The sequence below is a fragment of the Engystomops pustulosus genome, chromosome 2, assembly GCF_040894005.1.
Source record: "Engystomops pustulosus chromosome 2, aEngPut4.maternal, whole genome shotgun sequence".
Classification (NCBI taxonomy): Eukaryota; Metazoa; Chordata; class Amphibia; order Anura; family Leptodactylidae; genus Engystomops; species Engystomops pustulosus.
The window spans coordinates 160,154,874-160,731,336 of record NC_092412.1 but is presented as its reverse complement, the minus strand read 5'-3'; the positions used below and the strand labels follow the sequence as shown (position 1 = coordinate 160,731,336).

General features: G+C 41.1%; 2 protein-coding genes across 4 annotated transcripts; both read left to right on the top strand.

Annotated features, from left to right (window-relative positions):
• Positions 1-21,275: 21,275 nt before the first annotated feature.
• TADA2A (transcriptional adaptor 2A) lies at positions 21,276-67,227 on the top strand. Its single transcript, XM_072137155.1, has 15 exons — positions 21,276-21,445; positions 24,855-24,961; positions 25,935-25,994; positions 30,937-31,028; positions 33,019-33,176; positions 35,028-35,116; positions 37,421-37,493; positions 46,125-46,188; positions 54,147-54,190; positions 54,997-55,107; positions 57,881-57,952; positions 59,394-59,526; positions 60,168-60,211; positions 61,866-61,939; positions 65,776-67,227. Exons 1-15 carry the CDS (start codon positions 21,421-21,423, stop codon positions 65,965-65,967), a joined length of 1,338 nt encoding a protein of 445 aa, XP_071993256.1. The 5' UTR covers positions 21,276-21,420; the 3' UTR covers positions 65,968-67,227.
• A 51,308-nt stretch (positions 67,228-118,535) lies between these two features.
• ACACA (acetyl-CoA carboxylase alpha) lies at positions 118,536-495,799 on the top strand. Of its 3 annotated transcripts, XM_072137153.1 has the most exons (56): positions 118,536-118,630; positions 141,824-142,072; positions 163,588-163,720; positions 163,837-163,975; positions 168,674-168,783; positions 169,675-169,756; positions 182,149-182,247; positions 187,761-187,867; positions 197,689-197,799; positions 198,433-198,642; positions 199,294-199,464; positions 199,698-199,859; positions 202,299-202,462; positions 203,759-203,909; positions 204,451-204,554; positions 208,089-208,170; positions 226,692-226,837; positions 242,326-242,476; positions 244,263-244,397; positions 244,701-244,847; positions 248,687-248,875; positions 251,025-251,125; positions 255,286-255,374; positions 257,798-257,922; positions 264,716-264,829; positions 264,933-265,046; positions 265,962-266,051; positions 269,498-269,616; positions 283,022-283,045; positions 284,994-285,137; positions 286,173-286,275; positions 287,511-287,618; positions 294,860-294,916; positions 307,019-307,063; positions 324,173-324,214; positions 324,543-324,758; positions 325,172-325,327; positions 328,442-328,645; positions 328,982-329,137; positions 329,447-329,593; positions 332,549-332,818; positions 338,589-338,686; positions 345,189-345,309; positions 355,469-355,579; positions 371,872-372,015; positions 374,892-375,012; positions 386,859-386,955; positions 420,741-420,837; positions 424,796-424,931; positions 434,220-434,397; positions 434,929-435,041; positions 449,374-449,528; positions 449,619-449,789; positions 488,098-488,234; positions 489,347-489,514; positions 491,904-495,799. In XM_072137153.1, exons 2-55 carry the CDS (start codon positions 141,846-141,848, stop codon positions 489,471-489,473), a joined length of 7,050 nt encoding a protein of 2,349 aa, XP_071993254.1. In that variant the 5' UTR covers positions 118,536-118,630; positions 141,824-141,845; the 3' UTR covers positions 489,474-489,514; positions 491,904-495,799. The 3 variants fall into 3 exon arrangements, with proteins under 3 accessions (XP_071993254.1, XP_071993253.1, XP_071993255.1); XM_072137152.1 differs by having other exon boundaries at positions 489,347-495,799; XM_072137154.1 differs by lacking the exon at positions 118,536-118,630 and adding an exon at positions 118,639-118,804 and having other exon boundaries at positions 489,347-495,799.
• The last annotated feature ends 80,664 nt before the right edge of the window (positions 495,800-576,463 follow it).

Sequence of the window (576,463 nt, the reverse complement as noted above, 5' to 3'; positions counted from 1 at the left end):
ATTGGCATAATTATAAAAGTTGTTTTTAGAAAGGAGGAAGTAACAAATATAAGAAGATTTCCAGAGTCACAGTACCTGGGTCTATGAATAAGTGTGCCTGGTTTATCATTCTTGATTTTGAAAATGTGTTTCCTTTAAGAAGGTAGAAAACACAACTTCTTCTTTGTCTCTCTATTGTGAAAAGTAAACTTGTTCATTCATGATTTTTTTCCCCTAAATAAATTAATTGCCTAAGGTAGGGTAGAACGTGGAACCTATTGGAGCTTGCACTAGCTGGAAATAGAACCTAACATCTAAGGTTAAAAAAAGTAGTGCTTCAAAAGAAATTTTCCTCAAATCAAACTCATTTGGTCTATTCCAATCCTGCCAATTTTTATAAAGAAGTGCCACTTGACAGTTCAAAGTCTAGAAAATCAGTTAAAGGGGTATCCCAGGAACTAGCTTACTTAATATTCCAATTGTTCATTAAAATATAAGGTAATATGTAATTTTGCTCCCCGTAGCAGAAAGATGCTAAAAGAGGTAAATGTTTTATAGTGTATATTTAACTGTGATCGGTAACAAACTACTACACTATCATTATTGAAAACATAATGTTCGATTATTTGGCCTGTATATTATTAGATTCATTACTAGTCTGACAAATCCAGTAATAAAGTTGCATATTAACATAAAATTATATATGGCTGTCCTTAAAGGGAACCTGTGATGCAGTTTGGGTCATATCATCTGCCTGTATGCCTATATGGAACTGAGGTTCAGGATCCAATAGGTCATGCCACCATTTTCGCCTCAGCCTATTGCCACTGCTTGGAGAAATTGGGGAAATTGGAGAATTTGCTCCCCTCTGCTTCATCAAGTGGATCCCATAAGCTCCTTTCTACTCAGTTGTGACAGTGGACAGAGGTAAGGACAGTATGTTTGGGACCCTAACCCTGCATTAAGGTATGCTAGGGATTTACTGATCCCAAACCACCTGAATGGTTCCCTTTAATATTCTCTTTTCATGGTATTACACAGTAGATTATTTGTAAATCTTGAGCTTGATGTAGAAAATGGAAGTTCAATACATTCCAACTATGTTCAAATCCTCAGCATGCCCTTCTTTATTTTGGATTTTTTTTTTAACAGATTTTTCATTGAATACCCATCCTTTGCAAAATTCACGTTTAACATTTTTCAGATTTACACCGTAGCAAAATCACTAATGGAGTTTAAAATCTGCCTGCAAAAACGGGACTCTAACATATGAAAACTTTATCTCCCCTATTTCCATGTTTGGTGCCTCACTTCCAGACACCATGCTTGGTGTTAAGGGGGCTGCCCCTAAAGGTAGCAAAAGGAGGCATTGTTTTGCATTTCCCACCTTGGAAAATGTATTTCCATGTTTCCCAGAATCCCCTGGTGGAGCATCAATGGCTATAAGTCTCCACACGTCTATAAGGCGGCCTTAATTGGCAAACTCTTACTTCCTGACCCAAGTCAATAGCCTTTCACTCAGTGAAATCAGTTCCCTGTGCTGTATTGAAGAGACTCAACCAGTTCGAAACGGTGCTGCCTACAGTTGGGAATCTGTTCCTTCCGGAATAAATATACTGGTTTGGCTGAATCATTTTATTAGCCTTCTTGTAAGTCATACTTGGTGTAAAGGGGGCTGCCTTTCAAGGTAGCAAAAGGAGGCATTGTTTTCCATTTCCCAATTTTTAAATGTATTTGCATATTTACCAGGCTCACAGGAAGATGGTTGTTTAGCCATGCGCTGGCTGCGACAGGTCACTAATCTAACTAGTAAAGTCTCTCATAACTCACGTGGAAGGATATACACAATAAATTACTTACCCATGGCGATCTACACTATTTGTCCATAATTCCCAGCACAGGCTCAACATTGAAACTCGAGCACAAAGGTGAAACAGGGTCCACATTTTGATTTTGATTTTTAACCAAAGAAGAGGTGGTGAGATTGCCTTTTGATATTCATCATTGAGTATATAATATGGAGTCAAGCACTGACATATTTTACTTTTTACAGGGAAATCAATGTCTAACCAAAAGGTTTTGCAATGATTTGTTTTTCTTGATACAAAGACATCCATTAATGTGTTCAGCTTCCATCAATATGCTTGACTTCTTATTAAAACCATGTTCTGATTATGGTGTAACTGGTGTATCTGTTATTCTGAAAGCAGTAAAATCTTAACAATTAATCTGTCTGGTTTTTTTTAAAACACAAACCACATTGTTGATTTAATGAGTTTCTTGTAAGATGCTAAAAACATATGACTGTCCAAGAAGTTGTATAGTCATGTCTATCTATTCACCCCTTAGTGACCGCCCATACATTGGTCACTAAGGGGCCTTAGGCTAGGCCAACGGTTTCTCAGCAGGCCTAATCTAAGGTCTGCATGGGCCCCCCGTGCAGAGAAGAGCAGTATCCCAGCTGTCTTATGACTGCCGGGACCCAGCTCTAAAAGTCCGGTTGTTAACCTGTTCGATCCCAGACTCAATGCTGTGATCGCGGGATCGATGTACCTGCAGATGGAGAGGGCCTACTCCAGGGGCTGGACCGAGCAGGCACAAGCCGATGGCAGACCCGGGGATTTTCATTAGGTTCCAGGCTGTCTGGCAGTGAAGACGGCACCCCTGACTGGACCGAGCAGATGTCTGCCAGCCAGTACAGATACATAGGCTGACACTACTAATGCACTGCAATACATGGTTATTAGTATCAACTAGAGATCACATGATCACTAGTTCATATGATAGTAATGTGAAAATAAAAAAAAGTTAAAAACACAAAAAATAAATTTATAAAAATGAAACATAAAATTCATAAAAATGTCCCAAAAGCCTCTAACACATATAGGACAATAAATAATAAAGGGGAAAAAAGTAAATTAAAATGTAATGTCCGAATCATTACACTTTTTTGACGTGTCGTACAAACCAAGAGCAAAAATCAGTGTGTCATAGGGTACAGAAAAATAGAAACAATCTTTATTGGGTTAACACAAATAGTATACAAGAAAAACTCACGATTAAAATCAATTAAAAAGTACACGATTAAAATCAATTAAAAAGTGTACACCAACAACACCCCCTCACACACTGAATGTAGTATTTCCAAAGTAACCTGTAAACACCTGACTATGTGCTGACCAGTCCCAATTATGGATAAGAGAATAAATATATATAATCAAAATGCATAACATGAGTTAATGAGTCCTGTATAAGACCTAGATACATTACGCTGCACATGGAACCATGATGTTCCAGTCAGTGGAAAAAGGATCACTGAGTGAGGTAACGGAATAAAGGTGGAGGGGGTGGAGGGCTCCCACGCGTTCCGTCTCCTACCAGGAGACTTCCTCACTAAGTGTCGCAACAAATGGTAGCAATGAAAACGTCAGCTTGTCCCGGAAAAAATGACACAGCCAACTCCGTACCCCTAGTATAAAAAAGTTATTGGAGTCAGAATATGGTATGGTAATACAAGTGTATAAGCCAATTTTTTCAGCACAAAAAATCACTACTACACCCATCATCCTCCCCTTCCTGAGTGATCACACTCATCATCTTGTATACTACCCAGAATCCCCCCTACACCAAACAACCGTACTATCCCTCCTATCGACCCACCTGGCCGCTTTTCAGTACGTCATGCAAGTAGTACTCTGATATAGTGGGAGTAGGAGGAGAGTAGGTATAGTGCAGCCCTTGTTTAGAGAAGGCAGTTGTGCATGCAAGTTTTTTTTCAGGTCAGGGAAAATCATGGCCCGTTAGACTTGTGCAGCATTGGAGGCATACTGTTTTCTTGCCTCCGATAAAAAAAAAACTTGCTAGTGGGGACGAGTGTCCATTTTATTTGTCATCCTCTTCATCCCATGGTGACCCAAAGAAACTCCCGAGAAGGTGCCTTAGGACTAGTGCTGAAGAAGTGCATGGGGCTTCTGACCCCACATGGGTGACCCCCAGTAACTATGCCCCTCAGGTGCCTGATTTTACAGCCACAGTTCTGGGATACACATAGACACGGCAGGGCTCAGACCAGTGGACTATTTTAAGAATTTTATTTTTTTTGTGAGGACCTAATTGGGATGATAGCATCCCAGACAAATCTCCATGCTGTACACTACATATTGCCAAAACCCCTCTTCTTTTCACGCACAACCCCACAGGTGGACCGCTGTCACTGCAGCAGAGATGCATAGTATTGCTTATGGGACTGGTAAAAAAAAAATTGAAAAAAAAGCCCAAACTCGGACTGTTGGAGCACAGACATTTTCCACCCAGATGTTCCACATGGCGATGAGTAGGATGCGCTTTGAAACCATCCATTAATTTTTACATAATGTTGATAATATACAGTGCCCACCCCGAGATGACACCTGATATGATTGCCAAATTTGTGGAAGCATATACCCCCGAGAAGCACCGATCTATTGCCGTGTCCCTGGTACATTTAAAAGGAAACTTAATTTCCATCAGTAGCTGCCAAATAAGAGGGCAAGGTATGGCGTAAAGATGTATAAGCTATGTGAATGTACATCAGGGTATACATAACAGTTCAGAGTGTACGAAGGAAAGGACTCCACTTCCTGGAAATTGCTGGAAAATTAATTTGGGATTTGGTGCACCCACTATTGTACATGGGCTACCACCTCTACCTAGACAACTTTATACCATCACTTATTCAAGCCTTGCTTCCAGAAAAACTACGGCATGCGGCACTATAAGAAAAAAATCGGAGAACTTTCCCGAAGTCGCTGAGAGCCGGGCACTATGCACCGACTTTTTATATTGTGTGTTAAGTACAAGGAAAAAAGAGAGGTCCTTCTACTAACAACACTAAATGGGCACACCAGCACCCCTGTCCCAGTACGAGGTAACGAGAAACCTCCCAACCTGAATGCATTTTGGACTACAATTGGTACATGGGAACTGTTGACTTGTTGGACGAGGGTGTGCGGAAATCGAGGGTGTGGTACAAGAATCTGGCGTGCACATCATGCAGATGGTACTGTATACACAAAGGTGGTAGGTGGCTTGTCGCTTGAGAGCGCTTTGCTCCTGGGGGCCACCATTACCTGACCAGGCTACTGTTGTGCGCTTACCATTTTGGTTCTGTTGACATTTTCCTTTAGGTGCAAACAGAGAATAAATCTGTTCAGGGTGGCATCAGAGGGTACCGCTGTTTCCTCTTAGTCATGGTTAGTTATTAGGGTGAAAAATGGATGTCTAGGCACCGTTATTCCTCGTAATTGTGTCTGAAGGACAGGAGCTCCAAGCTAGTGCGACTACTCTCTCTGCATGCCGAGACTATGCCCCAAGGTTTTATTGTGTTTTACTACATTGAGAAAAATGAAAACTTTTTTTTTTTTAATTCTTCATTTTGCCATCTTCTGGTGCTTATTCATCAGTGTACATACACAGCTGTCAACCTCTTGATTTTGTTTAGGAAACAAAATCCATCAAAGATTGTCTTACCAAATTAAGATGGACATTAGAACAGGCTGAAAAAATTGTTAACACAAAAAAAAAGAAAAAATATGTTGTTACAACCAAGATATACAGTCATGGCCATAAGTTTTGAGAATTATACAAATGTTAATTTTTACAAAGTCTACTGCATCAGGTTTTATAATGGCATTTTGCATATACTCCAGAATGTTATAAAGAGTGAGCAGCTTAACAGCAATTAATTGCAGTCAATATTTGCCTAGAAAATGAACTTTTTCCCCCAAAACACATTTCAACTTCATTGCAGGCCTGCCTTAAAAGGAGCAGCTAACATAGTTTCAGTGTTTGCTCCATTAACACAGATGTGGGTGTTGATGAGGACAGGGCTGGAGATCAATCTGTCATGATTAAGTAATAATCACACCACTGGACACTTTAAAAGGAGGATGATGCTTGGCATCATTGTTTCTCTTCTGTTAACCATGGTTATCTCTAAAGAATCCTGTGCAGAAAACAGCTTGTTCGGGGGAAGACAAGGTGAGTGATACCACCAGTCTTGTCTCATGCCATCTGTAAAGCATCCTGCAACCATTCATTTGTGGGGTTGCTTCTCAGCGAAGGGAATCGCCTCTCTCTTGCCTAAAAACACATCACTGAATAAAGAATGGTACCAGAAGAGCAACTTCTCCCAACCGTCCAAGAGCAGTTTGGTGATCAACAATACCTTTTCCAGCATGATGGGGCTGCTTGCCATAAAGGTGACAACTAAATGGCTCAGGGAACAAAACATACAGATTTTGGGTCCATGGCCTGGAAACTCCCCAGATCTTAATCCCATTGAGAACTAGTGGTCAATCATCAAGAGACAAGTGAACAAAAAACAACAAATTGTGACAAAATGTAAGCATTGATTGTGCAAAAATGGACTGCTATCAGTCAAGATTTGGTCCAGAAGTTGATTGAGAGCATGTCGGGGAGAATTGCAGAGGTCCTGAAGAAAAAGGGTCAACACTGCAAATATTGACATGCTGCATTAACTCATTCTGTCAATAAAAGCTTTTGTTACTCATAATGATTGCACTTCTGTATTTCTGTATGTGATAAAAACATCTGACAAATGCACATAAAAACCAGAGGGCAACAGATCATGTGAAAATATAATATTTGTGTCATTCTCAAAACTTATGGCCATGACTGTAGTAGGAAGTCCAGAAGTGCGAAAGAAACAGCTCCTTATTTTGTCACAAGCTTAAGCCAATGTCACAGGTGTCCCTGCGATCCACGTGCCTCTCTCCGTGGAGGCGCCCGTTGCGGTCCTCCCTTACCTCTCCACGCTCCTGCTTCCGGGTCTGTTGGTCCATCCGTGGGCACCAGCTCTCCAAGATTTAAAGGGCCAGCGCACCACTGATTGGTGCTGGCCACTTCCGGTTTACATTTATACCGCCGGCTCTCATCTATCCCTGCCGGATGATTGAGCTACCAGCCTTAGAGAAAGCATCCATTACTGTCGCTGTCCCTACTCTTGCGTTTATCTCCTGTTGTGACCCCAGACCTGACCCTGACGTTGTTGCTCCTGTTCTGCCAGCCTTGACCTCCTGCTCCATTCCTGACTCTGCACCTCTGCTGCATGCCCTGCACATCTGCCTGCTTCTGACCATGAGAGTGCTTGCCGTACCTGTACCTCAACCTTGGCTGCCACCTCAGGCTAGTAGCACCTATGGAACGATCTGGGGGCTCCACGCCACAGCAAGACCATCCCACTTTGCAGCAGGCTCTGGTGAAGACTGGGTGCCACTTAGATTCCGGTCCCAGGTGACGGCTAGAGTCATTTTCCGCAGTGGTCCAGGGGGTTCACTACCCCGAGCCCTGATAATAAGATCCGGCCATGGACCTCACCAAGGTGGCACTTCCAGAACTGGCTGATCTTACCAGCGTTGTGGTCAAGCAGTCCCAGGAGAGAACAGCTGGGTCAAGCCACCGCCATGCTCCAGCAGCTGCTTGTCACCCAGCATCAGCGCCAGATTCCTGCGACAACTCCTGGTACCTCAGCTTGTCTTCCTGCCGCTAAACCAAGGCTCAGATTCTCTATACCTGATAAATATGATGGGGACCCTAAGTTGTGCAGAGGCTTTATTACCCAGTGCTCTTTGCACATTGAACTTATGCCATTACAGTTTGACAATGAATGCCACTTTGGAGCGTTCAGTGACAGTCTCCTCTCCTGGAAGGCCCTGGCCTGGGCTACCCCTCTATGGACAGAGGCGATCCAGTCACAGCTACCCACACTGCATTCCTGGTGGAATTCCGATCCATGTTTAAAGAACACGCACAAGCTTCCTCATCTGAAACCGTGCTGCTAAATCTGTGCCAGGGGGAATTGTTCGTGGGAGATTATGCTGTCCAGTTCCGTACCCTGGCCTTGGAACTCTCCTGGAACGATGCGGCCCTGTCCGCAAATTTTAAAAAAGGACTCTCTTCGTAAATAAAGGACGCATTGGCCACTCGAGACCTGCCATCTACCCTGAGTGGTCTCATCACCTTAGCCACTTGGATTGACGTGCGGTTTATGGAGTGTGCTGAGGAGTTACGCCACAAGCAACCCCCAAGTCCGTCCTCGACGTCTGCCTCGCCTGGCTCCTGCTTTCCAAAAGCCTCTCTAGCCTCCGGCTCCACCGTCTGCAGAGGAGCCTATGCAAGTTTACACAGTGTGGGGAATTGCTCTGGTAGTTGACAGGTAGCAGTGCAGGAAGCAGTGACACACGCAGGTTTAAAAGTCCAACTTAAGTGTTTATTCACACTTGCAAAACAGAACACAAATTCAGCCTTGGCTTAGGCACATGCAAAAACATTATAAAAGTAATTCCTGCCCGGCTAGGCGCTGTCTAATACAATTGTCGGACCCTAGCTATCCGGGTACCAGGCTGCCTGGCACACGCTCTTGGCCAGCAGCAAGACAGGAGACCCTCAGTTACCTTTGCTGTGAGAATGCAATCTCGCTTTCAGCTCTCCAGGTAGGGCCTCTCCTACTGCTTCTGGCCTGCAGACTAAATCAGACCCTAACGAGGCCTGTGACCTGCACCTGTGGGCTATACAAAAGCCCAGGACCGAAGCCCGGGTGGAGTAGGAGTCCCACTACCAGCCTACCCCTACTCCATAATAAGCAGGCCCAGTACGGACATTACAAATGTGTCTGTGTTAGCTAGACCAACACAGACAAAACAGACTATTCCTGCTTATCATGTCTGCATTAACCCTTGGGTTACTGCAGACAAACCCAGGGCTTTTACCACCAGCATTTCATCTGCCTGTAAGACAGATAGCGGTTTTCCCACACAACAACTCTCACTTTCTCACAACAGCCAGACTCTCTTCCCGGGAACGCTCCAGATGATGTCAGGAGAATCTCTGCCTGTACTGTGCCAGTCCTAAAGACTTCATTGGGACTTGTCAGGTCTGTCCCCAGCACCTAGGGTTATTACGAGAAGTGTCCCAAGGTGTGAACTAAGCTTCTCCATGCTTAACTATTCGTGTGCTCCTCCGCTCCAGCTCCCGGCCTCCGATTCAAGTTTCAGCTTTCTTGGACTGCGGGGAACTTTGTGGATGCCACCCTGGTCTCCTGGCATCACATTCCGGTTGTTCCTCTCGAGAAGCCTCTCGTTATTTCTTCAGTCTGTGGACAAATCCTGTCCGGTCCGGTACCACAGTGAGCCAGTTACTCTACAAATTGGAGCTCTTCATAAGGAAAGACTATCCTTCTACGTGCTGCCACGCTCCACCTCGTCTCTTCTGCTGGGACTTCTGTGGCTGTAACTCCACGCACTGCGCATGCTCAATAGCTCTGGCTTTGGAGCAGAGTACGCGCAGCTGCCAGCTCTGCATAGAGTCTATGAACCCGGTTTTTACCAGAGCCTGCCGTAAAGCGAGTCTGACTTGCTGCGGCATGGTACCACCAGGTCACTTCACAGGTGCGACTTAGTCCACGGTGGCGGCCAAGGCGTAGTACAAAGTCCTGAGGCAGAAGCGTGGTCGGAGACAGGCCTGTAATATAATGCCGGCGCACACACTAGAATGTCAGCGTGTGGCTGAAGTCCTGATGCCTGTGACAGACCGCACGGGGACTCAGAGCCGCTGCCGAGGCCGCGATGGATAGAAGAGGATCTGCTAGGGGGCGTCGGAAGATGAGTACACATTTTGTTTTGTTTTTCTCAACTCCAGTATAAGCCGAGTATATACGCTATGTGTTATATATGTACCATATAGTCTACATAAAAAACCTGTTCATTCCCCATCTCGGATGCTCAGGGAATGCCCTACACATCTAAATATGTCTAATATAAGTTAATTCCACTATAAACTACATATAAAACCTGTTCATTTCCCATCTAGGAATCTCAGGGAATTCTGTACACAGCTAAATATGTGTAATATAAATTCAATCCATTATAATCTACACATATAACCTGTTCATTGCCCATCTAGGATACTAAGGAAATTCTGTACACAGCTGTGTGTTTGATATATGTTCATTCCACTATAAACTACTTACAAAACCTGTTCATTCCCCATCTAGGATGCTCAGGGAATTCTGTACACAGTTAAATATGTGTAATCAGAGCCGGATTAACCATGGCGCTCTTGGAGCACCATCATCGGGGCCCGCGATCTGGATCTATTGTTTGGGGCCCCTGGGCTGGCGCTGCAATAGTGCCAATGATAAGACTCCTGCTGGGTCCACCGACAGACCCCGACCCTCGGCACTCGGGCAGGGGCCTCCATCCGTCCAGACAGCGAGCTCCTACCCATCACTGTTTAGCGCTCGATGCGGGACACTTTTTTTTTTTTTTTTCTTCATCAAACAGCAGTAAAAGATGATGGGGGACAAACTATATAAAATTAATTGGAGTGGGCAGGGGTCGCAGGCCAGCACATTAAATAATTAATTGGGTGTCGGGTGGGAAACAGAATATTAAATAATTAATTAGGGGGGACAGCATATAATCTTATTAATTGGGGGACACAGCATATTATCTTATTAATTGGGGGACAGAGCATATAATCTAATTAACTGTGCGGGGACAGCATATTAAATAATTAATTGGTGGGCAGCATATTAGATTATATAATAGTTAATTGGGGGGTAGAATATTAACTACCTCACACTCACATGTATGGCGCAGAGGTGCCTTTATGAAGAGGAATTTCCTGCAAACTGCAGAAAACACCCCCCACTAATACCCGTGATTGGTGCTAACACCGCATGCGGGTATTGAACTTTCCGATGCCGCCGCCGGCATTTAAAGGTTGGTGTCACGTAGGCGCTGTAATTTTTGTTCCGATCGTCGCATCCCGGGAGCGTCGATCGGTTGCCATGACAGCCTCTGTGCTCTGCTTCACCGTGCGCATCCCCGCCTCCTAGGGCACGCGTATGACGGCCGCCTGAAATTCAAAGGAGTGTCCCTAGGTGAGAGCAAAGCTTCACCACAACTCAACTTGCCTGTTTTACTCAGCTCCAGGACAGGTACTCAGTTTCAATCCCCAGCCTTCTTGCATTCTGGTTCTGCAGGAAATTTCCATGGATGCTACCCTGGTCTTCCAATATCACCTTCCTGTGGTCCGCCTGGAGAAGACACTGGCTATCTCCACTGTCAGTGGGCAGGTCCTCAGCGATCCAGTATATTACTGCACCAAGCTTCTGTCGTTGTTTTATGTGCTTCCCCGATCTACGTCTGCCGTTCTGTTTAGTCTCCTGTGGTTGCAGCAACATGCTCCAGTGCTCGACTGGCAGACTGGGGAGATTCTTCGCTGGTGTCCACAGTGCCAGTTTCGCTGTCTCTCGGTTCTACGGGCAGTGTCAACCATGTCTGCTTCGGTATCCCCCAAGCCTCTTGTGGGTTCTTGGACGTTGCTGACTTCTTCTAGGAGAAATAAGCAGAGACTCTGCCACCTTATGACTGTCCTATAAAGCTGCTGCTGGGCACATCTCCACCACGAGGTCACGTATAACCATTGTCCGTACCCGAGACCTCGGCTTAGTCAGCCTATATCAAGGAGAATCTGCAGAAAGAGTCTCCTGCCGATGCTGGATTCTTTTTGTGGCCAACAAAGATGGTTCTCTCCGTCCCTACATAGACTATTGTGGGCTTAATAAAGATACCATGAAGAACCGCTACCCACTACCCTTGATAATGCAACTCTATGACCTCCTCCGTGGAGCTAAGGTCTTCACTAATTTGGACCTTCGGGGGCCATATAATCTCATCCGCATGCGTGAAGGGGACGAATGGAACACTGCTTTTAACACTTGAGATGCTGTCTTTCAAGAATTTGTCAACGACATTTTCAGAGACTTGCTAAATACCTGTATCGTGGTCTACTTGGACGATATCCTCGTGTTCTCTACTGACCTGGAATCCCATCAGGCCCAAATACGACAAATTCTCAGGCGTCCAAGGGTCAATTACCAATATTCAAAACTCAAGAAGTGACAGTTCCACCAGAAGAGTCTTCCGTTCCTTGGGTATATAATTTCTGACAAGGGTCTACAGATGGATCCCACCAAGTTGTCTGTGGTTCTCCACTGGGCTCACCCAGTAGGACTACGAGCTATACAGAGATTCCTAGGCTTGGCTAACTACTACCGGCAGTTCATACCACATATCTCCTCCCTCATGTTACCTATTGTGACTCTGACTCTAAGCTCTGGCCTCCGGTGGCTGGAGAAGCATTTTCTAAATTGAATTCTGCCTTTATCTCAGCTCCTGTTTTCACGCTGCCTGATACGGAGGGCCCAATGGCTGAATGCTCACCTGTGGTTTCTTCTCAAAGACCTTTTCTGCTGCAGAGAGGAACTACTCCATAGGTGACCGGGAACTTTTGGCCATAAAACTTGCATTGGAAGAGTGGCGTTATCTACTGGAAGGAGCTCTTCATACGGTCTGTATCTACATAGATCACAAGAATCTTTTATACCTCCAGACCGCCCAACATGTCAATCCTCGACAGGCTCGTTGGTCCCTCTTCTTCTGTCGTTTCAATTTTATGATACACTTCCGTGAAGCGAGAGGAATGTTAAGTCCGATGCTCTCATGCCTTTGATGTAATTAGGGAAGAATCGGCTCATCGTCATATTGTTCCTCCAGAATGACTGGTTGTTGCCGCTCCTGTGGATCTGCGGCCGACCTGCTCTTCGGAAGAGGATGATAACTTGGGGATATTGCACTCGTGTGGCTGTGCACCCTGGGGTGTAGAGGTCTGCCGCTCTCATATCTCGTTACTACTGGTCAAGATCTGACGTTCAAGAGAGTTCCTGCTCTTCCTGTGCCCATAAGAAGTCATCATATCGCAAGCCAGCAGGTCTGCTTCTGGCGTTGCCGATACCCTGTTGCCCGTGGACTTTGTTAGCCATGGACTTTGTTAAGGATCTCCCATCTTCTTCCAGTAAAACAGTCATCTTGGTGGTAACAGATCGGTTCTCCAAGATGTCCCACTTTGAGCCTTTGTCAGGTCTGCTGCCATCTCCTCGTCTTGACAGCCTGTTCTTTCTCCATATCTTCCGGCTACATGGTCTTCCCCTACACATTGTCTCGGACCGTGCATGTCATCCTCAGTCTAACAGGCAGATGGAGAAGGTCAACCAGACTCTGGGCTGCTCTCTAAGGAACTTTGTTTCTGCTCGACAGGGCGATTGGTCCTCCCTCTTACCTTGGGCGGAATTTTCTTATAATTCTCTAGACTCTGAATCTGCTGGTGCTGCTCCCTTTTTCATTGTCTACGGATGACTTCCATGCCCCATGCCGTTACTTCTTTTTTTTTAAATGTAATTTTATTTAAATACATTTTATAAAATAAAACAGAAAATCACAGAGTGAATATTTGCAAACAAATTCACAGGGTTCAGCACAAAGAACTGTAGTTGAAAACCATATGGCGACACGCACAGTATATCATACAAATCACAGATGTGTATCATAAAATGTGACATGAAGTAAGGATATGTCGATAGAATCTCTTGCCGTTCCTTCTGATGTTTCTGCTGTAGAAAAACTGGTACAAGATCTTAAGTCCATCTGGGAGCAAACTCGCCATTCTCGCCTCCACCTGCACCAAAAAGCAGGCCAACAGGAAATGTAGGCCTCCTCCAGTCTTCTCTACTGGAGATAAAGTTTGGCTGTCCTCCAGGTACAAACTTCGTCTTCCCCCCAACACGCGCATCCCGAACTCCTTCCATGTTTCCCTCCTGAAACCAGTCGCCTTGAATTGTTTCTCCCGGTAAATAGCACCTCCTGCTCCTGTGGCCGATTCCACCAATGTCTATGAAGTCAAAGAGGTCCTGGACATGAAGTCGGTTAGAGGGAGATGGTACTTTCTCGTTGACTGGAAGGGGTTCAGGCCGGAGGAGAGATCTTGGGAGCCCAAGGACAACATCCTGGACCGTGCCCATTTGCAGAGGTTTCTTGAGACCAAGAAGAGGGGGAGGCCGAAGGGGGGTGTACTGTCACGGGTGCTCCTGTGACCCATGTTCCGGGTCGCAGGTGCACCTGTGTGCCCCTTTTCGCCAGCAGCCTCACTTACCTAGCTGCCTACCCGTCCAAGCTGCCTCTCTTGACCTACGTCCCCGATTATGATCCTGAGTCTTGGCGTCCTGCCTGTCCCCAAACATTTGCCTTACGATTCTGTACTATGCCTTGGTCGCCACCCTGTAGAACGACCTGGTGGTGCCACGCAGAAACAAGTCCAACCTGCTTTGTGGCGGGTACCACTTAGACTCAAAATATATAGATAGCCCAAGTTTCATCCAGGTCAACATCTGAGAGTTTGTATGTTCTTTCTGTATTTGCATGGGTTTCCTCCCACATTTCCAAAAACATACTGGTAGGTTGATTAGTAAATGCCTTATCTTCATGTTGCTGAGGTTAGGGACTCGGCATAAAGCCTTCCACATTCAAAATATAGAACTACTCCACCATAACGAATATACTACCACAAAAAACGGAGTTACAGCGTTCTTTGGTAAAACCAAAAAATGTATATCTTGATTTAATATATAAAACAACACACAAATGTACCGTCATGAAATGATTAGTGTTACAGAGGAAATCCAAAAATAAGTCCGATCAGACAAAAACACATGACCGCATATAGGGTATGTTGCTGTGTTCCTTAGGTGACACATCAACAGATAGTATTATTTCCACAATAGTTCACAATAAAAGTAAATGTAAGATGCGCACCTAGACATTAAGCTTATAAATGAAAGACTAGTGTCCTACCCATTTCTTGCAGTCTGTGGTTGCCTCTCAGACTCCCCAACGCGCGTTTCGCCCACTTTTCTTCAGGGGGTACCTGGTAGGTTGATTAGGGTGTGAGCCCCATGCAGACAGGGACCGGTTTGGCAAGCTCTGTGCAGCGTTGATCCTGTAGTAATCTGTAAGCGCTATATAAATAACTGAATTATTATTAGCCAGCTAGTACCCCCAGTATATAGCCAGCCCCCGGCCCCCAGGAATAACCAGCCAACCCCCGAGTACAGTGATGGGGAACCTTTTAGAGACCGGGTGCCCAAACTACAACCAAAGCCTACTTATTTATCGCAAAGTGCCAACACAGAAATTTAATTAGTGGTTTATACTCTCCGCTCTGTCACAACTTTCATTAATATCAGCACCTGAGGACCCCAATAAAGAAGAAATGTGGATGATCATTGTAGCTTCCCTCCAGGGTCCCATAAACAGGAAGAATTGTCAGGGCAGGAGCAGGAGCTACAATGATAATCCAAATCTGCCCACACCTTCCCACTCCTCCAGTAGTCCCAGGTAGCGCTGTCACTTTAAAATAGCTCTGTGCACAGCAAGTCCTGGGCTCTCTGTAACTTCAGGAAGATACCTGGAGTACTCTCTGGTGATGGCCTGGGTGCCCACAGATTGGGCTCCAAGTGCCACCTCTGGCACCAGTGCCATGGTTCGCCGCCTCTGCCCTAGTATATGGCCAGCCTTTATATCGTCAGAACCTGCCCCCGTCTATAGCCCTCTTTGTGCCCCCATCTATAGTCTGCTGCTGCCCCTTTATATAGCCTGCACCTGCTCTGTATATAGCCAGCTCCTGGCCAGGTATATAGCCAGCACCTGCTCCAATATTTAGCCAGCGGCTGTCTGGGTATATAGCCAGCACCTGCCCCAATATATAGCCAGCTCCTTCCCCCGGTAGCACTTAAAAAAAGAAAGTCAAAACTGCAGGCCTATTCTTCCGTCGCCAGTGATAGCTCCGTGCACGCCAGCCGGCGCACACCATGATGTCAGTTGCGGCTGATGTCATAGTCTGTGCCGGCCGGCTCACATGGACCTGGCGCTGCCGATGGAAGAAGAGAAGACCTACGGGCCACTGTAACATGCAGAGGCTGCATATTACACTGCAGCATCTGTGCAGGACTGGTATCTACTAATATATAGTCACTATATGCTGGTCTGTGTGTATATGTTATCATTTAGTATTGCAGTATTATTCAGGCATTATGTAATGTTATAGAGGTGTCATTAGTGATATTGCATGGCGGTGTTTGTATAACTCCTAAAGGACGCAGCCAGTTTATAGCTTAAGGCTATGTGTTTTATATTGTTATAACTTTTGAACACTGTTACTTATCAGAACGATTCTGAGATAGTTTTTTCCTCACATGTTGTACTTCATTTTAGTGGTAAATGTTAGCTGGTAAGTTTTGCATTTATTTACAAAAAAAAAAGAAAAAATTATGATTTTTTTTGAAAAAATTGCCATTTTTGACATTCAAAATTATTGCGTTTTCAGGCAGATAGATTAACCACCTAATAAGTTTCTGAATAACATTTCCCATATGTCTACTTTACATTTCCATGGTTTTTGAAATGTCTGGATATTTTTTTTTATGTCACGCTGCATCGAATATCGCTTTTCCGCATTTTCAGAATTGACTATTTTGGGGATAAATACTGTTTTGAATGAAATTTTACATATTTAACATAAAAAACTTCTATGTAATCAACCCATTTTCAAATCTGCACCCCTCAAAATCAGAAACAGCTTTTAGGAAGATTGTTAACCCCTTGAGATCTTCATAGTAATTACATCAAAATGGAGGTGAAATTGAGAATGGTGAAATGTTGTCGGTTATACGTTCATTTAGCCCTAAAATTTACACATTTCCAAAAGATAAAAAGAGAAAACCCACCTTACAATTTGTTATGCAATTTCTCCCGAGTACAGAGACCCCCCACATGTGACCGTTACTTGTTTTATGGGCGCACACCAAGGTGCAGTAGGAAAGCAGCTGCCAGGATTTTAGTTTTCTCTTTGGCGCCTTTTGTAGGATATAAAATTTTTGCTTTTTCGTTATTGGGACCATGTTACAGCATCGGATCTTCGGGATGAGATGCTTTTTCTGGTGTTACCATTTTGGGGTTGGTATCCCCTAAATGGTCACACTTTTTTTTTGAGGGCAGGAGTAGAAAAGCAACAAATCTGTACTGGAATTTTTACTCTTTTTTTGTTTTGTTTGGGTGTTCACCGTATAGCCTAATAATCATGTTATCTTTATTCTATGGGTCGATACGATTACGGAGATACCATAGTTGAATATTTTTTCTTACGTTTTACTAAATTTGACAAATAAAACGTATTGGGGTAAATAAGTAAATCTGCCCCAATGTGGGGAAAAAAATCCATCATTTTTGCATTGCCATCTTCCAAGTGGCATAACATTTTAACTTTTTTAGCTATGGAGCTGGTTTATGACTTGTTTTTTGCATTTTGTAGTACATATGTTTTTTTGATCACTTTTTATTGCATATATTGGGGGATTCAACAGGTAAAAATCATAATTTTTGGTGGTTTTTTTTTTTTAACTGCGTTTATCGTACGGGTTCAAAAATAATTTACTATTATTCCACGGGTTGTTTCGGATGCGGTGATACTATATATGTGGGGTTTGTGTTATGATTTACACTTTTTTTTTGGTGTTATATGTCTCTTTATATGTTATGGGGCTTATGGGCATTTTTATTGATTTATTACTTTATTTTTTATTGAAAACATTTTTTTTACTTTTTTATTATTTCCACCAAGCATACTTTTACGCATGGCAATTATTTTGGGGGGTAATTACGCCTCATCATGCGTCTATGATGTGTGGTGAGGGCTGTAAAGATCATTAGTAAATGGAGTTTATATTTGGTAAATTATTGGTAATACAGGTCTGTGTATAGAGTCCTGTGTTCATTATCAGAATGTTGGTATTTTCTTTACGTTGTGTTAATGCTGTGGGTCAGTTTGGAGGTGTCATTTGGAAATTGTAGGGATATTGTTTGGAATATTGGTTTTATGGTAGTTTTAATTGGTAACAGTATTGTGGCATCATTATTTGGTAAAAGTATGGTGGTAGTATTTTTTTGGTTTGTCATGGACCAAAATTGGAATTGATTTAGTAAAGGTAGGAATTTATGAACCAATCTATACCATTGTTTCTAATATATCTTCAGCTTTAAAACGGTATAACCATGTGGTTTATTTTAGTATATATGGTTGTGGACTGAGCTGGCGGGGTGCATCCTAAATGAGGTGCTCCATACCGCTGGGACCCCTAGGGCGCGTTCACACGTTGCGTTTTCATTACGTTTGAAACGCATATACAACAGCTGATGTGAGGTAATTTGCCTAATTACATTACCATTTACGTTTGTAAATGCAATGTTAACGCATGCGTTAACAAATCGCATGTGTTAACGCTTTGTTAACACATGCGTTAACATCGCGTTTACGATGCGTTTTGTAAACGGAAACGTTAAGGTTGAAGACACACTTGGCGTTTTTAGGCCATTTTTGGTTAGTGCGTTTTCAGATCGTCAAAAACGCATGCGTTTTTTGACCAGTTTGGATTAAGATAATTGGTCAAACCTGTCAAAAACGCATGCGTTTTTAACGATCTGAAAACGCACTAACTAAAAACAGCCCAAAAACGGCCTAAAAACGCCATGTGTCTTCACCCTAAGGGTGAAGACACACATGGCGTTTTTGGGCCGTTTTTACTAAGTGCGTTTTCAGATCGTTAAAAACGCATGCGTTAAAAACGCATCCGTTTTTAAAAACGCATGCGTTTTTTGAAAACGCATCCGTTTTTGTCCGTTTTTCCGAAATTGCGCAATGAAAAACGGACAAAAACGCATGCGTTTTCAAAAAACGCATGCGTTTTTAAAAAACGGATGCGTTTTTTAACGATCTGAAAACGCACTTAGTAAAAACGGCCCAAACGCCATGTGTGTCTTCACCCTAACAGTGATGTAATTAGGCAAATCACCTCTACTCAGCTGTTGTATATGCGTTTCAAACACAATGAAAACGCAGGTCAAAACGCAACGTGTGAACGCGCCCTCAATCTGGCCGTGTGTTATATATGTTCATTCCACTGTAATTTACAGATACATCACGTTTATTCCGCATCTAAGAGGCTCAGGTAATCCTGTACATAGTTAAATATGTATAATATATGTTAATTCCGCTATAAACTACATACAAGACCTGTTCATTCCTCACCTTTAAGGGTCAGGGAATTCTGCACATAGTTCTTTGTTTCCGTGTATCATGCTGTGTGCAATGATTCACTAAGGTTGTGCGCCAGAAATCATTAATCTGGCGCTTCCCCGCAATGGTCTGACAGAGTTCACCATCTTTTTTTGTGGTGCACCTTTAAAGGAAACGTACCATTTAGAATGGCAGGGGTAAACTGCAAGTACCGAGCACCAGCTCAGGGTGAGCTGGTGCCGGTACTTACTTTCGTTAGTGTTATAAACCGCGGTATCGCGGTTTTAACACTTTTTAAACTTTAGAGCAGAAGGGGCTTCGGCGCTGCGCGCGACCGTGCGCGCGCTACATCTCCGCTAATTCCTATGGAGGCGCGCGCATGATCGTGCGCACGCAGCGCCGCAGCGTCTTCTGCTATAAAGTTTAAAAAGTGTTATAACCGCGATTTATAACACTAACGATAGTAAGTACCGGCACCAGCTCACCCTGAGCTGGTGCTCGGTACTTACAGCTTACCCCTGCCATTCTAAGTGGTAGGTTTCCTTTAAGGCCGCGGTCACACGATCCGCTAGGCGTCCGTTCATAACGCGACGCTAGCGCACAGGGGGCGGTCCTCGGCCCGAACGGACATGCGTTAACAGGGAAACGCATGCGATCGGCTTATCAATCGCATGCGTTTCCCTGTTAACGCATGTGCGGTCGGGCCAAGGACCGCCCCCTGTGCGCTAGCGTCGCGTTATGAACGGACGCCTAGCGGATCGTGTGACCACGGCCTAACATGGCACGTGCGACACAATTTGCAAGTTAAAGGAAACCTACCACTTCTGAAGGTAGGTATGAGATGCAAACACCGGGCACCCGCTCAGGGTGAGCTGGTGCCGGTGCTTAGTCTCGTTAGTGTTAAAACCGCGGTATCGCGGTTTTAACACTTTTTAAACTTTATAGTAGAAACTGCTTCGGCGCTGCGCGCGCAACGCCTGCGGCATTTCCAATGTAGGCGCGCGCACGCAGCGCCGAAGCAGTTTCTGCTATAAATAGACAAGGAAAATCCCGGCACTTCGAGGTAGGTGAAAATCAAATATTCTTCTTTTATTTAACAAGACATCATAAATCAAGTATAACACGCAAGGAAAACGCGTTTTTTCGGCTCCACCTGAGCCTTCATCAGCTGGCGTCTTCCTGAACAGTGGTGTTTCTTAAGCAGATGAGCGTCCAATGAATGCACTGCTACCGGAACACATCATCATTCTGCTGCGTCATCAATCATGTGATCACATCACATGATCTAACATTAACCATGTGACCATGTCACGTGATCAGATTAAATGAAAAACAAACACTAGCGGATGCTATCGTCTTGCAGGGAGATGCAATCGGACAAAACATAAGGTATGTACATAATAATGGAACATTCATGTAAACATTCATGTAAACATAATAACCATTTTGGACATTATTGTTTTTCAGCATAGTTTAAATCATGTTTTATATTCAAAAAACAATTTAAATACCAAATTCTCAAAATCGCTACATTGTAACATCAATTGTTAGGAGAATTAGTGACGTTGATCTCCTATCTGGAGACAAAGTAAATTTTTCACAGATGTTAGTATAAGGAAAAAAAAGGGGTTAGTATTAAGAATAGAAAAATAATGGGTTTTGTTCTATACCATGTCTTCTCTCCCATTGTCAGGTGTACTCATGGGTTCTGTGTCTGTAAAAAGTTTCTGCTATAAAGTTTAAAAAGTGTTAAAACCGCGATACCGCGGTTTTAACACTAACGAGACTAAGCACCGGCACCAGCTCACCCTGAGCTGGTGCCCGGTGTTTGCATCTCATACCTACCTTCAGAAGTGGTAGGTTTCCTTTAAATACGGCGCTCCAGTGGCATGCCCCAATTTGTGTTGTATGGAAACCAGTGCAGCTGTGCCACAAAAGGGTTGTGTGCACCACAGACTCAGCGCAGACACTTCTTAAATACTTGTGCAAGCCGTTTAAGCCATGAAGAACGTGCACAGTCTGACTAAAGTGCAGTGCACAGCACTTAGTAAATGTGCCCCATTATACCTCTTTCTTTTTCTAAATTAGTTTAATATTCATTCCTTCTAGTGTGTCCCGATAAAAACGTGATAAAATCTGATTTTTCCTTATAATTTAGTAAAAAAAAGGTATAGTTTAAGTTAATGAAATACACACGCATATATAAGGTATTTATCTATCATGAAACCCAGCTCCTTGCTTTCCGTTTGGTTGCACGGGCGCGAATACGTGACATGGATGTAAATTGAGCCTTGTGCTCGGTTATCTATTAGCTTTGCCTGGCTTTCCCATAGTCATCGGACGGTCTCCAGGGAGGGGATTGGCTGCGGGATGGAGGAGGCGGTACTATGACTCGGAGACCATCCTGTGTGCAACATGGACCGACTAGCTCCTTTTAGAGGTTGGTAACGTCACGTGTGAACAAGGTTTATTGATATTTAGTCTATTACAGGCTCTGGGCTGCTATGACTTTGATTGTAATGTGAGGGGCTGTAATAAGGATACAGCGGCCTCCTTAATATCGACGCACGTCTTGTTCCTATAATAAGAGGCTGAGCTTCCATTGCGTGGGAACGAGGCAGGAGTCATGGCGCCTCCTGCAGGACAGGCTCTGCACTGCCTGTCTATCTTGTACAAATTCACTGCATATAGCAATCTGGCATTCGAGGTTACAATTGTTTCCTTGTGTGACATTTTGAACTTGTGTTGGCAACAGACAAGTTGTACTTGGCTTTCCATTTTTATCTTATGCAGATCTCTGCTTGCAGTCCTTCTCCGGGACTTAAAGGACATAGGACATCTAACACCAGATTACTGTTGGTAGAGAGTTCTAATTGGCTGCTTGTTCCATCTAGGGCAGTGATGGCAAACCTTTTAGACACCGAGTGCCCAAACTACAACAAAGACCCGCTTATTTATCGCGAAGTGCCAACACCTCTGGGCACAGCAAGTCCAGGGCTGTCTCGGACTGCAGGAAGATACCTGGATTCATCTCTGGTGATGGCCTGGGTGCCCACAGAAAGGGCTCTGAGTGCCACCTCTGGCACCAGTGCCATAGGTTAGCCATCACTGATCTAGGGGATGGGGGGGCTCTTTTTACAAGGTTTCTGGCATCTTTATCTATGAATTATTAACTAAGTTCTGGAGGAGCTCTAGCGCCGTCAGCCCATATGCCAACTGCACTTTTACAAAGTTAATATTCCATAATTAAGGATGCAAGAAAAAGGTCTATCAAACAGCCCCCCATCCCCTAGAGTCGACCAAACAAGCAGTGTAATTGGGACACTCTTATCACCAGTAATTTGGTGATCAATGTCCTTTTAACAATTTATTGCATATCCAGAACTTGCCTTAAAGAGAACCTGTCAGCAGAAAATGAGCTAATAATCCACTACCAGTATATTGTCAAGCAGCTAACACCTTCCAGATCATGTTTCCTTCATGACCCAGTATGGTGGCATAATCCAGAAAATCTACTTTGAAGTGGGATGTAAAGCCATTATATTAAAGTCAATAAGGTGGAGATTTTAACACTGAAGTCCTGCATCCAGAGACATCACTAACCAGATCTCCTAAAGTCCAATGCAAGAAGTCAATCATAGAGGATGAGGCGTTCACAGCTCCCCACTTTGACTTCAGTGTTAAACTCTCCTCCTCCTTGACTTTACACAACCAATTTACAGCTCACTTCAACATTGATTTTCTAGATTATGCCATTACACTGGGCCTAGAAAGAGGCAAAAACTATAAGGTGTGCAGTATTATGTTATTAGTTTATTAAGTCAATTACTGATGACAGGTTCCCTTTAACACCATGGCAGTCAACAGTTTAGGGCATGACAGCAAGCAGAAATCTCGAAAACCATGAAGAAGTGATACAGAATGTATATTGTAAAATTGTATAACTTTTCATTTCACAACCAATCAATTATTTGCTAGAACTTACTTAAAGTGAACAACCCCTTTAAATGAAATATACTACCAGAATCAAGGATTGTAAACTACGCACATACTGGCAGGATCTGCACTTCTTTTAGCTTCTTCTGTCCTCGTTTTTAAGAAAAAAAATGCTTAAGGACGCAGCCATTTTGTAGCCTAAAGGGGTATTCTCATCTGGGCATTCACATCCATATTCATTAATTTGCCATTTATAAACATTTCTTCAATTAGATGTTATTAAAAAAAAATGTACCTGTGTGCAGATAATTTCTCATAAATGTAGTCATGTTGTCCCTTAGAAACAAGACTGTGTCCTTGGATTGCACAAAGAAACAAAACGTTTTTGTCTATAAAATGTCCGTCCCACAGCCATCCTGTGGTAATGAACGCTGAATGCAGGTGGTCAGACAGGGCTCAATAGCACATGTCTGGCCACTGCTGCCTAAATGTCAGGTGGTCGTACCCGAGGAAGCTATCTTGTTTCTAGGGAACAACATGACTGTTTATGAGAAATCTTCACACAGGAACATTTTTTTAACCCCTTAATGACCGCCGTATCGGCTTTTTACGGCGGTCATTAAGGGTATTTCTTCTGACGCGTACGGCTTTCTACGGCGGCGCGTCAGAAGAAGATTTCGGGACACCGGGTCTCGCTGGTGCCAGTGTCGGGCTGTGATATCACAGCCCAGACCCGGCACTAACACCCGGGATCGGAAAAATTCAGATCCCGGGTGTTTAACCCCTTACACGCCGCGTGCCAGTGTGTCCCCCATGCCAAATTTTCACTTTTTTTCAGAACGAAACGCAAAACTTATCACTTAAATTTTATAACTAACATGAAGTACAATGTGTCACAAGAAAACATTCTCAAAATCACCCGGATATGTTAAAGCGTTCCGAAGTTATAACCAATTATCGTGAGACATGTCAGATTTGAAAAATCGAGTCTGGTCATTGAGCTGAAAACTAGTGTCGGTGATAAGGGGTTAAAGTGCATCCAATTGAAGAAATGTTTACATATGGAAAATTAATTAAATTAAATTTAAATGTCCAGATGAGAATACCTCTTTAAGGCTCAGCCCCATTTTTTGGATTCTGACTTGCGTCTTTTTATATGGTTATAACTTTTGATCACTGTTACTTATCAAAACGATTCTGAGATCGTTTTTTCCCCACATGTTGTACTTCATTTTAGTGGTAAATTTTGGCCGATAAGTTTTGCGTTTATTTACAAAAGAAAAAATGCTCAATTATTTGAAAAATTTGCCATTTTCGAAATTCAAAATCATTGTGTTTTCAGGCATATAGATTTACCACCTAAATAAGTTGCTGAATAAAATTTCCCATATGAACTTAGTATTTTCATCATTTTTGAAATGTCTGGATAATTTATTTTGATGTCACGCGGCTTACAAATCGAATATAGGTTTTCCGCATTTTCAGAATTGATTATTTTGGGGATAAATACTGTTTTGAATGAAATTTTACATATTCAAATCTGTACCCCTCACTACTCCCTCAGGTAGAGAAAAATTTTCTTTTTCTATAATTCCATCTTTTATTTGAAATCTCACCCATTTACCCATATACCATTAGTTTCCTAAGTGCTCTTTATATGCAGAAGTAGGGTCATAGCATCAGGACTACTTTTATCTGAGAAAGTTGTACCTATCTTCTAAAGCCTGAGAAACGTAACAACATTTATTTCTTAAAATATGATGCTGGCCTCTTCCTGCCAGCATAGAGGCATACAGGAGAGGAAATGTGCAGATGATGGTAGTTACTGTGACTAGTGTGGGATGGAGTTTTTATTTGCTGCCCCTTTCATTCAAATCATTTTATTTCCTTTATCTTTGACGTTTTTTCTTCAGGTGATGCATTTGATAAACCACCATGCCGTGGCTGTTCTTCATACCTTATGGAACCATATATTAAATGTGCAGAGTGTGGACCTCCTGAATTTCTACTTTGTTTGCAGGTAAATATGCAGGAAGAGGTGATGCTTTCCATCTTCCTGTGTGCACCTCGTCTGATTGTATAAAAGCTGCCCTAGTGTTTAAATAGGACCTGTCACCCTCAAAAAGGTCACTTAGAGCTGCTTATTATAGTAAGCATGACGCGCGGCAGTCACCTCTGGCATATTGAAACGGTGGGGTGGTCCGGGGAAGAGGCAGCGCCTTAGACCGCCCCCTCATGAATACGCCGCACCGGCTTTGAGAGCGGACATCTTTAAGTAGCAGCAACTCTGGTAGTTTATCTAAGGGCTCATTCACATGGCCGTCTACGGGGACGTACATTCAGCCACATGTATGTCCCCATAGACAGCAATAGCAGCACGGCGCAAAAAGATAGAGCATGATAGAGCACAGCCTGTGTGCGGCCGTGTCCCGCTATTCTCTATGGAGGGAGGAGGGGCCACCTCCTCCTCCACTCCAGCACACGGCGGTATGCCCGCGCGGCGGGCATACCACGTGTGAATGTACCCTAATGTTTACATTTGAAGATGTATTTGCCCATGTTGGATAAATACTACTAAGGCTTCATGCACACATAATTTGTAATTAAACAGTTATATTGTATACTACCCATTGTTTCAAGGGTTGCACATGTTCCAAGGGATAGGGCCGAACTTGCTGATCATTGGGAGTCTCAGTGCTGAAACCCCCACAGATCACGAAAACGAGGGGCGCTCTGCAATTTCCGTCAGCTCCATAGAGATAAATGGAGCAGAACGGTCATTAGCCTGACTGAGCAACAAGGATCCACTGGAGGTATGTGGGACCCCAATGGACCCCTCGTTTTTGTGATCTGTGGGGGTGCGTGGACAGGACCTAACTTTGGTTCGTGAGAAAACCCCTTTAAGTGTCCTGCAAGTGTCTGTGCAAAAATAGCCTGCAAACCAGAAAACCTGTATTTTGTTTATGATAAACATTTTATTTCCTTTTTTTTAGTGTTTTTCGAGAGGGTTTGAATATAAGAAACACCAAAGTGATCATAATTATGAAATAATGGTAAGTTGTAAATTCTGCATTTTGTTACAAAATGAACTCGTCTGTCCAGTCCTCAGTTAATCTCCAAGTATAATGACCTGTGGGAAAATAGACAACAATTTTAAGAAGGTTAATTTCCATAAATTTAGGGCTTCATTACAGGATATAGACTGGGATCAGATACTGTCAACCTGGGTCATTATACTTCTAAATTTATTCCACTATAAAACAAGTATAGACGGGCGAGATTACACCCCGCATGGCTTACAGCTACAGGTAAAAGGGCAATTAATGATATAAAGAGGGCATTTACGCGCTGTGTAATCTGTAGGCGCTATATAAATAAAGAACTATTATTATAAGAAATTTTTTAAGTTTATCAATGCAAAAAAAAACTGGGTCAGAGCAGGTTGGACTCCTGCATTCTGAAAATGGGGCATCAGTGACTGGAGACCAAGAGAAGGTGGAGATACTAAATGGGTTTTTAGCTCTGTTTATTCAATACAAAAAAGAACTTCTTACGTGGGTGGTACCAGTGCGGGTCATGCATTCTGCAATATACTAGACTGGCTGAATGTAGACTTGATCCAATCTACGATCAATAAAATCAATGTGTACAAGGCTCCTGGACCAGATGGGTTATACCACAGAGTTCTCAGAACTTAGTTCTGTTATTGCTGTACCGCTGTCTAAAATCTTCAGGGATTCCGTAATGTCTGGTGTGGTGCCAAGTGACTAGCGCAACACGAATGTTGTGCCAATATTTAAAAAGGGCTCTAGAACTAGCAATTACAGGCCTGTAAGCTTAAAGGGGTATTCCCATCTGGGCATTTACATTTAATTAAATTCATTTGCCATATGTAAACATTTCTTCAATTGGATGTTATTAAAAAAAAATGTTCATAAATGTAGTTATTCTGTCCCTTAGAAACGAGATACTTTCCTCTGATACGACCACGTCACACTCTGGCAGTGGTGGCCAGCATGCGCTATAGAGTCCTGCCTGACTACCAGGATTCGGCAATCATTACCACAGGACGGCTGTGCGACATGTAGTAACTCCCGGACATATTATATACAATAACCTTTTGTTTCTTTGTGCACTCAATCTATCAGACGTGGCCGTATCCGAGGAAGCTATCTCGTTTCTAAGGGACAACATGGTTGCATTTATGAAAAATTATCTTCACACAGGAACATTTTTTTTTAATAACATCCAATTGAAGAAATGTTTATATATGACAGATTTATGAAACTGAATGTAAGTGCCCAGATGAGAATACCCTTTTAACTTCCATTGTGGGGAAAATATTGGAAGGTTTAGTAAAAGACTATATATTGCAGTATGTGACATCAAATAGTAAGTGACAGCCAGCATGGGTTTACTAAGGATAGAAGTTGTCAAACTAACCTGATCTGCTTCTATGAAGAGGTGAGCAGATGCCTGGATGGAGGAGCTGCTGTGTATATTGTGTTCTTGGACTTTGCAAAGGCATTTTACACTGTCCCTCATAGACGCCTAATGGGTAAAATAAGGTCTATTGGTTTTGCAGAAATTATTTGCAATTGGATTGAAAACTGGCTGAAGGATCGTATCCAGAGAGTTGTGATCAATGATTCCTACTCGGAATGGTCACCAGTTATAAGTGGTGTACCTCGGGGTTCTGTGCTTGGCCCACTATTATTTAATATTTTTACTAATGATATAGAGGTAGGAATTAATAACACGCTGTCTATTTTTGCAGATGACACCAAGCTGTGTAGTGTAATACAGTCTATAGAGGATGTTCATAGGCTGCAGTGTGACTTGGACAAACTGAGTGTTTGGTCATCCACTCGGAAAATAAGGTTCAATGTGGATAAATGTAAGGTTATGCACATGAGGGTTAATAATCCACAGGCAACATATGTCCTTGGGGGAGTAAATTTGGGAGAGTCCCTTGTTGAGAAGGACCTGGGTGTTCTAGTAGGTCATAAATTCAATAACAGCATGCTTCTAAAGCCAGCAAGATCTTTTGTGTATCAAAAGTGGTATGGACTCTTGGGATAGGGATGTAATATTACCACTATACAAGGCATTGGTTCAGCCTCACCCAGAAGATGCTGTCCAGTTCTGGGTTCTTGTCCATAAAAAAGATGCCCTGGAGCTGGAGAGGATTCAATGAAGAGCCACAAAAATGATAAGGGGTATGGAGGGTCTTTGTTATGAGGAAAGATTAAAACAACTAGATTTATTTAGTCTAGAAAATAATGCAATTATCCATACACAAAATATGGTGGTAAGTTGTTCCAGATTAAATCAAATCAAAAGACGAGGTAGCACTGTCTCCATCTGGAGAAAACAAGGTTTAATCACCAGAGGCGACAGGGCTTTTTTTTTCTATGAGAACTGTCAATCTATGGAATAGCCTGCCTCAGGCGCTGGTCACAGCAGGGACATCAGAGAGCTTCAAGAAGGGTCTATATGTCTTTTTAGTTTCAACTAAATTTTATCGAAGGAAAACAGAATGTTGCCTTACAATTGGTCACGGCAAAACACATACCCCTCGCAAGGGGAATTCAGAGTTTGGTATGATACATAGCCAGCTACTGTATCGATCAAAGGGGGGGTCTCGGGGGGGGATTTAAGCCTGGAAATTGGATTAATACAAGATTGGTATAGTTGTATATGTGTCCGTATAGATAATTGGAGTAGCCATGTATACAGATATACCATCACAAGGCCCTCACAAGGGTTGTCGAACCTTATGCTGTGATCCGTGGGTTCCAAATACCTTCAATTAGGGAAAGGTGCCTGTCATGTCCCAGAACTTGAGGACTAAAGGCACTGGCAGGGATAACAAAAGATTTTTCCGAAATCCAGGTGCAATGTAAAATGTAACTTTTATTGAATCTCAAAATATTTCTTCAAGCAAATAAGTGGGTTATAGCCTATAGCCCATTTCCCCTGGGGAGGCCAATGAACTGTTGAAACATGTTGGGGGGGGCTAATAGTTATGATTTTTAGAAGCAATATGTGTGTGGAGTAAACTGAAAACAAACCGCTATGAATGAATGATTCTGAGAGAGCTGTAAAAACGGCATATCAGCCCATAATATTGAAACGGTTGTCATTATATAGTGAAGCTGGCTGAGAGAGCGGTTGGCGAGTGAATATAATGGCCTGCAAGATAGCAAACAGTTGTTCCTATATACAGTGCATTCTGGCTGACAGAGCGATAGCGGGTGAATAACTTCTAACAATAACAAGTGAACAACTCGTAACAATCAATGGTAAACAATAATAAATGATCATGTTGACAACAACACTGACATCTAGTGTTAACATAAAGCTACTTTAGATAAAGTGTACAATACTGCTAACTAGCCTAGCAGCTAAGCTCACTTAGTGCTACTAAAAGCTATAAACAGAAAATAACACTGAAAGATTGCAAAAGTAATCACTTTATTAACTACTGTCTCACTCCACATATATTGGGTTTTTAAATGATGTTTATTTGCTTGGAGAAATATTTTATTTGAGATCCAATAAAAGTTATATTTTACATTGTTTGGCCCTGGATATGGGAAAAATCTTTTTGCCTTCGGCAATATTCTGTAAACTCTTTCCTTTCAAACAACATCAGTAAATTGATTCTGTTCTTAAACGCTGTGAATGATAGGTCCGGTGACTTCCATTTTGCCGCTACATGGATTCTAGTTGCTAAAGCTATAAACTGAACCAAGCGTTGAGCTTTATTTTTGACTCTCACTGGTTTGTCTTTTTACACCTAAATAACATTGATGGTTATGTTATGTAGAATTATTTCCCCTAAATCTTTTCCTCATCCCTTCCCTTCCTTGGTTGAACTTGATGGACATGTGTCTTTTTTCAACCGTATGATACTATGACCTGATGCAACCATGTGACCTCTCTTCACAGTTTCTTTAGGGATATTATTTGAGCAGTATATAATGGTATTATTTATAAGTATAAGGCTAAGTTTCCATCATTGATAAGGGATTTTCTTCATGCCCTCCCGTTTTGTTAACCCCTTTATGACTGCCATATGGCTTATGTCCTATCTCCACATGACACATGAAGAAAGTATGTTTATAGACATCAAGACCATGTCCCACTTCAAACGGTTATATCTCCTGAACCTTGGCACTAAGAAATACAATCCTTGTGTCCTATAAAAGAGGAGAATTTTTATAATATCTTTATAATTTAACTTCATATTATGTTTCTCGGTATCGGAGATGTTAAATTTGCAGTAAAATATAGAATTTTTATATACAGCTCTGAATCTCTGACTGTAAATTTAACAGTGGATATATCTAGTTTTGTGTCACATAGAAACATAATTGTGTTATATTATTAAAGTGGAGATTCTCATCTATAATAGGACCTCAGAATTGTGTTTCTAGGTGCCACTTTGCAGAAGTACATGCACCCTTACCTCTAAAATGGCTCCAGAGTATAACAGAACTGCAAAAATTGAGCCTGATATTCAGGTATTCATTGCCCTCGGCCACAGGGGGGTTAAAGAGGAAAAAAATGTGCTGCAGCCCACCAAAATCCCTTTAGTAGATCCCATTCAAGCAGCAGCGCCAGTCATCCAGATATTTTACCACTGATGTTGCAAGGGATTGTAAGTAGTGTCCCTAATGAGGAGCACAAAAGGCAAGCCAGAAATCAACTGCTATTCATTACGTTGTTTAAGCGGATTTTCAGGGATCAAACTTTTATGGCTCTTTGCACTCTACCATGGATAAGCTGCAGATGCCTAATATACCCTATTTACCAGTTTTGCTTTGTTCCTCTGCTTTACAACTTTATCACATGACTCGCATTGTTTCTGTAGTGACATCATGTCAACAGGTCACATTCTTCTTCTCACTATTCAAGTGTAAACGACAAGCTTACAAATTGTATACTGGATGGAACAGTTTATTTTACATATTTGTTATTTTCTCATAGACCTCAGATTTTCCAGTACTAGATCCTGGGTGGACAGCTCAAGAAGAAATGGCTCTTCTAGAAGCTGTGATGGATTGTGGATTTGGAAACTGGTAGGTTAAAAAAAGGTAAAGAAACTATTAATGTGATTGCACAGCATTGATGTTTCAATACGCCCCTGATCTATTGAACAAAATATTGTTCATAGTGGGATGGTAATGTTTATCAGCATTGTAGGGCACTGGGAGATGATGGCAAGCAAACGGGCACGGATGAGATGGACCGCGGTTCTGGAGGAGTTGAGTTCACATTTATTAGTTTAAAAAAGCCCGCCCCAGCACTACCCTAATGTATTTATTAATCCTGGATAACCCCTTTAAAGGAAATCTACCACTAATTATAATTAAAGTTACCATATATACTCAAGTGTAAGGCAGGTTTTTCAGGACTCAGTACTCACTTTTCCGACTCCTCCACGGATCTTCTTTCTTCTGGCAGTGTCAGGTCCATGCATGCTGGCCACGCACACAATGTGACATCTGCCGCCATGATGTGATAGTGTGTGGGCGGCCAGCGCGCAAGGAGCTGTCACTGCCGGAGCACAGGAAGCGAGAAGAGGACCTGCGGGGAGCACTGGAAAGGTGAGTACTGAGTTAATTTTTTTTTTTTTTTTTTTAATATACTGGTGGTTGCTATATACACTAGTGGGGGGGGGGCTGGCTATATACACTAGTGGGGGGGCGGGCTGGCTATATACACTAGTGGGGGTGGGGGGCGTTCTGGCCGGCTGGCTATATACACTAGTGGGGGGGCGGGCTGGCTATATACACTAGTGGGGGTGGGGGGCGTTCTGGCCGGCTGGCTATATACACTAGTGGGGGGGCGGGCTGGCTGGCTATCTACTGGGTGGAGGCTGTGACGAATACATTTCCCACCCTAGGTTTGTACTTGGGTCAATAGGTTTTCCCAGTGTTTTGTACTCGGGCTGGGTTATACTTCAGTATATATACGATACACTGAACATACTCGCCTAAAGTCCTATTCATCTTGATCCCAACGGTGGTCTTCTTCAAGCTAGACACACAGGGATTGCATGAAAAAAAAGACTTATAAAAAGCCTCTTGCCCCCTCTCTCTCCCATGCGGGCAGAGGGAGGTGATGTCATGCGAAAGGCAAGCATAATAAGAAGCCAGGATCCCGGTGTTTCAAACTTTAAGAAGACGACCGCCGGGATGAAGATGAAGAGGACAATGTGCGGGTATGTTTAGTGTAATTTTACATAAAGGGGTTTTCTCATCTGGGCATTCACATTCAGTTTCATTAATCTGCAATGTATATACATTTCTTAAATTAGATGTTATTAAAATGTTAATAACGTTTCTAAGGGACAACATGGCTACATTTATTGGCTACATTTATGAGAAATTAACTTCACACAGAAACATTTTTTTTAATAACATCCAATTGAAGAAATGTTTACATAAGGCAAATGAATTAAATTAAATGTGAATGCCCAGATGGGAATACCCCTTTAATTTTAGTGGTTGATTTCCTTTAACATTATGTGCAATGTCCTGAGAGTTTGGGAAAAAAAATACACCGTTGCCTCATTTTCTTACGTGCTTTGTATTTGTGTCTTTCACCTAAAACCTCCCTTTTTATTCTTTAGGTCAGTTTAATCACTGGATACTAAATGTAAAGGGGCTGTCAGGATTTTATTTTTCTTTTTTCACATGGGCCCCAGGGGGGTGTTGCCTCTCTCCAGTGCTGGCCTGTTTGTATTCAGAAGCACAGTTGTACGCAGATTGTAAATTTTGCCTTTATTGTGTTTTAAATACTGTAAAGCTACCAAGCTTCCTAAAGTCTATTTTTAATAGTTTTAGCATGCTTTTTAAACCTGTCTGAACAGCAAGTCACTTCGGTACGTTAAAGTGTTGAAACATTTATTTCCATATGAAGTGGCACTTCAGATTTTTAAAAAAATGTAGCTGAGCCTACTATCTGGGTTAACTGTACATAGTGACATGGAAAATACTATAAATCATAATAGAGAATTCCCATAAACTATGTTTTGGTGACTCCTCTCCTTGTACATATTTTTAGGCAAGAAGTTTCAAATCAGATGCGCACAAAGACAAAGGATGACTGTGAAAACCACTACATGAAGCATTTCATTAACAATCCACTGTTTGCAAGTACTTTACTTAGTATGAAACAGGCGGAGGAGGATAAGAATGTGGAGACAGCAGTTCCATTTCAAGGTGAAATATGAGGCATCGCAAAATATTTCCCTATGTGCAATTATTTTAATGTTTTGTGCCTGACAATTATCAGGAAAAAAAAACATCATGAAACCCCTCCCCCCCCCCCAATATAATTATTAACACTGTATATACTTGAATATAAGCTTATACTCAAGTACACAAAAAATAAACTTATACTTTCCGCTCCTCTTCTCCCTGCGACACAGAGACGCAACCAACCGCTGTGCCCGAGCCATGTCAGTTCGTACACTGGCATAGCGCGTAGAGGTCTTTGCCCGCATGGATGCTTTATTATGGTGGGAAGGCTGCACGGGCGCCCCGTTACTGGGGGAGGCTGCACGGGCGCCCCGTTACTGGGGGAAGTTGTGACCAATGCATTTTCCACCTTAGGCTTATACTCCAGTCAATAAGTTTTCCTAGTATTTTGTTGTAAAATTAGGTGCCTCGGCTTATGTTCATGCTCTGTTTTAAGGTTTTATATACACATATCATAGTACCTAGTGCCCCTTTGTGACTGCATATGTCTACTTTGCAGGTTATGAAAACATATAGGCTGCAGATGCTTTTGAAAGCATAATTTACAACCGATTGCAGACCTATATAAATGTTCAGCCTCGCCATAGAGAAACGTCCAGCATTTTTTAATGGCGCTATAGATTGTGAAATGGTAAAATGCTGATTTTGCCTACAGGTTGTGGATAACTTTTTGTAAAGCAAAATATTTATTTAAAAAGTCTAAATTGTGTAGAAGTAGCAAAACGAAAGAAAAGTTATAAATATTTTATATCATTCTAATAGTAGTATCCTAGCAGATCTCTGTACTGTTCTTTACAATATATCTTCAGTGTAAGGCTCTTTTCAGAAGAATGTATGCTACACCCAGGCAGAGACCCAGGCTGTAGCATACCGCCAGTTGGAGAAGGGGAGGGGTGACAGCTCCTTACCCCTCCCCTCTACTTAGGGCGGCATGCTCTGTACCTCTGATGGTACAGTACGGTGGGCAATACGGCCATTCAAATGGATGGCCGTTTTGCCCATTAAAGTTAATGTGAGTGTGAGCTACCCGTACTGAAACGGTATGGTATGGTTCATGGGCTACATGGACATAATAACACAACGTTCATGTGAAAAGGGTTTAATGAGATCTCCCCATAAGCATGTTTTTAATAGAAATGTCCCATATTTACACTGGTGCCAAAAATTGTCAGTATTCAATATGTGTGCTCTGACCAGCGATTATAATGAGCACATATTCCTCTTTTCATCAATCCCATAATCGTATTTGCCTTTGGGATCTAAACCAACTACTACCTGTGGTTTAGTGTCCCAAATGTGGTCTGTGCTTGGGCGCTTGTAAAAAAAACAAAAAAAAACAAACAAAAGTTTATACTTTATATATAATTATGCGCTTCTTTGGACTCTCATCTAAAGATCTCGGTGCTGGCGACTCATCTCGCATTGCTTTTTTTTTTTTTTTTTATGCACTCACAGAGAGAATTCATACAATGGGATTTTGGATGCTAAACCGTTAGTCCACAACCTGTGGACACTTAGAGTCTGAGATGTTGGGTTGTGTCAGGAGCGTTTACCTCAGGTGGAGGGGGGGAGTTACTCAGCTCGTTCGCTCACTCGCCCCTGGGACTAACATGTAAAACATAGAACTGAGAACTTCTAAAATATGTTAGGATTATACATTTATTGTGTCTGTGGTAATCTGTCCCTTTTAATAGAAGGCCCTCTTTAAGCTTGAGCAATAAAAGCTTCTTGGCAATTTTAGCAAATAATGGAAAGATATGCTTCCAGCAAAATACATTATAGTTTAAGGTTATGTGACTTTGTCTCTTGTAGCATCTGAAGATCCACCAAGGCCAACCTTTGATTCGCTGCTTTCTAGAGATATGGCAGGATACATGCCAGCAAGGGCAGATTTCATAGAGGTGAGTGCTGTATTACCTACTATATTGTTCTGTAAGGGTCTGAAGTGGAAGAAAGCACAGTACTTTATGGAATGGAACCTGTTTAGCTTGGGTACACACTCTGGTGAAATGCAGTTTTCCCACATTCTGTGTTAAAAAATTAAAAAAAAAACTTTTAGCACAAAATGAATTGCAGTGGACTTTAAATATGCAGCTTTCAGTACAGGAGCTGACTGTTTCTGCAGAGAGTAATTTACAGCTGACCCTAGTTGGTACGAGAAGTACATGGAAATAATGTTATTAAAGTGGTTCTACAACGTCTGTATGTTCTCATTAATATTTCCACTCTTAACTGCAACGTGTGAACACACCCTTAAACTGCATCGCAATTAGTTTTGGGTTGGTTTTAGGTGGTATTACTTAGAGGTGAAAGACATCAAATCAAGAGGTGAATGACATTTGTGGAACAGGTTTCCCCTTCAAAATCAAATTCACTCGTTCAGTTCATGTCTTTCACCTGTTCAATTGACAAAACTGCACCTAAAACCACCTCAAAGCTGATTTTGATGCAGTTTTAACTGCAACGTGTGAACGCACCCTCAGGGTGCGGTCACACGTTGCGTTTAACGCATGCGTTTAAAAACGCATTGCAATAGCTGGAGAGTGATTTGCCTAATTAAACAGCTGCTAACACCTGTGTTTACAAAACACAACCGTTAACGCATTTTTAATGCATGCGTTAACATCGCGGTTAACGCATGCGGTTGTTAACGCATGTGTTAACATCGCGGTTAACGCATGCGTTTTGTAAACACAAGTGTTAAGAGGTGTTTAATTAGGCAAATCACTCTTCAGCTATTCCAATGCGTTTTTAAACGCATGCGTTAAATGTGACGTGTGACCGCACCCTCTAAGTTAATTATTTTGGTAATTGGAACCTATTACATAATGTTGGGATTACTAGTAGTGTCAAGCGGAAGTTAGTGCTTGTAATGAACCTCATTAGAAGTTTGGGCCCGCACATGGGTTCGACTCAAACATTCCCACCACACCCAAATTTTATCTTAGAGGATTGGAACACTGTCCTAACAGAAATCAACCATAGAAGTACAGGAAGGATATTTATTTTGGATACTACCCACTGTTAAACCTCGAGAGAGAGATAACAAAGACACATTTTTATCCCACTGCTCTGATAGGAAAGGGCTGCTACAATAGATAGGCTATATATATATTATACATATCTATCATGTGTGACATCTTTGACATCATGTCGATAGTGTGCACACCCATACCTCTACACCTTTATGTCCCATCTCTTATTAAACCTCCACACAATATAATTCTTCCTTAATGCCCCCAATCCCCCCTCACTTGGCGTGCGTGTCTACTCTGTCACACTGTGTCTCCTTTCTCCCGCTCACATGGTCCACCTGCAAACAACACCTCCAATTGTGGCCATACAATATCTCCCCCCTCCCCTCCTCACCAGCTTCTTATTTTATTTTGCCCAATGGCCGAATGGAGTCCTCTTGTCTCCTCCTTTCCTTGTTGATGTTTAATAAAATAATAAACAACCATAGGATACTCGCCACTACCCTCTCTCACGCAGTTCCTGCAGTGCTCGCCCAACTTTCCTGGGTGCTAGACCTGAAGGAGATCCACTTTCACCAGTTGTAAACTGTTAGTAGCAATAAAATTGTCCGCACTGCCCATCCTCCTTTGAAACTGTAAAGCCATAAAACCAACATGAGTCAGGAGCATTATACAAACACATCTGCTGAAAGTTGCATGAAGGTGGTTGCTGGAATTTAGGTACTGTGTGTAAACCTAAGCTTGGATCTGTGTTTTCAGCAGCCACAAATGGATTAAACATTATGGCCACCGTAGTAATTTGATCTTTATTCACTAGGGGATTTAACATCACTAGGGGATTGCGATGTGAGAATTTTCTTTTGTGGGAAAACCCCTTTAATGAACTGTGCTTTATAATCCCATGCGCCTTATAAATAACCCTAGACGCCTTAGCAGGCCCTTTTTGATAAAGCACCTTAATCCGGTGCGCCTTATAGTCTAAATAAAACGGTACATCTCATTCTATTTTCTTATCTTCCGGAGGCCGGGGGTAAACATATTTTGGGATTCCTGGAAATCCACTTTAAACATTGATACCACATCATACATACTACAAGCCTGTGACACTGAACCCATTACAAGAGAGTCTAAGAAGACAAGACTGTTAGGTCAAAGCTATACTTCTTGTGTTAAGATATCATCAGAAGGATATTTTATAAATTTCCTTTTTATTTTTCTTTTATGTTTAAGGAGTTTGACAACTATGCAGAATGGGATCTAAGGGATATTGATTTTGTTGAAGATGATTCAGAGGTTTTACATGGTAAGCAAACAAACTTGTCAAATTCAGACTTTAGTCACCAGAGCGTGTGTGGGAGCAAGTTATATTTTTCAATTAAAGGGGTATTCCGGGAATCAGCATAATTCATATACAAATGGGTCCTTAAATGGGTACATATAAGCTAATATGTAATTAGGTGTTATTTAAAATTTTGCTCCCCTTAGCAGAAAAATGCTGGTGACATAGACTGTAATGAAGAATTAAAATGCTACTGGCCTTTAATCAGTCCGTTAATTTCCTCCGCGCGGTCCGTTGCAGAGCATACACAGGACAGAAGATGGCCGCTGGTCACATGTCTACATCACATGTCCTGCACCTGCCTGGGCAGGTCATGTGATCACCACTATGTTTGGCTGTAGTCGGTTGGTTGCAGTGCATCCAGTATGGCCAGTATTGTGGGGATGGCAGTTACACATCATTACTATGGTAACAGAGCCAAGAAAACCTGTTAGATCATCACTGGGAGCAGAGCATAAGAGGTAGGAGGAGTTACTGAGAACTAAAGGATCTTGGGACTTGTAGTTTCCATCTTGGTGATAACTTTAGAGGCCATAAAATTTTGTGAATCTTAACATCAAACTATTTAAGCTCCATTTTGTGACTAATGACATTGAGTTTTGTTTCATTTATTTATAGCATTATGGGTTTTTGTATCAGACGTTCATATTCCCGGAATACCCCTTTAACATTTTTGTGAATATACAAAAAAAAATCCCCAGCCTTTTCTTGGGCGAAAGGTGCAACATCCACACCTAGAGCCATGCTCCGATCATAGATTTTTAAGACAGTACAAACAGAAATAACCCCTTATTGACGCGCACCGTAATAGTACGGCACACGTCTGGCGCGGGTGCATGGAGAGGGCTCACGGTTGAGCCTCTCCATAGACGGTAAGTCTTTGCTGCATATTGCAGCAAAGACTTACCAGTAACACCCGCGATCGGTGGCAGCACCCACTGCTGGTATTATCCCGTTGATCGCGCTGGCTTCAAAAAGATGGCGGCGCATGGGCGACCCTGGCTCCCTTGACGTCATCAGGCTCTGGTCTTCCTAAGACCCAAAGTTGTCTAGTTTTAACCATTTCATTACAATGTGCGATTTGTACATTGTAATGAATAAAAAGGAAAATCCCCGTATACTGCCATACTGTAGTAAGGCAGTATATGGTAGGATCGATCAGACAACCTAGGGTTAAAGTACCCTAGGGGGTCTGAAAAATGGTAAAAGTAAAAAAAAAAAAAAAAAAAAATTATAATGAAAAAAATCACCCCTCTTTCCCTAGAACTTATATAAATATAACAGTAAAAAACATAAACACATTAGGTATCGCTGGTCTATCAAAATATAATAATATTTTTTCACTGCGTTTAACCCCGTAATGGAAAATAGCGTCCGAAGTTGAAAACTGCACTTTTTTGCAGTTTTGAAAAATATTAAAAATTCTATAAAAAGGGTCGTACAGTCTCAAAAAACATTGAAAACTTCATCAGAAGTCGCAAAAAAGGACAAAAAATATGGCAAAATCCCCCAAAAATTCTTTGTACAGGAGGTTTTCATTTTTGTAAATGTATGAAAACATCATAAAACCTATACAAATTTGTGATCCCCGTGATCACACCGACCCAAAGAATAAAGTAGACTTGTCATTTGGGGCGCACAGTAAAAGACGTAAAATCCAAGCCTACAAAAAAACTGCACAGAATTTTTTTTTCCGGGTTCCTAGTGCATGGCATGGAATATTAAATACCGTCGCTATGAAGTGCCATTTGTTATGCACAAAACAAGCCCTCACAGAGCTCTTTACATGTAAAATTTAACTCCTTAAGGACGCAGCCATTTTACATCTTAAAGGACACCTGTCATCAGGTCTGTGTCACTAGTCCTGTCACCTCTACCTGTTGGAGCAGCTCACAAGGATCCCATCCCAGCCTTTATCTAGTTATTTCATACATTAATCATTGTAAAATCATCTATTCTTTATCATGTAAATGAGGCTGGTCACATGGTCAGAGGCAGTGATGTCACCCCTGTTCCCCCTCCCCTCTCCTCCCCCTGCTCATGTCTGTGTGTAATGTATAGTAAAGCATTGCTAGTGTGTATGTCATCTGCTGACATGCTGCATCCTCCCAATATACAGGTGAGAGACACAGACATCAGCTACACATGAATCTGACATGTTCTGCTGTAACATGGCTGCAGCCTGGAGCTGCTGTATCTCTCCTATACACACACACACATGCACACACAGGCTGCAGGGGGCGTGGCCACCAGCACCAGGAAGCACATCATTATACAACCTCACATCAGTATACAGGCTGTCAGTCATGCACTGGGGGTGTGGCTGTGCCTCCAACTCATGAATAGAGTGGACAGCTTGAATATGCTAATGCTTCATTGGACATTTCACAGGTCATTTGCATACAGCTTTAGGACCTCATTGCTTAGGTTTACAGGCATGTAGAGGGACAATGAAGGGATAGAGGCAATGCTCTCTAATGGCAGTTTATGAAAATATATTTAGATTAGGGGGGTTATTTTGCATGACGGGTTCTCTTTAAGGCTCAGTCCCATTTTTTGGATTCTGACATGCGTCGCTTTATATGGTTATAACTTTTGAACGCTGTTACTTATCAAAGCGATTCTGAGGTAGTTTTTTTCCTCACATGTTGTACTTTATTTTAGTGGTAAATTTTGGCTGATAAGTTTTGCGTTTATTTAAAAAAAAAAAGAAAATATGATGAATTTTTTGAAAAATTTGCCATTTTTGAAATTCGAAATCATTGCGTTTTCAGGCAGATAGATTTACCACCTAAATAAATTGCTGAATAACATTTCCCATTTGTCTACTTTACATTTTCACCATTTTTGAAATGTCTGGATAATTTATTTTGATGTCGCGCGGCTTACAAATTGATTATCGCTTTTCCGGATTGACTATTTTGGGGATAAATACAGTTTTGAATGAAATTTTACATATTTAGCATCAAAACCCCCTATATAACCAACTCCTTTTCAAATCTGCACCCCTCAAGCTATCAGAAACAGATTTTACGAAGATTGTTAACCCCTTGAGATCTTCATAGTAATTACATCAAAATGAAGGCGAAATTTAGAATGATCAAGTTGTGCCGGTTATACATTCATTTAGCCCTAAAATTTACACATTTCCAAAAGATAAAAATACAAAACCCACCATACAATTTGTTCTACAATTTCTCCCGATTACAGAGACCCCCCACATGTGGCCGTCACTTGTTTTATGGGTGCACAGCGAGGCGCAGAAGGGAAGGAGCGTCCTGCAGCTGCCAGGATTTTACTTTCCTCATTGGCCGCTTTTGTAGGCTATAAAATTTTCGCTTTTTCGTTATTGGGGCCATGTGATGGCATTTTTTTTGCGGGACGAGGTGCTTTTTCCAGTGTTACCATTTTGGGGTTGGTATCACCTATTGTTGAAAATTTAGGAACTTCTTTTTGAGAGCAGGAGTAGAAAAGCATCAATTCTCTACTAGATTTGACTTTTTTTTTTTTTTTGGTGTTCAGCGTTTAGACTAATAATCATGTTATCTTTATTCTATGGGCTGATACAATTACAGGGATACCAGACTTGAATATATTTTCTTACGTTTTACTAAATTTGTCAAATAAAACCCAAATGTGGGGAAAAATCTATCATTTTTGTATTGCCGTCTTCCAAGTGGCATAACATTGTTACGTTTTTGGCTACGGAGCTGGCTGATGGCTTGTTTTTGCGGGACATGTTGTACTTTGCACCAGTATCATTCTAGCGTACATATGTTTTTTTGATCCCTTTTTATAGCATTTTTTTGTGGGATTGAATAGGTAAAAATCATAATTTTTGGAGGGTTTATAACAGTTCTCTTATACGGCATTCATCGTGCGGGTTCAATAATTATTTATTTTTATTCTACGGGTTGTTACGGACGCGGTGATACTATATATGTGGGGTTTGTGTTATGATTTAGACTTTTTTGAGTTATATGTCTCTTTATATGTTTTGGGGATTTTGGGCATTTTTAGTGATTTATTACTTTATTTTTTTTATTGAATAATTTTTTTTTTACCATGGTACATGAAGAAGCAATCATCTGATTGCTTGTTCATGATAATACCCTGCAATACTGATGGATTGCAGGGTATTAGCAGTGTCAGCCTATGCACTTGCATAGACTGGCACTCTGCCAGTAAGATGACGTCACAGATCGGACCCCAGTGATGCCATAGCAATGATCGGTGCCCCCCGAAAACGACAACTCCGATCGCGGGTGTTACTCTGGGGTGCCGACTATCAGTCACAGCCAGCACCCCGTGTTTCCCGATGCCGGTTCGGCTCAAATCTTGAGCTGAACCAGCATCGGCTCAGCGTCCGATATATCGGACGCTGAGCGTTAACAGGTTAGAAAGTTATAGATTTTTGAAGGTGGGGAGTGAAAAATAGAAATGGAAAAACAACAAAGGGCCAGGTTGTTAAGGGGTTAAAGAGCAGTGATTTCCTGAAACAAACATAGGAGACCCACATTTAAATCCATATATAAAAGGAGAAAGGGCATCATTTTCCCCAGATTTCAATAACCGTGGTCACTATTGCCCCTGAAATTTTTCCATTTGCACCGCAATGTTTGTTCCGATCGATGCTCCAAGGCTGTGTGGTACGTGAATTTTGTGTGTAGTATTGCAGTAAATTATAAGAACGATCAGACCATCTAGGACAGTGGTGGCGAACCTATGGCAGAATTTAACCAAACAGGACCACATCCACAAAATCTTCCTGCAGTCCCAAGCAACTTAAGGGATGCTGCTCTCGGTGCTATTTTAAAGCAACACTTTATTGGCTGTTTGAAACTGCAGGAAAAGGGAGAAGGTGTTGACTGAACTGCATTGTATTTGGAGGTCATCCTGCTGGACCCACTATTCTTCCTGGAGAGAAGCTACAGTGATACAGTGAATTTGCCCATCTTCTTTCAACTGCATTGGTGGCCTTAGGAGAGCCAATACAATTGAATGATGTTGAAGAACAGGTAGCAATAAGTTACTGCTTGAAATGCAATGTTGGCACTTCATGGTAAATAAGTGGATTGTGGTTGTAGTTTGGGCACTCGGTCTATGAAAGGTTCGCCATCACTGATCTAGGATTAAAGATAATTTAACATTTGATTTCATGCATTATGAACCAAAAATACCTTGAGAATGCTGTAGCTACACTGATGGAGTATCATATCTTTTTTAATTCCTGTGCTGAGTGGTATTGCTGAAAAAACTATTATAAAATTCAGGACCTTGGGAAAGCTGGATCCACATTACACACAGCCAAGGCAGGACTGAGCTGGATCACTCATACACAGCAGCTGGGGGATGGTGCAGCAATTTATTACTTTGCCTGGCAGGGAGAAAAGTGATCACATCATTCACTGGTGCAAAGGAAAAGCGCTGAGCCTAGGCACTGAAGCAACAGAGCTTCCTTATCATAATTTTATAATTGTTTTTTCACTCAGCACAGAGATTTAACAAGATATGCTTCTACATTGGTGTAGCTACAGCATTCTCAAGGTAAAGTAGGTTGTAGCCGAGGGTGTAGTGTACAGCCTGCCAGCCTCCCTGTATGCCAAGCACATTAAAAAAAACTACTTTATACTCGCCCTCTGGCGATACTCACTCACCCCTCTTTATGCTAAAAAACTCGGCTTATACTCGAGTATATACAGTACATAATTTTGGGGCATCTATAGCTATTTGGTGAGATTTTATTTACTCTTTGCGGAGGAAATGAAAATCATAAATTTTTAGGAAGATTCCTTTTTTTGGCCATTTACCATACCAGAACAATAGTTCTATGGGTCGTCATGATTACGAAAATACCTCATATAGATTTTTTTTCCCCCTAATTTTACTGAATAAAAAGTAATTTGTTGTGTTAGCATCACCGACCTTTTCATTTGCACAACTTTTTTATTTTTTGGCTGACAAATCTGGTTAAGGGCTTATTTTTTGCAAGAAGCGTTGTTCTTCTTTGGTCTTATTGGAGCATTTTTACGTGATTTTAAATAAGAGCTTTTTTTTTAAAGGGTATTAATTAAAATGATCTTTTTTCTGGAGCATTGTTTGAGGTTGTTTTTTTTAAAACATTATGGACTTTTGAAGGTAGAGATGAAGGGACTAAAAAGGAACTAAAAAACGCTGTGTTCTTAAGGGGTCAAGGGGTATATTTAAAGGTCAAGAGGAAATCCAATGCCTAACAAAAATTTGAAGTAAGCCCAGCTACTTTCCTCCAAAAAGGAAATATCAGGAGGCAGGGCCAAAAACATGGCACATGGTACAAACAATAGCCTGAAAGCACCATCAAAACAAGGGCATCTATTGGTTGAGAGTGTGCAGCAGGTGGGTGTATGTGGTATCGATGCATTAATGCAGTAACACTTTTTACTGAGTTTAAGTTGCATATAGAGGACTTGGTGGCCTTACTTCATATGATCCATCAAAGAGCAGGCGCAATGGATCTACCAATATCATTCTCCCATTTTGTCATATTTTAATGTGGAGGTGAAGAGCTTTCTGGAGGGATGGATGAGATTTGATAAATCATGGAAACAAACCAGGGAAGCAGGGACAAACCATATCTGCTTGGTGCCCCATGGTTTTTAATAGCAGTGGAGTATGATAAACCTGATTTAGTGAGAAGCAGTGATGCTCACCTATGGGCGACATTGAGGCATACCGTAGGAACCGCAGCAAGGATATCTTTCCATATCTCTTCCACTCTCTACATCCCATGCCACCACTCTCAAAGCCTATGTAGGGAGTTGGGTATCAGGAAGCAGAGGATCTGACCATAGAAGCACATGTTGCAATTGAAGATACTTATAGAATTGTGCTTGCAGCAGCTCACTAATTGAAGCAACACTGTCCCATACACTCACAGCTAAGGAATATACCAGATTGGGGTAAATTCAGTAATCTCAATATTGCCCTAGAGTTGGGGAAACTACCATCTGCCCAGGAGGAAGTCAAAACCTGTACGCCTCTGGAAGCGATAAGGGGTGTCCAGCTCATAGCAGATACTGAGAAGACGACTTCTAGAGTTATCTTGTAAAGAACCACACCCTTTAAAATGTTGAAAAAACTATAATAAAGAAAGCATTTATACTATTGTGGTATTTGGCAGCCCAGTTTTCAGCAGATAATGAAATGCCTAATGGCTCTGTTGGAAGAAAATAAAGTTCTCTAGATTATAACTACTTCTAGCAGGCAAGCCTGAACGTATGAGATTTTACAGCGTACTGTTATATTTTGTAACATTATCTGCTGACCACTCCCATGGGAAGTACAGTGGTAGCTCATATGTATTAATCTACCAGTTTATTGACTGGTATAAGGGCCATCATATAGTAGCTGCTGGCTGGTCTCTAGAAGGTTGTTGGTTGTCCTTTAACCGCAGCATTTCCGTTCTAACTTTGTTCATGTGCAGAGTTCTTACCGGGTGATTGAGAAGACCTTTTACATCTATATCTATGCTGCAGGGCTCTAGTCTTAAAATATCCTTGTTGTCTTTTTCTGGATGTTTTTCTAACCATTTTACTCACCATCTGCGGCCCTGCATTGTTTATACAGTGATTAGCAAAACAGGAAAGGGCGGCACAGTGAAATAACGGATTGAAATCCAAAGTGGTTGCAAGCTCGATGGGGTCTGACTCCAAAATCCCAAGAACTCAAAGAGAAAAAGACAGGCGAGTAGCAGTCCGTGGAATAAGTGGTTTTTTATTTCACAAAGTGAAATTTAAAAAAACACTTTTTCCACGGAGTGCTGCTCTCCTGTCTTTTTCTCTTGGAGTTTATAGAGTGATTGATTTAATTGCTGTGAGCCCTTTGCATACCATTTTAGGACAGTTATACTTCGTTTTGGAAACAATGGTTTTCCATGGTTAGTTTAGCTCCTTCTGCTCTCTTAACATACTGGATGCAGATTACAATGCCATTGCATGTTAATGGGATTCATTTCAAGGGGTTTTCTGTACTCGGGAGCTCAGCCCGTGAGCCGTCTCCATGCACCCACACCCGACGCGTGCTATACTATTACGACGCATGTTGATAAGGGGTTAATAAATACATCCGCTACAACATTAGTAACAACGTATCCCAATACAAAATATACTTATTCACAACATAGTGGTGGAGGACGCCTCCCACCAGTAACATCACTAGCTATACGCCTCCTCACTTCCCTTATCCATGCTATTTAGAACTACACAGGTACGATAAAGAGCGATAACGCTCAAAGACATTGCTGTCTTGGATGCCAGAACCTACACAGGGGACGTAGCCAGATACAGAATTTAGTAAAGTGTGAAGGTACTGCAGCTCTACTTCCACTCAACTCTAAAGCTTCTTTTACCAGAAGATGTCTGCAATAGGTAATCCTATAACTGGTTATCAGTATAAATAATCACCCTCCTGGAAAGCCTCATTAAAAACTACGGCTTTCATGGATAATTCATTAAAATGCATACATTTTTTGGCTGTACTTGTCCCTATATTGGGGTGCAGCATTGTATTTTTATTTTCAACAGTTGTGTTCATATTGTTCTGTACTCTCTTCTGCAGCTTTAAAAATTGCAGTTGTGGATATTTATCATTCCCGATTAAAAGAAAGACAGCGGCGAAAAAGGTAATGTGATTGCTTGTTTTGTTTTTTAATTTCACAATTCTTTCTTTACTAGCTGTTTTCAGTTTGTTTTTGTGTCTGTGAACAGTTTTAACCATGTAAAAACCATGGACAGTGTTAGAATTCCAAAATAAATGTCACCATGCATTTCTCATTTTATTTCAATTTGCTTCATATATTTATTTGTGCACACAGTTTTATATTATGAATTATAACCTAAGGCAGTATGTTTATGTATGGTATTTATGTACACTATACATTTTGCATACTGTACCACGGGCAAATAAATAGCTGAAATTGTTTGGGAAGGACTTTTCTGAGTGTCTTTCTCCATGAAGATGTTGGAGTTAGGACAGCTTGAGGCATGCACACATCATCCATTTGTGTTGTGCTGTCCCACCCTCCTTTGCTTTATATATATTTTTATATAGCAGATAGGATTGTTCACAATTTGCTGTGAGACCTCTCCAGTGAACTGCTCCACAGCCTCTCCTGACTGATTTCTGTATAATTTTAAGACTGTTGTGGAATTAAAGAGAACCTGTCAGCAGAAATTGAACACCTTCCAGTTCATGTTTCTTTTTCATGGTGCAGCATGGTGGCAACATTGGGGAACACAGCACCATGGATATATACCTGGCTGCTAGGAGGCTGACACTAGGTAGAAAAAAAGGTGTTTGCTTGGCCATGGTGGGCTATACCCTCACCACAGGCCCTATGCTGATTAGTCTTCCTTCCAGAGGACAAGATCCTTTCCCCGCAGGCAGGGATATCCCTTCTGGGTTGAGGTTGCCCATGCCCTGTATGCTTTTGCATGCATCCCTGGGAGGGATTGTCACTGCCTTTGAGTCGGTACCATATTCTAAATTCCACATTCATCCCCTACAGATGGCCCCCTATCCCTAGATCAACTGATCCTCCTTCCATGCATCATTCTCAGGGAAATGGAACTGTTGGGTTTCCACTACAGCAATTTGCTTGTAGAAGTCCTTCCTCCCCCTTCAATGGGAGGTGGTGACCATGGATGCCAGCCTTTCCAGATTGGTAGCAGTGTTCCAAATCGGACAACACAAGGAAGCTGGTCCCCTGCAGAGATTTTGTTACTAATGTTACAGTGTCTTGGAACTGATCTTTCATCTTTCGATCACTAGACCTCCATTCTCAGGAATCAACCTGTGCAAGTGCAAACCACAATTCCACTGCTGTGGCCTATCTCAACCATTGAAGGAAGAAAAGAAGTTCAAGGCAGCACAACCAAATGGCCTGGGTGCAAAAATCTGGATATCCTTGGCAAGGATCCAATGGTATATTCAAGGAAGGCAGCAGCATTCCAGTTAGTAGATTAAATCAGGGTGATCTTTATTTCAGATGCGTCGTTTCGGTGTATCCACCTTGAAAAAGGTGATTGGTCCCTCTATCCACGGGCCAGTTTTGTTAGAGGTGGGTAACCGATGATGTACAGTTATTAAGTCTCAATCACGAGCTCCCCTCTTATGTGGCCAAGTCAAAGGATTCTTATATGTTTGCCTTGGACACCCTGGTCATCTCCTAGTAGCAGCTCTGACTTCTTTACCTCTTCCCTCCCTTTCCACTTCTTCGCCACATCTTCAAGCAAGTATAGAAACTGGGAGTTCCAGCTGTTCTCGTGGCCCCTGATTGTCAGTGCAGAGCTTGGTGGGTAAGCAGTTCTGGTGTTTCTCCTAGCAGATGCACCATGGGCTCTTATACTTTGTCCCTACCTTTTTTTTCCCAAAGTCCCCTGTTCTACCCGAGTTTACCTTGGCTGCATTTGATGGTGTGGCTGTTGAAACCGCGGTGCTGAGATTCAAAGGATTCTCTTCTATGGTTATTTAGACCATGATTAAGACTTGTAAGCCTCAGTCCTCCATGGACTTTGAAGGCTTTCTTCTGGTTCATCCTCAGGTTAGATCTTACCCTCTTGAACCTTGGAGTCCTGAAACTAGTTCTGGAGGCTCTTCAATCACCTCTATTCAAGCCCATGCAAGAGGTCTCCTTACACTTCCTTTCTTGGAAAGTTTCCTGGTGGCTAGAACATCCTTACGAAAGATTTTGGAGCTAGCCGCTCTTTCCTGCTGTTCTTTCTTCCTTCCTTGTATAGGGACAAGGTTGTCTTGTGACTTTATACCTACCTTTCCTACAAAGGTGGCATCAGCTTCTTATTTAAAATCTCCATCACATCCACAGGAGATTTCTCTTCATACGCTTGATGTGGTCCAGGCCATCTGATCTTATCCAGCTGTCACCAAACCCTTTTGATGATCAGATTGCCTGTTGTTTGTACCCGATTGTCCGTATAACGTCTTGGCTGCTTCCATTACTACCATTTACAGTATGATCTGCTATTGGGGAAGGTCATACTCATCTTCCCCCTTTTGGGTTAGTGCTTGCCTGACCTGGGCAGTTTGAGCCTCCTTGGCCGGGTCGGCATCAGGTTTTAGTTGCCCAGGTGTACAAGGTTCCCTCATGGGCACCTGACCATAATCTAATTTCTATCAAATGAATACCCTGGCCTCTGCCAATTCCAGTCTGGGGCGTAAGATGCTTCAGGCTAGGTTGTGTGCATGGTGTCATTTTCCCCTCCCTTAAGGGACTGCTCTGGGACGTCCCATGGTACATTCTCCCCCCCCCCCCACCCCCAATGTTAGAACAAGAAATTAAGAATTGTGTGCTTACCATTAAATCTGTTTCTTTTTACTACATTGGGGGCACCAGATGCCACCCTCAGCTATTTGTTATGTCCTTCCCAGGTAAATTGCTGTGTTTTTCCCAGGCTCAGGACAAGTTGATTTGTTTTGGGGTTTTTTTTTATTTTTCACCTGCTTTTGCACAAACTGATCAGCATATTCGGGCCTGTGGTAATGGTATAGCCCACCAAGGCGAAGCCAAAACCCTTTTTTTTTCTACCTAGTGTGTGCCTTCTAGTGGCCAGGCCTTTTACCAGGGCGCTGTGTCCTCCAATGTAGTAACTAGTAACGTATTTTACAGGAAATACAAAAATCCCAATTTGAAATGAGTTTAAAAAAGTCAATCAATTAATTTTAGACACCCCAAATGGTCACCACCAAAGAGTGGCAACTTGTTTTTCAAAAAAACAAGCATTCAGCCATCAACAAATGTGGAAAAATACAAATGGTTTTTTAGAATTAAATGTCAAAAAAGTGGCTGTGTCCTTTAAGGACCTTCACCTTTGCCAATGGTTATGATTATGTAATTTCATGCTGTAAAAGCAAAGGACCATGTTTCTATTACAGGCCACTGACTAAGGAAACATGCTATTTAACATGTATTTATACATGTCTGTTTTATAATGCTTGCTTCCTTGGATAAACAACGATTGGTTTTATCACGAACTACTGTATCCTTAACCCCTTAACGCCGAAGCCACTTTTCACCTTCCTGACACGGCCCATTTTTTCAAATCTGCCCTCTGACACTATAAATGGTTATAACTTTGGAACGCTTTAGCATATCCAAGTGATTTTGAAATAGTTTTCTCGTGACACTTTGTACTTCATGTTAGTTAAAAAATTTTGGTGGTATGTTTTGCTTTTATTTATGAGAAAATAAGATATTTGGTGAAAATTTGGAAAAATTAGCAATTTTCGAAATTCAAAATTTTCTACTTTTTCCACACATGAGTCATAACACCAAAAAACGTAATAACTAACATTCACCGAATGTCTACTTTATACCTCCGTGGTTTTTTATGCATACTCTTATTTTTGTAAGATGTTATGGGGCTTTGAACGTCACGTGCAATTTTTCACATTTTCATAAAAAAAGCAAAATCCTGCTATTGAGGGACCTGCTCAGGTTTCAAGTCACTTTGAGAGGCCTAAATAAAGTTAAACCCCATAAATTACTCCATTATAGAAACTACACCCCTCAACGTACGTAAAACAACTTTTATGAAGTTTGTTAACCCTTTAATTGGTTTACAGGGGTTAAAACAAAATCGGATGCAATTTCGAAATTACATTTTATTTGGCTAAATGTATGTGTTTTTCATAAAATGTACAAATTCTCAGTGGATAAAATTCCAAAACGCTCCTCAAAATTTGATTCCCAATCTCTCCCGCGTATAACAATACCCCATATGTGGTGGTAACCTGCTGTATGGGCACACGCCAGGGCATCGAAGGGAAGCTGCGCCATTCAGAGCAGATTATGCATTGTCACTTTTTATTGGCTATACAATCTTTATTTTTTTGGCAATTTGGACATATAAGGGCTTATTTTTTGCGACATGAGATGCACTTTACAAATACTTCATTTAAGTGGGTCTGTAGCTTTTCAATGAGATTTTATTAACTCTTTAATGTATGGAGGAAAAGAAAATTGTCAATTTGGGGTTTCTTTTTTTTTTGTATATTTTGGGGGTCGTACACCATACATTAAAAATACTATAATATTTTCATTCTATAGATCAGTGATTTTCAACCTTTTTTGAGCCGCGGCACACTTTTTATACTTAGAAAATCCTGGGGCACACCACCAACCAAAATAGCACAAAATGACACTAAAACAGTCATATTATACATATATAATATGTTAATAATAATAGATTCTAAATTTATTTTACTCACTCATTGTGAAACCTGGGCCTGTTTCGATAAACACAAAAGGGATATCCTGGCTGGAATGGTGGAAAGACACACACAAAGCTCTTCCTCAACAGTTCTCAGTTTCTCCCTGTTTTTAGTATATGGTGCTGATTATTTTGTGGCTCATATACTGAAAAATAAAGGGGTACAATGAGAAGTACTATGGCCATGAGGCCAGAGGACAAGTGCCAGCTCATATACTCAGCATATGAGCTGGTACTTGTAGTACTCCAGCCTCATGACTATAGTATTTCTCATTTTACATTTCTCATTGTTATATGCAGTATACTGCTGGAGTACTAAAAGTACCAGTTCATATGCTGAGTATTCTGCCAACAGTTCATATACTCAGGCAAAAGCTCATATAGTCAGCATTATTGGTGGGCATTATCTTGGCGGTGGGCAAATGCGAGAGTCTCTCCACTCTTAGGATGATGCGCCGGCCTCGGTGACGTCATTTTGTCGCACGAGGTTCAAAGCTTGCGCATGTGTTATTGTACACGTCTCCTACATTGTAAGAAGCCGTGACTGGGCATCGCTGCGCATTGCCGGGAAACAAAACACAGGGGGCACCATAGTTTGGGGAAATTTCCCCGCGGCACACCTGACCATGTGTCGCGGCACACTAGTGTGCCACGGCACACAGGTTGAAAATCACTGCTATAGATCACTACGATTACGGTGATACCTCATTTATATAGTTTTTCATTTATTTTTACAATTTTACTGGAGAAAAATTATAGAGGAAATCTCATTTGTTTCTGCATCGCCATCTTAATATTTTTTGGTTGACAGAGCTAGTTTAGGGCTTATTTTTTACGTGTTGAGTTGTTCTTTCAATTGGTACCATTTTGGGGCACATAACTTTTTTTGATCACTTTTTAGAACATTTTTGTGAAGGGATTTTATGAAAATTTATATTTTTGGCGAGTTTTTCGGGTTTTGTTTTTACGGCGTTCACCGTACGGGTCCAATAATGTTTCTTACTTATTGTACAGATTGTTACGGACGCGGCGATACCAAATATGTGGGGGGTTTTGGTGATTTTCAGGTATTTTTACTTTATTAGATGTGTATAGGGAATGTTTGTGTTTAGGGGACTTTAACTCTATTTAATTAATTATTTTTATTAAAAATTGTGTTTATTCAGTGTTTTTAACTTTTTTTCTTTACTTTTACAGGTTAGCTTGAACAAGTGATCCACTGATCACTTGTTCAAGCTATTCTTCACCTAATACAGTGTAATACAGATGTATTACACTGTATTATGTGAAACACTGAGCATGCTCAGTGTGTCACAGCCGGGTCCTGCCAGGAGGCACGGACCCGGCACCTGGAAGAAGATCGCGCAGTCCCGGGGCTGCGATCAGAGCAGTGGGACCCCCCCGGTAAGCGCCGCGGGGGGGGGGGGGGGGTCCGAATCCAGTTAAATGCCCCTAGCACGCCGCGATCGGAGAAATCTCCGATCGCGGGTGTTAGAGGAGGGTGTCGGCTATAATATATAGCCGACACCCGCAGCTACTGGCCCCGGCTCCATTCAGGAGCCGGGGCCAGAAGTTTGACGTACTATTACTGCATATTGCGGGAACGCACCTCCCGCCATGCAGTAATAGTACGTCAAATGTCGGGAAGGGGTTAATTAGGGGGGAATGGACATGATGTCCGTGTTCAGGATCAAATTGAGAGACCTCCTGGCCAAGGGGTGTCAATTTGCCGAATTTGGCTGTTCATTTGCAAACCCGGCATTATGTTCTGATTGCGCTGCCGAATGCAGACATCAAGCCCGCTCATCTCTAGCCTAACCTATACATTTTAAATGTATAAGTGACTTGGATCAACAGAACTGTGTATCTTTATGGAATTTATTTATTTTTTGTAATACAATTTGTACCTTTTGGTTGAAAGAGGTAAAGAAATGTTTTGAAATTACGTTGTATAGCAGGAAGAAAGGTGAAAATGCTACATTTTATGCATATGTACACTCACCGGCCACTTTATTAGGTACACCATGCTAGTAACGGGTTGGACCCCCTTTTGCCTTCAGAACTGCCTCAATTCTTCGTGGCATAGATTCAACAAGGTGCTGGAAGCATTCCTCAGAGATTTTGGTCCATATTGACATGATGGCATCACACAGTTGCCGCAGATTTGTCGGCTGCACATCCATGATGCGAATCTCCCGTTCCACCACATCCCAAAGATGCTCTATTGGATTGAGATCTGGTGACTGTGCAGGCCATTTGAGTACAGTGAACTCATTGTCATGTTCAAGAAACCAGTCTGAGATGATTCCAGCTTTATGATATGGCGCAATATCCTGCTGAAAGTAGCCATCAGATGTTGGGTACATTGTGGTCATAAAGGGATGGACATGGTCAGCAACAATACTCAGGTAGGCTGTGGCGTTGCAACGATGCTCAATTGGTACCAAGGGGCCCAAAGAGTGCCAAGAAAATATTCCCCACACCATGACACCACCACCACCAGCCTGAACCATTGATACAAGGCAGGATGGATCCATGCTTTCATGTTGTTGACGCCAAATTCTGACCTTACCATCCGAATGTCGCAGCAGAAATCGCGACTCATCAGACCAGGCAACGTTTTTCCAATCTTCTACTGTCCAATTTCGATGAGCTTGTGCAAATTGTAGCCTCAGTTTCCTGTTCTTAGCTGAAAGGAGTGGCAGCCGGTGTGGTCTGCCATCTGCCTCAAAGTTCGACGTACTGTGCATTCAGAGATGCTCTTCTGCCTACCTTGGTTGTAACGGATGTCGATTTGAGTCACTGTTGCCTTTCTATCAGCTCAAACCAGTCTGCCCATTCTCCTCTGACCTCTGGCATCAACAAGGCATTTCCGCCCACAGAACTGCCGCTCACTGGATGTTTTTTCTTTTTCAGACCGTTCTCTGTAAACCCTAGAGATGGTTGTGCGTGAAAATCCCAGTAGATCAGCAGTTTCTGAAATACTCAGACCAGCCCTTCTGGCACCAACAACCATGCCACGTTCAAAGGCACTCAAATCACCTTTCTTCCCCATACTGATGCTCGGTTTGAACTGCAGGAGATTGTCTTGACCATGTCTACATGCCTAAATGCACTGAGTTGCCGCCATGTGATTGGCTGATTAGAAATTAAGTGTTAACGAGCAGTTGGACAGGTGTACCTAATAAAGTGGCCGGTGAGTGTATGGGGAAAAGTAAAGGGCAGTGATTTGCTGCTGGATATTTATGCACCACTGTAGTAAGAATTTAAGAATAGAGTTTATAAATAACAATTAAAACATTATTTCAGACATGACTGTCATTAAATTAATGAACTATTCCCTTTTTTATAGAATCATTAGAGAACATGGCCTTATAAATTTGAGAAAATTTCAAAGTAAGTAGTTTTTAATCTAAAAAGATATTCTGTGTAATCATAAGTATGTTTGTGTGTTATAGCTATGAGTTTATAGACATTACATCATAGATAAATACATTTTTATTGAAGTTTTCATCTTGGGATATACAATAAAGGAAATCTACCATCCAAATTCATCATTATAAACCAGAGACACTTACACATAGATCCAGGCACAGTGACTGTGGTAATTCTTTGTCATCCATCACCTCTTTCCTTCTAAAATCGATGATGCTTTGTATACACCCTATCCTTAAGGCCTTATGCACAGAACTGTGTAATGGGACTGTAGTCATGACCATGTGGCCTACCTGGACACAGTGTAGCTTTTCACCAAGTTTACATTGCCCCCCAGTCCCTGGTTGTGATTCCTCACTGTAGTGCTCAGCCCCTAGTGAGTGCAGATAATTGCTTGACCACGCTTTCTAGCCTTCTAGTTGTGAAGCCTATACAGTCATGAGGAATTTGCATTTAGAGGGGGTGTGCTTATGATGGGACCGCCTGCCATGACCCGACAGAATGATGCCTGCAGTACCTGTTCCCATGCATTGCCTGTGCATACAAGGAACCTACAGCACGGCTCAGCATCAGCCTTCTCACCACAGCTTCTCATAGTTTAGCCATGTTTCTTACATTTTACTATTGATTTATGAAATTTAAAGTGCACATGCAAGTACACAGTTCACCAGTAAAAATCAAATACAAATTTTCATGTTGATTTATTTTTCAAGGCACACTTTTTTTAAATAAATACTGATTTGTAAAAGTTTTTTTTTCCTTTTTAGTTTTAGAAAGAAGATATTCTAAGGACGTCCAGGAACTCTATGAAACAATGAGAAGATTTGCTCGAATTTTAGGAGCAACAAACCATGATCGGTTTATAGAGAGTCATGCATGTAAGCCACCAGCAGTAATTCCTACTTCAGTCTGTATTTTTGTTTATTAGTTATAACGAAATTTTATATAATGAGTAATTATCAGGCAAGTAATACTTAAAATTTACTAACTGGAAGTCAATATACAGTTCTATATTTACACTAGTTTTATATTTAGACTAATCAATTGGTTAACAGGGTTGTTGTAGACTTTTTATAGAGTTTTCAAAAAAGACCATCAGTATCTGACCGAAGAGGGGTGGTATTCTTACAGCTCAATAGAGTGCCCCATGCTTTCGTGGAGACTGTCCACTCTGTTGTAGATGACTTTGTTTTCATAGCACATCTGACGACTTGGTCGATCCCTTACCTTACATGCCCAACATAGGGTTTGTTTGGAGCCAGAGTTGTTCTATGGAGGGGTATATATTGTTTCTTTGATTTTTAATTTTTAATTCCTATACTTTCTCTTTTGGGGATTTCTATTAAAATGTAAAACCCCTTTCGCTGTTTGACAACGCAGGATAAGTATTCTCACCATTATTAAGCAGGGTCATGGCACATCAAGGGCATACTGTGAATGTACCAATGTTATCATCAGAAGGAGATAATCTACAACACACAACCGTAACTCATAAATCTCTATTCAGTGCAGTTTATTATGTATCATGATCAAGTGTAAACACGACAGGTAAGATGGCAGGTAAGGAAAGGGGGTTCCCTCTACCAAACCCTCTGGTTCCAATGGAGGCTGGGTCTTAAATGAATGGCTCTCAATGTAAAGTTACTATAGACTGCAATACAGAAAGAGTGTACAGGCAGTCCCCGGCTTACATACAAGATAGGGTCTGTAGGTTTGTTCTTAAGTTGAGTTTGTATGTAAGTCGGGACTGTATATATTATCATTGTAATCCCAGCCAGAACTTTTTTGGTCTCTGTGACAATTGGAAATTGAAAATGTTGGGTTGTCATAAGAATCAATATTAACACTAGAGATTCATTATAGACGCCTCTGATAACTGTTACAGCTGATTATTGTAGCCTAGGACTAAAGTACAATAAATTACCAATATCCAGTGGTCCGTTTGTAACTAGGGGTCGTATGTAAGTCGAGTGTTCTTAAGTAGGGGACTGCCTGTAGTGCATTATAAAAGTGGTCAATGTATTACATGTGTAAGTCCCTAAGTGGGACAATAAAACAAGTTTTTTAAAATAATAAGAATGTGAAGAATAATTTTAAAAATTCATCCTTTTTTCCAAAAGATATTATATATTGTGTGAATACAAATAATATAATGATATATATATATCCCTTCCACGCCTCTTCACCTTGATCACGGCAGTCGGTTGATTTCTTTTAAGAGGATATTATGCTTTTATACCCATGCTATGAAGGGAATAAAACATGCCAGAATTGGCTGTCTGCTTCCAAAAATAATATAACAATAAGACCATCAAAGAGTTGAACCCCAAATTAATACCAATTTAAAGTTGGTTATCTCATGTAGAGCTAGCCCTAAACTACTCTTCTGATTGAGGAATAAAATGGTAATAGCACTCAGATTATAGCCATAAAACCCCTTTGCTGACTTGGCACTGTATGACGGCTTGTTTTCTGTGTAACAATTGTACTTTTCAGTATTTAATATTCCATGCCTTGTACTGGGAAGCTGGAAAAAAAATTCAAATGTGGGGAAATTGGGGAAAAAAAGATCTACAACATTTTCTTGTGGGCTCTGTTTTTACTCCTTTCACTTTTCATACCAAATGGCACCTCCCTTTTATTTCTCGGGTTTATAAAATCAATTGATCACTTAAAACCTTCCTATGAAATAAAAATGTCATTCTGCACTATAAACTTTTCCCTACTTTGGCATATGGGGCTTTGTAAGTTGTCTCTTTTTGCAGCAAGTGATGATGTTTACAATGATACCATTTGTGGGACTGTACAACCTTTTGATGACTTTTTATTTAAAAAAATTGAGTTTTTTGACAAAATAAGTGGCGTTTCAGACATTTGGGTGCTATTTCTTGTTACAGGGTTCACCGCCAGAAATAGCAGTTATTATATATTGATAGATCGTAACTTTTGGAACGCAGCGATACATGTTTATTATTTGTACAGTTTTTTTATTTTTATATCCGTTACTGGGAAAGGGAAGGGGGGGAATATGAACTTAGATTTTAACATTTTTTTTATTATGTATATCTTATTGTATATTTAAATAGTTTTTTTTAATTTCTTTTTTTTTAATATTATTTTTTTAGATCCCCAAGGGTACTTTAACCCTAGGTTGTCTGATTGATCCTGCCATACTACAGTATGGCAGTATATGGGGATTTTGCACATGAACTGTTACTGTGTACCGGCAGCACATTGCAACAGCTCTTCAGAAACTCCTTGGTTCTTACAAATAACCGAGGCAGTTATGGGGATTACGTCACTGGGAACAAAGATCACAGACTAGATGGAGGCATTCGTGAGATCATTGGCTATATTCAGCTAACACCCGCCCTGTATGGAGAGAGCTCTGCCCATGAGCCCTCTCCATACGCCCATACAAATGCTGCGCAGTAATAGTAAGTAATAGTAGTCAGATTCTGAAGCTGCAGCACACAGGGCACAGGTTATGCCAGGTTATGTCTGGTTCACAGAGTCACGGTGTTTTGATCTATGAGTAAATGCCCCTAGTTCACCCTGCTTTGTCCTGAAAGACCAAACAGTCGGTGTCTTCATGGTGATGACTATAGTACAGAGTGGATAGTTTATTTCTATTTCTTATTTTGTTTTCAGTAGAACTTGAACTCCGCAGAGAAATTAAACGATTACAAGAATACAGGAAGGCTGGTATCAAAACCTTTCAAAGTAAGGAAATCCTCAATTCTCTAAATGTTAAAATGTATGATACTTAAAAAAATGGAACTTTAACATAAAGATGATTGACTAAATCTTAAGTGCCTATGGAAATTTTTATCTAATAATAAATAAGCATTGATTTAACTGATGTAAATTTAAATGTGTTGTTTATGATTCAAAATAATGGCCTATCCATAGGATAGGGGACTCCCAATGTCTCTAATTAATATTTAATTAATAATGATTAATAACCCTTAAACGGAATCTGTCACCAGTAGACCCATTTTTAGAACCCCCCTAGTCCCCATAGAGCAGTGATGGCAAACCTTTTAGAGGCCGAGTGCCCAAACTACAACAAAGACCCGCTTATTTAACGCAAAGTGCCAACACAAAAATTTAATTTGTGATTTATACTTCCTTCTCTGTCACAGATTTCATTGATAGCAGCACTCTGAGGACACCAATAAAGCAGAAAATAGTCCCAGGGAGAGCTGTCACTTTAAAATAGCTCTGTGCACAGCAAGTCCTGGGCTGTCTGGGACTGCAGGAAGATACCTGGAGTCTTCTCTGGTGATGGCCTGAGTGCCCACAGAAAGGGCTCTGAGTGCCACCTCTGGCACCAGTGCCATAGGTTCGCCATCACTGCCATAGAGCATAGTACATACACTGCAAAACCGTTTTTGTATAGAAAATTGGTTTTACAGAATAAAGTTATATATTACCTTACAATGCCAGCAGTGACTAGTTCATTGTCACCTGTGAGTGGCTAAATAGGAGCAGTTCCCCCTCCCCCACCCTCGGGAAATCGCTCCTCCATGTGTCATTTTAAATTTATAAAACTGACCCTCACCCTGCATATCGACGCCCCCTGCCTTATCCCGCATGCAGATGTCACCCATCAATGATCTGCCCACTGTCATCCCCTCTCACCGACCACGTCAGTCATTCTCGCGCCTGCGCGGTCAGCATCCTGCAGAACATACAACCGGACATGCACAGATGAAGTTTAGCTGGCCGCATAGTCACCGCATTCATCTGTGCATGCGCTACTGTACGCCGCCGTTTGCTAGGCATAAAGTAGCACAAGCGCAGCTGAATGCGGAGACTGTGCTGCCGGCTAGGCTTCATCTACGCATGTCCTACCACATGTTTATGCAGGATGCTGACCGCGCAGGTGCAAGAATGCCTGAGGAGGATAAGTGGGGAAAAAAGATTTTGTATATTACAAAATTTATTGCATCCATTTATCATTACATTACTCAATGCCGACTTGGATCTCTCTTTATATGCCCAGTAATGTTATCGTAAGGAGGACACGGAATTTATATGAATAAATACACAATGGAATATGTATCTAGAAGCTGTTCAAATAAATGCCACATTCAAGTTTACTTTTGATGCTTTTTTCCTGTATTATTTCACTAACTTTAATTTTCCTATCTTGCAAAAGGTTCAAAGATATATGATCGCTTAAAGAAATCACGGGATGAAGAACGCTTAAAACGAAATATGCTCTCAGAAGTCCTTCAGTACATACATGATGGCAATGCCTGCCAACAGTGGCTCAAAAGACAAGCAGCTATGTGAGTTTCCATCTTTTTTTACAAAACCGTATACAGTGGATAGGAACTTTAGAAACCTTAAAGGGGTTTTCCCACAAATACAAGTAAGACCCTATCCACAGGATAGGGCTTAATTTGCTGATGGTGGGGGTCTTAGTAATGAGACCCCACAGATCGCGAAAACGAGGGGTCCGATAGGATCCCACGTACCTCAGTCAGACCCCTTGCTGCTCCATGAGTAATGGAGCAGACGGCCGCGCATGACCATTCTGTTCCATTCATCTTTATGGAGCTGACAGAGATCGCTGAGTGCCCCGCTCGGCAATTTCCTTCATCTCCATTGAGATGTATGGAGCAGAACAGTCATGCACGGCCGTCTGCTCCATTACTCTCCTGGAGCGACGAGGGGTCCGATGGAGGTACGTGGAACCCCTTGTTTTGGTGAGCTCTGTGGGTCTCATCACTGAGCAAGTTAGCCCCTTTAAAAGGCCAGAGCTACTGCACATGCACAGAACCCAGCTTTGCAGACGAGTATGTGCAGCTCCTCTTGGCTTACTAGGTAGATCTGTGGTGGTAGGTTTCCTTTAACATTGATTAACTCATACATGCTTTATTGTGCTTTAATGTTTTTCATTAAGTGTGTTTTGTTTTTTTTTATTTAGTGATGCTGGGTTACATCAGATTGCTCCTATTGTTTCAAGTTCAGGTATTTAACTTTAGATTTGTTAAATCTTAGTGGGAACACTACGTAAATCATAATTTTCTTTATTTTAAGAAATATGGATGTTCTTTATGTTGTTGCCATGCTGACATTAGTATTGCAGCATATTATATGGGCGATCAATGTAACTTTGTGGGGTTAAAAAAAATCAATTAAAAAATAAATCACTTTTCACTTTAAAAAAAAAATTAAATTAAATACAGATATGTTATATTATGGGGACTTTCCTATGATATAAATAACTTTTTGCTTATCACTCTCTCTCCATTCTCAAAGAAAAATAAAATCCATGCCCTAGAAATGCACCAAACAAAATGCCCTAAAGCAGCACAAACAATTATCTTTTTATTGTTTTATTGTAGAAAAATTAAAAATAGCTATAATGACAGTAAATTGAACAATTTACACTTTTGCCACCTGCTCAAGAATGTAGCCAGCACCAGAAGCAGCAGTTGTCAGTTGTATATTACAGCTGACACCACACTCTAACACTTGTGATTGGAGCCAGCTCCAATTGCAAGTGTTAACCTTTTACACGCTGCGGACAAGCATGACTGCGGCGTGAAAGGGTGTTTCTCCTAAGGATTGGATCCCTGAATTAGGATTGTAGATTTACAATGGATCAGAGCATCACTGGTTCAAGTTTTTATAAGTAAGAGCTGTTCAAAAAAATAAAAATATAAGCCCCAAAAAATGTTACTTTCCCATACAAACACTAAAGTGTAAAACACAAATACACAAAAATCCACCACATATTTGGTATTACCGCGTCCGTAACAATCTGTATAATAAAACAGAATGGTTACTGGACCCGCATGGTAAAAGCAGGGGAAGAAAAAAAACAAAAAACATTCTGAAAATGGTTAATAATTGATAATTAATGCTCTAAAAAGTGATTTTTAAAAAGTTATTTTCAAATAAGACACTTAAAAAGAACAACTCTTCTCGCAAAAAAATAAGCTATTAATCAGATTTGTCAGACAAAAAATAAAAAAGTTATGCATCTGAAAATACTGTGATGCTAAAATGACCAAGCTTTTCTCCAAATTAATTTTTATTCAGTAAAATTGAAACCCCACATATTTGATTTCGCTGTGTTCTTAGCAATCTGTATAATAAAACATATTCATTATTGGAGCTGCATGGTGAACCCCCTAAAAAAAAAAAAAAAAAAGTTCAGATAAAAGAACATTTTTATCTAATTAATATAATTAATTTAGGTGCTAGGTGTATCTCCTTCAAAAGTAGAGAATTTAGAATTTTGAAAATAAAGAATTTTTACAAAATTTCTTTTGTTTTTCAGAACTAGACACAAAAGATATGATCCAAATTTTTAAACTAATTTGAAGTACAAGTCCAAAGCTATTACCACTTTTAACACCGGTTGGAAAAATGGGACCGCGTCCTAAAGGCCAAAATAGAGTCCCTAGTTTCCTAACTCCCTTTTTGATTTATCAAAAATATCACAGCATCTCAAAGATGGAAATATATGGTATAAAAGGTACATTACAAGGGTACAAGATCTTGAAAACCCTTCTTATTTTGATATCTGATCCACTTTTTCTGTACAAAGCCTATTAAGGGTGGCTGATTAAAGCAAGTAAAGTAACCATTGTAATTCGAATTACATTTATTATAGGTAGAAGAAGTGCTCCTCCTCTAGACTTAACAGGACTTCCTGGAACCGAAAAGCTCAACGATAAAGAGAAAGAGGTATGGTATTAGTGTTTTAAACCAACCTATATCAGGATGAAGTAGAACAAGCATTCAACTATCATCTTCATCTATTACTGTTACATGCTATTTATTACACCTCCATGTGTTTTTTTCTTTATTCACAATGACCAAGACTGATGAGAAAGGTCTTTTTAAGTGTTCTGTGTTTTTATTTGAAACGAAACAACAAACCCCCAATTAAGGGGGAAGGGGGCAACTGGACCCTACAGGATTAAAGGCACTGGGTGGACATGGGTATCAACCAACAACACGTTTTGTAATCTTCTCCACTGAATCGGTCTTAACAAATATGAAATAAAAGTTATATTTTATCTGATCACTTCGGCCTAAGTGGACAAAAAGGGATTTTTTTGGTCGCAAGCCGGGCGACTTTTTGGTAAAACACGCTGTGTTTTTATTTGTTACATAAGGGACAGGGCAGTCATATACTAATGAACATTGGAGCAATAACATAAAAAGATACTTAAAGGAAACCTACCACCACAAATCTACCTATAAAGGTAGATCGGGTGGTAGGTGAATCAATGGGACGTGAGGATAGCCCTTTTAAGGGCTAATCCTCACGTCCCCGCACTGTTTTATAAACTTTTATTACTTATATATGTTAATTTACTTATGCGGCTACCGGGGCGTGGAGTAGCCGCATCTGAGGTTACACGAGGCGGCTACTCCACGCCCCGGTAGCCACATTACCCCTCCTACTCACCATGTTCGGCGCGCAGCTGCTCGTAGCTGCGCGCCCTCGTCCGCCGATCCTGCCGTCTGCGCATGCGCAGAACAGCAGGCCCGCGCCTGCGCGGTCACTGCTCTGAAGCCGGGGCTGCGCAGGCGCGGGCCTGCTGTTCTGCGCCTGCTGTAGCTGCGCGCCGAACATGGTGAGTAGGAGGGGTAATGTGGCTACCGGGGCGTGGAGTAGCCGCCTCGTGTAACCTCAGATGCGGCTACTCCACGCCCCGGTAGCCGCATAAGTAAATTAACATATATAAGTAATAAAAGTTTATAAAACAGTGCGGGGACGTGAGGATTAGCCCTTAAAAGGGCTATCCTCACGTCCCATTGATTCACCTACCACCCGATCTACCTTTATAGGTAGATTTGTGGTAGTAGGTGCCCTTTAACCCTTAAGGAGGCAGCCATTTTGTAGCTTAAGGCTCAGCCCCATTTTTTGGATTCCGACTTGCGTTGCTTTATATGGTTATAACTTTTGAACGCTGTTACTTATCAAAGTGATTCTGAGATAGTTTTTTTTCCTCACATGTTGTCCTTTATTTTAGTGGTAAATTTTGGCTGATAAGTTTTGCGTTTATTTACCAAAAAAAAAGAAAAATGATGAATTTTTAGAAAAATTTGCAAACATTTTCTAAATTTAAAATCACCACGTTTTCAGGTCGATAGATTTACCACCTAAATAAATTGCAGAATAACGTTTCCCATATGTCTACTTTACATTTTCATAATTTTTTGAAATGTCTTGATAATTTATTTTCACGCCACATGGCTTACAAATCGAATATCGATTTTCCGTATTTTCAGAATTTACTATTTTGGGGATAAATACCGTTTTGAATGAAATTTTACATATTTAGCATCAGTTGCCACTGACCATGGGAGGCATACAGTTAAAACAGTATATTCTTCCTGCGTTAAAACAGAAGTCATCAGTTTGATTATGGTTGCATAACAAGGGGAAATGTTTTTCAGGGATCCTCTTCCTACCTTTTTCCATTATCCCACAATAGCGGACTGATGCACGGAATCTTCCCTCAGCCAGATGCATGTGAAATTCTCTTGTAGCTTTGCAAATTAACAGAAGACTCCTGTCTTCTGGGTGAGATGTTTGGTATACTACTCAACCACTTTTCAGACACTGAATACTGGCATGAGTTCCAGAACAGGGTTTAAAGAGGCAAATGTGGGAAACTGGCTCTCATTATCACTGTGCTACTACAAAGGAGCTCCATTTTGTGACTTCAGCTATCATGTTAGACATGTAGCGCCATGTGGAGTTAAATAGTCTGTGAGATGCAAATCCAGATCTGGTTTTTCTCAGTTGACTTCATCCTCCACTAGATAAAGAAAGTCTACCATCAAAATTGAGCATGGCACTTATTCATAGTTTCAGGCTCATAGTTGCAGGCACCGTGACTGTGGTAATCTTCTTAACTTTGTTATCCATTGTCTCATTCTTAATTAAAAAAAAACTTTTAAAACTTTAAAATCAGCTTTAAAACTAGGGCAGTGAGCAATTCTTGTGGTATTCTCAGTGCAACACCCTGTGAATCCAGACCAAAAAGGGGCTATGGTAACCCCTCTAATTCATTAGCATAATTTGATAGGAAGGAGGCCATCGATAACAAATTTAAGATTACCACAGTCACAGTGCCTGAATCTATGAGCGAGTGTCCCTTGTCTGCCATGTGTGTGGCAATTCTGTTCAGTGAGCATTGGTAGCCACAACCGGGATTGCGCAAAAAACTGCTTTAAAGGTATTAATGGACCAGGTGTCCCATTATTTACCTGTCGCTATTCATCCATTTCTATATAACCTCAAAAATTAAAACCAGCAGCATGGCAGGATCAGAGATGCCCTACCTGAACATAAGTAAATGAGGAAATTGTTTTATACTTAATCAAGGGTGTCCTTTATTAGTAATTCATCAATATATACATGATTGGTTTTGGGAAAGAAAAATCTTTCCTCAATATACTTCTCCGAATACCTAAATGACACTTAGTAGAAGGGAAGTGAGGCAGAGAGAGGGAGAAAAAAAAACTGGAGAAAAAAACACGGAGAAAGAAAAAAATAAAGACTACAGCACACAGGAAATTCTTTTATGAAGTGATGCCACATGCAAAAAAGATTTGTAGCCTGACCTGTTTCAAAGGGAATCTGCCATTCAAATTAATCCACCTAAAGTTTTTAAAAACGAATTATTGCCTTTATCCCTAAATGGCTGCAATGTTAAAAAACTCACCTGATGTGAGTTCAATGATATTAATGGGGACCTGCATATGCAGTGATCACTGCCCTGTCTCCCTTTTCCCGATTGACAAGTCTCACCGCTACAAACATGCTGCTGGTATGGAACTAGTACTTACTGACAATATTAAAATATAGACCTATACAGCAATTCTACACAATCCCTTGCTGGAAAGTTGAGAGAGAGAAACAGACATGGACTGTATGTGACTCAGCACTGTTACTTCATTGACCACTCTCTCAAAGAGGTGAGGGCTGAGAGAGAGCTGGCTATATGAAGATAAATCAATCTCATTCTGCCCTCGGGAATTATCTTCCAAGAGTGGCTTGTCTCTCTCATTCATGAGGAGTTTGGTTATACAGACTTCTCCACCTCCATGACTGGAAGAGAGGACATTAATAAAAGTCTTTTTTAGAAGAATGATGGCTCAAATTCAATGGATGTAGGCATCAGTGAAACATATATAAAAACATCTAAAATGTACTGTGTGGTTTGTGTGGAGGGAAGGATGTGGGGGGGGGGGGGCGATGACTGGTTCTCTTTAAATTAGATTTAAATGGTGATCTGGGATCTGGCAGGGTTGAGCTATTCAGAACCTTATGGCCACGTGTACTGGACAGAAATGGACATTCTAAGAGGAAAATCACAAATAGGCACCATAGCTAAAAAAAAAAAAATTATGAAGTTTTGTGGAATGTAATAGATTATTTTTAACATGGGACAGCTCATTGCTTCAGTACTCCATTTTTAGTTGAATTGGAACAATATAAGATGACTGCAAGCGTTCTAATTTCAGGAGAAAAGGTTTTTAATATTTGTTTTGTTTTACAGCTGTGCCAGGTGGTGAGATTGGTTCCTGGAGCTTATTTGGAGTATAAAGCAGCGCTTGTAAATGAGTGCAACAAACAAGGAAGCTTACGGCTAGCACAAGCTCGAGCGCTTATAAAGATTGACGTTAATAAGACTCGCAAAATCTATGATTTCCTATTACAAGAAGGATACATCATAAAACCTCAGCCATAAGTCATTACTGTTATGTTCAGCAGAAACATGACCTGGACCTTTTATGTATTTGTTGCAGGTATTTTGTTCCAAATTTGTGGTTATTTTGCAATATCTACAGGTGACGTATTCTGTGTACTGTATTGCAGCTGTTGCAATATGTTATATTATACATGTAATCATGTATTATGTTTACATGTATAATAGCTCTCATAAAATATCTCTGGGATTGCAATATATAAATTGCAATCCCAGTTTATATGCAAGCTATGTATATTTTGTTACCATCATTTATTGTTACATTATAAAGACAGATAATGCAGTGGCAAAGATATATACTGTATGATCTCTATTGGGGACAGAACACCAGGATATGGTATCTATAAATGGGATTATCTTGAGCCGATAATCACCTGCTTGATTGTGTCAATACAGAGCAATCTCTTATATACCTCCATTTCTGAAGTAAGAGTTGGGGTCCTGTGTAAACACCACCACAAAGCTTGATAATTCCACTTATGTCATGTCCAGTCATCCCCTCATCTGGATGGATGTGGTTTCAGTAATCATCTTTAGGCTGGCTTTGCAATTGATCTTCATGTGCATATGTTAGAGAAGCTGGGGGATGTAGTGGGCAGAACATATATTTGAGGGTATAGTGAAATGGGCATATGCACTCTTTGCTGAGATTGCAGCAAATTTCAGTATTGCAAATTTGGCATACTCATGGGGAGTATAGCTACTGTACCTCGGAACCACACCGGACTAGAGGCTCAGGTGGTAAACACCAGTGTGCCACCGGGAAATGGGATAAGAAAGATTTATCAATCTGTTTATTAATGAATTCATTTGCAATATACACCAAAACTGTCTGCTTACATTTATCAAGGGTTTTAGAATTTAATGACTAGCATGCTAAAAGGAGGAGGAGTGTCTTGCCTGGGGGAAAATTCAGTGCACCAAAATGATTCAAATGCGCCAGATATTTGGCACAAATATCTGGTGTAAACTCAGCCACCAATAGGATGATAACTTTGGCGCAGCATAAGACTTCTTCGTCTAACTCTGCACTGTCTTACCTTACAATTTGGAAAAATGTGCCCCGAATGTATTCGGTGTTTGAACCAAGTTACTACAAATCTGTGGCAATGTGTTATGGCATTTCTTGTGGATTTTAATACTCATGGATAACCCCTTTAACTGGCCGTGCACTAAAAAAAAGCATGCTGTGTAATGCACCCAAATTAAAAGAAATATAATAAATGTTTCTTCACACAACCATGTATAGATTGAGAAATTGTGGTTAATTGATGTAAATGTGAACAATGCATTAAAGAATAAAACTGGTCCTGTACATTTGTTTGAATAGATTAATGCATATACAATTGAAACTAGTAGTTTAAATGTACTATACAAAAAGACACACATGCATGTTTTTCTCAGATATGAAATATGAAATCAGAATAAACCTTTCCCACTTTAGGTCAATTTAGGATTATCAAAATTATTTATGTTTCCTAAATGCCATAATAATGAGAGTATTTTTTGTCAAAAGTTTAATTCCATTTTATTAGTATTTGGTCCATTGTCTTTACACTGTATGACTTTGGTCAAAAAATCCCCCCCCCCTCCTGGCCCCCTATCACACATCCAAATTCCAAAGCCCAATCCCTGGGACTACACTGAGGATTCTGTCAGGGTGCAAGGTAAGTTATAACACACAATTATATTGTAATGCAAATGTTTAGAGAAAGCAGAAAGGCTTATTTGCAATGCCACTGTAATGGGCTTTTGCAACCTGTCTTTAGTAAAAACAAGGTCCCTGATGACAGTTTCCCTTTAACTTCCTGGCTTATGTCTTGAGATGTTACTTCAGTATTACCACATGATGTTCTTTCCTCATGATGCGATTTAATTTGTGAAGTGCACCAGTCCCTCCTGCAGCAAAACAACTCCACAACATAAAGTGTCCCGTATTTCACGGTTGGGATGGTGTTCTCAGGCCTGCAAGCTTCTCCATTTTTCCTCTAAACATAACGATGGTCATTACAGCTAAAGAGTTTTGTCAGACCACCGGACACCTCACCATAAATTAAGGTCTTTGTTTGCTTTGGCAAACAATCTGGCTTTTTTATGTTTTGTTTTAAGTAATGGCTTCTTCCTGGGAGAGTGACCTTTCAGCCCATGTCGATACAGTACTCATTTCATCGTGGATAATGACACTCATTACAGCTTAAGCCAGCATCTTCAAAAGGTCTGAAAAAACCTGTCCCCTTCCTAAACAGTTTGATGGCTGGGCATTCTTGTTTGTACTTGCATATAATTAATTGTACAGATGAACAAGGCACCTTCAGGTATTTGGAAATTACACCCAAGGATGAATTGGACTTTCCTTCCTGATATCTTGGCTAATTTATTTAGACCTTTTCATGATATAACATGAAGAAGCACTGTGTTTCAGTTTGGTGTTCAAAAACCAGGAGACAGGATTTTTGCTAGAAAACTTGAGAGAGTGCATCAGCCGTAATGTTCTTACACCCAGGACAATATGTGATGACAAAGTCAAAATTGGTATGTTTCAGTGGTAAATTTTTATAGTAATTTGGTGTCTAGCCCACTTAAGGAAATCTCTACATTCCTCAAATGCCTACTTAAAGGGAACCTGTCACCATGAGACCCATTTTAGCCCTCCCCCAGTCCCCACAGAGCATAGTACATACACTGCCAAAGTGTTTTTGTATAAAAAAATTGGTTTTACAGAAAAAAAGATATGTTATATTGTGCCTGTCATTAGCATCTGCTGTGTGACTAGGCAGTTGCCAAAAAGGAGGGACTGGAAAGGAGCAGTTACCCCCCCCCCCCCCCCTTGGGAAACATGTGACCATTTCAAATATATGAATAACTCCTCACACTTGGGATTGGCTGTAGAGGAGCAGGGGGCGTCGCTAAGCCAAGTGATGGGTGTTTTCATATATTTGAAATGGTCACATGTTTCCCGAAGGGCGGGGGGGGGGGGAACTGCTCCTTTCCAGACCCTCCCATTTGGCAACTGCCTAGTCACACAGCAGATGCTAATGAAAGGTACAATATAACATATCTTTTTTTCTGTAAAACCTATTTTTAATACAAAAACACTTTGGCAGTGTATGTACTATGTAAGTGATGGCAAACCTTTTAGAGACCAAGTGCCCAACCTACAACATAGACCCGCTTATTTATCGCAAAGTGCCAACACAGAAATTTAATATGTGTTTTATACTCCCTTCTCTGTCACAGTTTTCATTGATACCAGCACCTGAGGACACCAATAAAGCAGAAAATAGTCCCAGGTAGAGCTGTCACTTTAAAATACCTCTGTGCACAGCAAGTCCTGGGCTGTCTTGGACTGCAGGAATATACCTGGAGTCATCTCTGGTGATGGCCTGAGTGCCCACAGAAAGGGCTCAGAGTGCCACCACTGGCACCAGTGCCATAGGTTAGCCATCACTGTATTATGCTCTGTGGGGACTGGGGAGTGCTAAAAATGGGTCTCCTGGTGACAGGTTCCCTTTAAAAGCCAGGCGTCCATGATTACCTACATTGTAACTGCACTCTGAGAAGGAGAACCTTCTTGTGAAAAAGGCCACTGTAGATTAGTAAGGGAGTCAGGACGTCAAATAAAAGGTTGATTTGAATCGGATTGAATCCAGATAGGAGCATTCATAAAACTTTCTTTTAGCCGTGTGACTGCTAACTCTGCATCTGGAGTCCAGTTGGTTACATCAGCACCTTTCCTAGTGAGATCTATCAACGGCTTTGCTACAACAAAAAAATTTTTATCAAAATTTTCAATAGTTAGAAAACCCAAAAATCACTGCAGGGCTTTCAAACTAGTGTGATGTTCCCATTTTTGATAGCTGTGACCTTGATGGGATTCATACAAACAGACTTGGGTGTGATGAACTGAGAGAGGATATTTTTTGGTCTCCAAATAAACACTTTGGCAGTTTAGCAAATAAATGATTCAAAAGTCTAGACAATACATTACTGAATTATAAATGAGTGGCCCAATCTAGAGAATAGGAGGATATCATCTATATAAACCACAACATAGTGACCCAAAAGATCATGGAAGGTAATATATATACTGTCCAGCCATGTCTCGCTGATACCCACTATATCATATTTGCCCTAACATTAAGAGTTCCAGTTCCTCCATTTTGTCTGTGAGGCTTCTGGCATTAGTGTACATATACTTTATATGGTTTTCCCTATCCCTATTCCTTTTGGTTCTTCTTCCCTGATCATATCCCAGCCCTGTACAAGTGTAGTTGCCCTCCCTCCATGTCTCTAGTTTAAACACCCCTCCAACCTTGAAAGCTGCACCTTCCCCATTGATGTGCATCTGAATCCTACTGTAGAGCCTGTTGTCAACAGCAAAATCAGACCACTTCTCCATGAACCAAAAGCCCTCCTTCCTACACCAACTTTTAAACCACTTATTTACCTCTCTAATCTCCCTCTGCCTTTCTGGTGTGGCACGTGGTACAGGTAGTATTTAAGAGAAAACTACCTTTGAGGTCCTTGCCCTAAGCTTAAGGCCTAAATTCCTGAAAGCATTTTTAAGGTCCTTCCACCTATCTCTTACTTTGTCACTAGTGCCAATGTGGACTATGACTGCTGGATCCTAACCAGCACACCCCAGTAATAGCGGTGAACCTGATTCGGAACATGCTGAACCGGAGCGCACTGCAAACAACACTCTTTTCGGTAAGCACTATCGTTGGGACAGATTGCCCTGTCTGTTCCCCTAATAATGTCTTCTCCTGTCTTCCATTCATCTCCTGCATTGATGCGGGTCAGATAGTAGGCCCCATGCAGATTGATTTTAGAGAAGCACCCACAGTCTGATTGAACAAGTTGGGGATCAACGGGAGAGAGTAATGTTTTTTTTGTTTTTTTTTTATATAGTAATTTTGTTTAGTGGTTGGTACTCAATACAATGCCTGAGACCACAGCATTTCTTACTGACAAAAAAAGAATCCTATCCCCATAGAAGAGTTGGATGCACAAATTCATGCCTCTCACGTGATGTCACCTTGGGCCCTCATGCTCCCAAAATAGCTGTAAAATGGCTAGGGGGCAGAAAAATTGTGTGAATAACAAGGCAATTGCCCTTTCCACAATGAGCTAGGCAAAGTACTTGAATATCAATTTGATTTGTAAAGTGCTACGGAATTTGATGGCGCTAAATAAATAAAAATTATTATTATAAATAACAACATGGCATTAAAAAAAATAAACATCATTAAAAAAAATCTCACGGTGGTTAAATGAATTTCCATTCATCTGGAATTGAAAAATAATTGAATCTGCAAGTTCCATTTATCCGGAAATTAAAAATTTGAATATGAAGTTACATTTATCTGGGATTGAAAATTTTGAATTTGGAGCTCCATTAATCCAGAATTGATGCAGAATTGAATTTGGAAGTTTCCTTTATCGGAATTGAAAAATAATTGAATATGGAAGTTCCATTGATCCAGAATGTATAAAGAATTGAATTTGGAAGTTTTATTTTTCCAATATTGAAAAATTTTTATTTGGAGTTCCATTAATCCAGAATTGATGCAGGATTGAATTTGGAAGTTACATTTATTGGAATTGAAAAATTTTTATTTCAAGTTCCATTTATCTGGAATTTGAAAATTCAGGTAAGCTCTGTCCTTTTACAAATACAGCTGAGATGAGTAAGGATTGTACAGGGAGTTTACACTGACTGGCCACTTTATTAGGTACACCATGCTAGTAACGGATTGGACCCCCTTTTGCCTTCAGAACTGCCTCAATTCTTCGTGGCATAGATTCAACAAGGTGCTGGAAGCATTCCTCAGAGATTTTGGTCCATATTGACATGATGGCGTCACACAGTTGCCGCAGATTTGTCGGCTGCACATCCATGATGCGAATCTCCCGTTCCACCACATCCCAAAGATGCTCTATTGGATTGAGATCTGGTGACTGTGGAGGCCATTTGAGTACAGTGAACTCATTGTCATGTTCAAGAAACCAGTCTGAGATGATTCCAGCTTTATGACATGGCGCATTATCCTGCTGAATGTAGCCATCAGATGTTGGGTACATTGTGGTCATAAAGGGATGGACATGGTCAGCAACAATACTCAGGTAGGCTGTGGCATTGCAACGATGCTCAATTGGTACCAAGGGGCCCAAAGAGTGCCAAGAAAATATTCCCCACACCATGACACCACCACCACCAGCCTGAACCGTTGATACAAGGCACAATGGATCCATGCTTTCATGTTGTTGATGCCAAATTCTGACCCTACAATCCGAATGTCGCAGCAGAAATCGAGACTCATCAGAACAGGCAACATTTTTCCAATCTTCTACTGTCCAATTTCGATGAGCTTGTGCAAATTGTAGCCTCAGTTTCCTGTTCTTAGCTGAAAGGAGTGGTACCCGGTGTGGTCTTCTGCTGCTGTAGCCCATCTGCCTCAAAGTTTGACGTACTGTGCGTTCAGAGATGCTCTTCTGCCTACCTTGGTTGTAACGGGTGGCGATTTGAGTCACTGTTGCCTTTCTATCAGCTCGAACCAGTCTGCCCATTCTCCTCTGACCTCTGGCATCAACAAGGCATTTCCGCCCACAGAACTGCCGCTCACTGGATGTTTTTTCTTTTTCGGACCATTCTCTGTAAACCCTAGAGATGGTTGTGGGTGAAAATCCCAGTAGATCAGCAGTTTCTGAAATACTCAGACCAGCCCTTCTGGCACCAACAACCATGCCACGTTCAAAGGCACTCAAATCACCTTTCTTCCCCATACTGATGCTCGGTTTGAACTGCAGGAGATTGTCTTGACCATGTCTACATGCCTAAATGCACTGAGTTGCCGCCATGTGATTGGCTGATTAGAAATTAAGTGTTAACGAGCAGTTGGACAGGTGTACCTAATAAATTGGCCGGTGAGTGTATAACTCTCCTTACTGCATAGCTCTCTGCAGTATTGATGTCCATCGGACAGTGATATTTGGTATCTTCGGATATCTGGATATTTGGATATCTGGAAAAGCTTAATAAAAGTAAAACATTTTTTTGTTTTGAATCTTGTGTGCTGCCATTTTATTTTTGTATGTTTGTCAATGACCTTTGTCTAAGGTTTGGGCTCATACATACATACATACATACATACATACATACATACATACACAAACACTGGAGATCAAAATTATTTTACTATTATTATTGGTGTTAATCTGGCACCTGTTGCTAATTTCCTTCATTGTCTGACCCTATTTAATTGGCAGCCTAACTTTCCAGTTTACATGGACTTTGCAAAAAATGGTGTGCCTCCAGCAGATTAAGGCCAAAGGGGTGACCCTATCAGCCATAGCAAGAGAAGTTGGTCATTTCAAGTCTGTGATTTCTAGAATTTCTTTACAACATCACAAACTCAAGTCCCGGGTGAAGGCTGATCACCCTCAAAAGACAAGTGAAAGACAGGACAGAACAATACAGAGAATCTCCATGGGTAATAACAGCAGAGAAGGCAAGTTGCAAATTCATGGCATATATGAAGACACACAAGAGGGAGAGAGCAGAAGGAAGTGGGTGACGGGTGGGGAAGGATATTTAGAGGGTGGTCCCTGGAACTATAAAAAATTACCTTGGCCTCAAAAAGTCACCCATTGTGCCCAAATAGATAAGAAACCCAATCTCCCCTCATCCTCTATTTTCAGTTCCTTCATCCACATGAGGTAATTCATCAGCCCTAAAGATGGTGGAGTTAGATCTCCACTTTTGCCACGCTGGTGTAAGAAAGTGCCATAGTAGACCTTTTTTTAATTTTAGAGTTGGGAGAATAGATAAAGATCCTAAGGGTAAAAGTTGGCCTACAAATACTATTGTAAAGGCAAGAAACATGATTTCAGAGAAGAGCAATAAGTTGACAAAAGAAAAAAAGTTTTTTACGGTTCAGCTCACCTCATAATGGAATAGATGGTGCGTGGATGCACGGACCCCTGGGCTAGGGCACCAGTAGTACCAGGGAAAAAACAGCGGCGCTTGTCCAGCTCCCAACAGCGTACCAGAAAAAAGATTATATGCTTAAAAATCCACTTTATTAGAGAAAATAATAAGATAAAAAAATTAATAGAGATCCATGGTAAAAAACTGTCGCATTTCGAACCCTTGGGTTCGTAGTCGTAGCCTGGATTACTGGACATGGGACAGAGTATTTAAGCCCGAGGAAGAACGTCCCGTGATGCAGCACGGGAAACTTCCGGAATGGTAAGTAGTAGTATACTAATGGGACTAAAAAAAAAAAAAAAAAGAGAAAAATTATAAATTTAATACAAAAACATTAGATCAGTTTTATAATTTAACCCCTGCGGAAACCTGGTTTGAAGAGTTCAAATCCAATAAGCTTCATGAGAACATAAAGACCTAGTCCAATCTCCTCCCCTAAGGGGGCGGGGCACACGTTCTAGCGGGATGACAGACAAGTGAAGGACATAGCCATGGTGAGGCCAGACATCCCTTTAGATAACGTAAGATATTGTTTTCTGGCATCAGTTATGTGTTCCGCAATTCTTTTTTTTGAGAGGTCTTATGGTGCAACCCACGTATTGAACCCTGCAAGCCAAGCAGGCAGCCAAATACACTACATGGTCACTTGTACAGTTTAAATTCGAGTGTAAAGGGTAGGATTGTTTAGTGACAGAAGAAGAGACTTGGGAGAAGGAACGCGTGGGGAGTCCTCCATGTCCTCCACTACTGCTGAGCCGCCCTGTTGACTTATTGTACTGATGCCTGCCATCTGACCACTGACTCGTAATGTATACTTACCCATTTATCCTATAGCCGCACTATGATTGTTATGGCAGATTTATCTTCATCTGTTCAGGGTCATTAGACAGCTTGGGCCTTATTCATCCTTCTATTGTAATTGTATCATACTAGGGGCCAGGTTCCACTGTATGGAGGAGGTGTTTGTTTGGTGAACCTTACCTGGTTGTGCCAAACATTTTGACTCGTGTATGTTTTTTAATTGTTTTTAACTTGTCCTTCATGCCTTGATGGAGTTTTTCTATTGTTGAAATAAAGATTTATCCGTTTTTTACATAATTTTGTCTATTGGCACACCTTTTTTTCTCTTTGAATATTTTATAGCTTGCTTTGTGTGCTGACATTTACCTTGTTTTGGTGGTTGTGCATGGTCCACTCTGTGTATAGTATTACAGAAGAAGAAAATTCAGTAGTTTTAAACAAATATTTCCATAGCGTCCCCTATGACAGCCCACTTGGAGGATGCCCCTTGACCCCTGTAGGGACAGGAAGAAGAAAGGTTAAAGGCCTCCCACCTGTGGTCTTCCTGTCCCAACAGGGGTCAGGTCAAGAGCAGATCTCTCTCATAGGGGGAGGGGGGGACGTTATTTTTTCTTGTTTTTTGTTTTTTTTTTTTTTTTTTTTTTTTTTACTTACCTGGGGTTACGCCGGCTGCAGTCAAAGTTCCCCAACGGATCGGTACTCGGTCGGTGCGCTTCCCGTGCGGGCCTTCCCTGGATCCTCTTCGGTCCGGCGTCTGTCCTCTCCAGCGGCTAGGCGGGTCACGGCCTATGCAAGGACGCGCAAACCGCCAGGACTACATTTCCCAGGCATCCCTTGCGGCCCGATGGCGACTTCCGGTCACCACCAGAAGTGATGTGGGATCACTCAGAATGCGGAAGCATCACTGAAACTCCAATGGTGGCCACCTGTAAAGGGGGATGGGTTCCCTGTTAAGGTATTTAAACCTCCATATGTCAGGTAGTTACGTTGATCTGTGGTTTATGCTGCTTATGGTGTTTCCTGGCCGTCCCAGACAATAATGGCTGATGAGGCATACTTCAGCCTACTCCACCCGCCGGTTCACGTGAGTGGTGCTGTATGGCAGATTCTATTTTCTTTGTTGTTATTTAGAACCCCAAGTTACTGTCTCATTTGCCTTACTCCCCTAGGAGTCTTAGCAAGGGTCTAAGCAAGGGTCTAAGGGGAAAGACAGAGAAGATAAGTCAGGTAAAACCGAGAAGTCTAGCAAGTCTGAAAAATCTGAGAAGAGTAGGACCCCTGCTAAAAAATGTAACATGTGTCTACACTCTCTACCGGACTCCTATAAAAAAAAAAATGTATCTGTAGATCCTGTATTGAGGAGTTTATGCATGAAGAAAAGACGTCTTTCATGGACGAATTAAAATCATTTATCGAGGAAAAGGTGGTCTCTTCAGTTGCCGCTGCTACTCAGGGAGCCCCCCCACAGAAGAAGGCAAGAGTGGTGACAGTCACCTCCTTGGAAGAGTAAGAAGGCTGTGCTTCAGATTCTCCTTCCTGCTCCTCCATAGAAGAGCAGGATCCTCAGGACCCTGACCAGAGAACCAAATCCCGCCACTTGTTCCATAAAGATGAGCTTGATAACCTCCTGAAGCCTATGCGTGATACTTTAGATTTAGAAGATGAGATTCCAACTTTATCCCTTGAAGACAAGTTATCCGGTGGTTTGAAAGCCAAATGACACCCTTAAGGGGTCAATTTGGGAGGAATGGAAGGATCCTGAGAAAAAAATTGCTGTCTCTAAAAATTTTAGGAAATGTCTAGTCTTTAATCGGGAAGAGTCCAAGGATTGGGACTCCTTCTCAAAAGTAGATGTCCAGGTTTCTAAGGTCACCAAGAAGATGGACTTCCCATTTGAAGACCGAGCCCAACTTCAGTCAGAGGCCCTTTTGAAGAAGGCTTGGGAAACTTCAATGCTTCGCCTCAAGTCAAATCTATCCGCCACATCGGTGGCAAGAACTCTCTACTTTTGGCTAGGGAAATTGGAATCACATATCCATGAAGTCACCCCCAGAGACGCTTTGTTGGAGCATGTTCCCCTACTAAGATCAGCCACCGTGTTTCTTGCAGACGCTACAGCAGAAGGTATCCGTTTTGCAGCTAAGGAAGGAGCCCTAACTAATGCAACTAGAAGGGCCTTGTGGCTGAAACAATGGGGTGGAGATATTCGCTCTAAGACAAAACTTTGTAGTATCCCCTTCTTAGGGTCCTTTGTCTTCAGTCCAGAATTAGATGCCATCCTGGATAAAGCGTCTGATAAGAAAAAGGGATTTCCAGACAGTAAGGCAGTTACTACGAAGACTTCTTTTCGTCCTTTCAAGAACACCAGGGAGTCCTTTTGTGGGAAAGGTAAACAGGGTCGCTGGAGCTACCCCAAAGGAGGAAGAGGAAGGAGCTTCCTGTTCTCCAACCCTCCTGACGGTACTGGAATCAAGAAATAGTGACGCCAGGGTGGGTGGGGGAGTGACTTCTTGGATTAGCATCTCAGTGGTCAAGTATCATGGCGAATCCTTGGGTCTTGAATATTATACAATGGGGGTACAGGATAGAATTCAACTGCCCCCCCCTCAAGGTTTATCCCTCCCTTATCCTCTGCTTCTCTCTCCACTCACTCTCTCATTTGGCAGGTGGTCTCACATCTCATCCACTCAGGTGTGGTGGTTCCAGTTCCTCGAGATCAAGAGAAATTGGGGTTCTATTCTCTGCTGTTCCTGATCAAGAAGCCAAACGTTTTGAATCGTCTGATCATAAAACTGAAGTTTCTAAACAACTACATCACCTACAGAAAATTCTGCATGGAGTCGGTAAGATCTGCTACTCAGCTTATTCATGCCAATTCCTATTAGTGCACAATAGATCTCCGGGACGCCTACTATCATGTCCCAATTCACCCCTAATCTCAGAGATATCTCAGATTCTCGATCCTCTCTCTAGAGGGCTCTATTCTGCATTTTCAATTTCGAGCACTTCCCTTTGGTATCTCCTCAGCCCCAAGAATTTTTACCAAAATGATGGTGGAAGTAGTGGCCTTCTTAAGGCTGCAGAATGTATCCATTATCCCCTACTTAGATGATCTTCTTGTAGTAGGGAAGGACAAGACAAGCCTATCGGCTGCAAGGGGGCTTACCCTGGGGAAACTCTCAGAGTTGGGATGGTTAGTCAACTTACAAAAATCCGATTTAACACCTTCCACCCAAAAGATATTCCTAGGGGTTCTTTTGAATTCTACTTATCAAATGTCTTTCCTTCCCCAGGGAAAAGCGAACAAAATAAAAGGCCTGATCCGATCCTTCAGGAGGAAGGTTTCCATATCGGTCAGACAGGCAATGAAGATCTTGGGTCTTCTTACAGCTTGCCTTCCTTCAGTAGCCTGGAGTCAGAGCTACTCTCAAGTTCTACAGAGCTGGATCCTCCGTTCCTGGAACAGGAGGTCTTCTGGCCTAGGCAAGAAGGTCACTATTCCGTCCTTTGTAAAAAGGGACCTCCTGTGGTGGCTAGATTTAAAAAATCTGGAGAAAGGAGTACCTTGGCACTGCCTCCCATGTGTCACCATCATGACTGATGCAAGCAGTACAGGTTGGGGAGCAGTGTTCCCTTCCCATTAAGCTTAAGGATCTTGCCATCCCAGTCAAAGAAGGCTTTGAATTATCAAGAGCTAAAGTGGGTCAGGGAAGCCCTAAGGTCAAACTCGGTCCACCTGAAAAATCACCATGTCCATATCCTCTCGGACAACATCACGGCGGTATCCTATCTTTGGAGGCAAGGAGGTACAAGATCTCCGGTCTTGTCAAGTCTAGCTCGCGCCATATTTTCCTAGGCGGAGAGAAACATCCTCTCCATCTCAGACACCCATCTGAAGGGAGCTTTAAGAGAGACGTCTTACCCAACTAGTGGTGCCTCAACCAGGAGATCTTTCTTCAACTTACCAGCGTCTGGGGTACTCCCCGAATCGACCTCTTTGCCACAAGAGAAAATTCAAAGTGCCGACTATTCTACTGTCTGGAATCCAACGAGATCAGAGATCATGTGGATGCCTTCAGCCATCCTTTGAACGATAGTTGTGCTTACGCCTTTTCACGTATTCCCTTGGTTGCAAGGGTTCTCAAAAAGATCTTGCTCGACCAGACGAGGGTGATTCTAATCTGCCCAAATTGGCCAAAGAAAAGTTGGTATCCTCTGCTGAGGTCCTTTTCCCTTCAGCAGCTGATTATTCTACCAGCACGGAAGGACCTTCATCAACCAGGGTCCCATCTTTCATCCAGACCTGGGGAAACTTCAACTTGCAGCCTGGATCCTGAGTCCGAATTCCTAATATCCCAAGGACTGTCCAGGGCAGTAGTTTCTACTGTCAAGGCAAGTAGGAGGAAAGTTACCTTTGCCATATACCACAAAATATGGAAAAGGTTTGTGACTTTTTGTGGGGCTAATCCCAAAATATTTCAGGTCTTGAACTTCCTACACAAGGGCCTAGAACTCGGTTGTCTACCAGCACCTTGAAGGTCCATGTCTCGGCTTTTAGTGCCTTTTTCAACCATTCTCTGGTTGACCACAGGTGGGTCAGGAGATTTATTTTAGCCGCATCCAGGATCAGACCTCAGATCCTCAAGCGGGTTCCTTCCTGGGATCTCTCCCTAGTAGTAGATGCCCTCTCCAGGTCTCCCTTTGAACCATTGGAGGGTACTAGTATTAAAAATTTTACTTTAAAGACTTCTCTCCTGATAGCTGTAACGTCAGCTAGTAGATTGGGGGAGCTTCAAGCTAACTTCATTAGAGAACCTTACATGCGTATGTGAGGGAATAGAATCCATTTTAGAATCTGTTCTTCATGTACAAAGATCCATGTGAATAGCACCATCCCCCGCATACACAGATCATCTTTCAGTTACATCCTGTTGGCTATTGGAATGTGGGCATGGTCAGTAGGTTCCTTTGTCCCAAGAACCTATAAAGACTGTCTGCAACCTAAATAAATTGGAATTCTCTCAAACATGTGAAAGTCTGAGTGATTCACCGAGCAGCTCGTACTATACAATGATTTGGAACCACATCACATCGAGATATGGGGATATTTCCCTGACACGTATACTACCTAACCTGATCATTCCAACTTTAGATCCAAGTTTTATCCCCAAAGTGGTGTCCAAGTTCCAAGGACCAGGAAATTACTCTTCCATCCTTCTGCGAGAACCCCCTTCTCAAGCAAAGAAGCCTCGTGGCACTCCTTAGACGTAAGGCGTTCAGTCTTAGCCTTTTTACAAGCCACAGACGCCTGGCGCAAAGACCATAATCTATTTGTTCAGTTTCAGGGGAAAAACAAAGGGAAGAAAGCGTCCAAGACTTCAATAGCTTTTTCCATTCAACTATTTATTTATTATTTATTTAGTTCCTTGTGCACATATTCTGTTTCCTGATGTTTTGTCTCCTGATATCATTATTTTTAACATGAAATGAATTATTTATTTATCTATTTACTTCTATATCATGTTACATACCCACTTCTTTGTACTCCAATTTTATACGTATTAACTCCCCCTTTCAGTAGATGTACCTCTTCTACCTAAGTCAAATTACAGCATGTACTTTTCGTAGTAGTATTTTTAACTTTTTAGCCACATGAATCTATGGATCTATCAGAATACAATTATTTTCTTTTACTTCAAGTTTACTATTTATCTAATTGTGTATTGTACCAGACCTGATGAAGCACTTTGCATAGTGCGAAACACGTTGTCCAAAAAAGTTTTTTCTGAATAAAAGAAACCCTTAACCTTGAGTACCAGCGCCATCCAGACGTCTTTTTTTCACATAGGGAGTTACAACCAGTATCCTAGCCACCTACCTATCAATAGCAAGGTGGTTAAGAATGGCCACTGCACTTGCTATACGGAGCAAAGAAAAGAGGTTCCCCATAACCTGAAAGTCCATTCTGCTTGAGCCATGCCGGCTTCCAGGGCGGAAAGAAGGGGCGCCTCCCTGGAACAGATTTGCAAAGCCACCACTTAAGCTTTTCACTCTACGTTTATTAAACACTATTGTTTGGACTTATCCAGTTCCCAGGATGTTTCCTTTGGACGGAAAGTTCTCTAGGCTGTGGTCCCACCCTAATCTCTACTTATTTTGTAGATCCTCAAGTGGGTCTTCATGGGGGACGTTATGGAAATGGTGAATGAGTACTCACCAGTATTTCGGTTTCCATCTAGTCCTCCATGACGGCCTATATATTTTCCCTCCCTTAAATTCTGTTATTTTATGTATGTGACTAAATTTGTGTTGTATCTTCCACCAGTGTAGTTATTACTGGCGGGAGGATGTGGGTGGGAGGCCTTTAACCTCTCTTCTTCCTGTTCCTACAGAGGTCAAGAGGCATTCTCCAAGTGGGTCGTCATGGAGGACTAGATGGAAACTGAATTACCAGTGAGTACTAATTCACCATTTACAAAGGTTGCACCGAGTATGGCCACATATAGCACTACCATTATAACTTAACCAAGAAATAGGGGTATCAGAGTGAGAGACAAACATGTTAGGGGCTATAATTTTGCCCAATGACGGAGCATTTCTAGACACATAGCGAAACTTTTTGTCTAGTACCTCTGATAATATTTTGTCTTGATGTAGGATTGGTAGATGTTTTTTTTTATGATGCGTACAACAACATTATATTGAGGGATGAATGTGGTGCTCAAAGTAATAGGACAAGGGTTGATGGTAGAATTTCTTTCTTTGTTTGATTTAGAATATAACACATCTTGTCTGTTTTTTTTTTTTTTCACTTAAAGATGAGGTGATATGGGTAAGAGAATTCCTGTTGTAAACCCTGGATTTTAAACGTTCTGTGATGTGTATTCACCTTTAGGTAAGTTATGAAGTGTGTGGGGAGGATGACAAGATGTGGCATAAAGTAATGTTTTGCCAGATGTTGGCTTTCTATACAGATTTGTATGTATGGTTACATCTCCCAATAACTCAACATCCAAGAAGGGAATGGACCTGTTGGAAAAAGTAAATTGTAAATTGAAATCATTTTGGTTGAGATATTCAATGAATTATGAAATATCGCTGTGTGAACTAGACCAAACAATTGTCAATGTAACGACCATACCATTTTATGCATTGAGAAAAGGGGTTATTATCGCTGAAGACATGCAATTCCTCAAACCAGGCCATATAGAGATTGGCTTAAGTGGGAGAAAATTTAGAACCCATAACCTTGACATTGAAAAAAATACATATTGTTAAATTATCAAGTATCAATTTTGGGCCACTTAATTTTATCCATGGTTTTGAGGACCTCAAAGCCATCCTTAATAAAACCCGGAATGCGTCTGACAAAAGGTTGGAGTACATTATCAACCCAAGAGGACAATTTCTCAAGCAATGAATTGTTACCAGCACCAATAGGTCTAAAACTGGGAGGGAACAAACCCTTATGTGTTTTAGGCAACATACTGTAAAAGAAATAGCGGTATTGGGAAAATCAGGTATTAGATCGTGTAAGCTAGAATCTTAAAAAATATGCAGGATGATGCCAGTAAATTTTTTCTAACTTACCCCTAACTACAGTTGTAGTATTGTAAGAGATCTTTTTATATACATTGGTGTCCTCAAGTAAGATTATGGCTTCTCGTGGATATTTGTCCAAAACCACAATCGAACCCCATTTGTCAGAAGCGCGAACAATGGTATAGGGATTATGTATGGAGCATAACTCTGTTTTAGTTAAATTTTTATTAGCAGAATTAGAATCAGTGTTGCAGAGTGTAGATAGATCATGTTCAACCATAGTCTGAAACTGGTCCATCATAGGAACCCATGCATTGACAGGGTAAAAGTAGGGATTGGAGGACTGAATGAAACCAAATGCCTCGTTGAGTGGAAAGCTCATTTCACAGTCAATGGGGCTGATTTACTAAGGGTCCGTGGACAACGGTTCTGTCGGGTTTCACAAATATTTCCGTTTGGTGCCAAATTGCCCCGGGTTTTTGGTGCACACGATTGGATTGTGGCGCATTGCCTCCGGCTTGCATGCGACAGAAATCAGGGGGCGTGCCGTCGGACAAACCGACGCATTCAGACAAACTGCGGAATTTAAAAACTAAATGGTGTCGCAAGATCAAGATCTTACATGCACCAGGAAGAAGGTGAATTCCAGCAGATCTCAGCATGGAAGCAACACATGCAGGAAATTGGATGCACGACCTTAGTTAATCGCGGCAGACCTGAATCCTCATCGGACGACGCACCGTGGGATCGCAACAGGACTGGGTAAGTAAATCTGCCCTAATGTCTTGTAGAGTAACGAGTTGCAATAAAGTGCTATGATCCAAAAATGATTGCTCATTGGGAAAGAATGTCCCCTGGAATTGAAAACTTCAACAGTAGAGGTAGATGGGGAATTGTTGGTACCATCAATGTTGAAAAAATGTCTTTTAAGAGTAAGGAGGCGGACAAACTTATTCACATCCTTGATGGTATCATAAAGTTTTGTATCATTGTTATAAAATGTAAGACTTTGGATAATGTAGAAATTTGTTGAGTATTAAGTACACATGCTGACAAGTTGATAACATTTTAATCCCCAACTGGGGAATTGTTAGTGGAGGCATGGCTATTTAGAGGTTACTTGTGTCTCGGCTTGTATTGTTTTTTGGGATCAATGTTTTCTTCCTCCTCTGTGTTTATGCAATGGTATTCCCGTTCTTTCTGTGTTTTGCTTGTGTTCTGTTGTTATTGGAAGTGTTGTCTGATACATCGTTAGACTCATAGTCTGAAAAATCTGTATTGATGTCAGTCGTGTCCCAATAAGAAGAGTTAAAACTAACATTATTGCGTTTTTTTAAGAATCAATCTCGGTGTTCTATTGGATGTAAACTGAGTCTGATTGGTAATCTCTTAAATCCCTGGTAAATTTGTTATTTTTAGTTGTAATGATAGTTGCTTCCAATTTTTTTTAAATTATTTTCGATCCGGGACATTAAGTTATTGTAGTCCGAGTCATATTAGTCATATTAGTTTCCAGTTGGGTAATTTGTTGGTTTAACTCTGCAAGTTTGGTTTCTTCTTCCTGGAAATAAGACTAATCAGTTTTAGAGAACAATCCGTAAGTATGTTGTACCATTGCTTTGTAAATTCTTCAGAGTAAATTGTTGTTGGAGACTTGTAAAGACGTAGGCCCCGGGGGATCATACTATATTCTAGGTATTTAGAGAGTGTGGTGAAGTCCCACCACACCCGTAATTGTGTCAATAAGTTGACAGCTCCACCAAATATGTATCATGGTTCCGGTATCCCCTCTACAAAAACCAACCTGGAGGAGAATCTTATGGAGCCTCACTGGGGTATTATACGACTGGGAAAGAATCTTTTAATTTAAGCTCCTCTATATGATAGGAAGAAAAGGGTTTGTGGGTGAAGGTGAAATATTAGTCTCTCAATTCTGGAAAGGTCTTAGATCTTCTCTCACCTAAGAACTGTGAATATCGCCAAATATCGCTTTTATTCCCCCTAAAAGTAGTGGACTCTAATGGCCCATCTATCCCCAACCCTTTTTTTTTTTACTTTTCCCAGGTATCAGAAAATATATTAAAAAATATTAATCTTATTTCATAATGGCAGTGTAATATAAAAATAGATGCAATTCTGAATTCAACCAATTATTAACATTTTCTTCTATTTAAACTATGAAAATGACTCTAGATTTGTGTATGATTTTATCTACTTTTAGTGACTGATTATTTTTAGCTACTCCCTCCCTACCCTTTTCCCTACTGTACATAATGTATTTTGTCCTTTAGGACCTGATGAAGAGGGAAGTACTCCCTTGAAACGCGTCATCTGTTTTATGATTCCATTTTTATATTAAACCCCATTGTTTAGCTTTATGTGGCACTTATAAGTTAAATTTTTAAATTTTATTGTTGTATTCTTTTAATGGATATCTTTATCTGGGCCATTGGACCTTGAGCTACCGCATCACCCTACAGACTACTGTACAGGCTATATCCTAACCTACATCAGGTAACCTCCCACCTTTTGGGTTCCGGGATTCCTGTGGGCACCCTCATTTTAGAGCAACTACTCTATGGGCCTGCAATCAATATTTTTCTTTTTATTGTTCACTAAGAAGAAATCTTAGACCATCTAAACTCCCACTCGCAGGAACATGTGGCCCATATCTTTGCGATCTTGCCTTACCTCAATGACATTGAGAACAAGCACTATTCCAATCATTTAAGAATCTGTAAGCATAGGTGGACACTTCAAAACTGGCGGTCAGGCACAGTTGTCTTCTGCTGATCCTCTCTGGAGACCTCGGCAGGATCTTATTGAAATTGAATGTATCCACCTCTTCTATTACTATTTTACCTGACTCGGCCAAATATACCCTCCATCTGCTTAAAGCCTTTAAACCCTTTTTTTGCAGGTCAAAAAAAGTAATTTGCATAAAGTGCCTCACTGGCAGCTAATTTCAGGTTATATGGGGAATACTTGTAACCATTTATCAGCAGGCATTGTTCCCCAGGGTGGTAAAAGTCTGGTGACAGGTCTGCTTTTAAGACAAAGATGTCTGATACCCCTTTCAGCTCATATCCAAGAAGAAGGGAAAATCTTTAGGTCTCTGGGACCTGCCACCATTTTTAGGAACCTTTGATTTTCCCATGATATCCCTACCTGTTTGGCCACATACTGTGTTGAAGCAATTCCTAACTGCCCCCACTATTACTATACCTGGCATCATTGTCCTCATCCAGATAGAAAAGTTTGTATAGTCTCCATAAAATTACATAAAGCATTTCCTCTGAGCCTCCGAACGTGACTCAGAACCTTTTTCTTAAAATGTCTATTGCCAATTTAGTCTAAGAGGGGTTGTCAAGAATTTACATTTATACATGGCTGGGGAAAGCCATAAAACAATAAATACCATATATTCATTTGTTTACAGAGTCTGGCGGTCCTGTCCTAACCACTGCCGTGTGCCTGCTACAGCTTGAGTTTGTGTGTAGCAGTCACATGGAAGTAATCGAGAAGAAAACAACCCCTTTAACTCTTGCTAATTTCCCTTATCTGGGCTAGGTCTTCTTTGGAATCTCAACTCTTCGTGCTCTGGCTAGATTTGTAGAAGGCTCCAATATCATACTATGAGGGGACTTCAATTCCGTAATGGATGCCTCCATTGACTACTCCTTTGGTAATTCCTGGTATCTTCTTTTTCTCAGCTTCATATATATAATGGGATTGTAAGATATGTAAAAAAAAAAAATTAAGAATTCATGTAACACTTACTTGTGAAATGTACCCAGTCCATCCTTCCCACACGTTGCCAGTTCTTTCGTCTTAAATTTCTTTTTACCCTTTTGCACAATATGCTCTGCTCATATTTAACAAGATGGCCGTTGTGCGCTTCCAGAGGACTTCAAGTCCAGCAATAGGCTGCTTGCTGCGAACCACGTAAATGCACATCTATATTCTCCCCTGTGTCCTTCATGGGTGGTCGCGCTCCCAGTAGATGCAAGGGAACAAGAGGTTCCGTTTCACAGAGAAGTTTGCACACATTCGAGACAGGGCAACAGCAGGACTACAAGTCATTACCATCACTAGAAAAAGGGCCAGAATTTTAAACTTCATTAAATTATGGAAGTGGATTAAATTTGGAGAAAAAAATTATGAGGAGCAATGTTTATGACCGTACAACCCCTTTAAACATCTATTAGACCTTTGGTTCACTGTTTATCCAGGAGTCAGGTAATTTAGTTAGCACACACTTGCACACAACACCTATCACAGCCTATATCAATTCTTTATCACATGCTTTTTTTTTTCCTGGCTGGCCCCACCAGAGGCCTATGGAGCTTTAATGACAATTTAATAGACAATGCCCTCTGTAAAAGTTACATAAGATCAGCTATCAATACCTTCAAGCTCACCTATACCTTAAAAAAAAACCTTGCCAACCAGGGTATTATTAGGGGGTTTGGGGTGTCCATTTTTTATCATTGTTCTGGGCTCTCCAGTATTTGTCTGCTCTGAGAGTCTTTGCTATTGTTTGTCTGCTATTATTCTTTTCCGGTTTTGTTGTATTTATTGGCTAATCTGAGATCTCTATTAGTTATTTTCTGAACGCAGTAATTGGTTTCTAGGTTTGTATTTATGGCTGTGGTATTACCATTTCTGGGGTGGATTTTGAAGTTGTATTGTGGTTGCATCTAGGGTGCTGGATACTGGAACAGCCCCTTGAAGTTGAGTAGAATGACAATGCGGCCCTTAGATCAAAAAAAGTTGTAAACCCCTGTTTTAAATAAAGGAAAGATTTAGAGTTGTGTTTTATGTTCAGACCCTCTGCAATCAGCCGCCAATGCAGTGTAAGTTTCCACTTTTGAGTCCAGTCCTAATTCCAAATAAAAGTTTTGGGTTACATGTAAGCAGCTGGCTACAACATATTGGGCACTAAAACGGTGTAACTGTAGAAAAATTACAACTTTTATGTGCTATTGCGCATTACTTTATGGAAAGCACAACACAATTTTAGGTATATGGGGGCGCTGATGCAAAGTTCGCCACTGCTGAGTAGTGTTCTTTTCTATCCAGGCCCAGCTGTGCCGCTCCTACAATAGTTTACATCCAGGGAGCATTGCCACATTAAAGAGAAATTGTCTAAAAAACTGTAGGATGCATTTTCTCCTTTAACCCTGTGTTAAAATTACAATTTTGTGGCCAAATCAACTATTAATGCAAACTTTAAATTTCCACTGTCCAATGTTAATAAATCTTATGAAGTAGAGGGGAGATAACAATCACAGAATAAATAACCAAGATCAAATAATCGATTTTAGGTGCACGTGGCTAGTAATGCTGATACAGGGATTCACATGAAGCAAACAAAAATTGTAAGAAGTGGCAGTACTCCAATTGTAGTAAAAAAGTGAAGTCTTTTATTCACCCACTGGTACAGCGAGAATGTCACCCGATGTGAAGGGGGTATATACAGTGAGGGAAGTAAGTATTTGGTCCCAGGTCGATTTTTCTAATTTTCCCACCTACAAAGAATGGAGAGGTCTGTCATTTTTTATTGTAGCTACACTTTAACTATGAGAGAGAGAATCTAAAAAAGAATTAGAAAATCACATTGTACTATTTTAAATTAATCAGCATTTAAATTGCATTATATACTTCTGCACGAAACATCACCCCTGCCTTAATCCAGAACACTAGTGAATGTCTCTCTGCTGTCTCTAACATCATGTCCTCTCTCTTCTTGAAACTTAATCTTTCTAAGACTGAACTTCTCGTCTTTCCCCCATCTACTAACCAACCCAACCCCGACCTCTCCATCTCGGTCTGTGGGATCACTATAGCACCAAGGCAGCAGGCCGCTGGGGTTGTGCTGGACTCTGACCTCTCTTTTTCACCATATATTCAATCTCTTGCTTGCTCTTGCCGTATGCATCTCAGAAACATCTCCAGAATACAACCGTTTCTGACATTTGAAACTTCTTAAATGCTAATTGTTGCACTTATTCACTCTCGACTAGACTACTGTAACTCCCTACTAATCGGCCTTCCACTGACTAAACTCTCTCCTCTTCAATCTATTCTTAATGCAGCAGCCAGGCTCGTCTTTCAGGCCAAACGCTACACGGATGCCTCCAGTTTGTGCCAATCACTGCACTGGCTACCTGTCTCCTTCCGTATTCACTTTAAAATAATAACCCTCATCCACAAAGCTCTGAATAATGCTGCACCTCCCTATCTCTCTTCTCTCGTCTCAGTCTATCACCCTTCCAGTGCTCTCCGGTCTGCAAGTGACATTAGATTAATCTCTACCTTAATTCGAACCTCCCATGCACGTATCCAGGACTTCTCCCGAGTTGCTCCAATTCTCTGGAATGCCCTTCCCCGGACTCTCAGACTAATACCCACCCTCCAAAGCTTCAAACTTGCTCTTAAAACCCATCTCTTTAGGCAAGCCTATCACACTCGCTAACTGCTTGGAATGTCAACTCTCCCTTTACTAATCCATCCCATTTCCTATCTGTTATCTGTCAAACAGCAGATATATACCAAGCTCCAGGCTTCTCTGCAGTCTTTTTCACCTAGGACCCTGTAAATAAGATGGCGGCTGATGGCTGGTTCAAGCAGCAACATCGTTGGTTAGTAAATTATTTATTAAATTATTTTATATTGTTCCCTTATAAAGAATGGCTGGACCATTATACAACCTCTTGTGTCACCCCCTCATCGTCATAGTCTGTAAGCTCTTGTGAGCAGGGCCCTCACTCCTATTGTTCCATATGACTGTTTGTTTTTTGTAATGTAAAATATTGTTGTATATGTCCCCTATGATTTGTAAAGCGCTACGGAATTTGATGGCGCTATATAAAGATTATTATTTTTATTATTATTATTATATAAGTATTTGATCCCCTACTAACAAGCAAGAATTCTGTCTCTCTCAGTGCTGTTAGTTTTTTTTTAAATATCATTTTACACTATCTGAAAGACACCTGTCCGCACACTCCATCCTCTCAACCATGGGCAAGACCAAAGAGCTTTCTAAGGACACCAGGGACATAATTGTAGATCTGCATAGGGCTTGGATGGGCTATAGGAGATTAGGCAACTTGGTGAGAAAATTGTTGGCACAATTATTAGAAAATGTAAGATACTCTAGTTGACCCTCAATTTTCCTTGGCCTGGGGCTCATGCAAGATCTTAATTTGTGGTTTAAGGATGATTCTGAGACTGGTCAGGAATCAGCCGAGAACTACACAGGAGGAAATGGTCAATGACCTGAAACCAGCTAGAAACACAGTTTCAAAGATAACCGTTAGTAACACATTATCCCATCATGGATAAAAATCAGGCATGGCTTGCAAGGTCCTCCTGCTCCTCCTTCTCCACTGACCATCTGTGAGGATCCAGAGGAGGCATGGGAGAAGGTCATGTGGCCAAAATAGAACTTTTTAGTATCAACTCCATTTGCCGAGTTTGGAGGAAGAAGGATGAGTACAAGCCTAAGAACACTGTCTCAAATGTGAAACTTTGTGGTGGAAACATCATACTCTGGGGGGTACAACTGTGAAGGTAGAGCAGCACTGTGATGGAGGGGACTAGGGTCCCAGTGTGGGTGCAAGCCTCCGCTGACCGGACCCATGGTAAGCAAACAATTGCCAAAAGAAAATAAAAGAGAGGAGGCAGCACTCCCGGAAAAGGCTAGGTGTTTATTCACCCAATGTGGAAGGTGCGAGCCATTTTCAAGTGTCTACACGCGGCTCCCGTCTACATACGGCTCCACTCAGAGACACAGGCAGCGTGACATCATCAGCCGCCCCCTGTGTCCCTGCATAGAACGGAGCGACGTCAGCAGCCTTAAAGGCGCTGCATCACTCCGAATGTTAATCGCACCTGTGTCTTAAAAAGACAGGTGCGATTTACCTGGTGGCGATTCGGATGCCAACGGGCGCCCAAATCGCCCACATCAGATCGGCATCTCGCCTCATGGCAAATGCGGCCCTGGGTGCGCCTTATAGTTCAGTGCGCCTTATATATGAATCGTACTTACAGACAACAGCTGCCTTGAACTGTGCACAGGTCTGCCACCTGCTGGTCATTCATCCTTATAATAAGGTTCACCTTATAATCCTGTGCGCCTTATATAGGAAACTAATTTTCAAAACTGTCCTCTTGTGGTGTAGGACCGGCATCATATCAGGTCCAATCCTGGGATTTCTTATTCTAAGATTGTTACTTCAATTCCTCCCCCTTGTTTACTCAATAATTGGAGTAGCATCCATTTCCCATGGGTACCAGATCTTTTTCCTAACCTTCCATTGTTTTAATCCGTTTGCTAGGACTACCTCATAGTGCATTTGCACGTTAACTCTTTCTTTAACCTCTATAATGTTTGGAATTTCTGTAGATCTCCATTTCCTAGCTATACACAGTCTTGCTGCTATTAATAGATGTGTTATTACTCCTCTGTATTGCGAAGGGCAAACTTTTATTAAATTATTAAATAATCACACTCAACTGTTTAAAAATTTCACATGTTGGGCTGCTATTTTTCGTATGTAAATATCACAGGATGAGTAGCTACTCAATCGTATGGGCTGGAATAGTGGATCTCTGCAGCAACCCTACTCATTAACTGCCACAACTATGATTCTCTAAAAAAAACAAACGTGCCCCCCCGGAGCACCAGCATAATCAGGGGATTGGGGCTATCGTATATACTCAATCGTATGGGCTGGAATAGTGGATCTCTGCAGCAACCCTACTCATTAACCGCCACAACTATGATTCTCTAAAAAAAAAAAAACAAACATGCCCCCCCGGAGCACCAGCATCATCAGGGGATTGGGGCTAGCGTATATACTCAATCGTAAGGGCTGGAATAGTGGATCTCTGCAGCAACCCTACTCATTAACCGCCACAACTATGATTCTCTAAAAAAAAAAAAAAAAAACATGCCCCCCCCCGGAGCACCAGCATCATCAGGGGATTGGGGCTATCGTATATACTCATCTATAAGCTGAGTTTTTAGCACAAAAAATGTGCTGATAAACCTCACCTCGGCTTATACATGAGTCAATAAAAACAATAAACTTACATACTCACCTTCCGGCACCCCCGATGTTTGGTGTGGCTCCCCTTCTGTCTTCTCAACAATGATCCGATCCCCTCGGCTTCTCTTCTGTAACATTCGGCAGAGAAGAGGCTGTGCTCTCTGCTAGCCGCCACACACTATGACGTCATCAGCGGCTGCACCATAGTGTGCGCCAGCCGGCAGATCGCATGGCTGCGTGTCTGCCGGCTGTTACAGAAGAGGAGCCGTGGGGACAGGAGCATTGCAGAGAAAACAGAGGGGAGCCACGCCAAACATTGGGACCACCCAAAGGTGAGTATGTAAGTTTATTTTTTTTAAGTGCTAAGCAAACTGGGGGCTGGCTAGCTAATAAAGGGTGCTGGCTGGATGTATACTAAAGGGAGATGGCTGGCAATATACTGGGAGGCTGTGACAAATGCATTTCCCACCCACTACTTATACTCAAGTCAATATGTTTTCCCAGTTTTTGGTGGTAAAATTAGGGGCCTCGGCTTATACTGGAGTATATACAGTAATTCTTAAGAAACACCTGTGGGATAAAACGCTCCCTGCTTTTTAATAAAAAGAAAAAAATTAACTGGCTCCGTCACAACAAATGGTAAGAATATAAGGCAAACCTATTTCTTGGAGGACCACAAGTCCCAGGATGGAAACTAATACACAGGTACAGCAGTGGGTCAACGGCTTCAAATATACATCTCAGAATAGGCAAGAGAGTACTATGCACTCACCATAAATGCAACTTCTTTATTCAAGCCATACAGGGAGCAAACATCATGCCAGAATCACATGAATGACAGACCGTTTTACGCTTCTTGCGCTTCCTCGGATTCCTAAATCCGAGGAAATGCATCTAGCGTGAAATGCTCCATCATTTATGGCAAGTGCATAGGACTCTTTTAAGGTTTTTTCAAATGCGGTTCCCATCCATGCAAATCATGCAGTTTTGTGTCACCAACGAAAACATTTTCCAAGAGCACGAATACAGAGGTACACAACATCAAGAGCTTTTTAAACTGCAATAGCGATCATGGGGTTTACCAAAAATGTAAACAAAGACTGTTGGAACATATCAGGGACATCACTAATGCTAATAAGAATTCGTCTAGAGAACAAACCCATGTTAGAAATTAATCCGGTGCGGCCAGACACTTCATTGAACATCACCAGGGCAGGGTGGCTTCATTGACAGCCTGTGCAATAGAACAGGTCCGCCCGGGTAAAAGAGGAGGTGACCGCAATAAAATCTTACGGGACCGTGAAGCCTATTGGATTTTCTGCCTAAACAGCAGATTTCCAACAGGAATGAGCTTCAAACATGCAATCATGTTTCATTATTAAGTTTATATATGTTTGGATTGTCTGTAGGAATAACACTAATAGGCTTAGGTATATAACTTAATCATTGATATACATACTGTTCTAAATTACATATATGTATTCGCTCCCTGTAGTCCAGCCCAGTTTTTGGTTGGTACACAATGAATCGCTGCAACCAGTTTGGTAGCAGGATATTATGCCTTCAATTGATTGAATTGACTATTACTAATGCTGATAAATCAATATTGTATGAGTCCCCATTATGGGTACACAATTTGGGCTTTTATGTACTTACCTTGTTTTTTAAATTTTTCTCTGGGTCCGTTTCATATCTTTAGGATCTCCCTGGGTCATGTGACCAAGGTGTTCCGGGAGGCAGGGACATATCCCGGCGTCTCTTACAAACAAGTTAACCATGACTAAGAGTGCCACGTGCACTTGAAACGCGTTGGTTACATTCCTCTATATGGTCTAGGGGACATGCTATGTATATTTTAAAATTATTTACAAAATAAAGTCCGGACGGACAAGAAACAATTTTTACCCTGGCACTGGTGCGGAGCTCCGTTTCTTTCTTCGAGGTTCTGGATTGCATACTACGTCAGTGTGGATCTCCTGCACATGCGGATGGGATAAGTTGGTGAGCTACAAAACTTTTTTCTTATTCTTATATAGGACTCTTTTGCCTTTTTTCAGATTTAAAATGCTCCCTATTCATAAATTATTTTTGTTTCCAAAACTGGTTCACTTTTTGTGGGTCTTGGCTCTCTGTGGGTCTCTGTAAATGTGACATGGCACCTGAAAACTCTTACAACACAACCTGCTCTCCAGAAGCCATTGAGTGCTTCTTCTATACTGATCTCCACCTTTCTCCCTTACAGCTGTTACAAGTGAGGGCTTGCTTTTTTTAAGGAGAGATTGTGTAACAAATTGAATACCTCCCAACATTTGTGAAAGGGAAAGAGGGACAAAATGGCGACCCCCCCTAATCCACACCCCCAATCACTCCCTGGCCACGCCCCAAATTTTAGCCATGTTATAATAATAAAAATCATCTCAATAAAAAAAAAAAAAAAAATTATCCTCTGTGGGATTTGAACCCAGAACCTGCAGTGTCCATGTACAATAACATCACAGTGTCTCAACCAACTGAGCTATAACCTCTGTGATTATTAAGGTTTAGAATTTTGGTAACTAAGAGCTATGACTACTGTTACACTGTGACACAGATTTAATTCCTTGGTATATAGGGAGGGTTCTTCTCAGAGATGATTGTAATTATTGAGACTATTATTATTATTATTATTATTATGGAGATTATTATTATTATTATTGAGATGATTATTATTATTTTTACTATTATTAATAATCATCTCCATAATAATAAAAATAATAAAATTAATAATAATAATAATAGTCTCAATAATTAAAATAATAACCCCTGAGAAGATCCCTCTCTATATATCAGTGCAGTAAGTCTGTGTCACAGTGTAACAGTGGCACATAACACTTCTTAGTTACCAGAAATCCTCAGTTCTGTATCACTGGGCTTATAGCTTAGTTAGTTAAAGGGCACCTACCACCACAAATCTACCTATAAAGGTAGATCGGGTGGTAGGTGAATCAATGGGACGTGAGGATAGCCCTTTTAAGGGCTAATCCTTATGTCCCCGCACATTTTTGTAAACTTTTATTACCCTAATATGTTAATTTTGTTATGCGGCTACTTGGGCGTGGAGTAGCCGCATCTGAGGTTACACGAGGCGGCTACTCCACGCCCCGGTAGCCACTTTACCCCTCCTACTCACCATGTTCGGCGTGCAGCTGCTCGTAGCTGCGCGCCCTCGTCCGCCGATCCTGCCGTCTGCGCATGCGCAGAACAGCAGGCTCGCGCCTGTGCAGCCCTGGCTTCGGAGCAGTGACCGCGCGGGCCTGCTGTTCTGCGCATGCGCAGACGGCAGGATCGGCGGACGAGGGCGCGCAGCTACGAGCAGCTGTGCGCCGAACATGGTGAGTAGGAGGGGTAAAGTGGCTACCGGGGCGTGGAGTAGCCGCCTCGTGTAACCTCAGATGCGGCTACTCCACGCCCAAGTAGCCGCATAACAAAATTAACATATTAGGGTAATAAAAGTTTACAAAAAAGTGCGGGGACGTGAGGATTAGCCCTTAAAAGGGCTATCCTCACGTCCCATTGATTCACCTACCACCCGATCTACCTTTATAGGTAGATTTGTGGTGGTAGGTTTCCTTTAAGGCTCTTGTCTGCAGTGCAGAGGGTCCCAGGTTCGAATCTCAGCCTGGGCAAAACTTTATGTAATTTAATTAAATAAAGAGCTTGTGTCTGGGGAAGCCCTGGAGACCATATATGGACAGATGCTGATCTGAGCCTGATGACGTGGTCCTTGCTCTCTCCGCTAACCCTGCCGATGTCTGTAGAAGCCATTCTGTACTATCAGTTCTGACTTTCAAAGTATTTACTATGCGGACACAGCGCCGGGACACAGCGGGACCTGGGGAGAAAATCTGTGACAATCTCATAGCTGCCCGTGACGCGGGGCAGAGGTAATCGGGACGGTTGGGAGCTATGAAATTGTGTGGTGCATTTTCTTCTTAAAACCCTTGCGAATATGAAAATGTAGCCGCTAGAGCCACATTTCTGTGAAAAAAATTTCAATTTTCACTGACCAAGTTAACAGGTACTTTGAAATTTCCTTTAGGGGTTAATTTTCAAAATGGTGTCAATCTTTAGAGGGTTGCTCTTTTCTAATATGGGTAAATCAATTTTATTAAAAATACTGGCCATTGAATAACATGCGCACAATAAGCCCTAATACTACTGACAAATTTCTGAGAAATTTATAAGAACCTCATTAAAGCACATTCTGATGTAAAACATGTGAAGGGGTGACAATGACTAAGGATAAGAACATCAGGAAAACACAAGGGACTCAGGAAAAGGTAAAAAAGGCCTAGGTATTGGTAACTAAGCATATCCTAAGGAAAGCCAAGAAGTCATAGCTGCTGAGGTCCGGAACGTGGACCAGGTAGACCAAACTTTATGAAAGGTGTTAACTTTATTGTTATCTCAAGCCGTAAGTTCTTCCATTCTAATAACATGGTTTAAACAACCAACAAATTCCGCTCTAGATGGAGGACCTCCAATAAAATGGTATGACTGTACGAGTTGCACTGAGTATATGTTGGAGGAGTCCTTTCTTAGCTTTCATTATAGAGTTTGGAAATAGCAACAATAAAGCTAACTCTGGAGAAGACGAAACCACATCCCCACTCACTTTCATGGTTAGAAGTCATCCACCTTAGCGAAGAGCTTATGTAGCACTGTAGGGCATCGGTACCATCTTGAAAGTATTTTAAAATTCTATCCTGGCACCTCCCCGAGACCACAGACTGATGAGACATAGTAAGAATTTTCATTCTCTCTTCCTATGAAAAGGATATTTCCAAATCCTCCTCCCATTTAATCAGGTAAGGCGGAGGCGGTATAGAGTCTGCTTCCCCTCCCCCGTCCGTGAGTAGTGCGTAAACTCAAGATATTGTGGCACATCTACTTTCAATGCCACTCGAGTTAACTGAAAGTACATTGTCCATCTACAATGCTGCGTGCGGTGATTCACTAAGATCGTTCGCCAGAATTCATGAATGTGTTGCTTCGCTGCACTGGTCCGACAGAGTTCACCATCTTTTTTGGGGTGCACCATAGGGCATAAATTGAAAGTTAAATACGGCGCTCGTTCTGGATCAGTCCAATGGAAGCCAGCACACCTGCGCCACAAAAGGGTCGCGTGCGAAACAATCGCAACACAGACACTTCTTAAATACCTGTGCAAGCCGTTTTAGCCATGAAGATTGTGCACAGTCTGACAAAAGTGCAGCACTTTTGGGCCCTAATATGTGTGAAGGAGGGGTAGGTTGGACACATTCTTCAAACACGATCAAACTGCAGTTCAATGTGTTGGGCGGGCCTAAGGACTCAATCCCAGCTGATAAAGAATTGTATGTTAATAATGAGGAGAGCCTTGATTGTGGAATGCTAAATTTGGGGTTGAATGACACAGGAGTAAAAGGGTCTATAGGGGAGGATAGGGGCCACGGAGCCAAAATACGGTCCCATACCACCGTGCAATGTTTGAGGAAAAATGCATCTTGCGACAGTCTATGGCAATCAAACATGTGGAATCGTTGACATGGGAAACTAGTTGTACCCATTGGCAGACCAATTCTCCCTTTAGGTTTATAGCCTGTCAATTTCCAAATAAATCTAATAATCTGGGTTCTAAGCTTGTTAAAAAGGATCTAGGTAGCGGGATTGGCAATGCTTGAAAGAGGTAAAGTTTCTTAGGGAGGGTATCCATTTTAATAGCTGCTGTACGCCCAAACCACAATTAAAATAGGGGGTTCCATCCCAATAACTCCTCAATTAGAGACCTCCTCAATTTATCGTAGTTGGAGGTGTACAAGTCATTCATGTCTGCCGTCAGATTAACTCCCAAATATTAAAGGGAATTGTCTCCGTATTTAAAAGTAAAATTGGCCCATATAGAGGCCCAAGAGGTTGTGGAAAAGGACATTTTTGGACTTGTTCATATTAATTTTGAAATTAATTAAATCCCCCAAAGCCTCTGTTAGTATGTTAGGGATGGTGATGTGAGGGGCAGATATATATAATGAAAGTTTAAAATTTTGGGGTGCCACTCTAATTTCTGTTATATCCGGATTAGCACACAGTGCCACCGCAAGGTACTCCATTGTGAGAAAAAACAATAGTGGCAATAGGGAGCACCCCTGATGAGTACCAATGTGGATATGAAACAGGTCAGACAGTATCCCATTGACCTTTACCTGAGCCAAGGGACAACTATAGAGAGCCATAATATGCCATGATTGGACCTATTCCAAGACCCTCTAAGTGGCTCTAAGGAAGTTCAAACTGACCCTGTTGAATGCTTTTTCAGCATCAATGGACAGTAGGCATAGAGGGACTCCCCTTATTTGGCATACTTGGTCAAAGAGATAGTTTTTAGGGTGCTGTCTTTGACCTGGTTGAGATGTATTGCTTTTGCTAATAGGAATTTCAGCCTAGTCTCTATTATTTTGAAATATAATTTCAGATCTATGTTAATCAAGGAGATTAATCCAAAGTTGCCACATTGAGGGATCATTCCTGGGTTTGGGAATGATCCCACAGGGCCTGTGGAGGAAAGGTCCCTCCTCTTGAGATGTCATGGAAGACCCTAAGCATGGATAGCTTAAAGAATCTATAAAGTAAGTCTGTCTGGACCTGGACTTTTCCCTGTTCCTGAGGGGTAAATTCGCCTCTAATTCTGCAATATTCTCCTCTGACAAAGATGATATTCCGAGTCTGAAACTTACTTCCACCCTCAAAGGCACTTGTTGGAAAAACATGAGACTACTAATCTAACGTCAATGGAGCGTCAATATGCTCCGCTTATAAAAGAGGCAAACCTTATTCCATGAGAAAGGGGCCCAAAGGAGTCCCCCTCAATATGGCATCACAGCAGCATGTTGTAGCATAGTATAGCAAACCTGACTGTTAAGTAAGTGCAAGATTAAAGATGATGACCACTCCTACGTTGGTTTCAAGTGGCCCCAGGAGAGTTGTCGGTGAAGGATATTTTCTTGGAAGATTTGCCGAATAACGACCATTGTTCTTGATGAAGTAGATCCAGAAGTAGTGGGGTCACCAGCCAGTCCGGAATAGCGACCATGGGTAGGCTCCAAGGTGCCTAGAAACTTGGATAAGTCCCCTAGATGATGGAATAACCCCAATGGTAAACGATTTTGCGGGAGATCAATTCCCCCAAGAGTGGGCATAAAGCCCGTTGGAGCTGTAAGGTGTGGGAGCCAGGTCAGGCAGGAATGTAATTTCTTTGTCCAGGTAATTTCTTTGTCCTTTGGTTCTGGTCGCCATTATGATCTGCTCTTTCACTTAAAAAAAATGTACTCTGCAGACCACATCTCTGGGGCATTGGTTGTCCGCTGGTTTTGGGCCCAGTGTGCAGTGGATCCTGTCTATTTCAATTGGAGAAAGTACAGGGTCATCCAGCTATTTAGCCAACAATAATTGAGCCACAGAGTCCAGTTCCTTGGCATATACCGATTCGGGCAGGCCCCTAATACGTAATATCACATTCCGTCTGTGATAGTTTTCCATATCTTCTTGAGATGAGAGTAGGTACTGGATGGATAGAGAATGGGCCTATGGTTTTCCACTGGGGTGTCCCAAATGTTGTCTTGGACTGTCTCAACATCTGCAATCCTATGCCCCAACTGTCTTACCTTCCTATGAAGCCTCCAGGGCTGCTTTAGTGGGTAGTCATTCCACATGGGCTTGCATGTCCCAGTCCATGTTGTGAGCTGACATAGAGGTGCCCGCTGGGGAAGATGGTGGAGACATGTTGACGCCCTTCCAAGTAAGCTGAAGAAACCTTGGGCCATCACCATCTTGGATATGCTCATCGCGCTGCTGGAGGACTCGGCGGAGTTTAAATAAGAAGCAATGGAGCCGTGATCATCACCCGTGTGACTCACACTAGAGGATCTGGTTCTTCTCCTGTTTCCCATATGGTGATAAATTTGGGGTTCACTGTTCTATAAAGGGTAAAGGAGCCACAGCGAGTCCTCACTTCTCCATGTGCAAGCTACACAACCCCACACACACTTTTCTAGTATCTTGGGTGCTCTAAAAGTGTGATTTAGATTAAGTTTTTAAAGTTTGAACTCTGCAGCATGACAAATAATTCTGCAGATTTAGAATTTCAACTTTTAAGACAAGAAAAACATATTAGTTGATTTGAATGCAGAAAAAAATTACAGAAGTGAAGTTTTTTCTATGAAGTTTCCTCAAAGACATAAATACAAGCTAAAAAAATGAATTATGTATCCCAGAATGATTCACTTAAAAATACAACTCATGTTGTAAAAACGTCCTGCATATATAGTTCTGCAGAAGAAGTGTAGATAGAAAGATATTGCCTTAATTCCCAAACTAGGTTACATCGTTAAGGGGTTAATAAGTTAAATATTGTCGCTGCTTGCAAAAGAATGTCTAGACAGAAATTCAAACAGTGAAGATGTAGTAACCCTGGATTTGGGGACATAATGCTGTTCTTGACCTCTGTCCTTAGTCTTCTGATTAAAAGCTGTTTCCTCATATTAATTTATAATTTGATAGAGACTACATTTCTTTCTTTGTTTTTGAAATTGAGTACAGGCGGTCCCCTACTTAAGAACACTCGACTTACATACGACCCCTAGTTACAAACGGACCTCTGGATATTGGTAATTTATTGTACTTTAGTCCTAGGCTACAATAAACAGATATGACAGTTATCACAGGTGTCTGTAATGAAGCTTTAGTGTTAATCCTGATTCTTATGACAACCCAACATTTTTAAAATCCAATTGTCACAGAGACCAAAAAAGTTCTGGCTGGGATTACAATGATAAAGTATACAGTTCCAACTTACATACAAATTCAACTTAAGAACAAACCTACAGACCCTATCTTGTATGTAACCCGGGGACTGCCTGTATTACAGAAAATTTATGACAATCCTTAAAATCAGTTCTGATGGAGTCATATTTTGATCAATGATCATACAAGATTTAGTAATTGTGGCCCAATTTGGCACATCTTTGGGTATGACACTTTTATCACGTTCTACGCTGCTTGCTGGAATCTCATTCCTGCAATTACATGCAACAGTATATTCCCTTCACCTTTCATGCCAGAATTCTGGCAACATATAGAGGACAAGCAAAGAGACAATACAGTGAAGGAAATAACTTTTTCATATGTCTGTTTACGAAGCTGTGTGAGGTGTCATTTTTTGTGAAATGAGATGCTACCATTTTCATTGCTACCATTTTAAGGATCCATTTTTTTATATGTTGCAAGATGGCAAAAAGTGCCATTTTGGACATTTGGGCGCTATTTTCCATTGTGGTCAAACACCAGGAATAACTGTTATTAAATTTTGATAGATCGAACATTGAACTTTTTTTTCAGACACTCTAAGGTGCTTTAACCCTAGGTTGTCTCATTGATCCTACCATATACTAAAGGGATTTTACTGATCATTTATAACAATGTGCTACTGGTATCTATATGATTGTATGGATAATGCATGAGGACATACAATTGACTAGTGTGTATCCCTATGTCCATTATTGTAACTTGAAAATGTAATTATAATTTTAAAAAATAAATCAGCATTGGATGAGTTTGTGGGTGCCACAAGTTGCTATACATGTGGGAATACCATGTATAAAGTGTTTTTGTACTTTGGTACATTACATTTATTAAATATAATGTATTTTAGAACACTCAAGAAACACTTCCTGAATGAATGAAATATTCTCATTGAATACTGTGTTCTGCACAAAGATGAATGTGCTGACAATGAAATCACAAACAAATCAAATGGAAATGTATTAACCAATGGAATCCTGGATTTGGAGTGACCCTCAAAATTAAAGTGGAGAAACACACTACAGGCTGATCCAACTTTTTGATCTTATGTCCTTAAAATAAGTAAAAATGAGGCTCAGCATTGTGTGTGCCATCCATGTGCCTGTATGACCTCCCTACAATGCCTCAGCATGCTCCTGATGAGGTTGTGGATGGTCTCCTGAGAGATTTCCTCCCAGACCTGGACTATAGAAACCACCAACTCCTCGACGGTCTGTGGCACAACGTGACGTTGTTGGATGCAGCGAGACATGATGTCCCAGATGTGATCAATCAGATTCATGTCTGGGGAATGAGCGGGCCAGACCATAGCTTTAATGCCTTCATCTTGCAGGAACTGCTGACAAACTCCAACCACATGAAGTCTAGCATTGTCCTACATTATGGGTAACCCAGGACCAACTGCTCAAGCATATGGTCTCATAAGGGTTCTGAGGATCTCAACTCAGTACCTAATGCCAAGCATCCTGCGCGGTGTTGGGCTGTGAGCACAATCTATGTACGTCGACTCCCTTAGGGAGACAGTTTTCTAACTGTTTATGCAAACACATTCACATTTGTGGCCTGGTGGAGGTCATTTTGCAGGGCTCTGGCAGTGCTCCTTCTGTTTCTCCTTCCACAAAGGTGGAGATAGCGGTCCTGCTGCTGGGTTGTTGGCCTTCTATGGCCCCCTCCACATATCCTGGTGTACTGGTCTGTCTCCTGGTAGAGCCTCCAGCCTCTACCAATTAGACACAGGAAACCTTCTTGCCACAGCTCGCATTGAAGTGCCATCCTGGATGACCTGTACTACCTGAGCCACTTTTGTGGGTTGTAGAGTCTGTTCTTATCCCAAATTCAAATTTTACCAAAACATAAGCCAGAAAGCCATTGGTACTGAGAAGTGGTCTGTGGTCCCCACCTGCAGAACCACTCCTTTATTGTTGATTGATTGTCAATCAGTGTTGCTTCCTAAGGGGACATTTTGATTTCACAGAAGTTTGATTTACTTGGAGTTATATCATGTTGTTGAAGTGTTCCCTTTATTTTTTTTGTGCAGTGTATTATAAGGGTATACAAGGAAAGAAAAAAAGGAGAAAAACAAAGAAAAAGAATAGATATAAATAGTATGGTGTGGTCTAGGGTGATCCATCCATTTGTCTTAAGTTTTTATGGCAGATATTGGAGAAACCTGATATAATAGATAAATAAAATAGAGAATGACAATACTCCAAAAATTAAGTGAAAAAAGGGTTCAGGGCACTTTAATTAACATATGTCCACAACAGCAACATTTTAACCCCTAGAGGCTGGATCCTTTTTCAAGCGTTCAAGTAATCATTGTAAACAAGCAAGTTTATACAGCATGAAAAGAAACATGGCTCCACAATCATGTGACAGCATATACTATACAAATTTAGTGTACAAACATATCAATATAAACATATATGAATACAAAGACTCAGTCTGAAAATCGGGTACAGATATCTTTTCTTATTAGCCAAGAAATGTATACATAAGGGGAGTCACAGTATATATGGTACAGTACAAAAACAGCATACCTGTCATGCAAATTAACCCACTGTCACAATCTCAGGGAATAGTCCCTTAGGACTAAAGTCTTGTGGACTCCCTGGACCACTGCGGGGGATAAAGGTGCCAGCCGCAACCCAGGAGCGGAGTCTAAGTGGACTCCTAGTCTTCGCCAGAGCCCGCCGCAAAGCGGGGTGGACTTGCTGCGGCGGGGAGCTACCAGGTCGCTCCACGGGTGCGACTAGGCCCGTGGTGGAAGCCAAGGTAACGACACAGGGCAGGCAGGACCACGGGCAGGCAGGACCACGGCAGGCAGGACCACAGGAAGGCAGGACAGCTGGCAGGACCTCGGCAGGATGGCTGGCAGGAAGACCACTAGAATACAGGATAGCCACAGAAGTACAGGACTTCCACAGGAACGGACGGGAATCACCACAGGAACACGGGAATCACAGAATACACGGGAACACGAGAAAAACAAAATACACGGAGGTATCTAGAAACGCTCAGGAAACGGAGGGCTTTCTCTTCAATAACAGGACGTGAAGATCCGGCAGGGGATGCTGGAAGTCGCTAGGCTATATAGCAGGGCCGGGAATGCCAGCGGAAATAAGGAGGGCGCTGGCCCTTTAAATTCTTAGAGAGTAGGCGCGCGCGCCCCAGCAGCGGGAGCGCTCGGCCTACACAGGAGACAGACCTGCAGCCTGGACGGGACCACGATGGAGCCATCAGGAGCCGGGACAGGTAAGTACTGACCTGGGGGGGACCAGGCAGAGGCCGCAACAGGCAGTGGAACATGGATCACGGGGGCACCCGTGCCACAACCCCGGACTGGGAACGGGCAGCACACGGGTACACCCGCGATCCGAGACATGGATTGCGGGGTCACCCGTGACACCCACCCAAAATACATACTTAATTAAAAACTATGGCCCCATTTTTTGGATTCTGACTTGCGTCGCTTTATATGGTTATAACTTTTGAACACTGTTACTTATCAAAGTGATTCTGAGATAGTTTTTTCCTCACATGTTGTACCTCATTTTAGTGGTAAATTTTGGCTGATAAGTTTTGCGTTTATTTACGGAAAAAATTTGCCATTTTCGAAATTCGAAATCATTGCGTTTTCAGGCAGATAGATTTACCACCTAAATAAGTTGCTGAATAACATTTTCCATATGTCTATTTTACATTTTCTGAATTTTTGAAATGTCTCGATAATTTATTTTGTCATGCAGCTTACAAATCAAATATCGCTTTTCCGGATTTTCAGAATTGACTATTTTGGGGTTAAATACAGTTTTGAATGAAATTTTACATATTTAGCATCAAACCCCCCTATATAATCAACCCATTTTCAAATCTGCACCCCTCAAACTATCAGAAACAGCTTTTAGGAAGATTGTTAACCCTTTGAGATCTTCATTGTAATTGAATCAAAATGGAGGTGAAATTTGGAATGGTCAAATTATGATGATTAAACGTTCATTTAGCCCTAAAATTTACACATTTCCAAAAGATAAAAAGAGAAAATCCACCATACAATTTGTTCTACAACTTCTCCCGAGTACAGAGACCCCCCACATGTGGCCGTTACATGTTTTATGGGCGCACAGCGTGGTGCAGAATGGAAGGAGTACCCTGCAGCTGCCAGGATTTTAGTTTCCTCATTGGCCCCTTTTGTAGGCTATAAAATTTTAGATTTTTCGTTATTGGGGCCATGTGATGGCATTTTTTTTGAGGGATGAGATATTTTTTCCAATGATGCCATTTTGGGGTTGGTATCCCCTAATGTTGAAAATTTAGGAACTGTTTTTTTTCGTGTTCACTGTTTAGCCTAATAATCATGTTATCTTTATTCTATGGGTCAGTACAATTACGGGGATACCACATGAATATTTTTTCTTATGTTTTACTAAATTTGTCAAATAAAACCCTAATGTGGGGAAAAATCTATCATTTTTGCATTGCTGTCTTCCAAGTGGCATAACATTGTCACTTTTTTGGCTACGGAGCTGGTTGATGACTTGTTTTTTTTGCGGGACATATTGTACTTTGCACCAGTATCGTTCTAGAGTACATATGTTTTTTTGATCACTTTTTATAGCATTTTTTGTGGGACTGAATAGGTAAAAATCATAATTTTTGGAGGGATTCTAACAGATTTTTTTAACGGTGTTCATCAGTGTTTTTTTTTATCTTACTGGGACACAATGGCACTGAAGTCTGATCATAGGGCTTTGCATATTCAGGGCACTTTGACCACAGTTTCCTACTCAGTCCAGGCTCCTGGAAGCCTGGAAGTAGCCTAGTAACATCACCCACCCACAGAATGACAACACCCCCGCTGCCAAGTAACCCCCCTCCACCCAGTAACATCACCTCCCGACTGCCCTGTAACATTGCCCCTCCCGACTGCCCTGTAACATCACCCCCCACCACTCCTGAGTAACACTCCCCTCTCGGTAACATCACCCCCAAACCCAGCAAAATCATCCCCCCTGCCCAGTAACATCAACCACCCCCCCTCCCATTAACATCAGCCCCCGCCCAGTAACATAACCCCCTGCCAAGTAATATCACCCCCCTGCCCAGTAACATCCACCTCCATGCCGAGTAACCTCACCCCCCCTACATAGTAATATCACCCCCGCCGAGTGACATGACCCACTGCTGCTGTGTAACACAACCCGCCCAATAACATCACCTCCCCTGCACCGTACTGTTCCCTGCTCTGCCTCAGATATAAGCATACAGGAGAGCCATATCAAAGTATATAGTTTGTGATTCGGGTGGCCATGTGTCTGCCTGAACCGCACACACATGGTGGGGGCCCCACGTGCCCACCCTTTTATCTGGCCCTGTAAAAAGCCACAAGTACAGCTGATCCAAGTATAGAAATACGTTAACCCCTTCAATAAGTATACAATAACAGCAAAATGGGGAGTGTGAAGGAGTTTTTTTAAAAACATAACTTTTATTAAGTCCTTATCTTAAAATTGGTAGAAAAACATTTATAGTGTATAAAAACCTTTTGGTGATAAATGCAAAAAGCACTAAACGAAAGTGTACATTCTATGATAACCCAAAAGCTTTATCACCTGATTATCCTGCAGGACAAAATATTGTTCCTACCGTGGTTCAGACGTGTTCAGCTCGATGATATGGGCAGGGAGAAAAGGAGGTAACTTAAGCCTGGCTTTGCCCTAAGACGTCCCCTTTAACTCCTGCCCTTACAGTCCACAGCTGTCCCTACCAAAATACGCATGCCCCCTGTAAGCGCCACCCTGACGCATGCCCCCCTGACGCGTTTCGTCCTTTGACTCCTCAGAGGGATAAATTCTAGCTGCTTCAAAAACTGATGGCATGCAAAGTATAAGTATGTTCTGGAGCTAGCTGTAAGCCTAGCTCCAATATTGAAAGCTGCTACTCCCCAGTCCTGATGGTGGACTTGGGGATATGATATGCAGGCTGGCAATCTGTTCGCGCCAGATAGATAGCACTTCCGCATCTTTAAATCTATAGCCCCACCCCCTCTCTAGTTTGCTTGGGCGCACCCCTGAGTGAGCCGGCAATCTGATTGGTCCGGTGCGGTGTCTTTTGTACACCAGACCGCAATGAGAACCCCCAGGATCGCTCGCGGGCATGCGTACTGTGGGGAGGATGATAACATCGCGACATCACTGAGACGCTGGTGCGCCCAGCCCCTTTTGTGGGCGATGATACCATTTATTGACAAGACAGGAGTCCAATCAAAGCAGAGTAATCTCACGGCTGCTGATGCAGGGGATCATAAAGATGTCCCTATAAGGTGCGCAATGGTATATTGTATTAAATTAATCCATATTCGCCCCTGTTAAGTCAATTGAGCCCGTGGAGCCGATGGAGCAAATGCACAGGCTCCGGAAGGTGAACTCGCAATGTGCTCGGTTAATGAGTTATATATAAACCTAAAAAAGGACTGAAAGGTATCATATCATATTTATTGCAGGTCTATACACTTTTTATTGACCTCTTTATTAGAGAAAGAGGAGGATTCCCTTACTCCAACGTACCGTAACGTATCATCAGACGGATATGTATCATATTAATTCAAAGAAAAGATGTAAAGCTCAATTGGTCATTAAGACCCTTAGGGGACACTGTGTCCAGCCTAAAGATCCATTTTGCCTCTTTTTGGAGGATCCTTTGATCCTAGTTTCCACCACGTTTTGGAAAGGGAACTAATTCAATCCCCATAAAGCGTAGTGCTCTCGCATCCACTTTGTGATGTGTCCAGACATGGTTAGATATCGGTTTGTCCTTTTTATGTGTAATGTCCCCCAAGTGTTCCCCCACTCTCCTACGTAATTCTCTGTAGGTTTTACCCACGTACTCGAGGCCATACTTGCAGGTAACTTTATAGATTATTCCTCTGCTCTTGCAGTTTATGTAATCTCTGATGGTGTATCGCATGCCCGTGATGTCTTGGGGGGGGAGGGGGTAGGTGGATCACAAAACAGAGAAGAAACAAAAGCGCAAAAAGACTCAAGAGTTTCTTTGATATGACAGAGATAGGAAAAAAAGAATGACTCTCACCTGGTGTTTGGAAGAGTCTAGGCGTATCAGCGAGCAATTATGCTCTTAGGTGTTTTTAGATGTTTTTGGGCATCGGGAGACACTGACAGCCACGAGATTCAGGTTTTTGTCCGTTCTCCCAGGAAGATGGACCAACAAGCCGATACAAAAGACTTAAGTGATCCAATAACAACAGTTAAAAGTCTACCTATAGTTTGCGAGTGGCTTCTGGATGTCGCAGCTCCGTGACTGACGAGATCTCCCATTCCACGTGTATTGTATTGTATGCCCGTGATGTTGCTCGTGAAGGTTTTTCCCATCTGGATGTAAGGACATGCAACACAGCCTCTGCATTTATAACTTCCAGTGACTTGTCTCTCGAGCCATGTCCTTTTGGGCTTGGGGGCTACATAGTGGCTGTGCACCAGACGGTCCCTTATCGAGGGGGCTTTTCGATAAGTGATGGCTGGGGTTGGTCCAATCAGGTATTTAAGGTCTTTATCAATCAGTAAGATGGGCCAGTATTTCTCCAAGATCTTTTTTGCCTCCATTGAACCATTATCAAATGTGGCTATAACCCTCATCTTGTTATCAGACTCAATTGGATTGGGTGATGTACGTAACAGGTCACCTCGATTCCTTTTCCTACATTCCTTGTAGGCTTCTCTTAAAATCTTATCGGGGTATCCCCGCTCCCGGAATCTCTGTCTGAGGTCATTCGCCTGTAGACGGAAATCTTTCTCCGAACTACAATTGCGGCGTACCCGTACTGGCCTTTAGGGATACCCTTACGTAACGGGTATGAGTGATGGCTATCCCCTCTGAGCAGCGAATTTATCGCCGTGGGTTTACGATAGATCGAGGATTGTAAAATGCCCCTCTGTGATTTTGTGATCAATACATCCAAAAATGGGAGGCTAGTGTGGTGGATTTCTGACGTGAACCGGAGCCCTATATGATTGTGGTTAAGTGAGTTAACAAATTCAGCAAAACCATCCGGCCCCCCCTTCCATAAGATGAATATGTCATCAATAAATTGAAAAAAACATTTCCACATGCTGTAAAAAGCCACTATATTCCAAAACCAAAACCAGGGATTCGGCGGATGGGACATGAACTTATAAAATGAGAGATTATATTTCATGTAGTTCCACAGAGGTTATATACTACGCCACCTGTAGTTGTCCTAAGATAAAATAATAAAAAAACCTGACAAATTGGAAGGAACTCAATCCAATCCTGCGCCATTTCTATTAGAAACAGAACTGTAAGCTAAGGGAGATTTCCATATACAAAAACCTTTTGTATTTTTGTGCAATCTCTCCTGCAGAGGTGGTCGTATCCAAGGAGTCAGTTTTGTTTCTAAGGGACCAAATCACTACATTTGTGAGAAATTTTCTTCACAAAGGTAATTTTTTTTTTTAATAACATCTAATTGAAAAAACGTATATATATGGCAGATTAATGAAATTAAATGTGAATGCGGAGATGAGAATACCCCTTTAAGCAATCAGGTATTGAAGCTGTATGCAAATGACCCTAGAGATGACCAATGAGTCATTATCATATTCAAGCTGTCCAGCTTATTCATGAGTAGGAGGTACAGTCACCCCCCCCCCCCAGTGCTTGACTGACAGTCTGTATAATGGTGTGAGGTATAATGCTGTAATGGCTCCTCCATCTGCTTCCTGGTGCTGGTGGCCACGCCCCCTGCAGCCTGTGTGTGTATAGGAGAGATACAACAGCTCCAGGCAGCCATGTTATAGCAGAACATGTCAGATTCACGTGTAGCTGATGTCTGTGTCTCCCAGACATAAGCAGTGGGAGGAGAGGGGAGGGGGAACAGGGGTGACTTCACTGTCTCTATCCATGTGACCAGCCTCATTTACATGCTAAAGAAAATATGGTTTTACAATGATTAATGTATGAATTGACTAGATAAAGGCTGGGATGGATTCTTGTGAGTTGCTCTATCAGGTAGTGGTGACAAAAATAGTGTCAGAGACCTGATGACAGGTGCCCTTTAAACACTTAGTTTTGCTCCTTTTTTGTAAATGTATGCTCCAAACTGGTTCTCCACTATAATAGAAGATAGGTGTAGCCATACTCTATTGTTTGCTTTGTTTTTCTTATTTGAATTTTTTGTTTATTTTTTGAGTAATTATGGTGTACGATCACATTTGAAACACGTGTTGATATCGATGGCATGGATAAGTCATGAAGACCCTCAGAGCATTGGAGGCTGGGACAACATGTGATGAGAGTACCCAGTTTGAATTATTGGCACAGATGGACTGTTATTGATTGTAGAGGATTCAGTTGATATCCCGTTTTGTTTTTTGTTTTTACATATAAATGTATGCACATGGAATCTGTTTAGCTGTTTGGTTTATTTTCTATACACAGCAATGATTTATAATTTTGCCACTAGGTCACTTTATTACACATCACTGGCACTTTCATGTACCATTTTTCTTCATATTTATCACTTCATATTTATTATTTATTTCTTATTCTTTTTTTTAGTCTTTAATTATTTTTTTTAATTATCTTATTAGTTTTCAACTTCCACTATTTTACATTCTGTTCACAATATATATATTTATAAAATATATAAAGCTGTCAAGTTTAAAATCACCAAATTTTGCACAGCTACTCTCTGGGACTCAGGGAACGTCATAGACTAGGTTTAGAGCCAAAATTTTCACTCTTTCATGTATTAACCACCATATACACAAGACACAGTCTATAGAAGCTGAGCTGTGTTTAGTTGCTATTCTGCCACAGGTCATTAATATGAGCTCTGAATATTGATTGATTACTATAGGCAATGAGAACAAGACAGCTTATGTGTGAGGTAAGATGTATAGGGATATAGAGATAAGGGGAGATTTATCAGAAATGTCTGAGGTAAAACTGTTCCAGTTGCCAAAACTAATCAGAGATCAGCTGTAATTTTATAAACTGCTGTGTAAAAATTAAACTTGATCTCTGATTGGTTGCCATGGGCTTCTAGAGCAGTTCTGCTCTCAGACACTTCTGACAGAGACAGTCACTGAAAGAGCCAGTGAGAGACGGTCACTGTAAGAGCCGGTCACTGAGTCACTGAAAGAGTCAAAGACAGAGAAGGTCTGAGACGGAGACGGTCAGACAGAGAGAAACAGTCAGAGAGAGAGAGAGAGAGAGATGCATATTAAATAACTTTTGATAACTCATTCTATTTTGTTATAGCTAAGAGCAGTTATTTCCTATCCCAGGCAGCGCCAGGATCTACAGATATATATAAAATAATTTTTCTGCTTTTTGGTCATACCAACGTTAATTATTGGAGCAAGTAGGGAGCAATAAAATACTCTTTGTATATTTGTTTATTTAATGGGTTAATGTCTTATGCCAAAAAAAACTGACAATATGATGTTCTATCCATTCTTTTCTTCTATATACTATGATATTTTTTCTCCTCTCTTGGGTCCATTTGTATTTTGTTTTTGTTTTTTTAGATTTTAACAATATGTACTCCCCTTTTTTTCTCCACTGAGAGGACTACATTGATAAATTGCTGGCCCCTTCCTGTGTCCCCTGCAGCATCTTTGTGCCTCTTGCTTCTGAGAAAGCGTTCCTGAGTTGTTCCTGAAGTTATTATGATTATCCGTTGTGCCCCCGATTCTGTTCCTGACTCCATTACTCTGTCGCCTGTCCTTCTGCCTTTCCCCTGACTCTGATCCTGTGCCGCCTGTCCTGACCACGACTCAGTCTCTGCCTTACAATTCTGCACCTTGCCTTGGCCACCACCGTGAGAAAAGTCACGCATGTGCAGCGACCTTGTGGTATCCCGCCGCAAGTGCTTGGTGAGAAGACAACTGTTGGCACAATTATTAGAAAAAGAGAAAAATGTCACTTTGCATTTAAATAAGTGGGTTTGGTTGTAGTTTGGGCACTTGGTCTCTAAAAGGTTTGCCATCAATGTCCTAGGCTCAGGGCAAGCAGAGACAGTTGTCACTGAAAGAGTGACAGGGCACTCAGGCCCAAATCAACAGCATCGGATCCACTAAGGTAGGGTTACACACAGAGGTCGCATTAACGCCTCACCACGCGTCTATGACGCGTGATGAGGCACGATTACCCCCCAAAATAATCGCCATGCGTAAAAGTACGCATGGCGATTATCATGTGTAGCGCGCGGGTCGACGCGCTCATTTGCAGGATCGCGATTCGCGATCATAATGAGAATCGCCGCGCACCGCTCTGCACACAAGGCCAATAACCAAGCTCCTTTCACACTGCTGATGTTAAGCAGCGTGTATGGGGCTTTGTTATTGGCTGCACGCCTGCCCCTCAACCTTGTATATTACTCAAGCCCCTCCTGACTGTGCACTTGCTGTGGGCGGAGCTTGGAGACGGCGGGAGCTGTGGGAGTCAGGACTAAGCAGTGTGGTTCCTGGGTCAGAATTTTGTGAGTGTGTAATTAAAATATGTACATTGCCTATTTCACAGCCACAGTGAAGACTGTGGCGTTTCACCTATAGTGGTTGTGCACTTTTGCAAGGATTAAGTTATTGCATACACAGTAGTTACATAGAACAGTACAGACATGAGACATTCACACTGCACATGCAGTGTAAGACAGGTGGATTACCAGGTGCAGGCAAACGTTTATATTTGTCCTCTGTCAGGTAAATGGAGGACCTTCTATTTGGGCAGAAAGGTCCCTGTATTAGCCCTGATGTTTATGGTACATGAGATCAATTTAACCCCTTAAGGACGCAGGGTTTTTCAGCTCATTTCTCGCTCTCCAACTTCAAAAATCCATAACTTTTTCATTTTTACGTGTACAGAGCTGTGTGAGGGCTTATTTTGTGCGTAACAAATTTTACTTTCCCGTAATGTTATTTATTTTAACATGCCGTGTACTGCGAAGCTGAAAAAAAATTCCAAATGTGGAAAAATTGAAAAAAACCCGCACGTGCGTCACGTTCTTGTGGGCTCAGTTTTTACGACTTTCACTCTTCGCTCCAAATAACATGCCTACTTTATTCTTTGGTTCGGTGCGATCGCGGTGATACCAAATTTATATAGGTTTTATTGTGTTTTAATACATTTTCAAAAATTAAACGAATGTGTACAAAAAAGAAAAAAATTTTTTGCCATCTTCTGACGCTAATAACTTTTTTATACTTTGGTGCACGGAGCTGTGTGAGGGGTCATTTTTTGCGAAATGAGGCGACGTTTTCATTGCTACCATTTTGAGGTCTGTGCGACATTTTGATCATTTTTTATTTCATTTTTTATGTTATGTAAAAAGGTGTAAAAGTCGCCTTTCGGACATTTGGGCGCCATTTCCCGCCTCGGAGGTCACCGCTGCCCGTAACCGTTTTTATATTTTGATAGATCGGGCATTTTGGGACGCGGCGATACCTATTATGTTTGTGATTTTTACTGTTTATTATGTTTTATATCCGTTCTAGGGAAAGGGGGGTGATTTGAACTTTTAATATTTTATTAATGTTTTTTATTTTTTAAACTTTTTTTTTCACTATTTTTTAGACCATCTAGGGTACATTAACCCTAGATGGTCAGATCGCTCTTACCATATACTGCAATACTACAGTATTACAATATATGGCATTTTTGCAGGTCATACGTTACAATGAGCCACTGGCTCATTGTAACGAACCTGCATAAGCCATGTAGCCTCGTGTCAAAAGAAGACCCGAGGCTACCATGGCAACCGATCGCCGGCCCCCGATGACGTTCGGGGGCGCGGCGATCGTAAAAAAGATGGCGGCGCCCGCGCACCGCCGTCTTTTAAACGCCTCCGGCGTGTGAGTGTAGTGTGTGCTGTGTGCGCAGTGTGAGTGTAGTGTGTGCTGTGTGCGCAGTGTGAGTGTAGTGTGTGCTGTGTGCGCAGTGTGAGTGTAGTGTGTGCGGTGTGCGCAGTGTGAGTGTAGTGTGTGCTGTGTGCGCAGTGTGAGTGTAGTGTGTGCGGTGTGCCAGTGTGAGTGTAGTGTGTGCGGTGTGCGCAGTGTGAGTGTAGTGTGTGCGGTGTGCGCAGTGTGAGTGTAGTGTGTGCGGTGTGCGCAGTGTGAGTGTAGTGTGTGCGGTGTGCGCAGTGTGAGTGTAGTGTGTGCGGTGTGCGCAGTGTGAGTGTAGTGTGTGCGGTGTGCGCAGTGTGAGTGTAGTGTGTGCGGTGTGCGCAGTGTGAGTGTAGTGTGTGAGTGTAGTGTGTGCTGTGTGCGCAGTGTGCTACCCAAATTTTCATACTCCTCCTCGGGTAAAAATACTCCTCAAAAATGGTGAGAGGAGTATTTTTACCCTTCTGGAAAAATGTTAGTGCGACCTCTGGTTACACAGCCTTTTTCAGTCCAAAGGTTGCATTGTCATAGCACTACCCTTCAGGGGGCCCCCTGCCCACAGCTAGTTTCCCCTGTCCTCAGCTAGCCTTTCCCACCCGTTCTCAGCTAGTCCCCCTGCCCTCAGCTAGTCCCCCCTGTTCCCAGTTAGCCTCCCCTGCCCTCAGCTAGTCCCTCCTGCCCTCAGGTAATCATCCCTGCCCTCAGCTTGTGCCCAGCTTGTGCCCCCTCCCCTTAGCTATTCCTCCCCTGTCCCCAGATAGTACCCCTCTTCTCACACCTAGACCTCCCTGTCCTAAGCTAGTCCACCCTGTCACCAGTTAGTCCCCTTCCTTCCCACAGCTAGACCACCGTATCTTTAGCTAGCCCCCCTGTCCCTCAGCTAGCCCTTCTGTCCCACAGCTAGTCCCTCCTGACTTCAGCTAGTCCCCCCTGTCCCCAGCTAGCCTTCCCTGCCCTCAGCTAGAACCCATCTGCCCTAAGCTAGCCCCCCCCTGCCATCAACTAGCCCCCCTGCCATCAGCTGGCCCTCCCCTGCCCACAGCTAGCCCCTCCTGCCATAAGCTAGTCCCCTTATTCCCTTAGCTAGCCCCCTTCTGTGCTCAGTAAGCCCCCATTTGCCCTTAATGTCAGCAGTTCCCTTGCTGTGGTATAGAGGAACAGCTGGAGGATCGTGTGATGGTGACATCATCACAGATCCTTGTGCTCCCCCTCTGTATAGCAGGGAATTTCCTGCACATGTTATATTGCATTTTTGTCACAAATCGTGCCAAAAACCCAACAGAATCCCAGCCCTACTAACGCACTGGTAGCTGCAGGCAGAAGGCCGGGGCCGCAACTTGGGGGTCTGCTGGTCGCAGGTGGTTACCCCTGCACTAAGGGATGGGGTGTGCGGCTTATTGGCTACCCATGGTTCAAGCTATTTTACCAATTATTCTGTTATTTGTATACCTTTTCTGCAGGTTATAACATGTATACAGCACATGTATGTCTGTGGATGTTATCAGTGTATACATCTGTAATTCCCCACGTCAATAAGTTTATTAATGCAAGTTATCTCATGTAAAGGTCTCTCTACTCTCATTTTGGGGCAGGCACTCATGTGTCTTGTAAGGCAGTACCCCTCAGCGCCTACAGTCGCACCTGTACTGATCCAGCGGCAGTTCCTCCAAAAGCGGGGACACCATTTGTCTGGCCCACTGTTTACTATATTCTAGCTCAGGTCAATTTTATCATACACTATGTTCTTCCCCACTTTGTTACCACACCCACCTTTCCTCTCCCCAATCCTTTCCCTTAACCACACATTAACCAACAGCAGCAGTATGTCCTTCACACATTTTTAGCTCCGCTGCTTTATTTACCAGGTCCATCATGGCAACTCTTTTATTTTCTTTTTGAAATCTGAAGGGTATCAACTTGCTCAATAAGAGAAGAATTAAGAGAACCCAGCTCTTCCTCCTATTGCATCAGATGAAAACGAAGGTGATATTACTTCAAGAGATCCATTTTAAGGATAATTTCATAAGCATGTTCCTTTTGTTATCAAAGATATGTATAGGGACGCTCATGGGAGGGTCATCGTGGTAAAGGGCACAGTGGGCTGGCTTGTGTACAAGGTTGTCTCCCTGTATACATCTAATTAGGGGCAATGCTCATGGTTATGCAGCACCTTGAAGACAGTGAAGCTATTTTCAGATGGGTGCTCATCTTAGGGGGGGGGGGGCTCCTCCACAGGTCATTCTGCATGTTATTTTAGGGACCTGAAAAGAGCCAAGGTAGCACTATCAGGCCTCCCCCTAGTGAATTTTATTTAAAAATATACTCAATGTATATACAAAATATTTGTAAAACTTTTCTAGTGAAATTGTCTTAAAGAGACTGCCTGAAACGCAATGATTTCAAATTACAAAAATGGCAATTTTTAAAAAAAAATTCATAATTTTTTTTGGTAAATAAATGCAAAACTTAGCAGCCAACATTTACCACTAAAATGAAGTACAACATGTGAGGAAAAAACTATCTCAAAATCGTTCTGATAAGTAACAGTGTTCAAAAGTTATAACCATATAAAGCGACGCATGTCAGAATCCAAAAAATGGGACTGAGCTTTAAGCTACAAAATGGCTGCCTCCTTAAGGGGTTAGGGTTGTTCACCCGCATTACTTGTAGTTATGCTTAGCGTGTATATTGTGGTTATGTGACTGATGGATTTCAATTTTATATTATTATGATACAGAGCCCTAGCAATTTATATAAGTGATATATATTTCAAAAGCTAATGTTCAAATAGTGTTATATTAAGTCCACTGTTTTGACAATTGGGTATTGGCATTGTAATATATTTCTCTAACCCATATGTAGGCAGTCCCCGGATTACGTACAGGATAGGTTCCATAGGTTTGTTCTCAAGTTGAATTTGTATGGAAGTCGAAAATGTATATACTATAATTGTAGATCCAGACAAAATTTTTTTGGCCCCAGTGACAGTTGGAGTTTCAACAATTTTTACTTTAATGGGAACAAGAATTATCAATAAAGATTCCTAAAAGACACCTTCTTTATCTAGGGGTTGTCTGTAAGTCGGGTGTCCTTAAGTATGGGACTGCCTGTATTAAATTTTTTCATTGTGCATTGTGATGTCACACTGTCCATAATCCATATATTGAATTTTTTCATTTTGCATTGTCATGTCACACTCTCCATACTTTTTGTATGTTTTATATTGTGTTTATATTGTATTCATTGAAGTTATTGAGAGTATATTCATGTATGGGTTTTGATTTATAGGTTATATATCTCTCACAGTTGAGGTGTACATATATATATATATATAACATTTGAAAAATCCAGCAGCACCAAATTGCAAAATAACTTTGTGGGTGCATACCCCAACATCCTGTTCTTGACACACCAGACGATTATAACCACAGAAAAATGAGGCTGCACTCCAAGGTAAATGTGAAAAAAACGGATGGTTGCTTTATTAGCCCAAGTGCACGTTCAGGACCCTTTTTCTATACACACATATAGTAAGCTTGTTTCTGTTAGCAGTGCTTACCTTGGATCTGTGCTACGATACTCTTGCGACCGGTGCACCGTGCCATCTGTTGCCACCCATCTTCCCGGCCCATCCCATCCGCTGCCGACCTGTCCACTCGAACTATGCGCCCGCCAAGCCACCCTCCCTCCTGCCCGCACAGCCACTCAGACCTCCCTCCTCCGCTCAGCCGGCCAGACCTCCCTCCTGCGCACAGCCGGCCACACCTTCCTCCTCTGCACAGCCGGCCAGTCCACCCTCCTCCGCACAGCCGCCCAGAGTGTGCACTGTGTATGTTTATTTTTTAAGGCTACATTCACACGGCCATTGGGGGACGTATATAAGGCTGGAGTATGTACATCCCCCATTGCCCGGCAATGGGCGCACGGTGGGATACAGAGAAGAAAGGTGCAGCACATGTGTGGCACCATACCAGGGAAAAGATAGGACATGTTCTAACTTTTCCCGTAATACGGCTCCTGTACCACGCGCAGACGTGTGTCTGCCGTGCTATGGTACAGCGGGCACACGTTCGTGTGAATTCGCACACGTTCGTGTGTCACTGCCACTGATAAGAAGGCTTACTTCAGTTATCATATCTATACAATTAGCAGATTACTTTTGTTATCATATCTACTCAGTAAGATATGCTTCTTAAGCCATATCTATAAAGTAAGGTTAAAGCGTAATACTGAGGCAGCTTGATAGCACCTATAGGACAGGGCAAGCATTTCAAAAAGGATCTGTAAGGTCGATTTAGTACACTAAAATCGGTTGGTTAGTGTCCCAAATCACCCTTTAGCTAGTTCCTATTACCACCCCCCCCTTTATACTTAACTAGAGATGGGTCTGATGAGGTGCATCGGACCCATTTCTCGTGCTCCCTGCATCTGCGCAGTAATTCAATGAAGATGGAGCAGTACACCTCATCTTCTTCAGTGCACGAGTCGTACGCACAGCACATGCAGAGTGAAGCCAGGGTGTACTGTAGTACAATGTTCAGAAGGTAAATAAAAGTGTATATAGACCTGGACTCTGATAATCTTACCACATTTTCAGCTCACAGAACTAGAGGGATCATAATATGTGTGCTTAGAGAGTCCCGCCCACACCTTGGGATTTTGCACTGAAAATGACTTAGTGATAGTCAGTACTATCACTAAACATAATAAAACTAAGTACAATTGTGAAATAAGGGTTAAAAATGTTCTTTGTTGTGTTAACATTACTAGGAGATTGAAATTTGAGAAGATCTGTGGGTTGTTTAGAGTCCCATATCACAGATGTCCTGTAAGTGCCTAGGGCAGCAGCAGCTATAAACACATTTGTCCACTACAGTGTTAAATGCACACAAGGTCCTGGAGCAATCCAACTAATTATGTGGAATCTTTGAACTAAATGGCCCCCAAAATAACTTTTCTTAGGAGATGTGCCAATGTATATGTGGCAGAGCTCTAGGATTTGCCTTGATACAGTGTTTCTATGTTGAAAAAATAGGCAGCAGTGACATCGATTACAGACTGACTTCTGACTGGATCACAGGTATGGCTATCACAGCTGAGCGGGTGCAGTCACCTGAGGACAGGTATCTGTGCAGTGGGCCACGAGGCTCCACCATAGGTCTATTCACGCTGTACATGAACTATAGTAACCTTCCCGGCATACACCTTACGTCACCTCAGCCGGTGTGTACAGACCGCGCAGCGCTCGACCACATGCCACACATTGCAGCAGCTGAGCGCTGACAGCGCCCCCTCCGATCCCGCCCTTACTCTCCTCCACTCATAGAGAGACTCGCTCCCCGGCCTCGCACCATGCGTCAGGGTACCGCCCCCTTGGCTTCCTATTGGTCACTGGAGCACAAACGGCGCCGGATAGTTCGCCGGTTCCCTGGGCGGGGCTGGGAGATAAACGCACTGAGGTAACCTCGATCACACCACTCTTGTGCTGGGACTGGCAGGCGTAGGGGGCGGGGCCTGCTGTCAGAGGGGCCGGCCGAGAGTGGGATAACCTGTGCTGCTGTCTCCAGCATCCTCGATTTACTTCATTCATTGGCCGCTGTGTTGCTGCAGGAGACGTTCGTGTGATTACGCCGGTGAGTGTCTGATGAATGGGAGGAAATGATGCTATGATGCAGTGCCGCGCTCAGAGGGACCACATCCTTTACTCTGTGTGTAGTTTACGTGCTGTAGTGACGTCACACTGATGTATAGGCCTAGCGACATCTCTACCTGTACACACAAGCACATGGTGCCTACCTCTCCGCTATCGCCATTTATGGCAGGTCTAGCATCACTTATTCTCCCATGTGAACACAGGGACCCCTCCTCCTCTCAAGCAGAACCTGTTAAGTGACTCAGGTCACATGACTAAATGATGCAGGGACAGGTTTCTGAAACTTTTAAAAGATGAATGGTCTTGTCCAACACAACCAATAACAGCACCAGGGGCGTAACTACAGTGGTGGCTACCATAGCAACCGCTATGGGGCCCACAGTGTCAGGGGGCCCCACCACCCGACCTGACACACTAAAGAGTGGAGAATGCGCATCATTATATCCATATTATGCTGCACTGTGTACATCATAATATGTATATAACATATATGTGATGTATATATGCTGCATCTGTGATGTGTATATGCTGCATGGCGTCTGCATATACTGTATGTGTGTATATATATTGTGTGTTTGTATATGTCACTGTATGTGTGTGCATTTGCTCTATATGAGCATATGTGCATAAGTGTATAAATGTGTGATTGTAACTTGCATGTGTGAGTATACATATATGTAAAATTTTTTAGTGGGAAGGGGGGCCCCATGCCGAAGCCTGCTATGGGGCCCTGCCACTCCTAGTTACGCCACTGAACAGCACTCCTGTGACTTCAGATGCTTCTCTCCATAAATGAAAGTTGTGTTCTGATTGGCTGCTCTAAGGAATCGTCTGAGGATAAGTGTGTCTCATACTTATTGTGACACACGATAGTGACTGGTCCAAGGACCTAACCCTGATTAATATTGGTTCCATTTACTCCTACTTTTTATTAATTTAAGGCTCCCTGTAGATGAACATGAGACTAGGGCAGTCTTTTCTACATCATGTACAGTGAAGTTTTTTTTACTGTACTCAGTTTTAGGTTACTATGCATAGGCAACCAGAGCTGCTGGAAAGTTTATTTTTTTTTCAAATATTTCACTTCACCCTCTGGTGATCAGCTGTTCCAACCCGACATAAACACAGAGGTGGGATTACTGTATAATGACCTTAAGGCCAGGGTAATGACCAATCTTAAAATCTCACCCACTCTCCCTATGGCCAGGGGGACTAGACAGGGCTGCCCACTATCTCCCCTCCTCCTCGCACTTGCCATTGAACCCCTCGCTGTGGCGATCCGTCACTCCAATGGCAATAAAGGCATCACTAGAGGTACTATTATCGAAAAGGTATCCCTTTATGCTGATGATACACTGGTACACCTTGGGGATTTGGGCCCCTCTCTGGAATCCCTTCTGTCCCTGATAGAACGCTATGGGGGGGTCTCGGGTCTTCGGGTTAACTGGGACAAATCGGCCCTCTTTCCATTATCAGATGCAGGGGTACATTCCCTCCCCATCCCAGTCCAGCTGGTGTCCACTTTTAAATATCTAGGAGCCCAGGTATCATGTAAGGTTCAGGCATATACGGTAAGGTTAAACATTACACCCCTGATTACTGCGACGGAATCTCGCTTAAAAGCCTGCTCCACTCTCCCCTTGTCCCTGTACGGGCGTATTAACATATTCAAAATGATCTTCCTCCCAAAATTTCTATACCTTTTCCACGCTTGTCCTGTACTGCTTCCTAAGAGCCTGTTTAAACGCATAGACGTCATTCTTAGGTCCTCCTACTGGCAGGGTGCCATCCCGCGCTTCAGTCTAGCGCTGCTTCAAGCTCCCAAGTCTAGGGGTGGACCTGCTGCCCCTGATCTGTATCTTTTATTACCTGGCTTCCCAGCTAGTATATGCCCAGTGGTGGATAGATATAGACATGGGTAATGCAGCTACTGCACTGCCTGGAGCCCTGGTAGGTTCCTACGACGCCCTTACAAACCTGCTGTACAGGTATAAGTCCCCATCTGATACCCCACTTCCCCAATGTACGGTAGCGGTGTGCTGGCGTAGGGCACAAACCCTGGTAGAACAGAGCAGCTCTCCCCCTCTCTCGCCTAGGACTCCATTGTGGCTCAATCCATGGCTCTCCCACTTCCTCTCCCTCCCAGGCTGGACAATGTGGGGGGCGGCTGGGGTGAAATTTGGAGGTCAGCTCATATTCTTGGATGCAAAACTACTCAGCTTTAACGAGATAAGGGAGAGACATACTGTTCCCGATACGGCTAGCTTCCACTACACGCAACTGCGACATGCATTCAAAGCCCAATTCGGCTCCTTTAGCCTGACAGTGAAATTTTCCAAACTAGAGACTCTGATGAGTACCCCGGACCTCCCTAAGCCACTCACTCAGTGCTATGCTCTTCTACAAGAACAAAAATCCAGACCATTTGATAGAGTGTGTGTGCGTCTGTGTGTGTGCGTCTGTGTGTGTGCGTCTGTGTGTGTGCGTCTGTGTGTGTGCGTCTGCCTGTGTGTGCGTCTGCCTGTGTGTGCGTCTGCCTGTGTGTGCGTGTGTGTGTGTGTCTGTGTGTCTAAACAAGACGTCTGGCTACATTATCCTGCTACCATTTATTGTGTCATAACCCTCAGTTAATTTTGGGTTGTTGTAAGACCTTGATTGTTACCATTGGATGTTATTTAATAACCCTGTATTGTAGGGAAGAAAATATGTAACAGACAATCTTGTTCTTTGGTTCTTTTTTTTTTTTTGTTATTGTGCGAAATTTTTAAAATTGCAAAAATAAATACTTTAAAAAAAATAAATAAACACAGAGGTGGTAGCAGCTGCCTGGGACATGAAGCCACCTTCTACAGTGGATGTGTGTTGAAATATCTCAGTAGCCACTAGCAGATTTAGTATTTCTGCCCCCTGCCGCTTGGTGATTTTTTGGGGGAGTAAATCAGCCTCTAAATGCGTCTATGACGCGTGTAGAGGCGTTATCGCGACCTCTGCAAGAGGCATTTTGGTTGCATTTTGAAACACTATCCAAAGGCTCTACCTGCGATCGCATGTTGAGGTAAGCATTTCCTTTGCGTTTAGTTAACCTGTTGGAAACAATGTTACGAAAATATGTTATCATGAGTGTATTCCATTGGATTGCGTTTCCATTGTGTGAATGTTGCCTAAGGTACCACAAATCCTTATCACAGAGAATTTGTAAACTTTTTATCATGTGGTATCGGGGGCATTTTAACCCCTTCCCGACGCACGCCGTACTAGTACAGCGCGCGCCGGGTCCCGGTGCATGGAGAGGGCTCGCGGGCCGAGCCCTCTCCATAGCCGGTAAGTCTTTGCTGCATATTGCAGCAAAGGCTTACCGGTAACACCCGCGATCGGTGCTAGCACCGATCGCGGGTGTTCTCACCTCGATCGCCGCCGGCAATTCTGCCGGCGGCTTCAAAGAGATGGCGCCGCATGGGCGCCGCCATCTTGTTGTGGATCGCTGCTCCCCGATGACGTCACCCCCCTTTCCCTAGAACTGATATAAAAATAAATAAACAGTAAAGATCATAAACACATTAGGTATCGCCACGTCCGAAAATGCCCGATCTATCAAAATATGATAATGTTTTTTCACTACGTTTAACCCCGTAACGGAAAATAGCGTCCAAAGTCGAAAATGGCATTTTTTTGCCATTTTGAAAAATATAAAAAAATTAATAAAAAGTGATCAAAAGGTCGCACAGTCCCAAAAATTATAGTAATGAAAACGCCATCAAAATTCGCAAAAAATGACACTATCCACAGCTCCGTACACCAAAGTATGAAAAAGTTATTGGCCCCAGAAGATGGCAAAATAAAAAAAAAATATTTTGTACAGGAGGTTTTAATTTTTTTAAATGTATGAAAACATTATAAAACTTATACAAATTTGGTATCCACATGATCGTACCGACCCAAAGAATAAAGTAGACATGTCATTTGGGACGCAGAGTGAAAGCTGTAAAATCCAAGCCCACAAGAAAACGTCACAAATGTGGTTTTTCACCATTTTCACTGCATTTGGAATTTTTTTCCCGCTTCCCAGTACACGCCATAGAATATTAAATACCGTCACTATGAAGTGCAATTTGTTACGCAGAAAATAAGCCATAACACAGCTCTTTATGTGGAAAAATAAAAAAGTTATAGATTTTTGAAGTTGGTGAGTGAAAAATGGAAGTGAAAAAACTAAAAAAGGCCAAGTCGTTAAGGGGTTAACCCATTGCCACTGATGGGCTTCAGAAAGTGCTCATGTGAGTGTCTGTGTCTGAACAAGTGTTGGTATAAAAGGGGGGGGGGGGAGGGGCCGATTCAGAGGCACTGCAGGGAGCCAACAGGAGAAACTACCGTATTCATGAGAATAATCTTCCCTGTCCTACCCTAAGGCAGAAAATTAACGGTTGAATCCAGGGGCAACCAAAATTATCTACACCAGGACTGATAGACAGGAATTTATATCTGTGAAATGCAGTGAGCATGTTATTTTATTATCCTGCATATATTTAAGAATCTTGTTTTCTTGGAATACTCCTTTAACCCCTATTTTGTTTCTGTTTTTTACTCCCCTCATTCAAAAAGCTATAGTTTTATTCATTTTTTGGTTATCTGCTGGACAAAATGTACTTTTTAGTGGCACCATTACCGTATATACTCAAGTATAAGCCGACCCGAGTATAAGACGAGACCCCTAATTTTACCACAAAATACTGGGAAAACCCATTGACTCGAGTATAAGCCGAGGGTGGGAAATGCATTGGTCACAGCCTCCCCAGTATATAGCCAGCCAGCCCCTGCCACAGTGTATATAGCCAGCCAGCCCCTGCCACAGTGTATATAGCCAGCCAGCCCCTGCCACAGTGTATATAGCCAGCCAGCCCCTGCCCCAGTGTATATAGCCTGCCAGCCCCTGCCCCAGTGTATATAGCCTGCCAGCCCCTGCCCCAGTGTATATAGCCTGCCGCCACTGCCGGACAGATCGCACAGAAGATATACAGGGGTCGCCGGAAAGGTGAGTTTAGATATATTTATTTTTTTGACTCAAGTATAAGCCGAGTTTGGGTTTTTCAGCACATTTTTTGTGCTGAAAAACTAGGCTTCTACTCGAGTATAGAAGGTAAATATTTCGTGCAATGTACTGGAATGCTGAAAAAAAAAATCCAAGTTCTGTGAAATTAAAAAAAACAAAAAACACATTTGCATATTTTTGTGGGCTCTGATTTTACAGCTTTCTTCATATGATTCAAATGACACTTCCCATTTATTCTTTGGGTCGTTATGATCACAGGAATAGCAAATTTATTTAGGTTTTAGTAGATTTTAAAAAATTGCCATGTTGATAAATTCGGAGGCAAATATTTTTTTCACACTTGGTGTACAGACTGTAAGGTGTTATTTTTTTCAGAACATGCTGGTGTTTCAATTTATATCAATTTGGGACCTATTTGACAGTTTGATATTTAATTACGGATGGAAAAATGGCAAAAAAGTGGCTAATCGGATTTGGACACTATTTTCTGTTATGGTGTTTACGGCTGGGAATAATCTGTATTTAATATTTCGATTGGTCATTTTGGAACGTGTCAATGCCTAACAAGTGTGTGTGATTTTTTTTTTCTCTTTATCTATGTGTTATATAGAAAGGGGGTGATTTTAAACTTGCATACCATTTCGGACCCCCTAGGGTACTTTGACCATGTTGGGTCTGACCACTCATACCAGGGGGTAACTAGGAGAGGCAGGGCACCATAGCAGGCTTCTGAATGGACCCCCTTCCCAATTATATATATATATGTATGTATATATATTTGTGTACTGACTGAAATATTTGTTGGACAGTGACACAATTTTGGCGAGTTGGGCTCTGCATGCCACCACATTGGATTTGAAATGAAACCTCTACAACAGAATTCAAGTGCAGATTGTAACGTTTAATTTGAAGGGTTGAACAAAAATATCTGATAGAAAATGTAGGAATTGTACACATTTCTTTACAAACACTCCACATTTTAGGAGCTCAAAAGTAATTGGACAAACATAACCCAAACAAAATATTTTTATTTTCAATATTTTGTTGCAAATCCTTTGGAGGCAATCACTGTCTTAAGTCTGGAACCCATGGACATCACCAAACGCTGGGTTTGCCAGGCCTTTACAGCCGCAGCCTTCAGGTCTTGCTTGTTTGTGGGTCTTTCCGTCTTAAGTCTGGATTTGAGCAAGTGAAATGCATGCTCAATTGGGTTAAGATCTGGTGATTGACTTGGCCATTGCAGAATGTTCCACTTTTTTGCACTCATGAACTCCTGGGTAGCTTTGGCTGTATGCTTGGGGTCATTGTCCATCTGTACTATGAAGCGCCGTCCGATCAACTTTGCAGCATTTGGCTGAATCTGGGCTGAAAGTATATCCTGGTACACTTCAGAATTCATCCGGCTACTCTTGTCAGCTGTTATGTCATCAATAAACACAAGTGACCCAGTGCCATTGAAAGCCATGCATGCCCATGCCATCACGTTGCCTCCCATCATTCTGGTACAGGTTGATCTTTGTCTCATCTGTCCATAGAATACTTTTCCAGAACTGAGCTGGCTACTTGAGGTGTTTTTCAGCAAATTTAACTCTGGCCTGTCTATTTTTGGAATTGATGAATGGTTTGCATCTAGATGTGAACCCTTTGTATTTACTTTCATGGAATCTTCTCTTTACTGTTGACTTAGGGACAGATTCACCTACTGTTGTCTGGTCACAGCAACAGCTTCCAAATGCAAAACCACACACCTGGAATCAACCCCAGACCTTTTAACTAGTTCATTGATTACAGGTTAACGAGGGAGACGCCTTCAGAGTTAATTGCAGCCCTTAGAGTCCATTGTCCAATTACTTTTGGTCCCTTGAAAAAGAGGAGGCTATGCATTACAGAGATATGATTCCTAAACCCTTTCTCCGATTTGTTGTGGAAACTCTCATATTGCAGCTGGGAGTGTGCACTTTCAGCCCATATTATATATATATATATATATTTGTATTTCTGAACATGTTTTTGTAAACAGCTAAAATAACAAAACTTGTGTCACTGTCCAAATATTTCTGGCCCTAACTGCACATACCATACAGTTCATCACTCATGCTCACACACATATAGAGCATATATACAAAGTGCCATAAACAAAGGTACAGAATATATACACACAATACACCTTATACACGTACAGCAACATCACAGATATACAGAAATATACAGCATATATACATCACATATGTTATGTACATATTATACTGTACAATGTGTAGCATATTATTTATATAATGGTGCACTTGCTCCATTCTTTAGTGTGTCAGGTTGACTCATGGGGGGCCCCCCTGACACCTCGGGCCCCTTAGCAGCTGCTATGGCTGTTACCACTGTAGTTACGCCCCTGACTCTGTTTATTTCAATTCTACTATATTGCAGTATATAGTTATTTTACTGCTGATTGGCAGGCCATTAGAGATCAGTATCTGTGGCAGACCTATGAGTCTCTATGAGACTGTAGGCTGCCATGGCAATAGATCGGCGCCCTTCAAGGACGTAATGGGGGGTGCCTATCCACCATCCAAGGTGGCGGCACTTAACAGGTTAGTTAACTGCCGAGATGAGTGCCAGCACCGACCGTTGCAGCTAGAAGCAGGTGTCAGCTTTGTGCAAAAAATCCAAACAGAACCAATAAAATCCTTTAAAAAGGAAAAAATCCTCTACACAAAACCTGAGGGAGGGTTAGGGCATATTTCATATGTGTAGTTCCTCCTTCATGCTTTGGCTGTGTTATACAGCTGACACTGGCTATGTATGGAGAGAGCTCAGCCCATGATCTCTCTCCATACACCCCCCACAGCATTACAATGCGTTAGTACGTTGTGATACATAAAGGGACTATTGAACTTTAATAGCTGCCTTGCAAATCTGCTCATTAAAGGCAGCAGCTCTTTTTGCTCATGATGCAGAAAATTCTGTTGTAGAGTGGACCATTATCTGGTAACAAGATGAAATGGTAATTTTTAAGCATTGTGCTACTGGTGCTTTGCCTGCCCCTGCTCTTCTATTTTTGCCCTGGACTTCAATAAACAGGTTGTTTTCATGTCCAAGTAATGGAATTTTCTTTTTGAGGAATTCTGCCAGAAAGAGTGCAGTGTAATAGACTGTTGACTGTGGAATGTTGATGCTACCTTTGACAGCAACTCTGGATAGTTAGAATAATCGAATCTTCCAAGGCAATGTAAGTAAGGTGGTTTACAGGAGAATGCCTGAATTTCTACTAATCTCTTTGCAGATGTGATTGCCAGGAGAAAAGTGCCTAAGGAAAGCATTCAAAATGCTAACAGTGGTTAGTCTCAAGGGCGATCTCTGAAGTGGAAGTATGGACATATTCTTCCCTATGCCTTCAATAACCTCTTTATTCTCTCATTTTCTTTATCCCGGTATCCAATACACTAAGTGCTGCCACCTGAACTAAAGTACTAGTTTTTAGTCCTTTGTACAACAATTTAGGAGGAAGTCAAAAATATCAGCTATGGACGGAAAGGAGGTAGATTTTTTTCCAGTTATTCTAAAAACCTTAGTTTGTTTTTTTAGGTCACTTTCTTTCTGCTTTAAAACAGAATTGTGATCAGATTCAGACCTTTCAACATCCCCCCCCCCCTGTTGACATCTGCAGAAAAAGAGGGGACCAAGATCTTATTGTCCAGAATGTAACTACCGTATTTTTCGGCCTATAAGGCGCACCAAAAATCCATTAATTTTCTCAGAAATCATAGGTGCGCCTTATAGGCCAGTGCGCCTTATATGTGAACTTATACAGAAATGTACTACAGACAAGATGTACTGTACATTTACCAGTGTTTAATAGCTACATCCTGCACCTTCCCACACTGTACACAGGGTCCCTAGCTCCTGAAGTGCCCTGGCACCACAACTAACATTGTGCCCATCCTGCCCTACCCTAGCACGGGGAGACCGGAGCTGCCATAGTGCCGACCACGTGGCAATCATCATCAGTAAGAAATCCCCCATACCTGACAGCCCTGTAACAGGGGAAAGAGAAGGAGCCACAGGGAACCCCACAGGAATAACACCCTGGCTGAGGAGGGAAGGAGAAGGGGCAGAGGGAGACCGCTTAACCCCTGCTGCATCACCCTGCATTAACCCCCAGCAGCCCATACCTCTGAGATCGGAGCTCTCTGACACGCTGAAGACAAGTTTCCTGGGAAGTGTAGCTGCTAGAACTGTGCACAGGTCTGCCACCTGCTGGTCATTTTTAGGTACTGCATTTGATCCTGCGCCTTATACTCCAGTGCGCCTTATATATGAACCTAGATGTCTTAGCAGGCATTTATTAGAGGTGCGCCTTATAGTCCGGTGCGCCTTATAGGCCGAAAAATACGGTACTAGAAACAGAGAAGTCTTTGCCTATATTTTTTTTAGATCATTCTCTTGAACAGTGCAAAAAGAGGTAACCTGTAAAGAAGATCTTGCTCCTGCTGCCATGGACCGTACATTTACTCCCTGAGGATGGCCCTCAACCTTTTCTGCTGTCATCTCTTGCAATAACATTTTTTTTAGGTCTTCATGGAGCACCTCTCAAGTTTTTTTATTTTTGATAAACCACCCTGTGGGAGATTTGGCCCAGTAGAGACCGTGGTAGCGGGGTGCTGTGATGCAGTTCAAGACAGTGACACCAAAGTACAGTCCAAAACAGGTCTCGCCTGCGTTTATTGTAGCAGCAAAATAAAACAGCCTTTACATTCAGGCATTAAACAAACAAAATCCTACCCGTCAGGGTGCTAACTATACAGGTGTTCACTAACTCACCACTAACCAAATCACTTGGCTGCTCCAGGCACAGAGGTCAGGGCTGTGTGCTCTCCAGCCAACTTCCAGAGAGAGACAACACTCTGAGCTCTGCTGAGCGGTTTAAAAAAAAAAAAGGCTGATTGGGCTGCTCCCATCACCTGTGTCCAAGGTGCTGGACACCCAACCTCAGCACTAAGGCCTTGCATAATAGCAAAACCTAGGGGAAACATACCGCCCATCCACCGTTAACCCCTTCAGTGTCTCACATACCCTCCCCCTCTGTTTGACCCTGTGGGGGCGAACACTTTTGGCCATCAGACAGTGGGTACGGGATAGGGCATCGGCATTCCCATGCAGCTTTCCTGCTCGATGTTCTACCGTGAATTTGAAATTCTGCAGCATTAGGAACCACCTTGTGACCCTGGCGTTCCTCTCTTTGGCCTGACTCATCCAGGTGAGGGGAGAGTGATCGGTCACTAGTGTAAACTGTCGCCCTATCAAGTAATACCTCAGGGATTCCAGAGCCCATTTTATCGCCAAGCACTCCCTCTCAACTATGCTATAGTTCTTCTCAGGGGGTGTGAGCTTGCGGCTCAGGAATGTCACGGGATGTTCCTCACCCTCCACTACTTGGGACAGTACAGCCCCTAAGCCCACGTCAGAAGCGTCAGTCTGCACAATAAAGGTCTTGGTGAAGTCAGGGGTGATCAGTACCGGTCCCTCGCACAAAACCGTCTTAAGTCGCTGAAACGCCCCCTCAGCCTCTTCACTCCACTTTACCATCACCGCCCTGCTACCCTTGGTCAGGTCAGTCAGGGGTGCCGCTATGGTAGCAAAATCGGGGATAAATCGGCGATAATAGCCCACTATGCCTAGGAAAGCCCTCACTTGCTTCTTGCTCATAGGTCGTGGCCACTGCTGGATCGCCTCCACTTTATTTACTTGGGGTTTGATGACACCTCGCCCAATACGGTACCCCAGGTAACGGGCCTCTTCCAGACCCAGAGCACATTTTTGGGGGTTCGCTGTCAACCCTGCTGCCCTCAGGGAGTCTACCACTGCTTGCACCTTGGCCAGGTGACTCTCCCAATCGTTACTATAGACTATGATGTCATCCAGATAGGCCGAGGCATATCTCCGGTGAGGTTTAAGCACGAGATCCATTAACCTCTGGAATGTGGCGGGAGCCCCATGTAGCCCAAAGGGGAGTACCACGTACTGAAAAAGCCCATCAGGGGTAACAAAAGCGGTCTTCTCTTTGGCCCTGTCAGTAAGGGGTACCTGCCAATACCCTTTCGTCAGGTCAAGGGTGGAGAAGAACCTAGCATGTCCAAGTCGTTCTATCAACTCGTCAACCCTGGGCATGGGATAAGAATCAAATTTGGACACCTCGTTCAACTTCCTAAAGTCATTGCAGAACCGTAGGGAACCATCAGGTTTGGGAATCAACACAATAGGACTCGACCAGTCACTTTTAGACTCCTCGATAACCCCCAGGTCTAACATCTGCCTGACTTCTTCGGATATGGCTTTCCGGCGCGCTTCCGGGACCCGGTAGGGTTTTTGGTGTACCCGGATGTGGGGTTCGGTTACGATGTCATGCTTGATGACTGAAGTACGTCCCGGTAACTTAGAGAACACATCCACATTTCGGAGCACAAACTCCTTCGCTTCCTGAATCTGGGCCCTGGAGAGGGACTCCGGGATCTGTACTTCAGGCACCTTGGCATCGGGTACACCTACCTTCGGTGTCACCTTCTTGGGGACAGACTCTTTTTCTACTCCCACGGCTATCAGGGACTCTCTTTCCCTCCATGGCTTTAGGAGGTTCACGTGGTATATCTGTTCGGGTTTCCTCCTCCCCGGCTGAGATACCTTGTAGTTAACCTCCCCCACTTTCTCCATGACCTCATATGGTCCTTGCCATTTTGCCAAGAACTTGCTCTCAACGGTGGGCACCAGAACTAGCACTCTGTCGCCTGGGTTAAAGGTCCTGAGTCTGGCTGACCTATTGTAGACCCTAGACTGGGCCTCTTGTGCCCTTGTCATGTGCTCCTTTACAAGGGGCATTACCGCCGCTATGCGGTCCTGCATAAGGGAGACGTGTTCTATCACACTACGGTGGGGGGTCCTCTCCTGTTCCCAGGTCTCCTTGGCTATATCCAAAAGCCCACGTGGGGAACGGCCATATAACAGCTCAAAGGGTGAGAAACCCGTGGAGGACTGGGGAACTTCACGTATGGCAAACATCAAATAGGGCAACAAACAATCCCAGTCCTTCCCATCCTTGCTGACCACCCTCTTTAGCATCCCCTTCAAGGTCTTGTTAAACCTCTCGACTAGGCCATCTGTCTGAGGATGATACACAGAGGTGCGGAGCTGTTTAACCTGCAGTAACTTACACATCTCCTTCATTACCCTAGACATGAATGGTGTACCCTGGTCAGTCAAGATTTCCTTGGGGAGGCCTGTGCGTGAGAATACCTGGAACAGCTCCCTAGCAATATTTTTGGAGGAGGTGTTCCTTAATGGAATTGCCTCGGGATACCGCGTAGCGTAGTCCAGGATAACCAGGATGTATTGGTGCCCCCTTGAGGATTTGACTATCGGGCCAACCAGATCCATTGCAATCCGCTCAAATGGCACCTCTATGATTGGTAGCGGGACCAAAGGACTCCTGAAGTGGGACACCGGGGCAGTAAGTTGACACTCAGGGCAGGAGCTACAATACCGGTTTACCTCCTCCCACACCCCGGGCCAGAAAAATCTCTGCAGGATCCTCTCCCGGGTCTTCTCAGCACCTAAGTGCCCTCCCAGCACATGTTTGTGTGCCAACTCTAGCACCAGCCTACGGTGAGATTGGGGTACTACAAGTTGCTCAACCTCCTCACCCCGTATCTGGTCGACCCTGTATAACAGCTCCCCAACAATCACCATTCGGGGGTATATTTTGTCAGCCCCTGGTATTTGGAGTACCCCATTTATCACCTTAACATTCTCCCGTGCTTTAAACAAGGTAGGGTCCTGTAGCTGTGCAGCCCCAAAATTCTCACGGGAAAACTCAAGGTCCGGCATGTCGGCCACCTCCTCGTGGCCCTCGACCTCACCAGCTAGGACCTCTAGGGGAGAGAATTCATCACATGGGGTCACCCCTACTGCTGGTGTGGGTACATCGGCCTCAAAGGGTTCAGGGGCCAAGGCCGGACATACCTGACGTCCATTATCTGCAACAGCACCTGAGGTGGGTCTTCGTCTCCAGAGGTCCCAAAACACCGGTAAGTCTCTGCCGATAATAGCCTCATGAAACAGGGTCCCCACCACCCCCACTTCATGGGTAATAGTACCACAAGGTGTATGTAGGTTGATGACAGCAGTGGGATATTCGCGAGTGTCCCCATGTATACACAACACTCCCACTTTACGCCCACTGTACAGTCCAGGATCAACCAAAGTTCCCCGCACCAGGGTAACCAGACTCCCTGAGTCTAGCAAGGCTTCCACCGTGTGACCACCGATTGTGACCATACACACTTGGGGTTCTGCATCCGTGACTGACTCGGCAGCCAGAACCGGCCGGGCAAACAGTGACATTCGCCGGGTCTGGTTGCAGTCCATTGGCTCCACTGACAGGGGACAGTTGGCAGCAATATGGCCCATTTCATGGCATCGCCAGCACTGGATACGGCTATGACCTCGGTCACGAGCCTCACTGGGTTTCTGTGTATCCAAGCCCCCCAGTGTACCCCGTCCCAACCTGACCTGTTTCCCTTTTTCTGCAGTAGCAGTCCTACCAGATGGTTTAATGGCCTTGTCACTGGCACTGCTTCGTGTGGGAGGGATAAGTAGAAGATCCTCCGTAGCCCGATATCTCTCTACTAGGGACACGAGTTCCTCAGCATTTGTGGGACCGGCCTGTCCAACCCACCGCTGGAGCAGAGAGGGCAGAGAACGGGTGAACTTGTCAAGAACCACTCTCTCGACCATCTGTGCTGGGGTGCAGTCATCGGGTTGTAGCCACTTCCGGACAAGATGGATCAGGTCATGCATTTGGGAGCGCGGGGGTAGTTTTTCAGAGTATGCCCACTGGTGGACCCGGCTGGAACGAACTTGAACGGTGACCCCAAGACGAGCCAGAATCTCCGCCTTTAGCTGGGGGTACTCACGGGCCTCCGTTTCACTCAGGTCGTAGTAGGCCTTCTGCGATTCGCCGGTCAGGAACGGTGCCAGGACATCTGCCCACTGCTCAGCTGGTAACTCCTCTCGCTCAGCTACTCGCTCGAACACAGTGAGATAAGCCTCCACGTCGTCGGTCGCCGTCATCTTTTGTAAAGCCTTCTGCACTGCAGCCCGTGCGGAGCACTGGACAACCGGGTACCCTTGCAAACCAGTATGGGACCCCTCAGTAGTCGTCGCTTGCGGTGCTGCCATAACGCCAGAAAACTTTTCCATCATCAGCTGGAACATGGCTCGGGACTCTGCCTGCTGTTGCTGTAGCATGGCTCGGGACTCTGCCTGCTGCTGCTGGAGCATGGCTTGCTGCATCTGTCGATTAGCCTGGGACTCTTCCTGCTGCTGCTGCCGATAAGCTCTGGCCTCCTCCTGCTGCTGGCGGGATCTCTCCTCCTGCTGCTGGAGCATGGCTTTAATAAAGTCCTCCATCTTGGCTTTATCCTGCAATTTGCCTGCTGCTTTCACCCAGGCCATGCAATGTTGCAGGATGTAGCGAGCCTTTCAGGTGTGTGTCTTTTTGAACTGCCCGCAATCCGAAGCACCATATGTGGGAGATTTGGCCCAGTAGAGACCGTGGTAGCGGGGTGCTGTGATGCAGTTCAAGACAGTGACACCAAAGTACAGTCCAAAACAGGTCTCGCCTGCGTTTATTGTAGCAACAAAATAAAACAGCCTTTACATTCAGGCATTAAACAAACAAAATCCTACCCGTCAGGGTGCTAACTATACAGGTGTTCACTAACTCACCACTAACCAAATCACTTGGCTGCTCCAGGCACAGAGGTCAGGGCTGTGTGCTCTCCAGCCAACTTCCAGAGAGAGACAACACTCTGAGCTCTGCTGAGCGGTTTAAAAAAAAAAGGCTGATTGGGCTGCTCCCATCACCTGTGTCCAAGGTGCTGGACACCCAACCTCAGCACTAAGGCCTTGCATAATAGCAAAACCTAGGGGAAACATACCGCCCATCCACCGTTAACCCCTTCAGTGTCTCACAACCCATTAATCATTTTTGTTTTGGCTGGAACTCTCTCTGACTCTTTTGTGTCACTCTCCCAAGTTCTTCTCAGCTGTGTTTTTAGATTTTTATTGTCCATTGGTTCAGTAAACAATCCTGCATCTTCAAATGGAAGCAAATCCTTCTTTAATATGCCTGCAAGCAATGTGTCTCCTTTTGGAACTTTATTCCAGAGACGTTATTCCAATTGATATTTCATTTTGAATGCACCCATGATAGATTCTGGATCCTTCCACATTTCACATTTTTGTGGATTGGAAAGACTCTCCCTTTCTCTCAAGCCCTTATAGAAATATAATAATAATTCTTTATTTTATATAGTGCCTACAGATTACGCAGCGCTGCACAAAGGATGTCAAATTATGGTCTTGTACAGGTCCTCTAAATTCATAGTAAATACTCTCAGGATTACCTATGTGTCTTCAATAAGACATTAAGAGTTTGCCCTGCCAACTATTCCAGGTCTTCTCTTTCAAAGCATTTCCTCCTCATGAGGCTAGTTGGGGTCCAAAGGGGTACTGTTTCTGAATAATGGCTTTATCTGTGGCAACTCTTAACATTTTCCTATTGGCACATTGGACAAAAGATGTTGATAGGGAAGGAGACTTGTGCATTATCTATTCCAGAGCGATTGAAGCAGGAAGGGGGACAGAGCAGAAAGGAACAGAAGTTAGACGCTTGCGATCGGTGGCCACTTCCTCCCTCCCTGGCTTCTAAGAGAGAGTGTAGCCAGTATTCCTGGCTGGGACTAAACATCCTCTGGAGCTGCTGAAACATCGTTACTTGGCCCCCCGCAATGGCATCCAGCTTCAGAATTATAATTCCTTTATTTGTATAGCACACACAGATTACGCAGCGCTGCAAACAGCTTGCCAGATCAGTCCCTGTCTGCAATGAGGCTCACAATCTAATCAACCTACCAGTATGTTTTGGATTGTGGGAGGAAACTGGAGGAAGAAATCCAGAAGTACATTGCGATGGCGGCACAGTGACATGCCGGTTGAGCATACAGAAGACACATTCTCAGAAGTGTTCCTTTGGAGGCGTGTCGGTTGCGGTCTGTGGATTGGCCGGCAGAAAGGCGATAAGTTGAAATCCTCCGTCTGTGCTCCCTGCTGTTTCAACAAGCTGGTGTAACGCTGTGTGTCCTGTGCATTGTGGTTGCGGACAACTTGCCTTCGTCCCCCATTATTGTGATCTCTATGATTGTAACCCCTCCTGGGGGCTTTTTATGTTTCTAAATATTGATATACACTGATTTATGATAAGTTTTTCTCCTGATACTAGGAAGAAACCGTCAAATAAAGACAAATCTTTATGTGCGGGATGTCTAACTAAAACTTTACAAGAAGATAAAAACTCTTTACTTAATGATCTGAGAATTTCTATGAGAGAAGAATTACTGTCTTCCTTAATGATGTTTTCTTAATTCAGAGACCCTGAACCGGAACCCAAAAGACTGAGGTTAGCGGATAAAAATTCAGCGAGTCCTTCTTATTCTTGGAAGGATTCACTTGATGGTGACTCTTCTGTTCCTGAGGAATGCTGCACTTAAAAGTTTCTCTTCTCTAATAACGAGTTGGACAATCTTTTGAAAGGCAATGATGAAGACTTTAAACATAGAAGAAAAGGAGATGGAAGCATGGGATAAGACTCCTAAAGTAGATATTGAAATTTCTCAAATTTTATAACCTTCCCTTTGAGGATGCACCACCACTGACAGATTCTATGGACAGGAAAGCAGAAAACCTGCTCAGAAAACTTTGGGAATCGGCCATGTGTAATTTAAAATCCAACATAGACACCTCAGTAGCCTGGACCGTGTTTTATTGGCTTGGGGAGTTAGACGAATATCTGAAATCTGAAACTAATAAAGGTTCGTTGTTACAAATCATTACTCTGCTTCGTTTTGCTTCGCAATGGGGTGGGGGTGGGGTGGGGGGAGATGTTAGGTCTAACTCCAATTTATGCTGCATCCCCTTTACAGGAAAAAACTTATTTGGAGCCGAACTAGACCATCTCCTAGAGAGAGCAGCTGACAAGAAAAAGGATTTCCATAAGTTAAGAAAACCTCTAGGAATCCTTCCTTTCGAAACGCCAAAAGTCCACGGGACCAATTCAGGAGCAGGGGTAAACAAGGCCTCTGGTCCTTTAATAAAAATGATCGAGGCAGGGACTTCCTGTTCTCAAATATACCTTGGCAAAACAAGAAACAATGGCTCCCGAGTGTGGCGAGGGGAGGGGGGGGTGGACGTCTGCTAATGCTCTATCCTCAAAAGAGATCCATCACAAAGAACCCATGGAACCTCAGTATAATAGAAACAGGATACAAGATAGAATTTTGTTCCTCCCCTCATCAAAATTTCCCAACAACCTTCCAGGAAGATGAATCTCCTTCTATGGAAAGAAGTCCAGGATCTGGTGTCAATGAATGTAAGTGTTCCAGTTCCTCTTGTCTTGTGAAAAAGAGGAGAGTAGTGGGACCTTTAATCTAATTGTCAATCTCAACGGCTAAACAAGAACGTGACCTACAGGCGTTTCAAGATAAGGTCAATCAACTGTACAATTCCATTGACACTACTAGGGGCACATAGCTGGATATAAAGGACTCTTACTATCACGTCCAAATCCACGGTCTGGTCCAAAAGTACCTGGGATTTTATCCACTCAGGGCCGTCTACTACACTTTCAGTTCAGGGCACTACACTGGGTGCTGAGAGTAAGCACTCGTATCTGGATTTCAGGAAAAACATTTCTCCAGAAGCTCTCTGAACTGGTGTACCAAAGAAACAAGCCTAACGACGGTATGTTGTGGAATGAGTCTCCATGGGTAACAATCTCAGCCATTCGGGTTGGGGAGCGGTCAGAAATCTGCAGGGGGCTTGGTCTCCCTGGCTGAAGAAGTGGTCCTCGAATTTAGAGAACTCACAGCAGTGAGTTTCACTCTCCCCTAAAATCAAGAAACATAAAAATCCTATCAGACAACATGACAACAGTTTTTTTTTTTTTCATCTAAGATGCGTGGGAGGTATGACGTCTATGGATCTCATGAAAGTGATACCAAAAAATGTTCTCATGGGCAGAAAACCACTTGGATTCCTTGTCAGCAGTCTTCCTCAGAGGTTCAGACAACCAGGTGGCAGTCTTCTTGAGCAGACTCCATCCAAACGAATGGTCCCTGAACATGGCCACTTTTCATCTTCTAACCCAAAAGTGGGGTTACCCATCAGTCGACTTATTTGCATCAAGAAAGAATGCTCAGGTAGGAAGGTTCTACTCCATATCTCACAGGGACAACCTAGTAGCCCTGGATGCTCTAAGTCAACCCTGGGACAAGGAACTGGCTTATGCCTTTCCTCTGCTACCATTAATACCCAAAGTACTTCAAAAGATCCAGCAAAGCAGGGCCCAGGTGATTCTGTTTGCCCCTGCTTGGTGCAAGAAATATTGGTTCCAAATCATTTTCAGAAATTGAGAAATTTTCAGAAGTCTCAGGTCCTGTCTGTCTACCAGTCTTCTACATCAGGATCCAGATTTTTTTCTAAAATCATCTGCCTGGCTCCTGAAAGCCATTCTTTGGCTGCCTCCCGGAAAGAAATTTCTCTCCTATACTGGCAAAATCCCACCACACTCCAGAAACCCGAACATGGCAAAGATTCTCTATTTTCTCCAGGATGGTTGTCACCGGTGCCCCCGCGATCCATGTCTTGGATCGTGGGCACACCCGTGCCCCTCTCTGTGGCGCTACCCCCCGGCACCAGCACCGCGTCAGCACCGCGTCAGCACTCGAGGATTTAAAGGGCCAGCGCACTGCTGATTGGTGCTGGCACTCCCGGGTTTCCTTAAAGGCCGGCTGTTCCCAGTATTCCCTGCCGGATCTTCAAGGCAATTATTGTGAAGTAAAAGCACCTCTGAGTTGCTACGTTCCAGTTCCTGCTCCTCTGTTCTGGTCCGTTGCTGTGTTCCTGTTCCCGTGTTCCTGCTGTGAGTTCCAGTGTTTGTTCCAGCTCTGTTCTCTCGCTGTCACCCCGGGCTCAGATTGTGTTCTGCATTTCTACTTTGGCTGCCACCGCGGACTAGTCGCACCTGTAGAACAACATGGTGGCACTCCGCTCTGGTGACCAGGTGCCACTTAGACTCCGGTCCCAGGTGTCGGCTAGTACCATCTCCGGCGGTGGTCCAGAGGGTAAGATAGTAAGATCCGGCCATGGACCCCACCCAGGTGCCGCTTCCGATGCTGGCTGATAGTTCCAGGGTTGTCGCCCAGCAGTCTTTACAGATTGCTTCACATGGAGAACTACTGGGTCAAGTCACCGTTGCACTACAACAGCTGATTTCCTCTGTGCACCAGCTTCTGGCTCCAGCGACCATTCCTGCAACCGCTCCCGTTACTCCGACTTATATACCAAGAGCAGGATCTAGGCTCAGACTCTTTATGCCTGTAGTATGATGGCGATCGCAAGTCATGCAGGGGCTGCACATAGAACTGATGCTATCCCAGTTTGTCACCGAACGCTCTAAGGTGGCCTTCATCGTCAGTCTACTTTCCGGGAAGGTCCTGGCCTGGGCTACACCTCTATGGGACAGAGGCGATCCAATCACGGCCACCCATACTGCATTCCTGGCTGAATTCTGCTCCGTGTTTGAAGAACCCGCACGAGCCTTCTCATCTGAAACAGTGCTGCTGGACCTTTGCCAAGAAGACTCAACCATGGGCGATTATGCTGTCAAGTTCCGTAATGTGGCTTCTGAGGTCTCCTGGAACGATGCTGCCCTGGTTGCTACTTTCAAAAAGGGATTGTCAAGGACTCATTGGCTTCTCGTGACCTGCCATCTACTCTGAGTGGATCGGATAGATGTGCGGTTCATGGAGCATGCTGGGGAATTGCATCACAAGCAACCACAGACTCTCTTTCAAAGCTACCTTGTTTTGCTCTAGTCTCCCAAAGGCCACTCTAGCCTCCAGACGCACAGTCAGAAGTGGAGCCTAGGCAAGTCGACAGAGCCCGTCTCTCCATCAAGGAACATTCCAGACGTTGTCAGGAGAACCTCTGCTTGTACTGTGCCAGTATCAAGCACTTCATTGGGGCTTGTCCTGTCCCACCACGTCCAGAAGATGCCAGCACCTAGGGCTCCTGGGAATAACATCCCTATGTGTGAATTCAGCTTCTCCATGCCTGACGGTTCCTGTGCTCCTCAGTGTCGGTACCAGCGCTTCTGTGCAAGTCTCAACATTCTTGGACTTCTGCGGGAAACTTTGTGGATGCCGCTCTTGTCTCCTGGCATCACATGGAACCACCCGGTGATTCCTTTTAAGCAAACCTTTGTCATATCTTCAGTCAGCGGACAGCTTCTCTCCGGTCCGGTACTGCACTGAGCCTATCGGTCTTCAAGTTGGAGATCACAAAGTTCACAAAGCTGTCATTCTAGGTGCTGCCACGCTCCACTTCACCAGTCCTCCAGGGCCTCTTATGGCTGAAACATCATGCTCCGGTCCTCAACTGAAAGACGGATGAGATCCTGCATTGGGGTCCAGATTGCCACTCGCGCTGCATGGTGTTACCTCCATCTATCCTGACGTCTTCGGATGTTATGGGAGAAGGGCCAGTCGGCATATCATCTCTCCTGTACAACCTGCTCTCCAGAAGAGGTTTCTTGGGAGGCCGAAGAAGAGGAGGAGGCCAAAAGGGGGGGGGGGGAGTACTGTCACGTGTGCCCCCTCTCCATGGCACTGCCCCTGACCCCAGCACCCAACTCACCTCTACGCGCTCCTGCTATTTTCCGGCCAGGTCCGCGCGCACGTCCCTTCTCCCTAGGGTGCACGTTCGCCGGGACTTGAGGATTTAAAGGGCCAGTGCACCGCTAATCGGTGCTGGCACTACCGGGTTTCCTCATAGGCTGTTCCTAGGATTCCCTGCTGGATCTTCAAGCTATTCTTGAGAAGTGAAAGCCCCTCTATGTTCCTGCGTTCCAGTTCCTGCTCCTGTGTCCCCTTTCCTGTGTTTAGGTCCGTTACTGTCACCATGTTCCAGTCTGTTCCTGCGTTCTTGTTCAGTGTTCCTGCTCCCGTGTTCCTTCTGTGAGTTGCAGTGTTCCTTCCAGCGCTGTTCTCCCGCTGTCACCTTGGGCTCGGTCTGTGTTCTGAATTTCTACCTTGGCTTGCACCGCGGACTAGCCACACCTGTGGAACGACCTGGTGGCACCCTGCTGCAGCAAGACCATCCCGCTTTGCGGCGGACTCTGGTTAAGAACAGGTGCCAGTCCGGTCCCAGGTGTCAGCTAGTAACATCTCCTGCGGTGGTCCAGAGGGTCCACAGACCCAGGACCCTGATAATGGTTATTCCAAGGCTCTGGAACTTAGCACCTTAAAAGTTAAGATTTCTGCCCTGTCAGCATGTTTTGATTATCCTTTGGCAGAACATAAATGGATAAAGAGATGTATCAGAGTTTTATCTCTAGGCTTTGGCCAACCCTGAGATGTGACATTCCGAAGTGGGATTTATCCTTGGTCCTAGACTGCTTAACAAAGCATCCATTAGAACCCCTGATTAATGGGATGTGCTTGGTATTTTATGCATGGCTTTTCCATTTTCATTAGACAGAATTTTTTTTCATCATGTTCTGAAAACCATAGAATTCACAGGGGTATCATTTTTTTTCATGATTGTGTATGTATGGATGTGTGTGTGGTATTCTGTTGTTGATACTTATTATTATTATTATTTTTTTTTTTTTTCGTCTGACTATACAACCTCAGGTTCTCTTATTACTAATAAAATCCACAAAGTGAACTCAAAGAAATCACACCAAGACAAAGAATGGTATAATATCTCAGTCTCTGTGGAGAAGTGATGCCATGCAAGGCTAGGCTGATGTGAGATGCCTTATTTGTATCACAAAGGATTATTCATAACTTTCAGTTGGGCTGGACCTGGGATTGTTTAGTTAAAGATAAATAATGTCCATAGTTCAAAAGAAAAGTCCATGCGACAAGTGTGTTTTGAAGGAAATCCTTACACCTGTGAGCATTTGGTGATCCTCCCCGTCCTCTTTAAAGTGCAAAAGGATACACCCTCTGGTTGCAGGTTTTTGTAGACAATGCAAAAGATTCAAACGATCCAGCACTTTTTTTGAAAAACATTTCTTGCTTCTCTATTAAATCATCATATAAAATCGATCAGCACATAGTGGTATCCACAAACAGCTATTTTCAGCCATGATGAAGAGTTTGTTTTTTTTTACTCGAAATGTGTAGCTGTTTGTGGATACCACTATGTGCTGATCGATTTTATATGATGATTTAATAAAGAAGCAAGAATTTTTTCATAAAAAAAAGTGCTGGATCGTTTGAATCTTTTTCATTCTCCATAGATCATTGGTTAGTATATTATCACAGAAAGAAAAGATGTCTCGCTCCCTGGGCTGATTTACGATGCTTCCCACTCCAGGGAAACTCGCATTCTTTTGCTGCACAGCAGTGTCTTATCACACTGTTATTAATCTTCATCCACAGTGGAGCATCCTCTTAGTTTCAGCATTTAGCAAGCATATAAAAATAAAAGCATTTTCATAAATTATACAGCAATACTTCACACTAGCAAACTTTTCCTGTAGGAGCAAATTCTTTCTTGATCCTTTTTCCTTTACTATATTTCTATTTTATGAAACTTGTATGTATACTGGCATATATTTCATGCCTCAGGGATTTATGCATTTTGACTTTGAATATTTGCCCTTATCTTCCTTCTGTGATTTAGTCTCTTTATTTGGTACACTATTGTGTCTGCATATTAAATGTAAATGCAGGCTTTTTCTGAACAGAGAACTCCATTATTTGACAGTTCTTTCATTATGTGTGATCATGTTATACAGTTTTTTTTTTTTTTAATGTATGGTTATTATTTTTCTAGGAAGCCAATCTTTATACCAACAATGGAAGAAACTACACCTAACCTAAAAACACTGGATTTGAATCACCATTCCCGCTTTATTATTGGGTCTGTATCAGAGGACAACTCTGAGGATGAAATCAGCTCCATAGTTAAAGTGGACTTACTACAAGACAAGGACCGATCATCTTCTCCAGCTTCTGTATCCTCAGACACCCTTTCTGACATGGGGTTATCAAGCTTTCAAGAAAACCTTGCATTGCAGATGCGGTATGCTTACTTTATACCAATATGTTTCGGTAATGTGCACACTAGTAGCGAATACCATAGGTCAGTGATGGCTAACCTATGGCACGGGTGCCAGAGGTGGCACTCAGAGCCCTTTCTGTGGGCACTCAGGCCATCACCAGAGATGACTCCAGGCATCTTCCTGCAGTCCCAGACAGCCCAGGACTTGCTGTGCACATAGCTATTTTAAAGTGACAGGACTACCTGGGACTATTTTCTGCTTTATTGGTGTCCTCTGGGTGATGGTATCAATGGAAACTGACAGAGAAGGGAGTATAAATCACAAATTAAATTTATGTGTTGGCACTTTGCGATAAATAAGCGGGTCTTTGTTGTAGTTTGGGCACTCGGCCTCTAAAAGGTTCGCCATAACTGCCATAGGTGCTCTCCAGCTTTTAAAAAAAAAGTAGTTTTTAAAAAGTGAAAGTAGTTTTCCAGGTAAATATAAATCTATTAAATCACGCTTAGCACTGACAGTGCAAATAAAATACTCACACGTTACAGTTAAAACTGCGTCACAATTTTGGGTTGGTTTTAGGTGGTATTACTTATTTTAACAAGTGAAAGATCTTAAATCAACAGGAGAATGAAATTTGTGGAACAGCTTTCTCCTTCAAAATCCAATTCACCCATTTAGTTCATTTCTTTTACCTGTGAAATTGACAAAACTGCACCTAAAACCACCTAAAAGATGATTGCGATGCACTTTTAACTGAAATGTGTGACTGCACCCTTACTCTAACTAATTTCCCCTCCACTAATGATGCCTCACTTACATAGAATCATTAACTTCACCTGTATCAGAGTCTTTATTGCACCAATATAGATGAGCTGAAATCCGCAGCACCAAGTAGCAGGTGTGTGATGAGTAAAGAGGGGGAGGGAGGTAAAATTGAAGAGACTTTGGCCAATCCTCGCTTAACTTGTAGGAGCAAGAGTGCAGAAAGAAGATGATGGCAGGCTCTGTATGAAGAGGAGCCTGTATACAGGCAGTCCTTGGTTTACATACAAGATAGGTGCCTTAGGTTTGTACTTTAGTTGAATTTGTATGCAAGTCAGAACTGTATATTTTATAATTGTAACTACAGATAAAATTTATTTTTGTTTCTAATTGGATTTTCACATTTTTTTTTACTGTAATGGGACCAAGGATAATCAATGAAACTTCATTACAGACACTTTACAGCTGATCAATGCAGTCCGGGACTATAGTAAAGCATTCAGAGGTTACTGTGGGCAGAGGGGTCCGCCTGTAAGTCGGGTGCCCTTAAGTAGGGGACCGCCTGTATACCTCAATTCCTGTTTCCTGTTCGATGTGAGCAAATTCCTCCTCCGTATCTCACTCTCTCTCCACAGTCCCCTCTTGCTGCTTTTCCCTAAGCAGGATAGTTTTATATACGATGCAAATACTCTGTACCACGCATAACTATGATGCCCAGACTCCAGCATAGTTTTCTTTGAAAAATGATTAGTGCACAGTCCATGTTAGTGAGCCCTACAGATCTCTCTTTACAATAGAAATGGTTTAGGGATTATAATTACATTCTCAATGTTCCCTCCCGTGGTCCAGATCTCTCAAGAGGCTTTGCTTCTTAGTAGAGCTAGAAAGTGAGACTATAGTGACTACTGCTGGCCAGCTCCTCTCCCTGGCGATCCATGCACATAGTGGCGAGCCGTGTCGAAAAGCCTCAAAACAGGAACAGATGGGGCTTTACATGCTTGCTCCACCAAAAAACTATTGGAGGTGGCATATAATATCTCCCCCTGTATGTGGAATCAACAGCCAGAGGCCTCCGCCAAACATGTGTATGAGCCCATAGCAATACATGGAGATATGTGCTAGCCAATAAAACAGCAAGCACACATTGCCAAACAGTCATGTGCATGAGGCCAAATCCAGATAAATATGTATGTAGAATAACAAATTTAAACTTGGTGCTGATTTCTTTTGGAAACTGAATGCATCTGTCATCTGCTCCCATGTGTATCTACCCTGAGGCCATGTTCATTTGAAGTGCCTTTCGAAATGCATTGTGGGGAGGAATAACTTTTGATCGTATATATACTTTTACACCTAAATGCATGCGTTAAGGAATGAACACCACAAGTTCTTGTTGCAGAATGCAAAAGCTTAAGGTGTAAAGGCAAATATAATTGGGATTAACTACACTAAAAAAAATATACAAGCCTGGACAACCCCTTTAATTATGGAGTGCGCAGTGTATGTTATGGGCAGTAGCTTCGGCTAGGGGGGCTAGGTTTGGTTGGGGTTGGGTTAGCTTCCCGTTGTTTGCGTTCACACACTGGGCTTTAATTGCATTTAGGAGCACATTTCAAGAACAGTGGGGAAAAGTGTCTCAGAATTTCATTTACATTTACACTTAAAAGCTTGAGATCAGAAGAAAGGACCATATGAGAGATTTATCACTGCTTCTATGCCAGTTTTCAGCACAATGCACATAAAACAAATAGACCTACAATCTCCACAGGGCATTTGACATTGCAAGATGCAATAAGTGCAACAATAAAGCCATTCTTAAAGGGACAAATCCTATTTAGAAAGTAGTGGACCTATAACAAAACGGTAATAGGCATGTGCCATACATAGAAAGGACACAGTAATATTGTACAACCATCCACTCAAACAACTAACAATACCGAAAGAGGAAGGAAAATGAGCACCAATGGTAATAGTAGAACCACAATTTTATTAGGTATGATTAAAAGAATAACATATAACAAGACAAGGCATATGTGGGTGCTGAGCAGCAGGAAGCGTTCAGTGAGCTATGAGATTATAGATGTATAATAAGCAAAGTGCCAAAGAACACAGAACTGAACATACAATAAAGGAGTATTATTGCATCACAAGTATTAGTGGTACACAGACAGCCATAAAGCTACTTTCAGGACTTTGTCAAGGGGTGGTGCCAGAAAGGTGTGAACAGATTAAAAACTGGAGCTGACCAATAGGGATTAAGAACGCACCTGTACAAGATAAGGAGATGAAAAGACGTAGGAGGTGGTGAGATGTATGGCACATGTCCGGAGGCTTGTGCGCCAGAACGAGGACTGGGGGCGGGATAAACCCCCTCATCCGGAGCAGTCATGTGATCCGGACGATGTGATGGCCGGCCACCCGCCCACGCAGGCGCACAGCGGCCCCCGGTCATGCGCACAACCACCTGTAGAAGTGGCGCCATCTTAGGAATGGGCATAAGGTGATATACATTGGCGATGTGTAACAGACAACGATAATGAGTTAAATGGGCCATGGACGAGACTATATACAAGGAGAAATGTATATGCTAGCCATATAAAAAAGGGTAAAGTGCAAATGTGCATAAAAAAATTAATTACAATACATGTGTGTAAAAACACAAGAGGTGCAATGCAAATACAAAGTGCAAAACAAGCGTGAAAAATACAGGTAAGTCGATATATTGCACAGAAAAAGAAAATGCTAATCCACTAAAAAATAATATATATCTATACGATGGCTAAAAATGGCCACATTAGAATACAAAATAACAAGTGTGGACATCTGCATGAACAATAATGCATGATGATAATAAACTGTGTGATAATAAAGTGCTGTGTGTCGGAGCATATATAGGACAGGAATGCTGCCCGAAATAAGTGGACGGCCATATAATGGCAATACGAATACCAATTCATAACGTATCAAGCAGAGCGACGCACTGGCCAGTCAAGAAGTTGTCCCAAAGCCAGATGAATAAAAACTCATGTCGGTTTCACCAGGAGACAGATAGGATGTGTGGTATATAGATCAGCTCATCCAAAAACAATACTGTTCTATGAAAAAGAGAAGAAAAAAATGTTAAATCATATATAAAAGAATAAAAACAAGGACTGCACCACAGGTAGAGAACGCAGAGACCAACAGATAGACCCAGTGAGTAGGAGATCATATCAGAGAAAAGCAGAGAACCCAAAGTTTTAATTTAATCCCTGGGGTGACACAGTTTGTAATGTCCAGATCCATTTGGACTCGAGCTGGAGCAGTTTACGTTTTAAAGCACCCCCCCGGAGGTCCAACCTTACATGATCAATCCCAATAACTTTGAACCCAGACGGATCTGAGTTGTGGAATTGCCTGAAGTGGCGGGGAATTGTTCACGGATTCTAATTTTAAGTTCACAAGTTGTCATACCCACGTAGATCTTCTTGCAAGGGCAGGTGGCATAATAGATTGATGGACCATGTAATTTTAAAATGTTTAGTGCCATCTGAGGACTTAAAGTCCACTGATTTCTCCACATTAGAACATGCAATGCACTTCCCGCAAGGGGTGCATCCCCATTTAGGTGGCTGCACTCCGAAAATCCTTATTGGTGGTTCGGGGACCAGATAGCTGTGTACAAGTGTGTCTCACAGATTACGTGCTCTACGAGACACAATAGCAGGATATGGTGTTAATATTTTCTGCAAAATCGGGTCAGTTGTAAGGGATTGGCCAAAACTTTTTGAAAATTTGTTGCAGGTCTTTCCATCTATTGTGATAAGTGGCAATGAATCGTGGAGGTTGTTTGGTATTGATCGGTTTGTTAGGATACAAGAGTGAATTGCGATCGGTAGCGCATGCCCGTCTATATGCTTTAGAGATACATCTCTTACTATAACCCCGCTCAAGAAATCTCTGTTTAAGATCAGCGGCCTGTTTATCAAATTCTTTCTGGTGTCGAGCAAATTCTTTTCATCCGTAAAAACTGGCCCACTGGAACCGCATTGATAGTTTGACTGGGGTGGGCAGAGTTGGCATGCAGAAGGGTATTTGTTGAGGTAGCTTTGCGAAACACATCTGTTTGAAGATATCCAAGAGAATCTTTAACGATCCGAATATCTAAAAAAACAATACAATTGGTATTGCAGCACCAGGTCAATTTGATGCGTTGATTGTTGTTTAACTGATCAACAAAAATTCTCAGATCGGTTTCTGCTCCCTGCCAGATGAAGAAGATATCATCAATGTACCGCGCCCAAAAGAGGACCTTGCACATTGCATCTACACCATCTGACAGGAAGAGGTCCCTCTCCCACAGCCCCAGGAAAAGGTTGGCATATGAGGGGGCACAAGCCGCCCCCATAGCCGTTCCCTGGAGCTGCAGGTAGAAGGACCCATTAAAAGTAAAGAAATTGTGTGTGAGCGCGAACTCCAAAAGTCACAAAATAAAATAAATCTCTGCATCTTCATATTGTGATAAATGTAAAAAATATGCCACCGCCCTCAATCCGTCTTCATGTTTAATGGAAGTATAAAGGGACTCCACATCACAAGTCGCCAGAAGCTGGCCGGGATCAAGATGTATTCCCTCCAGCTTCGGTAAGAGGTCAGTGGAGTCCCGTGTGTAAGATGGAAGGGTCTTCACCAGTGGTTGAAGGATGACATCAATAAATTTACAGATGTTGTCCGTGCAGTTGCCTCGACCTGAGATGATTGGTCTCCCGGTCGGATTCGTCAGGCTTTTATGAATTTTGGCCAACAGATATAGAGTCGAACTCATAGGGTCCTTAATAAACAAGGCATCCGACACCGATTTGGAAATGATGTTGTCATCCACCGCTTTGGTTAGGAGTGTTTTAATCTGGGAATTGAAAGATAGCAAGGGGTTAAAAGTGAGTTTTTTTGTAGCAGTCTTGGTTCTTCAACTGTCTATATAAGCTTCTTTTTTATAGGCAGCTTCAGGCCATACTACTACGTTGCCGCCTTTATCTGCTGGCTTTAGCAGCACCCCTTTAAGGGATTTTAGGTTGGATAAAGTGAGGCGCTCTTCCCTACTCAAATTATCCTGGTTTGCAATAATAAGTCATTAGAATCCTTCCTTGTTATATAGCTCAGCCGTCACCACCCATGTAACCCCGTAAGCAACATGGAGTGACCAGCTAGAGAGTTAATCTAACCTGTAGATCTGCATCACTTTATCTGTCCACATAGACAGCGGGGGAGTGATGGTTTGCATCCAATACAATGAGATGAGTGTTTTTGCTGCCGCTGTCATATCCAAGCATACCATAGGCATGTCGATGGTTAGCCTCGGTGAGCAGATAGCCCTGATTTTGTATTTTATAGTAACCCTAGAGGGGACTAGACCACCAAATATGTTCAAAAGAGACCCTTACTCCCTTACAGCACCAAAGGTCTCCGAAAGAGCAAATGCCCCACCTTTTGTAGAGCTTCCAGGGTTTTATACCATCTTGCCAACAATTTAAAGTGTTTCTCTTTCTCTAGTTTTGCGTAAAACTAGACCTGGTTAGACCTGGAGATATACATCTCTTGATGTATCTGACATGATACTGGGGGAGTGGCTGCTATCATATGCCAGCGCACAATAAATCTCCTCTCATGTGTTTTGCCTATAAACTACATTAAGCACGTGGTGCTCATTCCTGATAGCAAGCGTTTCTAAATGTAAATGCAATCCGGGGAACCCCCCCCCCCCCCCCCAGTGTTCTTGAATTATGTACCTAAACATGCTGAACCTTACACAGGCTGCTACTTAGAAACCACATTTACATGGGATAATACATTTTGCCCAATGTGTTTCAAAATGCATTGCAAATTTTTAATGGGAATGCTGCCTGTAGCTGGGGGTTATGTTCAGATTTGTTAGCTTGACAGCACCAATAAGGAGCTTAAGCACTGAATTCCTAGGGCAGAATCAACACTAAATACCCCTGGTCTATGTATATATTTTTTTTATAACCTTTGATTAAAACCAGCTGCTATGTGTTTCAGCATTTGACGCACATCCACATTTACTTCTATACTTGATCCGACTGCCAAGGTTGCAAATAATAGAGGAGGACCTATAGTTTGCATTTTTTTTATTATTGGCATGTGAGCGCCAGAGAGACTACCAACTAGGGACCTTGGGCCTGAAGTTTGCATCCTGCCAACAGTAAATGTTCATGTGCATGTGGCACTAATATGATGGCAAATACTTTTGTGTTAGAAGTGAATCTGTCACCAATGACATGTAGCATATTATATAAGCGTCTTTCCTATGCAGCTTACAAATGAATAATCGAAAAAAGGGCAAAGTCTGGTTGGCAGCTGAACGGTTGAAAAATGGATATCAAAAAAGATAAAAAATTGTGTTCCCTTACATCCCTTCCGTAACCCTTTCCTTCCTTGGTTTATTATAACATAACCATCAGTATTGTTCATATAAAAAGGAATATCGACCCTTCTTGAAGCTCTCTGCTGTCCCTGCTGTGACCATCTCCTGAGGCAGGGTATTCCAAAGATTCACTGTTCTAGCTGTAAAGAAACCTTATCTCCTCTGGAGATTAAACCTTGTTTTCTTGTTTTTTTTAAAATTTGATTTAACCTGGGTCAACTTTCCATCATATTTTTTGTACTTCGTAAACCCATCCTTGCTGCCCCTTTAGTATACTTTGGGATGTCACATACTCCAGTATGTGGTCTTTTCCCCACAATGGAAGTTAAACTTGCAGGCCTTTAATTGCTTGGTGGATAGCTAGATATTGGTGGAATAGGGACAGGAATTCTGCAAAATTATTGAAAATCTTGCTGGTGAAACTTAAACGTAAGGAATAGAGTTAATCTCTGACACAAAAGTATTTAGTTCTTACAGCAAACCATCCCATATAATGAAGATTTCTTCAATGAATCTACGAAAAAATATACATTTTTAGAAGAGTGGAAGTACCCATCTTTTGTAGGTACCCTATACACAAAAAACTGGAAAATCTATTGACTTGAGTATAAGTCGAGGGTGGGGAAATGCATTTGTCACATGCCCACTAGTATATAGCCAGCGCCTGCCCCCTAGTATATAGCCAGTAGTCCCCTGCCCCAGTATAAAGCCACCAGCCCCCTAGCATATAGCCAGAAGCCCCCTTCTATATAGCCAGTGCCTGCCCCCCTGTATATAGCCAGTTCTACCCCCCCTTCCCGTATATAGCCAGCAACCCCCTGCCCAGGCTAAAAAAACAAAACAAAAAACTCTGGAGTCACCTTTCCAACGTCCCCCCTCTCAGGTCCTCTTCTATCTTCAGCTCTGGCTCAGTATTTTGATTCCGCCCCCCTCTCCCCCGGTCCCGTTGCATACACCATGACATCTGCTGCTTCCTGACATCATAGTTTGTGTGCCACCACACATGATGTCAGCAAGCAACTGACATCATGGTGTATGCAACGGGACCGAGTTAGGGTTTTTCAGCACATTTTTTGGTATAGTCTGGGGGGAATTTGACAGCATCCAGAATAAACCCCTTTTAAATAAAGGGTATATTATTGTCTTTCTCTAAAAAAAAAAAAAATGATTCTATGCCTTTAGCATGATCAATGCTTGTTTACAAGGCCCTTATTTCCATAGTCAAAAAGAGTTGAGTTTCTTTAAAACTAATAGGTATGCTCTGTCGAATAAAGTCTGATGTTTCTTTGACATAAGACTTAAATCACCAAAAAATAGGTCTGTAAATATAGGCCAATATAATGGGAAATATTCAGTGTTATCGAGTCAATACCTGCAATAAGGGGTGTACCCAGAGGATTTACCTGATGCATATGTATTTTGGGCAGTCTAGGTCTTCAGCAAGTAGATTATATAGTTATTCAGTGAAATCCATTGTGGCATTCCCACTCAGTTTTTTTTTTTTTTTTTTTTTTTTTTTTTTTTTTTGTACAAAGCCCCGTTGGATAGTAGGCACAAAGCTTCCTTTTCATAGTACGATTTAATGACTGTACCAGTCATTAGGGAGAGCTTTTAAACGGTGACACAGCAGTAACAGAACTGAGTTCTTTAAGAACTCTGGGGTGTAACCCATCTGGTCCAGGAGCCTTGTACACATTTATTTAATTGATCTTAGACTGGATCATGTCTACATTAATCCAGTCTAATATACGACATGATGTATTACCTGGCATCGCCTACTCCACATGGACTCCTCTAATATAAGCAGAGATAAAATAACCTGTTAAATAACTCCTACTCTTCTTGGTCCCCAGTTACCAATACCCCATTCTTAGTATATAGGGGTCCCACCTGCTTAGGCAGTTTATGATGCCCCATAGCACACGTATTAAATTTAAAGCAGGCCAGTATGACTCTGGTCCAAACCTGTGACTCCTTACATCATTTGTATGCAATGTCCATAGTTCTTTTTCTGCGTAATGTTAAATCTCCCAGAGTATGAAAGTCAATCATTGTGATCCTCTCACTAGCAGATCACAGACAGTTTTTGGCCTAAATCCTCATTACAAGTTCCTTTTTAAGATCTGTTACACAATCACATTCTGTATGTGGTAGTAGATTACAGCTACTGACTACTGGCAGTCTCTGGGTTACGTACAAGATGGGTTCTTAAGGTTTGTACTTGGGTTGAAATTGTATGCAAATCAGAACTGGTATATTTTATAATTGTTACTCCAGACAATTTTTTTTTTTCTTTTGTCCCTTTGACAATTGTATTTTAAAAATGATGTCATGGGAACAATGATTAACAATAAAGCTTCATTACAGACACCTTACTGCTGATCATTGCAGCCTGTGACTAAAAGTAAAGCAGAGGTCACTGTGGGCAGAGAGGTCTGTCTTTAAGTCAGGGACCGTCTGTATTTTGGTTCTTTGGAACCAAACATAATTCAGAAGTGTTACTACTCTAAAGGAATTTTGAAGTCTAATAATTTCCATGACCTATCCTAAACATATGATATCTGATACATTGTGGTTTGACCACTCCGTATCCCAAATATGTTTTCAGAAGCAAATACATAAAGAATGGAACAGGAATCAGACAGCTTTGTTATCTGTTCCCTGAGTGTGGTGTTTACCCATTCACATTCCTGTAGCCACACCCTTGAAAGAACTATTGGAGTATGGGTCATAATGCAAAAGTTTAGTTCCATCTCTTTTCAATCCCAACCAACTACTCTTTACACTCACTGACCACAGGCTCTTTGTGATCTATAGCCACATAGATGTGTCCCTTAAGTCATTCAGATATGCAGTACCAGCAGATTTTGGACCCTTTTGAGTGCAGCAATAAAATTGGTCTATTTCTTTGTTTCATTTTAAAAAGTGGGAATTGCATATCTTTGTATCATAGTATATAGGGCTGGAAGAAGATGCAGGTTCATAAAGTCCATCCTATACGATTAAACAAATGTTTTCTTCCCATAACCTGTGATATTTTTATTCTCAAGAAAGTCATCCAGGTCTCTCTTGAACATGTACAAACTATCCACCATCACAAACTCTTGCGACTGTCTCACGGCTCTTACAGTAAATAATCTCTGTCTATGGCAGTGGTACAACCACCTCTCCTCTAGACATAGTGGATGCCCCCTTTATTCTGGTCACAGGCCTAAGTGTAAAAATATCCTCTGGAGTTTTTTTTTTGGGGGGGGGGGGCAGAATAACCCCAAATTTGTAATCTGGAATTGTATTTTAGTCCCCCCCCCATTCCCCTAAAAAGCTTGGTTTCTATTCCCTTTACCCGTTTCAGTTTGATGTCCTTTTTACTCTGGTCCACAAAATCATTCACTATATTCATTGTTTGGTCCGACCATAGAATCCTTTCCTCTCTTTTTTTCTTTTTTTTTTTAAACTGTTTATTGAAAAATATGCATAGCTGTGCAGATTAATACAATAAGGCTACTAGATCATCATGTTGTGTACATACATATAGTCACATATGTTATGCAATTCACAAAAAAGTAAGTTATACAACCATGCTCATGTGCTAGTCTACAATGTCTAGTAGACATGAAGACATGAGTCTGTACATATCATTAGTTCACATTAACCACAAAAAAAACTTAACCAATAAAAATTAACCAAGTAAACTAACATGCCTTTGTGATTGTTTCCTTTTGTGTGTAGTGGTCTGGGTGGGTGCGAGTTTAGTTTGCCCAGTTTGCATTTAATATGGTCCTCCAGGTCTCATCAATATCCACATTTGGGCCACACATTCTATCTAAGATTTTGTCACATTTCAGTTACAGTATAGGCTGTCAGAGAGGAGTCACACCAAGCACCCCATACTTTATTAAATTTCTCCGGGCGCCCCCTATTTTTGTATACTATTTTATTGTAGGGAATAACTTGATTAACCAGTTTCTTCCATTTGTGAGCAAGAGGGAGGTTTATCCCCCATCCAGCGTAGTGCAATAGCTTTTCTAGCCGTGAAAAACAGGTTTCCCTGATTACAATTGTCTTGTAGTGAGTCCATATTTCCTCATCTAGAATGCCGAAAAGGCATATTAATGGGGTGACAGGCAGTGGTTTACTCAGCACTTTAGAAAGAGTTTCAACAACAGCTGTCCAAAATGAAGAAATATAACTACATGTCCAGATCATATGCCAAAAATTTGCTGGAGAAGTAGAGCATCTCAGACATGACGGAGACGTTCGCCTCCCCATTTTATATAAGCGGAGGGGCGTCAGATAGCTTTGGTGGACAATATATAATTGAGTCAATTTGTTGTTCACAGATGGGGATACGTTCAGGTGTGACTCCAGTATTTCCGACACTATTTCCTCATTCACTTCCGGAATAAGTGCAGACCAGGAGGCTATGGCTTTTAGGGGTGTTCCATGTACCTTAGCATTAATAAGAAAGGAGTAGATTGTGGATATTATTCCTCCGGGACCCTGAGATTTCACAATCCCTATCAAGGGGTATGATGATACAGCTGGTCTGGGCTCTGGGAACTGGGATTGAAAAGCGTTTCTCAATTGAAGGAATTTGTAGAAGTGTGATCGCTGTAGTTGAAATTGGGACTCTAGCTGGGTATATGATACAAATACATTCTCTCTAAAAACATCTCCTATCGTACGGAGGCCTAAGGTGTGCCACATATCAGCATCAGGTAGTTGTTGTAATTGGGGCAGCCCGTTATTGTACCACAGAGGTGTTTCGGCAGGAATCTCGTTAAAAGGACATAGGGATTTCGCTTCCTTCCATACCACTCTGGCTACTTTATGTATTGGTAGCAATTCTTTCATGCGCCCGCACCATCATGCAATACAGACCAGAGACATTTAATGTCCAAATATTCAGCTAATGTACGCTCCGGGAGTGGGGGGGGGATCCAGGAGATAGCCATCCAGAGAGGTATTTAAGCTGACCTGCTAAATAATATAGGGATAAGTTCGGTAGTGCCATACCCCCAAGTGATTTGGGACGCTGAAGTTTGGCATATTGGAGCTTGGAGCGTGATGAGCCCCAAATAAATGGGATAATCATAGAGTCTAGATTTTTACAAAATACCTTAGGAATCGGATAGAATACATGTTGAAGCACGTATAATGCTTTAGGCAGTATTACCATTTTTACCAGGTTAATTCTACCTGCTACAGAAAGGGGCAATGACGACCAGACCTTAAATTTATCCCGAAACAGACCCAGTAGCGGATTAACATTAACCTCCAAGGTCAATGAGGGTTGTCTAGTGATTATGATGCCTAAATATTTAAATTTGTCTACTACGGCTAAATCATAGATCTGGGACGGAGATTTCTCTGCTCTCACATTATTCAGGAACATAAGGAATGATTTACCCCAATTTATACGTAACCCTGAATACCCCCCAAATGTGTCTATCAATTCTATAGCTCTGGGTAAAGAGGAATCAGGGTGTGAAATAAACAGAAGAAGATCATCCTCGTATAAACTGAGACGATCCTGTCCCTCCCCATGTGGTATGCCTATATATAACGCATCCGTGCGTATTTTTATCGCCAGTGGCTCCATGGCTAGAGCAAAAAGAATGGGCGAAAGAGGGCAGCCCTGACGAGTGCCCCGGCCTAGAGGGAATAGGTCTAATAAGTTATTGTTGATGGCTATTTGGGCCCTAGGGAAGGGAAACCCATTTTCGCTCCAAACCCAAACTTGGTCAGGACTGCTTGCAGATAGTTCCACTCAACAGAATCAAAGGCCTTGGCCGCATCCAGGGAGACCAAGGCCCAGTCCTCTTGCCTAGTATAACCCACTTGAGATATTATTTGGGCTCTTCTCAGATTATCCGAGGTACTCCTGCCGGGGATAAAACCAGATTGGTCACTGTGTACTAGGGAAGTCACTACCTTATTTAGGCGGGTTGCTAAGACTTTAGTAAGGATTTTATAATCCATATTCAAAAGAGAAATGGGTCTATATGAACCGCAATCTGTAGGGTCTTTATCTGGTTTAAGTATAACCACAATAGTGGCATCATAAAAAGAGTCTGGAAGGGCGTCTTTGTCAAATGCTGTTTGTAATAGATATAGCATAGTAGGAAGCAAGTCTTCCTGATATTTTATCCATATTTCGAGTGGTAGGCCGTCTGGACCTGACGCCTTGCCTTTAGCCATTTCCGCTAGGGCCTCCTGTAATTCCTCTAGGGTAATTTTAGCATCTAGTAAGTCCCGTTGTTCTAGGGATAGGGTGGGGAAATCTATATCATTCAGGTATCTGTCAATCTCCACGTCTGAGCATGTACTTCTTGATATATGCAAGTTCGAATAAAAATTCGCAAAAGCCTCTAATATCTCAGCGTTAGAGGAGAGCAAGTCACCTGAAGGGGCTTTAATTTGGAGAACACACGGGGAGGTTGATTTCTGATGAATTATATGAGCCTGGAGACTGCTATATTGATTCCCTAACTCATAGTGTTTTTGTTTATTGAAGAAGGAGCGTCTTTTATCTTTCTCGTATAGGCACTGTAGGTACAATCTGCATGTATGCAACCATGATTGTTTATTCGCCTCAGTGGGTTGTGCAATATAAGAGGCTTCCAGGGAGACACATAAATCTCTTAGCCTGTTTTCTTCCAGCCTAGATTCCCTTTTAACATTTGTGGTCACCGACTGTAGGCACCCTCTGATATATATTTTGAGGGATTCCCAAAAGAAGGCATGACCTTCATTCATATCGTTGCTGGCTAAGAAGGCGTTAATCAAGGCTGGGGTGTGGTCCGTGATGGGCAATATTGTGAGCCAGAAGGGGTGTATTTTACGGGTTCTAAACCTAATTTGAGAGTTCTGTTCTCTAAATTGGGGAATGGTCTGAAACCGCGCGTGGTAAGTGAGATATGGAGTACAACAGGGTTGCAGCTTTTGTGTTGCCCCAAAAATAGTCTATACGGGACAGTGAGCTTCGTCCTATGCTATGACAGGTGTACTCGCAGGATGTTGGGTGTTGCTGCCTCCATAAATCTACCCAGCCCATTTCAGATAAAAATTTAGCTAGTTGCGTAGGGGAGGAGGAGGGGGCGCAGTCATATGTCTATCTAGGCAGGCATCATGTAGCAAATTGAAGTCACCTAAGCACAATATTGTAGCATGCGGGAATTGTGAAGCAAATACCGCAGCTGCATGTAGTACCTGTAAGTTGTCAGTAGGAGGTTTGTAGATTCCCAAAATAACATATTGAGAGCAGTTTATATAAGCATGCACGAAAATATATCGCCCATCTGGGTCCTTTTTAACTAAACACGGTTCCCATCTAACAGATCTGTGCACTAATAGAGACACACCACGAGAGTGAGAAGTATGAGTGGAGTGGGCTGACCACTGTATCCAAGCTTTGCTAAGGTATCTTGTTCTGTCAGGGGTCATATGTGTCTCCTGGAGACATGTTATAGAACTATTATGATTTCTAATTAGGTCAAAGACTAAATTTCGTTTCCGCACTTCTCCCAGACCTCTCACATTCCATGCAAGAACATTAAACGCTATCACATCACTTGTAACTAGGCATGTCAGTAAACAAAACAATTTAAAATAAATGAAAAAATTAGTAAATTCAAAGGAAAGAAGAACGATTAAAGAAGACTGCGGTTGGTCGCCAACTCTATCCGCAGCTCTCTAACACTGCTGTTAGACAAAATAGCACTGATACGGGGTAATTCGCGGTAGTAGGTGATTATCTTGCAATACTTTCTCCGCCTGTCTGGTCAGCTCTTCCCTTCTCGCTGAATCTAAAAATAAACATGGTATATATACCACAGCCATAATTTGTATAGTAGTTGCTTGTTTTACGCCTACCACACTCTAAGGAGGATTCTGATATTACTTCATATCAGCAACCCTGGGCAGGTTAAACAATAGAGTGTATGAAGAAATACTCCAATGTATAGGATCAGGGTCCTCCATTATATGACTTACACAATAATAACATATTAAAAGGAATTTAACATTCAAAGTCCAGGTAAGTATACTCATCCTCCTTCTTCATCTGTCGAGGATAAATAAAGTCCTGTACATCACAGCATAGTTGTCGATCTAGCGAGACGGTCTGCGGATTTTGTTAAGCCAATCATCTGCATCCGATGGTGAGGCAAAAAATGTCACCTTATCTGCATATACAACTCTAAGCCGTGCCGGGAAATCCATGGAGGAAGAAATTTGCAACTCTCGTAGGCGCTTCTTCACACCCAAGAACGATGCTCTAGATTTTTGTAGTGCAGCTGAGAAATCTGGAAATATGGTAACAGTGGAGTTCTGGTAGGAGATATTGCTAGCTTGTCTTGCAGCTTTCAGGATGGTGTCCTGGTCCTTGCTGCACAATACTCTTGCTAACATAGGGCGTGGAGGGGCCCCTGGAATCGGTGGTTTCGCTGGTACCCTGTGGGCTCGCTCTATGGCGAATATGGTGGATAGTTCAGCATTCGGTAGCATATCACGCAGCCACGCTTCTATGAAGCTTATAGGGTCAGCACCCTCCGCTCGCTCTGGTAGGCCCAATATGCGCACATTGTTTCGCCGGAGGCGATTTTCCAGGTCATCAGCCTTTTGCGACCATAACTGCGCTGCTCTTTCTAGGCTGGCTATTTGTGCAGGGACAGGGGCTGTGTCGTCCTCTACCTGGGATATGCGCTGCTCGGTGTCCTTCACTCGGTCCCGCAATTTCTGCATATCGTGCCGTATAAGACTCACGTCTACTCGGATTTCCTCGATCTTGGTGGTGTGTGAAGTGGTAGACTGCTGTATCGCTGATAGCAGCTGCTCTGACATTTCTTTCAATGTTAGCCTGCAGTAGCTGCTGTGTCATCTCCCACCACACGCTCGGAGCATGAGGTGTCTGCGCCATCTTGGCCTGGACCGCGTCTAGCGTATTCTTTAAGCTTTTCCACCGCACTAGAGCTTCTAGACTTGCTCATTTTGCAGACACCCTTCCGGGAGGGTCTTCTAGGCTTCGGATAAGGTATGGTTGCGGCAGGATTTCAGCAGGATAATAGGGAAAAACTGGCTAACCAGCGGAGCTCTTCCTAAGTGCGGCCGCTCATGCAGGAAGCCAGGCCACGTCCCTCAATCCTTTCCTCTCTTGATACATCCCATCATTTTATTTTCCTTTATAAGCAGCTTTCTGATACTAGTCACTAAAGTTAAGTTTACCATTCACCACGTATTTTTCAGCTGCAGTTTTACCAAGCAATTGACTATTTAGAACATAATTGTATTTTTTGTTTCCATGGCCCAAATGCATAACCTTAAATTTCTCCAAATTAAACCTCATCGGTCATTTCTTCACCCAATTCTCCAGCTTCCACAAATCCATCTGTAATGTTATATCAGCCTTGGTATTAATTACTTTACACAGCTTAGTACCCACTGTATAAATGTAACCTCTACTGTGTAAACCCACACAGGCATTAATTGAAATATTGAAAAGCAGGGGTCTAAAATGACCCCTGTGGCAATGCACTGGGAATGTGCCATTAATTAATTAAAAAAACCCTGTGTTTTTTTATTACCAGCAGTTGCATATTATGTACCGGCTTTTATGAGGCACTATATTGCTTCCCTGTAAAAGTTGATCAGACTAGTATAACGGGACCGATCCTTCATAACCCATGCTGATACTGTGTTATAAGGTTATGAACAGTGAGATACTCTAGGATAGCATTTATAACAAACCCCTCAAATATTTTTCCCACAAACTGAAGTTCAGCTCACAAGTCTGTAGTTTCCATGATCACTTTTTTTTTATCCTTTTTTTTTTGTATATTGGCACTTTTGTGCTATTCCTTAAATGGGGTATTCTGGGCATATGAACATCTGATACAAAAACCCATGATGCTATAAATAAATGAATATAACAAAACTCCATGTCATTAATCACACATTTTTAACAGCTTTATTAGAACCCTCTGATAATGTAGCGCCACAGAACTCCGGACCGAGCTTACAGTGGTCCAATGTATTCATGAGGGGGTGATCCGAGGAGGCGGTTAATGCTGCAATTGCCGCTGCAGTGACTGTAGGAAGGGGCGGTCTAGGGAAGAAGCAGCGCCTCAGATCCGCTGTAAGCTTGGTCTGGCGTTCTCAGACTATGGCGCTGCAGTGTCTGCTGGCTTTATCGGAGGGTTCCAATAGACCTAGCAGTTTAACATTGCTAAAAATGAACACTGTTCTGACCTTTCCGATACACCCTGCAGGTCCTCTTCTTGCTTCGGATGCTCCGGTGCCTCTTTGGCTCCCCTCGCGATGCGCAAACAATACAATACATAATGGGGCACATTTACTTACCCGGTCCAGTCGCGATCCAGCGGCGGGTTCTCCGACGCTGATTCGGGTTCTGCCGGGATTCACTAAGGTCCGTGCGCCGATATTCACCAGGTGTCGCTGCTGCGCCGAGGTCCGCTGGAGTTCACCTGCTTTTTTCTGGTGTATGTGAGTGCTTGATCTTGCGACACAAATGGCTTTTTAAATTCTGCGTTTTTTCCGAATCCTTCGGGTTGTCCAGTGGCCACGCCCCCCGATTTCTGTCGCGCGAAAGTCGGCGCGCTTGCGCCAAAAAATCGATCGCGTGCGCCACAATCCCGTGAAATACAGCGCAAAGTGGAAATATTCGGGAAAAACCCGACGGATTCGCGGCTGCGGACCCTTAGTAAATGTGCCCCAGTGTGTCTGCTTAGAAAGTCCCTGCCCACACTCTGGAATTTTGCACTGACAATCAATGAGTGATAGGCGCTAAAGGAACAATAAAACTGTGTAAAATTGTGATGTAAATGGTTAAAATGATCTTTATTGTGTTAACATCACTAGGGGATTGAAATTTGAGAATTTTCTTTCATGGGAAAACCCGACGATTTCCATTTTGCGCCGCTGGGACAGGGATTTAAAAGGGGTTTTTGGCACACGCGTCATGCAACAGAAATCCGGTGGGAGGGGAAGGGGCCATCGGACGATCCAACGGATTTGGACAATCACTTACATGCACCATGAGGAAGATGTTGAACTCCAGCGGACCTGAGCGGGGAAGAGACAGATGCAGAAAATCGAGCACACAATCTAAGTGAATTGCGGCACAGTGCATTCTGGACAGACAATGCACTTTCGTGAACTCTGAGGGACCAGGTAAGTAAATATGCCCCGTTGTATCAATCTCGGGATATTAGCAACAGTGACATCTAGTGACTACACAAGGTCATTGCGGCTACTGTATGTGTGAAACGGTTACGATCTGAAATTAAACTCGCTTACCACTATAAACCAACAGGAACAGACCCTAACATAGGTCTCTATAATAAATTAAACCCTTCTAGTAACAACCGAATAAATTCCACACAAATATGAGGTTTTTAAATCTTTAGTTACATAGAAAAAATTATTTTTAATTAATGATACATTAAAAGTTATGTTTGTATTTGCCTTTGACAATATTCTCTAAAGTTTATTAGCCCTGCCAGTACTTCTGTCCCTAAATTATGTTAGTTACATTATGAAACAGGCCACAGGTTTCAGGTAACATGGGAAAGAAAAAGTATCTCTCTGCTGCCGAAAAGCGTTGACAAGACTGTAATATACATATACTTATGACCTCTATACAGGCAGTCCCCGGGTTACATACAAGACAGGGTCTGTAGGTTTGTTCTTAAGTTGAGTTTGTATGCAAGTCGGAACTGTATATTTTATCATTGTAATCCCAGCCAGAACTTTTTTAGTCACTGTGACAATTGGATTTTAAAAATGTTGGGTTGTCATAAGAATCAATATTAACACTAAAGCTTCATTACAGACTCATTTGATAACTGTTACAGCTGTTTATTGTAGCCTAGGATTAAAGTGCAATAAATTACAAATATCCAGAGGTCTGTTTGTAACTAGGGGGTCGTATGTTAGTCGTGTGTTCTTAAGTAGGGGACCGCCTGTAGTAGCGTTAAACACCATTTATCACTAGGGCACAGGCCCTAAAAAGCCTGACCTGTGCATACAAAATTGTTTTAAAAGATAAAATACCTCCATGTAATTCTAATTTTCTTATTTAGTGAATCCAACATTTTGTAATTCTTCACCTTTCCTTTTTAGATGTGCTGTGCTCCCTGACACTAGATTGTGACCACATGTGGGTAACCCCTTCCCGCCGCAGCCCTTTTTCGTTTTTTTGCGTTTTCATTTTTCAATCCTCATTCATTACAATGTGCTGATAGCACATTGTAATGAATAGGTTAACCCGAAGTAGCTGTGGGTCTTCGGAAGACCCGAGGCTACCATGGTGATGGATCGCTGCTCCCCGATGATGGCCATCTTTTTGAAGCCGCCGGCGCCGATCAACGGGAAACAGACTTACTGGCTATGGAGAGGACTCGGCCGGTGAGCCGTCTCCATGCACCTGCACCCGGCATGTGATGTAGTATTACGTCACATGTCGGTAAGGGGTTTTGTTAGAACTGCCAGAACTCAGTTCAAATAGCTAAGCACAACCAGGGGTGAACCAAGCCTTTCTGCTGCCCGAGGCGAGCCATAGAGAGACGCCATGTAGTCCAAAAATAGATACAGCTAGGGCCGCCATGAAGTACAAAATAGATACAGCCAGGGCCAGATTAAGGTTGGTGGGGGCCTCTGGGTGCAAAATCTGGCAAAGGCATATATATTCCACCTATATATAAACCTATTTCATATTATACCTGTATATGCACACACTACAACTATATCTTCAACCTTTACATGTTATACCTGAATATATATACACACACACATTACACCTATATCTACACCCTTTACATGTTATACCTGTATATACACACATATTCTTGAAGGTTGGACTTGATGGACTTGCGTCTCCTTCCAGCCTTATATACTATGATACTATGATACTATGATATCACATATTTCGCCTATTACATGGAATACCTGAATATACACATACTTTACACCTACATATACACACCTATTACATCTTATACCTTTATAAGCACACATATCACACATTACATTTATATATACAGCTACTACATGTTATACCACTATATAAACATATTACACCTCTATATAAACCTATTACATGTTATACCTCTATACACACACAAACACACACACACGACACACGTACAGATTTACACAGGGAACATGCATACATATACACATTTTTACACTTGCCTGATAACCAGCAGGAAGTCCAGGACAGGCAGGGAATCCATCAGGGCAGCCGATGCAGATGTTCCCCTCTGTGCTGCAGGCCCAGGCTGGTGGGCAATGACACAGGTGGCCTAGGCTGGTGACACGGGAAGCTCTTGTCCTGTGTCACAGGCGCGCACAGGAAGTCCCACGCGGTGCTATAAGCAATAGTACTTGCATCTGAACAATGCAAGTACTATTGTTAGTAGTAATTAGCAGTCCTTATAGGCTGCTACCGCCCCCTCCTCCTGTTACCAGCTTCTAGCCAGGACATGCCACGATCATGGTTATGTTAAAGGGACTTGCTGGCTGCCATTCTTAATAATGACCTGCAGGATGCCACCCCCTTCTCCAGCAGATTCTCAACTCTCCTCATGGCAGGTGCACTCCTCGGCACAACATACAGTTTGTTCCACTGATGTGGGCAGAAAGAAAATGTAAAAGTTATAACTTGAGGTTTACCTCAAGTTGCAGATGGAGCGTAGAGCAATGATGAAGTTTTGCCCCCTGCTGTGTGGAAGTATTATGGTATTATGAGTGGGACAGCCTACAGAAAAGGGGACATTGCTGGTGCGGCTACAGAATGCAATGGAGTTGGGCCTAAAAGGAAGGTGGGTGGTAACCGGATAGAAGGCTTTATACAGGGTAGGGTTATTTTGTACTCTCTGGATGGGCCACATGAAGGGGGCATTGCACAGGGGTGTGGGATAACTTGCTGATCAGTGGGGGTCTCAGTGCTGACACCCTTGCTGATCACGAGAACGAGGGTCCGTCGGACCCCTTGTTGCTCAGTCACGCATGACCGTTCTGCTCCATTAATCTCTGTGGAGCTGACGGAAATCATGCGCTGCCGTCTGCTCCATTAATCTGACGGAGCAACGAGGGGTCCGGTGGATCCTCATTCTCGCGATCGGCGGGGGTTTCGGCACGGAGGCCCCCACTGCTCAGCAAGTTAGGCCCTATCCTGTGGATAGGGCATAACTTTATTTTGTGGGAAAACCCCTTTAATTTTGCATTTTTGATTAGTGTTATTGGTTTACTGTTTTCATTTTAGATTCTATTGTGAGTTTTATTTTAATATCGTTTTTTGCTAATGCTACGTTTTAAATGTCTGTTTCTCTTCAGACCTAGTATGTCTGGGTTGCACTTGGTCAAACAGGGACGTGAACGCAAAAAGATAGATTTACAGAGGGATTTCACAGTGGCGTCACCCGCAGAATTTGTCACACGATTTGGAGGGATTAAAGTGATTGAAAAGGTAGGTTACTTGTGCCATTCAGTTACAGTATTTTCTTCCTTAAAGCTATGGATTGTAGCAGATAAGTATGTTAGAAATTAATTATGTGGGTTTATACTCTCCCTATTGTTTAACAGGTGCTTATTGCTAACAACGGCATAGCTGCTGTCAAATGCATGAGATCAATCAGACGTTGGTCGTATGAGATGTTTCGCAATGAGAGAGCGATTCGATTTGTTGTCATGGTAACCCCTGAAGACTTGAAGGCAAATGCAGGTAAGTATCATAGTTTGATCCATTATTCTTTTGTGCGTTTGCTCTTTACAGGAAATCTACCATTGAAATCTAGCATGATAAAACAGGGGCACTTAGATCCAGGCAAAAAACTCCAGCCCCTCACCCCCCCCCCCCCCCACACACACACACACAGACACTGTACTGCAACTCCCTCTGCAGCTGTGAGATTACATCAGACAGAGGGATGAGAGCAGGATTTTAGAAGTAAGAAGGCCTTATATAGCAAATGTAAGAATCAGGCTTGATTGTGCAATTTTCGGTCGGTCGATTTTCTCAGTCATAATCACACAATGCAAACAGAAGTAGTAGAAGAGTTACAGGAGTCACCACACAGGTGCATTTCTGCTCATCTTCAGAAATAGTGCAAAATGAACAATAAAGGTCCCACTTGTAGGTGACTACTGCACCCATTGTCCTCCATCTGATCCCACAGCTGTGTATTGGGTGATTATGCAAGGTAATAAATACAGTATAAACACATGAATTTGCTAACCTTTACCCCTGATGATGCCAGTTCGGCGAAACATGTCTGGTGGGCATAGCTGAATTGTATATTTTTAATGAGCAGTAAACCGTGTACCTTACTCTTTAAATACAATGAGGATGTCAGAATTTAGACTTTAGGACATATTGGCGACTAATAGAGTCCAAAAAACATCTCATGTACCAACAGGGACAATTAGGGACAGACTCTATCCGCAAGATTCTTGCTAACACATCCACTTGTAATATAGGGGGGAACTGATCCTCCCCCCCAGTTGGTTCTAACCCTATGCCTCTCAAGGATAGCATCCCCCTATATCCTTGATCATGAATATAGTACTACGAGTTTGGACACTGCTAACTTGCACTTTTAATACACTAGTTTGCACTGTTCTTAAAGGGAACCTGTCGCCAGGGACCTCATTTTTCACTAAAGACAGATTGTAAAAGCCCATGACACCAGCAGTGCTAATATGCCTTTCTGCCTTTTCTAAGCATTTGCATTACAATATAATTGTGTGTTATAACTTACTCTTGCATCCTTACAAAATCCTGGGGTAGTCACAGGGGCTGGACTTTGGTTTGGATGCATTTCAAAAAACAACATGTGACTTGTATGAACTGCAGGCTGTCTCCATGTTTGAGCTCCTGTACAGCTCTGTCCCTCCCCCACTTATGTCAGGCTGACCAGGCTGTGACCTCTGATAAGGAGCAGGAGGTGGAGCTAGACAGGAGCACAAAGGTGGGGGCCAAGCTCTGAGGAGTGGGTAACACAGATAAGCCACATGTTGTTTTTTGAAATGCATCCAAACCAAAGTCCAGCCCCTGTGACTACCCCAGGATTTTGTCAGGGAGCAAGGTAAGTTATAACACACAATTATATTGTAATGCAAATGCTTAGAAAAGGCAGAAAGGCATATTTGCACTGCTGGTGTCATGGGCTTTTACAATCTGTATTTAGTAAAGAAAACCTATTGTTCTTCCTAGCTACAAGGAAGAATTTTTAATCCAACGAATAACAAGAAGATAGTAATACCAAAAAAACTATGTGTGTAGTCAGAAATAGTTAAATCCAAAATGTTTATTGGTAAAGCAAAAGTACTGGTTAAAAAACTTGGCCCCAGCACAGGGGGACACAAGGCAAAAAAGGTTGAATTCCAGACAAACAAATCAGGTAGATAAACAGCATGAATAGATAATAAGGCTGCAATAGCCGTAACCATATATGCACAGTATGAAATGGGAAGCATAAAGAGGTAGCAGCATAAATTACAAGCAAATAACAGTGATGTGGTAATCAAAAAGTGGCTTACCCATGTTTAAACCTGATCGCAGCCTGGAAGACAACCGCCCCGACGCGCGTTTCGGCTGGTTCACAGCCTTCGTTACCAAACGACGATACCCAAACCATATGGTGATAAATCACATAGGGCCATAGCATAAGCCACAGTGCATATACATAGTAAAATAGTAAAATATATACCTTTTCCCCTATTCCTTTGGTTCGTTCAAAATCTTTTTATCATTAATCTGTATTTAGTGAAAAATGAGGTCCCTGGTGACAGGTTCCCTTTAAATAAGAGTCAATAAAAGTTATATTTTATCGCTTATCTGGCCTTGGTGGATTATAAAGGGCTTTTTTTGGTCGCTAGCCGGGCGACTATTGGAAATTTAAATGTTGTAATTTCCTTTATCCACCTTGAGCATATTCCTAAGTGTCAATGAATTTCTATCCCCTTTTGGGGTTGGTGTATGTAATTATAGTCCCACATCTCCATTTCTGCACCACCAGATAATTGTCTGCAGGCGTTAGTTCTGGTAAATTTATAAAAGTTATGGGCCACAAAAGAATATGCCCTAAAAATGGCTATAAGACTCTACCTTAGAGGAACCTGCCACCGGATCTACCTTAATAGGAAGATTCGTGGTGGTAGGTTTCATTTAATGTCCTCACAAGGTTGGATAGCAACTGCGGAAGGTAGCTTATGATTGTGTTCTCATTTTATGGGACATTGTTTTAGCCAGAAGGGTACGGGCCAGCGTCACTCTTTTCTAACCTTGTATATTTGTATACATTTTTAATCATTTTCCTATTTAATTTTGATGTATGCTTCTTCATATAAGCTTATAATGCTATCATTAGACAAAGGGTTACATTTATATTAATTAATATTATTATTTTTTTTTCCTTTTCTGTTTTGTTATTTTATTTTATATTTTATTTAGTCTCTGACTTGAAAAAGGGGAATCTGAGGGTGCAGCCACAAGTTCAGTTTTTCAGATGCAGTTTTTGAAACCAAGAGCAGGTGTGGATCATAATGGGTGAGGACTAGAGATGAGCGAGCACTAAAATGCTCGAGTGCTCGTTACTCGTGTCAAACTTTTCCCGATGCTCGAGTGCTCGTCTCGAATAACTAACCCAATTGAAGTCAATGGGAAACTTAAGCATTTTCACTGAAAGAACACATTAAAAGAACACAGTGAAGAACACATTGCAGATGTTCAGTACATCTGCTAACTTATCCGAAGACACGCGTGCTGAACGGTGTTCTTCACAATAGTATGTGAAGAACAATATGTGTGAAGAACACATTGCAGAAGTTTCCACACTAATACTTGAACGAGCATCAAGCTCGGACGAGTATACTCGCTCATCTCTAGTGAGGACTCTTATCATTAAGAATTGCTGCTCCTCCTCTATTTTTATTCCACTCCTGGTTTGGGCATCAAAAACTGCATCTGAAAATGTGTGAACACACCCTGAAACTCGTTATGTTATTTAGATAATGAGGCAATTTTCAGGCCTAAATCCTTAAGATGGGTTCCGTGAACTTGCCTGATATTTCTGATTTCCATATATACTTGTGTATAAGCCGAGTTTTTCAGCACAAAAAATGTGCTGAAAATCCTCACCTCTGCTTATACACGAGTCAATACATATGTCAATGCACTTAAAAAAAACCCCAAACTTATATACTCACCCTCCGGTGGCCCCGATGCGCAGCGCTGCTCCCCCGATGTCATCGCGGCTCATCTTCTGGCTTCCGCGCCTGTCTTCTTTCTTCTGTAACCTCCTGCAGGGTGCCGCCATGTTTTTCCCCTGGGCGGCGCATAGTAAGACGACAGCAGCGGCGCGTCATACTATGCGCCTGCCGGCTGGGAGAGGGCGATGGTGGCGCCCTGCAGGAGGTTACAGAATAAAGAAGAGGAGCCTTGAAGCCAGAAGACGAGCCGCACTGACATCGGGGGAGCAGCGCTGCGCATCGGGGCCACCGGAGTATACAAGTTATTTTTTTTTTTTTTTTATGCTGGGGTGGCTCTATACTACTGGGGGCAGGCTGTATACTACTGGGGGCATGCTGTATACTACTGGGGGCAGGCTGGGGTGGCTCTATACTACTGGGGGCAGGCTGTATACTACTGGGGGCAGGCTGGGGTGGCTCTATACTACTGGGGGAAGGCTGTATACTACTGGGGGCAGGCTGGGCTGGCTGTATACTACTGGTGGCAGGCAGTATACTATAGGGGGCAGGCTGGCTATATACTGGGGTGGGGGGTTGTGACCAATGCATTTCCCACCCTCGGCTTATACTTGAGTCAATAGGTTTTCCCAGTTTTTGGTGGTAAAATTAGGGGTCTCGGCTTATACTCAGGTCGGCTTATACTCGAGTATATACGGTAATTATTATGCCTATCCCATTTTATGTAGCCACTGTGCCTAGATCATGAAAATCAAGTAATTATCCCTTTTTGTGCCATGCCTTGTACAATGTATTACATATGTTATGTAGCATACTGTGGAATAAAATTAAATATATTAAAGGTTGTCTGAGACCGTATTAAAGTATTTCTTTAAAAAGTGAAAACTGTGGTTAAAGTGCTAGGTTTCCCTATGAACTTGCCTAACAAATAATGTTTTAGCTACGATTAGGCACTAAGCAGGCGCCTAAAAGAAATGCACCATGTGGCTGCAGAGCGACAAGGCTACAGTTTGCGGTGGATTGGGAATAACAAATTAATACATTTGTTGGGGGAGGAGGGCTTTTTTTTTTTTTTTTTTTTTATGCATCTTAGATACTGATAGAAAAATGACAATTCTTAATTTGAATCTCATGTCTTTAGTGTTTAATGTATGTTCATAATGTCTTTTTTCTATTAAAAAAAAGTGATTGCACATTTATTGTTCTATTTCAGAATATATTAAAATGGCTGATCATTATGTACCTGTACCCGGAGGTCCAAATAATAACAATTATGCTAATGTAGAGCTTATTCTTGATATTGCAAAAAGGATCCCAGTACAGGTAATATTTATTTGTCTTTCTTACTTCAAAGCTATTTTTCATAGAATTATGTCTGGAATTGGGTGTTGATACAGTATATATTATTTGGAAATGCATGGTTGCATTTGAAGCTCACCTATTGTTTCAATATTTAAAATAGTTGAAAACCCCCTTGAAAAAAATAGGGAATTTTAACCCCTTCCCGACCCGGTGCATGGGCCCCTCGCGCTTACCAGTAACACCCGCGATCGTTGCTAGCGGTTGCCTTCATGTCGTTCGCCGCCGCCATCTTACCGCGGATCGTCGCTTCCCGATGACGTCACGGGGATCGCCGATCCATTGCCATGACAGCTTCGGGTCTCACGAAGGCCCGAAGCTGTCTCATTTTAACCCGTTCATTACAATGTGCGATCAGACAACCTAGGGTTAAAGTACCCTAGGGAGTCTGAAAAATGGTAAAAGTAAATATAAAAAAAAGTTTAAAAAAATCTAAAAATTCAAATCACCCCCTTTCCCTAGAACTGATATAAATATTAATAAACAGTAAAAATCATAAGCACATTAGGTATTGCATTTGGTATCCACGTAATCGTAGCGACCCAAAGAATAAAGTAGACATGTCATTTGGTGCGCACAGCGAAAGCTGTAAAATCCAAGCCCGCTTCCCAGTACACGGCATGGAATATTAAATACCGTCACTACGAAGTGAAATTTGTTACGCAGAAAATAAGCAGTCACAGAGCTCTTTATGTGGAAAAATAAAAAAGTTATAGATTTTTGAAGGTAGTGAGTGAAAAATGGAAGTGAAAAAACTTCGAAATCTTCAAAATTTCAGGGTGGACAACACTCCTCCTGTTTATGGCATTCTAATCTGTATTTTCATCTTCTTTTTCTTTCTTTTTTAATTATTAGGCCGTGTGGGCTGGATGGGGTCATGCTTCAGAAAATCCTAAATTACCTGAACTTCTCCACAAAAATGGCATTGCTTTTATGGGTAAGATTAAAACTTCTTAAGATGAGCAAAAGCATAGCAAACATAACTTTCACTGAAACTGACTGTACACATTGTTAGATATCAGCATAATTATGTTGGATTCAGGTTAGTCTGTGACTGAACCCTGAGAAAATTAACTGTATCAGATTTTGCATACCTGATTCCTGTAATTGGACAGATTGGTTGCTGATTGTCAAACTTTTCCCTACAGAGGTAATCTGGGCATGCATAGAGATATCATCCTCTTTCCTCCAGCAGTACCTGACTTTTGAAGTACCAATAGGTATTCAATGGATGGGGACAATAAACTTCTCATTTGCTTAGGCTGTTGTGATCCTTTAAAGTGAAATTGTCACCAGAAATATAATTTAACTATTGGCAGGTTCCAATAGCCTATATTATGCTGATTTAAAAAACTTCTTTGTCGGGTCATGTCCTGACTGGCCATGTAGAAGGACGCACGCTGCAGAGCTCCTACCCAACATCCTGCTAAACATCCTGAAAATTCACCTTTTTCGAGAGGAGAAAGCAGGAATACAATACCCCCTGACACCGGTATACCTGCTCACCGATTCCGGAAAGCCTACAGGCAGTAAAGGTCGGCATCACTGCATTGAATAGACCAGTTTGGGTGACCACAGGATCGTATTCTGCCCAAAATTGATATGTTGCGTTCTGGAGCGAGAACAAAAGAAGGGAAGGAGGTTGGCCTAAATACCCCTGCCACTGTAGAGACACCTCTATAGTGCGGTTCAAGGATGACGCCGCAATATTGGAGCGGTTTGCGCGGTAGGATGCAGGACCCTCCACTGCTAAATCAGGACCGCAATACCAGAGTAGGCTAACTCCGATTCTGAGATGGAGGAGATTGCAGAGGCCCATTTGTCCCAGCGTCAGAAGAAGGGCTCTAAGGGTCGTTAACACCTGGCCCAGCTGTGGAGCTTGAGGCCTCCCTTCAGGTGCCTGAAGAACCTACTCTTAAGGATGTATTTCTGCCTGTGGCTCACTGCGGTTCAGCATTACTGATCATGAATAATCACATCTGAGGCCTAATGGTGGATGTTAAATTAGTCTGACAAGACCTTAGGAAAGCGAACGAGAAAGTTCATGTGGTGGAGGACGGTCAGTGATATTGAAGACCAAATGCCTCCCATTCATAAGGAATTGAAACGATTATCTGACAACGTTTCTTTGCTTATATCAAAGTGTGATGATCTTGAAAACCGGCTTAGCCGGAACAACTTGCAGGTCATTGGCATTCCTGAAAAGACAGAAGGTAAAGATCCGGTGGCCTTAATAGAAACCAGGATTAAAGAGAAGATGGGTCAAGAGGTTTTGTCCCCGTTATTTGCGGCTGAGAGAGCTCACAGGGTCCCATTTCGACCCTTACCACCAGGGGATGCACCAAGATCGTTTATACTGCGCAAGGGATCATCCGGATCTAACTATTAATGGAAATAAAATATAATTCTACCCGGATTCTCTGCCAAAGTACAGAAGAGGCGGGTGAAATTTGTGGAGGTAAAGCGCCATCTGAGAGCCTTGCAAATCCCGTATTCCATGCTTTACCCAGGCAGATTGAGAGTTGTGGCATTTGAAACTACCCATTTTTTCGACCTTGCATCGGATGCAGCAAAATGGCTGGACGCTAATGAAAGATGACTTCAAGAGATGGACTGGGAAGAACAGTGAGCTGCAAACTCTTTTTGTTCTTATTAATGTCTTAAAAGGTGTGAGGTGACAGGTTTGTTATACAAACCTAAAGTTATAAAAAGCTAATACGGGAAAAAACTTCAATAAAAATATATGATTTAAAAAAAATAAATAAAAAGCTTATATGTTCGTTAAGGGGATATTCCGGGAATATGAACATCTGACACAAAAACCTGTGGTGATATAAATAAATGAATGTAACAAAACTCAATGTCATCACAAAATGGAGCTTAATTAGTCTGATTTTATGATTGCAAAATTTATGGCCTCTCTAAAGTAGGTGGAGTTATCACTAATATCACGAAACTACAAGTTCCATGATCCTTTAGTTCTCAGTAACTCCTCCTGCCTCTTATGCTCTGCTCCCGGTGATGATATAACAGATATTACACTGTTACCATAGTAATGATGTGTAACTGCCATCCCTGCCTCTGTCTTCGATACTTGGGAGAATGTATTTTGTGGTGTTTGATTAAACAGGGGGAGGAGGGTTGGGAATTTTTTTGGGGGTGGGAAGAGTCGGCTCCTAGGGGAAATCAGCGAGAGGGGCCTTACAGGTGCCCTTACGCTCCATGAGAGAATAAAGGTTTTATGGCTGGACAGTTGAATGTCATTTCATGGTACACGAGAGGTTTGGGGGCCGCTACTAAGCCTATGGCTGTTCTCTCCACATAACAGCAACACTCTCCAGCAATTTTATGATTATGTGAAACACATTTGATTAAGGATAATACACATTACCTGCAGAAAAGGTGGATATCCCATTGCTATCACTGTATGTTTTCGACACGCGCAAGAGGGGTTAGTATACTGGTCCCAACCACAATCCCATTCGAATGCTTCTCTTCCTTGATGGATGCGGAGGGAAGATTTGTATTTTTATTTTTAACACCCCTCAAATACTGATTGCACTATATATTCCTCCACTGTTTACTTGTCAATATCTTTCTTATGCCTCAGCTACCGGTATTAATGGTAGGGGACTATAATATGGTCCTCTCACCTTTTCAAAGATAGGTTTGGGAGGGGAGCATCGGTGGGAGCTGATGCCCCTACAGCCCTGGCCAGGGTCTTAACTGTGATTGGCTGGTATGATTACTGGAGGATGACACGTATGGATGCCTGGCAGTACTCCTGCTACTCCAGCTCTCACAACACACTGTCAAGAATTGACCTAGCTATTATTTCAACGCACATACATAAATATATTAAAACTGTAAAATACTTTCCACATAGTGTATCGGATCATTCCACAGTATTGGTTAAAATGGTTATCCCAGCTGAGGTTCCTCGCCAAGTAGGTAGCTGGACAATAAATCCCTTCTGGATACAGCTAGCAGATAAAGGGGATTTGTTTCGTCATGAAATTGAATCTTTTTTCCTAAGAAATGAGAACTCCACTACAAACCGTTTAGTGTGGGATACCATGAAAATCGGGGAATATATAGACAACATATCAATAGACCTAAAACTAGGTTGAGGGAGCTAACTGACCGATTACAATACAGAAATGGACTTTCTACAAAATCCCTCGCTTGGGACTGAGACCAATTGGAAGGAGGCCCAAACCCTCCTGAAGGAGCAAACTTTAAAGGTGGCAGGAGATTTTTTTTTCTCAAAAAAAAAAAATTTGTTCAGGGAGAAGCGGTTGGCTATTTGCTAGCCAGCATAATTCATACACAAAAGGGCCACTCGCAGGTCAGAGAGATACAGGATTTGAATGACTCGATGGTTACGGGTGACAAGGAAATAATGGGTGGTTTTCATACAATGTATAAAGACTTTTATAAATCCCAGCTTAGTTGTAATACAGCGGATATACAAGGATATTTAGAGAACATAGAAATGGCCAGACTAAAATGGGAACAAGCAGAGAGTCTACACTCACCGGCCACTTTATTAGGTACACCTGTCCAACTGCTCGTTAACACTTAATTTCTAATCAGCCAATCGCATGGTGGCAACTCAGTGCATTTAGGCATGTAGACATGGTCAAGACAATCTCCTGCAGTTCAAACCGAGCATCAGTATGGGGAAGAAAGGTGATTTGAGTGCCTTTTGAATGTCGCATGGTTGTTGGTGCCAGAAGGGCTGGTCTGAGTATTTCAGAAACTGCTGATCTACTGGGATTTTCACGCACAACCATCTCTAGGGTTTACAGAGAATGGTCCGAAAAAGAAAAAACATCCAGTGAGCGGCAGTTCTGTGGGCGGAAATGCCTTGTTGATGCCAGAGGTCAGAGGAGAATGGGCAGACTGGTTCGAGCTGATAGAAAGGCAACAGTGACTCAAATCGCCACCCGTTACAACCAAGGTAGGCAGAAGAGTACGGCGAACTTTGAGGCAGATGGGCTACAGCAGCAGAAGACCACACCGGGTGCCACTCCTTTCAGCTAAGAACAGGAAACTAAGGCTACAATTTGCACAAGCTCATCGAAATTGGACAATAGAAGATTGGAAAAACGTTGCCTGGTCTGATGAGTCTCGATTTCTGCTGTGAAATTCGGATGGTAGGGTCAGAATTTGGCGTCAACAACATGAAAGCATGGATCCATCCTGCCTTGTATCAACGGTTCAGGCTGGTGGTGGTGGTGTCATGGTGTGGGGAATATTTTCTTGGCACTCTTTGGGCCCCTTGGTACCAATTGAGCATCGTTGCAACGCCACAGCCTACCTGAGTATTGTTGCTGACCATGTCCATCCCTTTATGACCACAATGTACCCAACATCAGCTACTTTCAGCAGGATAATGCGCCATGTCATAAAGCTGGAATCATCTCAGACTGGTTTCTTGAACATGACAATGAGTTCACTGTACTCAAATGGCCTCCACAGTCACCAGATCTCAATCCAATAGAGCATCTTTGGGATGTGGTGGAATGGGAGATTCGCATCATGGATGTGCAGCCGACAAATCTGCGGCAACTGTGTGATGCCATCATGTCAATATGACCAAAATCTCTGAGGAATGCTTCCAGCACCTTGTTGAATCTATGCCATGAAGAATTGAGGCAGTTCTGAAGGCAAAAGGGGGTTTAACCTGTTACTAGTATGGTGTACCTAATAAAGTGGCCGGTGAGTGTAGAGTTGGAGGTAGCATTGGCATCCCTCTCTAACGAGAAGGTTGGATGGCCTACCAGGGGAATTTTTTTTAAAAACCTGAAGAAACTCTGTTACCCAGGTTGTTGCAAGTACTTGAGGAATCTAAGTCACATACTATTCTCCCACCGTCAATGCAAGAAGCGATGGTGACCTTAGTGCCAAAACGAGGAAGGGACCCACAGAACCTGGATTCATATTGTCCGATTTCGATGCTACCGGTGGACATTAGAATACTTGCCAAAGCCTTCGCTAACAGCCTTATCGGGATTATTACCTCCCTCATTCATGCTCCCTCATTGTACCTAAACATCCAGGCTGAGGGGGTGTCAGGACTGGCAGGGCTGTTCTCTCACTTGACGCTGCCAAAGCCTTTGACAGCTATGAGTGGGAATTTTTATGGGCCGTACTGGGATTTGGATCACATTTTATATAGAGTGGGGTCAAGCTGCTCTACACCAATGCGAAAGTGAGAATAAAGGTTAACGGGATGGTTTTGGAAGAATTTCAACTGGAAAGGGGGACGAGGCAAGGCTGCCCTCTCGCCCTTCCTATTTGCATTGGCAATTGAGCCGCTGGTGGTCTTACTTAGGTCTACTCCAGACTTGCAGGGCTTTAGTGGAGGAGAAAGGGAGGAAGGGTTTCTCTTTATGCTGACGATCTCCTAATATATCTGGGAGATACGGATAGATCCCTAACTGGGGTCATGAGCATTCTTAGAGTTTTTGGACGGTACTCTGGATTTAATATTAACTGGGATAAGTCCGTTTTACTTCCCCTGGATCCAATTCCGGGTTATCCCCAAAACTAAGGCCCCCTATAGGTGGCATCCAAAATTAAATATCTGGGAGTAGTGGTAACCAGTCAACCAAAGGATTACATAAAAGGTAACTTAGAACCTTTACTCTCTTTCTTTAACCAGAATTGAGACATGGTGCAAACTCCCTCTCTCCCCAATAGGAATACAGGAACCTGATTAAGATGGTTCTGATGCCGCAACATTATAGGGAAAACTAATCGCTGCCCATTGGATTAAGCCAAGGCCTCCAGCGGTAAGGGAATATATAGATAGGGTAAACAATGTTATTAGACTTGAAAAGAAATTCTATAGCTAAATTTGAAAAAATATGGGGGAAATGGATGGATGTACCAGGACTGCCATCACAACCATTGCTCCAACTTAGAACAAGCCTGCAATACCGACTTTCTTTAGCCACCTAAGTGGATTACCGGAATGAAGTATTTCGGGGCGAATTATCCCTGCCCTCGGGAGCGGACTCTGGAGTGGGAGGGGGAATGTTCTTGGTCAATTTGCTTAAAAACATAGAGCCAATACTGTAAAATATTGTTTTGTACAGTTTTATTGTAACTGATTGATGCTCTAATACATACAATGTAACACTTGTGCAACTTTCCACATGTAACATACTCTGTCAACTAAGCATTAATGCACGAGCACTTGTTTATTTGTGTCCAAAAAATCAAATAAAAAATTTATATGATTCAGCATTCTGAATCATTTCATATGTCATGTGCATTGAGCAGGCAGGGAAGGGTGATGGTGTGGAGTAGAGGATGAATGCCTGAGGCAACTGAGGTTACTGCAGCTGACCCAACCCCCACTACAACCAGGACTCGCAACATGCGGTTGCAGTGTGCCAGGTAATGTGAAGAAAATTTTTATAGATTACTGAAAATATTCAGAATGCAGACAAAGGCATTTTAAAAATCGGGATTGCATAGGCTACTGGAACATGCCACCAGCTAAAAATTATATTCCTGGTGACAGGTTCACTTTAAAACCCCTGACGGACAGAGAGAACAATGTAAACATGCAACATTTAACGTTTAATGGTATCAAGTGAGGAGGGATTTTATAGACCAGTAGAGAAATCAGTTGAGGAAAGAGAACAAGTAAAGAGAAAGTCACATGTAGTTAGGGAATGTGATAAGCCTAATAAGCAGAAAGAAGGTCAGGTTCACTCACCACCAGGTGCACAATCCAAAATAGGGTCTTTCACTGCCTTGTGAAACAAGCAGTAAGTAAAAGAAGTTGATCAGCACTCACGTAAAAATTGTTGTGCAGCTTTATTCACATGATAATAGTGAATTATAGGCAACAGAGTCTCTTGTGGATATAGAAAGGGTTCCTCTATAGGGAACATGCTGGTATTGAGCCATTTTGCAAAACGAAGAAAGACTGGCGCAACAAATATGCAGGGTTTTATCCATGTGGATTATGCACGGCATGCCAAGTCCTAGTCAGAATTACAGCCTTTACAGACAAGAATGGCCAGAAATACGACATTAATGAACACATTACCTGTTCTTCACCTGGAGTGATCGATGTTCTTCCATATCCTTGCAAACTAACATGAACGCAAAATGAGAATCAGGATCAGAGAACATCTTTATTCAATCAAGAATTATGATAAAATGCTGGCAGAAGCCTTGAAGCAAAATAAACTGTTTCAGCCCACACCGATTGCTGCGCACTTTAAAAAAATTCACAACTGTAACCCTAGAGGTCTCAAAGATTGGGCCGTCAGTCAAATTACTTTAGGAATTGGAGGCAATGATCTGGATACTCTGCTTCTTCAAATAGAGACCCGATGGATTTACAGGATAGAAAGCTTGAAACCCACATGCCTTTATGATAACGTTGGCTTCGGATGCTTTCTGTAAATAGGGTCTGTGATCCTAAGAATTCTCTCCTGGTGTTCTATCTACATTTTTCTCCGTAGTACAGTACACCATGTTTGCCTGTTGGCATTGTATGTGTGCATGACAGCAATGATTGCCTTTGGAATAGAAGCACGAACATTACTTAATTCAAAATTACCCTAAAATTAACCCCTTACTGACATGTGACGCAATAGTACGTCACATGTCGGGTCCCTGTGCATGGAGAGGGCTCGCGGGCTGAGCCCTCTCCATAGCCAGTAAGTCTTTGCTGCATGTTGTGATGTTGTGCTGATCGCTGGCGGCTTCGCCACGCGCCGCCATCTTTCTGAGGATCGTCGCTCCCTGTGATGTCATCGGGGAGCGGCAATCCGTCGCCATGGTAGCTTCGGGTTAACCCATTCATTACAATGTGCTACCAGCACATTGTAATGTATGAGTAGTAAAATACACGTATACTGCCACACTGTAGTATGGCAGTATATGATAGGATCGTACATACACCCTAGGGTAAAGTCTGAAAAATAGTAAAAATAAAGAAAAAGTTTAAAAAAAAAATTATAATAAAAAAAACTAAAAATTCAAGTCACCCCCCTTTTCCCTAGAACTGATATAAATAAACAGTAAAAATCTTAAACACATTAGGTATCGCCGCGTCCGAAAATGCCCGATCTATCAAAATATAATAAGGCTTTTTCACTGTAACGGAAAATCGTGCCCAAAGTCGAAAATGGCACTTTTTTGCCATTTAAAAAAAAAAATAAAAAATTCTATAAAAAGTGATCAAAAGGTCGTACAGTCCTAAAAATGATAACATTGTAAATGTCATCAAAATCTTCAAAAAACGGCACCACCCACAGCTCCATACACCAAAGTATGAAAAAGTTATTAGCGCCATTATAAAACCTATACAGATTTGGTATCCCCGTAATCGTACCGACCCAAAGAATAATGTAGACGTGTCATTTGGGGCGCACAGTGGAATCCGTAAAATCCAAGCCCACAAGAATACGGCACAAATGCGTTTTTTTACCACTGCATTTGGAATTTTTTTCCCGCTTCCCAGTACACGGCATGGAATATTAAATACCACCATTTTGAAGTGTAATTTGTTACGCAGAAAATAAGCCATCACACAGCTCTGTACATGGAAAAATAAAAAAGTTAAAGATTTTGGGAGTGAAAAATGAAACCGCAAAAACGAAAAAGGCTGCGGCGGGAAGGGGTTAACCTGATATTGGCAAGCAATAAACCCCACTAAACAGAATTAATACAGTGACTATGTGGCTTAAAAAGATGGACAATTACATCTGAGCTCAATAATCGTAATCATATTTTACACTAAAAAGAATAAAATTCCATATGTCTTAGTTTGCAGCAAGGTGATGCATAGTGTGAGATAAAGCCACTAGTCTCAATTGCATGGATGCACGCAATCAGGGACATCAGTACTAGTGCGGTTGCAATGACAGCAGACACACACATTCAACCTAGCGGTGATCCTCTCACCCAGTAACAGTTAACACAGATACAGATAACACAGATAAACCTTAAAGGGAACCCTACCTGTGTCCCTATCCCCAGTTGTCACTTTACAACTGATGTGGCTAGGATAAAGTATTGGAATATAAATTATGCCATACTAGTCTTTTTCACTTATCAGTGAGAGATCATCCTCAAGATTTTAATGATATATTAAAAGCTACATTTTGCTGCACTCACAACTTTTTTTGCTTTTCCCAATCTTCCCCCTCCCTTTGTTATAAATATATTTATTCAGACGATAAAAGGTACAATACAGGCAAATGTAAGTAACAAGGAATTGGACGCCATACTCATCTGACGTGTTCCAAACAGTCAGGTCCTTAATCATAGATGTCATAGCTAGTTAGACTCAGACTGATATACCGAACACCGGAAGTGGAGCTGCAGTCCCGCAGGTGCCCGGCATTCAGCCGCTCTAAAAACAAGGTATACAAAAAACACACAAAATAAATAAAATCATCAGAGAATCCATCAGTAGTTAAAATCAAATCATTTCTAACATTAAGACCTTTGGGAAAAATACAGTCTTTTGTGAGAATCCAGAAACCTTCCCAATTAAGTAGGTTCCTTCTGAGGTCACCCCCCTCATGTTAGGTTTAACTCTTTCAATTCCACTGAATCGGAGTCCAGTAAGATCTCCATTATGTTTAAAGATTAATATGTTTGGCTACATTAGAATGATTTTTAGCATTAGGGCTAACTCCATTGAGATGCCATCGCTCACCAATCCTTTTGTAGCCTAGAGGGAGGAAATTTACCTCTTTTCAATCCATTTATGACACAGGTGGTTCGATATGGCCGCTTCATTGATTATGTCATTATCATTTGGAACTCTGAGGTGTCCGTATTGAGCTTCATGTCGTATTTGAATAGCAACCCTTTTTTAAATTTATTTTTTACTCGCTATTGGCATTCCTCCAATTTTTCATGTAATATCTACTATTACGGCGCGCGTTGGAAAGGGAGTTCATCTTCTGATGGATTCTTCTGATGATTTTATTTATTTTTTGTATTTTTGTGTACCTTGTTTTTGGAGCAGCTGATTGCCGGGCACCTTCGGGACTGCAGTACCACTTTTGGGGTGTTCGGTATATCAGTCTGCGTCTAACTAGCTATGAAATCTATAATTAAGGACCTGATGGTCTGAAACACGGCTGAAACTATGAATAGAGCTGCACAACAATTTTTACAGATTTTGTGTGTGCCGATCAACTTCTTTTACCCAATGTGATAGGCTTGCCTCAAAGGAAAGGTTTTTAGGGCACGTTTGAAAGTTAAGTAGTTAGGTATTAGCCTGATAGTTCAAGGTAGTGCATTATAGACAATAGGTGCAGCTCGGGAGAAGTCCTGGAGACATGAGTGGAAGGTTTGAGTTAAGGAAGAAAGTAATCTTAGATCAATTAAGGATTGAAGAGCATGGGCTGGACGATAGACTGAGATGAGGGCAGCACTGTGCAGAGCTTTGTGGATGAGGGTGATTCATTTGAATTAATGAAGGTGATGGGCAGCCAGTGAGATAACTGACACAGAGTGGAGGCATCCAGGTAACATTGGGATTGATTGGGACCAATCAGCTGCTGCATTAAGAATATATTGTTTGGTAAGTGAACAAACCACATCATGAAAGCCAAAGGACAGACCAGACAGTCAAGGAACACAGCCCTTGTCCCAGCTGAGACCCCTCCAGACGGAAAGGAGGAAGAAGCGAGACCTGAACGTTCACACAGAGCTGTTGATGGTCCTGAGTCTTGCACACGCAGTTATACACAAAAAAAATCCAAAGCAAGGTGGAGATGTCAGGGATACCATTACCCCTTCACCACTACCTTCTTTGAGCCCCAGACTGTACCTCAATATGCAGTACCAATGTCTTCCCCCTCCACAGAGAGTTGTATGTGGACCAACAGTGCAACTCTGTTGTTGACGCTGGACAAGTGTTCTTGCCAGGACTTTAGGCTGCGCCTTCCTTCCTGTACCGAATTCCTGTTCCCGAATGTACCTTCATAAAGTCCCTTTGAATACTGAAGCATAAGGGGCTGAAGAAGTGAGCTGCCAGTCTCCGAAAATCATGGCCTCCAACTTCGTGCAGTTTACTTTTGCCCCTGAAGCCTGTCCGAACTCCTTGCAGGTCTGGACAAGTGCAGTCACCGAACACCTGTCGGCGCACAAGATGTTCTTGTCGTCCATGTACACCTAGCACTTAACCTTGTCCTGTCCCTGAACTGGTGTACTGATCCCTCTGATCTTCGTTCTGCCGGGTAGACTCTGCAAAGAGCTCTATATAACGTGAACCAAATGAGAGGGCCGATCCATGAAAGCGCAGGAAAGGGGTCAGTCTTCCAGCAGTTCACCAACACCGAGCTGTGGATATCAAAGTACATTAGGTCAACAAAGGTACAGAACATCTTATTCAGACCAAGCTTATGAATGGTCCATGAAATTGTGCAAGCCCCATTTGAAAGACTTCATCTGATCCAGGTTCACAAGGGAAGCGACGGCTTCCAACATACTCTCTCATTGTCTCTCACAAGCGCCATGTTGTCTGTGATTCTGCACCTGGGGAAGCTGCAGGTCTGATCAATGTTCTCTCTGATGACTGCCTTCAACCTGTTAACCAGCTCCTTTGCCAGGATCTTGTTCTACTTGTACAAGATCATGATCATTCATTGCCCCAGTGACTGTAGCAGTCTGCCTTCCGCCACCTCCTCATATGCAATCTATGCTTTTCATTTTATTTAGCCAAAATTGCCAAAAGCAATTATTATAATCTTCATTTATGACCTATTTATAACTACAATCATAATTATATTTTAAGAAGTTAGGAAAAAGTACATTTTTGATAATGATCTATATCAGCGAGACCTTGTCCCATCTGTCCCAAATGTATTTGCATATCCCCTAGTGGAGCATCAATGTCCTCACACCTACAAGGCAGCCTTAATTGGCAAACTCTCTGTATGGAGAAGTCTGACTACCTGACCTAGTCAAAAGCCTCTTACTCAGCCAAAACAGTTCCCCACACTGTATTGAAGAGAGACAACCACATAGAAACAGTGCTGTCTACAGTTCTACAGAATCTGTTCCTTATGGAATAGATATACTGGTTTGGCTTTAATCCCACATCCTGTCTTTAGGCTTCTTGAAAGTCATACTTGATGTTAAAGGGGCTGCCTTTCAAGGTATCAAAAAGAGGCATTGTTTTCCTTGTCCTTTCTGGGAAAACATATTTGCGTATTTTCCAGAATCCCCTAGGGGAGAACTTAATTCCTGATCCTATCACAATTTGGCTTATTAGTTTTATGAAATTACATAATATTGTAAATGTTAAAGGCATTGCTATCTATCTCATTACAGGTCCACCAAGTCAAGCCATGTGGGCTTTGGGAGATAAAATTGCATCCTCTATTGTTGCCCAAACAGCTGGAATTCCAACTCTACCCTGGAGTGGCAATGGTAAGTCCATGTTTGCATGATTTTTTTCTGCCTATATTTATAGAATCAAACTAATAAACTTAAAAGAATGCTGTTGCATATAATCCATTGGCTATGGGTTCATTAGTTTTCTAAGACTTGAAAATGCAAGTTTTATGGACAGAACCCCCAATCCCTGTGGTACAACAGACTAACCTTTTAGTTTATTATAATGAAGAATTAAAGTAGAATACACTTTCCTGTTTTCTTTGTTTTATAAAGGCACACAGTTCATATTAATAGTAGTTATCCAGAAATGTGTGTACAGTGTTTAGACCATATTGTACTATAATGTCATACTTAAGGAAGGATTAGTCTCTTTGCAAAAATACATATATTCATGGGTGTTTTTTTTCACTGGTCACCACTGGCATCTTTTCCCTAGTGTCTCCTGATGTACATTAATGTGTGTGTAAAAGTGTTAGTCTTTCATTGGTATTGTGTGGGTGTTTACAATTTGTTAAGAGACAGGAGTATGTGATAAACACATTGGGAACCCAGGAATCATAGCAATCTGAGCTACTGACAGAGGGATAATATCATAGTAGTGCAACATATTTATCCAAATTTATCTAACCAAAAAATCATATAATGTTTAAACAGAGGAAAGCAAAAAAAGAAAGAAAAAACAATTGGCCCAAAGTAGCGGAAAACCTTTTTGCTCTCCAGCAAGTCATCCAGACCTCTCTTGAATATGTACAAAGTATCCGTTATTACAACATCTTGCGGCAGAGAGGTCCACAGTCTCAGAGAATGCTCTCTTGTGTTAACCTTCGGTCTAGGTATAAAAAGATCTTTGGAAAGGACTCTGTACTATCCATTGAGATATTTGTACATTGTAATGACTTGTACAAATTGTACAATGCGTATTAGGCGTGATGTGCCAGGCAGGCAGAAGTAGTCTGAGCGGAGTGTGCCTGCCTCCATAAACAAAATGGGGCATGGCACCGACAGGCGATGGGGGCTGACAGCAGGAGCACCGGAGAAGGTAAGTATAATATATATAAGTATATTTTGAAAAAAATGTTTTCAGATTTTGTGATGTTAAGCCCATATAAAACTAAAAGTAAATGAAAAATTCAGTTAAAAATGTGAATGATTACATATTCCTTTGTGTCAACAAAAATGATGAAGAATATTTTTGCCAATAAATCACCCGTAAATACAAAAAATAGCATGAAAAACTGTTTAGTCAACAGGGCGTTTTCAGATCTGGACAAATTGGTTAATGTTTTTGAAGCCAGAGAAAAATACATCACCATAAAGCCCTATGCGCACAGCGAATGGACTGTGAAAAACACACTAGCTAGATTTAATGGACTGACGCATCATGGACGGACTTTGTGCATAATAGTGATCCCATCTTCCCTGTTCGACAGCAGCAATGAATTGTAATCAGGGTAACAGAAGGGCTTCTTGTTTTTCAGGGAAGCATTGACTCTTTGCATCATATTTCAAAATGACACATACAGTCATGGCCATAAGTTTTAAGAAAGACACAAATATTATATTTTCACATGATCTGTTGCTTTCTGGTTTTTATGTGTGTTTGTCAGATGGTTTTATCACATACAGAAATACAAGTGCAATCATATTACTATAACAAAAGCTTTTATTGACAGTTAAAATAAGTTACTGCAGCAAGTCAATATTTGCAGTGTTGACCCTTGTTCCTCAGGACCTCTGCAATTCTCCCTGGCAGCTCTCAATCAACTTCTGGACCAAATCCTGACTGATGGCAGTCAATTTCGTCACAATTTGTTGGTTTTTGTTTGTCCACCCGTCTCTTAATGATTAACCACAAGTTCTCAATTGGATTAAGATTTGGGGAGTTTCCAGGCCATGGACCCAAAATCTCTGCTTTGTTTCCTGAGCCATTTAGTTATCACCTTTGCTTTATGGGAAGGAGCTCCATCATGCTGGAAAAGGCATTGATGATCACCAAACTGCTCTTGGACGGTTGGGAGAAGTTGCTCTTGGAGGACATTCTGGTACCATTCTCTATTCATGGATGTGTTTTAGGCAACACTGTGAGAGAGCGGATTCCCTTGGCTGAGAAGCAACCCCACACATAAATGGTTGCAGGATGCTTTACAGTTGGCATGAGACAAGACTGGTGGTATCGCTCACCTTGTCTTCTCAGAACAAGCTGTTTTTCAGATGTTCCAAAAGGGGATTCATCAGAGAAAATGACTTTACCTCAGTCTTTGGCAGTCCACTCCCTGTACCTTTTGCAGAATATCAGTCTGTCCCCGATGTTTTTTCTAGAGAGAAGTGGCTTCTTTGCTGCCCTCCTTGACACCAGGCCTTGCTCCAAGAGTCTTCGCCTCACAGTGCCTGCAGATATAATCACACATTCCTGCTGCCATTCCTGAGCAAGCTCTGCACTGCTGGTAGCCCGATCCCAAAATTGAAACTGGTGCTTGCTGGTCCTTCTTGGGCGCCCTGGAGCCTTTTTGGCAACAATGGAACCTCTCTCCTTGAATTCCTTGATGATGCGATAGATTATTGACTGAGGTGCAATCTTTCCAGGTGCGATACTATTCCCTATTAGGCCAGTTTTGTGCGGTGCAATGATGACTGCACGTGTTTCTTTAGAGATAACCATGGTTAACAGAAGAGAAACAATGATGCCAAGCACCAGCCTGCTTTTAAAGTGTCCAGTGGTGTGATTCTTACTTAATCATGACAGATTGATCTCCAGCCCTGTCCTCATCAACACCCACACCTGTGTTAATAGAGCAATCACTGAAACTATGTTAGCTGCTCCTTTTAAGGCAGGCCTGCAATGAAGTTGAAATGTGTTTTGGGGGAAAAGTTCATTTTTTTAGTCAAATATTGACTTTGCAATTGATTGCTGTTATACTGATCACTCTTTGTAACATTCTGGAGTAAATGCAAATTGCCATGATAAAACCTGATGCAGTAGACTATGTAAAAATTAACATTTGTATCATTCTCAAAACTCATGGCCATGACTGTAGAAAGCTTTTATTTTTGCTACCAGTGGACAGAAATCTGACCATGGTCACACAGGTGCTCAGGTCGTTATTATCACAGAGAGTAATCAGAGCTGTGGGTTATAATGAGCCATGCCACTGGATGTAAACATAGAAGATTTCTATAGAATCACAGCAAGCAGAGATCTAGAAAACTGTCAGGAATTGATACAAAAAAGTATATAGGAAAATTGTATAATTGTTTATAATAATACAAACAATAAAATTAATTTTCCGAAATCAAACACCCCTTATTGGCGTTTTCAAAAGTAAACAAGGGTAATGTGCCAACATTTGACTACAAAAATAGTTTTGAAACCCCAGAAAAAACATACCTATAGGATTCTGATAAATGTGGGGTTATTTAATCTTATTATTCTTCACTCCAGCATACCCGATGATTAGCTTGGTAGAATGGTTACGAGGGGGAGCAGTGGTACAGTATAGCTTTGTCCTATGGACAATATACAGTTAATAGTTGGGGGAGATTTATCAGAAGTGTCTGAGATCAGTACTGTTTTGGTTTCACCCAAACAGAGCTCTGTGTGAGTTTCCCCAGAGCTGTTTATAAAATAAAAGCGGAACTTTGATTGATTGCCATGAGCAACTAGAACACCTTTACCTCATTTATAATTCTTTATTTACCGTATATTTTGGACTATAAGGCGCACAAAAAATCCTTTGATTTTTGCAGAAATAAAAGGTGCACCTTATAGTCCAGTGTGCCTTATATATGAACCTTACTTACAGACAACAGCTGCCTTGAACTGTCAACAGGTCTGCCACCTGCTGGTCATTCATCTTTATAATCAGGTGTGCCTTATAATCTGGTGCGCCTTATATATGAACTTAAGATGGTTTAGCAGGCATTTATTGATGGTGCGCTTTATAATCCAGTGCGCCTTATAGTCCAAAAAATACTGTATATAGAGCACACAGATTACACAGCGTCACACAGAGTTTACCAATTCAGTTTCTATCCATCACAATGGGCTACATTTATCAAAAGTAGTGCAAACTGCAAAGTCAGACAAAAAACTGGCGCAAACACTTTACTAAATGGGGCCCTCTGTATCTATTACTGTCCATACTCTCTATCCTCTCATCTAGGTATGCAAAGTAAAGCAAAGCTGCAGACTTTTCACTGCATCCTTTAGTCTACTTCAAGCCTCTCAACGTGTTTTTCCTCATTAGTCTAGCATGAGATCATCAGGAGAGAAGATTATTGATGTCCATAGAGAAAATAATAAACAATGCCGGCGTCCTGAGTTCGGGATTATACATCCTATGCCTCAGTGATCCAGCGTTGTTACATAATTTTATTAAATTGAATTTTTTTGTTGTTGTACAGGATGAATACTATTGTAGTTTTCTGGCCTGAGTTGGTCGGGTTTGGTAGTACAAAATGTGTGTGTGTTTTTTTTTTTTTTGTTTTTAATTATTATTTGTTTTTTAACCCCTATCTGACCAGGCCCGAAAAGGCTTAATGACCAGGCCATGTTACAGAATTTTCATACTTATTGGTCAGTATCTCTTCAAATCTTGGTCTGAGTAGACAGGTAGTCCACTGTCTACTTCCTGTCCTGTCCAGAATACTGTCCCATTCACTGCATGGTGAACTTAGCAGTGAATACTGTGTGGGAAACCCTTGGCTAAGCGGTGCTGTCAGGAGCCACATACAGTACAATGGGGGGAGGCAACATGGAGAAAGCCATAAAAAGTTTGGGGAACGATTTTACTGGTGGGAGGCGGCAAATTTAAGCTGTGATGCATGCACTGCTCTTTTTGAAAAAAGCACAGTTGGGGGTTGAGTAAAATTTTATTGTGTGGGGGTTTTTTTATCTCAAAATAACCATTATAAATGAATCCCCTAGTGTGTTTTGGTCGTTTTTATATCTAATGTGTATATTCTCAGGCAAAAAGGGCAACTATGACAATGTTTTTTTTATAATGTAGCGGGGGAATTTTATATTTTATTTTATTGGGAAATAATGTGTATTTTTAAATATATTTATTATTTTGTGTGTGTGTTTTTCTTAATACCTGTAAGGGGATCTTTAAGGTCCCCAGTTACAGGGGGAAACTACTCCCTGTGGTGGCAAATGTCTGATCAGATCCAGCAGATCTGATTACCTCCTGCATTACCCCCAGGTCAAGGCACTGCCTTCTCCTGCATTCACTTCACAGTGCTACTTCAGCACTATGCACTGAAGAAAGCGGCAGTGGTAATAAACACTTCTGCCTTCTCCCTAGGGTTTTCAGCTTTGTCTAACAGCAGGAGACCCAGTCCTTATTAGCATCTTCAAACATTGCTGCAGTATTGAGACCTATGCCAACTGATGTCTTTCAATGTCATTTGAGACCTTGTTTTTTGTTTTATTTTATCAGAATATGGGGAACAGAGTTTTCAACTTGGTACTTTAACTGCACTCCGTATACATAATGGAATAAAAATAATTAGAAATAACAAATGTGTTAAATCTATTTTCATTCTAGGTTTAAAAGTCGATTGGCAGGAAAATGATCTGAAGAAGCGCATTTTAAATGTGCCTCAAGAGCTTTATGAGAAGGGCTATGTGAAAGATGCAGATGATGGGTTGAAGGTAAGTCAACTTCTCATGCTGTTAAAATAAGAATAAAAAGTGAAAATGGCTAAGCATTGGTATAAGATTGGTACATGGGTTATGGGAAATATTCAGAAAAAACTTTTTTATTCATTTACACCTTGTATTTATTCTGGGTCCAGTAAGCAGTCCTCAGTGACTGACCTTCACTTCTAAGGGGTGGCCTGGGAATTTAAAATGGCCCTGGAAAAACCTGTAAAAGCGGCCCAATTTTATGGGCGGAGTCAAGACAAGTGGGTGTGGTCAGACAATGTGGGCGGAGTTATAACCAACAAATTGTTGGTAGATGTTGGTACATATAGAATAACTCATTTAATCCTGCCTTCTATATACAAAATAAAACTATTAAAATACTTTCTAACATATACAAACTAACTTCTATAATCCTGCCCCCTATGTACAAGAATATAATTACTATAATATTGCCCCCTATGTACAAAAATATAATTACTATTAAAAGAGACTCAAAACAGTCCTTATCATTTGCAAGGTGACTTTCACATTAACCCTTTAATGGCTCCCCTGTACCGGGACGAGAGCACAAACTAAGACACACCAGTCTCTTAGAGAATGCAGAAAAACTCTCCAGTTTATTAGTGCGCAGCTGCATACATAAAACAGAACATCATCATCACAGGGGGCGTGAAAAATGTGATAGAATACTGCAGTGCTATGGGCCATAATGAATATCTCCCCATAAATTCACTTTCCCAAAACTTGTTTTTGGCGCACGCAATCGGATTTTGTCGCCAACTTTCATGCAACACAAATAGGGGGGGGAGGTGTGGCCGTCAGACAACCCGACTGATTCGGACTAAGCACGGGATTTAAAATTCAAATTGTGTCACAAGGCATGCACTCACATACATCGGGAAGAAGAAGGTGAACTCTGGTGGACCTGAGCGGGGAAGCAACACATGCAGGATCTCGGGGGCACAATCTTGATGAATCGCAGAAGACTTCATCCTTGTCGGACAACGCACCCCGGGGATAGCGCAGGGACTGCTTAAGTAAATGTGCCCTAAAATGTTATAATAGTCCTGAGAAGAAGACTCAAGCAAGCCAAAACATAACATAAACAGGTGCTAAAGCAAAAATATAGGACAAGAGTGAAGGTCAAACTTGCCTCTTAGCAGATTCAAACAAAATTATGTTTGAATCATGAGATGAATAGACATTTTACAATATGACTGACAGTGGTCAACATAATTCCCGGATAAGACTAAAATGGCCGCTTGATCAAAATGGCACCTGTAGAGGAATATATCTCACACACTATAATACTGCTCCCAATGTACAAGAATATAACGACTATAATGGAGATCAATAGGGAGGGCAGGGGAACCAGCACAATATGACTCCACAAATCCGGTTAAAACTTAGTCAAATATTTATTCTTCATGTTAAAAAACACACATTTCCAAAGGGAGATACATGGACAAAAAATATAAGACAAAAAACAGCAGCGGTAACGCGTTTCGGACTTCTACATATCAGTCCTTAGTTATACCTGTCAGTGCTGTGGCTCGCATGGAAAATATGTAGTGTGTTAATCCTGAGTCAGGTTGCGAGTTTTCTGTGTGAGACTCCTGATAGTGTTTGCGGAGATGTGAGAATTGATTATGTCCGGTGTGGACATATTGAACGTGTGAAAGGAAACATATTTATACAAGAGAACAAGCATTTTACAGATGACAAGTGGAAAATTGAAGCATTCCTAGTAAAAGTACAATAAGTCTTGTTTGTAATTCAAGCCTTTGCGGTAGCGGGTCTCTAGGTTTAAGATCCAATATGCCTCTCTAGAGAGCAGGGCTTTCTTCCAATGCCCTCCCCTGTTGGGACGTCTAACCTGTTCCATGGCAATAACTGACATGCCACTAGTGGACCCACCATGATGATCCCTATAATGTTTGGAAATGCCGGATAGGTTCCGGGTACTAGTGATAGTGGCCGGATTGGCTCCTGTGATGTGCTCGCTTATGCGGTCCTTTAATTTGCGGACTGTGCAACCCACATACTGTAAATGGCATTTGGAACAATGTATTAACCAGTTCCGATGCGGGCCGAGCCCTCTCCATAGCCGGTAAGTCTCTGCTGCATATTGCAGCAAAGGCTTACCGGTAACACCCGCGATCGGTGTCGGCACCGATCTCGGGTGTTTTCTTGATGATCGCTGCCGGCGGCTTCAAACAGATGGCGGCGCATGGGCGCCGCCATCTTTCCGAGGAACGCTGCTCCCCGTGACGTCATCGGGGAGCGGTGATCCGTCGCCATGGTAGCTTCGGGTCTCACGAAGACCCGAAGCTACTTCGGGTTAACCCATTCATTACAATGTGCTATCAGCACATTGTAATGTATGAGGAGTAAAATCCCCATATACTGCCATACTGTAGTATGGCAGTATATGGTAGGATCGATCAGACAACCTAGGGTTAAAGTACCCTAGGGAGTCTGAAAAATAGTAAAAATAAAAATAAAAAAAAAAGTTTAAAAAAAAAGTTATAATAAAAAACCAAAAAATTCAAATCACCCTCCTTTCCCTAGAACTGATATAAATATAAATAAACAGTAAAAATCATAAACACATTAGGTATCACCGCGTCCGAAAATGCCTGATCTATCAAAATATAATAACGGTTTTTCACTGCGTTTAACCCCGTTGCGGAAAATCGCGTCCAAAGTCAAAACTGGCACTTTTTTGCCATTGAAAAAAAAATTAAAAATTCTATAAAAAGTGATCAAAAGGTCGTACAGTCCTAAAAATAATATCATTGAAAACCTCATCAAAAGTCACAAAAGATGACACCACCCTCAACTCCATACAACGAAGTATGGAAAAGTTATAAGCACAAGAAGATGGCAAAATAAAAAAAAAAATTTTGTTCATGAGGTTTTAATTTTTGTAAATGTATGAAAACATTATAAAACCTATACAAATTTGGTATCCCTGTAATCGTACTGACCCAAAGAATAAATTAGTTGCGTCATTTGTGGCGTGAAGTGAAAGCCGTAATATCCAAGCCCACAAGAATACGACACAAATGCGTTTTTTCACCATTTTCACAGCATTTGGAATTTTTTTCCCGCTTCCCAGTACATGGCATGGAATATTCAATGTGATCACTATGAAGTGCAATTTGTTACGCAAAAAACGAGCCGTCACATAGCTTTTTACATGTAAAAATAAAAAAGTTATAGATTTTTGAAGGTGGGGAGTGAAAAATGGAAATGAAAAAACGGAAAAGGGCCCGGTCCTTAACCGGTTAGATAGACTATATGAGTGGACTCACAATTCATGTAAGATTTTGATATGATGTACAGTATTTGAGTGAATGGAAGTAAAGTACTTTTTAGCATAAACTTGCAAATGTTGCAACGGGCACCCCCACAGCAGTAGCTGCCCTTGGTTCGTAGCCACGTGCCCTTAGAGTTGTTGTCTGAAAAGTTGTTTGGGGATAATATATCTCCCAAAGTTCTGGCCTTGGTGGAAATAAAAGAAACCCCATCAGTTAATAGCCTTATGAGAATTGGGTCGTGTTGAAGTACAGGTAAGTGTTTCTTGACGATGTTAGTAATGGCATAGAACTGTGTACTGTATTGAGTACTGAAAGTTAAATTGGGTTCCTGGTTATGGATGTTGTGGATTTTAGGTTGTAGGTATGTGGAGCGCGGTTTTTTGTTAACTATACCCATGGCCCTTTTACAGGATTTTATGCTATAACCTCTGTCTTGAAGACGGTGAGTAATAGTAGCACATTCTTGTTCATAATTGTTATTTAGTGTGCATGCTCTTCTGGCTCGTATATATTCGCCAATAGGAAGGTTCTTGACCGTGTGGGGAGCATGGCAACTAGAGGCATGTAATACTGTGTTACCAGATGTGCTTTTGCGGTACAGTGATGTGTGTACACTATTGGTACTAACATCCCCAGTAAGTAGGATATCCAGGAAAGGGATTTCCCTTTTGTGATAATCATAAGTAAATTTGAGATTGAAAGAATTAGAGTTGATGAACTCGATGACCGTCTCCTGGTCTGAATTCCAGACCAGGAGACAGTCATCGATGTACCTACCGTATCAAGAGATGTATTGTGAAAAAGGATTCAGAAAATTAAAGAGACATTGTTCTTCCCAAAGGGCCATGTACAAGTTGGCCAGGGACGGAGAGAAACTGGCCCCCATAGGACACCCTGTTTTTTGTATGAAGAATTGAGAGTTAAACATAAAAAAAATATTTTAAAGTAAGAATGTAAGTACAGTAACCATGTAATCCTGGGTCATAATTGCTGTATTTGCAAAGGTGATGTCTTAGGGCAACATTGGCTAGTGTGTGGGGAATCGAGGTATACAATGTGGTTACATCGCAGGTGAGCCACCCTGATGTATCATTCCATGTGAGCCCCTGCATGGTATTGAGTACTGCCTTGGAATCCTGAATGAAACCTGGTAATCGAAGGACTAAGGGTTGTAATAATTTATCCAACCAAATACTTAGACCCTCGAGTGAACCTATGCTAGAAACAATGGGTCTAATAGGAGGAGGGAAGACAGCTTTATGGGATTTGGGAAGGGCATAGAAAGAAGGAATGACTGGGTCCTTAGGTAACAAAAATGCCGCAGTTTTTTTATCAAAAATTCCAAGATGGACCCCTTCATCCAGGAGTGATTGTAAGGCTGTAGTAATGTCCCTGGTGGGGTCGGTAGGGAGTCTTAGGTATACATCTGTGTCATGGAGCATGTTCTCAACTTCTTTCTGATACAGACCCTTGTCTAATATGATGACAGAACCTCCCTTATCTGAGGGACGTATGCAGATGTTAGAATTGTCTCTAAGCTCAGTCATAGCCTTCCTCTCTCGATGACTTAGATTCTGTTCACTAGTAGATGGTACATTCTCTTGGTTTAATAGTTTCAGGTCCTTCTACATTCTCCTGAAAAGTATCCATTTCACAAGTCCGTGCGTTGACAGGATAGAAGGAAGGATTCTTTTTGGTGATTAATGCCGAGGTGTTTAATACAGGTGATAGTTGTTCTTCCTCCGTATCTAAGTCCAACATATGTAAAAGGGTAGCATGTTCAAGAAACGAGGTGTGGGGACTGAGTTTTTCTTGACCCTTTGTATTCAGCAAAATTGGATTGGGAAACTGGGTAGACACATTCTCTTGTGTTATTTCCTTCGAAAAGAATCTTTTTACAGTTAGTAGACGTATGAATTTATTCACATCTTTAATTGTTTGATACAGATCCATTCCATTTGTGGGTGCGAAACTTAGACCCCTTTTGAGCAAGCGAATTTGATCGGCAGACAGAATCATGGTTGACATATTTAAGACACTATTTTGAGTGGTGGTGGTGCTTCGTATCGCGGTATCATATATAGGACGAGTTGAAGAGAGAGAAAAATTCATCGCACCTGACGTAGAAAATGTATTCGGAGAAGTTTTCATTTCTTGGTTTGGTGTGTGTTGTAGCTCCTTGCTGGTTTTTCGTTTTGTGTGTTTACGCCCTGCCCTCCTGTATTTTTTGGGGGACGTGATGCCCCCAGTTTGTCGTTTTTTGACGGCTTTGTAGTATTTGACACGGTAGGACCTTCAGTATCCGAAATGTCGGTATTGGGATCAGATTCGTACTCAGATGAAGAGAAAGTAACTTTAGGCTTGGATTTATAATGTCTATGTATTCTGCGAAAGATTGATTTTAGACGTGATTGGGCCGGTTTGAGGTAAACTTGGTTAGTTGCATAGTCCTCTAAATCCTGGTTAAACTTTTCTTTTTTAGTACTAGTTATTTGGGTCTTCAAAACATCTAGTTTTTCTTGAATTTTCTTTTGACTCTCCATACAGGAGTCTAACGCAGAAAATGGCTGTAATTGAGTTTGTAGTTGGTTTATATCCTCCTGTAATGTGTTCAGTTGACTTTGTTCTTTCTCAATAATTAGTGTCATGAGTTTTAGAGAACATGTTGAGAGGATTTTATTCCATTGAGCTTCAAACTCTTCATCTTGGGGTACAGATAGAAATTTCTTTATGCGAAGGCCCCGTGGGATCATGTGTTTTTTCACATAATTCTGTAGAGTCGTGCAATCCCACCATAAACGGAGTTGACTCATTAGTGATTCCTCCAATTTGTGGAGGAGGCTACGCATCTGAAAATCACCGTCATTTAAAATATCTGTTTGCGAGAAAAGTGCTTGTGCCTTGTTCACACGTTCAGGATTGTTTAAGGGAAGTAGTGTCCCAGTAACAGTTGCATTGCACGTCAGTGTATCCATGTTGGGTTGGAAAACAATTTATGTTCGTTTATGTTATAAAAAGATATATATACGTATGTTTCAAAAGAGTAAATATATATTTTATGAAATATGAAAAGGGAGACCCCGGTCTAAGGTCCAAGGTAGATGGTCGGTATGCCAGTAGGGACAAGCAAATAGTAATAAATTTGGACCAAAGCTTGTTTATAAAAAAGAAGGTGGAATTATTTTCAACAATTAGAGTAGAAAAAGAGAGGTCCAGAAAAAAATAAAAATTTAAAAAACATCTTCACATGTGCGAGTATCATTCATTGTAACATTGTTCTATTCAGCAATCAGAAACAGGGGTTAGTAACTCGCAACCTGACTCAGGATTAACACTCTACATATTTTCCATGCGAGCCACAGCACCGACGGGTATGACTAAGGACTGATATGTAGAAGTCCGAAACGCATTACCGCTGCTGTTTTTTGTCTTATGTTTTTTGTCCTTTTTGTGTCCATGTATCTCCCTTTGGATATGTGTGTTTTTTAACATGAAGAATAAATTTTTGAATAAGTTTTAACCGGATTTGTGGAGTCCTATTGTGCTGGTTCCCCTGCACTCCCTTTTGATCTCCATTTCAAGCTTGACTAGCCCTGGATTACCGGACCAGCGCCCAAGGGGTTACCATGCACCCGGTCTCACTGCTTTCTGTGGGTGAGCTGTTACCGACTTTTTCCTTTTTTGCTCCTATAACGACTATAATACTGCCCCTAAGTACAAGAATATAACTACTATAATATTACACCTTATGTACAAGAATATAACTACTATAATACTGCCTCCTATGGACAAGAATATAACTACTATAATACTGCCTCCTATGTACAAGAATATAACGACTACTGCACCCTATGTACAAGAATATAACTACTATAATGCCGATCCCTATGTACAAGAAAATAACTACTATAATACTGCCCCATGTACAAGAATATAACTACTATAATACTACATATATACACAGAAGCAAACATGAAAAAAGTCAGTATTTGTCATATACAGGTACATAAAAAACACATGAGAGATCCATACCTATTGCATTCAGTGACATCAGGTGACGTATCCTTAAATTGTACTCGTTCGCCACCATCACCTTGTCTCTTCCTCCAGGTACACAGCATTCCTGCAAAGTTTACCACACAGACATCTTATGTTCTGCACTTTCCCATTGTCCCTTAACTGTCCCTTCCTCTGATGAACACCCCTATAAAGCTGTGCGGAAGTATACACTCACCGGCCACTTTATTAGGTACACCTGTCCAACTGGCTGATTAGAAATTAATTGTTCACGAGCAATCACATTGTGGCAACTCAGTGCATTTAGGCATGTAGACATGGTCAAGACAATCTCCTGCAGTTCAAACCGAGCATCAGTATGGGGAAGAAAGGTGATTTGAGTGCCTTTGAATGTGGCATGGTTGTTGGTGCCAGAAGGGCTGGTCTGAGTATTTCAGAAACTGCTGATCTACTGGGATTTTCACGCACAACCATCTCTAGGGTTTACAGAGAATGGTCCCAAAAAGAAAAAACATCCAGTGAGCGGCAGTTCTGTGGGCGGAAAATGCCTTGTTGATGCCAAAAGTCAGAGGAGAATGGGCAGACTGGTCGAGCTGATAGAAAGGCAACAGTGACTCAAATCGCCACCCATTACAACCAAGGTAGGCAGAAGAGCATCTCTGAACGCACAGAGAGGCAGATGGGCTACAGCAGCAGAAGACCACACCGGGTGCCACTCCTTTCAGCTAAGAACAGGAAACTGAGGCTACAATTTGCACAAGCTCATCGAAATTGGACAGTAGAAGATTGGAAAAACGTTGCCTGGTCTGATAAGTCTCGATTTCTCCTGCGACATTCGGATGGTAGGGTCAGAATTTGGCGTCAACAACATGAAAGCATGGATCCATCCTGCCTTGTATCAACGGTTCAGGCTGGTGGTGGTGGTGTCATGGTGTGGGGAATATTTTCTTGACACTCTTGGTCCAATTGAGCATCGTTGCAACGCCACAGCCTACCTGAGTATTGTTGCTGACCATGTCCATCCCTTTATGACCACAATGTACCCAACATCTGATGGCTACTTTCAGCAGAATAATGCGCCATGTCATAAAGCTGGAATCATCTCAGAATGGTTTCTTGAACATGACAATGAGTTCACTGTACTCAAATGGCCTCCACAGTCACCAGATCTCAATCCAATAGAGCATTTTTGGGATGTGGTGGAACGGGAGATTCGCATCATGGATGTGCAGCCGCCAAATCTGCGGCAACTGTGTGATGCCATCATGTCAATATGAACCAAAATCTTCCAGCACTTTGTTGAATCTATGCCGCGAAGAATTGAGGCAGTTCTGAAGGCAAAAGGGAGTCCAACCCGTTACTAGCATGGTGTACCTAATAAAGTGGCCGGTGAGTGTACATCCAAAGAAAGCATAACTTTCCATGGGCCCTATACATTGTAGAACAGCCGACTGTGCTGCTTTATACAAATAAAAAAGAGTAATGCCAGACCTAGTGCATGAGGCAAATGGCAACTTTAAAAGCATTAAGGAGAATTTATTGGAAACTGGTTAGACCTAGCAGAGATTTCAGATATTGGCTCCACAATTTTTGTCTCCCCACTCCATGCCCCGTCATTCCCAAAATGATGTGTATGGTGGAAAAATGTTAAAAAATGAGGGAAATGGGCCATTTTATGTGCTTGTTAAATTCCACACACCACTGTCATTAACTTCCATTATGCACAGTCAAGGTACGGTAAGTGCACCATGTGTGGTTCGGCCTCCTGACTCCCTATGGATAAACGAGGGGCGAGGAGCACTCATGCCTCTCATCTCCAATGGGCTGCAAACTTCCTATGGTTTGTGGCCTATTTCAAGCACATGTTTGTGTGCACATAGACTTGGAGGTTTCCCAGCTTGGTTAAATAGATTGCCTAGTTCATTAATATTAGATTGGTGGGCGTACTATAAATGGTACGCATGGTTTTCAGTGCTTAAACAGGTATTCCAGCAATAAGCATCATTCGTATACAAATGGTTACTCAAAATGTAAGCTAATATGTGATTAGTTGTTATTTAAAATTTTGCTCCCCTTAGCAAAAAAATGCTGCTGACATACACTGTGATGGAGAACTAAAATGCTCCTGGCCTTTTAATCTGTCCGTTGATTTTCTCTGCACGGAGCAGACACAGGACAGAAGATGGCGGCTGGTCACATGTCCACATCACATGTCCCGTACCTGCCTGGGCAGGTCATGTGATCACCACTATGTTTGGCTGTAGTCGGTTGGTTGCAGTACATCCAGTATGGCCAGTGTCTTGGCCCTTTAAGAGAAGTTTTACAAATGACATTTAAAATGTTTTTCTATTATAAATGTTATTTCCCTACCAAAGACAGTGGCTTCACAGGTTTTGTGGGAAAATTGTTTCAACCTAATATCAACCATTTATATCAAATATTTCTTAATGCTTATTTATGATATTTTAAAGAATGTGTTTGTTGTAGGCTGCCGAAATGGTGGGATACCCTGTAATGATCAAGGCATCTGAGGGAGGCGGTGGAAAAGGTATTCGGAAAGTAAATAATGCAGAAGATTTTCCTAGTCTTTTCCGACAGGTAACTATTTTTATTTTAATTAGTATATTATCTGCAAAATGCGGAAAAAACTTTGTAGAGCATATATTTTTAATTGCACAATGTTAAATCCCTTTTTCTTGCTCTTTTAAGTGAGGGAAACAAAAGTCCTGTTTTTCTTTTCCTCTGAACCTTAGTAGGTTCTTTAGTCCTTATTTGTCCTTCCCGGGTCCATGGTGTGTTGTTTGTTGCCTTTTGTTTCTTTCTCTCTTCTCCTGCTCTTGGTACAAATGGATTATCCTACTGTCTGTGGAGAAAGAAAAACCTCCGGGTAGAGCTAATACTTCTCCTGTCTCTCCTATTGGTGGGGACATATTTCCTACTGTGCAAAAATCTAATATTCTGGACAAACCATGCTTTGCTTTGGATTTCTTCTGTGCTAGACTCACTATTCAAGTCAATGGGTTAGTGTAAATAAAGAAACCTACAGAACAATAATTCCAACTGTCAGACCTTTTAGATTGGTCCAAGTTTCCATGAAAACAGTTTTTTTTTCCTGCTGAGTTCTATAAATGTAGTAATCTTATATCTCCATGTAGCCTAATGCCTTATTTACATGTCACTGCACATTATTGCATAGTTCAGCAATGATCCTAGTCTGTGATTTTTTTTTAGGTTCAGGCAGAGGTACCTGGCTCTCCAATATTTGTAATGAGACTGGCCAAGCAATCGCGTCATCTGGAGGTACAGATACTTGCAGATCAGTATGGGAATGCAATTTCTCTTTTTGGTCGTGATTGTTCTGTTCAACGTCGTCATCAGAAAATTATTGAAGAGGCACCGGCTTCTATTGCTACCACCACAGTCTTTGAGCAGATGGAACAGGTAAGGCAAATGGCGTTATAGAAATATCAATGTTAAAAAAAACCACATTGAGTGTAAGACACCTAGATATATGGAGTTCTCCTTATATATTCTATCTATACAAATCATTCATCCCCCCAATTACTTTATTAGCAGGCGGATTAAACTGGGAATATCACAATTGCACAATAGATGCAAATAATAAATGTTGGGAATATTGCCTGGTAAAGGTTGTATTTTCCCTTTTAAACAGTAAGTTTGCGGTATACATTTTTTTCTTATATAGGTAATAACACGGAGTAAACCAAAAAGCATGAAACAGCCCAATTAACATATGATTGAACCAGAACCATTTTTTCATATGTTGAATAACACAAAGACAAAACACTCCGCAAAGAAGTTGTTCCTCGCAGCCATGTTATTTGGTCACCTATAATTAACGTATTGGTGTGCAGATATCTCTGCAACTGAAAATGTCTTCCATACATCTGAGTGTTTGTATCTTTCTGTTAGTGGCAATCTCCTTGATTTCCACAATCCTTATTTAGAATCAGACAGTCACAACAATGTCTGCAACAAATCTGCCCATTTTAATATATTTTTACAATTTTGTTACTTTTTTTTTACTCTAAAGAAGCTTATAACTGTAGCCAATGTTTTCTGTCTATACAGTGCGCTGTGAAGCTTGCTAAAATGGTTGGATATGTAAGCGCAGGTACAGTTGAATATCTTTACAGTCAGGATGGCAGCTTTTACTTCCTTGAACTTAACCCACGTCTGCAGGTAGAGCACCCCTGCACAGAGATGGTCGCAGATGTTAACCTTCCAGCTGCACAACTTCAGGTATCAAATGGCTTCCATCTTACTTAAAGAAGGAGGAGTCCGATTTTGAGATGTCCTTCTCTGTGACTTAAACATAGCCTAATATAATATTTTAGAGTTTATGTTAAATGCCGACACTAGTGATATCCTTTAGCAGTGTCGGATATATTAACTTTGTTTTTCAGTAAGAAAACCATTACAGTGTAATTGTATTTAAATTATACTTTTATTATTTTTATGCAATTACGCCACAGATTGCTATGGGAATCCCTCTTCATAGAATAAAGGATATTCGAATGCTTTATGGCGTTACAGCTTGGGGAGACACACCAATTGATTTTGACAACTCGATGAATGCCCCCTGCCCTAGAGGACATGTAATTGCTGCTCGTATTACAAGTGAAAATCCAGATGAGGTACCACCAATGTTTATCACCAGAAGCCTTTTACTATGTGTTTTGAAAAATTATTTTATAAATAAACCTTGCAGAATACATGCATTGTATTACTCAAAGTGTAACTAAAGTTTTAACCAAATTGCATAAATCAATAATGCAGATGAAAATAGTAAACTTTGCAATATACTTTATAATGTCTGCGTCCTTTTCCCTTTCATTTCTTCCTGCTTTTTGAAGTTTGTGTGTATAAGTTTTCCAGGGCCTATTCTAGCCTTTTTATTGCCTGGGGCGAAAATTGAAATGCGCCCATGACCCCCATCCCACGTCTGATGATGCTACCTCCCATCCCGGTCAGTGACACAGACATTAGTGACATCTAGTATCAAGTACCTTACAAGTGATGATCTGCTCAATCAGGAAGAGGACTTCTTTACGATTTCTCCCGACCATGATTTATCGCTGCTGAATTAACAGTCAAATGTCTTGAGCTGCAGGCAGCACAACTCCACACTGCGCCCCTAAACAAAACCGTAATTTATAGTATAATGGATTGTGTTCCCAAATCTATATTATCCATTATTCCCCACATAAAACAGCCTTTATATAGTCCTCCAAATAAATTATAGTACTTACAGCACCCACAATTATATATACCACACCTCCTGAACTACAGCACCCTGCTAATTTATATACACTCCCGTTTTATTTATATACAATTTCCCTAATTTATTTATAATTACAAAAGGATAGCCGGGACGTAAGGATTAGCCCAAAAAGGGCTATGCTTACGTCCCATTCATCCACCTACCACCCGTTCTACCTTTATAGGTAGAATCGTGGTGGTAGGTGCCCTTTAATGTATAGTGAAACTTAGTGTGGCATCATCAAAGAATTAAGAGATATAACAAATGTGCAACATTGCTATCCTAGGTAAATAGTAAAAATGCAATATGCACCATCTGTAACACACAAATCTGTTCCCTCAATTGAAATAAAAGTTATATATTATTTAACTGGGCCCAGGCAGCAGGTTACCATAACAATCACAGATATTAAGTATCCAGAGAAAGTCCACAAAAAAGTCCACACAAATAAGTCTGACTCAGTAAGCAATTAGCTGCAATCAATTAGAGATACACTTCTCTTGTGTTAAAACGTTGATGTATAAACCATTTATTTAGTGAGTAGGCACAAAGAAAGTCTGTTGTCCCAGGGACAAGTACTATGTTAGCATCTTTCACTACTCACATAGACAACTGTGCGCATGCGTATAGCCAAATCTCGTCGCACCACAGGTATAAGAATAACAACTGTTCAGTCGCAATCTCTGTGTGGGACAAGAGTAAGTTATCGCAGACTTTTCTTTCTGTGCAGTCCTGTAGTATGGAACACTGCTTTTCTCCGCTAGTGTTTGGAGCCAATCTTCAGCTTGTCAATGTTGTATTACTAGACACGTTTCAAATGGCCTCGGCCTTCTTGGCCTCTTCTTAATCCATGGCCTCCTTCCTTCTAAAATCAATTATGCTGATGGGCTCTGGTGAGCAGGGGAAGGGCAAGACATGTTCTTCTTAATGTCTTAATGTCTTCTTAATGCCTGTCAATCTGAAGCAGTGAGTGGCTCTGGAAACTCCCACAAGAGCACCTCATGCTATTTTGAATAATTATAAAATTGGTTTTAGAGGGAAGGAGGCCATGGGAAAAAAACTAAGAAGATTACCACAATGCCTGGATCTATGTGTTAGAGTCCTTGGTTTATCCATGCTTGGTTTTCATGGTAGATTTCTATTAAGATTTATTTGTAAACCACCAGTACATGTGGACAAGACTGCTCACTGCCTTACAGTACCAATATCTGTATATCTGAAGGGTCAAATATGAATTTTAGTATTGTGACAGTTGTCGAAGGCAGGGAATTCTCTGCACTTTAGTTATCTAGTCACTCTGTGAGTTTGGTTTCTGAGGGACATCTAGTGGCCAAGCAAAAGCATTACCCATTGGCCTATTGGCTAATACAATGAAACTTTATTAGATATTCACAGAGCTATATCTCTGAGTGTTTAGTTTGCTACCAATGTATGGATAACAACATAATTCTAGACACTTTATAGTAGAAAAAGAATTTTGCTTGTCCAAAGAAAGTGACATATTTACACAAGTGATTTTGTAAAAAAAAAATGATTGAGCAATAAGAAATTAAACTTTTAAGAATTCCCCTTTTTCTCTGCTACTTAGTTAATGCCTTTGATTATATGGGGAGGTGAACAGTAATTTATCTTCAGATTTATTTGTATAAGAAGTTTGTTTTATATATACATGAGCTCACCAACAATAAACTCAAAAATATACATATTAAAAGAAAAATACAAAAAACACTACAGCTGTAGTAGGTTGCAATGTGAGTCAAGGTGTACAAAAAACTATTCTTTGTTTACATTGATATATTTTTGTTTCTCACAGGGTTTTAAACCAAGCTCTGGAACTGTTCAAGAATTAAATTTTAGAAGCAGCAAAAATGTCTGGGGCTACTTCAGTGTTGCAGCTGCAGGAGGTCTCCATGAATTTGCTGATTCTCAGTTTGGGCACTGCTTCTCCTGGGGAGAGAACCGGGAAGAAGCGATTTCGTAAGTTTTTTGTTTTCTTGTTTTTTTCAAATCATCACTTCTGCTATACTATTGTAAGTGGTGCAATGAAAAAACAAAACTATTATGTATTAAATAGTAATTCCATCAAATGGGTTCTCCGGTCATAGCAAGTTAATCCCTATCTCATCACTGAGACTCCCACGATCCTCAAGTTGGGCCCTATCATGTATCAACTTGTTGTGACTGGAGAACCCCTTTAATCAAATAAAGTCTAAATGTACCTGTAACAATTGTTCAGTTTCTTTTGCATCTTTAAATAACATACTAGAACCACCATCTTTTTATAGATAACTAATACTACAAACATTCAACCAGGGAATTATTCTAACTGTCGTATATGGTTTTGTGAGGGAATTGTTTCCTTACTATGGTCAAATTGACATCTGATTTAAAGGGTCCTTTGCTTGAATAAAGGCCTTTATTGAATTATTGCAGTGGGATGTCCATTTATTTAGCACTCTGGTATCCAGTGAAGTCATTAAGGTGCCATAGTCATATAGTACCAGGCATGGCCTTTCATGTGGATGAGATGATGTGCCTTTGTAACTTATAAAAGGTGTCTAGTGCTTGCAAGAGCCATTTTTAAAAGGAGTGTGAACTTCTATACATATGAAAATCACTCTTGCCCTACCTGCATACCAACAGGTGCTCTCTGAGGCTGCAGACAAGAGATCTGCAATTCATGGTTTGCTGCCCACGTATCATCGGCACGTGAAGTCAGCACAAACACAATGACCGTAGAAAAGATGGCCTGAGCCACAAACCTTGGCAGTAATAGGACCTGCTCAGGCTAGTCAACTCACACATGGCCGTTCCAGGGGTGGATTAAGACTGTCACAGGCCCTGGGCTGTATGAATGTTATAACCTTTCCAATTCTGAAATCCCTTACTACATATGGTACTAGAATCAAGCTTCTTGGGGAATGGAGGAGGCATCCCTTCTGTCTGCTTTCAATTTGACCTTTGGAGGACCTTCAAAAGTCCTGAAATGGGTTGTTTGGATGGCAATGGGTGCCATAGAATGCCTGGGCGCCAGGTTACTGACAAAACGGCCTATATTATAATCCACTACTAGGACATGTGTATGAATAAATTTTTCCATATGCTATCAATTATGGACAAAAACATTGTTCATGTACATGTGCCCTTGGTATGTAGTGTTTACTGGAACTGTCACCAAAGTAAGAATCTTTTTAATGTTGTGAAACTCATTGTTCATTAGGATGTCATACTTTTACATTGAGAATTCAACTAAAATTCTTCTTTGTTTCTTAGAAATATGGTGGTAGCTCTCAAAGAACTGTCAATTCGTGGAGATTTTCGAACAACAGTGGAATATTTAATAAAACTTCTTGAGACTGAAAGTTTTCAGCAGAATAGGATTGATACAGGCTGGCTGGATAGACTGATTTCAGAAAAAGTGCAGGTATGTAATAAATGTAACTATACAGAAAAGTGCAGATGTGTGTTTTTTGTTTTTCTTTTGCTATTAATCTGCAGTTGTAGTAAACAGCGGATGTCACAAAGCTGGCTTCATGCAGAGCTTCATGGTGAATGACCACCCTCAGACCTGTTTTTAAAAGCCAGGCTGATTCTAACCAAATATGTGTATCTGTATTCACATCACTCTGTTTGAGTAATAGGTGCACAAGTATGGTACCACCACAATATCAAAGATGATAAGTATTTTATTTCATCAGAAAGCAATCCACTTAGTTTTTGACGTTTGGGTCAATCCCTGACCTAATGAAAATGGATTGCTGGAGGGCAAATAGAATAAGTAAAATTATCGGCCAGTGTGTGGCTCCGTTAATGTATTCAGCATATGTAGTAGCGTGGCACACTGCCTATGGAGAGACGCTCAAACAGAAATGCAATAACAAAGCCAAAGCCTACTTTGTTTTCTCATTTTTCATTGATAAACTTGATTAAAATATCACTCATACCGTTTTATTCTTCTTTCATAGGCTGAACGCCCTGATACTATGCTTGGAGTTGTATGTGGAGCCTTACATGTAGCTGACGTGAGCCTTAGAAATAGCGTCTCCAACTTCCTGCACTCATTGGAAAGGTAGAGTGTGAAGGCTGTAATTGTTTAATAATTACTGCATGTGAATTTCAAAAAAATCTTACTCTGAATTTACCCCTACCCTGAGACCTTACCTTGAATTTGACATTGCAGGTATTCTCTCCGGTTTTCAGTTATTAGAAAGCCCATTTGTTGCACACAAAGCAGACAACAGATTTAGGATAGATAAAGAGACAAGGCAAAATTTACCCTTTTAAAATAGAACATATCAAAAAGAGAATTTTTGTTGTGGTCTTGAAGGGGTTTCAATAAGTTATGAGAGGTCAATGATATCAGATTGCAAAGGTAGATTATTTGCGTCTTCATCACTTATGCTTAAATTGGTCATAACATTCAGTTGACTTTCACTTCCAGGCATAGCGCCAGGGCCGATTCTAGCATATTTGCTGCCTGAGGCGAATATTAAAATGCTGCCCCCCCCCCCACTCCCTGTTAAGTAAATCCTTAAACTTTACTAACAATTAACAACCCTACAGGCAGCTCCCTGACACTGTGTGACTGACTACAGGATCTGAGAGGCATTAGTGGCATCTAGTACCTTATAGATGACAATCTCTTCCATCAGGACGACTTTATTCCGGGTTCTCCAATCCATGACGTATCACTGCTGAATTCACGGGCAGATATCTTCAGCTCCGTGCAGCATCTCCACCCGGCGTCCCTAAAAATACCACAGTCACTTACAGTATAAAGTCTCCTGGAAAACAACACTGCGCTCCTAAATAATATATACCCCTCACAACACAACTGACCGCACGCTACCCCACATATAACACATCCCTTCATTATATAGGGATAAAATCTATATACATATAATATACTGTATCCCATATACAGCCCCTGCAGCTAAGTAATATACTGTACCCGATATACATCCCCCCTAGCATAGTAATATACTGTATCCCATATACATCCCCCCAGCTTAGTAATATACTGTATCCCATATACATCCCCCCAGCTTAGTAATATACTGTATCCCATATACATCCCCCCAGCTTAGTAATATACTGTAACCCATATACATCCCCCCAGCTTATTAATATACTGTATCCCATATACAGCCTCCCAGCTTAGTGATATACTGTATCCCATATACAGCCCCCCAGCTTAGTAATATACTGTATCCCATATACATCCCCCCAGCTTAGTAATATACTATATCCCATATACATCCCCCCAGCTTAGTGATATATAATATATACAGCACCCCCCAGTATAAAATGATTCTGGCCCCATATAATATATACTGAATCCCCCCCAGTATAAAATAATTATAGCCCCAAATAATATCTATAGCATCCCCCCCAGTATAAAATAATTATAGCCCCAAATAATATCTATAGCATCCCCCCCAGTAAAAAATAATTATAGCCCCAAATAATATCTATAGCATCCCCCCCCAGTATAAAATAATTATAGCCCCAAATAATATCTATAGCATCCCCCCCCAGTATAAAATAATTATAGCCCCAAATAATATCTATAGCATCCCCCCCCAGTATAAAATAATTATAGCCCCAAATAATATCTATAGCATCCCCCCCCCAGTATAAAATAATTATAGCCCCAAATAATATCTATAGCATCCCCCCCAGTATAAAATAATTATAGCCCCAAATAATATCTATAGCATCCCCCCCAGTATAAAATAATTATAGCCCCAAATAATATCTATAGCATCCCCCCCCAGTATAAAATAATTATAGCCCCAAATAATATCTATAGCATCCCCCCCCCAGTATAAAATAATTATAGCCCCAAATAATATCTATAGCATCCCCCCCAGTATAAAATAATTATAGCCCCAAATAATATATATATAGCATCCCCCCAGTATAAAATAATTATAGCCCCAAATAATATATATATATATAGCATCCCCCCCAGTATAAAATAATTATAGCCCCAAATAATATATATATATAGCATCCCCCCCAGTATAAAATAATTATAGCCCCAAATAATATATATAGCATCCCCCCCAGTATAAAATAATTATAGCCCCAAATAATATCTATAGCATCCCCCCAGTATAAAATAATTATAGCCCCAAATAATATATATATAGCATCCCCCCAGTATAAAATAATTATAGCCCCAAATAATATATATATATAGCATCCCCCCCAGTATAAAATAATTATAGCCCCAAATAATATATATATATAGCATCCCCCCCAGTATAAAATAATTATAGCCCCAAATAATATATATATATAGCATCCCCCCCAGTATAAAATAATTATAGCCCCAAATAATATATATAGCATCCCCCCCAGTATAAAATAATTATAGCCCCATATAATATCTATAGCATCCCCCTAGTATTAAACAATCATAGCCCCAAATAATATATATATAGCATTCCCCCCAGTATAAAATAATTACGGTATAGCCCCAAATAATATAAATATATATTGCACCCCCCCCCAGTAATAAAGAAATAATTATAGCCCCAAATAAAATAGCATTCCATGATCCCCCCCCCCCCCCAGTTTAAAATAATTCTGGCCCCATATGATATATATAGCCCCCCCCCCCCGCAGTATTAATTATTAGCCACAATTAATTAAATACATGAAAAATAATAAAAATCATACTCACCTGCAGGCAGCTGCTCCCTCGCCACGGCTCCGGTGTTCACGCAACTCTCCTGTGAGACGTGGCTCCGCACAGTGACACAGGCGCCGCGCCATGACGTCATGGCGCCTGTGTCACTGCTTAGAACGGAGCGACGCAGCTGCCGGAAAGGCGCTGCGTCGCTCCGCATATAAATGGCGCCTGTGTCTTAAAGAGACAGGCGCGATTTATTTAGCTGGTGGGCGATTCGGGCGTTAATGGACGCCCGAATCGCCCACTTTAGAGCGGCGAATTTCGCCGCCCTTTACAGGGACCCGCATTCTGCCGCCTGAAGCGAGATTTTCATCTCGCCTCATGGGAGATGCGGCCCTGCATAGCGCTGTGTATTTTGGAGTGACTTGTTTGTGGCACTACATGCAATTTTGTTCTGTTTACTATAAAGGGATGCTGCTTCAAAAAGTTGTTATACTAGTTTGTTTACAACTACTATAATGTGTTGGTGCTGAAATGAAGAAGCTCACAGGGCACCACAGCATTTTCTAACAGCTGGTTGGTTGGGGGACTTAGAGTGGAGAATAGGACATCCACATTAAAGTCCCAGAAAAACCCTTTGAATCATAATTCTTCTTTATAAGGACATAACATTTATGGGGGTATTACTACATCTTTTATAATAAGAGTTGTACACAAATAATTTCTGGTGGTGACCCTGTAACTCCCATTAGTTGAAGCTACATGGCATGTTTATGAGCTGCAAGCCTGAACAGATTCATGTTTGGCTCAGTTCATGTTACATGTGCAAGTTTGGATTAGAAAAGTCTTATTTTGATTAATAAGATTTTTACTAAACTGAGCAGGCTTGCATAATGAAAGTCATGTAGATCAAGCTAGCCAATGGTATTTGAATTTAAAAAAATATTTTTCTTTCCTCTTCAGGGGTCAAGTCTTGCCAGCACATACACTTTTAAACACTGTAGATGTGGAACTAATCTATGAGGGCAGGAAATATGTCCTTAAGGTAATCTAAAGAATTTATATTTGTGATTTATTTTCTTGTTTTTGCAAGATATTATAATCCAAAGCTGTTGTTTGCCATAATCATCTCTAACATTGATAAATATTATATTACCCCAGTATATACTACAACATCACATTGATTCCTTTATGCACAAATTTAACAGTGCTTGAGTATCCATTTATCTTGTGCTCCACTGATTGCTTCCTGACTCCAGTATGGTAGTAAGAATAAAACCCCCAAATCAACACCTGATCTTAAAAATCTAGTTTCCATAATGTGATATTTTCCCCATACCATTCAAACATAATAGTATCATAATATATAAGGTTGGATAAAGATTCAGGTCCATCAAATCCAACCTATAAGATTTAAACAAATGTTTTTCCCAGCCCTCTCCTGATTATGTACAAGGAGTTCGTGGTAACAACCTTCTGCGGCAAAGAGTTCCCTAGTCTCACTGCTCTTATATGGGTCACCCCATTCACCTGATAAGCTTGGTTGCTCTCCTCTGCTGAACTGATGCCTCACAAACCCATGCTGATCCTGGGTTATAATGTTTTTTATAGATAGAGATACTCCAGGATAACATCTCAAATAAACCCCACAAATATTTTCCCTACAACCTAAGGCTTCATGCACACGAATGTGTACTACACCCGGTAGGGACACAGGCATAGCATACTCCCCCGACAAAGCACTGCTCACCTCTCTCCTCTGTATAAGGAGCTATGCAACCGGGACGTATGTACAGAAAAAGATGGGGGGGGGGGGCATATGTCCATTCAAATCAATGCCCTTGAAATGAATGGGGCCGTGTGCTACCCGTACTGAAACAGTACGGTATGGCTAGCACACAGCGGGAAATATACGTTCATGTGCATGAGGCCCAAGTTAAACTCACAGGTTGGAGTTTCCAGGATAGCTTGCCCCCAGTAGTATACAGCTTGCCCCCAGTAGTATACAGCTTGCCCCCAGTAGTATACAGCTTGCCCCCAGTAGTATACAGCCAGCCTGCCCCCATGTAGTATACAGCCAGCCTGCCTCCATGTAGTATACAGCCAGCCTGCCCCCATGTATTATACAGCCAGCCTGCCCCCATGTAGTATACAGCCAGCCTGCCCCCATGTAGTATACAGCCAGCCTGCCCCCATGTAGTATACAGCCAGCCTGCCCCCATGTAGTAGACAGCCAGCCTGCCCCCATGTAGTAGACAGCCAGCCTGCCCCCATGTAGTAGACAGCTAGCCCCCATGTAGTATACAGCCCAGCCTGCCCCTAGTAGTATACAGCACCCCAGCCTGCCTCGTGTAGTATACAGCCACCCCAGCATAAAAAAAGCAAACAAAAAAAACTTATACACTCACACTCCAGTGGCCCCGATGTGCAGCGCTGCTCCCCCCGATGTCCGCGCGACTCGACTTAAGGCTTCTGCTGGGCGCTGCCATTGCTCTCTCCCGGCGGGTCCATGACGTCAGCTAGGCGCCGCCTGGGGGAAAAACAATGGCGGTGCCCAGCAGAAGAAGGAAGACGGGCGCAGAAGCCTGAAGACGAGCCGCGTGGACATCGGGGGAGCAGCGCTGCGCATCGGGGCCACCGGAGGGTGAGTATATAAGTTTATTTTTTTAAGTAATTTTTACTGACTGACTGACTCGTGTATAAGCCGAGGGGACATTTTTCAGCACATTTTTTGTGCTGAAAAACTCAGCTTATACACAAGTATATACGGTAATCTTATTTAAAATTGTATGAGACTAGTCTCTTGAAATATGTAAACAACTTTATTTCTCAGGCATTGGCCAGCAAATTGGAGTAGCATTATGGTCCTATAGCGGGACCATGGAAATTTTATTGCACTGCTCCGGTTGTGCGAGCCACAAATAGTCTAGTGAGATGCGCTATTGGTAGCTACTCTAGACACAAATTTGTCCCGGTATTTACTAGCATAATGCTAGTCCAATTTGCTAGCCAATGCCTGAGAAATAAAGTTGTTTACATATTTCAAGAGACTAGTCCTATACAATTTTAACCCCTTAACGCTCTGCGCCGTAGCTCTATGGTGCAGAGGTACAGGGGAAGTATGAAGAAGGCTCATGGGCTGAGTCCTCTTCATATAGAGGTGGGGGTTGTTGCATATTGCAGCAAACCCCCACCGCTAATAACCGCGGCCGGTGCTTGCACCGATCGCGGCTATTAACCCTTTCATTGCCGCCGGCAAAGTCGCCGGCGGCATTTAAAAGACAGCGGCGGGCGCCGCCACCTTTATTACGATCGCCACGCCCCCGAACGTCATTGGGGGGCGGCGATCGGTTGCCATGGTAGCCTCGGGTCTTCCTTTGACCCGAGGCTTAATGGCTTCTGCAGATTCGTTACAATGAGCCAGTGGCTCATTGTAATGAATGAGCTGCAAAAATTCCATATATTGCAATACAGAAGTATTGCAGTATATGGTAGGAACGATCTGACCATCTAGGGTTAATGTACCCTAGATGGTCTAAGAATTAGTGAAAAAAAAAAAGAAAAAAAAAAGTTTAAAAAATAAAAAAAATGTATAAAATATTAAAAATTCAAATCACTATACCTTTCACTAGAACTGATATAAAACATAATAAACAGTAAAAATCACAGACACATTAGGTATCGCCGCGTCCCAAAATGCCTGATCTATCAAAATATAAAAACGGTTATGGCCGGCGGTGACCTCAGAGACGGGAAATGGCGCCCAAATGTCCGAAATGCGACTTTTACACCTTTTTACAGACCTCAAAATGGTAGCAATGCAAACATTGGCTCATTTTGCAAAAAATGACACCTCACACAGCTCCGTGCGCCAAAGTATGAAAAAGTTATTAGTTTCAGAAAATGGCAAAAAATTTTTTTTCTTTTTTGTACACATTCGTTTAATTTTTGAAAATCTATTAAAACACAATAAAACCTATATAAATTTGGTATCACTGCAATTGCACCGAACCAAAGAATAAAGTAGGCGTGTTATTTGGAACGAAGAGTGAAAGTCGTAAAAACTGAGCCCACAAGAACGTGACAGGTTTTTTTCAATTTTTCCACATTTGGAATTTTTTTCAGCTTCGCAGTACACGGCATGTTAAAATAAATAACATTACGGGAAAGTAAAATTTGTTACGCACAAAATAAGCCCTCACACAGGTCTGTACACGTAAAATTGAAAAAGTTATGGATTTTTGAAGGTGGAAAGCGAGAAATGAGCGAAAAAACCCTGCGCCCTTAAGGGGTTAAATAAGATCAATAAAATTTATTTTCTCTTTTAAATGTTTATAGTCAGGCAGGATTCATTTAATATTTATTATAATTTCAGTGGAACTTAAATTTTTCAACATCACTAGTGTGTTTACATACTTACATTGTTTTTACTTTCCTTGGCAATGTTTCTTTCAGTCTCTTTTTGCTGCCTTTATGTGCTTTTTTTTACAGATTTGATTTTTCTCACTATAATCCTATAGAATCTCATTTCTACTTTACGCTTTAGTGACTTATCTATCGTTTATTGATCACCTTTCAATTACCAGTTAACCACATTTGTTTTTTCTCTCTGTGAAAATGTCCCATTTTTCGGGTGCTTTTGTTTTTATAAACATTGTCCCAGTTTTTCCCATTAAGGCCCAATTAAGTTTAGATGAGTTCTTTGCCCCTCTACTAACCAACTTAGTAAAGCATAATAGATAAAAGACTCCAAGCCTTTATATTAGCAACTCTGTAATAGCTATTATCCAGCCATGTTTCACTGATGCCCACTATATCATTTTTGCCCTCCAACATTAGGGATAGGGAAAACCCTATAAAGTACAAGTACACTAGTCCCAGAAGCCTCACAAACAAAATGGAGGAACTGGAACTCCTATCTTTGTCGCAGATTTTACCCTCCCTTTCCTCCCCTATGGACCATGACTCTTCCCAGTTCCCTATCTACACTTTATTGCTCTGTACAAGTGTAGTTGCCCCCCCCCCCTCATGTCTTTCGTTTAAACACTCCTCCAACCTTATAGCCATTTTCCCCCCAAAACAGCTGCACTCTCAACACTACCGCCATTCAGTGAGGAAAACTACCACCACACGGTGAGGGACACTACGGCCACACGGTGAGGGACACTACGGCCACACGGTGAGGGACACTACGGCCACACGGTGAGGGACACTACGGCCACACGGTGAGGGACACTACGGCCACACGGTGAGGGACACTACGGCCACACGGTGAGGGACACTACGGCCACACGGTGAGGGACACTACGGCCACACGGTGAGGGACACTACGGCCACACGGTGAGGGACACTACGGCCACACGGTGAGGGACACTACGGCCACACGGTGAGGGACACTACGGCCACACGGTGAGGGACACTACGGCCACACGGTGAGGGACACTACGGCCACACGGTGAGGGACACTACGGCCACACGGTGAGGGACACTACGGCCACACGGTGAGGGACACTACGGCCACACGGTGAGGGACACTACGGCCACACGGTGAGGGACACTACGGCCACACGGTGAGGGACACTACGGCCACACGGTGAGGGACACTACGGCCACACGGTGAGGGACACTACGGCCACACGGTGAGGGACACTACGGCCACACGGTGAGGGACACTACGGCCACACGGTGAGGGACACTACGGCCACACGGTGAGGGACACTACGGCCACACGGTGAGGGACACTATGGCCACACGGTGAGGGACACTATGGCCACACGGTGAGGGACACTATGGCCACACGGTGAGGGACACTATGGCCACACGGTGAGGGACACTATGGCCACACGGTGAGGGACACTATGGCCACACGGTGAGGGACACTATGGCCACACGGTGAGGGACACTATGGCCACACGGTGAGGGACACTATGGCCACACGGTGAGGGACACTATGGCCACACGGTGAGGGACACTATGGCCACACGGTGAGGGACACTATGGCCACACGGTGAGGGACACTATGGCCACACGGTGAGGGACACTATGGCCACACGGTGAGGGACACTATGGCCACACGGTGAGGGACACTATGGCCACACGGTGAGGGACACTATGGCCACACGGTGAGGGACACTATGGCCACACGGTGAGGGACACTATGGCCACACGGTGAGGGACACTATGGCCACACGGTGAGGGACACTATGGCCACACGGTGAGGGACACTATGGCCACACGGTGAGGGACACTATGGCCACACGGTGAGGGACACCACGGCCACACGGTGAGGGACACCACGGCCACACGGTGAGGGACACCACGGCCACACGGTGAGGGACACCACGGCCACACGGTGAGGGACACCACGGCCACACGGTGAGGGACACCACGGCCACACGGTGAGGGACACCACGGCCACACGGTGAGGGACACCACGGCCACACAGCGAGTCTATGCGACACCGGTGCTCACGGAGCTGGACTGCATTGAGTAGCCAAGCTTTGGGGGAGCGTCAGAAAGGTGAGTTCATGGTTTATTATTTTTAGACTGGCCCTGCACCAGCCCCAAGCGATAGGGGGAAAAAATATTGTTCCCATAAATCACCGTAAACTTTGGATTCACGACGAAACGAAGGTTTCCTGAAATTCAGAGCGAATTCCCATTCAATCCGCCCATCTCTAATTATTATTATGGAGATTATTATTTAGATTATGAGTATTATGGAGATTATTATGAGTATTATTACGGAGATTATAATACTTTAAGCATATAATTCAGTTAAATTAACCCCTTCCCGCACCTTGACGTGATTCCATGTCATAGGATGCGGGTAGTTCCCACACCTTCACGTAGATTCACATCACGACGATCGCCCAGGCTCAGAAAGTGAGCCCGAGCAATCATCCCGGCAGTACTCAGTAGCTGACTATCGCGATCCCAGCTGTTTAACCCTATAGACCCCATGGTAATAGTGGCTGGCAGCATCTAAAGTGCATCAACCCTCAGGTCCGATAAGCACCCTAGTGCTGCCTATAGTAGCAGCCTGTTAGGATCTAACCGTGCAGCTGTCAGCCTATGCAGAAAGCTGTGTTAATCACGGTGTTGGCATAGCAAGAGACACCTACCTATGATGCCAGTGGGGGCGCTGGCTGAAGCCAACATTGCGGTGTATACATTCATGTATTTATACATTGTTATCGGATTGTCCGATTTTTTTTATTTTTTATTCTTTTTTCAACTTGGAAAGACAACATCGTAGTTTTAGACCCTTTCTTTATCTCCTAATCCACCAATTCCCCTAAATACCTTGCGCATCCGGCTTTGGATTTTTTCTGGTTTGCAGACAAGTGAAGGGCAAAACTATGTCCTTATCATAAATATGTAAGCATCTGTTGATACATCATAAAATAATAATTACCTGGCAGCAACTGCCAAGCATAGGTTTATAAAATTTGGTTTATTGTCCACTACTGCCCCCCCCCCTTTTTTTTTTTTTGCAGTTTTTCCTATTGTTTTATTGTTTAATACATAATTTGTTTCCTCTCCCTAAGTGCATAACATTTACATTTATGTTCATTAATTTGTCGCCGGTCGGTTGTACTATTACTGCGGCCAAAGTTGCCAAAGCTATTTGGGTATCTAAGCATCTTAAAATTATTGATCAAACAATATATAAAATCGATTATTACTGGCGATGAACCCAGTAACAGAAATTTTTTTTGGACAAAAGATTAATTTAAAAATGTATTAGGTTTATTCTTAAGTTGAATTTGTATTCAAGTTGAAACTGTATATTTTATAATTTTAACTACAGATAATTTTTTTTTTTTTTTTGTCCCAGCTGATCATTGCAGCTTGGGACTAAAGTAAAGTATCCAGAGATCCTCACCAGAAGTTATAATGGGCAGCGAGGTCCGTCTGTAAGTCGCATTTTCAACTGTGAGTTAGCGGTGCTCAGGGTTCGACCAATGCCACAGTAGTATATCCAACAAAGATCCGGGCATTTGCAATCTTCATCAGCTCAAATGTTTATTAGTATAAACACAATTTACAGCATGTTAGCGCAGGGACAATAGGAATGTGTTTCAGTTTGTATCACAAGCCTTTCTGAACCATAATGCACAGCTTCGGGTTAATACGCAAGTATAAGCCGAGACCCCTAATTTTACCACCAAAAACTGGGAAAACCTATTGACTTGAGTATAAGCCGAGGGTAGTATATGCACTGGCCAGCCCCCACTAGTAAATAGCCATCCAGCCCCCAGTAGTATGTAGCTAGCCACCCTCCAGTAATATATAGCCTTCCCCCTGTAGTATATAGCCAGCCATCCCCCTGTAGAATATAGCCAGCCAGCCCCATGTAGTATACAGCCAGCCAGCCCCCAGTAGTATAAAGCCATCCCCCTGGAGTATACAGCCTGCCATCCCCCTGGAGTATACAGCCAGCCCCTTTCCCCCTTGAGTGTACAGCCAGCCCGCCAGAATATATAGCCAGCCAGCCCCCTGGAGTATATAGCCAGACAGCCCCCTGGAGTATATAGCCAGACAGCCCCCTGGAGTATATAGCCAGACAGCCCCCTGGAGTATATAGCCAGACAGCCCCCTGGAGTATATAGCCAGACAGCCCCCTGGAGTATATAGCCAGACAGCCCCCTGGAGTATATAGCCAGACAGCCCCCTGGAGTATATAGCCAGACAGCCCCCTGGAGTATATAGCCAGACAGCCCCCTGGAGTATATAGCCAGACAGCCCCCTGGAGTATATAGCCAGACAGCCCCCCGGAGTATATAGCCAGACAGCCCCCCGGAGTATATAGCCAGACAGCCCCCCGGAGTATATAGCCAGACAGCCCCCATGTGGTATACAGCCAGCCCCCATGTGGTATACAGCCAGCCCCCATATGGTATTTAGCCAGCCAGCCCCCATATGGTATACAGCCAGACCCTTTCCCCCTTGAGTAGCCACACAGCCCCCCGGAGTATATAGCCAGACAGCCCCCCGGAGTATATAGCCAGACAGCAATACCAAAGGAGGCATATAGGACAACAATCTACCCCAACACAGACACAAAGCCATTTTGTTGGGAATCAAATAACAACAGTCTTTATTATAGGTTATTTACAGTAATCAAGACACATAACATTAAAACCATATAAAATATTCCACAAAACACAAAAGAGCGTGGTGGTGGTCCCAAAAGTCAACCAAAATGTAAACGCATCTCCACTAGTACCCTAAGTACACATGTAAGAGTAACTATATCATCAAATTACCCACCCGGGCGTGACATGTCGAAAAGTTACAGGAGAGAGGCTTAGACCACCACCACAGCACCCCGACGCACGTTTCGCCGTCGCTTCTTCCTGGGGGTGTGCTGTGGCGTGGTAGGGATCACATATATATACATCAAGTAACACAAACATGTGACCGGATTCAACCAATAAATTACCTGAGAACCAGCTGAATGGCAGGTGTGTAGCGAGCGCATTGCCGCGGTCGTCATGTCGGCGTCACGGGGCGGAGTGCCGGAGTTCCGGAAGACGAAAGAGGCGCACGCATGCGCGTCATCGTGAGCCGGAAGTGCGGGACCGCGACCGAGACCCGCGCATGCGCCGAAGCAATGCGCAATCGCCTGGCCATATCAGGTAAGGGCAGTAATGTGGGCAACCTATAATGTAATGTAATTAGATGCTAAAGTGACCTGTGCATACTTCCATCAAATAACATAAGGTGACATGTGCATACAAGAAATATGGTGTAAGCTGGTGGCAGGAAATCCACCAATCGAGGGAATGTGAAGGATGGTGTGAAGCTGTGGGGACCTATAGTGATAGGACCTGTTGTGTTAATGAAGAGTATTGTGGACTCATGTGGGGTGTCATGAGAACTCAGATGGGTGTAAAAGCAGAATTGTGCTGAAAGTGTAGTGTGGTACCTGTGATAAAACTATAGTGCAAATAACACAACACAAAACACAACACTTAACGTGACCAGTGCAATATCATGAATCCTGTCAATAGGCAGTACAATGCCTTGCTGAATTGCATTAATGTGTACTAATGTGCGTGGAAGGTATGTGAGGGTGGATGAATGCTGAGTGATTGAATAGTGATTGTAAATGTAAACAGTATGAATAGGTGAAATGTGTGGAATACGTGAGAATGATTGAGGACTGTGAGATAGGTGATATGCATGACGTGACTGTAAAAGTGGATTGCAGAAGAATACTAAAGTGAAATCAGGTAAAATGAGGTCAGGTGCACTGTATAGTATGTATACTGTTTACATTTACAATCACTATTCAATCACTCAGCATTCATCCACCCTCACATACCTTCCACGCACATTAGTACACATTAATGCAATTCAGCAAGGCATTGTACTGCCTATTGACAGGATTCATGATATTGCACTGGTCACGTTAAGTGTTGTGTTTTGTGTTGTGTTATTTGCACTATAGTTGTATCACAGGTACCACACTACACTTTCAGCACAATTCTGCTTTTACACCCATCTGAGTTCTCATGACACCCCACATGAGTCCACAATACTCTTCATTAACACAACAGGTCCTATCACTATAGGTCCCCACAGCTTCACACCATCCTTCACATTCCCTCGATTGGTGGATTTCCTGCCACCAGCTTACACCATATTTCTTGTATGCACATGTCACCTTATATATTCCTATACATATATAATTTATTCTCCATTTATTTATTTGTTTGTAAGTCTGATCATGCACTTTATTAATAATTACTAATATGTATTTATTAACTCTTAATGAATTTTCTATGTATTCATTTGTCCGCAACTTTGATTATACATTTTACATGTGGCACTTGTTACTTTAATATTCAATGTTATTTGATGGAAGTATGCACAGGTCACTTTAGCATCTAATTACATTACATTATAGGTTGCCCACATTACTGCCCTTACCTGATATGGCCAGGCGATTGCGCATTGCTTCGGCGCATGCGCGGGTCTCGGTCGCGGTCCCGCACTTCCGGCTCACGATGACGCGCATGCGTGCGCCTCTTTCGTCTTCCGGAACTCCGGCACTCCGCCCCGTGACGCCGACATGACGACCGCGGCAATGCGCTCGCTACACACCTGCCATTCAGCTGGTTCTCAGGTAATTTATTGGTTGAATCCGGTCACATGTTTGTGTTACTTGATGTATATATATGTGATCCCTACCACGCCACAGCACACCCCCAGGAAGAAGCGACGGCGAAACGTGCGTCGGGGTGCTGTGGTGGTGGTCTAAGCCTCTCTCCTGTAACTTTTCGACATGTCACGCCCGGGTGGGTAATTTGATGATATAGTTACTCTTACATGTGTACTTAGGGTACTAGTGGAGATGCGTTTACATTTTGGTTGACTTTTGGGACCACCACCACGCTCTTTTGTGTTTTGTGGAATATTTTATATGGTTTTAATGTTATGTGTCTTGATTACTGTAAATAACCTATAATAAAGACTGTTGTTATTTGATTCCCAACAAAATGGCTTTGTGTCTGTGTTGGGGTAGATTGTTGTCCTATATGCCTCCTTTGGTATTGCTATTGTGATTTTGGTGTTAGGCTCTATGCAGGAATAGGGTTATCTGATTGGTATTCATTATATAGCCAGACAGCCCCCCGGAGTATATAGCCAGACAGCCCCCCGAAGTATATAGCCAGACAGCCCCCCGAAGTATATAGCCAGACAGCCCCCCGAAGTATATAGCCAGACAGCCCCCATGTGGCATACAGCCAGCCAGCCCCCATGTGGCATACAGCCAGCCAGCCCCCATGTGGCATACAGCCAGCCAGCCCCCATGTGGCATACAGCCAGCCAGCCCCCATGTGGCATACAGCCAGCCAGCCAGCCCCCATGTGGCATACAGCCAGCCAGCCCCCATGTGGCATACAGCCAGCCAGCCAGCCCCCATGTGGCAGCCAGCCAGCCAGCCCCCATGTGGCATACAGCCAGCCAGCCAGCCCCCATGTGGCATACAGCCAGCCAGCCAGCCCCCATGTGGCATACAGCCAGCCAGCCAGCCCCCATGTGGCATACAGCCAGCCAGCCAGCCCCCATGTGGCATACAGCCAGCCAGCCAGCCCCCATGTGGCATACAGCCAGCCAGCCAGCCCCCATGTGGCATACAGCCAGCCAGCCAGCCCCCATGTGGCATACAGCCAGCCAGCCAGCCCCCATGTGGCATACAGCCAGCCAGCCAGCCCCCATGTGGCATACAGCCAGCCAGCCAGCCCCCATGTGGCATACAGCCAGCCAGCCAGCCCCCATGTGGCATACAGCCAGCCAGCCCCCATGTGGCATACAGCCAGCCAGCCAGCCCCCATGTGGCATACAGCCAGCCAACCAGCCCCCATGTGGCATACAGCCAGCCAGCCAGCCCCCATGTGGCATACAGCCAGCCAGCCAGCCCCCATGTGGCATACAGCCAGCCAGCCAGCCCCCATGTGGCATACAGCCAGCCAGCCAGCCCCCATGTGGCATACAGCCAGCCAGCCAGCCCCCATGTGGCATACAGCCAGCCAGCCAGCCCCCATGTGGCATACAGCCAGCCAGCCAGCCCCCATGTGGCATACAGCCAGCCAGCCAGCCCCCATGTGGCATACAGCCAGCCAGCCAGCCCCCATGTGGCATACAGCCAGCCAGCCAGCCCCCATGTGGCATACAGCCAGCCAGCCAGCCCCCATGTGGCATACAGCCAGCCAGCCAGCCCCCATGTGGCATACAGCCAGCCAGCCAGCCCCCATGTGGCATACAGCCAGCCAGCCAGCCCCCATGTGGCATACAGCCAGCCAGCCAGCCCCCATGTGGCATACAGCCAGCCAGCCAGCCCCCATGTGGCATACAGCCAGCCAGCCTGCAGTTTGCCAAGCACATAAAAAAAACAAACTTACATACTCGCCCTCCGGCGCCCCGATGCTCCTGCTGGATCCTCTTCAGTCTTCTCTCAGCTGTATTAGCTGGCAGAGATGCATCCACTCGATACACCGGCCGGCGCAAGGATGTGTCTCTGCCGGCTAATACAACAGAGAGAAGACCGAAGAGGAGCCGCGCTGAGGATCATAAGTTTATTTTTTTTTAATTGACTCGTGTAAGCCGAGGTGATGTTGAAAAACTCGGCTGATACACAGGTATATATGGTAACAACATTAATCCTGCCCACAAGCGTCACATCTTACCTGAATCCTGCCTCCCGTGGTGTGATGTAGTGTCCACAGTTTTTTTCCTAATTTTGATTTAGTTTCTGAGCGAAAATATAAAAAGAAATTCGCCACAAAATACACTGAAATAAAAACAATAAAGTGACCAATATAGCTTGAAAAGACATATTACGAAATACTGCTAAGATCATAATCTTGGGATTGGCGTGGATCCAATAAGCCTCTCGGCGGCAGAGAAGGGTTTTAATATTACCCCCTCTCTTAGGTACTTCAACATGCTCAACAACTTGAAATTTTAGTTGGGCAATAGTACGTTTTCTCTCATGAAAATGATAGGGAATAGGTAACAATCGTTTATTACATCTAATAGTTGATTTATCCTTATTTATTCGTGTTTTCACAGATTGTATTGTCTCTCCAATGTACAAATATACACATGGACATTTAATCGAATAAATCAAATTACATGAGTTGCATGTGTAATAACCCCGTATTTTAAATAGCTGTCCAGTATGAAGATGATACAATGTATCTCCTCATAGGACGTTAGAACACTCAGAACAGTTCAGGCATGGAAATGTCCTTAAAGGGGTTTTAACAAAGAAACATGTCCACAGTGATGGGACCACCACAGATCACGAGAATGGGGGTCTGTCCCTTTCATTTCTATGAAGCTGACGTAGATTGCCGAGGTAGATTGTGGATAGGCCCTAACTGATTTCCTGGGAAAAGCCCTTTAAGCAGGGGACCACCTGTATCAGTTTAAACCTAATAAAACCTACAATTATAAATGTTGTATCTCCATGATCATACTGATCCAAAGAATAAAGGTAAAACGTCATTTGGAGCAAACAGTTAAAGAGTAAACAGTTTTTCCAGCATTCCGGTACATTACATGGAATATTAAATACCGTCACTAGGAAGAATCATTTGCTACAATGAAAACAATCCCTCAAACTACCCTGTTTCCCATGTTTTCAAGCATAGAAATATAAGGACTACCCTGAAAATAAGATATAAGCAGCAGTCATTGTTCTATCTTCCCCCATGCCATACATTGGCATTAGTAGCTCATTTAGATACTACAAGGTTGTGAAAAAGGTATAGGATGTTAGAGAAGTTTTGGCATAATGGTCGTTAAATTAAAAAATATAGATTTTTGGAAATGTTCCGAAGATTGTTTTACATGGATGAGGAGTAGCAAGACTTTTCCTTAATTAAATGCTGATGTATGTGATGGAATGTCTACAGAATATTAATAAATTATGATTTTGTTAAACAATAATTTTGACAATAAGATATGTCTTTAAAATAAGACCTATTGCCTTTTTATGAGCATAAATTAATATAAGACACTGTCTTATTTTCAGGGAAACTGGGTACTCTGTACACAGAAAAATAAAAAAGTTATGTTTTTTTTTACCTTTTTAACCTTTTAAGGACCTGGCCCTTTTTTTGTTTTTTCATTTCCATTTTTCAATCCCCACCTTAAAAAATCTATAACTTTTTTTTTTTTTTTTTTACACGTAAAGAGCTCTGTGACAGCTTGTTTTCTGTGTAAAAAATTGCACTTCATAGTGATGGTATTTATTCTACCATGTCATGTACTTGGAAGCGGGGAAAAAATTCCAAATGCAGTGATATTGGTGAAAAAACTCTTTTGTGCTGTTTTATGTGGGCTTAGATTTTACGGCTTTTATCTGCTTCAAAAGTAGAGAATTTAGATCTTTGAAAGAATTTTTAAAATTTTTGACCAAATTTCCGTTTTTTTAATACCTATAAACAAAAGATGTACTTCAAATTAGTTTAAAAATTTTAATTATAATTTCAAAATCCCCTGGAAATCTTATAGCAATCCAAACCTATAACCACTTATAATGACACAGGGCAGATTTAAAAAAATGGGTCCGGGTCCTAGAGGCCAAAATGGGCTGCATCCTGAAGGGGTTAAAGAAGCCAGATGGTGAAACATTGTGTAAAATCTTAAAGGACCTCAATGAAAGTGGTAAAAAGTTAGTGATTGCTATATTCTTATGCCTAGGTACAATTTGGTTAGTAGGTCATAGTTTTCTAAAGCAGTTTAATAGTACAATCTGTTTATTGTTCTCAACAATAAAATGACGAATGTGGAAAACTTTTGAGAATTGTTTTATTAGTTTGAGGGTGCATTCACAGATTGCAGTTAAAGCTGCATGGCAATCCGCTAGCTCCATAGAGTCGGCGGTCACGTGACCAGAGGGTCTAAAGGGGTTAAGTTAAGTGAAAATGTCCCCCAGGGGTCTTTCATGGGGGACAAATAGGGGCACATTTACTTACCAGGCCGAGTAGTTCATTCAAAGTACATTGTTTCCCAACGATAATGCACCCTGGCACGATTCATTAAGATCATGCGCCCAATATCGTGGATGTTTTGGTTTCCAGCTCAGTTCTGCTGGAGTTTACCTTCTTCTTCCTCGTGTATGTAAGTGCATTGTCTTGCATCACAAATTGAAAGTTAAATCCCGCGCTCAGTCAGAGGTCGTCAGATCGTCCGACGGTCACATGGAAGCCAGCACAAATTTGATCGTGTGCGACTCAATCCCCTGCTAAATATCTGTCCCAGTGGCGCAAATCCCGAAGACCATGAACAGTTCGACGAAAGTGCGATCCGCGACCCTTAGTAAATTAGCCCCATAAAGTAAAAACACACACGTCAGCCACGCGCTGCCAGAGTATCGATGTATAGAAGAGGACCTGCTTGGGGGGTCATCGGAGTACACATTTAGTTTTTTTCCTACAGGCATTATATTGGGGCAGGGGCTGCAGGCTATATACTACAGGGGGCTGGCTATATACTACAGGGGGCTGGCTATATACTACAGGGGGCTGGCTATATATACAGGGGGCTGGCTATATACTACAGGGGGCTGGCTATTTGCTACAGGGGCTGGCTGGCTATTTGCTACAGGGGCTGGCTGGCTATTTGCTACAGGAGCTGGCTGGCTATTTGCTACAGGAGCTGGCTGGCTATTTGCTACAGGAGCTGGCTGGCTATTTGCTACAGGAGCTGGCTGGCTATATGCTACAGGGGCTGGCTGGCTATATGCTACAGGGGCTGGCTGGCTATATGCTACAGGGGCTGGCTGGCTATATACTACAGGGGGTGGCAGGCTATATACTTGAGGGGCTGTGACCATTGCATTTCCCACCCTCGGCTTATACTTAACACGTTTTTTGTGTTAAAATTAGGTACCACGGCTCATACTTGGATCGGCTTATACTTGATTATGTATGGTACTATAAATTACAAAATGAATCCTTTTTTCCACTTTTAACCCCAAACTTTTATTATCTTTTTAACTAGCTCTATGTATCCCAAAAAAAACTAGCGCAAAAAATTTTTATGGTAGCATGCAAACAAAAAAAGTTATGGCCCTTAAACCGCCGCATACGAAAATTTGCTAAAAATGCCCGGTCACTAAAGCTTTTTTAGGCCGCATCACAAAGGGGTTAAAGGACTTTCACCACAAGGATCAAGTTTTCTAAACCAAGCACACTTACAATGGCTCAATTAACGGCTATTGAGACTGCAGCCCCTCAGGCTCATTTGCATAACTTTCAAAGCCTTTTTTTTTGTAAAAACAAGAGCTTAAGAAGCTAAAAGAAGTGCAGATCCTGCTAGAGGGGACACACAACAGTATGTCAGTGTGTTTGGTTTATATTCTTTTATCATGGTGGTACATGTCTTTTTAATGTTATTGTTAGAAGCTAGTCTCTTGCTTTGTAAAGCATACAAAGGGCTACATTTAAAGGAAATGTACCACTTTGAAAACTACTGTTGAAACCCCAAATACCTGTAGCTCAGGCTGGAAATATACCTCAGCTTGTATGCGTTTTCTGGAGGTAGGAAACGCTTTTAGTGTGCATTAGTATGCAACTCTTTTGTATACAAATGCACACTGGACGCACTCATAATTAGGAGAAGAGAGCACCAAGCAATTGTATAACACATTTTCTGGTGAAATTGTTTGCTTTTAGTGCTAAAGAAGATATGATCCTGCTTCAGCATCTATGTGCCCAGCTGCAGGTATGTGTGGTTAACACCTTAACAATGCACGCAGTAATAGTACAGCACACGTCGGGTGCGGGTACATGGAGGGGGCTCACAGGTTGAACCCTCTCCATAGTCGGTAAGTCTTTCCGGTAACAGCCGCGATCAGTGCTTTTTTTTTTTTTTTTTTTGGATCCCAATACATGGCATGGAATATTCAATACCATCACTATGAAGTGCAATTTATTACACAGAAAACAATCTGTCAAAGAGCTCTATGTGAAAAAAAAAAAGTTTAGATTTTTGATGGTGGGGAGTGAAAAATGGAAATCAATAAACAAAAAAGGGCTAGGTCGTTTTTAATTGAAAAAGTTTCACACCACAAATGTCGCAAAAGGTAGACTAAAGAGGCAACTCATCACATGTATCACAAAGAGGAAAAACTTCAGATACATTGCAATGATTAAGTAGGCCATCTTCAGGAAACTTGAAAAAGTGGTAGCCGAAAAACTATGGTACATGTGCCCCCATGTCTAGCATGGGACTTATTAGGTGCAAGAACGACAATTTCAGAGCCACAAAGTCTCACAAGTTGAACAAACATCTGGGCTACAAAGATAAATATGGCACAATGCAATGAATCCTTGATGCAGCTAACTTTATTTATTCTGCACCTAAAAAGTCTCAAACTGCGAAAAGTCTCACAAAAAGTTGCACAAGAAAAAGAAAGCTATAGGAGTGATACATGTCCCCTACTGCATGCCATCCCAGCTAGCTGCACTCTCCATCAGATTGATAGGTTTTTGCCTATGAAACGAGTTATTAAATTTCCCCCAGCCATCCTGTGGCAATGAACGGTGAATGCAAGTGGTCAGGCAGGGCTCAATGGCGCAAGAGTGCGGGGGTTGTTGTATCCATGGACTGCTATCTCATTTCTAATGGAGAACATGGCTACAATTAAGGAAAATTATTCTCACACAGGTACATTTTTAATAACATCCAATTGAAGAAATATGTATGTTGTTTTTGTAGTTGATTAAATTCACATAACTGGTGACTTAATGGTTAGCATTACAGGCTTGCAGCGCTGGGGACCTGGGTTCAAGTCCCAAGATTAGCATCTGCAAAGAGTTTGTATGTTCTCTCGGCGTTTTGCATAGGTTTCCTCTCACACTCCAAAACATACTGGCAGGTTGATTAGATTGTGAGCCCCATTGGGGACAGGTACCAATTTGGCAAGCTCTGTGCAGCGCTGCGTCATCTGTGTGCTTTATATAAATAAAGGAATTATTATGAATTATATGTAACTTCTCCAAGGTCCAATGTATGGATGTTATTAATGTTATTTCTTGCATGTGTCTGATAGTTAAAGGAAACCTGTCACCAGGAGACCCATTTTTAGCACTCCCCCAGTCCCCACAGAGCATAGTACATACACTGCCAAAGTGTTTTTGTATAAAAAAAATTGGTTTTACAGAAAAAAAGATATGTTATATTGTGCCTGTCATTAGCATCTGCTGTGTGACTAGGCAGTTGCCAAAAGGGAGGGTCTGGAAAGGAGCAGTTACCCCCCCCCCTTGGGAAACATGTGACCTTTTCAAATATATGAATAACTCCTCACACTCGGGATTGGCTGTAGAGGAGCAGGGGGCGTTGATAAGCCCAGTGATGGGTGTTTTCATATATTTGAAAAGGTCACATGGAGAAGCTGTTCCCAAGGGTGGGGGGGAACTGCTCCTTTCCAGACTCTCCCTTTTGGCAACTGCCTAGTCACACAGCAGATGCTAATGAAAGGTACAATATAACATATCTTTTTTTCCGTAAAACCAATTTTTTATACAAAAACACTTTGGCAGTGTATGTACTATGCTCTGTGGGGACTGGGGGAGTGCTAAAAATGGGTCTCCTGGTGACAGGTTCCCTTTTAAGGTGCAAAAATATCTATTTACCCTTAGTTGATAGATACTTCGTTGATTATAGTTTATCTTAACAGGAATTTTTTTTTAATGGATCCAGTATAGAGCTATTCCTTAATTAGTGGTAAATCATTATCTGTTGTGCCTAACCGTAAGATAAATTAATTATATAAGACTGAAATTGTGGGACACAAGCTGCATAGTCATTTCATTACCCTCAAGTCCATAATTGTTATTTCAATTGGATTATTATTATAGTTGCAGTAAAAGTTGCTAACCTATGAGAACATGGGGCGTTGGCCACTATTTTCCAATTCTTACAATTGTGTAGACTTAGTAAAGATGTTCAATTCCTTATTTTATTTGTTTTAATTATAAAAGCCATGTATTTTTACTGTATTTATTAAGTTATGCACATTTCTTTTGGAAATTTTAGGTCACACGTCAGTCTCCTAATTCCTATGTGGTAATCATGAACAATTCCTATGTTGAAGTAGATGTGCACAGACTGAGTGATGGTGGTCTACTCTTATCCTATGATGGCAGCAGCTATACCACATATATCAAAGAAGAAATTGACCGGTACAACATTGCTTTTTGCATTTTAATGAAATGATAATGATCTTTATTAAAAGTTTACCTTGTTTTTTACAATTCACTAGCTCCTCTAATGCTGGATAAGTTTGCCTTTACATTACTTTCACTACTAATAGGCAGATGTTAGCTTATCTGATGGATGGCACTTTGGATTCACAAAGATGTTCAGCATTGAGTGAAAAGCTTAGTGTGTAAATCATCAGAAGCAACATCTCCTCCATCCCAGTCAATGACCCTGCATAATTTTTAGCTCAACTTACATCACTGACCCTTTTACTTCTGTGCTGCTCCCTCCTCCCAGCTTTCTTTCTATGCTGTAACAACACAGTTAGGGATCATGTCAGGGGCTTAACTAAGAGAGATGGGGGGCCCCTTCCTACTTAAAAATATACATATTACACTCATATACACGCACATTTTATATACCTATACATAAACATACAGTTCTTTACTCATACACATACATTTATACACACTTACCCACATTTACACACATTCAGTTCCATATACAGCATATGAACAGAAATACCGTATTTATACACATCATATACACATACAGCATACTCATAGAGATATATCTATCTATCTATATATCTATATCATAATTGTTATATACATACTATGCCGTATAATTTGCTGACTAATATGTATAGAATGGTGCACATCTTCCTTTCTTTAGTGTCAGATCAGATGATGAGGCCCCTTAATGGTTGCTACCGCTGTAGTTGCGCACCTGGATCATGTTAACCTTACTTCTCACCCAGTACTGACTGTACATTTCATGTCCTATTTCACTGTATCTAGAACTGATTGCATGCTGTGAAACTTCTCCTGCTCCCTTCACATGATGGAAGTTTCCAGGCTAGTTCATTATATAGATGCAGTACAGTACAGTACAGACTACAAAGAGCTCAATGTTTTTTTTATACCTTATATACTCGAGTATAAGCCTAGTTTTTCAGCACAAAATTTGTGCTCAAAAACCCTAACTCGGCTTATACTCGAGTCAACTAAAAAAATAAAGACAAAACTCACCTTTCTGATGTCACCCGTAGGTCCTCTTCTGTCTGAGACAGAAGAGGACCTATGGGGGGCGTCGGAAAGAGGAGTACAGTGTTATTTTTTTTCCTACTACAGGGGTTGGGCAGGCTGTATGCTACAGGGGCTGGCAGACTATTTACTGGGAGGCTGTAACCAATGCATTTCCCACCCTCGGCTTATACTCAAGTCAATAGGTTTTCCCAGTTTTTTGTGTTGAAATTAGGGGTCTCGGCTTGTACTCGGGTCGGCTTATACTCGAGTATATACGGTATATATTTTTATTAATCAATTGACAGCTGAGCTCTTTCACAAGAGAACACAGATCATTATGGGAAAAAGGCCAAGGACGGAGAAAGGCTCTCCTTACTACTTTACTGCCTAGGAAGATTAGAAGACGAAAAGATACTCTCATCTTACCACAGTCACAATGCCATAGTTCTGAGCTCCAACTACTATCCTGCATTGATTTAACCCAAAGTCATGTATCGTGTACCATTTTTTTTTTTACATACTAACTGTCTATCCTTACAGCCTCTCCAGGCTTCTAATTATTCATGCCTCTCATGTGACATCACCTCCCTCTCCCAACATGGGAAAACTGGCGTGAACCAGCGCTAGGATTGAGGTGAAGATGAGTTTAGATGAGTATGTGTAGTGTATTTTTACTTGACTGGCAGATAGTGAGACGCGTCCTCCTTTGAAGACATCTACCACCAGGATCAAGAATCAGGGATCAAGCACACTTAAATGCTGGTGTGTGCCCCTCTGGCAGGATCTGCTCTTCATTTAGCTTCTTATGCCCTTGTTTTTACAAAAAAGGGCTTTTACAATTATGCAAATTAGCCCAAGGGGCTCCATAGGTGTTAATGGATCTTGGATCCCCTTAGACTAATTTGCATAATTTTTAAAACTTGTTTCTTAAAAACAAGGGCATAAAAAGCTTAAAGAAAAGCTGAGCCTGCCAGAGTGGCCACCAACCACCATGTATGTGTGCTTGGTTTACAATCCTTGATCCTGGTGGTAGATGTCCTTTTTAAGAAATTTAGTTTGTAAAGAAACAAGCTGCAATTTGCCCCTTAGTTACTATGTAACGTCTACGTTGCTAAGGCAAGTCTACAGGATTGAACATGGGTCTCTCTTTCCTCTACAATTTGTTACACAGCTGTGAGTGAGCATTAACCTTTTATGCTCTCTCCCTGTCTTCAGGATGCTATGCGCATTATTTTAACCCCTACGGGACTTAGCATCTTTTGGCCTTAAGGACGCGGCCCCATTTTTCAAATCTGGCCTGTGTCACTATAAGTGGTTATAGCGTGGGAACGCTATGAGAAATCCAGGGGATTTTGAGATTGTTTTCTCGTGACACATTGTACTTCAAATTAGTTTAAAAATGTGGATGAAATCTTTTGCGTTTAGTTATGAAAAAAAAACAAAATTTGGCAAAAAATTGGAAATATTCTATATTTTCAACGTTCTAAATTCTCTACTTTTGATGCAGATAGTCATAGCACCCAAATAAATTCATAACTTACACTTCCCAAATGTCTGCTTTATGTTGGATGGTTTTTTTAAGATTCCACATATTTTACTAGAATGTTATGAGGCTCAGAATTTAGGTGCCATTTTTCAATTTTTTTGTAAAATCACCAAAACCCGTATTTAGATGGACCTGCTCAACTTCTAATTGACACTGAGAGGCCTAAATAATAGCTAGACTCATAAATTACCCCATTGTGGAATCTACACCCCTCAACGTATGAAAAACCACTTTTAGGAAGTTTGTTAACCCTTTAGGTGTTTTATAGGGGTTAAAACAAAACGGAGGTGCAGTCTGCAAATTGTAATATTTTTTCACAATACACTCATTTTGGGTGGAAAATTAAACATTTACAATGGATTAAATGAAAAAAGGCTCCACAAAGTTTGATACCCAATTTCTCCCGAGTACACCGATACCCTATATGTAGTGGTAACATGCTGTATGGGCACACGGCCGGGCATAGGAGGGAAGGAGGCGCCATCCAGAGCAGATTTGCTATGTCACATTGTACAGGCTATAATTTTTTTCTTTTTTTTATTGTGCACCTATAGGGGCTTATTTCTTTTGCCACATGAGATGCACTTTTCTGGTATGTAATTTTGGGGCATCTATAGCTAATTGGCGAGATTCTATTAACTCTTTGTTGGTGGAGGAAATGAAAATCGTCAATTTTTAGGAACATTTTTATGTGGGTTTTTTTTGGCCGTTAACCATACCATAAAAATAGTATATTATTTTTATTCTATGAGTCGCCACGATTACGAAAATACTTCATTTATATATATTTTTTATTTTTTCCCATTTTTACTGAATAAAAAGTAATTTGGCGAAATTGTTGTTAATTTTAGCATCACCGTCTTTCATATGCATAACTTTTTTATTTTTCACCTCACAAATCTGTTTAAGGGCTTATTTTATGCGAGAATGATTGTTCTTTTTAGTGGTCTTATTTTAGATTGCGTAACTTTTTAAAATCACTTTTTAGAGCATTTTTAAAGGGCATTAATAAAAAATCATCTTTTTTTCAGAGAGAGTTTTTTGAGGTTGTTTTTTACGGGGTTCACTTTGCGGATCTAATAACGATTCTGTTTTATTATGCAGATTGTTATGGACGCAGGGATACCAAATATGTGGGGGTTTTGTGTATTTTATTCAATTGTACTGAATAAAAACTAATTTGGAGAAAATCTTATTCATTTTAGCATTGCCATCTTTTCATATGCATAACTTTTTTATTTTTTGGCTGACAAATCTGGTTAGGGGCTTATTTTTTGCGAGAACAGTTGTTCTTTTTAGTGGGCTTATTTTAGAGTGCATAAAATTTTTTTAATCACTTTTTAGAGCATTTTTATAGGGTATTAATTAAAAATTATCTTTTTTCGGAACGTTTTTTGCGTTTTTTTTCCTCCGGCGTTTACCGTGCGGGTCCAGTAATGATTTTGTTTTATTATGCAGATTGTTACGGACGCGGCAATACCAAACATGCGGGGGTTTTTTGTGTTTTTATGTTTTTTATACTTTATTAAGTGTTTTTATGGGAAAGTGACATTTTAGGGGCTTATATTTTATTTTTTATTTATTATAATGTGTAGTGTTAAGTGTTTTTGCATAATTTTACTTCTACATACTTGAACTTAAACCAGTGATGCTCTGATCTCTGGTTTAAGTTCAATACACTGCTCTACAATACTATTTTATTGTAGAGCAGTGTAAACTGTCTGAGCATGCTTGGGCATGCTCAGACAGTTTGCAGTCAGACCCGGAAGGGGTCTGGCTGCCATGGAAACCGGGCAGCTCCGGGGCACATGCCAGTCCTCGGAGCTGCCCAGGAGAGGATCGGATCCCCCGGTAAGCGGCACGGGGGATCCAATCCATAGGGGAAAGACCCTTACATGCCGCGGTCATGCTTGACCGCGGCGTGTAAGGGGTTAACACCCGCGATCGGAGTCGGCTCCGATCGCGGGTGTTAGCGCATGCTGTCAGCTGTACTAGACAGCTGACAGCCGCTGCTTCTGGTACCGGCTCCGTTCGTGAGCCAGTGCCAGAAGCAGGACGTTATAGTGCGTCCTGGTGCGCTAAGTATCTAGCCACCGGGACGTACTATAACGTCCTGGTGCCCCTAGGGGTTAAAAGAACAAGCTAATGATTACATGTGAGCTCATGCCATCTCCATAGACACACACAGTACAGTCTGGAATACATGTCTCTATGGGAGGCAGTAGCTTTTACAAACTAAGCCGAATTTGTTAAAGTTGATTAGAAAGTAGATTTTACTTTTATTTAGGCCTCTCAAAGTCACTTGAAGGCTCAGATGTCCCTCAGATTTAATGAAAAATGTGAACTAAAGTTCTAAACCTCATAACATTCTTGAAAAATAAAAGGATACATAAAAATCTGTGCCAATATAAAGCAGAGGAGAAGAGATTTTGTCCTATAGGGACATTATCACCCATTTGTCACATAAAATTTAACTTTTATTTCTGATTTTTAAAAAAGATGGATCGAAGATCCATTAATGCATTATAGCCCCGGTACCCCTGAGGACGCCACATTCAGTCAGGGGGGCAAGCCTGCACTCTATAACTTTAGATTCAGCAGCGTTTCGCAATTCAGCGATAATACAAGTTGTATGTGTGATGGAATGACTGGAGATCAACTATAGGGCAATATATAGGAATCCTCCCTTACTCCCCCTTCCCCTCCTCCCCTTAGCTGGTTGAGGTTATGTAATAGAAATGATGTTGGGCTCTGAATGTGCTGTGCCATACGCAGCTGTGAAACAAATTGATAGTCCGGACGGCTCATACATAGACCTATTCCTGATAGGACCTACTACTATTTGTCCCGTATTCCCGATGTCTAATTCGCTGTGCACCACTGTCTGTTAGTTTTAAAACTTCACCTATAGTTGAATGATCTTTGATCCATCCTTTTTAAAAATCAGAAATAAAAGTTAAATTTTATGTGACAAATGGGTGATAATGTCCCTATAGGACAAATTCTCTTCTCCTCTCGATATTGAATATAATACACACCCAGTCACACTGGTCACAATAGTTAGCTTTATTATCTTTCCTGTGAAAATAAAGCAGACATTCAGGAAATGTTAGTTATCAAGTTAGTTATCAAGTTATTTGGTGTGACTTTCTGCATGGACAGCCGAACATTTAACCCCTTTACGACTTGCCCATTTTGCACCTTCCTGACACAACCCTTTTTTGAAATCTGACATGTCACTTTTAGTGGTCAAATCTTTAACATATCAGAGTGATTTTGAGATGTGGGTTGAGAAATGTAAGCAATATATTTAGTTTTTATTTATGAAATAAAAATTTGGCAAAAATTTGAAAAGAACTGTTTTCCAAATTAAAAACTTTCTACTTTTAATCATATCACCAAAATAACTTGATAACTAACATTTTTCCATATGTCTGCTTTAACTTGGCATCGTTTTTCAAACATCCTTTCCTTTTTTTAAGATGTTAAAAGGTTTATAACATCGGTGCGAATCATCAAGACCTATTTTTGGAGGGACCAATTTATTTTCAAGTGACTTTATAATGATAGAAACCCCCCCCACAAATGACACCATTTTAGAAACTGCGCCCCTCAAAATATTCCAAACAACCTTTAGGAAGTTTGTTAACCCTATGAGCGTTTCACAAGGGGGAAAAATAAATGGAAGTGAAATTACAGAAATGTAATTTTATCTACAATCTATTCATTGAGCACTAAAATTTACACTTTTACAATGGGTTAAAAAGGAAAATGCATTTTACAATGTTTAGTGCAATTCCTCCTGAGTGTGCCAATACCTATTCTGTCATTGAACACTGCTGTACGGGCGCAGGGTGGCACTAGGAACGGAAAGAGCGTTGTTTAGTTTTTGGAGGATAAATATGGCTGAAAAAGATTTCATGTGTCAGGATGCATTTAGAGAGCCCTTGTGTTACCAAACCAGAGGAGAACCCCAACAAGAGACACCGTTTGGAAAGTGCACCCCTTGGAGAATTTAGCAAGGTGTAATTTGTGTATTTGCACTGGTGTTTGATTCAATTAGGACCCAAAAAGGAAAGCCACAGGGGTTAAAAGATAAACAACCCCCAAAATATATAAAACTATTTCTCCTAAGTGTAGAATTGCCCCACACGTGCATATAAAATGTTGTATGGGTACGCAGTAGGGTTCAGAAGGGGAAGAGGGATATTTGCCTTTTAGAAGCCAAATTTGACAGAAATTCTTTAGACGTGTCAAGATGCATTTGAAGAGCCCTATTGGTACAAAACAGAGGATAACCCCGTTGGAAAATTTAGCGAGGTGTAATATGTGTATTTGCCCCAACAGGTGTTTGATATAATTAGGTGTTTGCCTTTTAGAAGCCAAATTTGACATAAATCATTTACATGCATTTGGAGAGCCCTAGTGGTATAAAACAGAGGAGAACCCGAAAAGTGACTGTAATTTGTGACCGCCAATGTGTAATATGTGTATTTGCTCCTACAGGTGTATGATCCAATTAGGCCACAAAAAGGAAAAAGGTGAAAATTTTCCTATAAAGGTCACTTTTACCTAATTTTGTAAGCCGCAAGGGATAACATGAACATGAACTAAAACCCCAAAATGTGGAAAACTATTTTGCTTGAGTGTAGAAGTACCCCACATTTGCATATAAAATGTTGTAGGAGTGCACAGTAGAAGGAAAGCGGGATGTTTTCCTTCTACAAGCCAAATTTCACAGAAATCCTTCACATGTACCAGGATGCATTTGGAGCCCTAGTGGTATAAAACAGAGGAAAACCTGAAAAGTGACTCTAATTGTTGACACGAATGTACACTTCTTGAAGAATTTAGCAAGGTATAATATGTGTAGTGTAATACAAGTGGTGAAATGAGCATTTTGAACATACAGGTGGTTTCCAAATATGATGTGGAATGGATGCCCAAGATGGAAATTGCAATTATTTCTGGAAAGTTTGGTGCCCATTATGTGACACCCAGATTGTGATTCCCATTATGTAATGCCCTGTATGTAGTGCCCGTTATATGACGCCCAGTTTGTGCCACTGTGAAATGTCAGCTCTCTGATTAGGAAGCCGTGTTTTCTGACGTGAGAAAGACCCTACATGTCCTAAACGCTAGCCAGAAAATACAGCATTGATAAAGCACTTGGAATATAAATAATAATAATACTAATAAATAAATAAAGAACTTGGAGAAACTGTAAGGATGTGCTGACAAATTCAAATGCTTGAGGGGAAATAGAAAACATAAAAAAAATAAAAAATAAAACCAACAATGGACCCTAGTTTGCAAACTACATCCCACAATAATCAAGGGGTTTAGGGAGCAATTTGACCTAACAGTTGTTCAAATAATTCCTTTTACCTAAATGAATTCACAACCAAAGTTGGACGTAAATTGTGAATGCGTTGCATATAAGAAGGTGGAATATACCAGAGGAACAACGATCTCTACCTCGTACAGGGGTAAGGGTGCTGGAGTCCCCATGCATTGTAATCAAAACAAGGGCATTGCTTTAGTACATATATTTGACCAACACCAGGTTCTGATTGCTGAGTGTCTTGATGTCCCCCTTTTCTAAGTGGTTGCCTAATAAGGGTCCCAGGGGACCTCTATGGTTTTTGTGTACAGTGCCGCACGCTACAGAAGCTCTGGAACTGAGGAAATGGAATAGAGGAACGCTAGATTAAAAGTTATACACATAAATGGTAACCTTTATTCAGCAGTGGGTGCACAGATCGGTCAATCGGAGCTCTCTGTGAGATGGCATGCTGCCACCAGACATGGCCCCTCCCACTGATGATTGGTGCTGTCCTTGACACCAACAATTGTCGCTGTTTGTTGCTCTCATTCACCCCAGTGATTCCCACTGTGACGAATATTGCTACTATTGACTGGTCTGAATCGACCAGCCAATAGCAGCAAACATGAACAGAGGGGGCAATGAAACCGATGAAAACAAAATCGATGGCCGTCAAGAACAACCGCCATTTTGCCCTCATCAACATGTCTACAGACACGGTGATCGGTGTTACTGGCGTCATAAGTAAAATCGTTGCTATTGACTAGCCTGCATTGATCAGCCAATAGCAGCAATCCTGAACTGGGGCGGCGACGAAATCCCTCTGGTCCACTTGACAAGTGATCTTCTGATCACATGCTCAGTGTATTACAGCCAGGAGGGCACAACCCGGTTCCTGGAAGAGAGAGGCCTCTGCGGTACATAAAGAATTTTTCTGAATTTCCACCAAATTTCGTTTTTTTTCATAACGAAATGCAAAACCTGTCACCCATATTTTTCAACTTATATGAAGTACAGTGTAAACAAGCAAGTTCCAGCACAATCATTTCCTGAGGATACAAATTGCTACTTCTTCAAACTGCCTTTTTATTTTTGAATAACCGCATAAGAGCAATATAGAAATATGGTATAATACGATGATCTTTGTAAATTATATAAAAGGCAAACTAATATTAAATGCATATATATATATTAATGTTCTCCTATGAAATTATCCATTATATTCACAATATAGACACAATTGACCAAAGTATACTCAAAATGCAATAAAAATAATGAAATACAGTACTGGAAAAATACAATGATAATAATAATAATATTAACGTTGTGTTTTACAAACCAATACACTATCTAAAAAAACAACCTAAAACCAGGCAGGGATTTCAAAACCTTCACAGCAAACTAAAAGAACTAAGAAGAACTAAAAAAAAAATTCTATATTGCCCTTATATTGTTGTTCACGTTTCGTTTCTCTGTTTGAATAAATAGCGATTTGTGTCCTGAGGAAGAGATTGTTCCGGAACTTACTTGTTTTCTATGCCCCCCTTTTTTTTGTATGATCTCATAGCTAATACTGCGATGTAGTATACCTCCCGGCAATTAACAGAAGTACTATTGTGGTGCAAGCAGAAGAAAGCCCTTTAGAATCAATCAACAGATCCATTAGACTTCCATTATTATTGTTTTAGTGACAGAAGATAATAATGGAGGTCTAAACACAGGTTTGAACTAGGCCCTACAAACCGGGAAATGACTAGTGGAGATCGGAGCAATAGAGATATTTGTGCCACTATTGTGTTTGGTTCCCATAGATTTTTTTGTCTAGATAAAATGGGAACAAATAATTTACTGTTATTAACAAAAATCCATAATTGCATAGATCTCATTCCAAACTGTCTGGTGTACACAATTGTGTCCTGGTGTACAGAATATCAGTTGCCCCTAGATATGACCCTGTAACTTTGGACTTTAGGGTTGGGCCTCCATCTTTGATTCCTGTGTGACAGCCAGGAGCTGAGTTTCTGTGTCTTTCTGCCTGTTGCCCTGCCCCCTGCAGTCTAGCACAAAGCTAACAGACACTAACTGATTCACTTCCTGCCAGCACATTCAGAGCAGAGAGAATCTGCAAACTACAAACTCCAGGCAGATAAGTTATCCGGGGGAAGGGGGAGGTAGGCACATATCTGTGAGAACAGAGATGTAGCAGTGCTAACTGTGTAAAAGTCTATCAGCCTCTGTGTATTAGCTATCTCATCATCTCTGATCTGTATCATCTCTCTTTCTATATGTCTGTGTGTTAGTGCAATGTCAGAAGCCAGATGAGAATGTATATGCACTTGTACCCTGATAATGTAACCACATTGTCACCTCACAGAACAGATGGATAATAATGTGTCTGCTTAGAGAGAGAGCCAAGGAAGTGATAGGAGCTAAAACAGCAATAACACTGAGTAAAAAATTTTTTTTTGTGCGAAAACCCCTTTAATGTACACTCAGCACCTTTCGATAGAAAACAAAGCAGAATTTTTTTTTTTTTTGCTAATTTATTAAACAAAAATAAGTGAAATAACGCATGGTTATAAGTATTCAGACCCTTTGCTAAGTATTGAGTAGAAACATTTTTTAACCCCTTCATGACCAATGTTCATATGTGCCTGATTGTCTAGGTACATTTTTAACGTTTCTGCTATGCCCTTCTTTAACCCCTCAACAACGCTATTTAATATTCCATGGTGTGTACTGGGATGCAGGAAAAAAAATTCCAAATGCAGTGAATATGGTGACAAAATGCATTTGCGCCCTTTTCACGTGGGCTTGGATTTTACAGTTTTCACTGTGTGCCACAAATTACATGTCTACTTTATTCTTTGGGTTGTTGCAATTATGGGGATACCAAATTTGTATAGGTTTTATAATGTTTTCATATATTTACATAAATGAAAACCTCCTGTAAAAGAATTTTGTTTTTTTAAATGTTGCCATCTTCTTGCGCCAATAACCTTTTCATACTTTGCTGTACGGAGCTGTGGGTGGTGTCATTTTGTTGGGACTTTTGATGAAGTTTTCATTGTTTATAGTTTTTTGGACTGTGCGACCTTTTAATCCATTTTTATTGATTCTTTTATATTTTTCAAAGCGGCAAAAAAGTGCCATTTTCGCCTTAAACACAGCGGAAAACCGGTAATATACTTTGATAGATTGGGCATTTTTGGACGCGGTGATACCTAATGTGTTTATGATTTTTACTGTTTATTTATATTTATATCGGTTCTAGGGAAAGGGGGGTGATTTGAATTTTTAGTTTTTTTAATTATACTTTAACCTTTTTTTTTATACTTTCACTATTTTTCAGACTACTTAGAGTACTTTAACTCTAGGTTGTCTGATCGATCCAATCATATACTGCCATACTACAATGAAGGGGTTAAAACGAGACCGCCTTGGGTCTTCAGAAGACCCGAGGCTGTCATGGCGATGGATCGGAGAGCTCCCCCATAACATCATGATCCGTGGCAAGATGAGCCGCAATCCTTTCGAAAGCCGTCGGCGGCATTCCGGGGCCAGGGGCGTTCGGCGGGAAAACACCCATGAACGATGCTAGCAAAGACTTACCGGCTATGGAGAGGGCTCAGCCTGCGAGAGGACTCTCCATGCATCGGGACCTGACGTGTGCCATACTAGTAGGGTGCGCGTCGGTAAGGGGTTAAATGACTATATCCCTGGAAAAGATTTACATACCATAACAATTTTTACTTTGTTTTTTTTTCATGGCATGTGAGACTTTAATTTGATAGGATAGTTTTATGATTTCATTGATTGATTGCTACCACCATGTATTACTGTTGGGATTGTATTTGACAGATGATGAGCTGGTGTTCTCCACATATACAACTTAGAATTGACAACAATAATATCAATATTCTTCTCTTCAGACCATCTTTTTTTTTTTTTTCTCATAGTCTGGGAGTCCTTCATGTGTTTTTTGCAAACTGTATGCAGGCTTTCATATGTCTTGCACTGAGGAGAGGCTTCCGTCAGCACACTCTGCTCCACCGCCTGGTGGAAGGCTGCAGTGATAGTTGACTTTGTGGAACTTTCTCCCATTTCCCTACTGCATCTCTAGAGCTCAGCCACAGTGATCTTGGGAACCTTGAGTACTGCAGAAATTCTTTTGTAACCTTGGCCAGATCCGTGCCTTGCTACAATTCTGTCTCTGAGCTCCTCAGGACGTTTCTTTGACCTTATGACCTCATTTGTGTTGGCTTCATTTTATAAGTGTCCTTTTGTTTTATTACGACGCTAGAAAGATCACAAATCGAACAGCATTCTCTCAAATTTTAAAGAAAATATTAGAATTTTAAAGACCATTTCATTTCTATAGGGGTTAATAGAAACCCCCCACATATCACTCTGTTCTATTAACTTCACCCCTCAAACTATTCAAAACAGCAGGTAGGAAGCTTGTTAACCCTTTATGTATTTTACAGAAATTCAAACAAAATGAAGGTTTGATTTGGAATTCACTAAAATTTATCATTGATACATTCATTTAGCTGCAACATTTACCCACATTGACTGAATAAAAGTAGAAAATGCATCTAGCAATATATTGGGAAGTTTTTTCGGAGTAAGAGGATGTAACCCACTGTTGGGGTACATGGCGAAGCACGGAAGGGAAGGAGCACCATTGAGATTTTGTAGGGAAGTATAGTTTTCAGGTGCCAGGACGTGTTTGCAGATCCCCTGAGGCCATGTTCACACGTGGCATTATAGTTGCGTTTTGAAACGCAATCCATAGGCTCTACCTGCGATCGCACATTGAGGTAAGATAGCTTTTTCTTTGTGTCAGTTAATGTGATAGAAACGCAATGGGGCTCTTTTACGAAGGATCCGCGGAGCACATTTTCCGTTTGCGCCAGGCATTGTGTCGCATGGGATTCGGACAACACGCAAGATTTAACATTTAGAATTGTGTCGCAAGACACGCATTTGCAAAGCACCAGGAAGAAGAAAGTGAATTTGTAAACTTTTTATTGTGGTATGTGGGACATTTTAACCCCTTGCCACTGATAGCCTTTTTTTCATTTTACTTTCTGTTTATTGCTCTCCACTTTCAAAAATCAATAACTTTTGTACTTTTCATTGTACAGAGTTGAATGGGGGCTTGTTTTCTGCGAGACAAATTGTACTTCCGAGTAAAGTTATTTTATATTCCATCCCTTGTACTGGGAAATGGAAATATACTTCAAAATGCGATAATATTGACAAGAACCTGCATTTGTGCCATTTTCCTGTGGACTCTGTTTTTACGTCTTTTACTGTACATTCCAAATGGCATCTCTAATAGTATTCTTTGGTTTGGTACAATCAAATTTATATAGGTTATATTAGGTGTTAATAGATTTTACCAAAAATTAAAACCTTTTGTACCAAAAATTTTTTTTATACTTTTACCATATTCTTACTCCAATAACTATTTTCATACTTCAGTACGGAGGTGTCATTTTTTTTCCAGGACATTCTGACATTTTCATTGCTACCATTTTTGGGACGGTGCGACCTTTAGATCACTTTACATTTTTTATGTGTTGCGATAGGGCAAAAAAAGTGGCGATTCGGACATTTGAGCGGGGTTCACCACCGGGAATAAGCATTTCTACATTTTTATAGATTGGGACAGGGTGCTACCTAAAATGTTGTGTTTTTTTACTTTATTCCGCTCTTTTTTTATTATTTATTGTTTTATGTGTTGGGGACTTTTGGGACATTTTAATGAATTTTATTTTTATTTTTAAATTAGTTTTTATTGTGTTTTTTTTTTTTTTTTTTACAATGTTAGCATATGAACTAGTAATCATGTCATCACTAGTTCATACTAATGCATTAGAAGTGTCAGCCTATGCATCTGCAGAAGTCAGATGCCGATGGCAGACCCGAGGACCTTCATTAGGTCCACGGCTTTGCGGTTGTCAAGACTGCATCCTGCGAGTACATTGTAGGGTGCCGTGATGAGAGGGAGGGAGCCTCCTCCCTTTTACAGTTACATAGATCCCGTGGTCACAATATAGATTGTGGTATCTTGCGGGTTAACACCGGCAGACTGTTAGAGCAGGGTGCCGGCTGTCATTTCTGCACGGGGAGACCCATTGGCCTAGCCTAAGGCCCTTTAGTGACCGACGGTCACTAGGGGTTAAATTTGCAAAAATATCTACATTTCTGTTTTTTTTTCCTGTCAAGATGGGGTCCAGAGTTTACGTTAATAAGCTAAAAAAACCTTTTTTGATATTACCAATTGGCTGCAATTAAACAAAGAGTGAAAAAATGTAAAGGGGTGTGAATACTTTCTTTACCAAATGTATAAACCTAGAGCTGTTATAATTTACAATTGCTTCCATTTTACATGTACCCACTGTAAAGGTTTTCAATTTTGACATAATATATAAGGTGACATTGAGGGTGCGTCCACACGTTCAGTTTTTCAGATGCAGTTTTTGGAGCCAAAAGCGGGTGTGGATTATAATGGGTTGTGACAAGTAATTGAAAGGTGCTGCTCTTTATACTTTTACTATATTCCTGGTTTGGACATCAAAAACTGCTTATGAAAAACTGAATGTGTGGACGAACCCTTAGGGTGCTATCAGACGATTCCGTTTTCAAACATAATGAAAACTCACGTGGGCCGGCCAAGGCCGATCGCATATGCATTTGTATGCAAACAAACGCGATCGGCAACCAGCACCCGCTGTCCTACATGCAAGATATCGGGTCCTGATTGCCGATTGCATGTGTTTGCATAGAAAGGCTTAAGTGGTTGGCTGTGGTCGGCCCCCACCAAATCGTCTCACAGAACCCTAAGGATGTTTGTGAACTTAACCGACCTGGATTGTACATTTTAATGCTTGCCACAGTCTAAATACACAATACCATAGAAATGGGAAATCTGATGAGCAACTTGCCCAAGAGTAAAGAGCATCTATTTTCATATACATTGATAGTAATAGTGAAGCTTAAGAATGCAGCACTATTTGAAACACAAAAAATTATAGACTTTACAGTGATGGTGCATTTTAAGTAGTATTATTTAAAAGCAATACTCCTAATGAATAAAAAATGCATACTTTCTATCTTCAGAAAATGAACTCTACCTGATTTTAATATGAAGTCTTCCCGGCACCCTGCCAGAAGGTGCAGCAAGTCACAAGGGCGTGTGTTATTCATGAGTCACTCAGCCTATGTCTCCGGAATCTCCCTCAATCCTCCCTCGCTCTGCCGAAGGGAGGTGGGAATGAGTAAGATGCTGGAGATGTGGGCCGAGTCATACAGTATAACACATGCCCCTTGAGACTTGCAACCTCTTCTGGCAGAGTGCCAGAAAAGTTCATTTTCTGTGGGTAATAGTTGGTATAGTGCTATGGCAGCCTGTCATTAGGTTTATAAAAAAAAATCTGGTGACCGGAAAATATGTTCTGCAGACTTCAAAAATAACATAATGTATATATCTCTTACAGGAATACACTAACCAGACTAAGACTTATTTTGTATTATTTCCCTTCACTTATTTTCTAATAGGTACCGTATCACCATCGGAAATAAAACCTGTGTTTTTGAAAAGGAAAATGATCCTTCCATTCTGCGCTCTCCATCTGCTGGCAAGCTTATTCAATACGTGGTGGAGGATGGAGGCCATGTCTTTGCAGGGCAGTGCTTTGCTGAGATTGAGGTATTCAGAACTACAGTAGTTCTAATTTATACAGACATAATCAGACACTACAGAATATAAACTTATCATCAAACTGAGGTGAGGGTCCTGTTCACAAGAGCTTTATCTAATTTCACTGTGCACATATTCTAAAAGCCAGGTTAAAGGTAAATTTTAACCACAAAATTTGATCCCCAATGTTATGCTGTAGGTCTAGTGGAGTGTACGCTGCAATGTTTTATTTTACATTCTGGTTATAGTTTCCCTTGCAAATGCAATCCGATCCATCAACTAACTATAGCAGTGATGGCTAACCTATGACACGCGTGTCACTGCTGACACGCGTAGCCATTTTCACTGACACACGGCTGCCTGAGAGTTAAGTTTCATCCTACATGACAAGGTGCAGTAGCTGGGAGGCTGAGAGATTGCACTGAGCTTCCAGCACTCCCCCCTCCTCCTCCTCCCCCAGGGCGGCCCCTCCCCATGTGTGAGCTGTGCCCAGTGTCTCCAGTCAGCAGAGGTATCAGCACAGGGCACAGCAGGAGAGGTGACCCGGCCATACACCCAGGAGGCTCCTCTGCAGCTCCTGATAGTTGTGGTGAGGGGAAGAAGGCAGCACAGTCAGAGGTCACATCGCTGCTGCCTTGTGTGATGTCCCAGCAGCTGCCACCTCTACGCTGACCATCTCCACAGCAGGGGCCAGGGAGGACAACCACTCTCATCATATAGTAAGTAAGGTCAGTGCACTGTATGATAGAAGGCAGTCATCAGGGCTTGTGTGTCAGTTTTGTGATGTACAAGCCCTGAAATAATCGCAACGCCTTGCAAATAGCCAGACATTGCTCCTCACACCTTCTCCATGCCAAGAGGGCATGTGTGAGATGCAGACAGCGGTGCCTGCACCCTCGCTGTAACCTGTGAACTTTCATGACAGAAAGTTCACAGGTTACTAAGCATTTCCACACCTGTCTGATTGTAACCGATCTATTACAATGTGCGATTTGCACATAGTAATAGATGATTGGGAAAATCCCCATATACTGCCATACTGTAGTACATGGTAGGATCAATCAGACAACCTACGGTTAAAGTACCCTAGAAGTTAAATAGTATACATATTTGTTATTTAAACTATAAATATCACAAAATTATGTTTTTTTGTCAAGGTGACACACCACCCGAGTTATGCTCGGTTTTTTGGCGAATTTTGACACACCAAGCTCAAAAGGTTACCCATCACTGAACTATAGCCTGCTCCTTCTCTTACATTTCCGTTGCTAAGATCGGAACTGTCTACCTTCCTTGCATTCTTCTGGATCCTGTGCACATTCTTTACACTTGTATCATGCTGCTGCTCCTGATTTCTGACAATTGGTGGGTCCATTTGGAAGTGTGTGATGATTGGTGTATTTCAAAAGAGCACACTCCTGAGTGAATCATGGGAACTAAGGGCAGCTCTGTAATGCCCTGTGTCCTGGCAGATGTCAATCTTCCTTTCCCCACCCCTGCTTTTGAAAATGGAGATTTTATTGAGGAGCTCAGAGTGGATGTTGCCATGGGGCCAAATGGGTAGGAAATTTGGGAGTTTCAGAGAAAGAAATGGTGCAATCCTTTCCCTGTGTGGCAATAAAGGGTTGTTTTTTTTCATGTAAAGTGGCACTTACTCTTTAAGCGCACCAATGCCAAAAGTACTTTATTTGAGATGTATTATGTAAATACCAGACTACCATTCATATAAACAAAACATTGCATGTAGACCACAAAATATATTTCTTGGGTAAGTGCAACCTTTGTTCTATACTAGGTCATGAAGATGGTGATGACCCTGACAGCCATGGAGTCGGGGTGTATACATTATGTGAAGCGCCCAGGGGCTGTTCTTGAGCCTGGCTGTGTAATAGCTAAACTTCAGCTAGATGATCCCAGCAGAGTTCAACAGGTAGGACATTCTAGAAGTGAATCCTTTGAAGCTAAAAGTAATAAAAGCTTCCTGCTCTTTGGACTATTATTTAGTGATACTTAGAGTTCTTCGTGCCATATACACGAAAAACATGTGTTTCAGCAGTGAACACTACATTGATAAAGTACAATCAGAAGTGACAAAGTAAAATTTGCAAAGTGTACAGAAATACATGTTATATATCTGTGTAAGATGTAAGGCTTGTCTTTTACGATCTATCCATAGAATAATGTAAAGTTATAATATGTAAAGATATATACTAATGTTTTCAACTGATTTTAGGCTGAACTCCACACAGGACCTTTGCCAGTTATACACAGCACTGCTTTGCAGGGAGAAAAGCTACATCGGGTTTTCCACTATGTTCTAGATAACTTGGTAAATGTCATGAATGGATACTGCCTTCCAGAACCTTACTTCAGCACCAAGGTAAGTAACCGAATAAATGTTAATTGTTTTTAAATCATACCCTACTTTCACTTGATGTGCTTCATGACATTATTATATTAACAGGTCACTAGAGTACTTATCATGTCACCAGCTGCTTGTTGTGCAAATGGGGTCAGACTAAACTTCTTCACTCACTTATAGACAAAAATCATTTAGAAGCCACCACAATGTGAAACCCAATAAAAATAGATATTTTGCAGCATTCATTGAGTCAGAATAAGCACCATATTTATAAGGCAACCATTTTACTTCTTCCAAACCAGAAGTATAGTTGGAAAAAAAAACCCGTAACTGTCAGAATTATGAAAACTGGCTACGACAGGTTATCTTTTTTGTGGGGGTTGATTTGAAATGTTATTTTAGGACATATTTTACTTCATGTTAGTGGTAAATTTTGTGGTCATATACAGGCAGTCCCTGGGTTATGTACAAGATAGGTTCCGTAAGTTGGTTCTTAAGTTGAATTTGTATGTAAGTTGGAACTGTATACTTTATAATTGTAACCCCAGCCAAATTTTTTTTGGTCTCTGTGACAACTTTGATTTTAAAAATGTTGGATTGTCAGGATGACAATAAAGCTTAATTGCATACACCTTTAATAACGGTTATAGCTGTTTATTGTAGTCTAAGGCTAGAGTACAGTAACTTACCAATTACCAGAGGCCATTTGTAACTAGGGGTCGACAGTAAGTCGGGTGTTTTTAAGTAGGGGACTGCCTGTATATAAAAAAAGTTTAAATTTGACAATTTTTTTTTTTTAGATAATGTGTCCAGAATTTGGGAGTCAGCCTAAGTCGGTGTAGGTCACATGCATCCCACACCGAATTAAGCTTATCAAGGCTGTTGAGTATAGCTGTCAAATTCTCCATACTGTGATTAGGAACTAAATCTGGAATATAGACACCTAGCCACTGTGAGGATATGTATCTGAACAGAGATAATAGCCGTCAGATAAACCAGAGGGTCTAGCAGTATACAGATTGCCAGCAGTGAGTAAATGAGATTTTGGATCTTTCTACAGTATTATTTGACATGGTTTGTTACCATGAACCTTTTCACAGTTGCAAGCATACTGTTTTGGCTATCCCACGCTTCTTATGTAATATTGTAGATTGAAAAAGAATTTTTCCCAAATGTGACAGGCAGGACAGTTTATAATTTTTGAAACATCCTTTAATGTTAATTAATTTAAATTAAATCCTACTTTTTGAGTTTCTTCTTTACATCAGAAATAACTTTTAGGCTGCATTGACACAAACATATGGGGGACGTATTTATGGCCGGATACATGTCCCCCATAGTCGTCTGTGGTGCCCGGGATCAATACGGTGAGCAAGCACAACGTGAGCTCACTGTATGGTGCTGTGGCCAAAAAAAAGATAGAACATGCTCTACTTTTGGCCGTAAGAATGGCTGTGAGCTCACGCCTCCTCCTCTCCAGCGTGCCTTATGTGTGTCCTCCATGCCGTAGCTGGGTAGGCACACATTTGTGTGAATGCAGTCTTACTTCTTCAACTTCAGTTTTTACGTTTCTGTATTTCACTTTCACATTTCAAAAGCCAAACTTATCCAGTTAGTAATGTAAGGTCTTGTTAACTCTACTTCCTAGTGGTACCATTAACTACTGTGCAGAGTACAAAAACGTAGTTGCGTGATTTCTACTGGGCTTTGTTTTTCCTCATGCCAAATTTATATATATATTTGTGATGTCTTAATATCTTTCAAAAATTAAAACAAGTGTGTTTTTATTGCCATAATCTGACACCAGTAACTTTTTCAAACTCTGCGCACCATACATTTTTGAAGCTTCATTTGATCATTTACAGTAGATTGGTTCTTAATTGCAGAGACTCTAAAGTGAAATAAAAAAATAACTCCCAACAAATGACCCCATTTTAAAAACTACTCCCCACAAGAAATTTATTACAGGGTATAGTCATCTTTTTGATTCTTCAGGTGCATAATGCCCATTCAAACATGTAAAGTGAAAATCACACTGTGAAAAGTTGGTGCTCTAGTTATTATGCAGTGTTTCCAGAATTTAGACCCTACATGTTGCCTTTATTTTGTCTAGAAATCCAAAGTGAATTTTGGTTATGTATACTGCATTTGTGGAGAATTGCAGAGGCAATGAATCAGATTTAACCTCTTAACGACGCGCGCCGTCACGGGCTGAGCCCTCTCCATAGCCGGTAAGTCTTTGCTGCATATTGCAGCAAATGCTTACCAGTAACACCCTCGATCAGTGCTAGCACCGATCGCGTGTGCTATGTCGTTGATTGCATGGACGCCGCCATCTTGCAGAGGATTGTCTCTCCCCGTGATGTCATTGCCATGACATGTCTTGTCTTAACCCTATCAGCACATTGTAATGAATGAGGAGGAAAATCCCCATATACTGCCATACTGCAGTATGGCAGTATATGATAGGATCAATCAGACAACCTAGGGTTAAAGTACCTTAGGGAGTCTGAAAAATAGTAAAAAATAAAAAAAAGTTAAAAAAAAAATTAAATAAAAAAGCCTAAAAATTCAAATAACCCCCCTTTCCCTTGAACTGATATAAATAAACAGTAAAAATTATAAACTCATTAGGCATCGCCGTGTCCTAAAATGCCGATCTATCAATATATAACGGTTTTTCACAGCGTTTAACCCTGTAACGGAAAATAGAAGCCAGAGTCGAAAATGGCACTTTTTTGCCATTTTAAAAAATATAAAAAATTCTATAAAAAGTGATCGAAAGGTCATATAGTCCTAAAAATGGCAGCATTGACAACGTCATCAAAAGTCACAAAAAAATGACACCACCTACCACTCCATACACCGAAATATAAAAAAGTTATTAGCACCAGAAGATGGCAAAATCAAAAAAAATATTTTTTTGTACAGGTGGTTTTAATTTTTGTAAATTTTGTAAATTTTTGTAAATTTAGTATCCCCGTGATTGCATCGGCCCAAACAATAAAGTAGACATGTCATTTGGTGCACACAGTGAAAGCCGTAGAATCCAAGCCCACAAGAAAACGTTGCAAATGCATTTTTTCACCATTTTCACTGTATCTGGCATTTTTTTTACCTGCTTCCCAGTGCACGACATGGAAAATTAAATACCATCACTATGAAGGGCAATTTGCTACGCAGAAAACAAGCCATCACACAGCTCTTTACGTGGAAAAGTTATAGATTTTTGAAGGTGGGAAGTGAGAAATGGAAGTGAAAAAACTAAAAAGGGCCAGGTCGTTAAGGGGATAAAAAATGTAACCGTTGATATTAACCATATCTTAGAACCTATAACCCCTGACAGTTAGTGGGTATTTTAACCTTTAGGGTTGCCTCAAAATCAGATCACTAATCTGAAGGAGCCCCCTTTGGCTGTAGTTTTAGAATATTTTGTTTTTGGACACCAAGTCACCAGCTCCTACCACTTATTAGCTGCTGGATAGGAGGGAGGCTTGTGATGGTGAAATAGAGATCCTGGGTACAAATGCTAACTCTATGGAAATGTATGATTTCATGTAAATTATTAAATTAGCCGATAAAGAAATGAACTCAGGTATTCACCGCTAATCATTTAGACTGCAAAATACCCCACATACCATCACTAACTGAATAAACCTTCTATGTCAGAGGAGGAAAGCTTTTCCTAGAATTTTTTGTGGTAAAGGCTTTCCTGCTTATATATAACATTGTTTGTAATATGGCTTTGTACTTGAGAACATATCAAATAAGATTTCCTGTGTACAAGAATGACTGAAGACATTCGGTGCAGTTTACATTTGATGCAAAGTTATAGAACTATACCTATTTCTTTGCAGCTAAAAGACTGGGTAGAAAGACTAATGAAGACACTCAGGGATCCATCACTTCCGCTGCTTGAACTACAGGACATCATGACAAGTGTGTCTGGGCGTATTCCTCCAAATGTGGAAAAAGCTATCAAAAAAGAGATGGCCCAATATGCCAGTAACATTACCTCTGTATTGTGCCAGTTTCCAAGCCAACAGGTAATATTTTATTATAGAAGGTTATGTGTTATTTCATTATTACGTGGTTAGATTGATCATTCCAGTAGAATAGAACATTGCTTATCGTCAAACAATTTTTGACCATTCAGCTAGTTGTCATACAAACATTTAGGCACATGTTTGTCAAGAAGGTAATAAAAATGTTCATGTTCTGCAGTTCTTAAGGCTCTCCTGGACTCCATCCCAGTTGTAGCACATGGCCAGCCTCACACAGCCAAACCAGTTCCCTATGCTGTACTGTGGAGACCCAACCTGTTCGAAACAGTTCTGTCTACAGTTGGGAGTCTGTTCCTTCTGGAATAGATATACTGGTTTGGCTTAATCCCACATCATGTTTTTAGACTTCTTGTAGGTCATACTTGATGTTAAGGGGGTTGCCTTTCAAGGTAGCAAAAGGAGGTATTGTTTTCCATTTAACACCTTGGAAAACGTATTTGCATACTTCCTGGAACTTTATGTGGGAAGGTAAAAGGAACAGGATTAAGTTTGTTACCCTATCATGTATTAAGAGTGGAGGCCTGCAAAAATCAGTGGCATCTAGTATCTTACAGGATACTATGCGATGCATGGCGCTCAGCGTTGTAACACGGGGAAAGATAGGACATGTCCTATCTTTTCCCCATGTACAGAGCGGTAGGGTGCTCCGTGCGCCCATTGCCAACCTGTGGGCGACATATGTATGGCCAACGGTCTCCTTTCTTCCGCTCTCCCTCTTTGCTGTTGGCTGTATAGGCCAGCATGTGTGATGTCAATTGCATCGGTGTCTTAAAGACATCAGTGTAATTGCTTTTTCTGCTAGTACGGACTTGCCAGCGTTTAGCAAGTCCATACTAATCGTGATGTGTCACGCCCCTAGGGGTTTACAATATGGCGTTTCAGTGAGATTTGCATCTTGACTCATGGCAGATGTGGCCGTAAAAATACCTTGATACTGTCCTGGGACTCCTTGAGGGACTCCAACCCAGACATGTCCCTATCCTGGCTGGAATATCAGAGGGTATTACTAGCCTCTTTTGTGAATGCTGATCCTGTCTCTACGAAATGTAGGTCCTCCCTCACAGCATTTGAAAAACTCTTTAGACCCACAACCCCACCTGCCCATGCTCTTTCCAAGCTTCCCAAATGTATCTTGCTAGAGGTCTTATCGTCTGGTAAACTGGGATATGTGGAAGCGCTTGGAATCTTAGCTGGTGGTTGAATTATCTGACAATGCATGGCATAAGGCCTTGTTCTCCCATAAAATACCCCTACCTGGCACTCCCCAGGAGAAAAACTACAAATTTTTGTAGTGGTGGTACAGGTGTCTCCTCCTCCTTAACAAAATTTACCCGCAAGGTCTCTGGAGGTGTGTTGCAGAGGTGGGATGTATCCTTCACATATGGAGGAGTTGTGCTTGGATCCAACCTTTTTGGAATATGGTGTTTGACACCTACAAGGCAGTTACTGGTAAGGCTACATGCGCACAAACCTATGCTCATCCCTCCCCTCTCCATAGGGATGCCTGGTGTCCGGCCTTACATACAGGGAAAGATAGAGCATGCTATTCCCTGTGCACGGTACAATACCGTACCATCACTGGGCAACTATAGGATGTATATCCTATACGTTCCCACAATGGATGTGTGCAAGGGGCCTAAGACTGTACATTCCTTCCCACTGGTTGCTCTATTCTTGGCCCCATCTCTCACCCTCCTCTCCATCCCTTGCCCATTCCCACTTTCTATTCTCATTGTCTCGTTTCTTCCCCCCCCCCTTTCATTTTTCCCTGTTGTTCGATTGTATGTCCCTTTAGATCTATTTGTTATATTACTCTTTCAGCGGGTCCCTAATAGACCTTCCACCCATTCCTATGTATTGATGTCTCACGCTCATTGAATTGTACCTTTTTGCTCATGTGCAATGTCTTACATTTGCCTGACACACATCTCTATGAGGTTGTGTTTGACCATATTTTTGGATGTCATTATGTTTTATGTCCATTGGTCAATAAACTTGGATTAAACATGGATTTTTCTGTGATGGGAAAGGCCCTTTCTGTAGATCAAATACCATTTCGCTAATATTTGTAATTTATATATAATTTATTTATATGTTTTAAAATAACTAGCAATATTTCCTTTTTTCACAGATTGCAAATATATTAGACAGTCACGCAGCTACATTGAACCGTAAATCTGAACGTGAGGTTTTCTTCATGAACACACAGAGCATTGTGCAACTGGTACAAAGGTGAGATATTAAAAGCGCAACCAAGTGCTAAAAGCACTCTTCCATAACCAAAGATTTGGTTCAAAGAGTTTAGAGAATTGTTTTTTACTTACAAAAACATCACTTCACTTAATAATCAATTTCAACATAATCTAAATGTGTGTGTGTGTATGTATGTATGTATGTTTGTATGCGTGTGTGTGTAATTTTTTTTATTTAAGCAGGAAATATATATTTTTCTGCATTACTATTGCAAACCTAGGCCTAAAGGGATATTCTAGCTTTGAAAAAGCATGCATTGTATAGCTGGATAGCTGGCATTTTTAATAAAGACCTATTGATTTTAAGAGCTCTTGTCTATACCTTACTTTTATTGCTAGATCCAACCATTTCCTTTTTTGAAATTAATAGTAAGGTAAATTGTATAGTTTTAATTGTTTGAAATTTCAAACAGCACACAGACTCTCCACCACAGAAAATTTGCAAGATCTTGATGTTGGCACTCATAAATGTTGGTTTGGTTAGGGACATGGCTTGATCATGGTGTAGTAGAGATGTCTCTCTCAGGAGCCCCACAGTCATTGGACTAGCTTTCCCCAGTGTGTGTGATGCCCTGTGGTTGCTCTAGAAGCGCTTGAAGACCAGCACAAACCTCTGCCAGCCTGACAATTTATAGGAGAGACATTGGAAGATTCATGACCTGCTGGAACCCTCTGCTTCCTTGGTTGGTAACCAGGTAATAATTCCATATTTCTCCCAGAACGCCAAAACTAGGTTCCCCTTCTGCTTCTCATTCACAGCTAAGTCCTTCTCAAGCCAGGTCAGTACACAAGACTTGTCAAACACTAATATGGAGTCAGCAGAGAGAGCCTTGAGTTCCTCCTCACCTTGTATGGCCCAGCTGCTGTATCACTTGATGTTTAGCCTCTATCTAACATTGTTTCTGTGTTGTTGTTGCAAGGCTACCCCACTGCCTCTACTCACAGCCAAGCGCTTCTTTTTACTGGGTGAGGACACAGGAATTGATCAACATTAATATGCACCTGGCAGAGAGATCTGAGTCCAGATTTCACCTCACCTTGTACAGCCCCAGCCACTGCATCACATTCTGCTCACCCTCCTTCCCCTAACATGGCCTCTGTACCTCAGAAAAAGTTTCAAGGTTTGACACAAGCCCTACAAGCACGTTGGGATATGGACTAAATGATCCTACTGTAAGTGTGAAACAGGCACCCCAACAAGCAATAGGCAAAAAAAAGGGTCTAGAACTACAATTATAAAATATACAGTTTTGACTTACAATCAAATTCAACTTAAGAACAAACCTATGGACCCTATATTGTATGTACCCCGGGACTGCCTGTACTAAACGGGTCTTACCTGTACAGCAGTTTTGGAGCAAAGTACTGAGGTTGTTATGCCTTGACTATTGCACTTCGAGGAAGAGGCGCAGCAAACTTATAGACATCTTGAGAATGTTGCATTACTGGTAGATGACCATGAAAACAGAGGACGGCACAATTATGTACTCTACTCCCAGAGTAGATTTCTGAGGTGACCTTGGAGTCTTTGTGACAGAACCTTTTAATAGGGTCTCCAATCTGTTTAATGACTGCTTTATTAATCGAGTATACAGAGTGACTAGATTGGGCCATATAGAGCATTCGAATCCCAGAGATGTCATATGCCGTCGTCTTTATTTTACTGACAGAGAGACCATCCTGCAGGGAGCATGCAATCCTAAACCTATTTTGATGGAGTAAAATAAAATATACTTATACTGAGATGTATCCAGTTGTATGCTACGCATCCTTTAGCCTGTATTTTCTAAAAATCTAGAATCTGGTACAATCTCAATGTACCAGACAAAGATGATGTTGTGTGTCACAACAGGATACTTCATCAGATGGGGATCCGCAGAAACCCATAGGCCCCCGATCTTTCCTTGCCATTTCCTGAAGAAGCCTAAAGAAGATCTCTAGTCTGTGGTTTGAACTTTTGAGCATAAGGACTATTGGTGAGAGCGATCTATGTCCTTTTTTTTCTAGGGCTGTTCTGATATAGAAACATGAGGCTCTCAGTACTCTTCTCCTGTGTCACTAAGATTTAAAATTGCTAAAGGAGATGTTATACTGCTGCAGATACAAATGTTGTCTGTTTCTCACTAGAGCTCTCTGCACCCAAAAATCTAGAACATGCAGCAGAGATTTGTTCCCCCTGGAGGTTCCTGCCGTTGCCTTGGCCTAGAGATAGCTGTGGCTTTATGTGATAATTTTGCAGAGCTTTACTTTATAGACTCTGGCAACAGATGTATCGCTTGTGATGATTTTAGAGCTAGAATTATTGCATATCTTGCTGACTCAGACATGGTAGCTATGACTATAGCCAAATAATTGTATTGCGGTCTTTTCCCTCTTCTGGCAAATATCGTTCACCTGGACCAAGCAGGCTTTTTCGGAGGACGTGGCTTTTTTGTGGTTACGGAAGAGAGTGCAAGAGTGCAGCAGTGGACTTGGAATCCATCGCAGTATATTAGATCTATCCATCTATACCTCTCTAATGCGCTAAGATGAATGAAAAACATGATAGCATTGGTGCATGGCACCACAGATGAGTTCTATAAAACCTGGTACTATTGGTGTGAGTTCCAAAAGAACTCCTAAAATGACAAATATTTTGTACTGTGATTAAAGGTCAACCTGCATTTATTATAATTTGTTATGGAGGGATCCTGATGTTCACTACCTTTCCTCTTATTGATTAAATAAAGAAAATAAAAATATTGGTTTGTTTGGCTAAAGCTTATAATTCTATGCCCACCTCTGTAAATTCTAGGAAGTTTCCTATCATTCTGGGTGCCATCTCAAGCTAAAGGGTTTGGTTGACTTTGGACCTTAAATATTTTTGTCCTTCTGTGTGTGACCAGATGTAATGAGTAAGGTGATCAATTAAATCACCATCCAATTTCAGAATACCAGAACCTTTTACCTTTGTCTGTAACCCATAAACATTTGAATCTTAATCTTGAGCACAGCCACTGTTTTCAATGTTGTCCTGGATAAAGAGGATTAGGATATGTGGTTTCATGCATCCGGTTTCATGCATCATGCATCACAACCCCATTTGTCTATATATGTCCTAATTTCCTTTTTGCACATGCCCCAAGTTATTACCGTACATATATAGTCATGAATGCATTGTAACACTAGAAGCCCTGAATGTGCTACCTAGAAGCACGGTAGAGAGTGCAAGCTACATATATTAGTGTAACTTTAACTGTGGATATCACAGTTTGTGTGCCACTTAAAAACACAAGCCATAAGTGATATTAAAAGGAGGTTCTCTTATTTAAATTTACACCACAACTGTGTGCCCCAAATGTATCTGTTTCTAATTTTCTCTCTTTAAACACAACAAGGAAAGAAAGAGGTCAGGACGCCACAATATCAGTGGAAGCAGCTGGGGGGAATCTAATATGAGGAGAAGCTAATGGCCGGTCACAATTAGATATATTGCTGCTGAGAGGGTACAGTAAAAGGGGGAGCTGCTGAGGAGGCCCAATAAGAGTGGAAACTGCTGGAGGTCACAATAAGAGGGGGCTTTAAGATGAGTGGGAGATGGGGGCACAATATCAGTTAGCTCTAAAGTGAAGGGTGCATTATTAGAGGGGTAGCTGTAAGGGGCACAATAAAGGGGATTTAATATGGGGGGGGGGCAACAATGTGCAGAGTAGAAAGGTCCACAATGTGATAGGGATCCTGGGGGACACAATGTGAGGGGTATACTATGTAGGGGTAGAGTTTGACGTGATTCATGTTTTGTCCCTGTTTCGCTGCTACCAAAGTTGGGAGGTGTAGCTCTAGTAAGTACAATCCAGATGGTAGATTTCCTTTAAAACTAAAGATGCATTGATTGAATAAACAGACGAGATCTGAGGTTTGCTGGCAGAAAAAAACAAAAGTTCTAGTGCCAGTAGACTTAAGGTGTGTTTTTTTTTACTTTATTTTAAAAAAATGTATAATTTTTTAAAATAAATACTTGAATTGAAATTGCATGAATAGTGTATTGTTATAAGTAAACATTAGTTAGGTTACATGTTAAAGTGTACATGTTAAAGTCTATATGAATGCCTTTGGTCTTTTTGAATTTATTTAACTAAATATAAATATCAATTTTATTAGATACCGAAGTGGCATCCGAGGTCATATGAAGGCTGTAGTCATGGATTTGCTTCGACAGTATTTGAAAGTTGAGACACAGTTCCAGCATGGTATGCCCTACACTTTCTAATGTTTTTTAAAAAAAATATTTTATTTGTATTGCCAGTCATTTTTGTCTGGCATACTTTTTGTGTTGTGGTCTTTGGCTGCCATCTTCTGGTGAAAAGGCTGGATCTACATTAAATCTACATATAAATAGGTGCTCAACACTTATTTGAGCATACATGACTCAGAACGTGTTTAATGAGATGACAGGTGTTCTTTTTTACGCACATAACTGTCCATCTTACTAAGTGAATTTTGTCAGTTAGAATAAATTGTTTTATAAAATGTTAAAACAGTAAGTATAAAGTTCATCTCCCTCCATTGTTACCAGTTTTAGTTTGACAGTCTATATTCATGGACACAGGGGATGGAATTGCTACGACAGAACAAACCTCACAACCAGAATCGACACCAGTAGTTTTCCCATGCAGTTTTTTTTCCCAGAGTGTAGACTTGATTTATCTGATTCTCATTGACTAAGCTCCTAATTTAATTTTCTACATGTTATCTTTACCTGCCCCATGTTTAGATGGTATTAACATAAATTTATCAGTTAATCAAAGTAACAAACACCTGCACATACTCACCTGTCCTCTGCTTCTTGATCCTGGCAGTGGTCTTCAGTAATCTTAACACACTGGGATCACCTAGAAAAGAGACTTATAAAAAGCTGCCAAGAGTGCAGGGACGAGATGTCTGGTGCTCCGGGCTGCTAATTACGCAGGCCCCTCAGCATGATGATACCTTCATCTCCAACATGGGAGAGAGAGGTGCGTGATGCGTGTACTATTAGCAACTGGGGCTCTGGACATCTTGTATCCGTGTCCCTGGCTGCTAATTATAAGTTTTTTTTTAGGTGATACCTATGAAGACCACCACTGGGATCAAGACGACGAGGAGGAGGATAGGTGAGTATGTGAAGGTGTTTGTGACTTTTGTTAAAGTGGGAGATTTCCTTTAAAATCCTTTAAGATCATTAAAGTGTCTAAAACTGGATAATGACTTTGATGGCAGTTTAATGTCTTGTTGTCTAGCTTTACTCCTCCTATTAGTTTTCATTTTTATGTCAGAAAATGTGACAAAATGTTGATGCATTTTATTGTGTTCAGTGTTACAATTTGAGTCACACCCACTTTTCTCAAAGTCGAATGGATTTTTTTTACAGTACAGTATTTAAAAAAAAACAAATCATTCCCGTTATCATAGAATACATAAAAATAAGTAATTGATAAAATATATGTACTGTGTATATGTATCCCCATATAAAAAATGTCTGTACTATTAAATATAATATTTAGCACGTACAGAAAAATCCAAATGCCTGAAATGCATCAGTATTACCCTCTGGTACTGCCAAAAAAATAACTGTAATGTATCTGTCATTACACAGTACATGACATAACAATAAAACCTGTAGGTAAACGGTGCCATTTCAGTTTTTTATTTTTAAATCCACCACCATCTGGAATTTATACATATTCCCAGTATACCCTTTGAAAGATTAAACCATGCTCCTGTGCAGTGTAATTTGTCCCACAACTAAAAGTAGGATAAAATAGTGCAAAGACAGTAAATGTTTGCTCCCTTAAGGGGATAAAGAATTCTCCTGACAATCACAACAATGGGGCTTATTTACGAAGGCCCTAATGTTTTTTTAACACCACATGGGAAGGTTTATTATCCCTTTATGCGAGAACAATGGTGATTAAAATTGAGTTTTTATGATCTATCTATGGCCTCCCAACATAAAAAGTGCAGAGACAAAAATGACAAAAATTTAACATGCTGCCCCAGATTACACTGTATTTTCCATGTTACCGGTTCCCTTTAACGTGGCCGGGATATATGGGGGGTTCTTCTGTTGCTTAGAAATCTGAAATATATTATCTGGATGATATAAGCTTGGGTTTTCAGAAAAATGAGGGAATATTTGCAACACAGACAGTAAGGGAAGGCAGCAATATTTTTTTTTATTGTAGCGGAATATTATATTAGCAGAATGGGAACCAACTAAATCAACTTCTTCTCAAAGCACCAAAACCATAAGCACCTTATTGCTGGGCCAAGGAGAAGAGGGTCAGATTTAAATTTGCAGGGGTGGAACACGTACTTGTCCTTTCAGAGGTGAACAGAGTGGAGACAACTGCCACAACTGGTAATCAGCTACGTAGAGTTTACCATGTAAAATCAATATATATAGTATATTTTGGCCCAATGGTTTTCACTTGTGTGAGCAGCCTTATTATGCCTTTTTATATAACCACACATAACTAATAATATTACAATTTAAATTATTTATGTACATATTATGTCAATGACCGCTTTTTTAAATTTAATATATGACTATAAAATATTTCAAGAAAATGTAATACATAAAAAGTGTCATTTGAATGAAAAGGCTGTTTTTTCTATGACTTTGATCCTACAGGCCATTACGACAAGTGTGTTTTTAGTCTTCGTGAAGAGAATAAGAGTGACCTCACAATGGTACTGAATTATATTTTCTCCCATGCTCAAGTCACCAAGAAGAATCTTCTAATTACTATGCTAATTGTAAGTTTCCAATTACAAAGACTTGCAGATGCATGAACCACTGTAATAAAACTTGGTCAAATGAATGTGATTTTTTTTTGTTAAAAAAGGGTATAAATTAATTGGTACTGAATTATGCATCACAAGGCAAATACGGAGGGGTACTTACCATGGAGGTAGTCTACCTAGCTCCCTAGGGACATGTGGCAGCCAGGTTGCCTGAGATTTCTCTTTTGCTTCCATAGATCCTCTGCATTTTTCCTAAGGTAATACCTATATCAGTGTTAAGAGATTTTTACAGTTTTCTTTTAAAGGAAATCTACCATTATGAGCAGCATGATTATAGCTATATGTTTACTGGGAGCTTTGCTAAACTACTTTCGTTATAAAATGCAGTTTTATATTTATTTCAATGAAGCACAAATTAGATTAGTAGGATGAGTCGCTAAGATCATGCACCAGAAATAAGGAATCTGTTGCTTCCCCGCACTGGTCCGACAGAGTTCACCATCCTTTTTGTGGTGCACACAATTTGCATGCAAAATACGGTGCTCGGTCAGGATCAGTGCGACCGACAAATGGCACATACTCCTGCTAATTAATGTCGTGTGGAGGCTAGCACAGCTGCACCACAAAAGGGTTGTGTGTGACACAGTATCAGGGCACGCACTTCTTAAATACCTGTGCAAGCCGTTTTGGCCTAGAAGAACCTGCACAGTCTGACGAAAGTGAGGGGTAAAGCCCTTAGCAAATTTGCATCATAATCTCCTTCTACAGGTCTCTCCTATTTATCAGTTTTCAGACACAGTGCACAGAGAGTCTGCACACAGCACTTACGGGAGCATCAGGGATGATGAATCAATTGGTAAACATTTAGGAAATATTATTAACGCGGTAAAGGTATATGGCCAATATATGTTAGAGTGGCCAACCACTTTACCTTAAAAGTTGGTGTATTTTAGTTGAGGATCTTTATTTAATTATATCTGTCATTCTATTAGTTTTTCATTATGAACATTAGAATGCCCTGAGAATGAAAACAAAAATTCATAAAAACAAATACTAAAATCTTTAAGCATTTATAATGTAAATTAGAAAGTTTATGTGGACCCTCAGCTGGAATCAATCTGATATATTTCCTTTTAAGTATATATTCAAATATTCATAGTTTCATAGTATAAAAAGGTTAGAAAAAGACATAAGCCCATCAAGTCCAACATATACGGTACATTGATCCAGAAGAAGGCAAAAACCCTGAAAGGCTTATGCCAATTGACCCAAAGCAGGGAAACATTCCTTTCTGACCCCTAAAATTCTAAAGTCAGAATAATTCCCTGGATCAACAGAAACTACTAAAAAGTTATATTCCCATATGATGTGAAGTTTATTATTTTTTACATACAAAACATTGTACAAGACAAGCATTTATTTTACAAGGTTTGTATCATGACAGGATGGGAAAGGAAAAGTGAGCCCTAATACTTAACCACCCCTTGCCTACTTGTCAGTCTAAATTTACTAGGCCCACTGGGTGACGTTCCCTACACTGAGTAAAGTGAAGGGAAAAAAGAACCAGCAAGTTGATTCAAATAAAGGACAGGGCCCCTAGACAGAATCACAAAACCAAAAAATACTCAGGTCCTTGCCAAAGTCACAACTGTTTAAGTATATGTAATGCCAGTAAAAGCTGCTAGGTAGAACCAGTAGTCGGATCAAGCAGTTGTTTATGCCAGTAAAAGGAGCTTGGTAGAGAGGCCGCTGTGCATTAGTGCCCTGGTTCTTTTTGCAAAACCCATGCCAATAACTGACAAGGCACTTTTTTTCTTTAGAAGTCAAAGTGAGCATTTTCAATAGCTTCCTGTGTACACATATAGACTATTTTTCCCCTTTCATGCAAACAGATTGGCAAACTAATATTATCTTATTTAGTTCTTATTTAAGTTCAAGGAATCATGTAAATAATTTGGTAGTCAAGGACATATTTAATACAATATTGCAGTCAAAGGAGTGCCAACATAGGTTTGGGAGCCGTAGTTGAGTCACTACACTTGTTTATAAATGAGAGGCAACTAAAGAAATATTTTTGTCCATGTATCCTTTGGGGAGGTGAATTAGGAGGGAACGCTATAAATGAGAATTATGTGTGGGATCATCCCTCTCTGTGATCTGATCAATGCAATTGCTGACCTTTTGGTGAAATGAGAAGATGTGACACAGAAACAAATTTTGTAGTTTTAGATTTATACGTAGAGAATAATAACAATTCATTAGGCTTATTTGCATGGAGGGGTGCTATACAAGATGTAGGGAGACAATGCAAAATGGCAAAAATTACGGGGAGCATTCACAGAGCCAAGAATGTAGGCCGATGTAGTTGGAACAATAATATCCATCCTTTAGCTAACTAGACAACCCATTTAGAAGATTACTTTATTACTAGTTTAGAGATATACTATTACTTATATATAGCATTGTATATGCATACATATCTGTGTTCTATGCAGACTCTAATTTAAATAAATCAGAAAATGTTGTCATTCCAAAGCCTAAGGCTTGAGACCTCAATATATTATGTCCCCTCATCACACTGGTGCTTATGATGAAGGCTGTGATCTTGGCCTTAGATCTCATATGTTTTAATTTGTGAGAGGGGCGAGTGCACTGTTAGCTAGTGTGATTCTAAGTAACGCTTGCCTTAAGAATCTCATTATTCGAACACAGAACCGTATTTCCTCTGAGAATTCTGGAGTAGCTTTGAGCTGGGCCTGTTCATTTCTCAAGCAATCATAGCTGTGTGATGGAGAGAGAAAATGGCAGCTGTTCCTAGCTCAGGCCTTCAATTTTCTTCAGTGTCCAGCCATTCAAGTGTGTAATTACATAGGGATGACGGGCAAACGTCAGGCCTTGTAAAGGAACTGCTTGCAGGCTTTTGCTTGCAGACTGTGAGGACAAGAAAAATTCAATTAATGTGCCTGTATTTTGTGTGTGTCGTATATAATTATTAATGTATGCCATATACTACTATAGAAAGGTCTAGCATGTATTGTAATTTAATCTTTTCTACCTCCATACACTTCTGGTGCCAATTGAAAATGTATTATTTCTGATGTAATGGGTTTAAAATTTAAACGTGAAAATGTTTTTGTATAGTTCTCGCATGGTGGTGGATGTTTTGTGGGATTATTATTATAGCACCGCTACTATCAGTTATCAATTAATCTATAACAGACAATGGCAATATCCTGCTGTGTAATAATAAATAGATGAATATATTTAACTAGTTTGGGGTAGTTTACCTACCACAATAGAGTAGTTTAAGTATATCCCACGCACCAACTGATCTGGTTTATATGGCCATATTAGCACCCTATAGGATATAGGTTTCCATTCTTTTCTAGAGCTATTTTAGAAACAAGATCCTCAATGTAGAGGAATCCTACTTATTGGCTTATGCAGCTGCCTTTCATGTTGGCTTATAAACTTTAATATTGAAAGTAAAGACACTGAAATCTGCAGTTACTGGCTTGTAAATTAGGTCCTGGAGATCAGATGTGGATGTCCTTAACTTTGGCAGGCCTGGGGGCTTTCACTAGCTCCCTGGCTGCCATGGCAATGCACCAGTACCATTGATTGTGTCTGGGGGAGGGGCTAAGACCGTTAGAATGTCTTGGAAACTGCAGTCCACATTCGGGAGATGGCAGGTATCACTTGTACTGAACTTCACCTGACAAAATCTTGTCCTGACAAGGGCAGTACCAAATGTGAACCTAATGCGTAACATTTATTTAATATAACATTTACAATTTAAAATTTAACTTTTAATAGTCCAAGCTATAATGAAATAGTACTATTTAGACCTACACATATAAATAAACACAAATAGAAAGCAAAAGAGTATCACATAAATATACCAACCCTTGGGAGCCATTTATGCCAGTTTTCTTGTGTACAAGGCCATGGCCACTAAATATACTATAACCAGTGCCAGAATTAGCTTGATGACATTGTTTACTGTAAAATTTTCAATTTGCATAAAGTAGACCTTTTTAATATTGTTTCAGATATTATTTCTAATAATATTGTGATAGAATTGATTCTCAATGATTAGTAAATTTCTTTAGAACTTCCTTTATATAAGTGAAAACAGGTGTGGCTCTCAAGGTTTGCACTTATTTTTGTAAATAGGAGTAAATTTGATTAATATTAAATGCAACATTATTTGTGCACATAACAAAGCAAAGTGGCATCAGTTTATACATCTTCCCAATTCTGTGCATGATGGTAAAAAATTACAATATAGTCTGCAGCCTCTAAAAAGGAATTTGCACTGAGAAGATTTGCAACAATGGTTGGCATGTATCTTAGTTTTGGCATGCTGTATTACCTCATTTTTACCTGTTTATTAGGTGGTCTTTTTTGGTTCTTTTTTATGTGCTTGTGGCTCACCTTATTTTGCTGGTTGTGATTTTGAATGCAGTGTGCAAGTGTTCCTTAGTTGTCTAGAGGTTGACTTGGCTTCCCACTATTTAACCGTGCAGATTTGCGACTTCTGAATCACAAATCAAAGTACAATTAACCCATACTTCCATACTGTTTAATCTTGTTTGCAAATTAGCGTTTATTTTGCATATTTTAGGGGGTTTAGGGTTTGCTTGTCTTTGTAAAAAAAAAAAAAAAGCAAAAACATATAATGTAGATTTACTGTGTTTAGAGCCAAATGCATGTTTGGTTTTAAAATATTTAGACCAAAAAATTTTTATTTATGTTATTTACCGGTAGTTAGTTTTTTTTTTTTCATGGAAACGTGAAATCTCTTTGAAGTTTAAAAAAAGTATTAGATTAGTTGTTGCTCCTGCCACTTTGGCTGCATTCAGCTACTTCAACTGCCATTAAAGGGCCATTTTTCATGCTGCCTCTGCTTTGGCTTCTTAAACCTTTCCCTGCCAAGCAATTCTGAAATTTTGTTGCATTATTGGCAAAAGTAATTTTTACAATTTTGACGTGTACAAAATAACCTGAACTTGCAGCATAAAGATTTGTACTAAACCCAAACAAACCGAAAGAAGACACTTGCCCTATTTTCAATTTTCATACAATTTTAATTTAAAGTGGAAAATTTTATAAAAAAAATACATAACATACAAAAATGTGCCACAAACCAAACATATTTAGCTTCACACCTCCTAAATCTAATAGATGAAGATGTGTAGAAGTCAGAGATACCTCATAGTCAAATCAAGTCGAATAAATCATCATAATATCACTAAAACTAAAATAACCAAATATAAAGTAGATTAAAAAGTAAAGGCACCCATACAACTTATATATTCTCTAAAAAACAACCAGATGATTGTATTTGTCTTGATTTGCAACATCATGCAACTTTGTGATAAACACAAATTATTTTTAAAAAATGCATTGAAAACTTTTTTTGCATAAAACGCATAAATAGGAATGAAAAAATAGTAATATAAAGTGAGCAGATATATATATGCAAAGGATGCTAAAAAAATAAAAAACATGCAATAGTTGGTTGCAATCCACAAATGTCTTTAAAAATATATAACACACAAAGTAAAAAAGCTCCTATTCTGTCAAAAGCAAAATCATATTTTTTTTCAGAAATCACAACCTACCATGCATACAAAAATAACCTTTTAATTCCTGTACAACCACCTTCATGCAACTTTGCAGGAAACCGTGATAAAATGCAAAAATTGCATGGAAATTAAAAAAATTCCACAGAAATATGTACAGATCCAGACTTCTTACACATAAAAATGGTAAGATGTGAGGAAAATATGCAGCAAATGGAACATTAAATTCACAGGGGGTGTCAATCAATTTTTGTAGAACAATACACTGAGCTTCACACAGATATATATACGTACTATTGCCCTGTGCCCTCAGAATATATAGGTGTTTGACAATCGGAGAGAAAGTGTGCTCTCAGCTTGTTCTGGCTAGGAGAGGGTTAAAAACATGAACAAATTAGTTCACATCATCAGTAATCAAAATTTTGTCAATAATTGCTTTATCTGTGAGGTGTGAGCAGCTCCTCTCTAGACCCTTCTCTAAATTCTCGCTGCACACTGCTGGTTAAGAATCTGGAGGTGGGAGCTATCATTTCGGATCTGTGGCTCCTAGAATCTCCTCTTTCATGTGAATCTTATTTTGTGCCACCAGCAGGGATTTTTAAATATAAAAAGTGCATCAGAAATTCTCACTTTAAATGTGAATATCTCTCTGTCATCTTGGAACACAAATTAGTTTCATATGAAAGAGGAGACCCAAAGTTATAGCCCTATCAAGGGAGGACGTAACACATACATTCTTGGCCATTCAGATGCCACCGTGTGAGATATATTCTTGGCAGAGGAATGGTTAATTGCAATTCAAACTGGTGTCAAATGTCTTTTACTTACTGTATATTGCATGGGCATTTTTAAATCCTTGCATTAGACTTTCAGATGCAGAATAAGAAGTCCAACCAGATTAGATAGCATTCCTCTCTCTTGATTGCCTCCCCAATCCATGATAAACTTCTACATGCACGAGTGAAGGTTGGGAAATGGTGTTTAGTGTGTTGTTAGTGGCGAGTGATGTGGTAACGCCTCATGCTGATGAATGTCAAATATGAGCAATGGGAAATAGGCCATTGAAATACATGGCACCGCATGCTAGACGTTGAAACAGCGACTAGCAAGCGGCATCAAACCACGATCGTGTGCATGAGGTCTTACATTGATGATAAGGTATTTGAAGTAATATGCCTTCTGAAGGATATTTCACCATACATGTGTTTTATATTTAGGACCAGTTGTGTGGACGGGACCCTACTTTAACGGATGAGTTGCTAAATATCTTGACAGAGCTCACCCAATTGAGCAAAACAACCAATGCAAAAGTCGCGTTGCGGGCCCGACAGGTATGCAACTGATTTCTTATTCTGAGCCACCAGATTTTTCATAGGAATTATGATGCTGTTTTTAAAAATGTAATGGCTGCAGATATGTTTCTTAAATTTATAGGTTCTTATTGCTTCACATTTGCCTTCATATGAGCTTCGTCACAACCAAGTGGAGTCCATTTTCTTGTCTGCAATTGACATGTATGGGCATCAGTTCTGCATTGAAAATCTTCAGGTAATTTGGAATCCCCCCCCCCCCACCAAAAAAAATCTTTTGCAAGACTTAAATGAGCAATACGGTGCCATACACTGGGTAAAAAATAGGACATGTCCTATCTTTCCCCTTGTTACAGGCCGTGGTCCGTGGATGGCTATGGAGAGGGGAGGGGTCACCCCTCCTCCTCTCCATCACGTCTGACGTATGGCCGGGCGGGCATACGTCTGTGTGAATGTAGCCTTACACTCAACTTTTAAGCAGAGTGTAACAAAAACTAGAAACTAAAGGGGAAATGAAGATCATCCTTTTCACTTTCCGTTGCCCCTGGATTTTTTTTTTTTTTTTTGCAAAACATTTTATTTGGTTTTTTTAAAAACAACATTGCAAAATAAACGACAAATGTAATGCACATGTATTAATGACAGTTCAGATATTGTGACAAAAGGTATGCTGCACAATGATATATTTTAATTTCTTTTAAAATAAAATGTTCTGAGTCATTAACACTTTGAAAGGAGTTACCGGTACTTGCTCTAGTAAGGAAAAGACGGGGGTCAGAGTGTTTTGTGTCAGGTATTTTTTACTGGAATGTTTGGTGTTTCAAGTTGGGAAGGGGAGTAAGTGGGCCAGTCCTATATATTACAACTGCAGCGCTCCTAAGGTTGTCCGTAGATTTTTATGGACCATTCATTATTTTCAGTTATGCAGCTCTTATGAATGGGGAAAAAATTATGCTGCACTAATTATTCTACTATTGAAAATAGAAATCTTACATCATTCTTGGTTGTTTTCAAGGAACAATATCAATAGACCCTTTGGAAGAAACGCTGATTTTCTGCTCATCCATACCAGGATACTGTATCATGATGCATGTCTGTATAATATATTTCTATATTGTGTATCAAAACAATGTCTTTTCATTTTATTTTTTAGAAACTTATTCTTTCTGAAACCTCTATCTTTGATGTCCTGCCAAACTTTTTTTATCACAGTAACCAAGTGGTAAGAATGGCTGCATTAGAGGTAAATCATGTACTTTTTCTTTATTGGCTTCATGATGTTGTAGAATAAACCATTAATGTGCAAGTTTTAAACATGTTACACAATTGAAGGATTCTATTATAGTCTTGTATAACACCAGATCACAATCTGTTGACTAATTTCTGAAACATCTCAAGCATATAACCAGTATTAGTTATCAAGCATGTGGTGAGTGTGAGACCAACCATTTGAGCCCTCATGATGACTAGAAAAGGAGTTCCAATCCATTTAAAAGAAATCTACCATTTGATTTCAGGCATTATGAACCAAACATACCTTGAGAATGCTATAGCTACACGTATCTGTAGCAGAAACATATCCTGTTTAATCCCTAAGCTACCGTACATGCTTGTGTATAAGCCAAGTTTCTCAGCACAAAAAATCGTCCCCTCGGTTTATACACGAGTCTATTACAAAACCCAATTTATAAAAAACCGTTAAAAAAAATAAACTTGTATTATCGGCGCTTCCCGTCTTCTTTACTCCCCGCGGCTCTTCTTCTTTCTCCACCTGCTGAAAGAAAACATGGCCGCATCCATAACAGAAGAAAGAAGGAGAACCGCGGGGAAGAAAGAAGACGGGACGCGCCAATATCGGGTACATCGAGAAGCCGCACCGACATCGGAGGGTGAGTATATAAGTTTATTTTTTTAAGTGCTGGGGGGGGGGGGCAGGCTGTATACTACATGGGAGCTGGCAGGCTGTATACTGCTGGGGGCTGGAAGGCTGTATACTACATGGGGCAGGCTGGCTGTATACTTCTGGGGGTCGGCAGGCTGTATGCTACTGGGGGCTGGCAGGCTGTATACTACATGGGGGCTGGCAGGCTGTATACTACTGGGGTCTGCCAGGCTTGTATACTACTGGGGTCTGCCAGGCTGTATACTACTGGGGGCTGGCAGGCTGTATACTACATGGGGGCTGGCAGGCTGTATACTACATGGGGGCTGGCAGGCTGTATACTACTGGGGTCTGCCAGGCTGTATACTGCTGGGGTCTGCCAGGCTGTATACTACTGGGGGCTGGCAGGCTGTATACTACTGGGGGCTGGAAGGCTGTATACTACTGGGGGCTGGAAGGCTGTATACTACTAGGGGCTGAAAGGCTGAATACTACTGGGGGCTGGCAGGCTGAATACTACTGGGGGCTGGCAGGCTGTATACTACATGGGGGCTGGCAGGCTGTATACTACATGGGGGCTGGCAGGCTGCATACTACATGGGGGCTGGCAGGCTGCATACTACATGGGGGCTGGCAGGCTGCATACTACATGGGGGCTGGCAGGCTGCATACTACATGGGGGCTGGCAGGCTGCATACTACATGGGGGCTGGCAGGCTGCCTACTACATGGGGGCTGGCAGGCTGCCTACTACATGGGGGCTGGCAGGCTGCCTACTACATGGGGGCTGGCAGGCTGCCTACTACATGGGGGCTGGCAGGCTGCCTACTACATGGGGGCTGGCAGGCTGCCCACTACATGGGGGCTGGCAGGCTGCCCACTACATGGGGGCTGGCAGGCTGCCCACTACATGGGGGCTGGCAGGCTGCCCACTACATGGGGGCTGGCAGGCTGCCTACTACATGGGGGCTGGCAGGCTGCCTACTACATGGGGGCTGGCAGGCTGCCTACTACATGGGGGCTGGCAGGCTGCCTACTACATGGGGGCTAGCTGTATACTACTGGGGGCAGGCTGGCTGTATACTACTGGGGGCTTGCTGGCTATATACTGGGGGGAGGCTGTGACCAATGCATTTCCCACCCTCGGCTTATACTCGTGTCAATAGTTTTTCCCAGTTTTTGGTGGTAAAATTAGGGGTCTTGGCTTATACTTGGGTCGGCTTATACTCAAGTATATACAGTAAGTGGTTTTGCCATTCATAAACACATTACACGGAGCTTCCTGACCTGTCTAGGCAGGACTAATCAACCTTAGCTGGATGACTTATACACAGCAGCTGGGGTATGGTGCAGCGATTGATACCTTCTGCCTGTCAGGCACAACATAGTTATTACATCATTCTCTGAAGCAGTGCAAGAAGAGAAGCGCCAAGCCAAGCAAATGAGTGACATAGTCTCATTATCCTGAATTTAAAATTGTTTTTTCAGCAAAACCACTCAGTTTAGCTATGTTTCTGCATCAGTGTAGCTACAGCATTTCAAAGTATGTTTGGTTCATAATACATAGAATCAAATGGTAGATTTCCTTTGAAAGGAATCTTTCGGCTTAACAGAGATACACACAGAGGGGCAGATTTATCAAGCAGTCTGAAAGTCAGAATATTTCCAGTTGCCCATGGCAACCAATCACAGCTCAGCTTTCATTTCACCAGTGCTCATGAATATTTTAAAGGGGAGCTGTGATTGGTTGCCATGGGCAATTGGAAATATTCTGACTTTCAGACTGCTTGATAAATCAGCCCCACAGTGTTAGGTACCATCTTGTTTGCTGCAGGATTGTAAACAAAATGCATGGATATTCCAGGAATGTTGTTGGATTGGGAGCACTTTAGTGCCCTGATGTGTGAGATCTCTTCTTCACTGCTATAGCATAGGGAAGGGGTTGTTTTGCAGAACTGAGAATAAACTGTATCTTCTATACCATTGCTCAGAATCCAACTACAATTATGGCTACTAGAATACAGGAAGAAATAAAAAGTATCCTCCATTTTCAATCCCAACATTGGGGGGCATTTATCGGGCTTCTATGCCAGAAAATTGCCAGAGAAGGCCGGAAATAAACGAAATGCCTTTCAAACAGCCAAACATCGATTATTATCTCCTTTACACCAGCTTCACATCAAGGGGTGCTCTACGTAAACCTTGACCTATTATAGTTTTTACGCAAAACAATGCCAGCTAGTAGTATCCACTTTGGCTATATCTTTTAATGGTTTGATAATTATATCTTTACATGATAGTTTATCACTTCACCACTAAATTGTCTAAAGGCAAAATTTAACCCCCTTTACAGTACTCCATTAAAACATTGTGCATGTTAAAATAACATCACTATTACACTTATTTTCCTGTTGGTTATAGGCCTCCAGTGTTGTAGCTTACTGCCAGCAATTGTAATGTTTATGTACTAATGAATGAAGTCTTTCTAGGTCTTCCAATATGGGCAAAGTTATTTGTGAATATCAGAAAGTAGTAGGCACGGCTGATATATCAGCCATGGTACCTTTGAGATGCATGTAGGTTGGGGCTGTAATAAACCGATGATTTTAGTAGGCAGCACATTGACATACGTTTTCAGAAGATGTGTTGCAGAAATGTGTAATTGTTGAACGATTTGGATGTCTGTTCATGGTAATTTACAGTTTTACCACATCACACTTGTCATCTGTAGGCACCCTCTGGCTTGTTCTGTTTTTTATTTTACTTAACTTAATGTGTATTTGACAGAGGATTTTCTTCTTTCTTCAGGTATATGTACGGAGGGCATACATTGCCTATGAATTAAATAGTGTGCAGCACCGACAGCTAAAGGACAACACTTGTGTTGTTGAGTTTCAGTTTATGCTACCAACTTCCCATCCAAACAGGTTTGTGCTATTCCTTCCATATAGTTAAGAAACATAAGCAAACCTTTGTGATCCCCACCTATGACAAGTACGTGGGACTCACTCTCACTAATTGATAGAGCTGTAAGTCAAGCATTCATCCTTTGCTCCGTTCAATGATTGCCGAGCACGGCATCAATGGAACCACAGAAAAGTTATGCTTTTTATAAATGGCAGTATCCTGAAGTTCAATGCAGAAAGTGATTTTAAAAGGTAAATGTCATTATTTGGTTATTAAATGGTTCGTGTGACTTTTGCCTTCACTATTGGTGTATTCGTATGTATGCTTGTGTGTACAATATTTGTGTATGTATCTGAAGAAAAGACCAAAATTGTGCCCTTGGCTCACCTCTTACAGGAAATCCATAACATTATAGTCATAGGTATATATAGCTGTTAACTCCTAGAATACCAAAAGACAAGCAAGAACCATAGTTGCCATAAAATAATTATTTCATTTTTTTAAATTTTCAATTAATATGAAAATGCACATAAAATATGTAAGGACCAATGTATTACACAATTGTTTTGAGGGGATATCACAGACTATCCAAGCCAGACCCACACATGTTACACAGCTAATTATGTAAAGAAAATATAAAGTGGCTATGCAATCCAGTAACACTTTCGGGATATTTGATCAAAAACGGACACTACAATTATACCGTATTGAGCCCCTCACCAGTTACAACTGTAATAGTCCCAAGTACAGGAAATAGAAAGAGGCAAATAGATATATGAATAAATAAGTCAAAAATATATAACCTTATCCAACAAGACCATACCAATCCTTTAGTGGACCTAGGGGACTAGCCAGGTCCCTGATGACCCTGATGTGCATTTTGCATAAAAATGCTTTCTCAGGAGAATGTTAATGTGTGACATGCCTACAGTTTTAAATACCCCAGTCACATAATCATAACTGTGGTGTGTTTCCGGCACAGACACAATTATCCAAGCATGAGCCGTGCCCCACTTCTGGCCTGGCCCACTTTTTGCTCCTGTTAGAGCTATGGCTCTTCATGACATAGAGAAGTACAAGAAATTTTCAAAATTTCCTTCATAATTTTGATCAGGGGGTCTCAAACATGCACCCCAGACACAGTCCTCTTCTTCCTGCGGGGCATCAGGCACCGATTCAATATTACTATTAAAAATTGCATGTGCAAGGGCTTGACAGTAACTTTGTAGTAAATTTTGCGGTAGTAATTTTGCAACTGTTTATTATAAAAGCAATTGAATAAACAAATGTTTTAGCCCTTGAGGCCTCTTCTACACTTGCGAGTTTGATGCGATGAACTCACATCACATTCGCAACGCATGCTGCTAGGATGGCATGTCAGTTCAGCATGTCAGTTAAGTTCCGATTTGCGGCGTTCGGGTCGTGCGATCCGAGCAGCATGTGTTGCGACTTCATCACATCACACTCTCAAGTGTAGAAGGGGCCTAAGAGGGCTAAAGTAAAATTAAAACTTAAAAGAAGTAAAGATGTAGAGCAAACTTTTCCCTTTCCAGAGAATATATACTCAAATTTTAATAAAAGATCCTTTTTTCTATATAGTACAACCCTGTTTAGTTAGCTATGGTTAGCAGGGCTCGGGTTAGTGCTGTTGGGATAGCAGGGAAAGAATTAACAAGGTTAAGGTTAGTGGGATATGGTTAGCAAGTAAGCTGGGCTACGATAAGTGCACTTGGGATAATGTTAACAAGGTTAGGGTTAGTAGCAGTAGCAGGGCTAGGGTACGTGTTGTGGGCATAGCAGGGATAGGGTTAGGCCCCCTCATACTGTTATGGGCATTTTTTTTCTGTTTTTCCGTTTTGGGGCATCTTATAGCTCACAGTATGCCACAACCGGAGCATTATAGTAACAATCCAGGGTTGGATTTGTAACTTGACTTCTTTAATTTACTTTGTGATGTTACCTTCGTGAAATCTTTTGGTCATGGCCAAACATATCACTGATGCTGCATCATTATTATAAGGATGTGTGTATACGCTGTAAAACACAGCCTTTAACAAAATATGTTATAATCATGTACAATGCCAATCCAACACCATTTTCTAGGTTTAGAGACAGAGGATGCATGTACTTTAGCAAAGTGTCTTCTGCAGCTCCTCCTGCATTCTGCCTTCAGCTAACAGGCAGGAGGGGGGCTCACTTCAAAAAGTTATGTACTTGTCACAGTTGCTGTTCAATTACAAGGAGAATTTCCCCTTTAATATACTGTAAGGATTGTGAAACAAAACCGGAGTTATCCACTGTTAAAGTTACAAAATATTTTTATGGCAATTTTAACATATTGACCCCTTTGTGAACGATGGTCATTGGTGCCTGAATGTCCAGGTCAATTTTTGCAATTCTGCTGTGCACTTCTTTAAATGACGTTATCTTTGGAAACACTTTACATATCAAAAATGTTTTACTTTGGATAGGATAGTTTTATTAATTACATATGTTTTCTGCATAAAATTATCTGATAAATGACAACAAATGTAAAACTGAAGAAACTTTTAACAAAATATGTTATAAATATGTACAGCATCATTCCATCATCTTTTCCCCAGGTTCTTCTACAAATGCAGAGGGTGCATGTACAATTATGCAAATTGTAAGCTAATTCTTTCCTGTAGCTTAAATGGCAGTCTTGAAGGGGAAGAATCGGTACACTGTCATGATGTATATATTTGTGGTATCTGCATTGGTCATGTGCATATAGGATGTATATAGCCGTATGGCAGTTGTGAAGGCGTTAATGCATAGAGTTTGTTTTTTATTTGCCTATCATATAATATTTGCCCTTTTTTATTTAACTTTTACTGTGCCCTGGAAGTTATTAGCATTATTCCCCTGGATACCGGAATTATTGTTAGCATTTACACACTGGTCCAGTTACACTGTTTAATGCTGCTTACACACGTACATATGCCCTGCCCTAGGTGGGACCTGGGCATACCATACATTTGGCTGGAGAGGCGGAGCTTTGCTCAACCCTCCCCTCTCCATAGCAAGACGTGGTGCCGGGCCATATATGTGGCAAAAGATGAAGTATGCTCTACCTTTTTTTCCGGTGACTATGCTCACTATACTGTGCTATGCACAATGCACTTCTATGGTGGCCGTATGCTAGTTGCTGTTCGTACGGCTAGCATAGTGCCACCATATACATTATGCTGTGTTAGCTTTTTTTAGAAGATGAAATTACTACCTGGTATTCAGAAGTTAACAGACACTTGGATATGAGCGCCCAGCTGTTGCCACCATCTGGAAGCCGTTTATGCCAGCAACTATTACAGTGCCACACAGGGGATGCAAGATAGTATTCCTTGTGACTACTGTATGACAACATACTCGTGGCAATGCAGAGAACTGCAGTCAATTCTGAGGGGGAGAATGGTATATTTATAGGTGACCATCTTGAGACAAATAGACAATGACAAAAATCTAGATGGAAAATAACAATTGGGTCATTGGAAACTGGTAATGGAATATCAGAATATGGAATATGTTAGTGATATGCTAAACTCGTATATATTGGTGGTGTGGTGAAAAAAACCCTGTAAAATAAGTGTAAGGTAAATTGGTACTTTCCCTTCAAGACTGCACTTCATATACAAGGGCACTAGATGGCAGTGTTTAGCTGTCATTAAAGTATGATGGCAAATTCCCTATACTATTTTAAGTAGAACTGTCATTATTCAGTCTTCCACAGTCTAACCACTTTGGCTTGGTTTTCTTTACATAGCTATGCTATATATTATAACTATAATTTAATCTGCCTTTTGAGTAGTCACACAGTGCTAATACAATGTCGTGAATAACTGGCATAGGATATAGAAATGTGTGGCCGTAAAGAATTAATCTGGACTTGGTGGAATGTCTTGCTGTAATAAGAGGCTGTGACACACTAGAGAAAGGTTCAGTGTTACAGGTCATTTGATGGTTTACTTCCTTCAAGGTCATTCTCTTTCTATGTAAGGCTGATAGGTGGCTCCTACGTTTTATGTTCTGTGTCCACATTTTAATTGCAGATATTCAAGACCGAAAAAGAGAAGGAGTAAAATTAGTCCTTGTTGTTATCACTTTATGATCCACACCTGGTTTTGGCTTTAAAAATCCCAAGAAGAGAAAAAACATACTAACCATTCTAATGAAAATAAATGATGGGCCTCATGGTGTAAAATGCTTATTGGTGAATTTTGTGGTAGCGGCATACCTCTCAACCTCACAAGATTTTGGGGAGAAGGTAGCATCCCAAATTTAAACTTCCAACAGTGTTGAGTGCGGCTCTGAAGATGGCAGACATGATGATGTGATGTCATTAAAGGGGTATTCCCATCAGGGCATTTACATTTAATTAAATTAATTTGCCACATGTAAACATTTCTTCAATTGGATGTTATTAAAAAAATTGTTCCTGTGTGAAGATAATTTCTCATAAATTAAGTCATGTTGCTTCCTCGGATACGACCACCTCACATTTTGGCAGCAGTGGCCAGACATGCGTTATTGAGCCCTGCCTGAGCACCTGGATTCAGCATTCATTACCACAGGATGGCTGTGCGACATGAAGTAACTCCTCAGACATTTATGTTCAGAAACTTTTTGTTTCCTTGAGCAATCCCTCCAGCAGAGGTGGTCATATGCAAGGACACAGTCTTGTTTCTAAGGGACCATATTACTACATTTCCTTCACACAGGAACATTTTTTTAAATAATCGAATTGAAGAAATGTTTACATATGGCAGATTAATGGAACTGAATGTGAGTGCCCAGATGAGAATACCCCTTTAAGCCTGCATAAGAGCCACACAGCAAATAGGAGAGGTGCCGCTGGAAAACCAGGAGATATAAATATTAGGTGTATTTAAATTTTTATTCCCAGCAATATGGAGGGGAGAGGGCATTATAACATGTAGGGCCACTATAGGTGATTATATGGTATAGGGTCGACAAGGAGTATGGGTTACTGTGTGGCGGTATGGTTTGGGGTGGAAAAAAGTAGCCATACCGGCTACATGCATAAATCTATTTTTCCTCTACCTAAAGGTAAATCTACCATGATAATCCATTCTGATAAAGCAGGAGCACTTACTCTTAGATCCAGGCACTGTGACTGTGCCAATCTTCTTTTATGGTCAAACTGTGATTAAAATTGAAAACGGTTTTTAATAAAAATGAATAATTTACAAAAAAGTCCCCAAAACCCCAATTTTACATAAAAGATTCAAATAAAGTTGAATCCATAGCTGCGTCCATAGCAATCTGTACTATAATTCTGAAGCATTATTGGACCCGCAAAGTAAATGCCTGAAAAACCTTGTCAAAATATTACATAAAAGAAAAGATGGAGATTTTCTATAATACTGCTTTTATCTAGTAAAATTTTGTGTGTAAAAACAAAACTATGTAAATGAGGTATCGTCGTAACCTTAGTGACCAATAGAATAACAATTACTTAGAATTTTTTTTTCTCAGTACCATAAAACAGTACTGTAGTTAAAAGGGTTGGCCACTTAATGTTTTTTGAAATGTGTGTGTAAGCGTGTGGTGGGGGGCAGAATATTAGTTAATTTCCAAATGTATAGTTCTGCCCGCTTTCTTGATATGTAAATGAAGCTTTCTGTACCTTATTATCCAGACATTCCTGACCATAAAATGGCCGTAGATGGAGGGTCATGTGATCTCTAACTGTTAATGAGCAATTGCCCTCCCAAGACCTTAATCTTATACTCTATGTATGAATACTCTCATAAGCACCTGGCAGTGCGATTGCTCATGGTCAGAGATCACATGGCCCTCCATCTGCAGGCATCTTATGGACAGCAATGTCTGGCTGATGAGCTAAAAGACAGGAGGCTTCAATTTATATATCAAGAAACAAAGCAGAACTTTTAACGGAGGGTGGCTCCTTGTCTACATAGCTTCTTTTGGTGTCATTGCAATTTTTCTTGCTCCTTTGCTGATTTCAGCAGCAGGACCAGCTCTCCTGCTGTCAGCCATCGACCCTAGGGAAAGGTAGAAGTGGTTTATTTCTGCTTCAGCCTTTCTCCTTTCTGCACTGCATATAGAGCCAGTGACAGCGCCAGCTTTAGCACTAAACAGTGACCCGGTCTGCAAGTTTAAGCAGAATTTCCCCAGACATTTACCTACTCAGTGGATCGTTTCCCCCCTCTAACTTATTCTCTTCTAGATGCCTGAGTTACAGTGGAAGACTTGTGAAACAAACTTTTCATGAAAAAAATACTACAAACATTTTTAAGGTATTGCACAAAAAATGTTCTGGCTCTTAGTCCAATACATATGAATTTTCCCAAAAAATGCCTCGTTCATTAAAGCCCTTTAACGCATGGTCAGAAATTGGTTCACACATGTAAATTAATGAATTGCCTAATATCTTATCCCCCGTACTAACACACACATTACAGAAAAACACTTTAAGCTTCAAGGGAGTTTACATTCATGTTTGGTTGACTGTTACCTGGCCCCACTGTTCTTGTCTTGACACAGGACATGCCTACTGACAGACAAAGGGTCACTGCTCTGGCCCTTGTATTCTGAAACAGTTATTTCCTGGTTTTCCTGTGTCACTACCTATGATGCGCCGTTCTGAAAAATGATAACGCCTTAATGACTGATCGAGCTGTGATAAGAAGATTTCTGTTTATTCATTATGTTTTTGTTAAGAACTAAAGGAACCTTTGCATTTTCGCTTTCTTCTTTCATAAAATTTTACCTCATTTCCTATCAGCCTGAAATGATCATGTTCCTCAGAATGTTCTTTGCGTATTTCTCGCTAGGCTTATTCTACCAGTGGAGTTTTCTTCGCAGAGCAGCAGTCCATTAATTTTAGTACAGCGTTTTTTAGGATGGGGTAAGCTTGCAATGAATAAATGAGCTGCAGACACAAGGAAAGTAATCAGAATTGGAATAGGACACACAGCTGGGTCCATCTGCTCTCCTACTCTCTGCACACTTTAAAATAATGCAATCTTATTTTAATGCAATTTCTTCATAATGATCTTCTTTTTATTTTTTTATCTTCCCAGTTCCATTCAGCCATTCAGTTTCTTAGTGTTTTTTCTCTTGGGCAGTCTGCAGTGGACATTGCATGGAATGAATGTCAAATACATTTACCTTGGTTGCTGACCCAGAAAAACATGGGCATTTTAACTTAAAATCTAAAAGAAAAGAAAAACCAATTCATTTATGCAAATACACTAAATATAAAAAAATTTTAATACCAATTAACCAATTCATTTGAGACTGGCAAATAATGTCACCAGCTTGAACCAACTTCAGGCAATGTCACATGATTGTGTTGCCTATAAACTGACCAAAAGGCACGTGATTTGTTTTAGATTTCCATAGACTTTTATTGGAAGGCCTAAGCCACAAACACTTTCAGGAATAAAAACTGTGTTCTATAACCCCAACATGAATGCATGAAAAAACACATCCCTTTGCAGGGAACTGGTGAAATTAATATTTTAGTGTGCCATCCATTTAAAAAAACGGGTTGAGGAATACAAATAAACTGAGCCACAAAATTTTTCAGGAAATGGTGGACCTTAATAGTCCGTTGTTTAACCGTAGAAGAACTAAATTGCTGGCACCTTTCACATTAGCAGATTTAGGAGGACACTGGGCCCACTGAAAGTGTGATTAAAGAATTGGTGGGGTGCTCCAGGGGTGCCTCCACTTCAGCTCAGATCTCTCTCATTTATGCAATTTCTTGATGACTGGATGTATGCACATTTTGTGGATGTATACTTGTATATCTTTGTAGGAGATTTATTATGTTTTACAGGTTCTATGGTGTTAATGGGTTGGTGTACCCGTAATTGTTAGCATTCTCTAAAAAACTTGTTTGAAAATACTGAATAAAACTATTAATTAAAATAAATAAAAACGTGTATAACACAGAAACCTTTGCGTGCATATATCCTTATATTGTAAATTTCATGTTGTTTATTGTTCCCTAGAAATACACCACTGCAATTATTGATTTTTTTTTTTTGGCCAAAGGTATTTCAGCAAAATGAGAAGCCCTTCCTATATACAGACTGTCCCCCGACTGATCAGCTATAACCGTTATCAAAGATGTTTCTGCAATTAATCTTAATTGTACAAATATACAATTACATCTTGCATATAAATTCAGCGTAAGAACAAATCTACAGAACCTATCTTGTATGTAACCCAGGGACTGCCTGTATGTATGTAACAAAAAAAAAACTGGGTGAAACTACCCTTAATTATCTATTTGTTACAACCGAATTAGCAGATACATACATTGGATAAAGCTGTAATATACGTTAAGAGAGGCAGTTGGCTCCTCAATCCTCATGATATTATCTTAACCACAGATGGAGTGGAGTGTCTCTAAAATGCTGCATGCACACCATAGCTTCAATAACCAGATAATGTACCACAGTATTTTTAGGAGAAGAGAGGGATATCAATAAGATGCAAGAAATGGCCCAGTTCATTTCGGAAGTTGGTAGTCTTTTGGTGGGAATGCTGACCAAAACACTGACAGCATGGCGCTAACCCCGATGCACATTGTCAACAAATAAATGAGACAAATTACATAAGCCTTTGGCAATAGTGGATTTGTTAGTGAGGTGTAAAGGACGGTCCTCTCTGTCCCTGGATGGGCGAGTAATTGGGATTAAGAGTAGCGGTTGAATGTGGGAGATTGACATTTCTAACAGGCAGGAGGGGGCACGTCTGAACACCGCTGCAGCTACACAAGGTTGCCCAATGGATGTGTAAGTGCAGCTATAACTAAATAATCTGTGGAGAGGTAAGAAACTCAAAACTGTGATAGGAGGCTAGACTTTGCATAGCAATTGAGATTACTTATATTCTTGAGCAAAATGGAATATCCAAAAATGGGCCAGGCTCCAGGCCAGGAATGAAGAAAGAATGAAGAAGGAAGTCACGTCTAAATTGCGGCCTCTAGCAGAATGTGCGCTGGCAGCCAAGGAGTTTTGCTCAGCCATTGGGGAAGGGGGAGAGGGATAGTGAAGAAAGAATGCTCCCTGTGTGCCTCAGTCTAGGACTTCTAGAAAACGAGGTCTAAATTTGTCCACTACAATATTTAATTCCTGCCTAAAGTATCTTAAAAGCAATACCCTTTCAGAAACCGGTTTTTAGCAAGCAAAGGACTTTTTATGTTTCTCAGCCACTTTTTTTTTGTCCAAAAGGGATATAAGGATCTCAGTGAGCTATAATAGCATTTCTTCACATTAATCCCATCTTGTTATTGTACACTAAGACAAGCTTAGTAAAGTTATTACACAAGTTACAAACCTCTTCAGTGGGACAACAGATATAATTTTCTAGCTGCTGCAGCCACGGCTAAAGGGAGTTTTGGATCCTATTACGTGACATTAATAAAATGAACCTAATAACATATGCAGTAAGTGCCCCAGACACAACTCTCCACTACTGCTCCTCATGGCTAATATAAAAAAAAATGTCTAAAATTAAAAATTGTAGTAAACCAGGTATGCCTGGAATACTTTTAAAATGTTCTACACATTTAAAGACTCTCTTGAACCACAAGCTTCCACCACACTGCTACTAAATAAAAAAATATATCTAGAATACAAAGAAAAATCATACATATCATATCATAAAAGATATAATAAAACTCACTTTATTAAACCTTTTGGATGCATTCTTTTAAACAATCAAAATACATAGATTTAGATAACCCTTCATATTTATAACAGTCTAATTGAGCCATTTCTAATCCTATGGGACTGTTTCTGCTACTGGTAAAGCTGGGGTTAACTGTAATTTGCCCTCCATTGTACTGTCCTTGGTTGAACATGATGGAAATATGCTTTTTTTTTTTTGTCAAATATACAACAATGTAACCCTAAATTCTAAGCATCTTCTTGTACTGAATTTATAATGGTAACTAAAGAGATTTTATGGAAAAAAAGATAAAACTTGTATATACTGTGTATATATACTGTATATATAAACTGATATGTCTGTAGAAATAGATTAATCTTTATTCCACTGTGTTGTTTCAAGAGAACAAGCACGGTTCAAACACATGCCCCTTTTCTTTATTGGACTAGTCTTTAGGACCCATAAATTTGCTCCCTGCTGTGGATTCAACTGGCACAAATAAGAGGAAGTGTAAATGCTTGATCCATTGTTCAGCTGTCCCTTCTCGGCGTAGTCTGGATTTATTTTCACATATTGCTGATGATTGCTAAAATGTGTGTCTTTGTAAGCACAAAGGTCAGTCAATGTAGTGGAAAAATAGTGTTTTTTTTCCAAATGCTGCTTTTTTTCCAGGTTTTCACTCACTTCTTTATTTCGCAAGTTTGTTCAATCTTATTTCTTGCGTCTAGCTTGCATCAATCCCTTAATTATGCTTTTTAATTAATTGCCCAGACAATATTTCCGTATTTCTTTCATGTTTTCGTGTATGTTTTTTAAATTTCTTTTAATAGGGCCGTTTTCACTACATTATGTTGCATCAGTATTTGCTATCCATAACCATGCGTGGTCACATAACAAATAGATCAAAGTCTTTTTTTATGTATATATTACATAATACAAATGTTGGAATAGCCTCTATTTCACTAGCCTTAAAAATTTGTATATATAGTGATCAAAAGGTCTTGCAGTCCCCAAAATGGTAGCAACAAAAACAGCAGTTTGTTCACCGATCCTCACAGCGAAAAAAATTTGTACAAAAATTTTTTAAATGTAGTAAGAACATAATATACTTATGAACTTACTGTAACCTTCTGAAAGTGCTGAACTGTGAGGGTCCAGAATAGTATTTGTCCATAAATGAGCCATAACATCTTTAAAAATTGTGAATGAGAATTATTATGGATTTATTTTGTTATTTCAGATCTATTTGTATCCATTGGCTTCTCTGCAATTTGTATGTGTTTACTTATTTACTTATACATAAGGCGGAATCTACATCATTAACTTCTCAGCAAGCGAATGTGTTACTGGTGTACCTCTCCCTCTGATCTTCTCTACACCCCATTAGTTGCTGCTTTTTGTGCAAAAAAATGGATTTAGGATAATGCACAGTGAAGTGTAATCATTGTCTTCTGGTCTTGATTTTGCATATCTGTTTGGTTTTTGCCTCCTCCTCCTTCATGGTTAATAAATCATATTGATAATTCCTAAAATGAAGACTAATGAGAGAAATCATATTCTTTAGGTATTCACTGTTGAATTAACGATAAAAACAAAAGGATACCTTTGTACATCACACATGTCTATCAAATTTGTTTTACGGCTATCTATTTGTAAAGATAATAAGATGGCACTGCATTTTATAAGAATTAAGCCTTAAACAATTTAGCTAGTCTTAAGAAATTCATACTCACCTGCAAGACACTGGATGTTGAACCATCTTTTTATCACACCATAGTTGGAGCCAGTTCACTACAGTACTTGGTTTTTTGCATCAGTCAGGCCAGTTGCACACATACCAAGTGTAAAACTGTACGATTCGGGATGGGGGGTTGCTGGGGCTGGGTGTGATACATTTGGTTGAAGGTGCCCTGGTTTTTTTTGGTAAAGGGAAGGGCCTGGTATTCCCTGGGCAGTGGTGGTTAGAAAGTGGCCTGGGTTCCTGGGGCTGGGTGGTTTGGTGGAGATACTTTATTCCTGGGGTTGGATGGAGAGTGTTAGTTCATGAGTAAAGGGAAGGGTTGTTTTAGTGAAGTTGGGGTAAGTGACATATGGTAAATTTTGTAAATTTAGTAGGCAAAGGGTTAAGGTTAGTAGTGTATGGTAAGTGCCTTAGGGTTAGCAGGGTTAGGGTTAGTTAGGGCTATTTTGTTTCTCTTTTTCAGAACCAGGGAGGATCCAGGTACACTCCATCGATAAATGATCGGCTACTGGAGCAGTCGCAAATGATATTATTGGGCTGTGAAAGCCCCAAAACAGCTGCTATATTGTATCTGGCTGGTTATAGAAAATCATCACATCATGATTTTTAGAATCAATAATTGAGCAGAAGCAACATGAGGTCCCCTTCAATTTCTACCAGACCACCAGCCTAGCCCACAACATGCATGTATCTGTTAAAAAAGAAATGCAGGGTATTGAAAACATTTGGATTGGTTAGATGTGTGTGTGAGTGATTGAGGTGGTCTCTTGATTAGCTATCTATTTCATATCTATCTAACTTGCTTTTATCTTATAAGCAATCTTATATTCATCTAATGATTTATCTCATATTTCTTTTTCTGTGTGTCAATTATTATTAGCAGAATCTTCACAAGCTAAATGAAAGTGTAGCTAAGCCCTGTACCATGATAATCTAATCTGCTCACTACATCAGGAGACAGGAAGCTCACTTGCACAAGCAGAGCACAGAGAAATCAGGAATTGTCTGCTCAGCTGGTGCCCGCTCAGAGAGTGGAATCTTAGGCCCCATGCACACGAACGTGTGCCCGCAGTGTTACGATAGGGGCTGCAGCATGCATAGCACGCACACGTTCATGAGCATGACGCAGCAGCATGGTGGGCAGACATCGTCGCACGGGAGAGGAGGAGAGGCTGAGCGCTGCTCGCCCCCGCCCCTTCCCATACAAAATAGTAGTAGCACGCCGTAGATACAGCCAAAGATATAGTATGCACTATCTTTTTGCGGCTACAGCTCGTAACCGTACCGAGCCTGTGCATCATAACTGTGTATGAGAGACGTATTTATACACCGCCCTGATGGTTGTGTGCATGGTGCCTTACAGTGAGGAGTTGCCGCATTAATGGCAAAAGCAGCATACAAACCTGAGTAAAATTGCAAATTAGTTAAAAGTTATCTTTATTATGTTGGCATCACTAGGGGATAGAGATTTGAGTACTTTCTGTCATAAGCAAACCTTTTAAGGCTGCACTCACACTGCCATATGGGGGATGTATATAAGGCCGACGTATATACGGCATATATGTCCCCCACAGACGGCAATGGGCGAACATGGCCGTGCCCCATGTATCTCTATGGAGAGAGGAGGGGTGAGCATCGCTCACCCCCTTCCCCTCCCCCCAGCGCCGACGTGTGCCCGCCATGTCACGGAACAGCGGGCACACATAAGTGTGAATGTAGGCTAACTTTGATTCTTTCCTGGAAGGATGCTGGTTGTTGGTATTGTACAGTTTTATCTAAAATGTTGTTGTTTTGTTTTGTGTCTAAATTTATGTAAATATTTTACTGATGGAGTACAGGAACTGTATTTTACAGAAATTATCAGATACATTTAATAGGCTTGTTTGAAAAAAATGTGTTTTTCTGCAAAAATAATTATGAGAATGATATTCTAGTTGTTTGGTTTATATTTTTAGCTTTTTCTCTTTGTAAAAAATATATATATTTTTTTATTATAGGGGGAACATCCCTACCCTGAACAGGTATGGCATTTACATTATTTTCTCTGAAAATAAAATTGATTACTGCAGAGATCATGACAGCTATGAAAATTATTGTTTAATATCTAAAAAAAAAAGGTGGTAATATATCATAGGAATATGAGGGTAAATTTTGTGGAACATGTTGCTGTTTTTTTCACAAATTAAATAACTTTCATCCATGTTAATCACGTTGTTTTTGCAAAAAGCATATGAATTTTATACTTTATTTTGGCTTCACTATGTTTGGGCTGTTTCAGACAACCGTGGTCTGCTTGTCAATCAGACTTTTGGTGGTTGGACTTCAGTGCCCATAGTGCCAGGGATAGAACTCTAAGCATCATAGTGATACATGATGCTTGGAGTCCTGTCCTTGGTACATTGGTCGTTCCGTGAAACTAGGCCATCGTAGGTGTGTCTTTGGCCTTTATCCTTCATACACACTAACACATAACATGTTTTTTGTGGCTCGCTCACATCTCTTTGAATTTCTATGGGCTCATGCTCACAGCTAAGGATTTCACAGCCCTTTTTACGGCCCTAGCACCACTGAGAGTAAAAACACTGTACAGGTCCTATTCTTTTCCATGTTTGCAGTTATCCCGTCCAATAGAAGTCTATGGGGCTGTGAAAAAATGCTGATGTCTGTATTTTCAGATCAGTTGTTACTTAATACAATCATTTAGCAGCCTATGTTTTGCTTTTACGGACCTACAACTCAAAACTAAAAATACTGAACACATTAACCGCAGAAATAGACAAGAGAGCCATAGTTTGCAGCCAGAGGAAAAAACATTTTTGTGCAAGTAGCCTTAGTTCTGAAGCATAAATATGTGTGCTCGTCTGGGCTGTAACCTGGGACAAATTGTGTGGCCAATTCACGGCCCCAATACTGTCAAGTGCTTTGTTGTCTACTGGGTTTGAAGTCTTTCAGTGCTCTGGAGGCATATATTCTGCAGACATTTTGCTTTTAAGACATCTCATACTATACCACATCAGTTTATAACCCCTTTCTCTAAAGTTTGGATCATTTTCATTCTGTTATCCCATAAATAATCTTGGTGTACTTTGAATTATGTTCTTCTTAAAGGGAACCTGTTACCAGGAACCTCATTTTCACTAATTTCACTCATTTGCAAAAGCCCATTACAGCTGCATTGCAAATATACCTTTATGCTTTCTCTAAGCATTTGCATTACAATATAATTGTTTTATAACTTCTCTAGCACCCTAACAGATTCCACTGTGTAGTCCTAGGGGTTGGGCTTTGGTTTGGATGCATTTCACAAAACAACATGTAACTTGTATGTGCTGCAAACTGCTCAGCTCTTGGCCTCCACCTTTGTGCTCATGTACAGCTCTTTCCACCTGCTCCTTCACAGAGCTCACAGCCTGGTGACCTGACATCAGTGGGAGCGGGAGGAGCTGTACAGGAGCACAAGGATTGGGGCCAAGAGCTGAGTCCCATGTTGTTTTTGAAATGCATCCAAAGCAAAGCCAACCTTTGGAACTACCTGGAGGATTCTGTCAGGGTGCAAGTTGTAATACACAATTATATTGTAATGCACATTCTCAGAGGAATCAGAAAGGCATATTTGCAATGCAGCTGTATCGGGCTTTTGCAACCAGTGAAATTGAGGCATCTTGTGACAAGTTCCCTTTAAGCACTACCTGACATAAGTTAACATTGAGTGGTTGCAAAAGGGTTAAGGGTCTCTTGCGCCCCCTTTCTTGGCTGCATAAAGGTGTGATTGTGCAGGCTTGTTCCTACTCCAGTTATTGATAAAGGGACTAGTCAAGTAGCAGGTTACACTCATTGGCTACAAACATTTGCATGCAAGATTATCATTGGGAAATGTGTCCTTAACTGCTTAAAAAAAGAGGAGCATGTAAAGAATGAAATTATTTTTTTTTTTTCAATTAAATTCATACTGTTCATTTGGTTCAACAGAATGTCATTTTCTTCCAATCTCAACCATTATGGGATGGTGCATGTTGCTAGCGTCAGTGATGTTCTACTTGATACTTCATTTACTCCTCCTTGTCAGAGAATGGGTGGCATGGTTGCATTTCGAACATTTGATGATTTTGTCAGGTATGTTTTCTTTGTTTAAAACTTTTGTATTAAAATAAATGCTAGTCTAATATGAATTCCCCATTTACTTATTTGATACTGCTACTTTAAATGACATCTACCATCTGATTCCCTGAGGGCAAGACTCATTTACCATCAGGGAATCAGATGGTAGTTGAGCAGTACTCACCCCCATGTCCCATAGCTCCATAGACTCCTATGACACTTTTAGCATGGTTTACAGTATGAGCCAAAACCATAAGTGACATTGTCAGGCAGTTGAAAAGAGACTTGCCTGTGGAAAAACAATCCTGTTTATTTTTAATGAGAAGTTAGTCGTACATGCATCTCTCTATATCCAGAAGTGTTATTCGGATCTTACAATTGTCTTCCATTGCTGTACAGTGCATTAATTTGGACCAAAAAAGGCTGTACAATGGATGATAGTTTTTGGTTCCATCTGTAAGATTTTTAAACCCAATAGTTTATTTTAAACATAAAAGGAGCTAAATGGATACTGCTAATGTTTCCTCTTCTCATCTGTTTCTGCATGACTCACCACACAAATTTTGGTTGTGGGAGCTGGTGTCTGTTTTGGGAGCAGGGAATAAAGGAATCTGTTTGCACGGTAAGGAATGAAATGTCAAGAAGAATTAGGCATAACTGTCGACTATGGCCCAGCAGGGACTTTCTTCTCTTGAATCAATGAGTGTGGCATCTGTCTTTCCATGTGTGCAGATGCACGACCCCTGGGAAGAGAGGTGATTACACAGCTCTCATTGCTCACGTCATAAGCTTTCCTGTTATTTGCCTAATAAAGGCTGATTAGATCCATGCAAGCTTTCTGCACGTCAGACTCTACAACTATCAGATCTTAACTTTCTTAAACGTATCAGATGAAGTTAAGCCTGGCTTTCCCTAGTGCCGGAACTGTGGGAATAGGAAGAACCTGGCAGATACATTGTACCAAAATCTACACATATTACAGCTAATTTGTTTTATAAAAATGTACACAACATACTCTGCTTCATTTATTGTATGTTACTTTTTTAACAGAATGTTTGATGATGTCATGAGTTGCTTCTCTGACTCTCCTCCCCAAAGTCCTGTATTTCCTGAGGCTAGTCACCCTTCATTGTATGATGAAGATGACAATAAGGTATGTATGGCGTAACATATTTATACGTTATAATGCTGGCAGATGCCTCCTGCTAATGTCCCTTAACTATTTATTGACCAAAACAATTTACTTCCTAGTAGTGCAATTTTATTTTTCTTGGCCTTATTTTTTTTGGTTTGGGCATTTTGTGATGAGTGGATCCCTAACATGTTTCGGATTGTGTTTGTTTACAGCTATTGGTGTTTTCAGGGAAAGTGGATGATTAGAATTTTTGGGGGGTTTTATTTCCACAATTTTTAGCCCCTTAGCTGGTCTGACCACTCTTACTATATACTGCATTCCTCACCCCTATCCACTCCATTAAAAGCCGAGTGGCTGCCCCTGTCACGCTAACCCCACCGTGGCCGGGTCCAACAGACCTCTATTATGGCTCTGATCAGTCCACATTTTTTGCCACAATTATTATCATGTGATTGGGGCCTCAAAAAATTTAACTGAACTATTCACCAAATTGCATAAATAAGTAGTTCAAATGATCATAGTAAATTTTGAACAAAATTAAAGAAATATGTTCCTGTCTCCATCCCCCCCCCTGCTTTTCTTCCTTATTTAAAAAGCAATATTTATGTAAATTTGCTTACTGTTCCTACACCACTAGCAGCTGATTAAATAAGAAAACTGATAATGTTTCTAATTGCTTAACTCTTTACAGACCATCTCTGGAAAGTTCTCTTTAAGGGAAATATGCTCTAGATATGGAAAGAGTTAATCATCAGCCTTGTTTTTATTACTATAAATATTATAAGTTATACATATAAAAACATGAATAAAATTCAGCTTCCAAAATATTCATTTGGGTTTCACTAATTTCCTATGCATATGATGTAAAAGCTATTGTATCCTACTGGCTGCAGTAAGAATAGGCATACGTTTAGTTGGGGCTACAATGCCTATGGATGGTGGATGCCACTGTATGGCATCAATCACCACCTTCAATTAAATTGAGAAATTGGCTGTGCCCCAGTGATGGGAATGTTTTTATATGGATAGTTACTGCAGGAGGGAGACACTCTGCTGACACTGGGGGTGAGCAAGAAGTGGTATCCTACTTTATGCTTATACAGTGGCATATCTTGCAGCCTTCCCTTGTAAGTATTGGTTAGGAATCCTCCCGAAATATACTTACAACAGAAGGAAAAAACATCCTTATATTTAATGTACATTTTTTTTTTACATATAAAATATTTTATATGTTATTCAATTATCTCTTTCAGAGTATCCGAGATGAACCCATTCACATCCTAAACATTGCCATCAAAACAGACTGTGATATTGATGATGATAGTTTGGCCTCAATGTTCCGGGACTTCACGCAAAACAAAGTAAGCAAACTTTTACTATGAATTTAGGTTTCTGCACCTATACTAAGTGTACTGCAGCCATAATCATACAAAGCAGTGTGTTACTGTAAAAAAGTTAAAGCGACATTGTAACCATTTCACCCCGTTATTTTTATGTGAACTCTCACCTATTTACCTATTAAAAAATCCACACCAAGATCATATGAAAATGAGGTAAGTAGAGTCTTCTAATCTCTGAGATGAGTCACTCTTAAAGGCTAGAGGTTCTACGGTACCTAGAACTGTGCATTTGGGGGCTTATATAAAATAACCACGAGGACGCTGTTTGGGCTCATAAACTAGAGAATATTTTAGGGAATAGGAGACGGTTTGTTGTAGTTTCTGAATTTATAATGCCGCCATATGAGTTCACTGCAAAAGGACCTACTGAGGACCTGTTGTCCAGGGGAAACCTGGAGCCGACCCTGATCTTTAGCACTGATAACAGTAAAACACTACCTCCTGAAAACTTATTTTGCTTTTGATGCACCAATATGACCTTGTGATGTAATAACAACTAGAATTAGCAGGCTACTTGTGTTATATTTTGTACTTTCTAGCATTATATGACTACTAGTGATTGCATACAGAAAATTCAAGATTTCACTTCTCACTTTTTTTACCCTTGAATTTCAAAATCCTTGAACAAACTCCTTTTCTTTCCCCGCTGGGAGAAAAAATAAAAAAATCTGTCTTTCTTTTCTTAAAAACAAATAGAAGCGGAAAAAGATAGTTTTGATTTTCATCTGTATCGAGCCTCAGGCAGTAGGAGGGAAAAAAACATTTAAACATCTACTAGAATAATCCCAATTGTCCAAATAATATCTCAGCCCCAGCATGTTTATAGAAATTAGGATCATATACTTGTAAATGACTTGCAGAGGAGATGGAAGCAGTCAGCGTTAATGGAGTTTCTCCAGGTGCTGCTGCCTAATCGCCTGCTTATAACTGTAGACTGACTGAGAAACCCACATTATCACAATGTAATCAGAATCCTGTTGCTATGCTGTCATTATATGCCACTTGTGGAATTTTAAAAGCAATAACAATTTTGATGGTAAAACTCAAAGTATTAGAGTTATTTTCTCTCCCGGACAGTAATATTATTGCAAATGCTTGCAATATGATTTTTTTCCTCCTAATTGCGCTTCTCCTTTTGTGAATGCTGAGTGAATTGAGTTGTTAGCTCTTGTGATTTTCAGAGCTCTGAAATACAAGTGCCCAAGTGATAATGATTATTTGTAGTTACTATAGCTCTCATGGGTGTGTTTATATATGGTTCCTAAATATAGCACTGTCCAGTCATAGATGGAGAAGATGAGCATAAATTCTCCTTCTATTGCTACACCGCTTGTTAAACAAATAAAGTGTTGGGCACTGCCTACTTCTTTAGCATAAGATCAGAGCTTATGTTCAGACATATAACATTTCTAATAGAAAATACTTTTCTTGAAAATTGGTTTGGCAGTTTATAATGCCGATGTTTTATTAGTGGGTGCCTGAGTTGGGACCCTAACCAATTGCTACACCAAATGGGCGCCTTAAAGCATTTCAATACACACATTTCAAACATTTAATACAGTTCAATAGGTGGACATTTATCAGGGCTTCTTGGAAAAGTGCCATAGAAGCCCTGAAATAATCAAAAGTGCTTGGAATCAGCCAGCAATTGCCATTATTATCCTCTTTACACCATCTCCAGGCCAAGTTGACTGGTCGGGGAAGTGGATGCAAGGAAGGAAAGCGCAATCGCTGCAGAGAGCAAAGTTTGCATGTGAGCTATGCTGAAGGTCCTTAAAAAGAAGTGAGACCAATACAGTCCCCTGCAGCACCCCAATGGTAACCATCACAAATCTTAGGATGTAAAGTGTAAAACCAAAGTGGAATTCTTTGTGAGTCATTAGGGAACTTTAGGGGTTTAGAAGGAAGAATTCATTTTTGGTTCGAACTCTTGATAGTTCATCTTTTATACTTGAATATATCATACTGACAATGAATTGATGCTGCTAATTGATATTTGGAGAATGATACTTTTATTCCTTGCCATCAAATCAAGCTGCTTGTATGTGAACTAGCACTTTTTCTCAAACACAGCGTTTTCATGTTTCAAGGGAAACTGTACAAGCAGCAATGTGGTACCATGATGTATACTATGCATCCCTACCCATCTATGCCTCACCAATGCAGATAGATTAAATGGATACATTAATGATCTGATTTTTTTGAGTGGCAAGGGAGAAGTTTAGCTACTTAATTATCACTCAGTATCTTGAAAATATCACATATAGCCATCTCTAGAGAATCAAAAAGAACTGTTCTAATTTTACGATTCTAGATTACAAGCTACTGTCATAAAAATGGATATCCCTGTAAATTGTTGAAAACAGCATACACATATTTGTCCCAAAATGGTCTGTGTGCAACTGATATCATTGCAGTGCCCCCAAAAAACATCAGTAGGTTCAACAGCAAAGAAAGAGTCTTCAATTTCCTTTTTTAAGTAAATAGAAATTTGACAAAAATATTTGAACATATTGGGGTATTTTTCAAGAATATTCTTCTCAAATATGATGAGTCAGCATTTAATCTTTTATGTGTGCAGACTCTTCATCTTCTTTGTTTATTTGTTTGAGCCCCACAGAATAGGAGGAGGAGTAGCAGAGTTATGACTACACTCTTACTCTGTCTCCCCGATTTGTGTTGCATGCAAGCCGGCGCCACAATCCGATCGCATGTGCCAAAAACCCAGGGCAATTCAGGGCAAAACGGTAAAAAAAACCCAACGAAAATGCAGTGTTCGGACCCATAGTAAATCAGTATTATGAGTAATTAAAGGGGGGGGGGACACAAAATAAATGCAATAAAAACAACAATGTAGTCAAGAAGGCATTTTTTGTTATTATGTAAATTCATAAGTATGAACTTTACGTGCAGAGTATTAAAATAAACAGTGATGGATTCTTTTGAACCAATATCCTTTTGGCCTATCATGAAAGGCTTCATGCCATTATAGGTCTGTTCCTTCAATTGCTACTTTAATCTACCACCTACTGGTGACTGAGGGCAATAGATGGTGTCTTGACAGTTAGCTTCTTCCTAATTTCTTTTCACTTTTTACAGTGATGATTTCTGGTGGTTTGCAATGTCAACAAGGACAGTTTTAAGGTTAGACAGTGTTGAACAATAAGTACAGATTATTCATAGTAAAAACTGTTTTATATATAAAAGAGGAGATTATTCTCTTTCAGGTGAAAAAAGAACAATGAGAGTCTAGGTTCCAGGAATCCAAAGTTATGGCTCCTAGAATCCAGGACGTAGCTCATACATCCTTTGCCTTAGAGATGCCACCCATTTGAGATTTGTCCTTGTCAGGAAAGGATAAATAAGACTTACCATGCAGTCTTACCTGCAGGCAGCCTGAGCATACTTCTACAAAGTTTTGTGGGAAAATATTCAGTCTAACTTGTAATTTCTCATTTGTTTCTCTGCTCAAGAAACTGGGTTTAAACAGGGGCGTAACTTGAAGGGGTGCAGAGGGTGCAGTCGCAACCGGGCCCAAGAGGCTTTTGGGACACATAAGGTCTTACTTTCCCATATGAGAAGATTAGTACTATAAACCAGTGATTTTCAACCTTTTTTGAGCCGCGGCACACTTTTTATACTTAGAAAATCCTGGGGCACACCACCAACCAAAATAGCACAAAATGACACTAAAACAGTCATATTATACATATAGTTAATAATATAGATTCTAAATTTATTTTACTAACTCAGTGTGAAACCTGGGCCTGTTTCGATAAACACAAAAGGGATATCCTGGCAGGAATGGTGGAAAGACGCACACAAAGCTCTTTCTCAAAAGTTCTCAGTTTCTCCCTGTTTTTAGTATATGGTGATGATTATTATGTGGCTCATATACTGCAAAATAAAGGGGTACAATGAGAAGTACTATGACCATGAGGCCAGAGTACAAGTGCCAGCTCATATACTCAGCATATGAGCTGGTACTTGTAGTACTCCAGCCTCATGACTATAGTATTTCTCATTTTACATTTCTCATTGTTATATGCAGTATACTGCTGGAGTACTAAAAGTACCAGCTCATATGCTGAGTATTCTGCCAACAGTTCATATACGCAGGCAAAAGCTCATATAGTCTGCATTATTGGTGGGCATTACCTTGGCGGTGGGCAAATGCGAGCGTCTCTCCACTCTCAGGATGATGCGCCGGCCTCGGTGACATCATTTTGTTGCGCGAGGTTCAAAGCTTGTACATGTGTTATTGTACACGTCTCCTACATTGTAAGAAGCCGTGGCTGCGCATTGCTGGGAAACAAAACACAGGGGGCACCATAGTTTGGGGAACTTTCCCCGCGGCACACCCAACCATGTGTCGTGGCACACTAGTGTGCCACGACACACTGGTTGAAAATCACTGCTATAAACCATACATTATAGTCGGGGCCCTGGCACAAACTTTGCACTGGGACCCATCAGCTTCAAGTTACGCCACTGGTAAAGGAAATCATCCACTTATATAAGCCATGTTTGAGTTAAGCTAACTTACCGTTCGGCCTGTTCTTACTGATAAAGGTGGTACTTTTCTTTTAACAGGAAACAATCTTTTTGCTGAGGAGTTTTAAAATGAGACTCGAGTGCTCCAGCATGACGCTACTGGGGTGCCCTGTGCTCTATCTGCATAATTACGCACACCTGCTGTGTACAATAGCATTTGCTCCTCCCTTTCTGGCAGTCGGCTGCTTGATGCTGCTATAGAATTTGCTGACGTCAGCCGGCTCTCTGCAAATTCTATAGCAACATCAGAAACCAGGCCTACTAACCAAGACAGCAGAGACTGGCTCTCGTGAATTTCACGTCCAATATGATTTTGAACACTGACCTCTTCCTCTTCACATATTAGGAAAATCATAGGTTGGGGAGGCTAAGAATCTAATAGATAAGGGGCAAACTACACTAAAAGTGTAGTCACGTGACCTAGAGCCGGATCCAAGGATCTGCTTGCTGGGATTGATCGAAAATGATAATATAGAAGGGATCACTATGCTATGTATACAAAAGTTATTATATATGGAGCGCAAGTCTATAGCGGCTCGATGGATCCAGACTTCGGCACCCACAATACAGGAATTTATAAATAAGGTTAACAGTATAATTAGATTGGAATGGGGGTTATATTTGAAAAGAAAATGCCCATAAAAATTTGATAAACTATGGGGAAGATGGTTGAACACGACTGGACTTCCAAATAGGGCCCTGATAGATTTACGCAATAGCTCTCAATACCAATTGATGACTGTGACTGTCTGAAGATATCTATAGCTATTTCTTAACCCCTTATTACCGACACTAGTTTTCAGCTCAATGACCAGACTCGATTTTTCAAATCTGACATGTCTCACGATAATTGGTTATAACTTCGGAACGCTTTAACATATCCGGGTGATTTTGAGAATGTTTTCTCGTGACACATTGTACTTCATGTTAGTTATAAAATTTAAGTGATAACTTTTGCGTTTCGTTCTGAAAAAAAGTGAAAATTTGGCAAAAGTTTGTAAAAATTCTTAATTTTCCAAGTTTGAAATGTTCTGGTTTCCAGATAAGATGGGAAAACTACCCTAAAAGTTTGATAATTAACATTTACAGAATATCTGCTTTATGTTGGAATGATATTTTATGCTTCCGGTCATTTTTCTAGGAGGTTATGAGGTGCAGAACTTTAGGTGCGATTTTTCTTACTTTCATGAAAATTGCCAAAACTCACATTTTGAGGGACAACTCAGCTTTCAAGTGACTTTGAATAATAATAGTAAAACCCCATAAATTACCCCACTATAGAAAGTTCACCCCTCAACATATGTAAAACAACTTCTATTAAGTCTATTAACCCTTTAAGTGTTTCACGTGGGTTAAAAAATATAGACTTGCGATTTAGAAACTATAGAATTTTTTTGGAAAATACATTCATTTAGGCCAAAACTGACATTTTCAGAATAAATTAAATGATGAAACGCACTGCAACGCTTGATGCCCAATTCCTCCCGAGTGTACTGATACCACATATGTGGTGGTATACTGCTGTATGGGCGCCCGGCCGAGTATAGAATGAATGGAGGCGCCATTCACAGCAGATTTGTATTGTCACATTGTACGACCTATAAATTTTTATTTTTTTTTGGTAATGCGAACATATGAGGGCTTATTTTTTATGGGATGAGATACAATGTATAGATAATTCATTTTGGGAGTCTAAAGCTTATTCATGAGATTTTACTAACTATTTCAAGGGGGACACAAACAAAATCATCAATTTTTATTTTGGATTGTTAGCATTTTTTTGTATTGCAGTGTATAGCGTAAGTAACTGCGCATGCTCAGTTACTTACAGCCGGGTCCTGCCAGGAAGGCAGAACCCAGCGGGGAGAGAAGCCGACAGCCTCGGGTCACTCGTCGGGACCCGGAGCAGCGGCAGTAGGGATTGGATCCCCCGGTAAGCACACCGGGGGGGGTCTGATCCACGGGGGACACACTTGCACGCCGCGGTTATCCTTGACTGCGGCGTGTAAGGGGTTAAACACCTGGGATCTGCGTTTTTCCGATCCCGGGTGTTAGTGCCGGGTCTGGGTTGTGATATCACAGCCCGGCACCAGCGAGACCCGGTGTTCCGAAATCATCTTCTGACGCGCCGCCGTAGAAAGGCGTACGCGTCAGAAGAAGTACCCTTAATGACCGCTGTAAAAAGCCGATACGGCGGTCATTAAGGGGTTAAGGGAAAAATGACTATCGTAGGTACTTGTCTGTGGGATGAAGAAATCCCTGCTCTCTAGGAACGACCTGTGTAGAGTGCTCAATTGGTCCCTAGGCATAATTAATATATGTGGTCTTTATCTGTCTGCTGTAGGGAATGTGGTGGGGGAGGGGGTAGTGGGTTGTTTTTATTGTTTTGGTCCTTTGTGCAACAGTGTGTTTGTAAAGTGTTGTAAAAAACAAAAATTACAATAAAAATGTTTTGATCAAAAAAAAAAAAGTGTAGTCACGCTGCGCCACAGACTGTCTGCGTTGAGATATTTCTTAAATACCTGTGCAAGCAGTTTGCACTGAAAAGAACAGGCAAAGCCTGACAGAAAACTGGTGCATGGCCCTTAGTAAATGTGGGCCACTGTTTTGATAAAGATTTACATGTTGGTGTTTTCTTTTTTAATTAGAAAAATGTCCTGATGGATCATGGAATTCGTCGATTGACATTCCTGGTAGCTCAAAAGGTAATATATTTTGTTTTCCTCTCTCTTCCTGTAATACCTATACACTTTGCCTATAAGATTTGCACACATATGGAAATGTAAACTGACATTACTATTTGCATTTGTACACAAAAGACATTTAAAATCTGTAAACAAAAAAGTAAAAAAAAAAGTGTGGTAAATAGGTGTACCCCTGTGGTAACGTCAACAGCTACTAGAACACTGTTCCCAAGTTTTCTCTTGTTTCTCACTGCATGACCTTGTATAGTTTTTTATTGCATCTATGGCACAGTATTAATTTTGCTTTCTTGGCTAAAGGAACCAACCTTGTTTTGTAGTATGAGTACATCAGAACATCAACAGTACAATAAATGTAAAAGTTTTCCTACTCAGCCCACAAGAGGATTTAAAACTTTTATATTGTGTGTGACTGTATGGATTACAGGGTAAGCCCTTGTCATACAAACGTGGGATTTGCTGGATATTGCAGCAAACATCCACCACTAACACCCGCGATCGGTGCTAGCCGGTGGTTGTCAAAATCTGGCAGTGCTTGGAAGCCACCATTTTGTTTTTGATCGATGCTCCCCATTACGTCATTGTGGAGCAGCGATCAGATGCTATGACAGCCTCGGGTCTTTGTAACTCCCCATTCTGCATGGTTTCTGCAGATTCATTACAATGTGTAAAAATGCCATATACTGCAATACAGTAGTGTTGCAGTATATGGTAGGAACTATCGGACTGTATAGAGACTGTCTAGCTATTCAATTGGTTAGTGTATGCAGTGACCCTAATCTCAAACCAGAAAATACAACAGGGCTCAGAAACCATGCCTAATTTGGTGAATTACATTGGATTAGTTGACAAATTGATCGGAGGACAAAACATAATAGTAAAAAACAAAAAAAACACAAACAAATAACTTAAGTTTGCAAACTAAACCCCTAACAGAAATTATCAAGAAGTAAATTGACAGATATGAATGAACAATGGAGAAATCAAGTAAAATGTTTGTGAAGTACAAATGGATATTAGGTGGTGGACTGGTGGTATATATGCAGGGAAATCAACTAACATTATCTCTGGAGTAGTATGGTATATCCTGAAGCACCCATTCATGCAGGTTTGTCAGGGCAGGTGTCACTCTGAATAGTGTCTTTCCTTAAATAGCATAAAGTAAATAGTGTCTTTCCTTATCCCCCTTTTGTAACATACACTGCTTCTTTTCTGAGTCTTTTCTTTACCTCCTGTCTAGGGTACTTCAGAAAAAATATTGCCCTAATATAACACAGGGGACATTAGAGGTACTGGGGCCTTGTGCTTCTTGCCTTTACCAAAAATGGGGGCTTTGATCACAACCTCCTGAAAATGAAGGAATGAAGTAGCGTAACTGGCATGTTAATATAGCACATAAGAATTGTACAGTACCATCTGTATAATGTTCCATGCCAACTTTTAATACAATATCTTTGTTTTCCTTATGGCACTATACTACTTTAGCACCTATGGAATGTTATTAAAAAAATCAACCTTTCTCCTGCAATTGGTGTACCAGATCCCAAACAATTTTTCCACAAACTCCAAGGACAGAGGGGCATTCTCGGGGGTCAATTTTGTTGTCCTTTCCTTCATAAACTCAACATTTGGGTGTACTCTTGCAGAGCTTATACATTTTAATTCCATCTGCAGGGGGACATCTGCAGCAATGGTTCTGAGGCGCCCTTTTACGGGCTCCTCCTCACTGGATGAGGAGAACTACAAGAATGGGCCATCCATTCATTCGAAGGCATATGCCTCCTCTGCTGAAAAGGATCTATGTGATGAATGGGACATTTTTATTGGAGAGTGTATGTATATGTTGTGCTTCAACATGTGTAAAAGGCATGTAAACTTTATTTATTGTATGTAATTTCTTGTACCAACAAATGCACACAGATAAGCAACTTTTGTCACCGGTCGATGCGCAGTAGTCGCAGTATAATAATAATTCCTTTATTTATATAGTGCACAGAGATTATGCAGCGCTGCACAGAGCTTGCCAAGAGCTGCCCCCATGGGGCTCACAATTTAACCTACCAGCATGTTTTTTGGAATGTGGGAGGAAACCCATGCAAACACAGAGCGAACATACAGCGTTGCAAGGCTGTAGTGCTGACTACTTAGCCACCGTGCTGCATACACTTACACATGCAGTCAATCCCCTCTCCTGCATACACACACAAGTGCAGTCAGTTCCCTCTCCTGCATACATACACACAGGTGCAGTCAACCTTCTCCCCGGCTTGCGTGCGCACACACAGGTGCAGTCAGCCCCTTCTCTTGCCTGCGTGTACACACACAGTTGCAGTCAGCCCCCTCTCCTGCCTGCGTACACATACACACGTGCAGTCAGTCCCCTCTCCTCCATTCACACAGATGCAGTTAGTTCCCTCTCCTCCGGGCACACAGGTGCAGTCAGTGAGTCAGTCCCCTCTCCTCTGTGCACACAGATGCAGTCAGTTCCTCTCCTCTGTGCACAAAGGTGCAGTCAGTTCCCTCTCCCCTGTGCACACAGGAGCAGTCAGTCCCCTTTTCTCTGTGCACACAGGTGCAGTCAGTTCCCCTTTCCTCAGTGCACACAGGTGCAGTCAGTCCACTCTCCCCTGTGCACACAGGTGCAGGAAGTCCCCTTTCCTCCGTGCACACAGGTGCAGGAAGTCCCCTTTCCTCCGTGCACACAGGTGCAGGAAGTCCCCTTTCCTCCGTGCACACAGGTGCAGGAAGTCCCCTTTCCTCCGTGCACACAGGTGCAGGAAGTCCCCTTTCCTCCGTGCACACAGGTGCAGGAAGTCCCCTTTCCTCCGTGCACACAGGTGCAGGAAGTCCCCTTTCCTCCGTGCACACAGGTGCAGGAAGTCCCCTTTCCTCCGTGCACACAGGTGCAGGAAGTCCCCTTTCCTCCGTGCACACAGGTGCAGGAAGTCCCCTTTCCTCCGTGCACACAGGTGCAGGAAGTCCCCTTTCCTCCGTGCACACAGGTGCAGGAAGTCCCCTTTCCTCCGTGCACACAGGTGCAGGAAGTCCCCTTTCCTCCGTGCACACAGGTGCAGGAAGTCCCCTTTCCTCCGTGCACACAGGTGCAGGAAGTCCCCTTTCCTCCGTGCACACAGGTGCAGGAAGTCCCCTTTCCTCCGTGCACACAGGTGCAGGAAGTCCCCTTTCCTCCGTGCACACAGGTGCAGGAAGTCCCCTTTCCTCCGTGCACACAGGTGCAGGAAGTCCCCTTCCCTCCGTGCACACAGGTGCAGGAAGTCCCCTTTCCTCCGTGCACACAGGTGCAGGAAGTCCCCTTTCCTCCGTGCACACAGGTGCAGGAAGTCCCCTTTCCTCCGTGCACACAGGTGCAGGAAGTCCCCTTTCCTCCGTGCACACAGGTGCAGGAAGTCCCCTTTCCTCCGTGCACACAGGTGCAGGAAGTCCCCTTTCCTCCGTGCACACAGGTGCAGGAAGTCCCCTTTCCTCCGTGCACACAGGTGCAGGAAGTCCCCTTTCCTCCGTGCACACAGGTGCAGGAAGTCCCCTTTCCTCCGTGCACACAGGTGCAGGAAGTCCCCTTTCCTCCGTGCACACAGGTGCAGGAAGTCCCCTTTCCTCTGTGCACACAGGTACAGTCAGTACCCTTTCCTCTGTGCACACAGGTGCAGTCAGTCTCCTCTCCTCTGTGCACACAGGTGCAGTCAGTCTCCTCTCCTCCGTGCACACAGGTGCAGTCAGTCTCCTCTCCTCCGTGCACACAGGTGCAGTCAGTCCCCTCTCCTCCGTGCACACAGGAGCAGTCAGTACCCTTTTCTCCGTGCACACAGGTGCAGTCAGTACCCTTTTCTCCGTGCACACAGGTGCAGTCAGTTCCCCTTCCTCAGTGCACACAGGTGCAGTCAGTTCCCCTTTCCTCAGTGCACACAGGTGCAGTCAGTCCACTCTCCCCTGTGAACACAGGTGCAGGAAGTCCCCTTTCCTCCGTGCAAACAGGTGCAGTCAGTCCCCTTTCCTCCGTGCACACAGGTGCAGTCAGTTCTCTTTCCTCCGTGCACACAGGTGCAGTCAGTCCACTCTCCTCCGTGCACACAGGTGCAGTCAGTCTCCTCTCCTTCGTGCACACAGGTGCAGTCAGTCTCCTCTCCTCCGTGCACACAGGTGCAGTCAGTCCCCTTTCCTCTGTGCACACAGGTGCAGTCAGTCCCCTTTCCTCTGTGCACACAGGTGCAGTCAGTCCCCTTTCCTCCGTGCACACAGGTGCAGTCAGTTCTCTTTCCTCCGTGCACACAGGTGCAGTCAGTTCTCTTTCCTCCGTGCACACAGGTGCAGTCAGTTCTCTTTCCTCCTTGCACACAGGTGCAGTCAGTCCCCTTTCCCCTGTGCACACAGGTGCAGTCAGTCCCCTCTCCTCTGTGCACACAGGTGCAGTTAGTCCCCTCTCCTCCGTGCACACAGGTGCAGTCAGTCCCCTCTCCTCTGTGCACACAGGTGCAGTTAGTCCCCATTCCTCTGTGCACACAGGTGCAGTCAGTCCCTCTCCTCTGTGCACACAGGTGCAGTCAGTCTCCTCTCCCCTGTGCACACAGGAGCAGTCAGTACCCTTTTCTCCGTGCACACAGGTGCAGTCAGTTCCCCTTCCTCAGTGCACACAGGTGCAGTCAGTTCCCCTTTCCTCAGTGCACACAGGTGCAGTCAGTCCACTCTCCCCTGTGCACACAGGTGCAGGAAGTCCCCTTTCCTCCGTGCAAACAGGTGCAGTCAGCCCCTTTTCCTCTGTGCACACAGGTGCAGTCAGTTCTCTTTCCTCCGTGCACACAGGTGCAGTCAGTCCCCTTTCCTCAGTGCACACAGGTGCAGTCAGTCTCCTCTCCTCCGTGCACACAGGTGCAGTCAGTCTCCTCTCCTCCGTGCACACAGGTGCAGTCAGTCTCCTCTCCTCCGTGCACACAGGTGCAGTCAGTCTCCTCCCCTTTCCGTGCACACAGGTGCAGTCAGTCCCCTTTCCCATGTGCACACATGTGCTGAAAGCAAGGAGGATTTCTATTGATTGATGATAAACCTATATCTTTACAACATACAATACAGCATTTTATATACACGTGCTGCAGGAAATCTCATGTCTGGGCAATTGCCAACCAGTCGTCCGGATATGGGATGACATATATACCCTGCAGTATGAGGGCTGCTGTCAAGATTATCAAAACTTTTTTTGAAAACCTTGGGAGCAGAACTGAGACCAAAGGGAAGACTGTGAAACTGATACTCCTGAATCCTCTTCTCTTGTTGAATGGTTATCCTCAAGGATTTTCTGTGACTTTTCATAATAGGAATGTGAAGATAGGCATCTTTTAACTGTTGCCATGAGACTGTTTTCTGATAGGATGACCATCACAGATTTTATGGATTCCATCTTGAATCTTTATTTGACTATGAACTGGTTTAAGAAGTTCAAACTGGTTTTAGCAGCCATAGCAGCTGCTATGTGGTCAGCAGTGTCAGGGGCCTTGGGCTCTGACCTGACACACTAAAGAATAGAGGATGTGCAGCATTATATAGACTGCTCAAAAAATAAAGGCAACACTCAAATAATACATACAAGATCTGAATGAATGAAATATTATAATTGAATACAAAGTTGATTGAGCTAAATCACTAAAAAAAAATCAATGGAAATCAAATTTATTACCAATGGAGGCCTTTATTTGGAGATGCCCACACAATTAAAGGATGATCCTCCTTTGATCTAATGTCCTTAAAACAAGTCAAAATGAGGTTCAGTATTGTGTGTGTGTTGCACGTGTATGTATGACCTCCCTACAATGCCTCCATGCTCCTGATGTGGTTCCGGATGGTCTCCTGAGGGATCTCCTCTCAGTCCCTAACTAACGCATCCGCCGACTCCTGGTCACCAGGTGGTGCAATGCGAGGTTGGTGGATGGACAGAGGGTCTTGGAAATGAGCTGGCCTGTCCATAGTGTCAATGCCTTCATTTTGCAGGAACTGCTGACATACTCCAGCCACATAAAGTCTAGCGTTGTCCTGCATTAGAAGGAACCCAGGGCCAGCCGCACCAGCATATGGTCTCACAAAAAGTCTGAGGATGTCATCTTGGGACCTAACGGCAGTTCCTGTTCCTCCTTGCACAAAGGTGGAGGTAGTGGTCTTGCTGCTGGGTTGTTCATCTTCCACAGCCCCCACCATGCCTCCTGGAGTACTGGCCTGTCTCCTAGTTGTGGCTGCAGCCTCTGGACACTACCAAAAAGACACAAACCTTCTTGCCACAGCTCACATTAATGTATAATTCAAACAAAGAAGAAGCCGGTTTGTATAGGCTGAAACAAATATTAGTTTTATTGCACAATTAATTCTAAGCACAGTCGCAGTCATGCGACTTCCTCAGGGGTACCCCTGAGGTCTTACCCCTGAGGAAGTCGCATGACTGCTACGTAACGCGTGGGGTGCCTCTGGCCACAGGTCCCGGACCATATCGTCCCTCTTGTCACGCTTTTTTACATGCCTCTATTACAGCTGCTTGACCCTGCCCTGTTTTCACATTAACTTCCTAGGATGCCCTCCTTTGCTGAGGACCTCTGCAAGAGTGTATGAGTATCGTCATAGGGTGGTTTGGCATGCACATTTCATTATGTATTGACCTTATATATGGGGGACCAGTGTCCGTATATTGATTGACCTGTGGCCGTATGTGGATCTCTGTTACTTGTTTTGATAAACATGTTTATGTGTATTTGTACACTTTTTAAATGTTTTTAAGGTTTTGAGGTGTGACATCTCTTTTTTGGTGTGCTTAGAATTAATTGTGCAATAAAACTAATATTTGTTTCAGCCTATACACACCGGCTTCTTCTTTGTTTGAATTATACAGTGTTTGCCATCCTGGATAAGCTGCACTACCTGAGCCACTTGTGTGGGTTGAAGAGTCTCATGCTGCCACAAGTCTGAAAGCACCACCAACATTCAAAATTGACAAAAACATCAGCCAGAAAGTATTGGTACTGAGAAGTGGCCTATGGTCCCACCTAGAGAACCACTCCTTTATTTAGTGTGTCTTGCTAATTGCCTTTGAAATTGATTGCCTTTGAGTTTGATTTAATAGAGGTTTGATTTACTTGAAGGTATATTGTGTTCTTAAAGTGTTACCTTTATTTTTTTAAGCAGTGTACATATTATGCTGCACACTGTACAGCATAATATCTATATAACACTGCACATATTCCACAGTATACAGCAGGAATCGGCAGCTCACATAAGAGCTAAGGGAATAGGGAGTGGACAACAGAACAACAGGACTAGGGATCACTAATTTCTTGTTGTGTACTTCATCCATGTGGTCAGTAGCTAATGGGACAGATATGTGTAAGTGAATACACATCCATATCCATAAAGAAGCAAGAGGCCAATGCTGTACCATGCTGAAATAAAGTACATGTTTTATATTTTTCTGTGTATGGTTATGGCGCAGTGAGACTGCGTATGCTCACTGTACTGTGACCAGGCGCCGTAGGTGTCTATAGGGACTGCTATCTGGACATTTTGTGTTTGTGTATTGTGTTTGTGTGCAATGGGCCTAAGGGTGTATAAATTTGTGAGAATACTAATATGCATATTTTCTGAGGGAGTAAGGGGCACTCAGAAGTCTGCTATGGGGCCCTGCCTCTCCTAGTTACGCCCCTGACTTCCTTCATGGCCAAGTCGATTTTTCAGACTCCACAATCTCTTTAACAGCTCTTATTAGTTTATTAGTCCTGTCTTTGTTAAATAAGTAGCAGTCATCAGGATCTGCAGACTCATCCTCAGATCTGATATCATCCACTAACCTCAATTAGTCAAACTCACATATTAGTCAGCTCAGAATTCTCCCACCTGATTGGAGAGAGGTCAGCCGCGCTCAGAGTGGCCAAGGCCGAGCCGCCAACAAACAGAGAAAGTGAAAAAAACTCCAGCGCAGGCTCCTAGGTCTTCTAAAATCCAATTATTTTTTTGTGATACAGCATAACGGTACATCGGGTAAAACACAGTGTTACGATCAACACGTTTTGGCTGAGCCAAAAATGCGTTGATCGAAACTCTGTGTTTTACACGATATTAGACTGCATGGTTACCTCCCCATACACCTGTCACAGACCTCCTAGTCGTCTGGCAGTGGTTGTTGACAGGATTGACAGATTCTCTGTCTAGATTTTCTAGACTTTTTCCCTCCAATAGGCATCTGAAAAAAAACACATTATTACTAACCCAGTCCTAATACAGTAGAGAGGAAATCTAGCAGTAAGCACATGGGTAGGCTCTGCTGCCTGGCCAACCGCTACCCATGCGCACATTACAGTCTTAAGATAACCTGGCAATCTTGTCCTGACTCCTGTCACGCCGGGACAAAATCAGAATACCAGTGCACATGTGCGGGGATGCTGAACAATGAGCAACTGGGGAGGATTAAGGCGGTACTTGCCTTTGCCACTGCATCCATCCCCCAACACTTTTGCAGGGACCCCTAGAGGTTTGCAAAAGATGGTACACAGCACTTAGGCTTATAGGTAAACAAGGACCCCCATCAGGGTTTGTAACACAGTGCCAACAGCATGGCTGTAACTTGTGCAGGGACCAAACTGGTTTGCACATGGGTACCAGATTGAGAAGTAATCCCAGGAGCTGGACCCCTCAGCTCCAGGATAGGGAGCTAAGCTCCACCAATATATTTTCATTATTCTGTCCACAGAGGAAAATAACACATTTGTTAACTGTCTCGGAGGGACCTATACAGGGAGTCAGCCTTTGAGTAATCATTGCTAAGTAACTCTTGTTCTTCTGTCCAACAGGGGACAGACTTAACCCTTCATGTGTTGCCGAAGGAAGACCAGGAAATATAAAAACATATATACACTCAGTGGGTATGGAAAGTATTCAGACCCCTTTAAATGTTTCACTATTTGTTTCATTGTAGCCAATTGGTAACATCAAAAAAGTTATTTTTTATCATTAATGTACGCTCAGAAAAGAACAGAAATGTAGATATTTTTGCTAATTTATTAAACAAGAAAGACTGAAATATCACATGGTTATAAGTATTTAGACCCTTTGTTGTGACACTCCTTTATTGGAGTCTAGTTGTCACCACATTTTCACAAATATAGCTACTTTCAGGTTTGTAAGGGATCCTATTAACTAACTGACAACCTTCTTTTAGCTAATAATTGTTTATCTCCGTTCCCATAAATCCATGTTTATAAATTTGCTCTGCATACAGCCAAATATAGAGGGTGCCTAGGGGGCGTGGCCTCCCTCAGTGCACATATGAAAGCCTGCATACAGTTTGCAAAAAAAACACATGAAGGACTGTGAGATCATCTGATGAGACAAAAATGTAACTTTTCTTTTTTTAAAATAGTGCATCAACATCAGTACAATAAAAAAATAAATGACTACTAAATCTCCATCGAAACAACGGAGAAAAAAGGTTGAGCAGGGCACAATTAATAGTAGAGGACATACAAATGACAGGACAAGACACATGAAGGTAAATGGGATAATGGGAGAAGGGATTGTCTCAACATGGGTGAGCTAATAGGAGTCCCAAGGGTCCCAGACAGCCGGGAATTTAACTTTACCTGTAAGTGTAGCAGTGAGGTGTTCTAAAGATCTAACGGGTTCTAAAGATCTAACGGGTTCTAAAGATCTAATTTGGGTTCACAACTCGTATCTCCAAGGAGGAGAGACGTGTCCCAAGTGTTTTTGCGATGAGGCACTTAGTCGCTGTCAAGAGGTTCAGAATTAGGCTCAGAACAGGTTTGCGGAGGGGGTTAGGATGGACATTCAAAATGTGGACCTTAGTACAAAGCTATATATTAAGAGAGATAACTTGGGAAAGGATCTGCTGGACGTGGATCCAAAAAGGTCAGATTAAGGAGAAAGCCCAGAAAATATGAAAAACTGATGCATTGCATGCTCCACATCTTCATCACAGATCCAGGAAGGATAAATTAACGGAATGTAACCGTCGTGGGGTGTCATACCAATACATAGGTACCTTATACTGATTCCTTATTAACTATGATATGGAGGCATGCTCATAAATCTGCATCATGTAAACTCCATGTAAGGTTGGGGATAGGTTCTTCCATATACGATTCCCACTTAGGATCAAAGAGAATGCCATAAATGGATGAGATACGTTCTGAAGTTGAGATAGTAGTTTTACACAAACAGGTCGGCAAATGCCAGGAACCAGAAGCAGCCACTGTTAGACTCATGGGCAAATTAGGGTGGAACATAAGTGAAGTCATTGCCGACATGAAGCATGGGTGAAGCATGGGGAAATGTTTAGCACATGTTCGCCATAGATCTCTAGTCAAGGCAACAGGGCCCAAGAGATCAATGGAAGAGGGAGAGTTTGGGAGGCCACTTACCAGCCCAGACAAAGTTTGGCATAGAGCCTTGCAGTAAAGGACAATAATTTTCATAGTTGTTGCCCAAAAAATTAAAGAGGTAAAGCTAACCATTTAGATATGGGAATAGAGGGGCGGTAATGGAGGATAATGAGAAAGTCAAATGGACCCCAAAATAACCAAAAGACTTAGTGCGCCATTGGCAGGGAAAGTTTGCCTTCAGCAAAAACACATCTGTAGGGGGAACATGCAGAGGTAGAGCCTCTGTCTTAGCAGTGTTAACCTTGTACCTAGAGAGGCGGCCACATTCCACAAGCAAGTTTCGAAGGTGTGCAGAAAGCCGGGGTCCCAAAAAGGGTGAGTGTTGTCGTAGAAAATCAGTTCCTCTCCCTCTGGCCCCCAATAGAGACCGTTGAAGCAAAAAATATACACACATCAGGCAATAATACAAACAGTTAAATGCCAAAACAATGAATAGATGCAGTCCCCCCAAAAGGATATAGAAAGTTTTGAGGGTGGGCAACATCTCTTCTGGTGAGCAGGCTGCCAAATCGGAGGAGGTGAATGGGGATTTCCCAGTCAGGAAGGAGAATGTCCAAAGAGTCACAAAGCCATGAAGATCTGTAAGAGTACCCAGCATAGCAGATATGCCATTCTTCCTTGCTATATGGGCGAAGGGGAAGCCCCAGCGGTAGAGGATCCTGTGGTCACTGAGAAGTTGAAGAAGTGGAAGAAGAGCTCTTCTTTGTGATCCAGGAGAGGTCTGGATAGATTTAGATAGGGGCTCCGTCAAACTTAAAGTCCTTAAGGGTGCACACATTATCAAAAATGGATCTTTGGTTTGATTTTTTGGTTTTAATTCTAAGCGGTATTTGTGAAGATAACAAGGCACTGCTCATCACCTGCCAAATACAATCCCAAAATTGAAACATGGTGGTGGCAGCATCATGCTATGGGGTTGTTTTTCAGCTGCAGGGACAGGACAACTGGTTGCAATTGAAGGAAAGATGAATGCAACCAAGTACAGAGATATCCTAGATGAAAACCTCTTCCAGAGAGCTCCGGACTACAGACTGGGCCAAAGTTTAATCTTCCAAGAAGACAATGGCGGTACCCTAGTTCACCATCCAACCTGAGGGAACTGGAGAGGATCTGCAAGGAATAATGGCAGAAGATCCCTAAATCCAGGTGTGGAAAAAACTTGTTGCATCATTCCCAAGAAGACTCATGGCTGGACTTGCTCAAAAGGTGCTTCTACTCAATACTGAGTAAAGGGTCTGAATACTTATGAACTTGTGATATTTCAGTTTTTTTTGTTTAATAAATTAGCAACAATATCTACTTTTCTGTTTTTTCTGATAAGATGGAGATGCAGAATGTGCATTAATGAGCAAAGAAAATAACTTTTTAGATCTTATACCACTTGGCTGCAATGAAACAGAGTGAAACGTTAATATTTTCCGCAACCACTGTAGAAGGGTGTAAATACTTATGACCATATGATATTTCAGTTTTTCTTGTTTAATAATGTAGCAAAAATAACTTCATTTCAAGATGGGGCGCAGAGTGTACATTGATGAGCAAAAAGAAGAACTTTTTTGAAGTGAAACATTTAAAGGGGTCTGAATACTTTCTGTACCCCAAGCGATGAGTATATTTTGCGGTCATTTTAACTAAAATTGCTTTACTTTTATCTTTTTTTCAGGATTTCAGAAAGCAGATTAACTGTGAAGTAGACCAAAGGTTTCATGTGAGTATGCATAAATAAAAGGAATTATCTGCTACATAATTTTATTAAGATTTCTGTGATGAATTTAAGTAGCTATTATATTTATTAGTATCTTTTTTTCTTGTGTTTTACTTTAAAGAGTCTTTACATTTGATGTATGTTATTGCAAATAATTGTGTTCCCTAACAAATAACAATTTTCTATTCCTCAAACTTGTTGTTTGGTACATAACTTGGCAACTGGATGATAAGTGTCCTTGCACACTCCCAATCTGTCCATTTTACGGTCCACTGAACACTTTGTCAAGTGAAAACATTTAGCTGTCATATTATTTATACATTATCAAGAGGAATAATCGTGGTACATTTAAGATTTCTGACTCCTCAATTTCCCTAACTCCAAATCCAGCTCCATCAAAGTGTTCACTAACTTTGACTCCACAGCCCTGTTTTCCTGCACTTTTCCTCTGATCTGTAGTGAAGGAGCTTCACTACTGAGCAGGTACATATAGTGCAGCACACATTCATCTTAACTAAAATCCTAGAAGAGGATGCACAACGGTTAATGGGCCACATAAGTCCAACAAATGCTTGAGTTGTGGCCTGGGCCCTACTGACTGTCAGAGTCTAACAACCACTTTCTCTTCTGCTGTGTCAGTGTCCTGACTTTTTTTTTTTTTTTAGATTTTTTATTGAAATAAACAAAACAAATAAAAAATACAAATTACACAAGAAGAAAAGCATCCTGTTATCCTTTTAGAGATGTAACACTTAAAGTCAGGAGAGAAGAGCATTCACAGATAAATCAAGTGAATGATTTGTATTCTGCAGACTTTTGGAAGCCCAGCCAAGGGGAACAACAATCAAAGTAGTAGGAGATAGTATTATGAAGACCAGCTGTAATTTCTCCCATTCTTTGGTCAAACCAATTGGACATGGAAGGGGCCCAAGTGATTTTCACTGGCAAGAAGATAACAGTTGATGCCGCAATCAGGTGTCCTGACTTTTTATGCACCATCATCAGGATCCAGAGCAGAGCAGCCCCAGGAGCAGGAGAGGACCCAATAGTGGTATTTATCAGTTGTACTGTACTACTACATTGTGGAGTAGGGAGCAAAAGAGGAACCTGGAAAGGAGAGGAATTTTTTTTTGTCTGCTTTGGTGGTCTCCAATATTAGTAGTTGTTTGTTCTGAAGGGCCTACAGCATTATTTGTCTGCTCTGTGGATCTCCAGTGCTTGTTTTTGAGTCTCCAGTATTCTGTTCTGAATGCAGTATTTTGTTGGTAGGGTGGTATTTATTTCTTTACTGTGGTATGCATTATTTCTCTGGTGGCAATTTGTATTGCCACCAAAGTATTGGTGTATTGTTTTTGGTGCATATAGAGTTCTGGTTACTGGTGTCCCCCTGTTGAGCAGTATGACATTGTGACCCTTGCCCCATAAATGGTGTTCACCCCTGCCATAAATCATTAGATCAGGAATAGAACAGAGATTTAAAGGAAGTGTAATAATTTTTTATAATTTATTATATACTTGTGGTTTAGGTCCATTTTGTTCCAACTCCACGAAAATGGTCACAGACTCAGACTCCACGTCTCCAACTAGTACCGTATTTTTCAGACTATAAGGGGCACAAAAATCCTTTGATCACCTCAGAAATCAAAGGTGCGCCTTGTAGTCCAGTGCGCCTTATATATGAACCATACTGACAGACAACAGCTGCCTTGAACTGTGCACAAGTCTGCCACCTGCTGGTCATTCATCCTTATAATCAGGTGCGCATTATAGTCTGGTGCGCCTTATATATTTATGAACCTAGATGTTTTAGCAGGCATTTTTTGATGGTGCGCCATATACTCTGGTGCGCCTTGTATTCCGAAAAATACTGTAAATTCAAAATTTTTAGATCAGTTAGACAATTGGTGTTCAATGTTCACCCTAACTTGTTAGAATGTGTTTCTTGAAAATACATCACGTGCTTTGATATAGCATTGCCACACAGTATTTTAACCTGTCAGTCAAACATTTCATAAAAGTAAGTTTATCAGAGAGATTGAAATTCTTATTTCTCGGATTGAAAGCAAGGAAAAAATGTATATTTTCCTTTCTTTATAGCAGGATAAGAGCGTAAGAAAGTGCCTGTTTAAATTATACAAGGAAAGCAAAGATATTGGGGCTTATTTACTAAGGTTCCCGCAGCCGGATTTTCGTTGGGTTTCCTGACTTTTTGGGGAGCACGCCGGGGAATTGTGTTGCACGTGATCGCAATGTGTCGCAATCGCGCCGGCTTTCACGTGACACAAATCGGGGGGTTGGGCCGTCGGACTAGCCGACAGATTCGGACTAAGCGCGGGATTTAACATTTAAATTTCTGTTGCAAGCCTAGCACTTGCATGCAACGGGAGGAAGATGTTGAACTCCAGCGGACCTGATCGTGGAAGCGACACAGGCAGGAAATAGAAATAGAGAAAAAACGGGGTCAAAGAGTTATACGCGCTACATCCGAGGTGTATTATTGATTATTTTTATTGGAGATGTGACTACGCGTTTCAACGCTGCGTTCAGTGTGGCGGGGAAGAGGGCTGCGTGCTGTCACCGGCGCGGGATGGACTGAGTCAGTCCATCCCGCGCCGGTGACAGCACGCAGCCCTCTTCCCCGCCACACTGAACGCAGCGGATTGGACCTTTAGGCAGCACAGCATCTGCCTTAAGACACCGCAGGACTCACTGCAGTGTTTGACCTGATGAAGACGCCATTACGGCGTTGAAACGCGTAGTCACATCTCCAATAAAAATAATCAATAATACACCTCGGATGTAGCGCGTCTAACTCTTTGACCCCGTTTTTTCTCTATTTCTACACAACACATCTGGATCCACATCCAGCCCCGGGGTCCGACGCTGCAACTCCACTCCATTATCTCTCTCCCCAATTTTGTGCATACTTTTGGCGCCTGGCTCTAGACAAATCCCTCACAATTTTTTCCTCTCTTCCTCAGGCAGGAAATAGGGCGCACAATCTTCTTGAATCGCGCAAGATGTGCATTCCGGCAGACACTTAATGTGCCCCATAAAGTCATCAGGATTTGGCTCTGACTAGTTTAGTACATCTCCAATTTGAAAACACTAAACTGGTACTGCAATCATGATTCTACCTAAAAATTGTCAGACCAACTTTTAGCTTTAAAGAGAACCTGCCATTAAAATTAAGCCACCCAAAATAAATACTACTTATGCTATGGTTAAAAAGCATTGTTCTTATCAGTGATTGATTGGACTCACTAACCTGATGTTAGCCCAATCAAACACTAAGTGAGTCCAGTGAGGCCATTCATATTCAGTGGTTACTTGCAATGCCATTCCTTCTTGTTCTTGATTGATAGGTCTCGCTGCTACAGAGCATGCTGCTGTATGGAACATTGAGAGAGAGTTTGGCCCCTTAGGCATGTGGCCAGGGTGATGTCATCTAAGGCTCTGTTACATTTGCAAAGTCTTCCCCATATATGTCTCTGATCAAATGAAATCACAGCATGCCACAATGGACTTCTACTCCTCCCCATACTTCATGGAGGATATTTGTGAAGATGTGGTAATATCTTTTTGTTGTGGTCACAGTGATCATCACTTTGACTAGAAAGTGCAAGCTGATACTAACCCTTATAGGCAGCAGCAACTTTTTTATTCTGTAAAGGCTATAACTTGTTATGCAAATTTTACTTTTTGATGGTGTCTATTTTGGGTCTATTTTGGGTGTCTATTTTATCTATAAGTTATTGAGGGTGTAGAAAGTTTGGCATTACATTTTAAATACCTAATATTGTGTCAGTTATTCCATTGTATAATGATATATGCTATACAGTCAGTACTACTTTATACACACACAGTCAGCACTGCTGTACATACATCCACAGTCAGCACTTCTATACAGACAAACACACTGACACAGTCAGCACTACTATACACACAGTCACCACTGCTGAACATACATCCACAGTCAGCATCGATATATGGACACACATGAAAACTCAGTCAGCACGTCTATAAACAAAAAATACTGACCCCTGCTATATAGAGACACACGCATACCAACACAGTCAGCAATGCTATACACACACCCAAAACACACTCTATACACATACACACACTGACACAGTCGGCACTGGTATACACACACTGACACAGTCGGCACTGGTATACACACACTGACACAGTCGGCACTGGTATACACACACTGACACAGTCGGCACTGGTATACACACACTGACAGTCCATGAAAAATATATATGGAGGACCTAGCACAACCTTCAATGTACACAATATCTGTCGGCACATATATAACAATGCATAAATAGGAAGAAAAAAAGGGAATGTGCCATATGACAATACATGAGTAAATCTTTATTCAAAGAAACAACAAATCTCCCAGCATAGGGATGATAGACAATATAAAAGCATTTAAAAATGTACCAGGTACATGTTAGAACTTATAGTTGGTACTGCCGCGTAAGGCAGTCCAGCAAACCATTTCCTCCACCGACAAAAAAAATGGGTATAAGAATCACCCCTGATGGTATACAAATCAAACAGATGGTATATAAGTAAGCACACAATACAAGCTCTGATATTGGTATCACAAAAGTGTAAGTATCACAATGGTATATGAAAGCAATGTGCTATCCCTGTTGTACCTAGAGATAAGTCAAAAAAGAGCGTGTATGTCTGGTTCCCAAACATTACAGATCAGTGAAACGGGTCAGAAGACTATGTGGGACAAAGTCCCGTGGTGTCCACAGTCAGGGTGATTCAGTCGGTGGATTGGAAAGGGAGGGCTCCCCAAGCGTTCCGTCCCCAGATGGGGACTTCCTCAGGGGTTGAAGTGCCCTTTCAAACACCGGACCCCCATAAATACCCCCTGTCATACCTGCACACACCTGCCAACGATATTCAGCGTGTCCTCCACGGCGCCGCGCTGAAACCGGAAGTGACGTCTTCCTGTGTCAAAGTTCAGTAAATGTCGCGAGATTTGGTTGTTAAAGGGGTATTCTCATCTGGGCACTTACATTCAGTTTCATTAATCTGCCATATATAAACATTTCTTCAATTGGATGTTATTAAAAAAAATGTTCCTGTGTGAAGATAATTTCTCATAAATGTAACCATGTTGTCCCTTAGAAACAAGATAGCTTCCTCGGATACGGCCACGTCTGATAGATTGAGTGCATAAAGAAACAAAAGGTTATTGTATATAGAATGTCCGGGAGTTACTACATGTCGCACAGCCGTCCTGTGGTAATGATCGCTGAATCTTGTTGGTCCGGCAGGGCTCTATAGCGCAAGTCTGGCCACCGCTGCCAGAGTATGACGTGGTCGTATCCGAGGAAAGTATCTCGTTTCTAAGGGACAGAATAACTACATTTATGAGAAATTATCTTCACACAGGAACATTTTTTTTAATAACATCCAATTGAAGAAATGTTTACATATGGCAAATGAATTTAATTAACTGTAAATGCCCAGATGGGAATACCCCTTTAAGCGACGAATATAGAAATACTTATTGCGCATGTCCTCCTCTGGCCGGCAAGGGGCAATGGACATGAAGATTAGTGCAGCCTCAATGGTCAAATCATTTGTGACACTTTGTAAGGTTTGGCGATTACATACAAAAAATACTAAAACGTGCATCGTGCTAAGGTAGGCATCTAGGCACATGTTCTGAATTTACAAAGAAAGAGAGTGGATTTGCACAAAGTCTGTGTCTTATGCTATGGGATACTGTATCCCTTATAAGTATCATTGAGAAAAGAGACACCTTCAAATACAAAAAAAGAGAGAAAGAAAGTATATGATGCACCTATATTCAAAACAATGAGTGAGTAGAGTATACTATTGTCAATATATGCACAGTCCAGAGTAATTTATTAGGACGTCACTCGAGTTACACGGGTATAATCAAAGATTGATAGGGTAGGTATACATCAATCTTAATACTAATTACTTCGTGAGCACGAGAATAATATTTCCAATAGGCTAAAGTGCATTAAACGTGCAAAAAGTGCAAAGAAGTCGTGTTTTTAGGTATATAGCAAGGCAGCATAAAACTAAATAAAGTGCATGTTATCCATATATAGCACAAGCTATTGTTACATAAAACATTAAAACACAAGGTAATAATGTCCCAAAAGGGTGTATATAAGAGAATTGACTATAGGTCATAAACAAGGCGGCGTGACACGGTAAGTGAAATAGGTATGCAAGCTAGTGCAGGTAAAGAAGCGCGACGGGGGGCACTCAGTAGGGGTCGACGTCATACAGTTAGTAAAAAGAACAACAATGTCACAATATTCAAAAAAGTTAGTCATCCCTATCACAGAGGGTTTAACATATTTTATGGCAATGAGGTATGCCCAAAATCATAATTAAAGGTAATACAGTACTAGGTGACTTGGTCCCTGTGTTCCATTCAGTCAGACGGAGCAGCTTCCACAGGGGTAGGAACCTTTCAATTTGGACCCTCTCCCCAGTGGACGAGTTGGACGTTTGAAGTGACTGTTTGAGAGGCTATCCTTTAGATTTCTGGCCCGTTTAGCTATAAATGTAGGTTTTTCAGAGACCAGGGGCCGTAAATGTGGTTCGGCCTGTAAGATATTCCAATTTTTAGAAAGGATGGCACGGATTTCAGCCCATTGGTTGTTATATGTAGTCACCACACCTAAGTATAATTGGAAAGTCTTGTTTTTGGTGGTCAGAAGATCCTCTCTCCTCGAGTAGCGGGCCCGGCTATAAGCATTTGAGATTGTTTTCCTAGGGTAGCCTCTATTTCGAAGTCTCCCTGTCAGTTCTGATGCATTCTTATGGAAATCTTCCTGTAGGGTACAATTTTCTTTTATTTGGATAAATTGTCTCACGGGAATGACGTTTTTTAAATGGTTCGGATGAAAGCTACTGTGGTGTAGTAGGCTGTTGGTGGCAGTTTTTTTACAATAGAGGTTCGTGGTTAGTCCGCCGTTTGACTTGGTGATCTTCAGATCCAAAAAGTCGACCTTGTCCTGTGAAAAATCAGATGTTAATATGATATTCCAGGGGTTATCATTGGGTTCAGAGATAAATTCTTGACACACTTCCAATGGTCCGTTCCATAGTAACAGGATATCGTCAATAAATCTATGCCAACTTTTGACATACCGTTGGAATTTGTTTGACGGGTACACGTGCTCGCCCTCCCACCATCCCAAAAAAAGGTTGTCACCAGCCACGTGTTGGTTGAAGTTTGGGTGTGTTGGATTTTCTGAATGAGATCAGTCGAGTCCCGGATATACGAAGGCAAGGTCAGGACCAGGGTCTGTAAAAAATAATCAACGTAACTACACGCTTTTTCATATAGTGTCCCCCTATTCCCGACACTATAGGGCGTCCTGGTGGGCAGGTTAAGGACTTATGGATCTTGGGCAGCATGTAGAATGTGGGGACCTTAGGGTTGTTTACCAACATAAAATCATATTTTTTCTTCACAATGATCCCAAATTGTAGTGCAGAGTCCAGGAGTCGTTTCAGCTTATTCTGGAAGACCGGTGTTGGATCCGAGGGGAGTAATGCATAGTACCGCTGATTGTCCAATTGTCGTTTCGCTTCAGTCAAGTATAACTCGATTGGCCATAGGACAATGTTACCCCCCTTATCGGCCTCCTCGACCAAAAAGTCCTGATTCGATCTCAAGGTTCTAATGGCTTTTCTCTCATCCTTGGAGAGATTCTCGCCACTAAGACGATTGGGAGGGAGGTAGTTGATGTCACGAAACACACTATTATAAAATAGTGGTATTGCAGGTATTAAGGCCAAATTGGGGGTAGCTTGTGAGGGTAGTCATAGGGGACAAATCCTCCTACCAGAGTTGGCAGATGTCTCATTCTCTTGGAGAAGATCCAATAAGTCTCGAAGTGTCTGGCGATCTGCATCCGGAACCTCATCCAGGAGGGAAGGTTGCTGATATAGAATTTTAAAAGCTAGCTGCCGACAAAACAAGAAAACAACCTTAATCAATTTGAATTTATCCAGTGGGCACATAGGAGAAAAGGTGAGACCCTTACTTAGGACATTTATTTCTGCAGGTGATAATGAGTAGTTAGAAAGGTTGATGATCTGTAAATCTCCAGTGTTGGAGTTGCTATTTTCCATTTGACATGTTATTAGTTCTTGTTCCTCTGTTTGTCTCGTTTGTAAGTCAGGATGGTCCCTTGTATCGTGTCCGTTTTTTGAGATTTGATTGATCTCCTCCTGCCCCTTCTGATCTTGTGTCCCCGTCGCTTGAATCTGTTACTAAAAAATCATCGCTCGATGACTGTTCAGTGGTTTTGTCAGTAGTAGAAATTCTACCAAGTCGGGGTCTGTAATTGCCTTTATGTATCCACCTAAAGGCCATATCCTTTTCAAAGTCCATCTTGTCTCTCTGCATTCTATGTTTCTTCCCCTGGATAGTCTCCTTTTCTAGTTTTTCTATTATCTCCTGTAGTTGATTTTGGAAGGGCTGCACTAGTGTCACTTTACAAAAGGAGATCCACAAGTTGCAGAACAGTGGTGAGGATATATGTGCCAGTAAAATTACTTTAAATCAGATAAATAACTGTGGAAAATTAAATTGTATGTTCACAAATGCCAGAAGTATCACAGGCAAAATGGGCGAGCTTGAGGCTCTGATATTAGAGGAACAGTTAGATGTTGTTGGTGTAGCAGAGACATGGCTTGATGCATCGCATGACTGGGGTGTTAATATTCAAGGTTTTACACTCTTTCGGAAAGACAGGGCAAATAGGAGGGGAGGTGGTGTATGTCTGTATGTCAGAAGAGACTTAAAAGCGATTGTGAGTGAGAAAGTGGTCTCAGAGTGTGAGGAGGCTGAAACTTTGTGGGTTGAAATTCAAAGCCAAGAGAGCTTTGAGAAAATTATTTTTGGTGTAATTTATAGACCCCCTAACATCTCTGAGGAAATAGAGGGTCACCTATATAGACAGATGGAGCGGGCTGCACAGGAGGGGACCGTAGTGATAATGGGAGACTTTAACTTTCCAAATATAAATTGGGGTCAGGGCTCATCTTCATCTGTAAAGGGGAGACATTTTATGAACATTCTTCAGGATAATTTTATGGTGCAGCTTGTAGAAGATCCCACAAGAGGTGACGCATTGTTGGACCTTGTGATTTCTAACAATGCGGAGATTGTCCAAAATGTCAGTATCAGGGAACCCCTTGGGAACAGCGATCATAATATAATTATTTTCCTCTTAAACTTTAAAAATCAGAAACAGGTGGGAAAATCGAAAACTTTGAATTTTAAGAGGGCTAATTTCCAAAAATTCAGGGCTGCAATACAGGATATAGACTGGGATCAGATACTGTCACATGGTGATACTAATGTTAAATGGGAGAAATTCAAATCTATCCTGGGTTTTTATACTTCTAAATTTATTCCAATAGGCAACAAGTATAGACGGGCTAGATTACACCCCGCGTGGCTTACAGCTACAGTTAAAAGGGCAATTAATGAGAAAAAGAGGGCATTTAAAAAATATAAATCTGACGGGTCACCTGAGGCTTTCAATACTTACAAAAAACTTACCAAAATCTGTAAAAAGGAAATCAAATCAGCCAAAATACAAAATGAAAGACAGGTGGCTAAAGATAGCAAAACAAATCCCAAGAAATTTTTTAAGTATATCAATTCAAAAAAAAATGGGTCACAACAGGTTGGACCCCTTTATTCTGAAAATGGGGCATCGGTGACTGGAGACCAAGAGAAGGCGGAGATACTTAATAGGTTTTTTAGCTCCGTTTATACAATAGAAGAGAGAACTTCTGACTTGGGTGGTGCCAGTGCGGGTCACTCACCCTGTAATATAGTAGACTGGCTGAATGTAGGCATTATCCAATCTAAGCTCAATAAAATCAATGTGTACAAAGCTCCTGGACCAGATGGGTTACACCCCAGAGTTCTTAAAGAACTCAGTTCTGTTATTGCTGTACCACTGTCTAAAATCTTCAGGGATTCCGTAATGTCTGGTGTGGTGCCAAGTGACTGGCGCAAGGCAAATGTGGTGCCAATATATAAAAAGGGCTCTAGAACTTCGCCAGGCAATTACAGGCCTGTAAGCTTAACTTCCATTGTGGGGAAAATACTAGAAGGGTTAGTAAAAGACTACATACTGGAGTATGTGACATCAAATAGAATAATAAGTGATAACCAGCATGGGTTTACTAAGAATAGAAGTTGTCAAACTAACCTTATCTGCTTCTATGAAGAGGTGAGCAGGTGCCTGGATGGAGGAGCAGCTGTGGATATTGTGTTCTTGGACTTTGCAAAGGCATTTGACACTGTCCCTCATAGACGCCTGATGGGTAAAATTAGGGCTATTGGTTTGGCAGAAATCATTTGCAATTGGATTGAAAACTGGCTGAAGGATCGTATCCAGAGAGTTGTGGTCAATGATTCCTACTCGGAATGGTCACCAGTTATGAGTGGTGTACCTCAGGGTTCTGTGCTTGGCCCACTACTATTTAATATATTTATTAATGATATAGAGGTAGGAATTAATAGCACTGTGTCTATTTTTGCAGATGACACCAAACTGTGTAGTGTAATACAGTCTATGGAGGATGTTCATAGGCTGCAGGGTGACTTGGACAAACTGAATGTTTGGTCATCCACTTGGCAAATGAGGTTTAATGTGGATAAATGTAATGTTATGCACATGGGGGCCAATAATCCAAAGGCAAAATATGTCCTTGGGGGAGTAAATCTGGGAGAGTCCCTAGTTGAGAAGGACCTGGGGGTACTAGTAGATCATAAATTGAATAACAGCATGCAATGTCAATCAGCTGCCTCTAAAGCTAGTAGGATCATGTCATGTATCAAAAGTGGAATGGACTCTCGTGATAGGGATGTAATATTACCACTATACAAGGCACTGGTTCGGCCACACCTGGAATATGCTGTGCAGTTCTGGGCACCGGTCCATAAAAAGGATGCCCTGGAGCTGGAGAGGGTTCAACGTAGAGCCACAAAACTGATAAGGGGTATGGAGGGTCTTAGTTATGAGGAAAGATTAAAACAACTAAATTTATTTAGTCTGGAAAAGAGACGACTACGAGGGGACATGATTAATTTATTTAAATATATGAATGGTCCATACAAAAAATATGGTGGTAAGTTGTTCCAGATTAAATCAAATCAAAAGACGAGGGGGCACTGCCTGCGTTTGGAGAAACCAAGGTTTAATCACCGGTGGCGACAGGGCTTTTTTACTATGAGAACGGTCAATCTGTGGAATAGCCTGCCTCAGGCGCTGGTCACAGCAGGGACAGCGGATAGCTTCAAGAAGGGTCTAGATGCCTTTTTACAGCTAAATAACATTGATTGTTATGCTATATAGAATTGTTTTCCCTAAATCCCTTCCTCATCCAATCCCTACCCTTCCTTGGTTGAACTTGATGGACAAGTGTCTTTTTTCAACCGTATAAACTATGAAAAAAAAAAAAGTGTTTTATTTGTTGGTGGAGGAAATGGTTTGCTGGACTGCCTTACACGGCAGTGCCAACTATATGTTCTAACATATACTTGGTACATTTTTAAATGCTTTTATATTGTCTATCATCCCTATGCTGGGAGATTTGTTGTTTCTTTGAATAAAGATTTACTCTTGTATTGTCATATGGCACATTCCCTTTTTTTCTTCCTATTTACACACACTGCCGCAGTCGGCACCGGTATACACACACTGCCGCAGTCGGCACGGCTATACACACACTGCCGCAGTCGGCACGGCAATACACACACTGCCGCAGTCGGCACGGCAATACACACACACAAATACACTCTGCAAACACCACCTCTTCTTACCCTGTCCCAGCCAGTAACAACTTCTCTGTCCCATCCCTGGCAGCATAAGGCCCTTGCAGTGATGCTGGAAGTGTCTGATCAGTCACATGCTTCTGTCATGATTTCGGGTCCTTGCAGGTTACAGTCTGGACAGCCAGGGGAGGGAAAGAGCAGGGAAGAAGCTCTTTAGAGCACCCAATGAAGGACAGTGATCAGGAGGGTCTGGCAGTGCTGGATCCTCTTGACTTGCAGACTTTAAGACTAGACACTTTTTAGCAAGATTTATTCTTGTTTAAAGGTGCATTTTAAAGTTCAGAAAATATAGTAGGATGGTTAAGATCTTGTTTGTGATAATGAGTTGTAATTGGTACCATTCTGGGGAATGTGCAACTATGTATTCAGTTTTGTGGAGGCAAAGTGACCGAAGAACAGCTTTTTCACGTTATGTTGTGTGGGTCTTTATTTTCTTATAGTGCAATATAAACTAAAGGTTATATTTATAGGCTGGCTCTTTGTGGGTAGTTTGATAGCAAATATGTTATGGTTAGTATTTTATCTAGGAATATTTAATGAAATGTATAATTAAAATATAAATTAGAATTTGGGGATTACATTTTTATTTTAAATGTTAAAAGAAATTGTAGAGTTTATGAATTTTGATAATTGTTGCACCACAATTTGCAATCTCCTTTATGTATTTAGCATGTATTGTTCTGAAAAGTAATTAAAAAAAAAGGTTTATAAATCCCGATTGTATATGAATTTACATTCTTGCACCTGAGTTTTTTAAAGCAGCATTTTCTTAACTGCCTATTGACTATAAATTTAACATATATTTTAATGAAATATGGTCATAATATACCTTACTAAATGGAAATCAGGAACCCTTCAGCATTTACATTGAACACTCCTATGCCCAACTTCAGATGTTCACACAGAAAACTCAGTTACAAAGATAATTCTTCTTCATGCAGACTGAGTGACTGCACTGCATGAATTGAAATTATCTTTTGTATTTCCATTGGTGACTGATAATATGAATACTCTTGATGTTACTGACTAAAGATAAGGCATCCGACCATTACTACCATGGTGCTTTACATTAATTTATACATTACATTAAGATGAGAACTAATGTACTAAATATACAAATACATATTGAACAGGAATAAGAGGAAGGAGGAGCAAAAGCATGACCCTAAGTGTGAATCGAGCGTGACCATACCGCAGATTCAAGAATTATTTTAGTGATTGCATAATTCTTAATGGGCTATGACGTCCGTGGTCACCTGAAAGGAGCCTCCTAGACTTTTTCTTTTAGGACGACTTAGAAATGATACGGAAAGTTGTGGTGTACCCACACTCTCAGTTCATGTCACGGGGTGCAGGTACACTTGGTGTTTTATGTGGGAAATTGAAAAGCAACCACCTCATATCCCAGATGGCATATTTATGCTAAATTTACTCACCTGTTCCCTTCCATTATCTATATTTACTATAGGGAACTATCATACTGTATACAAATCTTGAACACAATTTAAATTATAAATAATACAAATAAATCAATTGGCTATAAGATGCCATGAAATATCACTTTGAAAAATTATCTCTTCTGCAGGTTCTTTAAGACTACAAGAAGTGACAATGCATACAGGAAAACAATTGTCCAGACAAATGGTTAAGGAATATGCACTCAATACAGTGACAAACAGTTATAAAATAAAGAGGGTAAAGACAAGTTAGCCTTACTAATGGAATAAAATAATTATCTGTGCTTTGGGGTTGCAGCAGAAGAGGTTTGGGCAGCCTATCAAGTTGAAAATGCATTCCCAGAAAGACTGGGACTTGGGCATTCTAGAGCTTGTAAATTTAAGCTGAGGGGGTTTTGATGACCATATCGAAAGGCGGGTTTCCTCTCCTCTCAGTGGGGTACATTTTTGTCAATAAATCTGGTCTTCATAAGAAGATAGTATAATTGTGAAATTGCTTTCAATCACCGGGTTATGCTGCTACTTACCATCACCTAATGGTGGTATGCCTAGGATTGGAGCTGCTATGCAATTTGGGATGGTTCTCTGATGGGTACAGCCCTGAATTTCACAAGGGTGGTAGAGTCAATTCCCCTTAATCTTATGTTGGTGGAGGCACATAGTTATAGATTATGTCAATGCTGTCTATCTTTTTGTTTGTTTGATGTTTCCCTCCAAAATCTCATGGAAAAAAACAATCTATACTAATTAGCCTACCTTCTTTCACCCTGTGTCCAGGGTGTGCTTTTATTGGGAGGTTTAAAAAAAACTCTGTTTACAATGTATGTAGGCTCTACCATGACTCCTTTGATTTCACACCCTGCTGGTTCCCCCCTGGGGCTCAAGGCATCTAAAATAAAAGATTTTGATTGCAGTACTATATCTTTGTTCTGGCCCTAAAGATGACAATATTTCTTTACAGAAGATATTCTGAATTTCTAAATGAACATGAGACAAGAAATTGCTGCAGTGAATGCTTTCATAAGCATTCAGCATTATGGAATGACTGCTATAGCGGTACAGCACAAGTTATTAGGGCTTTAGTGGTCTTAGAATTATAGCTGGGCCTCCATCAAGTAGGATACCCTTTATTGAGGAAAGTCCTACACTTCTCCTTTTCTGCTGGATGCACTTCAGGCCTTGGGTCAGAAAGTTAAGTAAAAGACTGCTGCGGTAAATGTGTGTGCCACCATCCTAAAATGTTGGCTATAAAATCAGTGTACATCTTGTCTTAAAAGGAGCTGTCAGAATATTTTGTTTTAAATTTAGCAGCCCAGTTGTATAATAATGTGTTCAAGCTACGCAGATGTATGCGGTCACAGGTGTATTTAAGGCACCTGACCACTCAGCCTCTGATTGGGTGAAGCAGTCACATGCTGGCCGCAACCTGGAGATATGTGTGTCATGCAGTGCTACGTTTGGAAGTGAAATAAAAAAATTAATTGTTAAAACTCACTCAAAACTACTATAAAACATCATAAATTATAATTGAAAAAGCTTTATCCTAGATATATTGAGATCAATGACACACACACATATATTACACACATATATGTGTGTATTGTGTCTGTGTTTCTATCTTTATAGCAAAGGCATGCTGCTTTTTCATGTAAAATGGCAAAAACCTTGATAATCATACTAAAATTATTTTGTTTCATTTGTACTAGAATGATAAACCAATCTGAGTAGAGATACTGTATGACCTTAATGATTAAAGCCTGATAAGCAAAGCTTTTCAATCTACTGGATAGATATCCTTCTCCTCGAGGCTACAATGAGTCATTACCGCAGCATCACATGTTATCACTTTAATGAAGTTATTTGCTAGAAATTACACTGCTAGTAAGGGTAGATATCACAATCAAAAACATCTCATTGCTTTTCAACATAAAAAAACAACAACTTTGCTTCCCATGAATGCAAATTATGCCCCTGCTGCGATCAAATAAGCCAACCATCGTCAAGACAATCAAAATAATTTGCCTAAATTAGCCAATCAAGACATCCTGCATATTACAGAATGTGAAAACATGCAACACAAATCATCATAGCTGATTATTATACTAATAATCATGTTAAAAACCTAATGAGATGAGAAAATGGAAGTTAGCTGGAGCAAAGCTTTTCAACCTAAACATGCTGTGAAATAATTATATTGACTGTAATTAACACACTAAAAATATAAGTCCTTTGAAAAGTTACTGAATACTCTAAAATGAAGGGGTTACCACTTTTACTATATGTCTTGCCATAAACACTAGTATATAATAATTTAAAATGTTTTTCTGTTTAATACCACTTACATATGAGGAACAGAGGTTTAAGTCTTCCCCTGAAAATCAATTGTAATACATTTTTAATAGTATGTACAAAATTATGTTTTATCCTGCAGTACTTTAGATGTGATGGTGCACAGGTCAAATAATCAATAACAGCCCATACTGTATAAGGGCCAGTTTACATCTAAGCCATTTAAGTTATGGCTCTTTCATATTGGTGCTCGGCTTCAGTTGTGCATCTGTTGTGTTATGTCTCTGTGTCCCTGTTTTTCTTCTGTTTTGTGTCTGTGTCCGCAAAAAAATCTGAAGGTTTAACATTGCTTTGAAAACATCAAGCCTTTTCACATCAGTGAAAAAAAACAGATGTTTCATCAATTTTTTTCTTTGCAGGCCCATAGACTTCTATTGCTAGGACATGTTTCATAACCATGTCCTAACCCTTATGCTGAGCCAAACCAAGGTTTGGGATTACATAGGTGTAAGGTATGATGGAAAGATTTGTACCTGTTCAGAGCCAAAACCAAGAGAGATTGAGAGGACAGTATAACCGATGCAAACAACTGGAGAAATAACAAAACTGAACTATTACAACTGGCTGAGATTTTATATACATATAAATTTCACACATATATACATGAAACTGCTGAAAAAATTGATTGGGAAAATTTTGAATAGCTGGGCACCAGAATCGTTGAGTGTCATCTTGACAAAATTTTGTGCAGCTACCTCGACAACCTCAGAAAGATGCACACAGCAGAGGAAGCAATAAATGCTGTGTTTTCTTGTGAGTGGTGTACACCTAATGTATTGAGTGAGTTGGTGTACCCCAAATGAATTATAATGTAAAGAATGTTGTGCACAACATAAACCAACATTGAAAGTTTCATTTTTGGAAAAAAATGGTCCCAAAGAATGCCTAGTGATAAATCAGGCTTTCGGTTTCCAAAATTAGTACTGCATTATTAAGGCATATTCTGCAGCCTTTAACAAACCATATGGTAAATGGACAATTTAACAGATTAATCAACCAATGAAATCAAAGGCTTGCAATCTATATGTAGTATAAAATAAGGTGATATAAAGCCGGCTTGATTGTGAATGAATTCATTCTTTAATGTGATGTAATGTCTTGGGTCTGCCTAAAGAGAGCACATTTAAAACTGTTTAAGTTCGGTATCATGTGTGTATGAGGTAGGTTATGTTGGGAGATGCAACACTGGAGAACATTGTGGTTGAGGTATTCTATTGAAGTTTTTTGTATTTTTTTTGTAAGGGCACTGTTAAGTTGTCTGCTTTATATAGTATAATGTTTATCTTTTATAGGAACTTTTTTAAATTGTACTTTATATTTTGGTATTTACTCCTTGTCTTTTTTTATTTATAGTGTAATAATCATCCACAAAATATGTGTAATGATGTTATCTCATAATTATTTTTTTTTTTTTACCTTCAGAGAGAATTTCCCAAGTTCTTCACTTTCCGGGCAAGAAACAAGGTATGTTTTTATCACATATGGTAAGATCTATTTATTTCAAAACAGTTTTACAAAATTATGGTAAGAATAAAAAATATAATAAGAATATATTCATGTTTATAGAAAGAAAAGTATTTCTCCTCTTAACCAAACAAATGTTGAACACAATAAGAAATGTGTAAACAATCCATACTAAGACATAAGTTACATCTCAAGTAAAGATAATCTAAATTGTAGTGGGTGATGGTTACATTTAGTTGATGGCTCAAAACAGGGATTGCAAATTCTATTCCTTAATTTATTAAATTTTCTTTGTAGTAAATATGTTGTGATTTTTGTTTCTTTACAGTTTGAAGAAGACCGAATCTACAGACATCTGGAACCTGCTCTTGCCTTCCAGTTAGAATTGAACCGAATGAGAAACTTTGACTTAACAGCAATTCCATGTGCCAACCATAAAATGCACCTGTATTTAGGAGCTGCAAAGGTGGAAGAAGGAATTGAAGTGACAGATTATAGATTCTTTGTTCGTGCCATCATTAGACACTCTGATTTGGTTACTAAGGTGGGAGTGATATGCAAAGTTGTACTTTGTGGAAATTGAAATATAATTTGAGTAGCATCTGAAACTGTAAACACCTGGAATTTTCATATTACAGCTTACATAATTTTAAACGCCTAAACCTAGCAATCTGTTTCATACAGTTGTCCCCTACAATCTGATACACATACCAATAGTTTAACATCAGGCTACAGATGAACCTTAATTAGAATACAAGAAATCACAATTCATACATTACAATAAATCAGTAGTACATATTATATAGTATATTGCAGTGGACATAAATGAAATATGCTCATAGATACAGGTATCAGCAACCCTATCAACGATAAAATACCACAGCATAATAAATATGTATGTTGAGTATGTATGGACTAAATGAAAAACTCTACTCTCATATTTCTTTGTATAAATAGGAAGCTTCATTTGAATACCTCCAAAATGAAGGTGAGCGGCTTCTGCTAGAAGCCATGGATGAACTGGAAGTGGCTTTTAATAACACAAATGTCCGCACAGACTGCAATCACATCTTCTTAAACTTTGTACCTACTGTTATAATGGACCCTTCAAAGGTATGTTTTATATTTTAAATTATACAAACAGTGCATGATAGCAACACTTTTTTTCTGGTTTAACCCCTTAACGACTTGGCCTTTTTTAGTTTTTTCACTTCCATTTTTCACTCACCATCTTCAAAAATCTATCACTTTTTTATTTTTCCACATAAAGTGCTCTGTGATGGCTTATTTTCTGTGTAACAGATTGTACTTTATAGTGACGGTATTTAATATTCCATGCTGTGTACTGGGAAGTGGGAAAAAAATTCCAAATGCAGTGAAAATGGTAAAAACACATTTGCGTCATTTTCTTGTGGGCTTGGATTTTACAGCTTTCACTGCGCACTACAAATGACATGTCTACTTTATTCTTTGGGTCGGTATGATTGCGGAGATACCACATTTGTATAGGTTTTATGTTTTCATACATTTACAAAAATTAAAACCTCCTGTATAAAATTTTTTTGGGGGATTTTGTCATCTTCTGGCGCCAATAACTTTTTCATACTTTGGTGTACGGAGCTGTTGGTGGTGTCGTTTTTTGCGACTTTAGATGGCGTTTTCATTGCTATAATTTTTAGGACTGTACGGCCTTTTGATAACTTTTTATTAATTTTTTTTATGTTTTTCAGAATGGCAAAAAAGTGCCATTTTCGACTTTAGGCATTATTTTCCGTTATGGGGTTAAACGCAGTGAAAAAGCGGTATTATATTTTGATAGATCGGGCATTTTCGGACGCGGCGATACCTAATGTGTTTATGATTTTTACTGTTAATATTTATATCAGTTCTAGGGAATATATATTTTTTTAACTTTTTTTATTTTTACTTTTACTATTTTTCAGACTCCCTGGGGTACTTCAACCCTAGGTTGTCTGATCGATCCTATCATATGCTGCCATACTGTACTATATGGGAATTTTCCTCCTCATTCATTACAATGTGCAATTAGCACATGGGTGCTTTGTGAGACCTGAAGCTGTCATGGCAACGGATCGCCGCTCCCCGTGCCATCCTTTTGAAGCCGCCGGAAGCATTGCCGGTGGGGCGCACGCCGGGGTTAACATTCTTTTAGTAAATCTTGATCTAGCTAATCTGATGACCTAAGTAGGAGACCTGTGAAGCTTTTTAAACACACTTTTGTATGTATTCAAATTCAGAGAAGGAATGGACGGCACTCACCAATCTTCAATAAAAAATCTTCTTGCTCTTTATTTCACATTACAGGAGCAAAGACATACTCACAACTGTGCATACTCACTTTTCCACACTTTTATATGTGTGTGTGTTATTTTTGAAAACATTTTTAATTTGGTACCCACTGCTCTTGGAAGTGTCCCAAAGGTGCTGCCTGACGATGTGACACTGATAATTATTGGTAGGAGACCTGAAAACATATACATTTTGCAGCTTCTGTGTCAATGCTATTGAGCAGGATAACCCTCCCCCCCCCATCCACTAATGGTTACTGTTCAACCACTTACTGAGGCGTAAATAGGAGAGGCTGGGCCCCATAGCAGACTCTTGCATGGGGCCCATCTTCCACTGAGTGTCTCAGTGGAAGATCATTTTAGGTGATATGGGGAAGACTTTTAATCTTTTACCAGCTGGTATTACTGGTGTGATGGGGCAAATTCTGGCGACCAATCTTCTTTAAAAAAAAAAAAAAAAAGTTATAAATTTGATCTGTCTCTGATAGTCCTTAGCCAAAGAAAAAAGAGGATGTGTCACCTGACCTGGCTTTGAAAACCAATCAGAAGCCAATCAGAAAATAACAGTTTTTTCTGCCAATTCTACCACATTTGGAATTTTTTTTTCCATCTTCCCACTACATGGCACAGAATTTTAAATTTGCGCCCATAGAACGTACAATTTATGCTGTAGATAACAAGCCTTCACACAGATCTGTACAAGTAAAAATATAAAATATATGCCTAGTGAAGAAAGAGGGGTGAAAAAACAAAATGCAAAAACCCAAAAACTCGAGCTTAATACAAACCTGTAATCACCAGTAATGCCATTTTTAGTTGGTGACAGCTCCCAGTAGCCTATTCTATGTTGTTTTTAAAAAAATGCTTTTGTCAGCATTCTGATTCATTTCAGTGTTTTATAAGTTTAATTCACATTACCTGGCTCCATGCCAGCAGCATGGAGGGGCAGCTGCAGCCTGTGTGTGCCTATGTCTCCTCCATGTATTCTTCCTCTGCTCAACACCATCCCCCTCTCCCCAATGCAAATGACAGGTTGTGGTAAAGGGTGAGGCACTGCAGTGCTAGCGTGGAGGAGACTTACATAGGCACACACAGGCTGCAGCTGCCCCCTCCCAAGGGACAACATGCTGTTGACAGGGAGACAGTTTATGTATATTAGACTTGTATAAATAACTGAAATTGTTAAATATGCTGACAGAAATGACAGATGATGCCATTTTTTTAATCCGCATAGCATAGGCCAGTGAAGGCAAACTTTTTAGACACTGAGTGCCCAAACTACAACCAAACCCCACATATTTTTTGCAAAGTGCCAATGCGACAATTTAAGCAGTAACTTATTTTCCCTCAGATGTGATAAAATTGTTCAGCTGAAATAATTGTGTGTCAAAACCAGACATGGTGAAACTCATAAAAAATTATCTCTGTGTAGTTTACACTCCTGGTATTAGTTCACAATTTCTGATCACAAAAATAATCTCAGATGTGAACGAGGCCTAAGGGTGAATGCTACAGCCGGACGGGCACACTTCAGGCACGCTGGAGAGGAGGAGAAGTGAGCGTTTCTCACCACTCCCCTCTCCATAGAGAATAATGGTGCCTGGCTGTTCTTACGGTCAAAGATAGAGCATCCTCTACCTTTTTTGCGGCCACAGCCCGATACGGTGAGCACACGTTGTATGGAGCCTGGGCCCCATAGACAACTATGGGGGCATATATGCTGTCGTATATACGTCCCCCATATGTTAGTGCAAGTCAGTTCAGCCTGTGTAAGAACACACTCCTTTTGTAACGATAATGGTAATACCAGTTGTCAATTTTTCTGAGAAGAATTGAAGAATGTGCTTTCAGTTTTAATTTTATTTGAGTACGTTTTTTTAATAATTTTATGACATATTGACTTCTCTTATTCTAATAGATTGAGGAATCTGTTCGGAGCATGGTCATGCGCTATGGTAGTCGACTGTGGAAGCTGCGTGTCTTACAAGCTGAACTAAAAATCAACATCCGTTTGACACCAACAGGAAAACAAATTCCAATTCGATTATTTTTGACAAATGAATCTGGTTACTACTTAGACATTAGCTTATACAAAGAAGTGACAGACTCCAGAACTGGACAGGTAAGTGAAGGGCAATTGCAATTGTTCAGAAAGTTGAGATACCATGCCTTAGAAGCTTGTGAATTTGTGATGTATACTGGTTCCTTGGCTGATGCCACACTCTTTCGGAGTCCAAGAGGATTTTTTCTCTATTTTTTTTACTTGCTAGGTGCGTGGCCATCACAGAATGGCAGTTAGTATTTCTCTGAAAAGTTTTAATGAATGTCACAGTTGTTGGCAGGTCTTTTCCATTATTTATGACCTTGCCTTGGCTCATTCACCTGCATTCCATGTGCATCCTGTGTGAAATATGTTCATTTGATGTCTTTTCTTTAACAGTGTTTTCTTTTTAACTAGATCATGTTCCAGGCGTATGGAGATAAGCAAGGACCACTCCATGGGATGCTTATTAACACGCCGTATGTTACCAAAGACCTATTACAATCAAAAAGGTTTCAAGCACAGTCTTTAGGTACAACCTATGTGTATGATATACCTGAAATGTTTCGTCAGGTAAGGATTTGTGCTATGGTTTTTGTACCACTGTGTTGCTTCATTCTTTTAAAAATAAAAAATGCAACCCTTATGCATGTTAGACTCTGGGTCAAAAAGCTGTGTCAACTTCAGCATGTCCCTTATCTGACCTTCTGGTGAGCATGAAATCTTGTATGTGATTGCATTCTAGTGTATGTGCAATAAAGGCTTTGTGTACTTGGCTTTGGTTCAGCACTGCGTGATTCTAGAATTGATTTTACAATTCAGAACTCCATCAACATAGATGGTATAGGATTTGATAATCGTCTTTATGTTTTCTATACATAGGCTTTAATCAAGCTGTGGGAGTCGATGGAAGCAAGTGCCTACATTCCAAAGAGCCCACTACCTTCTGATGTTCTCATTTATACAGAACTCGTACTGGATGACCAGGGGCAGTTAGTACACATGAACCGGCTCCCTGGAGGGAATGAGGTAATTTTTTTTTCACCACTCCAATAAGAATAATATATCACCCTATACAAAAAAAACCCCATCATTATGGTACATAAAAAAACAAATGCAAAGATTATGTATGGGATATAATGAATGGGATATAAAAACAAAAGGTATAGGTTCTGTCACAGGCTCATTTGCCATTTCTGGATCAAAGTTATATAGCTCTGAATGGCAAGGGAGGAAGTGTCCAACCCTTTGGAACATAGTTCACCCTCTCAATGACAACCCACCGTCTTTAGTCGGTACCCGGTCTGCCATAAATATTTTTGGTGTTGCTGCAGTGAGAGACCCACAGTGAGAGAGAGTCTGAGATCTTAGAGAGAAGGCAGAAGTGGTCTATTAACGTTCCTGCATTCTCTCTCCTTCACTGCACAGCGCTAAACCAGCACTATGTAGTGAATAGAGGAGGCGGCGGTGACACTGTTCACAACATCTGAACCCAGAGGGGGTTGAATCCACTGTATTTAGGACTCTTTAGGGATGCCTCAGTTGCTTTGGAAAACTTGTAAAAAAAAAACCAACAATCTGAGTTTACTCTCCCCCTTCCCAATGAGGTCATAAAAGACCCATAGGGAACATTTAAAGTAAAACTAAAAATGAAAAAAAAATCTAGCCCTATGCGACCCAAAAGAAAAAGCAGTAAACTTTTTTAAAGTTTTACACTTAAAATTTAATTTATGGCCCTTAAACTACTACGTGTGGAAATTTGCTAAAATGCCCGGTCATTAAAAGAAATCTACAATCAAGCATGATAAACCAGGGATCCAAGCCCTGCAACTTTGGCAATCTCATTTTTAAATATTTGTTATCCATGGCCCCCTTCCTTCTTACTTTTAAAATTATGCTAATGAGTCTGAAGGGTTACTGGGGCAGTTCCCAGAGCCACTCTTTTCTGCAGATTCACAGGCTTTTAAACTGGATCACCGTGCCCCCTGCTCCTGCTTGGCAATTCCCCCCTCCTTCTTCCTGATGTAATCTTAATGCAGCACAGAAAGTTTCAGCACACAGTGGGAGGGGTATCTGCTCCTTGCACAAGGTAATGTGAATCAGCAGCTTCAGCTGCTCTGGAAATCCCCTCAGTTGTCCTTTAGGGTCATTTGCATGATTTTAAAAGTTCATTTTAGAAGGAAGGAGGCCATAGATAACACACCCTTTCATGCCTCGTCATTAAGGTGGTAAAGCATACAGGAGAACTACTGTTAAGTATCCCACTTATTTTAAAGTAAATCTACCCATGGTTTCTAGCCTTATTCACTCTTAAAGGACACCTGTCATCAGGTCTGTGTCACTTGTCCTGTCACTACTACCTTTTGGAGCAGTTAACAAGGATTCCATCCCAGCCTTTATCTAGTCAATTCATACATTAATCATTGCAAAATCATCTTTTCCTTATTATGTAAATGAGGCTGGTCACATGGTCAGAGGCAGTGATGTCACCCCTATTACCCCTCCCCTTTCCTCCCCTGCTCATGTCTGTGTGTAATGTACAGTAAAGCATTGCCAGTGTCTGTGCTTTATCTGTTCACATGCTGCATCCTCCTAATACACAGAGACACAGACATTAGCTACACAAGTACCTGACATGTTCTGCTACAACATGGCTGCCTGGAGTTGTTGTATCTCTCCTATACACACACAGGCTGCAGGGGGCGCCAGCATCAGGAAGCACATTATTATACAGCCTCACATCATTATACAGACTGTCAGTCATGCACTAGGGGTGTGGCTGTGCCTCCCACTCATGAATAAGCTGGACAGCTTGAACACGCTAATGACTCATTGGACATTTCACAGGTCATTTGCATACAGCTTTAGGACCTCATTGCTTTGGTTTACAGGCATGTAGAGGGACGATGAAGGGATAGAGGCAATGCTTTCTAATAGCAGTTTATGAAAATATATTTAGTTTAGGAGGTATGTTTTGCCTGACGGGTTCTCTTTAACTCTGCTGTATAGCTCCCAGCAGGGTGAACGCAGCTATAAGCTTGTTAGGAGCTTTGCTCCTGTAGTTTGGTTAAAAATTTACTTTGATCTTTATGTAAATGAAGTGGAAGATCTCTATGGGACTTCTACAGTAGTTAAACAAAGTTTTCTCCAGTATGCATACAAAAATGGTTAAAAATATAAACTTCCTTTTTTTTCTTCATTTTAACATGTACAAATAAAAGAAGTTTATATTTTTAACAATTTTCTACGCAATCTGGAATTAGCTTTAACTACTACAGACTGAAGCCGGCGCGGTAATTCTCTTCTTTACGCCCTTTTCCTCTCCTATTAATGAGGTGTGGCTTTGGAAACAAAAAGATTCCGGTAAGCTGATTTTAAATTGTTCTTTTTTTTGGGATGTCCCCGAAGCCCCTCCATTCTCCTTGGCTCTGGCGCTTCTCCCTCTTCTCTCTGCCATTCCTCTTCCTGAGCCATTCATTTTAATTTGACAGCATTCTTATGAAAACACTTAGGGTATTCCCTCTCTATTTATTCTCAAAAGTCATTGTGAAAAACACTAGCACAGAGGGGGACATTTTCTATGCTTTTGTCCGCCACTTTTTTGGCTTATAAGGCATGAAAAGTTGCATTTCCTGGCACCTGGCTGGCTGTATTTACAATAGACTGCTTCAAGTGGGGGCGACAGCTGAAATCTGTCAGGTCTCACCTAGAGGAGATTTAATTCCAGTGCTGAATTCCAGTGTGCTTCTCTGGAGGCCAAGGTTTCTTAGTAAAACCGGCATGCAGTATGCCAGTGGGGGGGGGGGGATTAAGACTGAAGCACAATACTTAATAAATTCCCCCCAAAGTCTGTTGACTACAGTTGCAATCTAGGACATTTATCTGCATTACTTTTTTTTTCTTCCTTATTTTGAATGTTCCATTTAATAGTGAAGTGGTAATAAGATGTATGTATTAACTCTGTGTTTTCTAATTTTTCTGTAGATTGGAATGGTGGCATGGAAAATGATCCTGAAATCTCCAGAGTATCCAGATGGCAGAGACATCATAGTGATTGGCAATGACATTACATATAGGATTGGATCATTTGGGCCTCAGGAAGATTTGTTGTATTTAAGAGCCTCAGAGCTTTCCAGATCACAAGGGATTCCACGTATATATGTTGCAGCAAACAGCGGTGCAAGAATTGGTTTGGCTGAAGAGATAAGACACATGTTCCATGTTGCATGGGAAGATGCAGCAGATCCTTATAAAGTGAGTTTTTCAGTGCATTTTAATATGCAGTGTAAAATAATCCTCCCTACTGCTTTCCTCAATGACACAATCACCATACTTTCTGCAATTATTCAATTAATTTTCCATTGTTATGGCCAATATTTTGTGCCCAGCCCAATCCACTATAAAAAGGTCAGCTTTCTACTTATTGTGCTGCATTCATTTAGTCCTACAACTTGCACATTCACTAGGGGTTAAATAATAAATCACAGTTTTTTATGCAATTTCTCCTGAGCATGCCAAGGTGTATCTGTAAACTGCTGTTTTAGCAGAGCACAAAAGTGAAGGAGTACTATTGGGCTTCTAGAGAGCAGCTTTAGCTTGGATAGTTTTCAGGGCCATGATGCATTTGCAGAGCACAAAATGTTCTAGAATATTGGAAAACCCCAATAAGGGACTCCATTAAAGAACTTTTCAAGTGGTATAGTGAGTATTTTTCTCCCACATTCATTTTACAGAAGTTTTATAATGAATTTATAAAAAAATAGCTGTTCATGTAATTGAGGTTAAAGGTGCTATTCTTATAGCGTTAATAGAAGCAGTGGGAAAACCACAAACCCTTCCTCTCACTGTGGCTAAAGGTACTCTTTATATATTAAATATTAAAATGCCCCTCTTTCTCCTTTAGTAACTTGTAGCTATATTTGACAGGGGAACATAAACAAATCTGACAAATTAAAAAAAAAAAAAAACTCCAAAACATACTAGTAGGTTGATTAGATTGTGAGGCCCATTGGGGACAGGGACCGATTTGGCAAGTTCTGTGTAGCACTGTGTAATCTGTGTGCGTTATAGAAGTAAAGGAATTAAGGTGTCCACATCCTGTTCAGTAAATGCCAAAAACGTTACTAAAAATTGATAACATTCCGACAGGCATGCTCACTGGTACTCTGTGACTGACATCAGATTCTGGGAGTCATTGGCTGCAACTAGTACCTTATAGATGACAATCTCTTTCATATGAAAGAGGACTTTATTTTGGGTTCTTCCATCCATGACTTATAATAGCTAAAGCTATAATATATATTCTACTGGAATTATAGTATTTAAAGCAACCCAATAACATCTATACAGCACCCCCTAATGTGTTTCAAACGAATATATCCTACCCTGTTATTATTACGTCATATACAGCTCCTAATGATTTTATATACAGTGCCACACTGACCATTGATTATATACAGCACCCCTTAATAAATATATACTGGATCTATATATATCTTCTAATTTTTTTTATACCGGCCCCCCTGTAATATACACCCAGCCCCAACTAAATTATATACTGCTCCCAAATACAGATCTCCACTAGCTTCTATAAAAAGCGACCCACATAGACAGCCATCCCAGCTTAGTTACATACCAGATATATAGCCCCCACTAGTTTAATTAAAATCCAGCTCCTGAATATAGGACTCACTAGTTAAATTATAAACAGTCTCCCATATTGTCATCCCATTACTATCTGGCCCCAATATAAAGCCCACCCCTGGGTTTATTACTATCTGGCCCCAATATTTAGATCCACCCTCAGTTTGACAATATGGAGCCTCCCATGTAACCTCTTCCCCCAGTTTAAATACTATCTTGCCCCCAAATATAGATCCCCCCCAAATCAGTATTAATATATTCAGAAGCCCCCCCACCAGTTCAGTTATATGCAGAATCCCAACTAGCCACCTCCAATTTATTTATATTATATCAAGTCCATATTATATCCACCACATATATATTCCCCCATCAAGTTTATTTATATATAGAGCGTCCAAATTGTCCACATTAGAGTAGGAAAATTTGTTGCTCCCCCATACCAGGTTTGCAGAAGAGAGATTTGGTGGTTAAATAAAGGATTCTATAGAATCCAGGATTATTGGGTGGGGGATAGCCTACGCACCTTACAGTTTTTCCCAGAATCTCCCACTTTCTGAAATTCATATATATCACCAAATTCATAACTTCATGACAGCCTGGAAAGCAGGAGATTACTAAAATGACCATCCTGAAAAATGTATGCAAGTTCCCGGTGGCGGAGAACGAATTTCAGCTCTTCATAGCCAGCTTACCTCGCCAACCACAAAGCTTTCTTACTTGACAAAGTAGGAAGATGAACTGGGGGTTGAACTAGAACAACCACAATGGAAGAATATGGCATACACCATATCTAAATTGTCCAATTAATTGAAGCTGGATATAAGGTGATGATGAATTGGTACTCGGCGCCATTGAGGTGATTGTGATGAATCGGATTTCTGACTCGCTGCTTTAGGGCCACACGTGGTGAGACTGCCCAGTGGGGATGAGATTTTAAACAGCGATTTGGGATCAGATACATTTGGGATCGGATTCCACTCCCCTGATAGACCCGATGATTGCTTTGCTCAATGGAAAAATAACTGACACCCCTAAGGCATTTGCAAACTTATACAATCTATCTTGTTGGCAGCAAAATTGCAATAACTAGGGCATGGAAATCACACACAATTCCGTCACTATTTCTGTCACCTCTACCTTTTGTAGCAGCTCACAAAGATCCATCCCAGCCTTTATCTAGCCAATTCATACATTAATCATTGTAAAATCATCTTTTCCTTATTATGTAAATGAGGCTGGTCACATGGTCAGAGGCAGTGATGTCACCCCTGTTACCCCTCCCCTCTCCTCCCCCTGCTCATGTCTTTGTGTAATGTATAGTAAAGCATTGCTAGTGTCTGTGCTTTATCTGCTGACATGCTGTCCTCCCATACACATGTGTGAGACACAGACATCAGCTACACATGACATGTTCTGCTATATAACATGGCTGCCTGGAGCTGTTGTATATCTCATATACACACACAGACTGCAGGGGGCGCCAGCACCAGGTAGCACATGGAGGAGCCATGAAACAATTATATCTCACATCATTATACAGACTGTCAATTAACCACTGGGGGTGTGGCTCTGCCTCCCACTCATGAATAAGCTGGACAGCTTGAATATGATAATGACTCATTGGACATCTCACAGGTCATTTGCATACAGCTTTAGGACCTCATTGCTTAGGTTTACAGGCATGTAGAGGGACGATGAAGGGATAGAGGCAATGATTTCTAATGGCAGTTTATGAAAACATATTTAGTTTAGGGGGGTTATTTGCCTATGTGGAACCCTTAGAAAGGAAAAATGGCGTTTTTCCAAACGGATCCCTGACCACTACTAATACCGGTAATTACCTGAGATGTATGTAATAGAATTCTTGCTATGTCTTGAATGTAAATGTCGAATTAAGAGCTGAAGATCAGTTTCAGTTTGACTTTTTTTCTGAGGTGTAAAATATAAGGCTAACTATTGTGAATGCCTCTTTGTACTCACCCAGTATAGGGTGATCGTTGTTGTAACTTGGCTTTTATTGATGTTTAATAAAATTTTGTGGAAGCAAAAAAATGGAAGAATAACAGATGACTCTCTGGCCGATGACAACGCATATCATTAAAAGTTGCATTGATCCCTATGGGATTTATAACGGATAACTTTCTGTTTCTTACTTTTAAGCAGAATCTAAAAATGGAAATCTGAACAGTAGTGTGAAATTAGCCTAAATGTGAAAAATGCTTTTACTGTACTTTAACCCCTTCACGGAGCGCAGTGACTTAGCGCTCAGTGGCGGATATATCCGCCACGGCGCTTATGCCGGCTCGGCTCTGGATCAGAGCCGAACCGGCATCGGGAAACACGGGGTGCCGGCTGTAACTAATAGCCGGCACCCCAGTGTAACACCCGCGATCGGAGTTGTCTCCGATCGCGGGTGCTTAACCCGTTAAATGCCGCGGTCAGCGCGACTGCGGCATCTAACAAGCATCTGGGGGGTCTTTCCCCCACGATCGCCCCCCCCCCCCCCGAACCGTTTTCGGGGGGCGCCGATCGTTGCTATAGCAACTCTGGGGTCCGATCTGGACCCCAGAGTTACTTGCAAGAATTGCCGGTAAGATGGCGTCTGTGACGTCATCTTACTGGCACAGTGCCAGCCTATGCAAGTGTATAGGCTGACACTGATAATACTCTGCAATACATTAGTATTGCAGAATATTATCATGAACAAGCATTCAGATGATTGCTTGTTCATATACCATGGTATAAAAGTGAAAAAGTAAAAAAAAAAGTTATTCAATAAAAAAATAAAGTCATAAATCACTAAAAATGCCCCAAACCCCCAAAACATATAAAGAGACATATAACTCAAAAAAAAGTCTAAATCATAACACAAACCCCACATATATAGTATCACCGCGTCCGTAACAACCCGTAGAATAAAAGTAAATCATTATTGAACCCCCACGATAAACGCCGTAAAAAAAACTGTTATAAACCCTCCAAAAATTATGATTTTTACCTATTCAATCCCACAAAAAATGCTATAAAAAGTGATCAAAAAAACATATGTACTCTAGAATGATACTGGTGCAAAGTACAACGTGTCCCGCAAAAAACAAGCCATCAACCAGCTTCGTAGCCAAAAACGTAACAAAGTTATGCCACTTGGAAGATGGCAATACAAAAATGATAGATTTTTCCCCACAATAGGGTTTTATTTTACAAATTTAGTAAAACGCAAGAAAATATATTCGTGTCTGGTATCCCCGTAATCGTATCGACCCATAGAATGAAGATAATATGATTATTAGTCTATATGGTGAACACCACAAAAAAAAAAAGTAAAAAAACCAGTAGAGAATTGATGCTTTTCTACTCCTGCTCTCAAAAAGAAGTTCCTAAATTTTCAACAATAGGTGATACCAACCCCAAAATGGTAACATTGGAAAAAGCATCTCATCCCGCAAAAAAAATGCCGTCACATGGCCCTAATAGCGCAAAAGCGAAAATTTTACAGCCTTCAAAAGAGGCCAATGAGGAAAGTAAAATCCTGGCAGCTGCAGGGTGCTCCTTCCCTTCTGCGCCTCACTGTGTGCCCATAAAACAAGTCACGGCCACATGTGGGGGTCTCTGCACTCGGGAGAAATTGTAGAACAAATTGTATGGTGGGTTTTGTATTTTTATCTTTTGGAAATGTGTAAATTTTAGGGCTAAATGAACGTATAACCGGCACAATTTGACTATTCTAAATTTCGCCTCCATTTTGATGTAATTACTATGAAGATCTCAAGGGGTTAACAATCTTCATAAATGCTGTTTCTGATAGCTTGAGGGGTGCAGATTTGAAATTGGGTTGGTTATATGGGGGGTTTTGATGCTAAATATGTAAATTTTCATTCAAAACTGTATTTACCCCAAAATAGTCAATTCTGAAAATCCGGAAAAGCGCTATTCGATTTGTAAGCCGCGTGACATCAAAATAAATTATCCAGACATTTCAAAAATGGGGAAAATGTAAAGTAGACATATGGGAAATGTTATTCAGCAATTTATTTAGGTGGTAAATCTATCTGCCTGAAAACGCAATGATTTCAAATTTCAAAAATGGCAAATTTTTCAGAAAATTCATCATATTTTCTTTTTTTTTGTAAATAAACGCAAGACTTATCAGCCAAAATTTACCACTAAAATGAAGTACAACATGTGGGGAAAAACAATCTCAGAATCGTTTTGATAAGTAACAGTGTTCAAAAGTTATAACCATATAAAGCGACGCAAGTCAGAATCCAAAAAATGGGACTGAGCCTCAAGCTGTAAAATGGCTGCGTCCTTAAGGGGTTAATATCTGATGATATTAAACCATGTCTTGTAGACCCTGCTAAAATGTATTTTTTCCTTTTAGGGATATAAATATTTATATTTAACACCTCAAGACTACAAAAAAGTCAGTGCCCTGAACTCTGTCCATTGTGAGCATGTGGAGGATGAAGGAGAATCACGGTAAATACACATTTAACAATGTTTGCTACAGCTCTGTGAATTTTTTAGCTGGAGCTGGATTGTGCTGTATGTGGGAATAAGAAAACCTAAAAGATAAAGCTTCTGATGCGCTTGTTTTTGGACTTTTTAGGAAATTGTTAGTCCTTAAAAGACATCTATCATCAGTTTACTGAAATATAGTTATAAAATTTATGCCAATTACCCTGGGGCACTCAGCCTACGTCACCGGAGCGCATCAGGGAGCAGGGGGCGGCGGGTCCTGTCTGGACCACTAGCGCATAAATCAAAATTCGAGGCTCCCTAAGATGCTGGGATGACATAGCCTGAGTGCTCCACAGTATTTAGCATAACTTTTATAACTCTATATTTCGCATATGGTAGATGTCCCTTAAGAGTACAGCTTGCCTTATATGAAAGATTAAATAAAAAAATAATCATACTTGAAAGAACCATTTACATGAAGTGAATAATATAAACCTATCAGTTCAACCATATTCTATTTATGTTATTACTACAAATAGAAAACATTTGTCATTTTATGTAGCCTACCACTGTAGAAGAGATGGAATATACACTGGAGATCAAAATCCGAGAACAATGTATGACCATGTATGATTATTTCAGAAATAAAGTTATCTACATTGATCAACAGTGTTTAACCCCACGTTAAGGCTCAGTCCTTTTTTTTTTTTTTTTTTTTTTTTTTATTTGAACAGTGTCTTTTACTGTGCTAATAACTTTTCAACGCTTTAAATTATCCCTGTGATTTTGATTTTGTTATCTTGTGACACATTGTAGTTTATGCTAGTAATATCATTTCGCTGATCAGTTACTTTTTGTGGGAATAAAAATCAAAAATTAAAAAAAAGAAATTATCAAATGTTCTACTTTTTAGACAAAAAGTCATACCACAATTTTTTTTTGTAGAAACCTTTTGCCATTTGTCGTCTTTTTATTTACATAATTTGTTTTATGTTTCCTTTTTTTACGGATGTGAGAAGGTTTAAAGTTTTAGAAGCATTGAAAAGTGCTAGGTTTTTGGTGACCAATTTTTGGTTTTTGGTGACTAAAAAGGCTTATGTACTATAAACTCCCCAAAATAACACCATTTTATAAACTTAACATCTCAAACTATTCAAATCAGCATTTGAGAAGTCTGTTAACCCTTTATTTTTTTCTTTGGAAGCAAACAAAAATGGATTGGAAATGTTCACATTTTTATTTTTGTACAAAACATTCTCATTTAGCCCTAAAATGCGCACATGCGCCAAAATCCCCTGCTAAATACCTCCGAAATCGTCGGAACATCATACGATAGTGGGGTCCGTGGACCCTTAGTAAATGAGCCCCATTGTGTCCAAAAATATGTGCAAATAATAGATCGGCTGGGCATACAGTCGGGAAAGGAGAAGGGAAGTAGGAAAATTTTGCTTTTGGAGCTCTGTTTTCAGTCGACTAGTGTTGGGATTCCCCGGAGGTACCAGTACAATAGAAACTCCTGAGAAGTGACCCCATTTTAGGAAAGGGCACCCTAAAGAATTTATCTAGGGATGTATGAACATTTTAACCCCTAAGATGCTGGCTTAAATATAATACAAAGTGAATAGTGCAGACTAAAAGTTACATTGTTTTCCTCAGATGTCCCATGTTAGTGCCAATGTATTTTGCCAAACTCATGCCACTGGGGATAAACACATCAAAAATTATTATGCGGGTTATCCTGGTTATGGCAATACCCCAAATGTGCTAATAATCTACAGGATATGCACACAACATTGCTCAGTAGGGAACAAGCAAATTATAGCTTTTGGAGCTCCCTTTTCACTTGACTACTGTTAGGGTACCCCTGAGGTACCAGTACAATAAAAAACCCCGAGAAGTGACCCCATTTCAGGAAATATCCCTCAAAGAGTTATCTGGGGTTATAATGAGCATTTAATCCCCAAGATGCAGACCAAAATGTAATACAAATTGAAAAGTGTAGAGTAAACATTGCATTGCAATTTCTCAAATATGCCATTGTAGTGTCAAAAATATTTTGCCCAACTAATCCCACTGGAGACAAACACACCTAAGATCATTTTGTGGGTTATCCCGAGTATGGCAATACCTGATTTGTGGCAATAATCTACAGGATGGGCACATGGCAGGGCTCAGAAAATAGAACTGCCATTTAGAGCACAGACATTTTACATATATTTTTTGTCATTATGAAAATTTGTAGATGCCATTAGGGACCAATACAGTAGAAACCCCTGAGAACTGGCCCTATTTGAAAACTACAGCCTTCCATGAATCAATCTAGGGGCGTAGTTAGCATTTAACCCACATGTGGATAATGCATAATGGATAGTGCATAGTCCAAAATATCCATTATGTCATCTTGTGTCCAGCTCCAGCCACGGGAGACAAACACCCCAAAAATTATGATATGGGGTACAGCAATACCCCATATGTGGCAATAATCTACAGGCTGGGCACACTGCAGGTCTCAGCAGTGAAGGAGCGGCGTGTGGCTTGATGTATGTGCTGAGGAGAGTGCATCCGGGTAAATCCTTCAGGTTAAAATTATATATCCAGGGAGGTGTGATAAGTCCTAAAACAGTCCTTCATACATAGTCCAGGTTTATTGGGGGACATGTCACACTGGTAAATGGTTTGCCTCTTAATGCCCCATTTTGAAGCACACCCTCCTACAATTTTTCTGTATCCTTCCCTTGATGGAAGTTTGGGGAACTTCTCTTGGAAAGTGCTGCCCTGGTACAATCCGTGGCCTCACTTCCAGACGTACTAGCACTCCCCCCTTCCTGCTCTCCAAAAATCAAATGATTGACTACCATCTCTTGAAATTCCAGGAACGTTCCCCTCTGGCCTGCAAATCGATGTAACACGTATGCATTATACAATGCCATCTGCATGATGTCCATGGCCAACTTCTTGTACCACACCCTCGATTTCCGCATGACGTTATGTGGCTGAAGCACCTTGTCCGACAATTTAAATCCCTCCCATGTACTTGTTATAATCCAATATGGAGTCAGGCTTGGGGGCTTCTGTACTGGTACCTTGTATAGGGGCTGCTGTGCCCATGTATTGTTATCAATACAAGGAAGTCTCTCTTGTCCTTGTACTTAACACACAATACTGAGTCACTGCATAGCGCTTGACATTCGTGCCTTCGGAGCTTTTCCCCTAGCACCGACTTAAGGAGACCTCTCTGATTCCTTCTAACAGTGGTGCAAGCCGCAATTTTTCTGGAAGCGAGGCTCTTGAACAGGGTAGTGCTGGTGTAAAAATTGTCCTGTAGCCCTGGTGCAGTAGTGGGTGCACCAAATCCCACACTATCTTTCCAGCAATTCCCAGGAGGGGGGGCATTCTGGAGGCACTATTTTAGAGTCCTTCTCTTCATATACCCTGAACTAATATGTGTACCCTGATGTACTCTGCACAGCTTATACATCTTCACGCCATACCCTGCCATCTTATTTGGCAGGTACTGGCAGAACTGAAGTCTCCCTTTGAAATGCACCAGGGAATCGTCAATAGATTCTCCGGGGTATACACTTCCATAAATTTGATACCCAGATAGTCTAATAGGGGCCTGACCTTACATAATCTATTGGGTGTCATCTTTGCGTGGGCACTGTGAATTGTCTGCAAAATGCATAAACTTATGGATGGCTTCAAAGCACATCCTGCTCCTTGCCATGCGAAACATTGGGGTACAGTATGTCTGTGTTCCTCGGGGTCACTTTGGGAGGACGAGGTGGATAAATAAAATGGACACTCATCCCCTCTAGCAGACTCCAAATCGGAATCAATATAACTTTATGCCTCCAATACTGTGTACGTTTTCCGGGTCATGATTTTTTCACACTTCAGTGTACAAACCTTTGTAAGGTGTCATTTTTTGTGGTACCTGCTGGCGCATTGGCTTCTATCATTTTGGGACCTATATGACTGTTTGATTACATTTTATAGAAAAAATGGTGTTTCAGACATTTGGGCGCTATTTTACGTTCGTGTTCACAGCCAGGAATAATCTTTTTTTCAATTTTAATAGAACACGCATTTTGGGATGCATTTTTATGATTTTTACTAGTCATGGCCATAAGTTTTGAGAATGATACAAATGTTAATTTTTACAAAGTCTACTGCATCAGGTTTTATCATGGCAATTTGCCCTATACTGTAGAATGTTATAAAGAGTGATCAGCTTAACAGCAATTAATTGAAAGTCAATATTTGCCTAGAAATGAACTTTTTCCCCCAAAACACATTTCAACTTCATTGCAGGCCTGTTTAAAAGGAGCAGCTAACATCGTTTTAGTGATTGCTCCATTAACACAGGTGTGGGTGTTGATGAGGACAGGGTTGGAGATCAATCTGTCATGATTAAGTAAGAATCACACCACTGGACACTTTAAGGACCTTAAGGACGCAGTCATTTTGTAGCTTAAGGCTGGTGCCACACGTGCCGCTTTTTCTGCGTTTGCAAACTCACCCGATCGCGGATGTTAGCTGGGGATGTCAGCGGTAGATTACCGCTGACATCCCGTGACCCCCGATGCCGATTCGGCTCCTGTGCAGAGCTAAACCGGCATCGTATCAGCGCAGTAGCTGTACTGCGCTGAGCGCTATTCGCAGGACTCAGCGCAGTACAGCTATGGCACAGAGCGCTAAGGGGTTAAAAGGAGGCTGGTGCTTGGCATAATTTTTTCTCTTCTGTTAACTATGGTCATCTCTAAAGAAACATGTGCAGTCATCATTGCACTGCATAAAACTGGCCTAACAGGGAATGTATCGCAACTAGAAAAATCGAATCATCAAGGAATTCAAGTAGAGAGGTTCCATTGTTGCCAAAAAGGCTCCAGGCCGCCCAAGAAGGACCAGAAAAAGTCAAGACAGTCTCTTAAAAGTGTTTCAGCTTCGGGATCGGGCTACCAGCAGCGCAGAGCTTGCTCAGGAATGGCAGCAGGCAGGTGTGAGTGCATCTGCACGCACTGTGAGTTGGAGACTCTTGGAGCAAGGCCTGGTGTCAAGGAGGGCAGCAAAGAAGCCACTCTTCTCCAGAAAAAACATCAGGGACAGACTGATATTCTGCACGAGGAACAGGGAGTGGACTGCTGAGGACTGGGGTAAAGTCATTTTCTCTGATGAATCTCCTTTCTGATTGTTTGGAACATCTGGAAAACAGCTTGTTCGGAGAAGACAAGGTGAGTGATACCACCAATCTTGTCTCATGCCAACTCAATCTTGTCTCATGCAACCTGCAACCATTCATGTGTGGGGTTGCTTCTCAGCCAATCGAATCGGCTCTCTCACAGTCTTGCCTAAAAACACATCCATGAATAAAGAATGGTACCAGAATGTCTCCAAGAGCAACTTCTCCCAACCGTCCAAGAGCAGTTTGGTGATCAACAATGCCTTTTCCAGCATGATGGAGCATCATAGAGCAAAGGTGATAAGTAAATGGCTCAGGGAACAAAACAGAGATTTTGGGTCCATGGCCTGGAAAATCCCCAGATCTTAATCCCATTGAGAACTTGTGGTCAATCATCAAGAAACGGGTGGGCAAACAAAAAAAACAAATTGTGACAAAATGCAAGCATTGATTGTGCCAGAATGAACTGCTATAAGTCAGGATTTGGTCCAGAAGTTGATTGAGAGCATGCCAGGGGGATTGCAGAGGTCCTGAAGAAGAAGGGCCAGCACTGCAAACATTGACTTGCTGCATTAACTCATTCTAACTGTCAATAAAAGTTTTGTTACTCATAATATGATTGCACTTGTATTTCTGTATGTGATAAAAACATCTGACAAACACACATAAAAAACAGAGGGCAACAGATCATGTGAACATATAATATTTGTGTCATTCTCAAAACTTATGGCCATGACTGTAGTAAAAATCATAAACATGTTAAGTATCGCCATGTCCCAAAATGCCTGTTCTATTAAAATTGAAAAAAGATTATTCCTGGCCGTGAACACTGTAACGTAAAATAGCGCCCAAATGTCTGAATCACCATTTTTTTAATAAAAAGTAATCAAACAGTCATATAGACCCCAAATTGATAGAAGCTAATGCGCCAGCACGTACCACAAAAAATGACACCTTACATACCCCTTTGTGTCGCAGCTGCACTATTCTTTACGCAACACAAATTTCCGCACTGAAATGGGCAACATTTATCATGCAAATTCCTACAGAAGTGTATTGCACACCCCATGTTAAAAACTTAATTCATGAAGTGGCACCAGATTCATGAAGAACACGCGCCACAATTCACGAATCTGGCACCCTCTGCGCACTACAAAGGCAAACGGTTTGCACTGTTTTTAGTAAATGTACCCTATAGTCTCCTTATCCAAGCAAAGAGTGAACTTGCCATTATAGATTTAATTATTTGTTTACAATGGCATATGATATAATTTTTGTAAATCGTATACAATTAAAATACCCAGCCATTCACTTTTATTTTTGTAACCTGCTCAACAGGTACAAGATTACAGACATCATTGGTAAGGAGGAAGGTCTTGGAGTGGAAAACCTCAGAGGGTCGGGGATGATTGCTGGCGAAACATCACTGGCTTATGAAGAAGTCATAACTATTAATCTGGTGAGTTTGTATAATGTATTTCTTAGGTGTTTGTGTATTCGAGCATTCATTACTCATTAATATGGGATAAATGCTAGAACAGTGCAACTCTTACAATTCTTTACAGTTGTGAACCATCATTTGCTTAAATCTACAGTAAGGATCCCCTTACTGCAAATCTACAGTAATGGGATGTTTGAATTAAAAGTGTATTGATCAGCTTGGAAATCCCCACTCGCTATATTATTATGTCCATAAAAATGTACCACTTAAATCTCACAAAGCACCCACACCGCTTGTAACATTAACTATTGACAACAACCTATCACCAACACAGCCCCCATGGGTCACCACACCCACCATATTCAGAAGGCTGACTTGGCTCATAAACAGTCTATAAATAAGTATGTTTTACACTACATTGTTAGCAAATGACTACAGCACTGATCAGACACAGGTAGAAGTGGCACCTAGCAACTCAAAGCAGTACTTTTATGAGGATTTCTCCCATCCCAGCCAGTCTCTCAAGTATAGTGTTACCTGGGTAATGTTTGTGTGTGTGTGTGTTTACATATGTGTCTATATCTAAAATATATGCTATACCCAATGAAGAATACATAATTGGTACCTACAGCAATTATGGCCACCTGGAGGTAGCACCCTGACCTCTGTAGGGACACGAAGTTGAGAGGTTAAAAAGGCCATCTTGTATCCTCCCTTCAGTGTATGACCTCCTGGAAAAAGTAATTTGCATATTCCCCGGAATTCCCTTATTGGAACATCAGTGGTATAAGTCTCCTCATGTAACAAGGCAGCCTTAATTGGAAATATCTGCATAAGGAGAACTCTTACTTCCCCAAACCTAGTCAATAGCCTCTCAATCAGATAAACTGGTTCCCTACACTGTACTGAAGAGACACAACCACGTCAAAACAGTTGTCTACAGTTGGTAATGTTTTCTTTCTGGAATAGATATGCTTGTTTGGCTTCATTCCCACATCATTTCATTAGGCTTCTTAAATGTAATGCGTGATGTCAAGGGGGCTGCCTTTCAAGATAGTAAAAAGAGGGTTTTCCTTGTCCCATCCTGGAAAAAAAGTAATTTGCATATTTCCCCAAATCCTGTAATGAAGCACACCTACAAGGTGGCCTTAAATAACAAAATGTCTGTAAGGGTGTTAAGCTCACATACAAGATGAAACAGAAAAAATTTATCAGAGGGATATATAGGCTGGCATGGTGGACTCATGAAAAGTGAATTACTGGTAGGTACTAATTCTGTATTTCTGTTATGTCCCCCATGATGGTCCCTTGCCAAATTATTGGTAAAGCCTGAAGGATTTTCCTTCCAAAACCCAAGTCCTCTGCAGTGGCAATATCTATTCTGTAATGGTGAGCGAATATCAAGCTATCGGACCAGGATCTTGCTCTGCATGTCTGGTCTAGGAAAGAGTTAGAGGCTTGTTCTCCAGTTGGTAGCATTTCTTGATGCAAGCAATGATCGATCAACCAATGGTAGATTTTGAAGCTTTGACCTTTATTTTCCCCTGAAAAATGGATGAAAAGGATAGTGTACTTCCTCCATGGGCTTGTATTTTCAAGGTATTTAAGGATTATTCTTCTTTAAGAAGGTGCCCAGGCTTCTGTTGGATTCCTGGGGTGTTCACAGAAGGAGGGCAAGACAGTCTCTTGGTATCTGTGAAAATCGGAAACAACTTTACAGCAGCTGCTGTTTTACCATCAAATCATATACTGTCAAATCAGCAGCAGGCAATGTCAGAGAAGTTACTATGAACATTCACAGTGTGCTCCATGAGCATCTAGATGCTGAGTTCGCACATTGCATTTACACTCTGCTAATATTACGTTAAAGGGAACCAGTCACCAGAGTGCTATTTTTATCAGGGCACAAGTTGCAAGAGACAAAGGTACTGTATGTGCCAAATAAGTTTTTAATAAAGTATGCAAAACTTTACCTGGCTCCCAGCCTGCAAGTTCCAGGGAAAATATCAAATGGCAACTTATGTCTGCTGTATATTATATTCACTGCTCACCTAGCTCCTGCCCCTCTTCACCCTGATGACGTGTCGGCTCGCTGCAGACAATCTCTCCCTCTCTGCAAGAAGAGGATGTGGGGAGGGGAGGGTGAACCCGGTTGTCAAAGGAGAATCAGGTATGATAGAACAGCAGCTTCTGTCATCTGCTAATACAACAATAGATAAATGATTGCCGCTCTGGATATTACTGGTGTTCCACAGATGGTTTAATGACAGATTGATACTCCAGTCAAATCCAAAGCAGCAGTCATCTGAGATTATATAATGGTAGATAGATTGGTGCAACTCTGGATGTGACTCAGATATGATATAATGGCAATGATGCTTTTTAGATGATATAACATCAGATTAATACTCCAGTCACATCTGATGTGATAAGGACATGATGGCAAGGGTAACACTGCAGCTCTGGATGAGACTGTAGTATCAGAAATTATTTAACAGTTAATAGATGATTGTAGTTCAGAGAGAAAGTATCAGAGAGGATCTAATGACAGATATCAGACCGTGGCGCAAATTCCGAAAACGCCGGAAAATCCGACGAAAGTGCGGATAGTAAATGTGCCCCAATGTTGGCTAATCATCACAATCGAAAAAAAATTAACTCGCACATAAGCTGTCCTATTCTGAGAATGCCCTTCTTTACCTATAGAAACCAACAATCGCTCAGAGCTTATATTAGTGACCTATAGCAAAATAGAAGCTGAGCTGTGATTGGTTGCTATCCAGAGATATTCACGTTTAGCCCCTTAGTGTTCAGCGCCGTTTATGGAAATGTGTAAATTTTAGGGCTAAATAAACGTATAACCGACAAAATTTGACCATTGTAAATATGTGTGTTTGTGTGTGTATGTATGTGTGCATATATATATATATATATATATATATATATATATATATATATATATATATATATATATATACATACATACATACATACATACATACATACATACATACATACACACACAAGCAACTTACGAGCAGTTGGACAGGTGTACCTAATAAAGTGGCCAGTGAGTGTGTATGTATGTATATATATATATAATGTATTTATGTATGTGTGTGTGATGATTCCAGTCTGAGATAATTCCAGTTTTATGACATGGCGCATTATCCTGCTGAAAGTAGCCATCAGATGTTGGGTACATTGTGGTCATAAAGGGATGGACATGGTCAGCAACAATACTCAGGTAGGCTGTGGCGTTGCAACAATGCTCAATTGTTACCAAGGGGCCGAAAGAGTGCCAAGAAAATATTCCCCACACCATGACACCACCAGCCTGAACCGTTGATACAAGGCAGGATGGATCCATGCTTTTATGTTGTTGACGCCAAATTCTGACCCTACCATCCGAATGTTGCAGCAGAAATCGAGACTCATCAGACCAGGCAACTTTTTTCCAATCTTCTACTGTCCAATTTCGATGAGCTTGTGCAAATTGTAGCCACAGTTTCCTGTTCTTAGCTGAAAGGAGTGGCACCCGGTGTGGTCTTCTGCTGCTGTTGCCCATCTGCCTCAAAGTTCGACGTACTGTGCATTCAGAGATGCTCTTCTGCCTACCTTGGTTGTAACGGGTGGCGATTTGAGTCACTGTTGCCTTTCTATCAGCTCGAACCAGTCTGCCCATTCTCCTCTGACCTCTGGCATCAACAAGGCATTTCCGCCCACAGAACTGCCGCTCACTGGATGTTTTTTCTTTTTCAGACCATTCTCTGTAAACTCTAGAGATGGTTGTGCGTGAAAATCCCAGTAGATCAGCAGTTTCTGAAATACTCAGACCAGCCCTTCTGGCACCAACAACCATGCCACGTTCAAAGGCACTCAAATCACCTTTCTTCCCCATACTGATGCTCGGTTTGAACTGCAGGAGATTGTCTTGACCATGTCTACATGCCTAAATACACTTGCCGCCATGTGATTAGCTGATAAGAAATTAAGTGTTAACGAGCAGTTGGACAGGTGTACCTAATAAAGTGGCCGGTGAGTGCATATACAGGCAGTCCCCGGGTTACATACAAGATAGGGTCTGTAGGTTTGTTCTTAGGTTGAGTTTGTATTGTTGAGTTGAGTCGGAATTGTATATTTTATCATTGTAATCTCAGCCAGAACTTTTTTGGTCTCTTTGACAGTTGCATTTTAAAAATGTTGGGTTGTCATAAGAATCAATATTAACACTAAAGCTTCATTACAGACACCTTTGTTAACTGTTACAGCTGATCATTGTAGCCTAGGACTAAAGTACAATAAATTACCAATATCCAGAGGTCCGTTTGTAACTAGGGGTCGCATGTAAGTCGAGTGTTCTTAAGTAGGGGACCGCCTGTATATTATGCATGTTATCAGTAACAAGCACCAACAAGCACCAACTTCAAGCTAAGCTCTGATTGGTTGCCAATGGTTCTGCTCGGACACTTCTGATAACTATCCCCCAAGTGTTTAGCATTTTTTACATGTAATACACATGTGGCTTGTTCCGAATTGCATGTGTTTCAGTGAGAAAAAAATGCGATCAGGCCAAGCTCAGAGCGCAAGTCAGCCACATCACGTAAATTAAGCCTACATGTGGAGACCCCTAGTTTAGTGGTTTAAATTATCTCCCTATAAATATAACTTACATATGTGTAAAATATAACGACTTGTTTAACATTAGAAAGTCCTTGCATTGTACTGCTGCTGTCTTCTGCTTGCCTAAAACTGTGTTGTGCACTGTTCAGGGAAAGGATTGGGGGGCAGAGCTCAAGAAAAACCTACAGCAGATTGGCTGAGGCAATGCTGTCAGCTAACTCAACCGACCAGCATTATAGATACAATTGCCACATTTTAATATTGATGTATTTTATTTATGACAGATCCACATTATCCGTCTACCCCATCATATGAATGTGGAAAAAGCTTTATTAAACTGCCCGGCTGAATGCAGAATTACCGTGCATGCGCGGCCACTCTCCATTGGTTTTTGGGGGAGCGACAATTACATTCAGCGCTCCCTAGTCGAATGCAGAGTTACCGCTCATGCACGGCTACTCTCCATTGGTTTCTAGTGATACCTTCAGTGCTCCCCGGCTGAATGCAGAGTTACGGCGCATGTGCAGAAACTCTGCAATAATGTCTATGGAGCGGTGTCTGGTTTCGTCGGTCCCATAGACAAATGTTTAGCAGGATGGGCATAGGATCGTCTGATGCCCGCTTTTATACCCTATCAAAATATCTCCACAGGCAAATTGTATCGCCCAATTAACTGAGGACCTACTAACTATAGATTAAAAATCAAAACGGAGCAAACCAATAATTTAGAAAACTCCGCAACTGTTTTTCAGTTGGCAACACAGCTCCTATATCTAGAATTGTGGATCTTACATCAAACAGAAACCTATAGCATAAAACAACATAATAATTACTATATATTAACAATGTATTAAATAACCAACATATTTATAAATTTTAATGTTTTCCTAACAACTGATATGCATCTACAAAAATATGTATGCTTATGAAATGTGCACTAACCAACACTCACAGAAATCTTTTTATTTCAAAATCAACATTTAAACCACCAGGAGTGAGGGTCTTTTTTTTGACAGATCCAAAAAGCTTCCCTTTTATTGAATTTCTTATTAATATTTTTACCCCCCCCCCTTCTTTTTTAACCCCTTCAATACCACAAAAAACTAAATCCAGCAGGTTTTCATTGTATGTAGATTTAAATTGTGCAGATACACTGCAGCACATTTACTCACCTGTCCGCTGGAGTTCACCGAAAGCGCATTGTCCAATGATAGTGAATTGTGGCACAGTGCATTAAGATTGTACTTCCGATATCCTGCATGTGTCACTTCCCCGCTCAGGTTCGACAGAATTCACCATCTTTTTAGTGGTGCATGTAAGTGCTATGGCTTTCAACACAATTTGAAAGTTAAATCCCGCGCTCAGTCCAAATCAGTCGGATCGCAGCTGCACCAAAAAATGATCACGTGCGCCAAAACCCCAGCACAGACACCTGTTAAATACTGTGCAGTCTTTTCCCCCCTGAAAAAGTTTTTGTATTTTCTACTTAATTTTGTTAATTTGTCAATTTGGCACGCTATGTAATTTCTCCATGCATGAAAGTCATTTACGCCAATGTTAGGGTTACCTTTTGTTTAAATACAGTGGCGGCAAAAAGTACTGGCATCCCTGCAATTCTGGGAAATAATACTTGTTTTCTTCCAGAAAAGGATTGCAATCACAAATTCTTTGCTATTAAGATCTTAATTTTATTTTGCTTGCAATGAAAAAAAAAAAAGAATTTAAAAAAAGTCAAATCATTGATCATTTTACACATAACTCCAAAAATGGGCCGGACAAAATAACTACGAACAACCGCTTCCAATAAGCATTAATGAGTTTCTTACAATGCTCTGCTGGAATATTAGACCATTCTTCTTTGGTAAACTGCTCCAGGTCCATGAGATTTGAAGGTGCCATTTTCTAATGCTTTTTGAAGTGTGTTTTGGGTCACTGTCCTGCTGGAAGACCCATGACCTTTGAGGGAAACCCGGAGGGCAGCTTGAACTTGTTGGGATGTTAGTCGAGGTTCTTTATCCACCATCCTCACAATCTTGCAGTGAAATCTCTCATCAATTTTGATGAAAACTTCTTGATGACACTGCGCACGGTAGACACAGGAACATTCAGGACTTTGGAGATGGACTTGTAGCCTTGAGATTGCTCATGCTTCCTCACAATTTTGATTCTCAAGTCCTCAGACAGTTCTTTGGTCTTCTTTCTTTTCTCCATGCTCAATGTGGTACACACAAGGACACAGGACAGAGGTTGAGTCATTTTTAATCCATTTCAACTGGCTGCAAGTGTGATTTATTTATTGCCACCACCTGTTAGGTGCCACAGGTAAGTTACAGCTGCTGTTAATTACACAAATTACAGAATCATCACATGCTTTTTCAAACAGTGCCAATACTTTTGTCCACCCTTTTTTATGTTTAGTGTGGAGTTATATCCAATTTGGCTTTTTGGCAATTCTTTTTTTGGTTTTCCATTGAAGTTTGAACTCTCTAACCTTTTATAGGTGAACTTAATGCGGCAGATTTATTAAAAGGGCCTAAACGTTAGATGGTGTAAAGGTAGACAGTCTTAAGCTGCACCAGATTAATTAAAGTGTTTGATGCTGGATGTAAAAACTGGCATACACTCACCGGCCACTTTATTAGGTACACCATGCTAGTAACGGGTTGGACCCCCTTTTGCCTTCAGAACTGCCTCAATTCTTCGTGGCATGGATTCAACAAGGTACTGGAAGCATTCCTCAGAGATTTTGGTCCATATTGACATGATGGCATCACACAGTTGCCGCAATTTTGTTGGCTGCACATCCATGATGCGGATCTCCGGTTCCACCACATCCCTAAGATGCTCTATTGGATTGAGATCTGGTGACTGTGGAGGCCATTTGAGTACAGTGAGCTCATTGTCATGTTCAAGAAACCAGTCTGAGATGATTCCAGCTTTATGACATGGCGCATTATCCGTGCAGTTTAAGACTGTTTAGTTGTTGCACAAAAAACATTTTTGTTGCATTTTATTTGGTTGCAACTTAGACCATGACTCATTTAAAGTGATGCCACCCCATTCCCTGAAGGCCATGCCCTTTTTGAGCACTTCTTACAAAAGTGTCTCCAAACTGTCTGAAGCATTTTCATAAATGTTGTATATGGTATTCTAGATGGCTTTTAACCCCTATCCGCACCTGGGTGTAATAGTACGTCCTGCACCAGGACGTCCTATAACACCCAGCTTCTATCATTGGCTCACGAACGGAGCAGGAACCAGAAGCAGCAGATGTCTGTATATTACAGCTGACACCGCACTCGAACACTCGGGATCAGAACCGGCTATGATAATGAGTGTTAACCCCTTACACGTTGTGGTCATACTTGACATTGGTCATACTAAAGATCGGATCTCCCGTGCTGCTTACCGGGGGATCCGATCCTCTTCTGGGAAGCCCCGAGATCTACCAAGTGCCGCGAGGCAAGCCGTTAATAAAAACGTTATGCCTCTAAAAAGATGATGATGCTAAAATTTTCAAGATTTTCTCCAAATTCTTTTTAAAATTCAGTAAAATGAGGTATTTCCGTAATTGTGGCGACCTATAGAATAAAAATAACATATCATTTTTAAGGTATGGTGAACGTGCAAAAAACCCCCCAAAAAATCTTGCCAAAAATCGATGATTTTCATTTCTTTCATCAACAAAGAGTTAATAAAATCTTATCAATTAGCTATAGATGCCCAAAATTATGTACCAGAAAAGTGCATCTCATGTGTCAAAAAAGCCCCAATATATAAACATAAAAAAATTACCAGTATAGCCTGTACAATTTGAAAATGAAAATGTGCTCTGAATGGCACTCCTTCCATTCTATGCCCGGCCATCCACATATGGGGTATCGATGTTGAGTATCAAACTTTGTGGAGCTTTTTGTCATTTAATCCGATGTTTAATTTTCCGCCCAAAATGAATGTATTGTCCAAAAATAGTGTATTATATTTGTAGACCGCACCTCAATTTTATTTTAACCCTTACAAAACACCTAAAGGGTCAACAAACTTCTTAAAATCACTTTTTCGTACATTGAGGGGTGTAGTTTCCATAAAGTGTTAATTTACTCATCTAGCTATTATTTAGGCCTCTCACAGTCAATTGAAAGTTGAGCCGGTCCTGAGCCCTGAAGGGGTTAAAAATTGTGATATAATTGATCTACTCCATTGTGATCCCGTTGTGTAACTGTCCAGTTTTAAACCACTTGTTCTCTAACATGTTTGGTCCATGAATCGCCCAATCCTTATTATGTTCACATTTTGACATTATGAGACTAAGATGGCATCTAACAATTGATCAACATTATCTAATCACTGCGAAGCTGACAGAAGTGGCTACTGAACTTGGAGTGTCAGAGTGTCATGAGCTGGATGCTGCAGAGAGACTGAAAGACTGGAAAAGATACATTGTTTTGTGACGTGTTATAAAAGGGGTGTGGTCTATTTTACTCAAAATAATACCAGGTTTTTTTTTTGTTTTTTTTTACCAAGTCGCAATTTGAAGGTTAGACAAACTGAAAGACAACCTTAATTATGTCTAAACATTGGACACTGATAAATATGGCACTGTTTCAGATGGTTTAGTGTAACATTGTACTGTTTAAAGGATTTTCCACTTTCAACAAAAAAGTTTGTGCAAGGTAAAGTTCTACAATTTACTGTCCTTCTATGTTTACTTCCAGTGAATCTTTCCATGGTCATGTGATAGACATGCAGGTACCTGAGCAATTATATCAGAGGGTAATCAGAGTCGCGTGATAATAATGGCTTGTGTACCTTCATGACATCACAAGACCACGAGCAGATAATAGGACAGCGACCAGAGATCTAGAAAACCGCGAGGAATTCATACAGAAAGTATATTGGAAAATTGTATATTTTTTCCTTACACAAAGCACATTAATTATTTGCTGATAGTGGACAACCCCTGTAACTTCCAGACGTATTCGTTTATCTTGCTCTCTGTGCGCTCTACAAGTAGAAGATAAACTGTTCCAAAACTAATGAGACAGTGACACCTAATGGCTATAGCTAAAATTGTCAAAAATATTGCATGCATGTATTAACCTTTTATACACAAGTTATTTGGAAACTACATGAGCATCGGCATTGTGATAGAATACCCAGCAGACTTATTTTAAACTTCTTTTTCCAAATATATATATATAGATAGAGATATGTGCAATTTGCATTTTTTGAACACAAACACAAATTTCTGGGGAATATACAACCAAGAAATCAAAATCTTTTGCTCAAAAAAACTTAACACAGTTTTATATTAATGCTTGCCTGTAAATTATATTTGTTTTGTCCTATGCTTTTATTAATTTATAAGTTTTCCAGGTTATAGATATTAACCTATCCATACGTCAGACACCCATCATCCTACTCATCAGCCATTTGAGTTACCTCCCTTGCCAAAATGAAAACTAGGCATGGAGTTAGAAGCACAGCTATGTTCTCTGTGTAGGATTACTGTTGCTTCGCTCACATCCAAATATTATTTTATTTCTTTTTCCAGGTGACTTGCAGAGCAATTGGCATTGGAGCATATTTAGTTAGACTGGGCCAAAGAACAATTCAAGTTGAAAACTCCCATATTATTTTGACTGGTGCTGGAGCATTAAACAAAGTAAGTAAAGTCATAACACTTGTTTTTATATCTTTATCATGAAAAATGCATGTAAAAAAATGAATAAGCTGGGATGTAAGAAAAGCTTTCGATATTATGATTTTTGTGTCTGGTAATGTCAGCCTCAGATTACTCGGGAGAGGAGTGGGCCAGAATGTTTTTCCTGTAGGGATCAACTGCTAAAACTAGTCAGGACAACCATGAAGGTAGAAGAAATAAAGGGACATAAATCTGTTCAGGATGTTATGTTTAAGGGCCCTAGGGGAAAAGCATAGAAGGAAGGGTGTTTCCTATCTACAAGAATGGTGTGGCTTTTATTGAAAGAGAATGGAAAAAACAATTTTTCTACTTTGGGCAGTTAAAATTAAATACTCCTTCTCTGAATGGTAAGTTGGGACAAAGCTCCAAAAGTGGATGTGGCGATTTCTGAGATCTCTCACAGGTCTGCCTTGCCATTGGAGGACTCAAGGTTTCTCAAAGACTCTATAGATAAAAAAGCTGACCCCTACTTGCATAGATACTGGGAGTCATCAGTGGCAGCATTTAAACTCATTGCTGTAGAAGAGAATATTAGAAACAAGATTCCCAGAGAAGCATTGTTGAGTTTTAAATCTGAGGTTCAGAAAGGTTCATCTTTATACCAGGGAAGGGAGATGACAAAGCTGTGCTGACTGTGTTTTATTGATAAGGTGAGGCAGCAGAGCTGAGTGTGTCATTGTGTCTTGTATCCATCTCATGACTCTGATCTGTCTCATCTCTCTTTTCTATGTGTAAGATGCTAGTAGACTGTTCATAAGTCGGCACACAGCATCTCATAGCACATAGGAATCGTGAAGTGTCCCATCAGTCTCTGCCCATACTCTTGAATTTTACACTGACCATCACTGTTAAAAATAACATGTAAAATTGTAAAGTAAGGGGTCAAAAATGATCTTTATTGTGTAAACATGACTAGGGGATTAACATTTGAGAAGTTTCTTTCATGGGCGAACCCCTTTTCATTTTTGCACCTTTACTTTTCACTACCCACCTTCAAAAATCTTTAACTTTTTTCCATGTAAAGAGCTGTGTATGGGCTTGTTTTCTCCATAGCACATTTCACTTCATAGTGGTGGTATTTAATATTCTATGCCGTATACTGGGAAGCAGGAAAAAATTCTGAATGCAGTGAAAATGATGAAAAAACACATTTGTGCCATTTCTTGTGGGCTTGGATTTTACGGCTTTTACTGTGTGCCCCAAATGACATGTCTACTTCAATCATTGGGTCAGTACGATCACGGGGATACCAAATTTGTATAGGTTTTATAGTGTTTTCATACAAAAATTAAAACCTCCTGTACAAAAAAAAATTCTTCATTTTGCTGCCTTCTGGCGCTAATAACTTTTTCATACTTTGGTTTACAGAGCTGTGGGTGGTTTCATTTCTTGCAACTTTTGATGACGTTTTCAATGCTTCTATTTTTAGGGCTGTACGACCTTTTGATCATTTTTTATTGAATTTTTTTTTTATTTTTACAAATGGCAAACAAAATGCCATTTGCAACTTTGGGCGCTATTTTCCGCTACGGGATTAAACGCAGTGAAAAAACATTATTATATTTTGATAGATCAGGCATTTTCTGGTTGTCTGATTGATCCTACCATATACTGCCATACTACTGTATGGCAGTATATGGAGATTTTGTACATCATCTATTATAATGTGCAAATCGCACATTGTAATAGCTTAGATCATGATAGCCTCGGATCTTTGTGTGACCCGAGGCTGTCATGGCAACGGATCTCCGCTCCCCGATGACGTCACAGGGAGCGACGATCGGAAGACAGATTAGCATGGTTAGATACTGGGATTGGTATCACCACCACCATGGGGATTGGAAAGAGAATTAAAAGTATCTCCACATGTGTAAGGTTCTGAAAGGTCCTTTTTAACAGAGCCGTATAAGGCCTATAGTTTGTCTCTGTGCATGCGGGCTAAGTCCTGAGAGAGACATGATGTCACGACTCTCGACACCAGAAGGAGAGCGCATAAGAAGATGGAAGTGTGCATAATTAACGTTCGCAAGGGAACAAAAGACATCCTGTGACGTAGGGGTAGCACCAAATACTCATTTGCATATGTGAGTAAATCGATTTCTTTTTTTTTTTTTTAGCCAATCTAAAGGTTGATGTCTCTAACCAAAGTATGTTTCGTAATCAGTATTGTATAGCCTACAGGATGGTGTGCTTGCATGGTTTCATCATGCGAGCAGTGGTAGATTTCCTTTAAAATGTCAACTCATCCCGCATCCAAGACACCTTACACAGGTCTGTAGACCAAAATATGGATTTGAATTTTTTTGAATTTATTATCAGTTTTACTGCATTTGGAATTTTTTCCTGCTTCCCAGATCTAGATTTTTTTTTTTTTTGAGAGCGAAAAACAGAAATGTAAACATGGAAAAAGTCTATATGGTGGTTTAATTCACAGTTGTATATAAAACTGACGATATATTCAGTAAGTGTAGATACTGTGGAAAAAACTAAAAGAAATCTCCTTTAGTACTAGCAAAAACAAAACCTTGCGTGTGTTTAAATTAAGAAAGAATTGGGTCATTTGCAGACTAAAGCAATTCTGCAGATTGTGATCTCTTATTGGAAAATCAAATGACCTATATGCCCATCCTTCTCCAGTCTGTATCATCAGTATAGTCCAGTGATTTGTCAGATTCTACTGTTATCTTACTCTGAAATAGGCCTGATAAATGAATACTTTCTATTTTTATTTTTTTATTTATGTCAATTGATTTTTATTTTATTTTAGTAGATACAGTAGCATTACCATAGTATCTCAGTATCCTAGTATATAAAGGCTGGAAAAAACACCAGTCCATCAAGTCCAACCTTTACAGTATTCATTTTATACCCCCCCCCCCCCCAATAAAATGTGGGCTCCAATACAATTCCTTTGCATTCCTTAATTCTTTTTTTTTCTGATGAACCTGCTGATCCCCTTGAAAATTGAAATAATGATAATGTCTGACTCGTAGCCGCATCAACTGTATCAGCACATAAAGAGCCAGGAGGCATAAAATGCAAATGATAAAGTGAAAGCATATGGATTGGGCATGATCGCCTGACGTCCAATGAATTTTAAAAGGTGCTGTCTAGCATGGAAAGGGAGGAGGAGGTGGAGAGGGAATGAAGGGGCTGAAATAAACATATTATCCCTGCACGTTTTTTCTTTCATTCCTGACAATATTTTTTTTCCACCTCACTGAGCACTGGCTCTATTCCTCTCTCTGCTCACTTCTCTTCTCTTGGTACACCTCACACACATCTCAGGTCATGTCACTGCAGCTCCAGTGGAAATAATAAGATATAAACCACAAGGTTGTTATTTGCATAGAAATAGCATGGGGGCCTCGGGCTGCAAAAGAGAAGGACACAGAGATGGTTTATCTAATGAAAACTTTTGCTGATGCAAAGATTTTTTGAAACCTTGAATTGCACCTTTTCTGCATTCACCTACAGGAAGCATTTTAATGAGCTGAAATGACAATTGCTCCAGTAAATGACATTAAAATATATCTAGGTTTTTGTAACATGTTATATGCAAACATTCCAAAACCTCATACACTGTAAGGGGATGTCTGCATGTAATCGATTTGTGGTGGAAATTTCCAGAATTACCTCAAACCAGAAGCTGCAAGAAATGCATACAATTTCATGTGAACTTCGAAGCTGTTATTATATTAGATATCTCTGATATTTACATTAATTCTATGTGAACGAGATGTTAGGCTGCGTCAACATTGCATTTATTTAAAACTGTAATCAGATGAGTTCTGATATTATGGGGGGGAGTGTTAAGAATATTTTTTAATAAACTTCTATAAGAAATTCTCCTTAGTTTTTAAAGAAACAGACTGCAAAGTGCCCATTAGTTACCATTTTACTTCTATGTTGCTCTATAGCAAATCTGCCTGCAGGACCTGTTAAGACAAATTAAAACCTTTTTCACACAATTGGATAATTTCGGCTGTATGCTACGTGTACTGCACAGTACCGTTTTGCATAATGCCATATGCATTTCAATGGCCAATATGTCCATCCATATGAATGGATGTATTGCACCCTGTACTTTACACAGGAAAAAGAGCATGCTCTACAGGGCCACATTCCTCCCCGTCCGTACGGCCGGGTTGCACTCCTCTCTCCAGCGGAAGGCTGGATGCTCACCCGGGAAAGCATACGTTTATTTCAAAACCACAATAAAAAGATTTGATGCAGATTCGCTATAATGTGAAGATGTGCAAAAAAAAAAAATCCCCAAACAAATTTTGCAGATTTTTCTCTACTACTTTTTAATTGATATACAGGAAACTGCTGCAGCGTATAGATCCAGTTTTTTTTAATCAAATTTCTTCCATTTTGCTTCCATTGAGGTTTGCTTTTAAAATTTGAAGGAAAATCTGGCCCTCTAGAGACTGTCTGTTCCAGCTTAAGACCGCCATCTTACAGTGGGGAGCTTTATTGGCTTATTAAAGGCTAAAATTTATAGCACTGTTGGCTCAGGAATTTTGGGGGCTACAGAAAATTTTATCTGGTCGCAATCAGTAGAGTGACATCTATTTAAGTTTGAGTTGGTGAAAGGTCCTCTTTAAAGGAAATCTGCCATCAAATACAAGCATGATAAACCAGGGGAACTTGCGTGTAGATCCAGGCACCGTGACTGTGGTAATATTCTTATAGTTGTTATCCATGGCCTCCTTCCTTTATAAAATAAACTTTTAGAATTATGCTAATGAGGCCGAGGAGCTCTAGTGGGTGTTTACAGAGCCCCTCATTAATATCTTTTCACGCTTTGTTACAATGAGCAGAACATTAAGGCTTCTTGTTGATGGCTGTGTTGGTTATCAGTTGTCAAGAAACTTTCAAATCTTTTGTTTTTCAAGCAGGTTTGACATTGTATTCATAGGTTTCTCATTGGAAAATGGCTAAAATGTGTCTATTTTAGGCACCTGAGCCACATGTTTAACCGTATTAATATGTGAACAGGAAAGAGGTTTGGAATCATGCTGCGGCTCATTTATATGATAAAAAAAAATCCAATTTTAACTCTATCAATGTACTCTATCAATGAATCTGATGCACACTACAAAAAGAAGACCTTATTCTAGTCTTAAAAATTGCCCCCTATATGTGAAAGCTAGTTGGCATATTGATGGGCTTCAATGTACTGTGATACCATCATTAACAATGGCCTAAGTCATATCTAGTGATGATGTACATGCTTTCTATAGAGAGATGGAGGTAAAGAGAGCTGACATGAATCAAAGTGATGTAAAATTTGGTGACACCATTATATCTACTCTGGTGAATTTAGTGACAGTTCAGTAGCACATTCTTTCAATGTATGATAGGGATTTCATTTGCTGAATTTCTCACAATGTGCTGCCAATCCACTTCAATGTGCGCAGAGAACTGAGAAAAGAAAGCATGGATTTATCTTGATCTCTAAAAAAGAGGTTTTGAGTATAAAAAAATACTGACAGTATATTAAACTACGTCCATTGTCTGTCAGCCGTGTTAAGTTTAAACTGTCAAGCCAGGAATTAGATAAGCAGCATCACATTTGTATGAAGGCAGTTTTGCATTCTTATGCAGCATTACACTTGTAAATAGTTTAGCAATTTTTTAGACCTATGACATTTTTATTTTTATGGCCAAAACAATTAAATTATATTAAAAATGTAACATTTCAGTTTTATAAAGTTTCAGTTTCATGAAAAGTTTCATTCAAAAGTTTGTCAAAATTATGGGATCCATAAATTGTGACGGGCAGGTTTATCACTGTGCTTAAAGTGTCAGAGAGGTAGTAGAAAGAACCCCTTTCTCAAGTGAAAAAGACTGATGTTGAGGGTACAGATAGAGACCTATCTATTGGAATGCCAATTGAGGTCGCTATACTGTACCCTCGGCATCAGTCTATTTCACTTGAGAAAGGGCTTCTTTTCCCCGAAACGTGTAGTAATTTGAAGACCCATTATAACAAATAAAAACCTCCGACATTAAAGTGTCGGAGAGATACACCAGGATGATTTCCTGACATTTACCTCTTATGGACAGGGCAGACATACAGTAATAGACAGGCCTCCTATATTCTTAAAAAAAACTCTTTATGTTTGTTTCTAAATGATAATTTAATATATACTTTTTTTTCCACTTAGGACCTGAAAATATGAGCACTGAAAATTGTATAAATGATAACATAATTGCTTACATTATCTTTTTGTCTCAATCCTGGCAGTGCACTTGCCACCACTTTTGCTTCTTCAAAGTACTGATGCTTGTGAAAAAGATCAACACTTCTTATCTAGGAAAGACCAAAAGCAACAGTGATTGGGTCAACAGCACTCATTTGAGAGGATTAGTTTAAAGTCATTGGGGCAGATATTTGATTTTAAAAGTCAAACAATTTCCAGATACTCAGTCACAGAAGACCCCTAGTAACAGACAACCTCTCTGCCCACAGTGACCTCTGCAGATGCTCGCTGGATGCTTTATTTTAGTCCCAGGCTGCCGTGATCAGCTGTATTGAAGTTTTATCATAATCCTTGTTCCCATGACAGCTCAAATCTTTGAAAATCGAATTGTCACAGGGTCAAAAGATACATTTTGTCTGGAATTATTATTATTTATTTGTAGCGCACCATTATTCCATGGTGCTGTACAGTAAGGGGTTCAAATACATTACATTAAGACAAAAATAAGTGCATGTACAAATACAAAACTACAGGAGACAAGTAGAAGGAGGAGCCTTCCCATGTAGGCTCACAATCTGAAAGGGAGGCTGAGGGAGAGTCATTGTGTTTTAGACTATTACATTTGAAGGTTTAGAAAGTGGAAGACAGTCTGACACATTTTGGTGAAGAGTTCCAGAGTATGGGAGATGCACGGGTGAAGTTCTGGATACAGTTGTTAGAAGCGCAAATGGTAATAGAGTGAAGCTCAAGGTCCCGTGAGGAACAAAGATTAGGTGTGGGATGGTATTGGCTGATAAGTTCAGAGATATATTGAGGGGACAGGTTGTGGATGGCTTTGTAAGCCCTGCTTAGTATTTTAAATTGAATTTTCTGTGCAATAGGTAACCAGTGGAGAGACTGACAGAGAGGAGAGGCAGAGGAGAAGCGAGGAGACAGGTGGATTAGCCTGGCAGCAGAGCTAAGGATCGATTGGAGGGACATTAAGGAGTTAGCTGGGAGACCACAGAGAAGAATGTTGCAGTATTCCAAGCGGGAGATAAGGACATTGGGGCATATTTATCAGGACCTCTGCGCTCCGCCAGTGGTGCAGAGGCCCTGAAATAATCGCAAATGCTAGCTTATTGCTAGCTTTTGCGATTATTTTCCCCAATCCGCCACCTTCACGCCAGTGGGGCGTGAAGGGAAGGCGCGGCCGAGGGGGGGGGGCGCGGCCGGACGGGAGTGGGCCGGCGCGGGGCGTTACTGTCCCCGCGCCTGCGCACTTGCTGCTGCCGGCGACTTTTCATACGTGAAAAGCATATGATAAATATCCCCCAATGTCTACAAATTTGGTAGACAATGGATTAAGTAAGGGTCGGATGAGGTGTTCTGTAGATGGAGGCAGCAGATTGTGGTAAGTGTCTGGATGTGCGGTTTAACTGTATGGCAGCGAACTTTAGGGAATGGAGAGAGTGTGGAGTTTTGTCCATTTTAAGTTTTAGAAAACAGGAAGAGAAGAAGGAGGATATGGCTAGAGGACTTAATTATATGTCCTTGGTCAGAGTTGTAGATGTTGAAGAGTAGGGGTCCCAGGACAGAATCTTGAGGCACAACAACAGAGAAGGGGCGAGGTGGTATGAGAGTGATAGACGCTGAATGATTGGTTCAGAGGAGATCCAGGAGTCAGTGCTGCCAAAAGAACATAGCGTCTGCAGCAGGAAAGAATGGTCAACAGTGTCAAAGGCAGGGGACAGAATGAGCAGAACAGAGTAGTGATGTATTGCCTTCACTGACAGTAGTTCATTAAAGACTTTGGTCAGGGCAGTCTCAGTGGAGTGATTGAGTCTAAAACCAGATTGTATTTTGTCAAAGAGCAAGTTGGACGAAAGGTTGGAAGATAGTTCTGAATGGACATGTTTTTCCAGCAGTTTTGAAGTAAATGGAAGTAGTGAAATAGGGTGATAGTTCAGTGGAGTATTTAAAATATACCTGTTCCGACTTGCATACAAATTAAACTTAAGAACAAACTTAAAGAACCTATCTTGTATGTAGCCCAGGGTCTGCCTGCATTATGCCTCTTATTTAGCAAATAAAATGTAATAAAGTGGTTGTTAAAGTTTTAAATTTTTGTTTCTAACAAACTGGTGATGAACCCCCATTCTTGAGTTCAGTCACGGGGTACACTTAGACTAGGGAGCCTCCCAATTTACTATATGAATCTCGCCCAACTATCCAAAATGGATACCCCCTAGTGCTCTCAGCAACCACACAAAAAGCTGCCACCATCCACAATTTATTTGTACTAAGAAGGCTGTAGGCACCTCATTCACACAGACAACTCACACTGGTAAATCACACAAAACATGTAATCACTAAATGTGCTGTAGAAAAAATTTGGTAAAGTAAATCTTGTTAGATTCTCTAAGGCTACTGTCACAGGTTCTCCTCCGACCCATGTCCCGGTTCGCAGGTGAAACCGTGCCCCTCTCCGGTCTCCCCGGGCTGTCTTGCCTCTCCACGCTCCTTCTGTGTCTCCGGCCGTCCGGAGTGCACGTCCCTGACTCCTGTCCCTGCCTCCTGGGGAGTGCACGCGTCGGCTCTGGGAGATTTTAAGGGCCTCCCCACGGCGGCTGTCACTTGCACCCACAAATCAAATCACTGCCCCCAGCTCTACGTCACTACCCTCTGCTTCAAACTTCCCTGCATGCGCAGTCCACCTGTTAGTCTGGCATCGGCATGCGCGTCCATGGCTGGCCCGACAGGTGCACCGCGAATGTGCCATTGCACTGCTGGCTAGCTCCCAAACACACCATTGCCATGCATATTACAGATGTCGGCACCTGAAGGGCCGGCGGCGCACACCAATGCCAGACTAACTGGCGGACTTTGCCTGCGGCAAAGTCTGAAACCCAGTGTAGTGACGTAGAGGTGGGGGCAGTGTTTTGATTTGTGGGTTCAAGCAACAGTGGCGGGCAGAGCTTGAGTGGCTCGGAAAGCTGTCCCACCTCCTTGACTGCAGAAATGAACAGGAAGAATAAAAGTTGTTTATATCACACAACAGCAACGCAGAGTAACCGGATTAGGATCATTGTCATAACTGTACAGTGTGCTGTAAGGTACTGTCCGGGGTTTATTTAGCTGATCGGAGGTGAGAGGTTCCCTTTAAAGCACAATCAAAAAAAATGAACCTTGCACAGCAAAGTGTAACGCCAGGTAAAAGTAATGGTCGACACACTCAAAACAAGTAATCAAAAAGCCAGAAAAAGCAGTGTGTCACTGACATAATGGGTTCAGAAAAACATATCAAATTTTATTTGTATCAAACACTGAACACAAACACATATCTAAAATCAATTAAAATTGTACCGAAGTACATACAATTATCTACCATGTTGTGCACTGTAGTTGGTGCAGAAACAAGACACCTCCTGAATGGGCAAAATATACCCAAGCCACCCCTAAGTATTGAAAAAACAGGTATAAAGTGCAAATGCATATATCAAGCTGCCATAGAGGTAAATGCTAGATAAATGGATGCCTACAATGCAATCATGGTATGGGTTCCCTTTAAAGAACATGGCAAAACTCACATTAATTAACATTTCCTGTTAAAGCAGAATATTCGATCCAGACCCGACATCCCAGTCCACAGTTTTGTGCCAGATAAATCATGCTGGATGATGTATCTGGAGTAGTTTACGACCATGGAGTCTGCTTTAGACCAGTCATTAGTTGGTCCAGTTTCTGACTGAATTTTCTGGCACACTAAGCCACACCCCTTCCCATGAGGTCATGTTCCTTCTCTGGACTAGTAAAATAAAACTTCCCAGAAATTATCCCGAACTGTTTTTAACTGTGGTGCAAGCTATTTCAGGTGCAAATGTCAGTGTAGACAGATTGATAAATCTTCCCCATTATGTTCAATGTTACTACGGGTTCTTAAGATGTACTGGCATTCCTAAAATTGTGTAGATGCTTCTTTTTGTTATATTCAAACCATTTGTTAACCGTTCTAGCATCGCAGTGCCTCAACAGCTAGAATGTTTTTTTCTCATTGTGCATATTTATGCCATCTCCAGAAAAGATGAATCCAATAGTATGCACACATTTTGCGATTGCTAATCCTAACCAATATAGTGTAGTACCTGGTGGTTTATCACCCATTTTCTCTTTTAGGATCTGTATTCTTTTGTACTGGGCTTTGGACTATATATTGTAATATTTTGTGCTGCACTGCTCTATTTGTTTGGCCTCACTAGCGTAAAATCTGGACAGAACTGTGGAATGTTTTTTTGTCATATCTGGGTAATAATTAGTGCTGACTTGTTATTTAGTTAGTACCTGTCATTTATGCTGTTCTACAGTAGTTTGTGCTTATATGGTAGTGGTTATTCGTTCAGCCTCTTAACTCAGTATATGTGTACATAATTATGTATATGATTTTCTATATAAAGCCGAGTGTGTGTGTGTCACCTGGACTTTCCTAAATACACTCACTAACCAAACCACACAAAGTACAGGCTGTTGTGGCAAATAGCCTGGATATTCATTCATACAGAAACCTAGTAAAATCTAGTCACATCCAGAGCTGCAGTCTTATCCTTGCCATACGCATAGCCAGTGTTGTTGTAAAGGCATTAGATCATCACTCTCCAGTTACATCCAGAGCTGCAGTCATCTATCTACTGTTATATCATCTCAGATGACTGCAGCCATGGATGTGACTATAGTATCAATCTGCTGTTATCTCATCTCATACTCCAATCAAATCCAGAGCGGATGCACTCTCATCCTTGCCATTATATCATCTCTGATACTCAAGTGACATCCAGAGCAGCAGTTTTATCTCGGCCATTAGATCATCTCTGATACTCCACTGACCTCGACTGAAATTGGAGCAGAGCATTGGGAGAGGGAGAGCTATCAGCATCTATGGGTGTCAAGCACAGAGATGGCACCCCTTTGCAGCAGTGTGTGACACCTCGTCCCTCCCCTGAGCAGGGGACACATTCCTGGAATATTTCTCGGGGGGCTGACGTGTGAACACACAGCTTAATACGCATCAGTTCAGGACTGTCTCTAATGACTCTAATCGCTATATAGACTGTGCGGTACTGCAGTAGTGTGAACATGGGAGGATATAGGAGTAGAGCAAATTACTGTCTATGGTTTGAGATCTTTATGTGAAAAATATATTTTGTTATCTCATCCTATTTAGTTACACTTAAATGCTTTTATTTACTTTCCCGAGTAACGTTGGATACTAGTGTGTGTTTGTTTGTATATGTGTATATATATATGACCTGATTTTTTTCACCTGTGGTTTTCTGTGAATCCAAGGCATTCGGGCCAAATGCCATATTATAAAATAATATCACATTCAGACGGATGTCTGACATGCTTATAAAGGTCTCATAACTGTACAAATGTAAAGTTCATTTGCGGACCATGTTTTTCATAGACCCAGTGTTAAATGTTTGGGGCAGATTTATCAAAATTGTATGAGAGCTTATATTTTACCATAGCATTATATAAAATTAAAGCTGAGCACTGATTAGTCGCCGTGAGCAACTAGAACATTTCTACTCTCAGATAGTCTTGATAAATGAGGGACCTTTAGAGTGTAAAATTATCTGTTTTCTGTAGGAGAATGTTAAGTTTTGCCTTTTTATGTATAGACAACTTCTGTGTGTACTGTAAAATCCTTATGGTTTAATGTCCCATGTTTTGAGAAAACTTATAAAGAACAGTCTTCAGAACAGCCTACAGTGATACTATTGTTTTCTCTCTTTTTCTGTGTGTATAAAAAATAAATGGGAGTAACGGGAAGGTCGGAAGTGGTAGGTAATGCCCTCTCTAGCTCTTGAAAAAAAATCCTGGAGTCATAAAAATAACAAACGACATGTATTTGCTAGAGTGTCAAAGTTATGAGTTTATTTTGTAATGATGTGCTCCTGCTTTCATGAGGTAAACTGGCCGTGTCGGAGGTGTTATTAGTAATATGGAATCAGTGAAGCAGAAAGCAGAGTGACCGAGAGATCAGTGTATCAGTCAGCAAGAGGGCAAATGGGAAGAGACAGCAGGAGAATGAGAGAAGAGGTGTTGTTTGCACACAGATGAACACTTCGGCTACCAGGCTGGGATGACTGCAGCTTCTCTATATTTTTATAGATTGTCCATATATTGCATGCATTTGGTATATATCATGCAAGTGCCTGTATAATACATAAAAATAAGAACATTACTATAAAATATTTGCACATTCTTCACTAAAATAGGAACTTGTAAAGTGGACTTTTCTTAATGACTTTATTTCAGTCTATATATATTATGGAAATAAACTATCCTAATTCACATGCCAGGAAATATCACTAATATCATTCACTTACAATTAAAGACTTGAGTCACTTTGAATTGCTGGATGATGGAATAACTAGAAAAATGATTGCTGATACCCACTTGATAACTGAAATTGCCAAAAGGTACAGTAAGGAGATCTAAATGTGCTTCATTGACAGAAGGAAAACCTTCATATGTAGTTTCAATGTTCAACTTTTGAAGTATTCTTCTGAAAATGACTAAGCTACCATGGCCAGCAAAAGTGGTCTCCACAAGTAAACCTATCCTCCTGACTGTTGCTCCACATATAAATAAGATCATAATTTGATCCACTCTACTGTTATTTTATGTAAAATACTTCCAAAACTACACAGTAAGACTTCTTTTTAACCTGAACTTACTATAAAAGGATGCTATAGAAAGTAAAGAAAAATTACCAAGGATCTAAATTGGTGGCAATCAACCTCATGGTGGAAGGGGGAAGAGATTTTAAATAGTAGTTCATGTGAAGATTTGGTAGTATGAGAAAGCAGTTGCTCTCAGAACGCTAACAGAAGAGAACTAAAAGTGCCATGCCTATGGGGCAATTTCTCTATTGCCCTCACTCTCACCACCAGAGAGATTCTTTTCCAACCTTAGTTTCCAATCAGACATAAAAGACAAGTTCTGTGGACGTTTCAGAAATGTCTATTTTGAAAGAACTCATGGTGTTGACAGAATTTCTTTTTGAATATCTTGTGTGAATAGGATGTAAAGAATGAAATCCTCTAATCATTTCTAAAACATATTGGGGCAGATTTATCAAGCTGTCTGAAAGTCAGAATATTTCTAGTTGCCCATGGCAACCAATCACAGCTCCCCTTTAAAATATTCACTATGAACACTGGTAAAATGAAAACTTAGCTGTGATTGGTTGCCCAGAGCAATTGGAAATATTCTGACTCTCAGACAACTTGATAAATCTGCCCCAATATCTTGTATTAGTGGAAAAATATACAATTGTCTCATGTGCAGGATTGTGGTTTTAAGCGTTTTGTTTCAGTCACAAAGTGCCATGTCTTTCTATGGGCTAATGCACACAGCCATGGTTTACAGTGATGCCACCAGTTGTACTACTATGTGTCAAACTGTAAATTAAGGGGGGATTAATTATCAAGAATGTGCTGTGTGTAAAACTGCATTTATACAAGAAAAATTAATTAAAGTAAAAAGTCCCCTAAACACAAACATTCCTTATACATATCTAATAAAGAAAAAAAAATCACGCTTGGTGAGACGCTTGGTGAGCACTGTAAAAACAAAACCTGAAAAACTTGCAAAAAATGTAAATTTTTCATAAAATCCCTTCACAAAAATGTTCTAAAAAGTTATGTGCGCCAAAATGGTACCACTGAAAAGGACAACTCAACACATAAAAAAAATAAGCCCTATACCAGCTCTGTCAACCAAAAAATATCAAAGTGATGTCTCTGAAAAGATGGCAAAAAAAGAGAGAAGGCCACAGCATCCAATTTGATGAAAAAAGGTTATACCTTTATTCACACATTCTACATGAATCTTTGTCAAGCATTACTTGGACTATGGATCCTGCACACTAGGACCCTGGGCTGCATGCATCAAACAAAACAGCTTTTGGTAATTACATGGGTTGCTGTCTTTTTAATTTTTTTCCCGAAAAGATGGCAATACGAAAAAGTATGAGATTTTCTCTATATTCGCTTTTCTTAAGTAAAATTGTAAAAATATATTTAAAAAACGATATTAATGAGGTATCACCATAATCGTAGTGATCTATAGAATAAAGATAATATGGTATTTTTATGGAACGGTGTACAGCCCCAAAAAGATTCAAGGAGAAAGGACATACATACATTCAAGAGTTAATAAAATCTCATCATTAAGCTAATGATCCACTAAAATAAAGTATTTGTAAAGTGCCTTTAATCTCGCAGAGAATAAGCCCTTATATGTCCAAATTGCTAAAAAAATAAAGATTGTATAGCCGTTAAAAAGTGACAATGCATAATTTGCTCTGAATTCAGCGTCTTCCCATCGATCTTATCCACCGAGAATGTGTGCATTTCTTGAAAAACGTTCATTTAGCAAAAAAAAATTTGTTTTACTCCCTGAAACAATCAAAGGGTTAACAAACTTCATGAAAGTTTTTTTTTACATACATTAAGGGATGTAGGTTCTATAATTTGGGTAATTTACAGGGGTTTTACTTTTATTTAGGCCTCTTAACACCTTGCCGACCGAGGACGAACTATAAAACATGTATAAAACAGCCAACACCCTCCTGCCACTGCCACGGTTGGTGCTGGCACCGATCGCGGCAGTTAACCTGTTAAGTGCTGCAGTCGAACCCAACCCGCGCCACCTAAATTACCTTTACATGGGCGGCGCCATCTTGGATGCCCGATCGCCGCCCCCTGGAACGTCATTGGAGGGCGGCGATCGGTTGCTATGAGACTCGTAGGCTTGCCAGGTGCAATGATTTCTAATAGCCACCAGAGGGCAGGCTATTAAAAATCATTGTAAAATAGCTATATACTGCAATACAGTATACAGTTAAATTACCCTGGAGGATCTAAAATGGCAAAAAAAAAAATATGAAAAAATAGTAAAAAAAAGTAAAAGTTTAAATCACCCCCCTTTCCCTAGAACTGATATAAATATAAACAGTAAAAATCATAAACACATTAGGTATCATCGCGTTCCAAAATGTCCGATCTATCAAAGTATATTAGCGATTTTTCCCGGCGTTTAACCCCGTAACGGAAATTGGCGCCCAAAGTTGAAAATGCCACCTTTTTGCCATTTTGAAAAATATAAAAAATTCTATAAAAAGTGATCAAAAGCTCATACAGTCCTAAAAATGAAAGCATTAAAAACGTCATCAAAAGTCGCAAAAAATGACACCATCCACAGCTCCGTACACTTCCCGCTTCCCAGTATACGGCATGGAATAATAAATACCATCACTATGAAGTTCAATTTGTTACGCAGAAAACAAGCCCAAACAGAGCTCTTTACATGGAAAAATAAAAAAGTTACAGATTTTTGAAGGTGGGGAGTGAAAAATGAAAATGCAAAAACGAAAAAGGGCCACGTCCCTAAGGGGTTAATGTGCCTTGAAATCAGAGCAGGTCCCTCAATGTAAAAAATTGCAACTATAGTTCAAAGCCCTATAACATCTTACAGTAATGAGAGGATGCATAAACAAACATGCCAATATAAAGCAGACATTTAGTTAATGTTAAGCTATCAATTTTTTTTGCTGTTATGACTATGTATGGAAAAAGAAGGACATTTTGAATTTCGAAAATTGAGAATTTTTCCAAATTTTCACCAAATATCTGTTTTTTGATAACATGAAAACAAAGTGTCACGAGAAAACAATTTCAAAATCACTTGGATATGTTAAAGCAATCTGAAGTTATAACAACTTATAGTGACACATGTCAGGAAGGTGAAACGTGGCTTCGGCATTAAGGGGTTAAGGTGATTGGTTTCCTTCAACACTTTTTGGTGAAAAATCAGGAAAAAAAGGATTACTGGAGTGAATTTGCAACTACTGTAATTTGGTGGCTTTTGAAAAAAAATTTCTTTATAGATCTATCTACCACATTCACTCATCTGCCATAAGTAGACTAAAGTAAAGTGGTGTAGGTTGGCAATTGTCACAAAAATTGGAAAAATACATATTTTTGTTTATTGCAGGTGCTAGGTCGGGAGGTCTACACATCAAATAACCAGCTTGGTGGTATCCATATCATGCACAATAATGGAGTCACTCACAGCACAGTATATGATGACTTTGAAGGAGTGTACACAATTCTGCAATGGCTTTCCTACATGCCTAAGGTAAATTCCTTTTGCAAAATCGAACACCTGGAACTGTATATAATGAAGAAAAATAAATCCCTTTGTAAAATGACCAAATAGTAATAATGGAGCAAATTTAGCAAAGTATTGGAGAGTTAGACTAGAGTTTTATGCAGTCAGAAAGGTAATACAGGCAGTCCCCGGGTTACATACAATATAGGTTCTGCAGGTTTGTTCTTAAGTTTAATTTGTATGTAACTGTATATTTATCATTGTAATTCCAGCCAGAATTTTTTTGGTCTCAATTGGATTTTAAAAATGTTGGATTGTCATTAGAACCAGGATTAACGACACCTTTTAGAACTATTATAGCCTAATGGTAAAGTAACAATGTCCAGAGGTCTGTTTGTAACTAGGGGTTGTCTGTAAGTTGGGTGTTCTTAAGTAGGGGACCGCCTGTAATGGGTTGCAGCACTGTGATAAAAAAAGTCATATTTTATTTCCACAGTAGTTGATGCGTTTAGAGCAAGTTGTGCTTTTAATCTTAGCTAGGTTTAAACTTAATCTTCGCTAAGTGTAAGCTTAATCTTTGTTAAGATTAACCGGTTAAGGACCGGGCCCTTTCCTGTTTTTTCATGTCCATTTTTCACTCCCCACCTTCAAAATTCTATAACTTTTTTATTTTTACACGTAAAGAGCTGTGTGATGGCTTGTTTTCTGCGTAACAAATTGCACTTCATAATGATGGTATTAAATATTCCATGCCATGTACTCGGAAGCGGGAAAAAAATTCCAAATGCAATGAAAATGGTGAAAAAACGCATTTGCGCCATTTTCTTGTGGGCTTGGATATTACGTCTTTCACTGAGCGCCCCAAATGACATGTCTACTTTATTCTTTGGGTCGGTACGATTAAGGGGATACCAAATTTGTATAGGTTTTATAATGTTTTCATACATTTACAAAAATTAAAACCTCCTGTACAAAAATAATTTTTTTAATTTTGCCAACTTCTGGCGCTAATAACTTTTTTATACTTTGGTGTACGGAGCAGTGGGTGGTGTCATTTTTTGCGAAATTTGATAATATTTTCAATGATATCATTTTTAGGACTGTACGACCTTTTGATCACTTTTTATACATTTTTTTAGATTTTTCAAAATGGCAAAAAAGTGCCATTTTCGACTTTGGGCGCTATTTTCCGTTACGGGGTTAAACGCAATGAAAAACCGTTATCATATTTTGATAGATCGGGCATTTTCGGACGCGTTGATACCTGATGTGTTTATGATTTTTACTGTTTATTTATATTTATGTCAGTTCTAGGGAAAGGGGGGTGATTTGAAATTTTAGGTTTTTTTATTATAATTTTTTTTTTTTAAACTTTTTTTTATTTTTATTTATACTATTTTTCAGACTCCCTAGGGTACTTTAACCCTAGGTTGTCTGATTGATCCTATCATATACTGCCATACTACAGTATGGCAGTATATGGGGATTTTCTTCCTCATTCATTACAATGTGCTATCAGCACATTGTAATGAAGGGGTTAAAACGAAATAGCCTCGGGTCTTCGGAAGACCCGAGGCTACCATGGAGACGGATCGCCGCCCCCCGATGACGTCACGGGGAGCGGCGATCCCAGGTAAGATGGCGGCGCCCATGCGCCGCTATCTGTTTGAGGCTGCCGGCAGCTTTGCCGGCAGCCCACGCTGCAAAAACACCCGCGATCGGTGCTAGCACCGATCGCGGATGTTACCGGTAAGCCTTTGCTGCAATATGCAGCAAAGACTTACCGGCTATGGAGAGGGCTCAGCCCGTGAGCCCTCTCCATGCAGCGCGACGCGACCGCCGCCGTGAATACACGGCGGGCGGTCGCGAACCGGTTAAGAGCACAACTTCCTCAAAATGCGTCAGCTAATCCATCCATACGTTTGTGGATTTTCAACTTTTAAATGTGGAAATAAAATGTTACGTTTTTATCGCAGTTGTGGAACTTATTTTTACTTTACTGGTTGAACTGCAACTGTGCGGACTGCTTCATTTCTGCTGCATAATGATTGCTATTTAGAACACACAAGGAATGTTTTTTCATGAGGAGCCGATGAGTTGTATTGTATTTAGTAAAATCCTGTGTTTTCTCAACAATCTTATATAGTGCCTTATAATAATGGAAAATCTGGCATAGCCTATCTGTCTAGTCATTATTTACACCTTATATAAGTTGGTGTAGTTTACAACAGAAAACTGTGCCAAAATTTTGGTGCATTCCCACTCATTTTCCTGTTAAGCCACTCCCCTTTTATGAGACCCTGCCCCATTGGTCTTTCTAGTCAGGAAAAAACATCTTGAACCATTGATAAATGTTAAGCAAGACATTTAAGACACTTGTAAATGGTATGGCAAATCTGCACCTTTGTGGAGAAATACAGTACATATGAATTGCAAATTATTATATTTTGTATGTATGGGTTTTTCTGTGGACTATTTGGGATACGTGGGGTTTACATGGTAAGATATATATATAAATCACAATAATAATAAAATTAATAACTTATTAATTTATTGAATTTTGATCATAATGAATTTTAATCCTTGCTTTCATATATTGATTTTTAGCATAGAGAAAATTGCTATTATATGCATATTCAAAATAGTGCTTGCTTACTGCAATGTAGCAGACCTATGCCTCTGTTACAGCCCAAGTAAATACCTATTGGATTGGATATAGGAATAGCAATATTTCATTATGTATTATATTAACCATAACATTAAATTAGTATCTAAACAGTAGTATCTACAGTATGTTATTGGTGAGTCGGTTAGTTTTTTATTACTTTGTACTCAAGCATCTCATGTGTCATATCCAGTAAAAGCTTTAGCTGGACTGAAATATTATTTTTTTATTTAAACAGTGTGTGTCCAGTCCTGTGCCCATAATGACTCCGAAGGATCCCATTGAAAGACAAATTGAGTTTATTCCCACCAAAGCTCCTTATGATCCTAGATGGATGCTGTCTGGGCGACCTCACCCATGTATGTTCTTATATTCATATAACATAATGTAAATACTTAATGCTTATTCTCTGTGTAGAGTTCAGTGAGTCCCTCTCAGTAAATGTCAGCCATCTCTGTGTGTCTTAAAGCGCATCTCCAATATTTTTTTTCCACATATTAATAGCTCTTGTGATGAAGGACAACTTTGCCTATTTCTTTAGCTATGTGCATTTCTTTTCTGTCCACTCAGTTTTGCCTGATCCTGCAGTGACTATCTCCCCTTTATGTACCGCTTAAGTTTTTGAGACTGTAGAGTATTTACAAAAAAAAAAAATAGACATATTGTAACTGCTGAAGAGGAGGGATGCTGTTCCCTGCTCTTGTTGGAGGAAAAGTCATGTGATGTTCTCTGTGTTTAGCTAATAAAAGAGCATTGTGTCTGTACAGATCTGTATAGGCAGATGTCTCGTGCAAAGAAAAGAGAGGTAGAAGGTCTCCCATGCATGACATTGGTCCCTCTATCCCTGTCTGTGTTTCTGCAGAGCCTTCTCTGTCTTTCTCTGCAATTCAAACTGTTAAAAAAAACCTCTGCAAAAAAAACCCCACCTTCTGATCTCTAGACACTACATATACAGTAGGAAGGCTGTAATGTGCTGGTGCTCACACAGCATAGACTACACTTAATGTAACTATTTCACTGCTGGTTTCTACAACTTATTACATGCTGCATGCTTCTGCATGTAATAAAAGCTGCCAGGGTAGTCACTATATTTCCCTGTATGTACACACTATTCAGTGTATTTTCTTTTAAGAACCTCACTGGATTTGCTGCTGCATTACTTAATGAGAGATATCACAGCATTATAGGACATGAGAGGCAGTTTATAACTGACACAGTTTTAGGGAAAAGACAGTTAGTCTCCCACAATTTCACTACTGCTGTGGAAGATTTCTGATGAATGGCTTAGAAGAAAAAAAGCCCAACCCTGGAAAGAAAAATATGAGCAACACAATATAGGTATTGTCCTGTTTGGAAAGGGGGATTACATATGGTCAAAATCATTATAAAATCAGTTAAAATCTAAATGAATCGTTGTTTTAGCTACTTGATATGAAGTTATGATGCTATGAAGTTATGATACTTATGATGAAGTTCTTGAATTTCTACATTTTTGTAGAAGTGTAATCTACAAAATGAAGTAGCTTTAACTGTATTGAACTGTATTGTAATATAATGCGTTTCGTGTGTACTATGGGTGTTGTAATTTTAGGATGGTAGTGACGTTCCCCACTGACTGCATCTGAAAAACACACAAGCTCCAAAAATGGTATTTATTTAAAATGAAAAATTACTTTGCTGCTAGCCTTTGGTTAAAGTTATTTAACCAAAGGCTAGCACCAAGTAATTTTCCATTTTAAATTACAGGCGGTCCCCTACTTAAGGACACCCGACTTACAGACAACCCATAGTTACAGACGGACCCCTCTGCCCACTGTGACCTCTGGTGAAGCTCTCTGGAAGCTTTACTATAGTCCCAGACTGCAATGATCAGCTGTAAGGTGTCTGTAATGAAGCTTTATTGATAATTCTTGGTCCAATTACACCAAAAATTTTGAAACTCCAATTGTCACTGGGGCAAAAGAAAAAAAATTGTCTAGAACTTCCATTATAAAATATACAGTTTCGACTTACATACAAATTCAACTTAAGAACAAACCTCCAGACCCTATCTTGTATGTAACCCGGGGACTGCCTGTAATGCCATTTTTGGAGCTTGCATGTTTTTCACCCTGCTTCTGAGATGTGCAAATGTCCTTCATTCTCATTCACCATTTTTTCAGAGTTTAAGAAACATAAAATAGGTTTGTGGTTAGCTCCGTTTGCTCTATTTGGCTAATATTTTTACATTCCCTCTGTGACTATTCATCCTCCTGTCGGAGATGTAAGCTCCAGCCAGGCTCCAAATCATGTGGCTTTCAGATTTTAATTTAGTGGAGGCGTGAAGAAAAGCAGATGATTCCTGGTGATAAGTTAAAGTAGATATCTGGTAGGTGAAAAGTTAAAGCCATTTATTAGAGAAGATAGGGCTATAAGATTCTTCAATGTGACGCGAGACACTGGGCCAGAATCTAAACCAGCCGCTCAGGCTCATGATTGGAAGATAGGTCTGAATGGATGCTCACACTGTACATTGGGGCCAAGAAGCCTGCAATGTAGAACATAGTAATTACAAGGCTTTTTTCTCCATGATAAAACACTCTTGCCTGCCACTTTAAGTCAAGAAAGGTTATAGCACTTGGAGACATTGTTTTAATTGGTTTTGGGCTTATGATTTCAGAGGTTGGGGTTCAAATGAATCTGTTTTCTGCTGTGACTGCTTGTAGTGCTTTAGATTTTTAGAGTGTCCGATGTAAGGAGTACAATGGGAGGTAGCAAACATTAATCACCAGTAGTGCACTTTCCATAGAGTGAACATGCTGATTCAGGCATTTATGGAATACAGTGAAGATTATGTAGTCTTATTACGACCGGCTAACAGAAGTTTTTATTAATTGTTAATTAATGAAGTGTAGTACAGACTAATTTCCAAGGCAAAGTTCTATTTCATTTATTTTATTTGATACATTTGAGAAAACAAATTTTCTCTTAATAAAAACTTTATGTAAAAAGTTTAGTGTATATATTGGAATTCGTGTTTGTTAATATTCACTTATCAGGGGCGTAGCTTGAGAGGGTGCCGTCTCATTCGGGCACAAAATGTTTAGGAGGCCGATAAGGTGTCACTTTCCCTTATATGAGAAGGCTAGTAATATAAACTATTCATTAACTTTGGGGGTCTGGTACCAACTTTGCATTGGGGCCCATCAGCTTTAAGTTATGCCACTGCTACTTATATTGCATTATAAATGTCACTCCTACCCTAATGTAAAACTGATGCCCCCTTTTATGCTTTTATCCCTAGCAAGCCCTGCCAAACTAATGTAATATCCTACAATACATGTATATTGTGGTGTATTATAGAAGTTATCAAGCCTTAAGTACTTGGGTGAACCTTTTAAAAAAAATTTATATGAAAATTATTAATGTTTACACATACAGTTAAAAAAAGATAAAAATAAACACAAAAGACTAGGCCATTTTAAGACCAGGGACACACAGGGTAGGTTTGCTATTGGTTATGTGTACATGAATTATTTCTAACAATTCCACCTATATACTATGATTACCTGCTGTGGAAGCTCATATAGAGCCGTCCCTTACTGCTGCAAACCCAGACATAGCCAAGTACACAAGCATATATAGTAGAAATGTAAGCTACAGTAAATTGAAAATAGCCAGTTGGTGACAGATCACCTACTCCATATTGGCTATAATAAAATCACATGAACAAATCTGTTTAAAAACAACAGAATAGGTGGCACAACATTTTACATAATACCTTATCTCAGACTATCCAAGGAAACCACATCTATCATTTGGCACTAGCACTATAGGAAAATATTGAGGTAATTGAAATCCATTTCGCCCATTACACAATATTCCATGTGTGGTGTGACCAGGGATTTGTATAAGGGCAAAACTATGTCTTTCTCATGAGAATCTATTCCTCTCTTGATACTCCCATTATTTTATTTGCTTTAGCAGCAGCCCACTGGCTCTGGTCACTAAAATTAACCTCATACCGACATGTGACGTAATAGTACGTCACATGTCGGGTCCCGGTGCACGGAGAGGGCTCGCGGGCCGAGCTCTCTCCATAACCGGCAAGTATTTGCTGGATATTGCAGTAAAGGCTTACCGGTAACACCCGCGATCGGTGCCGGCTTGGGCTCCGCCATCTTTCATCGGGGAGCGGCGATCCATCGCCATGGTAGCTTCAGGTCTCACGAAGACCCGAAGCTACTTCGGGTTAACCCATTCATTACAATGTTGCTATCAGCACATTGTAATGTATGAGTAGTAAAATACACATATACTGCCACACTGTAGTATGGCAGTATATGATAGGATCATACAGACACCCTAGGGTTAAAGTACCCTAGGGAGTCTGAAAAATAGTATAAATAAAAATTTTAAAAAAAGTTAAAAAAAAAATAAAAATATAATAAAAAAACCTAAAAATTCAAATCACCCCGCTTTCCCTAGAACTGATATAAATATAAATAAACAGTAAAAATCATACACATTAGGTATCGCCGCGTCTGAAAATGCCCGATCTATCAAAATATGATAACAGTTTTACACTGCGTTTAACCCCGGAACGGAAAATCGCGCCCAAAGTCTAAAATGTCACTTTTTTGCCATTTAAAAAAAAAAAAAATTCTATAAAAAGTGATCAAAAGGTCGTACAGTCCTAAAAATGATAACATTGTAAACGTCATCAAAATCCACAAAAAAAACGCACCACCCACAGCTCCATACACCAAAAAAAGTTATTAGCGCCAGAAGATGGCAAAATCCCCCCAAAATTTTTGTACATTTGTTATCCCCATAATCGTACCGACCCAATGAATAAAGTCATTTGGGGCGCACAGTGAAATCCGCTTCCCAGTACAGGGCATGGAATATTAAATACCACCATTTTGAAGTGTAATTTGTTACGCAGAAAATAAGCCGTCACACAGCTCTGTACATGAAAAAAAATAAAAAAGTTACATATTTTTGAATGTGGGGAGTGAAAAATGAAAACGCAAAAATGAAAAAGGGCTGCGGCAGGAAGGGGTTAAGTATACCATCCACCAATACTCCCAAGTCCTTTTAAGCTCCAGTTTTATCAAGTAATTGACTGTTTAGAAGATAATTATACTTTTGTCTCCATGGCCCAAGTGCACAACTTTACATTTATCTACATTAAACCTCATCAACCATTTCTCTGCCCACTCCTCAAGCTTCCACAAATCCCTCTATAATGCTAAACTATTGACCTCAGTATTTATTACTTTACACAGCTTAGTATCATCTGCAAATGTTGAAACTTATTTGTGTAAACCCACTACAAGGTCATTAACCCCTTAACGCTCTGCGCCGTAGCTCTACGGCGCAGAGGTATAAGGGATGTGTGAAGAGGGCTCACGGGCTGAGTCCTCTTCATACAAAGGTGGGGGTTTTTGCATAATGCATAAAACCCCCACCGCTAATAACTGCGGTCGGTGCTAGCACCGATCGCGGCTATTAACCCCCCCGTTGCCGCCGGCAAAGTTGCCGGCGGCATTTAAAATACGGCGGCGTGCGGGCGGCGCCATCTTTTTTTCGATCGCCACGCCCCCGAACATCATCGGGGGGCGGCGATCGGTTGCCATGGTAGCCTCGTGTCTTCTTTTGACACGAAGCTATCTGGCAGCTGCAGATTCGTTACAATGAGCCAGTGGCTCATTGTAATGAATGTGCTGCAAAAATGACATATATTGCAATACAGAAGTATTGCAGTATATGGTAGCAGAGATCTGACCATCTAGAGTTAATTTACCCTAGATGGTCTAAAAGATAGTGAAAAAAAAAAGGAAAAAAAAAGTTTAAAAAATAAAAAAAATTAAAAAAATATTAAAAGTTCAAATCACCCCCCTTTCCCTAGAACGGATATAAAACATAATAAACAGTAAAAATCACAAACATATTAGGTATCGCCGCGTCCCAAAATGCCCGATCTATCAAAATATAAAAACGGTTACAGGCGGCGGTGACCTCCGAGGCGGGAAATGGCGCCCAAATGTCCGAAATGCGACTTTTACACCTTTTTACATAACATAAAAAATGAAATAAAAAATGATCAAAATGTCGCACAGACCTCAAAATGGTAGCAATGAAAACGTCGCCTCATTTCGCAAAAAATGACCCCTCACACATCTCCGTGTGAAAAAGTTATTAGCGTCAGAAGATGGCAAAATTTTTTTTTCTTTTTTGTACACATTCGTTTAATTTTTGAAAATGTATTAAAACACAATAAAACCTATATAAATTTGGTATCACCGCGATCGCACCAAACCAAAGAATAAAGTAGGCGTGTTATTTGGAGCGAAGAGTGAAAGTCGTAAAAACTGAGCCCACAAGATTGTGACGCACGTGCAGGTTTTTTTCAATTTTTCCACATTTGGAATTTTTTTTCAGCTTCGCAGTACACGGCATGTTAAAATAAATAACATTACGGGAAAGTAAAATTTGTTACGCACAAAATAAGCCCTCACACAGGTCTGTACACGGAAAAATGAAAAAGTTATGGATTTTTGAAGTTGGAGAGCGAGAAATGAGCCGAAAAACCCTCCGTCCTTAAGGGATTAATAAAAATATTAAAAAGAAGTGGCCCCAATACTGACCCCTGTGGCACTCTACTGGTAATGTCAACCCAATCTTAGAATGTGCCATTAATGACGACCCTCTGTTTTCTATCACTAAGCCATTTACTTACCCAAATACACAGATTTTCCCCTAGTCCCAGCAGTCTCATTTTATGTACCAACCTTTTATGCGGCACTGTGTCAAATGCCTTTGAAAAGTCCAGATATACAACATCCACAGCGTCCTCCAGATCCAGTCTGGAACTTACCTCCTCGTAGAAACCAATCAGATTAGTCTGAGAGGACCGATCTCTCATAAACCCATGCTGACGCTGGGTTATAAGGTTATGCACAGTGAGATACTCCAGGATAGCATCTCTAACAAACCCCTCAAATATTTTCTCCACCACAGAAGATAGACTCACAGGTCTGTAGTGAGTAAAAAGACTCATTTGGTCCTTTTGACCTCTGAGGCCTACTGTGGCACTCTAAGGGGCGAAACCCCCATCATCTTCCTTCAAAACATGCTTATTTCCACCTACGGCCGACACAGGTTCTCCTTTTGATTTGCGTTAGAGTGGGCTCATTGCATGCTCCCTAAACCACCTCCATCTGGTGCCTAGTCACGCACATTCATTGTCATTCTTTGACTCCCTAGGGAGAGAGGCAACTTGAAGGTAGCAAATATAGAAGTCATGATAATTTTGGACTTTTCCATCAATGCCCAGAAAAAGTGGGCTCACTATGCCAAAAGTTCTGTGGGAAGCTAATAATAATAAAATTCCTTTGTTTATACAGCTGCACAGAGCTTGCCAAATCAGACTCTGTCCTCGTAGGGCTCACAATCTAATCAACCAAGGAGAGAACGGAGAGAACATTCAAACTGTTTGCCGATGTTGAACTGGATGGGACTTGAACTTAGGACCCCAGCGCTGCAAAGCTTTAGAGCTAACCACTGAGCCAACATGCTGCTTAATATGATGAATGTTTTGCTCTACCCTGCTAGAATTCGTATAGTTGATGGAGACCAAGCTGGTTTCTTTGGGACCCCAGAAAAAGTCTGTTTTATTGGATACTAGGGGTAATTTCCCTTGTCCTTCCACTCTAAGAGACTGATCCTTCACTGGCTGTTGGAGCCGACATGTTGATGTGTTACCCTGGCCTTCTACAAATTTTTTATATCCTTTCTTGCTGTGATTGAGGAGTCTTCTCATCCCACTGCAGCCTACCATGCTCTCATATTGTTACTCAGTTTTGTTTTGATTGTCCTCCTTTGTAGGCATAGAATTGGTTAACCTCTATCATTCTGAATTTTAGTCCTGTCTTTGCTCATTTACAGGTTTGGGTAGATTCCAACATCTCCTACACTGGATGTTTGGCAGGGAGGTGGGGGGTGGCGTTGGTTATGTATGTATTCTTCTTGGTATCTACACTCCTCCACCCTTCAGGTGTGACCTCACCTACTCTTAATTTTATGTTAACACATATAGTAATCCCTCTAATTTGATTGGGAGATTTTAACACAGTCTGAGACAGATCCATGGATAGGAAAGTGATAGTCACTCGCCCCTTCCTCACCCACTGTTTTCCGTGGCCTTTCTGTGACTTAGGGCTGGAGGACATGCGCCAGCTCCACACTGATGTTAAAGCCTTCTCCTGTTTCTCCTTCTCCCATAACTCTATGTCCCATATTGAAATGTGCCCTGCTGAAAGTCTTATTCTTCCCCTGATTGGAGAAACCTTTCTCACTAAGTGTCTAACCATGCCTCATTGCGTATGATGCTTAGGCAGGGGATACAACATCGTTACCCTACTTGGAAACTTAATCCCTTTTTGCTAGCCATTTTTCCACCTCCTGAATATTTTTCCAAACAGTGGTCTTCCTTTTACTGCCCACATAAATAGGGCTGGTATGCCCTTAAGACCTTTTGTTAGGGGAATTTTTTCCCAAACCATATATGACCTTAAGAGAGTCCTTCAATCTAACGAGGCCACTGCAGGTCTAGCTATGCTACAGACTGCACTAGTCTATATTTGTGACCTTTCAGAGCAGCACTTACGTAGTTGGCGTGAAGTACAACTGACCTACTCGACCCTTATGACCCATAGTTAAAAGGATCTTGTTCTTCTCTAAGCAGAGCTACTTTAAGCATGGGACCAACGTGGAACATTACTTGCGCATTTGCCTAGGATTGACTCTGCCCCTGCAGTTGTGACAGAGGTTTGTGACCCGAAGGATGCTAATATTGTGCTCCACAATCCAAGGGAGGCTGCTGATGTCGTCTACAATTCCCTGTATTTCTATATCTACTCTGTAACACCTTGCAAAACTGTTGACTCTTTCGCTTCTTCCTCCCTCTGCTCCCTGTACCCTGCCAGAGTCTGAGGCTATTGTCGCTTTGTAAATTACTGATGACCTGCCGTGCGAATTCTAAACAGCATACTGATGTTTTGGCTCCCCTACTATGTAAACTACATGGAGCGGTGTTTGAAGCAGTTAAGCCTCATCCTATGGCTGGAACATGTATAGTAGTGATTCCCAAACTGGGAAAGGACTTCACTCTGTGAATCCTATAGGCCCATATTTGTGCTTCAGGTGGATGTTAAAATCCTGGCCAAGATGTTGGCACACAGTATCCACTCTGTTATCCTATTCATTTTTGGCCTGACCAAATAGGCTTTATGCCAAGAAAGTCCACTGTCTGTAATGTGCGCAAATTCTTTATTAACCTCCAGGCTGTCCATGATCATATTCGATCAAGAGTCTTGGTCTTTCTGTCACATTCTATAGCACTCCTCCAAGACTCTTACAGCCTAATAATTCCTTCCATTTGTTGTACCGCCAACTCTCCGCTTTCGATGCCCAATTTCCTTGGGGGAAATTGGCAGACAACCCCTTTCTTTTTCCTTTCCTTCACCTTGAGACTCCTGGAAAAACCCTTATCTCTAATTTTTATTGTGAGATACTATCTATCCTCATTAAGAGAACCTCATTAAGAGGTCTCACCCTGGAGGAGACCTAAAATAGTCTCCCCCAGTTGGGGAGATAGGATGTCTCAGGTTTATGTACTAAATCTGGCATACCTCACTACTGTTAGAGTTAGAAAATTCTCCCCTGGCTTCCCTGACCTATGCCCTAATTACCTTCCTACATCTACTGTGGTCCTGTCCTGTAATTAAAGGGGTTTTCCCAGGAAAGAAAATTCTCAGATCTCAATCTCCTAGTGATGCTCAATAAAGATAATATTAACCTCTTACTTTACGATTTTACTCACCTATCACTCCCTAGGCTGGTCAGTGTAAAATCCGAGAGTGTGGGCGGGGACTCTCTAAGTAGACACATTGAGGCTCATTTACTAAGTGTCTGAACGCTGCACTTTTGCCGGGTTTCCCCAATATTTCCGATTTGCACCGAATTGGCGCACGCGATCGGATTTTGGCGCATCGGCCCCTGCTTGCATGCGACAGAAATTGAGGGACAACTTGACGGATTCGGACAAACCGCGGAATTTAAAAAAGGTTTTGTGTCGCAAGATCATGCACTCACATGCACCAGGAAGAAGCAGGTGAACTCCGACGGATCTCAGCGCAGCAGCGACACATGCAGGAACTCGGACGCACGATGTTAGTGAATTGCGGTACAGGATCGCGACGGGATTGGGTAAGTAAATCTGCCCCATTATGATCCATCTAGTTCTGTTCTGTGAGTGACATTGTGGTTAGATTATCAGGGTACAAGGTTTATATACACTTTCAATTACCTGCTGAATGTTGTGCCAGTATGTGACAAGTAGAAAAACAAATGAGACAGATCAGAGATGATGAGATGCCTATTACACACTGTCAGCACTGCTACATATCTGACATCTCACATATATGTGCCTGCCTCCCCCTTTCCCCCAGATAGATTATCTGGCTGCAGCTTCTCTCTCCTCAGGATGTGCTGGTTTCTGGCAGGAAGTGAGTGTCTGTGAGCTCTGTCCTGAAATGCAGGGGGCGGGGCTATGGTGTAGGGAGCAGAGAGAAGGACCAAAATCTCAGCTGCACGGCTGTCAGACAGAAATCCAAGAAGACCATCCCCGACCCAAAATCAGAAGTTATTGGGTTGTGTATAGGGGCAACTGAAAATGTTTACACCAGGACTGATGGAGACAGGTTGGAATTATATCTGGGTTTCTGTATTTTTGTTAATAACAGTGAATTAGAGAATGTGAAATGCTATCTGGGGCAAATGGCTCAAATCCCTGTTTTCGGCAGTTCCTCAAATTCACTGCATGGCTGATAGTATACATTGATTTTTGTCATCTCTGTCAGGTGGCATATTTGTGTGTCTTGTTTGATTTCAATTTATTGTATGTATTTTTTATGCTCTGCTTTGGATTGTATTTACATACGGTTTGATTTGTACCTTTACTCCTACACTAGAGGAAGTCTATACCTGTGTTCTGGTTGGGGATGACTCTCTGTTTTTAATTGACCATGCAAATATATCCTGTGCTAGTTTTAATGGGTCCTGCAACACAGACCTGTATGTACTTTGCTCGATGTATACATTGGGTCACATTTACTAAGGGCTTTGCAACAGTTTTCTGTCGGACTGTGCACGTTCTTTGTAGTGGAAACTGCTTGCACAGGTATTTAAGAAGTGTCTGTACCACAAATGTGTCGCACGCGACCGTTTTGTGGTGCAGCTGCACTAAGCACCATGTGACACGCGTATCCTCCCCAGGTCTTGCATATACGGTAATATAATCTTACTGTGTTTATACCTTGTATGTTGGGCTGCAGTTCTCTCTACCTTACTCACACTCCTATCATATTGGGTTATGTGTATATTTATTGTCTACTGAGAGCTACTTGAGCTTATTGAGGTGCTTGCCCAGCTCAATACATTACCTTCACTCGGAGTTAACTTACTGCCATGACTTGGGGAGTTCTTTGACTGTATACCCAGATCGGGTTTTTTAATTGTTTTTAACCTGTGCCTGTTTCTTTAATAAAGATTTTTTGCTTATATACACATCTGCTTTTTTCTTCCATATTTCATATGCTGAGAGTCACCACTTTTTCACCAAATATCCTAATAATCTGATATCTGATTTTTCAAAACTCTAAATTCTGGTGCATGTTGCATATTTTTTTTGTCATACTAGTCTCGGAGTGTTTGACAGGTCCTAAATGTCCAAAATGGTATTAATGAAAACTACAGCTTGTCCAACAAAAAAATTACACCTCACGTAGTACAAGGAAGTAGAAAAAAAAAGGCTATGGATGATGAAATGAAGCCATACAAATTCTTTCATCTTTTTGGAGGGTTTTAATTTTTTTTTTAAATCATAACAAAGGTAGAACACCTCCCATTCAAACAAAGCCCCTACAAATGAAGCAAATAAATTTACTTGTCAACCCACTGGATTACCAGCTTCCTTGTACAATGCACCCAAATAACAAGGCTTCATATGGTCCTGTAAACTGAAACATAAAGGTCTTGTGGCTTTAGTGGTGTAATAACAGAAAAGGGCTGCATGGCTTTGACTTAAACCTGTTACCTGTTATAAATATGGAAATGCAGAATAAAGCAAATGTAAGTGAACATCTTTTTATATTTGTAGGTCAAAAAGGACAGTGGTTAAGTGGATTTTTTGACCATGGATCCTTCATGGAAATAATGCAGCCATGGGCACAAACTGTAGTTGTTGGAAGAGCCAGGTAAGCCATATTGTATTGTATGTGCACCAAAACTGCATTTCTGGTCTTACACATATGGGATAAGTTTCTCTAGTGTAAAGGTATGCAGAAGGAGCTAAAATAGTTAAATCTTATTGTGTATCTAGAACAATAAATCCTCAGAATTCCCTGGATTTTTTGTGCCAGAACCAGTGACCACAGTAGCTATATTTGTTACCCATGGCCTCCTTCCTTCTAAAATCAACTTTTAAAACTCTGGTGATAAGTCTTAGAGGCCATGGGATGTGCCTTAACAGACTGTTACACTGGGGCAGATTTATCAAGCTGTCTGAAAATCAGAATACTTGTAGTTGCCCATGGCAACCAATCACAGCTCAGTTTTCATTTTACCAGTGCTCATGAATATTTTAGAGGAGAGCTGTGATTGGTTGTCATGGGCAACTAGAAATATTCTGGCTTTCAGACAGCTTGATAAATCTGCCCCACTGTGTCAACCTCCGTCTTCTCCATCAGCACTGAGAATACAGCAGGAAGTACTCACTGAAAAAGTACAGTGCAACAGTTTGTAAAGCCAGATAATAGAGGAGTCACATTACATGGGTCTATAAGTAAGTGTCACTGTTTTATCTTGCTTGTTTATTATTCACTTTTGGGCAATATACACCCAACTTACAAATGACTCTTAGTTACAAATTGACTTATTTGCCCATTGTGATGTTATAAATTTGGTGTGAAGTTGCAATGGGCAACTGTAAGAGTTACCAAGTTTTTTTTTGCTAATTTTGGTGGATGTGGGGATTAGGGTTGTTGCACCAGGGTTTATGAGAACTTATATTCTCTATTCTGAATAAGAGAACCACTAACATTACAGTTCTCCTACATGGTTTCTATGTAACTCTACAGGGATCATGTCCTGCAATAACACACAACAATTTTAACAGATCAGAACCCTTTAAAGATGTGTACTATTTCTGCTTTGTGTCGTTCAGGGTGTATAGAGAGGGATCATGGGCTGTGCATCTCCACAAGTGTACTACTTTATTTTACTGCAAGCTACAGCTGTGCTTTAATTGTTCAGCTCAGAAAGTAGCATGTGTTATAAATGAATACTGTTATTGTTGTGTAACATTATATGCTGGGTTTTGAAACAAATATCTGAAGATGTTCGGTTGTTTGGTACATCATGTAAATTATTCACAAAACACCTAGAGCTCAAGGTCCAGATTAAAACATTAGGATAAAGTCATCAACTGCAATTTTCAGACTGGAGATGTTTGGACTCCTTTGTAGAGAAGCACTGCGGTGAATTGCAAATGTACTTTCTGTGGCACCTGCTGTTAAAAGAAATCAACTGCTGAGTGAGAAGGGAAAACTATACTCCAAAGTGACAGTATTGCACAAACGTACCTTTCAAAAATAAATATTGATAAAAGTAGTGAAGTGAAGTAATTCATAGGCCTTGTAAATATAGGAAAATTTCTGTGCAGTTTCATCTTAGCAACTCTTTCATTAATATGAAAATACTATTTTTTTGCAGGGGGGGGGGATGGGCAGGGCTATATTTTCCACTAGGCACACAAGGGTGCATTACTTAGGATGGCCAGTTGATTGGGAATCTATTGGGAAGCAGGAAAATTTAATTTACAAAAACAAAACCGTGTGGCACAATTCTGTGGCACCCTCCCTCCCCAGGCTGAGGGGGAGATGGGTAGGGTTAGTCTGAGGGCACAAATGCATATTCTCTTCCATTATTTGGTGGACGGTGTAGGAGATTGATGCTGTGCAGGAGCTCCTGGGCTGTCAGCAGCTCAAGAATGTTATAGGACATGAATACGCACGGACTGAGTGCAGGAGAACTAGACCTGACCACAGATCCACCTTTCCCCTCTGACTGCACTGTCCGCTATTGCATTGTGGCTGTGATTTGGACCATGAATGTTCTCCCTCCTCTCCAGTTCCCTAATTTTGTTCAAGCTCTCTCTGGATGCTAGTACAGTCAAGCCAAATAGATGGGGGATGGGAAGTACAGCAAGCTGTAATGACTTCTAAGGTAAAAAAGCACTGTGGCTCCAAACATTGTTGATCTATTTGTATATATACTGCAGGACTGCAGTGGAGACATGATTATTTTAGATACTTAGGCCCAGGAAAGGGCTACAATGGTCAGCAGGAAATTGATTTAAACTATCCAACCACTGGTCTGGGAGTGGTTGTCACGGTGGTGTTGACAGTAATAACTGCACAGCCCCTCCATCCACCAGAAGACAACAGGACAAAGGACGTCAGGGGACGTCTTGTGTCCTGTTGCCAAAAGATCAAGTGTCTCTACATATCTCAGATATCTTCAGAAGGTGCAGTTAAGTTTTTAAATTTACTGTTAATACCATGAAAATGCTTCATGTTCAAAAATCTAAGCATTTTGACTTGTATTAAAAAAGGGCAAAACTATCTGAAAGGAGCTATCTGAATGTGCCAAGTTTTTAAGATCCATAGGGGTAAAAAGAAAAAAAAATTAAGAACTGATGCTCACCTTCTCCAGTACTCTTGTTCAGCCATGAGGCACCTAAATGGGAGCTTTATTCTTACCCCCAGATATAATATATACTGCTCAAAAAATAAAAGGAACACTTAAACAACACAATATAACTTCAGGTGGATAAGACTTCTGATTGTAGATCAATTTCACAGGCAATAAGAATGACTCACTGAATAAAGGAGTGGTTCTGCAGGTGGAGACCACAGGCCACTTCTCAGTACCAATGCTATGTGTCTGATTTCTTGGTCAATTCTAAATGTTGGGGTTGCTTTCACACTTGTGGTAAACAAATGTGCATGTGTCTGCACAGATGGAGGTTGTGCTCACAGCCCAACACAGTGCCACGGCCAAACTTCCTTTAAAGGGAACCTTTAAGAGACTTGGACAGGTTCCCATAAAGCCCTTATGGCTGAAGGGCACCCTTTTTTTTAACTTAAAGGTTCGATGGTCACAAGTGGAGAAAATAAAATTTGATTCTCTGTGTAAGTCAGACTCGCGCTCGAGGCTAGCAGCCGCCTCTCAGCACGACAACAATTCCACTCCTCAATCCACTCCTCTTTCCCCTATGTCACTTGGCCGTCTTGCCGAATTCTTGCGCATAAGCTGCTTGCGGCTGTCATACGCAGTGAGCATATGATCGGTCCGCGCCCTCCTCTACCTCACTGAGTGTGGCTTTTCCCCTTCCACATGCGCAGTGAGGCGGCAGAGGAAGCAGACCAATCAGTCGCTCACTGCGCAGACAACCGCAAGCGGCTTATGCACTTGTGCCAGGATTTGGCAACAACGTAGTCATAAAGCCAACTCCCAGTTCACTGTAGGGTTACACTGATACCAAAATTTTGAGCGTGATACAATACCCAGAAAAGTATTGCGATACTTGATACTGATACAATTCTTTCAAGAAATGAAAAAAGTATTATCTGAATGTTTATGGTGTGGTGCCATGGGACATTTACATTGCATTTAGAAATGCAATGCAAATGTCTGGGGGCGGGGCTCGGTCTGACCGTATTTACATTTCCATTGAAACACATGTGATCCGTAACGGTCACCAGTGATTAGCCAGGAGAGCTTTAGTGCTTTTTCACAGTGTAGTATATGTGTTGTAATGGTTATCTTGGTAATGTTGATATAAAATAGTATAGTAAGGGGGAGTGGCCTGGCCATGGAGGAGAACAGACGCAGGTCGCACTAGCTCCGTCTCTTCCCTAGCCTCTGCCGAGCTACAAGCGGACCCAGCACCCGATACAGCTCCCACACATGGGTCCTAGAAAGGGGAAGACGGTCCGGTCACCAGCTGTCCCCCTACTCCGTATCTCCCCGAAAGGAATTGGCCGCTACCTTCAGCCCCGGCCCACAGTAGCGCGGGAGACTGCAGCAATGGCGGTGACAGGAAAGAGCCGCAAATCCCCGCACCGGGCTCCGCATCGCTCTGCTGACTTACCTGCTACATCGCCAGCCTCCGATGGAACCTCTCTCCACGGCCCTGATGAAATGCGGCGTGACCCGCTAGAAATACCTGCACAGCATCCTCCGACCAATAAGGCCCCTGCGCACGTGGCACAGACTGGTTCTCAAGGTGTCATGGCCGTGGCGCACGGGACCTCAGTGCCATCACGGCAGGCTCCCACAGAGATCGAGCAGCTCCCGACGGAGCACATACGCAGGTCAGTTAACTCCCAGGGGGACGTGACGGAGCCTCGGGAAACCCCCATGCAGCCTCGCGCACTCAGGGAGGAAGACAAACCTGTCGGCCCCGTGGATACCCCAGCTCCCCGGACACACACACCGGACTATACCCAGAGAAGGTCTGGCACAGCGCCCACCCTTGATGAGCCTTCTGAAAAGTCATGTCACCAGAGGACAGTAGAGTCAGAAGTACACATTCCTCTGTCTACATGGGGTTCTTACTCATCCCCCCTACTCCAGACCCCAGTCTCGCAGTCCTCATTCGGGGAGCATAAAGAGTCCAGACCTCCAAACAGTGCTGATAAACCCAGCTTACCTGGCACAACTCCTACTACTCACAGCCTGCCAGTTCCTGTACGGGGCTCAAGCTCTGGCTCCACACACCCTGACTTACCATGCCCAATCCCAGGGGCCCCACTGTCACATCTTCCGGCCATATGCCAGATACCGCATCAGGGGCTGTACCTCCTGAGACAGCACTCTCAGTCACCCGGAGCTCCACATCCTTGGGAGACACCACCGGAGGCTCCACAACCTCACTCTTTAGTTCTCTCTTCAAATTGGTTTCTGGCAACTCAATCTCCTGCAGTAGCACCCTCTCCTCAGTTCTCTGGAACTAGTCAAGAAAGCATTTTTTCAAATATGTCTCCCACATCTGACGTACATCAGAATTCTTTGTTTACTCAACTTTTGGAAGGCCTGTCAGACCTGCGTAACTTTAAAACTCATCTGAGAACCATCCCTACTAAGGAAGACATGGAATGCTACGTGTCACGGTTGGAACAAACCTACAGTGCCGAGATTACTGTCTTAAGAGAAGAGGTTCAGCAGCTGCAGGCCAGGACGGAAGCTACAGAAGCTGCTCAGAATGGAGTGCGAGAACGACTAGAATCTCATTCCACCACACTCGCTAATCACTCTCTACAGCTCCAATACCTTACAGACCAATTTGACGATGCAGAAAACAGAGGCAGAAGAAATAACATCGGTGTCCGAGGCCTCCCAGAATCAATCGAGTCTGCTAACTTACACAATGTCCTTCGAACAATCTTTAATTCTATCCTGGAAGTCCCTGAAGATGCCCCGGTGGAACTGGACAGAGCACACAGAGCTCTCCAAGCCCGACCTGAGGCTAATGGGCCCCCCGAGATGTCATTTGTCGGGTACATCGCTACCAGCTGAAAGAAGCCATCATGAACAAAGCTAAAACCAGAGACCGGATTACCTACCAAGACGCCTCACTACAACTTCTTCCGGACTTATCCAGATTGACTCTCCTTAAGCGGAAGGCACTGCGTCCATTTCTGGAGCTACGACGCCAAAGAAATATACCACACACCTGGGGATTCCCCTTTCGTCTCCAAATCCGTTAAGCTGGCACCACACACTTCATTCGAAACCCCATAGATGTTCCACCTGTTGCAGCAGCCCTGAACATCCCACCTCCAAGACTGGCCGGTCCTACCGATCCCATGAGACCGGGGTCGCCCACCTCGCCCACAGCATCCACCAGGGGGAGGTGCTGGCAACGGCCAGGGCGGACCACATAGAAGACGCCGCCGCTAGGAGGCACCGTAAGTGAGAGGGCAAGGCTAAATCTGCCTCTCCTCACACAACCACGATGACACTGTATCCTTATACTGGTGTGGTCCATTTCTCTCACTTTCAAATATGATCACACTGTAAGGTGATCCTTTCACTGTGCTGGGTTTTTTCTGTTGATGTTATTTCAGTTTTCATTACATAGCCACAGAGGCCATGGGAGGAGGTTTCCTTCTTGGTTAGGCTATTTCCCGAGCGGGTTAGTGTATACAGCTGACCTGTATACATAGTTGACACAACCCCCCTAACATTGGGGATTAAACCCCGATCCATTCTTGTTTCCTCCATTTTGATTTATATACCCCCTCCCACCCCCATTCTCTCCCTCCAGTCTTCCTAGTTTTCTTATTCCTGTCCTTGGTGTAAGTGAATATTTGTCTACCCAGTCCTCTCTGTCTCCCCCTATACTCCCCCCCTTGTCCTACCCCTTACACTTGCAGCAGAATCCTAGGTCCTGATTACTGATTCAATATGGAATTGTTGAAATTGGGCTCACTGAATGCTATAGGCCTGAACACTCCCCCAAAACGATCTCAGGTCTTATATGGCATGCACAGACAGGGAGTTAAGATTCTCTTTTTGCAGGAGACCCACTTCAAAACAGGCCACCTCCCGGTGATTAAGGACCGCCATTTCAGTTCTTGGTTCCACAGCTCTAACCCGGCCTCGCGCTCAAAGGGGGTCTCGATTGCAGTACACAAATCCCTCCCACACATAGTCCTGGACGAGCGGATGGATGACGATGCAGGTACGCATTTGTAAAGCTGCAGATCTTTGGTCAGGTGTTCACATTTGCTAATTTGTACTTACCCAACCGGTCTCCAATCTCCAGCTGTCGAAAGATACTCTTCGCGCTGTCAGGGTTTACGGAGGGGATGCTGATACTGCCCCCCCCCCCCCCGTTTTAATTTCCCTCTAGAAGTTGCAAAAGATACCTTTATCAGGCAAGACACATATCCCCACTAGACAGGTGGGATCCTTTAGAAGAGACTTACACAACCTTCAGTTAGTCGATGCTTGGAGAATTCTCCACCCCACTGATAGGGACTATACGTACTACTTTCCGGCTCACAACTCCTATAGCCGCATTGACTACTTCCTTATCCAACAGAGAGCCCTGACCTGGGACCCGGTGGCGACTATAGGCAACATTGTCCTTTCAGACCACGCTCCGATATACTTACGATTGACCATCCCCTCAATCTCTAGAAGGCCGTGGTCATGGCGCCTTAACGACCATCTGCTCAAAGACGCCCTCTGTGTCCAAGAAATTAGCCAGACCATAGACTCCTTCATACGCTCCCCAGAACTCCGGCCCGAAACACTGTAATTAAAATGGGAAGCACTCAAATGTGAACTGCGTAGCCGTTTCACAGATCACGGCATTCGATTAAAAAAGGAAAACGCGGCCAAACTCAACTCCCTGCTACTGAAGCTAAACAGCCTCGAATCCCGACATAAATTAGAAGTCCTGGCAGACCTGGTAGTGGTTAGGGACGAAATCTGGGCTCTTAAAGATCGAAAGTCGACATACCAGCTCACGCGGTTCAAAAGTCGTTTATATGAACACTCTAACAAATGTGGTCAGTCGTTGGCACGCCAGGTGCGACACATATCCCACATATCAAAACCGCCACAAACGCAGTTACACACAACCCGATTGACATTAGTGCGGAATTCGGATCATACTATTCCCGACTTTATAACATAAAAGGCCAATTTGCTGATCTTGATTCAGCATCCCTGACGAGAAGAATCGAGAAATATTTAAATGACACAGCACTGCCCCAATTCGACAATTCGGCGACCGAGACGTTAGAGGCCGATTTCAACGAGGAAGAGGTTAACAAGGCAATTAAGAACTCCCCCTCGGGGAAGAGCCCGGGCCCTGATGGCTTCTCGACCGCTTTCTTCAAACACTTTCGAAACTCCCTAGCCCCATTCCTGACAAATGTATTTAACTCAATCTCTCAAGCAGCAATCCACCCCCAATCCCTAGAGGCTAATATTAGCGTTATATTGAAGCCAGGTAAGGACACCTTATTGCCAGGGAGCTATAGGCCCATCTCCTTGCTAAATATAGATCTGAAATTATACTCCAAAATCCTAGCAGACCGTTTGGCCCCACATCTCCCAAAAGTTATACATAAAGATCAAGTGGGCTTCATTAGAGGCAGGGAAGCTAGGGAAAAGATCGAACCCCATGGGTCTTCTGTCCATCGATGCCGAGAAGGCATTCAACAGGGTCCATTGGGGCTTCATATTAGCAGCTCTAACCCAACTTGGGATTGGCCCTAAGTGTCTGGGAAGGATCATGGCCTCATATGATCATCCAACGGCCAGAGTTAGGGCTAACGGATTCTTCTCCAACCCTATTCAAATAAACAATGGCACGCGACAGAGGTGTCCTCTTTCCCCTCTTCTTTATGTAGTGGTGATGGAACACCTAGCAATTGCTATCAGGAACAATCCCAGCATACACGGTGTCCAGGTAGGACACAGGCACTACAAGACGGACCTCTTTGCAGATGATCTGCTACTATACATCTCGCAACCCAGAGTTTCCCTCCCCTCCCTCCTTAACGACTTGGCCTTTTTTAGTTTTTTCACTTCCATTTTTCACTCACCAACTTCAAAAATCTATAACTTTTTTATTTTTCCACATAAAGATCTGTGTTATGGCTTATTTTCTGCGTAACAAATTGCACTTCATAGTGACTGTATTTAATATTCCATGGCGTGTACTGGGAAGCGGGAAAAAAATTCCAAATGCAGTGAAAATGGTGAAAAACCACATTTGCGACGTTTTCTTGTAGGCTTGGATTTTACAGCTTTCACTCTGCTCCCCAAATGACAGGTCTACTTTATTCTGTGGGTCAGTACGATCACGTGGATACCAAATTTGTATAGGTTTTATATTGTTTTCATACATTTAAAAAAATTAAAACCTCCTGTACAAAATATTTTTTTTTTTATTTTGCAATCTTCTGGCGCCAATAACTTTTTCATACTTTGGTGTCGGAGCTGTGGATCGTGTAATTTTTTGCAAATTTTGATGGCGTTTTCATTACTATAATTTTTGGGACGGTGCGACCTTTTGATCACTTTTTATGAATTTTTTTATATTTTTCAAAATGGCAAAAAAATGCCATTTTCGACTTTGGACGCTATTTTCCGTTACGGGGTTAAATGCAGTGAAAAAACTTTATTATATTTTGATAGATCAGGCATTTTCGGACGCGGCGATACCTAATGTGTTTATGATTTTTACTGTTTATTTTTATATCGGTTCTAGGGAAAGGGGGGTGATTTGAATTTTTAGGGTTTTTTTTTATTATAATTTTTTTTTTTTACTTTTTTTTTTTTTTACTTTTACTATTTTTCAGACTCCCTAGGGTACTCTAACCCTAGGTAGTCTGATTCATCCTATCATATACTGCCATACTACTGTATGGCAGTATATGTGGATTTTACTCCCCATGCATTACAATGTGCAATTAGCACATTGTAATGCATGGGTTAAAACGAAGTAGCCTCGGGTATTCGGAACACCCGAGGCTACCATGGCGACGGATCGGGGGAGCGGCAATCCACAACAAGATGGCGGCGCCCATGCGGCGCCATCTCTTTGAAGCCGCCGGCATCATTGCCGGCGGCGATCGAGGTGAAAACTCCCGCGATTGGTGCTAGCAATATGCAGCAAAGACGTACCGGCTATGGAGAGGGCTCGGAAGGAATTTGAGACCTATAGTCACCTGAGCAATTTCAAAATCAATTTTAACAAATCTGAGGCCCTAAACGTCTCACTTCCTGCTGAGGAGGTCCAATTCATTAAGGAACATTTTCCTTTCCAGTGGTGCACATCATCCATTAAATATTTTGGGATCCAGCTACCCTCAGACCTAACCAAATTGTATAACATCAACTATTTACCCCTTCTGGAGCGCACCATAAAAGACCTAGCGACATATGACAGGAAGAATCTTTCATGGTGTGGCCGGATCAATGTTACTAAGACGGACATATTGCCCCGCTTCCTCTACATATTCCAGGGAGTACCATTAGTTCCACCAGCCGCATTCTTTAAATCCATTAGAACATCGCTACTGCGCTTTATTTGGGGTGCTACCCGCCCTCGGATTGGATGGAGATATTTGATTCGTCCCAAGTCTGCCGGAGGCACAGGGTTGCCTGACTTTAAGCTATACCACCAGACATCCATCCTAACCCGATTACTAGACTGGCACTACCATATAGCCTCCAAGCAATGGGTTAGTCTAGAACAATATAGTTCAACAATTCCCATTAAACTCCTACCTTGGGTCTCCCCCCAAAATATTGAAATAGAACCCCAGACCCTATTTCTGGCCCAAACTCTGAAACTGTGGCGATCACTAACTCAGCGTGCGATATTGTCGAGACCATTTAGCCCACTTACACCCTTATTTCGGAACCCAGATTTCCCCCCAGCTTACTCCAGACTCAACTTCCTAGGGCACTCAGCCCATAAAGATCTACGTATGTATAATATAGTAGGCGAGGACCCAATCCCAACATACAATGAGCTAGCAGGCTTATCTGCTGCAGCGAACGTATCATGGTTGGAGAGCGCACAACTGGGCTCCTTCTTCAAACAACCAGGTCCGGCCGCAGCTTTCAATACCCCTCTCAAACCCTTGGAAAATCTTTTCCGATCAGCATCCCCTCCGGAACATCGTATATCTCAGATTTACGGTCTTCTGATGAAAGAATCCGAGACCTCGGCCTTACCCTATGTGGCGGGCTGGGAAAGGGACTTGGAAGTCTCTATCTCCTCAGAAGATTGGGATAAATCATTTTTGTACACCCACAAACTGTCAGTAGCATGCTCCGCTCAAGAAAGAAATTTCAAAATACTGGCTGGATGGTACAGTGTACCTGCTTTGCTACATGGGGTTAGATCTTTTCCCTAGCTTCCCTGCCTCTAATCAATATATCCATCGATCCCGGACACGTGCTGGAGATGTGGACTAGACAGGGGTGACTTTTTACATATTTGGTGGACGTGTCATGGCATCTCCCATTTTTGGGACTAAGTACACGAAGCCACAAGTGACCTCACGGGAACGGCGGTCACTATAAACAAAAAAACAACCTGTTGAGATTCTCGTTCATAGCGGCCCGGGCGGTCATCTCCAGAAGGTGGCGCTCCACCGTATCGCCCTCCATCTCAGAGTGGGTCCAAGAACTGCTACACCTCTTTAGAATGGAGGAGATTGTAGCAGATGCCTCAGGTAATACAGAAAATTTTTTAAAGCTATGGAATCCTTGGTTAACCTTTCGGGAATCTCAACGTTTCAAAGACATTTTGGCCCAAAGCCAAAGTTAGGAGACCTTAGATTGAACCCAATCAAGAATCCCCTATGATCTTAACTCTCAGCCTGTCTATTCCTAAGTATTTTCTGAATGTTATAATACCCCTCGTGTTGCCTTCTGTTCCCTCACTCCCCTCCCCCTCTGTACTAGCTGTGTGTTTCTCGTTGTATGAATGAATTCCCTATGTCCCTCCCCTTAGCTCGTGTACGTCAGCTGTTGCAAGCTCATATCCGTGAAACGCCCATAACCGATTACCATAAACCAGACCACGAACCCCCCCTCGAGAATACAATTCTAATTTCAGTAGAAAGCCAAGATCCGAAATACCCTCCATGGGGGTAAGAGTCGTCAATACTCAACCTGGAAAGACCGATATTTTGTTTCTGTTCTCAATCTCATCATGAACTTTCCCATGCAATCAGTTCAAAGGACCTATGGGTACTCACTCGACACCTGTACCGATATTGGACATATGAGCCTATATTTCTACCAAACAGGAAACACGAGCCCTTATCCCTTCTGTTTTGTTATTGTATTTTCAATTGTTTTATTGATTATAACTTGTTATCGCTTCATACAGATATGTATAAATAAAAGTTATTTAAATATAAAATAGTATAGTAAAAAGTAAAATTTAGGGCTCAAGTAGATGGGTGTTTTTTGAGAAAAAAAAATTGCAGGATGCATCATTTTGTCTCACATGTGAACCACGTACATTCATCGAAGTAAATGGATCCGCAAAAAAAAGGACGGCGCATGCATGCATCCGTAAACAGAGTCTAATTTCTTCAAATGTTGCTAGGCAACCAACTGGGCAGGGCAAGAAGTAGATTAGAAACCCATCAGCTTTTTTTTGCATATGTGATAAAAAAAACGGATGCCGTACGGATACAATATGCACTGATCACAGACCTCACGTCCACATTTTTGGCAGATGAGCAGCGAACATCCTTGTCTGAATGACTGCTTATTTTTTGTCCTCTACATTTTTATTCATTTAATTTAACTGTATTATATTCTTAAAATATTATAATCTTTGTAATAATAATCTTCATAATAATAATATCTCAATAATAATGATCTCAATAATAATAAAAATAATCTCAATAATTATAATAATCATCTCAATAATAATCTCTGAGAAGATCCCTCTTTATATACCAGTGCCAGTGAAGTCTGTGTCACAATGTAACAGTGAAGCTCTTGGTTACATAAAATCCTCCCATTGACAGCCACTAAGCCTAGTGGATAGAAGCTATGTCTCTCTATGGCAGGTGTAGTGTGGAGATTGTGGGTTCAAATCCTGGGCTGGGCAAAAAAAAATTTTTAATTGAATTAAATAGAGACCTTTTATCTGGGGAAGCTCTGGGAGATGTAGAGACCCACATATGGACAGTTCTAAAATTTCCCTGATGACATGGTCCCTGCTTTGCCGCTAATCCGACACATCTATGCAAGGTATTCCCTGCAAATTTCTTCTCTGCAGACAGATACAAGGAGTCTGTAGAAGTCATAAGTCATTCAGTACCACAAGTAACAGAAACCTGGTATTGAACTGTTCTGGCTTTGAAAGTATTGTCGAAGTGCCGAGATTCCGATGCATCGTGCAACCCTATTGGATATTTATCAACCTAACTAACTAGCTAATTCTGGAGCTAGTATAGAACTACCTGACTGACTAGTGGCAAAGCCTCTGGCATTGTGGTTTTACCAAAGTGCTTTGTTCATGTTAGCATGTAGGTGTACCACATAGAAGCAGTACGTGAGCCAATGTGTCAACTCCGATTGATGCTACTTGTTGTGGACACCATATAGTTTTTGTACATTTGTCCTTTTTCCTCACCTTTTTTTTAATGAACAATAAAGGTTCTATATATATTTTTAAAGACTTTAATTTAAAGGGAACCTGTCACCAGGAGACCCATTTTTAGCACTCCCCCAGTCCCCACAGAGCATAGTACATACACTGCCAAAGTGTTTTTGTATTAAAAATTGGTTTTACAGAAAAAAAGATATGTTATATTGTACCTTTCATTAGCATCTCCTGTGTGACTAGGCAGTTGCCTATTGGGAGGGGCTTGAAAGGAGCAGTTCCCCCACCCACCCTTGGGAAACAGCTCCTCCATGTGACCTTTTCAAATATATGAAAACACCCATCACTGGGCTTATCGACACCCCCTGCAGCTCTACAGCCAATCCCGAGTGTGAGGAGTTATTCATATATTTGAAAAGGTCACATGTTTCCCAAGGGTGGGGGGGGACGACTGCTCCTTTCCAGCCCCTCTCAATTGGCAACTGCCTAGTCTCACAGCATATGCTAATGAAAGGTACAATATAACATATCTTTTTTTCTGTAAAACCAATTTTTTATACAAAAACACTTTGGCAGTGTATGTACTATGCTCTGTGGGGACTGGGGGAGTGCTAAAAATGGGTCTCCTAGTGACAGGTTCCCTTTAAATTTAAAAAAAACTTAATCTACAAACAGCAAACATCCACCTCAAGGGAGTACATAATACATGACATCAGCGATTTCTAGTGCAGAAAACCCCCATAAAATAATATTACAGAAATAAGAGGAGCATACTCCTGTAAAAGGTCACCTCTTCCCTGGGGCGGCAGACCCATACTCAATCAACTGCACACACCCACACAAACACAAAGCACTTGTGTAGAAGCTATTTAGCCCCCCGTGTTTAAGTTATTCTGGGCCGCCAACCCTACATCCCAAAACAAAAAGAATTGATCTGGGGCACCTCAAGATCTTCATTGATCAGAATAATCCATTTACCAAAAGTAGGGAGTTTAGGAGGTTTACAGTTAAACACCAATACAAGTAATAGGGGGAACGTCCACCGTTTACTCTCACCAGATCAAACGGATTGTTTCCAAAATCAAATAACAGCACAAAAAAGAGGAAACAAAAACCAAAATGAAGAATGCGTAAAATGATACTTTTTTGATCAATTTAAAAAAATCAATTAAAACAAATGTTTTTTAAATGGATTTATTTTAATTGATCTAACAAGGTGTCATTTTATGCATTCTATATTTTGTTTTTTGTTTCCTCTTTTTTGTGAAATGTCCACAACAGATGCCACCCTTTAATGAAATGTCCACCCCAGATGCCCCATTTTAATGAAATGTCCGCCCCAGATGCCCCATTTTGATGAAATGTCCACCTGAGATGGCCCCCTTTAATGAAATGTCCACCTGAGATGGCCCCCTTTAATGAAATGTCCACCCCAGATGCCCACTTTAATGAAATCTCCACCCCAGATGACCCTCTTTAGAAATGTCATCAGCCAATGCCCCTTTAATGAAATGTCCACAGCAGATACCCTCCTTTAATTAAATGTCCACCCCAGATGCTCCCTTTAATAACATGCCCAGCTAAGGTATCCCGTTTACTGAATTATCCACCCCAGATTCCCCGTTTTAAGAAAATTTCCACCCCAGATGGCCCTCTTTAGAAATGTCCACAGCCTGTGCCCCCTTTAATGAAATGTCCACAGCTGATGCCTGTTTAATGAAATGTCCACAGCCTGTGCCCCCTTTAATGAAATGTCCACAGCCTGTGCCCCCTTTAATGAAATGTCCACAGCTGATGCCTCTTTAATGAAATGTCCACGGCTGATGCCTCTTTAATGAAATGTCCACAGCTGATGCCCCGTTTACTGAAATATCCACAGCAGATACCCTCCTTTAAAGAGAACCCGTCATGCAAAATAACCCCCCTAAACTAAATATATTTTCATAAACTGCCATTAGAGAGCATTGCCTCTATCCCTTCATTGTCCCTCTACTTACCTGTAAACTTAAGCAATGAGGTCCTAAAGCTGTATGCAAATGACCTGTGAAATGTGCAATGAGTCATTAGCATATTCAAGCTGTCCAGCTTATTCATGAGTGGGAGATACAGCCACACCCCCAGTGCATGACTGCCAGCCTGTATAGTGATGTAATGGCTGCTCCATGTGCTTCCTGGTGCTGGCTGCCACACTTCCTGCAGTCTGTGTGTGTATAGAAGAGATACAACAGCTCCAGGCAGCCATGGTATAGCAGAACATGTCAGGTACATGTGTAGCTGAAGTCTGTGTCTCTGTGTATTAGGAGGATGCAGCATGTCAGCAGATAAAGCACAGACACTAGCAATGCTTTACTATACATTACACACAGGCATGATCAGGGGGAGGAGAGGGGTAACGGGTGACATCACTGCCTCTGACCATGTGACCAGCCTCATTTACATAATAAAGAATAGATGATTTTAGAATGATTAAAGTATGAAATAACTAGATAAAGGCTGGGATGGGATCCATGTGAGCTGCTCAAACAGGTAGTAGTGACATAAATAGTGACAGACCTCTGATGACAGGTGTCCTTTAATGAAATGCCCATCCCAGATATTCCATTTAATAAAATGCCCAGGCCAGATGTGTCCATTAATGAAATGTCCACCTGAATGCCCCATTTTTTAATGAAATGTTTACCCCAGGTGCCCCACAATGGATCTTTTCCCCCTGTAACTGTTGCTCTTATAGATGGCAAAGTAAAACTTGCTATCTATATTATATTATAATATAGAACTGTTACTTGCATCCCTTCCCCTCAGTTCCTTATTATGCCTTTCCTTGGTTGAACTGGATGGATATTTTGTTTTCAATTTCTTTTTGGCATCTGTGCTAACTATGTAACTTATGTAACTATATGTAACTAGAAAAAAAGTTTTGTACCGTGTTAGCCAGTTGAAGAAATTCCTGTTGCTTTTGATAGGTCAAATAAAGTAACCTCCTTGAGATTGTGATACCTTTTAATGGCTAACTGAAATATAACATGTTACAAGCAAGCTTTCTGGACGTCTATGGTCCTTTCTTCAGGCATGGTATATATAGTCTTTCTGAAGTGACACAGATCTTATACACCATGAATAGAGAAGAAATGTAAACAAAATGTAAACAAAAGGAAAATAACAAAGTTGACACAACAGGTCCTTAACCCTTCAAACCCCTTCAAGCTCAGCTTCCGATATAGCGGATGCTGAGCCGATGCTGGTTCAGCTCAAGATCTGAGCCGAACCGGCATCGGGAAACACGGGGTGATGGCTGTAACATATAGCCGGCACCCCAGTGTAAGACCCGCGAACAGAGTGAGCTCCAATCGCAAGTGCTTAATCCGTTAAATGCTGCGGTCAGCGCGACCACGGCACCTAACATGCCTCTGGAGGATCTTTCCCCCATGATCGGCCCCCCGAACCGTTTTGGGAGGGCCCCGATCGTTGCTGTGGTATCACTGGGGTCCAATCTGAACCCCAGTGTTGCCTGCAAGAACTGCCGGTAAGATGGCGTCTATGATGTCATCTTACAGGCAGAGTGTCAGCCTATGCATGTGCACTGCTAATATATGAGTATTGCAGAGTATTATCATGAACAAGCAATCAGATGATTGCTTGTTCATGTTCCATGGTGGAAGGAGTGAAAAAGTAAAAAAAATAAGTTATTCAATAAAAAATAAAGAAAGAAATCAATAAAAATGCCCAAAAGCCCCAAAACATATAAAGAGACATATAACTCAAAAAAAGCTTTAAATTATAACACAAACCCCACATATATAGCCTTAGAATAACAGTAACTAATTATTGAACCTGCACGATAAACGCCGTAAAAAAAACTGTTATAAACCCTCCAAAAATTATGATTTTTACCTATTCAATCCCACAAAAAATCCTATAAAAAGTGATCAAAAATATGTACTCTAGAACTATACTTGTGCAAAGTACAACATGTCCTGCAAAAAACAAGCCATCAACCAGCTCCGTAGCCAACAAAGTTACAATGTTATGCCACTTAGAAGGCGGCAATACAAAAATGATAGATTTTTCCCCACATTAGGGTTTTATTTGACAAATTTAGTAAAACGTAAGAAAAAATATTAATGTATGGTATCCCCGTAATCGGCTAAACGATGAACACCAAATAAGAGTCAAAAATCCAGTACAGAATTGATGCTTTTCTACTCCTGCCCTCAAAAAAAAAGTTCCTAAATTTTCAACAAGAGGGGATACCAACCCCAAAATGGTAACACTGGAAAAATGCCATCATATGGCCCCAATAATGAAAAAGCAAAAATGTTATAGCCTGCAAAAGGGGCCAATGAAGAATCTAAAATCCTGGCAGTTGCAGGGCGCTTCTTCCCTTAAGCGCCTCGCTGTGCACCCATAAAACAAGTCACAGCCACATGTGGGGGGGTCTCTGAACTCATAATTATACAATTATAGAACAAATTGTATCGTCGGTTTTCTCTTTTTATCTTTTGGTTAATGCGTCAATTTTAGGGCTAAATGTCCGTATACCCGGCACAATTTGACCATTCTAAATTTCACCTCCATTTTGATTGTTACTATGAAGACCTCAAGGGGTTAACAGTCTTCGTAAAAGCTGTTTCTGATAGCTTGAGAGGTGCAGATTTGAAAATGGGTTGATTATATAGGGGTTTTTGATGCTAAATATGTAAAATTTCATTCAAAGGGGTATTTATCCCCAAAATAGGCAATTCTGAAAATCCGGAAAAGCGATATTCCATTTGTAAGCTGCGTGACGTCAAAATAAATTATCCAGACATTTCGAAAATGATGAAAATGTAAAGTAGACATATGGGGAATGATATTCAGCAATTTATTTAGGTGGTAAATCTATCTGCCTGAAAACGCAATGATTTCGGATTTCAAAGATGGCAAATTTTTCAAAAAATTCATAATTTTTTCTTTTTTTTGTAAGTAAACGCAAAACTTATCAGCCAAAATTTACCTCTAAAATGAAGTACAACATGTGGGGAAAAAACAATCACAGAGTCGTTTAGATAAGTAACAGTGTTCAAAAGTTATAACCATGTAAAGCGAAGCATGTCAGAATCCATGTCAGAGCGCAGTGCATCATCGGGAGTGCTGGCCTGCGCATCATGGGGAGCACCGCCTGGCTTATCATTAGAAGCGATGCTTGGCACGTCATGGGAAAGGCGCCCAGTGTGCCAAAATACATCTTCTGGTGCATCGTTGGGTTCGATGCACCCTGGTTGTGCTTTCGGATCAGCTGGAAAGGGAAGGGGTCGGAGCCCCACCACGTGAACGCTGACCCTACATTCAAAAGCCGTCCGTGGAGAAACGTTCATCGTGGCTCCAGTGCTTCCCCAGCCAAAGCAATGGCAGACGAAGCAGCAAACCTGTTCCAGTTCCTGGTAACCATAAGTACAAGCCCTGGGCTGACCTCTCTCCCTCACATAGGCATATCTGTCTTAGTAATTATCTGTTATGATATATATTCCTTAGGGAAAAGAACAAAAAGAACCTAAAGAGAGAAAGCAAAAAGAGAGAGAAACCTACTAAAAGATGTGTGTTATGCAATGCTAAAGTAGCAGAGGATTATAAAAAGATTTTATGTCCAGACTGCTTAACCAAAGTCCTTAAAGAGGAAAGATCTTCCCTAGTAGCAATTAAAGAGGAAGTATCCTCCTCCATCGTCCTCCTCCATTGCCGCACATTTGCCTGAACCCCCCCAGGAAAAAGATCAGATACGTCCAATCTATCCTCATCTGATCAGGATTCAGATTTCCCTTTCAGTTCCCTAAGTGAGAAACTCGAGGATTATTTAGAGGAAGTCCAACCTAAAGAACAGGGACAAAATACATCTTCTCTTCAGAAGATCTAGACGATCTGTTAAAAGCTTTAAGACACACTTTAGATATCAAAGATATTGTGGAACCACCCTCTGTTCAAAACAAACTCTTCGGGGGGGTTAAAAAAAAAGAAACGGGTCTTCCCAGTAGTAGACTCACAAAAAAGATTTAGTCTTAGAGGAATGGAAAGATCCAGAGAAAAGGATATCAGTCCCTAAGGAGTTTCCTAATAGTTTAATATTCGAAGAAAATGCCTTATGGGACGCTATGCCGAAGGTAGATGTCCAGGTCACAAAAGTAGTTAAAAAACTGAACTCCCCTTTGAGGATACTGCTCAGCTTAAAGACCCCTTAGATTATAAATCCGATGCTCTTTTAAAAAGGGCATGGGAAACATTGTCTTTAAGTATAAAAAAAAATATATAGCTTCCAGATCTGTAGCCAGGACCCAATTCTTTTGGCTTTCTGAATCAGAATCCCATCTAATAAACAAAACCCCCAGGAAATCCATTATAGAGTGCATGCCTTAAATCTGCCACTGCATTTCTAGCCGATGCCTCTGCGGAGGCCTTAAGATTCTCGGCTAAGGAAGCAGCCCTAGCCAATTCAGTTTGTAGATCTTTATGGCTGAAGCAATGTTAAGTCTAAAACCATGCTTTGTTGAATTCTCTTTCAGGGAGACTTTGTATTTGGTAGCAAACTGGATTCTATCCTTGAGAAGGCCGCGGACAAAAAGAAGTGGTTCCCTGTTAATAAACCTCCCAAAAACCCATTTTTTTCCTTTTCGGCCCTCTAGAGAACATAAGGGAAAGACCGGTAGATGGAGCTACGCAAAAGGGGGCGGGGGCAGGTCGAGGTTACCTCTTCAACCCCGGCCAGAAACAGAAGAAACAATGACCGACAGGTGGGGAGAGACTTTCTTATTTTGTAGCCAAATGGGAGGATATTTCCCCAAGTCCTTGAGTTCTTCAGATTATTCAATCAGGCTACAGGATAGAATTTCTCCACTTACCTCCCCAAAATATTCAAATTTCCCCCAATTTCACCAAGAGTCAAAATCTCCAACTCTGGGCCAACATTCAACAGCTATGTCATATGTGTGTTCCAGTACAGGAGTCAGAAAGAGGGGAAGGATTTTTTCCTCTATTATTAGTAAAAAAAATCAGTAAAATCTGCAGCACCTCTAATAGGTTTCAATTATTTTCTATGCACGATAGATCTCAATGACGTGTACAATCACGTTCCCATCTTCCAAAGCCATCAAAAATATCTCAGATTTGCGATCCGATCCCCGGAAGGAGAAATCCTTTACTTCCAATTCAGGGCACTGCCATTTGCAATTTCGTCTGCCCCACGCATATTCACCAAAATAATGGTGGAAGTGGTAGCCCACTTAAGGATGATGAACATTGTGATTGTACCATGCCTACACGATCTGCTTTTAATTGCCAGAACACAGGCCGAGCTTAGGGCTCACTTACAGATCTCCCTGCAGCTTCTTCAAGATCTAGGCTGGATAATAAATTGAGATAAATCCGACCTAACTCCACAGAGGATGAAGAAGTTTCAAGGTGTAAGGTTAGATTCAGCAAAACAGAGGTTTTTTTTACCACGAGAGAAAGTTTTAAAATTGAAACAAGTGAGTCTGCAAAAGAATGTCTGCAACATTTGGCCAGCTCTAAATCTTCTAGGACTCTTGACATCCTGCATCCAGCGGGTAGCTTGGGCTCAGAACTCAGAATTATGCAAGTTTGGACAATCCGTATTTGGGACAAGAACCCCCTACCTCTGGATTTCAAGGTAAAAATTCCTTATCTGGTCAAGTATTCCCTCACCTGGTGGAGAAACTCCCAAAATCTAAAGAAAGGGGTTTGGTGGAACCCCACTCCAGTTCTCACAATCCGTACAGTCTGAAGGGTTAGGGAGAAGTACTTCCAGGTCTGCATCTTCAGGGACAATGGGACGATTTCACTCGCTCCATGTCCTCAACCTACAGGGAACTAAAAGCGGTCCTAGAGACTCTCAAAAAAGTTCCCAAGTCCATAAAAGGCCAACATGAAAAGAAGATCCTCTCCGACAATACAACAACTATTGCATACCTTCGCAGACGGGGTTACAAAATCGAAAAACCTGACATGCCTATCCTGTCAGATCTTCAAGTGGGCAAAATCCTACCTCCTTTCCCTCTCGGCAATTCACCTCAGAGGTACAGAAAATGTAGAAGCAGACTTCCTGAGCAGATTCATACTGGATCCAAACGAGTGGTGTCTAAACCCGGAAACCTTCGAAGAAGGAAGACGTCCCACTTCTTTTCAATGGATCCCAGGGGCTCTCCAGCAGGCCCAGACGCCTTCAGCCAATCATGGGGAATAGGCCTAGTCTACGCTTTTTTCCCTATAGCTTTGATCCCCAGGGTTCTACAGAAGTTGAGGACTGAGCAGGCTCTTCTGATCCTTATTGCCCCATACTGGCCGAAAAGAAGCTGGTTTCTGGTCATTCAGAGACTGTCTATAGACAGCCCCTTTAATCTCCCCTACCGTCAGGATCTTCTTGCACAGGGACCATTACGTCACCAGAACATACATCAGTTAAAACTCACAGCCTGGATCCTGAGAGGACATTCTTAGCAGCTAAGGGCCTCTCTAACAAAGTAATCAATACCATTAAAGTGAGTAGGAAACCTGTAACCAATGCCATCTATCTAAAGATATGGAAGAAATTTTCTTCTTGGTGTGGGGACCACTCTCCATCTCAGGGCGCCCTAAATTTAGCACAAATTTTAGATTTTTTACAATCAGGTTTTTCTGTGGACTCAGGCCTAGTACCCTCAAGGTCCAAATTTATGCACAAAGTGTTTTTCTCGACTTCCCCGTAGCAGACCATCAGTGGGTTTAGAGGTTCATTAAAGGCTGATTCCGTATCAGACCATATATAAAAAATCAGGTGCCCCCTTGGGATCTTTGCTTAGTTCTAAACCATCTCACAGGGCCTCCCTTCCAACCTTTAGATTCAGATAAAATAAAAAATCTTACTCTAAAAAAGTTTTTTTTTAAAGCCATTACCACAGCCCGGAGATTAGGTGAGATTCAGGCCCTCTTTTGTAAAGATCCTTTTTTAAGAATACTAGATGATAGAATAGTCCTTAAGTTAGACCCCCCTCTTACTTCCAAGAGTAGTCTCAGACTTCTACCGCAGACAACACATTGTTCTTCCCTCCTTCTGTTCAAACCCTAAAACAGATTGTGAGAAAAGATGTCAAACCTTAGACGTTAGAAGGTGTGTACTTCTTTACCAAGAAGCTACACAAGGCTGGACGGATAAAGTCTACCATCATTCTCTGCTATAACTCTGCGAACACTCCCCTTCCGGAAAACATTAAAGCCCATTCTACTAGAGCTTTGGCAGCCTCGTGGGCAGAAAGAAGAGGTGCATCTCTAGACCAGATCTGTTGTGCTGCATCGTGGTCAAGTTCCTCAACATTTGCAAAACAATACCGCTTGGATATTGCCTCCCAGGATGATCTGGCGTTCGGCATAAAAATTCTCCAGGCAGTAGTCCCTTCCTAATAATGGTATGATCAGGTAGGTCTCCAGGTGGGGGCTGTCATGGGAACGTGGTGGAAAATATAGAATTAGTCTTACCGTTAATTCGGTTTCCACTAAGTGACCATAACGACCCCCCATTATTTCCCTCCTTTCCTTCCTTTTTGGTAATGGGTCCAAATTTGCTATACACTTGCATCCTTCAAGGTGTTTGGTGCTAGGGAGGAGCCTTTTAACCTCTTGCAACTACCTGTCCCTACAGGATATAAGGAGCATCCTCCAAGTGGGAGCTGTCATGCGCGTAAAGAGCTGTGTGATGGCTTGTTTTCTGTGTAACAAATTGCACTTCATAGTGATGGTATTTATTATTCCAGGCCGAGTACTGGGAAGCGGCAAAAAAAATTCCAAATGCACTGAAACATTTTAAACATTTGTGCCATTTTCTTGTGGGCTTGGATTTTACGTCTTTCACTATGTGCCACAAATGACAGGTCTACTTTATTCTTTTGGTCGGTGCGATACAAATTTGTATAGGTTTTATAATGTTTTCATACATTTACAAAAATTAAAACCACCTGTACAAATTTTTCTTTTTTAGATTTTGCCATCTTCTGGCGCTAATAACTTTTTCATACTTTGGTGTAGGAGCTTTTAATGAAGTTTTCAATGCTACCATTTTTAAGACTGTACGACGTTCTGATCACTTTTTATTGATTATTTTTTATTGTTTCAGAATGACGAATAGTGCCATTTTCAAATTTGGGCGCTATTTTCCGTTACGGGGTTGAACGCAGTGAAAAACTGTTATTATATTTTGATAGATCAGGCATTTTTGGGTGCGAGTTACCCATTGTGTGTTTGATTTTTTTTTACTGTTTATTTATATTTACATCAGTTTTAGGGAAAGAAGGGTGATTTGAATTTTTAGGGTTTTTAAATGTAATTTTTTTTAACAGTTTTTTATTTTTTCTATTTTTCAGACCCCCAAGGGTACTTTAACCCTATGTTGTCTGATTGATCCTACCATATGCTGCCATACTACAGTATTGCAGTATATGGTGATTTTCCTCCTCATTCATTAAAATGTGGGAATCGCACATTGTAATCAATGGGTTAAAACGAGACATCCTCAGTGAGAGCATAACTAATCTGACCAGAAATAGGATTCCCTTGAACCAACGGGTGTTTGCCCTATAAGCACTTTCGTTCTAGACTACTAAAGTTATGGCCAAGAAACTCACAGCAGCAGTGGCGTAACTATCGCCGTTTCAGCCTTAGCGGTTGCTACAGGGCCCGTGAGGTCCATGGACCCGTGCTCCCGGGCCCAGACTGTGGTGCATCTTCACTTCAAAGATCCACCAGAGTGCGGGATCGGGTCTCCGCATCGCCGCATAAATTGTACTGCAGGGAGCAGCAGAGGAGGCACAAGTCCTACGGGGTGTCCGAACGCTGGAGTTCACGCAGACGCCGTGTGTGTGTATTTATGTGTATGCTGTATGAGTGTATATGCTGTAAATGCATGTGTATAAGATGTATGGTGTGTATATACTATATCTATGTGTGTATGTTCTGTATTTATGTCTGTATATGTGTGTGCATATGTATGTGTATATGGTGTGTATATACACTATATGTATGTGTATATGGTGTGTATATACTATGTGTATGGTGTGTATATATACTGTATGTATGTCTGTTAATGCTGTATGTGTGTATATGATGCATGGTGTGCATATACGTATGCGTGCATATGCTATATGTATGTGTATGCAGTATGTGTGCATATGGTGTGTTTATTACTGTATGTATACATACACACTCAGAAATAAATATAATGTAAATATTATGGTTTGTATGTCTAAATATATTATGTATATATACTATATGGGGAAGATTTATAATAGCTTCTGTGCCAGTTTTCTGGCGTAGAAGCAGTGACATAATCACAAATTCTTGTGCAATGCAAGAATTTGCTATTAAAATTGTGAATATGCCACATGTTGTGGAGGGGGCACAGAGGGGAATGGTGGCAGGTGGAGGTGGTGGGGCACAGTGCTTAGTTTTGCCCACCTGCTGCGCCACCCGCCAGTTACATCAAGAGACCTAAGCCTCTTGATGTATCCGACGAGACAAGAGGGAGGGGGGCATGGCAGGAGCCCCGACGTATGATAAATCTGCCTATGTATTTATAACGTATATGTGCTATACATAATGTGTTTATATAATGTGTATTTCCTGTACGTGTAAATGTATTGATGTGTATATACTTTATGTGTGTGGATGTAATGTAGGTATGCGTGTGTGTGTGTGTGTGTGTGTGTGTATATATATATATGTATATGTATATATATGTATATATATGTGTGTGTGTGTATATATATTGTGTGTGTGTGTAGAGCTTTAAGTGTGTGTATAAGTATATAAATTTACATATTTTTAGTGTGATATATAAATGTGCATAATATTACAAATATATTTATATATTTTTTTTTAAGTAGTAGGAGGGGTGCCCCAAGCAGAAATCGGCAATGGGGCCCAGCCTCTTCTAGTTACGCCACTGCACATCAGTCACAGAAATGGGGAATAGGCTGGAAAAAGACCAAAGTCACACCAGAGCAGTGTGAGAGACTGTTGATGTCCTGTGGCTGCAGATGTGCTGAATTCATTCAAACCAAAGGCCTGTGCACTTCCTTCTAATCGGTGACTGTTGTAACCTTCTAAAAATTGAGTTATAATCTTTCTCTATGCTACAGTCATTGCTGTTATCTAATTATGACTAAAAAGCTTTTTTGTAAAACAAAGGTTTTATGTTGAGATACTTTGGTTATTTTGTAAAACACTGTTGATCAATGGAGGATACATTATTTCTGAAAATATGAAGTTATCATACATGGTTCTCTAATTTTGATCTCCAGTGTAATTCAGAAGTGCCCATATGAATTCTAGCAACTATGTTGTAACAAAACCTATGTTTGCTAAAACTTCCAAATGTCCAACTTTTCTTTCACATTGAACTAGCTGACACCAAGGTGTAACTAATGTATAAAACTTGAATTGGTCTCTTTCAAAGTAGTGACAAGGAAAGGAGGAAATAGACATAACTGTATTCTGCAGGGAATGCTTCCTGTAAGTGCCTCCAAAACTCATCTTTTTGTGTGTACTGTATGTTTGTAATATATGTGTTCTTGGCTGTAAATTGTCTTTTATTATACTCTAGCCTCTAGTCTGAGGATGTGCCATAAAACAAGATGTAGCATCTCCATGTGCAGAGACTGATAAAATTTATATGAAGTATAATGGAAAGCAGAAGTTGTTTTGAGCCATTTGTCTCTATTTCATAAATAATAATCCACTGATTGATATTTATTATCAGCTCTCAGCCTGATTATATGCACCTTAAGCTTTGTATTTAGCTCAATTAGGAATTATGGTGTTGTTAATCAGTCAACAGGTTTGTTTTCTGTTAACTAGACAATGTAAAGACTATACTACTGAAACAATTTATCATTCTCAATAATAGTATGTTGTGGGAGAAATCCAGACAATCGCAAGGAGAACATACATGGGGACAGGGACCAATTTGGCATGCTTTGTGCATCTCTGCATAATCTGTAGACGCTATATAAATAAAGTATTATTATTATTAAACTCCTTAACCCCTTATCACAGACACTAGTTTTCAGCTCAATGACCAGACTCGATTTTTCAAATCTGACATGTCTCACAATAATTGGTTATAACTTCGGAACGCTTTAACATATCCGGGTGATTTTGAGAATGTTTTCTTGTGACACATTGTACTTCATGTTAGTTATAAAATTTAAGTGATAGGTTTTGCGTTTCGTTCTGAAAAAAAGTGAAAATTTGGCAAAAGTTTGTAAAAATTCTTCATTTTCCAAGTTTGAAATGTTCTGGTTTCCAGACAAGATGTAAAACTACAAAAAGGGTTTGATAATTAACATTTACAGAATATCTGCTTTATGTTGGGATGATATTTTATGCCTCCGGTCATTTTTCTACGATGTTATGACACGCAGAACTTTAGGTGCGATTTTTCTTATTTTCATGAAAATTGCCAAAACTCACATTTTGAGGGACAACTCAGCTTTCAAGTGACTTTGAGAGGCCTAAATACCCCATAAATTACCCCACTATAGAAAGTTCACCCCTCAACATATGTAAAACAACTTCTATTAAGTCTATTAACCCTTTAAGTGTTTCACATGGGTTAAAACAATATGGACCTGCGATTTAGAAACTATAGAATTTTTTTGGAAAATACATTCATTTAGGCCAAAACTGACATTTTCAGAATAAATTAAATGATGAAACGCACTGCAACGCTTGATGCCCAATTCCTCCTGAGTGTACTGATACCCCATATTTGGTGGTAAACTGCTGTACGGGCGCACGGCCAAGTATAGAATGAATGGAGGCGCCATTCACTGCAGATTTGTATTGTCACATTGTACGACCTATACATTTTTTTTTTTTTGGTAATGCGAACATATGAGGGCTTATTATGTACGGGATGAGATGCAATGTATAGATAATTTATTTTGGGAGTCTAAAGCTTATTCATGAGATTTTATTAACTATTTCAAGGGGGACACAAACAAAATCATCATTTTTTTTTTCCCCCCGCTCACCGTAACGTAAAAATAATATTTTATCTTTATTCTCTGGTTCACTACGATTGCGGTGATACCTCATTTATATAGTTTTTCTTATTTTTGCTCAATTTTCCTGAGCAAAACCAATATTGGAGAAAATCGCATTATTTTTACTATTGACAACTTTTCAGGGACATAACTTCTGTATTTTTCTGTTGTCAGATCTGGTTGAGGGCTTATTTTTTTGCGAAAACAGTTGTTCTTTTCAGTCGTATCATATTAGGGAACGTAACTTTTTTTGATCACTTTTTAGAACATTTTTTGTGATGGTGTTTGATGGAAAATTGTATATTATGGGAAGTTTTTCAAGTTTTTTTTTTACGTAGTTCACCGAGCAGGTTCAATATTGATTTAGATTTATTGTACAGATTAATACGGACGCGGTGATACCAAATATGTACGTGTTTTTGTGTTTTATTTACTTTATTTACATTTTATGTGTTACTGGGGAGATTATGGGACTTTTATTTTATTTATTTATTTAACCCCTAGGCGCACCAGGACGTTATAGTACGTCCCCGGGGCTAGATGCTTAGCGCACGGGGACGTTCTATAACGTCCTGCTTCTGGCACTGGCTCACGAACGGAGCCGGTACCAGAAGCAGCGGCTGTCAGCTGTCTAGTACAGCTGACAGCCTGCGCTAACACCCGCGATCGGAGCCGGCTCCGATCGCGGGTGTTAACCCCTTACACGCCGCGGTCAAACATGACCGCGGCGTGTAAGGGTGTTTGCGCTGTGGATCGGATCCCCCGTGCCGCTTACCGGGGGATCCGATCCACTTCTGGGCAGCTCCGAGGACTGGCATGTGCCCCGGAGCTGCCCGGTCTCCATGGCAGTCAGACCCCTTCCGGGTCTGACTGCAAACTGTCTGAGCATGCGCAAGCTTGCTCAGACAGTTTACACTGCTCTACAATAAAATAGTATTGTAGAGCAGTGTATTGAACTTAAACCAGTGATCAGAGCATCACTGGTTCAAGTTCAAGTATGTATAAGTAAAAATATGCAAAAACACTTAACACTACACATTATAATAAATAAAAAATAAATACATAAAAATATAAGCCCCTAAAATGTCACTTTCCCATAAAAACACTTAATAAAGTATAAAAAACACAAAAACACAAAAAACCCCGCATATTTGGTATTGCCGCGTCCGTAACAATCTGTATAATAAAACAGAATCGTTACACGCCGTAGAAAAAAAAACGCAAAAACGTTCCGAAAAAAGATCATTTTTAATTAATACCCTATAAAAAAATGCTCTAAAAAGTAATTTAAAAAATGTTATGCACTCCAAAATAAGCCCACTAAAAAGAACAACTCTTCTCGCAAAAAATAAGCCCCTAACCAGATTTGTCAGCCGAAAAATACAAAAGTTATGCATATGAAAAGATGATGATGCTAAAATGAACAAGATTTTCTCCAAATTGGTTTTTATTCAGTACAATTGAATAAAATACACAAAACCCCCACATATTTGGTATCCCTGCGTCCGTAACAATCTGCATAATAAAACAGAATCGTTATTAGATCCGCAAAGTTAACCCCGTAAAAAACAAAACAAAAAAAAGCTCCAGAAAAAAGATCATTTTTAATTAATACCCTATAAAAATGCTCTAAAAAGGGATTTAAAAAATGTTATGCACTCTAAAATAAGACCACTAAAAAGAACAATCCTTCTCGCAAAAAATAAGCCCTTAAACAGATTTGTGAGGCGAAAAATAAAAAAAGTTATGCATATGAAAGACGGTGATGCTAAAAGTAACAACATTTTTGCCAAATTACTTTTTATGCACTAAAAATGGGAAAAAAATAAAAACTATATAAATGAGGTCTTTTTGTAATCGTGGCGACCCATAGAATAAAAATAATATACTATTTTTATGGTATGGTAAACAGCCAAAAAAAAAAAACCCCATAAAAATCTTCCTGAAAAGTGATGATTTTCATTTCCTCCACCAACAGAGTTAATAAAATCTCACCAATTAGCCTATAGATTCCCCCAAATTACGTACCAGAAAAGTGCATCTCATGTGGCAAAAGAAATAAGCCCCTATAGGTCCACATTAAAAAAAGAAAAAAATTATAGCCTGTACAATGTGACATAGCAAATCTGATCTGGATGGCGCCTCCTTCCCTTCTATGCCCTGCCGTGCGCCCATACAGCAGGTTACCACCACATATAGAGTATCCGTGTACTCGGGAGAAATTGGGTAACAAACTTTGTGGAGCCTTTATTCATTTAATCCATTGTAAATGTTTAATTTTCCACCCAAAATGGGTGTACTGTGAAAAAATATTACAATTTGCAGACTGCACCTCCATTTTGTTTTAACCCCTATAAAACACGTAAAGCGTTAACAAACTTCTTAAAAGTGGTTTTTCATACGTTGAGGTGTGTAGTTTCCACAATGAGGTATTTTACGAGTCCCACTATTATTTAGGCCTCTCAGTGTCAATTAGAAGTTGAGCAGGTCCATCTAAATACAGGTTTTGGTGATTTTACAAAAAATTTTAAAAATGATACCTAAATTCTGAGCCTCATAACATTCTAGTAAAATATGTGGAATCTTAAAAAACCATGCCAACATAAAGCAGACATTTGGGAAATGTAAGTTATGAATTTATTTGGGAGCTATGACTATCTGCATCAAAAGTAGAGAATTTAGAACGTTGAAAATAAAGAATTTTTCCAAATTTTTGCCAAATTTAGTTTTTTTTTTCATAACTAAACACAAAAGATATCATCCAAATTTTTAAACTAATTTGAAGTACAATGTGTCACGAGAAAACAATCTCAAAATCCCCTGGATATCTCATAGCGTTCCAAAACTATAACCACTTATAGTGACACAGGCCAGATTTGAAGAATGGGGCCGCGTCCTTAAGGCCAAAATAGGCTGTGTCCCCTAGGGGTTAATTATATCATAAAAAGATAAAAAAAAAATTTTTTAACTTTTTTTACGTTTTCTACTTCTTGGCTTGAATAAGCGATCATCCGATCGCTTATTTAAGCCTTTACACTGCAATACACTTGTATTGCAGTGTATAGTGTAAGTAACTGAGCATGCCGCGCATGCTCAGTTACACACAGCCGGGTCCTGCCAGGAGGCGGAACCCGGCACAGAGAGGAGCCGACAGCCCCGGGTCACTCGTCGGAACCCGGGGCTGAGGCAGGAGGGATCGGATCCCCCGGTAAGCACACCGGGGGGGTCCGATCCACGGGAGACACACTTGCACGCCGCGGTCATGTTTTTCCTATCCCGGGTGTTAGTGCCGGGTCTGGGCTGTGAGATCACAGCCCGACACCGACACCGGCACCAGCAAGACCCGGTGTCCCGAAATCTTCTTCTGACACGGCGCCGTAGAAAGGCGTACGCGTCAGAAGAAGTACCCTTAATGACCGCCGTAAAAAGCCGATACAGCGGTCATTAAGGGGCTAAATATTGGCTCTTGGTTAGATGTATATCTCAGGAGCAGTGCAACGTTAACCTCAGAACACAATCTATTAGGCTGACCCCCGGTTTTTATTTTTCCACTTGTTCCTGTCCCTGTTACTCTTTCTTTTTGACTTTTTACTTGTGGCTTAAAAACATAATTTTTTTTTGGCCTATTCACTTACAGCAATACAACATTTTTATAAGGATGAGCTCACGACACACAACCTGCTACACTATACTTAACGAGAAATGTAGTGTCAGCAAGTAAACAAACACATAGGAACAAGTATTCTTTCTGACCCTCATCTATGACCTCTTGTCTAACCAAACAAATTCCCTACACTGTGCTGACCAAGAGCAATGGTACTATAACATTGCATTCTACAGTTGGTTGTCTTTTCCTTGTAGAGGATTCCCGATGGGTCCTTACAACGTATTTCACAGATGTGTCGCCTATCCCTCCCATGCGGAGGGAGGAGTGTACAGGGGTGTTTCACCGGTGATGTCAATGTCCTTATTTGGCTGTACCCCTCTTGCTGAGCGACTTATCTGGAGGATGGAAAGACATAGCTTGCTACGTCTCTCCATTTTGTCTTTAACAACAACTATGCCTCTGTCTGCCAATTTATATCACAGGGTATGCCCATCTCAGCATATACCATAACCTTGGTGTGAACCCAGACTTGCTGGTCACATTTGTTCTAAGTGGTTGCTCATTATAACACATCTTTCTTGAAAAAATTAAAAAAATAAAATGTTATTCACTTCACTGATAATCTGACAATTCTTACCCATGGTTTTTTAATCTCCTGGTCCTCCTTCATACACAGAAAATATCTTTATCCAATTACTTATCTGTTACCTTTGCCAACAGTTAAAAACATTTTATCCTGCCTGACAACCCATTTAAAACAAGAAACAAAGTTGTTGATAATGAATGTTCTGCAGGAAAGTTAATTTGAACAGTGTTTTATTTTATTTCCCTTTTTTTCTCTGCCATGTTCCTCATTTGTAAAGGTGGCAACTCCATAGATCCATGTTGCAGCTTTAAGTGAAAAAGCATGGGGACAGACAGTCATCACATCAATCAAATCATTCATTTCTATTAAATTCATTACTAACATTTAAATAGTAAAAAAGTGAAATAAAAATGTAACTAACTGTAGAGGAAGAATAAATAGACTATTACTCAGAGAGAGTGCATGAGGGAATAATTTCACTTCACAGCCCCTGCTCCTCATGAGTCACTGGTGTTTTACACTCTCTGCATACATCACTATATGAGAATCATCTTCTTTCCTAAATGTATGGTCTGTGCACAAGAAAATATGAAGGCACTTTTTATTTCTCTATCATTCCATGTCTCGCATTCCCTTCTCAGCGGAGCAATCAAAATAGTCTGGTTGCTCCATCTAAAAGGCAGGCATGGAAATAACCTATAAGAAGAAAATGGCTTTGTGAAAAGGAATACAAATAGGTTGCAGAAAACTAGAGAAGCTTCGCAATAGTTCTGCCTTTTAAATGCTGTATACTGTATTTTAGATGAACTTATATATATATATATATATATATATATATATATATATATATATATATATATATACAATCTGGACCTGGTGATACAAGGCTTCATGGGTTGAACAGGCATCATTAAATTGAGAATGTAGGTTATTTCTAACTTTGTCATCCATCAGTGGCTTTTCCTCAGCAGAGGAGGAGGTATTTAATAATTGGACTTTTTCAAGAGCTATGCACATATTTAATTTGGTGTTAAAAACTGATGGACATATATAAAATTTAGAATCAGGCCTGAAAACATTATATAACGTTAAAAACATTATGTTATTAAGTAAAGCTCCTACAAGCCGCTTGCTGTACCTCCCCTCCCCTGGCCTATACTTTAGCCAAAAGGAGGAGGCTATAGTGATCTCTGGTGTATGTAGATACTCGGCCTCCCGTAATTCACAACATGAGTCAGCTGCATAATAACGTTGTGGAGATAACCACAGGCAAAACCTGTGCACTGCATTATAGATTTATTTGAGCCATCAAGCACATGATCAAGTCCCATTTCTAAATTAGTAAAATGTCCAAAATATTGAATTAATAAAAATAAAGGCAAGCTTTTTAACCCAGAGGGGTTAGGCTTCCAACCGCTGTCATTATAAAACATTTTTTTTTGCATTGCAAAGCTTCAAATTATTACCCTGAATGCACAGCAATGATTGCCATTTTACAGGTTAAATACGGAGTTAACTGTTTCAAAAACTTTAAAATAAAGCTGTAAACTTTAGGGGGCCACTTTTGAGCAGCTATGACAGCCCCTCAAATAGATCAATGTCCATCAGTTTTTAACACCAAATTAAATATGTGCATAGCTCCAATTATTAAATACCTCCTCCTCTGCTGAGGAAAAGCCACTGATGGATGACAAAGTTAGAAATAACCTAAATTCTCAATTTAATGATGCCTGTTCAACCCATGAAGCATTGTATCACCAGGTCCAGATTGCATACTCTCCCAATTCTCAGCTGGAATATTAAGCAGAATTCTAGACAGATCCTATTTTATAATATATGAGGATTCTTTAAGTACTGGTTAGGTCCCACAGGACAGGAGCATGGCAAATCTGGGTTTAAAACTTGAACCTAGAAAGTATTACAGAGTTCAACCTCTGCTGTGGGCTATCTGAGGTCATTTGATGATAATAAACTCATAACATAGTATTAGCATGGGTTTATGAGGGATACATCCTTGCAGATCTGATCAGACTTCTACGAGGAGGTGAGTTCTAGGTTGGATGTGGGGGAATATGTTTTGTTTATAGACTTTTGATGCTGTACTGCATTAAAGGTTGGTACATAAAATTAGACTGCTGGAAATAGGGGAACATGTCTGAGTTAATAATTGACGTAGTTATAGAAATTTACTTGGATTTTGCTACTGTTACCAGTGAGATGTTTCAGGAGTCATCTGCCTAATATTTTTTTTTCTATTGACCTTATGTGTATAAGATCATGTATATCCACAGAGTGCCTGCACAATGCTACTGGAAAGTAGACATCTTTCTAAGTTGCTTGGTGTCATCACCTAAATATGTTTCCAATAAAAAAATACCGATAGGTTCTGTTCGCCTGTTTTTCTTCCATTTTTGATGGATACGTAACATTCATTTTGTCACGTTACTGTCAGGTTTCAATATGGTAATGCACCATACTCTGCTATTTTGACCATCAAGTAAAAGTAACTTTCCACCTTTTCCACTCTAATCTTGTTTTCTTCTCTTTCCACAATATAGGCTGGGAGGCATACCAATAGGAGTTGTTGCAGTAGAAACAAGGACTGTGGAATTGAGTATACCTGCTGATCCTGCCAATCTTGACTCAGAAGCAAAGGTTGGTTTTCGAGTCTGTGTTTTATGGGATATTCATACAGGTGCTCATTTGTTTAGAAATCTGCAACTACCGTATTTTTCGGCCTATAAGGCGCACCGGACTATAAGGCGCACCTCTAATAAATGCCTACTAAGACATCTAGGTTCTTATATAAGGCGCACTGGAGTATAAGGCGCAGGATCAAATGCAGTACCTAAAAATGACCAGCAGGTGGCAGACTTGTGCACAGTTCAAGCCAGCTACACTTCCCAGGAAACTTGTCTTCAGTGTGTGACAGAGCTCTGATCTTAGAGGTATGGGCTGCTGGGGGTTAATGCAGGGTGATGCAGCAGTGGTTAAGCGGTCTCCCTCTGCCCCTTCTCCTTCCCTCCTCAGCCAGGGTGTTATTCCTGTGGGGTTCCCTGTGGCTCCTTCTCTTTCCCCTGTTACAGGGCTGTCAGGTATGGGGGATTGTTTACTGATGATGATGATTGCCTCGTGGTCAGCATTATGGCAGCTCTGGTCTCTCCGTGCTAGGGGAGGGCAGGATGGGCACAATGTTCGTTGTGGTGCCAGGGCACTTCAGGAGCTAGGGACCCTGTGTACTGTGTGGGAAGATGCAGGAAATTTCTGGGGATGGAGCTATTGAACACTGGCAAATGTACAGTGCATCTTGTCTGTAGTACATTTCTGTATAAGTTCATATATAAGGCGCACCGGCCTATAAGGCGCACCTTTGATTTCTGAGAAAATTAAAGGATTTTTGGTGCGCCTTATAGGCCGAAAAATACGGTAGATATTTTTTTCTGTTGTATAGGTTTGCAACCGAAATGGAGCATATGCTTGAAATATTGAAAAACACTATTCAATCTTAAAAAATCTGGAGCACAATTTTAGTGGGGCCTTTTTAAGCTTAAAGGGGTCAGAAAATCAGAAAATGTTATATATGTGGCAAAATAATTAACAGCGAATGCTCACCCTATCTTGGGCCATGGTCCCGTCTGTTACTGCTCGCTTCTGTTTTTGAAACAGAGTAAATGGATTTACAATAGATTTTACACTTCCTAATTATATAGTGTTTAGCCCAAGGCAAGCCTAGGCTGCAGTTTCTACGTCACAACTACGTGACATCACAATTCCAGTCTCTCATGCCAATAATCTGCTTATCACTATTCACAGATCACTCGGCAGTTGCAGGAAGCCGGTCGAGTGATCTGTGAGCAAGCATACCCATTGTATCCTATTTGCTGCCTGAGAGGAAATTACACCTGTCATGAACCCTCACACTGGAGTCCAATTTCGTAGGGAGCCTTGCTAATTAGCCCTTAAGATCTGCCTACTCCCCTAGCACACAATTCTGTCAGGGAAACCAAACGTATCAGAATCCCTGACTCTACACTTCACGCATGCACAGCCCAGGAGACACTCAACCACACTATGTATCCCCCTAGCACTTACATGCCTAAGGAACACTACTGCACAGAGCCACTCTTCACCCCAATACAGTCACACTCTTCACACTCTCAACACACATACACCCAGTTAAACTCTTCAAGGTGCCGAACTGTTCACCTGGACACACTGCCTATAGCTACTGCTAGCACACAGACACTCACAAGGTAAGATGGCTTAGCTGTAATTCACTTCTCCAGAGTAATGGGAACGTATAGAGCACAAGGAAAAACTTATTGTATGACAATATAATATGCAAAAAGGCACAATGCTTAGAGGTTACAAAATAACAGACATACATAAAAGCACAAACAGTAAAACAGACCGCTTACAAATTAGATTGGTTCTCCTCAACGGGTCTCTATGCCAATGAAAATCCTGTTACAGTTCTATAAACTTGTTTCATCTCCTTAAAACTGACACTGCTGGTGTGCTGTTTTGAATAATGGCCTAATCGGCCCTCTTTGTCGCGTGAGAGGGCATGGCTACACCAGAATCAAGGTGGAAAGTTGAGAACATATTTCCAAATTATGTCATATTTTCTTTCATGGGTCTCCTCTAAGGATAAGATCTGCCCAGCACATTTCCCAGCATAAATTAACAAATCCAACAATATCAAACACCATTATGAAATGTTGGTCCAATGGTCTAAAGCAATGTTCTTGGCTCCCTAACTGCAAAATCCTTGGTGCTCAAAACCCCCCGAATATCAGAGATCACAGATTCATTGACCAGAAATTGAAATATTTGATTTTGATGACCAGGGTTTTTTTAAGTATCATTTTTAAGCAGCCATTTAAAAAAAATTGGCAAAATAATATGGGACTTGGTGTCACAAAGTCTGTATCCATTAACATTTCTATGCATAGGACAGAGGAAAGTCTGTATCAATTAACATTTTCCCTATTCATGGGACAGGTGACACACAGAGGTGGGTGGTGACAGTTTACAGACCAGGTGCTAATTACGTTATTTTATAAGGCAAAGGTGAATTCCCCTCAACATATAACTGGCAAAGGGGGTTCATCATAACCCCTCCTCCCGTCACGCACCACTTGCTACCTAGATCCCCTGATATTTTATGCTCACTGAATTAACAGAAAAATATTTCCAAAAATCTACAAGCAGATTACAAAATGCTGACATTCTTACACAGCACCATTGGCTCAGAATCTAATGTATAAATGACACAACAAATGCAGATGCTGTCTCACACACTAGTATCGGTAGTGACTAGATGCCACTAATGCCTAATAGGTGCAATCTACTCCATTAGAGACTTCATTATTTCTTCTAATTATATTCACATACCATATACAGTACCACTCTCAACCAATCTAGTTATACAGCCCCCACTAGCTTATTTAAAAGTTTGCCATCATGCCCCCTATTTACAGACCCCAAGTAATTTTATGTAACCAGTATAAAAAATTAAATAACAAAATTGTATTCTCACCTTCCAGTGCTCACACGACACCTCTTCTCCCACGATGTCCTCTTGCCTCTGTAAAAGGACGAAGGCATTGTGATGTCACCACATGCTGCCAGGGTCCCACAGAGAATTCAGCGGAACCGTGCGTCGCTTATTATTCGCATGTGTGACCTTTGAGCCCCTATAATTCAGCCCTGGATTATACATTGTATGATTTTGGATTATAGATTATATGACCAGAGAAATGAGCAGTTTGTGATTTTCCTGGTCCTGAACAACCCCTTTAACATATGCCCTATTGAGCTGGCCTAAAACATTACTTATTTCCTCTGCTCCACTGTTCTCTTCTCCCTTTTTGTCTCTGCCCAGCATGCAACGTGCAATGTGTAACAAAACCGGAAAGCTGTGTCTAGGTAGCAGATACACAAGTAATTATATCACAACTCTATATGTGTCAGAGAAGGCAAAGACCTTAATGGGAACTTATCACTGTCTGCTCACAACCATCCACTATTTGCCTGCCGACCAAACATTTTCTCCCTACTCTAACACTGTTACAACATGGACTGCCTGCATCATATTTCACTAAGATACAAGGATTCCTTTCCCCTGCAATATACTTGTTCCATAGAATTCGACCAGCACACAGCTAGGTTTCCACAGACCCATCACGGCTGAATGCTGATTACCATAATTAACTTGTCAACAAAAAGCCCTTGCAGAACTAATAAAAAGGTACAGCAATGATCCTGGCAAAGTTCTGTATTAATATGCCATCACCTAATGAGCCCTGCATCGTTTTGTCTTTACTCTCAATGGGCTAAATCACATTTATGTTATGTTATCGGTTTTTCGCATCAGTTATTGTTAGCCAAACCTTGTCTGGAAACTCCCTAGATATAAAGTATAATGGAAATATTTGTACTTGTTCTTGGTGTACTGCTACGCTTGGTTTTGGCTCACAATAACTGTTGCAGAACACTCATTAAATAACTTAAATGTGAATTGGCCCTTATTACAAGTAAACTCCAGCTTGTCTTGGGTGTTTGACAGCTATATAATGGAACTTGTAACCTCTTTATACATTTTACATAGATAATACAGCAAGCAGGACAGGTGTGGTTTCCCGATTCTGCCTTTAAGACTGCTCAAGCAATCAAGGATTTCAACCGTGAAGGACTCCCACTTATTGTTTTTGCTAACTGGAGAGGTTTCTCCGGTGGCATGAAAGGTAATATTATTTAAGTTCTTGAATGCTATACAACAGTAGAAAAAATTGCATTATAAGTTTTATTTTAAATCAACTTAATGCATATCTAACATTTCAAAAAACATTGTAGGATTCCTTAGTGCAACTTGGTTGCCGAAGCAACCATACAATGAGCTTCACAGGGTCATTCAGATAGACGGGGACTTCTCAAAAAACAGAAATTACATTCAAGGCACCTAGATATAACGTGGAGGCTGCTGCCATTAGGGAAAAGTGGAAATCTGAAATAATTGCCTTTTTGGGACAGTTTAGGCTACTAATAGGCAGTTATACTGCAGGGATATTTTTACTGCTTACAGTGGATTATAAAGCAATACTTGTAAAGATCAGACAGCAATATTAGCATTTACTGCACCATCCAGCAAAATGTATAGTTTTCAACTACAGAGAGATTGTAAAGGTGCTGCTGAAAGTGTGGAGTAATATCTAGATTGTAAAAGTTCTGAAGTCAGTGAATAACACACATTAATACTTAGGAAAGGTGTTGTAATCAGTAAATAGTATTTAGAAATACCTAGATCATAAAGGTGCTGTTTTCAGTGAATAGCATGCAGTAATACCTAAATTGCAAAGGTGCTGTTGTCAGTGAATATTGTGTAGTGATACCTACATCGCAAAGATGCTGTTGTCAGTAAATAGTGTGCAGTAATGGCTAGATCATAAAGGTGTTGTCATTGTATCGTTTGGTATAGCAGGTCTTTTAAAATGAGGAATGCAAGACCAACGGTACAGGGACAGGATTGTGGTGCTGCTGATGCTGCAGGGAGAAGACGTGTTCTCTCTCTGCCATCCCTGCTGTATGATGACACTCCTATATGGGATTCCATGGCCCATCCACCTGCCTCTGCCCTAGTAGCAAAAATAGAGTTCCATGATTCCAAAGAACTTTTATTGGATGATGAGGGTGTGGACAGTGGACAGCTACGGATTCTAAGGGGGAGCGAATCTTCTGGGCCACGTCACTATGTTTAGTCCATGTGCCCAATCCGCCCCCCCAGCACTGGAGCTGCTGCGTGATGTTCTTTGTACATCGTGCACGTTGCACAGCTGAAGATCGGGAGCCAGCACTTATGATGTGTGCGAGCTCCCGATTGGTCCAGCCACAGCAGCATAATGTGCATCATGTAAGTAACATGTCACGCTGCACTTTCTATTTTATGCCCCAGACAAGAGTAAATATATATATATATATATATATATATATATATATATATACACACACACACACACACACTATGCTGTCAAGGGGAGACGGTATGTGACAAAATAAAATGCATATCTCCCCCCTGCAGCATAGTGTGTGGGTGTATATATATATATATATATATATATTATAATATAATATATATTTTTATCCAGACACTATGGTGCCATATACTGTCTCCGTACCGCCATATACCATCTTCCCGGCAGCATAGTGTTTATATGTATAAACACTATATATGTAAACACTATGGTGTAGAGGGGAGTAAATATGTCTTAAAACTATTTTGTTGAGCAAGGATTGCGTTAGAGGGTGGTTGCTGTTTCTAGGATTTGATAGACACCTTCTTCCCCTTGAAGCACGGGGTACATATAGAGGTATTAGAGGCAACCCTTATAAGACATATTTACTCTACACCATAGTGTTTACATATATATATATATATATATAATTTATCCAGACACTATGGTGCCATATACCGTCTCCGTACCGCCATACACCATCTTCCCGGCAGCATAGTGTCCACGACGGTGGATGTAATGGTAGCAGAAGAGAAAGAAGAAGAGGAACAGGTGCCAAGTCAGTCCACACAAGGCTTGCAGGGTGGGTTCCTGGACCAGAGGTTTTCTACTTCACTGTCCAGCCAGGGAGCAATAGGAGTTGGGTGACACCTAGAGCAGCTCACAGGCATCCCCAGAGCATTCCTAGGGTGATGCCTGGCTCTCATGAGCCACTATATGTTCTATTTCTTGCACTGACACCCTAGTTTCCCTGATAATCAACCATACAGATTAGTGAATGGCTACCCTGCTGGATTCAGGCTAAAGGATAGCATAGCTTCCTACTTTCTAATACTAGAGCATGAGACTAAAATGATGGAGTACAAATTAATTTTGTTCCCCTCTGACAATGAGAGCTCAGTGGCAGTACGAGGAGGCAGAGGAAGCTGCCAATGCATCAGGAACACTACAGGAGGGAGAATGAGCATGGCCACAATGTGGAATGCCATGTTCACTTCTCCTCAACCTCTACCACCATCAGATGGGGCATATAGTACCAGTAGGGAGAATCTGACTCACATGGTGAAGGATTACCACACATCTCCTGGTAATGATGATTGGATCCTTCTCTGGGTGAGAAAATTGGACACATGAGCATAGTTTGCCATATGACTTGTAGGTGTTGTCCTGCCCTGCTGTAACAGCCCGTGTACTTATCACGTAGGGCCAAAGTCCGGGTCCTGCACTAGCATGCACCCTCCAGTAAATATGTACATGTCCTCAGTATAAATGTAGCACATACCTCCAGCATGTATGCAGCCAAGGACATGCCCCCAGCATATAGGTAGCCCAGCACATGCCGCCAGCATATAGGTAGCCCAGCACATGCCGCCAGCATATAGGTAGCCCAGCACATGCCGCCAGCATATAGGTAGCCCAGCACATGCCGCCAGCATATAGGTAGCCCAGCACATGCCACCAGCATATAGGTAGCCCAGCACATGCCGCCAGCATATAGGTAGCCCAGCACATGTCTGTATTATATAGGTAGTCCAGCACATGTCTGCAATTATATAGGTAGTCCAGCATATATGTCAGCCAGCCAGTATATATATATATATATATATATATATATATATATATATATATACACAGTATAAGCCACCACATACTCCCTGTATATCGAAAGCTCCGAACATGCCCCCAGCATATAGGTAGAACAAAAAATACAATAAAAATGTATACTCGCCTACCAGTTCTCCCAGGCGCCTTCTCCTCACTCCTACGCTTCTTCTCCTTCCTCGATACCTTCAGCATAATGACACTGCTGCTGGCCTCCAAGCTATGACACAGGTAGCGCTGATAACGTCATTGCTTAGTCGACATCGCTGCCTTGGTCACACAATATTAAGCGCCTCTTTATGCACCTTAAAGACATACAAATAGTTGATTACTATTTAGGTTTGGGACAGTGCCCCCGACAACTCATGGCATGCTTACCTGTCCCAACGCCTGATACACATTGAAACTAATCCTGTATCAGGTGTTGGGACAGGGGCCTGGGGGGCATGCCAGGCGGGCGGAGGTTGTAGGAGCTGAGTGTGCCCGCCTGTATCAACAAATGGGCACGCTCAGCTGTGGTACTGGACTGTGGCACAGAACACCGGGTGTGCCAGGGAAAGTAAGTAAAGTTTTTTTTCTTTTAACAACTCCCCCCAAGCCACCTCTGACAATTAAAGGTGGCTCCCCCCAAGCCACCTTTAATTAATCTACCATATAAATACATTTCTACAATTGCATGTTATTAAAAAAATTACCTGTGTGAATATAATTTCCCATAAATGTACCATTGTTGTGCCTTAGAAATGAAATAGCTGTCCTTTGGGTAATCCCTCTAGCAGCGGTGGTCGTATCGAAGGACAACAATCTTGTTTCTAAGGGACAGCATGGCTACATTTATGGGATTATTTTCACACAGGTAAATATTTTTAATAACATCCAACTGAAGAAAGGTATGTATATGGCAGATGAATTTGGTTAACCCACCTGTTACTGCCGCGGTCATTGCTGGCACCAATCGTGGCAGTTCACCTGTTAAGTGCCATGAACTAACCCAACAGCGGCACCTAACTTACCACTTCATGGGTGCCACCATCTTGTATGGCCGATTGCCGGCCCCAGTGATGTCATCAGTGGGCAATGATCGGTTGCCATGGCAGCCTACAGTCCCAATGAGACTTGTAGGCTTGCCAGGTGTAAGACATCACCAGTAATATTGCTATAACTGCAATACAGTAGTACTGCAGAATATAGTATTAGCAATCAGACCATGCAGGGTTAAAGTACCCTGGAGGGTCTGAAATAATGGTAAAACAAATTATTTAAAAATAAAGTTAAAAAAAAAAGGTTAAATCACGCCCCTTTCCTTAGATCACATATAAAAGTCAATAACCAGTAAAAATCATGATGGGTATCGCCGCTTCCCAAAAAGCCTGTCCTATCAAAATATAAAACCAATTATTCCCGGCTTTAAAGGAAAATGGCGCCCAAATGTCTGAAACGCCGCTTTTTCCCCTCACACAGGTCTCTACACCAAAGTGTGAAAAAGTTAATGGCCTCAGAATTTGGCAAAATGGAAAATATTTTTTATGTACAAAAGACTTATTTTTAAAAAATCTATTAAAACCGAACAAAAGCTGTATAAATTTCATATCCCTGTGATCGTAGCAACCCAAAGAATACAGGGAAAGTGTCATTTCCAGTGCAGAATTAAACCCATATAAACCCATAACAGAGTCCACAAGAAAATGCCACAAATATGTTTTTTTTGTCAATTTCACAGAATTTTTTTTTCAGCTTTTGAGTACATTGCATGCAATATTAAATAACACCACTACAAACTACAATTTGCCCCGCAGATGACAAGCCCAAACCAAAACCAAAAAGGGCTGCATCCTGTAAGGGTTAATACATGCATGCTCATTGTTTACAAGACAAATAAAAATTGGGCCCTTCATGTCAATATAGTGATTTTCTACACTTCCTGATGTATGGACCATTCTGAACATTTAAGATATCTGCAGCATTCTAATCCATTGTTGTGATATTACTGACAAGCCTTTTTTCTTGTAGTGTGCAGAACAAGGAATCCTGGGAAACATTTTTGTTTCCATGATTTAAAGGAGAAAAGAAATTGTTATAAATTTCCCATTAGTTTTCGGGGCATGGCTTTGTTGCCATTATCCTGTGTACAGAAGCATGTTTAAGTGTAGCTTGTCAGTTTAGGGAGCCCTTTCGGTGTTCCTGAGCATTTCTGGTTTCGGTGCTGGAAAAGTGTTATGCAGGAAGGCGAAATAAACAATTACACCACCTCTCAGAACACACAAACACACCATGAGGAGCCAATTGCACTGTGGGTAAAATTACTCCAAAATTGTGTGTAATGAGTGGGAAAAGATTAAAGAAAGCTCTGGCTATGCTGAAAATTGACATTAGAAAAGAAAAAAAATCTCTTTACTACTCGGCCTGGGAGGTCTAATTCAGGCAAGGAACAAAAAACATATCAAGATTGTACTCACAGTTTCTCCAGTGAGTGGTCTGTGGCCAGAAGGCTATTCCATATAATGTAAAATTAAATTATAAAAATCAAGTGAATATTTTTATAAAATAACCATGTGGAAGCAGTTTATTTAGATGAAGTGGCAATGACCCACAACAGTAAGACATCAAGCGTGAAATTTACTAGAAATTAGCAGTAGGGCCCCAGACTCTGCATGATTTGTCTGAAAGGATGTAAATTTATGTGAAATTAACCCCATTGCTACTGTTCAAAGAAAGATGTTTAATAGTACTGCAAATCTCCTAATACAGAATTTATTGAAAATGTCATTAAAACAAATCTAAGAAAGTAACTGGCAGGCAACATTAAAATAAACATAGGATATGTATTACTATAGTGTTATAGAACTTGTATAGCTTATTTTAAATGTTATATTGCAATAATATTGCATGTTGCAATTTACCTTCCAAAATCCTGAACCTTCTCTTTACTGCAATGTTACTGAAGCAATCATTGTGCTGTCTGATCCATACTTATACATATATTCCTGCACAGATACCCTAGCAGTCTTACAGTAGGTCTTAAGCTCCCCTTGTATACAAATGCTGTTCACTACGGGATGAGCAGAAAATTCAGCCGCTTTTGCAAGATTAGTTGCCTTTTTTTCCGAACACTGTATGTCTTTTCAAAAATCTTTTGGCCTATTAGTAACTTCTGAAAATTTGTTTCAGAAAAGTTGAAGGATTTTGACCAGATAAAAAAAGCAAAAAAAAACAGCAACTGACAGCATCTATTTCATGCTGAAGGCTACTAGAACTGTGGGTATTACTGCAGTGGCATAGTGGTGTCTCGCTAGATGCAATAAATGTTATAACTTTTGAAAACTATTTAGGGCCATTAATCAATGCTTCTGCATAGTAATTAACATTTAGTTTATACATGTATTACATTTGCTATAACAATTTCTACTAAATTTACCAATGCTGTAGGGGTTTTACCAGTAGCAATCCTGCCTGCAGCTATATAATGTTTCTTCCTCTTAACCCAGTGAGTTCACAAGTGAGTTCCGTCGAGAAACTCGCTTTGTGTACACAGACCGAGTTTCTTGTGAGCTTGTGGGAAACAGATTCTGCCAACTTTTGTTGGGATTAACAACTAGACACCATAGTTGCACTTCATTGATCAATTTATATATTAAGTAATATGTTGCCACTTTTTTTTCTTTAAAGGGGTATTCCCACAAAATAAAATTCTCAATCCCCAAGTGATGTTAACAGAATAAAGATAATTTTAACCCCTCAATTTACAATTTTACTACAGTTTTATTGCTGTTTTATCACTCCCTAGGCTGCGCAGTGCAAAATCCCAGGATGTGTACGAGGACTCTCTAAGCAGATACATTATGATCCATCTAATTCTGTGGGGTGACAATGTGTTTACATTATCAGGGTATAGGTGTATATACACTGTCATCTGACTTCTGACATTGTACTAATACACTGACCCAAAGAAAGAGAATACAAAGAGAGATGAGACAGATTAGAGATGCATGAGATTTCTATTACACAGAGGCTGACAGACGGTGGCTGACAGACTTTTACACTGCCCGCTCTGGGACATCTCAAAGATATATTCCTGCCTTGCCCCTTCCCCGATCACTTATCTCCTTGTAGTTTGCAGCTCCTCTCTGCTCAGGATGTGCTGGCAGGAAGTGAATCAGTGAATGTATGTGAGCTCCGTGCAAGGGTGGTGGCTATAGTCACACAGGAATCCAAGATGGCCACCACCCGACCCTAAGTGAGAAGTTACTGGGTCGTGTCTAGGGGAAGCTGAAATTGTGTACAGCAGGACTGATAGAGACAGGTTGGTCTTATACCTGTGAAATGCTGTATTTTTGTTAATAACCGTGAATTATAGAATGTTATTTTGCTATCCTGAGTACATATAAGAAACTTGTTTTCGTGGAAATACCCCTTTAAGGCCATCTGCACACATAGAAGAATGGCTGCAGAAATTTTGCCAATGGTAATTCTGGAGCCATTAAGCAAGCATCAGAAACCAAATGGAGTAAATGTTTTGTGTTTCATGTTCAAATTTGGAGATACAATTTGGAGATACAGTTGAAATCTCTTATTTTCCCTATAATCTTTTTTATGACCTTTCTAAAATGGAATTCATTTTTAAGGGTCCTTTACTTTCAGAAAACCCTGGGCTTTAGGGTAAGAAATAAAATAGTGTACTGTTATTGCTGTACCGCTGTCTAAAATCTTCAGGGATTCCGTAATGTCTGGTGTGGTGCCAAGTGACTGGCGCAAGGCAAATGTGGTGCCAATATATAAAAAGGGCTCTAGAACTTCGCCAGGCAATTACAGGCCTGTAAGCTTAACTTACATTGTGGGGAAATTATTGGAAGGGTTAGTAAAAGACTATATACTGGAGTATGTGACATCAAATTGAATAATAAGTGACAGCCAGCATGGGTTTACTAAGAATAGAAGTTGTCAAACTAACCTTATCTGCTTTTATGAAGAGGTGAGCAGGTGCCTGGATGGAGGAGCAGCTGTGGATATTGTGTTCTTGGACTTTGCAAAGGCATTTGACACTTTCCCTCATAGACGCCTGTTGGGTAAAATTAGGGCTATTGGTTTGGCAGAAATCATTTGCAATTGGATTGAAAACTGGCTGAAGGATCGTATCCAGAGAGTTGTGGTCAATGATTCCTACTCAGAATGGTCACCAGTTATGAGTGGTGTACCTTAGGGTTCAGTGCTTGGCCCACTACTATTAAATATATTTATTAATGATATAGAGGTAGGAATTAATAGCACTGTGTCTATTTTTGCAGATGACACCAAACTGTGTAGTGTAATACAGTCTATGGAGGATGTTCATAGGCTGCAGGGTGACTTGGACAAACGGAATGTTTGGTCATCCACTTGGCAAATGAGGTTTAATGTGGATAAATGTAAGGTTATGCACCTGGGGGCCAATAATCCAAAGGCAAAATATGTCCATGGGGGAGTAAATCTGGGAGAGTCCCTTGTTGAGAACGACCTGGGGGTACTTGTAGATCATAAATTGAATAACAGCATGCAATGTCAATCAGCTGCCTCTAAAGCCAGTAGGATCTTGTCATGTATCAAAAGTGGTATGGACTCTCGTGATAGGGATGTAATATTACCACTATACAAGGCACTGGTTCGGCCTCACCTGGAATATGCCGTCCAGTTCTCTGCACCGGTCCATAAAAAGGATGCCCTGGAGTTGGAGAGGGTTCAACGTAGAGCCACAAAAATGTTAAGGGGTATGGAGGGTCTTAGTTATGAGGATAGATTAAAACAACTAGATTTATTTAGTCTGGAAAAGAGACGACTACGAGGGGACATGATTAATTTATATTAATATATGAATGGTCCATACAAAAAATATGGTGGTAACTTGTTTCAGATTAAATCAAATCAAAAGACGAGGGGGCACTGTCTCCGTTTGGAGAAATCAAGGTTTAATCACCAGAGGCGACAGGGCTTTTTTACTATGAGAACTGTCAATCTGTGGAATGGCCTGCCTCAGGCGCGCTAGTCACAGCAGAGACAGCGGAGAGCTTCAAGAAGGGTCTAGATGCCTTTTTACACCTAAATAACATTGATTGTTATGTTATATTGAATTGTTTCCCCTAAATCCCTTCCTCATCCAATCCCTTCCCTTCCTTGGTTGAACTTGATGGACAAGTGTCTTTTTTCAACCGTATAAACTATGAAACTTACTTCATCCTGGCTCATGGTCAGTTTGCCGACACTATTGGCTGGAATGACCCCCAGTTTAGCAAGTTTTTACGATTTCATTATTCCTAGATAGTGCTTTCACACAATATTTAACTTAATACTTGCTTTGTGCTTCTCTGGCAATAGAAGAAAAATTCTGTCCAGATCTATAGTTAAATACTCTTTACACAACTGGAATAATAATGGTGGTTTTTTTAACTACAGACATGTATGATCAAGTACTAAAGTTTGGAGCTTATATTGTGGATGGCTTGCGTGAATACCAGCAGCCTGTGTTGGTGTACATACCACCTCAAGCTGAACTGAGAGGAGGTTCATGGGTGGTAATTGATCCTACAATTAATCCAAGACACATGGAGATGTATGCTGATAAAGAGAGCAGGTAAGACCTTCATTTTATCCTGTCTTCAACAATATTTTGTGAATTTAGTTTCGTAGCTTCACTGCTTCCCATTGCCAACTGATGTTGCTATCCATAAATAGTTATCAACTAACTTGCCATGGCTATAAAGCAGTTATGAATTAAGACTGCATCCTACTATTTAAATTTTAGTCCTGCATGAGCAACATTCTCTTCTGGCAATTAGGAGCTATATTCTGTACAATCAAGTATAACAACGTATACATTGTAAGCTGTACTTTTACAGGATTTCACATTTATTTGTCCTCTGAAGTAAACAGTTGCAGTTGTGTTTTGTCAAATAAATGCATAATATGCTACCACAATTATTATAAGATTATTGGTGCATATGTTTACCCAAAATAAGTAAGTTTTATATATTGAATTGATGAAATCCTAACTTTTTTTTTATATAAAAATGCCTGACGAGGCATAGTGGGTATAGTGGGTATCCGTTTGTATCGTTTTTCATGAAATTAATATTGCAATGTAACATTACATTTTTCTCTGCAGGGGCGGTGTTTTGGAACCAGAGGGTACTGTTGAAATAAAGTTCAGGAGAAAGGATTTGGTAAAGACAATGAGGAGAGTTGATCCAATTTACATTGGTCTGGCAGAGAGATTAGGTGGGTTCACTTGCTTCTAACATTTTATTTTTTCTGGGGGTGTATTTTGTTGTGGATTTAGTCTTAAATTCATCCTTTGCTCAGTATTGAGTAAAAACACCTTTTGAGTTAGTACAGCCGTGAGCCTTCATGTGAAAGATGCAACAAGCAGCAATATTCAAGTCTCTCCAGAGATGGTAAATTGGGTTTAGGTCAGGGCTCTGGCTGGGCTGGTCAATAATAGTCACAATGTTGTTCTGAAGGCACTGCTTTGTTATTTTAGCTGTGTGTTTGGGGTGATTTCCATGTTGGAAGATGAATTTTCGAGCCAGTCTGAGGTCCTGAGCTCTGTGGAAGAAATTTTCATCCAGGATAACTTTGTACTTGGCCACCTTCATCTTCCCTTCAGTTGAAACCAATTTCCAGTCCCTGCAACTGAAAAACACCCCCTTAACATGATGCTGCCACAACTCACTGTTGGGATTGTACTTGGCAGGTGATGAGCAGTTCCCCGTTTTCTCCACACATACTCGTTAGAATTAACACCAAAAAATTATACAGGCCTGTATGCAGGCTTTTATATGTCTTGCACTGAGGAGAGGCTTCCGTCGGCACACCATAAAGCCTCAACTGGTGGAGGGCTGCAGTGATAGTTGACTTTGTGCAACTTTCTCCGATCTCCCTACAACATCCTCTGGAGCTAAGTCACAGTGTTATTAGGGTTCTTCTTTACCTCTCTCGCCAAGGCTCTTCTCCAATGGTTGCTTAGTTTGGCTGGACGGCCAGGTCGAGGAAGAGTTGTGGTCATCCCAAACTTCTTCCATTTAAGGATTAGGGAGGCCACTGTTCTCTTAGGAACCTTGAGTGCTGCATAAATTCTTTTGTAACCTTGGCCAGATTTGTGCCTTGCCACAATTTTGTCTCTGAGCTCCTTAGGTAGTTCCTTAGACTTCATGATTCTCATGTGCTCTGACATGCAATGTGAGCTGTAAGGCCTTATATAGACAGGTGTATGACTTTCCTAATCAAGTCCAATTAGTTTAATTAAACAAAGCTGGACTCCAATGAAGGAGTAGAACTATCTCAATGAGGAGCAGAAGGAAATGGACAGCATGTGAATGTCACAGCAAAGGGTGTGAATACTTATGACCATGCTATATTTCAGTTTTTCTTGTTTAATAAATTAGCAAAATTATCTGCAATTCTGTTTTTTTCTGTCAAGATGGGGACTGTACATTTGATCTTACCAATTGGCTGCAATGAAAAGAGTGAAAAATTTAAAGGGTTGTGAATATTTTCTATAACCCCTATACATATGGTATACTTGCTGTCCTTGTTAAGTTCCTGGTTGCAATTGCATTGAAAGTGCAATTGACTGAGAGAGGCAGACAGATGTCAAAAAATGTGCAGTAGCATGCCAACCACACTGTGGGCTTTTATTTTCTGTGAATTCATGTATCATTCCATTTTTTGAAAGGGGGATGTTTAAATTTTATTTTAAATACTTTTGAAAACTGTATTCTATTTTTATTGCCATACATTCTTAAGTACAGGCAGTCCCCTACTTAAGGACACCTGACTTACAGACAACCCATAGTTACAGACAGACCCCCTCGGACCTTTGGTGAAGCTCTCTGAATGCTTTACTATAGTCCTAGATTGCAATAGTCAGCTGTTAGGTGTCTGTATTGAAGCTTTATTGATAATCCTTGGTCCCATTATAGCAAAAAAATGTTGAAACTCTATTTGTCACTGGTGCCAAAAACTTTTTTGCCCGGATCTACAATTATAAAATATACAGTTTTGACTTGCATACAAATTCAACTTAAGAACAAACCTCCGGACCCTATCTTGTACGTAACCCGGGACTGCCTGTAATAATTTTGCAAGTGCAACCTCTACAACATGGAGCTGCAGGTTGTTTCCTGGCAGTGTTCACATGTTTTCTTCGGTCTATAGCTTACATGCACAGGCACTCTGTTTCCCCTCCCTACTTTGTCTGTTTTGCTTTTGTCTTTTGGTCAGTATTGCATCTGTGATGAATCCATTGTTAATGTCCGCAAAAAAAAACTGAAGGCTTTATCATTGGTTAGAATACATACCACCTGGTTTCCCAGCAATATCGGTGAAAGTAAAACAGGTCTGTCAACAGTTTAAACTTCTGTTGCTTTCTGTGATCTGCATCTGTGAAAAAACAAATGGTCAGGTTTCAAAATTTTTTTCCACAGATCATTGTTAAAAAAAAAAAAGCCTTTAAGCATGTGAAAAAAGCCAGTGTGAAAGATGTTCTTATTGAAGTCACAGTATCAGTGTTTAAAGCGGCATTATTATTAATAGTCTTAGGCTACATTCACACGATGTATGCCCGCCGTTCCGTAGTACGGCGGGCATACATCGGCACTGCGGAGAGGAGCATGAGATGAGCGCAGCTCACCCCCGCCCCTCTCCATAGGAAGATACAGCGCACGGCGCCGTATCATGGGAAAAGATAGTACATGTCCTATCTTTTCCCGGGCTACGGAGCGGTGCGGTGCCGCATGTGTGCTGCACTGTACCGCTCCCGTACAGGGCTGTGAGCCCATAGAAGTGTATGGGGGACGTATATCGGCCGTATATACGTTGGCCGTATATACATCCCCCATACATGTGTGTGAATGTAGCCTTATAGTCTGGAGTTTATGTTCATTTTCATGTGTTAGTCTTCATGATAATTAGGAGGCGTGACTAAATTTCTTCTTACTGATGCTCTAACTTGCATGAAAATTCATATATCCAATATTCTCATAAACATAGACAGAAGCGAAAGAAAAAAGTTGTCACTTACCACAGTATTCCTTTTAAACGTCTTTATTTCATATTATTATTTCATCTAAGGATATGCGAGCAAACAGGCCAAGATGAAGCGCTTTGATTAGCGCAAGACGACTCGTCCCTAGTATGTGCTCCTGCTATATTAATAAGATGAAATAGAGGAAATACTTTTTTTTTTTAGGAATACTACGGAGAGTGCCAACATTTGTCTTTCACTTCTGTTCACATCTCGGTTAGGTCTTCAGTTATTTCCTGATGGACTAACTGTTAATTAACTGAAGACCTAAGAGAGATGTGAAATGGTCCTTACTCAGACTGGTTAGTAAGAAGGCAGCAGGGGAGCTCTGCTGTGTATAGCCATCTATTTTGGATGCATCTCTCCTGATAAAATGAATGGTAGAAAATACAAAAATTGGCAATGGGGTACATAGCTTTTAATAGGAATATTTCCAGGAATTAGAGCTTTCCTAAGTTTCTTGGACCCTGTTGCTTCAAACTGCTCAGGTGTTGAAGTAGCTATTGATCACTGCATTTCAGAACATCCAGGTATTATATCTGAGTCTGGACGTTGTCAGCTATATAAAACAGTCAACAAAGAACCAAGACTCGATTTCTTAGTCCACACCGAATTGTCGCTGTACACTTCCACCATACTTACATTATTGATTATTGGCAGTTCTAAAAACTTTGGGTGTAAGGTACTTTGGAAGCCACAGCTGGCTTGTATACATCAAGCTCAGTCGGCGATTGTTATGCTGCTGCCACATGACAGCTGCTTCCAAAGACCAAGGTAGATTCTGTAGGGGGAGCTGCAGTTTTTTGTTTTTTAAAAGTTTTTTTTCAATTTGTTTTTCATAGTTCAAAACAATGCAGTTAGATAGACGTCAAATGACATATATAGCTTTTTCCTAAGTCCACCCTCTCATTATTGTAGATGTAGCCATAAACAATCATTTTGTTATAATATTACCCTAGTATTTAAACCAGTGGATTTAAAAGAGTTTATTACCGTATTTTCCGGCGTATAAGACGACTAGCCGTATAAGACAACGCCCAACTTTTCCGGTTAAAATATAGGGTTTGGGATATACTCGCCGTATAAGACTACTGCTCTTCCAACACACATATGATTTCAATATGGTAATTTTAATTTATTAAAACTTTCTGTAAAAAAAAAAAATCTTCTGCCGCTAATAACTATTAACTGGTGTACGGAGCCGTGTAAGGTGTCATTTTTTTTGCAACATGAGATGACATTTTTATTGTTACCATTTTGAGGACTGTATCAGCTTTTGATCACTTTTTATAAAATTTTTTATATGTTGCAAAATGTCCAAAAAGTGTCAGTTTGGATATTTGGGTGCTATTTTCCATTAAAGGGTTAACTTAATAACTTATAACTCTTTGATAGATCGGACATTTTGGGCAATACCTAACATGTTTATTTGTGTCTCCTACATCAGCCCCCAGAGTGCCCCCACATCAGCTCCCACATCATCTCCCAGAGTGCCCTCATATCAGCCCCCTGAGTGCTCCCTCATCAGCTCCCACACTCTTCCGGTTTCAGAATCGGCGTGATGACAGATGATTAATATGAGCTCTGAGCTGTGATTGGTTACTATAGGAAATGAGTATAAGAAACTTATGTGTGAGGTACGATGGATACAGACAGGCTGTGACAGGGACTGACAGACAGGCTGTGACAGATAAAATATTTTTATTTCTATTTGGTTATAGCGAAGAACAGTTATTTACTTTCCCAGGCAATGCAGGGAGCCACAGCTAGTGCCACATATTTATATTCACATTTTAAATTCCAACAGTCAGTTTTTTAATTTCCTATTTTTAACACTTTTTTTTGTTTTTAATCAGTTGTAAATTGCTCATGAGGGGCATTGGTTGTGTGTCAGCGTTATTATAAAATAAGCATTCCTGATGATACAATATTTAAAACAATGTTTATGAAGACCTATGTCTCTGAATGACTGAAGAGAGTAATAAACGAGGCTTGCGCCTTAGATAAGCATCTTCTGTAGGTAATCCAAAATTGCTTACCAACTCATTTGTTTTCTCATATTGTTCGGCTACTTATTCAGTACAGTTGAATGGAGGAAAGATTGTAGAATACAGGGTAATGCTTTTTTTTTCAGATTTTTTCTTTCTGGCCAATTTAAAATTTGTCAAAGTTGGTCTTCTTCTGGATCACTGCCCCTTGATATTTCACGCACTCCATTTGCCACAAACAAGCCGTGGGGTCACAGTTCATGCTTACTTCAGCAGAAATGGGGAGAGCTCCATTTATCATACACTGCCTGCTGAATTCCTATCATTAACAAGGGGTTCACTGCCTTCTTTAACCCCTCAGACTCTATTACCCTTGGAGATTATGAAGTCAAAGGGAAATTTCGGATTTAAATGCGAGTTTGAATTTATTTGGTTTATTTTTCCAGTTATTGTGATCTAGATTTAGCATCATAAGACACTTTGGATCAAAATTGAATGTACAGTTGTATATTTCATAGTCTATTGGTAGTTTTTCTGTTGTGTATGTATACAGTCATGAGAAAAAATAATGTGCACCCTCAAATCTGCGGTTCTTGCATCAGGACACAATAAAGAAACTTCATAGAATACAATAGAAAGTCCATAAAGAAAGTCCATAAAATATGAAAGAAATTAACTTCTTGTTTTTCTGCCATCTACAAACAGACCTTTCTCTAACATTTTAATTCCCATAACTTGAAGCAGTAGGTTTGCTGTCTTGAGGTGTTTGATTCTAATCTCTCTTTTGAACAGAGTTAAAACATTTTTATAATAATAAAGTCCCTAAAACACAACCTGCCCATAGAAATAGCTAATAAAAAAAAACATGAAAAACATATACAGTACCATATTTTTCAGACTATAAGGTGCCCCATATACACTCACCAGCCACTTTATTAGGTACACCTGTCCAACTGCTCGTTAACACTTAATTTCTAATCAGCCAATCACATGGCAGCAACTCAGTGCATTTAGGCATGTAGACATGGTCAAGACAATCTCCTGCAGTTCAAACCGAGCATCAGTATGGGGAAGAAAGGTGATTTGAGTGCCTTTGAACGTGGCATGGTTTTTGGTGCCAGAAGGGCTGGTCTGAGTATTTCAGAAACTGCTGATCTACTGGGATTTTCTCGCACAACCATCTCTAGGGTTTACAGAGAATGGTCCGAAAAAGAAAAAACATCCAGTGAGCGGCAGTTCTGTGGGCGGATATGCCTTGTTGATGCCAGAGGTCAGAGGAGAATGGGCAGACTGGTTCGAGCTGATAGAAAGGCAACTCAAATCGCCACCCGTTACAACCAAGGTAGGCAGAAGAGCATCTCTGAACACACAGTACGTCGAACTTTGAGGCAGATGGGCTACAGCAGCAGAAGACCACACCGGTTGCCACTCCTTTCAGCTAAGAACAGGAAACTGAGGCTACAATTTGCACAAGCTCATCGAAATTGGACAGTAGAAGATTGGAAAAACGTTGCCTGGTCTGATGAGTCTCGATTTCTGCTGCGACATTCGGATGGTAGGGTCAACAACATGAAAGCATGGATCCATCCTGCCTTGTATCAACGGTTCAGGCTGGTGGTGGTGGAGTCATGGTGTGGGGAATATTTTCTTGGCACTCTTTGGGCCCCTTGGTACCAATTGAGCATCGTTGCAACGCCACAGCCTAACTGAGTATTGTTGCTGACCATGTCCATCCCTTTATGACCACAATGTACCCAACATCTGATGGCTACTTTCAGCAGGATAATGCGCCATGTCATAAAGCTGGAATCATCTCAGACTGGTTTCTTGAACATGACAATGAGTTCACTGTACTCAAATGGCCTCCACAGTCACCAGATCTCAATCCAAAAGAGCATCTTTGGGATGTGGTGGAACGGGAGATTCGCATCATGGATGTGCAGCCGACAAATCTGCGGCAACTGTGTGATGCCATCATGTCAATATGGACCAAAATTTTTGAGGAATGCTTCCAGCACCTTGTTGAATCTATGCCACGAAGAATTGAGGCAGTTCTGAAGGCAAAAGTGGGTCCAACCCGTTACTAGCATGGTGTACCTAATAAAGTGGCCGGTGAGTGTATAAGGCGCACCTGATTATAAGGACGAATGACCAGCAGGTGGCAGACCTATGCACAGTTCAAGGCAGCTGTTGTCTGTAAGCACGGTTCATATATTGGGCTATAAGGCGCACCTTTCTTTTCTGAGAAAATCAAGGGATTTTTTATGCGCCTTATAGTCCAAAAATACGGTATTTGGTATCACAGCGTTTGTAACAATAAGCATAATAATTTTGAAGCATCACTGAACTCACATGGTGAACTTTGTGAAAAAAAATTGCCAAAAGATGATTTTTCATGAAATATCTTAGCATAATATTTTCTAAAGAATGATCAAAAAAAGGTACATGCCCCAAAATTATATAGTTGAAAAGAACAAGTCTTCTTGCAAAAAAACATTAACCCTCAATTTAATAATAAAAAGTGAACCTGCCATTTACATTAACCCTACCAAAATAAATGCTTCATAAAAAACTGATTAAAAAAGCATTGCCCTTACCCGTAAATGGTTCCTTTCCATGGCTGCAATGTTGAAAAAAAATCTGTTTATAAACTTATATGCAACTTTTGTGAGGTGTGTCCAATGATATTAATGGTGTCCTGCATATTAAACTTTACTTGCATTGCCCTGCCCACTTTTTTCTGATTGACTGATCTCACTTCTAGGACATGCAGCTGTATGGACCTAGAAGTTAGTTCTTTAACTAAGTAGTTATTTAACTACAGACATACCATGTTTTTTGGACTATAAGGCGCACAAAAAATCCTTTAATTTTCTCACAAATCAAAGGTGCGCCTTATAGTCTAGTGCGCCTTATATATGAACCGTACTTACAGACAACACGCCTTGAACCATGCACAAGTCTGCCACCTCCTGGTCATTCATCCTTATAATTAAGTGTGCCTTATAATCCAGAGTGCCTTATATATGGACCTAGACATTTTAGCAAGTATTTATTGATGGTGCGCCTTATAATCCGGTGCGCCCTATAGTACTTATACATTTACTTATTATTAGCAGAAAAAAAGCTGTTTCAAATGTTTTACACAGTGCCTTGCTAGAACGTTGAGAGAAAGTTCTGTAACATCATTGAGCACTTCAGGTCACGTGAACAGGATGATGTCATCTAAGGTCTTTAACCAATAACATTAACACCTTCCTAAGGTGGGTATCACAAGATCTAACACTGATGTTGGCAACAGGGCGCACCCTAAGGTACCATTCTAGCACTGTTCCTCTTTACCCTTGATACTTCTTGCTCTAGCCATAATTCGGACCTCTGCCATCTTCAGAAATTCTGGGACAACTCCGTTATCGTCAGATGTATTAAGGAGGGATATGCATATTACATTAAAAGAAGTGATAATAAAATAGAAAAAAAATATTAAAAGGGCCCAAAGCACAGTTGGCCTAGAATTTAGTGGGTTTAACCCGTTAACGCTCAGCGTCCGATATATCGGACGCTGAGCTCAATGACTTAGCGCTCAGCGTCCGATATATCGGACGCTGAGCCCATGCCGGTTCAGCTCAAGATCTGAGCCGAACCGGCATCGGGAAACACGGGGTGCCGGCTGTGACTGATAGCCGGCACCCCAGTGTAACACCCGCGATCGGAGTTGACTCCGATCGCGGGTGCTTAACCCGTTAAATGCCGCGGTCAGCGCGACCGCGGCATCTAACATGCCTCTGGGGGGTCTTTCCCCCACGATCGGCCCCCCCGAACCGTTTTCGGGGGGCGCCGATCGTTGCTATAGCAACTCTGGGGTCCGATCTGGACCCCAGACTTACCTGCAAGAATTGCCAGTAAGATGGCGTCTGTGACGTCATCTTACTGGCACAGTGCCAGCCTATGCAAGTGCATAGGCTGACACTGATAATACTCTGCAATACATCAGTATTGCAGAATATTATCATGAAGAAGCAATCAGAAGATTGCTTCTTCATGTCCCATGGTATAAAAGTGAAAAAGTAAAAAAAAAAAATGTTATTCAATAAAAAAATAAAGTAATAAATCACTAAAAATGCCCAAAACCCCCAAAACATATAAAGAGACATATAACTAAAAAAAAAAGTCTAAATCATAACACAAACCCCACATATATAGTATCACCGCGTCCGTAACAACCCGTAGAATACAAGTAAATCATTATTGAACCCCCACGATAAACGCCGTAAAAAAAACTGCTATAAACCTTCCAAAAATTATGATTTTTAGCTATTCAATCCCACAAAAAATGCTATAAAATGTGATCAAAAAACCATGTGTACTCCGACATGATACTGTTGTAAAGTACAACATGTCCCGCAAAAAATAAGCCATCAACCAGCTCCGTAGCCAAAAAAGTAACAATGTTATGCCACTTGGAAGACGGCAATACATAAATGATAGATTTTTCTATCATTTGTTTGACAAATGTAGGGTTTTGTTTGACAAATTTAGTAAAACGTAAGAAAATATATTCAAGTCTGGTATCCCCGTAATCGTATCGACCCATAGAATAAAGATAACATGATTATTAGTCTATACGGTGAACACCAAAAAAAAAAAAGAGTAAAAAATCCAGTACAGAATTGATGCTTTTCTACTCCTGCCCTCAAAAAAGTTCCTAAATTTTCAACAACAGGTGATACCAACCCCAAAATGGTAACAATGGAAAAAGCATCTCATCGCGCAAAAAAAATGGCATCACATGGCCCAAATAACGAAAAAGCGAAAATTTTATAGCCTTCAAAAGGGGCCAATGAGGAAACTAAAATCCTGGCAGCTGCAGCGCCCTCCTTCCCTTCTGCGTCTCGCTGTGCGCCCATAAAACAAGTAATGGCCACATGTGGGGGGTCTTTGTACTCAGGAGAAATTGCAGAACAAATTGTATGGTGGGTTTTCTCTTTTTATATTTTGGAAATGTGTAAATTTTAGTGCTAAATGAACGTATAAGGGAACAATTTGACCATTCTAAATTTCACCTCCATTTTGATTCAATTACTATGAAGATCTCAAGGGGTTAACAATCTTCGTAAAAGCGGTTTCTGATAGCTTGAGGGGTGCAGATTTGAAAATGGGTTGGTTATATAGGGAGGTTTTGATGCTAAATATGTAAAATTTCATTCAAAACTGTATTTATCCCCAAAATAGTCAATTCTGAAAATCTGGAAAAGCGCTATTCGATTTGTAAGCCGCGTGACATCAAAATAAATTATCCAGACATTTCAGAAATTATGAAAATGTAAAGTAGACAAATGGGAAATGTTATTCAGCAACTTATTTAGGTGGTAAATCTATCTGCCTGAAAACGCAATGATTTTGAATTTCGAAAATGGCAAATTTTTCAAAAAATTTATCATATTTTCTTTTTTTTTGTAAATAAACGCAAAACTTATCAGTCAAAATTTACCACTAAAATGAAGTACAACATGTGGGGAAAAACAATCTCAGAATCGTTTTGATAAGTAACAGTGTTCAAAAGTTATAACCATATAAAGCGACGCAGGTCAGAATCCAAAAAATCGGGCTGAGCCTTAAGCTACAAAATGGCTGCGTCCTTAAAGGGAACCTACCACCACAAATCTACCTATAAAGGTAGATTGGGTGGTAGGTGGATCATTGGGACGTGAGGATAGCCCTTTTAAGGGCTAATCCTCACGTCCCTGCACTTTTTTGAGAACTTTAATTTGATATTTATTCAAATGTACTTATGTGGCTACCGGGGCGTGGAGTAGCCGCTTATGAGATTACACGAGGCGGCTACTCCACGCCCCGGTAGCCACTTTACTCCTCCTACTCACCCATCTTCGGCGCGCAGCTCCGCGTAGCTGCGCGCCCTCGTCCGGCGAGCCTGCCGTCTGCGCATGCGCAGAAGAGCAGGCCCGCGCCTGTTTCGGAGTTGTGACCGCGCAGGCGCGGGCCTGCTCTTCTGCGCATGCGCAGACGGCAGGCTCGCCGGACGAGGGCGCGCAGCTACGCGGAGCTGCGCGCCGAAGATGGGTGAGTAGGAGGAGTAAAGTGGCTACCGGGGCGTGGAGTAGCCGCCTCGTGTAATCTCATAAGCGGCTACTCCACGCCCCGGTAGCCACATAAGTACATTTGAATAAATATCAAATTAAAGTTCTCAAAAAAGTGCAGGGACGTGAGGATTAGCCCTTAAAAGGGCTATCCTCACGTCCCAATGATCCACCTACCACCCAATCTACCTTTATAGGTAGATTTGTGGTGGTAGGTGCCCTTTAAGGGGTTAAAGATGTCTGGCACCATAGATGCATCAACAAATTCTCTGTCATTACAACCAATAAATCGCACCCATTGTATCAAAAAGTAGCAAATCGCCTAAGCACACTCAGCAAGTGCTACCGCCAAAATAAGTGCTTTACTGAGAGGTTCCGTAACTCCTTCAGCCTGACAGCTATCGAAATATATAATGACTTTGCCATTTTGCACCTTCCTGACACATTATGGCTTATTTACTAAGGGTTCGCGGATCACACTTTAATCGGTTATTCTAAATTTTCAGGATTTGACCGGTATTTAACTGATGATTGTGTCGCAAGCGATCGGATTATGGCACAATTGTGCTGGCTTTCATGCGACAAAAATCGGGGGGGGGGGGGCGTCGGACGATCCAACTGATATGTATACTATGTATCAGTTATGTATAACTGTTGTATTTATGATCATGTCACTTTGATACTCACTATGTGAATATTTATTTAAATATGTATGAGGTCACGATGATATCACATCCTGTGGGTGGATAGGTTCTGATAGGTTCCCTTTAAAAAGCATTGCCCTTATCCCCAAATGGTTACTTTCAATGCTTTTTAAAGGGAACCTATAAGAACCCATCAGAAATTGGCCTAATAAACCACTGGCAGTATGTTGTCAAGTAGCTGATCAGCTTCTAGATGATGTTTCTTTCATGGCCTAGTGAGGTGGCATCATCCAGTAAATCAACTTTGAAGTGGGATTTAAATTGGTTTTATGAAATCAAGGGGGCGGAGAGTTTCACACTGAAGTCAAGCTTTCTCTGCCTTAGAATGCCCCCTTTACAGCAATTATGGTCCTACACGCAGGGACATCATGACCAGATCTCTTTAAGTCCAGAGCATGATGTCAATCATATGGGAGGAGGCGTTCAGATGCAGGGAGAGCTTGACTTCAATGTTAAAATCTCCGTTAATTTTCTGGATGATGCCACCAAGCAGGGCCATGAAAGAAACATGATATAAAAGCTTTTCAACTGCTTGACAACATACTAGTAGTGGTTGATAAGGCCAATTTCTGATGACAGGTTCCCCTTATAGTTTTTAAAGAAAGTATTTATTTTGGGTGGGTTAATCTGCATTACAGGTTCTCGTTAAGTATCTTTTGATGCCTGTGCTCCTGATCACATTTCACGTCTCTCGTCCCACCTCGTCCCGTCAACACTAAAGCAGAGAGCCAGAGACATCATTGGCTCTCTGCACACAGATAAACAGAGAACAAGGAGCTGCCTCTCTCCGGACCTGGGATGTCCCACATCCCGAGCACGTAGTGGGTCCAGGTGTCCCATATTGCATCTTGGACTTTGAGTAACCGTCCATAGCTTCAATGTCTTCTTACAGGAACTACTGACACAATCCAGCCACATAAGATCTAGCATTGGGAGGAACCCAGGGCCAATGGCACCAGCATATGGTCTCACAAGGGGTCTGAAGATCTCATCTAGGTAGCCAATGGCAATCAGGCTACTTCTAGTGAGCACATGGAGGGCTGTGTGCCACAACACACCATTACTGACCCACTGCCAAAACGATCATGCTGAAGGATAAAGGAGACTCTGTCATAGCAATGAATGGTCATCTGAACTATATCCACATTTTCAGCAGTTTGAAGAAGGCAAACATTATAGGCATGTTGGGTTTTAGAAATTATTTTATAAAATAGTTGGCACATTGGTAAAGTAATCTGTTGTATTCCCTTAACATATGCAATGTTGCATTAATCAGTTTCCATTAAATTCATAGCATCATAAAATACCTGCCAGTGGGGACAGTTCTGATTTTTGGGCATTGTCCTACCTGGCAGGAGGTATGTGCCGTGACATGAACTCCTATGGAAGCCAACGGAGTTGATTACAGTGCTATTGCAGAGAAATGTTCCTCTGGTTCTGCTGTATGTAGCATGGCCAGCACGTGAGGTAATGATGTCATCTCTGGCTGCTGGTTACTCCGCTACACACAGCAGGAGAGAGGAGCTTCTGTAGGGAAACGGGGAAATATTTATTATTTTACTGTGGGGGCACAATAGGATGGGGAGCTGCTGAGGGGACACTGTTAGAGAGGGGACTGCTGGGGAGGGGGGCAAAATAAGAGGGGGCACTGCTAGGGCTGTTCAATAAAAGGAAGAGCTATTGGGATAACACACAATAAAATGGGGAGCTGCTTGGTGGCACAGTAGAAGGAGGGTACAATAGGTGGGTGGGCTTCTCGGGGGCACAATGTGAAGGGGATCTGCTTAGTGGGTTTTAATACCATATGATGGAGAGCTGAGGGCACAATTTCAGAGGGAGCTACAGTGTGACAGGGAGCTGGGGGGACACAATGTGAGGGGGAGATTGAGCCACTAAGGGGGAAATTATACTGTGTGGGTAGCAAAAGGTGTGGTTTAGTGCAAAAAAAAAAATATTTTGGAAAAGTTGGGCGGTATGTCATAATACATTAGTTTGAATAAAGACACTGGTCTATCAATTGAAAACAAAAACCCTATAGGGGTGATGGCTAACCTTTTGGAGACAGAGTGCCCAAACTACACCTAACACCCACTTATACGTCGCAAAGTGCCAACATGACAATTTAAGCAGTAACTTATTGATCCCTGCTGCATCACAGGTTTCAATCGTATTGGCGTCCTGAGTTCACCAATACAATAGAAAGATGATGGAGAAATTTGGATTGCAGCTTCCCGCAGGGTCCCCTGAAGAGGAAGGATCAGGCGACCCAGAGCAGGAGCTCTAACGTTAATACATCTCTATCCACACTTTCTCGCTCCTCCTGTAGTCCTGGCAGCCAAGGATGTTGCTTTAAAATGGCACTGAGCATGGCATATGGTCTTAGACCACAGGAGGAAGCTTTGAGGCTAGTCTGGCAAACTCCCTGTTGGTGTGAAGGCCTGGGTGCCAACAAAAAGGGCTCTGAGTGCCACAGGTTTGCCACCACTGCCCTATAGTATTGCTCCAGAGGAAAGCAAAAAAGAACCACCTAAAGCTAATTGCCCATAGAGGGCAAACATTACTTGTCTGTAATAGTTTTCATTGAAAAAGGTGAATAGATATTGTGAGTAAATGATTCTTTTATTAAACGCTGGATATTTCTTTTATTGTTCAATCAGAAAAGTCAAACTCTGTTGTGAAAACTGGAATGTATCGCCTCCTGCTGCTTTTATTTATGGATATATTTGATCACCTCAGGAACTCCAGAGCTTAGTCCTGCTGACTGCAAAGACTTGGAAAACAAGCTTAAGGAGAGAGAAGAATTTCTGATCCCTATTTACCACCAAGTGGCCGTGCAGTTTGCAGATCTACATGATACACCTGGTAGAATGCAGGAAAAGGGAGTTATAACTGTGAGTATATATATAGTTTCAGTTTTCCATTTTAACTATTACCTTATTATTTCCTTTATAACATTTTTGTGATTGATGAATTTAATCCAGGATGTTCTGGAATGGAAAACGTCAAGGACATTTTTTTACTGGAGGCTACGGAGGTTACTTTTGGAAGATGTAGCAAAGAAGAAGATTCATGCTGCAAATCCTGAATTAACTGATGGGCAGATTCAAGCTATGCTAAGGCGATGGTTTGTTGAAGTAGAAGGAACTGTCAAGGTTAGTGGTAGTCATTTTTTGTAAGTATCAAGTTATTCATTAAATGACATTTACCATCAGATTTACTGATGGTAGACTGCCCTCACCTCACTGTTTATTACCTTGTCCAGGGGACAATCCAAAAATGAATCCAAAAATGGCCATCAACTTTTTTAGGTACAAGATAAAAAAATTTCATACAAAAGCTACTTACAAAGTGAATAAACCAAAAATATTACCCGAATATAATTTTGAGTTTAATGTAGTTTATTTACAGTTATTTTATTCATACAAAGGCTAAATATTTTACTGTCAAATTAAGTCAGATTGTCTACAAGTATTTAAGTTCTGCTGGGGTGCTGATGCACCAACAAAAGTCAGCCATCATACAGTATGTACATCTCTTCTACCTCATTACCACTCCTCAATGATCATCACTAACTGCTCCAAGGTTTTTCAGGAAGTCAGCAAGATTGTTGTACCAAAAATGTAACTTTTTGCTCACTTTGAAAACAAGCATTTTGAAGGTCTCCAGGAGTTTCTAGAAAAAATGTCAGTTTAGGGACTCATTCACACATCCATTTTCTCTTCTGTATACTATCCTTTTTCTGTCAACAAATTTTATTGTTCTTTCAGAAATATGTTAGAAGTGTGATTACTAAAACAAAAAGGTGCCTGGTACAACGCTGCTCAATATCATTCCGTTGATGATGGATGAAACTTTATTATCCAAACAAGTAAACGTATTTCCGGCTGTAAAGCCTTCTTCAAGTACAGTTGGAAAAGTAACGGTGGAGTGCAGCTGCTTCTCCTACAACCTCCTCGCTCTCCCGCTAGAAATAATTCTGCGTTTACTTGTTTGGATAATAAAGTTTACTTCTTCATCAACCGAGTGATGTATTGTTAGGGGAGGGTTTGATATATAACCTCTTTATAGTGCGTCAATTGTTGTTCAAATCAGTTTTAAATGCATTTGTGCACGGTCGCAAGAAAATGACTCAGACAACTGCTGATGTAAATCTCGCTAATGCTATCGCCCTGGGCAAAAATCAGCACTGCACAGGATTATTTGGTTTCACAAGTCTACATAGAAAAATAGGAAAAAAGGAGGAACAGACAAATCATAATAAATCAGGGTTCCCAGATCATGTAGTCTCTTGATTGGAGAGTTTCCCTGCTGTCGCACGTTCACGTCACACCCACATTCCTTTAGCCTCCATGTTTTGGTTGCAGTCCATGATGCTGGCACCATCTTAAAATGTATTCTCTGTAACAATACTTTTAGGAAAATAAGACAAGTAGAAATGACAGGATGTCATCTATAAGCTAGGTTTACCTTAACAGTATAACAGTGCCATGCCAGCCACCTTTTTTTGTTTTTTAAACACACTTCTACTGTATGTACCGGGACCATATCCATTGGATGCTGATGCCAGCGAGCATCCTCATATATGCTTTTCTTGCACTTTTTAAGAGCTGAGATTGAACGGTGAGATTGCTACTCACTGCCACATTTTCACGGTAGTTTTATATGAGACGTTGCCCTATTATCTTTAATAGAATCACATTGATACAGGAATCCTAGAGAAGCTACTTTTTACCTAAAACATCAACTCCATTGTAATTAGCTCATCAGGTAATCTTGAGTTTACTTAGTTTACCAGCAATATCACTTTGAAGATACCAAGTTGTGGAAACGAAGGGGAGCACTATTTCTTTGATAACTGATAGAATTCTGAAACCTCCCTATTTATCAAAAAATGGTAAAGGTAAACCTCTTTACACTCTAGTTGTATGCATCTCCCAATGAGCTGTAATACATCCTGTTCCTGCAGTCCAGAAGGCTGTATTCAACTAGCTAAGATACAGTGCTTAGCTGCTAAGAGATATACATTTAAAGCTGCAGGAAGGTCGAAATCTAGAATATTGGCGTGCAGAAGTACAGGCAGTCCCTGGGTTACATACAAGATAGCTCCTGTAGGCTTGTTCTTAAGTTAAATTTGTATGTAAATCGGGACTATAATTGTAAAATTTTTTTGGTTTTGGATTTTAACCCTTTCCCGACATTTGACTTTTCCTGACATCCTGAGCGGAGCCAGCACCAGAAACGAAGATTCCTCCGATCACAGGTGTTAACCCCTTACACGCCCTGGTCACTCTTGACCGCAGTGGAATCTCAAGTGATTTGGAAACACACCCCCACCCCCGTTGCGGTTACCATGGGGAACCGCTGATTGGATGGGAGCCCAGGGGTCTCTCAGTTCTTCGGGCCTGTGCAATTTTCTTCCCGGAACTGGTCCTGCTCCGTGTGTTACATAACACAGTGTAATACATCTGAATTACACTGTGTTATATGAATGAGAGCTTGAACTAGCGATCAAAGCATCACTTGTTCAAACCAACCTGTTAAAGAATTAAAAAAAAAAAAAAAAGTTTAAAACACACTAAACACAAACATTCCCTATACACATCTAATAAAGTATAAAAAACAAAACAAGATCATCAAAAAAAAACACATATTTGGTATTGCACCGTCCATAACAATCTCAGTACAATAACATTATTGGACCTGCTCGGTGAAAGCCATAAAAACAAAACCCGAAAAACTCACCAAAAATGTTCATTTTTTATAAAATCCCTTCACAAAAATGTTCCAAAGAGTGATTAAAAAAAGTTGTGTGCCAAAATGGTACTAATAAAAAGGACAACTCAACACGTAAAATATAGTCCCTAAATCGGCTCTGTCAACCAAAAAATAACCCTTGATGCTATAAATAAATGAGTATAACAAAACTCAGTGTCATTAGTCACAAAATGGAGCTTAAATAGTTTGATTTTACGGCCTCTCTAAAGTAGGCGGAGTTATCACCAAGATGGACGCCACTGGAAACCATGATCCTTTGATTGTCAGTAACCCTTCCTCCCTCTTCTTCTCTGCCCCCAGTGATGATATAACAGACTGTCCAGCTCTGTTGCCATAGTAATGAGGTGTAACTGCCATCATGGCACATCACCACAACACTGGCCATACTGGATGTACTGCAACCAACCAACTACAGCCAAACATAGTGGTGATCACATGACCTGCCCATGCAGGTGCAGGACATGTGATGTGGACATATGACCAGCAGCCGTCTTTTGTCCTGCAGAGGAAATCAATGGACTGATTAAAGGGCCAGTAGCATTTTAATTCTTCATTACAGTGAATGTCATAGCACTTATCTGACAAGGGAAGCAAAATTTTAAATAACAACTAATTACATATTGGATAATATTTTAAGGACCCATTTGTATATAAATTATGCCGATTCCCGGAATACCCCTTTGTCCGGTAAGAAAATGAAGTGCATATTTGTACATATTGTTATTAATTTTTAAACTAATTCTATGTTTTGCCTTATGTTTTATATTTGTTGTGTGGTGTATCTTTGGATGTATTGTATGGTTAAACTGTATGCAGTAATCGAATTTCTCCTTGGGGATAAATAAAAAGTATTATATTGTTAGAATATTTTTATCATGTTTGCGGGCCACTGACTTCAATAGAAGGGGAGATGTATTAATGTGGCGGTCTTTAGAACCACATAGAACTAGACCAGTCTTATGCTGCAGCAGATTAATCACCATGCTGACTGGTTAATCTGGTGTAGAATAAGACTCGTAAGTCATATTTTGCTACTCCTATTAGTTGGTCTAGTTTAAGATAAATAAAGGGTTCAACAGATGCCATATGGCTGAGAAAAAAGGGATGTGTCACCCTGACACAAAACAGGGTGAAGATACATTGTTTTGCAGGAACTCCTGTGTGAATAAGCCCTAATTCTGTTTCCTTATTTTCAAGAAAGTTGTGGCCCCAAGGTTGTCTCCCACCCCTTCACACCCAAGGGAGATTTGCTTTTAGCCTATGGATGAGATGAGTTTGAAGTAATGGAGGTGATCAATGTTCTTCAAAGGACCTTTTTATAATAAAATAATACAGCATGCCAAATGTCATTTAAAACCATATACTTTTTTATCGTATTCTTTGGATTTAAAATTTGGAGCCATCTGATATTTTCATAGGATTCACAAAGGTGTTTTTTTCCTTTTATAATGGTTGTATCCTGTGATTGTTCATTGTCGGCAAAAGCCATCAGCATTTCACAATGACTATTCTCAAACTAGCTGCTAGGCATTTTGAACAATTTAAGATAGATGTGGCTGAAAAGGTTGGGGTGAGGGGCATGGTTGCTGGGGGAGTGCATGAGCATTTACAGGCAATGCTTGCATGTATTTAGGAGCTTGTGCCTTGTTAGCTAATACATTACACCAATCAAGGCAAGTTATCTTAAGCTACAATTAATCTGCTCCCTGGCATATGTTGATAGGAAAGCATCATGCTGTTTCTTAATTAAAAGCAAACGGATTAAAAATGATTAATAACAGTATTAAATATTCACCCAAACTACAAGCTTTGGGATTCCTGTTTAAATCTTGCTTTGTGCAGAATTTTACAGCAAGTGTAATTCCTATCCAGATATTTAGTGGTTTTATTTTTTTTTCTCCTATTGCAATCTTTTTATTCCAACTGCTTTTTCATAAGATATATTTAAATTGTGATATTCTGGTATTAGAGCATGGCCTGTCCCTAGACTGATAAGGAGAGATGTGTTCGTTTTGTTAATGCAGTATTTATCTGTTTTCATTCCCTCATTCAGAATGGTCAGTAACCGTGAATGAGTTGCATAATAGTTTAAAAAAAATTCCTAATAATATCATATTTATGTTTGCATTTTTTTATATTCTTTATTGAGAACTAGTAATAGACATATTGTGGGAAACACAGGTCATTCATATAACATTCAAGGAGGGTGATATATGTTAATAAAAACAGGTGGAGTTCCAGTATAGAGGCATATAAACATGAAAAACATAGCATGTATTGTCACACGTTAAGAGCACTTTATGTAGGGTTATAGGGAGCATATACCAAGGCATTTATCACTAGTCCTCCTAGTATGAATATTTGCATCAAACATTGGAGTAGAGGGAGGTAAACTTGGAGGCTGGAGGGAAGGAGGGAAGGAAGGAGGGACAGAAGTGAGAAAGAATGTTAAGAAAGTTAAGAATGTCAGGGATTGTTTACACGTCAACCACAGACCCCAAACCATTGAGTGGACTGAGCTTGTATTATGGGAAGCTTCTGTAAGTTTCTCTCGCCTGTTAAGAAGCAATATTTCTCCAAGCCAGTCGGATACCTGTGGGGACCTTGTTGCCAGAGAAGGGACAGCAGAGAGTTTCAAAAAGGGTCTAGATGCCTTTTTACACCTAAATAATATTGATGGTTATGTTATATTGAATTGTTTCCCCTAAATCCCTTCCCTTCCTTGGTTGAACTTGATGGACAAGTGTCTTTTTTCACCCGTCTAGGCTATGACCTCCACAACCTGTGGATTAGAGTGTGCGCTGCTATTAGCATGTATCCCTTTAATGAACACTTGGTTTTTGTTGTCTTTGCATTTTTAACTGTAACTCCTATGAAGACCTATGTCTTTAATTTATGAATCTAGGAATTTAATAACCGGCATGTGATAAGTCCTTTATTTTAGAATCAGAATTCTTCTTAAAAAATGCTATTTAAAAGTAGTAATAACCAATGCAATATATATGCTGATATGCTATTTATTGCCTTCCACAGTTTTCCAGTATCTTATGTGTTGTAGCATGGTATATTATTTGAAAAAAGGCATACACAGGGCCGTTACTAGGGCGGTAAAAGGTTTGTGGCATGGGCCAATGCATGTGTATCACACTTTCAGTAATTGACAACTCTGTACATTACCCCCTCATATTTGGTGGTGCCAATAACAACTGTACTTACGTATATACAGCTACAGACAATACAGGAGAAATCCCTATTGTTACTTCCAGTGACTGCAGTTCAGTTGACGTGTCCCCGAACTGTAGTTTTTTTGTATCTTCTCTATTAGCATTATTATGTCTCCTCTTCAGGCATGTGTCCTTCCTGTTAAGTTTACCAGACAAAAATCTTATGTTCTTCATTGTTGCTACATCTTGATCCCCTGCTGCTACCGCTAACACTCTCCCAAAAATATTGCAAGACTGCTTCCCAACATGGCATTTGCCTTGCATTTATACTATGTAAAACAGCGGGTGCTCGTTACCAACCAAATGCATATGCCATTGGGCTAAGAACCACTCACATGGGTTCGCCTTGAGTTTTTAAACTCAAAGCAAACACCACATGTGAAAACAGCCTTAAAGGAAACCTACCATTTCAAATGGTAGGTTTAAGCTGTAAACACCGAGCACCAGCTCAGGGTGAGCTGGTGCCGGTGCTTAGTTTCGTTAGTGTTAAAACCGCGGTATCGCGGTTTTAATACTTTTTAAACTTTATAGCAGAAGCCGCTTCGGCGCTGCGCGCGACCGTGCGCGCGCAACGCCTGCGGCATTTCCTATGTAGGCGCGCACACGATCGTGTGCACGCAGCACCGAAGCAGTTTATGCTATAAAGTTTAAAAAGTGTTAAAACCGCGATACCGCGATAACGAAACTAAGCACCGGCACCAGCTCACCCTGAGCTGGTGCTCGGTGTTTACAGCTTAAACCTACCATTTGAAATGGTAGGTTTCCTTTAAAGAGCCACACAGAAAGTTCTCCTGAACACAAAATAACATTTTGTAAATGCAAGAAAACACATATATTCTATTTCTCATTTATATATACTACCGCTAAAAAGTTTGAAGTCACCCAGACAATTTTGTGTTTTCCATGAAAACTCATACTTTTCTTTTTCAAATGAGGTGCAAAATGAATAGAAAATACAGTCCAGATATTGACTAGGTTTCAAATATATATTTTTTTAATTTGAAATAATTTTCTCCCTCAAACTTTGCTTTCATCACAGAATTCTCCCTTTGCTGCAATTACAGCATTGCAGACCTTTATCATTCTAGCTGGTAATTTGCTTAGGTAACATGGAGAAATGTCACTCCATGCTCTCAGAAGCCCTTCCCACAAGTTGGATTGGCTTGATATGCACTTTTTGTGTACCATACGGTCAAGCTGCTCCCGCAAATGTGCAGTGGGGTTGAGCTCTGGTGACTGGGCTGGCTCCTCCATTACAGACAGAATGCCAGCTGTCTGCTTCTTCCCAACATAGTTCATACATACCGTATTTTTCGGACTATAAGGCACACTAAAAATCCTTTGATTTTCTCAGAAATCAAAGGTGCATCTTATAGTCCAGTGCGCCTTATATATGAACTGTACTTACAGACAACAGCTGCCTTGAACTGTGCACAGGTCTGCCACCTGCTGGTCATTTACCCTTATAATCAGGTGCGCCTTATACTCTGGTGCGCCTTATATATGAGCCTAGACGTTTTAGCAGGCATTTATTGATGGTGCGCCTCATACTCCAGTGCGCCTTATAGTCCGAAAAATACTGTAATTTGGAGGTGTGCTTTGGGTCATTGCCCTTATGAAATTGGCTCCAAGTAGGCGCTGTCCACAAGGTATGGCATGGCATTGCAAATTGGAGCGATAGTCTTCCTTATTCAAAATCCCTTTGACATTGCACAAATATCCCCCTTTACCAGCACCAAAGCAACCCAAGAACATCACATTACCTCCATCATGCTTGACGGATGGTGTCAGGCGCTGTTCCAGCCAGGCTCGGACTAGCCTGCCGGGATACCGGTCAAATCCCCAGTGGGCCCTTATCATAAGTCACCATCTCTTATCTGTGTCTGTGAGCAGGCACATTCAGCTGAGGCTGGAGGAGGGGGGCAGCAGGGGGGACTATGACGTCCTGCAGGAGGGAGAGACAGGTTCTCTGCTCTTCCCACAGCAGCGCTGGGGCAGTGAGTAAGACATTTCCTCCTCAGCCCCTGAGTCACTGCAGGAGAACATGGCCCCTGATTCACTGGAGGAGCAGACAGTGAGCTGTCACTAATTACAGACCAGAGGACGTGGGCCCCCTAGTTGTCACAGTGGGCCCCCTTCCTCCTGGTCATGACAGACATCAGGGGTCACCAATCAGCTAGCAGCTGGAGTGTCCTCCCCCTGGCACAGCACAGGCTGCCCTCATGTGCAGGAGCTCAGGATGGATGTGGAGCTGCTGATAGTTTCCAGCACAAGAAAAAGGTAGAAAATAAAAGTGCATCACATTTACACACACACAGTGCAGCTCATTACATCCCTGCAATGTGTGCATACATATAGAATAACAGTGGACTCCAGAACTACAACTCCCAGCAGTTGAATGATATGCTGAAAGTTGTAGTACTTTGACTGTATTAAAGGGCACCTACCACCACAAATCTACCTATAAAAGGTAGATTGGGTGGTAGGTGGCTCAATGGGACGTGAAGGTAGCCCTTTTAAGGGCTAATCCTCACGTCCCCGCACTTTTTTGATAACTTTTATTAGATGTATATTCAAATTTACTTATGCGGCTACTGGGGCGTGGAGTAGCCGCATCTGAGATTACACGAGGCGGCTACTCCACGCCCAGGTAGCCACTTTACCCCTCCTACTCACCCATCTTCGGCGCGCAGCTCCGCGTAGCTGCGCGCCCTCGTCCGGCGATCCTGCCGTCTGCGCATGCGCAGAAGAGCAGGCCCGCGCCTGCGCGGTCACTGCTCCGAAACAGGTGCGGGCCTGCTCTTCTGCGCATGCGCAGACGGCAGGATCGCCGGACGAGGGCGCGCAGCTACGCGGAGCTGCGCGCCGAAGATGGGTACGTGTGACCGATGGGTACGGTCCACCCCCTGTGCGTTAGCGTTGCGTTATGAACGGACGCCTAGTGGTACGTGTGAACACGGCCTGAGGCTTGTTTGTCTGCTGAATGGCAAAAAGACCTGCATTCAAATGGAAGAGGAACAGATAGTCTTTCCAAAGCGTTGAATATGTAACAAAAAACGCAATGTGTGAACATGGCCACAGGCTGCATTCACACCTTGCATTTCCAGCACGTTCAGAAACGCAATGAAAATATACTTGGGGGTGGCTCGCTTCACTGGTGGGCCCTTGGCACCCCAGTCCGACCCTGGTTCCAGCATCTTTTCAGTTCGGCATCTGTTTTTCTATGTGATCCAAACACCTAAAACTTATTACTTTTTCCCAATCTTCCTCTGTCCAATGTCTGTGTTCTTTTGGCCATATCCAAACACCTAAAACATATCACTTTTTCCCAATCTTCCTCTGTCCAATGTCTGTGTTCTTTTGGCCATATTAATCTTTTCCTTTTATTAGCCAGTCTCAGATATGGCTTTTTTTTGCCACTCTGCTCTGAAGGCCAGCATCCTAGAGTCGCCTCTTCACTGTAGAGGTTGACTCTGGCGTTTAAAAGGTACTATTTAATGATTATAAAAAAGACAATAGAGGTGGCACTCACCAGCAATTCTTCTTTATTGAAGGTTATCCATAGGAGAGGGAGGGGAGCCGAACACAAGCTGATGGCGATGGGCCATTTTGCGCACTCCTGCGCTTATTCTAGCTGTGCATAAGATGCCAGGGTGTTTGACAGATTATATATCCATCCTGGAGCGTCATTGGTTCAAATGTGTAATAGGTTGGGAGGTGTGTCCCATGTCACACAATCCAGTCAGCTAAGTAGGTAACACAAAAAATTACGCCCAGAGCCATCCCCTCCAACTCACCTGCGGCACTGGGATACTCCCATTAAAAACTATGATCTATGATCAAAATTACAAAACATTAAACACATAAAACAAGTTTTGCATTCAGGACCATATTCGGAGGAAGGGAACATACTTTTTTCCCCCCTCTTTTTCTTTATAAATTACTGAGATTTACATTTTGCTTTACTTTTTGGAAACATCCTACAAATGTTGTGCACTCACCATCGCACAAGATCATCATTCAACTTAGCTATGGTGCGTGTCCCACATATTACATGAAATCATCTTGCAGTCAAAATGAGCAACATGTCACATATTCATATCATAAATCTAATATATTAAGCTGAGTGTATATGTGTGTGGATGTAAGTATGTATGTCTGCTAAAGGAATCTGCACCGTTGCGTTTACTGTTACCAAATTTTGCATAGTCACTCTCTGTAATTTTCACCCCGCACTTTCCAAAATCCAGCTATTACCCACCATAAACACTTACGTTTGAGGTAAGATGGATAGAGACAGACTATGTCAGTTGCCCATGGAAACCAGAGATCAGCTTTAATTTTATAAACAGCTGTGGGAAAATAATACTTGAGCTCTGATTGGTTGTCATAGCCAACTAGAGCAGTTTTAATCTCAGACACTTCTGATAAATCTATCCATAGACAAAGTGACAGTCAGAGACAGTCGCTGGAATGAGAGTGCCCGAGACCGACACTCACTGGAATGAGAGTGCCCGAGACCGACACTCACTGGAATGAGAGTGCCCGAGACCGACACTCACTGGAATGAGAGTGCCCGAGACCGACACTCACTGGAATGAGAGTGCCCGAGACCGACACTCACTGGAATGAGAGTGCCCGAGACCGACACTCACTGGAATGAGAGTGCCCGAGACCGACACTCACTGGAATGAGAGTGCCCGAGACCGACACTCACTGGAATGAGAGTGCCCGAGACCGACACTCACTGGAATGAGAGTGCCCGAGACCGACACTCACTGGAATGAGAGTGCCCGAGACCGACACTCACTGGAATGAGAGTGCCCGAGACCGACACTCACTGGAAAGAGAGTGCCCGAGACCGACACTCACTGGAATGAGAGTGCCCGAGACCGACACTCACTGGAATGAGAGTGCCCGAGACCGACACTCACTGGAATGAGAGTGCCCTAGGCGTCCAGGGTCACTGGATAATCTTTCGGGTTTAGAGAACAGAAACGATTGACCCGCTTGTTCTTCCTGGTGGCAAATCTGTGGCCGCCCCCACAGTCTCGATATCATGTGGAAGACATCTTGGTGGAGGAACCATTCTCCTTGTCTCAGGTGATGACGGCTCAGAAAATCTGCTTCTAGATTTTCTTTCCCCTTTATGTGTACTACCGAGAGTGATCTTAAGTTGATCTCTGCCAAGCTGAAGATCTGGCTCGCCACATCTATCAGAAATTTGCTTCTGTTTCCTCCCTGGTGATTTAAAAAAGCTGCTGCTGTCATGTTGTCTGACATGATCTTCAAGTCCTTCCCCTGAATCTCCGGCAAGGATTGCTTCATCGCCTCTAGGACAGCTCTCAACTCTCTGTAGTTTGAGAACATTCCCTGTGCCTCTTTTGCCCAGGTTCCCTGGAACAGGAGGTCTTTTACTTGGGCACCCCATCCCCAGGTACTTGCGTCCATTATCAAGGACAGTGGTCTCTCCTCCTTCCAAGATCTTCCTCTCTGGAAGGTTTCCCCCTTTGTCCACCACTCCAAGGACTTTAATACCTCCTGTGAAAGAGGAATTTTCTGGTCTAAGGTGGCCTGATCCCCATCTCAGGCATTCAGCATGTATAGCTGCAGAGGTCTTACATGGAACATTGCCCAAGGTACCGCCGGTATGGCTGCTGTGGGGAGACCCAAACCTTCATTACTTCCCTTATTGAAGGAGAACTGTTCCTGCATAAGCTCTTTACTGAAGCTGTTATTTTCTGTATCCTTTCGGGGGGAAGAAAAGATCTTTGGATCATGGAATCTAACTGAATCCCCAGGAATATTTTTACTCTGGAATGTGTAAGGGAAGATTTCTTCCAATTCACCAACCATCCCAGATGGTGAAGGGTCTCCAGAACCATCTTTATCTGATCTGCTAGATCCTCTGATGATCTACCAGCAGGAAATCATCGAGATATGGTACAAAAATCTCCCGGATGTTTCCTGATGTACGCTGCCACCTCTGATATCAACTTTGTGAAAACCCTTGGAGCTATAGCTATTCCAAAGGGCATGGCCGTGAACTGGAGGTGAGAGCGGATGCCATCCAGTACCACTGCCACTCTCAGATATTTTTGGTAATCCGGATGAATGGGGACGTGGTAATATGCGTCCGCCAAGTCTATAGAGGCCATGTAGCAGTTGTGAAAAAGCAAATTTATCGTTGACTTTATGGACTCCATCTTGAATCTTTCTACTTGTAGATATTGATTCAGAGGTTTTAGGTTTATTATAGTTCGAAGGGAACCATCTGGCTTTTTTACGAAGAATAGGGTTGAGTAGAACCCTTCCCCTCGTTCCTGAAGTGGAACTCTTCTGAGTACTTTCTTCTGAAGTAAGGACTTTACTTCTGATACTAAAGCTTGTTGGGTCTCCAGACCCGCCACAGATGTTATCCTGAAGCGCTGTGGGGGAAAAGACAGAAAAGGTAATTTTAGGCCGTCATGGATGATTCCCAGGATCCAGCGACTCCCTGAGATCTTCTCCCATTCTTCCCTGAACAGGGAGAGTCTTCCCCCCACAGGTCCTCTGGCGTCATTGTTGATTAGGACGTTTGTTGGGGTCTGCAGGGCGCGAGAACATGAAACCCTTAGATCTTCTGGAGGGTCTCCATGTATCCTTCTTGTCTCCAGATCTTTGAGGTGACTTGAATCTCCTTGGGGGACGAAAAAACTTTCCTGGCGGTTTTGTATTATGAAAACTTTTTTTTCCATCCGCCGCTTTCTCCAGGATTCTCCTTCACAAGGAATATTACATAGGTGACTTTTTGATGACAAGTCTCCTGACCAGTTCTTGAGCCACAGGGCTGAATTAGACAATGCTGCTGACCTTGCTGATAATTTAAGAGCATCTACCAATGCGTCCGCTAGGAAGGCCGAGGCCTTTTGTGCCGTAGTGACCTCCGTAACCAGCTGTGATCTTGGAACACCCGACTTGATCTTCTCTTCCAGCTGGGTAAGCCACATAAACAGTGATCTAGACACACAAGTAGCCGCGATGTTTGGCTTGAATGTTCCTGCTGACGCTTCCCAGGAAAGTCTCAGAAAAGTGTCAGCTTTCTTATCCATAGGGTCTTTTAAAGCCCCAGAATCCTCCACTGGAAGAGCCACTTTCCTAGAGACTTTGGATATAGCCACATCCACCTTGGGCACTATGTCCCATGTCTCCGTATCTTTCCCTGCGAAGGGATATTTTCTCTTCATGGCTCTTGGGAAAAAAACTTTCTTTTCCAATTTCTTCCATTCTGCTCTGATAAGGGAGGAAATGTTATTATGGATGGGAAAGACTCTTTCCGCTCTCCTAATCCCTGGAACATAATGTCTGTAACTGAGTGTTCCTCCTTCTCGTCCTCTAGCTCCATAGTATCCCTGACCAGCTTTATCAAATGCTCTGTATCTTCTGCTGGGAACAAGGGTCTACCCGATCTATCTTCTTCCTCAGAGCCTGACGATAGATCTTCTGGGCTAGAGCTTGAGTTGTCTGATACTCTGATAGAGGTGCCGGGGGAACTCTGAGATCTAAGGGATTTTTTCATCCCCTGCATCGAACTACGCACTTCCTGTTGGATAAAGGCATGCATAGATTCAAACAGAGACGACTGCTCCTGATCTACCATACGCTGTATACATTGATCACAGTTAGGTTTCGGATGCGAGTCCGGCAGGTCATCTCCACAAATCCTACAAACACGATTTTTAGATTTAGTGGTAGTTTTCCCCCTACGCGTCTCTTCCCTCTAATAAAAAAATCACATAAGAGACTTATCACTACCAGTTTAAAGGCTTAGAAAGGCCCCACTTAACATGCAGCGGACTATCCCACTAAACTATAATTACCGTAGCGGTGTCCACTGAATCTCTACCACCGTCGTTGGAACTCATACCGCCTGGTGGAGAGTAAGCTGATTATTCAGGTCCTCTGACCAAGAAACAGCAGCAGACAAGCTGGATGCAAATCCTGTAGCCGGCTGCCGGTGTGGAATACACACAGAACTCCTGTGTGGGACCAGAATTTCAAATCTCCCGCCTGGTGATGTCATCAGGGTGCGCGCTATCATTTTCCTTGCCCCACTTCCTGTCTCCACAGTAAGTGGGGCGGATGCCATCTTGGTTTTTCGGCCTGCACCAAACCAAACGCGAGCGATCCCCCGGCCTCAACACCTGACGTTCCCTCCACACCTGTAGACTGTCGCTGCGACCCGCAGCTTCCATCGCACCACCCCGCCGAGTCTTCTACACCCTCTGGTAATCGCTTGGCGGGGGACATGCACGGCCACCGCGGGGTACCTGGGACTCCCATTCCCCCTCTCGCCACGAAATGGAGCCTCTCTGAGGCTCCCTGGATCCCCGTCAGGGACAGGAAAGCCACTGAAGGAGGAAGGATGGGCCGCGCTTAAAAATATCTGGGTTTCCTGTCCCTGGGGGCGGATCCCTCTCTCTCTGGTTGGGTGCTGTCATGGTAAGTGGGGGAAAAGACTCTTTTCCAGTTTTAACCCCAAATAAAAATGAAAAAAAAATTTAAACTTTTATTACCTTTTTAACTAGCTCTATGTGTCCCGAAAAGAAACAGTGCAAATATTGTTAAGGTAGTATTAAAAAAAAAAAGTTGTTGCCCTTAAACCGCTGCATACAAAAATTTGGTAAAAATGCCACTAGAGCCTTTTGAGGCTGCATCACTAAGGGGTTAAAATCCATCTTACCTCTGTATGTAACAGTTCTCTATGTCTGTCACCTCCATTTTTCAGGGTAACCCTTTCTATACCTGCAAATGATAATAGTTCCGAGTTGCTTTCATGCATTGTGCTTATATGGTGTATGAGATGGAGAGAACCTTTTCCTGGAGCAATATATTTATAATACTCTCTAAATCTGACATATAAGGGTCTTATTGTCTTGCCAATATAGAGACACTTACAAGGGCAAAAAATACTTATACCACGTAATCTGTGTTGCAACTGATGGACTGATTAGTCATGATCATTAAGTTCTTTTTTCTGGTCATTGTGAAAGTTTCATAGAACAAACAAATGTGATGCCCTAGATTCTCAACCAGCTCAAAGGAAGGTCAGTTGTATAGCTTCTCTAATCAGCAAAACTGGTTTATTCTGTGCTAGCATACTTGAACGAGGGTTTTCTAATCATCCATTAGTCTTTTTACACAGTTAGCAAGCACAACCATTAAACTACTGGAGTGGTGGCTGTTGGAAATTGGTCTATATAACTATATATATATATATATATATATATATATATATATATATATATATATATATTAGTACAGGCGGTCCCCTACTTAAGAACACTCGACTTACATACGACCCCTAGTTACAAACGGACCTCTGGATATTGGTAATTTCTTGTACTTTAGTCTTGGGCTACAATAAACAGCTATAACAGTTATCACAGGTGTCTGTAATGAAGATTTAGTGTTAATATTGATTCTTATGACAACCCAACATTTTTAAAATCCAACTGTATACAGATACACCCCTGAAGAAGCCACAGGGCTAGGTGGCGGAACGTGTGGGGAGCCAGCCCCCCTTCCTGTTATCCCGGTGATATCTTTTCATTTATTTAGCCATTTCACAGCATATAAAGCTTTGATTGTATTTACTTATGCTTGATATTATACCAGGAAATTGATTATATCATGCAGATATTACAGGGGAGAGGGTTTTACAGCAACCACTGCTTATTTTTTGCACATATCTACGTGGCTGCTATTGTAATCCTTGCATTATTTTGCACATATTTGACTGTAGTATGAATTTAATTTCTGATATTTTTTCAAAAACTACAGTCGGTACCTTTAACATGTCACTCTGTTTGTTTGCACTGAATTGCTTGTTTTTGACACGTGGTACCAACATTGGCCATTAACTGGTTTCATGACAAATCATCAATCTGGCGCCCCCTGCACACTACACAGGCAAACTGAACATAATACAGACTGTGCTGTTCTTATATATATTTTTTTAAGGGGAAGGGGGGCTACCTGCAGCAATCTGCTATGGGGCCCAAGCTCCCCTAGTTACGCCCCTGATCTGCTCTGATGCTATCTAAGAACAACTGGTTGCCAAAACTATAGTAATATTTTACTTTGACTGAGTGCTCTTGACCTTCCAGTGCTAGATAATGGTTTGAGTTATTTGACTTATTTCTATTATCTAGTACTTGCATATTCAGCTCTGGACAACATTGTTCTTGATTCAAGAATAATATTGGAATTGAGGATCATTCTCTAGGTTTGTCATCTTTTACATCTACTTTTACTAACCTGATCTCTAAATGTTGGAATATCTTGGATATAATTTTATTTCTATAAAATATAACATACCCAAATATATTCACATGGTAAATGTTTCACACTTAAATTGTATGTTAAGTAAAGCACATTCTCCTCTTTTACTGCAGTCATGTGTCCTGTTTTATATTGCATAGTATAATGTATGCAAAGCTCCCCAGGCTGCATTTTTTTGCATTACAATGGGTTTATGATGTAGTTAATCATAGCAGCTCACTATGGGATTTTACTGTATGAATGGCAAAGCATCACTGTCAAATCTTGGCACAAACATTTTCTTAGTTGAGGTGGATTTGCTAGCTGTTATAAACAGTAGATTCCTCTGGTATTAATAAAAGGGATACACTTCACAAAGTATAGCAGAGCTTTCTACAATGTCTTTACATTTATGTTTTTGTATGTAAGTTTTTTAAATTCTTTTAAATTTTGGTAGCAGTTTACATAAAGTGCATAAATACATTTATTTTTGGAATATCAATAAATGCCTGCTTAAATGTCAAGGTTCATATATAAGGCGCACAGGTTCAGAATACAAGCCGGGGTCACATACCAGGGAACACGTAACAGAGTCAGAGGACGAGCTGGGGTCACACACGGGAGGGCAAACAGAAACCTACTCTATACAGCTAGTTAGAACTAACTAACAACCTTACTCAGGAGTGGAGAAAAGGGAATACTGGGCTATATGACGGGAGGTGCAAGCTGGGAAACCCCCTGCTCCTTTAAAAGGAACCTGTTATTAAGTTTTTCACAAGTACAGGTAGTGGCAGGTCCTATGGATCCCTTCTAACTATCTGATATACTAATTTCAGCTAAAAATGGTTTCCCTCAGATTTCCTTAAATCAGAGTTATAATCTTGCCTGGTATCTATGCATCTTTGGAGAGAGTCGAGGGGTGTGGCCTAATGTCATGTGACCAGGGTGACATCCTCACAGTTCCTTAAGCTACTTAACATTAGTAAACTGTAACCCATATACATATCTGACCACATAAAACAATCACAGCGGCCTATATGGACTTCTACTCCACTTCATGCAGGTTGATGTGGTTTCATGTGATACAATATGCTGTCATATCATGAGATGTATGCTTGATGTACAGTTTTCTAATGCTAAAAAGCTAAAGGACCTGTGATGTGTCACCCTGGTCACATGACATTACAGCTGCATACAGAGATAGCCACATAAGCCATTTTTCCGCCCATTTCTCCAGCTTCCACAAATCCCTCTGTAATACTTTACTATCAACCTCCGTATTAATTACTTCACACAGCTTTGTATCATCTGCAAATATTGAAACTTGACTGTGTAAACAGTCTACGAGATCATTCATAAAAAATATGATGCTGACACGCCACTCCACTGGTAACGTCAACCCAATCTTATCCGGTCCTTTGGAGCTCCCTAAAGTGCATTGTCTGATGACAATGCAATGTGCCGCAATTCACCAAGATCATGCGCATGTGTCGCTTCCTTGCTCAGGTCCGCCATAAGAGTTCACCATCTTCTTCCCGGTGCATGTAAGTGCATTGGATGCGACACAATTTGAAACTTTAATCCCGTGCTCAGTCCAAATCAGTTGGATCTTCCAACGGCCCGCCCCTCAATTTCTGATGCATGAAAGCCGGCCGCTGCGCCAAAATCTGATCACGTATGACACAATCTCCTGCTAAATCCCTGTCACAGCAGCGCAAATCCCAAAAATGTCGGGAAGTCTGACGGAAATGCAATCCACGGACCCTTAGTAAATAAACCCCTATGTTTTCTATCACTAAGCCAATTGATTATCCAAATACACAGATTTTCCCCTAGTCCCAGCAGTCTCATTTTATCAACTAACCTTTTATGCTGCACTGTATGAAATGCCTTGGAAAAGTCCACATATGCAACATCCACAGCCTCCCCCCAGGTTCAGTCTGCAACTTAAATCTTCATAAAAGCCAATCAATTTAGTCTGACATCACCAAGCTTCCTAAGTTTCCTACTTTTGTGATGCTTTGCCAGTCCTTTTCTGCAGCTGTCTTCAGCTGCTACTTTTTGTTAGTGTTTCTGCCTTAAATTTCATCTAAGGCAGAATATTATACTTTGCCCTAAACTCCAGTGTTGATTTCACTATATGATTTGCATCATTGTACAACTGTTCTTTGAAGTGCTGTCCAATTAACCTTGCTGCATTTGGTTTCATCTTAATAGAAAGTATATCCCTATACTTTTACCTCTGTACTTCATTTACTTCATTTTTCCTATCATTCTGGTACAGGATGAGTTTTAGTGTATGCTGTTCTAAAAATGAGCGTTTCTTTAGATCGTTTGGTGAAGACCTACTTTTTGGAGAGTGTTCTTCTCCTGCGTGGATGTTCTGAAGGGGTTTTTCTTCACCTTGAAAAGGATGCTGCCATCATCTATAACTTTTCCATGGACATCTAGGCCTTTTAGAGTTCCCACGCTTACCAATACACACTTGGTTTTGCCACTTCTAACATTTCTGTCTACCTTTTAGCCTGATAATTGTCCATTTCACTTCTATTGAGAGTTCTGTTTACTATAATTTGTGGGTTCATGGAAATAGATTGCAAATGCAACAAATGGAATCAACTTCAGGGAGAGATCATCTAGGGAGAGATAAATGACGAATTACTTTTGTTACCCACCACAAATGTCTTACTTATTATAGATCTGTACATTAATGTGCAAAAGGGTAACAATGTTATGAATTTTTTTTTCAGACTCCACATATCTTCCTTCTTCCTTGACTTAGACCTTTTTTCATTTTTACCTTTCCATTTTTCACTCCCCACCTTCAAAAATGTATTACTTTTTTATTTTTCTATGTAAAGAACTAGAGTAACTAGAGTAAGAGTAACAAATTGCACTTCAATTCCAAATGCAGTGAAATTGGTGAAAAATTGCATTTGCGCCATAGTCTTGTGGGCTTGGATTTTACAGCTTTCACTGAGCGCCCCAAATGACATGTCTGCTTTATTCTTTGGGTCGGTGTGATCATGGGAAAACCAAATTTATATAAGTTTTGTAATGTTTAAAATACATTTAATACAAAAATGAAAACCTCCTGTACAAAAAAAAAATTCTTCATTTTGCCAACTTCTGGCGCTAATAACTTTTTTCATACTTCCATGTACTGTGTGTTGTGTAATTTTTTTTTTTAATGACTTTTGATAACGTTTTTAATGCTACCATTTTAAGGACTGTATGGCCTTTTGATCACTTTTTTCTGACCCCTTAGGGTACTTTAACCCTAGGTAAAGGATTTATTTCACCATATACTGCCATACTACTGTATGGCAGTATATTGGGATTTTCCACATGATATATTACAGTGTGCAAATCACACATTGTTTTGTTTTCAAACTCTTTTTATTGTTTTGAACTAACACGCATTATTTTACATACAGTTGAAAGTTACAATTCCAGTATACAGTAACAATTTCTATAACCATATCTGCGGTGATATCAATTCTCACAAGGTTGTCCAGTATAAGCATTTTACAGATATGCATGAGACCCAGCGTAAGCTTTTTTCATCTTTTCCTATCTTGTTTCTCCAGGCCAGGCCAGGTGGGAATAATAATTTTACCGTCTCCTGTATTATCTGAACGTGAATTGAAGGTTGTTTGCGGGGTATCGCTTAGCATCATACAGACCTCAATGAAGTTTAACGAACAATAGACAAGACAGAGACATGTAGAATGGGGGCAGGGGAGGGGTATAGGGGAGAGGGGAATTCAAAAAAACCTGCTGGACGAGTTCTAGAATTTTTACTTCCATTCACCTGCGGCCTGGTGACCATACATCTGTGGGACAATCCCACAGATGTATCATAGTTGATCTTGTGCTAAAGTTGACCAGTATGTAGCAACTTTTGAAATGTATAGGAGAGATATTGGATCAGACATGCTTAAATCCAATTTAGAGCATACTTATATGAATTCATATAGTGTTAAAAACCAAAGGTGGATATCCTCCCTTCACGACGACAGCACCCACCAGAGAGGGGTTCGCTGCCAGGGATAGGAGACCCAGACTAAAAACTTCCGACAGCTCCCATCACTCCTCAATGGTTTCCTGTCCCTGGAGGAAAGCCCGGTTGAGCCTCATGAGGTTTTCCAGACTGTCCAGTGAGTGCTCATCTGGACATAGGGGGAGGCAGTAGTCTATCTATCTCCCCCAGGTGTCTGCAGCCTCCTTCCATTTGAGGCATTCCTCAGTGCCTTGGAGTAGTGCTGGAAGCCGCTAGTTGCGGTGTAGCCTGCGTGAACAGGGTGGTCCGTGCCTGGGCGAGTGACTGTGCAACGCCACAGCTTTTCTTCATAGTGATTTTGATGCTTTTCCACTAAAAATTGTGAATGTTGAATCTGCAGTATGAGCCTGCTGTATTCTTATGAAAAGTTTTGTTTTGAATCAAGTATTCAGCAGATGGTGACACAAGAACATGCAGCCATTTTTGACTCTATTCATACCTTTATACAGCAAGGAGTGTGAAATTCTGTTTAATCTTCTTCTTCTTCTTCTCCCTTTAAGAAGACTGAAAAATCCCCAGATTCCCCTGGCGTGTCTAGAAAATCTGATATGAGTTTGAGGTTGATTGAGGATACTGACCATCTTGTTAACCTTGTAAGCGCCACTATGGAGCGTGAGCATGAGAAGGAACAATGTTCCATTCAGGACATCATCTTTCAGGGCTTAGGTGAAAGGAAGACGAAAGTTTTCCCCATTCATGAGAATAAAATATATAGGAAATCGGCTTTATTGGTTTAGAACTCGGTCTTAAAGGACCCAGCTGCATTCAAGCCAAATATTGTGGCAATGTGTATCCAAATGTCTCCTCATGTGGCTCACTCAACTTGAAGGTAAGATAAAGAATGACGAATTGTGGGATTATGTCTCTTCGGTGCAGAAGGCTTCTGCTTTCCTTGCTGATGCTTCAGTGCGTTTAATCTAGAACAGGTATACAAAAAAGTGTCCAAGGGGCACTGCTATTTAACCTTTCAATAAGTTGGTAAAACCAGATCTCTATGGCCGTATTCTTCCTGTTGGAGATGTATGACAGATATTAACGTATATGTGGTGGTGCTCAGAAAATAGAACAGAGTCACTTATTCATTAGTTGGCACTAACCAATTCTTCTTTAGAACATCGTCTTCTTTATTCTTTACATCTTAAAAAAATAGCATGCGTTACAGAGAGAGGAAAATTGTTACACGTTAGGGACGAATAGTTTTGTGCATATCCTAGCGCTTCACTTTGCCTAAGTCTTATGGCGTCCTGACAAAAGTTTTTAAACCACGGCACCAAAAGTTGATACTACGTAGCTAGAACACACCTACACCTTAGGAACAACATGATTGGTTAAAAACAAATGGAGGGATGGAGCAATGTGTTGTTACCCCCCCCCCCCCCTACTAAAACTGCAAGATGCCGTGGTGGACCTGAAGGGAAACAACTTTGTTTTATGTAGCCAATCAGGAAGTTGCATTGAAAAAAAAGGGGGAGGATCTGATCTAGACTGGAAGCATCGTGGAAACTGAGCGATGGACCTGAAGGGAGCCTCATAGGGTGTTACTAGTCCAATCTGCTTGTGCTGATGACAGCAAGGGGCGGGGTGTAACTGGAGTGTGGGCTTAGATAGATAGAGCACTTGTCTTGATGGACAAGTGTCTTTTTTCAACCGTATAAACTATGTAACTATGAAGAGCAAAGACTCTGGACCTGAAGGAAGACTACTAACTGCACATAAACCAGGTAATACCTATTGAGCGGCATGCTTGAGCTGAAAGAACTTACAGAACGAAATCTAGGCGTTTCTTTTTTACACATCTAGCTCTTATTTAAATATAATTACTCATTTGTTCATCTTTTTGAAGTAATACAACAAGAAACAACTATTGCAAAGCATACAGTTGGACTGCTACTGCATTTTTTTTATATATATAAAAAGGTGAAGTATAACGAACAATGGGCAAAGTTAAGGTAATAGCTAAATATTTACAAGAAAACTTCCATATCGTTCTTGTCGTTAAGCCCTACGGCGCCCCTGGCTTCTGTTTTAATGATCCATTGTGCCTCTTTCTTTAGTAATATTTTGTGCCTATGGCCTCCATAGGTGGGTATCTGGACTTTTTCTAACCCTGCAAAGATTAGTATACTTGTGTCGCCTTTATGTACTTGATTGATGTGTTCTATCAGACGTGGTGCTCCTTTACCATTTACAACTGAATTCTTATGTTCTCTGAATCGTGTGAACATAGCTCTAATTGTCTTACCTATATAGAACCGTTTACATGGACACAGAATTACATAGACAACATAGCACGATCTACAGGTTATAAATTGCATGATTCTATGTTCAAAACTCCCTACATTCAAAATTTTTGCCTGTCATCATCTGGGTACAATGGTTACAGTTAGCACATTTATGGTTTCCTATCGGGACACATTTATTGAGCTAATTTTTCTCACTTGGAGACCATCGAGAATCTTCTACATACTAGGTAATCTTTAACCCCTTAAGGACCAGGCCCTTTTTTGTTTTTGCGTTTTTATTTTTTACTCCCCACCTTCAAAAATCTATAACTTTTTTATTTTTCCATGTAAGGAGCTGTGTGGCGGCTTATTTTCTGCGTAACAAATAGCACTTCGTAGTGATGGTATTCAATATTCCATGCTATGTATTGGGAACCGGGAAAAAAATTCTAAATGCAGTGAAAATGATGAAAAAACACATTTGCGCCATTTCTTATGTGCTTGGTTTTTACAGCTTTCACTGTGCGCCCCAAATGACAAGTCTGCTTCATTCATTGGGTCAATACGATCACGGGGGTTACCAAATTTGTATAGGTTTTAAAATGTTTTCATAAATTTACAAAAATTAAATCCTCCTGTACAGAAAAAAAATTCTTCATCTTGCGCTTATAAATTTTTCATACTTTAGTGTACGGATCTGTGGGTGTTGTCATTTTTTGCGACTTTTGATGACGTTTTCAATGCTTTTAATTTTAGGACTGTACGACCTTTTGATCACTTTTTATAGAATTTTTTCTATTTTTCATAATGGCAAAAAAATGCCATTTGCGACTTTGGGTGCTATTTTCCGTTACGGGGTTAAACGCAGTGAAAAACGGTTATTATATTTTGATCAGGCATTTTCGGTCGCTGTGATACCTAATGTGTTTATGATTTTTACTGTTTATTTATATTTATATCACTTCTAGGAAAAGGGGGGTGATTTGAATTTGTATGGTTTTTTTTTTTTTTGTTACTTTTTTTAAATTTTTTTTTTACTATTTTTCAGACTCCCTAGGGTACTTTAACCCTAGGTTGTCTGATTGATCCTACCATACACTGCCATGCTACAGTATGGCAGTATATGGGGATTTTGCTCACCATCTATTATAATGTGCAAATCGCACATTATAATAGATAGCCGAGATCATGATAGCCTCAGATCTTTGTGTGATCCGAGGCTGTCATGACAACAGATCACGGGGAGCGACGATCAGAGCCAAGATGGCGGCGCCGATGCCGATCGCGGGTCATAGCGACGGGCATTTGCTTCATAATCGCGATCGGTGAGTATGAAGAGGGCTCAGCCCCCTTTGAACATATTCAAAGCTCTATACTTTCTCTTGTCTAACAATAGATTTCAGTTTGCAGATTTTAGGCTACCTTGAGGATAAATACATTTATACATCAGATAATCAATTTCTTAAGTATATCCGGATTTATCATTGTTGTGTGGACAATATTTTCATAGCATGGTCAGGTACCCCACAGGAATTTGTAGATTTAGTGTCTTATCTTAATTGCAACTCCATGAATATGTTCTTCACATACCAAATTGATTCCAAGAAAATGGAATGTTTAGACGTAGAAGTAAGTATTTAAAATAGCAGTATTGTAACAACCATGTATCGAAAGCCTACCTCTACTAATTCTTACTTACGGTTTTCGAGTTACCATCCAAGTTATGTTAAGAGGCCTATTCCCTACGGACAATATATTCATCTCAGATGTATCACCAATAGAGACGATGGGGCAGATTTACTTACCCGGTCCATTCGCGATCCAGCGGCGCATTCTGTGTGGAGTATTTGGGTCCTCCGGTGATTCACTAAGGTAGTTCCCCCGATGTCCACTGGGTGTCGCTGCTGCGCTGAAGTTCGTCGGAATGCACTGAAGTCCACCAAGCCGGGCTGAGTGCAGGTAAGAGTGTGTCAAGCGACCCTTTTCTTTTTTTTTGCGGCGGTTTTTCCGAATCCGTTGGGTTTTCGTATGGCCACGCCCCCGATTTCCGTCACATGCACGCCGATGCACCACAATCCGATCACATGCGCCAAAAACCCAGGACAATTCTGGAAAAATCACTGCAAAACGGAAAAATTCGGGTAACCCGCCGTAAAAACGCGATTCGGGCCCTTACTAAATGACCCCCGATCTGTTTATGATCGAGACCGAGGATCTCACAGAACGCGTATGAAAGAGAGGTTACCCCCAACATCTCTTAAAACAAGCAATGGAAAAAGCACTAAAAATGACTCCTGAGCAACTATTAAACAAACCCTGCAAAAAAGAAAAAACAGAGAGGTTCGTCTTTTCATTTGATTATAGTTCTATGGCCCCCAAAATCAAAGATACTATCAAAAAGAATTGGTTTATGGTAAAGAGTGCCCACAATCTAAAATCAATTATGGTAAAAGCTGACCCACAACTTAAAACTGCAGCAGATTACGGACCCTTGGTAACCTTCTGTAGAAGTAAGACAATTAACCTAGTGCGTATCAGATTCTTGAGGTCTCCAAGTGAGAAAAATTGGCTCAATAAATGTGTCCCGATAGGAAACCATAAATGTGGTAACTGTAACCACTTTACCCAGATGTTGACAGGTAAAATTTTGAATGTAGGGAGTTTCGAACATAGAATCAATTTATAACCTGTAGATCGTGCTATGTTGTCTATGTAATCCTGTGTCCTTGTAAACGGTTCTATATAGGCAAGACAATTAGAGCTATATTCACACGATTCAGAAAACCTAAGAATTCAGTTGTAAATGGTAAAGGAGCACATCTGATAGAACACATCAATCAAGTACATAAAGGCGACACAAGTATACTAATCTTTGCAGGCTTAGAACAAGTCCAGATACCCACCTATGGAGGCCATAGGCACAAAATATTACTAAAGAAAGAGGCACAATGGATCATTAAAACAGAAGAAATGGCCCCCTAAGGCCTTAAGGACAAGAACAATATGGGAGTTTTCTTGTAAATATTATATCTAGCTATTACCTTAACTTTGCCCATTGTTTATTATACTTCGCCTTTTTATATTTAGAGCTGTAAACGACATGTAAACGACATTTTTAATGTGTAAAAAAAGATACGTCTAGATTTCGTTCTGTAAGTTCTTTCAGCTCAAGCATGCTCCCTACCTGGATCAATAGGTATTACCTGGTTTATGTGCAGTTAGTAGTCTTCCTTCAGGTCCAGAGTCTTTGCTCTATCTAAGTCCAAACTCCAGTTACGCCCCGCTGTCATTAGCACAAGCGGATTGGACTGGTAAAACCCTACCAGTCCCCCTTCAGGTCCGTCCCTCGGTTTTCACGATGCTTCCAGTCTAGATCAGATCCTCCCCCTTTTTTGCCAATGCAACTACCTGATTGGCTACATTAAACAAAGTTGTTTCCCTTCAGGTATGCCACAGCATCTTGCAGTTTTAGGAGGGGGGGTTAACAACACGTTGGTTCATCCCTCCATTTGTTTTTAACCAATCATGTTGTTTCTAAGGTGTAGGAGTGTTCTAGCTACGTAGTAGCAACTTTTAGCGCCCTGGTTTAAAAACTTTTGCCAGGACGCCAGAAGATTTAGGCAAGATGAGGTGCTAGGATATGCACAAAACTAAGCGTCCCTATAACGCTCCTGTGTAACAATTTTCCTCTCCATTTCAGCTAGAACCTCAGCCTTGTCAAATTCTGCCATGAGGGCCCTGTGGCTTAAAGAAAAGCTACCATTTGATTTCAAGCATTATGAAGCAAACATTGTTTAAGTTGAGTGGTTTTGCTGAAAAAACAATTATAAAAATTCAGGACCTTGGAAAAGCTGGAACCACATTACACACGGAGCTTCCTGAACAGCCAAGACAGGACTAATTAACCTGAGCTGGAACAACAAAAAGGAAAAGGGAATGGCATTAAATACAGTGCAAACAAAGATGGCCATTAGATGATACAGTCAATTACAGGAGCCAATAGGGCTGTAGAGACCATCCTGTCAGAAGGAAAATGCATTCTTAGAAATCAGGAGGGTAACAGGATGGGAGCTTTCGAAACAGGCAAGAGCATGAGTAAGAGCCTGGCAGTTCTATGATATTGGGATGGGATGCAAGTACTATCATAATAGCGGACAAGTACATTTCCTTAATCCGGATATCCCATTGGCAGTGAAAGCTTAATCCACCATAGGACAGGTGCCCCTGGTGCTAAAGGGAGGGTCATATGGAGTCAACCCGAGGGATTACAAGTGTACACTCATCTCCTATAACCTTCAAGCCCTGCAGGTTACAACTCTATTAGAAATGGAAAAGGAGTCTACACTGTTAGAGAAAGGAGACTCTCAATGAAGACAAGATTATTATTGATGGTCGAATTGGGCTAACCCCTTGTGGTTACCTGTTGCACCCACTAACTAATAATAGGGTTTACATGTAACGAAGCAGACCTTTGAGTATGCTCCCTGTAGCCAATCTTCCCATCAATAATAGAAGCATAGGACCAAAAAATAACAGTGTTAAATAACATAAATGAGGGAAGACATACTTATATAAAGAGGGAAAACAAAGTGGGGATAGGAGGTAAGTGACGAGAGTTGGGGGGGGGGGGCCTGGGACTAAATTGGGGGCTATGTATGCATTGCTGCCTATGTTCCTGGGAGCATGAGGAGTCTAAAATTCTGGGACTCATGGAATGTCGCCCATGTTGCCTAGAGTGTCTGCCATCGCTTCCTCCATTCGATAGATGAGCAAAAGTTCCTGCACCCATTCAGAAACTGAGGGAGGTATGGCGGAACGCCATCTACAAGGGATCCCTGTCCGTGCTTCTACAAGGAAGAACCGCAGGAGGTTGCCTTTTTGTTTCCGTGTGGCGATGGGGAGGATAGAAAGTGCGACCTCTGTGGTTTTAGGAGCTACTGTGCCAATCACATCGGAGGCCACCTTAAACACCGTGTCCCAGAAAGTAGATGTTTTCTGACACGTCCTCCATATGTGTAACATGTCTCCCCTATCTGTCCCGCATCTCCAGCATGTGTCCGGGATCGAGGGGTAGAATGAGAGCAGCAAGGTCGGAACCCTATACCATCTGGAGAGGATTTTATTGTTCCTCTCTTGAGCAGCGTAGGATATTCAGAGCTTGTGCATGAACAGGAACACCCTATCCCAGTCTTCAGGAGACAGTGTGGTGTTTAAGTCCCTGGTCCATTTATCAAGAAAGGGCAGGGGTAAACTGTCCGATTCCTTATATTCGTGAGATGCAGTGTTGCGGAGATGATGCTGAGTGGAACATGGATTTGAAGGGGCTCAGCAGGGCGTTAAAGGCAGCCAGGTTGCTTAAGAAAGGCTCCCAGACATTTCTATCCATGAAAGGTTAGAAGATGTGGACAGATCTAGAATCTCAGCGAATGAGGGAATTGGGGCTTCAAAGCTTCAGGGTCCGGGCAAGAAAGAGTGTTTGGGGTTCAATTTTTATGTGTTGAGTTGACACCAACGGTAATACGCCTATAGGGATAGGAGAACTATATTGCTCCAGGCGTAACCACTGCTTGGTATGTAGGTGGTAATGCCAGTAATCGAACCAATATTGAGCCCTGGTGGTAAGATTTAATGAAGGCGATTTTTTTTTTTTTTGGTTCTGCTTTGGAAAAAAATTCTCGAGAAAGGCATTTGATAGGAAGAGAGTCTTCCCTAAACTTTATGTCCAGAATAAGTTTTTTCATCCAGTAGGTTCAACCCTCTCCTTTATTTCCCCTCCCCTGCTGCACTTAAAGTTACAAATTTATGGGGCAGGCTGGGACATTCTCTGTTTCAGAAAGGAGTCCTACAAAGATTTCCTGTTCAAGAAGAAATGACAGGGTTTTATTCAACCTTGTTTCATGTCAGAAAAGAAGACTGCTCACTACATACCATAGTGTACTTAAAGCCAGGTACTTGCAAATCGAAAAAATTCAAGATGGAATAACTGAAACCCACAATAAATATGCTTTATCAAGATTGTTTTCAATCAATCTTTCAGATGTGTACTATCAGATGCCCATCAATCAAGAGCTCCAGAAGTATCAGAGGATTGCTGATCTCCTGGAAGAGTTGTGGACTCCTTCAGTTCCAAGCCTTACCCTTTGGGGTAGCAGTTGTTTGCTGTGATGGCATCCAATATAAGGAAAGAAGGGACTTTTGCCCCATATCTCAACAATTTCCTATTGGTAGGGAGATGACAGGGAGCCACAGAGCTGCAGTTAATTCACATTTAACAGATCCTAAGTTGGTTTGTTTAGTTAATAATTTGAAGAAATCTTCCCTCGACCCATCCAAGTCAAAAATATTTCTGGGCATTGGAGTGGACTTCTTTTGCCAGAATTGGTGGTCTTGGGCCTCTTTATTGCATCAATTCTGTCGATTCCTTGGCCTCAGTTCCATGCTCGCTGAAGAATAGAATCCAGTCTAAAACAGAAGATGTTTTTTGGCAGAATAAATGTGGCCAAAATGACCATTCTCCCAAAACGTATGCACCGCTTCAAAACACTTCTGGTCCCGGTTCCGGTGGGAGTGTTGAGTGCGCTCCAGGCTTCTGTGGTCCAGTTCACCTGGGTCCACAAACGACACAGACTATCCCAAAAGATTTAATGCTGCCAGGCCTGCTCAAAATTTACTGGGTGGCACAACTATGTAGAATTCCGGCGTGGTCAATGCTCCTAGCCTACTCCAGGTGGAGGGAGATTGAGAAGCTCTGGAGTTCCCCAATACCTTCCTCTGGGCGACAGCTAGCAAACCTCCCCCTTCCCCTTATGGGCCCTATGTCTTATACAAGTACCATGTGGTTAAAATGTACCCAAAAATTCCCATTGTGCTCTGAACACTCCCCCATGACTTCCTTTTTATAACACCTGACCCTGCCCTCCAGCCTAACGGGGAGCATGAGAAGACCCTGGCACACAGCAGGCCTATCCGCTTTGCGGATGTGGCAGATTACAGCAATTGGGAACTAATGAGTTTCTCATACCTGAAAAATAAGTTCTCACTACCCCAACTGCCCATTACAGCTATCTACAGATTAAATCATACCTGCTCTCCGTGTACAACTTTCCAGCAGTGTCACAGCCTACTCCGAAATACTCTGCAAAGAGGAGTCCGGTACAAAATGTCTTATTTCAGCTATATATGGCATATTGAACGACCCCCATCCTGCCACTTACCCGAGACATGACTATATTACAAAAAGGGAGAGTTTTTTGGGCAAGGATTTGCCGCCTTCTTGTGGAAAGGGATATGGGACAAGGCAGCCAAGTCATCGCAATGTATTAAGTACAAAGAGAATCGATATAAGATACTGTTGTGGTGGTACCACACCCCAGCTTTATTGTATAGAATTTACCCTGCCACCAGTGATGCCTGCTGGAGATGTGGATCTCAAGGGGCAGATATTCACCACATTTTTTGGACATGCCCTAGAATACAGAGTTATTGGAAAATGGTGAGCTCAGTCATAGGGCTGGTATTAGGTTGTGAGACACCCCTAGACCCTGGCATCTATCTTTTGAACACCACCCCTCTGGCTTAGGCAAACACAGCTCTAAATTACTCCTTCACCTCCTTACAGCTGCAAAATGTCTCATCTCATGTCTCATCTCAAATCTTAAATTTAAAAAACAAACAAAACAGAAGATCTTCCTCAGGATGTCCTAAGCTCTCTTTCCTGGTGATTGACAAAGGAGAATCAAAAAGTTGTTTCTTGGAAGCAAGAAAAAACGCTGACACTGGTGACTGACAAAAGTGCCTGGGGATGGGGTGCTCAGTTATGTTCCCTGCTATTTTAGGACCCCTGGGAGGTAGCCATCTCAAGCAGATTGTCAAATTACAGGGCGTTAAGAGCAATCTTAGACACAATAGAGAAATAATTGCCTTGATCCAGGGATCTAAAAATAAGGTTGGAAAATGTGACGGCAGTGGCCTTTGTGAATTGTCACTGTGGCACCCAAAGTCCTTCCATCATGCACCTGGCTCACAATATTTTCTCTTTGGCAGAAGAAAATGTAAACTCCCTTTCAGATGTTCATATAACAGTAAAGAAAAAAATTCAGAGTCATTTTCAACTAGCCCATGGAGAATGGTTAGCCAAGAGGGAGATTTTTCTTGTTGAATCCAAAGGATCCGCAACATAGTTTGGATGCGCTGTTGATAAAGTCTTGCCTTTCCTCCTCTAGTAATGCTACCCAGAGTTCTGAAGAAAATAAGACGTGACCAGTCAAGAGTCATATTGACATCCATTCTGGACCAGACAAGCATGGTTCTCGATGCTAAGAGAAGTATGGATTTAAGATCCTTGGATACCAGAGGTGCCCAATTTCCTTTTGCAGGGCCCTGTTTATCATCCGGAGATCAGCAGTCTCTACCTGATAGCCTGGAATTTTAGCCTGATTCTAGCTGAAAAGGGCCTCTCGGTGTCATTTTTACACTTCAGAAGAGGAAAAAGTTGGTGACCACCTGTATTTGCTTCAGGATTTGGAGGGTTTTCTCTCAGTTTTGTCAGAATCCAGATATTGACTTAGACCATCCTTATTACAAGACTTTTTACAAGAAGGGCTTAGGGAAGGGGCTGAAACCTGCGACACATAGGAGCTTATTTACTAAGGATCCACGGATCACGTTTTTAGAAATTTTCGGGATTTGCACCGCTGTGACAGGTATTTAACTGGGGATTGTGCCGCACGCAATCAGATTGTGGCGAAATTGCTCCATTGTGGAAGATGTTAATCTGCTTCACAACATACTTGTAGTGGTTTATTAGGTCAATTTCTGATGATAAGTTCCCTTTAAATACTAAATAATGTTTCTCAGGTTCCTTTTGTTTATGATAAGTTGTTACTACTACGTTGTTACTTTTTGTATAGCATAACATGGAACAAGCAGAAGCAAATATTCTTTTGATTGGCAAGCATCTCCTGTAGAGCATAAATTCACTTTTGTTCAAACTATTGTACTTTTGCTTATTGATACTGTACTCTAAACTCCCTAGCATTAAGATTTCTATTGCATATCCTAGCCACTTCTGCTTTTAAAGCGCTAGCTTTGTGTTTAATTACCCAAACCAAATTGCATAAATATGAATGAGCACTAATGGTCGTAACTTGGCTTGGTGGTGGGCAAAACAAACTGATTTCTAAATGATTTGTAAAGAAAATGAGGAGCGAGAATAGCTATTAGGTTTTAAACACTCTTAAATGATAATGTGGTCATCCATCCGTCAAAAGGGAAAGTTGAAAACAGGGATGAAATGCCTTGCCTTGCTAGATGTAAATGATCTTAATGTTTTAACTAGGTATTGCAGGCATTTTTACAGTGTCATACAGTGTTTTACTCATAAGTGTATATTATTTGGGATTCAAAATGATCCTTCTTGGTCTCTGGTCATTTGTATTGAGAGCATTCAATGGGAGTTTTGTTGACCTTTCTAGTATTATATGTAGTTAACAATTGTAGCATAGTCTGTATTTATTTTCATTCAATTAATAATCTAGATTAAAATCAGTAGAGTTGGTGAGGTGACTGATATTTATTTGAAAGTAGATTTGTTAGTTGGTTAGTTGGCTCCCTTATAAACCAACCATAGTTTTACTGTCCCTATTACAATTCTGTCTATGGGTGTTTGGCTCATTCTGAGTTTAAGGTGAACCTGTCACCAGGAATGTAACTTTCAGGCTACATTCACATGATGTATGCCCACCGTACCGTAGTACGGCGGACATACATCGGCGTTGCGGAGAGGAGCAGGGGATGAGCGCTGCTCACCCCGCCCCTCTCCATAGGAAGATACAGCGCACGGCCCCGTATCACGGGAAAAGATAGGACATGTCCTATCTTTTCCCGGGCTACGGAATGGTAGCGCACGTGTGCTGCACCGTACCGCTCCCGTACAGGGCTGTGAGCCCATAGAAGTGTATGGGGGATGTATATCGGCCGTATATATACGTCCCACATACATGTGTGTGAATGTAGCCTTAGCTGGTGACAGTTTTCAGCGAGTGTTGAGACCCATGATTCAGAATGCTAACAGAATGATCTGATTCTGATACTTTCACTGGGAAGCAAAATGCATAACCAAATACAACTACTGTAATATGTATTTTATGCAGCAAAGAATTGGATTTAGCTACAACATTGAATGTCACATTTTACTTTCTTTATTCATACAGATGTAAGAACAAATAGACTTCTTAACATTTGTGACATTGTCACAAATACAGCTAGTCGCAGGTTCCCATAGAGACCCTTCTTTTAGCTAAAAATTGTTTCCATTACATCCCTTTAAATCAACTTTATTTTATATTACCTGATGTCAGAAAAGGTGTGTCCTGCTTGGATGGTGCTTCTACTCTAAGATCTGATCTCATGGCAGTATCATGGCATGATCACAGCATGCCTCTGCATTCTTCATGAAGGCATGCTGTGATGGCATGTGATCAGATACATAGATGAGTTAGATGTTTCAAATTTAAAAGGACATTAGATATTGTCACCCTGGTCACATGACATGAAGTGGCCAATGATGTAACAGAGATCTCAATGTTCCACAGGCAGCATGTTCTAGCGGTGAGACATGTCAATCAGGAACTAGGAGGCAGGGCATTGCAGTGAACTGCATAGAACGGACCCCATTACTATCATTGGACTCAATAAGGTGATTTGCATATAAGTTAAGAATCTTATTTTTTTTTTAACAAGGTTAAGGAAATGCCTTTTAACCGTAGTTTTTGCTTAGCGTATATACTTGAGTATAAGCCAACCTTAAGCGGAGACCCCTAACTTTAACACAAAAAACTGAAAAAACCTATTGACTCGATTATGTAGAAGGATAGACCCAGATGGAGGGGTGGAATTTCCCCAGTGGATGCCCAGGAAGAAAAAAAAAGGACTTAACGCGGCGCAAACCGAAGGTCGAAGGCTATATAGCTCAAAAATTATCGCTTTTAATATTATAACAAAAGGTAAAAAGGTTTTAAAAAAGGTAAAATAGAACAACCTGTTACTAGGTGCTTTGTCAGGTTAATACACAGAATTAGAAATGGCATTATCTTCTAGTCAATACCTGGAAATGACATCATGAAAAAAAACAAAAAAAATTTCTTCAATAACTTGATTGATAAGAATAGCTAAAGAATTCAGCATTTAGTTATTAAATCGCGTTAGACCTCATGTAATAATACATAGTAGCATATAAAATATATATAAGAAAATATACATACATATATCGTATTGAAATATTTAAAATACTTATGGGACACCTAATAAGATCAGTTTGGAAATTATTTAATAGTTGTAGTAGCACAGACATATTACGGATATGTATAGTGGACTAATAAATGTTTAAATGGACCTTTGCTATGATGTATTCACATTGGAGATGGCAGGTAAACAAGAACAGAGATGGAACGCATTGTTGCTGGAACACATTAGAAAACGGGAGTTTATGAGTCCCACGTGACATGAAGAAACTACAGTGGCTGAGATGGTAGAAACTGTAGTACCTGGCAAAGTGTCGCGGATTGAGTGACTCGCTGGACCATAATCGAAACTAAGGGGTTACACCACTGATTTCGATGCTTCATTAAGACCTTCCTGGTTCAAGGTATGTAATCTATAGATCCAGTAAACCTGTCTCCTACAGAGGGTCAGGTATCTGTTGGTGGTGGTTTCACTAATCCTATCTATTGGGAAGATTGTCATAAGTTTATTATTTTTCTGGTGTTTAAAAGTAAAATGTTTTGAAAGTCTGTGCTTTATATAACCTTTCTTAATATTTTCCCTATGGCCTGTGATTTGATCATGTAGCTGTTGTGTGGTCCTGCCAATGTATTGTAGTCCACATGGGAGTTCGATCAAGTATAGCTAGAGTGACATGTCATCACATCTTTGATCGGGAACACTTCCTGTGTAACATCGGATTTAAAATGGATGGCATTATGATTATTGTTGGGGCAGCACAGACAGTTTGTGTCCACACTTTCTTATTTTGGGGATCGTAGTTGCTGATTGTAGCTTATCCTTTTTATTGTCCCGGTGCTGTTTGATTTGGCTGGGAGCCAACTTATTTTTTAGAGAAGAGGCTCTCCTGTATGTGATTTCAGGTTTGTTTGAAATAAGTTTTTAATAGTTGTTCCTTTTTTAGTAAGTGCCAATGTTTTTGTAAGATATTAGCGATCTCTTTAACCCCTTAAGCCCGATTTTTTGGATTCTGACTTGAGTCACTTTATATGGTTATAACTTTTGATTGCTGAATAACATTTCCCATATGTCTACTTTACATTTTCATAATTTTTGAAATGTCTGGATAATTTACTTTGATGTCACACGGCTTACACATCGAATATCGCTTTTCCGGATTTTCAGAATTTACTATTTTGGGGATAAATACAGTTTTGAATGAAGTTTTACATATTTAGCATCAAAACCCCCTATATAATCAACCTATTTTCAATCTGCACCCCTCAAACATCTTTTAGGAAGATTGTTAACCCCTTGAGATCTTCATAGTAATTGAATCAAAATGGAAGTGAAATTTAGAATCTTCAAATTTTGATGGTTATAAGTTCATTTAGCCCTAAAATTTACACATTTTGAAAAGATAAAAAGAGAAAATCCACCTTACATGTGGTCGTTATTTGTTTTATGGGCGCACAGCAAGGAGAGAGCCTCTCCTCTAAAAAATAAGTTGGCTCCCAGCCAAATCAAACAGCACCGGGACAATAAAAAGGATAAGCTACAATCAACAACTACGATCCCCAAAATAAGAAAGTGTGGACACAAACTCTGTCTGTGCTGCCCCAACATTAATCATAATGCCATCCACTTTAAATCCAATGTTACACAGAAAGTGTTCCCAATCAAAGATGTGATGACATATCACTCTAGCTATATTATATACTTGCCCATAAGGCTACAATACATTGGTAGGACCACACAACAGCTACATGATCGAATAACAGGCCATAGGGAAAATATTAAGAAGGGTTATCTAAATCACGGACTTTCAAAACATTTTACTTTTAAACACCAGAAAAATTATAAATTTCTGTCCAATAGATAGGATTAGTGAAACCACCACCAACAGATACCTGACCCTCTGTTGGAGAGAGGTTTACTGGATCTATAGATTACATACCTTGAACCAGGAAGGTCTCAATGAAGCATTGGAAGCAGTGGTGTAATCCCTTAGTTTCGATCGCGGTCCAGCGAGTAGTCAATCCATGACACTTCACCAAGTACTACAGTTTGTACCATCTCAGCCACTGTAGTTTCTTCATGTCACGTGGGACTCATACACTCCCATTTTCTAATGCGTTTCAGCAACGATGCGTTCCATCTCCATTCCCGTTTACGGGCATCTCCAATGTGAATACATCATAGCAAAGGCCCATTTAAACATTTATTAGTCCACTATACATATCCTTAATATGTCTGTGCTACTACAACTATTAAATAATCTCCGAACTGATCTTATGAGGTGTATTTTAAATATTTAAATATGTTATATATATGTATGTATATATATTTATATTATATTTATGAGGTCTACCGCGATTTAATAACTAATTGAATGCTGAATTCTTTAGCTGTTCTTATCAATCATGTTATTGAAGGAAAATTTTTTTGCCATTTCTAATTCTGTGTATGAACCTGACGAAGTGCCTAGTAATGGGCACAAAACGCGTTGTTCTATTTTACCTTTTTTTAAAATCTTTTTACCTTTTGTTAGAATATTAAAAGCGATCATTTTTGAGCTATATAGCCTTCGACCTTTCGTTTGCGCCATCGTAAGTCCTTTTGTTTCTTCCTGGGCATCCACTGGGGAAATTCCACTCCTCCATCTAGGTCCATCCTTCTACATTCTCTACAACGGGAAATAAATTCACCGGCAAGGACAAGGCAACATTCCATATGCGATTCTAACACGGTTGTGCCTGACCGCACAACCACACAAGGTGAGCAGATTTCATGCACACTATACGATCACGTCTGTAACCACATTTACTTTGCACTCGGGAGCGCCCGTGCCTTTTTTTTGTTTCTTCTCTAGCTATTGACTCGAGTATAAGCCGAGGGTGGGAAATGCATTGGTCACAGCCCCTGAAGTATATACCCTGCCAACTCCCCCAGTATATAGGCTGCCTGCCAGCCCCCCCAGTATATAGCCACCTATCCATCGCGGCTCCGTGTTGGCACGCGGTCCGACACAGGCACCATGACTTCAGCCGCACATTAGAATGTCAGCGTGTGGCTTACAATGGATGCCTTGTTGTGTTAAAGTTGTGTTAATAATTTTAATAAAAACAGAATTGATAAAAAAAAAAATAAAGGAATGTCAGTGTGTGGCTAACGCCATGATGCCTGCGATGGACCACGCGCCAACATGGAGCCCGATGCCTGGCCGCGATGGATAGAAGAGGACATGCTGTGGGCCGTTGGAAGGTGAATACACTTTTTGTTTTTTTCCTTGACTCGAGTATAAGCTGAGTTAGGGTTTTTCAGCACATTTTTTGTGCTGAAAAACTTATTTTAACTCGAGTATATACAGTAATTTAATTAATTTATTTGGGGGGGAGCTAATTTCAATTGCAGGTTCTCTTTAAGTGCTGATTGCTTCATTAGAGTATAGTAATCTTGCACGGTACACAGACCAAAAGTGATATCATTATATAGCGATATCTTACCTAACAAGCAAATGTATGCATCCCGACGGGGCCTTTTTAGTGAATTTTTTAAAGGCCTTCACTTTTTTTTTTCATGCTACCTTAAATATTTTTGCTGTGTTTTTTTCGTGACATATAGGGCTAATTGAAACTTAAAAGGGAAGCTGTCACCACTTTTGGCCGAAATTAGTGCCTGCTGCAGAATGCGTATAATGAACTTTGATTTCCTACCTGGTAACCAGGCAGGGAATCTAGGAAGTCAAAGTGCCAACTTGTCCCGTAAAAAAATGATACCTTACACAGTTCCATACATTATATAATGAAAAGGTGATTGGTGTCAGAATATTATTAATTATTTTTTTTGTAATTTATTTAATAATAAAACCCATATAAATTTGGTATCTCTGGGATCGTACCAACCCAATGAATATAGATGTGGTGTTATTTGAAGTGTCCAAGAAAAGATATAAAAACGTAGCCCAGATGGAGTAACGGGCTCAGATTTAATAAAGCCCCTGCTCCAGTTTTCCGCACATTCTTTTCAGTGAAAACTGCTTGCACATGTATTTAAGAAGTGTCTGAGACACATTTGCGGCGCAGCTGCACTATACTTTCACAGAAATGGCCTTTCCTGTCGGGGCGTGTACCACATTTTTCATGCAGTGTCCAACAAAATTGTGTCATATGCCTATGTTAAAGGTGCACCAAAAAAAAAGTTGGTGCACTCTGTCATGGCAGTGTGCACCAGATTCTTAAAGAGATTTTGTTCCACAATTCATGAATCTGTTGACCTCTGCACACTCCACAGGAAAACTGCACATAGCAATTCTACCACTTTTGGATTTTTTTTTCCAGCTTCCCTCTATAATAAACAAAATATAAAACATTGGCACTAGTAAATACTATTTGTCCCTCCTATGTCTCTCTAAACTGAAAAAAAAATAAAAAAACTGGCTTGAGAAAAGAGGGGTGTAAAAAACGGAAAAGCAAAAATGGAAAATTGCAAGGAAAGGGTTAATGGGGCTTATCAGTGTACAAAGCAGAAGTTAATGACCATCTGAAGAAAAGACTAAATCTATTTTTACCCCATAATCTCATTAACCAAACTTTGCATTAGACTTGTAATATGGTAAAGAAGAACTGTAAAAGAAATACATTTGTATTTACAGGCTTACCTATGGGATAATAATAAGGATGTAGTGGAATGGTTGGAGAAACAATTGATTGAAGAGGAGGGAGCTCGTTCTGTGGTTGATGAAAATATCAAATACATTTCTAGAGATTATATCCTCAAACAGATTCGCAGGTAAAGTGATCGTTCCATTTATTATAACTTATTATTATGTGATTATATAGGTATTGTTTGTAATTGTGCAATGATTTGTTTATAAGGAACAGCTTTGTGTGGAAATGTAGGACCAGTATGTAGTGTGCAGTATTCAATTTCAGTATTGTTGCACCCCTGTTAGGAACATTTTTGTGCCCTCCGCCCCCACTGGCGTCCATACACACATTGATACATAACATTGTATACACAATTTTTTTTTTAATCAAAACATTTTTAGGCCATGACAAGCTAGACACGACCCTACTCTACTGCATGTTCCCACTCAGTATATAGATAGCCCCAGGCATGTGCCCACTAAGTATATAGATAGCTCCCCCACAGTCCATATTCTCCACCAACCCCCAGTTTCCAGAAGATGCCCCCCTTTATCAAATTGTCCACTCCAGATGTCCCCTTTAATGAAAAGTCCACCCCAGATGCCTCTCTTTAATGAAATGTCCACCCGAGATGCCTCCCCTTTAATGAAATGTCCACCCCAGATGGTCCTTTTATATTGTAATGTCCATTCCAGATGCTCCCTTTTAATGAAATGTTCACTCCAGATGCTCCCTTTTAATAAAATGTCCACCCCAGACAGCCCATTTACATAAATCCCCCCATTATTAAAGTAATGTCCACAGCAGGGCCCTCTTGAAAAAAAAATATGTATACTCACCTTCGGCTTCTTCTCCCTAACCCCGCAGCTTTGATCTGATTCCACACCATGTTTCCGTCTACTATCTGTCACTGACAGGCCCACCCCTGACTCATCTACAGAAAGAGCGTAGATATGAATGAATAAAAGACAAGTGCTACAATATCTTTCACACAAAACTCTACATCAATCTGCTCAGCTCCTCTTGCTCCAGATAACACTATTTTTATGGTGACAGCTTCACTTTAATAAAATATCTTTGAGGTAATGGTAAAATTCCCTAGAAATTATTATGACCATAGTGAAGCCATCATTATATACTCATTTGCAAAACATTTCCTTGATAAGTCTCTTCTGTGATTATCCTTTAAGAGAATACTTTTTTTTAAATTTTTTATTTCTTTTGCTCATTTTTAATCTGTTGCTGTCTTTGCAGCTTGGTGCAAGAAAACCCAGAAGTTGCCATGGATTCTATTGTTCATATGACACAACACATTTCACCAACACAGAGAGCTGAAATTGTGCGCATTCTTTCAACAATGGACTCTCCGACATCTACATAGGGCTTCTGCCATATGAAGTCCAATCTAAATGATGAATTACAGTATGAGAAACATATAAAATACCATTTCCTTTTCATGTAGAGTCTTAAGTATAATTTGGTTTTGTGATGCAAAGTTGTATAAAACAACACCACACCTCAGGTAGATATAGTTAAGCTTCCAAAATACAGAGATCCAATATTTTGAGTCCGGATTTCAATTTTTCAAAAAGCTTAGCTAGAGGTGTAACCATTCTAGCATGCAGTACTACTGCCTCATTGCTTGGAGACATTGGGTGCAACTTATTGTTCCAAACCAGCAGTGAAGGGAGATTAGCACATAGCAGTATTTGACTGTGGAGATACTTCATATCAGGATGTATTGGTCTACATGGCTTGTACTGTAAATATGAATGTAAGACAAGGACAAACAAGATTTATTGTTTCTACAAAGGCTTTCATGTCAGTTTCTCATCATTTCAAGTTATTTTTATCCACTATAGCATTTGCAGTAAAGTAGTGTAGTGTCTTGGAGTGTGCATATTATGTTTTATATTAGGACAAGACATATTTTTTGAATAATAATAGTGTTGACCATGTATCCTGTCTTATGACTACCATTAACTGACAGATCTGACTTTTATATGGTTTATGTTAAATATTTATGTGCTGTAAATAGTGTAGGTTCTGTTAGTGAAGTTGCAGTAGTGTATACACTGGCCACTAGGAAATTACCAGAAATAATCCTACAATGTTTGGTTTTACTGCGCTCTTTTTTAATCTAAAGCATTGTCATGTATGTTGTATGTTGCTCCACTATATAACAGTTATAAACATTGCTTGACTGTGGTATGCTTTTCTTTTCAGTCTAGTGACGATGTAGTATGACAAATTTAATGCAACATTCACACTTTACCGATAAGCACCATAATAGTATGACCAGCTTAATTAGGGGTTCATTCACACACGGTATTGCCCAGCATGCGCTGGAGATGAGGAGGAGGTGACCCCTCCTCCCTCCATAGGAAACAGTGGCACACAGTCGCACACTCGCAGAAAGATAGAGCAAATTTGCGGCCGCATGTACGTCCCCATGAACGCCAGTGTGAATGAGCCCTAAGGATGTATGGAGAGAGCTCATGTTCCTCCATGTAAAACAGATGACTTCTGTATCACAATGTGATGGCACCATTCGCCTCCAAGGTCATATTTAAAGGGGTATTCCCATTTCGGCACATTGTTATTGTTTGCATGATAGAAATTATATAATTTTCCAATATACTTTCTGTATCAGTTCCTCAGTTTTCTGGATCTCTGCTTGCTGTCATTCTGTAGAAAGCTTCTATGTTTAGTTCCAGAGGACATAAATCTGACCATGGTCACACAGGTGTTTGTAATCAGAGCTGTGGGTTATAACGAGCCGTGCACCTGTGTGACCATGGTCAGATATCTGTCCACTGTAAATAGTCAATAAAGCTTCCTATAGAATGCCAGCAAACAGAGATCTAGAAAAGCATGTGGAAAAGATACAGAAAGTATATTGGAAAATTGTATATTTTCATTATTAAAAGAATAACATTTAATGATTTGCTGAAATAGAAATACCCCTTTAAAACCAAATGTTCTCAAGCAAATAGTAACTTATTTAAAGGCAGAACCATGGCTCTTGTGTTATTTTAAAGAGAGATCATCTTTACAAAATACTACCATAATGTAAATTGAAAGAATCCTTACAATGCCCCTAGATACCTGGTTGTACCTGCTATAGATTCTAAGATCAGCCTTTAGAATCAACTACTGTATTTTTCAGACTATAAGGTGGACCGAATAATAAAACACACCATCAAAAAATGCCTGCTAAAACATCTAGGTTCATATATAAGGCGCACAGTATTTTAAGCCGCACCTGATTATAAGGATGAATGACCAGCAGGTGCCAGACCTGTGCACAGTTCAAGGCAGCTGTTGTCTGTAAGTACGGTTCATATATAAGGCGCACTGGACTATAAGGCTCACCTTTGATTTCTTAGAAAGGATTTTTTGTGCTCCTTATAGTCCGAAAAATACGGTAATTTCAAGGAACTCATGGCCAACTTGTTAATTATATTACCAATGAGCAAAAAGATGAAAAACTGAATGGAAGCCTGTAGTGTCAGTCTGGGGCATCAAACATATTTGCAATTCATCCTAGCTCTAGTAGAATATATAATTCCTCCTCCCTAGAATCTCATGTCCCAGTATCTTATTACAAGAAATAACAATTGTGTAATATTCATTGACCTTTGTACAATAACACTCCTACACATCAAATTATACAAATGCATAGTGAGAAATGTGTCAGTGCCTGTCTACGCCATGTCAGCACTAAATTAAAGGACACTTCAAATGTTTAAAATGTATCAAATCCATCTCTCCATGGAGTATTAAACACAATTTATTTTCATTTGCTCAGGTGACTGCATCTCTTGTCAGTGGTTTCTATGACTTGCTGCCATTCTGAAGTATTGGTATCCCCAGCAACAATGAAATAATACTGTATTTAATAGTGTGGAGAGGAAAGCATCCTTACACCCAGCACGTTTGTATTTCTAAAAATATATATCATGGATAGGTTATAAGATGTTTGTAAAGTGGAGCATGACAATTCTATGCCATAAATTGGCAGCCTGGAAGGCTAGTAGAAACGGTAGAGATGGAACAAAGTATGAACAGAATGACATGAAATAAATACATTAAAGTTATCACTTGCCTGATGAATCAGCAGCATAGACTTAGCAAAGCAGAAATAGTGTTAATGATGTATTGAATGAAGACCATGTTGTTTTACGTTTGAATCTTAGTTGCTGAGGAGCTTGTAGCAGAAGCCAGCAAAGTACTACAATAATATACAGCACCATGCATAATTAATAAAAGTGCCGATGATAGAATTTATTTGCTGATCATATTTTCTGTATTTATGAGTTTTTATCCTATTGCATTCGTTGATTTTAATTTTTCAGTGTTTAAGAGGTTAATTTATTGTATTTCTTTGCCCTACATTTGTACCTTGGTATGTTGTAGCTGAAGTATTGCTTCTACTATTGCTTTTTATAAACTAGGGGGAGATTCATAGTGCTCTGGCACTTTTTTGCCACCAGGTGTCAATTTCTACTGCCAAAGAGTTTACTAAACAAAACTGGCACAAAGAGTTAGCACCCTTTACACTAATATCAAAATGTTCTAGTTCCACATGTGGAAAAAACTAATATATGATCAGCAGTTAGTGACACTTTTCTAGTACAGATTTTTTGTTTCTGCTACATGACGGAGACAAATTTATTATGTACCCTTACAATGTTGTATATTTTAGCTCTTTCTATGCCAATTAGTTCTTTGCTTAGGCAGTGTTAAAAAGACACTGTTAGTAAATCTCCAGTATACTTTGAAAACAGAAAAATATTGAAATCAAACCAATTATAACCCCCACTCTTGATGCATATTTCCTTTCTTTATCTTTCTGTTGGCATATAGTGTAGCAGGGCATTTTTAGCAGTGTTATAGTTCTTATTTGAGGTTTTGAAATGTTACATTCATTTTAGTTTACAATTAAACTACACTACAAGCCTACACCTCCCTAATCTCTGTCATAACACCATAACCACCAATGGGATTAGCCGTAACTGGAGCATTTGCATTTCAGTAAATTCAGCACGACAAAGGGTTTGATTTACTTGGGCTTGTACACCTTAAAAAAATGGCATCGATCCCTGAGATATCTACCCCCATATGCTGCAGCTGGTGTAATACTGCCTTGCCAGTGCTGCCATCGGAAGGCTACAGCATTACAGCATCCTTATAAATCTGGCGTAGAGGGGGGTGGAGATTACCTCATAAACTGGTGCACCTAGTGCCAACATATGATACATCTCCCCCAAAGTATCCTGGTTGCAGAATATACATTCCTGGTGTTGTTTAGTTTTTAAAATGTTTGTGACTCTAGTTTTTGTTTACACCTTTACATGTAACTTTTTACTCACAAGTGGTATTCTTTTAGTGATTGAATTATATAAATGAAAGTTTTTGTCCCAGACATGCTGGTCAGATCTGAAGTTTGAAGGCCTGCCTGATTATATATCTCATGTTTCACTCTAGGTTATGATGTGGCCTGATACACTTTCAGTTTGGCGACATGTCATTCAATGTCCGTTATCCAGTGTAGGTCATTTTGATCAAGTTGCAACTTGATATCATTTAACTTTAATACCTTGTGCCAGCTAAATTGTACCATGGAGCAGACAGATGCTGGAAATAACTGTTACTGACCCATGAGCAGCAGAGGATCGTTGGTCTACATCTTGACTTTGAGGCCATCAGCTGTTTTGTCCATCACTAATTGGATACAATGTGCTGATCCTCAAGTACACCAGAACCAAAGCACATTCTTAACTTGCAGTGGGGTATTGATTATTTGACCCTCAAGAGAAGGGTATGACCACTAAACATGGTGCTGCTCATAATAACAGTTATTTGGCTTACATAAAGTTGCCTGCTAATGACCATCCCTATAATTTCTGGCAGAGTAATGCTATAGATTAAACTTAGAAAACATCATTACAAACTAAGCATGTTTAAACAGGTCCCTGAATGAGTAGTATAATAAAGTAATGGCTTGCTGCTTAGGACTTTTGTATTGATCTGATAGTACAGGCTGTTTGAAATATCCTAATGTGACAATAATTGTGTTAATATGACACTGAACATTTTAGTGTCTATAAGATGGTAATAAATATTGGTTCTGTTAATTTTGTGTAATTTTGTTTTCTTGTTGAGTTAATAATTTACTGTACTTTAACATAGGCCATCTGTACTGATAGAGGAAAGTCTATACAAGTACTGTGTGTAATATCAGCAGCTGTAGATACATTTAAATGGATCATGATCAATAATATGGTATATATTTTTTAATTTAGTATGTGCAGATAAAGTTCTCAGGCTAGGTTAACATCTTGTTTCTTGCATACTTTAGATGTATGCTGCAACATATACGCCTAAAAATTGACAAAACAAATGCATTTTGGGTCATACATCACTTTTATTTTTTACTTACAGCTCATATCCATTGCATATGTTTGCATTGGTTTGTACACTTAATGCATACGTGGGTTTCTTTCTCCAAAGATCCATATTTGGGCATAAAAATGAATGTGACGGATTGATATATACACTGTAACACTGCATGCAACAAAGTATATGTTTTGCATACGTTTTCAAAGAGGACATGAAAAAACGCAGAAGCCCACATTTTTCTCAACCAAAAGAAGAAAAAAAAAAAAGAGACGTACAGGACAAAACGTACACTGTTTGTGTATCCGTTATGTCCGTAGACATTGATGGATACGCCGCACGCGTTTTTTGTTTCGATGAAAAACGTGAACCCACAACTGTACAGTTTTTGGATAGATTGCAAACTGTATTAACTTGAACAAAACAATTCCTTAAGAGTCATATTGTAGAACTCAAAGGATGATTTGAAGAAGAAAAGTTTGTTTTTTATAACTTACAAATTCCATGAACAAGCAACTAACCTCTGTAACAGATGTAAATGTAGACAATTGTGTGTTTTTTTTTTTTTTCTAGTATCATGATCTATTCTTAGGGATTTATATGATTGAATTTATTTGGACACTGTGCCGATCATTCAGTTTTTATTTAGCTTTTTTTCTGTCCTTCAAATAAGTATGTACTACAATGTAGCATATGGATTCCTGAGAGCCACCCAAATAAGGCACTTTGTAATAATTGAAGTGTGTGACTAAAGAAATACGGATTTGGCTAACATTTCTAAACCATTTACGGTTTAAATTTGTAGAGTTAAATAAAGAATTGCTATTTCTTCACAAGCATTTCTAATGTCAAGAACGTTCACGCATCCAGTTTTTTTCTAATGTATTATCTCCCCACAGAAGACCCTTTTAATTATACAGTATGTGTTTGCTAACAGAAAGGCATTAGACATTGGAAATGCAGTTTTGTATTTGATTGTGAGCAAAGTGGCAAGAATCATGTGTGTTCAAATAACAGACAAGCGAGTAAAAGCTAGTTTGTTAGTTCAATAGTGTTGTTTGACCTCAGAAAATCTGCAGTCTAGGAACCAGATTTATTTTTACTTTGCTTAGCATGTGAATTCAATATGGTTAACAATATAAGCACAGTTGAAGCTGAATAATATTTTTATACAGCTGGAAACTGTGAAACATTGAATATGAATAAATTAAGACAAATGTATGTGATTACATGTTGAACCTGGAAAACTATAATTCCATTCTGTACTTGTTTCAAGTACCTCAAACAATAAACAAAGTTTCCCTACTGTGTTTGCAATATTCATTATGAAAAAACGTAAAATATTTTTATTTTTAAAATTGCAATTTCTATTTTGATATCATATAATCCTGTCCATACATTATTTAGGAAAACTGAGCCTCAACATTATAAAGAGTGAATAAAATTAGATAAAACCGTTTTTCAGATGGTAAAAGTAAACTTTTGTTATATGCTTTATTAACACTTTAACCCCTTCAGGACTGCTCCACATAAATATACGGCAGCTTTTACTGTGACAGATTGCAGATAGAAACACAAATCTGGTGTCAAATTAAACAGGAGAATCTCCCATTTAATATGATATATGGATTGTGTATGGATGCTTCAAAGAACCAGAATATCCATTCTTAAATTTGTACTAAAATAGTTGATTTTTATGTACAGCTTTCTATTGCTGATTGTAACTTTAAGAATGGATATCTCCAAGGAGACTCTCCTTTCTAATATGACACCAGAATTTTGTTTGTAGGTGCAAGGGTTAAGAAGATATAGGCATTTGAAGTGTTCCCCCTCAGCAGAAGGCAGAATAAGCTGCAGGAAACACTTTTTCACTTTTCATTATTACAGAGGTACTCTCTACATCTGTAGCTGAACTTGGGACAGGGTGATGGAATAATTCTGTACATATTTATAACATAGTTTGGTAAAAGTTACTACTTTTTCAAAAACACTTTAATTGGAAAAATTATATATATATTTTATTATTATTTGTAGTCAAGTATTGGCAAATTTTAAACATGTAATTATTAAAACTATTGTATCAAGATAAAGTCTCACATGTCTTGAAAAAAACAATGTTAAATTTGTTATGATAAATACTGTATATATTCGAGTATAAGCCGAGACCCCTAATTTTAACACCAAAAATTGTGAAAACCTATTGACTCGAGTATAAGCCGAGGGAGGGAAATGCATTGCTCACAGACTCCCCCCCCCCAGTATATAGCCAGCCCCCTATAGTATACAGCCTGCCCCCAGTAGTATACAGCCACCTCAACCTGCCCCCAGTAGTATACAGCACAGCCAAGCCTTCCACCAGTAGTATACAGCCTGCCCAGCATTAAAAAGCCAACGCTCTCTCCCGGCCGGCAGGCGTATAGTATGATGCGCCACTCCTGACGTCATACTAGGCGCCGCCCGGGAGAGAGCAATGGCGGCGCCCAGCACGATCTTACAGAAGATGGGCGCGGAAGCCAGAAGAGGACCCGCGCGGACATCGGTGGAGCAGCGCTGCACATCGGGGCCACCTGAGGGTGAGTTTATAAGTATATATTATTTTTTAAGTATCTTAAGTAATTTTTCAGCACATATTGACTCGTGTATAAGCCGAGGGGACGTTTTTCAGCACATTTTTTGTGCTAAAAAACTTGGCTTATACACGAGTATATACGGTAATGCTTTTCCAAAAATGTCGTCATGTAAAGAAGTGCATAGCAGAACGTCAAAAACTGACCTGGTCTTTTTGGCACCAAAGTCCAATAGTACTGAAAGGGTTAAAGACGTGATGTATTTGTACTGAACATATCTGTGCTGAACTTAATATGGGAAAATGTAGAATTGTTTTTGAACAGATACCATATGAATGTGGTATCTCCATGATCATAACAAAATAAAGAATAAAGTAGAGGTGAAAGCCATAAAAACGAAGCCCACAAGAAAATGGTGCAAATGCGTTCTTTGTCAATTTCACCCCTTTTGGAATTTTTTTTTCAGCTGTCCGGTGCTATGCATGGAATATAAAATTGTCACTAGGAAGTACAATTTACACATTACATGTTGCACAATATGTATACAACAGTGCACATTTTCCACAGTACACACCTGAGCCTGCAGACCAGATAAGAAATGTTGGAGGAGAGGAAAGCAGGACAGCGGGACTGGGAATCCCTCATCTCGTCTTCCTGCCCTCTAATTCCCCCATATATATATATGTGTTTTTATTGTGTTTGCATATACTGTATGTGTGTATAAGAAGTCTATATACTTATTCATAAGTTCATACATGTACATAGTGTGCATAAATGTTTGCATTAGTGTGTGTAAGAGAAGTCTGCTATGGGGTCCTGCTGCTCTTAGTTATACCCCTGGCTTTCAGATGATTAATGCAGGAGAAAGGCACAGAGAAGCTGCCTTACTAAAAGGGTTATTCCCACCAAGACAAGATTCTTAAATCTACTCAGGATAACAAAATAACACATTCTGTAATTCACTATTATTAACACAAATACAGCATTTTACAGATATAATTCCAACCAGTCCTGGTGTTTAAAATTTTGGTTGTCCGGGAACCAACCGTAATCAGAAGTCTAGGGTCGGGCATAACAGATTGTTCTGCTGTATGTCACTGCAATTAGCTTCTCTTTTCATCGGCACCTCCCCTTGCATTCCAAGTCGAACTCACACACAGACTTCCTGCCGGAAAACAGCTCTGTGAGGAGAGTAAATCTACATGTTGATAAGGTCTTTATCCAGGGAAAGGAGGCATGTAGCAGAACTGACAGTTCTCCTATATCAGCCATAACATATACTAAGTGTCATTGTGTGTGATATGCATCTCATGGATCTCATCATCTCTCATCTCTCTTTTTCAATGTGTCAGATACCAGTAAATGTTCAGAAGCTAAATAAAAGTGTATATAATCTTGGACCCTCATCATCTTACCATATTGTCAGCACACAGCATCTCACAGCACTAGCGGGATCATGAAGTGTCTGCTTAGAAAGACCCTACCCACACTCTGGAATTTTACACTGACCAGCCTAGGAAGTGATACTAGCTAAGACAATAAAACTGAGTTACATTTTTTAAGTTAGGAGCTAAAAAGGATGTTTATTGTGTAAACATCACTAGATGATTAAAATTTGAGAATTTTCTTTCATGGGCAAACCCATTTAAATGCCTCCGGCAGCTTTGACGTACACATATCGCAATATGCAGCAAACACCTACCTGGCATGGAGAGGGCTAAGCCTGTATCCTCCCGCAGTCTATACACGCTGTACAATTTCAGCGTGCATTGAGAAGGGGTAAAAAAAAGTAATTTTTGTGTTCATCTACCATACTGATTTCTGAAAAAAATATTAGATTTTACCAGAATATGAACTTTTTAATTTGTGAATTATATATTTTTAAACACATTTGTGGATTTCAACCAAATATGGCATGATAATTGATGTATTATGTAGAAATTTATGTTTTTATTGCATTTTCAATCCATTTTTTTTAAAATAATTTGTGTTTGTCACAATGACAAATGCAAGACAAATGCAATCGCCAGCTTGACAGCTTTCAAAAAATATATAGCTTGAGGTGTTCCTTTACATTTCAATCTGTTCAGTCGCTATGTTTTGCTGGTAGTGACCGTCTTCAAAGTTCTAGTTGAAAAACAGATTTTTTTTTTTTTGTTATTTCAGTTTTGATTCTATAATTTATTCATGTGTACATATGACTATGAGGTCATATGTACTCATGAACTCTACACATACTCCTCTATTATATTTTGGATGTGTGAAGTTAGTTTCTTTTTGGGGCACATTTTTTGCCATCAAAGAAAATTTTTCAGCATTTTTTAATAAAATTTTACATCTTAACCCCTTACATAATAGTGCCAGGTGCGGGTGCATGGAGAGGGCTCACAGACCTGTAAGTCTTTGCTGCATATTGCATCAAAAAAATGGTGGTGCATGGGCAATCGATCAGACAACCTAGGGTTAAAGTACCCTAGGGAGTGTGAAAAATAGTAAAAATAGAAAAAAAGTTTAAAAATTATAAAAAAAAATTTAAATTAAAAAATTAGATCCAAATCTAATTGCCCAAGGTGTCAACATCCAGGCGCCCACCTAATACATATATTATGGGACTGTGGAGAATTAGAGGACTACTGGAAAGGGGTCCTAGGCCTGCTGCAACAGGTATTTCAAATTCAGTTAGCTGCAGCTCCTAAACTGTGCCTGTTAGGTATACCAACAGATCAGATGACGGACAATTCTGCATCATTAGGGATTCAGAGGGCACTATATCAGGCACGTAAAGAAATATTGTTTCACTGGATCAGAAGTACTCCTCCCACCTTAAGGGAATATAAAACCAGAATGTATAATATTATACGTCTGGAGCATGGAGTGTATCTAAAACGAAAAGCTTTAAAAAAATTTGAGAAAATATGGGGTCGTTGGCTAGACCATCCAGGCCTTCCATCAGGAGCATTAGTGTCCATTAGACAGGGTCTACCATATCTGCTAGCCAGTGCAAACACTAGAAAACCATAAAGCACTAACATTGGGTTAGGAACTTAATGTATACCAATAATAAGTCTAGCATTAGGATGACTCAATATTGGCTGTAGGGGAATATAGGGAGGACAACGGACTGGGGGATGGGAAGGGGAATCAGCTGGCTGCGACCGGCTGGGGGGAGGGATTGGGGAATGTGTTATGTGATGTCTGTCTTGCCAGTTATTTTACTGGCCATTCGGTGTGTAAAGTGTAAATGTACTGTTTGTGGAAAAAATTACAAAATCTTTAATAAAAATACTTTGATTTAAAAAAAAAAATAAGAGTATATGCTATATTAAAATTATTTTTCATTTATTTTTGGGTGGGAAAATCCTGTACCACAATTTAGTAATTTTCATTTTTTCCTTGCCCTCCACAATGGCACTGACAGAAGGGATAACAGAGAATAAAAGATTTAGGGCGGGATAACCTCTGATAGAACTTTGATACAGCTTTAGTTGAGTGGGCCTTACGTTTCAAAGGGATGGGTAATCCTTCCAGCTTATAAAATAGGGATATGGTGGATTTAATCCATCCCACTATCGTAGCCTTGCTGGCGGTGGCCCCTTTGCAGCTAATTTGCATTCCGAAAGCTCTTTGTAACCATCAGATATTCTATAACACATGTCTAATATGGTGTTTTTCTTCTTTTTTAGAAGATGGATTGTTACAGAAAGATGATAGGGTAACTTCCTGTTGGAGGTTGAATTTAGAAACCACCTTGGAGAGGAAAGCTGAATGTTTTTTTTAAGATAATGCCATGCATTACTAAATAAGGTTCTCTGCAGGAGAACGACTCAATTTCCCTAATTCTTTTGGCAGTGTTGATTGCCAAAAGGAAAGCCTTTTGTACAATAAATGCTTCAAAGAGACATCCTCAAAGGTATTGTTAGTTAGATGAGCTAACACTAGCGACAGGTCCCATTGGGGAATCAACTGATGTAACAAATTGCCAGCGGGAAAGAGTAAGGGGTGGTCCCTAAGTACAAAACCAGATCATCGGCATAGAGGCAAATTTTAGCACCCGGGCCTCCACATCCCCTTCCCTGAATCGATTCTGCACTTCTTAATTTTATAGCAAGAGCCTCAATATATAGGGTAAACAGGAGGTGGGGATAATAGACATCCTTGACTGGTACCACGAGTCAAAGATAGAATGTCAGACTACCTACAATACCAGCCTCAGCCACTTCATTAAACATCTCTTTTTGCTTGTGGAGAAATGAGTTGCTGTATCTCGAGGAATCTTTGCCAAATGACTCCAAGGCAAGTCCCACAAGGGTAAAGGGGCATTCAGATTATCCCTATTTTTCAGTGAGACCGTGGGAGACTGAGTTTCATCCAGATATTTCCCTATAGCATTACTCCTAATATTCTGATTGGAATTATATAAGTCCTGATCTTCCCATTTTCTACCCTGATTGCAGTTATAAAATTGTGTTTTCCAGGGCTTAGAATTTTATTTGCTAAATATTTCCCAGACTTTCCTCCTTCCGCAAATTGATTCTGTGCCCAGAAGAAAGCCCTGTGTTGTGCCTCCTGGGTCAGAAAGTTTTGCAAAGCTTCTTTCGATAAACTCAGAAGATAACAGAAATAAAATGCTGTTGAGTTTAAAAACACTTGTTTGGTATTTCGTAGTCTCTGTCGAAATTGTTGTTGTTTCTGTCCAAACCGAATCCTAGCCTGTTTCATATTTTTCATATATAAGCCTTTCAAATCTCATCCCAAACTAATAGCAAATCGTAGGAGCAAATATTTTCCTCCCAAAACTGCTGGGATTCTTTGTTAACCCCTTAATGACCGCCCTATCGGCTTTTTACGGCGGTCATTAAGGGTACTTCTTCTGACGCGTACGCCTTTCTACGGCGGCGCGTCAGAAGAAGTTTTCGGGACACCGGGTCTCGCTGGTGCCAGTGTCGGGCTGTGATATCGCAGCCCAGACCTGGCACTAACACCCGGGATCGGAAAAACTCAGATCCCGGGTGTTTAACCCCTTACACGCCGTGGTCAAGCATGACCGCGGCGTGCAAGTGTGTCCCCCGTGGATCGGACCCCCCCGGTGTGCTTACCGGGGGATCCGATCCCTCCTGTCTCAGCCCCGGGTTCCGACGAGTGACCCAGGGCTGTCGGCTTCTCTCTGTGCCGGGTTCCGCCTCCTGGCAGGACCCGGCTGTGTGTAACTGAGCATGCTGAGCATGCTCAGTTACTTACAGTATACACTGCAATACAAGTGTATTGCAGTGTAAAGGCTTGAATAAGCGATCGGATGATCGCTTATTCAAGCCAAGAAGTAGAAAGTGTAAAAAAAGTTTAAAAAAAAATTAAATCTTTTTATAATATAATTAAATAAATAAATAAAATAAAAGTCCCATAATCTCCCCAGTAACACATAAAATGCAAATAAAGTAAATAAAACACAAAAACACGTACATATTTGGTATCACCGCGTCCATATTAATCTGTACAATAACAATATTGAACCCGCTCGGTGAACTACGTAAAAAAAAAAAATCGAAAAACTTCCCATAATATACAATTTTCCATCAAACACCATCACAAAAAATGTTCTAAAAAGTGATCAAAAAAAGTTACGTTCCCTAATATGAATCGACTGAAAAGAACAACTGTTTTCGCAAAAAATAAGCCCTCAACCAGATCTGACAACAGAAAAATACAGAAGTTATGGCCCTGAAAAGTTGTCAATAGTAAAAACAATGCGATTTTCTCGAATATTGGTTTTGCTTAGGAAAATTGAGCAAAAATAAGAAAAACTATATAAATGAGGTATCACCGCAATCATAGTGAACCAGAGAATAAAGATAAAATATTATTTTTACGTTACGGTGAGCGGGGGAAAAAAATGCTAACAATCCAAAATAAAAATTGATGATTTTGTTTGTGTCCCCCTTGAAATAGTTAATAAAATCTCATGAATAAGCTTTAGACTCCCAAAATAAATTATCTATACATTGCATCTCATTCCGTACATAATAAGCCCTCATATGTTTGCATTACCAAAAAAAAATGTATAGGTCGAACAATGTGACAATACAAATCTGCTGTGAATGGCGCCTCCATTCATTCTATACTCGGCCGTGCGCCCATACAGCAGTTTACCGCCACATATGTGGTATCAGTACACTCGATAGGAATTGGGCATCAAGCGTTGCAGTGCGTTTCATCATTTAATTTATTCTGAAAATGTCAGTTTTGGCCTAAATGAATGTATTTTCCAAAAAAAGTTCTATAGTTTCTAAATCGCAGGTCCATATTTTTTAATCCATGTGAAACACTTAAAGGGTTAATAGACTTAATAGAAGTTGTTTTACATATGTTGAGTCTGATACTACACTACAGTTTGGGAATAGTAGCTAGCTCATGAGAAGGTGTCGAAATCAGAGAGTGCTTAAACATTGCCAAGGAGTCCGAAGTAACAGAGTTAGCAGGTCCTGCATTTTGAGCTGTGAGTTACTCTAGCCTGTGTAGGAGGGTTTCTTCACCAAATCAGTCTGACATTTGAGGGACTCGGGTAGTTTTCCATAGCCTAGGAATAAGTGCCCGGGCTGCAATAGAAAAGTATCCCATTAAGGACTTCTTGGCTTTAGCAATTGAGGTCAGAAGAGAGTGCAGCAGGATTAGTGATTAATCTCTACACTTGTGACCAAAAAACGTAACATCGGAAGACCCCACAATAAATGTGTCATGGTGACATCTGAGCAGTTTGGGTAGATGGATCGCAACTTAATGGCGACCCGGTACCATCTCGATAGTATTTTATAGTTGGTCTCTTGATACTTACAGGAGATGGATAATTTATGGCATAGTTCAAATCCCTTTGCCCCATTGATCTGGGGGAAAAGAGGTAACCATTCCTCCCTCCCGGGCCTTAAAATAGGGGAAGTTATCTAGCAGCAATCCATACACCACCGAGATTGCATGTGGCAAAGGTTCTGAGGAAACGCACAGGTACTCGAAGGTTGTCAGGTCCTGAAGTAGATCTAATTTGGACTTCATTGTACGGTAGAAGTATATCAGTTGCAAGTATTCCCATTTCGGGAGATCGCCTAGAGACTGGAAACATTTCCTCATATAGGGTGTGAGTAAACTTTATTGAGGTTTTGGAAATGAAGAGGGCCCTAGGCTTGCACTGGGAAAAGGAAGTCAGTTGACATCCCTGGAGGAAAGTTTGGGTTTTTAGAGATTGAGGTCAGAGGGCTATCAGGGGCAAGTAACTGCATAGCACCAGGGAAATGCTCTAACGTTCTCAACACTTGAGAAGCTACATATGGCAATCTATATAGGGAATGAGGAAGTGTGTGATACTTGGTAGACCAAGGTAAAGATAAAGATAGCTGTTCTTCCAGATGGACCTCTGGCAAGCGAGGAGGCCACACAGTAGCCTTTGCAGTCAAGTTAGCCTAACCCACCTTGCAGTTTCTTGAGGATGAAAGTGGCTCTTGCTATTCGAGGATGGGATGAGGCTCATAAAATGCATTTAAGGAAACAAGTAAGTTTACTGAAGAAGAGTTTTGGGGCTGATATGGGAATGGTTTGGAGCAGCCTGGGCAGTATTGTTATTTTGAGCTGTTAAAAATCCATTTTGCCAGATCAGTTTTAAGAGTCTCCAAAAAAAGGCCTGTAGTTGAGCTGGTATGTTTGGGTGAGGTTGGCCAGGATTCGAATACCAAGATGGGGTATCTCCTCCCTTTTCCAGGTGAAAGGGTATTGAGAACTCAACACACATTTATATTACTTTTATGGTTGCTGAAGAACCCAAAAGTATTAAGGGTCTCCATTAATGAGGGGAGGGGTGATGCAGCTTCAGTGAGATACACCAAGACATCATCTGCAAAAGCAGAACACTTATATGAGGACTCGCCCATCTGTATTCCTCTGATATTTGTATTTAAGCATATTGCTACCAAGAGGTGCTCAACTACAAGAGCATAGAGAAAGTGGGATAGTGGGCACCCCTGCCTTGTGCTATTATTGATTATGAATGTTGAGAAGAGAGTTCCATTGACCCAAATTTGGGCACACAGGGAATTGTACAAGGGTTTTATGCAAGCTAACATGACGGGGCCAATACCTATTTGAGTCAGCGTCACCTCAAGGAACCCCCAGTCCACCTGATCAAGCACCTTCTCTGCATCAAAAGAGAGCATATTAGGGGAATAATAGTTATAAAAAGATACAGGGGACGTGAGAATTAGCCCTTAAAAGGGCTATCCTCACGTACAATAGAGGACCTTACCGCCCGATTTACCTTAATAGGTCTGTCTGTGATGGTAGGTTTCCTTTAAAAGAGGGGATGTATGTAGATGCTTGCCTGTCCCAGAGGGCCCTAGCCAATTTCCCCATTTGTAGAAAGAATGTGAGCATTTTAGTCATAACTTTTGCTGCTTTGAGTGTAGCAGAGCATTAAGTTTGTGTCAAACTGCTGTAAGTTACCTTAGTGAGTTCATGGAAAATAAGCAAGACTTTATATTAAGTAGACCATTAAAGGATGTCCACTGTACATCAATCTGTTCCATACTGTAGAAACTTGTGGGACTAGAAGAAGGGACTTGTTTAACCTCCAATTGAATGACCTACGCTGTGCTGGGGCAAGGGATAATGTTCAAAAGAAAGGAGCATGATCAGTATATAGACCCAATGGCAGTATCTGCAGTAGTCGACAGGAGTCCATGCTGAAAAAGAACATAGTCAATCCTAGTATAGGAATTGTGAACCGGAGGGGGGGGGGGGGGGAATAGTCTCAAGCATCAGAGTGCTGGATTCTTCGAACATCACACATTTGTAGAGAGTGAAAACTTTTCCTTAGCTTGTGGCTTTTGTTATAAGAGATAGAGGAACGGATTGTAGAAAAGTCAAGTAAGGAGTTGAGTACCATATTCAGATCACCACATAAAATCAGCGGCCTCCTAGATAAAACACAGAAGCTAGTTTGAGCGGCATTGGTTGCATAGACATCTCCTATAGTGAAAACAAAGCCCTGTATTTCACATTTCAGGAAGATGTCTCTGGGTCACTTTCGCTATTTAGGACTTTGCACTGACACCCCCTTGGACTTACTACTTACTATGATAATGAGTTGGGGAATATCTACTAGATTCAGGTAGGTTCATGTCCTGTCCTAAAGTGTGTCTCTGGGATGCATAACAAGTGAACTCCATGCCATATGAGTAGATAGAAAATTATGTGAAAATGAAACAAGCTAATAACATGGGGGACAACAAACCCATTGGTGCCACCCAAGGTCTCGTGACCATAGACATTGAAAGGGTGCCAGCAAGGTTGAGTGGCATCTAACACAGAAAAAATAGGAACACAATATCAGAGATCAAATAGGTGGCGGATACGTATCACACACCACAGAAAAAGAAGGAAACATATGGAGCAGCTTCTACATTTCATGACAGCGGTCTCCTCTGTGGTTGTTGGACCTCTGAAAGTGGAGCATCCAAATCAGGAAGATGCAAGTCAGGCAGATCAAACACTTGTAGATCGGCAGCCAGCTCTTCAAGATAAGTAAGGGAGACAGTCTTTTTCCAACTCTGGCGTGCAAGCCAAATGGGAATCCCTAGCGATAAGCAATGTAAAGGTTTTGAAGCAGGGATAACAGTGGACATTTGGCCAGCCCTCTGGCGCCGCGTCCAGAGTGAGAGATCGGAGAAGAGAGTGACCACTGTGCCATCAAAGTCCACCTTTCAGCCTAGCCTTTTGCATGATCTGTTCTTTAACCCCTTACCGACACATGACGTAGTAGTTAGCTGCGGGTTAGTCTATGCTGCATATTGCTGGCACCGATCGCGGGTGTTAACTTGTCCATCATTGCTGGCAGCTTCAAAAAGACATCTTGGTGAAGACCACTGCTCCCCGTGACGTCATCAGGGTGCGGCGATCAGTTGCTATGACAGCCTTGGGTCTTCCGAAGACCCGAGGCTGTCTCCTTCGAACCTATTCATTGCAATGTGTGATTTCCACATTGTAATGAATGGTGAGAAAAATCCCCATATAATGCCAGATTGTAGTATGGCAGTATATGGTAGGATAAATCAGACAACCTATGGTTAAAGTACCCTAGGGGGTCTGAAAAACAGTAAAAATTAAAAAAATATATATTAAAAAACCCCTAAAAATTCAAATCACCCCCCCTTTCCCTAGAAGTCATATAAATATAAATAAACAGTAAAAATCATAAACATGTTGGGTATCGCCGCATCCCAAAATACTAACCAAATATGATGACAATTTTTTCACTGTGTTTAACCTTGTAACGGAAAATAGCGCCCAAAATTGAAAATGTCATTTTTTGCCATTTTGAAAAATATAAAAAATTCTATAAAAACTATCAAAGGACTGCACAGTCCTAAAAATAGAAACATTGAAAATGTCATCACAAGTATGAAAAAGTTATTAGCGCCATAAAATTTTTGTACAGGAGACTTTTTGTTAATGTATGAAAGCATATCACCTATACAAATTTATATCCCCGTGATCACACCAACCCAAAGAATAAAGTGGACATGTCATTTGGGGCGCACAGTGAAAGCTGTAAAATCCAAGCCCATAAGAATGGCAGAAGCACATGAACGCTGTGTATGCTATGAACTCTGCCCTTTTCACAGCGTCATTGTGTTATGCCCATCACTTGCATCTCCTGCTGAGCTCCCAGCGCACACAGCGTTCATCTGCTTCAGTCTAAGACCTGCCGCCTGCTAGCAGCGTTCACAGTGCACATCCTGGGATGCTTTTCTACAATGTGAATAGTGACCCCAGCATGGCCAGGACAAGCCCATTTTGGTGCTCAAGGCAGACAAGCAAGATTACGGCCAAACATCCTCTGTAAATTTGTAGACAAAATGCGTCAGAATCAGGGCAAAGCCTAATGGGAAAATTAAAATGCCCCCCCAATTAAAAAATAATTCATAAGAATTAAATCCAAAAGGGCTACTGCTTTGGGATCATCTACAATAAGGCCAAATCAGTAGTAAATAGAAAAATATGTCACACCAGTGAAAATACTACACATATAGATATACTCCTTAAATCTATATACCACAAATATTCATATAAATATTTTCCAGCAATGAATAAACAGCAAATAATATCTTGCACATATAAATATATACCTACAATGAATATACTGCAGCATAAATATATATCAGCAGTAAATAACCACAGATAAATATATACCAGCATTACATGTTCTGGACACCTGGGCTGCACTCGGCACAGACATCACTTACTGTTAGGCTGCAGCTGTTTCCTTCTATATCTGTTTTGGCCTGGTCCATCTCACTCTTCTTCATGTAGTCTCCTCGTTGTTGCCAATCCTCCTCCATCAGGTAGATAACATCATGGAAACCTCTCCTAGACGAGACTTATCACTGCAGAATTTGCCACCCTGGTGATTGTGGTATTTGGAGAACACTTCATCCCTAAAAACATCACAGTCAATATAAAGTCCACTAGGTAACAGCTAAGTGCTCCACAATGTGCCCCAGGAGTAAATACAAATCTTAAAGAGGCAAGGAGTGTGCCATATGACACCAAAAAGTACTATCTACACTTAAAAAGTACAAAAGTATAATAATTGAGTAGATACAGGGTACACAGGTCGGCATCGATACGATAATCTATCAGGGCAACTGAACCAAAATTACCGCCTGACTGATTAGAGGTACACCTGTTGGGCAGTAGGATGTGGGGTACTTAAGAGGGTAAGGCATCCTAGAGGACACTTCTACCCCTGAGGAAGTCTCCAATAGGAGACGGAACGCGTGGGGAGTCCTTCACGTCCTCCATAACAGTTGCCCTGATGGATTATCGTGACGATGCCGACCTGTGTACCCTGTATCTACTCAATTGATCTGTAATGTATGACAGCATGACTGTATTTTGGCAATGTGCCACTGTAATTCAGGTCGAAAACTTTGTACACACTTAAAAGATGCTGGGTATCAGGTATTATAGGCACTTACACATATTTTTTTACTTTGCTTATTGACTACCAGGGTCTGCTTAGCAATTATCCTTTCTTTGGAGGAGGTGTGTAGTTGGTGAACCTTACATGGTTACACTAACCATTTGATTATTATAAACACTTTTTAAGTGTTTTTATAAATTAATAATAATATCCTATTTGGTCATTTGATAATAATATCCTTGTAGGAGGCATTTTTTGTTTTACAATAAAGATTTATCAAATAGTACTAATTTGGTGTCCTATGGCACACTACTTGCCTCTTTAAGATTTGTATTCATATATGTGTCGACACTCTCTTTATCTTGGTGGTTGTGCAGGGTCCACTTTTGTAATAATAGAGTAAGCCCCACACATGCCTCAGCAGTATAATAGAGTAAGCCCCACACATGCCTCAGCAGTATAATAGAGTAAGCCCCACACATGCCCCAGCAGTATAATAGAGTAAGCCCCACACATGCCTCAGCAGTATAATAGAGTAAGCCCCACACATGCCTCAGCAGTATAATAGAGTAAGCCCCACACATGCCTCAGCAGTATAATAGAGTAAGCCCCACACATGCCTCAGCAGTATAGTAGAGTAAGCCCCACACATGCCCCAGCAGTATAATAGAGTAAGCCCCACACATGCCCCAGCAGTATAGTAGAGTAAGCCCCACACATGCCCCAGCAGTATAATAGAGTAAGACCCACACATGCCTCAGCAGTATAATAGAGTAAGCCCCACACATGCCCCAGCAGTATAATAGAGTAAGCCCCACACATGCCTCAGCAGTATAATAGAGTAAGCCCCACACATGCCTCAGCAGTATAATAGAGTAAGCCCCACGCATGCCTCAGCAGTATAATAGAGTAAGCCCCACACATGCCCCAGCAGTATAATAGAGTAAGCCCCACACATGCCTCAGCAGTATAATAGAGTAAGCCCCACACATGCCTCAGCAGTATAATAGAGTAAGCCCCACACATGCCTCAGCAGTATAATAGAGTAAGCCCCACACATGCCTCAGCAGTATAGTAGAGTAAGCCCCACACATGCCCCAGCAGTATAATAGAGTAAGCCCCACACATGCCCCAGCAGTATAGTAGAGTAAGCCCCACACATGCCCCAGCAGTATAATAGAGTAAGACCCACACATGCCTCAGCAGTATAATAGAGTAAGCCCCACACATGCCCCAGCAGTATAATAGAGTAAGCCCCACACATGCCTCAGCAGTATAATAGAGTCAGCCCCACGCATGCCTCAGCAGTATAATAGAGTCAGCCCCACGCATGCCTCAGCAGTATAATAGAGTAAGCCCCACGCATGCCTCAGCAGTATAATAGAGTAAGCCCCACACATGCCTCAGCAGTATAATAGAGTAAGCCCCACACATGCCTCAGCAGTATAGTAGAGTAAGCCCCACACATGCCCCAGCAGTATAATAGAGTAAGCCCCACACATGCCCCAGCAGTATAGTAGAGTAAGCCCCACACATGCCCCAGCAGTATAATAGAGTAAGACCCACACATGCCTCAGCAGTATAATAGAGTAAGCCCCACACATGCCCCAGCAGTATAATAGAGTAAGCCCCACACATGCCTCAGCAGTATAATAGAGTAAGCCCCACACATGCCTCAGCAGTATAATAGAGTAAGCCCCACGCATGCCTCAGCAGTATAATAGAGTAAGCCCCACACATGCCCCAGCAGTATAATAGAGTAAGCCCCACACATGCCTCAGCAGTATAATAGAGTAAGCCCCACACATGCCTCAGCAGTATAATAGAGTAAGCCCCACACATGCCTCAGCAGTATAATAGAGTAAGCCCCACACATGCCTCAGCAGTATAGTAGAGTAAGCCCCACACATGCCCCAGCAGTATAATAGAGTAAGCCCCACACATGCCCCAGCAGTATAGTAGAGTAAGCCCCACACATGCCCCAGCAGTATAATAGAGTAAGACCCACACATGCCTCAGCAGTATAATAGAGTAAGCCCCACACATGCCCCAGCAGTATAATAGAGTAAGCCCCACACATGCCTCAGCAGTATAATAGAGTCAGCCCCACGCATGCCTCAGCAGTATAATAGAGTCAGCCCCACGCATGCCTCAGCAGTATAATAGAGTAAGCCCCACGCATGCCTCAGCAGTATAATAGAGTAAGCCCCACGCATGCCTCAGCAGTATTATAGAGTAAGCCCCACACATGCCTCAGCAGTATAATAGAGTAAGCCCCACGCATGCCTCAGCAGTATAAAAGAGTAAGCCCCACGCATGCCTCAGAAGTATAATAGAGTAAGCCCCACACATGCCTCAGCAGTATAATAGAGTAAGCCCCACACATGCCTCAGCAGTATAATAGAGTAAGCCCCACACATGCCTCAGCAGTATAATAGAGTAAGCCCCACACATGCCTCAGCAGTATTATAGAGTAAGCCCCACACATGCCCCAGCAGTATAATAGAGTAAGCCCCACACATGCCTTAGCAGTATTATAGAGTAAGCCCCACACATGCCCCAGCAGTATAATAGAGTAAGCCCCACACATGCCCCAGCAGTATAGTAGAGTAAGCCCCACACATGCCCCAGCAGTATAATAGAGTCAGCCCCACGCATGCCTCAGCAGTATAATAGAGTAAGCCCCACACATGCCTCAGCAGTATAAAAGAGTAAGCCCCACACATGCCTCAGCAGTATTATAGAGTAAGCCCCACACATGCCTCAGCAGTATAATAGAGTAAGCCCCACGCATGCCTCAGCAGTATAATAGAGTAAGCCCCACACATGCCTCAGCAGTATAATAGAGTCAGCCCCACGCATGCCTCAGCAGTATAATAGAGTAAGCCCCACACATGCCTCAGCAGTATAATAGAGTAAGCCCCAGACATGCCTCAGCAGTATAATAGAGTAAGCCCCAGACATGCCTCAGCAGTATAATAGAGTAAGCCCCACGCATGCCTCAGCAGTATAATAGAGTAAGCCCCACACATGCCTCAGCAGTATAATAGAGTAAGCCCCACACATGCCTCAGCAGTATAATAGAGTAAGCCCCACGCATGCCTCAGCAGTATAATAGAGTAAGCCCCACGCATGCCTCAGCAGTATAATAGAGTAAGCCCCACGCATGCCTCAGCAGTATAATAGAGTAAGCCCCACACATGCCTCAGCAGTATAAAAGAGTAAGCCCCACACATGCCTCAGCAGTATAATAGAGTCAGCCCCACGCATGCCTCAGCAGTATAATAGAGTAAGCCCCACACATGCCTCAGCAGTATAATAGAGTAAGCCCCAGACATGCCTCAGCAGTATAATAGAGTAAGCCCCAGACATGCCTCAGCAGTATAATAGAGTAAGCCCCACGCATGCCTCAGCAGTATAATAGAGTAAGCCCCACGCATGCCTCAGCAGTATAATAGAGTAAGCCCCACGCATGCCTCAGCAGTATAATAGAGTAAGCCCCACGCATGCCTCAGCAGTATAATAGAGTAAGCCCCACGCATGCCTCAGCAGTATAATAGAGTAAGCCCCACGCATGCCTCAGCAGTATAATAGAGTAAGCCCCACGCATGCCTCAGCAGTATAATAGAGTAAGCCCCACGCATGCCTCAGCAGTATAATAGAGTAAGCCCCACACATGCCTCAGCAGTATAAAAGAGTAAGCCCCACACATGCCTCAGCAGTATTATAGAGTAAGCCCCACGCATGCCTCAGCAGTATAATAGAGTAAGCCCCACGCATGCCTCAGCAGTATAATAGAGTAAGCCCCACGCATGCCTCAGCAGTATAATAGAGTAAGCCCCACACATGCCTCAGCAGTATAAAAGAGTAAGCCCCACGCATGCCTCAGCAGTATAATAGAGTAAGCCCCACGCATGCCTCAGCAGTATAATAGAGTAAGCCCCACACATGCCCCAGCAGTATAATAGAGTAAGCCCCACACATGCCTCAGCAGTATTATAGAGTAAGCCCCACACATGCCTCAGCAGTATTATAGAGTAAGCCCCACACATGCCTCAGCAGTATAATAGAGTAAGCCCCACACATGCCTCAGCATGTGTGGGGGTGTGGGGCTATCTATATACTGTTGGGGCATGTGTGGGGGCTACTATATACTCCTGGGACAAGTGTGGGGGTTACTATTTACTGCCGGGGAACAACAAAAGTGGAGCCACAAAAATGATATGGGGTATGGAGGGTCTTAGTTATGAGGAAAGATTAAAACAACTAGATTTATTTAGTCTGGAAAAGAGACGACTACGAGGGGACATGATTAATTTATATAAATAAATGAATGGTCCATACAAAAATATGGTGGTAAATTGTTTCAGATTAAATCAAATCAAAAGACGAGGGGGCACTGTCTCCGTTTGGAGAAATCAAGGTTTAATCAGCAGACATGAGAACTATCAATCTGTGGAATAGCCTGCCTCAGGTGCTGGCCACAGCAGGGACAGCAGAGATCCTTAACCCCTTAACGCTCTGCGCCGTAGCTCTACGGCGCAGAGGTATAAGGGATGTATGAAGAGGGCTCACGGGCTGAGTCCTCTTCATACAGAGGTGGGGGTTTTTGCATTTTGCACAAAACCCCCACCGCTAATAACCGCGGTCGGTGCTTGCACCGATCGCGGCTATTAACCCTCTAAACGCCGCCCGCAAAGTCGCGGGCGGCGTTTAAAAGACGGCGGCGCGCGGGCGCCGCCATCTTTTTTTCGATCGCCACGCCCCCGAACGTCATCGGGGGGCGGCGATCGGTTACCATGGTAGCCTCGGGTCTTCTCTTGACACGAGGCTACATGGTTTATGCAGGTTCGTTACAATGAGCCATTGGCTCATTGTAATGTAAGACCTGCAAAAACGCCATATATTGCAATACTGTAGTATTGCAGTATATGGTAGGAGCGATCTGATCATCTAGGGTTAATGTACCCTAGATGGTCTAAAAAATAGTGAAAAAAAAAAGAAAAAAAAAAGTTTAAAAAATAAAAAAAATTAATAAAATATTAAAAGTTCAAATCACCCCCCTTTCCCTAGAACGGATATAAAACATAACAAACAGTAAAAATCACAGACATATTAGGTATCGCCGCGTCCCAAAATGCCCGATCTATCAAAATATAAAAACGGTTACGGCCGGCAGTGACCTCCGAGGCGGGAAATGGCGCCCAAATGTCCGAAATGCGACTTTTACACCTTTTTACATAACATAAAAAATGAAATAAAAAATGATCAAAATATCGCACAGACCTCAAAATGGTAGCAATGAAAACGTCGCCTCATTTCGCAAAGAATGACCCCTCACACATTTCCGTGCGCCAAAGTATGAAAAAGTTATTAGCGTCAGAAGATGGCAAAAATTTTTTTTTCTTTTTTGTACACATTCGTTTAATTTTTGAAAATGTATTAAAACACAATAAAACCTATATAAATTTAGTATCACCGCGATCGCACCGAACCAAAGAATAAAGTAGGCGTGTTATTTGGAGCGAAGAGTGAAAGTCGTAAAAACTGAGCCCACAAGAACGTGACGCACGTGCGGTTTTTTTTCAATTTTTCCACATTTGGAATTTTTTTTCAGCTTCGCAGTACACGGCATGTTAAAATAAATAACACTACGGGAAAGTAAAATTTGTTACGCACAAAATAAGCCCTCACACAGGTCTGTGCACGGAAAAATGAAAAAGTTATGGATTTTTGAAGTTGGAGAGCGAGAAATTAACCGAAAAACCCTCCGTCCTTAAGGGGTTAATGAGGGTCTAGATGCCTTTTTACACCTAAAAAACATTGATGGTTATGTTATAGGGAATTGTTTCCCCTTTCTCATGCAATCCCTTCCCTTCCTTGGTTGAACTTGATGGACAAGTGTCTTTTTTCAACCGTATAAACTATGATACTATCAAACTATGAAATTAGGAAAAAAATTGACAAGTCTTCTAACACTTTTTCATATGATGAGACAGCAAACCAAATCATAGGAAATGTGACACTGAACAGTCAATTTCTTCAAACACCTAGTTCAGAAATACGGGCCAGAGATTTTGAGGGAGAAAACAGGAAGTTCACAGCCTTTAAGTTATATTGTGCAACTCTCATCGAGTGTTACAATGTTGAAATTATCCCCAGAGTAATTTATTCCCTACGATCTTCATGGCCAATTCAGAATTTAGAAAAAAAAAATTGAAAGTATTTTGAATAAATGTTCATTTGATATCATTCTACTAACTATCGAAACTCTTCAAGCTTAAATCACAGAATCTTCTTATCTTCTAAAAACAATTGAACAACAATTTAGCTCATTCCTGTCATCAGAAGAGTGGAATAAATTAAAAGAAAAAGTTGACAAAACAATAGCGGCGTTCCGGGCAGGCCTATTGTGGCTTTTACCAAATTAATACTAGCACCCCTTTTGATTTATCTAGAGAAAATATTGACTCCCATGGTCAAGAAAACACCCTCTTTTCTCGTAGACAATTTCTTGACTCTATTAAAACCCTTTCACCACTACCGCAACCTTCCATTTTGGTCACTTGGGATGTATGTAGTTTATATGCATCCATCATTCATATGAAAGGAATTGATTCAGTTAGAAGGTTACTTGATCATAATCAAATTACAGGACAAGAAAAAACTCATTCTAGGGTTCTTACATATAATTCTCCACAACAATTTTCTGTTTGATCAATTTTATTTGAAAATCCTAGGAACGGCCATGGGGTCCAATGTGGCCCTCCAAAAGCAAACGCATACATAGCGTGTTTTGAAGAGGACTATATATATCATAATGAGATATTTCAACAATGCTCAACGTATTGGTGCCGCTATATCGACGATGTGTGCTGTGTATGGGGGGGGGGTCAAATTAGACCCCTGAAAATGTTTTGGATACCTTAGTGATACAGGATTCACAGGGAAATATTTCTATTGATCTTTATGTCAAACCTACTGTCACTACTACACTTTAGCAGTTCCCATCCTCCCCAAACTAAAAATCCCCTCCTACGTCTCAATTTAATAGAATTGGTAGTATTGTAAGTGCCTGAGAAAAGAGAACAGAAAGAATTTCTGAAATGACCACTAAATTCCAAAAAAGAGGTTATCCACCAAATCCCCTTGACTCCCAAAGAGAAAATCAAACGTATACCTTTTATCCATCACTATCACCTAACTTCCCCCCTATTGACCAGGGCAATCAAAAAGCATTGGCCCTTGCTTAAACAAGCCCATTTGAACATTCAAGAACTCCAATTACCTACTTTGATCTGCTACAAACATACAAAAAATTTGAGAGAAGTTGGTACATGCAGATGTTGTCATTTTTGAGAACAAAACAAACCTTCCTCTCTACTCCAAGAAAAGGGACCTTCCCATGCCTTGACTGTAGCCAATGCTCTTCTGTGATTTGTGGTGAATATTTTTGCCATCATAGGATCAGTCAACAATATTCCATCCAAGATCACTTTACATGTAATTCTCGTATTGTCATTTATCTGTTGAAATGTCCATGTGGCTTACTATATATAGGAGAGACTACCACTCCTATAAAAGACAGAGTAAGCAAACACAAATCTACAATACGGACTAATCAAAACTTGTTACCAGTCCCAGCACATTTAAACTCCCATTATCACCACCCCTCACAATTATGATATCAGGTAATTGAGATAGTGGATATACCAAGAAGATGTGGCAAAAAAATAAATCTTCTACGTAATAGAGAATCATATTGGATTCATACCTTATAAACTATTGTACCAACATTTAAGATGCATTTTCAAATTTTTTTGGCAGAAAAAAAAAAGAAATATTGAATTAGGGATTTCTCCCATAGTTTCCCGGGGATGGTAAATTTATACTGTTCTTTTATGTGTAAATCTGACATGCATGCTATGTTATTAATATATAATAATCCTCTGTTTAATTATGTTTCTTCATATATGTCTATGTACCTTGGTTCTCTTATTAGATCGCTACATATGGGTAAAATTCCCCCAGCCTATGTAACTAATTGAATACATGACTCATGACTCCATTAGCACAGAGATGTGCTAGCGACGATTGAATCATCTCACTACACTAAGCGATAGTTCTGGTCTGTTAGCATCGTTTCTCCCTGGTAACCGGCCATCTGGTATGCGCAATGACTACCTTAACACATTCGTGCCACGTATCTCTCATGGCGTTCCTTTCCCCATGGCAACGCAGTTGTTACAACTACTGCAGTACGTTACAACTACTGCAGTAAGTTACTTATACCATCTTTTACTATGATATACCACATGCCTCTCATATTTTTGTATAAGATTTGCTCTTGTCCATTATGCATGTTTATCGGGATTGCTCCTCCAATGTCCTCTGGTCTGCCTAATCTCTGGGGCTGCTGATGGTAGGCGAGCAGATACAGGTGCGCAGCGTGCAGCACCAAAACATGGTGAAACACCTGAGGAAGGAGCCTGTGCAGCCCTCTCTTGCACTCCTTTGGGAGCCCTCTGGTAGCCAGTTCTGGTAGCCCATAGATGGCCAGTTGAATGTCCCTGAAGCTGGGCCCGAAGCAGCCTACATGCCTTGCCTTCGTTATTGATCCCTGGATACTTTTTCCCCATAGGTTTTTTTTCCTGACCTGCTTGTGGCATAAAAATGCTACGAATTTATAAATCAAATATTATCCTCATGGGTCCAGGACTTATGTAAGGACTAAATCCCATTATCCTGCAAGCATACTTCTATGACTGGACTTGCTACTCCTTTGTCATCTTCAAGGTTCATTTCCCGGTAGCCTACACATCTACAGCTGAGTGTGTGTGTGTCCACTAAAGGATGCGTTTACAATCAAGGTTTTTAGCCAAAATTTCAACCCTGCACTTTCCAAAATACACTTATTAACCACCATATACAGGAGCCATTGTCTGCTGCTGTGGAAGTTATAAGCTAATCCGTAATTGGTTGCTATTCTGCCACAGGTCATTAATATGAGCTCTGAGCTTTGATAGGTTACTATAGGCAATGCGTATAAGAGAGCTTATATGTGAGGTAATATGGAAAGTGAAAGAGAGATTTGTCAGATATTTCGGAGGTAAAACCTTTCCAGTTGCCCATGGAAACCAATCAGCTGTAATTCTATTAACCGTTGTGGAAAAATGAAACTTGAGCTCTGATTGGTTGCCATGGGCAACAAGAACAGTTCTGCTCTCAGACATTTCTGATAAATCTCCCCATAGACAAAGTGACAGAGATAGGCAGAGACAAATACAGGGACGTCAGAGGCAGTCACAGTCAGAGACACTCAGACAGAGACACTCAGTCAGAAATGGTCACAGAGACAGTCAACAGAGAGATAGATACATATAAAATATTTTTTATCAACCCATTTTATTAAATTTTTTGCTAACCCATTTTATTTTGTTATAGTTATGAGCAGTTATTTACTATCCCAGGGAACGCTGGGAACTATAGCTAGTAGTTATATATAATAAAATATATTCCCTTCTACTCCCATTCCTTCTCCTCCACCCTCTCCCCACCTTTTTTATCTTTATTCTTATTTTAGACATGTTTTATGACAGGCTTGTATAATTGTAAAAATTGAATAGACTTAAAAATTCAATTCATCGCCCCCCCCCCCCCCTAGAACTTAAACTAAAATAATCAAATAAAATCATAAACATCTTTGTTATCGCCTTGTCCCAGTTTTGAACTTCAAAATGGAAAATAGAACCCAAAAGCCAACATTTTGCAACACTTAAAACGTTTGATAAAAATTTTTGATCGAATTGTTGTTCAGTCCCCAAAATGGTAGCATTGAAAATATCATCCTATATCATCAAGTCTTGCAAGAAATTACACCTTACAGAGGTCCGTTCATCAAAGTATTAAAAACGTACTGGTGTCAGAATAGGGCAAAATGAAGATTTTTTTTTTGTACAAAAGGTTTACATTTTTAAAAAATATATTTAAAAATAATAAAACCTATATAGACTTAATATTCCCGCAATGATACCGACCCAAGGAATAAAGTAGAGGTGCAATTTGGAGTGCACAGTGAATGCCATCAAAACTTCCAGAAGAAAATGGTGCACAAGTTTTTCTTTTACAATTTCATTGCATTACTGCCTAAGAAATTTTCCAGCTTTTTTCAAGCTATAGATTTTGATATGGATCCAGAGAGTGAATATTGGAAATGCAAAAAAAACAAAACAAAAAAAAACTAAAATTGCCTGGTTCTAAAAGGGTTAAAAGTCCTGCTAAAATTGTTATTACCTGTTAAAGTCAACTTTTTAACATTGATTTTGTTTCATTTTGCATGGTGAGCTTACATTCGGTTTTATCCTCTTCTGAGTAGAAATACATGATGTTTCTACCTTCCTGTGTGTATAATGTATTTGAAAACCAGTGTAATTAGCCAAATTCATCTCACAAATTCATTATTATTTGCTGTAAGTAAGGGTTAGGAAACCCACAGTCCTAATTACTAGTACTTATTTAATTTGGAATTCTACTAAAACCAAAATATACAGAAAAAAGACCTTCTAAAAAATCCTTGAAGCACAATAGTTAAATCAATGAATACCTAAAAAAATTGAAAATATTATGAATTAAGTTAATAAATAGAGGTGAAAACAATAGAGTGCATTCAATGGAGTTAATATTTTACTGTTTACTTGTTCTAGTGCTTGGAACGGCTAAATTAAGCTGTTAGTGTTCAAATGCAATAGATCAAAGCAGCTTCTTTTAATTTGAACCTTTTGTTAAATTACAGTCAGAAAAGGGACAAGAGATCAAAAAATAAAAATGGCAACAAACCGAAGCTTTTGCAGCTGTTTGTGTTTAGCTGCACTCCCTCAATTTGAGCCACAAAATAGGTCAGCTGCATAACAGATCAATCTCCCAACAAATATTTAAAAACAAATTGAATTGCACACCCAATACCCATCACAATTAGACCAGGCACAATAACTAAATTAGCAATTCTGCAAAATAATTGGAAATGCGATTCCGCTTGTTCTACCACTTTCCCTCGAGGCTTTATCCCATCTATAGGAGGAGGGGATTGAGAGAGAACCTCGGCTTCACTAATTCTGCAACTAATTAGACACATACTTGTAAATTAAGTTGTTTGTTGGAAAGTTGAAAATGTTCTAATACGGAAGTGGAAAAGTAATTTCATATTGCCACGGTGGTTATTATCGGTTGCTAAAACAGTTTTTTTTATTATGTTGGTATGTCAGAATGGGCAACAGACATCACATAACAAAAATTAATTCCACTGAATGGATTCTATTTATCAAATTTTTAGTCTGCAAAATATATGTTTGGCTTTCGAGGGGGAAACCATAAAAAAATTATGCGGTAGTGATATTATATTATGAACGTAGGGCATTTCAGTAGAAACATACAATGGGGAAGGGATTTCCTCATCTCAAACAATTTATTGAAACCTATGTATTGAAGCCAAAAACAGTGGCAGATATACGTAAAAGCACAAAAAATGTCAGGATCTCAATAACTTGTCATGTCTCATGCTACTTACAAGTCAACTAAAGGTCTGCTGGGGCATAGCATCCCACTCTTTTTGAATTTCTAGAGTACAGAGTCTTCAAACTGCAACTTAGATGATCCCATAGGTCAGTGATGGCGAACCTTTAATAGTCCGGGTGCCCAAACTTCAACCCCCAAAGCTGCTTATTTATTGCAAAGTGCCAATGCGGCAATTCAAGCTGTAACTTTTTCCATTCTTCTTAAGGTCCTGAGAACCCCAATATTGCTGAAAGCAAAAGGGGAAATTTTGGAGCTTCTCTTGGGAGCCCCCTGAGTGAGGATTTTTGTGGGGCCCAGAGCAGGAGGTCCAATGATAATCTGACCCTGTTCACAACTTCTCTCTCTTCCTGCAGTCTTAGGTAGACCAGGATACCCCCAAAGATCACTAGAATGGGCGTCCACTTAGATGGCCGGAGTTGACAGAGATGACCAAGTATGGCGCTCATCAATGTCTGTCAGCTTCACAGAGATGCGACCATGCGCATACATTGGACCCCCTGTTCTTGTGATCCATGGGGTTTCATCATGAAGGCCTTTAATGCCTGTCTTGTTAACTCTGTTCTGGGGCAACAGCCTGAGTGCCCACTGAGAGCAGTATGCCATAGGTTCGCCACCACTGCCATAGGTTTTCAAAGGGAATTACACCTGGAGACATGCAAGCCACTTAATTTGAGATAGCCAAGTCTCCAGCAGCGTTCCCTGAAGACCCTAATGAACTTGTGCATTGTCGTCCATGGAGATGTCATTGTGCCTATGCATTAACACGGGCACAATGACTGTTAAGATGGTGTTATTCCAGGGCTATGGGCTTCTCAGAGTACCTTTCACAAAGTGTAGGAGAATTCTGTATTGACTAGATGCCCTGCCCTCATTGTGATGCCAACAACAGCAAAGGCTCATCTAGTGACAACAGCATCTGATGCATTCCTCTCTCCTTGATGTCTAAAACATCATTTTCAGTCATCCTTTCTGCTCACATTAAATTGGATCAGTGAATCCGTTAAAGCAGTAAAGAGCACTGAGGAATACTGATCCCTCGTCCAGCATAGATGCTCCCTGGCCCATGCACAATGACATCTATGCCTAGTGGTGTGTTCAGGTACCCCTAGAGGTTATTAGCATAGAGACCAGGTTTATGTAAATAGTTTCAAATGGTCTGATGTGAAACTAAATTAGATTAAATGTACCTGGGGTCATGTTTCATGTATCATCTGGTTCCACAGGGCATTAATCACAATTAAGCGTCATAAACTCAAAATCCATAAAGTTATATCCGTGCCATAATAGTAATGACCCATTAAAGGTGGATGATAGTGCACGGAGTGGGTTGCCCCTTGCCCAACGTCATTCACTCTAAGTGTCATATTTACCCAATCATATTTATACATTTATGTGAAGGTGAACTCCTGCTGGGAAGTACGGTGAGGAAGGGGAGTGAGGGTAGTTAAAGGAAAGAATTAATTTGAAGGGAAAGGGGGTCAAGTGAAGAAGTGCAAAGTGCTCCAATATTTTCGGAGCAACACTTCTCGACACTTCTCTTTATGCAAAAAAAAAAATTTGTCCTATTGTATTAATTCCCTAAAATTTGGACATTTGAAGGTAGCAAGAAATCCTTTCTCTCATAAGGCATTTAAACGTCCCTTCCCTATAATAGTAAACAATGAGATATGTTAACCATTACATGGATTAAACATAGTTACTAGAATACTGAGATTGGTACTGTCAAACCATTGAGACCAATGGTTCGACATATCTTCATCTTTTGGGATGTCGCATGATGTTGCTGCTAGACATCGGGACTTCTTACTTTCATTTTCAGAATTTAGTGGTTTATGCTTGGAAGTAGAATAATAGAATGAGATTACCAGAGAAAGATACCCCCCCTATGGCTAGAGACAAAAAAATATAAATAAATTTAAATGTGACAACATACAGGCTCGGACTGGCCTGCTGGGGTACCGGGGATTTCCCCGGTGGGCCCTGGCACCTGTCACTCTGCTCCCGTCCTACCCCTGCTGTGGACTGGTTCGTGCTGTGCATCTTCTTCCTGAGGATCGCACAGTCACCTTCCCCAGCACTTGTATTCCTCCCCTGCTCCTACCCCTCCCTGGCTCCCCCCCCCCTCCCAGGCTGCTGCAGACCAGGAAGTGATAGAGATGCCGGGACGGAGCTCGTGGAGGAGGAGGTGAGCAGTGACTATGTAATGACCTCGTAATGACGGTGCCTGCAGCTGCTGCTTTGATTCTCCACCTCTTCTGCTGCTGTCCTGGATACAGTGTGATGTACTGTATGTATACATGTCTGCTCTGTGTATACTATAGGTGTATTGTGTGCTGTATTATGTATACTATGCATGCTAATGTATATATAGGGTATGCATATTGTGTTTCCAGTATGTATTAAAGTGTATATATTGTGTCTAGCTGCTGTTCATGTGTATGCAGTGTGTCCGAAGTGTGTCCAGCGTGTGTCCATGTGCATGTAGTGTGTCCAGCGTGTGTCCATGTGCATGCAGTGTGTCCAGCGTGTGTCCATGTGCATGCAGTGTGTCCATGTGCATGTAGTGTGTCCAGCGAGTGTCCATGTGCATGTAGTGTGTCCAGCATGTGTCCATGTGCATGTAGTGTGTCCAGCATGTGTCCATGTGCATGTAGTGTGTCCAGCATGTGTCCATGTGCATGTAGCGTGTCCAGCATGTGTCCATGTGCATGTAGCGTGTCCAGGGTGAGTCCATGTGCATGTAGCGTGTCCAGCGTGTGTCCATGTGCATGTAGCGTGTCCAGCGTGTGTCCATGTGCATGTAGCGTGTCCAGCGTGTGTCCATGTGCATGTAGCGTGTCCATCGTGTGTCCATGTGTATGTAGTGTGTCCATCGTGTGTCCATGTGTATGTAGTGTGTCCAGCGTGTGTCCATGTGTATGTAGTGTGTCCAGCGTGTGTCCATGTGTATGTAGTGTGTCCAGCGTGTGTCCATGTGTATGTAGTGTGTCCAGCGTGTGTCCATGTGTATGTAGTGTGTCCAGCATGTGTCCATGTGTATATAGTGTGTTCATGTGTATATAGTGTGTGTCCAGCGTGTGTTCATGTGTATATAGTGTGTGTCCAGCGTGTGTTCATGTGTGTGTGTGTTCATGTGTGTGTATATAGTGTGTCCAGCGTGTGTTCACGTTTGTGTATATAGGGTGTCCACCGTGTGTCCATTTGTATATCGTGTGTATATAGTGTGTCCTGCGTGTGTTCATGTGTGTGTATATAGTGTGTCCAGTGTTTGTTCACATTTGTGTATATAGTGTGGCCATGTGTATATAGTGTGTCCTGTAAACATTTTTAGTAAATAGACTATGATATGTATATACATACGCTATATGTAGTTAGAGTGTTAGTGGTGTAACAATCAGGCCTTGTGATAGAAGGGGCCTGCTACCTGCAAGTCCATTACTGGAAGAGAACACAAATACAATTAATTATTAGAGTTCACGGGCAGATGCATGTCTGTGCGCTCTGGCCGCGCACACTGTGTGACATTATACAGTATGCACTGGGATAGCACACAGACATGTCTATACTCCTGCTACTGCATGGGAGGCCCTGAGGAGACTGTCAATGGATATGTTATTATTAAGTGGAGGCTACCACTAGACATTTTATTAGTGAGGGGAGACCACTGCTGGACATGTTATTAGTGAGGGGGTGGCAGCGCAATTTTAGATATATGGGGGCCCCAATCCAAAGGTCACATCAGGGCTCACTGGTGTCTTGTTATGCCACTGTATAGTGTATAATTAACCCCTTCCCACTCATGCCCTTTTTAGTTTTTGTGTTTTAATTAATTTACTGCCCACCTTCAAAAAACAAAACTTTTTTTTTTTCCATGTACAGAGCTGTGTGAGGGCTTGTTTTCTGTGTAACAAATTACACGTCATAGTAACGGTATTTAATATGAAAAAAAATTACTAGTAAGTAAGCATTTGCGCCATTTTCTTATGGGCTTGGATTTTACGGCTTTCACTGTGCACCCCAAATGATATGTCTACTTTATACTTCGGGTCATAGCTGTGGGTGGTAACATTTTTGGGGGGACTTTTTCAATGCTACAATTTTTATCACTGTACAGCCTTTTGATCACTTCTTATTGAATTTATATTTTATGAATGGCAAAAATGGCATTATATTTTGATAGATCAGACATTTTCGAACTCGGCGTTACCTAACATGTTTGATTTTTACTGTTTGATTCATATCACTTCTAGGCAATGGGGGGTGATTTTAACTTTTAGGTTTACATTATTAGCTACATGCCATATTTGGAGGTTGCACTTGAATTGTGTTTTGAAATGCATTTCAATACACTATTCAAGTGCAGCTTGTGAACCTTAAGTTAGACCCCATGCACACAAACATATTTGTGAGCCACAAGCTAGTTGTGGCACCATAGGTTTATTTTGCGTGGTCACAGTGCAGTGAGGCACAGTGCTTGCACCGTGTCTCACCTAACCATGAGCTGGGCGTGAGCGCTCAGTTCCTTTGGTAGTTTCTCTGTTTGGGGCCTATATTGTAAACATTGTTGCGTGCATGAGGCCTTAGTCTGTGTTCACATCATGGGGGAGATGTATCAAAAGTGTCTGAGAGCAGAAAATAGCTGTTTACAAAAGGAATCACCATATTTGATTGGTTGATGTACTAGTATATCACAAGTCCTTAAGGGAATTTTCGCAGCCTTATATTGTACATGCAATATTTCCTCTTAGCAGTAGGTGGGCCCCCAGAATCAACTTTACTGGTGGGCCCTAGGCCCCCCAGTCCGACCCTGACAACATACACAACATAATCTAAAAAAAACTCAAGAAAGGAAGAAATTAAAAAGCAGTAGATAAGAGAACCTTACTGTGTGGATGAGATCAGAGAAAAGGGGGATTGATTGTATCCAGAGTCCAAATCCATTTGGATTCGCATTGCGCTAATCTCTGGGAGATGGGGCCGCCTCTAATGTTATTTTTAATATGGTCGATGCCACATACTCTCAACAGGCTTGAGTCACAATCTAAATGGGAAGAGGTATGTTCCACATGCTCGTTCAAATTAATGGGACTTCTTATTGAACATAACCAACAAACCTTAACGGAGATTGAGGAAGAGGTGGAACGGATACAATCACAACTACTAACAAGCTTATCAGAAGAAAATTTGATTGCGTTCAATTCATCCATGGACACAGACTTCCAAAAATGGGAAAAAAAGAGACCTTGGTGATTACCAACAAAAACAAGTGTATAGATGGAGTTGGGTGCACAAGGCCCCCCAGCATAGAAGATCAATAAGTAGGTCATCATCTATGTCATCTGTTGCCTCTTACAACGATGGAGGAGAGGGCAACAATACTCATGACCCGAGATCCAGAGGACAGGGAGGAAAGAGAAATGTGGGCCCAAACCGACAAAAAGCTGACAGTAAGAGGAAACTGGAGACACGGAGTGGGACCACACCATCTCAGCTTAAGGTAATAAATCTATCTCAGTATAGTCTAACAGCTGATAAATGAAAGGTGCTGGAAAAAGGTCTAACTTTCTCTCCTTCTGCCCGCTTTGATGCCTTTGTAGCCATAAAAGACGTACACATATTTGCGCGATCTCTGATTCATCGTATCTGGTTCCATGAGGAAGATCCAAGGAACATATTTCCTACCATTGCAGAACCAGAGGCTGTGCAAATTTTGGAAGAATTAAGGGATGACTCTACTACTACACAAAATAACTACGGTAAGATACCCGATTGCTTTGTCAACTTGCCCCGCTGTAGACCATTTTGTAGACCGCTGTAGATACCTTGTAATGTAAATCATGACAACTTGACACCAGGCCTGACAACAGGCGGAAACGTGGTACTCCGTCCCAAAAAAATGTATGAATTAGAAGCCTATCGACAATTAAAAAACAGCACATGCTACAGGAAGTTGACCTTTGACCCCACAAAGAAGTTCCTGGGTGAGATAGAATTGATCTTGAAAAAGGCCACGAGGAATGGGGTGATCTCAAGGGAGCTTGCCGATGCCCTCACAGTCCAAACACCAAGAGCCCCCACACTTTACCTGTAACCAAAAGTCCATAAAAATGCGGCTTGTCCGCCTGGACGTCCGATTATCTCCGGAAGAGGCGGACTTACAGAGAGCATAAGCAGGTTCATTGACTATCACCTCAAGGGTATCGTTGAATGTTTATCCTCCTTTGTAAGGGACACATCAGACCTACTCCAAAGAATTGAGGGGATACAATTGGATGAAGATATGATCCTAGCGACCCTAGACCCTAGTCGCTCTACACGAGTATTAGGCATGAAGATGGCCTAAGGGCAGTTAGCTTCTTCCTATCCACCTCAAACCTAGAGGATGGGCTAAGACAATTGTTGTTGGAACTTTTGGAATTCATCCTCTCCAACAATTACTTTGTGTTTGGGGGGTCCTTCTTCCTGCAGGTCCAGGGCACGGCTATGGGGGCGGAATGTGCCCCCTCATACGCCAATCTTTTCCTGGGGCTGTGGGAGAGGGACCTCCTAATGGACGAGCAGGGTGTCGGGATGGACCGAGCCATTCTATGGGCTTGGTACATCGACGGCATCCTGGTCGTCTGGAGAGGTACGGCCCAACAACTAGAAACCTTTATTTAGAGACTCAACTTGAATTATGTTAACATTAAGTTAACACATATCAGCAGAGAAAAAATTTAATTTTTGGATGTTGTGTTGAGCAGCAACTAATTTGGTTATCTTCATTCAGATGTCCATAGGAAGGAAACTTCAGCGAACGCATTGTTACATACATCATCACATCCGACTTCAACGATCAATGCAATATCAACCGGATCAGGGCCGCATCTGCCATGAGGCGGGATGAAAATCCCGCCTCAGGCGGCAGATTGCTGAGCCCTTTAAGAAGCGGCACATAGACCTCAGCCGCTCACCTAATGGTCATCACAGCCGCTCGTTCCTGGACAGTGTCACCGGCGGCCGCGGCAAGCTGACAGCAGAGAAGAGGAGTCTCCACCCACAAGACCCATCCGTCAACATGTTCCTGCCCCTCTGCACAATGATTTGCGGCCCGGCAGAGCATCAAACCCCTCCACAATCACGGTCCAGCCCCCGGCATCTGCTGTCGGAGAGGAGGAGGTTTATTGCACTTTGGCTGCCCGGGCACTCGGGCACTCCCATGAACCCACAACCCCTCCCCCCCATGCAGAGAGGAGGAGGGAGCATAGTCTGTCCCTGCCCAGGCCCCCCGTGATGTTCCCCCTCATCCATTCCCGCCCGGACCTCTGCCCACCTAGTTTGCCCGCCGTCCGGTCACATGACCCGACCCACCGGGCAACATCTACGAGGACAAATGGAGCGTGGTGCAGACAAAGACTACCAAGTTTGGTAAGTATATATACTGTATATATCTATGTACGTGTGTATATGCTGTATGTGTGTATACTATATATATTTGTGTATGATGTCTATACACTGTATGTATGTGTGTATATTCTATTTGTATGTGTATGCAGTGTTTATATGGTGTGTTTATATACTGTATATATACTTATATAGGTGTGTATATACTGTATGTCTATGTATATGTGTTTATAATGTACTATATAGAATGTGTGTATATACTGTATGTATGTTTGTATATAGGGTGTGTATATACTGTATGTATGTTTGTATATAGGGTGTGTATATACTGTATGTATGTTTGTATATAGGTGTGTATATACTGTATGTATGTTTGTATATAGGTGTGTATATACTGTATCTCTATGTATATGGGTTTATAATGTACATGTACTATATAGAATGTGTGTATATACTGTATGTATGTTTGTATATAGGGTGTGTCTATACTGTATGTACGTGTGTATATACTGTATGACTATTTATATGTGTTTATAATGTACATGTACTATACAGAATGGGTGTATATACTGTATGTATGTTTGTATATAGGGTGTGTATATACTGTATGTCTATGTATATAATGTGTTTATAATGTACATGTACTATAAAATGTGTGTATATACTGTATGTTTGTACAGTGTGTGTCCTGCATGTAAATACTATCTATGGGGATCTTACCTGTATTTACTGTCTATGGTGGGGATCCTGCCTATGTATACTATCTGTGAGGGACGCCTGCCTGTATATACTATCTATGGGGTTCTTGCCTGTATATACTATATGTGGTGGTGATCCTGCCTGTATATACTATCTATGAGGGGCAAAAAAGAAAATAATTCTTCAGCTCACCCCTTTAAGATGTCCGCTGTGCTGTAGGACCGTTGCTCAGAGATGCTGTGCGGGGAACAGCAATGACTTCAGAGAAAGAAAAGCGGGTTGTCAAGCATCTAGGTAATGAAAATAGCTTGTGAATTGATTAAAATTCCACTTTTATTGAAGATTCTTTAAAAACATGAAGACGTCTAGAACATGATCAAACTGATGCGTTTCGGACTAACATCAGTCCTTAGTCGTAGCCTAGTGATACGTTCAAGCACAGAGTATTTAAGCATAAGGTGGGTGGACCGGAAATGTGACGATGCATCACATGATAGATGTCACGTGACTAGACAGTGAAGGTATGTTAAACACATATGAAAGTGCAGTATTAGATTAATAGATATACATCAAATCGTTTCTATAGTTTGACCCAGCCGGGAATTGTGTTTTGAGAGTTAATATCCAGTATGCCTCTCGAGAGCGTAATGCTTTGGTCCAGTCTCCTCCCCTTTTTGGTTTGGACACCTTCTCAATGGGAGTGACTTGTAAGTACACAGTGTTACCTTCATGTTGTTCATTGAAATGTTTAGAGAGACCTGATATATTTGCTTTGATTTGACTGTTATGTTTATTGGCAGCCGCAATGTGTTCTGCGATTCTTTTTTTTAAGTTTTCTGGTTGTGCATCCAACATATTGTTGGTGGCACTGTGTGCAACTGGCTAGATATACGATCGCTCTCACAATTTAAATGCGATTTAATAGGATATGTTTTAGATGTGATGACGGAAGTAAAATGTGTACTTTTGGGTATTTTATGACATAAATTGCAGCGGACGCCGCCACATTTAAAACTTCCAGTATATGTTAGCCATGTTTTTTGTTTAGTATCGATAGATGAAAATGTGTTCGGGGACAGCATAGTGCCTAAGCTAAGTGCATTTCTTGGTACAAATCTTAATCCTTTATCTTTATCTATTAGGGGCGCCTGCCTGTATATACTATCTATAGGGTTCTTTCCTGTATATACTATAATTGGGGAGTGGTCCTGCATGTATATACTATCTATATTTTAATTAGGCTATATATAGAATGTTTTATTTGTGTTGTAAGTTTTGTTGTTTGGAGTATATATTATCCAGTTGACATTATACTGTAATTGACTGTGGTATATTTGGATGCACAGTGTGGAAATGTGCTGCACAGAGATAAAGACAACTGTTGGTTAATACAGCAGTGATAAACCATAAGAGGGAGAAATTTTAATGAATTCCTCTGTATGATGGAATAGATCATATCCTATAAAGGTACTAGATGCCACTGATCTGTGTCAATAAATTTGGTGACTGGAATGTAGCAGGGATCAGGGGTCCGTTGCATGGAAGGGGCACCATTTCCATTTTCGCCTCAGGCAGCAGAAAGGCTAAAATCTGCCCTGAACCGGATAATACCTACGGATAAGAAGGATATGTTCCTCGGAAGATGATTTCAATAACAAGCCGATGAATTGAGAAAAAGATTCCGCGGCGGTGGCTATAGCCAACTTTCCCTCAGAAAAGCCTACACCCAAGCCAAAAATAGGTCAAGATTGGAACTGTTATATCCAAAACCCAAAACTCAGAGCAATCAGGGGTAAGGTTCATTTCAAATTATCATTGCCAGTGGGGAGAAGTGGGGAAAAGTGGGGAAAAGATTTCTTAGTGAAAAGTCACTACGAGAAGAAGGAAGTCAGCACATTTCTGAGCTCCAAAGGGCCAAGATGGGGATGTAAAGCCTGCGGGAACTGTGTGGCATGCCCAAATGTAGAGAGAACCGAAAAATTCACTGATTCCACAGGGCAGAAGGAATTTAAAATCACGCACTCCATAATGTGCAAGACCAAGGCTGTGGTTTACCATGCCACATGCCCCTGTGGAAAAATCTATATTGGGTTGACCTCTAGGGAACTGAAAGTAAGAATCAGGGAACACGTGAGAAACATTGAATCAAAAAATCAAACTTCTGTACGGATGGCTTACCAGTAGCTAAACACTTTAAGGAAGTTCATAATTGTGACTCAAGCCTGTTGAGAGTATGTGGCATCGACCATATTAAAAATAACATTAGAGGCGGCCTCATCTCCCAGAGACTAGCGCAATGCGAATCCAAATGGATTTGGACTCTGGATACAATCAATCCCCAAGGACTTAACGAATCTCTTAGTTTCGTTCCTGTCCTCTGATCTCATCCAGACAGTAAGGTTCTCTTATCTACCGCTTTTTAATTTCTTCCTTTCTTGAGTTTTTTTAGATTATGTTGTGTATGTTGTCACATTTTAATTTATTTATATATTTTTTTCTCTAGTCATAGGGGGGTATATTTCTCTGGTAATCTCATTCTATTATTCTACTTCCAAGCATAAACCACTAAATTCTGCAAATGAAAGTAAGAAGTCCCGATGTCTAGGGTATTAATACAATAGGACAAATTTATTTTTTTGCATAAAGAGAAGTGTGCTTTAACAGTCCAAAAATATTGGAGCACTTTGCACTTCTTCACTTGACCCCCTTTCCCTTCACATTAATTCTTTTCTTTCACTACCCTCACTCCCCTTCCTCATCGTACTTCCCAGCAGGAGTTCACCTTCACATAAATGTATAAATATGATTGGGTAAATATGACACTTAGAGTGGATGACGTTGGGCAAGGGGCAACCCACTCCGTGCACCATCATCCACCTTTAATGGGTCACTACTGATATGGCACGGATATAACTTTATGGATTTTGAGTTTATCACACCATACAGTAATTTATAGTATTGGTTGGAGCTGCACTTTGTCTATGTATGTAGACATAATGACTGATTGTATATCATGCACATACTGTTTTATAGATATACACAACTATTTTATAATGGACATGTATGTTTTTATAAATATTGATTTTTTATCATGAATCCCTAATATTGTAGTGAAAAAATATTTGTAAGTCTGTAATACAAATGCTATTTTGCAGAATTCATTAATATTGCGACATTTTTATATATATCTTCTTCACTTACCAAGTCCTATATGTGATGATTGGGATCGCACACCTTCTTACGAAGTGCTGGTGTTGTGCGCGTGGATGGGCCTCTGTCCTCTGACTCCGAAGTCCCACGAGACATGGGAGATCCGATGGTGACGTGAGTAGTCACGTGATCGGATCACATGATCAGCACGATGGACGAGCCGGAACCAGAGGTGGCGTCCAGGTCATGCCCCGATAGAAAAACACCACACAATGCTTAATTACACATAGGTGAGGATCCCAAACTCCCATTGGCTATTAGACATTTAAATACTGACCTCTGTCTGAGTGACATTACCTCTTGACAAAGGCAACGTGCCAAATCGCGCGTCGTGATGTCAGTCACTGGGAGGATGTGTGAAATTCTGTGCCAGTTAACCAATATACGATAGTTGATTGATTCCATCACTGTATTCAATTGAGTATTAGCATTTTTTGAGTGCAACTTTATTTATCTAACTATGGTTCCCGACACTTAGATTAACAGAAACTTTCCCTGCAATCATCTATTATGCACTTCGTATGTACCGTCCTGATTAACTGTCACATCCCCCAGATGTATTAGATCAGCATCAGCTGACATTTCTGTAAAAACGTCTGTCCCTTCCCTGATGTATGTTTTTAATCAATAAACTTTTTTGATATTTTTTGCAAGTGTGTATCTGTGTAAGTCTGGCTTTCTGTGACAGGTTTGATTTGAATGTTTTTGCCAGTAGTGGATTAAACAGTCCCTACATAGAGTACCATCGAGGTATGATGTGTACTCCTCATCAAAAGGTGTTCAAGTATTATTAAGAAAAGAACTATGCCGCAGAGAATGTCTAACCCACAAGTCTAACCCCCTAGTAATGTTTACACTGTATAGCTAATTTTAACCCCCTTGCTTTACAATTTTACTCAGTTTTATTGGTGTTTTTATCTCCTTTAACTCAGTGATGATGATTGGGCGGGGACTCTCAACGCAGTCACTTCATAATTCCTCTGTGCTATGACATGCTGTGTGCTGAAAATGTGGATCATCAGGGTACAGGTTTATCTACTCTTTTGTTTAGCTCCTGAACATTCTACTAGAATCTGACACACAGAAAAAGAGAGACAAGACAGAGAAGAGAGGATGAGATCCATGAGATGGATATAAAACACAATGACACTCTCAGATCTGCTAACTTACCTATAACACACGCAGAGTCAGCACTGCTATACACCTTCCCTCCCCTGGATAAAGACCTTATTAGTCTGTAGCTAGTAGAGTAAGTCTCTCCACACTGCTTGCTGGCAGAAAGTGCCTGTGTCTGAGCTGGTCTTGTAGCTTAAGGGGGAGGGGCAGGAGGCAGAGATCACTGCAGTTTGTAGAAGACAAGCGAAAGCTATTGATGAGAAGAATCTTACCATATTCAGAGTCAAATCCAGGGACAATGAAATTGTAAACAGCAGGACTGAGAAAGAGACAGATATAATTATATCTGTGAAATGCTGTATTTTTGTTAATAACAGTGAATTAAAAAATATGTAATTTTGTTATCCTAAGTCATTTTAAGAATACCCCTTTAAACCCAAAGCTGCACTCTAGGCAGAGCACTGTGTGACTGACAATGCTTTGGAAGGCTAGCAGGCCTTGTGCCACATGCCATTTTGACTATCCTACTGTGTGAGGGAGTCAATAAAAGCACAAGTAGTGCTCAAACGAGCAAGAATTTGTTTTGTATGTTGCTTTGTGTTATCTAGTGGTGAAGCTACATTGTTTCTTGTCGTTCCCGCCACATCATAGATATATATATTATATATATACACAAACATCAATGGACCTTAATATCATACTGTTGTCATCCGCAGTATAAGCCATAATGTCTACTTATTGCTGTCATAGACTAAAGAACACAAAGGCAATTAACAGCTTCAACCCCTGGAATCCTGTAATGCAGGCAAGTGAACCGTCCTTAGATTTTCTCTGTGAACACTATGACATTTCATGTTGTTTTAAAGTCATGAGAAGAACCATTTGTCAAACATGGTGTGTTTCATGCTTTGTGCAAATATCAATAGCTGTTGACGCTCAAGGTTGAATATTGACTTTTCTTCATACAAATATGTGTCTCTTGCCTGTTCCTCTGGTTCAGCTAAACAACAATTTCTGAATGCCCCATATCGAATTATTGATTTTTTTTTTGTTCTGCTGTGTGAGTAGCCCGATCTAGTCATGCAGAAAGTTACTAAATGTCACAGTCCCTGGACTTCTGTTTCTATATCAAAATAATGACGTATTCTCATTTTTATTTATCACTATTTCTTTCTCAAGTGTGTACAAGGTTCCTCATATTCACAGTAAGAAAACTGTCCAACCTCTTATTAGGCAAAAAAAATAAACCAAGTTCCTGGTATCAAACCATTAGTAAGTGTATGGGCAATAATAACTGCTCTTAAGCAGATGTGTAATCATTGTAGTATACTATATTTTAAACCAATGGGAATAGCATGCATCTTGAATGAATAGAGCACCACAGCAAAGTGTGCAATGAACCCTCATCTAGTACAGTGAATTGTAGTAAGACATAAAACAGCATAATCTAATATTATTTATTCAATAGGCTTATTATTATCTGTCAAATAGCATCACATTCTGCAGATCTTTAAAGATTATAGGATATTTACACAAACAAAGACATTACAAAGCAATAAAATAGTCATCGGTTGAAACAATAGCAAGAGCTAACAATTAGTGATGAGTTCGGCGAAGAACTTGGTTCAGGGGGGCGGAGCTGACTGCTGCGGAAGATGGCAGCATAGATCCGGAGCTCCGTGCGCTACACATATGAGACCCGCAGCAAACTGGGCAGAAGCAACGGCAAATGGTGAAATACGGAGGTAGCGGTCCCGGAAGTAACCAGGGACAAGCTGATCGCTCTCAAATCAGTGTACATAAAGCTGCTAGAGATAAAACGAGCCCAGAAAGTCCCGCGTGCACGCGGCACAAGATGGCGCCGAGCAACTCACCCTCTGATGCCTCAGAGCACTCGGACACGCCGTCAGACCACGAGCCCGGCTCCTCACGCTTTGAGATATCACAAGCAGTGCTACAAAAAACAATCACGGCAGCGCTGGCCCCGGTCATGAAGGAGCTCTCGGAGATCAAAGCAGAGGTACGCCACGTGGGACACAGGGTGGAAGCTCTGGAGTCAGGGCAGGAAGAACTAGTGGGCTTTGCTGAGGCTGTAAGGAGCAAATTGACAGCCAAGGACAACCAGATAAATCATACCTTCCTGATGCTGGAAGACCAAGAAAACAGGAGTCGCCGTAAAAACGTCAGGCTTAAAGGCCTTCCTGAATCCTGGGCTACAGAAGCACTGCCAAGCATCATGCAGCAGATATTCACTATGCTATTAGGGGCAGACCGCTCTGGGAAAGTGATAATCGAGAGAGTGCACAGAGCCCTCAGGCCCAAGCCAGCCCCATCAGATCCACCCAGAGACATAATTTGCGGGCTCCTGAGCTATGTCGACACGGCAGCCATCCTCAGCAAAGCGAGAGAACATGGCGACTTAGAATATGAAGGCGCTAAAGTGGCCCTCTTTCAGGACTTAGCAGCATCCACTCTGGCTAAAAGACACCTTTTCAGGCCACTTTTGACCAAACTGCGCGACCTCAACCTACAGTACAAGTGGCTTTTCCCGTTTGGCCTGCAATTCTCTAAAGGAAACCAGCAAGTAGTGATCAAACACCCGAGAGACCTGGAGAAAATCTGGAAGCTTCTAGGAATTAACCCCATCAACATTCCCTCCTGGCTACCGGCAGCTGACGAGATAGAGCTACCTACGCTGAAAACACCTACTCCCTGGCAATTAGTGGCGGCGCCGAAACCTGTGAGAGAGAAGAAGAAGAGATCAACTTGGAAAGAGGACACTTGAAATACTCGCATCGGACAGGTTCAACTTACCTTTCATCTTACTCCCAATGTGTCCAAACAGTTTTTCACTGGTTCTTATCTCATTTATGTAGTAAGATGCTCAGCCGCCAGGCGGTATTTTGTTTAAACGTTATTCCCTCATTAATAAGTTACACACTCGTATAGCTTAGTATTTCATTCACCATTTGCCTCAGTCTGTATATGTTTCGGTCAACAAGCCCAAGCTGGCACGAAGTTTTAGTAAAACACCTATGACCGTGGCTACACTATCCAGCCCAAAATCCAGTTTTATGGTTAGCAGATAGCTAAGCAGATAATAGGTCTCGCCCAAAATGGCGACGCGACTACCATGTCTAGTAGTGTCGCAGGTTGTATAGATCACTCTCCAAAAGTGGGAGCTCTGTGCACCTGTACCGCGAAACACCCACGGAGAGATCATTGGTTTGTTTTATTTGTTCACGTGTTCCTTTCAATGTTTTATGTATGTCTTTTTCCAGATTATGTTCATAGTAACAATGTGGTAGCTTCCCCCCATCCCTCCCCTCTCCCTTTTTCCTGGTCTTACCTTCCCCCCCAGGCAACACAACCGAGTAGAGCAAAGAGGTGCAATTCGCAACCGGACTCCACACCCATGATACGTATGTGATGGCGACCCTCCAGATTACCTCCTGGAACATGAAAGGTCTCAACTCCCCTGGTAAGAGATCTCAACTTTGGCTCTTATTACGGCGCTTTAACACTGAAGTAGTTTTACTTCAGGAAACCCACTTTAAAGATAATAGGATACCAAAACTACCGCTTAAGATGTATGATCAGTGGTTCCACAGCGGCAGTTCTTCTGCATCTTCTAAAGGAGTCTCCATAGGGATCCATAGGAACACTCCCTTCACATTAAAGGATACATACAAAGATGCTGAGGGACGGGTCATCCTAGTAAAAGGTCTATTAGGAGGAATGATGTTCACTTTTGTTTCACTGTACGGGCCAAATAGGGGCCAATGTGCGTGGCTGTGTAACGTATTAGAAAAAGTTAAACTATTCGCAGAAGGAATTCTTATAATAGGAGGTGACCTGAATGTCACGCTGAATCCATTAGAGGACTCCTCCACTGGACACTCTGCTTGCTCTTTTAGGGCTATAAAGTGAATTAGGGTGGCTTTGGGGGATCTCTCACTTTTAGACTCCTGGAGAAGTTTACACCCGGGGGATAGATCTTACACCTTCCACTCTGTCCCTCATAATACATGGCAGAGATTAGACTACCTCTTCGTACAATCAGACCATATTGAACAGGCCTTGTCGGTGGAGATAGGACCTAGCACGATATCTGACCATGCGCCTCTCTTGATGTCCTTCCTCTTACCGCATATCCCGGCTAAGGAGTGGACATGGCGACTAAATGAGACGCTTCTTGGAGACGAATCTCTAGTAGCAGAATTAATAACTAAGATGTCCAAATCTTTTACTGACAATGCCGAGACTGAATTAGATCCAGTAACCCTGTGGGAGGGTCAGAAAGTTGTCGCTAGAGGGTTCCTAATGGAAATAGGAGCAAGGGTAAAGAAAAGAAGGAACGCGAAAATAGAGGGGCTGCTAAAAAGAATTTCAGACCTAGAAAGACAGCATAAGCGATCTAAGGCCCTGCAGGTGGAAAATGATCTGAAACTGGCCAGAGACCAACTGAAGGACCACCTTAACATCACTATATCAAAGATTTACTTAAAAGCCCAACATAAATTTTATGCTCACGGGGACAAGTGTAGTAGAACCATGACCAGTCTCTTGAAAAAAGCACAGGCACGCACATTCGTCTCTACAATCAAAACATCAAAAGGGGATAGAGTACACAAAACAGAGGACATAGCCCAGGTTTTCCAAGAATACTATACAGGCCTATATAATTTGAGACAACAAGAAACTAGCCAGGATAGAGGAGTGAGACTGAAAAATATCCAAGAGTTCTTGGGGAAGGTTCAGCTCCCGCACTTGGGTGAGGCGGACATGGGTCCATTAACACAACCGGTAACAGAACAAGAATTGGGAGAGATCATTGCGTCCATACCAGGGGGAAAGAGCCCAGACCCAGATGGGTTCACAATACTTTATTACAAGAAACTAGGCTCCTTATTGACTCCCCACTTTACAAACATGTGCAATGCACATGCTTTCAGCTCATATTACCATTTTACACAAAGCGGGCAAAGACCCTGAACAGCCTGGGAGTTATCGCCCAATCTCCCTACTGAACGTGGATTTAAAGGTATGGGCTAAACTATTGGCCAGCAGACTGACATCACTGCTTCCACGTCTTATAGCGGATGATCAGGCAGGATTTGTCAAGGGGAGGGAAGGCAAAGATAACGTAGCCAAAGTAATCAGAGCCATACACTCAGCGAATTCCTGGAAGACCCCTCTAATCCTTCTCGGCACGGATGCCGAGAAGGCATTTGATAGGGTTGATTGGCTCTTTATGAAGGAGGTCCTCCTAAAGTATGGTCTCCCGAGTAGCTTTGTGGAGGCTATCTTCTCGTTGTACAACGGGCCCTCGGCACGTATTAGAGTCAACGGGATCTTGTCACCCACCTTCCATATACGAAATGGAACGAGGCAGGGTTGTCCCTTATCCCCCTCCCTCTTTATACTCTGCCTAGAAGCTATGATTCAATATGTACGTCAAGACAAACGCATTAAAGGGCTTAAGACGGGGAATTCCACATGTTTGCTGGCGGCCTTCGCCGATGACTTAATTTTTCTGATTACCAGAGAAGCCTTACCGATTCTCTGTAAACACTTTGAGTACTTTAATCAGATTGTTAACTTTAAAGTGAATATGAGCAAGTCAGAAATTTTAAATATATCCCTACCAGCACATCAAGTTAAAAGGATTAAACCAACGTCCGCTTTTATTTGGCAGAATGACTCTATCAAATATCTGGGAGTCCAACTGTCTAGAGACCCACGTAATCTTTATAAACTAAACTTCACTCCACTTCTAGACACCATACAACAAAAACTAACAGACTATAATCTGCCAAACATCTCGTGGATGGGTAGGAAGAACGTGTTAAAAGCTTATGTGTTACCCAAGATACTCTATCCCCTTTTGATGCTCCCAATAACAGTACCAGGATGCTTTTTTTCCAAAATTAAGAAAATGTTTTCAAATTATCTATGGAGAGGGAAACGTCCTAGGTTGGCACACACTCTGCTGATGCGGAAAAAGGGGAGAGGAGGTCTGGGGGTACCGGACACAAGATTCTACTACTGGGCTGCACAGGCGGCGAGAGGGTTAGCATATAGAACACAAGATAGCTCTTCAGTAATTCCCAAGTCAATGGGGCAGAAAGAGAGATCTCTGATGCTAGGAGGGGCGTGGATTCCACCCACTTGGAGACAGAATTTAGACTGCCTGGACAAACTGACGAGACACACACTCAAGATGTGGCATGAAGTAAACAAGAGATTTGAAATATCCCCTTTCCCATCCCCTTTAATGCCAGCTAGTCTCCTACCTTACACAATATCTAAGAAGTGGTCTGATGTGCCTACCTGGTGGGCGGGTTTTGAGGACCTCACACTAGGGGAATTTCTTAAAAAAGCTGACACGTTGAAAGATGAGGAAATTAAAGATAGGACAAAAGGGAAGGGATGCTTGCCACTCATCAAGATGCAGATCAAGTCAGTGTGTAGGGAGTTCCTAAAAAACCACGGGGCTGTGAGAGAGGCAACAACTCTAGAGATATCTATAGCGGTAGGCGCCCCCAGGGTCACAAAGGTGTCGTTTTTACATGACATCTTGTTATCTAAGAAAGCACCAGATTACCCGCTTTACATTTCAGCTTGGGAAAAAGAGTTGGGCCTTACCCTCACGGATAAGCAAAAAAATTGGGTATTGAGACACTCCTACGGTTTTTCTCGCTGTGTTAGGCTACAAGAAAATCATTACAAATTATTATCGAGGTGGTACAAAACACCAGAATCATTGTTCCACTGGGGCCTGCACCCTACAGGGTTATGCTGGAGATGCGGACTAGAACTAGGCTCTTACACGCATGTGTGGTGGTCCTGCTCTCTAATTAAAACCTTTTGGCTGGAGATCCAAAGCAGAATTCGCACCCTTTGCTCTGCTTCCCCCCAAATATCATTACCCTTAATTTGTATGGGATGGGCTTCAGACGATGCTAAGTTAGATGGGAAGTCTATTTTTACACACCTTATCGCGGCAGCAAAGGCGCTGATACCCACTTACTGGTTACAAACCATCGCACCACCCATCTCAGCTTGGGAGGAGAAAGTGGCTCAGATATGTCGAATGGAGGAACTTTCGAGCTGGGCGTCTCACACCCACGAGCAATTTGTCACAACATGGCAACCATGGATAGATTACAGAATTAATGCTAATAAAAAATAATGGCTGTGTTTGTAGCGTGAGCACACACCCTCCGGATAGCAAAAAACTAAGCAACATACCCTTCTTTCCTCCCAAGCAACGGACAGTAATATAACACAACACACTCTTTCCCTCTGACCTCCCTTCCCCATGACCTTCCCCCCCCCCCCCATGTACTAAAGCTACCGTAAGATTAGATCCTACCATTACGATCTGGTTATATTTGTTCACGATATTTTGTTGTTACACCTGCTTTGTTACTAATTCCTTGCAATGTCATGAGCACAAAAAGGTACCGTGCAGTTATGGAGTATGACTTTCTGTTGCACTAACGCTTAGTTTATCTGTAAGTGCCCGCTAACCTGATGGAGATAATTATAATGAATATGTATGTTCAATTGTTATAACAGAATCATCACGGGGTATGCTATGTATTCTTGCATTGAACAGACAAATTGACATTGTACACTGTATGAATCCTGTTTTTTACAAAAATTCTTTAATAAAAAGAGAATTGATAAATAAAGAACTTGGTTCAGGACCCAGACTTGACCCTGAACACGAACCTGAAATACATAAGACTTACCTGTAACGCCTGCGATTGAGGCGTTACCGACGGCTTTAAAAAGATGGCGCCGCCACCTTGGTGACGAAGCGTCGCTCCCTGCAACGTCTTTGGGGGAGCAGCAAACGATCACCATGACAGCCTAAGATCTTGCGAATACCCAAGACTGTCTTGTTTTAACCCATTCATTACAATGTGCGATTTCCACATTTCAATGTATAAGGAGGGAAATCCCCATATCCTGCCATACTGTAGTATGGCAGTATATGGTTGGATCCATCAGACAATACCCTAAAAAAAGTTAATAAGAAATAAGTTATAATAAAGTTGTGATAAAAAACCTAATAATTCAATTTCCCTAGAACTGAGATAAAATAAACAATAAAAATCATAAACACATTAGGTATCTCAGCATCTGAAAATGCACAATCAAAATATAATAACGGTTTTTCACTGCGTTTAACCCCGTAACGGAAAATAGTACCCAAAGCTGAAAATGGCACTTTTTTGTCATTTTGTAAAAATCAATAAAAAGTGATCAAAAAGTCTCACAGTCCTAAAAATGGTAAAATTGAAATGTCATCAAAAATTGCACAAAATGACACCATCCACAGCTCCGTACACTGAAGTATGAAAGAGTTATTAGCGCCAGAAGATGCCAAAAAAAGAAAGTTTTGTACAGGAGGTTTTAACCGGTTAACCGGGCCTTTTCCTGTTTTTTCATGTCCATTTTTCACTGCCCACCTTCAAAAATCTATAACTCTTATTTTTACACGTAAAGAGCTGTGTGACGGCTTGTTTTTTGCGTAACAAATTGCACTTCATAGTGGTATCAAATATTCCATGCCATGTACTCGGAAGCAGGAAAAAAATTCCAAATGCAGAAAATGGTGAAAAACGCATTTGCGCCATTTTCTTGTGGGCTTGGATGTTACGTTTTTCACTGAACGCCCCAAATGACATGTCTACTTTATTCTTTGGGTTGGTACGATTACGGGGATAACAAATTTGTATAGGTTTTATAATGTTTTCATACATTTACAAAAATTAAAACCTCCTGTACAAAAATTTTTTTTTTATTTTTGCCAACTTCTGGCGCTAATAACTTTTTTATACTTTGGTGTACGGAGCTGTGGTTGGTGTTATTTTTTGCGAAATTTGATAATATTTTCAATGATATAATTTTTAGGACTGTACGACCTTTTGATCATTTTTTATAGATTTTTTTTTATATTTTTCAAAATGGCAAAAAAGTGCCATTTTCGACTTTGGGCGCTATTTTCCGTTACGGGGTTAGCTTCGGAAGACCCGAAGCTACCATGGAGATGGATTGCCGCTCCCTGATGACGTCACGGGGAGCGGCGATCCCAGGCAAGATGGCGCCGCTATCTTTTTGAGGCTGCCGGCAGCACCACTAGCACCGAACGCGGGTGTTACCGGTAAGTCTTTGCTGCAATATGCAGCAAAGACTTACCGGCTATGGAGAGGGCTCAGCCCGTGAGCCCTCTCCATGCAGCGCGACCCGACCGCCGCTGTGAATACACGGCGGGCGGTCGGGAACCAGTTAATATTTGGAAATGTATGAAAGCATTATAAAGCCTATACAAATATGCTATCCCCGTGATCGTATCAAACCAAAGAATAAAGTAAAGTAGACATGTCATTTGGGGCCCACAGTGAAAGTTGTAAAAATACAAGCCCACAAGAAAATGTTGCAAATGCGTTTTTTCACCATTTTTAAAGCATTTGGAATTTTTTTCCAGCTTCCCAGTACAGGGCATGGAATATTCAATACCATCACTATCAAGTGTTATTGGTTATGCTGAAAACAAGCCATCACAGAGCTCTTTAAGTGTAAAAATAAAAAAGTTATAGATTTGACCTTGGGGAGTGAAAAATGCTAATGAAAAAACAAAAAAGGGACAGTTCATTAAGAAGTTATAAAGGAATTTTAAAAAAACACTGTTATTAACTGAGTACTCCCACAAAGATAAGATTCTTAAATATACTCAGGATAACAAAATAACACATTCTCTAATTCACTGTTATTAACAAAAATACAGCATTTCACTGATATAATTCATGTCTCTATCAGTCCTGGTGTATACGATTTCGGTTGCCCTGGGATCCTAACTTAAATCTTCTGACTGTGGTCAGGCAGGGTAGATTCTTCTCATGAATAGCTTCTGCACCCAGAACCCCCCCCCCCCCCCACTATTACAAGACAAACTCACACAGACAGAGACACTCACAGAAACTTCCTGGCAGAAAGCAGCATCGAGCACAGACTTACTCTACAAGCTACTGATAAGAAAAGGTCTTTATCCAGGGGAGAGAGGAACTCTGTGAGTCATATAGCCGAGATGTAGCGGGGCTGAAGTGTGTCATTATGTGTTATATCTATGTCTTGGATTACAAATCTCATCTCTGATCGGTCTTATCTCTCTTTGTCTATGGGTTAAATACTAATAGAATGTTCAGAAGCTAAATGAATGTGTAGATAAACTCTAGACCCTGAAAACCTAAGCACATTGCCAGCATTCAGCATCTCACAGCACTAGAGGGAACATGAAGTTTTTGCTTGGAGAGTCCCCGTCCACACTCTGGACACTGACCATCAATGAGTTATAAGAGCTAAAACAGCAATAAAACTGTGTGAAATTGTAAAGTAAGGGGTTAAAAATTAGCTTTATTGTGTAAACATCACTAGGGGATTAAAATTTGAAAATTTTCTTTCCTGGACAAACCGCTTTAATGTTAAAACCGTCTGAATATGCCTTGTATAGCCTCTTTTCATTAATACAGCTGTCATATTTATTAGTCTTCATGTAAGCAAGCCATAATTTTCACTTTCCATCCAAATTTTTGACATTTATCCTTCCATACTCTCACTTACAGTGTTCTGCCATCCACAATAAATTGTTAGACTCTTTCAATATGGGTCTGGGAAAAATATTTAATAATGACTGTATTGGAGTCAATGATGTCGCAACACCCATAGATTCTTTATTAACTGGATTATTACCTCCCATATATTATTTTGAGGCAATTTAACCATGTATGGGATAAATGTGCTGCTTGATAATATCCTCACCAACATAAGTGTGAATATCCCGGATACATATTTGTCAGTTTATCTGGGGCCAAATACCACCTCATACGTCAATTAAATAGAGTTGCTACATGATTCATTCAAGTCATATATACTATGATACTAAGGCTGGAAAAGACGCAAGTCAATCAAGTTCAACCTTTGAGAATTAAACACATTTTTTTTATCCCCATAACCCGTGATATTTTTTCTCTCCAGAAACTCATCCAGGCCCCTCTTGAACATGTAAATAGAGTCCGCCATAACAACCTCCAGCGGCAAAGAGTTCCACAGTCTCACTGCTCTAACAGTAAAGAATCCCTCTCTATGTTGATGGTAGAATCGCCTCTCCTCTAGTCGTAGAGGATGCCCCCTTGTCCTGGTCACCGGCCTACATATAAAAAGATCTTTGGAGAGATCCTTGTACTGCCTATTCAGGTATTTGTACGTCTTAGTGCATCTTTTTTCTAATATGAATTATCCCAAATTTTGTAATCTTTCATCCTTTCTGTACACTGGTGCCCTAAACTGTACACATTATTCAGTGTGTCGTCTTTGTGTAGGTTATACATTTTGATTCCACGGCCCGAGTGCATAACTTTACATTTATCTACATTAAACCTCACCAACCATTTCTCCGCCCACTCTTTAAGCTTCCACAAATCCCTCCGTAATGCCATACTGTCAGCCTCAGTATTTATTACTTTACACAGCTTAGTATCTTCTGAAAATATTGAAACCTGACTGTGTAAACCCACTACAAGGTCTAAATAAAAATATTAAAAAGAAGTGTCCCCAATACTGACCCCTGTGGCACTCCACTGGTTACATCAACCCAACCTGAGAATGTGCCATTAATGACGACTCTGTTTTCTATCACTAAGATCAGATTAGTCTGACAGGACCGATCTCTCATAAACCCATGTTGATACTGGGTTATAAGGTTATGCACAGTGAGATACTCCAGGATAGCATCTCTAACAAACCCCTCAAATATTTTCCCCACAAAAGAAGTCACAGGTCTATATCTTCCCGGATCACTTTTTGATCCTTCTTTGTATATTCGTTCCACATTTGCTATGCACCAGTCCTGTGGAACAGAATCAGTCCTCAGGAAATCTTCAAATATTAAAAATAATGATTTCGCTATCATGGTACATAGTTCATGCAGAACCCGGGGATGTATGCCATCTGGCCTTGGTGATTTGTCTATCTTGATGTTTGTGAGGTGGCACCGTACATGTTTCTGAGTTAAACTGTTGAGGACCTAGAAGAAGCAGGATCTCAGCAAATACGATGTACAAGTGTAAGATCCAGGGTGGCCTGGAGGGCGGTGAATATCATTAAATATTATTATGCCTCTAAATTGGTGCCTTTATTGACATCTCATAAAAAAGGAGCATTGCCTCATTGGGGCAAATTGAGCAGTTACTGATCGATGCCCTACCCTCATTGAGACCCAGGGAAAGACTGCTTATTGTGATCCCACTCCTCTTTTCCACGCTTTCCATCTGGGACAGGATCAAATGCAGTTATGGACTACAGTCCCCACATATTCCTGTTGCAAGAATATTAAATAACCCTAGATTTATTCCATACCTCCAACCCAGTCAATTTAAGTGGTGGACGGATAAGGGGACTTTTATGATAGACTAGACCAGTGGTGGCGAACCTATGGCATGGGTGCCAGAGGCGGCACTCAGAGCAGTTTCTGTGGGCACCCGGGCCATCACCCCAGCACACCAGACAGGACTCAAAGAATTTTCCTGCAGTTCCAAGCAACTTAAAATATGCTGCTTTCAGTGATATTTTAAAGTGATACGTACTTGGCTAGATGGGAATGTAGGAAGAGGGGAATGTGTAGACAGCGCCAAATTATCTTTGGAGGACCTTCTGCTGGCCCTATGATTCTCTGTGTACAGAGGGACACTGGAAAGAAGCTGAAATGGTGCAAATTTCCATCTTTTTTTCTACTATGTTGGTGTCCTCAGGAGGTATTATTGAACGTTGTTGAAGAACAGGGAGCAATAAGTTACATCTTTATTTTTGGTTGGCACCTTGCGATAAATGAGGGGGCTTGGGGGTTTCAGTTTGGGCACTCGGTCCCTAAAAGGTTTGCCATCACTGGACTAGACCTTAGATCAAGTGAATACTTTAAGTCTAAATACGATATGTCAGAGATAGAATTGTTTAGATTTCAGCAGATACACCATTTTCTCCATAAACTGAAAGATTCGGGCTGTACATTATGGTGCACACTTTATTTGAAGGCCTTTGTCTGACAAAGGCGGGTCTTCCTCACACTCTCTAATATCTATCAAATTCTATATGACCAATCTGAGAAATTGAGTTACATGGTAGCTTAGGAGAGAGACTTAAATAAATCCTTTTCTCTATGAGAATGGCAGCACACGGCAAAAAATACTGCAAAAATCTCTATCAATATGGCACTAGTTGAGGCTAACTATAAAGTATTACTTCGATGGTATCCAGTCCTTGTGCGTATATCGGAAGCGGTCCCTACTTACTCTCCTCTGTGTTTCAGAGGCTGTGGGAATAGGGGCACCCATCTCCATGTGTGGTGGGAATTCCCGAAGATCTGTAGATACTGGAGGCGTATTTATGATATGTTATATTCTATAACTATGATAAATCTGACACTTTCTCCCAGTCAAGCTTTACTAAATGAAAAGATCACAGATATATCAACACCTGTGAGGAGATTTGTGTCCTTTCACGGGCGTTTTCAGGCTGATCACTGCCGGCTGCTTCAACAAGATGGCATGGGCACCGCCATCCTCTTGCCGAGGATCGTCTCTCCCCGTGATGTCATCGGGGTGCCTCGATCCATTGCCATGACATGTCTCGTCTTAACCCTTTCAGCACATTGTAATGAATGAGGAGGAAAATCCTCATATACTGCCATATTGTAGTATGGCAGTATATGATAGGATCGATGAAAAATAGGTAGTCTGAAAAATAGTAAAAGTAAAAATAAAAAAAAGTTTAAAAAAAATTATAATAAACACCAACAAAATCACCTCACAAATCACTCCCCTTTCCCTAGAACTGATATAAATATTAATAAACAGTAAAAATCATAAACACATTAGGTATCGTCGCATTCGATCTATCAAAATATATTAACGTTTTTCACTGCATTTAACCTTGTAACGGAAAATAGCACCCAAATTCAAAAATGACACTTTTTTGCCATTTTGAAAAATATAAAAAAATGTATACAAAGTGAGCAAAAGGTCGTACAGTCCTAAAAATGATAGAAATTAAAGCATCCTCAAAAGTCGCAAAAAAATAAACTGAAGTATTTAAAAGTTATTGGTGCCAGAAGATGGCAAAATAAAAAAGAAAAATTTGTACAGGAGGTTTTAATTTTTGTTAATTTATGAAAACAATAGAAAACCTATACAAATTTGGTATCCCTGCAATTGAATCGACCTAAAGAATAAAGTAGACATGTTATTTGTGGCGCACAGTGAAAGCTGTAAAATCCAAGCCCACAAGAAAACGGTGCAAATGCGTTTTTTCACCATTTTCACTGCATGTGGAATCTTTTTTCCCGCTTCCCAGTACGCAGTATGCAATATTAAATAACATCACTATGAAGTCCAATTTGTTACACAGAAAATAAGCTGTTCAATAGCTCTTTATGTGTAAAAATAAAAAAGTTAAAGATTTTTGAAGGTGGGGAATGAAAAACAAATGAAAAAACAAAAAAAGGCCAGGTCGTTAAGGAGTTAAATTACTTTAAAGGGGAGATTCACCCCTTAAATGTGACACTGTTCAGGAGACTATGGACATTATTCAGAATGATTTGGGTGAATGGGAAACAATGATCTCTCCATTAGTAAAGAAAATACTACCACTTAAATTTAAGTTGGAGACATTATTTAGTAGGGATAGTAGCAGAGTTATAGAATTGGAGAAATTGGTTTATGAAAATATTGCCAATTCTAAAAAAAATGTTCATTAACACTTTACAGACCTCGCTTTCTTTTTTTTTTCTTCACTATAACTTTTTTTCCTTTTTTTTTTTTTTACAAATAAAGCGCTCTGTGACGGAATGTTTGAAATGAAAAATAGTACCTAAAGTTCTAAGCCTCAAAACATCCAAGAAAAAGAAGAGGACGGATAAAATATCTTTCTAACATAAAGCAGGCATTCCGGAAATGTTAGTTATCTAGCTTTTGGGGTAGTTTTACTTCCTGTCTGAAGGAAGTGCAGTACATTTCTAACTTCGAAAATGGCATTTTTTCTTTTTTCAGAATGAAGCGAAAAACTTATCACTTAAATTTTAGAACTATCATGAATTACAATGTGTCTCTAAAAACAGTCTCAAAATCACCTGGATATGTTAAAGCATTCCAAAGTTATAAGCAATTATCGTGACACATATCAGATGAGAAAAATCGAGAAAACAAGAGTCAGTGATAAGTAATATAAGTACAGTAATATAAATTGAAATATTAAAAACATGTGTGTTTTGTTTGTATTGTATTGTTGTTGGAGGAGACAGATCAGAAGAATGCAGGAACGAGAGAAAAATGTAGAATTAGCAACAATGATTACATCATAGGTTTTCTTTTTTTTGTTTCGTTGTGAATCAATTCTGGTTAAAACCGTGGGTGCTATGTTGTCGTCCACCAAGGATCATCGCTGCCCGTGGCATCATCAGGCAGCAGCGATCCGTCGCCATGACTGCCTCGGGTCTTCCGAAGACCCGAGGCTGTCTCGTTTCAACCCTTTCATTACAATGTGCTATCAGAACATTGTAATGAATGAGGAGGAAAATCCCCATATACTGCCATACTGTAGTATAGTAGTATATGATAGGATCGATCAGAAAACCTAGGGTTAAAGTACCCTAGGGAGTCTGAAAAATAGTAAAAAAAAAATTTTAATAGAAAAACCTGCAAATTCAGATCACCCCCCTTTCCCTAGAACTGATATAAATAAACAGTAAAAATCATGCCCGATCTATCAAAATATAATAACGTTTTTTCACTGCAGATAACCCAGTTACGGAAAATAGCGCCCGAATTCGAAAATGGCACTTTTTTGCCATTTTAAAAAATATAAAAAGTGATCAAAAAGTCGTACAGTCCTAAAAATGGCAGCATTGAAAATGTCATCAAAAGTTGCAAAAAATGACACACCACAGTATGAAAAAGTTATTGGCTCCAGAAGATGGCAAAATCAAAAAAAAAAATTTTGCACAGGAGGTTTTAATTTTTGTAAATGTATGAAAACATTATAAAACCTATACGAATTTAGTATCCCTGTGATCGCAAATGGAAATGAAAAAATTAAACAGGACCACGTTGTTAAAGAGAACCCGTCATGCAAAATAACCCCCCTAAACTAAATATATTTTCATAAACTGCCATTAGAGAGCATTGCCCCTATCCCTTCATTGTCCCTCTACATGCCTGTAAACCTAAGCAATGAGGTCCTAAAGCTGTATGCAAATGACCTGTGAAATGTCCAATGAAGCATTAGCATATTCAAGCTGTCCACTCTATTCATGAGTGGGAGGCACAGCCACACCCCCAGTGCTTGACTGACAGCCTGTATAATGATGTGAGGCTGTATAATGATGTGCTTCCTGGTGCTGGTGGCCACACCCCCTGCAGCCTGTGTGTGCATGTGTGTGTGTGTGTTTAGGAGAGATACAGCAGCTCCAGGCAGCCATGTTACAGCAGAACATGTCAGATTCATGTGTAGCTGATGTCTGTGTCTCTCACCTGTATATTAGGAGGATGCAGCATGTCAGCAGATGCATCACACACACTAGCCATGCTTTACTATACACTACACACAGACATGAGCAGGGGGAGGAGAGGGGAGGAGTAACAGGGGTGACATCACTGCCTCTGACCATGTGACCAGCCTCATTTACACAATAAAGAATAGATGATTTTATAATGATTAATGCATGAAATAACTAGATAAAGGCTGGGATGGGATCCTTGTGAGCTGCTCCAACAGGTAGAGGTGACAGGACTAGTGGCAGAGACCTGATGACAGGTGTCCTTTAAGGGGTTAAAGGCACGCTGGGCACTCAGATTCAGCTATTCTGATAGCATTTTAAAAAAGGAATGGGAAAACCACAAACCCTTCCTTTCACAATTTAAATTTTCAATACAGTGAATGCAGTATTTGACTTAATTGGACCACTTCACCATGTGAATATCCACGTTGGCTTTGGACAGGCGGATCCTCTTGTCATAGAGGTGGTGCTGAACATGCGCTATGACAGGACACATGCGCAGGGCAGGTAAGCACCTCCAGGGCATAGAGGGATCAGGCCACAAGTCCAATTTTCCCACCCAGAAATTGAACAGAGAGTAGCCATTGTTCAGTACCATGTAAGTCACAGTCTGCCTCCTGGTACAATGTGTCTTACAGAGGAGTAACTAGGAGAGCCAGGGCCCCATAGTAGACTTCTGAATAGGCCCACTTCCTGTTTAAAAATATAACACACTCAAAAATATATACCTATATACATAAACATACAATTGTTCATTCATACACACACATGTATTCACTCTTACACACATATGCAAACATAAAGAGCATATATACATCACATATACACACACAGTGCCATATACAGACGTACAGCATATATATATATACACACATATATATATATATATATATATATATACACACACATATATGCTATATACATATTATGCTGTACAATGTGCAGCATGATATATATAGTGGTGCACATCCTACATTCTTTATTGTCATGTTGGATGATGGGGCCCCCTGACACTGTGGTCCCCATAGAAGCCCCTAAGGCTGCTACCACTGTGCCATGTCCATCGGTGGTGCAGATTATTAAACTTGGTGTTTACTTGGAAATCGACCAAAGTGCACTTATTCTCACTAATTTTTCTCTCATGCTCTACTGGTGGAATGAAGGATGCTACGCTATGATTGTAGCATTGATCCAGCAGGGTGGACACCCAGTATTCAGAATTGCTGACTATCTGGGCAACTTGGGTGTTATTGCAAAGGCACTGTGGCATCTATTGGTTCATGTGGGCAAGGCAGACCAGAGGCAAGTACGAGCTGTCCTTGGTGGGAGGTGTCGCCCTCTCCTCTGTTTGCTCTTAGCCACACTCCAGTGACAATGGTGAGCTGCTCTGTGTGCCACCCTGCTGGGAGGAAGACTCCTCCTCTTCCAAAACTGGCCCTGGCTGGACAGTGAAGCAACATATCCTGCAAGCCATGTGTGGACTGCCCTGACACACGGTCCTTCTCTTTTCTTCCTCCTGTGCTATCATTACATCCTCCATCATGGCCTAGAGAGCTTTTCTGAGCAAGCAGAAGAAGGGGGACGGTAGCACTGATCATGGCGCTTTCAGCGCTGATTTAATTAGAAGCATATTGGAAACAGCATGGCAAAAATGTCTCTAATGGAGGCCCATTCATTAGTGGTGAAGTGCTGTTGGTCACCATTTTGACTAACCCTCTTCCAACATATGCAAATTTGAATTACACAAAGTTGGTACAACACATATGATGAGGTGGGTTCCTCTGGAGTGCAGAAAAGCAAGCAGCAGGGTATCTCTGTCATGTTAGTGTAATTGGTTAGGAACCATTGCACCACCAAGTTCAACAGATGCCGAAGGCAAGGGATGTATGTCAACCTTGCGCAGTAGGCCGGAGAGAAGTGCGGCTGCGCAAGGAGACACAGATGCAACTTCATCCAGCTAAGAGGAGGAGAAGAGCAGACAGCCGGGTGATATCACCGGCTGTCTGCAGTGCTTGGCTAGCAGAGAGGTGAGCTCCTCTGGCTCATTTGCATATAAGTTATGTCGGAGTAGCAGACTTTGCTGAACATGGCAGGAGGACTTCCCATCATCCCTAAGGTAATGAACATGCATTTGGCGACAGTCTACTCCCCCTAAATGTGGTGGTATACGTCCTTTTAAATCCCCGCCCCACGGTTCCGATTACATGACACGCCACACACCGTCGGAAGTGTGGCAGTGGCGCAACACGCCAGCACCTCCAGTCATGCTGCTCTTTAAATCTGTAAGGAGACATTTGTGCTGCGTCCTAGGGATCCTCCCATGCACTGAGACAACAAGTAGCCATACGGCCTCCCCCAGGTGCATCCGTCGGACTCAGGTGCGTCGGAGGAGGCACGGGACCAGCCAAGGACACTGGAAATCCCGGTCCCCCTGTGTTATGATGAATACCACCAGAGAAGGTACACTGCAGAAACTTCAGAGGTTTCCTCCTGGGTCTCCCGCAGCAACAGGAAACCACACTGAGGAAGAAAAGGAGGAACTTTTTATGGCCTGGGTTTCCTGTCCTTGGGGCGGCCTTCTCTCTCCGGTGGTGCTGTCATGCTGAGGGGGCAAAAGACATGTGTCCATCAAGGTCAACCAAGAAAGGCAAACAATTCGATATACACTCACCGGCCACTTTATTAGGTACACCATGCTAGTAACGGGTTGGACCCCCTTTTGCCTTCAGAACTGCCTCAATTCTCCGTGGCATAGATTCAACAAGGTGCTGGAAGCATTCCTCAGAGATTTTGGTCCAAATTGACATGATGGCGTCACACAGTTGCTGCAGATTTGTCGGCTGCACATCCATGATGCGAATCTCCCGTTCCGCCACATCCCAAAGATGCTCTATTGGATTGAGATCTGGTGTTCAAGAAACCAGTCTGAGATGATTCCAGCTTTATGACATAGCGCATTATCCTGCTGAAAGTAGCCATCAGATGTTGGGTACATTGTGTCATAAAGGGATGGACATGGTCAGCAACAATACTCAGGTAGGCTGTGGCATTGCAACGATGCTCAATTGGTACCAAGGGGCCCAAAGAGTGCCAAGAAAATATTCCCCACACCATGACACCACCACCACCAGCCGGAACCGTTGATACAAGGCAGGATGGATCCATGCTTTCATGTTGTTGACGCCAAATTCTGACCCTACCATCCGAATGACGCAGCAGAAATCGAGACTCATCAGACCAGGCAACGTTATTCCAATCTTCTACTGTCCAATTTCGATGAGCTTGTGCAAATTGTAGCCTCAGTTTCCTGTTCTTAGCTGAAAGGAGTGGCACCCGGTGTGGTCTTCTGCTGTTGTAGCCCATCTGCCTCAAAATTCGATGGACTGTGCGTTCAGAGATGCTCTTCTGCCTACCTTGGTTGTAAAGGGTGGCGATTTGAGTCACTGTTGCCTTTCTATCAGCTCGAACCAGTCTGCCCATTCTCCTCTGACCTCTGGCATCAACAAGGCATTTCCGCCCACAGAACTGCCGCTCACTGGATGGTTTTTCTTTTTTGGACCATTCTCTGTAAACCCTAGAGATGGTTGTGCGTGAAAATCCCAGTAGATCAGCAGTTTCTGAAATACTCAGACCAGCCCTTATGGCACCAACAACCATGCAACGTTCAAAGGCACTCTAATCACCTTTCTTCCCCATACTAATGCTCGGTTTGAACTGCAGGAGATTGTCTTGACCATATCTACATGCCTAAATGCACTGAGTTGCCGCCATGTGATTGGCTGAATAGAAATTAAGTGTTAACGAGCAGTTGGACAGGTGTACCTAATAAAGTGGCCGGTGAGTGTATATTATAAGATAACCATCAATGTTATTTTTATCTAGAAAGACATCTAGGCCTTTCTTGAATCGCTCTGCTGTCCTAATGTGACCAACTCATGAGGCAAGCTATTCCACAGATTCATAGATCTTAAGGCAAGATGCCTTGTCTCCTTTGGAAATGAAACCTTGTTTGTTCCAGGCAGAGACAGTGCTCCTGGTCCTTTGATTTGATTTAACTTGGAACAACTTTCCACCATATTTTTTGTTTGACGCATTCATAAATGGTCATCTCTTTTTGTGACTAAATTCATCTAATTCTTTTAATCTTTCCTCATAACTGAGACTCCCCATACACCTTCTAATTTTTGTGGTTCTCAATTGTACCCTCTCCAGCTCCAGAGCATCTGTATTAAGGACTAGTGCTGAGAACTGACGTGATATTCCAGGTGAGGTCAAACCAAAGCCGTGTATAGTGGTAATATTAAATCCCTATCCAGTGAGGCCATACCACTTTTGATACATGACTAGATTCTGCTGGCTTAAGATGCAGCTGACTGACTTTGCATGCTGTTTTTAACCCCTTAACGATACAGCCCTTTTGCGGTTTCATTTTTCACTCCCCACCTTCAAAAATCTATAACTTTTTAAATTTTCCATGTACAGAGCTGTGTGATGGCTTATTTTATGCGTAACAAATTGCAATTCAAAATGGTGGTATTTAATATTCCATGCCGTGTACTGGGAAGCGGGAAAAAATTCCAAATGCAGTGAAATTGGTAAAAAAAAAACGCATTTGTGCCTTATTCTTGTGGGCTAGGATTTTACGGATTTCACTGTACGCTCCAAATTACATGTCTACTTTATTCTTTGGGTTGGTACGATTACGGAGATACCAAATTTGTATAGGTTTTATAATGATTTCATACATTTAAAAAAAATTAAAACCTCCTGTACAAAAACTTTTTATGGGATTTTGTAGTCTTCTGGCACTAATAACTTTTTCATATTTGGTGTACGGAGCTGTGGGTGGTGTCATTTTTTGCAGATTTTGATGACGTTTACAAAGTTATTTTTAGGACTGTGCGACCTTTTGATCACTTTTTATATAATTTTTTAAAAATGGCAAAAGAGTGCCATGGGCGCGATTTTCCGTTAAGGGGTTAACCGCATTGAAAAAACTTTATCATATTTTTATAAATCGAGCATTTTCGGAGGCGGCGATACCTTATGTGTTTATGATTTTTACTGTTTATTTATATTTATATCAGTTCTAGGGAAAGGGGGGTGATTTGAGTTTTTAGGTCTTTTTATTTTAATTTCTTTTAAAATTTTTATTTTTACTATTTTTCAGACTCCCTAGGGTACTTTAACCCTAGGGTGTCTGTACGATCCTACCATATACTGCCATACTACAGCATGGCAGAATATGGGGATTTTACTGATAGCACATTGTAATGCATGGGTTACCCCGAAGTAGCCTCGGGTCTTTGGAAGATCCGAGGCTACCATGGTGACGGATCGCCGCTCCCCGATGATGTCACGGGGAGCGACGATCCTCAGAAAGATGGCGGCGCCCATGCAATATGCAGCAAAGACTTACCGGCTATGGAGAGGGCTCAGCCCGTGAGCCCTCTCCATGCACCCGCACCCGGCATGTGACGTAGTATTACAGTAAGGGGTTAATCTATGATCTACTAGTAAACCCAGGTCCTTCTCAACTAGGGACTCTCCTAGATTTACTCCCCCAAGGACATATGATGCATGTGGATTATTAGTCCCCAGGTGCATAACCTTACATTTGTCTACATTGAACCTCATTTGCCAAGTGGATGCCCAAACACTCAGTTTGTCCAAGTCACCCTGCAGCCTATGAACATCCTCCATAGACTGTATTACACTACACAGCTGCAAAAATAGACACAGTCTAATTAATTTTAACCCCTATATCATTAATAAATAAGCACAGCACCTTAGTGTAGAACACACTGGTAAACCATTACGAGTAGGAATCGGCATCAGAAAGCGGCAGCTACCACTCATTTGATTGCCCCTGGATGCCAGTCCACAGGTCCCAAGTGGTGTGTGGTCATTCGTCCAGAAAGATGAGTTTCTCCATGGCTTAGATAAAGGTGGTGGTGTGGGCGCTGCATTGAGTGGGAGAGGAATCAGGACAGAAGGAAGTGGAGTAGGAGGCGGCAGCAGCAACAGGAGTCAATGAGTGCTGTCCTGCAATCCTGCGTGGTAGCAGAATGTGAGCCAAAATGCTTCCTGCCTCAGGCTCAGCTGTGACTACATTAAACCAGTGGAAAGTTAAGGAGATTTAAAATCCCTGTCCATGTTTACTCATCCACGTGTCAGTTATAATAATAATCATAATAATAATATTTATATAGTGCCATCAAATTACATGGCGCTTCACAAATCATAGGGGACATACACAAACATAATATTACTTACAGAGAACAAACATTCATATGGAACAATAGGAGTGAGGGCTAGTTGTTAGGTGTACCTTGGGACTACTGGCATTGTGCAGCACACAGCTGATTTTGTCCACAACTTGGTGGAGCATGGCAGGGATGCTGAGAAAAGATCTTTAAAGCAGCCTGTCTCCACCAATCTGAAGTAAAGGCCAATAATTAGAAAATGCTTTTATTCAGGACCAGAGCTTCTTTGTCACATGGCGGAAACCTCCTTTTTCTTTCAATTATTTGGGGGATAGAAAGCTGAATGTATACCTTGAACAGGCTTGGTGATGATGGTGATGATGGTGGTGGTGGCGGTGTCACATCCTTCCATTACAGGAAGACAGGTGGACTTAGACTTGGTAAAGGCTGAGGCAACCAAAGCATCAGGTGCCTAAGGTGTTTCTAGGCTTTTTTGGTGTCTCATCCACTACAGCGAGTATTTATTTTGCAGATGCCGGTTCTTGCAAAAGGTGCTCCGATTGTTGAGACTTTGGCCTGACATACGCAAGAACATGTGTTTTTCGTGGGGTGGTGTGAGTTTGTACTTTTTTATTTTGGGGGGGCATGCATGGAAGTATGGGTTAGTTGCTGGGTCAGACTGACCTATCCTTCTGATACATCTCTCCTCTTGGCTATAAACCAGTCTGGAGTGAAGAGAAGGAGTTTACTCTGCTCGGCTCCACCCCCCAGTTCTAGAGGAACTTCTTATCTGGGCTGGTGTTAGGGAAAGGGAGCGGTACCGGAGCAGTTTCCCGTGGTCCTCATTATACACATACACATATACACATTGGCAGCAAGACTTATCCCTTATCACTGTGCACTTCTTATAATTGCTTTAAGCCTTTTTAACAGAGTTGCTGGCTTAAAAACAAAATGAATTATAAACAGGGCCGGATTAAAGGAGGGGCTCATGGGGCTCGAGCCCCGGGGCCCCCACCACTTTCGCTTTTTAAGGGGCCCCCACCAGTTTCCAACAGTCAGCAACTCAGCTCTGTGTGCAATGCGCAGCGGCCCGTGGCCGCCCGCAATGCACATAGGGGTCTAGGATGACAGCTGTGGCATTGAGACACAGCTGCCTTTGCTGGGGGAGATTTTCGAGATCGCCATTTTCTGCAGGGCACTGGCGGCTAAAGTCTACAGGGGGCTGGTGGCTGTATACTACAGGGGTCTGGCAGGCTATATACTACAGGGGTCTGGCAGGCTACATACTACAGGGGGCTGAAAGGCTATATACCTCCAAAAACATTATTGGATGGGCCCCCACCAGTTTGCGCCCAGGGGCCCCCACCACCCTTAATCCGGCCTTGATTATAAAGGATATAGTGCTTTATTAACACACCTTTCTCCCTCCCTGTGCTTTCACAAGAGCAGCATGCTTTTAGCACATTGAAAGTGCAGTCCTCGGGGGAGGGAGACTGCAGCCTATATCACAGCCCTCCCAGAAACCCACTCCAACAAATAGTGCTGATGTTCCACTGCACTCAAGTATCCTTTATTAATAGCAAGTATATAATGATGTAGTCTAACATGTGATTCCTTTTATAGGTAAATAGTGCTTTTACACTGATCTCTTTTGCAAGATTTTGTATTAAACTTATAAGAGAAAAAAGAAATTGTATCCTCCTTTACCTGCACATGCTTTTTCAGTTGTTTAAGTCCCACAGACAACGTCATAAAAATTTTAAATTTACAGGCGGTCCCCTACTTAAGGACACCCGACTTACAGACAACCCAGACCTTACAGACCCCTCTGACCTCTGGTGAAGCTTTCTCAATGCTTTACTATATTCCCAGACTGCAATAATCAGCTGTAAGGTGTCTGTAATGAAGCTTTATTGATAATCCTTGGTCCCATTACAGCAAAAAATGTTTAAACTCCAAATGTCACTGGGGCAAAATTTCTTTTTGTCTGGATCTACAATTATAAAATATACAGTTTCGACCTATCTTGTACGTAACCCAGGGACTGCCTGTTTAGTGTTTTTTTTAATCATTTCTTAGGGCACTCTCTTCGCTGCTCGGTTCATTAAGAACTAGATGTAAATGGGACAAACCTTTTAGACTGGATTCACATGGTGCAATCATTATAATACAGGGAGAAATGCAGGGATGTAACCACAGCCGTAGCAGCTGCTATGGGGCCCTTAGGAGGCCCCCGCATCTAAACTGCAACACTAAAAAATTCAGGATGTGCACCATTGTATACATCTTATGCTGCATTTTGTACACCATTATATATATAAGTATATAAATGATCCAAAAAATGAAGCAGCAAGATTAAAAGTGAAGTAGAGTTTATTCCAAAACCAGCTGGTAGAGTAAGCTTTGGATAAACTCTACTTCACTTTTAATCTTTTTTGAATCTGAAGTGCTGCTTCATTTTTTTGGATTTTGTGCTTACATGAGTTCCTATATATTTTAACAGTAGAACATCAGGACTAGCAATCTCCCCATCTCTACTTCTTGCCATGTATTTCCCCCATGTGGTCAGCAGCTACTGGGACAGATCTGTATAAGTGTATACATCGGTGCAGAAATGTGTGCATGTCTATAAGAGTGTATAAATGTGTGTACAAATATATAATTTTTTTTTGGGGGGGGGGGGGGAATCAGAATTCTGCTATGGGCCTCTCCTAGTTCCGCTCCTGTAGAAATGCATGCACAAAGAGAAAGATGTTTTCATACACATTTTGGCCTGATACATTTGTAATGTGTTTCAAACTAGTGCATTTTCTGACTCCAGCCTGGATGCGACTAATAATCTTTTACCTCATTACAACCCTTTGCATGGCGGTGTTAACATTGTAACAGATCCTGCAAAAATCTAATCTTAATTCTAGTTATTTTAAAGAGATCAGGCAAATTAAACACCAATATGAAATAGATTTTCATAAACTGCCACTAGAAAGCATTGCCCCTACATTGTCCCTCTACATACCTATAAATATAAACAATGAGGTCCTAAAGTTGTATGCAAATGACCTGAGAAAGGTCCAATGAATCATTATCATATTTGGCTGTCCTGACTGCCAGCCTACATAATGATGTGACACTCCTTTGCTGGCAGCCGCGCCTCCTGCAGCCTGTGTGTGTATGAGAGATACAACTGCTACAGGATGCAGCCATGTGTCTGGCAGAACATGTCAGGTACTTGTATAGCCGATGTCTGTCTCACACATGTGTATAGAAGAACATGTCAGGCACTTGTGTAGCTGATGTCTGTGTCTCACACATGTGTCTAGCAGAACATGTCAGGTACTTGTTTAACTGATGTCTGTGTCACACATGTGTATGGGAGAACATGTCAGGCACTTGTGTAGCTGATATCTATGCCACGCATGTGTATAGCAGAACATGTCAGGCACTTGTGTAGCTGATGTCTGTGTCTCACACATGTGTATTAGGAGGGAGAGCATGTCAGCAGATAAAGCACAGACACTAGCAATGCTTTACTATACATTACACACAGACATGAGCAGGGAGAGGGAGGGGTAACAGGGGGGAAATCACTGCCTCTCTCCATGTGCCCAACCACATTTACATAATAAAGAAAAGATGATTTTAGAATGATTAAAGTATTGATTGACTCGATAAATGTTGGGATGAAATCCTTGTGAGCTGCTCCAACAGGTAGTGGTGAAAGAAATAGTTAAAAGAACAGGGAAGGGCATTTTTGTTCCCAGCAGCTGGGTAGTGCTAATCTGTATACTGGCTTGTGACTACAGCAGCTGCTTAGATGCTGATTGGCTGCAACAGTCATGTGCCACCCGTACAATGACAGAGATGGGTTCATTAATAATATTACCAGGGGCGGAATGGGAATTTAAAATGGCCCTGGAAAAAACTGTAAAAGCGGACCCATTCTATGGGCGGAGTCAAAACAAGTGGGTGTGGAAAGACCATGTGGGTGGAGTTCTAACCAACAAATTGTTGGTAGATGTTGGTACATATAGAATAACACATTTAATCCTGCCTTCTATATACAAAAATAAAACTACTAAAATACTTTCTCCTAAATACAACCTAACTTCTATAATCCCTAAGTATATAACTACTATAATCCTACCCACTATGTACAAGTATATAACTACTATAATCCTGCCCCCTATGTACAAGAATATAACTACTATAATACTGCTCCCTATGTACAGGCATATAACTACTATAATACCGCCGCCCATGTACAAAAATATAACTACTATAATACTGCCCCCTATGTACAAGAATATAAATACTATAATACTGCCCCCTATGTACAAGAATATAACTACTATAATACCGCCCCCTATGTATAAGAATATAACTACTATAATACTGCCCCTATGTACAAGAATGTAACGACTATAATAATGCCCCCTATGTACAGGAATATAACTGCTATAATACTGCCCCCTATGTACAGGAATATAACTACTATGATACTGCCCCCTATGTACAGGAATATAACTACTATAATACTACATATATATACACAGAAGCAAACATGAAAAAAACCAGAATGTATCATATACAGCTACAGAAAACACATGAGAGATCCATACCTATTGCATCTAGTGACATCAGGTGACGTCTCCTCGGATCGTACTCGTTCCTCATCTTCTCCATTAGTTCCACCATCACCTTGTCTCTTCGTCCAGGTACTCAGCATTCCTGCAAAGTTTACCACACAGACGTCTTATGTTCTGCACTTTCCCATTGTCCCTTAACTGTCCGTTTTTCTGTTACCACCAATACTGTGCCCCAAATACTACCACACAAATAGTGCCCCATATTGTAACATACTGTAATGGTAAGGATAATTTATTTCTTCTTTCTCTCGTTTCACCCCCTTAACCCTCCCACCCCAGTAGTGATAGAGCTCCTACTATGACCCAGGCTTAATAATAAAGGCCCCAGCCTACCCCAGACATGGAATTAATGCCCCCAGCCTGCCCCAGACATAAAATTATTGGCCCCAGCCTGCCACAGACATAGAATTAATGCCCCCAGCCAGCCCCAGACATAAAATTAATAGCCCCAGCCCTCCCTAGACATATAATTAATAGCCCAGCCTGCCCCAGACAAACTGACATAAGTGGCAGAAAGAAATAGACACAAAAAATCTCATAAACAATAAGAAAAGAAAAAGGAAGAAAAAAAAGATACCTGTGTCTTCATCTCGGGCAGGTGGATGGACCACAGAATCCAAGCTAGTAGAGTGATCATACCACATGAGTGACTTCTCCATGACTTCAGGCTTTGCTCCTTTGAAGGGCTCTGCACTTTCAATAGAGGTTGAGCATGGGACAGATAATCCGATTGAAGTTGAAGCTGTTGAAGGCATTTAATTGACCAAAGCCTCAAAGCTTCCTGTGGCCTTTGCGGCTTGCAAGTATACAATGCACACCACGGAAGTTGGAGCAGGCAGAGACTGAACGTCCTCTCCCAAAGTACCAGCGCGCCATCACCACCACGCCAAAACCCCAGTCCCTTAATTCCTGCTTTTCTTATTTAAAACAGTTCCTGTTCATCATGCTGTACTTTGGGAACTTATGAGTATTGGAGCGTGGAGCAAATGGTAGCACTGTTATTTTGAAAAAAAAAAACAACAATGCAGTTCATAGGGAATTCTGTTGCAGCAAGAGCGCTGCTATTTCATTGATGATGATGCAGTAATGTTATCTCACTTCTTTACAGTTCCCTGAAAAAGGCAATTATTTCTTGCTGCCAGTTACAGTCTTACATCTATATCTGCCCTGAAAAGGGCAACTGTGACATTATAGCTCTATTCTTTCCTTCATTGTCCCTCTATATGCAGTCTGTCCCAAACCCAAAGCCTGAAAAACGGGCTTCAAGGTAATGGGTGCTGAACCTGCCATTTTTTGGTGCAGACCAAAACTTTGCAGTTTATGTTCGCTCAACACTACTTAAATCTATAGATAAAATTAACCAGTGCAAGAAACATATATGGGTAACACTACCATAGAGTTAGGGTTTTCTTAATATACACCTGTGTGTATTTGTATTTTGCTATGACAAAAATCAGCACACAAACACCATTTATTTCTTAATGCCACTTCTATAACAACACACACAATACAGTAAAATTATTACTGAAGCTAACATTTGGAGGGGGAGGGGCATTTTCTCGCCAATTTTTTGGGGGGTTATGGAGTAAATGGGATATTGACTGAAATCATGCACACCAATAGAATGAAAGTAACAGTGTATAATACAAAAAAAAATTCACAGAATAGAGTTTTCTTTTTCCCTTTTAAAATTCCACCCTTCCCAAGAAAGATTCATCAATTGGGCATTGCCACCCCAAAAATGATTATTTTAACATTCATTGTCTGGTAATTTTTGCAAAAAAATAAAAATTAATTAACTGTGCCTATAAAAACCTAAAACATTGACCCATATTTTAGGGAAAAACGGTCAATGGCTTCAAGGTACACCACAAGTTTATCATTTAAAATGAAAAAGACACAAGAATTCACCCACTTTAATGTACTTTCCCTCTCCCCATCCAAACTTGAAGATTGTGAGAAAACAGAGCAGAATTTGGTAACCACTGTATTTGTCAAAGTTCATATATTCTCTTTTTATTGTCTTTGTCTAATGTAACATCTAAAGGATAAAATGTTCATTATAGCCCTTAATAAGATACTTGATGATTTTCAAAATTAGGCAGATTTAACCCCTTAACGCTGAAGCCACTTTTCACCTTCCTGACACGGCCCATTTTTTTAAAATCTGACATGTGTCTATTTAAGTGGTTATAACTTTGGAACACTTTAACATATCCAGTTGATTTTGAGATTGTTTTTTCGTGACACATTGTACTTCCTGTTGGTTGAGAAATTTAATCAATATATTTAGTATTTATTTACGAAATAAATGGAAATTTGGCAAAATTTTGGAAAAAAACAATGTTTTCCAAATTCAAAATTTTCTACTTTTTGGAAAGTTGGTCATATCACTAAAATAACTTGATAACTAACATTTTCCATATGTCTGCTTTAACTTGGCATCATTTTTCAAACATCTTTTCCTTTATTTTGGATGTTAGGAGGCTTATAACTTTAGGTGCAATTTTTCAGATTTTCATGAAAATCATCAAAACCTACTTTTGGAGGGTCAATTTAGTTAGAAGTGACTTTATAAGGCCCACATGACAGAAAACCCCCACAAATGACACCATTTCAGAAACTACACCCCTCAAAATATTCAAAACAACCTTTGGGAATTTTGTTAACCCTATGAGCGTTTCATGAGGGTGAAAGATAAATGAAAGTGAAATTACAGAAATGTCATTTTATCTTACTGTAGATTCATTGAACACTAAAATTTGCACCTTCACAATGGGTTAAAAAAGAAAATGCATTTTACAATGTTGAGGGCAATTCCTCCTGAGTATGCCATTATCCATTTTGTCACTGTACCCTGCTGTAAGGACACAGGGGGGGCACCTGGAAGGGAAAGAGCGTTGTTTCGTTTTTGCAGGGCAAATATGTCTGAAAAGGTTTTCATGTGACAGGATGCATTTGGAGAGCCATAATGGTACCAAAACAGAGGAAAGCCCCAACAAGAGACACCATTTTGGAAAGTACACCCCTTGGAGAGTTTAGCAAGGTGTAATTTGTGTAGTTGCCCCAACAGGTGATTGATTCATTTAGGCCCCAAAAGGGAAAAAAGGTGAAAATTTTCTCAAAAAAGTAACTTTTACCCCAAATTTTTGTAAGCCACAAGGGATAAAAGATGAAACAACCCCAATAAATGTGTAAAACTATTTCTCCTAAGCACAGAACTGCACCACTTTTTCATATAAAGTGTTGTATGGGTACACAGTAGGGCTCAGAAGGGAAAGAGGGGCGTTGGCCTTTTAGAGGCCAGATTTGACAATCATCCTTTACATGTGCCAGGGTGCATTTAGAGAGCCGTAGTGGTACCAAAACAGAGGGGAACCCCAACAAGTGTCACCATTTTGGAAAGTGCACCCTTTGGAGAATTTAGCAAGGTGTAATATGTGTATTTGTCCGTAAAGTTGTTTGATTTCGTTAGGACTTAAATAGGAAAAAGGTGAAAATTTTCTTATAAAGGTCATTGTACCCCTAATTTTTTATAGCCACAAGGGATAAAAATATGTAATAACCCCCCAAAATGTGTAAACCTATTTCTCTCGAGTGTAGAAGTACCTCACATGTGTATATAAAATGTTGTATGGGCGCACAGTAAAAGGGAAGGGGGATGTTTGCCTTTTAGAAGCCAAATTTGACAGAAATGTTTGACATGCATTTGGAGAACCCTAGTGATATAAAACAGATTAGAATCCGAAAAGTGACCCTAATTTTTGAACGCACACCCCTTAGAGAATTTTGCAATGTGTAATATATGTATTTTCCCCTACAGGTGAATGATCCAATTAGGCACTAAACATTAAAAAGGTGAAAATTTTCCTATAAATGTCACTTTACCCCTAATTTTTGTAAGCTACAAGGGATCATATATTAAATAACCCCAAAAAAGGTGTAAAACTATTTCTCCCGAGTGTAGAAGTACCCCACATGTGCATACAAAATGCTTTATGGGCGCACAGTAGAGGAAAAGAGGGATGTTTGTCTTTTAGACGCCAAATTTGACAGAAATCCTTCACATGTGTCAGGATACATTTGGAGAGCCGTATTGGTACCAAAACAGAGGAAAACCCGAAAAGTGACCCTAATTGTTGAATGTACACCCCTTGGGGAATTTAGCAAGGTGTAATATGTGGTGTAGGGTAATACACGTGGTGAAATGAGCATTTTGAACATATAGGTGGTTTCCAAATATGATGTGCAACGGAGTCCAAGATGGAAATTGCAATTATTTCTGGAAAGTTCAGTGCCCGTTATGTGGCGCCCCTTATGAAATAATGGAGGGTTATAGGGAGCAACGTAACCTAACAGTTGTTACAATTATTCATTTTAACTAAATGAATTCACAACAGCTTGGGCGTGAATTGTCAATGTGTTGCGTATAAGGAGGTAGAATATACCAGGGGACCAACTAAACTTTTGTCACTCTGGAGGTGTCGCAGGTCTCTTAGTAGTATATAGTGTCCATCCTAACTCCTCTTTTGGAACCGACTCTTTATTGAGTCCTACCTTTAGAAGCAGCAGAATTCACCGGGAAAATGCTGTCCTGGAACATCTAAACCAGAGGTACTGGGGCCCCGTCCTTCTTGTCCCAATATTAGTTTCCTAATACCTTCCTCTTGAAAACGGAGAAATGATACGGCAGGACGTGCACATTGGAACAACGTGCACGTTGGGAATAGGCTATACAATCTTTATTAACTTTTTAAGCAATTTAGTCAAATAAGGGATTATTTTTTGCGGGACGAGATGCACTGTAAAAAATACCTTCATTTTAGTGGGTTTTTAGTTTATTGAAGCAATTTTATTAACTTTTTACATATGGAGGAAAATAAAATCATCAATTCTTGTTTGGGATTTTTAGCATTTTTTGGGGGGAGGTGTTCGCTGTAGCATAACAATAATATATTATCTTTATTCTACGGATCACTACGATTACGGTGATACCTCATTTATATAGTTTATTTTATATTTGTCCAATTTTATTGAAGGAAAACTAGAATAGAAAAAATAGCATTTGTTTTAGTATTGCCATTTTTATAGCAGCATAACTATAGTCTTTTTTGATTGATGGAGCTGGTTGTGAGCTTATTTTTTGCGTGAAAAGTTGTTCTTTTCAGTGGTATCATTTTGGTGCTTGTAACTTTTTCGGATCACTTTTTAGAAAATTTTTTGTAAAGCAATTTGATAAAAAGTTTTAATTTTTGGCAAGTTTTTTGGGGTTTTTTTCTACTACGTTCACCGAGCGGGTCCAATTATAATTAGGATTTATTGTACAGATTGTTACGGACGCAGTGATACCAAATATGTTGGGTTTTTTTGTGATTTAGTGTTTTTTATACTTTATTACTTGTGTACAGGGAAATGTGGTGTTTGTGGGGACTTTCACTTTCTTTTATTATTTATTTTTATTAAAAAAAAAACTACAGCTGGGTCCTGCCAGGAGGCACGGACCCGGCACCGGGAGGAAGATCGCGCAGCCCCGGACACCGGCAGTCCCGGGGCTGCGATCGGAGCTGCGGACCCCCCCGGTAAGCGCCGCGGGGGGGGGGGGGGTTCCGATTCACTTGAAATGGTTTTTAAATGCCTCTAACACGCAGCGGTCAGCGCGACCGCGGCGTGTTAGGGGTTAACACCCGCGATCAAATGGCCAAATGGCCTCTGTACACAGGAACATCTTACTACAGAATATCAGTGACTGATGTCAGTATATACTGTATCCATTTACCCTATATGTAATATATATATAATCATAGAGCAGTGGGTCCCCTGTAACAATTCGTTTTTCTTCAGTAAAATTGGAAAAATATATGAAAAACTATATAAATGACATACCACTGTAATAGTAGTGATCTATAGAATAAAGATAACATCATTTTTATGGTGCGGTGAACGGCACCGAAAAAATTTGAAACCAGAATTGAAGATTTTCTTTTCCTCCATACACTTAGAGTTTAAAAAGAAAATCATCAATAATCTAGAGACCCACTATAATGAAGTATTTGTAATGTACATCTGATCTTGAGGAAAATAAGCCCTAATATGTCCAAATAACAAAAAAAAAACCAACAAAACTAAAAATTGTATAGCCTTTACAAAGTAACAATGCAAATCTACTCTGAATGGCGCACAGTCCCTTCAATGCCAGGCGTATACAGCAGGTTCCCACCACATATGGGGTATTGTTATACTTGGGATAGATCAAGTAGCAAACTTTGTGGAGCATTTTGGTATTTTATCCACTGAATGTGTACATTTAAAAAAAAATACATTAATTTAGCCAAAAAAATTAAAATATCAAAAATGCAAAATTACAATTTAAAATGTCAACAAACGTCATAAAAGTTGTTTTACATATGTTGAGTGGTGTAGTTTCTAAAATGGTATGGTCCCTAAAAAGTATGATTTTGCGTTTTTTATGAAAATTCCATAATGTACCTTTTATGAAACCTTAAGTTCTAAGCCTCATAACAACCTACAAAAATGAGAGGGTACATTAAAAAAATCAATGACAACATGAAGAAAATATTCGGTAAATTCTAATTATCAAGTTATTTTGCTGTTACGACTAGGTCAAAAAAGTAAAAACATTTTGAATTTCAAAAATCAAGAGTTTAAAATTTTTGCCAAATAGGTTTTTCATAACCAAACATACACCCAGATTTTTCTACTAACACAAAGTACAATGTGTCACAAGAAAACAATCTCAAAATCTGGATATGCTAAAGTATACCAAAGTTTATAACCACTCATTGTGACACATTTCAGATTTAAAAAAAACAAACTAAAAAAAAAAGTGAAAAGTGGCTTCAGCGGCATTGAATTAAATTAATAAACAAAGTTTGCTAATAGAAGGGAGCAATATATTATGTGGGGTCACTAAGGCAAAGTAATCAACCGAAATTATTTTAATTGTGGTTTAACAGCACATTGTGGTGTTTGGTATACTTGCAAACCACAACATATTGTTTGGGGGGGCCCCTGGAATTTTTTTTTTTAATGGGGCCCAATCAATTCTAGTTACGCCAAAGACCCTAAACTTGTTTAGCCCAAGGAGAATGGACCAGACCAACACCACCACCACAGTACCCCAGTCTAGAACTTACCTCTTCATAGATTAGACAGAGTAGTCTAATAGGACCACTCCCTAATGATGCCAAGCTGGTACGGTTTCATAAGGTCATTCTCATACAGATACTGTATGATTGTATCTTTAGCGAACCTCCCACAGGTTTGTAATTTCCATCCTTTTTGATCTGTTTTAAGTATATTGGTACTACGTTTGCTATGCACCAGTCTTGTGGAATTTAAAAGGGAACCTGTCACCACATTTGCACATATACAGCCAGTGTCATGTTTCTATAGGGTCATATTCACTTACTAAGACCCTTCTTTTAGCTAAATATTGTTTTGCTTACATCCACATAAATCACCTTTTATCTTATATTACCTGCCCTCAGAGGGTGAATGTCCTGCTAGTCCAGCCCCTCCCATCTAATCCTCCCCATGCCTTATGCATCCTCACTGGTCACAGTTCATGTCATGTGACTAGAGTGACATCATCTCAGGTCGTTTAGCGTCTTAACAATAGCAAACTATACCCCATGCATGTATCTGACCACATGAAGCCACAGCATGGACTTCTCCTCTACATCCTTAATGGAGGCTGCTGTGATTTCATGTAATAAAATACAAGGTGTGCTATTCTTAGAAGGCTAAAAGACCTCCGTCACTAGTCACATGTCATGAATGTAACACAAGGCACCATGTAAAAAGATTGACACAATATTTCCCCATCTGTACATAGAGCTTTAGGTGTCTGTAGTTGAATATTAGCAGACAGTCCCGAAGTACAAGGAGGCAGAGCAGTGATTTGAGCGGTCAGTCAGAATAATGGAGCGTGGTTCACCGGTATTGACTCTCAGGTTTAGGTGATATGGGGAGGACTTGTAACCCTTTATCAGCAGGCATTGTTAGTCAGGGGGGGGGATCAAAACCTGGATACAGGTCCTCTTTAACCTTTCCTTAATGAATCTTCAAAAATTAAAAGTAATGGTCAATCGTAGTACATAATTCCTGCAGTACACAGGAGTGCCATCTGTCTTTAGGTAATTTGTTGTAGAGGGCAAATCACAAAAAAAGGCCGCCCAAAGTACTTAAAATATATACCATGCTCCTTGATTTCAGCATAAACAGCCTCCCAAATTGAAAATATCAGAGACACGAATTTATAGATGGATTATAGTGTATCTAGCACTATCACACAAAGTTGGCTTGGCCATTGCTCCCTCAAATTAATTCTAACATATTCAGTGCCCTCTCTTTTAATTTAAATGTACAGCGTCTTTCCAATTATATTATAATATTGTGTCTGCTAAATTATAATAGTGATTTACATATATACTTCACCAGAACAAAGCTTAGTATAGAAATACAGCCCATGTATGGAGTGCAATACATAAGAACAGTACTAGAACCAAGCTTCATACACAAACACAGCACCTGAACTGATTCCTGTTTCCTATATACAGTATCCCAAATAACACATGTATAGAGCCCTCTAATTTACATGTTTACAGTACCCTCATTATGAATGAATACATGTAGTCACCCCCCTTTTAATTCACACTGTGCACTCTGTAATATAGATATCTGCATACATACAGCAGCTTAAAAGACATGATAAAAAAGGTACCCCAGCAAATGCAACTCCGCAGTATATAGGTGGCCAGCACAATGCAGTTCCACAGCCCCAGTATATAAGCAAACAGCACACTGCAACCCCCCAGTATATAGGTATCCAGCACACTGTACTCACCTCTATATATAGTTATCCAGCAGACTGTATCCCCAGTATATAGTGTATAAAGGTAGGGTGGAGAAAGTGCCAGTTTGTTGTAGGACGCGCTTCCCAAAATTAGAAAGGATCCGATATCAACTGCTTGGTTTTGATGATCATAAACATCAAAACCAAGCAGTTGATATCGGATCCTTTCTAATTTTGGGAAGCGCGTCTTACAACAAACCGGCACTTTCGCCACCCTACCTTTATACACTGTACCATCCGGCACCACCCAGTACCGGAACCCGGTTAGACGCTGCATACCCGCTCTACCATATCTCCAACCTCTGCTCCAACGCACTAGACACAAGGTGTCACCAGGTGAGCAGATTTCACAAACTTCAATTATTCCTCTCTAAGTATCATATTGCACTAGGGGCGCCGCCCGTGTCTCTTTCTTTTTATTCCCCAGTATATAGTCAGCATACTGCACCCCCAGTATATAGGTAGCCACCACACTGTCCTTCCCCTTCACACACCCAATATATAGCCCTCCCCAAACCCCTAGTAAATGGGTAGCCAGCACACTGCCCCCCAACCTGCGCTCCCTGCGGATCCTCTTTTCCCCTCTTCAGAAGTAGCACAGGCAAAGCCAAGTCCGGAGCTCTAAAGACAGACGTTTTTTTCACCTATTACACATTTGACATTTTTTTTCCAGCTTCCCAGTACACGGCATGGAATATTAAAAAAAAACGCCACTGAGAAATAGACTTTCTTATGCAGAAAATAAGCCCTAACACACCTCCGTGTGAAAATTGAAGGTGTAGTGTAAAAATGTAATGAAAAAACGCTACAACGCAGAGGTTAAAAGCTGCTGTGTTGTTTTGTTCTATTAAGCATTATATTTTACTGTGTGTATAGCAATGTATTGGCTTGGCCACAGGACACCTGAAAGTGTTACGACCTATCGTTGCTGTGCAGTAGGTGGAGATATTCCTAGCATAAGCAAGAGTTCCAGGTATATAAGGGTGGTCTCCCATAGTGGAGAATACTGTAGCAGGCTGACTGGGGTCTGCCATCTGTATAGGCCCATTTGAAAAAAAAAACATGGTGTATGGTGTCTGTAAATAGAAAGCATTGAAAAACTCCATTTGTGTAACTGGAGTGGAAAAGATGCAAACCAATGCAAAAAATCCCAAATAATTAATGCCTCTAATGCTTGTGAGGTGGATATAGAAGCTAACTTCGCCTGGTGGCAATCCGAAATGTCTTAGACCTCAAAGTCTGTAATATGGCTCTTCAACTAAAATTAATACATAGATATGTTAACAAAACATAACCTTTAACGTTATATATTACTAGTTATTATTGTCGGTGCCTTTTATTTTTCTAAACACAAAATCATGGTAGATGAATTCATTCTGTCAAGTAATGGATAACAGAGTTAATTTTGTTGTCATCTATTATTATACGTTTAACCCTGTGGGGTACTTCCTGCAGCGGGACGCTCTATTACGCCCAGCTTCTGGCACTGGCTCATGAATGGAGGCGACACCAGACGCAGTGGATGTCAACTGTATATTACAGCAGACACCGTGCTCTGACACTCGGGATCGGAGAAGACTCAGCATGACCGTGGCGTGCAAGGACGTTTCCCCTGTTAATCAGACCATAGTGCCGCTTACTAGGGGATCCCATCCTCTTCTGGGCAGCCCCAAAGTCTGTCGAGTTCCCCAGCACTGACCAATGTCTGTGGCAGTCAGATCCCTTCCGGGTTTGACTTTAAACTGTCTGAGCATGTGTGAGCATGCCAGTCAGTTTACACTGCTCTACAACGTATTAGTATTGTAGAGCAGCGTATTGGAATTGAACCAGCGATCAGAGCCCACATATTTTATATTGATACATCCGTAACAATCTGTATAATTAAACAGAAGCATTATCAAACCCACACGGTGTATGCTAAAAAGAACCACCCTTCATTCAAAAAATAAGCCCTTATTCAGATTAGTCAGTTATGCATTTTCGTAATTGTAGCGACCCATAGAATAAAAATTATATACTATTTTTTTGGGATGGTGAATGGCCAAAATCCCCCCCAAAATCAAACTTTGTGGAGCCTTATTTCATTTAATCCATTGGAAATGTTTAATTTTCCACCCAAAATGAACGTAGTGTCCGAAAAATATTACAATTTGTAGACCGCACCACTATTTTGTCCACTAAACAAAAGATATCATCCAAATTTTGAAACTAAATTTGAAGTACCGTATATTCCGGCGTATAAGACGACCTGGTGTATAAGACGACCCCCCTACTTTCCTGTTTAAAATATAGAGTTTAAGATATATTCGCCGTATAAGACTACCCCTTTTCCAACGCATACAAAACACCGGTAAAAATTAAAAAAAAAAAACAGATTTGAATTTAACATGGTCCTTTTTTAAATGTAAATTCTTATGACATGCAGGTATACAGCATGAAAACTGTCGCTCATAAACATAAGGCATACAACAACATTACCATTACAGCACAGCCCCCAGTAGTATACAGCACAGCCCCCAGTAGTATACAGCACTGCCCCCAGTAGTGTACAGCACTGCCCCCAGTAGTATACAGCACAGCCCCCAGTAGTATACAGCACAGCCCCCAGTAGTATACAGCACAGCCCCCAGTAGTATACAGCACAGCCCCCAGTAGTATACAGCACAGCCCCCAGTAGTATACAGCACAGCCCCCAGTAGTATACAGCACAGCCCCCAGTAGTATACAGCACAGCCCCCAGTAGTATACAGCACTGCCCCCAGTAGTATACAGCACAGCCCCCAGTAGTATACAGCACAGCCCCCAGTAGTATACAGCACAGCCCCCAGTAGTATACAGCACAGCCCCCAGTAGTATACAGCCCAGCATTAAAAAAAAAATAAACATATACTCACCCCGATGCTCCCCCGATGTCCGCGCCGTCTTCTTTCTTCTGCCGGGCGCCGCCATTGATCTTCCCCGGCAGGCGCCTAGTATGACGCGCCGCTGCTGACGTCATACTAGGCGCCGACCCGGGGAAAGACATGGCGGCGCCCAGCAGAAGAAAGAAGACGGCGCGGAAGACTGAAGACAGCACAGCGCGGACATCGGGGCCAACGGAGGGTGAGTATTTTCCCCCCGATGTCTTTTTGAGGCTGCCGGCAGCCATCGCTGTGCAAACACCCGCGATCGGTGCTAGCACCGATCGCGGGTGTTACCGGTAAGCCTTTGCTGCAATATGCAGCAAAGACTTACCGGCTATGGAGAGGGCTCAGCCCGTGAGCCCTCTCCATGCTGCCGTATAAGACGATTACCGGCGTATAAGACGACCCCAGAGAAGACAGAAGATTTTTCTGTCTTCAAAAGTCGTCTTATACGCCGGTATATACGGTACAATATGTAACAAGAAAAGAAAAATCTGAAAATCCCCTGGATGTTAAAGTTTTCGAAAGCTATAAGCTGACAGTGCACTCACAGTGCAGATTTGAAAAATGGGGCAGTGTCCTAAAGGCCAAAATAAGCTGAGTCCTGAAGGGGTTAAAGCAGTTGTAGACTGATGTCTTTTGGTAACACGGGAGTGCAACGTTAAGGCCACCAGACGTATCCATCTGGCTGCTGTGCCGCCAGTCAAAGCTATGTCAGGTCCAACCTGGCGTAGTTATGTGTAAACGTTTTTAAAAAAAGTATGCAAGCACAAGGCAGGAACGTCCTATTCGTTCCAAATCTATTGGTGCCCCCGTCTCCTCCACATGGCGTAGCCTCAAAAATAATTGCAATTAAAGTCTATGGAGAATGGAAGGTGAACGTTAGACCTTCTGTACACTTTGTTTTTAGTTTCCATTACACTCTCCTAAGGCCCCTTTTACATCACCATAGAAGTCTGTTGCGACCCGGTGGCCGTAGTATACACAGGGAAAAGATGGAGCTGATCAAAATCTTAGGACATGGTCACATATCTGTCTGTTATTTTTTTTTTTGTCCTGCACATTTTCACAGCAGAACATCAAAAATAAAAGAATGCAGGGAAAAATGAACACGATGGACACCAGCTAAGAACAAGTGATCCCACTGACTAGGATAACTCCACTCTTCCCTTCACTCTAATATACATTTAAAACCCAGTTTTTAGTCCCACAAATAAAAAAATTTTAAAAAAAAACCTGCCATACCGTATATTCTTGAGTATAAACCGAGGGACCCAATTTTAACACAAAAAACTGTGAAAACCTATCGACTCCAGTATAAGCCTAGGGTGATCACCGCCTCCACTCTATACACCCTGCCCCACACTGTAAAGCTAGCCAGCTCACCCATGCCTCCAGTATAGAGCCAACCAGTCCACCCATGCACTCTAGTATATAGCTAGCCAGTCCCCTGACCCCCCTGGCCAAGTATATAGCCAGCCCAGCCAAGCTCCCTAGTGTAAAGCCAGCCCATAACCCCCAGTATACAGCCAGACTGCCCATGCCCCCCCCAGTATACAGCTAGACTGCCCATGCCCCCCCAGTATATAGCCAGCAGCCCATGCCCCCTAATATATAGCCAGCAGCCCATGCCCCCTAATATATGGCCAGCAGCCCATGCCCCCTAACATATGGCCAGCAGCCAGTCGCCTAATATATAGCCAGCAGCCCCTGTCCCCTAATATATAGCCAGCAGCCCATGCTCCCAAGTATATAGCCAGCAGCCCCTGTCCCCTAATATATAGCCAGCAGCCCCTGTCCCCTAATATATAGCCAGCAGCCCATGCTCCCAAGAATATAGCCAGCAGCCCCTGTCCCCTAATATATAGCCAGCAGCCCATGCTCCCAAGTATATAGCCAGCAGCCCATGCTCCAAAGTATATAGCCAGCCAGCCTCCTGCACAAGGTACGCTCCGTATATATAATATATATATATATATATATATATATTATATACACACACACACACACACACACACACAATGAAACCTCTGCACTCACCTTTCCAATGCCCCCCCCCCCCACGACCTCTTCTTTCTATGCAATGGTCTAACTCAGTGTTCCTACCCCTTATTGTGGCACACACCATCATGTCAGCCACTTACTGACATAGTGTGTGTGCCGCCGCCTTTACTGGACAGAGAGCATCACAAGACAGAAGAGGACCTGCGGGTGGGCATCGGAAAGATGAGCAGTGTTTATTTAGTAGATCCAAGTATAAGCAGAATTAGGTTATTTCAGCTGATTTTTTTGTGCTGAAAAACTGAGCTTGTACTCGAGTATATACAGTATTTATTTATCTAAAAATACACACACATTATACCACATGTGTATAAGTATACAAAACACAGCACACACAACATATACTTACTTGGACCTTGATTTGGACGTTGCATACATGAAGTGTACATTAAAGGCAGAGGTCTCAGTATGAGCGCAACAGGAGCGTCATCTGCCTGCAGACACTCTCCCCCACCTTCTGACTTAGCAGTAGTAAAGACTGCATACACATATCATACAGCTGGGTATAGGGGTTTGTAGAGGTGCCTATAGCAGTCATTGATAGCTCACACTTCAAGTAATGACATAGAGGAGGGGGTTGGATTGCAGAGCAGACCATTGCTGGTTGCAATAGTTTGCTTCTAGCTAGTGTCGCTAGATTTCGCCTTTACTTCAACAGCAGTAGCAGGGCCTGGGAGAATGTCAGATGCTGCTTGTGTGCAGTGACTGACCATCGCTACAGCACACAGCAGTTTTCCAGCTGTTTGGTACACAGAGCTGGCAGCAGGGAGGGCCCCTCTACACTCTGGGTTCAGGATGCCCTCCAGCAACATGTTCCTTACCAGTGGCGTAACAATCGCGGTCACAACGGGCCCGCTGTCAGACGCCCGCATCTAACCCGTGCAATGCGCTGATACGCAGCACAGTACATGGGTTAGATGAGATTTTGAATTGTGACAGCCGCGGGCCCCCCTGTTCTGCATATGGTCCATGCGCTATATCATTGGGGCCCGCGGCGGTCACAATTCAAAATAACAACTTGTGTTTAGCTGGACCCCCACTCCACCTTCCCGGAAAGAAGCCGGATCCGATCACACCTGTCATCTGTAGCAGCAAAAGCAGGAGCTTTCCATCATAGACCTCAAGAGTGCGGCCTGTGTGATGGAGATCTGACGCAGACGCGTGTAATGACGCCTTCTTCTGTGCCGGATCTGCTGAGGTCTATGATATGGCATGGCATGTGACCCCGCAGACTAGTCATCAGACGTTGCCTGCACTTGATCTCTTAAGAAGAAAGAACGTGGAGAGGAGGGGAATCAGGTATTTTGTTTATTAATATCCCCCCCCCCCCAATAGTAGGGACCATTATGTTTAATTATGCCTGTAGGGAGGCAATATTACTTAATGATACTGTGGGGGTGGGATTATTGATAATGCCTACTAGAGAGAACCTCCCTAAAGTGTATTGTGGGGTTGTTCCTGATGGGAACCGTGGGTGTGGAGGGGTTCTTCTTGAAGGCAACTGTAGGGGAACGGGATTATCTTACTGATGGCTACTGCAAGGGGGGGGGGGGGGGTTGGATTTATCTATCTTACTTATGGCTGCTGCCCAGTTGCAGCAGATGCATGACAAGTATAGCTAACGCATAGGCATATTCTCTTCCTCCACTGCTGCAAGCATTACACCGCAGCTGTAGTTAATGTGCATTTGGGCGATTGAAAAATGGCTGTGACCTGGCTACTGTGGGGGGTATTATGACTTCGCTACTATGGGGAGGCACTATGACTTGGGCCCCTGTGACTATATCACTATTGCTGGGGCTCTATAATTATTCTGCCTACTGTGAAGTCCATGTTACTATATTCACTATTGTGGTGGTATATACATTCGCTGTGAAGTGAGCAGAACAGTATTGAGTATGAATTTTGTGTGTTTTTTGTGTTGCTAAATCTGCAGAGACGAATAATGGCTGAAAAAAAGCTGATATGGTTGCAATAGAGAAAATGAAGAAAAGGAGATTCTCTAATTAGGAGCGTCATCTGTCACCAGATTTTCAGTAAGGAATGGGACAATAGGGTTCAATGCTTTTTTGGGGAATTTTGCCCTGGGTACCAGAGGATTATAGTTACACTATTGTTCCTTATATAGTGTTAGTGGAAGCCGAGACAAAGC

What these genes read in the sequence shown, in the direction of transcription:
- TADA2A (XM_072137155.1), top strand. Translation starts at nt 21,421, where the DNA reads ATGGACCGACTAGCTCCTTTTAGAG. An exon ending in CCGACTAGCTCCTTTTAGAG is followed by an intron (nt 21,446 to 24,854) that starts GTTGGTAACGTC and finishes TTTTTTCTTCAG; the next exon opens with GTGATGCATTTGATAAACCA. An exon ending in GACAGCAGTTCCATTTCAAG is followed by an intron (nt 33,177 to 35,027) that starts GTGAAATATGAG and finishes TGTCTCTTGTAG; the next exon opens with CATCTGAAGATCCACCAAGG.
- ACACA (XM_072137153.1), top strand. Translation starts at nt 141,846, where the DNA reads ATGGAAGAAACTACACCTAACCTAAAAACACTGGATTTGAATCACCAT. An exon ending in TCTGCATTGAAAATCTTCAG is followed by an intron (nt 265,047 to 265,961) that starts GTAATTTGGAAT and finishes TTTATTTTTTAG; the next exon opens with AAACTTATTCTTTCTGAAAC. An exon ending in TTATAATGGACCCTTCAAAG is followed by an intron (nt 325,328 to 328,441) that starts GTATGTTTTATA and finishes TTATTCTAATAG; the next exon opens with ATTGAGGAATCTGTTCGGAG.